Source organism: Pleurodeles waltl, chromosome 6 (assembly GCF_031143425.1).
Source record: "Pleurodeles waltl isolate 20211129_DDA chromosome 6, aPleWal1.hap1.20221129, whole genome shotgun sequence".
Taxonomy (NCBI): Eukaryota; Metazoa; Chordata; class Amphibia; order Caudata; family Salamandridae; genus Pleurodeles; species Pleurodeles waltl.
In genome coordinates this window covers 1,611,722,768-1,612,299,483 of record NC_090445.1, presented here as the reverse complement: position 1 = coordinate 1,612,299,483, position 576,716 = coordinate 1,611,722,768, and the positions used below count along the sequence as shown (strand labels likewise).

Sequence of the window (576,716 nt, the reverse complement as noted above, 5' to 3'; positions counted from 1 at the left end):
CGCACCGGAACCTGGCCTTCAGGAGGCCGAAAGTAGGCTCAATTATCCTCCTAGTTCGCCCATGTGCCTCATTGGAGGGTTCCTCTGTCCTTGTCCTGGGATTCCTCACAGGGGTCAGTCGCCATGACAGGTTGGGGTAACCAGAGTCACCTGCAAATATCGAAGGACAACTGTGAGACATACACCAACCCTTAGGGACTCTACCATACCCAGACACCTATGTAAACTGTGTTGGGACCTTGGGCTTATCTATTAGCCACACACCGTGCCTCTGGAGTTGCCCCATCACATAAGGGATGCTGCTATTCCTCAAAATGTAAGCGTCATGCACAGAGCCAGGATACTTGGCATTCACATGGGAGATGTACTGATCTGCCAAACACATCATCTGCACATTCATAGAATGGTAGCTTTTGTGGTTTCTGTACACCTGTTCATGCCGGGGGGGGGGGGGGTCAAATGCCACATGTGTACCATCAATTGCCCCAATAATGTTGGGGATATGTCCCAGGGCATAGAAGTCACCTTTCACTGTGGGCAAATCCCCCACATGGGGGAAAACGATGTAGCTGCTCATGCATTTCAGCAGGACAGACAACACTCTGGACAACACTTTAGAGAACATTGGCTGTGACATCCCTGGTACCATGGCCACTGTTGTTTGAACGGACCCACTGGTGAGGAAAAGGAGTACTGACAGGACCTGCACTAGAGGGGGGATTCCTGTGGGATGGCGGATAGCTGACATCAGGTCTGGCTCCAATTGGGCACACAGTTCATGGATTGTGGCACAATCAAGTCTGTAGGTGATAATGATGTGTCTGTCTTCCATTTTCAACAGGTCCACCAGGGGTCTGTATACCGGAGGATGACGCCATCTCAACATCTGCCCCAGCGGACATGCCCTATGGAGGAGAAGGGTGAGCAGAGGGTCATACACCACATAACTTGCACAAGGGTGTTTAGAACAAATGTGATGTAATCTGTGTTTTGCGCTGTATGTCTGTATTCCTGCTCAAAAGTGCTGTGATGCAGTTAGTTGCCCTGCCCTATGGCCCCCTGAAATTGCAGCTGCCTGACCTGTAGGGGGGGACAAGGGGAAATGAAGTAACTGTGCTGGCGTTGTGCAGCGTCGCGGTGGGCGTACGAAGACCGTGGCGCAATTCAGCATTGGTTACCGTTGGGCCCAATGGGTTCCAGGAGCCAATGACGATGTACACCGGCGGTGACGGTACGCACCGCTGCGGACGTGACCGCCATTTTCTATCTGTTCACTCACTTGATACCTGACCTTCAACAAGGGAGGACCTACACTGCAAGTGCTGCTGTGACCTGAGTCTGGAAGCGACAATGGCTACAGTGTCTGGGGAAAGGGCCCCTGCCTTCACTGCGGAGGAGTTAGAGAAACTGGTGGATGGGGTCCTCCCCCAGTACACGCAACTCTACAGTCCACTAGACAAACAGGTGAGTACACTGTGAGCATGATGGATGGGACATTAATGTATGGAGTGGCGTCGATGGAAGATAGAGGTGGGGGGTGGACAGAGGCCAGCATTTGAGGATGGTCAGTGTATGTGTTTGTGGGCCAGGGTGGGAGGTTGTGGCCAATGAGTAAGAATAACCGGACGGGGGAGTAAAATCCATTCTTACTTTACTTTTCCTCTAGGTCAGCACCCACCAGAAGAAGGGTATTTGGCGTGCCATCGCCAAGGAAGTGCGGACCCTGGGGGTCTACCATAGACGGAGCACCCCCTTCTGCAAAAGATGGGAGGACCTGCGCCGCTGGAGCACGAAGATGGTGGAGGCCCAGCTGGGGATGGCCTCCCAACGTGGAAGGGGTGCCCGTCGAACCATGCCCCCCCTGATGTACCGGATCCTGGCAGTGGCATATCCGGAGTTGGATGGGCGCTTGAGGGCATCACAGCAGCCACAAGGGGGTGAGTACAGTCTCATGCAGCTGACTGTGCACGCTTTAGGAGGTTTCTGGGTGTAGGAAGTGGGCTGTGGGTTCCCCTAGGCCAGGGCAAACATGCCAGGGTAGATCCATTGGTTGGCAGGCTCAGTGCCAGCCCAACCCCAAAAGTGGTAGTGGCCCCCTACACCTAGTCAGGCTACGGTGGGTTCCAGGTGTGCATCAAATGGGTCTAGGCTCAGTCCCCCATGGGCATGTGATTTTCCCCTGAACTGTTAGTGCATGGCTTAGTGCATAGGGCTGCTCCCTGTGTGTTGTGTCCGCCAAGAGTGGTGTTGTTGCAGGCATTGACCATGTGTCTCCTCTGTCTTTCCCCCCCCTTTTCGTTTTGTCACCCTGTCCTCGTGTACATTAGCATCATCTGGCGGAGGAGCAGTGGCACCGGAGCAGGAGGGAGCTGCAAACCACATGCCCCTGGAGGGTGAATGTACGGAGTCTGAAGACACCAGTGGGATGGATGGCGAGGGGAGCTCCACGACGGGGACAGAAGGAGACACCAGCGACTCCTCCTCTGATGGGAACTCCCTTGTGATCGGGGCACCTCTGTGTCCACCGCATCAACAGGTACAGCCGCCACCCCCCCCTCGCCGGCACTGCCCTCCCAGCAGCCCCCCATCGAGTTTCCTGTGCCCACTCACCCAGGAGGGTGGGCAACTCCTTCGCCCCAGGCACCTCAGACCCTGCCCCATTCAGCCCTGCTGCCCTCAGTGAGGAGGCTATTGACCTCCTGAGATTCTTCACTGTTGGGCAATCAACCATTTTGAATGCCATCAAGGGTGTCGAGAGGCATTTGCAGCAAACAAATGCATACCTGGAGGGCTTTCATTCTGGCGTGGCAGCCCAACAGAGAGCATTTCAGGCTCTGGCCTCAGCACTGATGGCAGCCATTGTCCCTGTGTCCAGCCTCTCCCCTCCAACTTCCACTACCCAGACCCAATCCCCTGTACCTCAGCCTATCCCAAGCACACCATCAGACCAGCATGCACGCTTATCAACACACAAGAGTGGACATGGCAAACATAAGCGCCACACATCCCACAGGCACTCATACAAGCACCATCTCCATGCAGACACACCAACATCCACTGCCTCCACTGTGTCCCCCTCCTCCACGTCCTCCTCCTCCCTACTAGTCTCATCTCCACTCACACCTGCATGCACTACATCCTCAGCCCTACCTCCCTCACCACCACGCCCATCACCACACACTGGTCACGTGCAATCACCACCCCCACTACCATGCACACGTTCCCTGTGTCCTCTCCCAGTGTGTCTGTGAGCCCTCCTCCCAAAGGACACAAACGCTAGCACACACCCACTCAGCAGCCATCTACCTCACAACAGCCTCCAGCCCATGCACCCTCACCCAAACTCAGCAGACGTACACCTCCTACAAACACTACCTCTTCCTCCACTCCCAAACCCCCTCCATCTTCCTGTCTCAGTGGGTCTAAAAAACTTTTCCTGGCTAACATTGACCTCTTCCCTACACGTCCCCCCCGTCCTTCCCCTAGGGCCAGGATGTCCAGATCCCAGCCCAGCACCTCAGCCACGAAATCCTCGAGCACTATGGTCCCTGCAAGTCCAGTAACATCGTGGGCCGCACCCATCAGGGCTGCCAGTGGGCCACCTAGTAAGGCCAAGGATCACCCTATTCCGCCACCTGCCAAGGTGAAGAAGGGGACAACATGCCGTAGGGAAAAGCCACACCAACCACCCAGCAAGGCCTCCTCCAAGACAAGGAGGACTGTGCCAAGGTCCCAGCAGCGACTCCCAAGGTGGGGAAGGGATCCACCACACAATCAACTATCACAACATCACCCTCCTACCAGACCTCAACCCGAAGGAGAAGGAGGAGAAGGTCAGCACGTCTGGCGAGAAAATCCAGAGCACTCTTGGAGAGCCTGCACCCAAGCACCCAAGAAAAATGAGTAGATAATGTTTTCTTTACTTGTGCAACTATAGTTGCTGGATGTTTTTCTTTGTTGATTATGCTGTTTAGGATGTCAATGTTTGTTGGTACCATTCATAGGGTATGTAACGCCACATAACTTTAGAAATCAAACCAAATCCTTATGTGGCATTGATGGCATTCCTTCACTTCTGACATAAACACATAAATCAAAGTATTGTCATACTATTTACTTGCCCTTTATAATAAAATAGCTTATTAAGCACCTGCATAATTTTCTGGTTTTTAACCAAGTATTACCCTTTTCTGTTTCACTCGATCATATTTTATCTGGTTTTCTCCGTTATATTATAATGCATCACTTCACAGTTATCGTGGTATCACTATGGTAAGGCATCACAGTACTGATTCAATGTGTGTCATATGTACATTTCTTTAGTGCAGCATTTTGATTGCAGCACATAGTTGTTCCCAGTTCCACGTGGCAGCGGCACTATGTGTGTTTCGAACCCTGGCCCTGTAGCAAATCTCCGAGTGGTGTGTGTACGACGTGACTTTAGTGGGAGGCACTGCGCTGGAGTTCTGCATGTTTTGATATGCTGATAGGCATGAGGTGTAACTTGTAAGAGGTCTGGTGGTACTGAAGAAACCTTCCAAGTCAAAGAGGTCATTCAAGAACATACGTCGGGGTGTAAATGTGGTGTGCGTAGAGGGAAAATAGAGCATTTTGCTGCAAGTCTGCAGTCATTGGCACATGCTTTACTCCTTTATTCATTTTCCAGCACTTACATAGGGGGTTATTTCCACATGTCAAAAATATTGCATACAGTTTTCAGATCGTAATCTGGCTATTCGGGTGAGAACATGCAGTTTTTACCAAAACATGCGATATTGACCTAACACATGATTTATAAACAGGGCCATACTATGCAAAACACACCGAACATAAACCAATCATTACATTTTAACAAAATACGTACACATTTGATGTCAGCAAAGGCTAACTATTCAGAAGCAGTAAACTGTAATCATCAATACATTGCATTTTAAATTATTAATTAAAATGTAACTACAGGCAACGTTATACTCAGGGACTTTCATGATTAAAGTAAAAATAATATTAGTCATTAGCACTTTTAACATATTAATTACCAAAATAAGTAGTTAGAAATTTTAGAATATTGGATTCAATTTTAGGCCAATGCCTACACTCAAATAACTGTGTCTCATAATACCCGCAGGTAGGATCCAATAAGAATTTCTATTGTGCGCCATTTACTGTGCAAGCTAGTCTCCTGTTGGTATCTTATGAGACTTTTGTACCCAATGTTTGCACCTGCTTCAAATTGTGCAATGAATAATTCAGTGAAATGTAACAACTCTTGGGCAATGTGAAATTCAGGAGTGTTACAAATTTTGCCAATTACATTTCGGCCAGACCTATGGCATAACAAGTAGTGAGGCTTTCCTCTAAGACCCTCACATCAAAGTATTTGTCCTCAGTAGGCAAGTCCCCTTTTCCGCTAATTAAATAAAAAGGATGAGACGGGTGCATTGCTGATTTATCCAACTCTGATCATGAAGTCATTTGTAGTAGAAATTAAACAAATTCCAAATGCTGGGGGGTTTCCCTATCTTACAACTCTCTTAGGAAATTACCTAACTACTTTATGTACTTATTTCTCAATGGGACTACTACAATGTCCTTTCCACCTGGCATCCTCAAAGGATATTGCCAACTGTCAAAAGATTGCAGAACCAACACTTCTGAGCATATATTTGGCCAGAAATGGACCGACCACATCATGCCTGCCTTCAAGGTCTACACTGAATTCCAGTTAAAGAGAAGTCTCAATTCACGAGCCATCATATAGTCCATAAGTTATGCAATAGCCGCACTCCTAGTACTTATTGAATGTTTTTCAGCCTTACCAGAAGGCTGAAGTCCACCACTCTCTATACATTGACTGAAATACAGCCAGTTACAGAAGATTCGGTGGGAGGTTGCCGAATGACCATAATGTATGTCCATGGAACATCCTTCTAACTTGTCTGGTACTTGAAGGAGATCTATTCAAATTTGGCAGGTATTTCTTGTCATCTTTTCTGCTCTGCTGGTGACTACAACCTACCAGCTTCCCCATGCTTATCTGTGGGGCTCATTAGGAGTTTGGCGATCAGACGAGCCAACCGTCAAACTCGTGAGGATGAGGCAGCCATCAACCCAGCTGCCTCATCCCCCATCGTATTACGATGTTCCTACCAGGCTGACCAGCGGGAACATCGTATTACGACGGTTCCACAGGTCAGCCTGGCGGGAACAGTGCTACGGTATTGGTCTCAACTCCCCTGAGGGAGCCGAGGCCAATACCGTAGTACAACAGCACCCTCGAAATGCGCACTGTCTGCATAGCCAAGGGGTTAGAAGTTTGGAAGGGATAGATTTAATATTCACAATCTAGTTTAGCAAGAGTAGGGAGGGCTTGGGACCTTGCAGGGATTAGATTTACTATTCCCATTCCTGTCTACACAGTAGGGAAAACTTTGGAATTCGGGGTGGTTAGTTTTTCTACTCCACTCCAATCTATGCAAAAATAGTTAAAGGGTTGGATTTCACAGCGGTTAGATTTACTATTCACATTCCAGTCTAAGCAATATTAGGAAAAATATTGAACTTTGGAGGAGTTAGATGTACTGTTCTCACTCCAATCTTAGCAACAACAGGGAAAGGGCTGAACTTCTGAGGGGTTAGATTTACTAATATCACTCCAGTCTAAGCAACAGTAGGGAAACCGTTGGGCTTTGAAAGAATTACATATAAAAATAAAAGTTGAAATCATGTATTAAAACTGTTTTCATACATAATAAAGAATAATAAGTTATAGTACACAGAAATTATTAATACTGTAAAAATTTATCTATTTTTTTAATAAAAAGAAAGCTAAAATATATAATGAAATTAAGAAAATAAAATGTCACAACTAAACAATTATTGTAAATAATATAATATTTAATTAACTTCCCCCATGCTCCTACAAACCCAACAACCCAATAATAAAATACAACACACTATTGTTAATAATAAATTAAAACACGCATTAAAATTAACATAAAATAAAAAATATAAGCTAACAATTAAACTATTTACATAATTAGTAATCTATTACATAATTATTTTGAAAACACAAATGCCATTACATTTTAATTAATTATAAGTTGTCTTCCCACCCTATTCCCCTACAAACTCAACAATTCACTAAAATGTAACATACTATTATAATAACATTAATAAATATATTAACATTAAGGCTGGGTGGTAAGTTCCACTCCCCTGGTGGAGTTAACAGAGTATTTGGCACTCCACGCTCCAGCAGCAGAACAGAGCTCACTGGCATATCTGCACACTAGTCTGCAGCCCAGTTATGGGCCACAAATCGCAAGCGCAGACAGTCTGCACTTGCACTGTGTGGCCCATAACTGGGCTGCAGTTTATTCTGCCGGTTGGCGTGGAGCTGCTGCATGCTACTGCTGAGGGGCTGCACTGGTGCCAGTTCTGCATCCAGGCCTCCCTCCATTCACTGTCCTCAGCAGCTAGGGAGAAGGGGGCAGAGGGAGACAGCGAGCCAGGCCGCTGGCAACGGGGACCCTCCTGGATGCTGGATCCAGGTAAGACCCTTGTTTCAATTTCTCTTCTATGTGCATGGGGGCCGGCACCGGGCATGGACAGTATTTGCATATGAGGATGGTCTTTGCTTGGAAAAAAGGAAACTTGCAGTCACAGCTTCACTTGAAAAGAACCTGCCTCCCCAGAGTTCCTGGGAAAGGAAGTGGTGTTATGGGGTGCGGTGCTGAGGCCAGCAGGGAGAGCTGGAGACCGGGTAAGCATGAGCTGCTGAGTGGTAGTCCAGCAGTCTCCACCAGATAAATGTATGTATGGCCTGAGAGAGTGCCTTAGAGGCGAGTGGCTAGCCAGGCTAGGCACTTTGTGAAAATATCAGGCTGCTGGTGGTGAACTAGTTTGCTGCTGCTAGTGCTGGGCCTTAAAGAAAGGGTGGTCTGAGGCTGTGTGTAAGTACAGAGGAAGTGATTGAAAGGCTGGTGCAAGACAAGGGGTGTGCTTGGCCTTCTGTAGCAAGTTTGTGAAGGAGGGCAGTTGGTGAAGGGAAGTGTGCAGGTGTGGATAGCAGCAGGCTCCAGGCCAGTAGGCTGTGTCAGCACAAGAGGTCTGAAACAGCAGCTTTTGCTGCCTACTGCATACCATCCTGGCCTAAATGCACCTGGGACCAGATGTAGGAAACGTTTTGCATGACGCAAACTGCGAAATTCGCAGTTTGTGCCATGCAAAACACGCATCGCAATGCACATTCCCATTTTGCGAGTCGGTACCGACTCGCAAAATGGGTATGCGACTCGCAAATAGGAAGGGGTGTTCCCCTTCCTATTTGCGATTCGCATCGCTATGCAGAATTGCTTTGTCGCAAAGCAATTCGCAGTTAGCACCCATGTGAAGTGGGTGCTAACCCATTCGCAAAAGGGAAGGGGTCCACATAAGGAAAACGGGCTGCAATACCAAAAAAAAAAAACTGCTTTATTGAAAAAGCAGTCACAGACATGGTGGTCTGCTGTCTCCAGCAGGCCACCATCCCTGTGAGTGCAGGGAATCGCAAGGGGGTTGCAAATTGTGACCCACCTCATTAATATTAATGAGGTGGGTCTTTGCGACCCCCTTGCAATTCGCAGATGGTGTCAGGGACACCATCCTGCATATGGGATTGCGACTCTCAATTTGCGAGTCGCAATCCCATTTCTACCTACATCTGGCCATTAATCTCAAAAGCACTGAGCAGGGTTGGGCTGCATTCAGGCTAGGGTGGTAGAGTAGGCAGCACTCCGTGGATTTCCACAGAGTTTTTAGCTAACTCAGCGGATTTCCGTGGAATAGAACTCTGTGAACTCCGCCCACCCCTAATTAACATTAACAAAATGAATTAGAAAATATAAACAAACAATTGAACAATTGACATACTAATCAAATAACTAATTAATGAAAAAAGTAATATTTAATTTAAATTATTTACATTTTAATTAATTTCAAACTGTATTTCCCTACACTCCCAACAAATACTACTAAATCACTACTAAACTTAAAATTACTAATTCAATTTAAAAATCACTAAAACACTGAAATTACAAGCTATATTTTCAAATATAAATAGTAATTATAATAACCATATTACCACCTAAAACTAATATAACTAAAACACATTAAATTAATTAACGAAAATATTTTTACAACTATATTAATGAAAATGATATTAAAACATCACTATTTTATTTAAATGATATTTCTTAATTCTTAACAGTGATATTCTGTACCACTATATTTTTGTAGTAACAATGTTTTGGATGACATTTCTGTATCACAATATTTTAAACTCGATATTTTGGCCAAATACCTTGCAAAACATCCTATTTGCCAACTATCTGATATGTTCTTGAGTTTATCCAAACTCATAAAATATATGATTAGCCTAGTTTCTATATAGTATTCTGAGAAATTCTGGGTGATGAAAATAATGTCAAAAAGAGGCAAGAACCCAAAGTGCCCATATGCCTGCAATGTATTCTCACATACAGAAGACATGGGTGAAGAATTTCATGAAACTTCAGTCAAGTACACTGTTTTATTAACCATAGGGACTTGATAGAAAATCAGGTGTATAGCAATTTCAGATGAACAAAAAGGAATTAAATTTTTGTTTTGGGCTTCTGGTCTCATGACCATGCAATAAAGAGCACAGTAACCACTACCGGCTCCACAACAACAGACTACTTAGCCTCTGCGAAATAAGGAAATATGTAGTTTGCCTGTGTACCAGTGGTCACAGGGTAGGTCTCCGAGTAAGTGAGTCTTAAGGCCTCTACAGAGGTCAAAAGTAATATTTTGTAAGGGCAACAATGATGTCAAGTGAAGGCCAGATCCCATATGTCAGAGATGCATGCTCAACATCTACACACTAAGCAAGGGGTACTGGGCTACACCTGCTGTGTTGTAACATAGTAGCTTTTTCAAATGGCCTTCGATGGCAGACCTCCTGTGGTGTTTATAGTGGCTGTAGTGTCCTCTAGGACTTGTGCATGTACAAGAATCCCACATTCATGTCAGGATAAAACAGCTATGAGATAATAACAGCAAAATTGGAAGCACTGTTGGAGATCAAGCCAAATTGTGCATGTTCTCTGTTCCCACACTAAGGGCCTCATTATGAGTTTGGCGGCCCAACAAGCTGTCTGAGAAACTCACGGGACGGACCCAACTGCCATGGCAGTGGTAACCCCCTCTGACCATATTACAATGTTTCGGACGGCTGACCACCAGGGACATTGTATTACGGGGTTCCCACCAGGTTCTCTGAATGCCCACTGTCTGCCCTGTGGCCCCCAGCAATGGCCTTCCGCCAGCTTTTCCATGGCGGGGTCCTCGCCATGGAAAGGCTGGCGGAAAGCTTTGTAATCAGCCAGGTGGTGCTGAGTTCATCGCCGCCATGGCTGAGTACAACTCTGGCCACCGTCTACCAAGGGGAACCATGTTCCTGGCGGAGGCGGCCAGTCACCTGGCGGTTCCGTCCCCCAAGGTTGTAATGTGGTGGTTGGACCACCACAGTTGCGGCAGTCCGACCGTCACCCGAGGCTGGAGGTCCTTGGACTGCCAGCCTCATAATGAGGCCCTAAGTCACAAGCAGCCTCTGCTTTAAAATGGGTGGCTTTGTTCTGTGCCATTGTCCTATTTATTAGGGGTGGGTAATATATTCCGCTCCGCCAGCAGAACTGGAAGAATTTTGTCCCCTCTGCATTAAACTTGTAATGCGGAGTTCCAGCCAAATTTAATGTATGGCTCAAAACAGTCAGTTGGGGAGCACAAGGGAGATTTGGTGTCTCCTAGCATGATTTTGGATGTTAGGACAGCACCCTGCAAGATTTCGCAAACATGGGTGGACGCAGGCAGTTGCAATGATTCACGGTCAGAAAGCTGCTCAAGCAGCAGTAAGATCAACTCGAGAAGCTGGACCCTCTGGTGTTCTGTGTGGTGTTGTTCTTGCTGAACTTAAGAACCAAACGAGCTCCCGGCACTAAATCACAGGACAAGCAGCATGACATGCCTACTTCCGCCTGTTCACGGAATTCTACAGAATGAGTTTGTTTGTAACTCCATGGATTTCTGAGTAGTAAAATTCGAGGAGTTCCGCCCAGGCCTAGTATTTAAATGTCAATTGTGGGCTCTCACCAACCTCTCTTGCCTCTTCGAGATTTGACATTTAGGATGCTTTGTTTTTGCATTTTCCTCCAGCAGATCAATACCTTCTACAGGCTTTTGGGTGGGGGCTTTATGGACATTGTGTTTTACTTTGTTGCATGTTTGTGTTTGGTACTTTTACCCTGGTCTTTCCAATCACAAGTCTCCCAAGAGGTCCTCTTTTCCATACTACCTACATTCCCCATGATTTCCTGTCCTGGAAGCAGGGTTTCTCCAGTGCCCGCCTTTTGCCAAGAAGGTAGTGGCGGTGGGATTAACAATGAAATCTTTGAACACAGTCTGGTGGTGATCGCCTGCCCGGCCTCCAGCCTTGACATGCATTCCTCAGCTCATCTCTTACATTCTGATCATGATTAAAAACTGCCAGGGGGTGCATTACATTACTACACAAATATATGTGCCACATAAGTTCACCCCAAACACAGTCAAAGTGATATTTATACTGGACCTCCTAACCTCAGATGCACAGACATAAGCCATACCTCCATTAATAAAGCAAACTAACTACCTCTTGGTACTCAGTACGTTTTTAAAATCAGTTTTTGTGGGTCTTCGAAAACCATTAGGTGGTCCAAGCGACACTGGAGGCGTTCCATTAACGTTGACCCTGCTCCAGAGGATAGCTGATACCCTTGTTTAATCTAATGTCAGTATTTTATCCAATCTATTTGGAACCATATTAGCTCAACTGTAATAACTATTTCTACAGTGTTATCACGCGCTTTAAGCAAGCACCAAACTTACCCAAGGCTCACAACTTTAACATAATGTTTTACAGTTGCGGCTCGCCAGGGTTACAAGGGACGTCGCGTGGTGGGGGGGGGGGGGATATTACTATTATAAAAATAGAAGAAAAAAACTTGCCACCGCTCTTCCGTCTCCTCAGCACAGGCTCCCAGCCTGCCCTATGGCCAATCCTGACGCTGCTCAGAGCAGCATTAGGATTGGCTGGATGCCCAGGCAGGGTGCTCCCAGGCAGACAGGGAGCCTCTGCCTGCTCTCTCCAGCCCAGCAACACAGTGGTGGGTTGGAAAGAGCACAGTGGCATGTGTGTTTGGCCGGTCCGAGATGGCAGGGCCAAGCACACATGCACACTGAGGGAGAGTACACAGTGCACTCCCCTCATCCCCGATTGCCCGCCCCTTTAACAACGTTGTTAAAGGTTTGCAGTGGCTGCTGCTGGCGGGGGGAGGGGCGAAGCTTCTCCGCCATAGTGGAGGAGCCACCACTAATGTCTTAAATCTTCCAATAAATTCTCTCTCTCACACACACACATAAGCACACAAACGCTCATAGACACACATGTGCGCGCACACCGCTGCCTCAAAACCACACAGTAGGTAAAGTAATGTTCCCTAATAATACAGCCAACTTTTGTTTTAGGTCAACCTCTAAAGACGATTTACTGTCTCTGAAACCTCCAACTTGCAGTCAACAGCTGCAACCGAGACTCCGAACCGAACAGTCTCAAGAGGCAAAATATTGATAAATACTGCACCATACAGAAAGTATTAGTTTTGTCTCCTAAGGGAATACCTGTGTTTGGAAGTTGTCAATCTATTCACTATTATACTGCTACGTCAAACGGTATTTCACTGCACGTAACCATCTCAGTCAACCACCAAACGTAAAGGAGAACCAAGGAGGTCAATGGGTTTCTTTTGACTATCACACTCCAGGATTAAATATAGGTCCCACCCATAGATGCCACTAGGGGAAGTCTAGAGAGACAGTCAGTAGTGCCCCCAGCCCTTAATTGGTTTCCCTTGGAATGTTCATTCTGACACTACAACCTCTATTCAACCCTGTCATCCCAGCCCTGTCAGCAAATTGTCCTGGGTTAGGGGTTGTAAACACCATGTGGAAATAGTGGTTCTCAATCTCTCTATTGTGACACCCCACAGCAGAGGGCTGTGATATATAATAGTCACACCAAGGTATACAATTCTCCGGATCGAAGCACGTAGTCCTGCTGAGCATAGTAACCCAGCCAGTCACGCATAAGAAGTGGAACGAATATTCAGTATCTGCAGGATGTTACTGTCCCCATGAGTCGATGGGCCTAAGTTCAGTACCCAAGCCTAGAAATCCCAGGCTACACTTACAGTTGGTGATCCAGGCAGCAGAGGAGGTGACCTGTCCACACTAGTATCAAGCACACACTTGAAATCTCATTGTACAATCTTTGGCTAAGTGCTGATGGAGCCATCTTCCCCTGCAGTCCAGCTCGGAACTTTGACTGATCTAAATAAGATTCACACACACTCAATAACACCTTAGCCCCATCAAAGTTCTCTTCCGCCAACACACATTTCCATTTGCTGTCTTGTAGTTCCTTGCTGTCACTAAATGGCACATGATCGTACTCAGATCGGTACACCCTTGGCGTATGATCAGCTGTCACCTCCGCCTCCTCAGTTCAGTACTTTACTCCCTTCTAAGATGACTTTCTTGTAGAAGTGCTATCTGAACCCTCCTCCTTTTCAAGTCAGTTTGAACCTTGGAAGGATTCATGGATTATGGTTGAGCCATGGGCACCAGCAGACCGCTGGCAGTCTCCTGTCCACCATATCACGGGTACTTCCAGATTTCCACCACACTTTGGGTGGAAATCCAGCAGTAGTCGTGCTGGTGGGTGGAGGCGCTCTGGTGGTCCCACCACTGGCACCGTCCCGCCAGTAGGACACCGCCATCCATATTATGGGCCATAATATGGCCTGGCGGTGTCCTGCTGGCAGGGCTTTACCAGCGGTGGAAGCGCCCCATCCCGTCCCATGCCGGACGACCTTCTCCCTGGATCAGGTAAGGTGATCGTCCGACGGAGGGTGGGGGGTGTTGTGTGTTGTTGTATGAATGTGTGGGGTCTGCATGTGTGCAGGAACGTGTGTGTGTGCGCGGTTGTGTGCGTGTCTGTATGTCAGTGTGTATGCGTGTGAGTATGCGTGTTTGGATGGGTGTGAGTATGCTTGCATGAATGCGTGTTTGAATGCTGTTTTGAATGCATGTATAAATGGAGTTGTGAATGGGTGTATGTTTGGAGTTGTGAATGCGTGTATGCATGTTGTTGTGAATGCGTGCATGGATGCGTGTGAGTGGATGCGTGTATGTAAGTGTAAGTAAATGGGTGTATGCGTGGTGCGTGTGGGTGTCTGCATGTATGCGGGGAAGGGCGGTGGGGGAGGGGGCACTATGTCAGAAGAGGAGGTGGGGAGGGGGGGTGCTATGTCAGAAGGGGGGATGGAGGGTGCTGTGGCTGCAGGGAGGGGAGGTCTAGTGCTTGCTGGGGGGTGTAGGGGAGCTTTCTACTGGTGACAGGGAAATAATTCCCTGTCACCGGTAGCCATTCTGCCATGGTATTCGTGGGGGTGCTACCGCCGTGGAAACCATGACGGAAGGCCAGCTCCTAATACCGCTGGCAGTCTTCTGTGGACCGCCGGGTCGGAGATGATCATCTCCAGCCTGCCGGTTCCAACCGCCATGGCGGTATGAGTGGAGGTGTGGCGGGTTGGCAGAGGCCAACCTGCCACACTCATAATGTGGCGGTCTGCACCGCCAGCCTGTTGGCAGTGGGACTGCCACATTTACCTGGTGGTCGGAAGACCGCCGTGGTTAAAATTACCCCCTATATTTCTTCCATAAGTCATTGAGGCATTCACACTGGTCAGCCAAATCGAGTGGTATGAGGTCGTTGTGATGCACTGTGGCTGAGCAAAGATGGCACCAGTTCTGATGCTGGATCTGAACTGTAGGCGGGATCGCTTTGCTGCAGGATTGCAGGAGCTGACAAATGCAGAGGTGGGTGCTTAAGATGTGGTGAGTCCTGTGAGATGGTCTATTTGGGACTGTGTGCCTCACCATATGTCCTTCGCATGTCACCACCCTCAGGAGCAACAGCAAATTGGGTGTCTAGTTTCCTCATTTTTTTCTGTTTTACCTGGATGAATTGCTTAATCACGTTAATCGAAGACTGTTTCCTGAGCTCGTCGACGCCAGTCGGCACATGTTTTCATCTTGCACTTTTGAGAAGTGTCTGTGGCACAAACCTTGCCAGCATTCAGAGGTCAGTCCACTGTCCTCGGTGGCAGTTTGGTTCTGATGGCTCTCCCAAATAACAGGGTGATAGGCCTCTCAAGAGTTGTGGCATGAGGAGCCGAACGATAAGCACGGAGGGCTTGACACAAGGCCTAGTTTAGCTTGATTCCCTCCATCAACATACTTTGAACTACCCTTTTGAGGCTACTTATGAATCGTTCGACAACACCTTTGGCTTGTGACCACAGAGGTGTACTCTTTTGATGCTTGGCATTTAGTTTGATGGAAAACTCCTTGATTTCTTTGCGATTGAAAGGCAGACCATTGTCAGACTAAACAATGGCAGGGTACCCCATGCTGCAAAGATGTCAAGCTACTCAATGACCTTGTCTTGGGTTGTTGATGATAACTCCTCTACTAAAGCGAAACATGAATACTCACCAATGACAATCATGAGATAATGCCCGTTCCCTAAGGGCTCAAAAAAGTCCACTGCAATGTTTTCCCAAACCTGTGCAGGAAGGTCAGACATTGTCACTGGATACTGCGTAGCTTTTGAGGAAAAGCAGTTGCAAAGATTGCACTCTTCTAGTTCCTTTTCAACTCATTTGTCTAAGCGCAGGAACCACACTCGGGCCTCATTACGAGTTTGGCGCATCGGGGAGCTGACTGCCAAACTCGCAGAGATGAGGTGGCCATTATCCCAGCTGCCTTATCAACGCCATATTTATGTTCCCACCCAGCTGACTGGAGGGAACATCGAATTAGGATGTTTCCACCGGTCACCCCAATGGGAACAGTGCTACGGTATTGGCCTCGGTGCCCTTAGGGGAGCCAAGGCCAATACCGTAGCACACAAGCACCCTCGGAATGCACACGGTCTGCAAAGCAGCCCATGTGCATTCTAAGGGTGCTGGAAGGTGGGCCCCTGAGGCCCCCTGCACAGCTTTTCCACCAGCCTTTCCATGGCGGATGAACCGCCATGGAAAGGCTGGTGGAAAGGGGACTTGTGTTCAGCACGGCGGTGCTGAACTCAGTGCCAGCAAGGCTGAGCACTACTCAGATCGCCGTCAACCCAATGGGAACCATGTTGCTGGTGGGGACAGTGGTCCAACCGCCAGGGCTGTAATGTGGCGATCGGACAGCCTGGAGTACGGTGGTCCGACCGCCACCATGAGGTTGGGGATCTCAAGACCGGCAGCCTCGTAATGAGGCCCTCGGTCTCTTGAAGCTCTTTTGGTGGCTACAATGGCACAATGTCCTTCATGGGCCAGATCAATGATTTGCTGTATGATGCTGTCAGGAATGACAATTCTTGAGCCTCTCATTACAAAACCTTTCTTGGTTACAGGCAGTACATTGTGTACATTTCTGAATTTTTGAAATTCAGCTACATCAGCACAAGGTTGAGGTTCCTTTCTACGACTGAGTTGAAATTAGGTCTTTGAAGATTAGCATGTTTTTGTGAGCATTAGTAGCAGCAATAATCTGTTCAATGGATAGGGTTACTGGCATACTGGACCTCACAATGAAGTTAATGTACTAGTCTGCTGTGTTGGCAATCACTCTGTGACAATGTAGTGGTACTATGGGCACAAACCATGGCGTAGGACCGGTGGAGCACTCAATGATGTCATGCTTCAACACCATTTCTAGTTCTTTCTCAGCAACTGCTTGCAAGTGGAAAGGGACTCAACAGTGCCACTGGGTAAACATGGCGAATGTCCTCATTAAGGTGAAGTCCCAGTTTTGTTGTTTTAAGCCTTCCTAGGCCATGAAACAGCAACGGGAACTGACTTACAGTTTCAGATTGATTGTAGAGGTTGTAATTGAGAGATATCAGTCCCATGTCAGCAGCAGTGGAAAAACTGAGCAGGCATGCACTAGAAAAAGTTCCTTGAAGAACTTGAATTGGAGCTTGATTTATGTCGCATTGTCGTTATGAATGACCCTCAACTCTGCAACAGTTTGGAGGCAGCCTATGTGTACACCTTCATGTTTGATGGTTTGGGGCATGGCACAGGAAATAGACTATTACAATTCTCGACTGGCATGATGCTAATCAACGCACCACTGTTTAAGACAAAGTTTATGGGGCAACTGTTGAATTTTATTATAATCTTGGGGCAGTGTCCAAATTAGTTCAGTTGTTTAGTTGGATGGTTTGCTTCTGTCTTCCTTGCAAGCAAACAAACTGACGTGTGCTTGTTGTTCTTTGGTCGAAATCATCATGGCATATCCATCTACTTCACTGATGCTTGATAATGACATTGAAGAGCCCATGTAAGATGGACTTGATGATGATCAACTTTGTCAGGTTTTTACTTGTCAGAGCTGGTGCTGCTCTTTAGCCTTGTGGGCATGGCTAGAAAGCTTCTTGAACCTTTTGGCATCCATTTTCTCTTCTCGCTGTGAAGTATTGGGTTTTTATTTTGCTTTGCAAACTGTAATAAAATGTTTTTCTTTCCTGCAACCTTTGCATGTCTATTCCATAGCCGGACATTTACCTTCATGGGTAAATAAAAAACCACATTGGAAATACAACTTTTTCTTCTTCAAAGACATAAACTTGCACCATCTACCTTGCTTTTCATGACCAACACTGATTCATTCTTTCATTGGCTCTTACAGCCATTAGTAATTTCTCTAGACTGAGCGTCTCTTTCAACATGTGTCTTCTGAAAGGATATGAAAGACACCCACCGATGACTCTGAGGCATATGGTTTCTTCATCATTAAATTCACTAAACCTGCAATATTTGATAAGCACATCAAGATTTCAACAAACTCATCCATTGTTTCACCAGCATGCTGTCTTGCTTGATTGAAAATGTACCTTTCATAGTCGAAATTCGGCATGGAATTGAAATTGGAACCCAAAGCTTTGTTTATCTTACGGTACAATATTGCATCAGTCTGTGACATTTTCCTCAGCACTTCTTTTACTCCATCACCAGCAAGGTTCTTTAAGTACTTAATGATTTTCTTGTCATCTACTTCTTCAAGGGCATTTATGAAGTTATTGAATGTCTCGATGCACACGAGACTTCTGATGCCAATAGTTAGCTTTTTGCTGATGTCGAATGGTGGTGGTGGTTTCAGAATCACAGCTGCAATGTACTTTGCACTCTTTTCTACTACTGTCAAGATTACATGCTGTTCAGATGGCTGCAGCTGTTCATGAAGACCTGTACCTTCTGCAAGCACCAGCTGTGTATTCTCACCTAAGTCATCATGCCCAGGCTGAAATCAGTATCATCATCTTCTTTCTTGATGGTGGGTGGTTGTTCCGTGTCTCGTACTTGATCACTGTTGCCTTCAACTTTTTGCATCGTACCTGGCTGTCACTGCCTTTAGTGCTCCATCTTGTATCGATATTAGACTTAGGTGGTCATTATGAACATGGTGGTAAACATCGCCCCACCGGCGGTGGCAGTAACTACCGCCAACAGTCTGGCAGTCCGGACCGCCAAATAATGAAGCATATGAAATGCAAATAGCGGTCCATCCACAAACCGCCATCTTTGTAGTCCCGACAAGGAAGGAGGAGGCTACCCACAGGCCGGCGGAAAGGTCCTACCCACCCACCAAATAATGAAACACCAGACCGCCATCAGTTCCAGGGTGGGAACCACCACCAGGCAAAGTGTGGTGGAAACAAACTATATAAAAGGAAACACTCACTGGAGGCACACAGAAAATGCCGACGCAGACATGGAGCGAGAGTTGGAAATAATGCCAGACCTGCTCCTTGCCATATTCCTCCAGTACCGTGACCGATGACCAAGACGATGATGGTAAGTACCGCAGCCTAGTACACATGGGAAAAAAGGGAACAGTTACACAGCTACCCCACCTACCCTGCAACACACTCCCAACCCCTCCCACATCCAAAGCCATACATACCATAACAAAATGTACTTACCAGACACAAGACAACAAATATCTGCACCAAAGTACACACATGTGCACACCACACCCCCACAGTGAAACGCTGAACAACATCACTATATTGTGCCAGCAGCACTCCTGGGCACTGAAATTTATTTACATGAAAAAAGTAATGTCCAAATAAGGCCATTGGCCAGTCCATTAGAAAATATATAGGCCAAACTTGACTCCCACATGTGCAAAGGGTATTCCACTCGAAAGGGGCATCAATGGGGCAGCCAGGCACCTCAGGGAACAAGGGCAGGGGGTGGCTGGGATGGGGACTTATGTCTGGAAGGGGGGGCTTGGGCTTAGTTTTGGGAGGTGGAGGGGGTTTGGGCTTGCCCTTGGAAGGAAGGGGAGTGGGCTTGGACGGGGGGGTGGTAGAGAGACCTTGGGCAACACGGGCCTCTTCCTCCCTGGGGAAGGGGCTTGGGAATGGGAAGGGCGGACTGGGGCGGACTAGGACAAGGAAGGAGTGAACTGGGTAAGGACATGGGCACGCTTAGGGACAAGACGGGGTGGGCCAGTGGATTCAAACAGGTCGACACAAGATAGGAAAAGCTTTTTAGGTGCAGTTGGAGGGGGGTTGGCGGCAGGTCTGGGAGCGCTCATATCAGGTGTAGGTGTGCCGGATGTGGATTCAGGTGCCTGTAAAGTATGCTTATGTGTGGTGGATGTGTGTGGTATAGATGTGTGCGAATGTATTGGGAGGTGGGGTGGACAAAGTGGGACAAGACAGGCTGCCAGTGTAGATGGATGTTGTCTGTGTGTCTGCAGGTCTGGTGAGTGTGCAGCAAGTGTCTGTCAATGTAGTCGTGGTGAGTGCAGGTGTGGTGCCTGGGGTGCATGTCTGGATCAATCAATCAATCAATCAAAAAATGTATGGAGCGCGCAACTCACCCGTAAGGGTCTCAAGGAGCTGGGGGGTGGGGGAGAGAAGAAAATAGGGGGGGTGTCAGATGTTGTGGTGACTGCATAAATGGGGGCAGCAGCAGTGACTGAGGGTGCAGTGCATGTGGGTTTGCGTGGTGAGGTGACAGACAGGGTGGCGGGGGAGGTCGACACAGTGGGGGAAGTGCATGTTGTTGTGTGCGCCTTTGTATGTTGGGTGTGTGCATGTCTGTGGTGGGAAGTGTGGTGCTTGTGTTTTTCTGTGTGCTTTTTGTGTGTTGGGGTAGAGGTGATGGGAGGGTGGACGGAAAGACCAGGGACACTGGCTGCCATCAAAGAGGAGGCCAGAGCCTGAAAAGATCTCTGTAGGCCAGAGATGGTACCATGAATGCCTTCCAGGTATGCATGCATTGCTGCATCTGGGATGCTAGCCTCTGAATGGCATTCAAGATGGTTGTCTGCCCTACAGAGATGGTTCTCAGGAGGTTAATAGCCTCCTCTGTGAGGGCAGCAGGGCTGACTGGGGCAGGGGGTGAGGTGCCTGGGGTGAAGGAGACGCCCACCCTCCTTGGTGAGTGGGCACGGGCAACTCAGTGGGGAACAACTGCGAGGGCGGTGATGGTATGGGGGTGGCGGAAGATGGCAAAGAATGGGTGGGCCCAGTAGGGTCAGCCACCACCAGGGAGCTGCCATCGGAGAAGGTATCAGAGTCACTACCTCCAGTGGTAGCTGTCTCCCCCATGGTACTCCCCTCAACCTCCAACCCACTGGTCCCCTTGGCGTCGCTCGACTCTGCCTCCTTGGAACCGTGGGCTGCTGCATCCCCACTCGCAGGTGCCTCAGCTCCCTCACCAAATGATGCTAATGTACACAAAGGACTCAAGAGCACAGGGGTAGGGAAACAAAACATGTGAGAACTATGTCAAATCCTTAATATATATGCACATTTTGGCTCACACACACTCCCATCCAGGTCACGCACGTACCCTCAGCACAGACAACATACGTAATGAATGTACCCCTGACTAGTGGGCATGACCCCAGAATACACCACATAACCCTCATGAAACATGAACCTGATACACTGTGTGGAGTACGCCCATGAGAGACAATGCCCAGCTAATGCACTTACAAGTCCATAACGCCAAAATGAATACCAGATGACAGAAAGAGGAACCCTCATACGCCTATAGAGCCTGCCAAAATTAGCCATTACACTATCCCAAGGACTTGGAGGGGGCAGGACTGCAGGAACACACCTGTCCAAGTGCCTGGCACTACAATGCATACATACCACAGCACCCAAATACATCCATAAAAGCAGTATAACAACAGTGATGCTATTCACCCCCTTGTGGCTACTGTGCTGCCTTCAATCGCCCATCCAGATCCGGATAGGCCACCACCAGAATGCGGGCCATTAGGGGGTCAGGGTCCAGCGGGCACCCCTTCCTAGTTGGGAGGCCTTCCCCAGGTGGACCTCTCCGGTCTTCCCGGCCCAGCGCCTCAGGTCCTCCCACTGCTTCTTGCAGTGGGTGCTCCGCCGGTTGTAGACCCCCAGGGTCTGCACCTCCTTGGCGATGGCTTGCTACAGGCCTTTCTTTTGATGGGTGCTGACCTGCATGGGACACACAGAGCAAATAAACAGACGTCACTGAATACAAATGCCATGTTGTTCCATTTGGAACGGCCGTTGTTGTCAGGCATGTTTTCAACTCACATGCAGAACGTGCCAGGACAATCTATGGCTGGGCAGTCACACATCGGACCCACATGCATACAAGCACCTGCCACAATCACACACATCTAAGGATGACAGATGCCAACTCACCTGCTCCTCTGGTTGCCCATTCAACTTCGCATACAGGGGTAGGACCCCGTCCACCAGCTTCTCCAGCTCCTCTGCGGTGAAGGCCGGGGCCCGTTCCCCTGTAACACACGCCATCTCAGGGACCAGAGTCGGGACACAGCAGCACACGCAATGGAGTACTACCCTTCAGGAGTCAAGTGTCAAGGGCGTTACAAAACGGCGTAGGTCTCGCGGCAGTGTGCTTCGTCACCACCGGCGACGATCTTGATTGGCCCAGGTTCCCCACTGACAACCATGTAATCCAATGATCAGGTGCACGGCGGTGAACAGCGCCTTCCGCCATGACGACTAACGCCAGCGGAATGAAGTCACTTCCACTCTATCATACCTGGATGGCAGGAGGCTGCCATTTTGCTACCACCATGTCTCCATAGCCTGGCCAGGGGCACATCCATGGCCCCAATCTCTCTCCCCTTCATCGCTTGCTGACATGATTCTATAATCCTCACATCTTTGGAAGTGTCTCCACACTGTGATGCCATTATGAGTTAACTCAGCACACATTTGCCTGACGGTGTACCTCATACTTTCCGTTTGTGTGTGTGTTACCTACGTGTCGCATTTTGAAAATTAAAGTGACATCATGGGATACAAGAGTAAGTTGACACTCAGAATGTGTTCTTTCCTCCCCCCCCATAGGTACAGACCCATGTGGCGAGGGAGGGCCCCATCTGTATACAGACCCCTGGTAGGTCTGGAAACTATGGATTATCACCTACAGACTCAATAGAGCTACAATCCATGACCTCTTTGCATTAATGGATCCTGTTCTGAAACCGGCAAATCGAAATCAGCATGCCATCCCTACAACTGTGCAAGTGCTATCTGTGCACCATTTTTTGGCTACTGGCTTATTTCAGGTGACAGTGGGCATGAGTGCAGGGGTCTCACAGCCAATGTTCAGCTAAATCCTGTCCAAATTCCTTGATGCCTACGTTCAACACTTGCAAACATATGTCCAGTTTCCCCAAAGGGCTGAACTTCCCACCATCAAATCTGGATTTTATGCCTTTGCTAATATCCCCCATGTGATAGGTGCCATTGATGGAACCCACATAGCTCTCATACCCCCAAGAGTGAATGAACAGGTGTATAGGAATCGTAAGAACTATCACTCCATGAATGTACAATTGGTGTGTACTGCTGATCAGTACATATCATATGTCAATGCCAGGTTCCCAGGCTCAGTCCATGATTCATTTGTCCTGAGAAACAGCAGTGTGCCAAACATGATGGAACAACTAAAAGGGGACAGAGGTTGGCTCATAGGTGGGTGTGTATGACACTGGATCAGTACATAGCTGACAGCCAGCTTGTATGTGAGGCAGTTTGTTCAAGTCCTCTTTTGCCCACTTTTGCAGGTGATTCTGGCTACTCCAACTTGCAATGGCTCCTGACGCCTGTGAGGAATCCCAGGACAGCTGCAGAGAAAAATTATAATGAGGCCCATGGATGTCCTAGGAGGGTGATTGAGCACACTATAGGTCTCCTGAAGGCCAGATTTCGTTGCCTCCATCTCTCTGGGGGATCCCTGTGCTATGTCCCTGACAAGGTGTGTAAGATAGTGGTGGCCTGCTGCATGCTGCACAACTTTGCTGTGAGGAAGGCTATCCCACTTCTGGAAGAAGAGGGTGCTGTCCAACCAGTCCTGCAACCTCAGAGAGGGGATGAGAGTGATGGTGAGGAAGAAGAGGAGGAAGATCTCAACTCCAGGACCCAGCTAATCCGCCTATACTTCCAGTGACTCTAAGATACTGTTCAATGATGCTGATGTATTCACTGCATAGTTTCAGTCTGACTCATGTATTAAGTACTGTGGTGTCTATTGTCAGTGACAATGCTAAATGATGACTGAAGTGGCATGTGCCAGGAAACCCAATATTATGTACAGTGTGACATACTTCAGACACTACAGTCCGTTGGATCGCCTCCTGCAATAAAAGTGTGATTATGATATTAACTGGCTAATGCATACACACTCACAATTCATATCTCATTTTGACGAGGGACATACAATTTGAGTGCATAGGTGCATTTATTGAATGGCAAAATATACATAAGTGTTGGGACAGTGAAAGGGAGTGGGCACATGGTGTAAATACAAACTCAGGTACTTACGCTCAGCTGTTTGTAGCACTGGGTTTTGGTCCATATGGCCATTGGAAGTTGGTGTGATGGCAGTGGCATGTCAACACGGTGGCTCAGTGGCACACAAGGGAGACAGTTCAGGGCAGAGTCACTTCCTGGTGCTGGCTTGGTCTTGGCTGGTGTTTCAGTGGCATATCTGGGTCTGAGGGCACGTTTGCGAAGGTTCAGCTGGGCTGCAGGGGTAGGGGTGCTAGTTTCCTGTGTGTCCTCTGGCAGTGCCACCAGTCCAGTAGCTGCTGCAGATATAGATGGCAGGACAGTGTCCTGGCTAGTGGTCGTGCTTGCAGGTGGGTGGAGGACTCAGACTGGCTGTGGTACTGGTGCTGCGGCACCCCTGCAATGGAGGTCATGGTGGCACTGAGCTGTTTCCAATACTCCATGGCCTCCTGGTGGTGTGCTATCTGCAGTCTTTGATTCTGCTCCAGGGTGGCCAGCATCTGGCCATCCTCTCCTGGGTATGGTGGTATGATTTCAGGCCCTCAGAAATCACCTTCTGGGCTGCTGCATCCATCCTTTGGCCACCCCTTGGGCCACTGATGCCCTCCTACTGGCCCTAGCCCCCTGTGCCTGTGTCCCCTGCACAGGCCTGGCAGTCCCGCTTGCAGTTGGCTCTTCATCATCCTGCCTGTTGGTGGGTGGAGACTTTGGCTTCTGTACATGTGGGCCGCCAGTCCGTGGCTGGGAGACACTGGTGTGGGGTCGTTTGGCCAGAGCTGATGATGGTGGCTGGGTGGTGGGGTGTCAGTGGTATCCTGGGTGGGGCTGTTGGAGGGTGAGAGTCCAGGACTGAGTGATGGGCCAGGGAGTTCCTTTATTTCCAGACATCCCTCTGCACTCTCCTGAGTGGGGCCTCTGTCTTCAGGTGGAGCACTGGCACTCCTTGACGTCTCCGTCCGGATGGCATGGTGGTGATGCCTGTGCGTGGGGAATAGACTGGTGGGTGTCAGGTACTTTATCGGCAATTGCTGCACTGCTCTGCACTACTTTATGGTTATATTCCCCCGTTGTGGCATACCAGGTCCCTTTGTGTACATTTAGTTGCATTTTATGTGGGGGGTGGAAGTGCATTGTGGGTGCTGTAGTGCCACTGGGAATCCATGCAGGGGTAGGTGACTGTGCACAGGGGGCTGGATGGAGGTATGTTTGTAGGATTGTGGACATGCAGGGAACTTGGATGTGGGTGTTGTGGACTGGGTAGGGGATGGGGTCCTGGTGGTGTGAGAGGGGTGGGGTGATACATGCATTATAGGTGGAGTGACTGTTGAGGTATTGTAGTTGACTTACCCGAGTCCAGACCTTCAGTGAGTCCGCTGAGGCCCTCCTGGTGCAGGATAGCCAGGACCTTCTCCTCCCAGTCAGTGTATTCGGGGGGAGCAGGTGGGGGACCACCACCAATCTTCTGTACGGCACTGTTGTGCCTGAATGCCATTGACCGAACCTACCCGCGCAGGTCATTCCATCTCTTCCGGATGTCGTCCCTTGTGCGTGGATGGTTTCCCACTGCGTTGACCTAGTTGACTATTGTCTGCCATAGATCCATCTTCCTTGCCATGGGTGTCTGCTGCACCTGTGCCCCGAATAGTTGTGCTCGACCCTGAGTATTTCATCCACCATGGTCTTTAGCTCCCTGTCTGTGAAGTGGGGGTGCTTAGGGTGTGCCATGGTGTGTGTCGTGGGTGGTGTGTTGTGGATGTATTGGTGAGGGTGCTGTTGTGTGGTTGTGTGTCTGGCTTGTGATGGTGTTTGAGGTATGTATGTGTTTTGGTGGTGTATTTGTGTGTGTGACTTGTGTGATGTTGGATTCAGTGTATGCGTGTTGTGTTGTCAATATCTGTCATGCTATTGGTGAGGCAAAGGACTGTGGGGTGAGTGTTTTATATTGTGGATGTGTTTCAGGTATGTGGGTTTCAGACTTGCCAATGTGTGCATTTGTTGTTGGTGTGTCTCATTCAGCATTCACTAACCGCCACGCTGATTTGTTCATCATTATTTGGTGGGCAGAGGATTTGTCTGCATGGTGGTGGCAGGGTGGGGTGTACTGCCTTTCTGCCGTCATAGGGTCTGGCGGCGGGTGGAGATTGCAGGATTTTTGGAGGTTTAACCTTTTGGCATCATTATTCGGCGGTGTGCAGTCTACTGCCACTGGCGGTCTTCTGTTCACCGTCGCCACGGCGGTCGGCGGTGATTACCACCAAGTTCATAATGAGGGCCTTAGACTCCCCACTCACCAAGTTTGAATTGCTTCTTATCAATTTAGGAGCACACAGCACACTCAAGCAGCTTTCTATTTGATTGCAGGCTCTGAGGAAGAGCAGTCTCCGTTCTTCAGGGTAAGTATCCCCTAGTTGTTGCCAGTTGTAGCCTCCTCCCCAGCCCGGAAGTATGCAAAAGACCACCCTCACACGGAGCTCTGTAACAGAAGCCTTTATTCCTCAGCATAAGATCACACTCTACTCTTGGATCATGACATAACCATTAATAACCATACCCTAACACCTCCCAACTGTTATGCAGTTCCTCTATTGAGTCTGAGGTCCTAGTGCACATATGCTAACAATACTACAACATGCATATACAGTGAATGAACTTTCTTGTGCTCCTAATGTTACTTTTCTCCAAGTTCCTTCTGCTATAGTTTCATTGCTAAGGCCTAGCAATATTCACTTTTGCATGGGTTATTGTTCCTTATGTTTCACATTATTGAGCCCATCACTGGATAGCGACAGCGTAAAAGCTGATTGACTTTTTTCTTAAAAATGGGATAGTGTTATGAGCATTATAATGACATTGTGACTTCTAATTTGCTCAATATGTGTTATCTTTAAACATGCCATGATGAGACTGTGTTTCTTCTAATTTGTTATGCAAGAGTTCTGTATAAGAACCCCTTTCATTTGGGGGTGAGACAGAGATTTTCCTAAACACCTTTCAGTGAGGGACTCTGTTTCTTTTATGATTTGGCTGTTTATTTGGGGCTTTGAATATTTCTGGTTTCTAATTATTTACTTTGCATTTGAGCCTTTATGGCATTTATTTGATTATTCCTGACTCCCTTAATATGACATTTTGTATGAAGACCTTCAACTTTTATTGAATGGTTCCCAGTTAATTGTTAACTACTCTGCTAAACTAATGTTGGGTTTGATGTTGAGGAGGATGCCTTTTAGCGCAAAATCAACCCAGAGTAGAACCACCAGTGGTAAATTTTAGGTGATTTGAATTTTGGGATGACCTGGATTTTGGGGTAAGGGCTCTGCTCCCACTAATCCACTGCATACATTTTCTGCTCCTTCCCTTTCCTTTAGATCAGTCTCCTGCAACTAGTACCTTGTGAGCTACTGGTAGCTCTCCATCTACCTGTAAGTAACTCTCCTATGTGAATTCCAGCCTACTAAATAAGAAGCTATTGCTTGATTGAATTAATATAGCTACATCCTATAATTGAATAGCATGCCATTTAGATGAAAATTTGCATATTTTCAGAACACATAAACTTAGCTGATGTTTGAAGACAAATGGCTGGATTTCCAAAATATATTCAAAGCTGATATTTGAGTGATAAATCATCAGGGTTGGGGAGACACATTAGTATTGTTATTACCTAGGGGCCAGGCACAGAAGCTATGGCTGTTAAGTATTAACCCTGTAAATGTATTCCAAAATGATCAAGCCATTTTCAAGATACCTTGAGCAATCATGTCTGATGCACTGATGTAATCACTGCTGGTACTTTTGCACGCATCTGGAGGTGTCGATTGGCGTAGAAAAAAGTCACGTTATAAGGCGTAAGTTTCTTTTTTTTAGTTTTATTTCTGAATTGTTAGGTATTATCAGTTGGCTTGATGGCGTTCCCTTTTTTATGAAGACTTTCAATCTTCTAATGGTCGCTCTCTATTCTTTTCCCACAGACTGACCTGGGCTTTCGACCATAGGCTCCCTCCAGAACAGAAAAAATATCTCAAGTAAGTATTGGTTCTTTAATCCTCTCTATTTATCTCTATTTCCTGGCTTACCTCTTTTCTTCTTGGTGTCTTCTATACTGTCTTGGCAAACTCTTGCTACAGCTTTTCCCCGGGTTCATTGAACTCTATATGTCATGTTAGAAAAAAAAGTAACATAAAACCTGAGAATTCCTCTCATTAACGTAAAGTAATTAACAATACAAACTTAAATTCCAGTTCTCCTTTTAATCGGAGCATTCTGTTCTAATACCAACCTTATGCTTATTAAGCACCTTACTCGGTCATGCACCTGCACTAGCCACACTCCTCCTGGAGCGTGGCGGGTTGTTGGGTCCTGCTGATGGTTTTCTGCTTCAGGGGTTCCTGCTGGTGGTTTCCTGCTTCAAGGGTCTCCTTCACCTCATCTGCTCCCTGTAAGTTGGCGGGTGTCCCGTGTTCGTCGTGACTCCGCTCTGGGTCCCGCGTTGTATGTCACCTTCTCTTTTCCACGTTCTCCATGTCGACATTGAACAGTGATGTCAGGAATGTCTCCTCCTTGTTTCTTCGCCCCATGTGGAGTTCTTCCTCTCTTTTTAATCTGTCCTCTTCATTTGCCTGAGGTTCTCCTCCGTGTATTGTTACTTCCAGTGGGTCCTCTGCATGTAAAAGTCAAACTTCTTTCCTTTTTGTTTCAGGTATGCAGTGTGCCGAAACGCAGTGCTGGAATCCAGGAAGGTCCATTATCTCATCCTCCTCACTCCCTGCAACTTGACAGGTGGCCAATAAAGTAATCTTGGCTGACTAGGTCACCATTGCCACGTTAGTAATATTAGTAGTTCCATATAATTTTCATTGAACATAAGTAGCTCTTATAACTTAAAAGGTTGGAGACTCCAGCTTTAGATGGATTAAGGTGAAGCTAGAATGATGTTTTAATCTTTGGGGCTGATTCGACTTAATAAGCCATGGCCTGTAAAGGGTTCACCCAGTGAAAGATGTTACAATGGATTTCTAAATCCCAGCAGACATCATCAAACAAATCAACATACTAGAATGCTCATTGTTGCTGATTGTTACTGATGTTAGACTGGGTACAAAGAACTGTGCTTTTCTCCTTTACTGAATGGCCTTTTAAAGTATTGCACAGCGGTGGGCATCATGAGTCCACTTTCAGGAACTTCTCTCAAATGTAGGTGATTCACAGGGCACAGAATGAAACTGATGTGCTTTAGACTTACATAATGAAATTCTCAGTCTTGCACTACAATGAGAAGTCTCCCTTAAATGGCATGAGAGGAGGTGTAGATGCTGTTAAACACCCAGCGCCAGGTTTTACCGCTTGTAGGATTTCTTCAATCTGTTTAACTCCAGGACAACTGTGGGAAAGTCTTTCCCTCATTTTCAATGTCTTTGTGTTCTACCTGATCATTTCTGGAAACGTGACATCCGCAGAAAAAAATCACAAAAGCGGTATTTCTTAGAGCTTCTGTGTGTGATCTGGATCCCCATGTTATCAATGTAATTATGTGCAGTACAGACTAGAACAGCATCTGTACTCTGATCTCTCAAAAGACACAATGTAGATTCTCTTTCCAGAAGGGGGTTTGATGCAAGAACTGTCCACGTAATTCATTCATGCTCCAGTCCGATATGGAAGGAATGACCTGGATGTTCTCTATCAGCCGCCCTGAAGCCCTGAAGGTTCCTGTATTTTAGCCCCTCTTAAGTAGTATAAATTCCAGTTGATCTACTGGAAATGGGTTCTACATCATCAAGTGCATTGGCCTCAGAAAGACCTGATTAGAATTCAGTTTCAGTTGCGTCCAGTTGCAAATTTTAACAGCTTTTATTATGTAGGGACGTTTATTGCTTTTCAATGGAAAGTTCCTTGCGTTTTTCTTTGGTTTATGCAGTCAGATTTAAAAGGGAATAACACAGAATCTGTAAACAAACCACCAGTGTGACTGAGGGAGTTGAACACATCACTTTATTTGGGATCAGAATGTAGTTCTCATTTATCTTACAGAGACCTTTGTACTTAGTGGCTATTCAATTGTCAGTGCTGTTTTATACTAATGGAAATACTGGAATTATAATGGTAAAATGAACGGAATGTGTGCCACGCTCACATGAGCTGAGCTGGTGTCACAGAGTGGATGTTAATTGAAAAACACACAGGAAATGTGTGCCATCATCTATGTAGCTGTGAACACCAATCATCTGAAATTTTATTTTTGCATTTCTTTGTATGTGAAGCAGAGCTTGGTACATTTTGACATCTCAGAGCGCTTTTGTTAACTTAGCCTAATAGTATCTAATTGGTTGTTATTAATTTGTACCATGGCCTTTTTGGAGCTGAGGCATGCGATAACATCTTTAAGGTGTCAAGCTTTATCTCAGGCCTTGAACTGGAACTAGTCCACTTGAATTCTGGGTTTCATATTGTGGTTGAAGGCAATTTTAACATAAAATTGCGCCATTTGACCAAGGCCAATGAGTCAGCCATATTGAATATTGCCTATCCGTGGGGTGCTCTTAAGCAAAGGGATTTGAAAGCCAGTCATCAGAATGTCATCAGTAGGTATGACCTTCTCAATGTCTGTGATGCTGTTGATCCAACCTATCACCTGAAAGCTACCTTTGTTAGGTGTGGCTATGGGTAAATTTTTGATTACATCTTTGTTTCTAGGTCCATATGGAGGCGGATCACATGTGGGGGGCATTATTGTTAGTATGTTGAGTGACCAAAATCCTGTATGGTTAGGTTTTGATATCCCTAAGGGGAATGTTAGGGTGGGTGGTTTCCCTTTTTCTTCCCTGTCTGTTAAGTCCCAGAAACTTCGCCTAGTTTGGAGGAATGTGGATCAAGGGGCATTACTAAAAGAAATCTGTGTTTGAATCACCTTGATACCATATATAATTGACTAGCTTATTTGACTGGCCTTTGTATATTGGCTAATAGCTTTGTCTGTCTGGGGGCTGCCATTGCTAGCTTACTTTTGAAACCAGTTAAGCCGGCACTGCCTTGGGTGAACTGGGTTGATTCCACCTGTAGAAAGGCTTCTTCAATCTTGGATAGGGGCTTAAAGGAGTCACCTAGAGATTGTTAAAAAATTAAGGAATACAGGCCCTGATTTATACTTTTTTGCGCATCATTACCATCATTTATTGACGCAAAAGTGGCGCAAACTTACAAAATACAATTGTTTTTTGTAAGTTTGCGCCGCTTTTGTGTCAATAAATGACGGTAATGCGGCACAAAAAAAGTATAAATCAGGGCCACTGAGCAGTGTATTAAAGGGCTCTGAGTAGGAGGCGTAAAGAAATCAAAACAGAACAGTAGGGAAGGTTGGTGTTGTCATGTAAGAATAAGGACTCTACAGCCTTCTGGAGGGCTGTTCAGGATATTAACTTTTTGGGATCCAGTTATAACTCAGTTATTATCACCATAAGTCCAGAAGTTTGGGAGGGCCATTTTTCTCCTCTCTCTCACTCAGATATGCCACAGGATTCTCATGAGGCTGAGTAGGCCTATCCAATGCCTATCAGATTTGCCCTGGAAGAGGTCGTTGGGGCCATTGCTAAGTCTCTATCTAATAAGGCCCCAGGATCGAATCGGGTCCCTATGGACTTTTATAATTCTGCCCTAAAACTGTGGCCCCACTACATTGTAATTGTTTTAATGCCTTTATGCAGTGTGGCCTTCAAGACTCATGGCTTACTGCCACTATTGTCCCTAGTTTAAAAAAAAGGTGACCCGCAGTCCCCCATCTGCTATCACCCAATATCTCTGTTGGACTCTGCTGTCAAAATTGCTGAGAGGGTTGTTTTGGACCGTTTGCTGTCCTGGGTCACTGAGTCAAGCACACTGTCAGAGGCCCAATAAGGCTTCCATGAGGGACTGGGTACGACAGAGCAATGACTCAATCTTCACCTGCTTATCAGCAAGGACATCCTTGCAAAGCAGGGCTCCATCTGCTTGGCCTTCATGGGCCTGTCTAGTGCCTCCGACAGTGTGGTTAGGTCTAAGTTGTGGTACATGCTGAGTGATCTGGGGGTAGACCCTGGGTTAGTTCAATTTCTGCATGCACTCCATTTCAACTTACCAGAGTCTGTTAGGTACAGCCATGCTGGCGAGCACACCCCAAGCTTCCTGTTGGGGAAGGGTGTTAAATAAGGATGTGTACTGGTGCCTATACTTTTCCTACTGTACATCAATGGCTTTGAGGAAACTACGTCTGCCTATTCAGCAGACATTCCAGTGGTGGGTGGGAAAAAAGTCCCCATGTTACTCTACACGGATGACGCTGTCCTAATGGGTAGACCTCACATGAGTCTAAACACTCTCTTCTATAAATCTGTGGGCTTCATGCGGTCCTTGGGCCTGTTTTCCAATCGTTACAAAACCTACACTATGTTTTGCAGGCCCAAATCCATGAACTAAAGAAATGTCTATCCCCAGGGTCATCAGGTTGCCTCCTCACAGAAAGTTTCATATCTGGGTGTGGTTGTTGATGCCAAGGGCAATTTGGGCCCCTGTAAGAACAAAACAGATCAGAGGTTTTACAGTGTCACTGGTTTTATTTATAGGTTAGCCTTGCACATTGGTAGAAAGCTCATGGCCCCCTTGCTGGAAGTATTTAGGAGCAAATGTCTCCCTATCCTCACTTATGGGACTGGCATTTCTGGCTATTCTCACAACTCTGCCCTTCGGTAGAAGAGAATAAGGCCCTGCGCTGCCTCTTGGGTGTACCTCTATCCTGTGCATCTTATATTGTCCATCAGGAATTTGGTGTTGGATTCATTGAAGATCTTACCAAACTGGTCCTTCTGGCACTCTGATGTGCCATCTGGGTGAACCAACACGCAGGCCTGAACAGGAAGGTGATCTTGGATTGCCTTGCTTGTGACAGAGGCTTAGCTATCCCTTTTTTCTGCCCCTACTCGTATATCCAAGGCTGATATATCTTGGGTTAAGAATGCATTTACAACCAGGAATAGACTGCGTAGAGAGGAACTTGAATCAGCCAAACGTTCTGTTAGGGAGTATGATAGTTTGCAATCTATCCTCCACATGGAACCCTATTTGTCCTGGATGGAAACCACTTAGGACAGAGTCCTATTAACAAGATTAAGGGTGAGCTTAGTAAGGTGGCATTTGAGTTTTTCAGTGGGTCAATTTAATTATACTAATGTGTTAGTTTGTCCCTGTGATGAGTCTTTCCCCCAGAGTTTGCTTCACTTTACTTTTTTTGTAAATATTATAGGACCCTTTCCAAAATGCTTTTTAGTCCCATTAATAAGAGCCTGTGGCATATAACGTGTGCAGAGACCTTGCACTCATTGAATTCCCCTGCTTCACCATCTGCTCCTTTTTAAAATGTGCGATTAGTAGGAGAAAACAAATGCGTTTTTGATGGCTTACCATTGTGTTTTGCTGGTATTTTGCACATGTTTTACTCTGAGTATTTTACTGTGTACTTATCTTCTTTCTTATTAATCTTTAACTGTGATGTTTATCCTTTTTATGGGTGAGCGCAAAGTGCTCCGTCCCAGGCTGTAATCTCTCTTTGGGCTTCTAACCACGCCCATGTCACGTCAGTAACTTTCATTGGTTCGTGGACTTGCCTTTTAAAATCCGCTTGCTTTCATTTGTGAAAGGCATGCATACGTCATACCTTTTCCGGTGTTTACCCCACCTACACAGCACAGGTAAACTACTGAAACCATTCCAGGCTCGATGTTTTCAGCATGGTTTCCGGACTAATTTATCTTTTTATTTTCTATGCAGCATGATCGTGCTGGGGTTTACATAGCGCAATCGTACTCGGTTTTTCCATTTTTTATTTCAACGCGATAGCGCTGCATTTTACATAGTGCGATCGCACTTTGTTTTTTTTCTTGTAATTTGTGTGGCAAGAAAAGTCCGCTTAGGAGTTTACAATGCTAATAGCTCTAACTCGAGCAAATGCGAGACCCGTTGCATTGCAAATGCTTGTTAAGGATGTTTTGTCTAACTGTATTGTGCTTTTATGACTGTGTCATAATGTCGAAATAAAGATTTTTGAAAGACTGAAAGACACTTCGGACCAATTTATTACATATGGTAACACTTCAGCCTTCGTTTGTGCCTGCACTGCATTGAGCAATGTCTGAAAGTTATGCTATACCTCTCAAGTGTATGGCTTTCTCATAATATATCCAAACAGAAAATAATAACAATATAGAATGGTCATCTTTTTCACATCTTTATAATTCTAGCCATCTGAAATCTGATGCCTACATTTTGTTCATCCTCTTCAAAGTAAAAAGACTAAGGCCCAGATTAAAGAGGGCCTAGCGCCTCCTTGTGCCACATTAGTATCATTTTATTAGGATAATGTGGCCAAACAAGGCCAAAATCGATTGCTCCATATTTACAAAGTGGAGCAATGCATGCATTGCGCTACTTTGTAGCCCCATTGCACCACAGCATGCCTGCACAGGCATAATGTATGCAAGGGGGGCGTTCCCTCATTAGGGGGACCGGAATAATGGCGCAGTGGAATCTAAAAGATTCCACTGCGTAATTTTTGCGACTACTTTTAATGCATGCACAGAGCAGGCATCGAAAGGAGGCACACCATTGCTTTCAATGGGCCTCTATGTACTGTGCAGGATTTGCACCAACATTTTGGTGCTAATCCTACACAGTACATCAATAGCATCAATTTGTTCGACACTATTGCCCCTACCATGCGCCTTGGTGCACCGTATATTAAATACGGCACACACATGGTGGCTGTAGGGGGTGCTAAGGGGCGTCCGAAAAGTGGTGCTGTATTGGATGCAGCACCACTTTTCTTAAATCAGGCCCGAAGGGCCTCAGCCATTTGATCAACCATTGTGATAAGGGCAGCCTTTCTAGAAGGATAAGTATTTAGAAGGATAAGTATTAATAATGGACTGCACCAACGATGTGTGCTGGCAGCCTCTCTTTTTGCTCTGTTCTTAGCAGATCTTCCCAAAATGCTTGCAGCTATACCCTCCTTCTCACCAAGGATAGGAAATGGTCATGTCCCTTTTCTTTTGTATGTGGAAGACCTTATTATTATGGATACAACTACTGTTGACCTAAAAGAAAACTCACAGAATTCAAGAAGTACTGTTGTATAAATAAATTAACAATTTACTTTGCTAAAACAAAAAATATGGCTTTTTGCTGGAAGCACCATAAATTGGTTTGGTCAATAGGGCAGACAAGAATTGAGGAAACTACAGAATATAAGTCATTAGAGATGAATAATTAATAATTCCCTTTCTTGGTTACCACAAGGCACTCAGGGCCTCATTACAAGGCTGGCGGTCAGGACGGCCGCTGCTGTGGAGGTCCGACCTCCACATTAAGACACTGGTGGTCAGACCGCTACAGTACCGACGTCTCCGCCAGGATCAGTGATCCCGACAGGTTGACGGTGGCCAGAATCAGCCAGGGCAACGCTGCATGCAGCGCCGACCTACTGGTTGCAACCAGTTTCTCCACCAGCCTTTTCATGGCAGTTTTACTGCCATGAAAAGGCTGGTGGAGAACAGGCACAGGGGCATGGCCAGTGCAGGAGTCCCTCTGCCCAGGAACCTTGCAATGTACACTGTTGTGAGGGTGCTGGTGCATCCTGCAGGCTACAGCATTGCCGCCGGCTCGATTACAAGTTGGAGACAATGCTGCCGCCACTTTTCCGCTATGCTGACTAGCGGAAACCTCGGTTTCCGCCAGTCAGCTTAGCAGGAAAATATTAAAGGTTCCAGTAAAGAGGTAGCCAGTGTAGTGGCAGTCTCCCCGTCTGAAGTTCCGCAGACGCCGAACTCCTAATTAGGCCCTAAATGTCAAAACCATATCAAGTATTGGCAGAATAATAAAATTCAAATGGGACTATGAATGGCCATCGAATCATCATGTATTAGCGGCCTACAATGCAATGGTCTATTCACAAGCTTTGTATGGAGTGGAGTTGCTGGGTCTCAGATCCTACCTAGAGTAGAAAAAGTTAGAAGGGGGCTACCTAACAAATCTGCTATCTTTACTGAAATGCGCAGTGGCTTCTGCCATCAGAATGGAAGTTGGATTCCAATCCCGGTTTTCCATCGCCTTAGTAGGCTCACTGAGATCTTGGACCAAATTAATACCGTCTGAGCACCTTAAAATTGCCACGCCATGTAAAGACAAGATAATTAAAAGTGAACCCTTTAAGTTAGGGGCACGCTTACTGCAGCCTCCTAGACAGTCAACGATTGTGACATGGCTCAATCACTAGCCTACTCAAAGAAGGAATTGATTGAGTCGGGTCCTATCACTTCCAGGTAAAGTGATCTTCAGTATTTGCACCTTAAACCTTCTACTTTACATTTTTGATAATCTTAGGAATCTAATGTTCCCTTTCCATTTCTACATGAGCTCACAAATCTCCATATGTGGAGCGTTATTTTTAAATTTAGAATAATACTTTGCCAACTTCAGGCACACCCAGTAGGGATTTTATTATTTAAGAATGCAGAAGGGTTGAGTGAATGTGGGTTGCAGATGTACTGTACAAAAATTAATGTCTTGTTAGTTGACTTTATTTAATTCCACGACGGAATATTTGAAAGCCCATTCTTTTTTAATATAAGGTCTAGATTGGTAGCGAAGAGCTTTAGATTTCAAATCCACTCTCTGGATGTAACTTGTGGCTTGGTAAGAATTTTAATGATTTTGATGATGACTTTGCACCAAGATTGTGTTTTATAATGTTTGTACTGAGGGATATTTATAATTTTACATTTTGCTTTTATCAGTGATATCATGTATTGCTATTTTATTGTTTAAGAGCTTGCAGCTCAAATAAACATATTTTTGGCTTACTGACTGACTTTGTTATAGAAGAAGAGTCTCTGCCCTGACAGAAGGCAGCTGTGCACCAAATTTAGGGTTGTATATGTTTATGAGTAATCATCCTACATCCTGAACCATGCATGCATGAGCAGCGAGATCCTGCATGCATGGCAGGAGCCATTTCAGGCAAAATATGCAATGCCAGAAATTGCCTCATTCTTTGGCACCAATGCAGACTCTGTCACTTACATGATTACAGCAGATACGCCTGTAATGTTGATGGCCATACAAGTGTTTCCCTAAGCACCCCTAAAAAAATAAAAAAAGTTTATGCAGTCTTGGTATAATAAACGGGCGGGCCACATAACTGCAGTTCTGCACCAACCCTCATTAAGGGCCTCATTTTGAGTTTGTCAAACGGGACAGCCCGTTCGCCAAACTCCCAACAGGGTGGCCACTGCCTTCGTGGCGACCTCCCCACCAGAGTTATTACGAGTTTCTCGCTAGATCGGCAGGCAGAAGCCTCAGTTTCCGCACACCGGCTTAGCGGAAAAAAGGCTACTGCATTGTCTCCAACTCGTAATCGAGCCCTCAGCAATGCTGTAGCCAGCAGGGTGCACCAGCACCCTTGCAATGTTCACTGTATGAAAAGCAGACAGTGAACATTGCTATGGTGCTGGGCCCAGGGGGGGCCCTTCACCTGTTCTCCACCAGGCTTTTCATGGCGGCATAACTGCCATGAAAAGGCTGGTGGAGAACAAGGTCGTAATCCACAGGGCAGCACTGCCCTGGCAGATTACTATCTTTGACTCCACCAGGCTGCTGGGATCATGGATCCTGGAGCCACTGGTGGTTCCCTGGCAGTCTGACCACCAGTCGTAATGTGGCGGTCGGACCGCTGCCACAGCGGCAGTCCAGACCGCCAACGTGAGTGTGGCAGTCTGTAGACCGCCGCACTCGTAATGAGGACCTAAATCTGGTGCGCCTGACTTATTGCATTGTAGCCCATCACAGCCTATTGGTAATGTGTGCCCTTCCCTGAGCCTGCATGGTTAAGCTCCCAATCCACGGGCACAGGCTGCAGGAAACATTACAACTGGAAATGGCAATGAAGACTGCTCGTCTGCACGCTGTCTCGCCCATCGCTGAGGGCCTGAATCCCACCACAAAGGGTATGGGCTCATCCTGGCTAGCATCGCACATCAGCTACAGTCCCAGGCTCTGAAGGGCTACCGCAGTGTTTGTCAGCTGCCACATAACTCTCAGTGTCATGCTCCTTGGAGGTGGGCATAATTTGAGCCACTGCAATCAGAGAGGCGCTGCCCCATTCAGCATTTATTCTTGCTCGCACCTAGCCGGCGTCTTGGGGACCAGAAGATCTGAAATGGGCCACTGGCCATTGGAACAGTGCAGCCCCATGTGCAGCAAGTGCATATGCATGGACTGACTGCTGGTATTGGTGTGTTTTCTTTGTCTTTCACTCACCTGCACTTCGGAAGATGGCAACTGATCATGCCCCACCAAGCGGTGATGTGTCCTGACACAGACTCTCATCCAGCCATTCGAGGTACTGATAGCCGCAGTTTGATCACGGCTGTTACCTTAACAAGCGCAGCATAGTAACAGTGGAACATTATCCTCCATCCAGGGCATTGAACCTGTCATCATATCTGACAACCCTTCCTCACAAGCAGCAAAGTGGGCCACATGGGTTGACCGCTTCGAAATGTATTTTGCCTCCATATGCCTAGAGGCCAACAGATGCCACCACATGCTTCTCCATTTAGGGGGCATTCACATCTATAACTTCCATAAGTTGGTGACTGAAGCTGGACCTCCTTTCATATTTGCCATGCTCAAGGCTGATTTGACGGCACACTTCACTCCTACCCATATTACAAACATTTTCTGCTCTGCGAGGCCCAACAGCTACTCAAGGACTCTGTGGATGAGTTTTATGCCAGACTCGAGAACTCGCAAGCACCTGCAATCTAGCCAACAAGCTTGATAACATCCTCACGCGGGGAGGTCAAAGGAACTCTCAAAGGCCCGAGCACACCATTTGGAGGCAGTCTTCCAAGGCACCATAAGACAGAGCCAGTCATTTAGATGACCAGCAAAACCAAGCTAAACACCAACTGGCGAGATCACTAGAAGTCGTCCCTCCCTAGCAGGTCATGTTGGTCGTGCGCGGTGCAACCCCACATGCAGGCAAGTGCCCTGCCAAAAGGACAAAATGCTACTTGTGCGGAAAGATGAATCACAATGCCAAAGTCTACCAGTCTGCTCCAATTCAGAAAATGCCCAAAAAGTAAGCAGCCAACTGCGTGGATGCAGAGTCCGTGATGGCAAATGATGACAATGACATGGATGACAACACCACAGAAGGCATAGTGCATGATATACACTATGTAGAAATAACCAAGGGACGAAGCAGCCTGGGCCGAATTGCCGAGTCAAGGTGGATGGTGAGCTCATCATGCACTAGTAGATATAGGGGCTCCACCAATGTTTTGACAATGATGCTATAAGCCATGCCCACACCACCAGCTCTCCATTCTGTGACCCCTAGGATGTACGCTTTTGGCACCAACACCTATCTCCCGCTTGCCAGAGTTTTCACATCGGTCATTGAACATCAGAGCAGATCCATCAAAGCCAAGATCTACATCCCCAAGAGTAGATCCAATATGCTCCTCAGCTGTCACGCTGCTGAATGACTCCAGTTGGTACATTTTGCTTTTTGAATCCATGCTAGTGCCATAGACTCCTTCCTGAGTGAGGTTGGGTCCCTGTTCAAAGGAATCGGCTGTCTCAAGGATCATGATTTGCGTTTGCATATTGCCCGGTCCATGCAGCCAGCTTTCCTTCACCACAGATGGATAGCATTCCGCCATTATCCTAAAGTAGAGGCCGAACTTCGCAAGCTGGAAGCAGAAGACATCACTGAAAAGGTGGAACGGCCAACACCCTGGGTCTCTTCCATTGTAGTTGCATGGAAGCTGAAACAACTGGAGGAAGTGAGGATATGTGTAGAGATGCGTCTCCCCAACACTGCCATAACACGAGAGAGAGACCTAACTCCAACAGTCAACAACATTGTGGGAGAGCTATTGTGATCTAGATGGTTCTCAAAGATGGACCTGAGGTCAGGCTAGCACCAAATCCTCCTGGAACCTGAGGCCTGTCACATTAAAACCTTCTCAACCCACATTGGATTAAGGTGTTACAAACACCTAAGCTTCGGCATGTTTAGCACAGCCGAAGTATTTCAGGGTATTATTAAAGGGGTGCTAGCTGAGCTCCATGGGGTAGTAAATGTCAGTAATGACATTCTGGTACGTGCCTCCACCTTTGAGGAACATCTCTGCAGGCTGAGGTCTGTGGTCAAGCGTTTTCCACCAAGAAAAATGTGAATTCCTTAAAGAAGATATCTGTTTCTTCGGCTATCATTTTTTGGTGAAAGGCATCACCCCTGATCCGGCCAAAGTCGGGGACAAACAGGCAGCTCCTGCACCCACCACCATCACTGGTGTTAGAAGTTTTCTGCGGATGGTGACTTACTGTGGCTGTTTCATGCAGATTACCTCACAATTCACAAATCAACTCTGTGAAGTCACTTAAGCCTCAGCATCTTGTTAATGGGGTGACAAGCAGGAACAAGCATTCCAGGCCACAAAACAGGCACTCTCCGAGAACACTACACTGGCATATTTTGATCCACCAAAGGATAATGAACTCTCTGTGGATGCCAACTCTACAGGCCTTAGAGCTGTTCTATGCCAGAAACAACAGTGTGGAGAGTGGGCTCCCTTTGCCTATGCCTGCAGGACACTAACCCGGGCGGAACAAAGGTATTCACAGTCAGAAAAAGAGAGAATCACACTACACTGAGGGTGTTGTCATATCCATGTGTACCTGTATGACTACCCTTCAGGGTGAACACCAAACACAAGCCATTTATCCACTTTCAAGGGGTCAAACCTTTCAAGGATTGAGAAATGGATCTTTCAGTTGCAAAAATACAACTTCTCACTCGAGTATAAGACAGGGTCACAAGATCCAGCATTTGTCATGACACATGCAGCCAGCCGCTCCCCAAAAAGCTCTGGAAGCAGTGAATATGGAGCAGTATGTCAAGTGGTTGTGGAGCGATCTTGCTCTCTTCCTATCTCCTTAGCAGACATTATAGAGCCGACCTGGACCAATGACTGCCTCCAGTCTGCCATTTCTGCCACCCGCTCCAGGAAATGGGCCAACATACTTATCAACCTGACACAAAACACAGCAAAGGCAAATAAACATTACAATCTTTGCAAAGTGTGAGGAGTAAACTCACAGTCACTGAGGATGGATGTCTCCTCAGGGGACCTCAGTTAGTAATACCTTCACATTTGGTACAGCAGATAGTAGGTCTTGCCCAGGGATCACACCAAGGAATGGTCAGAACCAAGAATAGGCTGCACAGTAAGATGTGGTTCCTAGGCCTAAATAATCTGTTTGAACGCACTGTCCGGCAGTGTGACACATGCCAAGCAACAGGCAGCCCAGACCCTCTACAGCCCATGGCCACCAAGCCAATCTCAGACACCCTGTGGCATCATGGCACTGCAGATTCTGTTAGCCTTCCACATGGCTGTCACCTGTTTGCATTCAGTAACAATTTTCTCTAACACCCAAAAGTGGAAGTCATGCCATCTAAAACCGCAGAGGAAACCATACCAAAGTTTCAAAAAGTCATGGCCGCTCATGGCATGATAAGCGGAAATACATTTGGACAAAGGTCCTCCTTTCAATAGCCAGGATGTGACCAGCTGTTTGCTGTCAAGGAACACAAAGCATTACAAAATCACTCCACGTTGACACCAGGCAAATGGGGAGGCCATGAGGTTCATGTGAACCATCAACAAGGTAGACTGGATTGCTCAAGAGAAACAGCATATTGTGGAAAAAGCTGTCTATACTCTTTTTAAAGACTACTCCCTCACACCTCACCCTACCACTGGGTAGCTCAGGGTATCTTCTGTTTTGGAAGAAGGGTGGAAGACAAATTACCACACCATCCTTGGTAGGAAAAGACCCCAGTCAGTAACAGTAGGGCTCCTTTGAAGAGCCGCGCATGAAACCAACAGATTAATGCAGGCAGGCTATGGTCCTCGACATCCAAGTCAGAGACCAGGTGCTGATACGCGGATGCCACCCTGGAAGCAAATTCCACCTACCTTTTGAGCGCTGTCCATGGCAAGCAGAGAACATCAAAGGGACAATGGTAATGCTATTAGTGGTGAGGAAACTGTAACAAGAAATGTGTCATATTTCAAGAGGTTCCATGAGGCACCTATCAGCCCATCGGGGTGCAAGGTCACTCTCACCAGGTGCACAGAGAGAATACCCAACACTACAGAAGAAGAATTTATCGTAGCAGAGTTACCTCGTCCAGTTTCAGAAGGGCCTCAGGACCTATACCCAAGCACCAGACCACTGATACCAGATTCCAGTTGAAGCTTCTGGAAGTGGTTTGCCACGATATAACCTCAGACGGAACCCTACTCCATCACAGCAATTCCAGGACTATGTGCTGGGTTTACTGATGAATGCAAGCACAACCCACAGGAGGTCATCCGGAGTGGTCACCCAATGAAACAAGAAACGTTCTAGAACTCAGTGTTTGCATGTTAATTTAATGTTTTTGTTTCCTTTTGTTTTATTTAATTTCAATTAAATAAATGGCCATAGGGGTGTTTCCAAGAGCACCCCTGATAGTTTATGCCTCCAGTGTTGAAGGTTATTCACAGGGGCGGCCCCTTCGCTATAGTGGAAGAGCACCGCCCCCCATGCCGAAAAGAGGAATCAGAGAAGCAGAAAAATAAAATGATAATAAAAGCATTTTTATTATCATTTTATTTTTCCGCTTAGATAGAGCGCAGCAGTGCCAGCATTCTATGCATCACGGGAAGGGGGGATTATTGCTAGGTGCACTGCAGGTGCGCATGCCGGTTTAGCTGGCCGTCCGAGGCCGGGCAAACTGAAATGTGCCCCTACAACCAGCCGGGTGGAGGCCAGGTGCAGGCTCCTACTTCCTTCCAGCCCGCTCAGGCCATCTCGGCATTTCTTTCGCGCTGTATAACAGCATGAAATTCTATGTCAGGACCGGAGGCTCCGATTATGCTTTCTCTTTGTTTACTGAATCAAAACAGCAGCCAATGAAATACAAGTAACTGAACAAAACTACACATCCCATGAAGCTTAACATCCCATCACATGATCCAATCATTATCCATGTCCTTGCTATAAGTCCTTTGACCCTTGATGTCACTTCCTCTTTCTTTGCTGCTTCGCAGCAGATAAGTACATGTTTTGTCTCTCTCGTGTATTTGAATGTTTAATTTCGATGTAAATATGCTATTTGAATGTTGTTAAGCGTCGCGATTTAGCGCGCTTTATCTGATGTGCTGCGAGCGCTTCTACGCTCGGTTTTATTGGCGTTTTTGCCAACTTTTGATTAGCCCCTTTCAACGTGGAGCGGGAGCGGAGCTGCCTCGGCAGTCTCCTTTCCATTTTTGCGCGCGCGCGCACGTCCCAACGAGCCGATTTCTTCTTGTTGAATCGATTGGCTCGTGGGAAGTGCAACGAGGGCGTTCAAGTGCCCTTTTTGAGGTTTTTCAATTGTGTTGCTCCCTGACGCTCAGCAGAGAGACTGTCTGGGTTGTATAAATAAATATTAGGCTTCTGCCTAGAGTGCTATTCAGGCAGCTCCCTCCACATTCTATTTAGGGCTTATATTTATATATTGCCTGAACTGGAGTTTTTGCACTCCCCCCTTCCTTGAGTCCTATCTTTTTCATTTAAGGTATTTACCAATATTGTTCAGAACATGGTTCAGTGGGATGATCAAGGAGCTGAATATTATACAGATGATTTGAGTAATCAACTAGAAGTTGATATAGTTGAAGCCCTTGACTCCAGGGTTCAACAGTCGGTAAACGACACGCTGGTAAGAGCTTTGGGCCCCTTTTCAGGCCAATTATTTGACTATGCCCGTACACAAGGTTGGACACAAGATCAGCAATCTCTCCCCGAGTCCAAAAAAGTCAAGGACAAAGCTAAAAACCTGGACACTGGGGCAGAAGTTAGTAGCCTGCACGCAGATGCATTTGAAAAACTACGTAAAAAACATAGTGGGGAACATAACTACAGTTCAAAAAAGGAGGTCTTCCACCCTTCCTCGTCTTCCGATAAAGATTCCTCCTCTGATGCTTCAGATGATTCCGAGGCACCTAGACCTAGTAAGAAGGCTAGAAAGACAACGCCGCCTTGTCAGGTTCTAGATTTTGATCCCACAGAAATCATTCACCCTAGAGCATCTAATTGGGTTCCCCCTCCCGAAGTGGCTCAATATGTACATTCTAATCTACGTAAAAGCTTCGACAAGGAAGCGCAATCACGCTTAAAAGCGGAATGCCCTAGACCTGATCTAGAGGGCAAGGTTTCTGAGACCCCGGAAATAGACCCCACAATGGACACATTTATGCGAAAATTTTCCAAAGACCCCAAAAAAGGCTTGGATCGTTCCTGGCGTAATTGCCAAGACAAGTTGTTAGATATTTCTGGTCCCTTGACCAAGATCCTTGAGATGGCATATGTGGCCAAGGAATCTGGATCTCCCATGGACACTGATGTTCTTATAGGATGGGCACAGAGATCCATTTGCCTACTTGGGAACTCGAATTGTGCCATTTCTGCAGAACGCAGAAAGTCCGTGTTAATGCTTATTGACCCTAAATTATCTGATCTTGCCTCTTCGGAAGCAGGACCTTCAGCTGAAGGACTGCTATTTGGATCCTCTTTTATTAAGGATTTGTCCAAGTTTTGCTCCACTTATTCTACACTAGACAAGGCTCAAATGTCCCTCAAGAATGTCTTTAAACGAGGCCTTTTTCTCAGGGCCGGTCGTTATGGAGGACGTATGCCCGGCCGAGGATCTTACAATAGTCCCCAGAATTACTATCCGAGAGGCAGAGGTGGTTGGTACGGAGATCAGGACTCCACCTTCTACCCCACACATTCTAGGGGAGGACGCCCCCGTTTCCGCAGAGGTCAACACAGAGGGCAACAAGGAGCCATACAAGACTCAAGTTTCACAGGTGAGCATTATTCATTTTTCTCAGGTCAAACTTGGGGGCAGGGTGGCTTTATGCCTAACAAATTGGAAACGGATATCAGGGGATCCCTGGATTCTCCAAACAGTAGAGGGTTTTCACTTGGAGTTTGTCAGTACCCCTCAGCAACTATTCCCTACTGTACAAATGTGTTTTTCCCTAGCAAATCAAAATTTTATAGACGAGGAGGTACAAGCCCTCTAGACAAAGGAGCCATACAGTTTACCTACCCTCATCCTTACGGTTTCCTCGGCCCTATTTTCGTAGTAGACAAGAAAGGAGGAGGACACCGTTTAGTCTTAAATCTGAAGGATTTCAATCAGTGGATCCTTTACAGACACTTCAAGATGGAAGGCATCCACTTGTTAAGAGATATCCTATTAGAAGGAGATTGGATGGTTCGTCTAGATCTAAAGGATGTATATCTGTCGATTCCAATTTGTCCCCCTCACAGGAGATTTCTACAGTTCAAATGGAAGGGACAATTCTTGGAGTTTCTAGCCCTTCCATTCGGCCTGTCCTCAGCCCCGTGGTGCTTCACGAAGCTCCTGAGACCGGTGATGGAATGGCTCAGAGCCAAAGGGGTCAGATTAATTATTTATCTGGACGACATCCTATTGATGGCTCAGTCCCCCCAAGTCCTCAGGACTCACTTAGATTGGACCATCAATCTTCTGCAGGAATTAGGTTTCCTTATCAATGCGCAGAAGTCATTATTGATACCCTCTCAGGAGATAGAGTTCCTGGGTTTCAAGATAAACTCCATATCTTGTCAACTCATTCTTCCCTCTCAGAAAATCCGCAACATCAAGAGGGAATTGAGAACGACCTTATCCAGTCAGACTGTTTCCCAGAGGAATATTGCCAGAATAGTGGGCTTGCTAGCTTCATCTATTCAAGCGATCTTTCCTGCTCCCTTACATTACCGAGCCCTTCAAAGACTCAAGATCAGACATCTACAACAGGGTCTGAGTTACTCGGAACAGATTCCATTGACTGCCGAAGTTCGATCAGAGATCCAGTGGTGGCTTCATCACATGGAAGCTTGGAATGGCAGGGCAACTTTCGGATCTCATCCAGAAGTGGTGATAGAATCCAATGCCAGCAGATGGGGTTTGGGAGCTCGATGCAACTCCTTAGTGACAGGGGGCAGATGGTCGGAATGGGAACAGACCCTACATACCAATTGCCTAGAACTTCTAGCGGGATCGTTTGCCATCAAGAGCCTCACTCCTCAGAAATCAGATTGTTGCATACTCTTACGGATGGACAATGTATCAGCAGTAAGATATGTCAACAAACTAGGGGGCACGAAATCCAGGATTCTGGCGGAGATTGCCAAAGATTTTTGGCATTATTGCCTAACTCAGCGTCTAGTGGTTATTGCGGAATACCTTCCTGGGGATCAGAATGTCATAGCAGACTGGAACCCCAGATACCTGTCGGACTCCAGCGATTGGAAATTGGACCCTCTGATTTTTTCACAGATAATCAGGGAGTGGGGCAGCTGCGAGATAGATCTCTTTGCCTCGCGGATCAATTGCCAACTTCCAAAATTCTTCAGTTGGCGGCCAGACCCGTATGCACTAAAGACAGATGCATTTCTTCAGGATTGGTCCCAGTTTCGGGGATATGCTTTTCCTCCATTCCTGATGATTGCCAGGGTTTTGGCTCAGGTGCGGAGACAGAAAACAGAAATTGTTCTGGTGACTCCTTTTTGGAGAGCACAGCCTTGGTTCCCTATAGCTCTTCATTTAGCTTGTGCCTATCCTCTTCTGATTCCGCCTCGTCCGAATCTTCTGTTGAGTCCGGAGGGCCTTCAACATCCACTTATCCAGTCAGGGAAGTTGGTCCTACTGGCCTGGTTAATTTCAGGTCGAGATGGAATACCCCAGATGTTTCGAAACAAGCTGCGGAATTCATTAAACAGGCCTGGGCAACTAGTACCCATAAAAGAAATGATTCAGCCTGGCGCAGATGGTCTAGTTGGTGTGATGGAAGGGGTGCCGATCCGGTGGAAGCACACCTTGGTATGATCGTTAATTCTTTAGCAGAACTGGCAAGTTCTGGTATGGCTTATCGTACAGTTAATAATTTTAGATCAGCCATATCAGCTGGACACGCTCATCTTGAGGGTAAACCCATTGGTGAACATCGATTAATTTGCAAACTTTTGCGAGGTATACGTCTTTCTAAACCTCCTCAAGCTAAATATTCTGTTTTATGGGATGTTAACATTATTTTTAAATTTTGGGACTCTTGGCCCTCTAATAAGTATTTATCTCGCAAACAACTCTCTGCTAAACTGACAATGCTTTTATGTCTTATCTCTTGCAAGAGGGTTTCAGACGTTAGAGCGCTGGATCTAGCGGGTAGAGTTTTTTTCCCCAGAAGGGGTTTCTTTTTTAGTGACAAGAAGAACTAAAACAAATTGCAGGTCAGTATCTTATCCTATATACACGGAAAATTCAAAATTGTGTGTTGTACAATGTTTAAAAGATTATGAAGTAGTCACTGAAGAATTTAGACAGGATTCTAATGGTCAGTTATTAATTTCCTTGCAAAAAACATTTAAACCAGTGACTTCAGCCACTCTGGCCAGATGGTTGAGATGGTTGATGAGTGAAGCAGGTATTGACACTTCTGTTTTCGGAGCTCATTCTGTGAGAGGAGTTATGGCTTCCAAATCTTTTGCACTGGGTTCATAGTTGGAAGACATTATGAAGGCAGCAGACTGGTCTTCAGAGAATACTTTTCGTAAGTTTTATCACAAACCAGTGTTGGATGTAGCTACTGTGGTAATGGAACAGCTTTAAACTAGCATAATCGGAGCCTCCGGTCCTGACATAGAATAAAAAAAATTCTAGCTATCGCGTCAACAATTTTCAATTCTATTAAGGACACGGAGGCGAGGATTATCCCTCCCTGTTTTTAAAAAATTATATAATGACTATTATGAATGTCAATTTATTGTGAATATTTTGATTATTGTCAATTTTTCCCTCCCATTTGATTGTCTTTTATTGAACCATTAGTTGATGAAGACATTTCACTTTGTAAGGATATTACCGACCTGTTTTATTTTACAGGTTCTGATCAGAAAAACTCCTGAAGTTATTCTCTGCAGGAAGAGTTTGGTTCTCATGTTCTATATCGGCTGTTGCCCGTTATCGAGTTGATCAGGAGAAAGTTTCCCTGGAAGTCTAGAAGTTACGGTCATCGGAGTTTGTGATGGCGTAAGAAGTTTTGTTTTCCAAGTTGATCTTATCTGTATTGACCAAAGAAAGAGGAAGTGACATCAAGGGTCAAAGGACTTATAGCAAGGACATGGATAATGATTGGACCATGTGATGGGATGTTAAGCATCATGGGATGTGTAGTTTTTTCAGTTACTTGTATTTCATTGGCTGCTGTTTTGATTCAGTAAAGAAAGAGAAAGCATAATCCTCGCCTCCGTGTCCTTAATAGAACTGAAAATTCTTGACGCGATAGCTAGAATTTTTTTTATTAGTGTCTAGATGGGGTGGGGAGGAAGGCAGAAGTACCGAGGCGGCGGGAGCAGCGGCGGTGCAGTGACACAGCAGGTTAGTGTTCTTTTTTTATAATTATTATTTGCCCCCGCTCCGCGTGCTGCCCCGCCAGCCTTTCCTGCCAGTACCGTCCCTGGATATTCGTGACATTACATTACAAAACATCGCGAATCGAGGTCTTAAATTCCTCCTGCTCAAAACTCCCCGTAGTCTCAAACAATCGTTGGAATGAGTGCCACAGTAAGTGGCTGACAAGGCAGAAAGATATTGTTGCCTGTAATACCACTCTTTACCTCTGGATGGCGACCGTACTATATGTTATACAGAAAATAAATAGCAAATGAGCAAAGACAATCTGAATCCTCGCGGACGATATACCAGCGGAGATTTACAATCTCTGCGCAGATATTCAGCTAAACCTTTTTTAATGGCCTATTTAAGGCCAAGATTATTTGTGTTGCCCTTTTTGTTTAAGCAGCAGACTACCAAAGTGTAGTTGAAGAACAACGCAGATTTATTACACAAAAACAGGCCATCAGACTAGTAAACTGAATTCAGCAGTTATCAAGCAAATTTGCAACAGGTCGGTGACCTACTGGAGCTTCCGTACTATTCTGAAACGTTCTTTTCAAAATGTGCGTCTGATAGTTTTAACTGCATTTTATGGATTTCACTTGATTTTTGTTTTTGTGTGAAGTAGTCTGACTCTTGTTTCCTAAATATTGTTTACAAAACATTATACATATTTTAAAAATTGATTTATTCAATTTGTTTTACACAAATTTATGAGTCAGGAAAAATGTTGACCCAAACGACAATTTTGAAATTTTATTTTATGATCGGACTAATGACCTTGCAAATCTCTTTGAGACTTTTAGAAGCAGCTAAAACAAAATATGCTAATTCAGTTGCCCGCATCAAAAAGTCATACCCAGCTAAAGAGACCATATGTTGGCGATTAAAGGCAGCCTACAAGTCACAGAAGCAGTTGAAAAGCAAAAAGAAAATTGACAAATCTGGCATGATTTGTGAAAAATGTATAGACCTACCGTTTATGAAACTTTAGGTGACCCAATCTACATTAAAATCAGGATGAATCAATATTTTTATTTTATTCTGTTATCTGGCATTTGTACAGCACACAGCTGCCAGTGGTGAGGCACTGTATTACTCCACCCTTTTGGTGTGATTACAGTGTGGACCAGCATGTTTGGTTTGCAAGGAGTGCGGCGGTAGTATGGCCTATGTGCGAAGCGTTAGGTGAGGTCTACGAAGTCCTAGCAACTTCCAACTGTTCTGTTTTCTAAAAATCAAGCGTTATGGAGAACTATTCGAAGTATTAATATGAATTAATTACATATATCAGAGACTAATTTGAATGTAAGAATTTTTACTGCAATTCTGGCTTTTTTTACTGGACTATTTTAGCAAATTTGCCCTGCAGATCGTGACCTATTTCTTCACAGATTTGAACGCATTTCCTCACAGTTTTGGAAATATTTTTGCAGGTTTGGTATTTTTTCCACGGATTTAGAAAAAAATTCCACAGATGTCTCTATACAACAGTCTGAAAAAGACAAATATCAAAAAGACAGGAATAGAGACAAATGTTAACATACGCTAAGCGGTCATTCTCATTTGGAACGTCAGAGCCAAAAAATATATTAAAGGTCTACTTGAGACTTCCTATCTCAGTCTACGAGAATGACGGCCATCTTGGGCCATCATGCCTCAGAGTGTGACGCACATTGCTAAAAGTTCTGGTACCTTTTTTATTTGACTAATTTTGGCACATCGTTTATACCTTCAGAAATTCCTTCAAAGATTTATGAGGAAGAACGGGTTGAACACCGTCGTCTGCACCTCAGGGATAAAGTATTCTCAATAGAGATCATTCGGAATTTAAGGATTTTGACAAGGCAGTGCACGCATTTTTCAAGTGGTGGCTGTGATCTTCAAAAGTGGTGGAACATAAATATAAGACCTGCATTGCACCATGCACACACAACTTCTTCCAGCATAGTTTGGGAGTGTTCTATCCCTAAGAAAAAAAAGAAAATCAGCAAAGTCGCGTACTTCACAACACATCATTAATGTATGTTTGCTAATGAGCCGTAAGTTCTGAGGGGCACATTGACATTTTCTAGTATTTTTCTAGTGTTGCATGCAAGCCGGATGAGGTGTTTCAGGAGTTTTTCCACTTCAAGAAAAGTTTTAGAAAATGATGCCAAGATAATGAATGATTCAGCACACGTTCTAAAAAAAATTACCCAAAAGCTGTAACTACACAGGAAGTTCAGGAAAAGCAATATAACAGGGGCGGCTCCTCCATTAGGGCAGAGGAGCGTCGCCCCCTGCCAGCAGCGGCAGCTGCAAAATGTTTACAAGGAAACAATAATAAACTGTGTTTATTATCATTTCCTTGTAAAGGGGCGGGCCACAAGGATGATGAGTGTGAGGGGGAGCGCTTAGCGCTCCCCCTCAGAGCGCATGTGTGTTTGCCTAGCCAAACACACAAGTGCAGTAGACTTTCTCCAGCCCAGCAACACAGTTGCCAGGCTAGAGAGAGCTTGCACAGGCTCCCAGTCTGCCTGGGAGCGCCCTGGCTGGGCGCTCTCATACAATCCTGGAGCTGCTCTGAGCAGCATCAGGATTGGACGCAGGGAAGGCTGAGATCCTGTGCCTGCAGCATGCTGGGGAGACGGAGGAGCGGTGGTGGAGCACAGCGTTCAGGTAAGTTTATTTATTTATTTAAAAAAAAAATGTTTTATTAATATTCCCCCAGCCACTCCCCCGCTCCTCCTATGCACCACCCCCCCCCCTTTAAAACCTGCAAGCTGCAACTACAACATAATATGACCTGTTATTTTTTTATAATAAATGTCTTTGCTTCTGTGTTTTACCTATTTACTTTTTTCTTTTGGGCTTTTTCAATGAGATACTTAGGTACTCATTACAAGTTTGGTAGTCCGAACGTGGGACCACCAAACCCGTGGAAAGGGCGCCACCTCCATGGCGTTGATGTCTCCCCCACCCTATTACAAGGTTTCCACCGGCCTGACCTGCGGAAATGTTGAAATATAGCATTCCTGCCGGTCACACCAGCTGGCACAGTGCTACGAGATAGCACTCGGCTCCCTTTAAGGAGCCTAGTGCTATCTCGTAACACAGAGGGGGCCGACCAGCGCCCTCGGAATGCACACTGTCTGCAAAGCCGACAGTGCCCATTCCAATGATGCTGGGCAGGGGGGCTCCAGCACTGCCCATGCCTTCAGCCTGCGGCACTTGTTCTCCGCCAGCCTTTTCATGGTGGGGAAACCGCCATGAAAAGGCTGGTGGAGAACAAGGTTGTAATCAGCAGGGTGACCCTGAGTTCAGCGCTGCCCTGGCTGATTACAACCAGGACTGCCATCAGCCTGCCGGGATCTTTGATCCTGGAGGGTACCACGGTCTTTAGGCGGGTCCGCCGCCAAACTCATAATGTGGCAGTCGGACCAACAAAGCTGCTGCGGTCAGACCGCCACCACAAGGCTGGCGGTCTTGTGACCTCCAGCCTCGTAATGAGGCCCTAAATTATATATTGTGACTAAAAATCTTGAAGGTGACAGGGTGGAAAAATAAAAAAATATAAAAATCTCACAATTTCGGTCAATGGCCAATAGTGCTACAGACTTTACAGGCGTAAACATCAGTGCCTTTGCTCAGGCATCAAAGACTTGCCAGTTAGGGCGGCATCCAGGCTACAGTGATCATATAGGATGATGTTTCAAACAGCAGAAGTGATTATCACTCAAATCTCAGCTTAAATGTATTTTTCTGCCTCTTTGGTTAATGTCAGTGTCTCACTCAACAGTAAATCTGTTTTTGTTTTGTATCCTCAATATCTTTGGCCCCTGAGCCCGATTTGCACTTATCTTGGAGAAATACATGTAGAAAATGAGTTCAATTATATTGTCAAATTTGACAGAGATGGAGAAATGGGTCACAAATTTAAACGTGGTCACAAAATTAATTTTTGTTCTCTAATGTACTTGCCTTTCCAATAGGAGATTTTTCTCTGCACATAACCCCCAAAATGCTAAGTATATGGTCCGCAATATTTTGTGGCACAGAAGTTTTTCTGACATTCAGTGCCTGTTCTTCGTTTGGTGAAAATCCTTTCTCCCATTTCGGAGATAAAAGTTCTAGTGCACACATCAAAGGATGTATACTTTCATGAAATTATGACATTTAAACTGGCATGTGCACAACCTTGCACCTGCGTGGTGAAAAGGATAAGTAACATAGAGCTCAAACATAAGTAAACATTGAAAACACATTAAAATTAAGTTAGTGTGCCCCAGGCCTGGTATGGAAGAAGCCCATACCAATCTGGAACTTAATCATGAGTCACATTAAAGACAAAAGGTATGAATGGGACATACGGAGCTGTATTTTACAACAAAGTACCTATCATTATTTAAAATGTTTGTGAATAGTAATAGAAGTGCATATATAGGTCAGAGAACACAGAAAGCAAATCCAGTATGGGCAAAAGGACATGCTATGCCAATCATGAATACAGACAGCAGTTTCAATTTCAAACAAGAATTGACAGAACAAAAAGGAATCAGCTCAAAGAGGCCGAGCTATTGTATTTCAAAATATTTTTTTCCAATTGCATGTTGTATCAAGATTAAACACATACAAGGCTCACAATATTGCAATGTGTTTTCTGTTAACGAAATCCCATTCCAAGATGGCCGCTGATGCAGGTATCACAACACATTGATGCACATGCATCCCAATGAATGCTCATTCGTCACGGTTGCCATTTTTAATTTACCGTTCTATCGTCGTGCGCAGCCATGTTAGAATGGTAAATTTAATATGTGCAAGTTTAGAAAAGGAAGTAACTGGCACAGTTGCAGTTTTCAGCTGACTAGTGTAAAGACGGAGACCGGCAGTAACAGGTAATATTTTATTCTAAAATATGCGGGGACTTTACAGGAGCAATGTCGGAACCGCTCCGTTCATTCTGATCCTTTCCTTCCTAACCGCCACCTTCCGAACCCCCGTCTCATAGATCGAATGCGAATGTCAACCCTTCACATTCGATCTACGCACCACACATCTTCCCCTCTTATCAACAACAACAAAACAAATAACATACTTAAAATTTGGAAAATACATATAAGAGAAAATACATAATACATGTACCATGAAATTAATTTTTTACATTGAATTGGAAGCATTCCCATTTAGTTAACTTCCCATCACAAATTCATTGAAATGCCTTGGTAATTTCCTTTCTCTCAAACTTTTACGAATAGGTATCACGTCATCCTCCCGATTCCTAGATTCAAGACCACGGAATTCACCGCCTCCTTCACCTCTGTCTGGCCGCGCATCCTCGTATCCCCACAAATATCCACTCTCTTCATCAAAATCTTCACACCCAAATTCCTGGGGAATGTTACTTGCTTTAAACAAACTCACATGCCGCAAATTACGTACTCTTCCATCCTCAAGCTGAACTGCACCATTCAATACCTTCACCACTTTCATAGGGCTTGACCATCTCGCATTCCCTTTATTTATTAGCCCAAAATTCTTCACACGTACGTACTGTCCAACTGCCAAGTTTGGCATATTTTTTCCACTATTGATTTTGCTTAAAACTTTGTTTTGATACTCTTGCACCCGATTTCTCACAGAGCTAAAGTCTACCCCACCAAAACTTCCTTGCCTTCTGTTCATCAACCACCAAGGGATTAGTTTAGAAGATGGTTTCCGACCCCTCAGTAACTCAAAAGGTGTTTTTCCAGTGACTGAATGTGGCGGAATTCTGTATGATAACAACATATTTTGGATGGCCTCCTTCCAAGACAAATTAGATTCTAAAGCTAATTGTATAGTGTCCTTAATAACCTTGTTGAACCTTTCAACCTGACCATTGCCTTCAGGATGGTATAATGACACCCTCACATGATTTACCCCACAGCTCTTCAAAAAGGAACTCATCTTAACAGAAGTAAGTTGTACACCATTGTCCGAAACAATAGTTTCAGGAATTCCTTCCCTCGCAAATACATCTTTTAAGAATTGGATCACAGTATCAGTAGTTATATTGCCAACCATACGAACCTCTGGCCATTTGGAAAAATAATCAACTAGGACAATCGCATACCCTTCCTTAGCAGGTAAGTTAACAAACGGACCCATAAAATCAATTGCAACTTTGCGCCACGGGCCATCAGGCAACTCAACCAACTGTAATGGTACCACTAATGGTTTCACAGACTTATCACTCAGTACACACTTACCACACTCTCTTACCCAACGATCTACCATACCATCTAACCCCGGCCACCAAAAAACTTCTTTGATCTTCCTCCTGGTACTTGCCATGCCACCATGACCTTCATGTCCCAACTTAACAATGGTATCACGCATACCATAGGGAGGCACAATTTTATCACCTCTTAATATAATATCATTCGACACAGACAATTCCTCTTTAATCTTCCAAAATGTACTGCTCTCACCTCGTAAACTACGTTCTGATGGCCATCCTCTCAAAATAAACTCCTTCACTTTCAACAAAACCTCATCCTTCTGCATTTCTCTCATCCACACGCATTCAGATAAATTGTCATGCACATTCCCATTTTGCAGAAACATAGCATCCCTATAAGTGAACGCAACATCACACTCTCCATCATCAATTTCCTCGGCACTACTATGCGATAGTGGTAACCGAGACAACCCATCTGCTACACAATTACTTTTCCCTGGAAGATGCAAAATCTCAAAGTGATACATTTGTAATTTGGAAGCCAACCTTGCCAACCTAGGAGTGAGGTTCCTTCCCCCTCCCGCGCTCAAAATATTAATCAAAGGTTTGTGATCCGTACAAATTTTAAATTTGCGCCCCCATATGTACATCCTAAATCGTTGCACAGCCCACGTAGCGGCCAATAACTCCTTCTCAATTACAGAATAGTTCCTCTCTGCTTGAGACAGAGTACGAGAAGCATATGCAACCACCCATGTGTCTCCTTTCTTCTTCTGAGACAAAACCGCACCAATACCATATGCGGAAGCATCTACTGCTATAATACATTCAGCAGTTTCATCAAACGATTTGAGACAAGAGGCATTGACAATTTCTTTCTTTATAGTCGAAAACTCCTTGGAATGTATCTCTGTCCAGCAGAACGTCGCATTTTTCCTCAGCAAGGCACGGAGGTTCTCCACCTTGGATGCAAAGTTTTCCACAAAGCGAGAATAAAACTCTGCTAGGCCTAAAAATGATAACAATTGTTCCTTGCACCTTGGTTCTGGAGCCTCACTAATAGCTTTGATGTGACTAACCTTAGGTCGAATACCATCCTTAGAAATAATATGACCTAAATATTCCACGTGGCTCTCTCCAAATTTGCACTTTTGATCCTTAGCAGTTAATCCATAGTCACTCAGTGCTTGCAATACTATTTTTAAGTTCCGGTCATGCTCACTTCTGTCGCGACCGTATACTAAAATGTCATCCTGGAATACCTTTGCCCCCTTAACATTCGAAAGTATTTTGGACAATTCCCTCTGAAAAACTGCAGACGCACTAGCCAATCCAAACGGCATCCTTTTGTACTGGAACATCCCCTCCGGTGTAATAAAAGCTGTACAATGTTTAGACTCAGGACTTAAATGTATCTGGTGATACGCACTTGCCAAGTCGATGGTTGAAAATACAGTAGCATCTCCAATAGACGACATCAATTCCTGCAAATTTGGTAAAGGAAATGTATCTATCCAAATTGCATCATTGAGTGCCCGCAGGTCAACACACAACCTGAGGTCCCCACTGGATTTTACCGAAATTACAATCGGAGAAACCCAATCGGAGCACTCAATGGGTTCAATAATATCATTATCACACAAATCCTTTAACATCTCCTTCAATTTTTCTCTATAATTCAAGGGAACATTCCTCAACTTCTGCCTTATGGGAACAGCATTCTCCTTTAATACAATTGTATGTCTAAAATTTTTCATACTTCCCAAACAACCACTAAACACGGTGGGAAATAGTCCCTTTATATCATGATACAAATCATCCTGTGACGTATCCATACTCACAATGTACACTGGCGGAGTAGCATTAGGGTCCACCCTCAACCCCAATTGACATATATGTGGCCAACCCAGAATAGTTGCCCCTCCTTCTGCCACAAGAACTTCACCTGAACACTTCTTTCCAGCATATTCGATTTCTGCCTGTATTTTTCCTACAATAGCAATTTTATGACCAGAATAACTGCAAGGACTGTTTTTTGTTTTTTGTAAACTCCTTCCAGGCCACAACTGATTAAATAGAGACTTGCCTATTATAGTGTACCACGCACACGAGTCCACCATAACTTCCAGTCGTGCACCGTCAATATTTATATAACACTTCGGAAATTGAAGCTCTTTTCCCTTAATGTTACGCTCTTGAATACTTAGTACCAAATTCTGAATTCCTCCCTCAACCTCATCATCATCCACATTCTCCACAACACAACTCACTTTTTTCTCGAAACTTCTGCAGACGCGTGCAAAATGTCCCTTTTTTTTACATGCACTGCAATTTTTCCCAATCGCCGGACAACCATTAAAATTTGCAAAATGCGAACTGGCGCCGCATCTAAAGCACACTCTAGTATTGTTATTCATGCCAGACTTGTTATCCCCACTACCAGACCAGGAAACCATTTTTTTCTTTTTATCCTTGCAATCCCTGTCTTTGCTTACGGTACAAACGTTGTCACAATCTTTAACTTCCCTCCTCATAGTTTGTATGCAATCTTCGGTAATCTCAATGCTCCTCGCCACTTCAACAGCCGTTTTTAAAGATATTTCCCCAGAAGACCAAAGTTTCTCCTGTATTTTTTTAGATTTAGTCTTCATTAATAATTGGTCCCTTAAAACTTGGTCATATGTCATATTGTCAAAAGCACACGTAACCGCTAAGCCTCTTAACACTGCCATATACTGGTCAATAGACTCATCAACCTTCTGTTCCCTGGAATAAAATGTATATCTTTCCATAACTACATTTATTTTCCGGCCATACCTATCCTGTAACTGTTGTAAAGCACATTTATACACATCTACCCCATGCACATTATCTACAGGTGGTAAATTTTTAAATTCCCTTAACCCTACAGCGCCCAAACGATGTTTAAGCAATGACAGGTGCCTATCAGGTGAACATTCGCCCTCTTCCAACACATCAACATATGCCTCAAATAAATCCAACCACAATTCCCACTGAATGGGCGGATCTCCTGGTTCATTCAAAAAAAATGGTGGAGGTTGAATACTAGACATTCTGTAATTAATAATGTCCTATATCAATAATTACTGAATGCAGTTGTATTTTTTTTTTTTTTTTAAACAGAGTCCAGTCACAATAAATTCCGGCACATCCAACAAGTCAAATGTATAGATAAAGGTTCTTTTTGTAATTATAAGCACAAGGTGTGCCTATCACCGTATTCCAAATTAAACGTACCAAATTCCTTGTAATTGTATTTATAGCACACTAAACGTGCCTAGTTCCTTGTAATTGTAGACAATATTTGCAGGTACGAAGTCTACTCCTTAAAGATGGCTGCCAATTTTCTATTTGTAGGCACACAGGTGTGCCTATCACCGTGTTCCTTAATAAAGATTGAAAAGATCTCCAAACCACTTCAAAATGGCTGCTTCAACTGTGTTGTTCACTCTCTAGAGTAATTTGGGCACACTCCAACCCATAATTCCTGGCATAGTTGCAGATATTTTTCCGAAACAGGAATCTTGCCAATACAGGACATCAAGAAGTACTTAATGCGCCGCCCCTCAAGTTATGGAAACACCAGCAGCCAGAAATTCGCCGAAAATAAAAGCACGATCCTCACCTCCGACATCGCTCCTGCCCGCCTCGTCCCCACTGTAAAGACGGAGACCGGCAGTAACAGGTAATATTTTATTCTAAAATATGCGGGGACTTTACAGGAGCAATGTCGGAACCGCTCCGTTCATTCTGATCCTTTCCTTCCTAACCGCCACCTTCCGAACCCCCGTCTCGTAGATCGAATGCGAATGTCAACCCTTCACATTCGATCTACGCACCACAACTAGTTCATGTAAAAAAAGGAATAAATAAATAAATAAATATAGTAAAATGTACATTTAAAGAGTGGAGTGAGGTGGAAGAAAGAAAGGCATATTGGGGAGCGAGCAAGGGGAGGGAAAACAGAGGGCATGATGGGAGGGTAGATTGCTCAATGCATAACAAACCAAGCATTGGCAAAGCCCCTATGTCTGGCTTGAATGTGCTGACATACAAAGAACCTTTGTGCATGTCCATGTTGTCTTTGTTCAATATTGGAGCTAGCCTTATTGTCTTTACCATTGTTTTTTCTTTATTTTACTGCCTGTCTGAATATACGTGTGGGAACGTTAGAGAACACTTTCCACCTGTTTGTGGCTCAAAGTGAGTGAGAACCCTCTACTTCACCAAGAAATTTAAAAAAAAAATGAATTTGTGGAGTAATGAGTGAATGATATTTCTGAAGGAAGAAAGTTGATCGTTCCGTGCACTGCACACGCATTTAGAAATATAATGCATTTCCCCCCTAAGCAAAACATCACTGACTCGCAAATGCAGTGCACGTTGATTCAATAAGATTCTCAAACACACGAAGGAGCCGTCACATGTGGGCTAGTAGGCTTACGTGTGGGCTGCAGGTGAAAATTCAGCTTCCCCAAACTGTCCAAGATATGTTATCCTATCCAAATACCCAACTCTGGACTGGCACCTAACACAGCTATCATTTTAGTGTGATTTAGTTGTAGTCAGTGATTAAATATTCCAATTTCACTTATCACCAAAATAAATGGATGCTTTCTTGACTTAATTTTGGAAACTGAACATCAAACGTGATGACTGGAGATTGGGAGAATGGGTAGCACTGTGGCAGGCACCTGGACACCTAGCCTGCCACTTGCTGTGACTTCCAGGTCCTGCCTTTTCAGACTGATCCAGTGACACCGCAGGTGCCTGGGTTTTCCTGCTGGGGTTTTCCCACCCGGATTTTCCCACTCACAGTTCTTCCCGCCAACAGTATCCCTGCCCACTTAAGGACCTACTTAACACAGGCTGCAGTGTTACCACCACAGCGGACGCGCACAACGGGCACGCTGCTGGCACACTAAGGGCACACCAAAGGCAAACCCGTCTGTGCCCATCCGCTCCTGGACAGTGCCCAGCGCCACAATCCCACGCCCTCCCTCACCCCGAAGATACACCATCTCGGAGCTCTACACCCTCCAACCTGGATGCCCCAACAAAAACTGCCACCATGCCAACCCACTCCACACACTAAGACCTTTCACCTGAACCCACTGTCACTTCACCTGCCACATCACACACACCAGCCCACGACCAGACCCATCACAGATACCATCTGAACAAAAACACCAACTGGCATGCACCCTTCTCAACACACGCTCACTATGCAAGTATTCCACAGAATTTTGGGACCTCATCACCATCCGCGTAGCCGACATCATCTTCCTCACCGAGACCAGGCTCAACCCCACATCCACCACAGATATTGCCACAGCGATCCCTGACAGATGTATCATCACTCACCAGGACCGCACCAAGCTGGGAGAAGCAACAGCCATCATCTACAAAGAGACTATACAGTGCACCACTGACAACACCACCACCCCCATGGAACATCTCTAATTCAAGCTCCACACATATGACAAAACAACCACCAGAGGCACCTTTGCATACTGACCCCTAGGCCCACGCTCCAGCTTCTGTAACACCATTGCAGACTTCATTTCACCCCTAGCCTTAGACTCCAAGGACTACCTATTCCTCAGCAACCTAAATTTTCACATAAACAACAACACTGCATACGTACGTCCTCGAAAGTATGAGCAGCCTCAGATTGTCCCAAATCATCCGTTACCCTGCACACACGGCATGACACTACGCTAGACCCCATTTTTGCCTCCAGCAACTGCATCAAATAGGGCCGTGTCACAGAACTCGCATGTACCGGTGACTCCATTGTCCATTTCAGCATCTCCAGCCCCCTCCCCTCCACCCCCAAGTTGACCAGCACCTCTGACCAGAGGTGGAACAAAATCTCAGAGACCAGCTGGGTGGACACCCTCAACACCTCCTACCTCACTACCACCATCACCGTCAAACAGGGAGTGAAAAACCTCAATGACTGCATCACCAATTGCGGCGAAAGCATTGCCCCCACCAGGAGCAACATCAAGAGACAATCCTCCAAAAAGGCCATCTGGTATACCCAAGAACTCGGAACAGCGAAACGAGACAGCTGGAGAGGAGATGGTGCACCAGAAAGGGCACCTCTGAAAGAGCAGCCTTCAAGACCTCCCTCAACCTCTACCACCACCTGCTGAGGGCAACCAAGAAGACAGCCCTGGCTGCATGCATCAAAACCAGCGCCAACAACACGAAGGAACTTTTCAACATCGTTAAGGAATTCTCCAACCAGGCTGCAAGCGAAAACAACATCACACCCTCACAGGAGCTGTGTTACAACCTCGCCCACTTCTTCTATGACAAGATTGCAACCATATAAAGAAACTTCGAACCCCCAACCCACACCTATGTACTTCCTCGACAGTTACGCTGCCACCATAACCAACACGAACATCACACTGACCACCTGGAACATCCTCTCCATCTAGGACATCACCTCCCCCATGAAATCCATCTACTCTGGAGACCCAAGCCCGCACCACATCTTTAAATTTGGAAAGGGTGGGCCTGGAACTCACCATTCTGCTTAACACCTCTATCACCACCGCAACATTTCCTGACACCTGGAAACACATCAGAGTTAGACCACTACTCAAAAAACCCTCCCTCGACCCCAGCGAGCCTAAAAACTACCAAACAATTTTCCTGCTTCCATTCCCAGCAAAAATACTGGAAAAGATCATCAACAAGCAACTCATGACATACCTGGAGCAGAACCAACTACTTGACACCTCCCAATCTGGCTGCTGCAGCAATCATATCACCAAACCAGCCCTGATTGCAGCCACCAATGACATCTGAACTTTCCTTGACTGAGGAGAAACAGCAGCTTTGATCCTCATCAACCTCTCAGCAGCCTTCGACACCATATCCCACCATATGCTGATCGAAAGACTCCACCACATCGGCATCCAAGGGGACGTGCTCTGTTGGATCACCTACTACCTCACCAGAAGAACCCAGAGGATCCACCTCCCACCTTTCACTTACAAACCCAAGGAATCACCTGTGGTGTCCCCCAGGACTCATCCCTCAGCCCCATGCTCTTCAAAGCATATATGACCCAGCTGGCCAACATCGTCAGATCCTAAGGTCTCAACATAATTTCCTACGCAGACGACACCCATCTCTACCTTCTCACTCACTGATGACCCCTCCACCACCTGAGCCAGCTTCCACAAATGCATGACAAGCGTCGCTGACTAGATGAAGAACAACTACCTGCAGCTGTACACAGAAAGTACTGATCTTTGGAAACAGCAGCAACACATGGAACCACTCCTGGTGGCTATCAGACCCAGGACCCGCACCCACTCCCTCGGACCACACCAGAAACCTCAGAATCACTAATGACAGCAAGCTCACCATGAAATCACAGATCAACGCCTTCTCCTTCACCTGCTTACTAACTTTGCACATGCTACATAAGATTTTTAAATGGCTACCCCTACACATAAGACACACCGTGACTCCTGCCCTCATGACCAGCTGACTGGACTATGGCACTATCCTCTGCATGGTAATCACCGCACACCTCCTACAGAGACTTCAGACCATACAGAACACCAGAGCCAGACTCATCCTAGGCCTTCCCCAACAAACCCACACCACTCTCCACCTCAGGCAACTCCACTGGCTCATCATACAGAAAGATGACAATTCAAGCTTCTGACCCATGCACAGAAGGCTCTACACAATCAAGGACCACCGTACATTAACTACTTCCTTATTTCCACCAACTGTCGAGAAGACTACAGTCTGCCTCCCATTCACTTACCATACTCCCTGCATCTACCAAAGCAGAAGTGGAGGACGCTCCTTCTCTCACATTGTATGAAAAACCTGGAACAGCCTCCCCAAGCACCTCTGGACCATGACCTCACTTCCCGAAGTCCGACTGGCACTTAAGACTTGGCAGATCGAATAACCCTTCGGGACCTGCAAGCACCTAGCAGGTGGTTAGCTGCGCTTTATACATCCTGATTGATTAATTGATTGATTGACATAACAGTCACCTATCTCCATAGGAGTTTTTCCAGCATCCCAGTGTGGATCTGCTCTTGGATTTTTCAAATGCATCTCTGTAAAAGAGCTTAGCTAGCATTGATGCAACAGGTGCAGTTTCACCAGGGCCCAGAACCGCAAGGGGCCCATTATTTCACTCCCCAAACAGCAGTCAAAAGGGTAAAATTCCTTGCTTGCACCAGTACCCATGGCATCCTTGCCACGCAACTGTGTCTAGAGTGGTGTTAGCTTCAAGACAATAAGATGGGCAATATTCTGAGTATTTAGTTCGGGTTGAAGTGAAATTTGCCTGTTTTTATCGCAATTAATTGAAGAGTGCCATGTGGCTGATTTCACATGGCGACAATGGCACAACGAAATCCTTGAAACTCCATAGCACACGGCTCAGTCTTAAAGGTCTCCAGTGCAGCTACAGCATGATCTTTGCCAAGGCTTGTTGTGCCAACATTTGCTGTCAGCTTAAACAAGGATCTGAACAAGTGAAGCACGTGTACACACAGTCAAGAGAAATTATCTTTTCAGCATTTGGATTATTTAGTACAAATGTCTGTTGCTTGAAGTTTTTGGTTTCACAGATGAAGGAAGATATGTCTCTTGCATGTTTATCATAAGGCTTGTGCGTGTCATATAAACATACTGAATGTTTATTCTTGTTTTTCAAAGCATCTTGAATAAGCTTTGACGCATTTGGAGAGCTGAAAGGCTGCTTTATGGAATACGGTTTTGTAAAAGAAATATACTTAATTTGTGCTTACTAAGTTTACCTTGGAACCCCTGCAGCAGGCTCAGAAACTGTGGCCTTCATTGGTGGAAACACTTCAATGAAAACCCGACACTAAAATTAGATAAACTATGCCCGAATTTGTCTCTAAATACTCTCCGAGCAACCCAATTTTAATAGCATCAGTAAGTCCTTATGTTCACTATCGATCTTCTTGATAGAACAAGTTCCTGGATCACAGTATCACTCATATATGTATCAGTCCAGTAAACACACTTTTGCTTCTTGGATGCCACAGTAGCAGTAGCGGCTCGCGGGCTCGGTAGGGGCAGGCGGCGTGGGGGGAGCATAGGAGGGGGGATAGGGAGGAAATAAATATTACATTAAAAAAAAAACACTTACCTTCTCCTACGCCGCGCTCTGCTGCTTCCTCGCTGGTGCTGCAGACACAGCGTCAGGATTGGCTGGGAGCGCCCAGGGTGGACGCTCCCAGGCAGACTGGGAGTCTGTTCAGGCTCTCTCCAGCCCAGCAACCGTGTTGTTGGGCTGGAGAGAGCCCGGTGCGCATGTGTGTTTGGCCGGCCTGAGACAGCCGGCCAAACATACATGCGCTCTGAGGGGGAGTACTGTGCACTCCCCTCAGTGCACGTAACCCCCGTGGCCTCACCCCCTTTACCAGAAAACTATCATAAACAGAGTTTATGATGGTTTTCTGGTAAGGTTTTGCAGCTGCCGCTGTTGGTGGGGCAGCGACGATCCTCCACCCAAACGGAGGAGCCGTCACTGCACTGTAGATGTGTGTTTATTGACATTGTATCTTAAGTCATCACTTTTCCATCCATGGGTGCAGCAATAAGACTTTGTTCATAACAGCATAGCCTTGTTCATAATGGCGTAGCCAACACATGTTTCATCGTATGAGGTATATATATCTACGACTTCATGAGGGCACCAAAAGAATCCAATAGTATTAGTCTGCTAGCATCACCAAGTCCTCTTTCATACTCTGATTTTAACTACACCCCATGTCACTTTCATAGTTGTGTTTTTATTTATATATATAGATATAGATATATATATCTCTATCTATATATATATAGATATATATATATATATATATATATATATATATATATATATATATATATATATATATACATATATATAATTCAGGATGAAAAGGTGTATCCCAACGCTCACGTGATACTGTGATCCAGGAAAGTGTTGCATCAAGAAGATAGTGAACATAAGGACTTACTGATGCTATTAACATTGGGCTGCTCGGAGGGTATTTAGAGTGTATTTAAGAAGGATTTTGCTTCTGATATGAGGGATTTTTGGTGGCCACCTCGTCCTCCTGGAAGCACCTAATGCTGTCTGGGACTAAACTCAAGAACGGTACTCAGGGGTTTGCACCGTTTTACCCCTGGCCTCCTCCCCTAATGGTTTGCACCATTTTACCCCTGGCCTCCTCCCTTAATGTATGCCCGAATTTGTGCCTGAGTCTCTGCTTTCCTTCTTTGATTTCCCCGGACTGATTTCCTCTCAGGAGCCTTGCTCCACACCCTGCTACCCCTTAATTTCTTTTCTGTAACATGATCTATGACCTAACAAACTACTATTTTTCCACAATGAAAATAGAGATGCTTGATGTTTGATACATTGATATCTAACTTGAGAAAACACCAGGTCAGGAGTGGTCGCTGGCACAACAAAAAAAAAAAACTAAGGCCCTGACTTATACTTTTTGGTGCAAAACTGCACTAACGCAGTTTTGCATCCAAAAAGTTTAGCAGCGGGTTGCACCTTTTTTGAGCACCAACTGGGCACCATATTTATGGAATTGTGGAAACCCGTGCAAAGGGTAGGCTAGTGTAAAAATAAATTATGTTAGCCGGGTGGGGCTGGCGGTATGGAAAAAAGGGGTTTTTCTCCAAAAAATAATGTTAGGCTGGTTAGAGTTTTAAAAAAATGACTCTAACCAGCCTAGTATCATTTTCTGATGCAAAACCATTCATACTACATGACTCCTGTCTTAGAAAAGTGTGTGATTTTAGCCTTGAAAGTATGTGACATTTTTTACATTATGGCGCTAAGGCCATAGAGTCATTTTTTGCATGGGTACGCCCACTTTGCATCTCATTGATGCAGAGTAGGTTTCCACATCCAAAAAAATGACTTTAACTTTGGCGGTAGACGGGTCTAGTGCCAAAGTATAAATATGGAGTTAGGAGTTAGTTTTGCACCAAATTTGCTTAAACAAAATTACGCAAATTCGTCGCAGAACAAGTATAAATATGTCCCTAAATTCTCAAAGTAAAAAAAAACGTTATTAGGAATTTCTCCATTCCTTTTGTAAACCGTGTCTAGACCCAAGAAAAGACCTTCAGACGGTCACAAAAAGGACCAAAAATATTAAAGTAAATTATTAGACATCTGACTGCCTGATCCCAGACAAAGTCATCAGAAAAAGATTCTCTAGTCGGTCTCCATGGTAACAAACAGACAGATAGGCCAAAACATTCACTGGATCATGAGAATGAGGCAGATACTGCTAATGCATGCGCAGATATGCAACCATGAATGTCTACTCTATCACTGCTTGTCAATATTGAAAAAAATAGTGGGAGAAGTTTGTATAAAGACATTTTTAAAGAAGTTTTAAGTGCAGATGTATTTTTATGCCAGACCTAAAACAATGAGTTCCCTAAAGTCAGTAGCGAGAGGACATACCTCATCAAAACACTGTCAGACAGTATCAGGAAGGGAAGTTATTGCATCAAGAACAGTAACTGATAAAGATTTTTAATTCTTTTTTAAGTTTGAAAGCGCACCATAGGTGGAAACAAGGCTCAGAAGGACAAATGGTTTTTGAAAATCATTTTTGAATTTACTAAGCCACGCAAAGCCACTATCTTTGTTTGGTTTTGTGAGGTTTAGTAAATAAGAAGTTACACAATGCTGTGCATAGTGATCTCTTGCTTTACTTTGCATCAAGTAGGAGTTACGTGGTTGGAACATGGACGTTCACGTGCATCTGCCAATGCATTTTGACACACCCAGATTTTCAAAGACTTGTAAACCTGGGTTTGTGCCAAAATGGTGCACCTACCCGACAGAGACGTAACAAGGATAAATATCTTCATTCATCTTTGTTACTTCCTCTTTCCATTTGTGATGCATTCTTCCACTTGTGATGCACTCTGAGGAATTTGTCAAGTAAGCAAAGTTTCAGTTAAAGTTTAAATAACTTGAGCATTTGATAATTTGATGAACACTGGTAAGGAGTTTTGCATCTTAGGCGCGTGTCCTGAGAAGTAACATGTAGAGGGTGAGCTTTTCTTGAACCATTTCATCTTGAGATGAAGGATTGCTTTGCTTCTGAGTATGTGGGAATATCCAGAGAAGGTTAGTTTCTGTGAGAGATACTTGGAGGTATTCAGGCCTAGCACCTTATAGATGAAACAGGCAGTTTTGTAAATACACCCTGCCTCAATTGGGAGCCATTTATTAATGAGGACTGTTTTTTAAGTGGGATAGAAAAAGTCTTGCTGTATCATGTAATGCTTTCTTTAGTGGTTTTAAAGCTTCTCTTCGGTCAACCAATAAGGAGAAGTTTTCCATAGTCAAGTTGGGAAATGACCAGGGATTACAGAGCAGATTTTCAGTCTTAAATTGGAAGAAATTATTTGCACTTATAGAGAAGTCTGAGATGACAAAAAACCCTTCTGTCAGATTCTTGCTGTGGGCTTCAAAGTTGAGTTTCCTGTGGATTATGACACCTAGGGATTTTGCAGATTCAGCAGCATGAGATTGAACCAGGCAGATCGAGTTGCATTTACTCAATGCTGGTCCAGCTGTGAGTCGGGTTTTGAATAGAATAAGATAAAGGTCTCGATCTTTTAGCCATCTGTTCACATTGGATAAGCAGGATGTTCAGCATCAATGATTCCAAAGCTTAGCTGGGTATCTTCTGCATAAATGGGATACCGAACCCCTAGCTAGTTTAGAAGTGCACCAAGGAGTTCAACATAAATACTGATAAGTAAAGATGCCAATATTATGTCCTGGGGTTCACCAAAGGTCACAGGGGTTGGTTTGGAGATCTTAACAAATTTGTGTCCGTTTTCAAGGTAGGATTGGAGACATTATACTACTGTGTCATTAATTCTGAGCTTTTCTTGAAGAGTAAGGCAACAACCATATCAAAGGACGAGGACAGGTGTAAAAGAATCAGAAGGCAACTGTTATTGTCATCAGAAAACATTTTTTAGTGTCTCGCATTCACCATTGATGCTTATGTGCTGTGCCCTCCAAGGAAACACAACTGGAAATTGACAATAAGGTTTTTTTTTCCCGATAGTTCTCGAGAAACAGTAAGCCTTGGTGGTATGAAAGTTCTCAACACAGTTTGATCTGCAGTAGTTTATTTAAACAAAGATTTAACATGCTTTATTTTGAGCGATTCTGGCACACAACTGTGTTCTAATATTAAATTAAGATTAGATTAAATGCATTTAGAAAGCACGTGGCTACCCTAAGGCGTCCCAGCGCTAAAGGTGAGCAGCTATACAGAAGACAGCTGGGAGCTAGTACAGGCGATATTAGGAAATCAATGATAATCCGAATTCCTGCACGGTATGTATACATTAAAGAATGTGGATCTGAGGGCAGACAGCTGTGGGACCCCACACTTCACAAGCAGGGTAACAGAAAGGGCAGGATAACAGAAAGTAATGCATTCTCACAGACTTGAAAGGTTCTCTCACTCAGAAAGAAGGTAATCCACTTGAGTGCAAAATTTTGCACTCCAGCCACTTGTAGGGCCTCATTACGATCCTGGTGGTCTTGAGACCGCTAGGGTCGTAGTTGCGGTCAGACTGCTTCCAATGTGGTGGTCCGGCAGCCACATTATGACTGTGGTGATTGTGCCATGGTCAGACCGCTAGCACCGCCAGATCACGACGTTTCGTTGGTCTAGCGGTTCTAATCCGCCAGGGCAGCGCTGCATGCAGAGCTGCCCTGCGGATTACGAGTCCCTTCTCTGCCAGCTGTTATATGGCTGTAGCACCACCATGTAACTGCTAGAGGAGTCAGGGTTAAGGGTGCCGGGGCGGGGGAGGGGGGGTAGGGCTGCACTGTCCATGCACTTGGGATACCCTATGCACTACAGCATTGCAGCCGGCTCTATTATGAGCCAGCGTCAATGTTGTAGGGCATTTCCCTCTGGGCCAGCCGGTGGAAACATCGTTTCTGCCTGCTGATCCAGCGGGAAACTCTTAATGGGGCCTGCAGGAGGACGCCTTCACTGGCGGCAACCTGACCGTCTGGACTTCGGCAGACGGCCTTTGTCATCGTCCGAAGTCATAATGACCCCCTTAGTCTATCAATAAGGGTCATGTGATCCACTGTATTGAAAGCTGTGCTTAGATCTAGCAAAATAATCGCAGCGCCTCGTCCCTGAACTAGCATAGCTTTTAGCTCTTGAGTAACTGCTTCAACCCATATGTGCGGTGGGACGGAGTCTAATGGAGGCCCTGATTTAACCTTGCTGTCCAGTGCAAGCAGTCCATTCACAGAGATGGGGGAAGGAAAGCAATCCCATGGGAGGGGAAGTAGATGTGATAATGTCACCCTGTGTTAATAATAGCAAGGGCATAAGTTGTAGTGAGTGATAAATATGTTTGAGGACTGAATAATTATATCTTCATAGTATGTCGCCTGAGCCTATTTAATTTCTGTGTGGTAGTGTCCTATAGGAAAGCTTCAGATGATTTTCGTAGGTTCTCCTTCATTTCCTCTCTAGCTTCCAACACCCTTTTTTCAGTGAGATGAGGTGGGAATTGAACCAAGGTGCACGTTTAGCTTTAGATCTATATTTTATCCTGGTGACAGGGAGACTGATATCTAGCACCTGTGAGACCCACTCCTCCAACTGTCTGTAAGTGACATCTGGGTTTGCCCCTAGCGTAGGTGTGGAGGTAGCCATGGCTTCCATCCATTAATTGTCAGAAGTTTGGACCATCTACAGTCCATTCTTGACAGAAACGTATTCCCAGCACTGGCTCCCTGATTATTCAGTGTGAAAGAAATGAGGAAATTATCTGTCCAGGGCATAGGACGTGGCTTATTCACCTGAATCCAGTGGCGTAGCGTGGGGGGAGAAGGGGGGGGCCGGCCGCACCGGGCGCAACATCTGGGGGGGGGCGCGCTCGCACTCGCGAGTGCTAAAATTCACAGGTTAGGGGGCGCAAATTACTTGCCTTGCCCCGGGTGTTGACAACCCAAGCTACGCCACTGCCTGAATCATCGGGTCATTACTAAAGGGAGGGTCCAGAAGGTGTCCTTTGTATTGGGTCGGACCATCTACTTTTTGTGGTAACTGGATTGCCTCTAGCACATGCAGAAGTCTAGGGGTAATTGGGTTATTGATGTCTTCTATACTTATGTTGAAGTCGCCCAGGTCAGTGATGTTAGTTTTTTCAGAGGCCAGACTGGTTAGTAGGTCCAGGAGGGCCTTGACAAATTTAGCAGAAATTCCTGGTGAGGGTACACCCCCAGTGAAGGTACATGACGGGAATAGCGATATAGTGACCTGGAAATTCCCACAGTCAGGGATCGGCAGAGGATTGGTCATAAATTTGTAACTGTCTTTCAAAATAATTGCAATTCCCTGCGTATACAGTTTACTCAATCGAATCTGCAAATGAGGTATCCGGCAGGTAAAGCTGCCACAATATCCGACGCAGAATTTTCATGTAGCCAGGTCTCCGTAAGAAACAAGACTTCTGGCTGGTCATCCTCTAACATCGAACAGATCTCAAAGTTGTGGCGCGGGAGCGTCCTGCAGTTAACTAAAAACATCTTCCAGGTTCTCACTATGGGGGAAGAATGAAATGATACCCCACTAAGGTTGAAGAAGAAGGTTAAAGACAAGCTGATAATTTCAAGCCATTCTGGAATTAGCATTTCACTGATTCTTTTTGCCAGGTTAGAAGGTATGGAGTCAGCTTTGTAACTGGAGGATTTTGTTTGCCTAACTGTGTCTTTATAAGACTCAGCTAGATCAAAGTGAGACAGTGAGGTATATTTTGTCTTGGCTATCATGTCAGTGTTATCTAAGATCGATGAGTAAAAGAATTCTTGCCTGATCATGTTAATTTTTCAACAAAAGAAATTGGCAAACTCATCATAGTTCTCATGCCCGATTTCAAACTTTGATGTTGGAGTGCAAGAATCTTCACATTTGAAAGCTATGGCTGGAATATTTAGTTTTTGGGCACGGTTAATTGTTTCCTGTAGGTAGCTTGTTTGGACTTTGGGGATGTCTGTTTAAGGGAGATGGGGCTTTTCTCCATTTTCTTTCGCACCCACATAAGCCATGCACTTAAGAGCAAGAGGATTCCACAAAGCACACTCTGAGTGTATGTTATGGATAGGAAACAATAGTTCTGCCAACAGACAGTTAAGGCTGTCTAAACATTAATTTGCCATTATGTTTCTTGTTTGCAAAAACGTCTCAGACAGTCTGAGACAGACATAGACTTACACAAAACACATCATAACATTAATACAAGTCTCCTCAAACACACAGCACCATGTTGGAATGTATGACAGGACAAGCTTTATTTGTTCAAATAGCCATCAGAGCATCACAGTACAATTTAAAATCCAAATTAAAAATTCTAAAACCCTATACAATTGTAAAGATAAAACTAATAAATACATAGAATCTTGAACTTCTCAGGTCTAAACACTTCCACCTAATGCTCCATCATAAAAGATTATTTAACATACGATTGCGTATATGCCATGCTGCCACTAAAAACTTGCTAACTGCAAGAATTCAATCATTAGAACTGTCACTTTTTAAAACCCTTATCGCTGTACAACATTGATTCAAGCCCATTTCTCGACAGTTTCTACGAATCCATTGTGACCGAGGAGAGAAGTAGGCAGGGCAAAAAAACATAAAATGTTCAACAGTTTCTGAGCTACCACAACATGCTGGACATAAATCAGAGGTAGCAGTTGATCCCCAACTACTTGTTAAGGACATCAGCGGTAAGCTCCCAAAACCAAAATGGGCATATAAACCTTTACCAAATAAATCTGGTATTATGTCTAAATATGGTTCATACTGTGGGTACCACTTAAAATCGATAAATAAATTATTTTGTCAACCGTGTGATTTACAACAAATGTAATTGTTCCTTACATGGGACCAATATGCAGATTTCAAAATAGTTTTATGGGATTTCTCCAACTTATGTGGGTTCTCCCAAAAGCTTTCCAGGCCCAAGGTACGAAACCAGTTAGACACATGTCTAACCCAAGGAACGGTAGCCACATTCGGTCTCTTTAATAAGTCAAGAAGTGATACCCTATATATATCAAGTTCGGGAACAGTCCAAATTCTTATCCAATAAAGCAAGGGTCTTAAAACTATCAAATCAGCTACACGATTAAACCCAAAGTCCAAAAACATTGGGATCAAAGGTGTACTGCGAGGACACATAATTAGGGCCCTGGCAAAATTGTTTTCACCCACAGTTAATCTTTTACTGTTAGAGAATCCCCATATCTCAGCACCATAGGCGGCCGCTCCCTGCGCCTTTGCCAAATAAATCTTAATAGCTGGAAATACAGCTTTTGACACCTGGCTTTTGTAAAAATGCAGGATAGCGGCCGCTCTATGCTGAAGAAGCCCCACGCTTTTACTGATCTGATCCTCCCAATGTAATTTGCTTGTTAACCTCACACCCAGGTAATCTATTGAATTAACCTTACTTAGAGAGACCCCATCCAATTTAATGGTGCATCTCCTGCAAGGTCAGGAGTTAAACACTATCAATTTGGTTTTACTAATATTCAACTCCAACCCATAGTTTGTACAAAATGATTTAAATCTATCAACAAGGGTTTGAAGGCCTATAGGTGTCTTAGAGATGAGAAGCGAATCGTCGGCAAAAAGGAGAATAGGGATTTTCCTCGCATTCAATGAAGGAGCATAATTCTGGCAAGAAGTCAGAACCTGTACCACCTCATTAATAGATAAAGTAAATAAAATCGGAGCCAACACATAGCCCTGCCGAACTCCCCTCCGAATAGGATTTTTTTCAGTCAGCTCACCTCAATTGCCCCATTGCACTTGCACAAATATATTTTCATGCAACCGCTGTAACAGATTAATTATATTAGTTGGGGTCCCCAATCTATGTAGTACTTTCCATAGTTTTTCTCCTGGGACCAAGTCAAAAGCGGATCGTAGATCGACAAAAACAACAAATAAATGTTGCTTATTGAGGATTACATATTTCCAGTGTAAGAGGGCCAACCTATAAACTTGATCTACCATGCTAGTTTTTGGGGGAAAGCGCGCCTGTAATGGGGAAAGGACCTGATTATCTTGAACCCAACTTATTAGCCTCCCTACAAGTTGTTTAGCAAAATGTTTTTGTAAATTATCAATGAGGCTAATGGGTGTATAATTAGTTGGAAAGTTTGCGTTGCCCTTTTAATAAATAGGAATGATTTCAGCCCCTTTCCACGTGTGCGGGATTGCGCCACCTGCAGCAATTTTATTCAAGATCAGATTTATATACCAGGACCATATAATTGGCCCTGATTTATAAAGATCTCCCGGAAGTTTATCCGGATCAGGAGTTTTACCTGATTTTAATGAGTTGATTGCATCAATAGTTTCCTCTATGGAAAAGAAAATACAGTCCTCAGGAATATAAATACCTGCCCCTAATAGATCAAGGCTAGTATTCAAACTAGTCTTCAATGGGGATACAAAATCACAGATTTAGGAATTACAAGGTAAAGAGTTGTAGGGTGTAGCATAGAGTTGGGTGAAATGATCCACCCAACACTCTGGTTGTATGTGGTTCCTAATGTTGCTCCTACCCCCTCTTTGCCTTTTAGATAATAGTTCCCAAAACAACATATTATTATTAGATTTTGAGGCATCCGATAATTCCCGCCAGATAGAATCTTCCCATGACCTTTTTGCTTACAATATGGATTCCTTGTAAGTACGTCTGGCTAGTTGGATCTCCCCTAAGGAACCAATCATGATGGCAGATTTTAATGCAGACTTAGCCCTAGAGCAGACTTCATTAAACCATCTATTGCTATTCATATTATCATAACAGGGCCTAAAACCTGCCTTTTTTATAAAAGAAACTCTGTAATTTCTTTAATATATCATGTATGCTGAAAATAGGGATATTGTTACATCCTGCTCCTCATAAACTGCCAGTTCATCTACAAACAATTGGTAGATCCCACCTATCAAATATGGGTTGGACATCACCCTTGGCCAGACAACCCGTGTATGATTGTTATTCAGACATGGAGATGGGAACACTGTATGTTGGTTGTTAAGTGTTCTCCTAAATACATCCCCAGAAAGAGTAAGAGGCAAGGGATAATGGTCGCTGTCGCATCGGGGTTCCACCCTCATATCCCTCAACAAGGGCCACAGCCTAACATCCACCAAAAAATAATCGATAACGCTTGTGGACATACCTCGTTTATTGGCCGCGGTGTTTGAATTAGAAGGCATAAGACCATTACAAGCCCTAAGGCCATACTTTAAACATAGAGAAGCCAACTAAGAGGCCACACAAGAACGAGTACAATACAGAGGATTGGTTAACTGTGGGATTCCCCAGAATTCATCCTCTTCAACCGTTAATCCACTAATCAAAATGGAAGGTTCAAAAGTACAATTCAGGTCACCTGCTATTATTAAAAGGGTCGAAGGATGCAAGGTGTCCAAAAATTCAGACAATAAAACTAAGGTCTGGGACTCAGAACCCCGTAGAACAAACCGAGTATAAACATTGATGTAGGAAGTTGGCTCTGTATGTGCTATTTCAAAGTAAGGAATAGCATGCACAGAGTCCACTTCCTACATTGGTGAATCAGCGGTGGGGTACAAGACTTTGCATTTGCTGGACTACTCAGCCAATACCTGATCACACGACAAATTCCAAAATTGTCATTAGAAATTGATTTTTTGCAATTTGAAAAGTTTTCTAAATTCTTTAAAGTCCTGCTAGGGCCTTGTGTTAGTCCCTGTTAGCATTTCTTTTAGAGTTTAAAAGTTTGTAAAAGTTTGAATTAGAACCTAGAACTAGTTTTAGATTCTTAAAAAGTATTCCAACTTTTAGAAGCATAATGTCTAGCACAGATGTGAATGTGGTGGAACTCGACACCACACCTTACCTCCATCTACAGATGAGAGAGCTAAGGTCACTCTGTAAACTGAAGAAAATAGCAATGGGCTCCAAACCTACCAAAATACAGCTCCAGGAGCTTTTGGCAGAGTTTGAAAAAGCCAACCCCTCTGAGGATGGCAACACAGAGGATGAAGATAGTGACTTGGAGGGAAATTCCCCCCATCCAGTCCTACTTAGGGAGAACAGGGCTTCTCAAGCCCTGACTCCACAAATAATAGTCAGAGATGCTGGTTCCCTCACAGGAGGGACCAACAACTCTGAAATCACTGAGGATAACTCCAGTGAAGAGGACATCCAGTTAGCCAGGATGGCCAAAAGATTGGCTTTGGAAAGACAGATCCTAGCCATAGAAAGGGAAAGACAAGAGATGGGCCTAGGACCCATCAATGGTGGCAGCAACATAAATAGGGTCAGAGATTCTCCTGACATGTTGAAAATCCCTAAAGGGATTGTAACTAAATATGAAGATGGTGATGACATCACCAAATGGTTCACAGCTTTTGAGAGGGCTTGTGTAACCAGAAAAGTGAACAGATCTCACTGGGGTGCTCTCCTTTGGGAAATGTTCAGAGTTCTTTGGAAGGCAGGAGACAGGCCGGTGAGTTTCTGGAGCCAAGGCAGTTGTTGTCTTCTGGTCTTCCTCTGCAGGGGTTTTCAGCTAGGCATTCCTTCTTCTTGTTGTTGCAGGAATCTAAATTCTTAGGTTCAGGGAAGCCTTAAATACTAAATTTAAGGGCGTGTTTAGGTCTGGGGGGTTAGTAGCCAATGGCTACTAGCCCTGAGGGTGGGTACACCCTCTTTTGCCTCCTCCCAAGGGGAGGGGGTCACAATCCTAACCCTATTGGGGGAATCCTCCATCTCCAAGATGGAGGATTTCTAAAAGTTAGAGTCACCTCAGCTCAGGACACCTTAGGGGCTGTCCTGACTGGCCAGTGACTCCTCCTTGTTATTCTCATTATTTTCTCCGGCCTTGCCGCCAAAAGTGGGGGCCAGGGCCGGAGGGGGCGGGCAACTCCACTAGCTGGAGTGTCCTGCAGTGCTGTGACAAAGGGGTGAGCCTTTGAGGCTCACCGCCAGGTGTCACAGCTCCTGCCTGGGGGAGGTGTTAGCATCTCCACCCAGTGCAGGCTTTGTTACTGGCCTCAGAGTGACAAAGGCACTCTCCCCATGGGGCCAGCAACATGTCTCTAGTGTGGCAGGCTGCTGGAACCAGTCAGCCTACACAGATAGTCGGTTAAGTTTCAGGGGGCACCTCTAAGGTGCCCTCTGGGGTGTATTTTGAAATAAAATCTACACTGGCATCAGTGTGCATTTATTGTGCTGAGAAGTTTGATACCAAACTTCCCAGTTTTCAGTGTAGCCATTATGGTGCTGTGGAGTTCGTGTTTGACAAACTCCCAGACCATATACTCTTATGGCTACCCTGCACTTACAATGTCTAAGGTTTTGTTTAGACACTGTAGGGGTACCATGCTCATGCACTGGTACCCTCACCTATGGTATAGTGCACCCTGCCTTAGGGCTGTAAGGCCTGCTAGAGGGGTGACTGACCTATACTTGCATAGGCAATGAGAGGCTGGCATGGCACCCTGAGGGGAGTGCCATGTCGACTTACTCGTTTTGTTCTCACTAGCACACACAAGCTGGCAAGCAGTGTGTCTGTGCTGAGTGAGAGGTCTCCAGGGTGGCATAAGACATGCTGCAGCCCTTAGAGACCTTCCTTGGCATCAGGGCCCTTGGTACTAGCAGTACCAGTTACAAGGGACTTATCTGGATGCCAGGGTCTGCCAATTGTGGATACAAAAGTACAGGTTAGGGAAAGAACACTGGTGCTGGGGCCTGGTTAGCAGGCCTCAGCACACTTTCAATTGTAAACATAGCATCAGCAAAGGCAAAAAGTCAGGGGGCAACCATGCCAAGGAGGCATTTCCTTACAATTGATAAGAGTAATCTTAAGATTCTGTTGGAAGGTAACTTGTATGCCCATTAGATCAACAGAGTCAATATTTAGTATCATATGGTCGCATTGCAAATTCTTATTCAAGAGTACCAATAGGCCTTCTTTGGCACGGCCTAGACCCTTCTCTGATGGTTGAGCTGAGATACTAAATTAAAGGGACCCATCTATATTAATTTTATCCCTGGCCAAGTTTCCTGAAAGAGGCTGATATCCTGATTGTTGATATAAGTGATCCACTCTGAGTCAGCCAACTTCTTGTCAAGGCCAGCTAAATTCCAAGTCATTATAATTAACTCATGGTTGTCTAACTCAATTTCATGAGTGGGGCATCCAACCTCCTTCATATGCATAGCCTCATTATGTATCCCAAGTGGCACCTCCCGAATGACCTCGTTCACATGCAAATCCTAAAGGTGTATACCAATGGGCACTTCCTGTACAGTATTTAGTCATTCGGGAACTGGCAATGAGTAAGGGGTTTTAGCTGCCATAGGTAATTCACATTCTTGGGAATAAGCTGGTCTTTCGTGGGTTGCGGTTAAGCAAGCAATTGGTGATTTTGATGTAAGACTTATACCCACCCTACTCGACTCCCTAAAAAGACAATTGCGTAGTTCAAAGTCCATGAGTTGGTCCGCCAGTAACTTATCAACAAGGCGGACAGAAATTAAATCAGAGTTCAACCCAGGGAGGCTACATCTGTCCGCAGCAAGAATGTCAGTACGAATGACTGAAAGACAATTGCGTCAAACATATAGCCAATGAATGACCTTATTAATCAGGGATTCATGATTCTCAAAAGAGCCTGGCGGCAGCTTTGGCACATTAACCATGTAGATTATATTATCTCTACTTTTTAAGCCTAGACCCTAGTCCGTAATTGCAAATCTACTAACATCATAATGAAAAATAGTATCAGTGGGAGGTTTAAAAAATATAATCTTAAGGGCAAGGGAACTAACCGCCCTACCAACAACTTTGGGGATGATATTCCCCTTAACCTGTTTTTAGGAACATCGGGGTAGTCAGTAGTACATATCTGATTCCCCAAGGAATCCCTGAAGTTAGGAGCTCTATTGTACTTCCGCCTGTCACTTATAAACTCTGGCTGATGGCCCTCTACCCCGGATGTGGATACATTTTCACTTGTCCCCTTAGGGGGGATAGGAATGTATGGACTTTAATTCTGTACTCGGCAACGTTCTGCTACTGGAATGTTCAACAACAAATAACAGAAGAAAGGTTCAAATGGAACACATACAAACAAAAATTAAAAAAACAAGATAAATAACAGACCCCGCCAGTACTGTAAATACCATCAAACATGCAGCACTAGGCTTGGCAAAATGTTGATTGCACTAGTTTAATCTCTCATAATTTCTGGTTTATCGTGTCACACTTGTGACATGAAATGCCCAAAGTTACGCCATTTTGCCACGTTGCCTAAATGAGCTTCCATATGGGTAAAAATCCTATCGCATGAGCATGGGAACAATACAAAAGTACAGAACGGAAGAGGCTGTTATTTGTATTACATGTGATTTTGCTTTTTCAGCGTAAAATGTATCCCTCCATCCAAAATGAATGTGAGGATGCATTTTGTGCTACAAATAGTGACAAGTTTGGGATCCATGTTTCACACAGTTTGGTGTAGTTTTTAGACACACTTCACCATCAATACAAATTCTCTCGCACACACAGCACAACGGGGTAGATCAACTAATTTGTCACACGGTGCAAAGCAGCAGCCAAATTTGATCCCCTGTGCTGCATTGCACATGGGGGGGACACATCACAGAGCCATATCTATCAAGGCTGGGCAACTGCTGCTGTCATTGCTTGTGCTAGTGATCTAAATAGACTGCCTTGTGCGACACGCAGCATCGCACTTTTATGAACAGATAAGTGCACTCTCTCTGCCATAGGGTCTTCACCAGAAATATACCTTATTAATACAAATTCCTATAGGTAGCCTTATTTCAGAAGGATCCCACGGACTGGTTGTGTGCTGCCCACCATAGCACACATACAAAGGATCTGCTTATTGATTAAAACATTTCCCCTTGTTAAGGCCTATCTCAAGGAGACATTTGTTTCTGAAGCAAAGACTGGTCTGGCCGTCTTAGTAAATCGGGCTTTGTGCCAAAACCTATGAATGATTTCACTGATGTGGTCAAGTAACTGCCCAGTAATGTCCCCTTTACACAAAGCATTTAAAGCGGAGCAACATAATTTGTGCACTAACGAAAGGGTAGCTTTTTTATTTTACAGCTTTGTAGTGTAAAATATCTTTTGTACTGGAACGTAAATTCCAATGTGTCACTTTGCATCAATTTGTGATGGTGCAAACCCTTAGTAAATCCAAACCCACATCTTTTTACTTGCTCCCAAAAATTAGAGAACAGTGCATATAAGAGACTCGTAAGACACATAGTACAAGAGTTGAGTCAATGAGGCCTGAGCTTGATTGAATTACTGTGTTAAAAATGTAAGTCACTGTGGTAGGGGTGACAGCACTTGATCTTCGGATCTCTCAAATGGCACCTAACGTGGTTGAGTCAGAGTCTCTTTCCTCGTAGGCAATGATGGATCAGATGAGCACCACCCACTTGGTTTCAGCTGGCATTTCTTTATCTCTTTATTTCTTCATCTCTCTTGCTCCTTTGGGTTCTTGCAAGGCACATTTACCTTGATTTAGGAAAAGACAATGGTAGCGAATTTGCCCCAAAATGACAGATTCTCCTTCTGCACCTCCCTCGCTTTGCTGCCTGATTTCCTGTTGTCCAAGTGGTGGACATGCCGCAAGCAGCGACTCCTCTGACTTTGGTATCACTCCTTCAAAGTCCAGAGCTCAGACCACCAGTTGGATTTACCACTCGGTAGACGTCAGCCGCCATGTCTGGCTGATCTAACGCTGAGAAAAGCCATCATAAAATGGTGCTCTGAACATGCTGGGGGAAAATTCAGTATAGTAATTAAATGCGTGTCTGCATGTGCAGAAAATCACAGCGACTTACTGACCAAAATATAAATAACTGTAGAGTGTAGGCATGTCACCCATTTCTGCCAATAATATGAAAAAACTGAGTTTGTAGCTGAATCTGCATCATGACATAAGCAAAGCTATTTTATCTTTCAGCTTATTATTGTGGAGCTGGATTTTGCAGGAGCAAATTGCACACTCACAAATTTGCAAAGGTCCAGAGTTCACAAATCAGCAGGTTAGTGCCCAATTACACAAGATTAGGGAATAAGTCATAACTGATGAAACTAACAGAGAACGCAGAGAACGCACCACAGAAAACATGTCAGCCCTCAAGATCGCCACCCGTGAACACCACCAGCTGATCCGCTCCACCAAAAAGACATCATTCAAAGAGCGACTAGACAACAACACCCACAACAGCAAAGAACTCTTCAACATCGTCAGAGAGCTCTCCAACCCCAGCGCCAGCTCCAACGTCATCACGCCCTCACAAGAACTCTGCTACTCCCTTGCTACGTTCTTCCACCAGAAGATCGCAGACCTACACGACAGCTTCGGACCACAGACCCTGCCGCCCACCACCGAACCAACAGCCCCCACCACTACACTCAACACCTGGACCCGCATCAGCTCTGAGGAGACCAGAATCACCATGAACACCATCCACTCCGGCTCCACCTCGGACCCGTGCCCCCATCACATCTTCAACAAAGCTGACTCACCATCGCCCCCTATCTCCGGAGCATCATCAACAGCTCGTTCTCATCTGCCACCTTCCCCGAGAGCTGGAAACACGCGGAAGTCAACGCCCTCCTGAAAAAACCCACGGCTGACCCCAACGACCTGAAGAACCTCCGCCCCATCTCTCTTCTCCCCTTCCCGGCCACGGTCATCGAGAAGACCGTCAACAAGCAGCTGACCAACTTTCTTGAAGCTAACAACTCGCTCGACCCCTCCCTATCAGGATTTCGGGCCAACCACACCACGGAATCCGCCCTCATCGCAGTCACCGACGACATCAGAACTCTGATGGACAACGGAGAAACAACCGCCCTCATCCTCCTGGACCTCTTGGCTGCCTTCGACACCGTGTGCCATCGCACCCTAATAACCCGCCTCCACTCCACTGGAATCCTGGGACAGGCCCTTGACTGGATCATCTCGTTCCTCTCCGACAGAACCCAGAGAGTCCACCTCCCGCCCTTCTGCTCAGAACCCACCGAGATCATCTGCGGCGTACCCCAAGGCTCCTCGCTCAGCCCAACCCTCTTCAATATCTACATGAGCCCCCTCGCCGACATCGCTCGCAAACACAACATCAACATCATCTCCTACGCCGACGACACCCAGCTGATACTCTCCCTCACCAAAGGCCCAACCACCGCCAAAATCAACCTACAGGAAAGAATGAAAGACGTCGCGGAATGGATGAAGCTCAGCCGCCTAAAGCTGAACTCAGACAGAGGTCCTCATCCTCGGACAATCCCCCTCCGCCTGGGACGACTCCTGGTGGCCCTCGGCGCTAGGCACCGCACCAACCCCCTCAGACCACGCACGCAAACTCGGATTCATCCTGGACCCCCTCCTCACTATGACCAAGCAAGTCAACGCCGTCTCGTCATCATGCTTCAACACCCTTCGCATGCTCAGAAAAATCTTCCGATGGATCCCCGTCGAAATCAGAAAGACAGTGACCCATGCCCTCGTCACAAGCCGTCTGGACTACGGAAACACCCTATACGCAGGGACCACCGCAAAACTACAGAAACGTCTCCAACGTATACAGAACGCCTCTGCACGCCTCATCCTCGACATCCCGCGCCACAGCCACATATCCGCCCACCTAAAACACCTGCACTGGCTTCCCATCAACAAGAGGATCACCTTCAGGCTCCTCACCCATGCACACAAAGCTCTCCACAACAGGGGCCCCAAATACCTCAACAGCCGCCTCTCCTTCTACACACCCACCCGTCAGCTTCACTCAGCCAGCCTCGCCCTCGCCACCGTCCCACGCATCCGCAGAACCACCGCAGGAGGAAAATCCTTCACCTACCTGGCAGCCAAAACATGGAACTCCCTCCCCACTCACCTAAGAACTACCCAGGACCATCTTGCCTTCAGGAAACGCCTCAAAACATGGCTTTTCGAGCAGCAGTAACCCACCCCCCCCTCCCCAGCGCCTTGAGACCCTCTCGGGTGAGTAGCGCGCTCTATAAATGCAGTGATTGATTGATTGATTGATTGATATGTAACTCCCCATTATGGCATTGGTAAACAAGTCATCTGTGCAATTTGAACTCACCAATTGAATGAGATTTCTCCTGCCACTAACTGAGGACGTAACACCCACAAACCGCCATCAGACAATAATGCAATTTTGGGTGCAAATGAAAGTTGCAAAATGATATCAATGAAGCCATTGAGCTTGGGGTCTCACTTCTCAATGGTGGTTTCATTCCAGCTGCAAGGAAGGCGACTGATTTTGGAATGTCTTCAGATCAGCGTCCTATTACATTCTGGATATAGCCTTATTTAATCTTTGCCCACTTAGCACCTCCACTCTCTCAAAGTGTTACATCAACTGACTCACAGTGGGCTTCACCTCAACATTCTGAAGGACTCTGGCTACCTAAGCAGCTTATGTCCATATACAAGAATGGAATAGCAGTCCACCACACAAATGCATATACATAAACCTGCAGATTTAAAATGCAATTTACCCCTATTCTGAAAATGATCAAAAGTGTATCAGTCAAAGACAAAAACATAACCATATAGACACACATTTAAACTTTAAACATAAAAGGGCATATTTATGAGAACTGAAGCAGAGAAAACTGAGCCGTGTTGCACCATTTCCTTGCCCCAAGGAAGCGCCGTATTTATGGTACGGCACTCCATGCCACAAGGACCGAAGGTGCTTCAAAAAATCTGATGCATCAGTGTGAAGAATGAAGCAAAGTGTCATAATGCAACTTCTACCTACATAATGCAAAGCTGATTTACATGTTGTAAAGCACCCTTAAATGCGGCAAATCAGCTTTGTGCCACACAGGAGTGCATTGCGTGGTGGGAAGCTTAAAAAAAAACCAATGCATTTAAAGGCTCAGAACTGCTGAACACTAATAACATCAAAAAATGGAGGGATCAGCATTTACCAGCCAGGAGGGCAACAACACCAATCCCAGCCAAGTCGACCAGACAACAGACCAGAGGACGAGAAAGTGCAATTTCAGTGAGGAGGAGAGCCACATACTAATCAGTGAGATGACAAGAATGAACACCTTTGATTTGTCACCTCCAAATTGCCATTAAGGAAGAAGGATGCCATTTAGCAACATATACAGGATAAGATAAACAGTGTAAGTGAAACAAATAGAACAGTACTGGAGTGCAAGAAGAGGTGGAATGTCTACAAGAACAGAACCAAAGAAAAACTGTCCAGGAACCTTAAGGCAGCTATGAGGACCGGAGGAGGACCTGATGTACAGGAGGAGTTGGACTCATTGGAGGGACAGGTGGCATCACTCAACCCAACAGAGTTGGTGGCAAGAGTAGAAGGACAGGAGAGTTGTATGGATGAGAACCAAGAAGAACTACAGCGTAAGTGACAACAGGGATGATGAGGCACATTAATGAGATTTGTAACACAACTGAATTGTATTACCCCAGATTTATTAAGCAGTCCAGGTTGATCTTTGAATCCTAAGACTTGTAGTGTAATCAGTAACATTATTGACCAGGACTATAAGTCTGAAAACACAAAGAAAAAAAAAACAGAACTGGAGCAGCACACCATGCATGGACCTTGGAAACTTAGCAGATATGTCTGTTCCAGTCTTGGGGCTAGGAAGCCAAAAGTGTCAAGTGATGTAATGTAAAGTAACGTGGCTTGGCAGAGTGTCAACTTGTCACCTGAGAGGGTATCCAGGTGCTGAGTATGTGCACGCCCTCTAAGTAGGATCACTCAAAGAGCCAGGTGTAAAGTCACTAGCACAAATCCATATTACACACAGCAGTCCTGATGTGCTGGTTGAGGATTTTTTTCTGGTGTTGCCTACCATGTTAGGTACTATCCTAACTCCTGTCTTGCTCATATGGATATTGGGGGTGAGGGTGAGTGCAAGTTTACACCTAGTGGAGGACCCTGACTGTTTGGTGGAAGCTCAGATGGTGTGTGAGCTAGATGAGTCTCTGGTAGTGTAGGTGCCTTGTAGGTGTGGCTGAGCATCTTAAACTGCCAGTGTGTCTGAATGGGGAGGCATCGTATTTTGATGAGGTGAAGTATGATGTGTGTGGCACAAGGTAGGCTGAGTAATAGTCTGGCTGTGGTGTGTTGGTTAATTTGCCTTTTGTGTAACAGCAGTTTAGACATGCTGTGGTAGAGGGTATTAGTGTACTACAGTCTTAATGTGATGAGGGCCTAGGTGATGGTCTCACAAGTGTTAGGAGGGAGCCACAACAAATGTCTTACCATGCTAATAATCTGGAAGGAGGTGGAGTTGATGCTGGGACTTTGAAGTCACTTGGTGAGGTAAGTGTCCAGGATGAAGAACCGGTTTCTGGGATGTTTGGAGTTTGAGGGATTTGGGCCTAGCCATGTGGACAACCAGTTTGAGTTTGTGTTGCAGAATATCCACACCACCATCTTGAGAGGTTGAGTATGAGCCGACCCATTACTGTCACATAAAGTCAGCTATGTTGGTCAATGGCACAACGTAACAACTGTTAGTGCTTTGGAGTCTTGTAAGAGCTATTGTATGACTTGAGTGTAATCAGTGTAAGAGATGATGTAGAGTCCCTGGGTCTGAATTATGAGTGCCTGAGGAGTCATATACAAGTTCAAGAGAGTGGAGATAAGTGAATATATTTTGCATGCTCTACAGATGAGCACCTTGGATTCTGGGGCAATGGAGTGAACTTCAGCTGTTGCATACTTCCAAGTGTGATGGCAGCTATCCCCATTTCCTGCAGTGGAGCCAGGTTGCTGTGTAGAGTTGTGTGGATGAGTGTCAACTACAACCCAGAGGGCACAATGTTGCACAACTTGCATGCAAGAAAGTACAACAAGACACAATGGTGTGCTGTGCTGTGGATAAAGGCCAAGTGCAAAATTGTAAGAGTGATAACAAAGTATGACATATCCTGGCTAGTGCTGGAGTCACATTGATGCAAATTGATGCAAATGGGTGTAAAGTGATGGCTAGAGCAAATTCAATGGTCCAATGGCCTCAGCAGTGGTGTTAAGAAGCAAATGTGTATTCAGTGTAGGCAGAAAGCAGAAGTGCATCACAATATGTTAAATGTGGCTTGTTCCAGCACCTACTCATTCTGGCAGGGTAGCTCAGCAAGCTGCATTGTGTTGTGTGGAATGATACAAATAGGCCCTACGTCAATATTGACGTTGTGTGCACAATGTAAACGTTTAGCCATGTGAAAGGCAACAATACTGTAACATGTCCTTATTTACTTGTTGAAACATATGTTCCACAGATCCTTTGTAACAGAAAGTGATTGTAAAAACTATCTGAATGTTACAATAAACACTTAAGTCAAATTCTATCATGGCTTGTTTGTAATATGTTCCTATGCCTTACCGAAGGGACCAACAATAGATCCTGTATAAACCTGTACATGATGTCCATCCTGTTAGCGATACCATCCTGTCCCCATAGATGAAAACACCTTCCAACAACTCCTGGACTCTTTCGAAAATTCTCCTCTGTCCTTGGGAAGGGAAGACAACCTTGTAGGGTCTCCAAATGAACCATCACCCACCGGACCTGGCCTTTCCAGCTGAGGACTCTGAGGACCCACAAGTTGTCTTTCAGTGGCAAGTGGTAGAGGTCCAGTGGCGAATGGCTGATGAGGTGTAGTCGGGGATGGAGACCATAGCAGGCACTCTTGAAGGAGTCTGTAGGTGTCTTAGCCCTAATAATGGTTGGACGAAGGCCATCACAGACACCTACTCTTGCCCCCATGTGACTTGAGGAGTCCCTGGCTGACATCACTTGTGTCATGAGGCAGAAGGAACAACAACAGCCCTCTACATCTGTCACAAGAGAAGTTGTCAGGCAGCTGGGGACCATACATAATACCATGCAGTCCCTGCATCACAACATTGACTCCTTCATTGCATCAATGGCTGCCCTCAATAGCAATGTTGTTGCTTTATTGGCAAACCAACCAGCAGAGCCCTTCCGGTGATTACCATGCTGCCTTACTGACAATCACAAATGCTGTTGGGAACAGAGGAGACAAATCTTCTCCCTCTGATGCGTGTGTGCCTCATCTGCCTCCCATTCAAAAACATTCAAAAACATAAATTGCAGGGCAGGCAGAACATGCATCAGAGGAGGAAGATGTGGACTTCACCAATTTCCATCAAAGAACTGGCCAATGAACATTTGTGAGGTCAGATTTTTTTACTGTCCTGAGTCGAACATCATGCCACCATCACCCAGTCCCAGTACTTCTTGTTTGCACAGTTGTATATCTTATCCACTTGTGTACTTTGAAAGAAGCCAAATTTTCCTAATGGAAATTTGTTCCTCCTAACTAAAATATTCCTCACCTCTAAATGTAATATGACATGTCTTTAATGGATTTTTTTTTATTCATCAAATTGTACCCAATGTCTATCTGTTGCTCAAATTTGGAATCTAATGTTCACATGAATGAACGTGAGGATCCATTATTCTGGAATTAAAAATATTTCTTTCATTTGTGAAAAACATGGTGAGTTTTATTTGTTACTTTCTGGAAAGTCTACATATGAAATGTTGGTGTGATATCCTAAAGCACTTGTTTGTAGCAGAAGAAGATTGAGCTAAAGTCAATTGCACATGCTGTCTTCGTACCAACACCAAGTACACCAATTGCAATGGGATAATAAGCAATATGTACCTTATCCATGTCATGTCAGGGTGTATCAACCAGATATATTTTCTTGATAGACACTCACTGAGAATGTTCTGAAAATGTAAACACAACTTTACTATAAATGGGATATTTGAGGCATGTGAAGTCAAAAGACTTGTAACAAATGTCAACATCAGTGTTTCAATGTATAGATTACAGCATCGTTTCCAAATGTAACCAAGACACTACTCACACAACATACATACTCAAACACAAAATACCTCTACCTCACCCCCTTAATACACATACAGTACACTACAAACAGCAACTACATCCTAAACATATAATACCCATACATGTAATCCTAAACAAAATATATATTTTGGTATTTTTTGTGTTTTATTTTTTTGTTTTTTTATTTTTTTTATACACACAAAACATCAACACCCCACCCACCTAAACACCTAACATAATAAAAGCAGACTTAACAACTACTACCTACTAAAATATTGATCAACTAACATGTAACTACACTACATCTATACTAAACCCTAATTAAGATTACTATCTATAACAAATTGTACAAGAATTAAAACGGGGGGGGAAGTCTATGGCAAGATGGAGAGTGTCAAATTTGGCCTGCTATCTGTTCCATGGCCTAATTTATTGTCAACAAAATTTCTCTAATGCTAACCTGCTCTATCTCAAAGCTAGACATCCTCTGATTCAACCTCCACATTTTTTCGACCATCCTATAATTGTATCCTAATGATCCAGCATGGCTGGGCCACCTTGGCTGGGGGTGTACAGTTGAGGGCCCCGCTGTGGCCTGCGTGGTGGTCTGTGGCACGTGTGACACACTTGAGGGTCCTGCTGTGGTCTGTCTGCTGGTATGCACCTGCTGTCTGGCACCGTCAGGTCCTGGTTTTGCTGCTGGTGTCTTCATGTGGGACCTGCTGCCACTATTCCAGGTTCCACTGACCTTTGTCTGTTTGTAGATGGCAGTCATCCTCCTATAGGCCTTTGCTATTCTCCAGATGTGCCTATATCTGTCGGGTCTGCCCTCAAAGGATCTAGTCATGTCCACTGTCATGTTATCTAGGGAGCAAAAGTATCCACATATTATATCAATTTGCAAAAGTACATGATCTTTCCACATGTTGGCTGACATTGTCATGCTATCATTAATGTAAGTCTAGACCTACACCAAACATTGAGATAGAGATGTGGACAATGCACTCTTTGTACAAAGACATCTCATAATACAACATGTGAAACTGACTCAAATAAGGTCAGTAAAGATGTACAATATGTAACGTTAGTCACAATATGGTAACAAGCATATCACTAATAACAGTGATTCTCAATTATGATGATGTGTCAATAGGTCATTTTAGACATGATCCATCCAGATGTGTATCCTTTTGGTGTTGATCTAGCATCATGCAAGGGGGTAGAGTTGGTCACAGACATATGTAAGCAGTGATAAAGTAAGCAAGAACAGCTAGTGTGATTCTGCTTTGCATGACTCTGGAGTTACACAAGGCAGCACTCATTGCTGACTTCACTTACTCTGTGTCAGGTAGCCACCCCATAGATGGAGGGTGGGTGATTCACTCCCACAAGACTTTGATGTTGAACACTTCATTAATTTTGCCTCAGGCAAATACATTGACATTTGGTATTAAGTGTATGGAATTCAGTTGTACCAATACAATGATACCCTTCATATAATCACTTTTATGTACACTCATTCTCCCTTGGCTGCATCTATCAGTGCACATATAAATTATGTAAATGCATTTCAGGAGTGTATGTATGCATACAGGAGTACGCATCTGTGCAAGAACTTTGTGGGTATAATTCAGGGCTCTTTGCACCATGATGCAGGGTGCTTGCCTTGGTGCTTGCCAGTCTAACCACAACCCACCACTAGGTAAGCAGTGTAATGTGCTGTATTCTGCTAGCATTTTGCATTACTTTTAGACAGTGCCGCAACATGACTTTATACCTTGCATTGTATGAATGCCTCACAGACATGGAAGATAGGGGATATATGGAGCATGAGTCTGGCATTTCAGTGCCAATACATTTACAGACTATGCATTTGCCCAGCTGGCCACACAATGCCAATGACACTATATTCATACATTGAGGCCTGTTGACACTCCATAGGTTTAACAACAATAACAATTGCCCAGTGTGCTCCACAAATACATATTGCACTGAGATATGAAGCCTGACATCCAATTTACACCAGTCAAACCATATGACCAGAACTCTGCCATGTGGACATCTACACCCACAAGGTGCAACAGGCAGTCTGGTAATGACTTGTACAATACCATAGATCAATAGAATAGCAGGCCTACATCCCTGAAGTCTCCAGGTATCAGTGTAATAGTTGCTCTGTCACTCTATTTAGCATAGGTATGACATGGACTACTCTGAGGGAGGCTCAGGCACCCCTGAGGATGGATTACAACAGCCATACTTCATGTTAATTTAGCAAAATGATGATTAATTCATACTTATGAACATGTACAAATATCCTTACAGAAACACATGTTGAAATGTCATGTGTTCTCATTCATGGGTCAAAATCATGATGTGGATAAACTCGGGCATGTCACAACCACATTCCTAGCATCTATAATTGGAAAAATGGTTTGAATATGATGCTACCCTGCTGACACTGTCCTCCTTGTTTAAACAATTTGGCTTTTGAAATGACGCACAGGTATATGTGACCAAACATTTTAAGTGTTGATCAGCAGGAATCTTTACCCACACCTATAGTCAGTCACACTGGAATTATGTAGCAGGAGACGTTAAACCTGTGCAGCACGTATACGCATAGTATGCTGCAAGGTGAAGCTAAATAGGTGGTATAATAACACACAATTTGTAATAATCTAATTTCACAACACCTTCATGTTAACACTTGGTAACATTGTCTGAGTAATTTTAGGAATCTCATCAACACCTGTTTCATACTCAAATATGGACATAGGCATCTGAAATATGCCCAGACAAGCTCAGCGAAGGTCATTCCACTTTGCTGCTACATCTGTTGAAACATTGTTTGTTACGTTTATGCCATTTGTGGTATGACCACATTTAATTGTGTTCAACATCTGCAGATTAAGCACCGGATGATGGTTTATGTGCCAAATGCATCAAGACTATAGATATGCAAACATCACCACAGATGGAAAATGCATGAATCATATGGGCATGCTGACATTGCCCCTACATTCACAATAACATGCCTTCTTGTCAATTTTAAATGAACCTGTGAATAAGGTCTATTGTGTTGGCACATTGACTGAAATTTGGTTATAGGTGATTGATAGCTCCTCAAACATATCACAATGTTACATCTATCATGGATCACACACAGAGCTATAACCAAGTACTCATTACACTTACTGGTTGCATTAGGATCACGGGAGGTGTCAACTTCTCCACAGGTGAATGGGACATGCCCACCTACACAACAACGATTTGAGCATTGCATTGTAAATAGTGCAGCTACTTATGGTCCAACATCTATAATGAATACTATGACATCCCAGTGTATTTAAAAAAAATCTGAACTCTTGATACACATATGTAGACAGTGTATGAATATGGGATGCAGCTAGTCACCTTGCAGGGCTAAGCTGGCTGGATGTTAAAGGTCAGAGGTAGCTAACATTACATGCCTGAAGCACGCCTAAGGCATGTGATGCTTTCTGTACTGCTGGCCAGTATCATCTCAGGCCCCCTTACCTCATGACACAAGGGTGAAATCATTAGCCTTAGGCAGACCAAAGTAGTCCCACGATGGGAAAGGACAGGTATACACTGTATGTACCATTGTAAGGACAAATTCAGACTTTTCATGCAGCTGGTGCATAAAGAGCTGACTAGCAGCAATCCATGAAACCTTGCAACATGGTGCATGTCTTGTAAGCAGGTTTGTGTTGTTTTGCACTGGAAGGGACACCTTCCTGCACCAAACAATTGCCTGAGCACACATAAAATGTTTAACATAAATGGAGATTTAGTTTGAAAGCCTGACTCGGTTCAACAGACCTGTACAGTACATTTTCTGTCAGAAATTTCAATGTAGTTGAATCCATACTTATAGGCCTTGATTCTTACACCATTTCTTGATCATAAGTATGTAGATTTGTTGGTGGTAATTGTACTGTGATACCTTTCCTTCAACAAAATGTGACCAAAGTTTGTTCCTAGTGTATGCCTTATGTATTGACCTATGTAAGCAATGTGTGACAAGTAATTTGACTAAGTGAGATGCAGCAAAAGTAGGCAACTTGCAGCAAGTATATAATCATCTATTAGTTTGATGAAGGATGTCAATGTGCCTTATTATTAATGTGTATTATATGAGTTTGAATATTGTAATGGCGGTTGTCTACCTGCCATTTGCTCTTTTAGTGTGACTTATGTACCTAGAGTACATATTTGTTACATTATTTGATCAAAAAATATCAGTCCATGACAGTCATTGCTATTTGATGGACCCTTCACATTTGTGATTCATCACACAACAGATAAACTGCCACGTGTAAAACAGAAACTTTGGATGTGAAGGCTTTGCCTACCTCATTTTGAAATCAAGATATGTAACATATATTACCATCTTGATACAACATTGCACACACACACATTGCACGCATTTTAGAGGTTATTTCTTTAATGTTAGCTTCAATACAATTGTGTGGCACATGGTTTGTCAAGTGCTGTCAATGCAGTTACACTGCTTGTCATTCTGGCAGTTCAGACAGTATCACAGGTCACAACACCTTGCACTATGTATTTTTCAACCTTCAAGTTCTGAATCTGTTAGATACTCACTCATTGGGACATCATTGGCTACATGTTTACTCCCAAGAGGTGCACATCACACATGAACTAAACACAAACACAGAGATGGGTATTCAGCCACTCATTTCAAAATAGGCAAAGAATTGGTAATTTACCAATGAGCAGGCCATTCCCATAACGGCCATTCTCAAACTGCCCATTGATGAAACTGTAGCGGAAATGTAGGTGTTATGGACAGTCCCATGGTATTTAGCCAGAATGTTTATGAAGAGTCCCCGATGGTCCACTACTGCTTGGATATTTATTTAACAATTATGTTTCTGGTTCCTGTATTGGTATGCAGTCTATGTCACCAAGCACATGGGGGAATCCTGCAATATTGTAGAACCCTTGCTTGGTCTCCAGTTGCTGTTGATTAGTTTTGGAGAAGAGAAGATACTGTGGGTTCAGTTTGGCATCCTACAGCGATGGGTGAAAGGTGGATAATGCTTCCTGTTACATGCCTGCCAATCCTGAGGCTGCAGTTTGGAATGATTCAGAAGCCAACAGGTGTATCATACATATCAATTTGACATGTGCTGGAATGGAATGGGTCCTTGTAGTTGCTGCCTGCAGACTTGCGTCATTTATTAAATATGACTTACTGCTTGTGCCGCACTTGCGTCACACTACTCTCATAAATATGCCACAAGTTTTCTTCAAGGGTACATCTGGGATATTTCCCATGTGCATGTTTCCCTATAACCAGTAGAATCTGCTGTATTATTTCTTTTTTTGGTAGAGGCATGGTCCAGAGTCTTACTGAGTTTCCATGAGGAAATTCATATTTATGGTCACAGGATCAGCAGGAGTGCACTTCTATCAACACCAATGCAATTTTTGCCAGTACAAATACTCTGGCAGTATGGTGGAAATTCTATATTGTCAAATTCAGTGCTACAAGAGGGTTTGTGGAAGGTCCAGAGTGGGTTCACTTGGAAAATCAGATAAGCGTAAAAAACAATTCAGGTGTTTATGAGTATTCTCCACCCTGAAAAGGCTTGTAAATTAATTGTTACAAAATGGGAAAAGACAGTAAAGAGAGCCAAGTTCATAGGGGTGTGTAGTCTCTAATAAGAAAGTAAAACAATGTTCAATGAACAGATGCACAATTGCATTACATTTCTGCATGCTATGCAGAACTATCAATCTAGGATGTTTGCGCATGTTGAAATACTTGGGCATTTGGGAACTCCTATAAAGTCTATGGTTGTTGCAGTTATCAAAGTTTATGATTCTTTGTAAACTCCAAGAATTTAACCAATTTGCATCTAGCATAGGGGCAGCTATACGACTAGAACACATATTAGATTTTTGTCAAGCACATTTGTTACCAGAACCTTATTGGATACAAAAAACCTAAACGAGAAACCATTTATATCTGGTCCACCAGACGCATGGGCAACAATGCACTGATATACCAGGGTAGTAGAAGTGACATCATGCATGCTTTCCTCTCCAAAGCCAAGGTAGGGTTGTCCCTTTATCTCAAAGGAGCAGGATACAAGCTCTCAGTGCTTAATTTGAGTCTGTGATTTCCATTGGGGGGCAACAGTCCTTATTTTTTAGGGCTGGCACTTATTTTCCTGCATCAGGCATTTACTGTGAGCAATAGACACATATGGGAAAGACAGAGGAAGGAAAAGAAGGGAATGCGTCACAAAGGGAGAGAGCAGAAATCTGCAAGAGTGAACTGAAGGGACAGGGAGTAGCCGTAAATGCATTAAGGAGGCCTGAGATGGCTTTAGGATTACGCAGTATTCTGTGCTTCCAAATTTAATTGCAGCAGCTGCATGTTTCAGATGAGAGCTTTGAGCACGGGCACATTTTTATTTACAAATTAAGCATTGCCTGCTCTTTAGAGTGCAAGCCTCCTGTGTTTCGCCATTCCCTTTCTAGCTGCTGCCTGACCAATGGCAGCTCCTCAGCCCCCCCCCCCCCGCCCCACCAGCAGCAACAGTTTCAAATCCTTTAACAACGAAAGGATAATAAACTAAGGGGTATATTTAGGAGCCCCTAACATCATCTACCAACACATTAGCATCATTTATTTATGCTTATGTTTCGTTAGATGGACAAAATCCCCACACCAGATTTACAAAGAGGTGCAATACATGCATTCTGCCACTTTGTGACCCTTTACGCTACATTACCCCTGCGCCAGGCCTGATGTATGCATAGGGGGCAATCCCCCATTAGGGGGGCCGAAAAAATGACACAAGGAAATCTCATTTTTTGGGCACTTTTCACACCTGCTCAGAGCAGGCGTTAAAAGGGGGCACACCATTTAATACAGTGGGCCCCTATGTACTCTACAAGCGTAGCACCAATGTTTTTGGCACTACTCTTGCAGGGTACATCAATAGTGTCAATAACAATGTCTCTATTGCCCCCTACCCTGCGCCATGGTGCGCCGTATCTTAGATATGGCGCACACATGTTGGCGGTAGGGGGCGCTAAGGGACACAAGGAAAGTGGCGCTGCACTGGGTCCCCCTACGTTTATTATCCTTTTGTTGTTAAAAGGGCATTGGGGATGACGGGGACGAGAGGAGTGCACTTCGCACTCCCATCAGTGTGCATGTGTGTTTGGCCAGCCATCTCCCCAAACACACATGCGCACTGTGCTCTGTCCAGCCTGGGACTGTGTTGCCGGGCTGGAGAGAGCAGGCAAAGGCCCCTAGTCTGCCTGGGAGCACCCTGGCTGGTCGCTCCCAGCCAATCCTAATGCTGCACTGAGCTGCATCAGGATTGGCCGATGGGCAGGCTGGGAGACTGTGCCTGTTGGGGAGAGGGAGGATATGCGGCGCGGTGCGCAGGTAAGTTTTTATTTATTTATTATTATTAAAATTCTCTTTACCCCCCTTCTCTGCCCCTTGTAACCCTCGCGAGTCGTGACTGTGCCTGACACATGCAGAGAGCAGCCAAAATCAGAATTAAGGGATCGATTATGTACGGTGGTATACCGCTTCTTTCCACTAGATGGCGGCAGTGTCTTATGTTGAACGGTTACAATCCATGAAAATAATTCGGCAGATGTTTTAAAGAAGATTGAAAAAACATCAAAAAGACAGAAATAGAAAACACGTGTACATGTTGCTATGTATTTAACCACATCCTCGGTGGGCACCATGGATTATGACGTCAAAACTCAAAACATATTAAGGGTCTATTTCAGACTTACTATCTCTTCCATCGTCCTTGCATTCTGTGGACCACACAGCACTATCGTTTCTGGTACCTCGAGTGCTGAAGTAGTGCGCGGATGTATCTGGTAAACCTTCTAAGATTTAATCAGAAGCAATGGTGGGGGCGCCATCTTCTGTCTGGGAGTGCACTATAGCTTGGCCCTGAGATATCACAATTTACAAAACGTTCAGATCTTGTTGGGGGGCAAAGTATTTTATTTATGCATTCTTATATAGTGCGCTCTACCCAAGAATATCCGGGTGCTGTCTCTACAACAGGCTGACGTAGATATACTTCCACCATACACCAGGCAAGCTATAGAAGGGTTGAGAATGTGCTAGCGGTGATAAAAAAGATGGATATATCTTAGAGAAGCTAGAGAAAGGGAGACGATAGCTCTCTAGATGAAGAAACATTGATGTTTACAAGAAAACAGTCTCCGTGTTTTCTAAAAGACTTTCGCACAGTGGTTGCTGCTCCAGGGAATGGTTGTGAAGCTGCTTTCTGGGCTTTATATATCTTGATTTCAAGGGTGAGATTCTGGGAGCTCCTTAGAACCTTAGTGCTGCCCAGTTCTTTGATGCTTGACCCTAGGTAAGCAGGCTTGTTGAAGTTTAGTGCCTTGTATGTGATGCATGCCAGTTTGTATTTTATTCTTGCAATCAGGAGCTAGTGAAGGTGTTTGAGGACAGGGGTGGTGTGGTTGTTTGTTTTTTTGATCTGGAGATAACTCTGGCCAGAGACTAGAATACTGCTTTGATAGGGGTCGATGGAAAGAAAGACACACCCATTTAATCAGAGTTTCCAGGCTGCTAACCGGTGCTTGCCCCTTGCTATTCATGGCACTGTCACTGCGACCCCTGGTCTCAGAGGTGGTATAAGTAGTGCCATACAAAGAGGGCAAGCGCAGTCCTTCTAAGCCCTCTAATCCGAGATGCTGGGGAGCATTAGCACCTTCACTGCCACACAGTATCGGCTGTTAGCAGGAAGGGGTGGGGGGCGTGGGCAGTGCGCGGAGCTGGGGGCGGTGTTCTGCTGCTCCCACCACCTATATTCTTCCTCCCTTCTTCGTCCCCTCAACACCCAATCGCAACATGTCTCTCATGCTGTGACCAGCATGGGAGAAGCACCAGAATTGGCAAGAGTGGGCAATAATGCCGCTCAGGGAGGGAGTGGGAACCTGCGCTTGGTCTCCACTAGGCTGTACCGCACAGCCGGGTGGAGAGTTCTAAGTGCACATGTCAGTTTGGCCGGCCTCGGACAGCGGGCCAAACTCACATACGCACTTTGAAGTGCACGTACCACTCATCCCTGGTGAAGTGGGGGTGGCGGGCCCAGCCCCACCCCCAGTACTTTTATTATCACTTGATTTTTCTGCTTTCAGCAGTGGGGTGACACTCCTCCGCCATATCGGAGGGGCTTCCCCTGCTGCCAGGATGTCTGCATATCTTTCTGCTGGAGCTTTTTTTTCTAAAACAACATTTGGTTGTTCAAGCTCATGTAACTCTACGGTCTGTGGTGCACCCATAGCACTACATATTTTTTCCAATACATTCAACGCTATGTCTAGGTGCATACTCTGCTTCAATATAGAATTGCCACTTGATGACAATGAAAAATGTGGAGATATTTTTCTTCTTAACAAATCTTCTCAATAATATATTGCATTTCACAAATGGACAAGCAGAAATCCCATAACACTAATCAGGGAAATGTTGTCCTGAATATCTGGACCCCGGCAATGCCAAATATTTGTGTTTTTCCCTTGGAAATGTAGTCTTCACAATTAGTTCTGCAATATCAGTGCAAATTGCATAATTGTGGCTGTTTGTGATGCACTATTCATTTGATGAAAACATAAAACTCACAACTGTATGGAAAGTATAAAAACTATATATATTCTAATTTGTATTATCTAGGAAATTTATCTGCAGATGCGAGAGCTCATTTGCCCTGCAGGCCAGCAGAATACTGTGAACATGAAGTTTGTCAAATTTTTAGAAATTGTTTTCCACAATATTGTAATTCCTTCCAGTCCTCCTCACGCAGGAACACATGAATGCCAAAACATGGCCCCCAGCATTTTTTCTCTTGGTTTTCTGAGTGTGAAAGCCATAGACATATAGGGTATTTTATGGGCCCAGAGTGCCCATAGCTTATGAGTTAGGTGCAGTGCATTTTTGGAAATTGGAAAGCAGCTGCAAGTGAAATGCTGGTACCTGTGTTTTGGTCACAAATATCGCCTGTGGGCTGTATGGAAAAAAAACAATCACATAGTTTTAACAACTACACTTCCTAAGGTTTATATCACTGGGAGTCATGACTACCATATGCTTTGATTGGCTGGTTGGGACAACATACTAAACAAACCATTTGTCAGATTCTCAACATTTTTTCCCTAAAACATGGTAGTCTTCCTAACTTGGGTGTAGGATCGCCAGCACCCAGGGTGACTTACCTGCCCCAGGCATTTCTTAAAACAAGAGACACTGGTGAGATTCTATAGTGATCTGCTTGGATGAATCCCAATTTTGTATTAGCCAAAATCCCCTGCAAATGCCAAAGCATGGGTTTCTTCAATTTTCCGTAACAAGAACATTGGGTATATCATAAAAGTCCTGCCAGGCAAATTTCATGCACTTCTTCTGATTAAAATGGCCTTCATTGCACAGCATAAAAATAGCCCCAAATTGTGACCACGTGAAGACCTCAATAACACTATATTGACTTCAAACAGTAACATATTTTGCCCATTACTCTGAGTTACGATAGATCCATATCCATACATGTGAGGTACTGTTTTTATTGGTAGATGTGGGAACATTATATGATAGGAGTTTGGCTGTTCCTCACACATTCTGGGGCTTTCTGTTGGAGAAATATGAGGAAATCCTTTTTTGACCAATGTATGATCCACACGATTCTTTCTTACTAAGAAATAGTTGCGGCATTCTAGCAAGCCACACCAGTTAGGAATCTTTCAGATGTCTAGTGTTCAGACACCAACCTCTGCGGCACGCCATGGTCGATCTACAGACTGGCAGTCTTTTTTATTACGTTTGCATCAAATCCCACAAAGATATAAATTTGCCTGTTACCCAGCGGTGTTGTCTTACTGAACACTTGGAAATATAGTGACAAGGCTGCTCGGTTCCCAATTACTTGTATTTGTTCTATCACGTTAAGAGAAGTAACAGCACTACCTACCCTTCATCAATTTACTCCTGAGATATACTGATATATCTCTATGGATAGCCTGGAAAAAATCTTAACTTTGGACGAAATACGCCTTGGCTGAATCTTCTGCAGAATATCATTACTGTAACATCTATAGTGACTGTTTGGTTATATCGAGACGAAGAAAAACATCATCTATTGTGTCATATGGAGTCTGGATTGATATTTGCTGTGTGTAATGGTAGACAATGTTTCATAGGACACTGGCTATACTAGTACAAAAATAGGGGGCTTAATGAACGAAGTGATCAGTACGTATAGATAAGGAGTGCTCCACTATTAAGTTGGTGATAATGTCTGGGCTCCTAAATGATGTGCAGTCATGTGGGTGTCTGAGGCCTAGCAAGAAACCATCTGCTCTTTGCATTTTTTCTTCTGATAAAAAAAATGCAAAAACACTGCAAACGATTGCTTCTTGCTGATGTGCAAAACAGTGTGACAGTGCCCCAGAAAACAGCCAGATACCGTTTGAATTTTTAATTAGGATGAAAAAAATCAAATTAGCATCTGCCTCCTTGCTGGAGCACAAATACACAGCTCATTTAACTTCCAGTGCTTCTCTTGGACGCAGAAGTATTCGGAGACAAAGACAAAATCTAAAAGTGAATCAGGAAGTTGGATTGAAAGGGGCGGGACTAGGTCCAAACCTAAACCCTCCTCTTTCAGTCCCTACCTCCTGGTCCATTTCTTCTTTTAGTGGGGTGCTAGCGGCGGTGGGAGGGCGGGTGGTATCAGCATGGCTGCTCCTCTCACCCTTTCTCTCACCCACTTCCCTCCCTTCAACAGAAAAAAAGTAGTTAGAGGTTGTAGGCATTGCTAGGGAGGAGCTGAGAACAGTAATAGCTGCCCTTAGCCCCTCAGTCAACATGCCCAGGAGCATGATCCATGAATGGACCTGGAGGGACTAAGGAATCCCTCTCAGGCCCGTCTTATATTTGTGTGACATCACTAGTGACATTAGATGTGTATTAATGGGGTGACTCGGATATGAACAATGGGCAACTTCAATAGGAAGTTGGATGGTCCCACAATGGATCGGACACCAGAAAACTTCTCCCCTCCCGCAGGGCCAGAAAATGTTTGGGAAGTCATTTTTTTAAAGTGCTTACTAGGTCCTGAGAGGCCTTGGCTGCCCTAATGCTTGCATCCATCATTAGGGTGTCCTAGGGATGGCCTTTCATGATGTATAAATATGTCAGTACAGCAGCTAAGGAGTCATTTGCTTCACACATTTGACATTAAACATTTGCTAATAACGCTTAAACCAGGTTTCAATAGCTGACAGGTGGGCTTCCAATAATTTCTCTTTCCCTGCTCTCTTACCTCTCAGTAAGGTACTGATTCACAAGGCAATGTCCACCTGTAAATCAGACTTACAGGTGAAAATGACTAGATGATTAGTAACCCTTCCACTCATTCTCATTATCATCCCGTCCCCCTCATTATATAATATTGTGCATTCATAAATCCTACTCCGGGGTGGAGAGGTGGTGTCCAGGGACATGATTTAATTGGTAAGTTTAGGAATGATCACAAACATGAAGGGTTGTGGGCATTATAAAACTTCACTCTGCCCATGAAATGGTGAGAGGTGTATTCCCACCTATGGTAAATCTCTTTGTAGGGTGAGAAAGGAAGGGTATATCACCAAAATCGACATGGGTGTAGAGGAAGGGGTTTCTCCAGGAGGAAAATATTTCCAAGTGGAGAAAAAATGGTCATTGCAAAAAATTCATATTTTGGCAAGCATAATTGTACAACACACACACTTATTCAGGTGCAAATGCCTACGGAAAGCCAAAAGCAGCAAATCAGAAAAGGCTTTCCTCAAGTGCAGCCAAAGATCTGTGACAGGTACAGCTTTTCAGTTGTACCTCTGGAGAGATCTGTGAATTCACAAACGTTGTAAATCTACACTCATCCAATGGTGCATATTTGTAATGTATTTGTGATTGCTCCTTAAGAGCCTACAAACCAATAGAATACGAAATTTCCTAGCTATCGTGAAGGAAAGTTTCAATTCTATTAAGGACACGGAGGCGAGGATTATGCAGATCTTTCTTCACTTTTTATTAATTAGCAAGTTCAAAGTTAAACACAATATGAACAGAAAAACTACAAGTTCCATGAAGCCGCCGCCATGGTAACCAGCATCCAATGAGGACCCTCCAATCACGTCCATATAAATATTCCCAGGTGCGTCAACCGTCCTCGACTTCACTGCGGAAAGAATCCTGGTAGAATCAATTGGTTGTAGCCTCGGAACCTACAAAAGATGATGATATTAGGGGCTATACTGATAAATAATGTCACAATGCGTAGTTATGAAAGAATGGAAACATACACGTTCTGAAACTGTAATGCCAAAGTACAAGCATAATAGTTATCAATTCCCTTTAATGAAAGTAAACATAAGAGCAAATATAAGAGAAATTGTTTGCAAAGATATATACCACCTCAGTACGAAGACCAGATCGGGTGGGAACAGACTCATGAGTAGTATGTGGGTGGGATAATCCTCGCCTCCGTGTCCTTAATAGAATTGAAACTTTCCTTCACGATAGCTAGGAAATTTCGTATTCTATATCAGGACCGGAGGCGAGGATTATGCAGGTTCAAAGCTTACTCACCACCAGAGAGGCTGCATCATGAATTGGTTTAAAGTAAAAACGTTTAAAAGTAGATTCAGAAGACCAATCAGCCGCATGCATAATGTCTTCTAATCTACCACCCACCTGTACAGCCTTTGAAGCCATGGCTCCTCGAGTCGAATGGGCGCCAAACACCTGAATATTAATACCTGCCTCAGACAGGATCCATCTGACCCATCTGGCAATGGAAGGAGAAGAAACCGCCTTAAATGGTTTCTTTAAAGAAATCAATAATTGATTTTCTCCTGCAGGCCTAAGATTCACGGTCACTTCTTCATACACTTTAAGACATCTAACGACGCATAATTTTGGTGAATCAGGGAAAGCTGGGTAGGATACTGACCTGGTAAGATTCTTCGTTCTCCGTGAGATAGTAAAAGTGACTCCCTCTGGGGTAAAGATTCGAGATGAAACATTCAGAGCTCTGATATCTGATACCCGCTTACATGAGATGAGGCACAAAAGTATGGCTAATTTGGCGGACAATTCCTTTCTCGACAGAAGGTGATTATCCTGCCAAGAGGTTAACAGATTAAGAACTGTGTTGACATCCCATAGTTCTGCGTATCTGGGTTGAGGAGGCCTAGAGAGTCTAATACCCTTGAGAAGTTTACAAATCCAGGGGTGTTCCCCAATAGGGTGATTGTTCAGAGGGGGGTGGCCCGCAGAGATGGCTGAACGAAAAGAGTTGATCGTACAATAAGCTAGACCAGACTCCGCTAATTCTGCTAGGAAATTCATGATGTCTGTAATACTGGCCCCCACGGGATCACAGTGTTTGCCCACGCACCAACTGGCCCATCTGTTCCATGCAGATCTATAGCGCTTGCATGTCCCAGGGGCCCATGCCTGCGCAATGAAGTTTTTAGCTGCTTGCGAAAGTCGGTAGTCTTGCCAACGATGCCTGAAATCTTCCAGGCCATGAGGAAAAGATGACCCTGAAGGACCAGGGGGTGATAAAGCCCCGACGGATCCCCGAGGATCGATGGAAAAACCGGGAGACGAAGAGGGCACTCGCAAGAGAGTTCCAGTAGAGTTGGGAACCACGCCTGAGATCTCCACCAGGGGGTTATTAGAATCACTGTCGCCTCCTGACGCCGCACCTGAGCTGCGACCCGCGGGGTAAGAAGAAAAGGTGGGAAAGCATAACCCTGAAGTGTCCCCCAGTGCTGGAGAAACGCATCTACTGCCGCTGCTCCCGGATCCGGGCGCCAGCTGAAGTATAGGGGAAGATGAGCATTCCATCTGGAAGCAAAGAGGTCTACTGAGCAAGGACCCCAACGGGCCATGATCGCCTGAAAAATCGAAAGATGTAGTTGCCAATCGCTGGAGTCCGTGAGAAACCGGGAATTCCAGTCCGCCCGAACATTCTGGGCTCCTGGGAGATATTCCGCTGTCACCGAGACTTGATGTTGAAGGCAAAAATGCCAAAAATCCTTTGCCAATTCCGCTAAGGCTCTCGATCGTGTGCCCCCTAAGCGATTTATGTATTGTACCGCCGATATATTGTCCATCCGTAGTAGCACTACACATGAGACCCTGTCGCTCGTCAGAGACCTGATCGCAAACGATCCCGCAAGGAGCTCCAGACAATTGATATGCATGGTCAGTTCTTGCGGGGTCCAGCGTCCCCCAAACGAGATGTCCCCGCATCGAGCTCCCCATCCCTGGCGACTGGCGTCCGACTCTATTACCAGGTCTGGGGCGGCCCCGAAAATGGCTCTGCCATTCCATGCCTCCATGTGATCCAGCCACCAACGTAGTTCCGTGCTTGCCTCCTGAGACAGGGAGATGAGCTCGGAATACGTTACCCCTCGACGAAGGTGAAAGGCCTTCAGGCGCTGTAGGGCCCGGTAATGCAGGGGACCTGGAAGAAAGCAGACTGACCACTCTGGCTAATTGCCGTAGCGAGATGCTGTCGCGACGAAGGACTTTCCTGATTTCCTTTTTTATTTTGGATATCTTGGTCGTCGGAAGACTGAGGGACGCTGACCGAGAATCTATGCGGAAACCGAGGAAGATTAATGACTGGGTCGGAGAGAGCTCCGATTTTTGCTGATTGATGACGAAACCCAGATCCTGGAACAGAGCAATAGTTGTGTTCAGATTGAATAACAGTTGAGACCTGGATTGGTCCATTAAAAGGATGTCGTCCAGGTAAATGATGAGACGTATGCCTTGTGATCTCAGGGTTTCCACGACCGGTTTGAGGAGTTTGGTAAAGCACCACGGTGCTGAGGATAGCCCGAAAGGGAGAGTGGTGAATTCGAAGACCTGATCGTTCCAGAAAAATTGCAGGAACCTGCGATGAGGGGGAAATATAGGGACTGTGAGGTATGCGTCCTTGAGGTCTAGACGCACCATCCAGTCCCCTTGCAGGAGGAGGTCTCGGAGCATATGAATACCCTCCATTTTGAAATGTCTGTAAATGACCCAATCGTTGAAGGCCCGAAGATTGATAACAGGCCGAAACCCCTTGTCTTTCTTTTCTACCAAGAAGATGTTGCTTACGAAACCTGTGGGGTGAAGGGACGCTAAGGATATGGCGCCCTTGTGCAGAAGATCTTGAACTTCCAAGTCTATAAGCCTGGAGTTTTCTGCTGAGAACACTATCGGTGTTGGCAGAGAATCCTGACACGGGGAACCCCAGAATTCTATCTGGAACCCTGATACTGTCTGTAGAATCCACGCATCTGATGTAATGCGTCTCCAATTGTTCTTGAAAAAACGCAATCTCCCTCCGAAATCGCGAGGGGAAAAAGGGATAATCCTTACCAGAGGGACCTCCTGGGGCATTGGCTGCTCCACGTGCGATCCTAGAGGATCTGCCTCTCCCTCTTCCCCTGTTGGGGAAGAAAGTTCCCTGTCTGCCGTCACGCCAGCCGTTGTTTCGGGAGGCACCGGGGTCTTGTTGGTAAGGACGGCCGGAAGAGCGACCCCTGCCTCGCCCGGCCCCGCCAAAAACCTTCTTCGGAAAAATCTTTTTTATGGATGATTGGGCCTTATCGAGAGCCGAAAACGTAGCCACGAATTTGCCCAACTCCTTAACAAAAGGGTCACCAAATAAATTGCCCTGGGCAACAGCCCCTGCCTCCGAGTGAGAAAGTTCCCCTAATTTGGGGTCTATCTTGATTAATAAAGACCTGCGTCTTTCTGCCGAAATGGCACAGTTCGCATTGCCCAGAAGACAGACTGCTCTCTGGGCCCACCCTGCGATAATGTCTGTTTGAAGGGGAGTGTTTGATTGCTTGGCACGTTCCGCCAATTGCATAATCTGAGTGAGGGGGCCCAGTATATCAAGAAGTTTATCCTGGCATGCCCTCCAGGAGCGGTCGATTCCCTTCTTGGGATCTTTAGTGTACTTGGCAAAAAATGTACACATTTTTGGGTCTATTTCCGGAGTAAAAGCAACCTTATCGGAAAGAAAAGGGCGTGGGCATTCCGCCCGTAAACGGGCACGCACTTCCTTGTCCAAAGGTTGCCTAATCTTGCTGGCCACATAGTCGGCCACCCTGTGGTCAGGATGGCACTCTGATGAACGCGGATGATAGATACCCTCCGGTTCAAACATATCAGAGTCCGAATCCCCCAGCTCCGAAGGATCTGGTAGCGAAGCGCCAGGACGCCAAGGACGGCCTGAGTCATCATCCTCAGAGGACCCGTCGTCTGAACCTTCTAAGATGCCTCTAGGTGACCCGCTATCAGGGTTCCATAGGTGGTGACTGAAATCACCCATTGCTCCGGGCAAACGGCCCTCCCGGGAGGGTAAACGCTTATGCGCGCGCGCACTCTTGGAGTGAGATAGAAATTCACTATCCTCCAGGTGCCCCGCGTCGCGCTTGCGCTGTTTCTTGGGAGCCGGAAGGGTAGAGGTAGTACCTTCCACTCCCGTCATACCAAACATGCCCGTCCCCTTGGAGACTTGTTCCGTCAGTTTAGCGACGGTGTCCCTAAGGGGGGCCAACGCATGTGAAATTTTCTGTGAAAACAAAGCGTCCATCCCAGGGGGAAGGGCACTGTGCGAGGGACCCTCCCCTGGGGACATGTTGGTGAAAGGTTCATGTTCCTGAGAGGAGTGCATACTGAGGTTCAGACGAAAACAAAATAATGACAGAGAAAACACCCTATAGATTTTATAAAGGGCAATTCCCTACCCCCTCTGTCGTATTATAAATTATTTTCACAAGAAAAAAACAAAATTACTTCCCTTCGGGGTGATATCCTACCAATGAGGTGTCACAGGGCTGGGAAAACCAAGCAATTACAACTTTGTTACAAACAACTGTGAATAAAATTGGAAAAACCTTTGTAATTTCGAGCGTCGAGTTTAAAACACTCGAATGCCGAAAAAACGCTGCAAAAATACACCTCTGGCGCCCTCTAGTGGGCCCGACGTGTATTTATAAATAATAATAGAAACGAAGGAAAACAACGTGCGAAGCCCTGAAAGCAAATAGGCTAACGCGCTAGCAAACAAACATTAACTTCAAACCAAACTCTACTCGGAGGCAGAAAAAACGGCACTTATCTGACTTCGTAGCAGTGAAGAAAGAGGAAGGTTGACGCACCTGGGAATATTTATATGGACGTGATTGGAGGGTCCTCATTGGATGCTGGTTACCATGGCGGCGGCTTCATGGAACTTGTAGGTTTTCTGTTCATATTGTGTTTAACTTTGAACTTGCTAATTAATAAAAAGTGAAGAAAGATCTGCATAATCCTCGCCTCCGGTCCTGATATAGAATTTATGATAACTCTCAGTGTAATGTGCAGATTCCAGGCCAGGGGAGAACTGTGCCAGCCTCCTCATTTTCCGAGAAGGAAGCCATTCGACAATACTGGCAAGGCTTTGCACCTGCACATGCCGGTGTGGTTGCCCTGAGGAACAGAAGGTATCTCCATCCAGGGCCGAGGCTCGTAGTGTGGCCTGAATCTGAATCCCAAGATGTGAGTCACTGTCCCATTACAGGTACTGCAGCTCCACTACTGCACATCACTAGTATCACAGCCCTGTGAGAAGTGCTGGCACTGTGCATTATTATATATCAGGTCTGTTTGCTAAGTGGACAAAGGTATTTACTGCAGGAATTGTTGATCTTATGGAAAACAGGTTTAAATCCAGACAGGGCCAATCAGCCTTTCATCTTTCTAAAGTCATCAAAGTGAAAGCCATTGACTAGAGTGATATTCCATAGCTGGTATTCGCCTGAAGGCCCTTTGGGGTGAACATACAATTCAAAAACCACTTACTTTACCAGAATAATAAAGCGGACTAGCTGAGAAGTATTCAGAAAGTATGCGCCCTAATACTGTCAGGGTGGCATGACTGGTTCCTCAACTACATTTTACTATGATAGTATGTTTTTTACTTTCTCAGTTCCCAACCAGCATGCATGAATGACACTGAACTGTCATCATTAGTTCAACACCCTCCATCCTGTAAAGAAACATTTCGATACTTGACGGAACATTAACAGCAAATAAAAAAGTGATGGCTTACAGAAGAAGTTGAAGGTAGTAACAATGGTAGATAGGTAAGCCATGCAGCTTTCGAGTGTGAGGTAAAGCAAGAGATCTGATGCCCCACACAGAAAACATCAAACTAGACAGTTTCACTGAAGACCAAACACTTTAACTATAGCTGCACATGTGGAGGCTGCACTAGGCATTGGAGGCTGTGCACGTGCCTGGGAACATTGCACTGAACATCTGAGAGTGATGCAAGACTTGGGAGGCTGGGCACTGGAGGCCGGGGCTGCGGCTGGGGATGTTGGGCCAGACATTGGAGGCTGGGGCAGGGCCCTTGAGGCAGAGGCTGTGCCTGGAGAGGTTGTACCAGTCATTGGAGGCTGAGGCAGGTCACTGGAAGCAGAGGCCTGCTTGGGGACGCCGTACGGCACACTGGAGGCTGAAGCAGAGCATTGGAAGCTAGAGCTGTGCCCGGGGAGGTACGCTGGGCATGGGAGCTGGTGATGGGCAATGTGAATGAGGCAATGGATGTGCCTGGGGACATTGTGCTCAAAATCTGGAAATGAAGAAGTGCTTTGGATGCTGGAACTGGGTACAGGAGGAGGACGCTGTGCCTGGGGAGGTTGAACCAGACATTGGAGGCTATGGCGAGGTACTGGGTGCCAGGGCAGTGTCTGGTGAGGTTGGACCAGACACTGGAGGTTGGAGCTGGACATTGGAGGCAGAGGCTGTGCCTGAGGAAGTGGGAGCAGGGCACTGGAAGTTAGGACTCTGTCTAGGTAGGTTCCAGTCATTGGTGGCTGAGGCTGGACACTAGTGGCAAAGGCTGTGCCTGCAGAGTTGTACCGCAGTCTGGAGGCTGAGACAGGACACTAGAAGTTAGGTCCGTGCCTCGGGAGGTTGGGCCAGCATTGGAGACTGAGGCAGGGCACTGAGGCCAGGGCTGTGCTTGGTGAGGTTGAACTAGGCACTGGAGGGCTTGAGCAGGGCACTGGAGATTGGGGAGGTTGGAACAGCATTGGAGGCTGAGGCAGGGCACTGTAGGCTAGGGGTGTTCTTGGGGATGTTGGACCAGATGCTGGTGGCTCCATCAGGGGTCTGGAGGTTAGGGCTGTGCCTGTGGAGGTTGGACCAGCAATGGAGGCTGAGGCAGGGCACTGTAGGCCAGAGTTGTGCTTGCGAAGGTTGAACCAGACACTGGAGGTTGAGCAGGGCACTGAAGGTTAAGGCTGTGTCTGGGGAGGTTGAACCAGCATTGGAGGCTGAAGCACGACACTGTAGGCCAGGGGTGTACTTGGGGAGGTTGGGCCAGGCACTGGAGACTTGAGCAGGGCACTAGAAGCTAGGGCTCAGTCTGGGGATGTTGGACAAGACACTGGAGGCTGGACCTTGGCACTAGAGGCTCGGCCGGGCCTGAGGAGGCTCAAGCAGGGGGGCACTGGAAGTTAGGACTCTGCCTAGGTAGGTTATACAAGTCATTGGTGGCTGAGGCTAGGCATTAGTGGCAAAGGCTATGCCTGGGGTGTTGTACCACAGTCTGGAGACTGAGGCAGGGCACTGTTGGCCAGGGCTGTGCCTGGGGAGGTTGGACCAGCATCGGAGGCTGAAGCAGGGCACTGTAGGCGAGGGCTGTGCTTGAGGAGGCTGGACCAGACACTGGAGACTTGATCAGGGCACTAGAGGCTGGGGTAATGCACTAAAGATAGGGGATTATGCCTGAGGAGGTTGTACCGGACATATGAGATTAAGGGTGCGCCCAGAGTAGTTGCATTAGACATTTGATGCTGGGATACCTCATGCTGAAGCTGCACCTGGGAACTAAAGTTGAGTGTCTGCATCCCAGTATTCGGCTCTATATACCATTGGCTGTTATCATTCTCACAGGCCCAAGACCAGCCTTACTGGTGAACACACTTAATATAGCCTTAGGACCCGCCGTAGCGGGCTCTACCGGCTATTAAAGGCCCGCTCCCCGCGTTAAATGCCCGAGCCGAAGGCGAGGGCATTTAACAAGAGAGGGGGACTTTAATAGCCGGTAGAGCCCGCTACGGCGGGTTCTAAGGCTATTAGAACATTCTGCCACTCAGGGCAGAATGTTCTATTAAAAAAAAAATGTTCACGGAGCCCGAGGGGATTAAAATCCCCTCGGGCTCCGTGAGGCTTTGTTCACAGCTGCTGCTGTGAACAAAGCGAACATTGGAATGTTGGCGCTGCGGGCTTTTACCGGCCAGTAAAAGCCCACAGCACTCCATTGTTTTCAATGGAGCCCCCAGCATTCCAATGTTCTAATATAATTTGACAGTCGGCATACAAGAGGTTGTCATACTCCACAGCCTCTACCCACACCATTGAGAACCTGACTGTATTTGTAAATATACGTCATATAATCTAACAACTGGCATTCAGAGAATGACCCTGCCTTGTAAACTGCTAATCTTTAGGTTTTTGCCCCAGCAATAATTTTAAAGAGATTTTATTTGCTTGTATAAAACAACTGGAGTCCTGGCCAGCAGCACCGCATTGCCTGCAGTCAGCATTAGAACACTGGAGATGAGAAGGTGTCGCACACCTGAGTGACATCTTGTGCTGACTGGAGTCTGAGGAGCAGGGTCGTCACTCACCCGCCAGCAGCAGCAGGAGCTGCAAACCTTTAAACATAAAAGGATAATAAACAATGTTTATTATCCTTTTATTTCTAAAGGGGAGGGCCATGGGGTGACGAGCAGTGTGCACAGAGCACTCCCCTCAGTGCGCATGTATGTTTGGCTGACCGTCTCGGGCCAGCTAAACACACATGCGCACAAGGGCTCTCTCCAACCTGGCACTACGTTGCTGAGTTGGAGAGAGAGCCTGCACATGCTTCCAGTCTGCGCTGAAGCACCCGGCCAGGGTGCTCCAGCCAATCATAACACTGCTCTGAGCTTTTTCAAGTCACCAGCTGCGACTGCTGAGGAGGCAGGGGCTACAACCTCACGCATCAGAGCAGTAGAAAAGGCGGGCTCCAGCCATAGCTGTAGCTGAGGCATGAATTCAAAATTGGTGCGTCCCTCTGGTGCTGATGTCAGATGGGAGGACAGTTGGATGCCTACACTCTCTTTCTGCTTTTTTACCGGGGGTCCGAAGTCCCAGGCAGTGGGGTGACACCAGCTGCTAGGTGCCGTAAACAAAGGCTCAACTATTGTGCAGCTTTCTGGTATCAGACCAGTGACCCCTCGTTTCCAGTTTTGGAGGGGGCCGGGTTTTTTGTGGCAGAAACATACCACAAAACAGTAATAGCATAACTCATCAAGAAATTAAACATTCAGCTTTTTTTCTGTTGCCTCTTTTGTCGGCAGAAGAGCTGTTTCCTCACTCCCTCGCAAGGAGTAAGCACCTCGAAAACTTCAACCATGTCAGTGGCAAAGAGCGAATAATATGCTTTTCAGTATAAAAAGTGTGAAGTTTACTCCAGGCATTCCTATTACTTGAGTAGTCACTGTTTACTTGGGAAGGAAGGAAGAGGTTAGCTTCAGAACAGGGTGACACCAATAACAGGTCAGGAAATTCACAATCTGTACCCCTGCCTTTCAAAGTGTCACTATAAGCCATCAAATACCTCAATTTGGAAATGTAAGACTTTATCTGTATGCTAAAAAAACATTCTCCACAGAGAAAGCTAGGCATTTAAAGCTCTCTGTATAGAAGAGTCCTTTTATCTAGAGCAGTGGTTTTTAATCTTTTGACTTCTGTGTACACCCACTTAATCATTACTGGAATTGGAGGGCCCCCCACTGAGTCCTTATTGGAATTTGGAGGCCCTCCACTGAGTCATTTATGGAAGCGGATGACCCTGGCCTAAGCTTTTTTGATTATTTGAACCATAAAGCAGTACACCAGGACTAGTCATCATCCATACTGTATTCTGTTTGATACACTTCCACTCCTCCCGCAAATCAATGAAGGATACTAACTTAATTGTTTTGCCTCCAATTTCAAATTCCTTCGCATTTACAGAACTTTTTAACATTTTCCGTTGCACATTTCTTCTTTATTTATATCTACTTTGTTAATCTGTTAAGATTATTATGAAGGCTTAGCTTGGACCATCTTTAGGCTCTAGAACACACACAGGGAAGAGCTGAAATGAATAGTATACTTACAAGGATCGACTTTCAGTTGCAATGGAGATTTCGGAAGATGTAACTTTTAACTAGACACAGATATATTACGCCTTTTGCCATAACAATTTTGCAACTAGGCAATCAAAAGAGTATTCCAGTTTTTTTAATATTCCAGCCTAGAATAATAGTTGCCCATCACAAATACTATCAAAAATAATTTATCGTGGGTTTGAATGAGGAACGTGAGGCCCTTAGAGGTTGTTTTTATTTATTGGCAGATGAGGAGCAACAGTCTTCATTGTCTTCCGGTGATCCACAAGCAGGAATAACCCAAAGACCACAAAATAAATTATTTTTCTTCTAATGTGCAGCTGAGCAACCAGCATATGCCTACACTTGCTAAGAGATGACCACACCAAAGTAGCCCTGAAAGCATCCCATTGGCTCTCCCCATTACCCGTAAAGGCATTTTGGAAGAAAGGCCTGGCATGTCTACAACAAGCATTGGCAAAGTATTTCCATCTAGGTTTAATGTGCTAACATATGTGGCAATATTACATTAGACTGATGCACAGAGGAGGGAGTTAGCAGTAGTAGATAAAGAACACTATAGTTGTTAATTAGTCCCTCATCAGTTCAAGTACACAAGTGGTGGTGGAAGAATACACCCAAACAGCTAATGGCATTAGGTGAGAGATGAATACTCAACTAGGCTCAACCAAGACATGATTAACAATATCTCACGCCACTGCCTCAAAGGGGATGGTTGAAGAAACCAAGGGGCATATTTATACTCTGTTTGCGCCGAATGTGTGTAAAAAAAATTGACGCACAATCGGCGCAAACCGTGCACCATATTTAAACTTTGACGCCCGCGAATACCAACATTCGGCCGTGTGCGTCATTTTCTGGACGTGGGAAACTGCCTTGCATTAATGACATACAAGGTAGGGATTCCTGTCCAAAAAATTACTTCAACACCTGTGTGCCTTATTTATGCTACCGCGCAAAAATCCCGTACGGCCGGGAGGCGGAGGCAGAAAATGACGCACAGCCCGATTTGCGTAAAAATTTAACCCTGGGTCAGAGCAGCCATTAAAATGGAACAAACACACCTGTACTTAATGAAAACACACAGATGCAACAGCAGAGCTCCAAAACGAAGACATGGAGGTGCTTTTCATCCAGCATGTACGCAGATGCAGAGCACAGGACCAACAACAGCAGCTTTCACAACACCAGCAGGGACCCCAAAGGCAACGCAGAAGGCAGGAGAGGATATTCCGCACCAGGACAACCCTTCTGGGACTCCGCCAACATGACATCATTCAGAGGTACAGGCTCAACTGGCAGGCCATTCAGCAGCTGCAGTGGGCACCCACCTTGCAGACACCCCTCACCATTCCACCAGAAACCAAGCTGCTAGCTGTACTCCACATGTTGGCAAGTGGCTCCTTTCAAACCACTGGTGCCCTTGTTGCCGGGATCTCACAGCCATCATTCTCCGCCTTCCTATCCAAGGTACTGGATGCTATCATCTCCCTCACACCCCGCCACATCAGCTTCCCCAACACATAGCAGAAGCAGCAGGAAACAAAAACTGGGGTTTTTCCAAATTAATGGCTTCCCACACGTGCTTGGTGCCATTGACTGCACACATGTGCGCCTTGTGCCACCTTCCGCAACCGAACATCTATACCCCAACAGGAAGCACACACTCCATCAATGTGCAGGCCATTGTCGATCACCGGGGATTGATCACCAACATTGTGGCAAAGTATCCTGGGAGAATACATGATTCATTCATCTTCCGTCACTGCACCATCAATCAACACTTCCAGGATGGACGATATGGAAATGGCCTACTTGTTGGTAAGTACAGGAACCCAGTTATATACACACAGCACAGCAACCCTCTAGGACACACAACACATACACCACGACATCGACACGTGGCCATGAAGACAATGAGGTGTGACACCTCTAGGCATGTTTGTTATCCTCACCCAATGGGATTCACACCTATGGACAAATGACAGTACGAAATAACAACAGATGCCACTCCACAGACACATGGGGACAATTTAAAACAACACAATGACAATGACATGGCCCCAACTGGCAGTACAATTTGGAAGATTAATATTTCAATATCACATCAATAACGCTCCATCAAACACCCTTCCAACCAATACGTACTGTGTAAGGGGTGTGTAATGTGTTTCGCTGCAGGTCAACCACCATGACACACATAGCATGATGATGACTACAATGAAGGTCACATGCAATCATTGAGGCTGTACCAATATCTCACATCACTCCTGCTCTCACATTGCCCACTACCAATAAGCAAGTGGACTGTGCAATGAACACATATTGATGGGCCAATATTGAAAGTGCACATTCCTACACATACGCATTGCGACAAATTCACACACACAACAGATGAACAGGCATACGGACCTTCTGACACTCAAAATGACAACCTCACAACCAAGTTAGCCATCTGAACTAGAACATGTTCAGTAGTATAGGTACACGTTACAACCTGAGTCAACTTGGCAAGGGCAGAGAAATAGGTCTGCAGTGAACTTGTCACACATGTGAAATTAGTGCATAGTCAATTGTCAACACGTCAGTGCTGACAACGTACGGAGATGTGTTGTACATTGTCACCTAGCCAAATCTAAGGGTCTCACTGATGTTTAAATAATCCTATTGCATATGTGAAATTGGATGGGGTGTCCAGGGTATATAGATGCAACAGTGTTACCACCACTGTGGAATTGAATCTGTGTATGGAAGTATCATCTCACCCTAGTTAAGACACAGGGACACCTCTTTCACATGACACAATGCAAGGGAGTACACACTGTACTGCAGCTCTACAAAAAATACTGCTGACATCCGGTCAATCAGCCAAACACCCGTTCAGATAAGGAAATAACCCAATGCTGATGGTACATCCTAGAAGCCTAGGATTCCACACAATAACGCAAACACAGATGAGTCACAGACAACACAAGAGAACAACTGCCATGCAAAGTGATAATTATGGTGCAAGCTACATCAACATGTTCTCACTCATTTTCTCTTTCAGCTGATCAGGGGTATGGGATCCAGCCATGTATCATGACCCCATTTGCAAACCCAAGCACTGCAGCAGAGCGTGCCTATAATGAGGCACATAGGAGGACACACACCATAGTCGAGAGGACCTTTGGCATCCTGAAGTCAAGATTCAGGTGCCTCAACATCACCGGAGGCAGCCTCCTATACTCACCAGAAATGGTGTGCAAAATAATTTTGACCTGTGCCATCCTGCACAACATATGTGTAAGAAGGAACATTCCCCTATATGAACCCGACCCACAAATGCCTGAAGAGGAGGAAGAGGAGGATACTGTCCATCAACATGAGGGGGACCATCCAAACACAGCTGCAGGATTACGTCGGAGACAACATATTGTCCAAAATTTCTTTTAACTCTACTCATCCATCACCACTGTCTTACCATATGTCAATAAACACCTATACTAATCACTATATCATGGTCTGGATAATCATTTTTGCATTACATTATCTCTAACTATCAGAATCAGAGTGTAGCCTCATGTAGCATTGCAGAAATACAGATTAGGGCACAGAAAAATCCACATCAAATTTGATGCGTATAAATGTACAGCCAAATTCACACACACTGTAAATGACATATATCCTGTACGTTTCACATTTGAAGGGCAATAGCAGAGGACCACAACTATTTCACACATACATGTTGGCAACGTGGTTCATCGCAGCATATGGCACACAACTAAGACACCATCAGTCAATAAGGGAAAAAAATGCCTTATACATGAGGCAGTGGATGTGCTATTGCATTGGTGACAAGAAGGTATGACCAGGCCCTTGACATCAGTAAGTGAAAGGACTATGTGTGATAAGATTTTCTATATAAGCAGCAAATGGATAGCACAAGTGCCCCAGGTATGACTAGCATTGCTCACAAGATATCCCCTGCACATGGCAGCCCATGTCCTAAGTCCAGCCACACCCATGTTCCCTGTCTCACCCCACCCTTCTTCAGAGGTCTCTGCAATGGGAATATGTGTACCCAGATAATCCCTCCTCTACACACACCCAGACTCACAATGTGAATCCAGTGTGCTTCCCTCTTTAGTATTGTATGCCATAGTCATTGTACTTCTGTCTGCATGGACGTCTGGTTAAATAATGCACTGCCTTGACATCTGTAGGACCTGTAATCACCTGTACATTGCTTCCCATGTGAAAGGTACTGTTGGCCCTTTGAACTTGAATCTCACCTACAGGACTTGTGAGAGACTGAAGCTGCACACACCTGTGAGCACCTCCATGGAGACCAGCCATTTGAACATGCACTGCCCTTGTAGCTGCCTGTAACAACATAGAAGCTGCCATTTTATGTATAACACTGTTATGCATTGCCGTACAAATCAGCTGTGTAACACAGCCCTTGGGTTATTGTGTTACGTTCCAACACACAGGAGAAACACAGTTTTCATTTTCCACAGTGTTGTTCCACCTTTGACCACTCTCAGTCTGACCACTGTGTATTTGCCTTGTTAAATTTTTGGATCCTGATTGACCTGCATCCTGTTAGCCTGACTGGTTCCTGTCTTTGCGTTACCATAAAGGTTCCCTGTGGCTACATTTGTATCATAGTTGCTTTCCCAGCCCTCACTTTCCTCCTGGGGTATTGTGTCAGGTGGGTCTACAATTCATACTCAAATACATTGTACAGCATAATCAGTTTACTTATCGTACCATGGGGTGGAACTTGTCTCCAAATAGCCGAATCATGGCCTATCCCTTGTCTGGGTTTCATGTATGCATGAGTGACAAATAGTGACAGTGTACCATGGCTGTATGCATGGATTAGGTATGGTGCCTCCAGCACAACAAACAACATCAGATAATGTGCATGAAATGTCAACACGTTAGGACCCTGACAGTCCACACGCTGATTCACATTGCCCCCAACATATTGATGGGGCTTGCGTGATGAATGGCTGTGAGATTAATCAGCACAGAGGCACTGATGCTCCCGGATGCAGTGGGAATTTTAGAGGCCAACCTGTGTACAAATGTTGTGAGGACACCTGCCGGTATAAGAATCCTGAGACATTAACTTTGTCAGCACACCAAGGTTGCCTTGTTGTCAGTTTCATAACACTTCTGCAGTGCCAGAGCTGGACTATCCCCATGTGTGTTCTCAATTCCTCATTGGCTTTCCTTCAATTGATCTGACGTAACTGTGAAAACATGGACCCCAATAATGATAGAGGTCAAACATTGGCCCACACAGTTGAACTGGACACCTCTGTGTATTTTACCACTGGAAATATGTAAACACGTGCTGCTTGGTCTGCTGGTCCTCCACTGCAACAGGAGAGACATGGCTCATTTATATGACTCCAACTGTGGCGTGACATGACATTTGTGTATTATATTTGGGACTCGGTGTCACAAACATGGTACCCACATAGCATTATCCCATGCCTGACTCATGGTGAGTAAACAAACAAGTGCCTAGGAAGTAGTATCCACCATTCCAGGACATGTGATGGCTAAGTTTTGGAACATTGCCATGAACAACCGTCTGCTATCTATCCTGTGCATGCTTTGTCATTGGTGGTGCTTATGTTCCAAAAAACCTAGGATGTGCACACAGCAGTTGTTGCTAGGTGTATGACTACCACATGTCCTCTCTCATTTCCATACTGAATAGCATCTGAGGGTTGGACACATTGACTCCACATGCATACAAGCAGATTTGCAAAAATGCGTCTTGTGATGGTCACACAGTGGGACAACAACAATAATAGTAGCCAAATCACACACATTGGCCCATAGGCATTGAGTTACTGTATAGAGTTGCATCGCCTTGCTATACTCTCTTGACGCAAAACATGCCCAAACTGGGTAATACCTACTTGTATTCCACATGTTTGGCCATCTATTGCGTCAGTGAAGAGTACAAATCCGGTACAACAAGTAGAGGATCATGGTCTGCAGTAGTATGATCAGTCACATGTGCCTATACACCAGAATGCCCAATGTTGGTGCAATCAGCCTATCTCTGTATTGTCACAACTGTCATGTACTATTACAAATGAGAAATGACTCAAACCCAGTTAAAGACAGAATTTTTGACGCATATGCATCAAAAAGACGCACATTTGTAAAAAAATGACACATATGCGTGGAAATATGGCGCACATTGCTATGAAACATCCATTGGCCCTGAGCGGTAATTCCCACACTGTACCCCCTGAAATTGGTTAAGTATGAAACATATTTCAAAATATGGATGCGTAGTTATTTCTAAGCATGTGCGTAAAAAAAAAAAATGATGCACAGACTGTAAGCGTCATAATAGTCTGATGCATAACAATCAAAACGTACCGCATTTGAGGCAGGAAGTGATGTAATAGGATACAGAATTGGTACAGTGGGTGTACTTTCACTTTCACTTTGCAGTCTGTGATATTTCCTGATTGTGTGGCTGTGTTTTGACTTGTCTCTTTGGGTATTTTGTGAATTTGTTTCCAGTGTGGCCTTTAAATTGTCTTTTTGTGTTTCATAACTGTCTGCGGTATCCTGTGTAAGTGTTTTTTTGGTCATTTCTGGTGTCAACATTTGTCTTTGTCGTGTTGGGAGTCTGTTGAAGGTAGTGTTAGTTTGGGGATAGTTGGGCTGTGTTCTGTTAGTTATTTTGCATTTCCCTGTTCTACTTTCCCTCTATTCTCCTCTGTACCCCTTTATTCCCTTTTTTTGGTGCAAGCATGTTGGGTAGGCCTCGTCTTGGCAGGATGCGAGAGGAGGAGCTGGGAGGCTTTATTTGTCTGGTGTGCCACTTCCTGCCGTTAATGATTGAAGCAGGTGGTCGTGTGATACAGAGCTATCACACAGAGGCAAGGAGGCTCCGGTGGGCAAAGGTGTTGTACCATCTACAGCGAATCTACAACACACCGCGCAGTGACCACCAGCTGAAACACCATTGGGCTGACCTGGTTGCCCGGGAGCAAGACCTGCTGGACCACCTGGGGGTTGTGATTGGTGGCCCTGTTGGTGAGTACAAATCAGAGTAATGTGCACATTTCAATGCTCTGTAGTGACAGTAGCTGATTTGTTCATATGCTGCAGGCAATGTTTTTGAACATGTGGAATGCTAGTTAAACATACAGGCCCATATTTCTACTTTATTAGCACCGCATTTGCGTAATTTTTTGAAGCAAGAGCGGCATAAACGTACAAAATACAATTGTAAGTTTGCACCGCTTTTGTGTCAAAAAGCAGCACAAATGCGGCGCAAAAAATGTATAAATATGGGCCACAGTTGCCTGTGAGATATACAATAATTCCTACACATTACCGTCATTTGTTGACGCAACAGCTAGACTAACTTTCAAAACACAACAGGAGCGTGTAAATGAGTGCTGCCTTCATGTCAATTGATGATGCTAATGTGGCTCTAACATATGTTTCATGCATGGTCTGTGAGTGTATCAGGAAACACATGTTTTAAATCCAGTTTTTACAGGAAATATAGTGTTCCTCAATGTTTTGTGATACATGTCTGAACCGGATTCTGACACATACGTGACAAATTATAGTTGACCTCAGGTAACATCTTAGGCTGATTTGGAGTTTGTAGTGCCACATTTATATTAGGGATGGGTGCCAAAAGGTATGCACACGGGTTCATATCTCTATGGTTGGTGCAACTTACATTAGCTGTGGCACATCAAATGACGAAAATGATACAAATTGAGGGCTAACAACTGTCCCTGGCCCTCTGTACATTGTACCTGTGTGTCTTAAATTGGTCTCAGTCACAATGGCTGGGTGACTGGTATTGCAGTCCTCCCGGAAAGTGGCTTGGCATGTCTCTCATGGATACACATGATGATAGGAATACACTCCATGAATTAGTCTGCTAACTAATGAAGGAGCATGTTTGCCACCACATCATAGTTAGGGCCACTGCATGTGTGCAGATATGTGTGTCTCACTCACTGGAGTCCCCGGGTCTGTACATGTTTGCAGTGGTATGTAGGATGCAGTATCATCATGTCTGAGAGGCTTGACTTTCTGAGTTAATATCACACATCGTATTTGTATTTGGAAGTGTTCTTCAGTGCACAGACATTGAGCACATTTCTCCCTTCCATGCCTTACAGGTGGACCTGCACCCTACACTATCAGAGAGGTGGCTCGCGGACCCAGACATCTCCAGTAAGTGTTGATATTTCTGTTCTCTGTTGTGTTTGCTGATGATGTGTGATAGACTCCTGTGTGTTGGACACATAGCAAGGTGTGATGCGCTGGTCAATGATCGGATATGTTCCTTGAGTGGAGTATCATTTTTCCCCATCTTTGAGTTGGCCAATCATTAGCGTATTGTCATAATTTGGGATTGGAGGTCAGTCCTGTAGGCACGGCAATGTGAATAGGGATGAGTTATGTGGATAAAACTTATATTCAGAAAATGTAGCAGAGGACCATATTAGTGATTTAGTCAGCAAGTCAGACCCTGATTCTCCCAGAATAGGGATGCCAAAGTCTTACCCACAGACTTCAGCTTCCCTATTCACTAATGAACATGTTTGACTGTATGTTTAACTTCCTAGCAGCATGTAGCTCCACATGTTGTGCTACGAGTATGAGGCACTTGAGTACAATGGCCTAGGTGTGCATGCAGCTCATGGCCAGATGTGTGCTTGCATCTACCTACTTGTTGTAAGTCATGGGTTACTGGTAGGACATGATGTTGACAATGGTCTGCATTTCCAAAGATAAATGTGGGTGGGATTGTCCAAGGTTTGGGTGTATCCTAGTTGGACTTCATCCTTACCTGTGGTGTGCTGGCCAAACCCATGTACAGCTGTCCAAAGCTTCCTGGGTGTCCTTGTTGTTTCAAAGTACTTGTTGCTTGTCCACCCCTAGCCCCCAGGCACAGGCGTAGGGTTGTGTGAATAGTGTACCTAGGACTGATGATCCAAGTTTAGTACACAGACATGTAAATCTGTAAGTCACTTGTCCAAACCTAGGATACCCACTCATGATTAGCAACTGCATTCTATCCTGGCAATTCCATTTACAACTCGCAGATCTTGTGGCCCTAGATTGTCATCAAGAACATAGTAATTTGTTGGCCTGTCAGTGGTGGAGGACTTGCAGCATTATTTTTACCTGACAAATGGCTGAACAATGATGCCAAAGTCATTCAAGTTGTTACCCATCTTTTAGAGTTTTGCTGTGCTGTTTGATGATAGGACATGTGTAGGCTGGCTTGGCATGTACTGCCTCAGGGACAATCAGTGATCTGTATGATGATATGGGCTGTTTCTGGTACATTAGATGTATTGTCTGATACTCCTGGAGCCATTTCACACAATGAAGTACCTAATGTTTGGTTTTCTATTTGTCTTAACAGCTGCCAATATGAATCCCATCCAGATTCGGGTGTTTCAGTGCAGGGTGATGCGTTACCGCCACATTCTGGATGTGGAGTCGGGGTTCCGCAAAATGGCAAGGCGTTATCGCCATGAAAGAGCCTCCGGAGTGTGGAGGGCATTTGCCCAAGGGGGCCCTTCCGTGTCCACCAAAGCCACCACCACCAGCACCACCACTACCACCCAGGTGGCACTAACATTAGCAGGCACCTTTGCTGGACCCTCAACATCCACAGCTCCAGGACCTGTCACTGCACCACCTGCACCTCCTCCTACAGACATGGCACCGACAAGGGCCCATACTTCCTCCACTGGCACCCAGACCATCCCTGCTGCAGTCATAGACCCTGCAGCTTTTCTACAGGTGCAACGGAACTTGGACCGTGTGTTGCGGAAAATGACCAGGCTGCAGCAGGAGGTGGCACAAGTGAATCGGAGGGTGCGTGCTATCAAAAAAACCCTGCGGAGGGCCAACTTGTAGACATTATACTCAGCCATGATACCCTCCCCTCCCTCCTCTTTCCTGGTTCTTTAAATTAGTGGGTTTAGGGGGCTTAGTGTTAGGTTAGTATAGGCTGTCAATTTAGTTAGTAGTAGTGGGTGGAGGGGTGGGGGTATGATAATTTTTATAACTGATTTTTATTATGTGTGTTTGGGGGACGATGTTGGGGTTTTAGTGTTTAAAAAAAAAAAAAAAGATATGTATAATATAAAAAATATATATATATATTTGTTTAGTATAAGATAGTATTTGTTTAGGTTAGCATATGTTGTCCTCCATGTGTCCCGTCTTATAAGGGGGGTGGAGGGTTGATGTTTAGATCATTTCGTTAAATGTGATAAGTAAGTTTAGCTTAGGTTAGATAGGGCCAGTTGTGGGTAATGTGTAGGTAGAATAGTTTAGGTTAGGTAAGGTGTTTCCCCTGGTTTTAGCTTCTGTTTTTACTGTTTAATAAATATCTAGGTAACCCTTTACAGTATGTGTCAAATGCTTGTAGATCAGGGCCTTGGCATGAGTGAACAGTGTCTCTTTTGTATTAGCTTTTGTGTCACATGCTGCAACCAAATCCCAACTGAGCTGTTACATTGGCTGCTACACCAAAGCTACTTAGCTAAGATTTGGCCATCTATTGCACCCACCACTCACGGTTACTATGGATCCCAAAGTGTGGTTAATTTGTGATGCATGTTTTCAATGTCACATACTTTGCTACCAGATTTGGTATTGAGGACACTGTGTTAAGTCTGCCTGCAGCCTGATATCCAAGCAAATCCTTATGAGGTGAGTGGTAGTATGCAATCATATAGTATGGTATACATAACTCACACCTATCATTTGTTACAATGTTCAGCCCGGTGACTTATCTGTATGGAAACTCATACACATCCATTCATGCTGTAGGGTGTGTGTTAGGTAACAATTGGGTCAAATGTCACATACGTAAGTTTTGGCTTGAAGAAAAAGTTGAAGGCACTATTTTCTGGCTTAGACATCCCTTGAGGAAGGGTTATTCTGTCCAACACAGCATTATGGTGTATAGTTTCTATTTTCCTCAGAACTAACCCTCAGGAAGGGCAGATGATGGTACAATCCAGACCACTGTGCATAGTTATCAGCCAACATTCATTCAGGTCAGGAGTATTGACAATCAATAATCATTGACCTGAGGTAAACATCACTGATGGCCATCATGGTTGATGTGTCACATTACACAGAGACAAAGTTGTTGTGTAAGTGCTATTCATTTGAAAGTGCTGTAGTGCTATATGTACGTTGTCCATGATTGTGAGTCCATTGATGTGACATCTTCCATTGTGATCCTACACAAGTGCAAAAGGAAATGTCATTGGACATGCTAGGGTGAAGTGTCAGACAGTGCAGAGGGACAGGATTTGCCAATGAGGTAGTAAGAGACAATCACAGGGCAGGGTGACAAGATAAACAGTGGGCTGAAGAACAGTGCTTGAGTACAGTTGTTGCAAGACTGGCATGTTACAAAGCACAGGACCTTGGTGATAGGTGGCCATGTGGCAGGGACTAGTGCTACTGGGTACTCTTACGGGTGAAGGTGATCTGTTCCACGTCTTCATCTTCTGATGTGTGTGTTGTCTCCTCTGCCCTTGGTGGTGGTGGTCGTGATGGGGCAACACACACCTCAGTGTTTGAACACATGGAGTCAGACATCCTGGTAGCTGCCAACTGTGGGGCTATTAAGGGCAGTACCGCAGCAAGGAAGAGCTGCTGGTTCTTAGGAATAGCAGCCGCATCACTGTGGTAGGCAGCCAGGTCGGACCTGAGGGGTTCAATATTGCATTTGTGCACGCGTTAACAGGATTGTTGTTGTAGGTGTTGGGTCAACTCTATTACAGCTGTGCTGATTTCCTTTAATCTTTTTTCAAGCATAGCTGCTGCCTGTTCTTCAGTTGACATCATGCACGAACGCACCCCCTCCAGGCTGGCTGCCATATTTTGCATCCCCACCCGCACCTCCTTGGCCAGCTCCCGCAGTACTCCAACTACAGTTCTCTCATAGCTGGTGCCCGGGTCATCAGAGTCCTCAGCTGTGTTGGAGCTGGCAGGTCGTACAATTGGGGCGGTGGGTGGGTCCTCTGTGATGGCTGCTAGTTCTGTGCTCCTCCTTGGGACTGAAGGTGGGGTCTGGAGGGTTCCAAGGACATCTTTGAGGGTCTGCTGGCTGATGTTTGTCAGCTCGTCATCCATGTCATCAGGGTAGACCTGGACAGGCATATCCCCAGGAGAGCCATTGTCCTCTGCAATGAGATATGGTACAATTAGTGTGTCTGTGTTGTGGCATTTGTAATGTGACATGCCTGCCTTCCGATTATTTTCACATTGTGATCTTGGTTCCTGTTCATTGTTCCTGTCTTCAATATTAGCATTCTCCCAGGCCTATGCCCCACCTGCATGTCACATGTATTGTGGTCAGTTTGTGGACTTGGCAGCATCACATCCTCTAGGTGTTGGTTCAGGCCAAATTGTGAATTGCCGCCTTCTTGTCCTACTCAACTCTCTGTCAACTTCCATTCTCATGGTGAGGCCTTTCACTGGCTGTGGGTGTTCTGATGGCACTAGCACCACACTTAACAATCTGGAACCGCCCCAGTCTCTGATCTTTCACATCCACCTATATGTTGTTGGGACTTAGCATATACTATGTATAGCATTGTTATGGCACGATACGGATGTCAGCATTGGTAATGTGTACTGCTGATGTTGGGGAATGTGTGCTACATTGGATTGCACAGATTGTCCTAGCAGTGTTCCATTTCCTCCTCTGACTGTGCGGGTGTATCTCTGTAACCAGTTACAGGTGTCCTCCCTCTCAATGCTGTTGTCTGAGCTGTATGACATTTGGATGTTGCATTGTGACCCAGGCACAGGGTGGACCCTGACATATGCAGCATGGGTATGACATTAGTGCTGTGTACCTCCTAATGTTTATGACAATGGCTGATGTTTGTAGCAGCTATGGACAATCACATTTGACAGGATTGGGACATTTGTATTGATTTCAGGGGATTGATAAAGTTGTCATCCTGAACCCTCTAATTTGGGTGTGTTTGATCCATGGGGACATTACTGCCATTAGCTACTTGACCTGCACACACAGCCGAGGTGGTAGTGGCAACTGTTGTCAATGTTATATTCCACTTGCAGATATGGCCAGAGGTTGTTATTTGGGCCCTAGTTAATGTAGGGAGAATACTGGCTGAAGTGTGACGGGCTGCCAGTTTACCGTTGTACCCTACCCTCCTGGCCTGGCTTTACCTTTCCAACATCCTTGGCATGGCAGCATACCCCCATGCAAAGGTTGTTGGTGTAGTGTAGTATTGTGCCCCAGGTTTCCTCTGTACCGCCTGTTCCGTGCCCCTTTACCCATGCCACTCCCTGAATATCATGACTTACATGCAATGTGTAGTAGGTATGTCCACTCCCCCAGCTTACAGTTAACATTTGTGCATTTTAATTCCCCATGCGACTTACCCTGCATGTGTGTTGTCTCCTGGTAGTCTGCACTGTCCTTTTCCCTGAATCCCTGTGACGATCTCCTCAGGTATGACAGCTGCCACCATCTCCTCCATGTGGTCCAGGGGCTCCTGCGGTGCTGGACTCCCACCTCCAGTCTGAAGTGCTGCTTTCCTGTTCCTGGCCATCTTTTCCTTGGTCCTGCGCTTGCAGTCATGCCAGCGTTTCTTGCACTCGATGACTGTTCTCCGTACTTCTGCCACACTATTGATCTTGTCAACAATTTGTTGCCATATTGCCTCTCTCCTACTAATTGGTAACTTTGAGGTGACATACAGTTGGTGCTGGTGTTCCGTCACCTCTTTCACCAGAATTTCCTGCTCCTCTGCACTGAAGCAACACTTTATTTTCTTCTTCTCCCTTTCCTGTGCCTTGTGTGAGTCCTTCTGGCTGGTTCCTGGTCTTTTGTCATCTTCCTGGGGTCTGTGCAAGCATCCGGGATCCATTTTGGCTCTCCTTAGCACATTTGGCTGTGTTTGCGCTGCTTTTTGACGCAATTGCTTCAAAAAATGGCGCGTATCCGGTTTGCGACGTCGTAAACCGGCTCACAGTCATTTTTGCCACCTGTGGTTTGCGCCGCTGTGCGTCAAAGTATAAATTTGACGCCCGCATGGTGCAAAGAAATGGCGTTAGCCGTCTGTAACATTTTTGACGCTAAACTGCATCGCGCAGTTTTGCGTCAAAAAGTATCAATATGGCCCCAAATAACTCAATGAAGCCGACCTATGGACCCCTCTATGTATATTGTTAGCAATAGGTATGATTTTTTTAGCCCAGACCTAAAAACAGGCCCACATTACACTTTCACCGGAAACCTTTGTTCCACTTTGTAACACGTAGTCTCACAAACAAGTGGCAAAAACACAGTGAATGATCCCTTGGAGTACCAGGCCAAAACAAGTGGACACAGCCGACATATGTCTCACTTCCTACTCACAAATCAGTGTGAAACCATCTACCTCTGATTCAGGAAACTTCATGAAAATTAATTCATGAAACAATTTTCCTAAATCCATTCTTCCAGACAGCGCAATCAAAGAATGCAGATTGAAGGGTTTCATCTCCTTCAGCTGGACTCCGACAACCAACTATCACACAGTTATCTATTGGAATCGAAGAGTTATTTTCAAGTGCTTTTCTTTCTTTACAGTCCCTCAAAAAAATTAATCAATTTGGAGGCATCAATCAAGGTTGTTGTGCAATTTACTTGATAAGGCCCTAAATTATGTATGCCTTAAGAAACCAAAGTGTATCTGTGTACAGTTAACAAGGAACCATTGGCCAGATGGATGAATATCTGGTTGCAAAATACTGGTCGCAAATTACATCCAGTATTTGTGCAACAGTACCGACTTTTAAGAATCAATTTACGTACCAATAGGTCAGTTCTTAAAAACCCAAATTATAGTGGGTTACAATCCAACCTACTTCATGAATATGAATGAATGTTATTTGTGGCTCATTACCATTGAAGCCATCACAACAATGATGGCCTGCTGGGGTCAGCAGACCACCATGTCTGTCATCACAGTTAAAGCGAGCAAACTTTTTTTAAATTTCCGCCCATCTTCCTTAAAGGAAACTGGGCTGCTTTTGAAAACAAACATTTGTTTTAATTTGTTTGAGAGTTTGCAGTAGTCCCGTCTGCCTTCTCCCTAGTATTTTTTTTACATTCAAATAGGGGAAGGGATCCCAAGTAACCCCTTCCCTTTTGTGAATGGGTTGCCACCCCAACGTGTGTGTCTGTACCTTTTCAATGTTCATCTTAAACCATTGATACATATGGGTAGAAATCACTATATGGAAGGAACACCTACAATGTGCCCCTTCCAAATAGCAATTCCTTTTGCATTTATAATCCCTTTTTCAGGAGTTGGTGGAAAGTCACTGATTTCTAAAACAGGTTTAGTGCATTGCAAGAATATTTTTGTGATTACAAACTCCAGACCAGAGAGTTTGTGACAGAAAACATGCCCCTAGGTCTGTAAAGATTCCTTTCAGTGCCTCGAGAAATGGTGACAGGTTGGGACCATGAGCTTTATTCAAGCCTTGGCTGGAAGCGGAAGATCATTGGTCTTTATTGACGGAAGTGCTACAGCTTTCCAAGTCACGAGGACAATGGCTGCCGTTCAGGAGGCTGCATTCTGGGAAAAGCAAACAAAAGCGGTTTAGCTGGCATGGTCCACATTGGAAGATCCGAAGGCCTTATTTACTGTTATTCAGCGATGCCAGCTGAGGCCTGGGCACAATGTGTTCTGGTAAGCTCTGTATTTATCGAGGCCTGCTTTTCTAAGATGGGGTTCTTCCAATGCAACCCTGAAGCATGTTACTGACTCCATGACGCAAACTTGGATGTTGTCTGAGGTTGTGTGGGCAGCATCACATTCTGTGCTTTACCTCGGGCTGTTTGAAGGAACTCCTCCCTCGCTAGTACAAACAACATCCCTCTCTCCTCACCGTCTCATTTGTCTAGTATTTATGCAAAGTTTGTAAGCATGCACCATGGTTATTTTTGCTTTATTCTAATGCAGAGCCACCGCTGCTGCTGGGAAAGGATTGTCTGCAGAGGGTAGGTAGCACGAGCTGGCACACTTAGAGGAGAGTGCATTCGGTGGGTGTATTCCAGGGCTTAATTTGTGCTGGTGTCACCAGCACACATTTTTGGAGCAGCAGGAAAAAAGGCAGAAAAGGAAACAAGAATTATGCAGAGAAAGATATGAACAGTTGCCAGGGGATAAATCTGGGATGAACACAGAGCAGCAAGAGTGAGGCAAAGCGACAGGAGGTGTAAAGTGCTGAAAGAAAGAGCCTTTTGGTGGAATCAGGACTAGGAGTCCTTGGCATTTGGCAACCTCGGCATTTGCCAGCATAGGTGGAGTACGAAGAAAGCCTGTCCCTCTGCGCTTATTGTTTTTATACAGGGAGTGCAGAATTATTAGGCAAATGAGTATTTTGACCACATCATCCTCTTTATGCATGTTGTCTTACTCCAAGCTGTATAGGCTCGAAAGCCTACTACCAATTAAGCATATTAGGTGATGTGCATCTCTGTAATGAGAAGGGGTGTGGTCTAATGACATCAACACCCTATATCAGGTGTGCATAATTATTAGGCAACTTAACAAAAAACAAATATATACCCATTTCAATTATTTATTATTACCAGTGAAACCAATATAACATCTCAACATTCACAAATATACATTTCTGACATTCAAAAACAAAACAAAAACAAATCAGTGACCAATATAGCCACCTTTCTTTGCAAGGACACTCAAAAGCCTGCCATCCATGGATTCTGTCAGTGTTTTGATCTGTTCACCATCAACATTGCGTGTAGCAGCAACCACAGCCTCCCAGACACTGTTCAGAGAGGTGTACTGTTTTCCCTCCTTGTAAATCTCACATTTGATGATGGACCACAGGTTCTCAATGGGGTTCAGATCAGGTGAACAAGGAGGCCATGTCATTAGATTTCCTTCTTTTATACCCTTTCTTGCCAGCCACGCTGTGGAGTACTTGGACGCGTGTGATGGAGCATTGTCCTGCATGAAAATCATGTTTTTCTTGAAGGATGCAGACTTCTTCCTGTACCACTGCTTGAAGAAGGTGTCTTCCAGGAACTGGCAGTAGGACTGGGAGTTGAGCTTGACTCCATCCTCAACCCGAAAAGGCCCCACAAGCTCATCTTTGATGATACCAGCCCAAACCAGTACTCCACCTCCACCTTGCTGGCGTCTGAGTCGGACTGGAGCTCTCTGCCCTTTACCAATCCAGCCACGGGCCCATCCATCTGGCCCATCAAGACTCACTCTCATTTCATCAGTCCATAAAACCTTAGAAAAATCAGTCTTGAGATATTTCTTGGCCCAGTCTTGACGTTTCAGCTTGTGTGTCTTGTTCAGTGGTGGTCGTCTTTCAGCCTTTCTTACCTTGGCCATGTCTCTGAGTATTGCACACCTTGTGCTTTTGGGCACTCCAGTGATGTTGCAGCTCTGAAATATGGCCAAACTGGTGGCAAGTGGCATCGTGGCAGCTGCACGCTTGACTTTTCTCAGTTCATGGGCAGTTATTTTGCGCCTTGGTTTTTCCACACGCTTCTTGCGACCCTGTTGACTATTTTGAATGAAACGCTTGATTGTTCGATGATCACGCTTCAGAAGCTTTGCAATTTTAAGAGTGCTGCATCCCTCTGCAAGATATCTCACTATTTTTGACTTTTCTGAGCCTGTCAAGTCCTTCTTTTGACCCATTTTGCCAAAGGAAAGGAAGTTGCCTAATAATTATGCACACCTGATATAGGGTGTTGATGTCATTAGACCACACCCCTTCTCATTACAGAGATGCACATCACCTAATATGCTTAATTGGTAGTAGGCTTTCGAGCCTATACAGCTTGGAGTAAGACAACATACATAAAGAGGATGATGTGGTCAAAATACTCATTTGCCTAATAATTCTGCACTCCCTGTAAATCAAAGGCCGCTGGTGCCCCAACCTGAAAAAGAAAAAGTAATTAAGTAGGTGGGTCCTAGGAAGGGCTTGAACTTTTCATACCTGATGGTAGATAAGCAGGAAGGGGCTCCTTATGAGGAATGACAACTCACCTGCCTAATGGTTCTACAAATGGACATTTAACTTGTGGATGGGCCTGCCCCAACCCTAAAGGGGACTGGGTAACAGGGGCACCGCAGGTAGGGCTGAAGCACCATTGCAACAGCTGGAGGGAGTTCAGAAGGGGACAGAACAGTCATTTTGATTTTTGAAAACCCTGTTTCTTGTTGTGTTTTCTGTGTTTTAAAGACAGTCAATTGCAAGTAAGCAGACTGACAGAATGCGCTCTACTACACTGCTACTTATTTTCCTTTCAGTAGATTTATGTTGGCACTTGTCTGGCAAATGTACACGTTTCATTTCAGTGACACTCGTGCCTGAAAACAGAAAGCAGAATTCATGTAAGAGGTACCCAGAGCCCAAAAAACAACCCTCTTGCAGCCTCTTAACTGTACAGATAAGTGCATTTTTAAGAGGAGTCAATAACCGAAGCAAACTATTCTGGTTTAATATTATTCTTTAGGACTTTCTCTCTCCTAGTAGGGCTTGATGCAATTTTAAACTCATCAATCAGTGTATTTTGGTAAATGAAAAAGGGCCTAATAGCAAACCTGTGGGATAGCCCACTGTATAGAAATCAAGTTATTTGTCACTCCTAGATTACAGTTTCAGTGCCATCCTCCGGTAGATAGTGTTGCTCTTAACATTGTGATCCTGGACCTTCCACATTCTATTAAGTCCCCCACAACAGGACATGCATTAATCCCGGGAGGTAATACCACCCAAGCAAAATATCAATACCACAGGGTTCCGTTTTTTTTTGTTGAGGTATTGTCTTCTCATTATGCATTATGCCTGGCAAAACGGGGGGAAACCTGGTGATAAAGCATGATTTTCCTATTCTAAACTGCAAAACACAGATTGTTGCAGTGTTCCCCATCCACATTTCAGAAGAGTTTACCTGGCAAAATGCACGCAGGGAAACAATACCATGTCAGGGCAAGCTGGTGCACCACTTGCAGTCCATGTTTGGGATTCCTGCAGGAGTTAGCATTTTTTTTACACTTTGCCCTTATTAAGTCAATTTCCATATGTGTTGTTGTTCTTCCCTCAATTTGAAGAAGCATTTAGGGATCTCCACAGTAAGTACATTAACCCACTGAACTGCTGCAGAATAGCCTTTTACTTATCCTGCTGGTTCGGACATCCTCTATAGGTCCTCCCAATCTGGATGACTAACTCATTTTATTCATGAAGTATGCACTGCCTTTAAAGGTTCTCTTTATCCTATGAAAGCAGCCTGTTGTGATATACTTGTGATGCAAAATGCACTGTTCATCAAACTCATCACACGTTTAGAAAATAAGACAAACTAAATAGTAAATTCTTTTTAAAAAACACCCAGTTGGAGCAAGAGGCATTCTTACAACATGCACACAAGCTACCAATTTTATTATAAATAAATAATAGGTAGCTTGAGCTCAGGTCTGTCTCAAACACAATTATATAGGAAATCAATATGTTTTGCACAACTCACTTAAATCTGACTTTGTAGTGAGAATGGAGATGGATTGACTGCCTTGTTTTGCAATGGATATGCTGTGTTCAGCTCTTCTTCCCGGGTCAGTTGGCATTGCACTGGTCTTTAGGCTCGCCCGGCATTGGCAAGTAGCATCGCAGGACAGAGAAAAGGAGGGCAGGGGCAGAGAGTGAGATTGTGTATTGTCAGGTGCAGAACTCTGAGCAGGCATAATCGCAGTATCAAAAGTAAAGTCTTAAGTAATTCTGTATCACCAGAAGCTGAAATATATGCCAATCTGTCTTTTATCAAAAGCAGAGCTCTGAGTGAGTACAGATGTATTGTTAGGGACAGTGCTTGATTGAGTCTGGATACTGCCAAAAGCAGAGATAAGTCTGTGTGTTATCAAGTGCAGAGCTCAAATGGAGCCCGGGTACCTGTCAAACGCAGAGCTCTGAGTATGAAGGTGATTTATTAGAAGTAAAAGTGGCTGCATAAGATCCAGCAGAGATCAATTCAGTGTATTACAAAAGCAAGGATCTGAGTAGGTCTGTGTATTCCCAGATAATCGCTCCGAGGTGGAGTAGAGCTTTGAGTTGGTCAGGGTACTATGCGAAGCAGAGCTCTGTCTGATTCTGTCATCAAGGCAGAACTCTGAAAGAGTGTCCTGAAGAGTGGAGTCACGACTGAGTCTGGATATCACCAGGAGTAGGCCTATGAGTGAGTTTGTACAATATTAAGCATAGATTTCTGAGGGAGCCTGGATTTTCATGAGTAGAACTCAGAGTTGATGGTGTTATACGAAGCAAAGCTGTGGGCGTCTATGTGTCATAAAGTGCAGGGCTCTGAAAGAGTCTAAGTATGAACGAGGGGAGTGGGTTTCAAAGCTGTTCAGAGCTCCGAACCCCTCTGGGTGTAAAGAGAGTGTATCTGGGTTTTTTTAATTATTATTAAGTACTATGTTAAAGGACCTACATTGTAGTTACCATTCCAAATTTAGCTTTTAGGAACCTTGTGTATTATCAATGCCATTGCTTTAGGTGGCTTGAGCCTGTGTTATACCATCAACACAGTTATCGGTGACTGTAAGTATTGGTAAAGAAAGATATCTGGGGAGTTTTACAAACAAAACTCTGAGTGAGCCAAGAGTGAAGCTATGCGTGACTCTGGGTAATATCAGAATAAATCATTTTATAAAGAATTATAGCAAAATAGAACAATGATTGCATTTAACCCTACTGAATTTGAACTTGCATGCTTAAAACAGACTGGAAGAATCTTTTAGACAATATTTCCTGTAAGCTGCTATAGACAATGTCAGTCTGCAATATTACCATAAGTACACTTGTGTCCAAAGTATGTCACACTGAGTTTGATATTGCAGCTATCGGCACAAAGCTGTATTTCACCAAAAACCTATGACAAGGCCTTTCTTCACTTTGTAAGATTGTGGCGCCATAATCGTGGATCTGTAATATTCTTGTATTCAGAGGACCATTGTTCTCTGGAACAAACTCCTGCGGTGCTTGATCCCACTCACCAGTGATAATACAGGTAATATTCCTACTACTGAGCATACAGTACTTTGGCCACTGTATTAGTAGTATTGTATTCCTCAAGGTATTTGTAAATCATTTTGTAAAAAAAACAATATTACCAATGCTTTGTTTTGTCTCCTAGCATTCGAGGCCTATTGCTTCCTCAAGTAAGACTTTGAGGCAGGTGCACTCCCATTGTATCTCTTTTCTATTTTCAGCAACAAGATGTCATGTAGATGGGAACTGTGCTTTCCTTAATGATTGTGCACAACCATACTTTATTGCATTCACATGTTTATCAGTATTCAAAATACTTTTATAAACCCCCAAATTTGGACAGAAAGCTTTGGCTGGAAGTGCCACTCTTTCCCTTTTTCAGCTACCCACAAGCCCACCTTCTAGCTTATTACTTTTTGCACATTTGCTAGCCTTGCACATTTGGTAACCCAAGCATGTTCCACCTTTCTGCAATTTTAGAAACCTGACAGTATTGTCCAGCAACTCCCTGTGAAAATCGTTCCAGCACCATTGAGGAATCGTGTCACATGCAAATAGAAGGTCCAAAATGTGGTATATTTCCTGAAAGGTTTATTTTAGCATGATGTAACGCTTTTAATTCCCAAAGGTAATGATAACGAAAAGAGCCAGGGAAACGTAATCTAGAGCTCAGGTCTCAAATTTCCAATGAGAACCATATTTTGCTTTAGAAAATGAGGAACTATTTAAAGAAATTGGAAACAAATTGTAGAATGTTCTGGGAAGCAAAGTAAATTTTTAATATGAGTTACATCGGTGCGCAACTCTATAAACTTGTAACAAATCTATAATGTCAATAATTCATATTCATGCCTATATTACAAAGGATAAATAGTGCTGCAAACGCCTCTAGCAATGGAGTGGGATTTCCTTTTTTACCCTTTTGCAATATGAGTGCCAGGGCTCAGTATCCAACCAGTGGCAAGCTTCTTGGAACATTCTGGAAGTTCTTGCGGATTTACTAAGCCTGTACTACCCACTATCCAATCTGGGCCAGCCATCTGTAATGCCCTGAGAAGAAACAATGAACTGTGGTAATGGGAAAAGCCAGAACTCGCATTAGGAAATGCAGTCTTTATAGCCCGCAGAGCATAATTCTGAAGGAATACAGCAAGAGGCCCTTTCATATTGTATGGTCATTGACGGTTCCTTTAGAACAGTGGTTCCCAACCTGTGTTCCGGGGACCCATGGGGTCCGCAAAGCCTCCTCAGGGGGTCCGCGACAGCTTAGAAAATTAAATAATATTAACAGATTAGGTCCCCAGCTTTCAGTATTGACTCAGTGGGGGGTCCTGGATTCCAATAATGATTCAGTGGGGGTCCTCGGGTTCCTTCTAATGATAAAGTGGGGGTCCACAGAAGTCAAAAGGTTGGGAATGACTGCTTTAGAACATAAGAATAACATAATCGGCCCCTCCTTGCATGTTAGGAAAGCAGAGACTGATCCTTCCCTGGGTATCCCGGCCTCATTCCTATAACATAGGGTCATAATGATGCAGGCTGCAAGGAGGGGCTTTGTACCTAACCAGCCCCTCCTTGCATATTAGGAAAGCAGTGACTGATCCTTCCACAGGTATCCTGGCCTCATTCCTATCATATAGGGTCATGACGATACAGGCTGAAAGAGCCTGCGAAGGGAAAAAGAATTGTGTACTCTTCAGTACATGGTCTCAACTTGCGTACCACTTTGTATCTAAAAATAACCTAGCGGCCTGCCTACACATATGTATGCATGCACACAAACCCACTCGTGCATACAAAGTCTTAGTCCAAGCCAGCACCATATTTACTAATGACAGATGTGAAAAAAATCAAAACGTTCTCGACTCTGTGGGGCGGATCTACCATCATGTTGTGCTGGGTTTGCATCATGAAAGAGAAGCAAACCAGTACAAAATGTTTTTTCTATAATTTACTTTCCAGCACGAAACTCGTTTTGCACTGGAAAATAATGAAAAGTAACACAAAGTTGTGTGAGTAGCATTACTTTGCACCAAGGGGGCGATACATGGGCATTCCCATGCAACCACCCACCCTTTTTGACCAAATATGTGAGACAGGGCTTTGCATCAAAAATGTACACCTTTTAAAACCAGGCGTTTAAAGGAGAAATGATTACATTTTTCCTTTCTTTTCCTACTTTACATGCGTGCTGCACTGTGCAGCACCCATACAAATAGGAAACGTTTTAGAAGTTGTCTAGGCCTAGTGTTTTGTACTGGGAGGGTGTGCTTCCAGTACAAATCCTATGCCCGACCCTCGCACACACCCTTGCATTAAGGCGCAAAGGTGTGTGCGTGGCGCTCGGCAGCTGAAATCAGCGCCAGCTAGGGAAAGGGGAGGAGAGAGCCATATCTCTGCAGATATGGAGCACTCCTGCTCCCTCCTTCTTGCACAACACGCCGCATTTGTGGCTGTTGCACTGCGTTGCCGGAAGGATGGTTAATCTGCCCCTCTGTTTTCTAACCCAAATAGAACAAAAACAATAAAGCAGAATATTCAACACAATCATCCTCCATCCCTGAATATTCAACACAATCATCCTCCATCCCTGAAGAAAGGCACAAACACAAGCTGCTCGTGTCGAAGTGGCAAACCCACAGTCCTGCCATGTGCCCTGCTTCTGAAGTTCAGTTTCTCCATAAAAGACTTTATTAAAGGGAGCTGGCGTGCTGCTTGCTTTATTGATTACATTGGTAAATGTGTCTTCTGCAAATTATGGTGGATATTTTCCCATTCGTAGAGTCACCACTTCAGAAGGCTTGCTTGTTTAGCCATCCCATCGGTATGCAAAGGCAGGCTCCTCACCCACCAGCGACTGCACCTCTGCTGTAATTTGCATACAAGGTGCTTTCCATACAGAGTGCAAAGAAAACATGATTAAATAGCTTCAGGGGGTGTTCTTATTCTGCTGTGCACTGCTCTTCACTGAGCAGGGAAGACACTGAGAGACACTGGAACAAAGAAGAGAGGCACTGTGGGACCGGGGGACAAAATGGCAAAGGACGTCACCGGGTGGAAGGGTTTTTCTCCCACCTCTGCAGTCCCACAGATAAGGTAGTAATGTTAAAGGTGGTTCTGCCGGTGTTCCCCACTCACCAAGACACTGGGTACTTAGTTGGCCTCCCAAGCTTCCTTGACACTCAGGGTAGGTTGATCGATCAGTCAAGGCCTAGCTCAAAGCAAGTGGTGTGAAGACTGAGTCCAAGTCAATACAGCACATTTATCACAGCTGCAATAAAGATGAGATTGCTCAGCAAAGTTATTTGATATAAATGGAGTACATGTAAACAGTACCTCTAGCTATATGAAAAACACACCTCATACACAAGTAGCAACATTGCACAAGGAAATGCGGTTGCAACACTGATCACATAAGATGAACACAAAGGACCATGCCCTGTTTTTTAGAGTCCTAGCCCAATTAATACACTAATGAAACCCCATGGGAGCTGTATATCTCTTGCTACAATATGAGCACTTGATTGATTGACCTCTGTTCTGGTCTGGATATAGCAAACTCGCTTCATATTTTTATGTCAATGTTTAATTCTCACTCCAGCGGGAAGATTTACTCCTTTTTTTCAAATTCTAAATGTTAGGAAAATCGTGGAGTGATGAAACATTCCATCAGCAGTATAACTTTGGTGGTAAATGCATGGATGAGGGAAATAGAAGTATAGACACCAAAGTTGGCATTAAGTTTCATGAGGATACCTATCATCACCCCCATCTCTCTCACAGCTTACAAGTCAGTCTGAATATCTTCAACAAGACAGTTTGGAAACAACAGTCACTCCCAAGTAAGACTCCTCAACATGATTTTTTTAGGTCATTGCCTCTCTCATTAGATCCAAGTCTTGTGTCTGCTACACAACCTCTTATAATGTGTTGTATTTAAAAGCTCATCTGACCCGCCCATCTAGGGGGGTTAGCAGGAGGACCCTGAGTGCCAGTGTGGACTGCCAAAGGGATTTGTTAATTATTAATCTTAGCCAGACCATGTTTTCTGAATCAAAGGAAGGTGCAGTCTAATGATCTCACATGCATAAAGTCCCACTTAGTGTGACTTCCAGACCCTTTTGCTGGCATTCTATGTGTGGTTGAGTACAGGTATGTGCAGTGGGTGTACAACACTTGCGTAGTAGTAAGACTCTGTGTGTGGTGAGAGCCTGAGTGTTGGGACATGTAAGATGCATTTTAGATGGCCATAGTTTAGTCTGTGACAAGATGGAGGGTGGCTACAGCTTGCTCAAACAGTGGATATGTATGTGTATTGACTGCATTCCTATGAACAGAGAGTGCAGACCCAGACGCTGACATGAGGAACAGTGGAGTCAGGGCTACCCTTGGAAAGCTAATGAGAACCTTGTCAGCACAGGGCTGCTGATTAGTTCTTCCTGGGCACTGCCATTAGGAAGGCAGTAGAGGTGAGGGGTGGGTCAATAGCCTCTGTTATTAAAAGTGAAGATTTTTTTGTTAGGCCCTGATTGCTGCTTCAGGAAGGCTGATGAGTGCCAGTTGCAGAGCTTTCATACTTTATCATGTCCTTGTTTTGGATATATCTGCTTGGAACCAGCACTACTACTAATACCTGCTGTGAGAGCCATCACCTTGCACAAAAGCTGTGTCAGAGCTACAGCCAAAAAATTACACTTGAAAGAGAATCACCCAAAATAGTTCTGGAACAGAGGAATTCATTTTCTTGTATTTTCAGTTCGGGCTGCTCTGGATTAGAGTCTCAAGCAGGCTGAAGCAGTTTTTTGGTAATAATGGCTAGACGTCATAACACTGAAAGTAACAATAAAATGAACTAATGGGCTCATTCCACTGTAACTTACATCAGTGCTCTGGAGCATATCTCAACCCCCAAGCACCTACTTACATATGGGAGGATCTCATTGTAAAGGGGAGAATGTCCATTTACAATGGTATTACTGCCTAGTGCATCCCAGCTTGTGGTGAGGGTCCCACAATGTGCAAAGCCATGCCTCCTACCCCAAAAAAGGCAGAACAGTCTTTCTGCCCAGGGATTTACCCTAGTATGCCTAAGTAGGTGGTAGAAATCCCACCAGACACCAGGGATACTACAAAATATGGAACAAAGGGGTGACAGCAGCCCACATTGCACAGGGCCATGTCCCACCTCAAAAAGGGCACTGCAGTCTTGCTGCCCCTTGGAGTGGCAAACTGAGGTGGTTGCCACGATCTTCCTCTCCGGGGGGTGGGGAGGTGGCATCAGAAAGCTCACTAGACCCCTGGGATTACCAGAAAAAAGAAGGGATGGGGTGGATTAACATGGACAGGGCAATGTCTCAGCCAAAAAAAAGGAACAACAGTCATTCTGCCCCATTGGGGCAGATTGGAAGGTTAGCGCCAAACTGCCCACTAAACACCAGAGAGACACTCTATATGTGCCCCCTCGCCCCTCCAGGGGTGGCAGATTGGGGTATTTGCCTTAATCTGTTCCACGGAGCAGAAAACCCACTAGACACTAGGGAAAATGAAAACAGGGGGTGGGGGCAGCCCACCAGGTGCAGACCTATACCTCCACCCCAGAAGGGGCATACCAATCTTTCTGCTCCCAAGTGGCAGATTGATGTTTTTGTCCCCACTTTGCACCTCAGGAACAGAAAGCCCACTAGATGCCAGGGATTTTAAAAAGGCGTAAAAACAAACAAAAGGATGTGGGTGGGTTACCCTGGCATTGCGACACATCCCCACTCCAGAATGCACAATACTGTGTTCAGCCCCCTTGGAAGCAGACAACAAGCTTTTCTCGATTGGGAGTTTGCATCAAATCTGTCCCTGGGAGGTAAAAAGCCCACTAGACACCAGGGATGCTTCATTTGGGGCAAAAGAAAAGGGTGTTAGCATCCTACACTGGCATTGGAACGTAACCCCACCACTAAAAGGATGAACCGGCCTTTCTGCACTCCCAGAGGGACAGAGAGGAGCTTTGCCCTCTAATTCGTCACCTGAGGGGGGCAGAAAGGCCAATAGACACCAGAAATATCAACATGGCAAGAAAAAAAACAAAAGGATGGAGGTGGCCTATCCAAGCTTTGAGCCGCACCCACAATTAAGTAAGAGAAATTCAGGCCTTCTGCTACCCTGAGGGACAGATAGAAGGGTTTCCCAATTGGTGAGGTGGCACCTAATCTGCCCCTCAGGGGTTAAAAGAATGCTTGACACCAGGAAATTACATTTGAGGAAAAGAAAGAGGTTGTTCATGCTACCCTGGCATTGGGTCATATCTCAACCCCGAACGGGGCAAACCAGTCTTTCTGCCTCCCTTGGGTGCAGAGAGTGGGGTTAGCCCTAGTTTGTCACACAGGAAGCCCACTGGGTGCCAGGAATATATTTTTATAAGTAATGTGGTGAAGTTGGGCTGGTCCATCCTTACATCCTGACCCACTCTCATCCCTAATGCCTCAAGAGTCTTTCTACTGCCCTGGAAACTAAATAATCCCCATCCCAATGGCAAGCGAGAGGAAATGTTGATTCTTTTGGGTATTGTTTTTAAATATGGACTAGTAGAGTGGAGCTAAAACTCAGTATTATCCCATCTGCCATGTTGAATGGCATACTTGTTGGACTTGGGTCAGCCGCCACCTGGAGAATCCTACCAAACCCAGATATTTCTGAAAACGACTCCAGGGTGGAGTCTAGGGTGGTGTGCCTCATGTGGGTCCCATTAGTTTTTTTTACCTGCAATGCCATGAAAATCTTAAAACTCTGCCCAAAAATCACATATTTTCCCTGGATTTCTGTCATAAACCTATGGAATCCACAGTGATCAAGAAAATTAGTTCCATCCAGCATTTGTCGTGATGAAAATGTTACCCCACTTGTGGGGCTTTGCCTAGCACATGCAAAACAAAAGTTCCAAAATGCAATGTGGAGATATCGGCAGTAAGGGTTAGGTGTAGTAATTGGTCCCTTATTTGCCCCAAAGGAAACCTACCAAACCAAAACATTTTTGGAAACTAGACACCCGGGGAAGTCTAGGGTGGTGTGCCTCGCATGGATCCCAAAACAACGTTTTTTACCCGCAACGCCCTGCAAACCTCAAACTTATATGTTAATATCATGTTTTTTATTGCAATTGCGCGACGTAAACTTTTGAAACCTGCAAGAGTCCACAAAATCCCTAAGACTTAGCATTCCCCCACACATTCCAATAAAAACACTACTCCTTCAGTGGGTGGGCGTAGCACCCAGGAAAAGAAATGCCTTGAAATTCAATGTGTAGACAACAACATTTTCCTGTCAAAAAAATGACATAATTTGGCAAAGGAGGCAGCTGAGGTAAGTGCCCCTGAGCTCAGCCGCAACCTAGAGAAATGTATCAAACCTAGAAGTTTCTGAAAATTAGACACCTGGGGAAGTCCAGGGTGGTGTACTTCACATGGCTCTTACTTAACATGGTTTGACCCATTCCTGTCAAAGGCACTAGACAGAGTCATACTATTGGGGTAGTGGTTTATTGGAACAAGTGAGGGAATGCTGGGCGGTAGGAATTTTGTGCATTCCCGCATAATTCCAGAAGTTCCCTCACACAAATATGAGCAAAATGTGTGTCTTTATCCAAAGTTTGAGGTTTGCAAGGGCTTCTTGATAGGAAAACGCAAAATATCCACACATGTGACATCACCCTGCACTCCCCAAGGTCTCTAATTTTCAGAAATGTCTAGGTTTGGTAAGCTTCCCTGGGTACCAGATAAGCTAGGGACCACAATCTACAGCTACCCATATTACAAAAAAGGGTCAGTTTTGAGTGTAAAAAGGTGATGTGTCCATGTTTTGTTTTGGGCCCTTTCCCATGCTAGACCCAACCACACACGTGGGGTATTCTTTTTATAGGTAGACATTGGAATGCTGGTTGGAAGAAAATTTGTGGATTGCCACAGATTCTGGTACATTTCTTCACAGAAAATTATAGGAAAATGTTTGTTTTTAGAAAAGGTTTGAGCATTGCAAGGGCATCTGAGGAAGATAACCTTATGACAACTACACAAATTGTACCACCCTGGACTCCTCTGAGTGTCTAGTTTTTGTGAAATGTGTGTGTGTGTGTGTGATATGTTTCTCTGGGTGCTGGCTGAAGAAGGACCCAAAATCTACAGCCACACAAATTGCAAAAAAGGGTTGGTTTTGAGTAGAAAAATGTGATTTGTTCATTTTGCATTTTGTAACCCAAACATCGGATACCCTGTAAGGGTGGTACCTACAGTCATAAATAACTGTTCTGCCAGGAACTCCTCTGAAGAAAGGTGGATGGGAGAGAACTCTTAAATATATGGTTCTGGGTTTCAAACAAAATATAACAATGCAAAACCTGTGTCTTTTAAACAACAAAGTGAACAGCATTTTAAAGCATTTCAAAGTTTATATTTTTCTTATGTAAATTATGAAGGTGCTCCAAGTGACAGTGCAGTGAAAGTCAGAAATGGTGTGCCAACACAAATCAAAAGAAAACAAAACTGTAAACATAAAGATATATGCTTTATACACAATATGTGGAGGCACCCCATGGGTCAAAGTTTCCAAACATATATGAAGAAATCCTTAGTGTTTTTAGTGTCCAACATTAAATGAACGTGGGTTGTCTCAATTTATGTTGATGTTCCGACTCCTAGTGGAATGAATAGTCCGGGGTCTTCATCTGGACAATATAAATGGTAGTCACCAGAACCCAAAATAATAACGCTGAAATTTCCACTTCAGGAGGCACACAACAGAGTGGGTAGCTACCAACGAAGACTGAAGCTTGCGGACGCAGCCAGCTTTTTCGCACCCAAGCATATCCCTTATTTATTTCAATAGTTAAACCTGGAGGGACCTCCCGAATGACCGCTTGCTGCAATCAGAATTTCACCTACATTTCAGAATTATATATTTTTCCAGGATTACCTCTGAGTTTCTCACCTGTTTTCAACACAAACTGCAAACTGGCTGAAACCACAAAAAAAGGAAAATTGGCTACCTCTTAGAAAACTGCAAAAATAATGGGAAAAATATTTTTAACGCTGGGAAGATGATGGTTCTAACCCAGCAAACCTTTCTTTGATGTCATTTTTAGAAACAAAAACATATGCTTCTTCCACAGCCATTCTTTCCCACGTTTGCCTCAAAAACATATAGTTTAGCTATATTGTAGTTATTTTCTCCGCACCCTCCAAGGGAATCTACAAACCCTGGGTACGCTTAGTATCCCTAGGGTGTAAGGAAAAGGGTCACAAATTAGGCATGGATATCTTTTGTGGAATGAAATGGAAGGTTTAAACAAGAGGTACCCTTAACATCCAAAAAAGGGCTTAGCACCTGAGAGGGGTGGGGCTAGAGTTATTTTTTATTAGAATCATATGTGCATATTAATATAAATCTATTACAATTGAAACAAAAATACTGAGATGTTTTCAAATACATTATTGGCCTATGCTTAACTAAACCTCCACTAGCCATTGTCATCATTTTCAATGATATGGCTGCTGTCTCACAATAATCCTTGTGTGATTATATGTTTCTCATTTGACACTGTACGCAGAAAAAAAGTGCACTATTTATTTTGAAATGATAAGCTGTTCTTGAAGAACTGCGGAGAAAGCCTTTGATTCATTCAAGGCTCTACCTGCTCACACTCTGTAGACAGAATTTCTATAAGCCTTTCTATTGTTTATTGTAATACATTTGCTTTGTCGCCTCTGATGACATTAGGTCAAAATGAGTTTAATATATTCATATTAGGGGATACAGCTAACATGGGGAGGTTATACGACGTTTAATAATGCTGAACTGTGATTTGCTATTAAAGAGATACTTTTGTATACCCAATGCTGACTGTGTAATTCTTCATTGATTTCTATGCCAGGAAATGCGGGAAAAGCCCTCAAATTGGGGACAAGTCAGTTGTCTCTTGATCGTTTTGGATTTCTGCTAGGGATGCTGCTTGCTGTCTTGTTCGTTTGCTGCACACTTTAGGCTATTTTCCTTATTTCGCTTATTATTGCATCTATTTTTTCTACTGTTTGTTTTTATGTCAATTGAATTACTATGTTCTATGATTGTTTTATTGAACTGAGCTATATTTTTGCCTTTTGTATGTTTTTCTCTAAATTACTGCTCTAGAACTCCCTTCTAGAGTCAATCTTACTGACTGTATTTTTGCAATGTCGTTTTTAAACTTGTCTTTAGGTACTTATTGCCCCATCTATTCTTAAGGTGAACGTCATCCCTGACCTCTCATTCAGGCAGCAGCGGCTCCTTCGCTATGGTGGAGGAGCGTCGCCCCCGCGAACAGCAGAAGCTGCAAACCTTTTACAACAAAAGGATAATAAACTATGTTTATTATTCTTTTGTTGTGAAAGGGGCGGGGCGGGGCGTATAGGGGTGGTGAGGATGAGGGGAGTGCACTGTTCACTCCCTCAGTGTGCATGTGTGTTTGGCCGGCCGTCTCGCGCTGGCCAAACACATATGCACACTGTGCTCCCTCCGCCCGGCACTATAAATCTGGGCTGGAGAGAGCGGGCACAGACTCCCAGTCTGTCTGGGAGCGCCTTGCCTGGACGCTCCCAGCCAATCCTAATGCTGCTCTGAGCATCCTCAGGGTTGGCCACGGGGCAGGCTGGGAGCATGTGCCTGTCTGCTGAGGAGACAGAGGAGCAGCAGCATGGCGGTAAGTTTTTATTTTTTTATCTTTTTTTCCCAAATTTAATGTTTTTGTTACCTCCCTCCACCACCGCAGGCGCCGCCATCCCCTTCAAAGCTTTGAGAGCCGCTACTCTATTCAGGTGTCACTATCTTGCATTATCTAAGGGATAGCATGCACACGCAGTCAAGAGGTTAAGGCTGTGTTGTAAGCCGGCATCTGCTTGCTTTCAAAAGTGCATGTCTTTTTTATTAGCACAAGTGTTAATTGGTGAATGTGCAGAGGTGAGTTCAGTGTCTGCCCCTGTTGTAGCTTTTATTATTGGCCTCAGCATTGTTGCACACTGATTTTGTCTTGCTTCAATGCATTCCTGAGTCGGCTGGTCTTGCCTGGAATCTCTTGTTAGGGTAGTCTGATGTTTGGTTGGTCCACACTTATCTGATAATTCTTCTTTCATTATGAAAGTCAGTCCTTTTAGAAATAGCATTTATTATTTTCTCTTTTGTTTCTCAAAATGTTAAAACCCTAGTGAGCAAGGTATTATACGGGGGTATCTCTAGTTCAACAAGTGAGTGAGGTACTGCTTTGGGTTATAACTGAAGGAATTTGTTCTTGAAATTCCAGAATCATTAGATGTGTCGTAGGGTTAGGGCATTTGTTTTGTGATTACAATAAGGTTGCTGGTACTTCTCAGAAAATACCCAGAATATCAGAATATACTTCTTCTCTTTTCAGATATGTCACTAGGTAAGAATAGTTTGGAGAGAACTCAGCCTATCTAAATACGCGTGCCATCTTGCCATTCTTACGTAAAAGCTCAAATAAGCCTTTTACTGTATTTAAGGGGAGAGCAACAGGAGGATGCAATGTAAGAAAACCAAAAACTTCTCTTTCCCACACCTGTATAATTCGGAGTCACTGTAATCTTGGTTCTGAGGAAGCATTGCGGACTTGCGTAAAGTGGATAACTCATTCCTTTGCAAACCACTGCGCTCAAGATCACAGGTTAGTCTCAGTCATGGTTCGCAAAGTGCGGAAGGGGCGGGCAGTGCACAGAGGGAGGGAAGGAGGTCAATAAACATTAACTTAATTAAAAAAAGAAAAAACACTTACCTTAAATTGCCATGCGCCGCTCCGCTCCTCCGTCGCAGGTTGCAGGCACAGGCTCCCAGCCTGCCCTGCGGCCAATCCTGACACTGCACAGAGCAACTGTGCTGATGGGCTGGAGGGAGCCTACTGCGCATGTGTGTTTGGCCAGCCAGAGAGGGCCGACCAAACACACATGGGCTCTGAGAGGGAGTGCTCTGCACTCCCCCTCACTGCTCATCACCCCCGTGGTCCCGCCCCTTTAGAAAAAAATTATAATAAACTAGGTTTATTAAAGTTTTCTTTTTAAGGTTTTCCAGCTGCTGCTGTTGGCGGGGGGTGACGCTCCTCTGCCCTAACGGAGGAGCCGCATCTGGTTACTCTTAATTGTGTATTGAACGTAATAGAGGCATTACATGAACATGGCAAGTCTGCCTTTGATTGTTATCTATCTCTTGTTTGGTCACCATATGTGTTGGCCTTTTGGGGTTTTGAGATAGATATCTGTGCCCCATGGTGAAAATAGATTCCAGTGCCCAGGAACTCTGGGTAATATAGTCCACTCTCATAGTGTCTCACCACCAGTGACTCCCACTGCTTCAGTCTGCTCTTCCAGAAACATTGCAAATAGTATTTCTAACTTGTATTTATATAGTGCTCATTACTCCTGACAAAGTGGTGAAGCACTTTGCGACAAGCAACTAGATACTCCAGAACTCAAGGTTAGAGGTAAGAAACTAGTCAGTTAGTAAAAATTGTATGTTTCTGTTTCCTTGTGGAAACGTCATGGCTAGTGTGTCCAATAGTAACAAAACAATTGCCCCACTCATTGCCTTTTTACGAGGCCTCCTGACCATTAGCCTGGATCCACCTTCAAGAATACAAGGTTAAGTTAGGTATTTCCTTACAGGCTGCCAGGATGTTGCTGCCTCAAGGGGACTTGAATGGGAAATCACATGACTTTGGTTTCCCTTTAACAGCACTGGCTGCTACCTATTACACAGCCAGTTTTAAACCAGTTTACTGACTTGGCTTCCGTCCCTAAACTGTTCGAATGGTTCACAAGAACATTGCCAAAGAATTTACTGCAGAGCTTTCTAGCTCTCCCACGTCAGGAGTGTTTAGCTGATCCAATTCTGTGTTTTTTTAATTTGCATTATTGTGCTTTTACCTCAGCATTGATAATGAGAAATATACAAATATCATTGTCAAACTGGAAAGAAATCCGAGGCTGGGTGTGCTACTCTGACTGACTTGGGACAACCATACTGTAGAGCGCTTTCACTGACATCTACATAGATGGCACCCCTCAATTTACTGAACATGGGACAGGGTTTGTCATCAGAAAAAATGGAGGGCAAAAACATAACAAGTGGTCATCCCAATATAATATGGGTTTCAATACTGAAAAACGTACTAAGGAGACAAACACGTAAAAATGCAAATAAATAACATTTAAGATAACCTTGTGCTAATTTTCTGTATACCCATATTAAGGTTTTGGTCTCAGGGTCACAAAAAACTTCACTCTGCCAGAGGAGATGTTTAATCTTAATTTTCTTCCCACAACTTCCTGGTGTGTACTGTTATACCACTCACCCACAGTTAATATTGCATCCGTACCAGTCATACCTCTGGCAAATGTTTTGACTAAGCGCCAGATGTATGAACATTAAGAATAGGCATTACCAAATAGCGATTTTTTTGTGTGTGTCCAAGTTGGTCGCAAATCGACCTACCTCACGAATATTAATGAGGTAGGTTGCAGTTTGCGACCCATTAGTAATGATAACCATCACAGGGATGGTGGACTGCTGGGATCAGCAGACCACCATCTCTGTGATTACTTTTAAAAAAAGCTATGTTTTTTTCTTTCAATGCAACCAGTTTTACTTGAAGAAAAACTGAATGTATTTAACAAAAAAATAATGGCAAGTGTAATTGACGTTTTTTATGAGTGGTCCGTTGTAACACTGTCTGCCCTTAACAAATATTTTTGTTAACATTCTCAAAGGAGAAGAAGACCCATGGGGACCACTTCCCATTTGCGAATGGCTTACCCTCTCCATTGAGGATGTGGTAAAGTATTAATGTTTTATGACCGGATTTCAGTTGCAAAACATTAGTGAGTACCCTGAGATTTGGTAATTGGAAGGGACACCCTAAACAACCTCCTTTCAAATACTGAATCAGTGTTTGGTCCCAAACCCAAATTACATTTCGGTAACATGTTACCAATTCGCAAATTGGGTTTGGTGCATCAGAAAAAGCCACTTTGTGGTGGAAAGCAGCCCGATTCTGGGAATTGGGCCATTTGTGACACCAAAATGTCTTCATGTATCTGGCCCTAAGTTATAAATGGGTCTGATGAGGTTAGGGTCAGATAGGCCCAAAGAATACATTAAGGTAGCTTACGCCCAGTGCATGTAAGGCTTCAGGGGCCTCAGGGTCTGCTAAGATAAAGTGTTGGGTTGTATTGCAAGATATTTTCTATTTTGTATATTCCTTATTACAGATCAAAACCAATATGCAGAACAATAAGTGAAAAAGCAAAATCGAACTTTACACAAGCATCCATGTTAATAAAGGACAAGAGAACAGCAGTATTAAAGTACAAAGAAATACATAAAACACATTTAATACGTACTAGTAATAATTTTCATAGTCATAGTCAAACCAAATAATTAAGTAACATGTTTATACATTTTCGAAAAGTAAGTAATAATAGTATATAAAAAATATAGCACATATTAAAACTTCGAAAGACGAGGAGAATGACAGTAGAATAAAAGTAGAAAAATGGAAAGAGATAAGAAGGAAGAGATAAAAGATTCTACTCTCGAGCTAATAACACACGTCTTTGGTAACAAATTGACAATCAGATCAAAAAGCTTCAGATGTATCTGCTGATTCCTGGACAAAGATGGCAAACCTTTTTTCCCAGTGTTCAAGTGAAGGCATCACATCTGAATTCCATTCCCTCAAATTGTGTTTCTCAGCAGCAATAAAAACTGGTTGTTTTCAGGTCAGTGGACGAATTTCAGGGCAGTAAGGGGTGAAAATGTGTCTGCTGCTACATTCCAAATGAACGAGCAGCACTCAGTGCTCTCATAACTATGTACAGGGAGAAATAGCGCTCGTAGGTACAAGTCCAAACCATTAACTTTTCGAATACTTTGTGAGTTATCATATGAACATCATGTACAGCTATATGTTCTTGTCACTGTATTGGCAAAAGCGTGTTATAAAATTAAATTTGGTGCTAATTAAAAAAATATAATCTTAGCAGAATGATCCCCTATCATGGGAAGGGTCGAGCTGACTCGATGCAGTATCGAGTCAGCTCGACCATGGAGCAATGTAGGGCTGGATTTAAAAGCAGTTTCCAGGATTGTGTGTAGCTCCCAGAGCTGCTCAACATTTTCAAAAGCGCTACTATTGCGCTTCTATCTGCTCCACGACTGTGTCCTCGTCCTGGATCATCAAAGCACTTTCTTCCTGCTAAATCCCATCTGGCCGACCGAGCCATCATCTCAGGAATTTCCTGCTGTCCCGGTTTGGCACTCTAAAGAGCTTTTTGTTCTTTATTTTCAGGAGGGCGTTCCTGGGAGTTAACTCTGTGTGGTGTATGTCTCAATATTTCACTGCAGGCTTGACAATGATCAATGAACTGTGCACAAAGACTGAGGTAAGAGAGCAGGGCAATGTGCACAAGTGTATTATCAGCGAGGTGTGTCACCGATCTCCATCATCAGGGACACTTGGATACAGGCTATGCCCTGATCAGAGCCTCTGCTCTTTTAAGAGTCAGGCCAGACACTCAGAATCACATGCACAACTCTCAACAGACAGGCACACACACCACCACACTAAAGCTAAAGCACTCCCCTGATTGGACAGACAGTGCAAACAGGCACATGGTAAGGTTTTTGTCTTTTGCCCTTTGTGGTTATTCTGCCATATGAGCTCTTAGGGAACTATGGACCACTCGCTGGAGTTTGGATCCTTGCGAAATGAGTGCCCTTATTTACCGGAATGTTGGGCCTACTCAAGCAAACACTGAAACATTGTATTGAGATGGCTAAACAAAATCTTTGGATGCCTTCCGGTCTCAGCCCAAAGAACAGTGATTCAGGCCTTTATTATTGCCAGGCTGCACTATGGCAACATTCTTTACCGAGGCGTTCCTAAGGTCTCACTCAGGCGGCTTCAGATGATGCAAAATGCAGCCACAAGACTTTTACTGCATTCCCATAAATTAATGTCTACAGCCTGACTTCTTCATGACCTTCACTGGCTATCAAACTGAACGGCGAGCTCAATTTAAAGTTTTATGTTGCATGCATAAATGTATGTCAAACACTGGTCCCCAATATCTGAGTTTTTTGGTCTTGCCCTACAAGCCAAATTGTTCTCTCCATTACAGCAACTCCGATCTTGCCACAATGCCCAGAGTGAGGAGATCCCATCAAGGGGGTCGGGGTTTCTCCTACTTGTGCTCTAAGCTGTGGAACTCCTTACCATCTTCTAGACAATCTTGTCACTCTCTCTCAATCTTCTGCAAATTGTTAAAAACGTGGTTGCTCTGATGCTGTGGGTAGTGCAATAACCCTTGGAATTGCACTGGTTGATAATAAAGCATTACTTGAGGTTGATGGCAAAGGTTGTGGTGGGAAAGGGGGGACTAGCAGACATTATTGAAACATAAAAGGCCCTGCACCAGGAGCCCTAGCAAACAATTCAAGCAGCCTTGTGAAGTCTGATCATGAGTGGACATAAGATTAGCCCACAGTTCTTTCAAGATATGCTTCTAGCAGACAACGCCATGGTGAATCTGAAAGGGGGTAGTAACTTTCCAGATGTAGGAGGTCCAATTGGTGATTGGTTAACAAATTCTCATTTAGATTTAGAGAAGATAACTGGTGCACTGTCCAAGTCAATCAGTTCTAGGTGAGATGGGCTTCCTCTGGACTGGGCATTTCATTAGCTATCAATTCCTCTTTTCCATCTAAGGGGGGAGGGTGGATGCTGCTGCCAGTTACCACTTTCTATCTCACCCATGCAGGCTCTTTTCCATCTCTGATTTCTCCCTTTGTCAATGTTTTCTTAGCATTTCCTTTCTCCATTCCCCCCCATTTTTTGCCTCTCTCTCGCTCTTCCTCTAGGTCAAAGCCCAGCAATAAAAAAATAAGGTCTGTTCCCAAAAAATAAGTGCCAGTGCCAAGCACCAGCACAAATTAAACGTTTGGTTCTCTGTGACTTAATGCACGGTAATAAAAAGATAAATCCAAGTTAATGATGAAATATTGAAATAAAAAAGCAAAGAATTTGGCACTGGTATATTCTTTAGGTGCCATGCTCTCAGTGCTGAAGATGTGTTTCCTACCTGGGACACGTATTTGACAGAACATGGTCATACAAATCCTCATTTCAGCTCTTTATCACCTGCAGGTAACACCAGTGAAATACTTCCATTTATCTAAAAAAAAAAAAAAAAAGCATTGGCAAAACCAATCCGTCTGGCCTTTCGTGGTGTACAATAACAGGTAACAAAGATTAGGGAATAAAAAGTAAAAATACTGCATTCAAAATGTGGCATGTACATGTTTGCAAAAATATGGAAAAAAATGATCCATCACAATAATACATTTTAAAAAATGAAATGAAAGCAGCAAGGAACTCAGAGATTAGTTCACCAGTCTTCACACTGTAGTGCACTACTTTTAGTAGGATGTGTACATGTGCACAAGCAAAATACCATGACTTACAATGAAGACGGCAAATGGCTGAAGCAAGCTGACTCGTCAACCCATGCTGTGTATTGGAGTGGATGAGAGCAAAACGTGAATGGCACTTGCATAGAACATTGGAAGAAGAGGGCCGAACAAAAATATATGTGCGTGTGTGTTCATGTTTTTACCATGAATTTGAAATGGATGGGTATATAGCTAAAGCTGTCTTTAGGCCAGACTTAATCATTCACTTTTTACAACTCAATGATTCCTATGTAAAATTATGAGGTTTGACCTGCTATGCCTGTGCACGTAAGTGACATGTGTGAAGCAGCTACATGGACAGCAACCCATGCCTTTTGAAGGTATGACTCTTATTAGATCTCATCATGGCATGATGGATACCACAATGTCCTATTTTTCCTTCTCCCAATTTAATTCTATAAGAAACGCCCAATGATACCTTATTTGTGACTTCAGCATTCTTAGCACGTTTGCAGAACTTTCTTATTACAAACATATCTTGTGATCATAGAATCGAACAAGAGTTGCTGTGTTTGTGTGCTTGGCAGGGAGCAGAACGCGCCTCTTCAACTGATAAGTGGATATATTGTGTTGCTCGTGAAGTGATTGCTTTGGTGTTGTGACTTTGCACAGGCTTTTTCAGTTTGGTCCTGTAGTGCATAATTAGAAGCTGCACAACGGTAGTTGTATTGTATTGTTTGTGATATTTCTGCCATTTTACACTACATTTAGGTATTTAGTAGATGTCACAGTGGTGGTGGCAAGTGCTTAATTTAGGCCTATGGTTGCGTTTGGAACCCACAGGCACTCTTTTTTGGGAATTGGTACTTATTGTCCCTCATCAGGCTTTGACCCAGAGCAAGAGAGAGAAAAACACAAAAGCAGGATAGAAGGAGGAAGTAAAAGAGGGAAAAACAGGGACAAAGAAAGAAAGCAAGGATGAAAAGGAACCTGAAAGAGTCCAATAAAGGCAGCAGGAATGCTTAGTGCTGGATTAACGAGCTAGGATGAGGTGGAATAAAGAAGAAACAAGCTTGATAAATGTTATAATTAAATATTTAAAAGGGAGGTTTTGACCTGTCAAAAAGGTTCATTGTGACAGGTTGAATTGCAGTTTTTACACTGCTATAGTCAGACTACAATGGTAGGCGTGAAGCCATGTCTACACTACCAATGAATGGATGGCACAATAGGTGCTGCAGTCTAATAGTGCCATTTAACTGACAGGCCCTGGGCACACTTTGTACCTTATAATAGGGATTATAGATAAATTAGATATACCAATTAGTAACATGCCAATTAGGCCATGTTTAAAATGGGTGAATTGGCTTTTTACTACTGGTTAGCAAGGGTAAACTGCATCAAATTCTAGTACCCTGCTAAGGCAAAACATCCAGGGTGCCAATGCAGAAAAGGCAGATTTCCTGCACTGAGCAAGAGTTATATTCATCTGAAAAGTGTATATTTCCTTGATGTTGATACAGGAGAGTGCTTATACTATTCCTGACCCTAAGGAGGGAATGAGGGCACAATAATATAGTCTTTCAGTCATTCAAACTGTGCTCATCGACATTAATGGTGACAGGGGTGTGCCTACATACAATCCCCAAACAAAAAGGGTGGTTTGAAATGTCAAAAGCCCCTTTCACTGACAAGAAGATGATGGTGAGCTCCAATGAAACATCCACATAGGGGACATACTATTCACCATAGGCAGCCCTCAAAGCAAGGGGAAGGAGTACAGAAAACAAAAGGATAGACTCCGTATATTGTGGCACTAAGGTGTTCTAATACTGGGAAGAACAATCATTGTGCCTGCATAATTAACTCTAAAATACAAGACACCAGGTCAAAAAAGTAACTGACATGATAAGTCGCCATTAGCTGAGTGGAAAGGGAAAATAAAGAATGGATCTCTGGAGGGGAAGGTGGCAGCAAAGGGCAAGTATGATACTTGGCACAAAAAAAATTGCAAGATTACAATGATCACAATCCAAGTGCCGGTGAACATTGATGGGCTCATCACTGCTGTCAGTGGCATCAGGACTACTGTGAACATAATGTCCCAAGAACAATTCACACAGCTGCACCCTAACGTGCATCTCAATGTCACTATAACAAGAATATACTCATACACTGTGCCACACCATTCCTTCAATTGTGTCTTTGAATGCACCGTAAAGTATGGACAGCAAAGGCAAAAGTCACCAGGGAATGGTTAATTTAAAAGCCTACTTATGCAGAAAGAGAGTGGGTTTGAGGAATCACCCAGTTTTCGGAAGGTGAAGTAATACACTATCTCTTGTGTGAGGGAAGAGCAGTAGGCTGCTGAATCTTATTAGAAGAACTACGTGACCAACACAGAGTTAAAGCAGTGCTTAATTTGAGCCGGTGGTTTCCGGTGCTCAGCACTGGCACTTAATTGTCAAAATCAGCACTTAGGACAGCTGCCATATGTTGGCACTGTTTGTGTAATTTAAAGCAGAACAACTATTTTTATTTCAATATCCATTTAAAAGAACTAATATCTGCCAAGCTATTCTTATAGTTTTAAGAGACTCTACAATCTGAATTGTCATACTTTTAGCAGTGTGATAGCTAGTAGTTGTGTATGTATTGTTGTTGGCAGTGCTGGCAGTGGGTGGTGTGAGCTGTGATGGCCTCCTGAGGAGTTCCCTGGCACTTATTTTTTTAAATAATTAAGCACTGAGTTAAAGTCATCACTGACGTCTTCAATGCCCCGGATAGGAGGCAGCTCTTGTTAGTCAATGGACACTCACAATACGCTGAAGCTGACCAAACCCATAGCACCTCTGAAGATTCTGTGATCCCTGAATTTAAAAAAAATTCATAGCAGCCCACAGAATTTTGAGGGAGATCAAAACAGCCAATAGTCCACCCTTTTGGGGTGAGAATTTTAGAACACCATGCAAAGTTGGGCATCAATGAGTGACAACCTGGTAGCTCAAGCAAAGGTTGGCTGAGCAATTTATGAGAATCTGAAGTATTGCATTGCCACAACACAGGCAACCACCATACAACTCAACGCCCGCCTCCCCACTGTTTCTCCAGTCAGTGTCCTAAAGGGGCAAGACCTTTGTTTATTTACTTCTCTTGATATATTTTATATAGCAACAAAGCCACTACATTTTGATCAAAGATATTGTATATAGAATCTGAGACAGTGCGTTGCTCAAGTACGTTTAGTTTTCTTATGTACATAGCAAATTTACAGAACTATATCATAAACTATGGCACTGTCTGGATGTGATTGGCATGGGGAACATGTTATATAACAACAATACAACAATGTCTGGCTAGGGACCGCTCTGAGGACGTTCTAGGTTCTATATGGTCTGCTATGTACAAATGCACAGAGGAGTGAGTGGGGATCCACTTTATATGTCTTCTTGTAACAGGTGTTCTTTAATTACAATCTTGAAACCCTGGGGTGAGTTTGAGACTCGAACGACAGATGATAAGGCGTTCCATTGGAGTGAGCCTAGCGGGTAAAAGGCATGAAAATTAGAGGAGGCACAAGATGGCTTAGGTGTAAGGTTTTTGATTAGCATATTGAAGGTTATGGGACGGGGAGTATTATGATAGAGTGTGCACAAGATAGCTGAAGTCCAGCTTGTTAACCAATTTGTATACTAGAATTAGTGATGTATATACAGGGAGTGCAGAATTATTAGGCAAATGAGTATTTTGACCACATCATCCTCTTTATGCATGTTGTCTTACTCCAAGCTGTATAGGCTCGAAAGCCTACTACCAATTAAGCATATTAGGTGATGTGCATCTCTGTAATGAGAAGGGGTGTGGTCTAATGACATCAACACCCTATATCAGGTGTGCATAATTATTAGGCAACTTCCTTTCCTTTGGCAAAATGGGTCAAAAGAAGGACTTGACAGGCTCCGAAAAGTCAAAAATAGTGAGATATCTTGCAGAGGGATGCAGCACTCTTAAAATTGCAAAGCTTCTGAAGCGTGATCATCGAACAATCAAGTGTTTCATTCAAAATAGTCAACAGGGTCGCAAGAAGCGTGTGGAAAAACCAAGGCGCAAAATAACTGCCCATGAACTGAGAAAAGTCAAGCGTGCAGCTGCCACGATGCCACTTGCCACCAGTTTGGCCATATTTCAGAGCTGCAACATCACTGGAGTGCCCAAAAGCACAAGGTGTGCAATACTCAGAGACATGGCCAAGGTAAGAAAGGCTGAAAGACGACCACCACTGAACAAGACACACAAGCTGAAACGTCAAGACTGGGCCAAGAAATATCTCAAGACTGATTTTTCTAAGGTTTTATAGACTGATGAAATGAGAGTGAGTCTTGATGGGCCAGATGGATGGGCCCGTGGCTGGATTGGTAAAGGGCAGAGAGCTCCAGTCCGACTCAGACGCCAGCAAGGTGGAGGTGGAGTACTGGTTTGGGCTGGTATCATCAAACATGAGCTTGTGGGGCCTTTTCGGGTTGAGGATGGAGTCAAGCTCAACTCCCAGTCCTACTGCCAGTTCCTGGAAGACACCTTCTTCAAGCAGTGGTACATGAAGAAGTCTGCATCCTTCAAGAAAAACATGATTCTCATGCAGGACAATGCTCCATCACACGCGCCCAAGTACTCCACAGCGTGGCTGGCAAGAAAGGGTATAAAAGAAGGAAATCTAATGACATGGCCTCCTTGTTCACCTGATCTGAACCCCATTGAGAACCTGTGGTCCATCATCAAATGTGAGATTTACAAGGAGGGAAAACAGTACACCTCTCTGAACAGTGTCTGGGAGGCTGTGGTTGCTGCTGCACGCAATGTTGATGGTGAACAGATCAAAACACTGACAGAATCCATGGATGGCAGGCTTTTGAGTGTCCTTGCAAAGAAAGGTGGCTATATTGGTCACTGATTTTTTTTTGTTTTGTTTTTGAATGTCAGAAATGTATATTTGTGAATGTTGAGATGTTATATTGGTTTCACTGGTAATAATAAATAATTGAAATGGGTATATATTTTTTGTTGTTAAGTTGCCTAATAATTATGCACAGTAATAGTCACCTGCACACACAGATATCCCCCTAACATAGCTAAAACTAAAAACAAACTAAAAACTACTTCCAAAAATATTCAGCTTTGATATTAATGAGTTTTTTGGGTTCATTGAGAACATGGTTGTTGTTCAGTAATAAAATTAATCCTCAAAAATACAACTTGCCTAATAATTCTGCACTCCCTGTAATACTTGTTTTTTCGTCTTTAGTCATCCTACTTTAGGAGGTAGGAGGAGGTCGTACGATGCCTGGGGAGATTAAATAAAGTTTGGGTTGCAAGGTCCAGACTTTTAACTAGGGGGGCATAGGAGTAGTTACGGAGGACAACCAAAAGTCAACTGTATTCTATCTAGCCTGCTGAAAACCAGGGGGATAAGTGATTTGGCAATGTAGAAAAGAATCAGGGAGCAGACGCATAATACTGTAGTGCGGTCAAGGAACCAGCCTTCCTAGGTGCCCCGTGAATCGACTTCCGAAGTTGTTTAGTTTAACTTGATCAAAAATGAGCATCTAAAAAGGGTTGGTGTCATCATGCATTGAAGTCAGTGACTGTTACTAGAGGACAGCCAACCTAGTGGAAAAGTCCAGACTCCCTTCAAGATTCTCCTTCACTGATCGCTAGGTAAAAAGGATTGGATACATCACACTGTCACTTACAATGCTTCGTGTTTAATAAAGTACCTTGAGGTTGTGTCAAGTGAGGCAACAGGAGTTAGACCATCACAGGAATCGTTTGACCTATCTAGAAAGAAGCTCCCATAATAAAGGAATGGGTGCAGAGCCGCATAAACATATCAGAGACCTTTTAAGAAGAGTGAGTGGTAACCAGAGCCCAATTAGAGCAAAGGCAAGTAGGGCTATATTTTCAGTACAACAGGTAGTGGGAAAGGAGAGGCCATTACCTATATAGCAAAAACTAAATGTTGGCAATGACAAAAAATACAACATGTCTCCATGTCACAAACACATGTTAAGCTCAGTCCTAGGTGCTCCCTTACTAGTTTAGCACATTTTAGAGCCTGTAGTCTTAGTTTAGCTCATTTGAACCATTTAACTATCACAACTAAAAGCAATGATTTCTCAAAGAAATGTCCAGGACTGAAAACAAGTTGTTCTGGAGAAATCTGGTAACCCTGGCAATGCAGGACTTGGATTTAACCGGTTCAGAGCCGAGGACGTAATGGTTACGTCCCGCGGCACAGTGCTCTTGTGCCGAGGATGTAACCATGAGGCCCCGGCACCGCAGCTCGAAGGGAGCACTAGCGCTTCCTCCGTGGGCTTTCCCCCCCATGGCAGGGCTGGAATGGGAACCGCTTCCCCTTCCACCCTCGACCCTCCCAGTGACATCGGATCCGATCCCGTGCTGGCCTCATCAGAGGTCACCTCCAGATGCTCAGCATTTCTCTTCCACTCGGTAGGAGGCGGCAGGCAGAGGCATGAAAGGAAAGGGAAGGCCTTTCCTTTCCTTTCATGTCTCTGCAAGCATTTCTGCTGCCCGATCGCAATGCGATCGGGCAGCGGAAATGCCCACTAGACACCTGGGAATTTATTTGGGTGATACTGACACATAAGGGGAGCGGCCCCTTGGGCAAGGGCCGCTCCCCAGGGGCCAAATTATTTTTAGGCCATTTCTGCCCCCCTGGAGGCAGAAAACCCTTAGACACCAGGGATAATTTTTTTTTTTATTATTATTTTTTTATATGTGGGGAGCAACCACTTAGGCAAGGGTTGCTGTGCGGGGGGGGGCAAATTATTTTTAGGCTGTTTCTGCCCCGAGGGGGAGCAGAAACCACTAGAAACCAGGGATTTTTTTTAATATATACTTACGCATAAGGGGAGCGGTTCCTTGGGCAAGGGCTGCTCCCCAGGGAGGGCAAAAAATTTGTATGGGGCAGATCAGCCTATTATAATTAGGCCTGGAGGGAGTAGAAACCTCTAGACAACCGGGATATATTTTTTAAATGTTACTTTATGTTTTTATGTATGGGGAGCGACCACTTAAGCAAGGGTCGCTCCCCTGGGGGGCAAATTGTATTTAGGCCATTTCTGCCCCCTTGGGGGCAGATCGCCCTATTTTTGTTAGGCCAGAAAGCACTAGATACCAGGGATTTTTATTTTTTTGGGTCAATTTCACGCAAAGGGAGTGACCCCTTAGGCAAGGGTCTTTCCCGTGGGGGGGCAAATTTATTTTAGCGCATTTCCGCCCCCCTTGGGGGCAGACCGGCCTATATTTATTAGGCCAATCTGCCCCCAAGGGGGGCAGAAACCACTAGACACCGGGTTTTTTTTTGCGACAATTTCACGCAAGAATTCATTTGCTGAAATATAAAGAGTGAAAAATAGGTATCAAGAAAACCTTTATATTTCCAAAATGGGCACAAGATAAGGTGTTGAGAAGCAGTCGTTATTTCCACATCTCTGAATCCAGGGGCTTCCATACTAGCATGTGAATTACAGGGCATTTCTCACATAGACGTCTTTTTTACACACTGTCTTACATTTGGAAGGAAAAAATGTAGAGAAACACAAGGGGCAATAACACATGTTTTGCTATTCTGTGTTCCCCCAAGTCTCCCGATAAAAATGGTACCTCACTTTAGGCCTAGTGCCTGCAAAAGGAAAGGCCCCAAAGCACTATCTAGACACATCAAAATTATCAAATACAAAACTACCTGTTTTTGCGGGGGCACCTGCGTTTTTGGTCCTGGGCTCAGCAGCCATCTATGGAAACATACCAAACCCAGACATTTCTGAAAACTAGACACCCGAGGGAGTCCAGGGAGGTGTGACTTGTGTGGATCCACCAATGTTTTCTTACCCAGAATCCTCAGCAAACCTCAAATTTACCTAAAAAAATCAAATTGTTCCCACATTTGTGTGTGGGATCACCACACCGGGACAAATTTCCTACCACCCAATGTTCCCCTCAGTCTCCCGGTAAAAACGATACCTCACTTGTGTAGGTGGACCAAGTGCCTGTGACAGAGAAGAGCCAAAAACATATTGAAATTGAGGGGAAACCAAATCAGGTCCAAAAGGGCAGTTTGAAAAAAAACATTTTTAGGCTGACAAATGCAGCACAATTATTATCGATATAGATGAGACAATGTTGGGTTGTAGGAATCTTGTGGATTCCTGCAGATTCTGGAAGGTTCCATAACAAAAATGTGGGAAAAATGTTTGATTTCCATCAAAGTTGGAGTGGGTAAGAAAATGGTGCGGGTGCATGTGAAGCATACCACCCTGGACTCACCCAGATGTTTAGTTTTCAGATGTGCCTAGGTCTTGTGGATTTTTCTACATGGCAGCGTCCCAAAGTCCAAAAAGTGCAGCCCTCATCATTCCAAGTGGAACAATTTTGAGAGTCTGCAAGCTCTCATGGCCCAAATGTAAAACCAAAACACAAAATAATCAAATATCCTGGGACAAGATGTTTTAGTGTGTGGGGGGAGAGCTGAAAGACTGTTACCTCCTTCAGTTGGGGTAGGGGCATAACCAGGCCCATACTGGTTGGTAGCCACCACCCCACTATGTCTTTTAATTCCCTGGCATATAGTAGACTTTCTGCCCCCCCCCCCCTGGGTGTGGCTTGGGGGCAATACGATCGGGCAGCGGAAATGCCCACTAGACACCTGGGAATTTATTTGGGTGATACTGACACATAAGGGGAGCGGCCCCTTTTACTGCTTTTCCACTTCTTCCCTCACAATTCTTATGTGTAATGAATACAAGCCATTGACTTTCCCTAATACTGTCCAGCTCGTCTCCTTAGTCTGGTTGTTGCCTTTTTACTTCTGTGTCATCTCTTTATCTGCTTTTGTTTTGTTCCCTCCTTACTAAGTGAAGCTACCACCTGCTAATACTGACATGTCTTTTGGCACCTCGTTAAGGTGACAGCACCAATAAACAGGGACCATAAAACACAATTTGCTTTCTAATGTTGTCCCTAGTTTCTATTCCCTTAGCCCGTGCAGGCAGCGGGGATGGGGGCACGTGTGTCAGCTATCAACCAATGTGAAGAAGATTAGGTGGAGGAGCATGCAGCAAATTGAAGACTCTCACAGAAACTCACACTGTAGAAAGGTTAAGAAGAGGAACCTAAGGGTGAGCCATGATGATTTAGGTGATGGATCAGGACAGTCCCAGACGCAGCTAGTAATAATGGCAACGAGGTAGGAATGGAAGACTTTATTAAAGAGGAAGAGCTGTGAGTGAACAGGCAAAGAGGGGCTGGTAAAGTGGAACTGATGGAGTAGAGAAGTAAGGAGCAGAGGGGGATAGCTGAATGAGACAAAGAAATCAAAGGGAGGCAATAGTTGAAAGTAAAGAAATTGGTCTACATGAACTTAAAAAAACCTTCAGTTCATTTATCCAATGTAGAACTAATGTAAGCGGTGTTTGTAGAGAGGTTTCAGGTATTCTTTAGGGAAATTAGTTCTGAGGAGGGGATTTAAGAGGTTGTGGAGTGGTTGTTGGCCAGAAGAGGTAGGCTGATTCATGGCTCTTCAGAACTGGACATTGTTATTTTCGAGTGTGCCAACAGATATCACCAGCACTACCAAGAAGGGTGTGTTGGACAATTCACAGATATGAATGTCATTAGAAAGGACCAAATCAGCCTTAGGTGTTATCATGAGTATTGTATGTTGAAGGATTTAGGGCGCCTGTGGACAATGATCTGAAAGTACAGCTGGAGAATTAGACATGAATTTGTGGCTACAGTGAATGGTGCCAACATGACCATGGAGTCTGTATTAATAGGGGCAAGAGTTTTCCACCTTCCAACGCAGAGGTACAGTAATAGGTGAGGGCTATTGATTGATTACAATGAAGTGGTGGGTCTTGTGGGAGTGGAAGGACTAGAATGTTGAAGTTATGGAAGGTTGGACATGTTGGTTCATTGAGCAAAATGGGACCTGCAGGGCCAGGTTACAGGTGTCCAGATAAGTAGTTTTCTGGGTTTATAAAGTGCAGAAAGACAAAGTTCCAGGTTATGAAAGAGGACCTGTAGGTCCAGGTTTTGGAGGAATGGATTGGCAGGTTCATCAAGTAAAGAGGTACAGGTCGGTCCAGCATATGAAACACTGAACTGCAGGAGAGACAGAGATTGGAGGAATTATAAAAAAGCTTGTAGGTAACGTTGAGAGGATCAGGAAAGCTTTAAGCTCAGGAGAGTGGAGCACATGAAGGATGTCAGTATTGCACTCTGCTATTTGGACTGGTTTAGTTTTGGCAATAAAATCTGGTTTATCTTTGTAAGAGCAGACTTCACACATTACAGAAACCTTCTACACACTAAGCATGTGCATGTCTTCTATTGAACTGGTTCAGCCAAAGTCCATTCTTTCTACCTTATTCTTTCTGGTGGCAGGGAAGTGAGATGATGTGCAGACAGTCAGAGGATGTAATGTAGTGATGCAAACACACATAGACACACAGCTATGGTGAAATGTGATTCACTGAAGTCATTTCCCGTCCAACCACTAGATATCAGAGCACAGAGCTAGTAACATGAGAAAGGACCAGGAGACCTGAAGTCGGCATTAAGGTAACTTTGACTTTATTAACAATATTTGACAATGAATGTATAATAGTGTAAAAGGGAAGTGTGGGGTACAAATGAAGGAAACATAAGGGAAAACAAATCAGGTTACACAATAAAAGCATCAGTGGGTTAAATATTTTTTACCCCCTAGAGATGTTTCTCTGAGTCACATTCCTTGGTTGTGCTTGGTCTGTGGCTCCTTACATTTCAAAATGTCGGATTTCATTATGAAAGCTCTAATCAACACACAGTCCATTTTAGCAGATCTTGGTGCTGAATTACAAGCACATTGTCCATGGGGAATCTGAGCTAGAACCCAAAAATTCCATACCGCAAAGGCAATGTCCTTACCACGAGACCAGACAGCCGGACCACCAAAGCCCCAGTTTGTGATGTGTGGGAGTATCTATGCATGCGACAGGGCAACAGTTACCTCTAAAACATGTCTACGGCACATTGCGTCTTTTTTCCAACTCTTCTCAGTGTGTCTCCTTCTACTCATCACTCCTTGAACGTGTCCAAGGAGCATTCATACCCAGTGTAGGTTCATGATAAGGTAACAAACAATCCCATCATAAAGTGTCCTTTATATCTTGAGTGATAAGCAGTGACTGGCCAAACGTACTATAAAATTTCCCACCTGCACCTCTAATTCTTTGATTGAGAGCCATGATGGGAAGTTGCATGTAGTTTCATACTAGGGCCCTAAAAAAATTCTGACAGGCCAGAGAAAGAGAAAGTAAGAGGGGAAGAGAGAAAGGGAGAGAAGCATGAATCAGATCCTGGAAAAGATAGGGAGGGGCCTGAAAGACAGTGAGACAGGGTCCGCTGCTTGCAAGTGAATGACTGCTTAGAAGCTGACTACGTCTATAGGAAAATATGACAACAATGGAGAACAGTAAAGAGATGTGGCAATAGATCCAGACAGAGCTGCATTTGCTTTCTATCTTGCATTGGAGGAGAATATGTCATAGAGAAAGTTTAAAAAAATTGACGTATCAAATTTTTAACTTCCTCCCTCATCTACTCAACTATCCACCCCCACCACCACTCTCACAGCATCAGGATGCTGCAGCTGATGTTCTGTTCCTTCATCTCTCTCTCTCTATCACAGGTGAACAGAGCACTAAACTAGTGATCTTTAAACTGTGGATTTGGCTCCTTGACACAAGTGGGGCTGTACAAACTGGGGGTACTAGGCACTAGCAAGATGTAGAAACTTTCTCTGGGACTTTTGCGTGCCTTGGCCGAGGATCAGGTAGGGGCCGGAGAGTAGTTTCCTTTTCTTTATGCGAATTTCATCATCATCATTTAACTTTATTTCGGTAAGTAAAAACAAACCATTAAAGTACAATACACAACAAAAAGAAAGAGGGCTTCTAAAAGCAGGGGGGTACTAAAAGAATAAGAAAAAAGCACGATTAAAAGGGACAAGACAAGTTTTAAAAAACAAACAAGAAATAAGCAGTCAGATAAACATCACTTAATATAATGAAAAGCTGTACTCAATAATGAGAATAGTTCCATGAATCAGCACTGGTTAAAAAATATAATACACCAATATCTGTATACTGTGGAGCAATCACACATCCAATTTGATAAATATAAATAGATAAGTCTAAAAGTTAATTCCCCACTCTTGCTCCTTAAAATTGCTAATCTCAGATGTCAGAATAATACAAAAATGTTCCCCTTTTTTCCCCATTAAGAAAACTGTCTGGGTGAATGATTTCCGTTTTAAAATTCTAACGACATAAAATAAGGGATCAGTTCCATAGGTCTATAAATAATCCATAATGAACCAGACCAAGGTCTATGTCCTGTACAACAAAAGCTGCAATCATACATCCAAGTTGAGTAAATATACATAAATAAAACTAAACAATGACTACACAATTTTGTCCCTTAAACTTGCTAATCTCAACCGCCAGATAGACTCGAGAAATCTTGCCACTGGTAGAGCTATCTGGACGGACGGGTCGCTTTTTAAAATTCTCTCAGCGTGGAGACAGGATCTAACCCCTAATTGTTTGCAAAGCGGGATGAGCCAAAGTGCCCTTTGTTTGTGATATACTTGCTGTATTTTCTGGCTGGTAAAATGAGGTCTAGTGTTCCCACACTGAAAGAATCCAGGTGCAGGAACACACTGGACCCCCTAGAAATATGCAGAGTCGTATTCCACACAGGAATTGCACTCCGCATAGGTTATCATTGGAGTCTAAGCAGCCTTTGTATTCAGCAAACTCGGCATTCGAAAGTGCCTGTGGCAGTTCTACTGAAAAACTTTGGGTATATGTACTCATTCATTCATTTATTTTGCAAATTAAGCATTGTAGGGATAAAGGGCCTGATTTAGAACTCAGCGGACGGGTTACTCTGTCACAACGGTGACGCATATCCAGTCCACTGAAATCTAAATACCATTATATTCTATGGGATTTAGATTTTGGCAGACGGGATATCCATCACTGTTGTCATGGAGTAACCCACCGCTGAGTTCTAAATCAGGCCCAAAGTCTGAACATCACAACATTGAGCTGAGAATTGATGTTAAAAGGAATATAGGAGGGGGCAACTGGCACACCCTGGGTTTTCCTAATGACTGAGGTGATTTGTAAACAGAACAATGTTAGACCTGTAACAAGAGAACAGCCAGGGCAGGCGCTACTAGTTTGAATGCCTAGAAATCAAGAACCAGGACTCCAGCACACTGCAGCATCACCCTGGCTGTTATCCTCAGACCGCATTGGTCTCTTGGCCGTAGAGGGCTTTATCTGGCAGATAAGACACTTACAGCAGAAAGAAAGAAGTATAAGTATGGACAGCTAAAACCGGCAGTGAAACGTTTTCTGTCAATTATGCAGATTTCTTAATTCCCTGTACAATTTGCAAATCTTCCACAAATGTTTGAAAGTTTGGAAATTTCAAGCATATTTTCTGTCTTTGCCAGAATTTCTAGCCAAAGAGAAATAAGGTGTTCAACTGTTCCACAGGTTGCAAACGTGTCCTAAAATTGTGGCTCCTATCCTCCTATGGGATGCCACTGTCCTCTATTTTGGTTTGTCGCCATTTTAACCTTCCCAAATGACAAGCAACTCTCACTCTTTCAGCCCTCTATAAACAGTAAAAGAGCTACCTATAGATTTGCTGCCAGGAGCACGCTCAGTTGGTGACGTGCAAATCCAGCCACATGCTGACTGATAAAAAAATCCCTCAGTGTGTTAATAAATATCATGCTGGGGACATGTTCTGGGAGTAGGCTCTTTATGTGTAGTTCTTCCATTGAGCGTGCTTCAAAATGCTGACATATTGTCAGATCTATAGATGGAGGCATCATATCATTTGCCCAGGATCAAACAGCTTATTAAAGTAATAGACCTAAGACTAAAGCACAATGCTACTGCCTGCAAATGCGATTCATTTATCACCAGTCGTGGCTTGCGGCAACCAGAAGAGGCGGGGAGGTGCGCGGGGGGGAATTAAAATTAAATTTAAAATAATATTTAAAAACTACTTACCAAAACGCTGCGTGCCGCTCCGCTCCCCTGTTTCCTCGCTGCAGGCACAGGCTCACAGCCTGCCCTGCAGCCAATCCTGAACCTGCTCAAAGCAGCGTCAGGATTGGCTGGCAGCACCCAGCCAGGGCGCTCCCAGGCAGACTGGGAGCTTGTGCAGGCTCTCTCCAGCCTGGCAACTCGTGGCTCCTCGATAAGGGAGGAGGAGAGTCGCTGTGCTGCTGGCGGGAGGGCGACACTCCTCCTCCCTAATGGAGGAGCCACCCGTTTTTCACCATACTGCATTTTGGTTAGTGTACCACAAACTACACACTTCTCCCATTGCCAAGATAATAGTCAGACCATTTTTTAACCACGTACTTACTAGTAACTTTCACGTTGGTTCTAAATACCAATACTGTGTTATAGTCCTGTCCAGTTTTAGAATACACTGTTTATTTCCAGCATTTTAGGTGATGGAGCACAGCTGAGATTGAATGTCAAGCATATGAGTTCCACAACTAAAATGTACCCACGGAACCTGTGGGAGAAAGTGGTTAAACTCAATAAGCCCAATTTCAGGTCTAGTTATATCTTTCAAAATGGTCTCAGTAGAGGAGGTGGGTTTAGGGTGAAACCCCAAGATGCGGTATGTGACTCATAGTCCTCCACCTCCGCAACAAACGTCTTCTGATGTCTCTGAGTGTGTACAGTGCCTCCAAACGTGCAAAGTGTCCTGCGAAGTGAGAATGAAAACCTGGTCACCCTGGAGAGAAAGTGTGGTGAAAGCGACAGAGGAGCGATGAACGGCTGGGGTAAGGGGACAGTGACCACCAACAAAGGTGTTCTTAGCCTCCGGGGCTTTCCACTAGGAGTAATTTGAACAGGAATAAGGTGGGAGGAGAACGTGATACCAGCAGAGCCTCTCGGTGCATGTCTCCAATCAAACGCCGCCCCAGGGTTGCACGGGCAGAGGTTAAAAACCTGGTTGGTGCAAGGACTTGTAAGCCCGGCCCCCTGGGTGTGAGTGATAAGCCCCAGGTTTATTCATCAGAGACTGTAGCAGTTACAAATCCTGGATATAAGACTCACGGCGAAGTCTCTTTAAAGGGGACTGATCAAATTTTGTCATCTGTGGGCCCTCCTATCCCTCTCTTGGGGGAAGGCCAACCTGAACTTCTGGGGAGGAGTGAATCACTGATCACAAGATATTTTCGGACTACTACCTTTCCATCGCAGGATATGGCAAATAGTCAACTAACCTCAGATGATTTAGAAATGTCAAATTTAGCTATGCGTTTGGCTAGGCGGTCGCCCCTAAATCCATTAGACAAGGATCTAGATGGACAGGGAGAGGATTCCTCTAAATTATCGGCTTTGTTAGAAGTGGAGAGCAACCCTCTCAGAGGTACAATGTCTTATGGTATGGACGTACAGGCCCTGCTAATCTCTCTTACTAAAGAGATTAGGGAAAAATGTGAGACATCAGAAAATAACCAAACAAGGATTCGGGAAGTATGTGAGGCTTTGGAAAATAAAATCACTTTGTTAACAGATCGGATGGGTAAACTCGAGACTGTGGTGGCGGCCCATGAGGAGCGGGTGGCAGCTCAATCTGAGGATATTTCACAATTAAAACGTGGAGAAAAGTTGTTACAGGACAAACTAGAGATTTTGGAAAATAACATGCAGAGAAATAATATCAGGCTTTTGGGTGTTCCTGGGGGATTGGAAGGGGAAGATATTAAGGGCTATGTGATTGCTTTGATAAAAGAGGTTATCCCAAATACAGCAGGGTTTAACCTGGAAGAGGATATTCAAAGAGTCCATCGTGACCCGTTCAAGAAAAATCCCGGGAGGAAGAATCCCAGGAGGATTCTGATAAATTTCAATACGTACTCTATCAAGGAAAAAATTCTGTCTGAAGCCCTTAAAGTTGGTGTTTTTTCCAAGGGGGATTGGGCCTTCAGGATAAGATCGGACTTGTCTAAAGCAACGTTAGATAGACAGTGGGAATTGGGAAATTTTATGCGTGAGCTTCGTTCTCTTGGGGCTACCGTACAGCTAAGGTTTCCGGCAGCACTCCGGATCATGTGGAAGAACAAAATGTATAACATGAGAGATCCGGGGGAGGTTAGCGCATTTATAGACCAGATTAAGGCGTCACAATAAGATCTAGTGGAAGTATCTCGTCCGATGGGGAGTTCGAATTTAGGATAACAGGATGGTTATCCTAGTAGAATCAGGGAGGGTTCCCCAGGGTAGGGGGGTTGGGTTTGGGTGGGAGTTGGGGTTGGTGTTGGTGGAGGGGGTGGAAGGCACTGGGTGTGGGGGTTTGGGTTGGGTTAGGTGGGTTAGGTGGGTTGAAAGGATAAAAATAAGAAAGTCCTCATATGTTGTTTACCTAGGAGGGGGGTGCGCTGTGCTTATGACGTTTTCCTTTTCTCCTGACAGATATGTCTAAGTATGGGAATTTAAGATTGAAATTTCTTTCTTGGAATGTGAATGGTTTAAGAGTGGTAAGCAGGAGGAGGAAGATTTTTGAATATTTAAGATTGGCGGAAGAGGAGATTATCATATTGCAAGAAACTCATCTCCAACAAACAGAGTGGGAGACCTGGGTTAAACGGTTGAATTGGGTTTCTCTTAGCGTATGCTCCTCCCAAACTAGTGTGATAAAAGGCGTGGCAGTTCTCATCAAAAAATCCATAAAGCTTAGGATAGGATCGGTGCAAGTTGACCCTAGAGGGAGATGGGTAGTGGTAGAACTGTGCGTATGTGGTTATTGGGTCACGGTGGCAGGCTATTATGGACCTAACCTAGATGATCCCACACCATTTCAAGAGTTATTCAATATTTTACTTCTAGCTAGATATCCAGTGGTACTAGGCGGAGACTTCAACATTTTGTTAGACCCTGTACACGATAAGTCAACCCCTCGAGGTACGGATAACTCTCCTAAAATGAGGGCACAGGTGAAACAAGCCATGCAAGATTTAGGATTGGTAGACATATGGCACTGCAGAGGAGGCGAAGGAGACAGATATACATTTTACAATAAAAAATATGGGCATAGATCTAGAATAGATTTTTTTTTAATACATAAAAGTTTATGCCCAGAGGTCAGAAAGGTAGCCCACAATCCAGCTCACCTCTCAGATCATTCAGCTGTAAAATTACACTTGGATATCAGGGTCGTAAATAAAGGTATTAGATGTATAATTAATCGCGCTATACTATTAGACGACTCTATAGTAGAAGCATTAAAAAAAGACACAAGAGATTTCTTTCTTTTGAACCAAGGTACGGCAAGTTTATGGTGTGTTTGGGACGCCTTTAAGGCTTATATTAGAGGGAGGCTTATGAGCCTGGCAATATACAAACATCGTGAAGAAAAAGAGAAATTGGGAGATATGGAATTATCTCTAAAAACCTTGCAAGCTGCAATCCATAAAGCACGAGCAGAAGAGAAGGTCAATTTATTAGAGGACTTGATATGTCAAGAGGTTAATGTTCGGACTAAGCTAGAGGCTTTTTTGGAAAATCGCAGTAAGTTAAAATGGGAAGCTAGCCGATATGCTCACCATGAATATGGAGAAGGTTGCAGTAAGCTACTAGCATGGAAGGTTAAGTCAGACCTCTCTAAAAGATATATTTCAGCAGTCAAATCGGACAATACGATTTGTGTGGAGCAAGAAGAGATTGAGGGGGCATTTGTATCTTTTTTCCAAGACGTATACTCAGAAAGCCTGGTTAATTCAGACGAGTCGATTAGTGATTTTCTAGAAAAACTACACCTTCCAGCTCTAGAAGATTCTGAAAAGACCCTATTAAATTGTAAAATAAATGAGGCTGAGCTTATTGAAGGCATAAAAGCGTTAAAAAAAGGAAAGGCCGCTGGTCCAGACAATCTACCTAATGAATTGTACAAGGTCTTGGGGGAAGTTATTAGTCCTTTTTTATTAGAATTATTTAATTCTATGCTGGTTGAGGGGGCTCAGACGCCTAAATCCTGGAGAGAGGCTATAATTTGTCTAGTTTTAAAGCCAGGTAAGGATCCAATGTCTTGTGCATCTTACAGACCCATCTCCCTGTTGAATGCCGACTACAAACTTTATACAGGGATTTTAGCCAGGAGATTAGGGAGTGCCATAGGCAATCTGATTCATACGGATCAAAAGGGTTTTATGAAAGGGAGGTATCTCCAGGATGTAACACATGAGTTATTTGCTGCAATAGATCTGGCGGAACAAGAAAAGACCCCTCTGGCGATCCTGACTTTTGACGCAGCAAAGGCCTTCGATCGGGTCAATTGGTCTTTTTTGAGGTTAGTGCTGGAAAAAGGAGGCTTGGGATTTCCTTTTGTTAGGACAGTCAGGGAATTGTATAGATGCCCCTCAGCGAGAATTCTGGTCAACGGCCAGTTATCACAAGAATTTAGGATTTGGCGGGGTACGCGACAGGGATGTCCATTGTCTCCCTTGCTTTTTAACTTATATATTGAGCCTCTGGCAATTTCTCTTAGGTTAAGTAAGGAAATTACTCCATTTCAAAGTGGGGACTGGGAAAAAAAAGTAGCATTATATGCGGATGATCTTATGCTATATACCAAGGATGTTAGTTCTACCCTACTAGCGTTCAATACTTTGATGGAGCAATTTGGTAAACTTTCTGGTTACAGCGTAAACACAGAAAAGACAGAAATAATGTGTTGGAATTTGACTTATGCTTCTCCTTTAGTCAAACAAGAGATCAGATATTTGGGTATACGATTAACAAATGATCTAAATGAGGTACCTAAACTAAATTTTAACATAACATACAGAGAAACCAAAAAATTGCTAAAGACGTGGGCCGCTCTCCCTCTTTCCATAATTGGAAGATCCAACATTTTGAAGATGTGTATTCTCCCAAAATTCACCTTTTTATTCAACACTATTCCACTAGAGTTTAAGAACTGCTGGTTTAAAAAACTACAGGGGGATTTATCCTCGTTTGTATGGGCCTCTAAAGGAGTAAGGATATCGTGGAAAAAGATGAGTAAAAAAAAAGAGTGGGGGGGCATTGCGTCTCCAGATTTCTTCAAGTATTATCTGGCATTTCAATTAAAAAACATTAGAAACCTATTGAATAAGAAGTCAGAATATGATCCGGCGTGGAAAGCCTTAACGGCACACCTCGAGGAAAAAGCAGATCATTTTCTATATAAATTCGGCCATCCTAAGTACTTCAAGAAGGTACGCTTGAAGACACTCAGACATGCATGCAACATTTGGATGCACTTTCGGAAGGTGCTAGAGATACCCTATTTTTGCAGCTCTTCCCCCATTTGGGATTCACCTGGCACTCCTGAATGCCTCACTGATAAATTATCAATTCCTTTGAGAGTGAGTGGGATTGTAAGATGGGGCCAGATAATGGAAGGACCAGAACTGTTAAGCTGGTCGACACTTTATGAAGGGACTGGAGGGACAGTCTCCAAATTCAAGTATCTTCAGATAGCTAGTTGGGTTAAATCGCAACAAATAGGAGAAATAGGAAGGAATATATGGGAAGGGAAATTAAACCAGAAAATCATTAATAAGGAAGTTGCTCTGTGGTACCATGCTCTGTTGGAAGCAACAAGGGATGGGACATCCCTTCCCTTGTTGAAGTGGGGGGGGATCTTTCCAACTCTAGATGTGAAATCTTTATGGAATAGGTCCTGCTCAGAATTGTGGTTCACGACCAGCCCGGCAGAGTTGAAGAAAAACCATTTGTTCACACTTCATAGGGTTTACTGGACGCCGGCCAGATTAACAGCTATCGGGAAAACTCAGAAAAACTGTCCGAGGTGTGGTGACGATAAGGCAAACGATATACACATGTTTTGGCAATGTTCAAAGTTGTGGGAATATTGGGAGGAGATAGGAAACACTTTAAAGATAATATTTAATGTGAACGTAAAATTGGATCTTTCTATGGTGGTGTTTGGGGTCAGTGAACAGGGTATGAATTATCAAAAATTGTCAGCACATCAGGAGCACCTGTTGTTTGTATTAATACTTTTGGCTAGACGAGAAATTTGTCGTAAATGGGTTGACCCCTTTCCCCCCCGTTCTAAGGATTGGCAAATATCTGTAAATCGAATGTGCATAATGGAACAACGAGGTCCCCTTTCTAGAAGGGATAACTTCTGGATGAACTGGGAAAATGTCTACCAATAGTATATTACTGTTTTGCTGTCTGGTCTCCTCCTCGTGCAACTTAAGTCCAATGATTAGTACTCCCCTTACCCAATACTGGGCGATGCTTTGGTTATGACTAGGTTTCATAGAAAATAGTATATCCTGGTTGATGGCATACGATTGGGAGAATAATAAAACGTAGACCAAACGGGACGACCCAAGGGTTACGTTTCCCCCATCCGGTACCATTTTTACTCTACCAAAGCATGGGTGATAATTATGAGGACGAAAAAAAAAAAAAAAAAAAAAAAAGGTGTTCTTAGCACTGCAGCTCTTATTTCGGCACACACCTGCATATCGGTGTTATTCAAAGAGGCCAAAAGCATCGCCCGCTATAGAGGGACCTACAGTCCGGGGAGAGATACTAAAGCATTGCTTGGGCCTGCCTTTGATAACAAGCGGCTTTAAACCCCGCGGTTTGGCCCCGCTGTAAGGAGGCACCTGGTGTGCCAGCCGTTTCGTCACACGTGTTGTCCGCAGGATGGGGCAGGCTTGGCTCACAGAGCGGCATGGCATCACCTCCCGGGCGCGGCGCTTTAAGATAAATATTTTCGTAGTCAGCGTGCCAAGGAAAGCTGGTGCCTTCTCACACAGCCCTCCCCGTGCAATAAACATCCGCCGTAAAATGAACGTAGAGGGCGCTCGCTCGCTGCCAGGGCCTCCCTCCTCTCGGCCCTCACATCGCAAGCCGCCATTATCTCTCCCCCACACTCGCGGCCCATTCATCATATCCAGTGCTAGCGCGCGCTCTATCTCGTTCACTCCCACGCACACACGAGCTCTCTCACACACACACCTACAGCTGGAGAGGCAGTTTCTCAATGTGAAGCTCCTAACCTCTCCCCCTGTCCCCCAGTCTGTCTCATCCCACGGCCTCTCGCACACACTCCTGCTGTCACACATTACGCCTCTCTGGCACAGTTTCACACCTCCTCCTTCACATGCGAGGCCTCGTTCCGCACACCCTCTTATGTAAACGTTTTCACGGCCTTGCACCAAATCAGTTTTACACACAGCCTCGCCCATGTGCCCTGTTTCATTGTGTACTCGCTCTGACACATTCCCTAATACGGCCTGCTCGTGCCCGACACAGTCTGACCGCCACCTCCCTCCTACGGCCTCACATATATACTCGCACACTGCTCTCATGCATTAGGTTTTATTTATTTTATGTTGCGTTTTTACAGGCGTAATACGGCTCCTTCCGGACATGAGAGCAATTAAGCAACCATAGGGGGGAGCGAAGAAACATACGTCTGCTGACACGAGGTATCTTGACAAGATAATGCACTCAGATTAGAGCACTATTGTCTAGCAAGGGGAATACAAGGCTGAGGCAGTGTAAACATTAAACATAAAAGATGGGAGTCCTTGGGCGAGACAAACAGGTCATAGTGGGAGGGTATAGTGAACAAGTCCGGACTGGCCGTGCCGGGCATAAGACGTTTCCCCGAGAGGTTGGTTGGGGGGTAGCGATTGTTACTGGCAGCTGGTTTTGTAGCCGTGCATCCATTTTAAAAAGCCCTGCAGAGTTCCTTGTGCATCCAGCCGTTTTCAGGCTACAATAAAAGTGCTAAGTTAACTCTGGTGATTAATGTACCTGCTGGAGAGAGATCAGGTTTTGTCTAATGGCAGTTTTGACTCATCTAAGGTAGAGCAGAGAGTTGATATGCCTACTCTTAAGAACGTGTACTATGCAGACCACAGAACAGTATTTTATGTGCACACGTCAGTGGGATACTGAGCTCGAATATACGTCGGAAGAACGCATGTTGGAACCACGCATGCCTAAACAACGCGGTCGAAACAACGACCGCGTTGTTACCACTAATGCCTTTACCACCAATGCCTTAACAACGATTTTTCATTGTAAAGGCATGAATGGCATGCATGGTTCCAGCATGGGACCCCCCTGACTCTCCACCCCCCCTAAAACTACTGGGACTCCCCAGCCCCACACCTAAAACTACCCGACCCCCCCAAAACTACCCTGACCCCCAACCCCTGCCCTAAAAACCAAAAATGCCATATCCCCTTGGTACTTACCTTTTGTGGGTCCACTCTTCCCCAGTACTTAGCTAACTACTGCATACACTCCAGTGGGGGGCACACTTTTGCATTCCATTTTTTTTAGTATATGGTTTGGCCCCCCTTTAGGGCCCTTGCTAATTTATGCTTTTCCTGAATACTTATTAGCGTATATTTTGGTGTGTTCATACCTCCAGAGGGAGGTGTACCAATGTAAGTCTACTTTGGTGTGTGTATAATAAAGTACCTTTATTTTTCCAACACTGTGTGGTTCCTTTCATGTGTGATTAGTTACTATGTGAATACTATGGTATTTCAAGCGCTTCACAACCCTTCTAGATAAGTCTTGGCTGCTCACCACGGCTACCCTAGAGAGCCCTGGCTGCCTAGCCACTGTAAAACAATCTAATCAGGGTTGCCGGACCCAGTATAAGGTGTAACACCATAGGTGACCGCCACACACTGGGCCAGCTTCCTACAAAATTCAATTGTATTGGTTTTTAAAGCATATTAAATTATGACCTTACAGTGCACAAGGATACAGTAATCTTTATTGGGGTTCTTCAATGATCCCCTCAACATCACCTTTAAACAGTGCCTCTCATTTCTCCCTAGCCTCTTTCTCACATGTATTTAATTTGTGTCATAGCACCTCTCTTACCAGTGTAACATTTTGGAGCACTTTACGTCACACACACACCTATGGAGACAATGAATCATACGTGTGTAAATGGATGTAGAGAAAATGGTGTAGCATTCACCATACTGGTAGGCATTTTTTAAGAGTGCTTGGTCTGGGAAAGCATAAACTCAGGATTCAGAACTTAACACAGTGGTTAGAGTTGACTTTACTAATAACTTATTTCTACCCAAACAAACCTTCTTTAGCAAAATTACGATAATCGAAGACTGGGAAAAAACATAACTTTCTAGCCTGTATAATGCAGTTTGCATACAGCTCTTTGATTGCACTTCATAGCTCACTGTGCTAGATTATGAGTGTAGCTTATGAACTGCAGAGTAACAGAAGGAGCTCAGTGGCGAACAGCCTGAACAACGATGGCGGAACAACAAGGAGCGTTGTTCATGAAAGTGGAACAACGCTTTCGTGAACAACGACCCTGTTTTCTTCTGCCTTAACCATGCATGTCCGGAACAACGAACATGAGTTGTTAAGGCAGAGGAAAACAGACTCAGGATCGGAGAGGATGCGGTCAGGTAAGTGCGGCTGGGGTAGGGTTGGGGGTAGTTTTAGGGGTGGGTGGGGGCAGTTTTAGTTTTTAAGGGCAGGGGTGGGGGCCGGAGTCGTGTTAGTTTTTTAGGGGCAGGGTGGCAGGTCAGGCTAATTTTAGGTCTTAGGGGCGGGGTTGGGGGTTGCAGTAGTTTTAGGGGTGGGGTGGGGGGGTCTGGGTAGTTTTAGGGGCAGGGGTGGGGGGTAGGGGTAGTGTTAGTTTTCAGGGGTGGGGTGGGGGTTGGGGTAGTTTTAGGTTTTAGGGACAGGGTGGGGGGGGTCGGCTAGTTTTAGGGGTGGGTATGGGGGGTCAGGGTAGTGTTAGTTTTTTAGGGGTGGCGGTCAGGGTGATTTTAGGTTTTAAGGGTGGGAGTGAGGGGTCACAGTAGTTCTAGGGGCAGAGTGCAGGGGTCAGGGTAGTTTTAGGTTTTAGGGGGGTGGGGTAGTTTTAGGGGCAGGGTTAGGGGTTGGGATAGTGTTAGTTTTTTTAGGGGCGGGTGGGGGGTCAGGGTAGTTTTAGGTTTTAGGGGTGGGGTGGCGGGGCTGGGGTAGTTTTAGGTTTTAGGGGCGGGGTGGGGGGTCGGGGTAGTTTTAGGCGCAGGGTGGGGGTTGGGGTAATTTTAGTTTTTAGGAGTGGGGTGGGGGGTCGAGGTAGTTTTAGGTTTTAGGAGCAGTGTAGGCGGTCGGGGTAGTTTTAGGCACGGGGTGGGGGGTTGGGGTTGTTTAGGTTTTAGGGGCAGGGTTGGGGGTTGAGGTAGTTTTAGGTTTTAGGGGGTGGAGGGGTTGCGGTAGTTTTAGGGGCAGGGGTCGGGGTAATTTTTGTTTTTGGGGTAAAGGTAAGTACCTAGAAGATCCCCAGCGGCCGGGTGCAGAGAGGTAAGTTACCTGCTTGACCCATAGGCTAATATGGGGATGTCATGTTTGGAGAAATGCAGAACTAGGACCAGACAGGTGGAACCCAGGGTGGATTCCGGATAAAGAGGATCTGCAAAAGAAGGGAACGGAGTCCAGTCCACGCAGGGTGTCCAGGGTTGGGCAGGAGGCAATACCCACCCTTCTGTAGCTGAAGATCTGGGTTGTCAGTCATAGATGAACTCCAGCTGTCGGGTCCAGGAGCTGCAGAGGAGTTTCTGAAGTAACCTATGAGCTGGCCCTCGATGGTGGCTGGTTTGCAAATGGGTCAGTGGTCAGGAGGACCACCAACAAGCACAGGCAAATGCAAAAGGATCCTTAAAGGTTTGCAGTTCTGTGGAGGAACAGCAAAGTTCTGAGGTCTCGGCCCTTGGAAGGGAGTCCGGGCTAACCCTCAGGATGCAGGAGAGCCAGAAGAAGCAGTCGGAGCACCCACGGGCAACCCAATGGCAGCAGGCATAGTAAGTCGCAATGAGGCCCAGTCAGCACACCTGAAGAGGAGTCCCACATCGCTGGAGCTGCAGAGAGGAGACTGTCCTTGCAGAGGTAGAGTGCTTGGGGCTGTGGTTACTTGGAGCTTGAAGATCCCTCAGGGTAGGAGTCAGCAAGTCTTGATTGGTGCAACAGTTATGGTGCACAGGGGTTCTGTCCCAGTGGCAAAGACAAGGGCTCACCATCTACCACATTGGATAGAAGGCAGAGAGGACCCAGCGGATCCCTCGGAACCACCACCTGTGATGGAGAATCTTAGCAGATCCGACAGACAGATGATCCCACCAGCCAGACGTTGTTGCCTTAGATGCTTGCAGATGCAGGGGAGTGACTCCTTCACTCCAAGGGAGATTCCTTCTTGCTACTTGGTGCAGTCAAAGTCATTCCAATCCCAGAGGATGCACAGCCTTCAAGATGTTTCAGAATGCTGACAGGAGCCACAGAAACAATGTTGCAAAAAGAAGTCTTCTCAGGTGCTTCAGTCTTGTCCGGATCCTGTGTAGCCCAGCAGTGGTTCGAGAGGCCAGGAGCAGAAGATGTCCTGCAGAGAGTTCCTTGCCGTATTTTGCATGATGAATCTGGGGACCCACCCTCAAGGGAGTCCCAAAATAGCCCAAAAAGGAGGTTTGGTCACTCTCTGGGATGACCACCTATCAGGAGGGGTCACTGACATCAGCTACCTGGCCTAACCAGTCAGATGCTCCCAGAGGCCCCTGCACATCTTGCTTCCAAGTTGGCAGAACCAAGTGGCCACCTGAAGGAGCTCTTGGCACCACCCTATGGGTGGAAATGGACAGGAGAGGAGTCACTCCCCTTTCCTTTTGTGTTTCGCACCAGAATGGGTACCAGTGGTCTCTGGACTGGTGCAAACTAGATTATGTAAGAAGGGCCGTTCAAAACAGTCCAGTGGTTCGGGGAGGCTACCCCTCCCCAGCCTAGTAACACCTATTTCAAAGGAGAGGAGATAGCACCCCTCTCTTACAGGAAATCCTTTATTCTGCTATCCCCTGCTTGAGCTGGTCAGGCAGTAGGAGGGCAGAATTGTGCCTGGGGGGCTGCAGCAGCGTGGTCTGCCCACAGACCCTGGAAGACTGGTAGGAGCAGAACTGGGGAATCTTTTAAGGAACCCCCAGAGTGCATGGAATCATGCCACCAATACTGGAATCAGTATTGATGTATGATTCCGACAGGTTTGATAACAAACATGCCCAGGTTCGGAGTTACCATTATGTAGCTGGACTACAGGTAGTGGCCAGTACATAGATAAAATGGCTTCCAGCACTTACGAAGTCCAGGGAATTGGAACTGGAGTTCGCAGGGCCACCTCTGCTCATGCAGGAGTGCCCACACAAAAAGAGACCTGCGCCCTGCCCTTTAGGTTGAAAGGGCCTACCATAGGCGTGACTTACAGTTCCCCAGTGTAGTGACCAGCAGTGAAAGTGTGCATGCACCCTTTCACGCAGGCTGCAAATGGCAGACCTGCAAACACAGTATGCATGGGCTTCCCTGGGTGGCATAATATATTCTGCATCCCATGTGAGACCCCTGGTGTACTAATGCCCTGGGTACCTAAGTACTATCTTCCTGGGACTTACAGGGGTACACCAGTATGCCAATTGTTGGGTGTATGAAGTACCAAAACAACCAAATTTGGAGGAGAGAGCACAATCACTAGGGTCCTGATTAGCAGGATCCCAGTGAAAACAGTCACACACTGACATCAGGCAAAAAGTGGGGGTAACCATGCCAGAAAGAGTGTACTTTACTACAAATATATAATGAAAATGTGTTGTAGAATGCACCATTTTTGCCATTTTTCCCAGATTGTCTTGGGGGTGGGAAGAACCCTACAAGCACCGTTGTAGTGGTCAGCTCGCTCGCAATGCATCCTATGGGGGCTGCTCTGACAAAATTTGCCAGAGCTGCTTTGGGTCCCCAGTCTGGCACTGGTAGTGAAGAGAATGATATACAGGCATGTTGTAGACACAACTAGCCGCGGCCCACAAAGTATCAAGCCAATACACGTGCTTTTAATGATCTGTTTTTTAGAGTAGATTGTAGTGAATCCTAGTTCGTTTTAATTCGATAGCAGGAGTTAGCTTAGCCGCTGGCCTGTAGACTCGTGCCCCTGTCACCTAGTGACTTTTAACCTACTTAGCTTGCTCTGTCTTAGCCCATTTAATTATTTATTTCTTCTAAGATGGCTGCCTTGTTTATAGTTAGGCCACTAGTTATGAGTTACATTATCAGTGTCACCGTGCCAAGGCGTCAAGATCAAGCACCAAAAACAAACAAACAGTAGGTGTTCACACTTAGGGATTTTCCCTCTCTATACTTTCGAGGGATTGTTGATATTAATTGCCGTCCCAAGCATGCCTGTTATCTATTGTTTTGGAATACACCTACGTCAGGGGACCTTGTAGATCTGTATAAATACATCACACTTTAGACAGATAATCAGAGGGATTCCGAACAGAGGGCATCCCCACCATCGCTGATACCGATGCTGCAGTCGTCTTGACGCTGACCCAGTCTTCGTGTCCCTACGGAGTCTGAGATAGAGACCTCATTCCAAGGTAACGAGGGTTGGGGGCTCCTCTCATGGACACGGCTTTGGCAGATTAGGTTTAGCAAACCCAGGTCTCCTTTAGGTAGGAGGTTAGGCCTATTCACATGAGGGTAATAGGGCATATTCCATCTTATATATCTTTTTCATGTATTGCAAAATGGTAGGGGTCTTCATAACAATGACTCTCTTCTTCACAATACCGTTACTTGCTATATTCATTATCCTAATCATTGCAGTCCATGCAACTTATCGCAAATTGCAGTTATGTTAAATAAAAAGCTATTATAACTTTACTGCATCGGTGTCATTGCCTGTGTTTGTATGAGACATAATATATCTGTGAGAAAAGGGTAATCTCTGTTTAACCACAACATACCCTGAGATATCTTACTTTGAGTCCATGCGTAAGCGACTGCCATAAATCACCTTTTACTACTGTGTTTCTGGTGAGGTACTGCTAGTGAGCCGGTAAGGTTGGGACAACAGTCGCGACTTGTTGTAGGAAAGACTCAGTCGCCTACAAACAAAAGTACCGTTATCCTTAAACCAGCAGTCTTGCTCAGAGCAAGAGTCCAAACTACGACAAGATGAAATTGGTTAAAAATACAAGAAAAAAAACAGAAAGGAGTGTTACATAGTACAATTAATCAACTCAAGAATTTGCATAACTATTTCTCAGCGAGATTACAGTAGAAATATATTTCTGTTCTCTAGGTTAAAAAGCTTGTGTTTCTGTCGGGCTCCGGGGGTGGTTTTGATTGCCTATTGCATAGTTAATGTTTCCATTAGTCTTCAATAATCCAGCTTCCAAGTTGTCCCCAACTTAAAAACTTTCTTGTCTTTTTATTTCTCCCCTTGCACTGATAGAGTGCAGGTTGCTAGGTATCAGTTTAACCATCCTTGCAAACGGGGATTCTGGTTTTGTCGATTTCGCTTTTAATTATCATAAACAATAAACTGTACGTGATACATTGCAGCTGAGTAGACACTTTTGGAATTAGTAATTCTGGGGGAGGGCCTTACTTCTTATTATAAAATCATGGATGATCTTGTAGCCTCCGGGTAAGGCGGTTACAATATGCAGGGCTGAGGTTGGGGTCATCCAGGTTTTTGTGAAGAAGGCGACGTCTGGGGAGATGGTATCGAGCAGGTCCCATACCTCTACGGTATGTCTGACAAGGGAGTAGGTGATGAGTAGTGTGCAACTGAGATGTCCGAGGGAGTGCATGCTGGGTGGGCCTGGTGTGCGGAGGCAGGTGAAGGTGCAATTTCGGCAGGAGAAGGGGCCTGTGTGTTCAGGGGTGAGGCATGGCAGCAGGCGGTGGATCCTCCGGTGTTGAGGTCGTGGAGGGAGCTGGAGTTGTGCCGCTGAATGGTGCCGGAATCAGGGTCCGTGGTGCTGGGCATGGTCCAAGCATGGATGGGCGCAGATGGGCTTGTCTATGGCGCACCGCCATTAAGATGGGCAGGGAGGATGGGAAGGGCTAGTCAGCTGGGAGGTGGGAAACGCCATGCTGAGAGGGGGGTGGGGCCGCAGTGGCAAAGCAGGGGCAGGCAGGGAGAGGAGTGGTAGAAAGGGGGATGAGAGAAGTGAAGGCAAAAAGCAGAATAAACAGCAAAAAGCAGAAATAAGAGGCAAAAGCAGAATAAGCAGAAAGAAGGCAGAGACAGACAGAGGCTCACTACTGGGTTACCATTGATCAAGATTCCTCTGTGGGTCGTTAAAATGTGATCATATTTCCCCTAACACCTTACAATATTTATTGAGTACTACTGTATGCCAGGATTATCTCCACAATATGCCTCATTCCCTATAAGGGTCTGTAAGCCCATCAACCCAGCTGTGTAGCAGATGCAGCTGGCTGGATGCCTTATGCCACACTGCCTTCAACAGTTGATCCCCCCACTAAAGGCTCAACTCTTTATGTCCTGCCAAGTGTTATACTGCCCCACTCCCAATACCCCCAGTACCCCAACTGACCAGCCAATCTAACAACAAACTCTTTCCACACAGGACCAGCCACCCACAAGAGTACAGAAGACCAGAAGTTCTTCGAATCAGCCATATCGTCTTTTTGTGTATCCACATGTTTAGCCCCTCACTAGTCATTAATGTGATGTGGAGAAGGTGTCGATGGTTTTACAGCACAAACACAACAAAGAATGAAAAATTAAGAACATCTCATCATCACACTTGTACCAAGGAACTCCTTGGGCTCGATGCCCCAGGACTTAAATATTTAAATCAAAACTTTTCAAACTAAAGCACCTCAAGAATAGATTACTCAATCCCCTATATCCTCTTTATGTGCATCTTCAGATGGTGTAAATTAAAGGCCTATATTTTCTCTCTCTTTCTCTCTCTGAATTCAATCACTTTATCACTGGATATCATTTTTTTAGATTTTTATGCACATCACTCACCCCCACGCGGCTCAAAATTTCATTTTTTAATATTTTAATTTAGGTTAAACATTCACTCTAAGCACTTTATTTTACTCACTGTGTCCCTCATCAGATGCTGGGCTTCAAACCTTCTGCTTTATTCAGTCGGGCCGGCCCGGGTATCTTTTCTGCCTCAGACCTCTAAGATTCTGCTATTCTGTCATTTTTACAATATGTTTCTTATGGGTCCTGTTTCTCACTGGTACTTACAGTCTCGCAAAGTTTCTCTCTATTTTTGTCTTTAGTTTGATTGATTCTTGTTTCTTGATTTTACGTTGTCGGTCTGTACATATGTGGCCCATAAGTGTTTTGTGTGTACAGTCAGTGTAAATATATCCTTATAACACGTAGGGGGTCATTCTGACCCGGGGGTTGGCGGTAGCACCGCCAACAGGCTGGCGGTGCTCCGCCGGGCATTCTGACTGCGGCGGTACAGCCGCGGCCAGAAGCGGAAAGGCAGAGGTGTACCGCCGACTTTCCGCTGCCCATGGGAATCCGCCATGGCGGCGCAGCTTGCTGCGCCGCCATGGGGATTCTGACACCCCATACCGCCATCCTGTTCCTGGCGGGTCGCCCGCCAGGAACAGGATGGCGGTATGGGGTGTCGTGGGGCCCCTGGGGGCCCCTGCAGTGCCGGTGCCAATGGCATGGGCACTGCAGGGGCCCCCGTAAGAGGGCCCCACAAAGAATTTCAGTGTCTGCTTTGCAGACACTGAAATTCGCGACGGGTGCAACTGCACCCGTCGCACCTTCCCACTCCGCCGGCTCCATTCGGAGCCGGCTTCCTCGTGGGAAGGGTGTTTCCCACTGGGCTGGCGGGCGGACTTTTGGTGGTCGCCCGCCAGCCCAGTGGGAAACCCAGAATGACCGCTGCGGTCTTTTGACCGCGGAACGGTCTTCTGGCGGTTCCCGCTTGGCGGGCGGCTCCCGCCAAGCTTAGAATCAGGCCCGTAGTGTTCTGTTAACCATTTCCTGCCCACCAACCCATATAACACCCCGGCACGAAGAATTAATAACAACAGTACCGCCGACTTTCCGCTGCCCATGGGAATCCGCCATGGCGGCGCAGCTTGCTGCGCCGCCATGGGGATTCTGACACCCCATACCGCCATGCTGTTCCTGGCGGGTCGCCCGCCAGGAACAGGATGGAGGTATGGGGTGTCGTGGGGCCCCTGGGGGCCCCTGCCGTGCCCATGCCAATGGCATGGGCACTGCAGGGGCCCCCATAAGAGGGCCCCACAAAGAATTTCAGTGTCTGCTTTGCAGACACTGAAATTCTCGACGGGTGCAACTGCACCTGTCGCACCTTCCCACTCCGCCGGCTCCATTCGGAGCCGGCTTCCTCGTGGGAAGGGTGTTTCCCACTGGGCTGGCGGGCGGACTTTTGGTGGTCGCCCGCCAGCCCAGTGGGAAACCCAGAATGACCGCCGCGGTCTTTTGACCGCGGAACGGTCTTCTGGCGGTTCCCGCTTGGCGGGCGGCGTTAACCATTTCCTGCCCACCAACCCATATAACACCCCTGCACGAAGAATTAATAACAAGGTGACCTTAAACTTAGCACAATGCATTGTTGTAGACTGTGATTGTAATAAAACGAATCTACACAGTTATTCAGGTATTGCAACACGATATGTTTATACTGAGAGGATGTTAGTTAAAGTAGGTTGGAGGTCAGACGTGCTGAAAAAAGGAATGTCTGAAAATTCAAATATTAAGGCGCAGTGCCTAAAATGTCAACTCTGCACCATGGCCTTACTAATTACGTCACACGATCAGGAACTGGCCTTGCTAATGACGTCACACGATCAGGAACCGCGATTTAACTGTTCTGAGCAGTGTACTGTACACTGACTAAGCACATTCATGGCGTGTGTGCATTTTCAATCATACACTTGGAATGGTATATTTATACTTCGTCATTCCTTCCAAGCATCGTCCTATTTCCCAACTCCATTTCTCCTCTGAAATGCGTCAATGCCTCGTGTTCAGCTGACTCACGCACCAGCTGGCATCCCAAAAATGTTTCTCCTTGCAATCTGGATTCTGCCACCTTCACTTCAGCGAGGCTGCACTCACAAATGTTCACAACAGAACCTCTTTGTTAATAACAAGCTCCTCGCATTTAATGAACTGAAACAGAGTATGCGGATTCCAGTAGGACTATTCCTGACATCTTGGTCATTAATTAGGTACATAAAATCTGCTCTGAAATAGGTAGATGCTGAACCCATCCTGCAAAGTGTGAGCGTGGGGGACCCCACAATTTTGAAAAACAAAATTTACCACAAGAGGACGCCCACAATTCGTTAAATCTCAGTTTCATGATGCAATGTGTACCTGAGGTAAGGCATCTCCCAACACATCAAGAATAGCAGAAAACAACTGATTAAGTAAAAAGGACCACTCAATAACTGAGTTTTAGATAAGCTGAACAGTTAAATGATTTTCTTACAAAAATAAAAAATAAAGTGATACAGATTCAGGGCCTCATTACAAGTCTGGGGATCCTTGGACCGCCAGACTCGCGGTGGCAGTTGAACCACTGCCAAAGTGGTGGTCTGACCTTCACATTATGACCGTGGCGAAAGCGCCATGGTCGGACCACTGGCACTGCCACTTTTTCGCCAGCTAACAGCCTGGTGGTGCCGGTGGTCTTAATCCACTAGAGCAGGGCTACAAGCAGCACTGCCCTGGGGATTACAAGCCCCGTGTCCTCCAGTTTTTGCATAGCGGTTCCACCGCTGTGCAAAGGCTGGCAGAGATGGGGTGGCATGGGCAGTGAAGGGGTCCCCATGGACTAAATTACAGGCAGTGAAAAGTGCAACAGGTGCTGTCGCACCCGACGCGCCACAACATTGACACCAACGTGGGTAGTTTCCTGCTGGACTAGTGGGCGGAAACGCTGTTTCCTCCCGCTGGCCCAGCGGGAAACTCGTAATATGGCCAGCAAGTGGAAGACCAGAGTGGCGGTCTTCCGACCGAAAGGGTTTGGCAGGCGGTGAAACTCATAATGAGGTTCTCAATGCCATGAAAGCTGTCAGCAAATAGGGTATTACAGAGAATTGCAAATTTAAAATCATTTTAAGTGCTAAGTGGGTAGCAAAATCAGGAGAGAAATAGTCAGCATTCCTGGCAGCATCAGTAAAGTGTCAGTGAAGGTCTAGCTCACCCCTAAATTGAGGGCTTTTATACCTCATTTTCACATATTAAATTGCCAAAACTCTGCAATCTCTGTGGTGTGAGCCAATGTATCATTTCATTAGCTAAACAGAACACAGAACTATTACACATCATGTTGCCTTAACACCTAAGCACTAGCCCTCTACATGAATAGTTATTCTGCCCACTCTATTCTAATGCCATCCAGAGATAGTAGAACAAATTAGATACATGAACAACAGCACCTTATTATAAATGAAAGGGAAGAGTGAGCTAACAGAAGGACCCTGAGATATAGACAGTTTGTGACCGAGCAGGAGAAAGTTAATTGAAAACAGCATTAACAATGACAATGGAAACAAACTGATGGGGACTTTGTTTGAACTAGTGCTGCAGAAATAATAAACAGTGCAATGTGCAGGGGGGGGACAAAGGTGACATCCATTTTGAACAAGATGGCTACTAGGCCCAAACTGAGGTATTGTTGACAACGGTCAGGAAAACACAGTTCTTTGCAACATAGGAACATTGTTTCACAAGCAACAGTACTATATATAAAACTGGATATATATAATCGAGTGTGAAACGTCATGGTATACATTGTTAATGATGCCCAAATATATAAATGCACAAAACGTTTCCACAATAATATCCTGGCACATGGAGCAGCAAGGAGAGCGATCACAGCACTATATCATAGTCTGTCATTGCAATCAGTGGAGGGATATTTCCTTATTAAAGTATGTATGAGAATGTGATGACAATAGGTGTTTTGAAGATATCTCAAAATGCTTGATTAAAGTTGATTTAATTTAAAATACTTAGCAGAGCATACTTAACACATAATATATGAACTAGGATGTCCCTCACCATACTGGATCAATTCCCTAACTGACGTAGTCCTTATTTAGACCCAATGTATATGTTTTGGTATTGTAAGCACACCCCTGAGGTTGTGATATTGGGCTTATACAAAAAAACAAAACCTTTAAATTAGAAAATAGATTTGCAGATTTAGCATGGCTGCTGGCGAGTGCTACATAGCTATGACTTGGAAGGTAGTTCAGCCTCCATTGGTGAGAAGTGTGTAGGAAAATGGCTGAATTGGGCAGAGGCAGAGTACAAAACCTTAACCACACTTCAAAGACCAGCCAGGGGCAGATCTATTTGTCTAAGTTGGATGCAATGATCATAACCCAAATACCAAAGCAGATAACATACCTCCTAGACAGATCTGGTGTTATGAACAGGGGCTATCTCGGATGTAGACTCTGGAGTTGAGGGTGATAGGTTGCATTCCCTTACTCATATGATTCAGTAGAATGGATACTTTTCTCTGGCACAGGCCTTAATACCATTGTCCTTGCATTTTGCTAGCTGTTGGATCTTGGTGTTTTATGCATGCTTACAGTGGTGTCGCCTGACACATGGCCTGGAACATTCCCAGTGCCCTTAACAGTCCCTTTTTGGATAATCACCTTGCTTTGATTTAAAAGTCACTATCAACACAATACATGCAATAATTGTAAATGTGCCCAGCCTATCGCGTTGTTCTGTTTCATGTTTGACTCTTGTCTATGGTGACATTATTCACGTGGAGGAAATGAAATCTAAGATGTATACAGTATTAAAGTTGGAAAATAACAAAATGCTAATAATTAAAAACTTAATCACAACAGCCTATCATAACAAGTACCTCTCATGTTAAACATCCTGACATTTACCTGCTTTTGTCACAATTCATTATCCCACCATGCCCATCACTCTTGCCCCCTTGCAACAGTTCTTGATAGCTTCGCCGCCTCCCTTTCCTGTCACTCCTTTTCTGCCTCTCAATGCTCTTTACACTTCTACCACACCGCTATAGGTTGGAGTCCCTTAAGGTTCCGTGCTGGCTCCCTACTTTTCCATGTTGCTTGGTGATATCATTTCCTCTGTCCCCTTCTCTTAGCACCTCATTCCTGATAACATGCAGGTCTTGTTTCCTTCACATCCCCCAACATCCACCTTCAGTCTAGAATCACGCACTGAAGATGCCCCTCCATAACCTTGCACTAAACTCCTTCATGACCACATCTTTGTACCTATTTCCCTACATCTGTGGCCTACACCGTTCTGTCTAACCCCAGCTCACGTCCTTCCAATAAAGTATGTACCACTTCTGGTAATCTCACAACCAGTTTGATGCCACTATGTGACTTGCATACTCTATCACCTTTCCTGCAACCTCAACAAAATTACAAATGCTGATCACAGATGATGTACCCATACCATTTGTTCCACACCGAAACATCTCTCATAAGTATTCTGGTCTTGAGCAGACTGCAACAGGCTCTTGTTTGCCCAGCCACTGGACTCACTTGTCCTTGTGACAAAAGCATTGTCTCTGCAATCCACAGTTCTTTAACCTCTAAGAAACACACCTGCTTCTTCCTACCGTCACCAGGTTGAATTGGTCTTCCATCAAACAATGGTCAATCTTTAATCTCCTTATTCTCATCTTCAAGGCATACACTGCCCGTCTCTCTCTCTCTTCACCCATCACATTGCTAAGCGCTGTGTCCCATAACAATATAACTGCACCCTGGCAGTCGTAACACATGACATGGAAACACTGCCAAGATACGCTCAAAACAAAGACAATACACTTCCAACAACACATCTTCCACGGTGTAGCACGCTACCCATGTAGGCAAGTGCATCAGCACCACGCTTGGGGTAGTGAGCGCTGTAGTCATTTTGCAAAACTATACAATGTTTAGTAGGTGACAGGCAGCAGTGTAAATAAGCATGAGCTTTTCCTGTCTGACTCTCTCCCTATTTCCAGGGCTAGGAAGAGCAGGAGTTACCTTAATGTGTGCAAGATTATGGGCTGTGACTGTGTGGGATTATGGAAGTGCTAACCAAAGCATGGTCAACACCAGCCTCACACAGTGCTCTGTGCTATGATGCTTCAATTTCTGCTATATTCTAGCTCATACATCCTTCCTCTGTGGGTGATTTGGGGTACAATTGCTATTCTGTTTTTAGGTTCCTGGCGCAATATCTGCCAGGTGTTCTATATCACACTTGAAGTATTTTACTAGGTATTCTCCTGTGCATCCCCCACTGTATTGAAAAAAACAAAAACACAAACACTCACCTAATGCAGGCTGTGCGGCCAAAGGCTAAGAATAAACAACACAGAACAAATCACAAAACACCGAGAGGCGGGAATTTGCCAACAGCTTCGCTTGGGAGGAGAGGAGACTAAGGAAAACTATTTTCTATACTGCCAAAACTACAGTCATTGGGTACACCTACTTCCTGCATTTTACATGGACAAATACATCTTCTACAGTGAAAATGGTCTTTATTCAAAAATGCACTTGCACATGGAAGTCTAACCCAAATATACAAATGGCTCAGTATACGAGTGCAAGATAATCATAAGCAGTAATCTCCACTCACAGACTATTTTACTCGTGCATGACATTCCACCACAATGATGTGCTGTTGTGCAAACATAAACCCTTACAGAAATCAGGAACATCAAAGAACGTGAAAGCTTGTGGGTATTCCCAAAAACCTGGCCTGTATATTTGCACTCTAGAAGTGGGTGGACATATAGGCCCTCATTATGACATTGGCGGTAAATCCCGCTTACCGCCGGGGTGAAGGCCGCCAACATACTGCCGCGGTGGCGAATATCCGTTCGCCATATTATTACACACACCAATACGACAGAATACTGCCACAGACACAAATCCAACAGCCCAAAGGTCAGTGCTAAAGTGGCGGTACCAACACCCATACCGTTACGCCAACAAATCAATGCCCACCACATTATGAGCCATGAATCATCACGGCGGACATTCAATGGCGGTTAACCGTTGGCGGTACCTACTACTGCGCTCAGAATGGACACCCACATACAAAACAACACTACATTGGCAAATACTAAAAACCCACACCTGACATTCCTACACACACCCACACCCACCCACCCACAGCACTATAAAACCCACACCCACATTACCCACAACCCTTTTCGAACAACAACCACTGCCAGGAGATTGACACAAACAGCACAGAGACAACTAGACACACACACCACATACACCCCTACATACCTCACACACACCACATCACACACTCCACCACATTACTCAAAACATTCTCACCAACACACACCACACAACACCCATGTCCCCACAAAGGCACCCAGTTTCACTTATGAGGCGTTAAGGGTCATGGTGGAGGAAATTGTCAGGGTAGAGCCACAGCTGTTTGGAGCACAGGTACAGCAGATATCCATTGCAAGGAAGATGGAGCTATGGCGGAGAATCGTGGACAGGGTGAAAGCCGTGGGACAGCACCCAAGAACAAGGGACGACATCAGGAAGAGGTGGAACGACCTACGGGGGAAGGTACCTTCCGTGGCAGCAAGGCAACAGCTCGCCATACAAAGGACTGGCGGTGGAGCCCCACCTCCTCCCCCATAGGTCACAGCATGGGAGGAGCAAGTCTTGGCACTACTGCATCCTGAGGGACTCGCTGGAGTAGACAGAGGACTGGACACTGGTAAGTCAACATGTACTACTTATCACCCCCCCATACCTGCATGCCATCACACCCCCTCACCCTCATTCCCATCACTCCACTCCACCCCACACACTGCACCAACGAAGATGACTAACCAAAATGCCAATTCCAGCATGCCATACCAAAGCATGGACACCCCTCCCAGTACTGCATGGACACCCATCACAGATGCATGTACAGCATAGGGAAACTAATATTGACACAGTGCACCACCATACACAAGCAATAGGTGGCAGGGCAACACCAACAACAGAGGGGAAGCCAGGGATGTACAATATGTCACAGACATGAAGCATAATACATCACTTACATCCCCACAGGTGCCCCAACCAATGTCAGCGGAGAGGAGGTGCCACGACAAACCAGTCCCCCAACAGAAGATGCCCCCAGGGATGACAGTAACTCTGGACTTCTGGATCTGGACCAGCAACCTGGCCCATCAGGGACCACTGGATATTCGGTCACCCAAGCCCACTCACAGAACCTCCCCATCAGTATCCAACACCACAGCACCCACCCAGCATACCCACACCTCTGTCCCCAGGACACGTCAATCAGCAGTGTGCCCACCTGTACATGGACCCCAGGTCACACCTCATACCCACAACAATCAGGGACCTGGGGTCAGTGGCAGTGGGCACACCATTCAGGGGACAAAGGCACAGGCCAACAGGGACACTGGGAGGACCGAGGTGCAGAAGGGAGAGGCCAGGCCCAGGGAATCGAGTTTCCAGGAGGCACTCACTGAGATCCTAGGAGCCTACCAACATTCCCAGGACACGATAGGCCAGATCCTTGACAACGTGCAGGTGAACAGGCGGCTGCAGGCGGGACAGTATCAGGGGATCATGGAGATCTTGCAGGCCATTAACACCACCTTGATCTCCATAGCAGGGGTGCTGGCAGACATGGCCAACATCATGAGGGAGCCAACAGCACAGCAGCGGGCCCCTCCCAACAGCCAGTCCATTGACCAGCCCTCCATCTCTGATGCATCTAGTGGGAAGGAGGCCCCGCCACAAGGCCCACAGGCCACCAGCACCCCTCCCCCTGCAGAAGGTGAACCACCCCGCAAACGTTCCCTGCGACCCCGGCAGAAGCCAGAGACACCTGCCAAGACCACCGTCAGGTAAAGAAACTCCCCTGATTGTCCCACTTGTGTCCCACCCTGTCACCTGTCCACTTTGAACTGCCTTTGCTCCCCTTCCTATGGCCACTTGGACACTGGGCCTGTGCTACAAACAGACTGGAACTATACCCTTGACCTTCCTCCATCATCACCCCATTCCATTGAACTTTTCCCTCAATTTCATAACACTACAATAAACACCCTTGAACACAACTTGACTACTAGTAGTTTATGTATTGAAAAGGTGCATTTATGGAAACAGTCACATCTAGTGCAAATGATCTGAACACTGTGAGAGCATAGAAATAATGACCTGTAGCTGTCTGTAGTCAGCACATCAGTACACAGTTATATCACCAACATCTGTAAAATGGCATGCCATAGGTGACAATAAATTGAGATGCAAAGGAAGTTAATGCCATCATGCTACAGCCACACAGAATACATCAATAGTCAGAGGAACGGTCAGTTGTGCTGTCTCACCTGTGTGTCATTGGAAGTATTGATGGATAACTGATGTTCTGTTGTCCTCATCCTCATCCTCACTGTCCTCAGGGTCTACTGCTGCCACAGGGGCATCTCCAGTCTCTTCCTCCTGCAGAAAGGGTACATGCTGACTGAGGGCCAGGTTGTGCAACATGCAGCATGCCAATACTATCTGGCAGACCTTTCCGTGTGAGTAGCACAGGGATCCTCCTGTCAGATGGAGGCACCTGAACCTGGCCTTCAGGAGGCTGAAGGTCCTCTTGATGATCCTTCTGGTTCGTCCATATGCCTTATTATAACGTTCCTCAGCCACTGTCCTGGCATTCCTCACAGGGGTCAGCAGCCCCCATATTTTGGGGTAGCCAGAGTCACCTGCAAGTACTGAGGGACAACATTTAGCCTCACACAATGACACCTGAAGGCATACACTAACATTCAGTGGGTGGGGACCATGGCTCAACTATTAGCCACACCCTGTGCCTCTGTAGTTGGGCCATCACATTTGGGATGCTGCTGTTCCCCAGAACAAAGGCGCCATGCACCGACCCAGGATACTTAGTATTAACGTGGGAGATGTACTGGTCCGCCAGGCACACCATTTGCACATTCAGTGGGTGGAAATTCTTCTGATTCCTGAACACCTGTTCATTCTGGCGGGGGGGCAAAAGCAATATGTGTTCCGTCAATCGCCCCATTAATATCGGGGATATGTCCCATTGCATAGAATACGGCCTTCACTGTGGCCAAATCTTCCACCTGGGGGAAAGCTATGTAGCTGCACATGTGTTTCACCAGGGCAGACAAAACTCTTGCCAGCACGATTGAGATCATTGGCTGTGACATTCCTGCTGCCAAGCCCACTGTCACTTGGAAAGAACCAGTTGCCAGGAAATCGAGCACTGATAGCACTTGCACCAGAGGGGGGATCCCAGTGGGATGACGGATGGCAGATATCAGGTCTGGCTCCAATTGGGCACACAGCCTATTGTGGCCCTGTCCAGTCTATTGGTGAGTATAATGTGCCTGTCTTCCAGTGTAGCCATGTCCACAAGGGGTCTGTACAAAGGGGTATGTCTCCTCCTCCTATTCATCCGTATCTAAGGGACACAAGAGTGAGTAGGCTGTCACAGTTTGAACAATGGAACCACAACTTCAGTGTACATAGTGCATTTATGTGATGTGACAGTGGTAATGGCGAGGTATGTGCTAATCTAGGATGTGACGCAGTTAAGGTTAATATGACCGTTGTCCACCACCATGAAATGGCAACCACCTGTCCTGTATGTAGGGGCAGGTGGAAGTGAGGTAACTCCGCCGACATTGGGCGTCGTGGCCGAAGGCGGTCTTGCACCGCCGTGCAATTCCTCATTGGATAATATGGGGCTCTGGAGTACAGTGCCCAATGGGGATCTGCGCCGGCGGTGACAGTGTACACCGCCGCGGACGTGACCGCCATTTTCTATCTGATTCCTCACTTGTTTCCTGACCTTCAACAGGAGAACACCTACACTGCACGTGCTGCTGTGACCTGTGTCTGGAACCTACCATGGCCCATCTGACCATGAAAAGGGCCCCTGCCTTTACTACGGAGGAGTTGGAGCGATTGGTGGATTGGGTCCTTCCCCAGTACGGACTGCTGTATGGGCATACAGACCAACAGGTGAGAACACTTTGGGCACGATGCATGAGGGAAGGATGCATGGAGATGTGTGTGCAAGCATTGTGTCATCAGGGGGGAATGTCTTGTGGTGGTGTACATGGTGTGTGCCGGCCGATGTGTGTGCCAGTGGTGACAGAAATGGGATTGGTGGGCCATATGTGTGACAAGCTGGATTGTATGGTTAATGGTGTTCTCCTGTCTGTATTACCTCTGCAGGTCAGCGCCAATCCACAGAAGGGTTTATGGCGTGCCATCGCCAAGGAAGTGCAGACCCTGGAGGTCTATGACAGACGGGGCATCCACTGTCGGAAACGGTGGGAGGACCTGAGATGCTGAGCACAGAAACCATGGAGGCCCAGCTGGGGATGGCCTCCCAACGAGGAAGGGGTGCCTGTCGGAACCTGACGCCCCTGATGGCCCGCATACTGGCGGTGGCCTACCCAGAGCTGGATGGCCGCTTGAGGGAATCACAGCAGCCACAGGGGGATGAGTACAGTGGGCATTATTTAAATAATTGGCAGGTGGCATGGGATCCGGGTGATGGATGTGAGTTAGTGGGTGCCCCTACGGCCAGGCCAGACACTGCAGCGTGAGTCAACTCCAGGGTAATGTGTGTATGGCAAATGCAGGTTACCTACCTTGTTAGCATTCCATGTCAGACAGTGCTTTGTGGGTCCCAGGAGGGATGCAGTTGGCGGTGTGTGGCCCTCATCTTGCCGTGGCATCTAGCCAAATCACTGACAGTGCAATGCATAGTACTCAAGCCTGCTCCCCGTGTGTGACGGTGCTGTGTATGCCAACTGTGGTGTTGGTGCAGTAATTGACCAAGTGTTCCCTTTTTCTCTCTCCCTCCCTTTTTCCTTCTGTCATTCTGTCCATGTGTGCATTAGCATCATCTGGTGGAGGAGCAGGGGCACCGGCGACAGAGGGAGCTGCATCCCACAGGACCCAGGAGGCAGAGTCCACCAAGGCCGAGGGAACCAGTGGGACGGAGGGCGAGGGGAGCACCACAGCGGAGACAGGAGGTGACAACACAGACTCAGATTCCTCCTCCAATGGAAGCTCCCTGGTGGTGGTGGACACCTCTGTGACCACCCCAGATGCAGGTACAGCCGCCACCCCCGTACCACCACCGCCCTCCCAGTAGCCCCTCAGCGAGTTGCCCAGGAGGGTGGGCATCTCCTTTGCCCCAGGCACCTCAGGTCCTGCCCCAGTGAGCCCTGCTGCCCTGAGTGAGGAGGCTATTGACCTCCTGATATCCATCTCTGTGGGGCATTCAACCATTGTGAATGTCATCCAGGGGTTGGCATCCCAGATGCAGCAATGCAATGCATTCCTGGAGGGCATCCACTGTGGATTGGCGGCCCATCAGAGATCGATTCAGGCTCTGGCCTCCTCTCTGATGGCAGCCATTGTCCCTGTTCCTACTGTCCCCCCTCCAACTACCACTTCCCAGTCCTAGTCTCCTCAACCCCAACCCATCCCATGCACACATACAGACAAGCATGCACACAAGACAATACCCAAGAGTGGCATAGTCAAACACAGGCACCACACGTCATCCCACAAGCACTCACGCAAACACCAGACAGTTGCAGACACAACCACATACACTGCCTCCATTGTCTCCCCTTTCTCCTCCACCTCCCTCACAATCTCATCCACACTCACACCTTCATGCACTGCATCAACATCTACCACCTGCATCACCACACCAAGCAGCACACACACCTCACTAGCATACACCTCCACAACATCCATGCACGCATCCCCCGGGTGTCCTCTCCCACCCTGTCTGCCCCCCGCCCCTCAAGGACACAAACGCAAGCACTCAAACACCCAACAGCCATCCACCTCACATCACCACACTGCCCATGCATGTGCACCCATATCCAGCAGACTAGCAGACACCTTCACAACATTCATGCACGCATCCCCCGGGTGTCCTCTCCCACCCTGTCTGCCCCCTGGCCCTCAAGGACACAAACGCAAGCACTCACACACCCAACAGTCATCCACCTCACATCACCACACTGCCCATGCACCTCCACCCAAATCCAGCAGACATACACCTCCTACAACAACTCCCTCAACCTCCACTCCCATCTCTCCTCCCTCTTCCCACCCCACCATCCCTAAGAAGCTTTTCCTTGCCCAACTTGACCTCTTCCTTCCCCCTCCCCCCATCCTGCCCATAAGAGCAGGGTCCCAACAACACAGCCCAGCACCTCAGCCAAACAGTCTACACGGACAGTGGTGGCACCACCTAGTCGTGGTAGCAAGTCAGTGAAGGATCCCACTCCACCAGCCAGGAAAGTTAAGGATCCCACACCTTCTGCCATGAAGGGGAAGGAGCCTGCACCTCCTGCCATGAAGGGCAAGAAGCCCTCGACTCCTGCCCGGAAGGCTAAGGAACACGCACAACCTGCCATGAAGGAGAAGCCCTCAACCTCTGCCAGGAAGGGTAAGGATCCCACGCCTCCTGCGATGAAGGGGAAGAAGCCCTTGACTCCAGCAGAAGCTGTCAGGGTGACACCTCCACCACCACCAGTGGTCACGGGGCCCCCACTGCCAGCTGAGGAGGTGCATCCCTCACCACCAGCAAAGGCTGCCCAGGAGGCACCTCTACCTGCCACCACAGTTTAGCCCTCACCACCAGATGACACTGTGCAGCCATCACCACCAGTAGAAGCCATGTAGGCCACCCTCCAGGGACTGCTGTACAAGGGGCCCCCTCCAAGAGCAGTAAGCATGTTCCCCACCTGAGAGACTGTGGGCTTTCACTCCCCAGCACAGAGTAATGGGCATGGATCACCCTCCAGAACCAGTGGGAAAGACACCCACTCCAGAGACTGTGGCCTTGCACTCCCCAGCACAGACTAATGGGCATGACACACCCTCCAGAACCAGTGGGAAAGTCACCCACACCAGAGACTGTGGCCTTGCACTCCCCAGCACAGAGTAATAGGCATGGAGAGCCCCCTCCAGACCAGTGGGAAAGACACCCACTCCAGAGACTGTGACCTTGCACTCCCCAGAACAGAGTAATGGGCACGGAGCCCCCTTCAGAACCAGTGAGAAAGTTACCCACTCCAGAGACTGTGGCCTGGCACTCCCCAGCACAGAGTAATTGGCATGGAGCCCCCTCCAGAACCAGTGGGAAAGTTACCCACTCCAGAGACTGTGGTCTTGCTCTCCCCAGCACAGAGTCATGGGCATGGAGCCCCCTCCAGAACCAGTGGGCTTCTTCCCGACTTCAGCTGGTGTGCCTGCCCACTTGCAATCTGATGCCCCTGCAGAGTTCTATCCGGATGAAGTCAGGATTCGAGTTGGGCCTTGGACTGTGCCCTGTGGCCATGTGGGCCCTTAGTACATTGGACTGGGCATTGGCCCTTTGTGTACATTTGTAAATATCTGTTTCACGTACAATTGGTTTATTTAGTAGCTGTTTATATCAACACATTCTCATTACTGCATTTTTGTTGTCCTTGCATTATTCTGCCGTGTATCGTGTGCCATCGTTTTTTGTCTGCAGCCGGTTGTGTGTATGGTGTGTGTCGTGCGTGTGTGTGTCACTCTTGTTTTCCTCCCTCCCTCCCTTGTGTGCTAGGCAGCTGTACTCGCCGTCATCGTCTTCGTCAGCGTTGGTGTACCAAACGGAGCATGACGTAGATGAGCATCGGGAAGACTTGCAGTTCTGGTTCCATGGCGGCGTTGTTCTTCCCTGTGTCTCCGATGGTGAGTCTTTGCTTTTCTGAGATACGTTTCCGCCAAGCTTTTGATAGCATTGGTACCACCCTGGAAAACATGGTGGATTGAAGGGTCAAAATATGGTGTGCGGTAGTTTGTTTTCCGCATGGCTGTTGACGACTACTGCCATGGTGAGTGGGGTTTCCGCCTGGCGGTTGGTGTGGTATATTGGCTGTCTATGGGAGTTATCACCGCCATGGTCATAATTTGGTGGTAATTACCGCCAGCCTGTTGGTGGTATTACCGCAACTTCATCACTCACCACCAGGGTCATAATGAGGGCCATAGTATTCCCAATGGTGCAAGTGATTCCCTGTCCTGGTTTGGAAGGGGAAGGGAATCACTAAAACGGTTGTGAGTGTAATGGAAGGGTTTCTGTGGATCAAGGAGGAAAAAAAGTAAAATAAAATACCATTTTAAAAATGTGATGGTATTTCCCAAAGACCACTTGTGCACTATGCACGACTACGCATCTGAAAATGCCTCTGCATAGCAGCATTTCATACTTAGAATTATTTTCAGGAGCACTGGCAGAATATCAGAACCAAAAATGTAATGTGGACAGAATATCTTGTCAAAAATATTGAGGACCAAAATATTGAGAAGGTAAGTGCAAATAGGTAAAATAGCTTTATATTGAACTCCACATCTACATCTACATACCTTGACGATACACATATCTTCATGGTAGATATATGTGCAGTTATATACAGTAAAAGTTTGCTTACCTATAGACATTTACCTTCACAATATTTTTGTCCTCGATCTTCTTGGCACAATAATTTGACCCACGATATTTTTGATTCTGATATCTGTCGAAATACCTTATTTTCAAGTAATGCACCTGGAAACTTCTAACTGTCACACGTTTTCTGGTGTAACCTGCTAAGTGGCGAGGCTCTAACTTCTAGAGTGTAGAAAATATTTTGCAATATGTCCATGAATGTCACCATAAGAGACAGTGCTTAAAACATTACCTTCCAAACAGCCTGGGAACTGAAAGGACTGCTTCAGGATAGACTGTGATATGTAATTTATTTTGGGGCAGAGTTAAGAGCCCCTAGTGCCTCCTTGCACCACATTATCCTCATTTTTGTTGACGCCCAACAAGGCCAAAATCGGCGTGCCAAATTTACAAATGGCGTAATGCATGCATGGCAGCACTTTGTAAGCTTTTGTGCTGCAATATCCCTGTGCCAGGCATAATGTGTGCAAAGGGTGCATTCCTCCATTAGGGGGGTCATTTGTATCACACTTTTAAGGTCTGCTGAGAGCAGGCGTTAAAAGGAGGCACACCATTGTTTACAATGGGCCTCAATGGGACTTGCAGGATTAGCATAAAAAATGTTGAAGCTAATCCTGCAAAGCTCCAAACTAGCATCAAACATTTTGACGCTAGTTCCCTAACTACCACCATGGTGTGCCATATCTTAGATACGGCACACACATGGTGGTGTTAGGAGAGCGCTAAGGGGCGCAATAAAAGTGGCGCTGCACTAGGTGCAGTGCCACATTTCTTACATCAGGCCCTTTATGTGTTTACCATTTGGCAACACTTGTCTGACTTGCTGTGCTAGTAAAGGCCCTTTGCATTTGTATTCTGCTGCACCAGATGATGCTAGCAGAGAGGACCCTGCAGGTGGAATACATTGGATTCCTTTGGCAGTAGTCAGCCTTCTATTAAGGTGTCCTGACTGATGCGCTGGGTCAACGCATGTGGAGTGTAAAGAAAAAGGTACCTTATATTGGTGTCCTGGTCTCTTGATATGGAAGGCAGGCCTGGTATACAAATAGAATAAAGGGCCAGATGTAGCAAAAGACAATTTTGAGAGTTGTATATTGCGAGTCATACCGACTCGCAATTTGCAACTCGCAAAATTGTATGCAGAAAGGTGTCTCAGACACCTTCTGCGACTCGCTATGGGGTCGCAAAGACCCACCTCATGAATATTAATGAGGTGGGTCGCATTTTGCGACCCCATAGCGAGTCCATGCACTCACAGGGATGGTGGCCTGCTGGAGACAGCAGACCACCATGTCTGTGACTGTTTTTTTAATAAAGCAGTTTTTTTTTTCTTTTTGCAGCCCGTTTTCCTTAAAGGAAAACGAGTTGCAAAAAGAAAAAACTTCCGAAACCATTTGGTTTCGTTTTTTTCAGAGTAGGCAGTGGTCCATAGGACCACTGCCTGCTCTGAAAAAATATTATTTTCGGCATTCACAAAGGAGAAGGGGTCCCCTGGGGACCCCTTCCCTTTTGCGAATGTGTTACCACCAGTGTGACACTGGTGGTAACTGCGAGTTGGTTTGCGACCGCATTCGCGGTCACAAAGCAACTCAACATGGTGATGCGGTCGCAAATAGGAAGGGACCACCCCTTCCTATTTGCGAGTCGCATCCTCAAATTGCGAATATACAAACAATGGTATCAACAATTGTGGCCGTGTATAAATGGTGCGCACTTCCAGAGATTCTATTGTCTTGGATGTCGAGAGTTCCTAATAAAAAGTCTTATTTGAAGAAGGGAGTGCGCAAGTGGTTATACACCCAGCCACAGGGTGTGTACGCTGTTCCCTAGGCAAGGTCACAGTCCATATGTGAAAAGAAGAAAACCACGGCACATCGTAGGCTAAGGTGAAATCCATTTATTCTTTGGTGATGTCTCAGGACAAGAGTCCTCTGATTTCATGAAACACACTGAGTAAGTGGTTTGAAAGCACGATACAACTTTCATATTTGTGAAAAAACAGCCGACACGTGTTTCGTCATCATTGACTTTTTCAAGGCTGTAAATATATACAAATAGGATGTATCAATTACAAGAATTAAAAAGCATCGAAATCAGAAAAAAGTTTTAGTGTTGAGCTGTGTAACCGACCAAAGTTAGTGAGTTAAAAAGAGAAGCCCAGTACTACAGTATAGGGTAGTGTGCTTTGGATCCATCATAGGAGAAGAAGGGGAAACCCTCCTTCTGCCCCCATATGTCGCAAAGCCATAATAATCTGGTGAACAAAGTGTATGGCAAGAAGAAAGGGAGAGTAACAATGCAAATAAGAACCAAGAAATTAGCACGAAAGAGACCAAAGGTACCATTAACCCAAAAAAAGAAAAGAAAAGTGTTGGGTTTAGTGTTCCAAGAATAGTAACCATATATATGTGTTTTGTATGGAGAACAAATCATGCACGCCTGAGGAGAGAGAGGCGGAGAAAAGAGACGGACAAACCTTTTTAGATATAGGTGGTCATTCCAAGTTTGGCGGGCGGCGGTTGCCGCCCGCCAAACTTACGCCGCCACTTGGCCGCTCCGCGGTCAAAAGACCGCGGGGGCCATTCAGACTTTCCCGCTGGGCCGGCGGGCGCCCGCCAAGGGAGCGCCCGCCGGCCCAGCGGGAAAGGCCCTGCAACACAGAAGCCGGCTCCGAATGGAGGGGTGCGGTTGTGTTTTTTATTCCTTGCCTCGACTTTTTGTTCAGTTTCCCTTTTTTACCCCCACACACATAAGTTTTAGCTGTTTCACCTCAATATACCTGAGATGGACGGCGCCCAAACGCACACCAAAAACAACACATTCCCACCCCTGAATATGGCAGCAAAGTTGACTCTCCTCAGGATATTGAGAGATAAGTATTCCACAGAAAACAGAAATGTTTATGCATGAAAGAAAATGATCTGGTAAATTCCTTACTTCAGCAAAAGAGTTTAAGGTTTTACAGTATATTACACTTAAATGTGTTGCTATAACACTTTTGACATATAAACAAGACATAACTTCTATGTGTTTGTTGGAGTAATAGTTGATGGAAAGGGTACATTTTGAGGAATGGGCAATATAAATAGCGTTTTTTCATTTACCTCCATTAGCACTCATTGTCCATAAGTAACTAGAAATGAGCTGAATCAACCACCACCAACTCTCTCAAACATATGGTCCTGGTAGAGGGGATGTGCAGTTTGAATATCTTATTTTGAAAGTTCTGCAATTTGAATATTATCCAAACTTCAAAGTGATGTCTTCATATATTCACAAAGATGAAATGAATACTATTAAAAATCTTGATATTGGGCTTTGACAAGGTTCCAATGGGCCAGGCCAAGACTGACAAATACACTGCACCATTGGAAGGATCTAAAAGGACCCCATAGGGTGACCTTGGGCCTGAAGCACCAGCGAGTGGAGACCATTAGATTATCATCCTATAAGCCATTCATGAATCCAAAACAATACTGGAGAGGAAAAGAGGGGAAGTGGAAGCAGATATGGCCTTGCTTTGCTAGGACCTCCATCAAGCAGATGAAAGGGTTTCAGAAGCAGAGGAAAGAATCTCAACGCTGGAAGACACTGTCAAACATCTCTTTTCAGAAGTAACTCAACTATTCTGAAATGCAAAGACCCTTCAAGACCACACGGAGGACGCAGATAATAAGGCCCGCCATTGGCTCCACTTCATTGGCTTCCCAAAGGGGTCTGAGGGCCAATCACCAGAACGTTTCCTTGAACAATGGATCCGGTCCTGGCTTGACTCAGTGAGCTTTTCCTCCTGTCTTGTCATTGAACAGCACACCCCTACCTCACCAGAAACCCCCTTCAGGGGCTCCAACTAGGCCCTTGAGAGCATGCTTTCTAAATCAAAGAGATCGTGATGCAATCCTGAAGGGCGCCCGCCTTACAAAAGACTTGTCGTTCCTATCAAGGTGCATATTGATTTTCCCATATTACACTTGCATGATGTAAGTCCTTTGATCAAGTTAAAGGTAAACCATTGGCCATGAACATTCCCTACATGCTACTCCACCCCGCTAAACTGCGAGTGATCTATTGTTCCAGGACAATCTTCTTTGAGTCTCCAAAGAAGGCAAGGACATGTTCCAAACCCACCACTCCCATGGGGCTCTTTCAGCTCAGCTCATGTGCCTGACCAGGTCCCTGAGAAACCAAAAGGCAAGCACCAGAGGAAGAGGTCACGAAAACGGCACACAGGACATCAGGAGGTGAAAGTCACACCGATTCCGAGGGAGAAAAAGGACATCAGCTGGAAGACCAAGCCTCTGCACCTCAACTAAATCCCAGCCTACCTGCAGACTTGAATTTGGGATGACTTCGCACATTGCACGTTAGATAATCTTAGCATGCCAGCACCACTGTTTCATGACACGGTATTACGGAATGCGGTTCTGGGAGTTGGCAGGCAGGAGACTTCTTGGTCTACCACTCATAATTGAATAGTTAATTCTATGCTTCATTTGGGGATGGCCAACAAATGCTTCTTTGGGGTGGAAAGTATAGGGAGAGAGGAATAGGTGGGTAGGATTTTTTTATGTATGTTTGTTTTTAGTTAGTAGTGCTCTGCTTTGCTTTGTATCCGCTACGGAGGAATATGCTGTTCTTTGTCCCCCAACAGGATCCCAGATGGCCGCTCCCACACCCCAGGGTGACGGGTGGACAAAATATGACAACCACTTGATGACTCTATAACCTCTGCTATGCCTCAGTCCTTAATAATTTTGATATGGAATGTCAACGGTCTACTGGACTATATTAAGAGGGGGCAGTGTTCAGTTATTACAGTGACATGCCCCAGGCATACTGTTGCTACAAGAAACTCACTTACAAGGTCATAATTGGCAGTTCCGCACCTGCAGGGGATATGATAGAATTTCCATGGGGGACATGCCAGGTGGGTAGCCATCCTTTTACACAGTCACTGCCAAGAGCTGTAACTAAGATCACATGTGACACCCGAGGCCGAAAAATAATATTAGAGGGCACAATAAAGGGCACTACATATAATATTCTGAGCATTTATGTTCCATCAGCGATGCATCAGATAACACTGAGAGTTCTAAGAGGTTTGGCGGTTGTGTACCCTCTGGTGACAACCATAGTGGGGGAAGACTTTGACAACATCATGGGACAAAGGGACTGGCATGTTTCGAGGGAAGGTGTTCCAGGATGCAGTCGGAGGTCTAGAGGACTGGGCTCAGGGGCAATGAAATTGACTAGAGAACGTAAGGACCCAGAGAAGCACGGTGATTAGGTGAAGCGCCAACTAGAAATTGATAGAACAGCCCTACGCCAACCTTGCATAGACGAGGCCCGTAAATACTGGATGGCCTCCATGCATCGGGTGTATGAGTGGGGGGACAAATCAAGCAAACTGTTGCACTGGCTCACCACAGACGCCTTTTGGAGTCCATCGTAATACCCTGCTTCATGGACGAATCTGGGGAGTGGATTGAGGATACTTGAGTGATCACAGCAGTATTTTCCCGCTATTATGAGAATCCATATGCATCACAGGTGTGTCCGGAATGTGAGTCAGTGTCCCATATAGTGGTGGAGCTCCCTTTGCCTATCTCTCTGCCCTAGACAGAACCACACTGGATCGAGACATTACAGTAGATGAGACAGGGGAGGGTCTGGTGGACACAAACACTGGTAAGACACGGGGACCCAACAGATGCTGGGTGGTGTTCTACGGGCGCCTCCCAGATATTATTCCACCTTTGCTCAAATTATACACCAAGGTCATTAACAAGGGCCATTTTCCTACTGACATTGATCAGGCCACAATTGTGGTCTTGTACAAACCCGGCCACCCATGGTCTGCAGGTGCCTCCTTTTGACCCATCTCCCTTATCAACCGCAAAGTAAAATTATACGTGAAGCTCCTTGCCAACAGGCTGCTGACTGTCATCCCATACCTTGTTCATCTGAATCAATGTGGGCTAATTCCCCACCATGCCACAAGACACTGAATTCACAGGGTGCATGTGGCCATGCCCCATATAAAAGCCTTGGGGGACCCAGCAGCTCTTCTTTTAATTGATTTTGAAAAAGCATTCAATACAGTTGACTGGCCCTACCTTGAGGACACCCTTACCAGGATGGAATTTGGACCCCAGTTTCAAGCCTATGTCAAGGTTCCCTATTCTAGCCCACGTACGCGTTAATGGCATGCTGTCTGATAAGTTCACCTATCAGGCGAGGAACCATACAGGGATGCTCCCGCTTCTATTTGCACTGACTATAGAGCCCTTAGTGGTGTGGATCAGGTGTGATGCTCAGGTGTGGGTTTTGACTGAGGCCTAGCACTGGCAGACCAAATAGCCCTCTATGCAGACAAAGTCCTACTGTTTATGCCCCACCCGGCTGAGATGGGGCCCAGGCTTCTTCATATCTTGGGGCCTTCAGGGAGGCTTCGGGGATATGGGTCAGCTGCAGCAAGTCTCCGCTAGTCCCCTTAAAGGGTGATCGACGGGACGAGGCCTGGCAGTTACAAATCGAAACACGTCAGGTTAGTTTTCTATACCTTGGGGTGTACAGCTCCTGGGAGCCGGAATTAATGTGGAGTCTAAACCTTTGCCCTGTTACACGGAAAGCCCGGGAGGACATGTCACATTTGAACCGTCTCCCCCTTAACATTATGGGTAAAACTTCACTTTTCAAGCTAATGGTCCTCCCTAGACTACTGTATGTTCTACAAAGCTACCCCTTATACATCCCACCGGCATGGTTTGACTCAATGTTAGCCATGGGACACTGATTTATATGGGCCAGCAGATGTCCCAGGGTCAACTTTGGGAAATGCACTTGAGCAACGTACGATGGCAGGCTAGCAATGGCAGACATATGTTTGTACTACTGGGCCACACAACTCCTTCCCTTTAATTATTGGCTGCACCGGGGGGATGATCCCGCCTATTGGGATATATAAGCCATGCTGGTTCTGGATAACGTGACAAGCGTTCTATATGGTGCCTTTCTCCACTCCTATCTTCCAGAAGTGACTCAAGTGTTGTTTAGACGTTTAGAGCATGGAGGGCCACACTTCGATGGATGGGGTGGAACCCTTAACTCACGATGGAGCTCCACTGTAGGAGGGCAGATGGTTGGCCCAGGTGTCAACTCTGGAGGGTTTCAGGGACCGGGATTCTTTGGGAATATCAATGATAGGAGATGTTTGGGGAAGAGGTCATATGAAGTCCTTCCAAGATCTTAAAACAGAATTCTACATGTCAACCTTCCAATTCTTCAACTACCCACAACTTCACCATGCCCTCTACACTTATCAAGAGGAGTTGGAAGATATTTCTGAATATAGCCCCTTAGAAAACAGCCTACTCTTGGGCCACCTGGGCAAAGGAGCGGTATCCCAGATCTATAGGTCACTAATGGTGCATTACGTACATCGTGGGACTCTCTGAAAGAAAAATGGGAGGGCTGGGGTGGAGCTTTGGATGAAGTGGGCTGGAGAGACGCATGCATGGCCCACCCGAGTCCTGGCGATATCTGCTCAATTCTGCCTGGTACTGTTCCAGTACCTACACCAAGCATACTTGACACCCCTTCACAAGTGGAAAGTTGGCATTCATTAATCCCTAGTGTGTTACAGGTGCCAGGATCCTATGGGGACTTATTTAATGTGATATGAAAATGCCTGGTGATACATGCTTATTGGGCTGACATTTTAAATGTTCTCCCCACTGAAGTGGGGTCCCTCAAATAAGCTCATCCTCGAATTACAGTACTGGGTATCTTGGATGATGTGGGTAGGCTCAGGGGGGACAGAACACTAGTGGGCCTTGGAACAATAATGACCAAGAGAGAGATAGCCCAGCAATGGACCTCCCTCACAGCCTCATTGGTGGAGGTATTGACAATGGGTGTGGAGTGGTGTGGCAAGCTAGAAAAAACAATTTATGAAGCAAAAGGCTGACTCCACAAATATAATAGTGTTTGGAAGAAATCGTGGAACTACCACGGACTAGAGGGTTAGAAAGTAGCCTGGGTGTTACCCGGTTTGTTTGGGGGAACAATGTGATGAACTGGATTTGCGAGTATATCATCGTGGTGGATTAGTTTATAAATAAATTAATGAGTAGAGCAACTGTTTTGTTTGCAAGTTGTAAAATTGCAATATAGGGCCTGATTACAACTTTGGAGGAGGTGTTAATCCGTCCCAAATGTGACGGATATACCACCAGCCGTATTATGAGTTCCATAGGATATAATGGACTCGTAATACGGCTGGTGGTATATCCGTCACTTTACCGTCACTTTTGGGACAGATTAACACCTCCTCCAAAGTTGTAATCAAGCCCATAGTGTTTCAATATAAAAAAGGTGATATTTTTGAAAATAATATTTTGAAACTTTAATTTTTTTTAATGTCCTATTTAGATGAGACATTTGTTTTTTAAGTGTTATTCTGGGAATATATAGATAGTGCCAAAGATAGTTTTATTTTTTAGCACATTGACGTCAGGATGAAGGTTGCTTGGTGGCCCATCTCCCTCAGTACATTAAAGAAATCTAATTGCAGCATGGGTTCTGTTCAAGTATCCGATTTAAGATACCTTTAGCTTCCCTCCTTTCACGTGTTCTGTTCTGTCTCCCTCTCATGCCCCTTCCCTCTATCATGTGTCCACCTCCGTGCTTTGAAGTTACTTAAGTGCAACATAAAATGTATACAGTTGTACTGTTGAAAAGTTTTCTTATCATAATCTATGAGTAGTTCTGACATTTGCAAGAAGTTGAGAAATTACATGCAATTTAGGATAATGCATGAAAATCTGAAATTATGTGAGTATTTTATCTGAGTGTAATTTGTGCCGAGTTTTTTGCAAGATAACACTGAGCAAGGTATGTGCTTGTGTACATAATGGTGAAGACGAGTTATAGACGCCACAACGTTTCAGACTACCTGATGGAAAAACATCAACAAACTAAACACTTGTATTCAAAATGCTTCCAAGTTACTGGCATGGCACGGATTCAGACTACTCGCTAGAATAGGCTAAGTACTTGAATTGGAAATGATTGTAAGTGGCTGGTGCAACATAGTTTCTGATTACTTTCAAGAAAAAGCTAAGCAGGGTATACACTACCATACAAAACGTTTTCGATCCATTTAACACTCGTGAGAAAAACTACATGAGAGTGTAGGGGTGGAAAAAGCAGAAAACGTAGCGAACTGCAGGTGGCCAATATTCAGAAGCTTCGTGAGAATCCTATCTTGTTACAAAGGTTTGCACACACCTTTTGAGGGCACACCATTGTGTTCCCTCTGTGCTATGCCTCCTACCTATTTATGACCCATTCTTTCCTCTCGTGTCACTTCCCTACGCTTTCCTGATCCACTAACTCAGCGCTTTGAAGTATCCTAAAGGGGGGATAAACACTATACAAGCGATCATCGCGATATGCCATTCATTGAGAGAACTTTGTAAAGTAACATGTATCTAATAAAATCAAAATGCAAGGTCGGATGACGTCATAGCTCCACCACGGTGCCGCTAGTCTAAGGAACACACACATCCCATAATCAATGCCATTGTAGGGGTTTACAGACAGCATTTGCATTTATTTAGCTAAGATAACATCTCGAACAGAAATGCTGCACATAGGTCATGCAGATAGGTACATAGCAACAAATCCCTGACCATGAAGAACACAAACGGTGGTGACCAGGGAAGGCGGGGTGGTGCTGGATGGTGCACTACAGTAGAAAACACAGAATGAAAGTCTATGGGAGTTGGGTCCAGCACCTCGAGGTCTGGGGTAAGAGAACAAAGCTCTTGAGGGCAACTTAAAAGGAAGGTTAGCGACTGATTAAGCATATGGTGACCCAAGGGCGATCTTTTGCACTCAGGAGGTGAAGAAAATGAGAGGAGGGGTTGTGAGTGGGAGTGTATACTGACATGGGTGTTGTTCGGTCGGGAATGAGCAGTCAATGGATAGATTTGTGGAGTGTGTGGAATGTGTGCACGGTTCGGTTTTATGCCCTGAGGCAGCCAGCCTAGAGCTGAGCAACAACCTCTGGGGTGGTGATACTTAGCACCAATGTGCTGTCTAGCATAATGAAGCAGCAAAAGTCAATGATCGGATTTTGGTTATATTTGTTCTGCATTCTTGTATCTGTTTTCTTCATAATTGAGGAGCACACAGAACTCACTGCAATGTCTGTGCAATTCCCATTTATACAACCCACTGTTCTCTGAAGTGACTAAGTTCATCATTGTGGCTGATGCTCAGAGAGGATATATGCTCTTTAGCTGCTGAGGAAAACCTGCTGTCTTAGGGAGTATTCACACATAGAAAGAGAAGGGGGTAATAGACACGAGTGGTTCTGAAAAAGAAAATTTAAACTAATGCATATGACATCACTCACTTTAAGCAGCCCAGTCATTGCACCAGGTGTGTATGTTGTAAACGCAAGAAAATATATTCAGCAATTTATGTTTACCTCCATGCAGATATGTATGTAGATATACGTCCCGTTGATAGCTATGAGCTACTGACAATACCTATTGATAAACATCCTCACCATCGTTTCGAGCAACAACCCCTATTTCAATCTATACATTACATAGAGGAAGACTCTTACCTGCAGAAATACCCTTATTTCACCATGCACTTCTCTTAGAGATGTGCATTTATTTCACCTGGTCCTTACTTAGAGAAATAGAATAAAAAACAAGCATTTGAAATGCAATGGGTCTCGCATTTGCTCGACTTAGAGCTATTAACATTGTAAAGTCCTAACCGGACTTTTATTGCCATATAATATGAAAAGTAATACATTTTTACATAAGCTAGACGATTTAAAGCGCCGCGCCATGAGCGTGAAGAAGCACACAATATGAAACAGAAGTTCGCTAGCAGTCAAAAGTATCCACAAATGTGCAGCGCGATAGCGCTGCGTAAGAAATAAAAAGAAAAAGTAGTCCAGAAACCATGTTGAAAACATGGAGCCTCGTATGTTTTCAGTAGTTGGTCGGTGCGCTCGAGGAGGGCTAAACACCAGAAAAGGCATAAAGTATGCATGCCTTTCACAAATAAAATCAAGCAATTTTTAAAAGGCAATCCCACAAACCAACGAAACTGATGAGCGTGCTGTGGGTGTGGTTAAAAACCAACAGAGAGATTACAGCAGGCTAGAGCCCTTGCGCGCTCAACCCTAAAAACATAGAAATTCACAAAAAACAAAGGTTACAGGGGCGTTATAGTTACGGTCACAATTTTAACATACAAAACCATAGAGATTCACCTGTTATAGTTAGAGTTATTTTGAATGACTATAACTTGTGCCCTAAGGTAACTATAACTTGCACAGTTTTTTTATGAATAATTTTACAACAAATGTTACAGTGATATTATCAATGATATTATAAAAGATCTCATGAGTGTTGTAATATCTGGTGTAATTAGCAATGCATGGCGAGGGTGCAAGAGGCCAGGCCCTGCGGCCAAACCCCTATAACCACCCAAACGCGCACCACCCAACCCCCTTACAACCACCCAACCGTGTGCCATGCACACCCTTTGGATTTGCTAAATAGGGGTTGGCCGCAGGGCCTGGCCTGGAACCAGGTCCTGAGACCAACCCCCGTATAACTACCCAAACCTGAGTCATGCAGGGCTGTGTGCAGTGGGGGTTAGCCACAGGGCCTGGCCTGTGCCCTAGCCTTGCAGTCAGCTCCCTTTAAGCTCCAAACCCTGTGCAACGCACATCCAAAGGAGTCTGGAGTTTAAAGGGGGCAACATTAATTATATATTCATTTAGGGGGCTACATGACCCGCCCCCCGGCCCTGAGGACCACCACCTCCCTGGGCCAACATAATAAAACAAATTAGGGGGGCCTCAGAGACCCCCACCACGGGTCTCAAGGATCACCACCTCCCTGTGACAACATAAAAAATATATGGCGGGGATGCACAGACACCCCTTTGCCCCAGGGACAACCACCTCCCTGGGGCTACTTTTTAAAACCTTTGTGGGGGGGCACGTAGACCTCCCCCAAACCCCAGGGACCACCACCTCCCCAGGGCTACATGTAAAAAAAATATGGGGGGCATGCAGATCCCCTCCCCGTGCACCCCAGAGACCACTAGCTCCCCAGGGTTATTCTAATAATATTTAAAGGGAGCAACAAAGACCCCCTCCCTGGCCCCGCTGACCACCACCTACTTGGGGCCAAATACTTATTTTACTAAAGGAAGGGGGCATGTGCCCCCGCCCTGGGCCAATTTCATGCACTGGGACCCCCTCCCCTGAGTCCCGGCTACATGTTACTGGGTACCCTGCGTAAACCTCTTGGAACAGCATTTCCACCGACTCCTGTCTCCTGTGGGAGCCGGCATTGCGACTGCATGCAGGAAGCTGCTACGAATAGCAATTCCTTGTTTGTGGGAGCAACATTTTCATCTCATTCCCTGCCAGCATGTTAGTGGGCAGGGAAGGAGATGAAACCCCCCCCCCCCACACCTCACATCTTTTTGCCCTGGGGAGGGACAGTCCCCTGGATGCGGAGGGGCCATGCAGGCCCCCACATACATAAAACAGTGATTGCCCCAGGGAGGTGGCAGTACCTGGGGCACTTGGGGGGGGGAGCACAGACCACCCCTGCATACATTAAACATTAATTGACCCAGGGAGGTAGCGGTCGTCGTGGATTCTGAAAGCCCTAGGAGGGGGACCCCATGCGCCCCCTCCTTTTATGAGCCCACAATGTCCCCAGGACCTGGCCCCTCCCGGGGATGGCCGAAGCATTAAGTAACACAGGAGACTGCATTTTTATTTTTAAATCACAGAGAAGTCTGCAGATCCAGCTGCGGAATTCTCTGTTATTTAAAAAGAATGCTTTTTAGCCTTGGGGGGTTCCCAGGAGAACTCCTGGACCAAGGCTAGGGTGAACCCTGCCCCCTTTTCTTTTTTTTTTTTACATTTTGTGGGACTCAGCTGAAGCTGAGTCCCAAAATGGCTGCCAACACTTCTTGTTTGAAATGTTGGCAGACAATCAGATGTCAGCAGGAGATCTTGCTGGATCTGATTATTATCCCAAAAAGTACTGAATGGATTTACACCAAATAAATAAAGTATAATCTGCTGATCAAAAGTTATCTTTCTGCCAAATGTGGTGTAATTCAATCCAGCAGTTTGGGCTGTAGTCATGTTTAAAACTCCTATGGGAATTAACATAGGAGATGCACTTTTTTTGCCCTCTCACCTTTTCTCAGCCCTCCTTGACAGATCACCATGAAACTTTCCATGCAAAACAAGGTTCTTGGGCACACTTTTTTGGGAAACTTTTGTGAGGATTCATCAAACACTGCTAAAGATATAGGCAAGCCAAAAAACACTTTTTCAATGGAAACTAGGTCCTAAATATAACTACCTACTGGCGACTACCAGTAGGTAATATATAGTTAAGCACTGATTTACTATTCTACGTAAATATAGTTAATCATTAATTTACTATTCTTTTTTTAAATTTATTTAGTACATTTTTGACACACAAACAAAATACGTCATATTAGAGAACAATCTGTAAACTTGAGTCTAGAGTGGCATTTTTACATATGCTTGAATGCATGAATGCATCTTTGACAGGTACTCTGTTGATTTACTACTCTGAACTTGCCATCGAGGTGTCTTGGTGATATAACTTAAATGTTCCTACATGTGGAATTAAGAATAGCAAACATATACTTATCTGAATATACTTACTATGACGAAATTTTTATAATCAATCTGCCATCAATATTTTTGTAGGTCAAAATGTATGCCTTCAATATCCTTACATACAACCCTCTAAAGAAAGAGCATGTGAAAGGAAAGCTATGTCGATAGGTGTAGTGAATGCCTTAGCATGGTGTGTCTACAAGCATAGCACATGTCGAAGTTATAGTGTGTTTCTAAGAAAAACTGTGAATGAAAAAGTACGATGCTGATTAAAGTGAATGGTGAACCAAAAGTATGTCTAGAAAAGTGTAGATCAAGTTGAAGCTATACGCAGTGCTTGGTTTGAGACAGTTGTTGTCAATGGAGTGACCGGCATTCATTATTGGGGCCCAGCACTTATTTTCAAAGCAACAGACATTTATCAGATCAAGAGAGAGTAAAACAGACAAAAAAGATAGAGGAAAGAGAAAGACGGAAAAACTGTCACAAAAGTAGAAAGCGGGAACCTGCAAGAATTAGATAAACGGGCAGGCAGTGTCTAGCAGTGGGTTAAAGAGGCATGAGGTGGATTTAGGACTAAGCATCCTTAGTATTTAGACTACAAATATTTCATTGGATTGGCTGCAGGCTTCTGAGCAGAGCTGGCTCATTCTTTTACAAGTTAAGCACTGTCTATATCTGAGTAAAGTGCATGCCGGAGTGAAGGCTAGGGTTGCTTAAGTTTAGAACTTTGTTGCCAACTCTGGCTAAGTCAAGAATCTTTGTTCTTGATAAAGTAGAGTGAAAAATCTTCACTTTTCCAAACATCAAGGTGGACAGGACTTCAGGTTGCAGAGAACTGCTGGGTGTTGGGGTCCTCTTCCTGCTGCCACTCAACGCGGCCTTCTTGCAGAATGGCAGCGGGGAAAACAATAAAGGGTCTCATTCCAAAGGTCTCAATATCCACTGATGCAAGTCCCACCTTGGGAAATCCAGCAGTAGAAAAATTACTTCATGAAGCTTTGTTCTGTGGGATCAGCAGAATGTAAGCATCTGCTGCTCAGTGATGTCCAGTGGCATAGGGAAACACCCACAAAAGCAGCTATAGCTGGGTTAGCAATGGGCCTAATGGCCCGGTAGGCTTAAACACAGTCAAAATATAATTACTGCTTTATGGGTCCCCTCTGTGTATAATTCGTGAGGGATCTCACGCATATAATTTGACATAATTGCCATGATAGCGGTAAGCAGTGGGTGTCGAAAGCTAGCACTGGAGCTACAGTTATGGAGACATAGAAAGAACAGTGATGAAAAACTGGGATTTGAGAAGTGATAGAGAGAGAAAGAAAGAGAAAGGTAGAGAGAGGGGAAGCAAAAACTATGGCATAAGAAAAAAGAAAAAAAAGCATTGAGAAAGCCAATCGGTCTCGTCTATACAAGAGCTATTGGCTTTTGTGATGTGTTTTTGCCATGTTGTATACAAGTGTCATAGACTGGATTTGTTGTAGTAGAGTGTTCTAGAGTGGAGTAGGGTGAGTAGAGTATTGTAGAGTTGAGCAGAAGGGAAAAGAGTTCAGTGGTTCAGTGGCAGAGAGTGTCACAGAGTGCAGTGTCGTAGACTGCAGTGTGGTAGAGTGAAGAGTCGTAGAGTGGAGTGTCATAAAATGAAGTGTCATAGATTGGAGTGTCGTGGGGTAGAATAGGGTAGAGTGGAGTGAGGTAGTGGGTTGGATTGGAGTAGATTGGGGTGGGGTGGGGTGGATTAGGGTAGAGTGGATTGGATTGACTGGTGTGGAGTGAATTGGAGTGGGCGTACTCGGTGGGGTGGATTGGACTGGAGTGAGGTGAACTGAAATGGGATGAGTTGGATTGGATTTGGGGTGGATTAGAGTGGGGTGGATTAGATTGATTAGGGGTGGGTAGATTGTATCAATCCAATTGTATTGGATTGATAGGACCAGGGTGGGTGAATTGGATTGGGGTGGGTGGGGTGGATTGGATTACAGTAGGGTGGACTGGAGTGAGGTGAATTAGAGGGGTGGATTAGACTGGACCAGAAGGGGGTAATGGACTGGACAGGAGGTGGTTAATTGAATTTGACTGGGGTGGGCTGGAATAGATTGGTCTATGGTGGATTTAGAGTGGGTGGATTGGACTGAAGTGGGGTGGACTGGAGTGGGGTGGATTGGGCTGGATTTGATAGGAGTGAGTTGGGCTGGAGTGGGGTGGAGTAGAGTGGACTGGAATGGGGATGGACCGGATTAGATTGGAGTGAGGTAGCCTGAAATGGGGTTGGATGGATTTGGGTGGGGTGGAATGGAGTGTGGTGGGATGGATTGGATTGGGGTGGGTTGGGGTGGGGTGGATTGTGGTGGAGTGGATTAGATTGGAATGGAGTAGAGAGGAGTGGGTTAGAATGGAGTGTATTGCACTGACATTGGGTGGACTGGGGTGGTGTGAAATGGACTGAGTGGGGTGGATTGGAGTGGGGTGGATTGCATTGAATTGGGTTCGGTGGAATGGAGTGGGGTGAACTGAAGTGGAGTAGAGTGGATTGGAGTAGGGTGGTTTAGATAGGTGTGGGGTGGATTGGAGTGGAGTGCAGTAGATTGGATTACAGTGGGGTGGATTGGACAAGAGTGAGGTGGAATGGATTGAGTGGGGAGGATTGAATTATGATGGGGTGGACTGGACTGGGGTAAGGTTAACTGGATTGGGGTGAGATGGAATGATTGAGGTGGACTGGATTGGTGTGGCGTGGATTGAAGCGGAGTGGGATGTACTGGAGTGGGGTAGAATGCATTTGGCTGGATTTGGAAGAATTGGATTGGAGTGGGGTGGATTGGATTGGAATGGAATGAAATGGGTTGAGGTGGACTGGACTGGGCTGAAGTGGATTGAAAAAGGGCAGACTGGAGTTGGGTGTATTGTTTTGGAATTAGAGTTGTACAGATTGTTTTGGGTTGGAGTGGAGCAGATTGGAGTGGGGTACAATGCTTTGGATTGGAGTGGGGCACATTGTTTTAGATTGGATGGGGCAGATTGGAGTGGGCAGAATGTTTTGGATTGGAGTGGGGCAGATCTTTTCTGGATTGGAGTGGGGCAGATTAGTGTGGGGTAGTTTAGAATTGGTAAAATAGTTTTGGTTTGGAGTGTGGAGATTGTGGTTAATGGGATTGGAGTGGGTGGATTGGGGAGGCAGTGGGGTGGATTGGATTGGTGTGAGGTGCCTTGCACTGAAGTGAGGTAGATTGTATTGGGGTGGATTGGATTGTGTTGGGTGGATTGGATTGGTGGTGGGTAGATTGTAGTGGATTGGAGTGGGGTGAATTTGGACGGGTGGGATGGATGGATTTGGGTGAGGTGGAATGGAGTGTGGTGAGATGGATTGGATTGGGGTGGGTTGGGGTGGGGTGGATTGTGGTGGAGTGGATTGTATTGGGATGGAGTAGAGAGGAGCGGGTTCAAATGGGGTGGATTGCATTGACATTGGGTGGACTGGGGTGGTGTGAAATTGACTGAGTGGGTCGGATTGGAGTAGAGTAGATTGCATTGAATTGGGTTTGGTGGAGTGGGGTGGAATAGAATGGGGTGAACTGAAGTGGAGTAGAGTGGATTGGAGTAGGGTGGTTTAGATAGATGTGGGGTGGATTGGAGTGGAGTGCAGTAGATTGGATTACAGTGGGGTGGATTGGACTAGAGTGAGGTGGAATGGATTGAGTGGGGTGGATTGGATTAGGATGGGGTGGGGTGGACTGGACTGGGGTAAGGTGAACTGGATTGGGGTGAGATGGAATGATTGAGATGGACAGGATTGGTGTGGCGTGGATTGAAGCGGAGTAGGGTGTACTGGAGTGGGGTAGAATGCATTTGGCTGGATTTGGAAGGATTGGATTGGAGTGGGGTGGATTGGATTGGAATGGAATGGACTGGGGTGAGGTGAACTGGACTGAAGTGGATTGAAGAAGGGCAGATTGGAGTGGGGTGTATTGTTTTGGAATTAGAGTTGTACAGACTGTTTTGGGTTGGAGTGGGGCAGATTGGAGTGGGGTACAATGCTTTCGATTGGAGTGGGGCACATTGTTTTGGATTGGATGGGGCAGACTGGAGTGGTGCAGATCTTTTTTGGATTGGAGTGGTGCATATCTTTTTTGGATTGGAGTGGGGTAGTTTAGGATGGGTAAAATAGTTTTGGATTGGAGTGTGGAGATTGTGGTTTATAGGATTGGAGTGGGTGGATTGGGGAGGCAGTGGGGTGGACTGGATTGGGGTGGGGTGCATTGCATTGAAGTGAGGTAGATTGTATTGGGGTGGATTGGATTGTGTTGGGTAGATTGGATTGGTGGTGTGTAGATTGTGGTGGATTGGAGTGGGGTGAATTGGGACGGGTGTGATGGATTGGAATGGAGCGGGTGGACTGCAGTAGTGGATTTGGGGGAGGTGGTTTGGAATGGGACAGATTGTTTTGGATTGGATTGGATTGGGGCAGATTGGAGTAGGGCAGGTTGTTTTGGATTGGAGTGGAGCAGATTGGAGTGGTTGGATTGGAATCAACAGATTGTTTTGGATTGGAATGTGGCAGATGGAAGTGGTGCAGATTAGAGTGGCTCATATTGTTTTGGACTAGAGTGGGGAGGATTAGAATGTGGAATTTTGTTTTGAACTGGAGTGGGGCAGACTGGAGTGTGGTGGATTAGAGTGAGGCAGATTGTTTTTGAGTGGAGTAGGGCAGATTGGAATAGGGCAGATTGTTTTGGAGTGTGACAAATTGTTTTGGATTGGAGTGGAGCAGATTGTTTTCGATTGGAGTGGGGTGTGTAGGGTTGGGAGGATTAGAGTGTGGTGGATTGGAGTGGATTAGATTGGGGTGGGTGGTTTGGATTGATATGGGGTGGTGCTGGATTGTGTGGGGTGGATTGGATTGAGTAGGGTGGATTGTGTGCAGTGGGGTGGATTTGCATGGATTGGAGTGGGGTGGCCTGGGGTATACTGCATGATTAATGTTAAAGCATAATTTCAGAAATTATACAACGTTGTTTTGCAATATTTAACACAAGATAATCCTCGTGTTTTCAGAACAGCGCCCACAAGCAAAAACAAAAGGAAACATGAGTGCAAAGTGAGAAAAGAAGACTTGGCAAAATAAAAGAAAATTAACTATAGGAAATAAATCTTTGCAATTTTGTTTGCCCTGCTGGGCATGTTTTTACAAGTTGCATGCTTTCTGTTTGTATGGCACTAAAAGTTAAAAAGGACTAAATAGTACCTCAATCACATAGGGAGCAGCGGATGGACACTGATTAAGCTGAATCAATCAGTGCCTGGTCCCTGTTCCACACAGAGGAATGGAAATGATGCTTGGCCTGCAGTGATAAATTATTAGGCTGTAAAGAAGAGTGGCAGGAAAGCCAATAAATGCTAAACAATGGGTGGGCTCCGAGCCATCATTGTTAACAACAGTGTCTCGCAAGCGAGACGCGTGGCATGCTCTCACAGGCTCGACCCTACAAAAGTGAAGAAAGAAAATAAGAAAGGGAAAAATAGGAGAAAGGGTGAGTTCTTAACAGCAAAACACACCATCAGGAATAACAACCCCCCTCAAGAAATCTTGGCAGAGTAGCTGGACTCGTTCGCTTTGCTCACTCTGTGCCTTAAAATTATAGTCAAAGTGGGAGGTAGTTAAATTTTCTGGCTTATCCCTTGGTGGCGGCAGCTGGTTTGTGGCCACAAGTGGCAATGAGAATGTTTTCCTATTGCCACTCAAGTCCCATTTTCATTCTGTTTTTTTACACTTGGCCAGCTTTGCTTTTTGAGAAGCTGTCCAAGTTTAAGAAAAATAAGAGTGGGAGGAATCTGTGGGGAGTTAAAGACTCACAAGAACAAATTAAATCATACAGATTCTGACATAGAATGCATCTCAGTGTCTTGCCTTCTGTTACAAGATATGAGAGCCTCAAGGCACAAGACTTAGAAAAAATATGCAATAAAACAGACAGAAGGATACATTAGAAACCTTGGAACACTCTCAAATTTGATTGTTAATGGACACACAGACTAGTGCATTACACTGTTGCAGGTAAGACTGAATTTGTAATCACCGAGATAACAATGTGTCAATTGGAGGAAAGTGGTTTATATGATACCAACCACAGTAGAAAATACCTGTATAGCTACAATCCCAGAAGTATCAGTTTCAATAGATCATTCTGCCTTTTGCATGCACAGTTTTGTCATCAATAATTGCATTACAAATGCTGCCGTAATATTATCAAGTATGTCAAAGAAGATGTCATGAGTGATGTAATATGTGCTGTAGATGTAATTAGCAGTGCATGGGGCGAGTGTGAGTTATAGTTACCTTAGGGCATGAGTTATAGTTAATTGAGTAGAGTGAGTCAAGTTGAGTGGGTAGGGGAGTGGTTGTGTGGGTGTGTAAGTGGGTGTGTAAGTGGGTGTGGGAGTGGCGGTATTGGTTTTTGAGTGGATGCCTGAGAGGTTTAGTGAGTGACTATGTGGGCCTGTGACTGAGTGTATAAGTTGTTTTGTTTGTCTGTGATTGGGTGTCTGGGTGTGTAATTGGGTGTGTGAGCATGTGAGTGGGTATGTGAGTGGTTTTGTGGATGTGTGAGTGGGTGTATCGGTGTTTGAGTGGGTGAGTGATTGTGTTGGTGTGTGTGTGAGTAGGTGTGTGGGTCTGGGAGTGGGTGTGTGCTTTTTTTGGAACTGTCACAGAACACACAGGTAGTCGCACTGAGCACTGTCGTAGAACAGTGAATTCTCTGCACTCACAAAAAACATGTTTGGACAATTTCTTCCCCACAAGGTGGTTCTCACAGCCCACTCCATCAGTCCCATGTAGTTAGGGTACCCCTAACCTGTCCCTTTCTATTATTTTCACATTTTATTTTCTCCCTCTGGAAATTGAGACCTAATGCACAAAATGGGAGCTGCAACTTGCTTCTCATGTTGCGGCAAGCCAATCGCTGAACTACTGTTGGCTTGTGGCTCCGTGGATCCACCACGTGGATCCGCATCTTTAGACAGACATAAATCTTTATAATTTAATAACTTCAAAACTACTGAGAAGACTTACACCAAATTACAAAAAGCAGTCTTTCTGAACCAAGATCTAGCTTTTTGGCAAATTTGGTGTAATTCGGTTCAGCATGTAGCCATGTCTAAAATACCTATTGGAAATTGCCTGGGAAAACATATTGTTCCCTCTTTTTTCTCAGCCCCTGCTCCACGGATCATCCCAAAACTTTCCAGACAGCAGCTGAAGTGATTGGCAAATTAGTTTTGAACATTTTGTGAAGATTCTTCAAACAGCACCAAAGTTATTAGCAAAACAAAAAATGCTCCTCCTATGGAAACTATGTCCTAACTATAACTACCTTTTGGAGAACCCCAGTATGTAATATATATATATATATATATATACACACACACACACACATACCAAATTCTCTCAATCTTTCTCTTGGTCTCACTCTATTGCTCTCCCTCTCTCTATCTTTGATTTGCTTACCCTAGTCCACCTCCAGTGAGGACCCCCATTTACTATTATACTGAATGTAAAGCACCTTTAATACCTTAATTTACTGAATGCCCCATATGTAGGAGGCTGGACTGGCTTGTAGTGAGTACCAAGGGGTACTTACACCTTGCACCAGGCCCAGGTATCCCTTATTAGTGTATAGGGTGTCTAGCAGCTTAGGCTGATAGATAATGGTAGCTTAGCAGACCAGCTTGAGCTGAACTAGGAGACGAGTGAAGCTCCTACAGTACCACTAGTGTCATATGCACAATATCATAAGAAAACACAATACACAGATATACTAAAAATAAAGGTACTTTATTTTTATGACAATATGCCAAAAGTATCTCAGTGAGTACCCTAAGTATGAGGATAGCAAATATACACAAGATATATGTACAGTATACCAAAAATATGCAGTATAGTATTAGAAAACAGTGCAAACCATGTATAGTTACAATAGGATGCAATGGGGACACATAGGGATAGGGGCAACACAAACCATATACTCCAAAAGTGGAATGCGAATCACAAATGGACCCCAAACCTATGTGACCTTGTAGAGGGTCGCTGGGACTGTAAGAAAACAGTGAGGGTTAGAAAAATAGCCCCCCCCCAAGACCCTGAAAAGTGAGTGCAAAGTGCACTAAAGTTCCCCAAAGAGCACAGAAGTCGTGATAGGGGAATTCTGCAGGAAAGACCAACACCAGCAATGCAACAACGATGGATTTCCAGATGAGAGTACCTGTGGAACAAGGGGACCAAGTCCAAAAGTCACGATCAAGTCGAGAGTGGGCAGATGCCCAGGAAATGCCAGCTGTGGGTGCAAAGAAGCTGCTACTAGGGAGTAGAAGCTGAGGATTCTGCAGGAACGACAAGGGCTAGAAACTTCCCCTTTGGAGGATGGATGTCGCACGTCGTGGAGAGTTGTGCAGAAGTGTTTGCCTGAAGAAAGACCGCAAACAAGCCTTGCTAGCTGCAAGTCGTGCGGTTAGGGTTTTTGGATGCTGCTGTGGCCCAGGAGGGACCAGGATGTCGCCAATTGCATCAGGGGACAGAGGGGGGCGCCCAGCAAGATAAGGAGTCCTCTCAGAAGCAGGCAGCACCTGCAGAAGTGCCGGAACAGGCACTCCGAAGTGGAGTGAAACAGTGCTCACCTGAAGTTGCACAAAGGAGTCCCACGCCGCCGGAGGACAACTTAGGAGGTCGTGCAATGCAGGTTAGAGTGCCGTGGACCCAGGCTTGGCTGTGCACAAAGGATTCCCTCGGAAAGTGCACAGGAGCCGGAGTAGCTGCAAAAGACGCGGTTCCCAGCAATGCAGTCTGGCGTGGGGAGGCAAGGACTTACCTCCACCAAACTTGGACTGAAGAGTCACTGGACTGTGGGAGTCACTTGGACAGAGTTGCTGGATTCAAGGGACCTCGCTCGTCGTGCTGAGAGGAGACCCAGGGGACCGGTGATGCAGTTCTTTGGTGCCTGCGGTTGCAGGGGGACGATTCCGTCGACCCACAGGAGATTTCTTCGGAGCTTCTAGTGCAGAGAGGAGGCAGACTACCCCCACAGCATGCACCACCAGGAAAACAGTTGAGAAGGCGGCAGGATCAGCGTTACAGAGTTGCAGTAGTCGTCTTCGCTACTTTGTTGCAGTTTTGCAGTTTTGCAGGCTTCCAGCGCGGTCAGCAGTCGATTCCTTGGCAGAAGGTGAAGAGAGAGATGCAGAGGAACTCTGATTAGCTCTTGCATTCGTTATCTGCGGAATTCCCCAAAGCAGAGACCCTAAATAGCCAGAAAAGAGGGTTTGGCTACTTAGGAGAGAGGATAGGCTAGCAACACCTGAAGGAGCCTATCAGAAGGAGTCTCTGACGTCACCTGCTGGCCCTGGCTACTCAGAGCAGTCCAGTGTGCCAGCAGCACCTCTGTTTCCAAGATGGCAGAGGTCTGGAGCAGACTGGAGGAGCTCTGGGCACCTCCCAGGGGAGGTGCAGGTCAGGGGAGAGGTCACTCCCCTTTCCTTTGTCAAGTTTCGCGCCAGAGCAGGGCTGAGGGGTCCCTGAACCGGTGTAGACTGGCTTATGCAGAAATGGGCACCATCTGTGCCCATGAAAGCATTTCCAGAGGCTGGGGGAGGCTACTCCTCCCCTGCCTTAACACCTTTTTCCAAAGGGAGAGGGTGTAACACCCTCTCTCTGAGGAAGTCCTTTGTTCTGCCTTCCTGGGCCAAGCCTGGCTGGACCCCAGGAGGGCAGAAACCTGTCTGAGGGTTTGGCAGCAGCAGCAGCTGCAGTGAAACCCCGGGAAAGGCAGTTTGGCATAACCCGGGTCTGTGCTAGAGACCCGGGGAATCATGGGATTGTCTCCCAATACCAGGATGGCATTGGGGGGGCAATTCCATGATATTAGACATGTTACATGGCCATATTCGGAGTTACCATTGTGAAGCTACACATAGGTAGTGACCTATGTGTAGTGCACGCGTGTAATGGTGTCCCCGCACTCACAAAGTCCGGGGAATTTGCCCTGAACAATGTGGGGGTACCTTGGCTAGTGCCAGGGTGCCCACACACTAAGTAATTTAGCACCCAACCTTTACCAGGGAAAGGTTAGATATATAGGTGAATTATAAGTTACTTAAGTGCAGTGGTAAATGGCTGTGAAATAACATGGACGTTATTTCACTCAGGCTGCAGTGGCAGGCCTGTGTAAGAATTGTCAGAGCTCCCTATGGGTGGCAAAAGAAATCCTGCAGCCCATAGGGATCTCCTGGAACCCCAATACCCTGGGGACCTCAGTACCATATACTAGGGAATTATAAGGGTGTTCCAGTATGCCAATGTGAATTGGTGAAATTGGTCACTAGCCTGTTAGTGACAATTTGGAAAGAAATGAGAGAGCATAACCACTGAGGTTCTGGATAGCAGAGCCTCAGTGAGACAGTTAGTCATAACACAGGTAACACATTCAGGCACACTTATGAGCACTGGGGCCCTGGCTGGCAGGGTCCCAGTGACACATACAACTAAAACAACATATAAACAGTGAAAAATGGGGGTAACATGCCAGGCAAGATGGTACTTTCCTACACAACCCCCCCCCCCCCCCCCCCCCACCAAACGAAGGACAATAAGACTAGTCATTACCTGATGGGTCTTCATTGTCTAAGTGGAAATATCTGGAGAGTCCATCTGCATTGGAGTGGGTACTCCCAGGTCTATGTTCCACTGTATAGTCCATTCCCTGTAGGGATATGGACCACCTCAACAATTTAGGATTTTCACCTTTCATTTGTTTTAGCCAAAGTAGAGGTTTGTGGTCTGTTTGAACAATGAAGTGAGTGCCAAACAGGTATGGCCTCAACTTCTTCAGTGCCCAGACCACAGCAAAGGCCTCCCTCTCTATGGCAGACCAACGCTTTTCTCTAGGGGTCAACCTCCTGCTGATAAAAGCAACAGGTTGATCCTGGCCCTCAGAATTAAGTTGTGATAAGACTGCCCCTACCCCTAATTCAGATGCATCAGTTTGGACAATTAATTTCTTGGAGTAACAGGGGCTTTTCAGGACAGGTGCAGAGCACATGGCCTGCTTTAGCTCCTCAAAAGCTTTCTGACAGTTTGCTGTCCATAATACCTTTTTAGGCATCTTTTTGGATGTGAGGTCATTAAGAGGGGCTGCAATGGAGCCATAGTTCTTTATGAACCTCCTATAGTACCCAGTGAGGCCTAAAAAGGCTCTCACCTGAGTCTGAGTAGTAGGGGGAACCCAATCTATAATAGTTTGGATTTTCCCCTGAAGTGGTGCAATCTGTTCTCCACCTACCAGGTGTCCCAGATAAACCACCTTCCCCTGCCTTGATAGTGAGGCCTGCCTTTTGCAGGGCCTCCAAAACTTTCCATAGGTGGACCAGGTGATCATCCCAGCTGGGGCTAAATACAGCTATATCATCTAGATATGCTGCACTAAAAGCTTCCAGCCCTTGCAGGACTGTATTCACCAACCTTTGAAAAGTGGCAGGTGCATTTTTCAATCCAAAAGGCATTACTGTGAATTGGTAATGGCCTCCAATGGTTGAAAATGCAGTTTTTGCTTTTGCATCTTCTGATAATTTGATCTGCCAATACCCTGCAGTCAAATCAAAAGTGCTTAGATACTTGGCAGATGCCAGTGTATCTATGAGCTCATCTGCCCTGGGTATAGGGTGAGCATCAGTTTTGGTTACCTGGTTGATACCTCTGTAGTCTACTCAAAACCGCATTTCCTTCTTTCCATCTTTGGAATGAGGTTTTGGTACAAGTATCACAGGAGAAGCCCATGGACTTTCAGAGTGCTCAACCACTCCCAGTTCAAGCATTTTCTGTACTTCTTGCTGTATGCAGTCTCTGACATGGTCAGGCTGCCTATAGATCTTACTTTTGACAGGCAAGCTGTCTCCAGTATCTATAGTGTGCTCACACCAAGAAGTGGTACCTGGCACAGTAGAGAAGAGTTCAGAAAACTGACCCAGGAGATTTATGCAGTAGTCTTTTTGCTCAGCAGTAAGACAATCTGCCAAAACTACACCTTCCACCAGAGCATCTTGTTCTGTGGAAGAGAAGAGATCAGGGAGAGGGTCACTCTCTTCTTCCTGTCCCTCATCAGTTGCCATGAGCAGGGTGAGATCAGCCCTGTCATAGTAGGGTTTCAGGCGATTGACATGGAGCACCCTAAGGGGACTCCTGGCAGTGCCTAAGTCAACTAAGTATGTGACTTCACCCTTTTTCTCAACAATTATGTGGGGTCCACTCCATTTCTCTTGGAGTGCTTTTGGTGCCACAGGCTCCAAGACCCACACTTTCTGCCCTGGTTGGTACTGAACCAAAACAGCCTTCTGGTCATGCCATTGCTTTTGGAGCTCTTGGCTGGCCTGAAGGTTTTTACTGGCCTTTTTCATGTACTCAGCCATCCTTGATCTGAGGCCAAGTACATAGTCCACTATGTATTGCTTTGGAGCTTTTAAAGGTTGTTCCCAACCCTCCTTAACAAGTGTTAGAGGACCTCTCACAGGGTGTCCAAAGAGGAGTTCAAAGGGGCTGAAGCCCACTCCTTTTTGGGGTACCTCCCTGTAAGCAAAAAGGAGGCAAGGTAACAGGATATCCCATCTCCTGCGGGGTTTTTCAGGAAGTCCCATAATCATGCCTTTGAGAGTTTTGTTAAATCTCTCCACCAGTCCATTTGTTTGTGGTTGATAGGGTGTACTGAACTTGTATGTAACACCACACTCCTTCCACATGGCCTTTAAGTAAGCAGACATGAAATTGCTTCCCCTGTCTGATACCACCTCTTTTGGGAAGTCCACCCTGGAAAATATTCCCAGGAGGGCCTTTGCCACTGCAGGAGCTGTAGTGGTCCTTAGAGGAATTGCTTCAGGATATCTGGTGGCATGGTCCACTACCACCAAGATAAACCTATTGCCTGAAGCAGTAGGAGGGTCAAGGGGGCCAACTATGTCAACCCCTACCCTTTCAAAGGGAACCCCAACCACAGGCAGTGGAATAAGGGGTGCCTTTGGAGTGCCACCTGTCTTGCCACTGGCTTGACAGGTTTCACAGGACTTACAAAATTCCTTTGTGTCCTCTGACATTCTAGGCCAATGAAACAAGGGAACAAGCCTGTCCCAAGTTTTCATTTGCCCCAAATGTCCAGCTAAGGGAATGTCGTGGGCTAGTGTTAGGAGGAACTTTCTGTACTCCTGAGGAATCACCAATCTCCTGGCAGCTCCAGGTTTTGGATCCCTTGCTTCAGTGTACAAGAGGTTGTCCTCCCAGTAAACTCTGTGAGAGTCACTGACATCCCCATTTGCTTGTTTGACAGCTTGCTGCCTTAGACCCTCTAGTGTGGGACAGGTCTGCTGTGCCACACTCAGCTCCTCCCTGGCAGGCCCCCCTTCACCCAAAAGATCAGCAGTGTCTGCTTCCAGATCCTCTGGTGTAGGTTCTGCACAGGGTGGAAATTCTTCTTCCTCAGAAGTAGAATCCACTGTAGAGGGAGGGATAGTAGGTAGTGCTTTACTTCTACTAGCCCTAGCTTTAGGGAGCACTTGGTCCATTCTTCCAGGATCCAAGTCACCCTGTCCTTTTTGCTTTTTGGCCTGAGCCCTGGTTAAAGCAAAAATATGCCCTGGAATGCCCAGCATTGCTGCATGGGCCTCCAACTCCACATCTGACCAAGCTGATGTCTCTAAATCATTTCCAAGTAGACAGTCTACAGGTAAATCTGAGGCAACCACAACTTTCTTTGGACCAGTAACCCCCCCCCCCCCAGTTGAGATTTGCAACAGCCATGGGGTGGCTAAGTGTGTTGTTGTGAGCATCGGTTACTTGGTACTGGTGACCAAGTAGGTGTTGTTCAGGGTGGACCAGTTTCTCTATTACCATTGTAACACTGGCACCTGTGTCCCTGTAGGCCTGAACCTCAACACCATTTATTAGGGGTAGTTGCTTGTACTTATCCATGTTAAGGGGACAAGCAACCAAGGTGGCTAAATCAATAGCCCCCTCAGAGACTAACACAGCTTCTGTGGTCTCCCTAATCAGACCAACCCCAACTAAGTTACCAAAAGTGAGCCCAGCTACTCCCTTGGATTGGCTATTAGTAGGTTTGCTCCCACCACCACTGCTATTAGTAGGGACACTAGGTGTAGCAGTAGGGGTTGTAGTGGTAGGAGGCTTGGTGCTTTTCTTTGGACAACTGGGATCTGTTGTCAAATGGCCTTTTTTTTTACATAAATAGCACCATGGTTTCTTTTCTTTGTTTTGATTTGAAGAGGATTTGGGCCCACCACCCCCACCAGAGTGTTTTTGGGGGCCTGATGAAGACTCATTTTTAGATTTGTCCCCACCCTTGTCAGAAGACTTACCATTCTTCTTCTTGCCATCTTTGTCACCCCCTGTATGAACTTTTCTGTTCACCCTTGTTCTGACCCATTTGTCTGCCTTCTTTCCCAATTCTTGGGGAGAGGTCAGATCAGAGTCCACCAGGTACTGGTGCAACAAATCAGACACACAATTATTAAGAATATGCTCTCTCAGGATTACGTTATACAGGCTTTCATAATCAGTAACTTTACTGCCATGTAACCACCCCTCCAAGGCCTTCACTGAATGGTCAACAAAGTCTACCCAGTCTTGTGAAGACTCCTTTTTGGTCTCTCTGAACTTCATCCTGTACTGTTCAGTGGTTAAGCCATAACCATCTAGGAGTGCATTCTTAAGAACTGCAAAATTATTGGCATCACTTTCTTTTACAGTAAGGAGCCTATCCCTACCCTTTCCACTAAATGATAGCCATAGGATAGCAGCCCACTGCCTTTGAGGGACATCCTGTACAACACAGGCCCTCTCAAGTGCAGCAAGCCACTTGTTAATGTCATCCCCCTCCTTATAAGGGGGAACTATCTCGTGCAGATTCCTAGAATCATGCTCTTTTGCAGGATGACTATGGGGAATACTGCTGCTGCCACCATGGGTTTCTAAACCCAATTTCTGTCTTTCTCTTTCCACTTCTAAGGACTGCCTATCCAAATCCAGCTGTTCCTTCTTGAGCTTCAGTCTGGTTTGTTCCACTCTCAATCTATTGAGCTCCCTTTCTAACACTCTGTCATCAGGGTGGGTGGGTGGGACATGCCTTGAAACAGAAGTATGATGAGAATGAACAGAAGGAGACCTGTCCCTAACAGAAGGCACCCTAACAGGTTGGCTAACAGAAACATCACTTCTACTATGGTGAGAAGGAATACTCTTACTGTGATGTGAGACAACACTATCAGTATGGTGTGACTCTACCTCAGTACCAACTATGCTATGTTGTCTGATAATGGGCAGGCTGGGAAGTTTCCTTTCTAAATCTTTTGCTAGGAGTGCCCCAGGATCAGATTGGGAACCATCAGCTAACTTTTCAACAGAAGTGCCACCTCTGGCCTTATCCTGTTCAACAAGCATATTTACCAATCATTTTCTAGAGGGATTCTTCCCCACACTTAAACCTCTTTCTATGCAGAGACTCCTTGCTCCTTTCCAGCTAAGGTGATCATAAGCAAGTTTGGACAGATCAACAGTTTGGCCTTTGCCAGACATTTTTAGAAAGTGTTTAAGTGATAGAAAAAAGTGAGAAAAAAGTTTTTAGAACTTTTAAAAGAACAGGAAAAAAAACTTTTAAAACTTTTAAAGAACTTTTTGAAAGTTTAGAGGTACTTTTCAGCACTTTAGAAAAGAAGTGAAAAAAAGAAAAGCAAAACTTTTTGGTTAGGTGTACATACACTGAACTTGTTTTGTATATTTTTCTCTTATGAAAAGTACAATGACAAAAGTGGTAAGTAGTTGCAAGTACTTATCCCACCGCTGCACAACCAATGTAGGAGGCTGGACTGGCTTGTAGTGAGTACCAAGGGGTACTTACACCTTGCACCAGGCCCAAGTATCCCTTATTAGTGTATAGGGTGTCTAGCAGCTTAGGCTGATAGATAATGGTAGCTTAGCAGAGCAGCTTAGGCTGAACTAGGAGACGTGTGAAGCTCCTACAGTACCACTAGTGTCATATGCACAATATCATAAGAAAACACAATACACAGATATACTAAAAATAAAGGTACTTTATTTTTATGACAATATGCCAAAAGTATCTCAGTGAGTACCCTCAGTATGAGGATAGCAAATATACACATGATATATGTACACAATACCAAAAATATGCAGTATAGTATTAGAAAACAGTGCAAACCATGTATAGTTACAATAGGATGCAATGGGGACACATAGGGATAGGGGCAACACAAACCATATACTCCAAAAGTGGAATGCGAATCACGAATGGACCCCAAACCTATGTGACCTTGTAGAGGGTCGCTGGGACTGTAAGAAAACAGTGAGGGTTAGAAAAATAGCCCCCCCCCAAGACCCTGAAAAGTGAGTGCAAAGTGCACTAAAGTTCCCCAAAGAGCACAGAAGTCGTGATAGGGGAATTCTGCAGGAAAGACCAACACCAGCAATGCAACAACGATGGATTTCCAGACGAGAGTACCTGAGGAACAAGGGGACCAAGTCCAAAAGTCACGATCAAGTCGAGAGTGGGCAGATGCCCAGGAAAGGCCAGCTGTGGGTGCAAAGAAGCTGCTACTAGGGAGTAGAAGCTGAGGATTCTGCAGGAACGACAAGGGCTAAAAACTTCCCCTTTGGAGGATGGATGTCCCACGTTGTGAAGAGTTGCGCAGAAGTGTTTTCCTGAAGAAAGACCACAAGCAAGCCTTGCTAGCTGCAAGTCGTACGGTTAGGGTTTTTGGATGCTGCTGTGGCCCAGGAGGGACCAGGATGTCGCCAATTGCATCAGGGGACAGAGGGGGGCGCCCAGCAAGATAAGGAGCCCTCTCAGAAGCAGGCAGCACCCGCAGAAGTGCCGGAACAGGCACTACGAAGTGGAGTGAAACGGTGCTCACCCGAAGTTGCACAAAGGAGTCCCACGCCGCCGGAGGACAACTTAGGAGGTCGTGCAATGCAGGTTAGAGTGCCGTGGACCCAGGCTTGGCTGTGCACAAAGGATTCCCTCGGAAAGTGCACAGGAGCCGGAGTAGCTGCCAAAGACGCGGTTCCCAGCAATGCAGTCTGGCGTGGGGAGGCAAGGACTTACCTCCACCAAACTTGGACTGAAGAGTCACTAGACGGTGGGAGTCACTTGGACAGAGTTTCTGGATTCAAGGGACCTCGCTCGTCATGCTGAGAGGAGACCCAGGGGACCGGTGATGCAGTTCTTTGGTGCCTGCGGTTGCAGGGGGACGATTCCGTCGACCCACGGGAGATTTCTTCAGAGCTTCTAGTGCAGAGAGTAGGCAGACTACCCCCACAGCATGCACCACCACGAAAACAGTCGTGAAGGCGGCAGGATCAGCGTTACAGAGTTTCAGTAGTCGTCTTTGCTACTTTGTTGCAGTTTTGCAGGCTTCCAGCGCGGTCAGCAGTCGATTCCTTGGCAGAAGGTGAAGAGAGAGATGCAGAGGAACTCTGATGAGCTCCTGCATTCGTTATTTGCGGAATTTCCCAAAGCAGAGACCCTAAATAGCCAGAAAAGAGGGTTTGGCTACTTAGGAGAGAGGATAGGCTAGCAACACCTGAAGGAGCCTATCAGAAGGAGTCTCTGGCGTCACCTGCTGGCCCTGGCCACTCAGAGCAGTCCAGTGTGCCAGCAGCACCTCTGTTTCCAAGATGGCAGAGGTCTGGAGCAGACTGGAAGAGCTCTGGGCACCTCCCAGGGGAGGTGCAGGTCAGGGGAGTGGTCACTCCCCTTTCCTTTGTCCAGTTTCGCGCCAGAGCAGGGCTGAGGGGTCCCTGAACCGGTGTAGACTGGCTTATGCAGAAATGGGCACCATCTGTGCCCATGAAAGCATTTCCAGAGGCTAAGGGAGGCTACTCCTCCCCGGCCTTAACACCTTTTTCCAAAGGGAGAGGGTGTAACACCCTCTCTCTGAGGAAGTCCTTTGTTCTGCCTTCCTGGGTCAAGCCTGGCTGGACCCCAGGAGGGCAGAAACCTGTCTGAGGGGTTGGCAGCAGCTGCAGTGAAACCCCTGAAAAGGCAGTTTGGCAGTACCCGGGTCTGTGCTAGAGACCCGTGGGATCATGGGATTGTGCCAACAATGCCAGGATGGCATAGAGGGGGCAATTCCATGATCATAGACATGTTACATGGCCATATTCGGAGTTACCATTGTGAAGCTACACATAGGTAGTGACCTATGTGTAGTGCACGCGTGTAATGGTGTCCCCGCACTCACAAAGTCCGGGGAATTTGCCCTGAACAATGTGGGGGCACCTTGGCTAGTGCCAGGATGCCCACACACTAAGTAACTTAGCACCCAACCTTTACCAGGTAAAGGTTAGACATATAGGTGACTTATAAGTTACTTAAGTGCAGTGGTAAATGGCTGTGAAATAACGTGGACGTTATTTCACTCAGGCTGCAGTGGCAGGCCTGTGTAAGAATTGTCAGAGCTCCCTATGGGTGGCAAAAGAAATGCTGCAGCCCATAGGGATGTCCTGGAACCCCAATACCCTGGGTACCTCAGTACCATATACTAGGGAATTATAAGGGTGTTCCAGTATGCCAATGTGAATTGGTGAGATTGGTCACTAGCCTGTTAGTGACAATTTGGAAAGAAATGAGAGAGCATAACCACTGAGGTTCTGGATAGCAGAGCCTCAGTGAGACAGCTAGTCATAACACAGGTAACACATTCAGGCACACTTATGAGCACTGGGGCCCTGGCTGGCAGGGTCCCAGTGACACATACAACTAAAACAACATATATACAGTGAAAAATGGGGGTAACATGCCAGGCAAGATGGTACTTTCCTACACCATACCTATAATATTACCTTACAAAATGCCTTCTTAATGCCATAGAATCTATATAGACACAGCACCTCCCCTGGAATAGGGCTCATACATAGCTGCACATTTGTTTCCAGAGATAGCTGTACCTATGCAAAAATACTCATAGATTCCTCTAGTCAGAGTGAACCCAAATCTCTGAGAAGATGGTTTCCATTATCCAAAGAGCTTATGTATTCCACCTATCTAAGTTGCTTTAAACACAGCACAACCCCATTTCTCCTGGAGAGGTCTTGCTTCCACTGAGATCTGCTTTTAGGCAAAGAGAAATCTATGCCCACTTAGTAACCTCTTTCCTCACACAGAAATGTACACCATAATAACGCCCAACACAGTGTTCATAAGTTATCTTTAGCAAGAACAACCGGCTTGACTTCTGGTTATTCACTGCAATGACGTATCAGCAGGGGTTAACCAAAATGGTTACCCTCTACTGTGATATCACCAGGGGAAACTCTTGCTTCCCCTTTGTTCCACTGCTTCACCCAAGACACCAGAAATCCTAACACTAGAACAGGATGGTGGTTGGCAAGCTCACCAACCACCGCCTTTCCTGAGTCCCCACACACTAGAGGAACGTATGAGAACATGGGTGACACTGCGCCTGCACCAAACGCCTTTTCCCCTGTCCGCTTGGGTCTCTGCAGACCTTCGCTGAGAGGACATATTAACCCAAGTTGACAATAGCTTCTCAGAGAGCTGCTGTAAGTGCTGTGACAGGCTTTCTGCTCTCAGCTTGAGAGCATGGCTTTGGTTAGGAAGGGGGTGAGTGGTCGTGGCCGGTGGCAGGAGGCCAGGTATTTTTGTTGTATTTGGATTGGGCTGGGAAGGGCAATTTTAAGAGGACAGCAGAGATAGGCGGAAGGAGTTCAGGTGTTTACTTATCAGTCTGACAGTATATGTTGAGGATGGTGGGGGTAGGTGCAAAAGACCACATTTCTTTAATATGTAGTTGGCAGGTCATGCTCTCCCCTATGACACTTCTGCCCTTGAATTTATATTATAAGCAGGGGCAAATGATGTGGGTCCATATATAACATAAATTTATAGATGACTAAATTGTAGTTTTATGGGATATTTTTCATCCCAGGTTTCTATGCGACCTCATAGACAACTCGAGCTTTACTCTCCTCTATTTGGCATTACTTAGAACTCCTTGGTGAAAAGCATCCCTCTTATTCACAGTTATCTCGAATTCTGGATATATTTGTTTTGCATTAATTGGAAATCATCAAAATATAAAATAACGCGATCCTCCTAAGGATGTTTGCCAGTTTATCTTTATTTCATTTGTCTGAGAGGTGGAACCAGTAACTTCATATATGTGTTTTTTTCTTTTCTCTCTTGTCCCTTTAGGTCAGAACCTGCATCCCCACGCTTTCCAAGATCACTTCCGCCTTTGTATGGCAACTCTCTCTTTGGGTCAGAATCACGACCGGTCCCCCTGGGAGCAAAGAAACATGGACTGGCTTCAGGTTAGTGGTTCTAAGATATAAGGTGGGGAAAGGGGTCACAGGGGAGGTGTACTTGGAGCTAAGTGGGGTATACAAAACTAATAATGGTGCTTCACTGTTCAGAATTGCTTCTCATGCAACCAGGTGTTCTCTATTAAACTTCTTCCACCACTGGTCAGAACAATTCTCTGAATAACTTGACCTTTAAAGGAGCTCTTATTCCCTTTCTCTCTCCCTCCCCCCTCTTTCCTTAAATAATGGCCTTCCCTTCTTGAAGTACAGCCGTGCCTTATCTAGCCACGTCCATCCAGAAACTTGGCGTGGGTGTCCCGCGGGATGACTCTCTTCGGGCCGCTCAGCTCTCTGGGTCGGTCTCGTTTCCCTTCCTTGCCTCACTGTCACCCGTGTACACGATTTCGGCTTCTCCCTGTCGGGTCCTGCATCTTCTCCCCCAGCGTCTGCTTCTTCCGCGTCTACTTCGCTTCCTCGCTCTGTTCCTCTAGCATCGGCTTCTCCCGTGTCGGCTTCTCTTCCGCACTCTGCTCCTCTCATGCTGGCTTCTCCCACTTCTGCTTCTCTTCCTCACCCTACTCCTCTCATGCCGGCTTCTCCCACTTCTGCTTCTCTTCCTCGCTCTGCTCCTCTCTTGCTGGCTTCTCCCACTTCTGCTTCTCTTCCTCACCCTGCTCCTCTCATGCCGGCTTCTCCCACTTCTGCTTCTCTTCCTCACCCTGCTCCTCTCATGCTGGCTTCTCCCACTTCTGCTTCTCTTCCTCACCCTACTCCTCTCATGCCGGCTTCTCCCACTTCTGCTTCTCTTCCTCGCTCTGCTCCACCGCATCCGTCCTCCTCACCTGACTCTTGCGGTTCTTGTGGGGCGAAACCCCAGAGCCACTCCTGTCTGCTGGAGAAGTTTCTCTCCATCGTGCCCCCAGGGGACTTGGCAGGGGATTCCTCCTTTGTTGTTTCTCGGCACTTGGTTTCCATCATAACAGGACTTCCGTTACATGTCCCTAACCAAACTAGGACATAATCACCTGCCACCCTGTGAACCTAAGAGGACAAAAAATGCCCATCACTAGGGTAGAGAAACAAACCATGGTGGTACCAGGGATCTTTGGAGAATAAACAACATTCTTAAAGGGAGATACAAAAGGGGTAAGTTAATTTACAATAAATGGTAAGTGTGATGAGAGATGCCCCTGGATGTAGTATCACTGTTGCTGATAACCTTCTTTCCTCAGTGGCAACTTCATGGGATTCGCACAAGGATCAGTGAGGTCCAGGAGCACGCAGACTGTGAGGCCTTCTTCTGGGTGGTCTGGGACGGTTGTCCTGTTGACAACCAGCTGAATACCCCCTGCTGTGCAGGCGAGCCTGTTGCACAAAAGAACTCTGGTGTGGAACTCAGTGTCTCGTCCTCTGGGGCCACAGCATCCACAGTCCAATGAGGACAACACTCAACTGGTTCCCCACAACATGATGCAACCCCCTTCTCCTCATAACCAGATGGGTAACGTAGGTGACGGCAGCTGTAAGCATGCACAGCCCTGCCTAAACCACTGCTGGGCCTTGAGAGGGGGTGCACACAACCTCCATTGCTCTTCTGTCTATATATCGCTGACTTGCCATCTACACTCAGCTAAACAAACATTTTTGTTACTCCCTTGTAGGCGTAAGGAGCACAGATTAAGGGGGTCATTCTGAGTCTGGCGGGCGGCGGAGGCCGCCCGCCAGACTTCCCCCCTCCAAAATACCGCTCCGCGGTCGCAAGACCGCTGAGGGTATTTTGGCTTTTGCACTGGGCTGGCGGGCGACCGCCAAAAGGCCGCCCGCCAGCCCAGTGCAAAAACCCTTCCACGAGGACGCCGGCTCAGAATTGAGCCGGCGGAGTGGGAAGGTGCGACGGGTGCAGTTGCACCCGTCGCGAATTTCACTGTCTGCAATGCAGACAGTGAAATTCAAAGTGGGGCCCGCTTACGGGGGCCCCTGCAGTGCCCATGCCATTGGCATGGGCACTGCAGGGGCCCCACGACACCCCATACCGCCATCCTGTTCCTGGCGGGCGAACCGCCAGGAACAAGATGGCGGTATGGGGTGTCTGAATCCCCATGGCGGCGCAGCGAGCTGCGCCGCCATGGAGGATTCAGAAGGGCAGCGCAAAACCGGCGGGAGACCGCCGGTTTTCCTCTTCTGACCGCGGCTGAACCGCAGCGGTCAGAATGCCCTGCGGGGCACCGGGGTCAGAATCACCCCCTAAGTGCCTGGCGTATTCTACTGATTTGATTTTGCAGGATAATTAAACTACAGACAACTTTTTGGAGAGGAATTTGACCCCAAAAAATGATGGTATTCTGAACAAAAAGGGATACGTAGGCAACCAGGTACTTCAAGGAGTGAGGCCACACAACTACTTAGGGGTCCTAGTTAAGTACATGTTGTGTTAGAAGCAGCACCTCTGTGCAATAAAACGATGTATTATGTCAGTTGTTTATGGTCGAAAAAGGTTCAATATAGTTTATAGTGAGACTGCAGTGTATTCACCGGGAAACTGAACCAATAGTTCTGGATGCTAGAACTGTAATTTTAGCAACCAAGGATTAGCCAGTTGGACGCCATTGGGCACAATCTGACTAGGAAACTTCCACAGCTCAGGTCCTCCTCTCATCAGCACCTCGTATGTCTAGAGCATGGCTAACAGCAAAGTTGACTGCCAGTGAAAAACATTTTTTTTATACATGGGTCATGTAGTCCGGCAAATAAAGGTTCATGGGTTAACCTAACTTGGACAGAAATGCTTGCCCGTGGGAAATCTAATCAGAAAAGGGAATTCCAATATATGGGGTCTACAGAATAAATATAAAATAGTTCAAGAAACTAGCCATAACTAATTGGAAATGAGTTCTCAGGACAACAATTAAAACCGCCTTTTTTTACCAGGACCTGGTCCAGAATAGTAAACAAACCTACTGAGTCTCCTCTTTGAAATACGAATAAACTTTTTAGGCAGCACAATCCAGGCTTTTTTATTTCACTCTGAGGGAGAAGGTGGGGATCTTGATGTTTCAGTTGTGTGAAAATTTACCGTACCTTGGTATGGGATTACCAAAGATGGCAAAGACAGCATTAGATGCGGTTGAGCATCTTTCAGATTGTTGTCCTGTGATGGGAAATGCAAGAAAATAATTATCAAAAACCACTGGCGAAAGAATGTTGTCCGGATGATACAAGCTGTAGTTAAATCCTGTTCTCTGCGCTGGGGAGGCTCACCTGGTTCCAGATTAGTGACATTTATCGAACTGACATTCATATCTTAATTTAGTTAAGTCTCTGGGGCCCGAACCACAGCAATAAGGGGTCAAAATAGAACAGCTGGTGTTCAAAGTGAAAAACAGCATGTAGGCACTGAGCTGGGGACATTGCTGTGTGATAGTGAATTTGATGTGGGGCAGATGTGTAAAACGCAAAATGTGGTGGAATTTAAAATGTGTGTTGTTTGAAGCGGGTGGAAGTTTAGTTGAATAGCATCTTATTTTTTTCAGTTACCACATTTTCTTTATTAGACTCAAGTATTGCTAACACACCAACACTGCAAGACGAACTTTCTATAGTGGTGCTTACACAGGTACAGCATGAACCCATTAATTAAAAGCAAACGTTGCCCTTGCGATTGTAGTCATGGAGTAACATTTATAAATGAAGCCGCGGTTTCTGCAAAGCTTGGTAAAGCGGGAGTGAGTTTATGATCCAGAAAGTTTCTTACAGTGAATTTCCACACTTCAGATAAGCTGAACTTGCTCCAAAACCTCATTTTTTTAATGTGTTTTTATTTGGAGAAATCATAGTCATTCTATTCATGAATCCAGTAAATCATGCATGAGTTCGATGGCCATATTATAAACAGTGCTTAATTTGTAAATAAAAACGTGCCGGTGCCAAAACTCTCCTTCGAAACACTCGGCTGGTGCATTTAAATGTGGTAGCACGGAATAGTGAGGCAGTGTAATCCTCTTTAATCCATTTACAGCCACTCCCTTCATCTCACTCTTGCAGCTTTCTGCTTTCTTCCTTTGTGAGGCTTTTTCGTTTTTCTCTTCCTCCCTCCTTCCCATAGGTGTATTTTGCTCGCAGTAAATGTCTGATGCAGAAAACTAAGGGGGTCATTACAACCCTGGCGGACGGTGTTAAAGCTGCGGTAATACCACAAACAGGCCAGCAGATCAAAAATGGGAATTATGACCGTGGCGGAAACCGCCAACATAGACAGCCACTTTAACACTCCGACCGCCACAGCGGTACAGACAAGCAGCGCGCTGGTCACCGGCAACAGACAGGCGGAAGACAAAGTACTGCCCACAGTATCACAACCCACCAATCCGCCACCTTTTCCGGGCGGATTCACCGTGGATAAAAACACGGCGGAAACAGCTTTTGCAATGAGAAAACGCTCACCTTAACACACTCCAGGAGGAAGGAGGCCACCATGGAGCCCGAACTAAAAATACTCCCTGCTCTTGTCTACCTGTTCCTCTACGATCCCCATCTACGTAGGCGCCGAAGACAACGGTGAGTACAGCACCTACGACATAGGGGAGGGGGGAGGCAAAAGTCAGGAGGACACACACGCAACACCCCCACCCCCAACCCGACCCTCACCCACTACAACACACACACCAATGCAGTTCCAAACAGCACAGTAACAATCCCCCCCGCCCCCCGGGAAGAATGCAAAGACAAAAGGAAATCAGGTCAAACATTGTAATGTATCAAAATACAGTAAGCTAATATATACAGATATATTTACACATTCCAGAATTGATACATGACGATTAGTAGTGCAGGTATGCACATATCAATGTCCGTGCACCATTGGGCCCAAAATGCATGGGCGAGGCCCACACTAGATACCTGTCCACAAACGGAGAGAACACTGCAGGGGCATCAGATAGAAATACAAAAGGCACCTCAGGGGGAAGGGAAGGGGGGGCACCTCAGGCGGATTACAGCACCACGCCAGATCCACGACGGGGCTCCATGCCCATTGATGTATCCTGGGGAGTGCAAATCCATAGACTCTCAAGTCTCTACAGTGGGTGGGTTGCCCACTGGACCATCCTGGGGAGTGCAAAGCCACAGTCTCTCAAGTCTCTATAGTGGGTGGGTTGCCCACTGCCATATCCTGGGGAGTGCAAAGCCACAGTCTCTCAAGTCTCTACAGTGGGTGGGTTGCCCACTGGACCATCCTGGGGAGTGCAAAGCCACAGTCTCTCAAGTCTCTCCAGTGGGTGGGTTGCCCACTGGACCATCTTGGGGAGTGCAAAGCCACAGTCTCTCAAGTCTCTACAGTGGGTGGGTTGCCCACTGCCATATCCTGGGGAGTGCAAAGCCACAGTCTCTCAAGTCTCTACAGTTGGTGGGTTGCCCACTGGACCATCCTGGGGAGTGCAAAGCCACAGTCTCTCAAGTCTCTACAGTGGGTGGGTTGCCCACTGGACCATCCTGGGGAGTGCAAAGCCACAGTCTCTCAAGTCTCTACAGTGGGTGGGTTGCCCACTGCCATATCCTGGGGAGTGCAAAGCCACAGTCTCTCAAGTCTCTACAGTGGGTGTGTTGCCCATTGTACCATCCTGGGGAGTGCAAAGCCACAGTCTCTCAAGTCTTTACAGTGGGTGGGTTGCCCACTGGACCATCCTGGGGAGTGCAAAGCCACGGTCTCTCAAGTGGATATCAGTCTCCACTGGTTCTGGAGGGGGACTGGTGCCCAGACTGCATCAGGCTCCCCGTGATGGTTCCTGTTCCGTCACTGTCCCAGCTGCACATGGGCTAACAATGCTTGATTTGGCGGTCTTTTCCCTGTTCAGCGGTGCTTTGCCATGGCAGTCTGTGCCCTGTTCAGCGGTGCTTGACTTTGCAGTTTCTGACCTGTTCAGCGGTGCTTTGCCCTGTTCAGCGGTCTTCACCATGGCGGTCTTTTCCCTGTTCAGCGGTGCTTTGCCATGGCGGTCTGTGCCCTGTTCAGCGGTGCTTGACTTTGCAGTTTCTGACCTGTTAAGCGGTGCTTTGCCCTGTTCAGCGGTCTTCACCATGGCGGTCTTTTCCCTGTTCAGCGGTGCTTTGCCATGGCGGTCTGTGCCCTGTTCAGCGGTGCTTGACTTTGCAGTTTCTGATCTGTTCAGCAGTGCTTGACTTTGCTGTCTGACCTGTGCATTGGTGTGTGGCATGACAGTCCCTCATTGCCCAGCATGGCTGTGGCTGCAGGGGCCCTCCAGGGCACTGATGCTGGCGGTGCTCTCCGGACCAGTGACTACAGTGCTGCCCTCTAGGGCACTGACGCTGGCGGTGCTCTCCTGACCAATGACGATTGTGCTGCCCTCCTGGGCAATGACTCCGGCAGTGGTCTCCTGACCAGTGACAATTGTGCTGCCCTCATGGGCAATGACTCTGGCGGTGGTCTCCGGTCCAGTGACGATTGTGCTGCCCTCCTGGGCAATGACTCCGGCGGTGGTCTCCTAACCAGTGATGACTGTGCTGCCCTCCTGGGCAATGACTCTGGCGGTGGTCTCCGGACCAGTGACGATTGTGCTGCCCTCCTGGGCAATGACTCCGGCGGTGGTCTCCTGACCAGTGACGACTGTGCTGCCCTCCTGGGCAATGACTCTGGCGGTGGTCTCCTGACCAGTGACGACTGTGCTGCCCTCCTGGGCAATGACTCTGACGGTGGTCTCCTGACCAGTGACGATAGTGCTAGCGGTGGCATCCCGGCTGTCGGGGAGGATGGCGCCCTTCTCCGCCGTGCTGCTCTTCCCAGACTGTGCAGACTTCTTCTGGCCCTTGACCACCTTTGGAGGAGTCACAGCTGACTCAGCACTCCCCCTGGGACCCTTGTGAGCAGTTTTACCGCCAGGAGTCTTCACCTTGTCCCGGCAGCCACTTTCCAACTTAAGGTGCTTTACAGGGGGTGGACTGGCAGTGCTTTGGCTCTGTGTCACACTGGCTGCCCTGGTGGCCGGTGCACTCCACACACCTTTAACACGCACCACTGGTACCGGACTTTTTTTTGGCTGAGGTGCTACTACGGGACCTATGAATTGGAGGGGTGGAGGTGGTGGCAAAGAGGTCACCGTTGCTGAGGAAGAGTTGCTGAAGAAGACTGGGATGGGTAGCTGGAGGGGGTCTGGGAGTGGAGGAAGAGGAGGTGGTTGTAGGAGGTGTAACTTTAGGTGATTTGGGTGCAGGTGCAGGTACTGGAGGCTGTCGTGAGGTGGATGGATGTTGGGTGTGTGGGTGCCCGCGTTTGTGTACTTTGGGAGGGGGCATCACAGACACACTGGGAGTGGACACAGGGGACTTGTAAATGGTAGTGGGGGTGGTGAGTGCAGGTGAGCGGGGTGTGGTGCTGGGTGTTCTGGTGCGAGTCCTAGTGCCTGTAGATGTAGTGCATGCAGGTGAGTGTGTAGATGACACTGGGAGGGAGGAGGGAGACGACGAGGAGGGGGACACAGTGGAGGCAGTGGATGTTGTTCTGTCTGTATGTGGGTGATGCTTGTTTGAGTGCCTGTGGGTTGTGTGGTGCTTATGTTTGCCTGAGCTACTTTTGTGTGTTGAGGTGTATGCATGCTTGTCTGATGGTGTGCTTGGGATAGGCTGGGGTACAGGGGACTGGGTCTGTGTGGAGAAAGTTGGAGGGGGAGGCTAGACACAGGGACAATGGCTGCCCCAGTGCTGAGGCCAGAGATTGCAGGATTCGATGAAGGGCAGCCTGACCAGAATGAATGCCCTCCAGGAATGCATTACCGTGTTGCAACTCCCTTTCTACACCCTGGATGGCATTCACAATGGTAGACTGCCCAACAGTGAGTGACCTGAGGAGGTCAATGGACTCCTCACTGAGGCAGCAGGGGTGACTGGGGCAGGGGCAGAGGTGCCTGGGGCGAAGGTGATGCCCACCCTCCTGGGTGAGCGGGCATGGGGCGAAGGCTGAGGGGCTGCTGGGAGGGTGGTGCTGGCAGGGGAGGTGGCGGCTGTACCTGTAGAAGTGGGGGGCACAGATGGTGCTGCCACCACAAAGGAGCTCCCATCGGCGGACGAGTCTGTGTCGCTGTTTGGTGATCCGGTGACCGACGTGAAGCTCCCCTCGCCCTCCGTCCCACTGGTGTATTCAGAGTCTGTGGTGTGGCCCTCCATGGCCATGTGGGATGCAGCTCCCTCGTGCTCCGGTGCCACTGTACCTCCGCCTGATGATGCTGATGCACACAAGAACAGGGAGAGCACAAAAAGGGGGGGGGTGCGACAGAAGAAAGACAGGTTGAGTGCTTGGCTTACCGCTACCGTTGGCGGACAATACAGACACAGCAGCCCCCTGCACTACGCCGTGCTCTTGGCCTCTACAGATGCAATTCCTGGGATGTGGCCTACATGGCTATGGTGGTCATCTGCACACATAGATGACACAGGGGAATGTATACCTGTACTTGGCACACTACAGAGGTGGGGTGGAGTGGCACATGGCCTGCATTACGGAGGGGCCTAGCCTACGGAAGTCGCCCTAGCCTAGGGAAACCCACAGCCCTCCTCCCCCACCCAGACCCCTCCACTGCGCGCAAAGTCCGCAGAATGAGAGTGTACTCACCCCCTCAAGCACCCATCCAACTCAGGGTAGGCCACCACTAGGATCCTGAACATCAGGGGGGTCATGGTGCGACGGGCACCCCTCCCACGTTGGGAGGCCATCCCCAGCTGAGCCTCCGCCGTCTTCTTGCTCCAGCGGCGAATGTCCCCCATCTTTTCTGGCAGTGGGTGCCCCGTCTCTGGTGGACCCCCAGAGTCCGGACGTCCTTGGCGATGGCACGCCAAATGTCCTTCTTCTGGTGGGCGCTGACCTACATGACATGTACAGGGGAAGAAGAGAAGTCATTAACAACAGCACCGTCAAAGTGGGTGGCCCCCATCCCTACCCTTGCCATGTGGCACATGCATTCACAGTCCTTCATGTTCCCTGAACTCTGCCCCCTTCCTACTGACATCCAGCCCTCTCCAGCCCTCTCCACCCAGGCATAGCTCATACAACGTGCTCCCTGTGTACTTACCTGTTGGTCTGGAGGACCGCAGAGTAGCATGTACTGGTGGAGGACCCCGTCGACTAGCTTCTCCAACTCCTGAGCAGTGAAGGCAGGGACCCTTTCCCCAGACGCACGTGCCATTGTCTCTTCCAGACCGAGGTCACAGCAGCACTTGCAGTGTAGGTCCTCTCCTCTCGAAGATCAGGTATCGAGTGATTCAACAGATAGAAAATGGCAGTCACGTCCGCGGCGGTGACGTCCGCGGCGGTGCGTATCATCACCGCCGGCACACTTCATCATTGGCTCCTGGGACCCATAGGGTCCAATGTTAACAAATGCAGCATTGCGCCGCGGTCTACGACCGCCTACTGCGACGGTGTACGCCAGCGCAGATACCTCACATCCCATTGTCCCACTATAGAGGTCAGGCAGCCGTCATTTCAGGGGCCCACATGGCTTCATTTACTACTGTGTCACACATACCTAGGCCTACACTCAACACACATACAGGAAGAGTTTTGTATTTGGTGTCGTGTTCTGTGTAGCTGTGGGTACATACCTGGGAATTTGTTGACTCTGTGGTCGCTGTTGTCCTTCCTAGGCACCGTCAGCTGGGACATGTGAGGGGATGGCGGAATCCTCCGGTGTACCGACCGCTGGTGGACCTGTTGAAAATGGAGGAGCGACATTTAATCATCACCTACAGGTTTGACCGTGCCACAATCCAGGAACTGTGTACCCAGTTGGAGCCACACCTGATGTCACCAATCCGCCATCCCACAGGAATCCCCCCTGAAGTGCAGGTGCTATCAGTGCTCCATTTCCTTGCAAGTGGGTCATTTCAAACAATAGTGGCCATGGCATCAGGGATGTCCCAGCCTATGTTTTCCAACGTGTTGTCCAGAGTGTTGTCTGCCCTGCTGAAACACGTAAGGAGCTACATCGTTTTCCCTCATGTGGAGGATTTGGCTACAGTGAAAGGTGACTTCTATGCCCTTGGACATATCCCAACATCATAGGTGCTATTGATGGGACCCATGTAGCTCTGGTCCCCCCCGCAGGAGTGAACAGGTGTACAGGAACCGGAAGAGTTATCATTCCATGAATGTACAGATGGTATGTTTGGCAGACCAGTACATCTCCCAGGTTAATGCTATGTTCCCTGGCTCAGTGCATGACGCCTACATCCTGCGGAATAGCAGCATCCCGTATGTGATGGGTCAACTCCAGAGGCACCATGTGTGGCTATTAGGGGACTCTGGTTACCCCAACCTGTGCTGGCTATTGACCCCAGTGAGGAATCCCAGGACCAGGGCAGAGGAACGGTACAATGAGACCCATGGGCGGACTAGGAGGATGATCGAACGCACATGAAGGCCAGGTTCAGGTGCCTCCATATGACAGGTGGTTCCCTATTCTACTCACCAAAGAAGGTGTGCCAGATCATCATCGCCTGCTCGATGCTTCACAATCTTGCTTTGCGACGCCAGGTGCCTTTTCTGCAGGAGGATGGTCCAGATGGCGGTGTTGTGGCAGCAGTGGAGCCTGTGGAGCCTGTGGACAGTGATGAGGAGGAAGCTGAGGAAGAAGACATAGACAACAGGGAGTCAGTCATACAGCAATATTTCCAGTGACACACAGGTGAGAATATTTTGTTTTACTATTACATTCACTTTCACACTTCTACCTCTACCCTGTCTGTCATTTAGTAGCAGTATATGGTAACTGAGTTGTACCGTTCCATTACGGTTTCACAGGTGTGGTTACCAACGTGTGTCATCTGCTTGCATCCTTCATGGACTTGTGATGTGTGACATAGGTATGTTGACATTACAATTGAAAATGCATTTTGACACTGTCATTGATTATACAAATTAACAAATCACAGACTGACTCCAGATTGTTTTGTGCTTCAAGGGTGTTTATTTAAGTGCTCAAAAATGGAGGGGGGTTGTAAAATGGTGATGGGTGATGGTGGAGGAATGTCCATTCGCAGAGTCCAGTCTATTCGTCTCACAGGTGCTTTGCCCATATGGGCATAGGTAGTGGAGCTGGTGCAGTTCCATTATGGACAGGGTTACAAAGTGGGACAGTGGGAGGACAATCAGGGTGGTCTCATTTCCTGGCTGGGGTCTTGCCATTTTGCTCTGTCCTGTTCCTGGATCTCAGGTACCGCTTGCGGGGTGGTTGTCCGTCTGCAGGGGGTGGGGTGCTGGTGTGGTGGTCCTGTGGCGGGGCGTCCTGTCCACTAGCGCCGGCAGAGGTGGTGGGCAGTTCATCGTCCATGCTAGTGTCAGGGGCCCCTTGGAGTGCCACGGTGTTCCTCATGGTCTTTTGTATGTCCTTCAGCACCCCTACGATAGTGCCCAGGGCAGAGCTGGTGGTTCTGAGCTCCTCCCTAAACCCCAAATACTGCTCCTCCTGCAGGTGCTGGGTCTTCTGAAACTTGGCCAGGACCGTCGCCATCGTCTCCTGGGAGTGGTGGTAAGCTCCCATGATGGAGAAGAGGGCCTCGTGGAGAGCGGATTCCCTTGCCCAGTCCACCCCCCGTCACACAGCAGCCCTCCCAGTTCCCCTGTGTTCCTGTGCCTCCGTCCCCTGGACCGTGTGCCCACTACCACTGCCCCCAGGTCCCTGTTGTTGTTGGGGTGGTGGGTTATTCTGGGTGCCCTGTAGTGGTGGACACACCGCTGATTGATGTGTCCTGGGTACCGAGGTATGGGCCCGCTGGGTGGGTCCTGTGCTGGTGTTCCCAGAGGGTGGAAGGTCAGTGTTGGGCTGTGCCTGTGCAAGGGGAACCGACTGTCCCGAGGCCCACGATGGTCCGGGCTGGTCATCTGGATCCAGTTGGCCAGAGCTGCTGTCGTCACTGTGGGCCTCTTCTGTGGGTGGAGTGGAGATGTCTGGACCCTCCTGTGTGGTGACGTTGGGTAGTGGTCCTGCAGGGGTATAACAGCATGAATATTGCATGTGTGTGTGTCATGGTGTGCAATGGGTGGGTGTGCGTGTACCCCAGTGCAAGCATTCCTGTGTGGGGGTTTTTGTGATGATGGTTTAGGGGGTTGTTATGGGTATGTGCAGTGAGCATGCTTTAGTGAGGGGTGACCATGCTTACTTGTGTCATGCAGGGCTTGGTGTTGGGATGTGTGGTTTGTGTTATTAGTACATTAGTGAGGAGTTGGAGTGATAGGGGAGGGGGTGAGGGTGGGGGTGTGTGATAGCATGCAGGTAGGGTGGGGGATATGATAGTTAAGATTTGACTTACCAGTGTCCATTCCTCCACCGACTCGTCCGAGGCCCTCTGGATGCATGAAGGTCAAGACTTGCTCCTCCCATGTTGTTAGTTGTGGGGGAAGAGGTGGGGGTCCGCCGCCAGTCCGCTGTACTGCAATGTTGTGCCTGGAGACCACTGAACGCACCTTCCCCCGTAGGTTGTTCCACCTCTTCCTGATGTCCTCCCGATCTCTTGGATGCTGTCCCACAGCGTTGACCCTGTCCATGATTCTGCGCCACAGCTCCATCTTCCTGGCTATGGAGGTGTGCTGCACCTGTGAGCCAAATAGCTGTGGCTCTACCTGTAGGATTTCCTCCACCATGACCCTGAGCTCCTCCTCGGAAAACCTAGGGTGTCTTTGGCGTGACATGGGGTGGTGTGGGTGATGTGTTGGGTGGTGTATGTGTTGATGTGTGTGGTGATGTGTAGTGGTGTGTGGTGTTTTGTGCGTGGGATGTTGTATGGGTGATGATGTTGTGTGCCTCTGTGTGGTGAGGTTGTCCATGCTGTGCTCTCTCTCTATCGCCTTTGTCTCTAATTTTTGGTCGTAGGGGTTTGTGGGTGATGTGGGTGTGTGTTTTATATTGTGTTGGGTGTGTGGGAGTGTTGTTTGTATGTGTATCAGGTGTGTGTATTTGGAATTGTTCAATGTGGCGGTGTTTTGGAGATGTGTGTGTATTTTGAGCGCGGCGGTGTGTACCGCCAATGGAATACCGCGGTTGAAAGACCGCCGCGTGGATTCGTGTGTCATGATAGCATGGGCGTGTTTCTGTTGGCGTGACAGTGGAGGAATTGTTTTCGCCAGTTTAACACTGACCTTTGGTGTGGCGGACTTGTGTGGGTGTCTGAATTTCGGCGGATTCCGAGATGTGTGTCATAATTGCTGTGGCAGAATTCTGCGGCTGCGGCGGTGTATTGGCGGCCTTCTGCACGGCGGTAATCGCCTTTTACCGCCAATGTTGTAATGACCCCCTAAGTGTGGGCCCTCAAAAATAAGTGCCGGTGCCTCCCACCAGCAACCACTGGCTCAAATTAAGCACTGATTATAAATGAATAAAAATCAGATTTCATATAATGAGCCATAATACACCATCAATGTAAATCTAATCCTACTTCTACAAACTGCAATACTCCTTCTATATTTTCAATTCATATGTCTATACAAATTCATCCCAGACATCAACACACTTCTTAGGTGACCCAGACCTTAAAGCATACAACCTCTCACATTATTTTACCTTCTGCATCTTGGCTTTCCAATTCCGAAGGGCACATTAGATTTCTGGCAGTGCTGCATAATGAATGACTGTGTTAAGTGTGTTATTATGTACATCCTTGTACACTGTTTTAGGTTCACTCCTGCGCTAGGCAAGTATCCCTTAGTGTTAATTGAGAGTCTGCGGGAAGGGTAAAACCCAATGTTACCTTTCGATATTGAATATTCCAACCCCAAGCCCCTCCAATTTCATTAATAGCAACATGATGCAAGTCCAACTGGCCTATGGCATCTGAAGCGGCTGGGTGGAATTTGTAGCATAATTTTGTGTATGAATGTTCGTGTTCTATATAACAGTCATGTCGTAAAATAATGCCTTCTCTAGAAATTTGCTTCTTTGAAAATGAAGAAATTAAACCCATTTGTTTTATTCCAAATTCCTTGTGAGCTAGTCAACGTCTCAATTGCATGCTACTTCTGAGCCTTTTTAAAAAATGCATCAAACTCATTTTCTGCATCTAATCTAAAGTCAGCTAATTGTATTGATCTCAATAACATCTTCAGCCCCATCCGAGCTATCCCTTTTGGATCAAGTTTCTTTAAAAACTGACATACTCGAATTCTAGGACCAAATTATAGAGGCTTTAAAACCCTCAATCTAAGGATCAATATTAGTCCGGGTTTTCCAAGTATCCTGTTTTATAAAGTCTATCAGGAAAGCCATTTATTCTCCATCTTTGCATCATATGTCTTTCCAAGAGTGGATGATCTAGTAGCCTAATATCCTCTACCCTGGTAAACATATTTAAAGATGAAATGGAATATGTTCTAAACAAATGATCCCTCCTTTTCAAAGCTCATAACAGAGTTTTATACCTAACTTTCTTCTGTGATTTAGTCAGATGCATAACATCCAAAATAGTACATTCTGACAATATCTGGCTTATAAATATGTTATCTAGTCTATTACGTGAAGAATAAAGATCATAAAAACAAGATGAAAAAGTGCAACATTAGCAAAATAATATTGCATTATCTGACAAAGCCAATCTCCTCTTCCTTTGTTGGTTTATATAATATGCAATTCCAGCCATGGTTATTTATTAGGCCATATAAAAGCACAGATCAGACACTTGCTTTTCCTAAAACAAAATTATGTGCTAAAAGTAAGGAGGTGAGGAGAAGAGAATATTGAATAATGGTAAAACTGACATTCGAATTAATGCTATTTGACCTCTAAAAAAGTGAAAGTAGGTTCCATTTATAAATAGGGATTTGCTCCGCTCTGTTAAAGGTCTGTAGCTCAATTCATATAGATCATAGACAGTGGCCATTGGATATATGTCCCTAAATACTTCTTTGGGTTAAAATTACCCAATAATTGTCAGTCTGGGTTTAAAGTGGCTAAAGTTCAAATGCATAATAAAACCTCAGTTTTCCACCTATTAATCTTTCAACCACATATCTCTTGAAATCCCAAGAAAACCCCAAAAACAAAAACTCTGTTCTAAGCGCCTGCCCCTTGTCATAAGGGACCTGTGATGTCATCCGCATAAAGCTTGGCTTGGGCATTTCATTAATTGGATCCTTAATTTGGTTATCCTTTCTAATGACGATCGCTAGAGCCTTGATAAGAAAAACACATAATAGGAGACAATTGATATCCTTGCCTAGTACCACTATTGACTTTGGAGAATTCACACTCAGTCGAGTTCTAGATCATTCTTAACCCGTTCTGTGCCTTGGACGAGGTCACCTCGTCCAAGGCTACAGTTCCTGTGCGTCTTGGACGAGGTCACCTCGTCCAAGGCACGGGAACTTGGGGGAGCGCTAGCGCGCCACGCCTGTGCACCCCCCCCCCAAGGCGGGCATGGATGGGGAAGACCTTCCCCTTCCACCCCTGACCACCCCCCCCCCGGCAATCCGATGACGTCAGCGCGCCGACGTCATCAAGTGTTGCCGGACGCGCTGGAAGCCATTTGCTTCCAGCCCGTCGAGGGGAAAGGACCCTCAAAGGTGAGTCCTTTCCTTTTTTGGGGTTTTGGGGGGGGGGGAAACAGACACGGGGGAAAGAAAAGGGTTTTTCCTTTCCCCCTGTGCCTGTTTTCACTAGATTCCTGCTCCACGATCGTGGGTAGGGCCCGCCATCGTGCAGCAGGAATCTCCACTAGCCACCAGGGATTTTTTGAGGTCTGTTTATATTTTGGGTGCGACCCCTTGGGCATGGGTCGCCCCCCTGGGGGGCAATTTTTTTTTGTATTTCGCCACCCCGGGGGCAGATCCGCCGATTCTTCGGCGGATCTGCCCCCGGGGGGGGGCGAAATCCACTAGACACCAGGGATTTTGTTTTGTGTGTGTATTTTGGGGGCGACCCCTTGGGCAAGGATCGCCCATCTCGTGGGTAATTTTTTTTTTGTGTTTCGCCCCCCCCCTAGGGGCAGATCGCCTTTTTTTCGGCCTATCTGCCCCCAAGGGGGGGACGAAATCCACTAGACACCAGGGATTTTGTTTTTATTGTTTCTTTTGGGGGCAACCCCTTGGGCAAGGGTCACTCCCCTGGGGGGCTATTTTTTTTTCTGTTTCGGCCCCCCCGATGGCAGACCAGCCATTTTTTGGGACGATCTGGCCCCCGGGGGGGGTGGAAGCACACTAGGCACCAGGGATTGTGTGGAGTGTGTTTGGGGGCACCCCTTGGGCAACGGTCGTCCCCCCTAAAGTGGGGAAAGTTCGTATTGGCCATCTCTGCTCCCTTTAGGGGCAGATGGGCCTATTTTTGTAGGCCCATCTGCCCCCAAGGAGGGCAGAAACCACCAATACGCCAGGGATTTTTTTGTTTTGTTTTGTGCTGGGGGTGCCCCCTTTGGGAAGGGTCACACCCTAAAGGGGGCACAGAGTTGTTGCCCATTTCTGCCCCCCTTGGGGGCAGATTGGCCAATTTGTTTATGCCCATCTGCCCCCGAGGGGGGCAGGATCCACTTAGGTACCAGGGACAACTTCTAAGTTCTTGGTGGTGGGGTGTTTGTCAACTGGCAAAGTACTTGTATTTGTGATTATAACAATTTATTTCTTCTTTGTCTTCTAGTTCAACGCTTTTGCTTCCTTTGCTGTGGATCCTTGCGGTTTTGGCAGTAGTTGTCCGGCGGTTTGCATAGTTGCATGTTTTAGGTAAGTGAAAGCAATTTACTCCAAAGGAGTATTGTTGACATGCATGAATGACATGTTTGTAGGTGGTGTACTGAATGCAGTATTGTGTGTTTGACATTGTCCTTAGATTTGAGCACAATGATATTTGTGTTGTCATATGTCTAATTTGCTTTTTTCTTTTTTCTTTCTAGTGGGATATCATTGGTGATTGCTGAGTCTGTGAAGAGTAGTTGCTTGGTTAGTAGCTTTTTCAGGCAAGTGAGTGGTATAGTGTTTTTTTATTACATAACTCTTTGTGATAAAGCTACACTTTGTTTATTACTTATTTTAGTGCTAGTTGTTGGCAATCCATTTGTTGTTAGTGAGGATCATGGCTAGCCGCAGAGTGACCGCTCAGCAGGTTGTTCGCATGCTCTTTGAGTCGTCTTCAGACCATGATTACGACACTGACTCTGCATCTGAGGCAGAGGAGGAAGCAGGAGATTCTGGAAGTGAGTTTTCTGTCCGAGAGTATTCTTCTGATGAGGAAGCTACTCTCATTACAGATGAAGGGCCTGTGTTCGAGGAGGACATTGATGTGCCAAGAGTGCAGCAGCCTGGGGCTGAAGGGTTTCCCATTAGAAGACCTGACACCTGGATTGCCCCAAACATGGAGCAGCCACAGTTACCTGCATTTACTGGTCCCCCAGGGTGTAGAGTTAATACGGAAAACTTTTTGCCTGTCCATTTCTTTCACTTGTTTATGGACGATGTATTTTTGGAAGAGATTGTGGAGCAGACAAATGTGTATGCAGAGCAATATTTGCGGGACAACACTGCCAGACTTAAGCCTCAGTCTAGAGCTACTCAGTGGGTTCCCACATATCTGGAAGAGATGAAAAGGTTTTTAGGTTTGACTTTTTTGATGGGGTTGATCAGGAAGCCGTCACTGGCTTCTTATTGGTCTACTAGTCCCTTGATGGCAACGGCTATATTTCCTGCAACTATGACACGTAATCGGTATTTGCTTCTTCTTCGTATGCTGCATTTTGTAGACAATGCTTTAGCCTTGCCACAAGATCACCCTGATTGTGACCGTCTTTTTAAGATTAGGCCTGTCCTTGATCATTTTGTGGATCGGTTTTCAGAGGTCTATGTTCCAGGCAAAGAGATAAGTATGGACGAGTCTTTGGTCCTTTTCAAGGGGCGTTTAGTTTTTAAGCAGTACATTCCTAGTAAGAGGGCACGGTATGGGATTAAATTGTATCTGCTGTCAGAAAGCAGTACAGGATATGTGTATAATTTCCAGGTCTACACTGGTAGGGATTCCAGTATTGACCCTCCTGGTTGTCCGGCCACTTTTGGAGTTAGCGAAAAAATTGTGTGGGAACTTGCTAGACGGCTGTTTAACAAAGGTCAACATTTGTACGTAGATAATTTCTACACTGGAGTGCAGTTCTTCAAGGAGTTGTTTAGAGTGGACACTGTTGCTTGTGGCACAATCCGTTCTAACCGGAAAGGCTATCCAAGGGAGCTTGTCTGTAAAAAACTTGAGAGGGAACAGTGCAGTGCCTTGCGGAATAATGAGCTGCTAGCTATGAAATTTTCAGACAGGAGGGATGTGTACATGCTATCTACCATCCATGATAAGAGTACTTCCCCTGTGGCTGTTTGGGGTCAGGTTGCGGAAGTGCGCAAACCTGCGTGCTTTTTGGACTACAATAGGCAAATGGGTGGTGTTGATAGAGTAGATCAGAGGTTGGAACCTTACACTGCTCTCCGTAAGTCTTATGTGTGGTATAAAAAGTTGGCCCTACATTTATTTCATTTGGCAACTTTGAATGCCTTTATTGTATACAAGGATTGTTCACCTGAGTCAAGGATTACATTTGTTAAATTTCAGGAGTCGGTGATAGAAAGCCTTAATGTGGTGGAACCGGCAAGAGTTCCTAGAGTAGAAGTAGTGGAGGATGTGGCTAGATTGAAAGATCGGCACTTTCCAGATCACATTCCTCCCACTCCCAAAAAAGACTTGCCCACAAAGAAATGTAGAGTATGTGCCCGGAGATTAATCCGGAGGGAGAGCCGGATGTACTGCCCCGAATGCCCTTCAAAGCCTGGGCTGTGTGTGCCCAGCTGTTATAGAAGTTACCACACAAAAAAAACTTCTGGGAAATACCATGAGCGTAAGCTGTCTGTTTTATATTTTCATATGTTTCACGGTTGGCATCTCTGTCATGTATTTAGTTAGAGCTTTTGTGTTTGTAGTTTTGTGCTTATTTTATAATTAGTGGTTTCTTTGTTGTTTATAAACAAAAAAAAGTGATGGCGGTGTGCGTGGGGTGGCGCTTGGCTGGCAGTGTGCGTGGGGTTGCGCTTGGCTGGCGGTGTGCGTGGGGTGGCGCTTGGAAGGCGGTGTGCTTGGGGTGGCGCTTGGCTGGCGGTGTGCGTGGGGTGGGGCTTGGCTGGCGGTGTGCGTGGGGTGGCGCTTGGCTGGCGGTGTGCGTGGGGTGGCACTTGGCTGGCGGTGTGCGTGGGGTGGCGCTTGGCTGGCGGTGTGCTTGGGGTGGCGCTTGGCTGGCGGTGTGCTTGGGGTGGGGCTTGGCTGGCGGTGTGCGTGGGGTGGGGCTTGGCTGGCGGTGTGCGTGGGGTGGCGCTTGGCTGGCGGTGTGCGTGGGGTGGTGCTTGGAAGACGGTGTGCGTGGGGTGGCGCTTGGCTGGCGGTGTGTGTGGGGTGGGGCTTGGCTGGCGGTGTGCGTGGGGCGGCACTTGGCTGGCGGTGTGCGTGGGGTGGCACTTGGCTGGCGGTGTGCGTGGGGTGGGGCTTGGCCGGCGGTGTGCGTGGGGTGGCGCTTGGCTGGCGGTGTGCGAGGGGTGGGGCTTGGAAGGTGGTGTGCTTGGGGTGGGGCTTGGCTGGCGGTGTGCTTGTGGTGGCGCTTGGCTGGCGGTGCCAGCCAAACGCCAGTCCACACTCCCATCAGCTGGTGTGATTCTTGTATCAGGCATGTGGGCGTATGTAAGTGATGGGCCTTTGAGTGGCGCGGTCTGTCGATGTGAGTGTTGTAATGTGCTGGGCCCGTGGCTGGCGGTGTGAATGGTCTTGTGCGTGTCATGTATGAAAGGTGTGTGAATGGACTGTAAAGCGGTTGGTGCCTTGTCGCGGCTTTTCAGCTCACGAGCTGTGAGTCATTGGTTCAGTTTTTTGCCTTTCAGTTATTAGCAGTGCATTTCATTTTTGTGAAATCTCTTGTTAATAAAATTTGATCCACTGAACCATCACTCACCCTCGTGCCAAATCCAACCAGTATGTGTGGTAAAAATGACAAAACCTGCTCCGCTGTAATCAGGCGTCGCAGCACACCTGTGACACGCTAGGTGCCTCGGGTGGGACCCCGATGATGAAGCATGCCACCAACTTGTTTGGTGGGTGAGGGGTCTTTTTCACATAACCTAAGTGTGTTTCTTTTCACAATTTTAGTGTTTGGCACATCACGGACGTATGTGCACACATCAAAATGATATATTACAAAAAAAAACTGTGTTTGGGGGGAGGGTCCACCTATGTTTTTGGTCCTGGGTGCGGCCTTCATCTAGGGAAACCTACAAAACCCAGACATTTTTTTAAACTAGACACCCCAAGGAGTCCAGGGAGGTGTGACTTGCGTGGCTCCCCCAATATTTTCTTACCCTGACTCCTCTGTAAACCTCAAAATTTGCTTAAAAAAGCATGTGTTCCTGAATTTTCTTAGTAGGATCACCGCTCCAGCACAAAATTCCTACTCCCCGGTTTTCCCCTCAGTCTCCCAAGTAAAATGACACCTCACTTATGTGGGTCCCCAAAGCAGAGTCCGTCTAAAGATGTATAAAAGAATATGTCCTTATAAACTCGCTGTGCTATCCCCTCTATCTCTACAAATTTTGGGCCTTATTCTGTTGCAGGCACCTGGCCCACCCACACAAGTGAGGTATCATTTTTATCGGGAGACTTGCCGGCTGAGTTAGAGGCCAAAATCTACAAGTAGGCACTTTGCAAAAAACACCTCTGTTTTCTTTAAAAAAATTGGATGTGTCCACGTTGCGCTTTGGGGCATTTCCTGTTGCGGGCGCTAGGCCTACCCACACAAATGAGGTATCATTTTTATTGGGAGACTTGGGGGAATGCTGGGTGGAAGGAAATTTGTGGCTCCTCTAAGATTCCAGAACTTTCTGCCACAGAAATGTGAGGAACGTGTGTTTTTGTAGCCAAATTTTGAGGTTTGCAAAGGATTCTGGGTAAAAGAACCTGGTCAAAGCCCCACAAGTCACCCCATCTTGGATTCCCCTAGGTCTCTAGTTTTAAAAAATGCACAGGTTTGGTAGGTTTCCCTAGGTGCCGGCTGAGCTAGAGGCCACAATCTACAGGTAGGCACTTTGCAAAAAACACCTCTGTTTTCTTTCAAAAAATGGGATGTATCCACGTTGCGCTTTGGGGCATATCCTGTCGCGGGCGCTAGGCCTACCCACACAAGTGAGGTATCATTTTTATCGGGAGACTTGGGGGAACGCTGGGTAGAAGAAAATTTGGGGGAACATAGATTAGCAAAACAAGTGTTATTGCCCCTTGTCTTTCTCTACATTTTTTCCTTCCAAATATAGGAGAGTGTGTAAAAAAGACATCTATTTGAGAAATGCCCTGTAATTCACATGCTAGTATGGTCACCCCGGAATTCAGAGATGTGCAAATAACCACTGCTCCTCAACACCTTATCTTGTGCCCTTTTCGGAAATACAAAGGTTTTCTTGATAGCTCTTTTTTACTCTTTATATTTCAGCAAATGAATTGCTGTATACCCGGTATAGAATGAAAACGCACTGCAGGGTGCAGCTCATTTATTGGCTCTGGGTACCTAGGGTTCTTGATGAACCTACAAGCCCTATATATCCCCGCAACCAGAGGAGTCCAACAGACGTAACGGTATATTGCTTTCGAAAATCTGACATTGCAGGAAAAAGTTACAGAGTAAAACGTAGAGAAAAATTTATGTTCTTTTCACTTCAATTTCAATATTTTTCTTTTTCAGTTGTTATTTTCTGTAGGAAACCCTTGTAGGATCTACACAAATGTCCCCTTGCTGAATTCACAATTTAGTCTACTTTTCAGAAATGGTTAGGTTTCTGGAATCCAGCATTGGTTTCATGCCCATTTCTGTCACTGACTGGAAGGAGGCTGAAAGCACAAATTTTTTTTAAAATGGGGTATGTCCCAGTAAAATGCCAAAATTGTGTTCAAAAATTGGGTTTTCTGATTCAAGTCTTCCTGTTCCTGAAAGCTGGGAAGCTGGTGAGTTTAGCACCGCAAACCCTTTGTTGATGCCATTTTCAGTGGAAAAACCACAAGCCTTCTTCTGCAGCCACTTTTTCCCATTTTTTAAAAAAAAACGAAATTTTCACTGTATTTCGGCTAATTTCTTGGCCTCCTTCAGGGGAACCCACAAAGTCTGGGTACCTCTAGAATCCCTAGGATGTTGGAAAAAAAGGACGCAAATTTGGCTTGGTTAGCTTGTGCGGACAAAAAGTTATGAGGGCCTAAGCGCGAACTGACCCAAATAGGCAAAAAAAGGCCTGGCACAGGAGGGGGAAAATGCCTGAGATGGAAAACAAAAAGCTTTTGTAATAAAAAAGACTTTCGCAACTAACTAAATCCAATGGCTTCTCTGTAACTAAAAAAAGGAATTGGGCTTGAATTAGTTTACTATTGAAAGAAATCAAGAACTTTAACTACATAATGTGTATTTTTGACAATTGCCTTCCTGCTATAAAGCCATTTGATCGTTAGTTATCAACAAACTTGCTGCTTGATTTAATCAATTAGCCAACAATTTAGTTATCATCTTATAATCTGAATTCAATAGACAAATTGGTGTGTAGGAGTTTAACTTTTCAGAGTCCTTATTCTTTTTATGAAAACGTACGTCAACCACAGTATTAAAAGATGGAGGGATGCTTCCTCGCTGCAAAATATGGTTTGCCAGCTGCATAATATAGAGATTTAATATTTTTGCAGATGTTTAAAGAACTCAGCAGAAGGCGCTCTTCTCCACATGCCTTTCAGTTTGAAAGAGATTTAATCACCTTATCAACTTCCTCCAACGTTACTGTTTTCAGCAAGGCATCCGCTGCTTATCGACCTAAGACTGCAACCAGAAGGCTTTTTAAAAATCTGGTGGTTTAAAATGATCTCGTTTTTGTTGACGATCACAAATCATTTTATAATGTTGGAATACTCTGCCCTAAATACCTTAAGTATCAGTAATCCGCGTATTGGTCTCCCAATCAAAAAGTGAATTTATTACATTTTTGGATGCTCTTTCACATGCTTCCCATGCTAGACCCCCACCCGAGTGTTCACTTTTGTCTTACACCTTCTGCATGCAGACTCTATTTTCTGGTTAACTTTCTTGTAATAATGATCACACATTTCTCTCTGTGCCCGCTTGAGTTGCTGGCAGTTATCACTGCTTTTACAGCACACATACTTCTCCAGGGCCTGTGTTAATTGATCTACCAAATTCCTCCTTTCCTGTTTAGAGCTTCTTCTCTTCACAAATATCTTTAGATATTATGATAGTCCTGATCGTTGCCTTAAATGTGTCCCATACTATCTCTAGGCTTGCTTAATACATATTCTGGAGAAAGAACTCGATGATTTTGTATTTCTGTTTCTGTAACCCCTCAAGGTATGGTCTATTAAGTGCTCGCAAATAGAGGACTAGAGTTTGTTAAATGGCGACAATATGCATTTCCAGCAAGGAGTGATCAGAGAAGCTATTCGGATGCTGAGTGTATTACGTGAAAACCAAATCGTCAGATACCAAAAAAGAAATTTATCTTTGCTGCAGGTTTCAATCTGTCCAACAGGCATGCATACTCATGTTAATTAGGTAATTTAGCACTCCAGGGGTCGGCTGTTCCAATATCTTCGCAGTTCTCTGTTTATTTTGTCTGTGATTCATGATACATGGTGCTAGGCTAGGGCTCTTGAGGAAATTAAAATCCCCTCCTAAGATCATTGTCCTGGGAAAGACCATAAATGGCTGAAACACCTCAGCAAGTGGTTCTGGACGGTCTTCTATAGGAGCCTAAATCATAGCCAATGACAGGTGAGAACAATGTATTGAGCCAGTTATCCAAGCCCATCTTCCTTCTTATCCAAGCCCACCTGCCTTCTTTATCCACCTGGGAAGCTAAAATCTCAGACTGCAAAAACTTATTGATTGCATTTCCCATGCCTCTATTGGCTGCAGCTGAGGAAGAGATACTTTTAAAACCTTATCATTTCTGATCCATGTGGAAATCAGCTGATTTAGGATGCTTTCTATGGGTCTCTTGTATTAAGATTATGTCAGGAACATGACTAATCTACAATTTTCCTACAGCTTTTTGTTTATTATTCAAGCCATTAGCACTGAGCGAAAGGACCTTTAGTTCAACCATCCTTGTTTTCACCTAAGTTTAGGAGTTTCTATCTTGCTCAACGGGCCTGCATATTCTAAAGTCTCATACAATTGGATGTCTAAACAACTCATCAGGGCATATGATAAAAAAAGCATACATTGCTGCCACATCCACCTCGAGTTGAAGAGGCCACAGCCTCGTAAACCTCATGCCTGAAGTGCAAACATGCATTATACGTAATGTGCAAAGGTGCATGAAAATGCTAAAATACTTAAAGTACATATTACACCCTTTTCAGGCATTAGAGAGAGCTGGCCATCTCTAAGTGGTTAATTAACAAAGAGACAATTTCACTTAAGAGTATGTTTTCTCTGATTTTTCTATCTGCAGTGACCTCACTAGGCTGCCCTACTTTCTACGCCCACTTCTGTCCCTCCCTTCCTCCCTCCCTGCCCGAGTCCCCCTAGGGGCATTGTCTGCTCTCCTCTCTTAGGGTATGGGGCCTTGCCTCCTAAATCAGGTGCCATGGAACTTCACCCAAGCATTCACCCGGAGAGAGGGCGAGCAGTATTGCCTCATAAGGGAATTGTAAATTAGGATAAAATGTAGAGACAAAAAGTGAAGAGAGAGACCTCTCAGTTAATTAATACCATACCTACGATCTCTCATTAAAATGATGCAAATGATGCCTATATCTTTGCCATGCTTTCTCTTTTTATGCTGTTGGCATAATTTGGCAACATAGAGGTATTTTCTGAGAACTCTCTTATTTTCTCTGAGCAAAATAAGGACAACATAAAGACTGTTATTGTTATTTCGACTACCACAGCAAGCAGTAAAAACCCACAGTTTACATATTTCACAATGAAATAACAAGCACCCCACTCCTAATACCTTCATTAAAAGAGTATCTGGCCTCAATGACAGTGTAGAAGCATGTTCTAAAACTGCTCCTAAAACTTTGGCTGCTAAGAAGTTACATAAAACCTTTTTTGATGCATTATACAAAATCTCCTGCTCCAAAAAACTCTCTAAAAGCCAGTACTCCTATGGATCTCAGTGGTAGCGAGACACCCCCAAACTGAAGCAATCCACAATCACGTACAAGGAACCCTAGGGAAAGAGCTAGAAAACTAGATTGGAGGTCTCAAGATAGCCGGGTAGTTATAGAGAAGAATTGAGCATATCCTGTCTTTGAAAAGATCAGGCACACCGACCCTCAGGATAAAGATATGGGCTTGGGAACAAAGCAGGATTCTCCGGCCACTACTTTGCTCACAGGTGCCATGGAGGTGAGTAATGTAGTGCTGTTCCAGAATCCAGTCCACCAACCCCCTCAGACCTCCCCTCTTCTGAGCTCCTCAAGAATTCCAGCTTCACTACACCACTCCCACTTCAGCTATTTAAGACTATTTTGCAGGAGATCAGAGTATCTAAGTCCTCCCTGAATCAGTATATGTCACTTCTGCAAAACCAACTATCTAGTACTGATCATAAACTCTAGTTCATTACTGAATGACTCAATAAGCAGAGTGAAGAATTTGAGATCTTGAGGATCAGCAGAGGGTGTTTTAGAAAAGATCCCAGCATCGTGAAAACGAAACCAGCACGCTAAAGGAAAAAAGAGAGGAAATGGAAAACCAATCACGCCGCTCCAATCTACCGTTCATTGGGATGCCAGAGAACACAGAAAGTCCAGCTGGGATGACTCCACTGATTGAAAGACTAATACATAATTATGAGAGCCCACCAGGTTCCTGGGCAAATTCTGAATCTACCCTCAAAAATTCCTCAGAAAGTCCTGGAGAACTTCTCAGACTATTGGATAAAAGGAAAGATAATGGCCAAGGCAATACAACAGAAGTTGTTTGGTTCTTCAGAATAATATTCTTTTTAGGTCTTCTTAGAAATGACTGTGGCAGTAACCAAAAAAAGGAAAGACTTTAGAAACTTGTTGGACCATTTTAGAACTGCTGCTGTTCAGGCCTCACTCATTCAGCAGTCTCAGCTACAAGTGTTCTATAAGAGGCGCTTCCAGCTCTTTACTTGAGTTGAGTAGGCACAAACCTTTTCTATAATCACTATATAATTATTCAACTGGTTAAATAGTAGTAGCTACACCATGTTTGGCCCGTGTCATTTCAATGAGAGGGTCACACTTTCTCCTGTGTTACCTTTATCTTATCTGTCATTAAATTTAGTTTCTACTTTCCACCAACTCAGTCTTTTAGAATGAGATCCTTGCAAACTCCTGGGCCAATGATCACTTTAGGATTCCTCTCTGAGAGACCAAATTTATGATTAGCACAAATCACAAACTATTTGTGGCCATGCTTTCCCTATGTGGGGTAGAGTCCTTACTGCCATGTTAGTCAGGTTAGTAGAGATAATTCAGGGATTCCATTTCAAGATACTGCATACAGCCGGGAAAAGTAACAGGAAGGTAGACTATATGTCTCACCTATCCTTAGCTGCTCGGAATACTTGCCAAGATGAAGAAGAACATAAGGTTGTTTTTAGCATCCAGGATATTGATGCAAAATAGGGGTCTGCATTAGGGGTGAGCAGAACTTGTGGTGTTTCACTCCATGGAATTCCACAGAGTTGCAGAAAACCTCTGCAAGATTCTGTGGAATTCTGCCAATGGGCAGAAAATTTGCAGCTTGCGCTGCAATTTAGTGCTGGTAGTGCGAGCAGCTCTGAAAATCAGCCTGCACAGAACCATGCATTGCACAAGAGTGTGCAATCATTTGAGTTGATTTTCCTGCTGCTCGAGTGGAAAAATGTCCTTAACTGGCAGCAAATCTACTCAAATGACAGCCCCCCGACCGCAAATGCTCACGAACGCCAGCAACTGCCTGCGTCAGAAAATCGTGCTAGGAGATGTGAAATCTTGCTCGCACTCACCAGCTCGATAATTCTGGAGCTTTGTGGTGGAAACATTCTACCACATGACAATTGAGGAAATTTGGCCAGAATTCTGCGTTAAAGAGTAACATGCAGTGGACGAAAATCTGCCAATTCCACGGGTGGAACTGAATATTTTGCCCACCCCTATTCTGTATCTGGCTAAGTCTATTCTGTGAGTGTTTGGTTGCAAGCAATGATCAATGACCCAATCCTTGACAAAGTGAAAAAAGTATGTCATGTCTGGAGGAATGGAAATTACGTTGGGAATTAAAATTGTTTAGCGGTCAAGGAGAATTAACCTTGGTATATGTAATAATCAAGAAAGGTGATAAACCTTTGAGGTAAGAATGGGCATCATCAGATGGGGATATGACGGACATTTTAAAATGTCCTGTAGGAAAGGAAGAGATTGCAAATAATTTTGTGGCCGGGAATTGATAAAATGGTGGAAAAGTGTGTAAAGCATTGCAAATTTTGCAACAAGAGTGTAAAGTTGGTTAAACCTCTCATTTCTACTCCTTTGCTTATGGATCTTCCTGAGGAACTGTGGCTGAAACTTGAATCAATATTATTGGTCCTTTTTATGACCCAATAGCAAAAGGTATTTGCTGTTGTGCTTTTAGATCATTTATCTGAGTGGCCAATATTGAAGGTCAATGAAAACATTACATCTGATGTGTCTAATGTGGTCATCAATTTGTTAGAGAATGTCTTTAGCAGAGAGGGTTTGCTGTAAAAGTAAAATTTCTGATAATGGTGCCTTGTTTACAAGTGTAATTTGTTAAGTATCTTGGGAAGTGTGATATTTCTCGCAGGCAAATTACAATTTATCATCCTAAAGCCAATGGGTAAGTAGAACATTTCAACCAGCCAATTAAGGAAGTATATGGTTAGTGATTCACGGTGGAATAAGGTGGAGAAACACTCTCCCAGCTATTGTCCTTTCCTATAGAGCCACTGCTAATTCTGTTACATGGTATTCTGAATTGCTGAGCAGCTGTAAAGTAATTTCTTACTTTGGTGGCCGAAAATGAAGGCTGGTGCTTTGAGGAGACCACTATGTCGAAAGAGACTATGGGGGTGATTCTGAGACTGGCGGGCGGCGGAGGCCGCCCGCCAGTCTTCCCCCGACAAAATACCGCTCCGCGGTTGCAAGACCGCTGAGGGTATTTTGAGATTTGCCCTGGGCTGGCGGGCGGCCGCCAAAAGGCCACCCGCCAGCCCAGGGCAAATCTACCTTCCCACGAGGACGCCGGCTCCGAATGGAGCCGGCGTAGTGGGAAGGTGCGACGGGTGCAGTTGCACCCATCGCGTATTTCAGTGTCTGCTTTGCAGACACTGAAATACTTTGTGGGGCCCTCTTACGGGGGCCACTGCAGTGCCCATGCCATTGGCATGGGCACTGCAGGGGCCCCCAGGGGCCCCGCGGCACCCCCTACCGCCATCCTGTTCCTGGCGGGAGACCCGCCAGGAACAGGATGGCGGTAGGGGGTGTCAGAATCCCCATGGCGGTGGAGCGCGCTCCGCCGCCATGGAGGATTCTCCCGAGCAGCGGAAAGTCGGCGGGAGACCGCCGACTTTCCGTTTCTGACCGCGGCTGAACCGCCGCGGTCAGAATGCTCGACGGAGCACCGCCAGCCTGTTGGCGGTGCTCCCGTGGTCGGTGACCCTGGCGGTCACCGACCGCCAGGGTCAGAATGACCCCCTATGTATGAAGAAGTGAAGAAGAGAGGGGACGAGTACAAGAGAAAATCAGGCAGCACTTGACTCTAGAAACGATGAAGCTTCTGGCAGAATTGTACATGGTGGGTGTTTGGTTCCTGACAAGTTACCAGGTTATCGCAGGAAGCTGAATGTGGTGTGGTCTGAGACAGTCAAGTTTTAAATGGAGATAAGGCTAAAATAGGAGCAGCATGGAATTTGTAAAGAGCACTAGTTTCTGACGGATTGTGTGAACTGTAATGTGATAGAGGAAGTAGGGGTGATGATTTCCATGTAGTGGATGCTCCCTTGTTTGAACATCATTTGAAAAAACAAAATTTACAGGAGTCTGAAGTGTGACAGAGGTTCTGTCTCCATTTATGAGAATGCTGTTTGGGGGAAACAGATAAGGTAATGCTCCTGCTACAAAGGATAACATTAGGCATGTTTCTTGGCCTAGGACTATGCCTGTGAAGCATAGAGATTTTGTGCTACCGTGACATGAGTCTTGTGTGTCACTGTCATTAGAGTCTGTGTGTGTGTTATATTCTTTCATATGTACACTTATTGTGCGTAATGGGGGAATGTGTGCGTGTGTGTGTGCTTGTGTGTAGTATTGCTTTTGATGTGGGATAGCTGTGTCATGGGTGGAATGTTCAGGGAGTAGAATGCTTGCAGTGATATATGCTGTTTGAAGGGGGAAGCAATTGAATAGATGGTGTCAGAATGGCCACATTTTCTCCTCTGTTGCTCCATGTTACCTCTATCTTACCTATCAATAAACCTAGTTTCTACTTGTCACCGGCACCGCATCCTGGTTTCCCAACAACTGGGGTGCGTAAAGATTGCATTATTGATGCCATTCTTTTCTTTAATGATTAGGTTCCACTGGCTTGCTGAGATGGCTCTGTGCCACGACTATCAATCATTTTTAGCTTCTATTGTTAAGGGCCGGATACATGAACACATGCACTGGCATGCACGGGAGAATTATTGGGTTTTCTGACTGCTATTTGACTGGCACTATACTTAGCAAGTGAGGTACTTTTGTTATGATAAAGTTTGTTTTCAATGACTCACTCTGATGAATATTCTTATGAATTTTGAGTAGGGGCAGTATGTTTACTCCCTTGTGATGGTGTAGCAATGATTAACACACTTATATATTTGTACAAGTATGGCCGAGTATTGTTATAATGAGTTGAATTTAGAAATGATTTATGCTGTTTTGTTCGTAAATTGACCTTTTTAACTGTCATTTTTGCTAAGATTTATGGCTAATCCAAATAATAAATATTTACTCACTATTTACAGTTACACACATGAATACGTGTCAATCCCAAGCAATTTCATTGAAAACATAATTACATAAGTGCATTCGACCTTTGAGATACACCAACGCCTTTTTGCATGTCACGTCTTGTATTTCTGTCTATTTTTTATACAAAACCCCTGGTATTCAGGCTCAGCCTATGTAAGTTAAACAAGGGTAACTCTATATGGCCACGGGGACTAGAGGAGTTACACTAAACAAAACAGTTATTCCATGGGACTCATTGAATTATTACCTTATGTGGCACTCAAAAGTAATACGACAAATCCTGTATATGTATTGTCATACAAATTTCATGACATATATACGATTATTTTGAAATAAATTAATCTCAAGGTTCTTTTCTCTGAATCTATAACATATCATATACAAATAAGGTGCAATATGTACAGTGAAAAAGTGTAGCCAACACAGTGCTCAATGAAAGTGAACATATATTTACAAGAGTTTATGAAGACACTGCATAGATCCCAAGGCTGGCATTATATTACATACAAATAATTTGGATACTGTATACAATTATATAGGTTCTCTCCAATGTAAATCGGTCATAAAACAACCATGGCAGAGAATGTCGACTTTTTGACTTGAAGCTATGTATCGAGTCTCATCAGGACATGGGCCCTCATTCCGACCCTGGCGGTCAAAGACCGCCAGGGCCGCGGACGACGGAAGCACCGCCAACAGGCTGGCGGTGCTTCCCTGCCCAATCTGACCGCGGCGGTAAAGCCGCGGTCAGAAAACCGGGTCCGGCGGTTTCCCGCCGGATTTCCCCCGGCTGGGCGAATCCGCCATGGCGGCGCTGCTTCTGACCCCCTTCCCGCCACCCTGTTTCTGGCGGTTCTTACCGCCAGGAACAGGATGGCGGGAACGGGTGTCCGGGGGCCCCTGGGGGCCCCTGCACTGCCCATGCCAATGGCATGGGCAGTGCAGGGGCCCCCTAACAGGGCCCCAGCCTGCTTTTCACTGTCTGCCTAGCAGACAGTGAAAAGCGCGACGGGTGCAACTGCACCCGTCGCACACCTGCAACACCGCCGCATCCATTCGGAGCCGGCTTCAATGTTGCAGGCCGCCTTCCCGCTGGGCCGGCGGGCGCTAACAATGTTAGCGCCCACCGGCCCAGCGGGAAGGTCGGAATGGCCCCAGCGGTCTTTCGACCGCGGAGCGGCCATATGGCGGTTCCCGCCAGGCGGGCGGCGACCGCCGCCCGCCGGGGTCGGAATGACCCCCATAGTCTATGCTCCACACAAACAAATCCCCCTTTCACTCACTGAAACAACCTGACAGCAGCATCTTATGGCCCTGATAAAGTTTTAGTGACTATAACTGATGTCTTACGTGCTGTAGCACAATCACAGGAGTCAATTTATTTAAAATGTTGGAGGAAGAAAACAAAAGAAGACTGTGTCTGCTTAATTACCGTGTACCCAGACTTGCCCGTCGAAATCTAATTAGGCCTGGTGTAGCTTCTGGTCCTGACTTTCACTCTAGCGAGGCACTGATTTTCACAGGCCTGAAAAGCAACCACATTCAACACAAACATATGGCAACTCTTTTTGCAAAGTAAGTAAATACAGAATTATTTGTGTAATAATGCAGATGTTGTCTCTTAAGCTATCTTCTTGAGGGTTAGGTGGCACAAAGTAAATAATGCCCAGCATGATAACTAATTGACTCGAATACAAGGGACTCCTAAATCTTAATTAAATTAATATGTGATTTAACTTGTTTCACAGAGTAAACCCCACAGCAATCTAGGAAACCATGGAGCCATCTTAAAGAAAATAGGTCACACATGTGTGCACCATTTCAAATCTAGTGTGGAGAATCACACACGTCAAATCAAAACATGGACTAACAAAAGTACAGATGCAATGATGTTTTGAATATAGAAAACAACAGTGCTTAGAACATATAGAGTAATATAAATGTTTTTGTGTGCTTTGTTAAACGAAAGGAATAAATGTACTCCTTTAAAAGTATAAGGGTAATGTTGTGAATATAATAATGAAACACAAACTATTACTTAATTTTAGATCAACTAGCAGTCAGGTTGAGTAAGAAACGCAACAGTTATCAACGTGTTGCCTATTAAACAGCAAATCTTGATTATTTTGATCCCCAAATGACTTCCAATTGCAAATGAAAAGGAAGTAGGAGTAGGGTACCTGTAATAAAACCCAGATGTCATAAATAAACTCAGAACATTGAAAACAGTGGGCATAGAGAGACGAATCTGATGAGTTAATACTATGAGTCTTGCTTCAATGCACCTTACCCGCAATTGCTGCAAGCAGTAATCTTTCCTAGGGTGAAGGTCCCAGTCTCACGTTGGACGCACAGAAACAATTGCAGGAATTTCACTCTGTTCTCACTGTGATGGACCACCCTAGGAAATAACAATCATAAATCCAGGGATTTCGGGTCTCCAAAAACTGACTCTTCAATGAAAAATCTCAGAATGGAAAGACTGATGCAGAAAATGTTAAGAATGTAGTTTTCAGCAATAACTAAAGACCAGCTACAAATTAGCCCCACTCTGGTTTGCTCTCAGAATGCAATTATAGATCTGTAGGTAGCCACCTCGTATTGTTATTCTTTAGAGAGAGTTCTGCTGTTTCTGCCTTCAGCCTGTGTTGATATCCAATGCAGATTAATTATTTTGTGTGCCAGAGTTCTCTCTGCTCCATTATTTATGCGGGTTTCCACCTCTTTTGCATAAAAAATATCCCCATGATTTAATTGAACTATCAGCAACTTTGGACCCAACCCTGGAATGTGTATAGATCTCATATTGGATATCGAGGCCATTTAAAAATTATTAATAACGTATTTCATTTCCAAACACCATCTCATTTGTTGAGTAGAGAGGGACACATATTCACATAGCAAGAACTCCTTGGAAGAAAATTCCAGCTACTCCACACTGATCCGATCTGCTCTCTGTTAGCTCACCAATAGTTCTGTCACATAGTATGTTCTCGAAATGGAATATATTCAGGACTGGGCTTACTGTGAGGCCTACACATGAAAAATACAAAACGTAGGGCTCCATGTGGATTTGAAGGAGGAAATGTCACTACAAACCTAATTTCATAATAACTGCATTCACTCACCACCTACCTAGACGTTTATGCTGAACCTCACAGCATTGTAAGCTGTGTTATCATGCAGCAAACTCACACCCAGGGAATGCACCTGCGGGGAGCACGACCAGTATAGAGCTTCAAGGCCCTAGAATTGCTTTTGGCCGTTCCACTTACACGTGTCTCTCTCCGCTACCTGAAACACATTTTCCTAAGCAACAATGTATGTCTTTGTCATTTCATTTGTAAATGACATGTTTTAGTGTGGTGTGCATGAATAAACCAGTCCCCTCGGTTTACCTTGAAAGGTTTGACAACATGCTAATATTTTAAACTAACATTGATGAGCCTAAAAGAAAAAGGGGAATAGAATGAAACTCATAGGAGTGAAAAGACTATTCCTTTGTCTTGTAAGCAGGAGACCATTTGACTACTGAGTCACATGAAAATGTCCCTAACGTCAAGTCCAACTCACTGGAAATACTCAGGCCCTCATTATAACATTGGAGGTATATACCAAAAGCCGCCAAAAGCCCATCGCCGCAGCTACCAGCCGTCAGTGGATTATGACCACAGCTGGATTTCTGCCAGCAGATGGCGGTAAGTTGGCACTGCTGCCAGCAGCAGCGCCACGCCAGTAGACCGCTGCAGACTGCATCATGACCTATGATACGGCCTGGCAGTGTTTTGCTGCAGACACTGCTGCTGGCAGCAGCGCCCCATCCCGTCACCTGCCAGAGGGCCTCCTCACATAAGGTAAGTCGGGTGCTCCGACAGGGGAGGAGGGTGGGGGGTGTTGTGTGTGTGTGTGGGGGGGGAGTATGTCTGTGCGTGCGTCAATGCGGGTGGGTATTGCGTGTAGTATGTGTGTGCATGTATGGATGTGTGAATGCATGTATATTGTGTTGTGTGAGTGCGTATGTGCTTGTATGTATGTAAGTGTGTGTGGATGTGTGTGTGAATGGATGTCTGCATGCGTGGTTGTATGTGGGAATGAGTGTGTGAATGCGTGTGTGCGTGTGTGAATGTGCAGGAAGGTAGCCTCTTTCTAGCCTTGTTACCCCCACTTGTGGCCTGTTTGTGAGTATATGTCAGGGTGTTTTTACTGTCTCACTGGAATCCTGCTAGCCAGGGCCCAGTGCTCATAGTGAAGACACTATGGGGGTCATTCTGACCCCCGCGGGCGGCGGAAGCCGCCCGCCTGGCGGGAACCGCTAGAAGACCGTACCGCGGTCAAAAGACCGCGGCGGTCATTCTGACTTTCCCGCTGGGCTGGCGGGCGACCGCCAAAAGGCCGCCCGCCCACCCAGCGGGAAAGCTCCAGCAACGAGGATGCCGGCTCCGAATGGAGCCGGCGGAGTTGCTGGTGTGCGACGGGTGCAGTTGCACCCGTCGCGATTTTCATTGTCTGCCAAGCAGACACTGAAAATCTCAATGGGGCCCTGTTAGGGGGCCCCTGCAGTGCCCATGCCAGTGGCATGGGCACTGCAGGGGCCCCCAGGGGCCCCACGACACCCGTTCCCGCCATCCTGTTTCTGGCGGTGAAAACCGCCAGAAACAGGATGGCGGGAAGGGGGTCGGAATCCCCATGGCGGCGCTGCTTGCAGCGCCGCCGTGGAGGATTCCCTGGGGCCGCGGGAAACCGGAGGGAAACCGCCGGTTTCCCTTTTCTGACCGCGGCTGTACCGCCGCGGTCAGAATGGCCCCAGAAGCACCGCCAGCCTGTTGGCGGTGCTTCCGCGGTCGTTGGCCCTGGCGGTCCATGACCGCCAGGGTAAGAATGACCCCCTATGTTGTCAGTATGTCTCATATGTGTCACTGGGATCCTGCTAGCCAGGACCCCAGTGCTCATAAGTTTGTGGCCTATGTGTGTTCCCTGCGTGGTGCCTAACTGTATCACTGAGGCTCTGCTAATCAGAACCTCAGTGTTTATGCTCTCTCTGCTTTTAAAATTCTCACTGCAGGCCAGTGACTAATTTTACCAATTCTCATTGGCACAATGGAACACCCTTATAATTCCCTAGTATGTGGTACCTAGGTACCCAGGGTATTGGGGTTCCAGGAGATCCCTATGGGTTGCAGCATTTTTGTTGGTTTTATATTTCAAATATGCGATACAAGCTGTTCAATTATCAGCAACAGGATCACCTAGAGCATTATCCAGCGTTAAAACCATTTAACAACCCCAAACTCCACACATTAAACACGTCTCGGATCACTACCAATCCTACAGTATCATTTCTTGCTGCAATTGCTGGAGGCTTAGCGTGTGTTAACTATCTTTGGGGGTGCTCGCGCGTGACCAGTGTGGACCCTTTGCTGCTGAGCCTATATCACTTGTCACCTGGTGGTGGCCCCGTTTACGTTGGTGATCGCGGATGGCTACCGGGGTGGAATTTTGCCCTGTGTGTTATCGGTATTCTTGCGCTGGTGATCTAGTGGATTATAAATTCAGGAGGGAGAGGGGGAAAGTGATCGTGCTATTATGACGAGGCGCCCTAAGATATGCGGGGGGATTTATATCGCGCTTGTTACAACTATGCGTTTCCTGGCTCATGGGGCATATCCTCGTTTTTGGCCTCAAGTTTGGTTACCAACGTTTCCCAGGTGGTGCACCCTGTGTGATGTCGCCCCTCTCGCGCCAGCTTTTTTAATACCTGGTATTCCGTGCGAGCCCAGCGTAGTGTTAAAGTGTACCAAGATTTCCGATCAGGAGCATTGGGGGCTCTCCAATGCATCGCTATCATTCTTTTATACATTAAACAGGCTAGATCTACAAATTGTGCAGGTATCTTTGCTTTTTAGGTCTTATCCTCAAACCCAGTAAGCAGGACTTGGGGTCTGCTGTCAACGCAAGCCCCGTTAACTCGGAGATCTCCTGTACCACCTCCGTCCAGGCTGTTTGTATGTTAGGGCAATCCCAGACCATGTGGTAGAAGGGTGCTGACGGCGCTTTACATCTGGGGCATGTTGGCTCAGAGTCGGGGAACATTCGCTTTATCCTGGCAGGGGATAAATATGTTTGATACGTGAAGTTAAATTGAGTGTACCTGAATCTGGGATTCCTTGACACGCCACGGGCATGATACAGGGCTTTTGGCCAGTCCGCTTGTGGGATCGGGACAGGAAGAACAGCGTTCCATCTCTCTCGGGCTTTCTCCGCTTGTGGTTCGGGAGGTTTATTAAGGATTTTGTACAGGCTAGATATTATTTTTATTTGGGCATTATATTGTAGGAGATGATGAATTACAGGGGAGATCTCTGGTTTTGAGGTGCCTGCCCCCCACGTTTTTTTAATTGCGTGGCATATAGCGTGGTATGTCAAGAACTGGCCGGGGCTCATCTCAGTGAGAGCCTGTAGGGCCTCGAATGACATTAGCTTGCCATCTTCGAAGCAGTCGCCCACTGGCTGTACGCCCGCCTCTATCCATGCCAACAATGCCGGCGTACCGGCTGCGTTCCACCCCGGGAGGTTGTCCAGTGGTATGTGTGGGGAGTAGGGGAGCTTGTCCCCTCCACTTTGCACGAATTTAGCCCAGAACGCGTGCGCCACTGCAAGCAATGGGTTAACAGGTTCCGCCTTGGGGTGTTTGGATGTCAACCACTTTAGCAGGGGGGTCCCCTTCAACCAGGACTCCAGGCACTTGGACTCTGCCAGCGCTGGTCTGTGGATCCAGTTCTGAACCCACTGCAGTTGTGCGGCTGCATAGTATCGTTCGAAGTTAGGGGCTCCCAGACCGCCCATATCCACTGGGCGTTGTAGCGTGGCTAAGGCCACACGCGCTCTGCCACTGCCCCAAATGAGTTGCAGCAGGGCTGTATTTAGGTTGCCAAAGAAGCTTTTGGGAATGATTATCGGTAAGGCCGCGCAGTAATATAACAGCCTAGGTAGGATCAGCATGTTCGCGATCGCCACCTTGCCAGGTGGCGAGAGCGGAAGCTTGTTCCAGAACTGCAATGAGCCTTTTATGGAGGTCAACACCCTCCCCAGGTTCCCATCTCTGAGATATTCTGTGTCGTGATATATGTTTATCCCGAGGTATTTGAACGTTTCCGGACACCATTTTAGGTGCCCTAACTGAGGAGCACCCTGTCTTTCGGGTGGCCGCTTTGCCAGAGGGAACGCACAAGACTTTTCCCAGTTTACCACTAGGCCTGACAGGTCTCCGAACTCGGCCAGTAAGGATATTACTGAGGGAACAGCTGCGCGGCCTTTCCGGATATATATTAAGGCATCGTCTGCGTATAGCGAGATCGTGTGATGGAGCCCGTTCCTAACTATTCCCCAATCGCGTTCCATGAGATGCACTCTTGCCGCTAATGGTTCCATTGCTATAGCAAACAGTAGCAGGGATAGAGGGCAGCCCTGCCTTGTGCCCCGGGAGATCAAGAAGCTGTCGGAGATCACCCCACCCGTCTTCACCCTTGCATGTGGGTTGGAATACAGTGTCCGGACCCAACAGGTATAGTTGGGGCCTATTCCCATGCGGGCCATTGTGGCCAAAAGGAACTCCCACTCGAGCGTATCGAATGCCTTTTCGATATCCAGTGAGAGCACCATTTCTTCTTGTGTGTCTTGGGGAGTATCACCCATTATGCCCAGTAATCTGCGAATATTTAGAAAGGTGTTACGCCTTGGTATGAAGCCATTTTGGTCGGCGTGTACCAAAGAATGCATGAGGGGGGTTAATCTGTTTGCTAGTATTTTGCCTAGTATTTTGCAGTCTAAATTTAGAAGCGATATTGATCTGTAGGATTTGACATCTGTGGGATCGAGGCCCTGTTTGGGGAGTACCACTATCATGGCTTCTCTTTGGGATGTGGGCAGGCATTCGTTAGTCCACGCTTCTTCGAACACCTTTAGAAGGTGAGGCTTCAGGCATGATGAATGGGCTGTGTAGTATTCCGACGGGAGGCCATCTGCACCAGGCGCGTTATTTCTAGGCAGCTGTGCAAGGGCTAATTCTATTTCTTCCATTGTCATGGGAGCTTCGATTATTTCTCTGTCGGTTTGTGATAATTGCAGCAGGAGAGAGTCAGCGAGAAAAGCCTCAAGTTGTGGAGCAGTGCATGAGGTGCGTTTAGTGTATAAGTTTGAGTAATAGTCTCTAAACGTCTCGTTTATCTCAGCTTGTGTGGTAGCCATAGCATGTGCACCCACGCGTATGGCCCCTATTGGGAATTGCTGTCTGTCCTCTCGGAGCAGCCACGCCATCATTCTGCTTGATCTATCCCCTTCTGTTTGCAGCCTTATTAGATGATAGTTGTAATCATGACAACGGAGTTGGCTGTCTGCGTCGTTGTATTTTAAGCGCCTTTCTTTTAGGACGGTGTGAGGGATTTCCCCTAGCTCTGCCGCTATTTCTGCTGCTCTGAGCTCCTTCTCTAGCTTGTCAATTTTCGCCTGTAAAGAGCGTCTCACTCCCCACGTGGAGGATATGCATACTCCACGTACCACTACTTTGTGGGCGTTCCACTCTATCGCTCGTGTTGTTGCGGACATGGCGTTTGTATCCCAATACTGGCTTATAGTGGCTTTCAATGTTTCGGCGAATGCCTGATCTTGTAGTGCTTCCACTTGGAACCGCCAGGTGGGAACCGCCTGACGTGACCTACCCCAATTCAGTGTTACTCTCAGTGGCGCATGATCCGACAGTGTCTTCGCTAAGTATTCTGACTCGCTGACCAGTGCCCCTATATCCCGAGTGCCCCATATGATATCTATTCTGGTGTGGGTGTTGTGTGGTGCTGAGTAGAATGAGTATTCCCTCTGCTGTGGATGTCCTAAGCGCCATATGTCGTATAGTCTCATATCGCTTGCCCAATCCTGCAGGGGGCCTGTGGATTTCCTGTTTGCCAACGAGCTCGCTTGGGCATGAGATCTATCCAATGTTGCAGATGGTGTGCTATTGAAGTCTCCAGGGCCATGGGGTAGGACAGTAATGTTGGAGTGAGGGTGCCAAGAAAACCCGCAATCCCACTGTTTGGAGCATATATACCGGCTATTGCTATTTGTCTGCCGTCCAAGCTGCCCTCCACTACCACATATCTACCTCCTTGGTCTATTTTATGTGCCGATAGGAGGAATGGAACTCCCGCCGCTATCCAGACCAGCACCCCCCTCGCGAAGGCCGAGTACGTCGTGCCTATCAGCAGTCCTCCCCATTTCGTGCGCAGATCACGTAAGTCCCCTTCCAGCATGTGCGTCTCTTGTAAGATGGCAATATGCGCTCCTAGTCGCCTAAGACGTGCGTGTACTCTGGTCCGCTTGCTCAGCGCCTCCAAGCCCCTTACATTCCATGTTACTATAACATACTGGTTTTTGTTATTTCTACCGTAAGGTGCTATGCGGGATTTTGGGGATAAATCTCTGTGCTTGAGATCTGAGCTTTGATATTGGCCCACCTGGTCACTGCCCTTCTGTCGCTGCTATTTGTTAAGAGTAGCAAGTGCAGCTGTTTACTTTCTGTTTTGAGTGATTCCGTTGCGTGCATTTCTGCTAAACTACTAACCCCACCCCCCCTCAATGGATCCCCAACACTACTTACAACTTGTGTGAGACTACTAAACTCGTAAACATGTGAAATAACCTGTATCCGGTTGGATTTCCATATTGGAGTTATCATATCTTCCAGATGTGGCTCTTATAAGGGGCTCACATCTTTCTGCAGACTTAGGGGGTCATTCTGACCTTGGCGGTCATCGACCGCCAGGGTCGACGACCACGGAAGCACCGCCAACAGGCTGGCGGTGCTTCCCAGCCCATTCTGACGCCGCAGTCAGAAAAGGGAATCCGGCGGTTTCCCGCCGGATTTCCCCTGCATGGGCTGAATCTCCATGGCGGCGCTGCAAGCAGCGCCGCCATGGAGATTCCGACCCCCTTCCCGCCATCCTGTTCCTGGCGGTTTTTACCGCCAGGAACAGGATGGCAGGAACAGGTGTCGTGGGGCCCCTGGGGGCCCCTGCACTGTCCATGCCACTGGCATGGGCAGTGCAGGAGCCCCCTAACAGGGCCCCATAAAGATTTTCACTGTCTGCATTGCAGACAGTGAAAATCGCGACGGGTGCAACTGCACCCGTCGCACCCCTGCAACTCCGCCGGCTCCATTCGGAGCCGGCTTCATTGTTGCAGGGCCTTTCCCGCTGGGCTGGCGGGCGCTCCTTTGGCGGGCGCCCGCCGGCCCAGCGGGAAAGCCAGAATGGCCTCTGCGGTCTTTTGACCTAGCAGTTGCAAAGTTGCTTTGCATGTGTAAGGGCGTCTCTTTCAGCACTCTTGCTCTTTCTTCTGCCGCCTGCAGGTCGTTAGGTTGGTCCCTAGCGCACCTCTTGGATCGCTTCCTTGAGGCAGAGGTTTGCCATTCCTCATCTCCTTCCGCGTCTTCCCGCGGGCGAGCTAGGCCATTGGCATGCAGCCATGTCCAAGCATCCTCGGGATTGGTGAATATGTGGGTGCGGTCCTCCGCCACCACCCTTAGTTTCGCGGGAAAAAGCAAGGCATATTTTATGTTATGTTCACGCAGGCGCTGTTTAATTTTAACATAGGGGTTGCGTTGATTCTGCACCTCCTGTGTAAAGTCTGGGTATGCATTAATAGTCGAATCCTCGTACTTAAATGGGCCTTTGTTGTAATATTGCGTCCCGGTCTCTATGGTTCAGGAATCTGGCGATCAGTGGTCTAGGTGGCTGACCAGGGGCCGGGGGTCTGCCCGGTATTCTGTATGCCCGTTCCACTTAGAAAAACTTGGATGGGGCTCCATTTAACACCTCCTTGATAAGCCATTTCTCCAGGAGAATGTCTGATTCTGATTGCCTCATACTTTCTGGAAAACCCAGGAATCGTACGTTATTGCGGCGCGCCCTGCTCTCAATTTCTTCCGATCTCCTCCAGAGCACCTTCAGCTCCGCGTCCATGCGCTGGATCTGTTTTTGGTTGCCTTGAGCCATTGGGGCTAAGTCGGAAAGTTCTTCTTCGGCCGTTTTCACTCTTTCGGCTAGATTTCGGTGGTCCACGCGCAGGAGATTCAGGTCTTGTGAAACTGCGTCTATTCTGTTTTCTAGAGAGGATTTAGGCCCTCATTCCAACCCTGGCGGTCATGGACCGCCAGGGTGGAGGGACACGGAAACACCGTCAACAGGCTGGCGGTGCTTCCAGGGGCATTCTGACCGCAGTGGTAAAGCCGCGGTCAGAAAAGGGGATCCGGCGGTTTCCCGCCGGATTTCCCCTGGCCCAGGGAATCCTCCATGGCGGCGCTGCTTTCAGCGCCACCATGGGGATTCCGACCCCCTTCCCGCCAGCCTGTTTCTGGCGGTTTACACCGCCAGCAACAGGATGGCGGGAACGGGTGTCATGGGGCCCCTGGGGGCCCCTGCACTGCCCATACCACTGGCATGGGCAGTGCAGGGGCCCCCTAACAGGGCCCCATTAAGATTTTCACTGTCTGCAAAGCAGACAGTGAAAATCGCGACGGGTGCTACTGCACCCGTCGCACCCCTGCAACTCCGCCGGCTCCATTCGGAGCCGGCTTCCTTGTTGCAGGGTCTTTCCCACTGGGCCGGCGGGCACCCTTTTGGCGGTCGCCCACCGGCCCAGCGGGAAATCCAGAATGGCATCCGCGGTCTTCTGACCGCGGAGCGGCCATTTGGCGGTTCCCACCAGGCGGGCGGCTCCCGCCGCCCGCCAGGGTCAAAATGAGGCCCTTAGTGTCCATAATCGCCTGTAATACTTTCTCAAACTGGGCAGAGTGCGACATGAGAGTGTTTTCCAATGACTGTAGGGACGGGTTGGGCTGCTGGTCGATGGGTGTTGTTCCAAGGGTGCTGCGGTCCAGGTTCCTAGATGACTTGGCTCTGCCGGCCATTATGGCTGTCCAGGGATTACCTTGTGTGTAGTTATTTCTCACTATCTGGCGCTATCGATTCAACAGACTAGCCTTTTGCTTTATGTCCTCAATATGGCGTGCATGTTTGGCTCTTGGGGTGTGAAATTGGTTAGCAGTGCCAAGAAAGAGCTTATTTTTAGCTTTGGGTGGCCGGTGCTTGTGGCAGTATGTTCTCTGGTCGATGCGGCGGTCGGCGAACCCCTCGTCGGTCCGACGTTGAAACACCCTGGGGCTATTCGTGGTGCCCCCAGAGGGGATGCGGCTCGTGTGAGCTAGAGTAGAGTGCTCGTACCCTCAGGGGTAGCGGAGGGGTCCGGTGATAGCAACGCCCCCGGTGGAGAGAGGGGGGGCGCAGCTGGGGGCGGAGGCGGGAAGTGCAACTGGGCGAGTTCAAGAAGAGGAGTGGGTGTCTGGGCCCACGGGCGGGCTCCGCGTCGGCGCAGGACAGCTAGTTTCTTGCTTCACATATGCAGTCCGTGGGGTCCAGGTGCGGCTCAATCGTTCACGGCCTGGGCCAGCTGTCGGCGCTGAGCGGCCTGTCAAGGCGAAACTTATGGGGACCTGTGACGCATTCTGGACCTGAACCCCTCTCTAAGTTTGAGCGCTTCGCGCCGCCATTTTGAGGGGCACAGGTCTACCGTGAAAATAGTGAGGCGATGGGGGGCGGCCGGGGGTTTAGCAGCGTCCCATCCACGTAGTTCAAGCTTCCCCCATCAGGCCCCCCCTTACCTCTATGTGCTGGCTTGTGATTATTTTCCTCGGCCCCTTTTCAGGCCGCTGGCTGCGGTGTATGTTTATCTTGGGCAAGAGTGTCCTTGCTGCCCAGCAGGGGGGTTCTTTTCAACACCCCCGCGGCTCCGCTCAGTATGGCACGCGGCATCGTAGCCCAGTCCTGGGCCCCCGCTCCAGCCTCGCGCCGGCATCCTGCCGCGCCGCGAGGGCGCTGAATGCCGCTCCCGGGTCTCGCCCACCACCGGCCCAGCCCCGGCCAGCGGCCCGAAGTTGGTGGATACGCACACGGTCCTCTAGCCCCCTCAGCCGCGAGGAAGGCAGGCGCGCGCTTGCGATACCGGGCGGAGGCACGGTCAGATCTGCCGATGCAGCTCCCCGTGCCGGTCGCCTCGCCCGGGATGAGGTCCCCGCGGCTAGGTTTCAGCGCCGCTTCTGCGATCCAAGCTGCGACCGCCCCCCGCTGGGTGCTCCGTCCAGACCCAGGCAGACCACCACCCCCAGTGTGGCTGCGAAGTTCCGGGGGGCGCCCTACAGGATGTTTTAGGCGAGCCCTGGACGGAGCGCTCGCTTCAAGCGACCATCCCAGCCGCCATTTTGGCTCCTCCCCCAGAGCTCAGACAATTCTTACACAGAACTGCCACTGCAGCCTGAGTGAAATAACGTTCACGTTATTTCACAGCCATTTTACACTGCACTTAAGTAACTTATAAGTCACCTACATGTCTAACCCTCACTTGGTGAAGGTTAAGTGCAAAGTTACTTAGTGTGTGGACACCCTGGCACCAGCAAAGGTGCCCCAACATTGTTCAGGGCAAATTCCCCGGACTTTGTGAGTGTGGGGACACCATTACATGCCTGCACTACATATAGGTCAATACCTATATGTAGCGTTACAATGGAAACTCCGAACATGGCCATGTAACATGTCTAGGATCATGGAATTGTCACCCCAATACCATTCTGGTATTGGGGTGACAATTCCATGCATCCACGGGTCTCCAGCCTTGAGCCCGGGTACTGACAAACTAACTTCCTGGGGTTTTCTCTGCAGCTACCGCTGCTGCCAACCCTCAGACAGGTTTCTGCCCCCCTGGGGCCTGGGTAGCCTAGTCCCAAGAAGGCAGAACAAAAAAAAATTCTCTGAGAGAGGGTATTACACCCTCTCCCTTTGGAAATAGGTGTGAAGGGCCCGGGAGGAATAGCCTCTCCTGGCCTCCGGAAATGCTCTGAAGGGCACAGATGGTGGCTTCCTTGCATAAGCCAGTCTACACCAGTTCAGGGATCCCCCCCAGCCCTGCTCTGGCGTGAAACTGGACAAAGGAAAGGGGAGTGACCACTCCCCTGACCAGCACCTCCCAGGGGAGGTGCCCAGAGCTCCTCCAGTGTGTCCCAGACCTCTGCCATCTTGGATGCAGAGATGTGAGGTCACAATGGACAGCTCTGAGTGGCCAGTGCCAGCAGGTGACGTCAGAGACCCCTCCTGATAGGTGCTCACCTTTCTCTGTAGCCAATCCTCCTATGAGGGCTATCTAGGGTCTCTCCTGTGGGTATCTCACCAGATAACGAATGCAAGAGCCCACCAGAGTTCCTCAGCACTTCCCCCTTTGACTTCTGCCAAAGATCGACCGCTGACTGCTCTAGGACACCTGCAAAACCGCAACAAAGTAGCAAGAAGATTACCAACAACATTGTAGCGCCTCATTCTGACAGCTTTCTCGACTGTTTCCTGGTGGTGCATGCTCTGAGGGCTGTCTGCCTTCACCCTGCACTGGAAGCCAAGAAGAAATCTCCAGTGGGTCGACGGAATCTTCCCCCTGCCAACGCAGGCACCAAACTTCTGCACCACCGGTCCTCTGGGTCCCCTCTCATCCTGACGAGCATGGTCCCTGAACACAGGAGCTGGGTCTAAGTGTCTTCCATAGTCCAGTGGCCCTTCTGTCCAAATTTGGTGGAGGTAAGTCCTTGCCTCCCCACGCCGGACAGTAATCCTGTGTACTGCGTGGACTGCAGCTGCTCGTGCTTCTGTGCACTCTTGCAAGACTTCCTTCGTGCACAGCCTAGCCCAGGTCCCCAGCACTCCGTCCTGCATTGCCCAACTCGCTGAGTTGGACTCCGACTTCGTGGAACTCCCTTTTGCTGTGCTAAGTCAACCGCCATCCTCAGATCTTCTATGCGCTTGTTCAGGTGCTTGGGTGCTGCCTGCTTCTGCGTGGGCTCTCTGTGTTGCTGAGCGCCCCCTCTGTCTCCTCCTCCAAGGGGCGATGTCCTGGTCCCTCCGGGGCCCTAGCAGCACCCAAAATCCTCAACTGCAAATCTTGCAGCTAGCAAGGCTTGTTTGTGGTCTTTCTGCGTGAAAATAACTCTGCATCCTCCAGCACACCGTGGGACATCTTCTGACCAAAGGAGAAGATCCTGACACCTTCCGTTGTTGCAGAATCTTTGTCTTCTTCCACCCAGAGGCAGCCCTTTTGCACCTTTATCCGGGGTTTAGTGGGCTCCTGCCCCCCCGGACACTTGCGTGACTTTTGGACTTGGTCCCCTACCTTTACAGGTCCTCAGGTGCAGGAATCCGTCTTCGGTGCTTTGCAGTCAGTTGTTGTCCTTGCAGAATCCCCTATCTCGACTTTACTGTCTTTCTGGGGTCGTAGGGTAACTTTACTCCTACTTTTCAGGGTCTTGGGGTGGGGTATCTTGGACACCCTTGTGTTTTCTTACACTCCCAGCAACCCTCTACACACTACACTAGGCCTGGGGTCCATTTGTGGTTCACATTCCACTTTTGGAGTATATGGTTTGTGTTGCCCCTAAGCCTATATCTCCCTATTGCATTCTATTGTGTTCTACAGTGTTTGCACTACTTTTCTAACTGTTTACTTACGTGCTTTGGATGGTGTGTGTATATTTTGTGTATATTACTTACCTCCTAAGGGAGTATATCCTCTGATATACTTTTGGCATATCGTTACCAAAATAAAGTACCTTTATTTTTAGTAACTCTAAGTATTGTGTTTTCTTTAAGATATAGGGGGTCATTCTGACCCTGGCGGTAAATACCGCCAGGGCCGGGGTCGGCGGTAGCACCGCCAACAGGCTGGCGGTGCTCCGCCGGGCATTCTGACCGCGGCGGTACAGCCGCGGCCAGAAGCGGAAAGCCGCCGGTGTACCGCCGACTTTCCGCTGCCCATGGGAATCCGCCATGGCGGCGCAGCTTGCTGCGCCGCCATGGGGATTCTGACAGCCCATACCGCCATCCTGTTCCTGGTGGTTCTCCCGGCAGGAACAGGATGGCGGTATGGGGTGTCGTGGGGCCCCTGGGGGCCCCTGCAGTGCCCATGCCAATGGCATGGGCACTGCAGGGGCCCCCGTAAGAGGGCCCCACAAAGAATTTCAGTGTCTGCTTTGCAGACACTGAAATTCGCGACGGGTGCAACTGCACCCATCGCACCTTCCCACTCCGCCGGCTCCATTCGGAGCCGGCTTCCTCGTGGGAAGGGTGTTTCCCACTGGGCTGGCGGGCGGACTTTTGGCGGTCGCCCGCCAGCCCAGTGGGAAACCCAGAATGACCTCAGACCGCGGTACGGTCTTCTGGCGGTTCTCAGGCCCATAGTGCTAAGTGATATAAGTGGTATAGTAGGAGCTTTGCATGTCTCCTAGTTCAGCCTAAGCTGCTCTGCTATAGCTACCTCTATCAGCCTAAGCTGCTAGAACACTACTACTCTACTAATAAGGCATAACTGGACCTGGCACAAGGTGTAAGTACCACAAGGTACCCACTATAAGCCAGGCCAGCCTCCTACAGTATGTAGATTCATGAATGAAGGGGGGATCTGGAGAAAGAGGGGTGGGGGGAAACCAGGGGAGGGGGGTGTGGAAGACCCCTATCAGTGACAGGGAAGGGATTCCCTGTCACTGATCGTGCCTACCACCACGGTTTTCGTGACGGTAAGGAAGCCACGAAAACCATAGCGGTAGGCGGGGTCATAATCCCGCAGGCGGGCTAGTGACGGCCGCCGGGCTGGAGAATGAAGTCTCCAGCCCGGCGGTCATTTCCCACGGTGGCGGACGGTGTGGTACATTGGAGGTTTACATTGGCGGTTTGGCTTGAGCCAAACCGCCAATGTCTTAATATGGAGAAAAGTACCGCCAGCCTGTTGGCAGTACTTTCCTCCATATTAACGCCATCCGCTGGGGTCATAATGACCCCCTCAATCTGTTCAGCATCCTCTAGACATGGCACAAGACAATACACCAGGAAGATTAAAACAGAATGTGTTTCATCAAATCATTTTGGAACAGTTGGAAAGGAACTTTATAATAGGCAGAGGTGGGCTTTTGCAGATGTGGTGTTAGTTTTCACCAAACACTGCGACCTGCGACTTTTGGCTTCCGGTTTCATGCAGGCAATGGCAGCTGCATTGACAATACAGCAAGGACCAGAGGGGCACAAAATGGTGCACTGCATGTCCACATCGTGTGGCACTGGACGGGCTACTGGGTCACTCAAGCCTTTCACTTTTAATAAGAGATTTAACATGCTTATGCCCGTACCTGAAGCACTGGATGCATGCTCCAGCTGGGCGCTCTGTGGAGGTACATGCTGCTGGGCTCTGTACCATACATGCACCATCCCATAGGAGAGGGCTTGAACCCCAGAAAAGGGGGAAAAGGGGATCTTCACATATTAGCCCAGAGAAGGTCACTCTTTATGTCGGGGAGCCCAGCTCCAGGCTTGGGGATCGGGCTCGCTCTTCTCTGAGTCGATATTTAGTAATTTTCATTTAACTTCAGTTGCCTTCATTTTGTATTCTAACACCTCAAGTGCCCTATCCAGTGTATTTTTGCTCTCTACCTTGGTAAACTGAGGATAATCCCGATGTAAAGTGATGTCCTCTTGTAAGGCAGTACTCAGTGTTGTTTTGAGGAATCTCACACACTCTATTGGTGTTGTGCTTCATCATCGGGTCTCATCCTGATCCCTAAAAACCAGGATGGGTTCAACCTTATCCTAGAGCACTTTAAGTTATTATCTTCTACCAGCATCTTACACTAAATATACCTAGAGCAGTGATACTCAAAGTACGGCCCAGGGGCCGCATGCGGCCCTTTTGACATTTACATGCGGCCCCCAGGGCAGCAGTAGCACTAGGCTGCTGTTTACTCGACTCAACCGGCAATACTTTATTTAAACATTATTAAAGATAACGAAAGGAAGTAAGAAATGTGTCCTGAATGCCTTAACTGCAGGAACACTTTCACTTTTTAAGAAATCGTGCAGCAAATGTCTGCAACTATGATAAGGGGTTTTTAAAAATTCAAAAAGTGTATTTCATATACACGCAGGACCATTTCATTTTACTGCATCAAATTATATCAGTGCATGGAGAAGGTTTTTTTTTTTTTTTTTTAAGAACTATAGATTTCAAACATAAAATCAGAAACATTAATTCTTACCCACCCTTGATAACAATGCCAATAGTGAATTAAGAGCCAAGTCAGTTATTATCTGAACTCTTTGATTGGCCTGATTTGCTATTATACATGAACAACTTCATAGTTTATTAAATCAAACACAGGAGAAGGGTTTGCATAGCGCACATAATGAAGTCATGCATTTGGAGGTCCTCCTACATACAATAATGAACGTGAAATAAAACAATTGCCTAGGATCACACAATTTGGTTAAGTGGGGATGCTGGGGTTAATGCCAGGTTTTCTGGTTTCACTTTGAGCGATTCAGCCACTAGATCTATATGCTTTGCTGCCCCCTACACCCACCATAACGCCACAACCCCTCCCCAGCCAGAGCCCCCTTTTACCTTTGATCGCTATGCTGCTAGCATCAGTGCGGCCCTCGGTCACACCCCAGACCATAATTTGTGGCCCCAGGGAAAATGTTTGTGAGTACCCATGACCTAGAGAAACACCTAAGGTAACAGTTTTATTCATGGTGTTCTCTGGCATGATTAAAATAAAAAACAATGAAGAGTATATGGAGCCCCTACTCTAAAAGTGACATGTCTCAGCCCCAATTTTTCTAGGCAAAAGGGTTCAGGGATTTCTTCAGTACTTAGAACAACATTTTTTATGCCTGGGACAATCCTATTTCTACATTTGCTTGGAAGAGGAAGACTCTGGGGGTTATTACAACTTTGGAGGAGGTGTTAATCCGTCCCAAAAGTGACGGTAAAGTGACGGATATACCACCAGCCGTATTACGAGTCCATTATATCCTATGGAACTCATAATACGGTTGGTGGTATATCCGTAACTTTACTGTCACTTTTGGGACAGATTAACACTTCCTCCAAAGTTGTAATAACCCCCTCTGTCTCAGAAACAAGACAAACAACATGTACACATTTAACACATATTTTTAAGGACACACTTTGACTTTTAATATTGTAGGGTATTCCACTTTGGTCACCCGATAAAAGAAAATTACAAAACAACACATATATTTTTAAGCATCTTCGCTTATAGAACCTCACACAGCTCTTTTTTGCCTTTTGACCCATCCATGCACATTGTGACAAAGAAAAAGACAGGACACAACATAGTGCACACTAGTACCTACAAGTGCAGTCTTTGAAATTCCCTAACGCATGATGATTATAATTTGTTTCTCTATTCATCATAACCAGTGTACATTCTCAAACAATGATGCACTGAATAGTACATACACAAATGTTGGACATAAGGACCATTAATTTAGCTTTTATATTCAGCCCATTGCCTACATATGAGAAGTGAGGGGTATGCACCTGTATTCACATGTTATTGACCAGGCGTTACTGGAGGGAGAAGAAAGAGAAGAAAACAAAATAATAAGCAAAAAGCTTCCAAGTATCATTGTTAATTTAAAGGACCCCCCCCCCCAACACTGGATGCTGTATGTGAGCTGGTGAACCCACTTAATTCTTCAAGGGAAATATGCCTCCTCTGGGCCTACTTTGGTCGCTTGTATCCCCTATCTAACAATACTCTAAGGAGCCGTTGAACTCCATTTAACCCCCTCGCTGCCAGGCCTTTTCCCCCTCCTGTGCCGAGCCTTTTTTGGCTATTTGGGGCAGTTCACGCTTAGGTCCTCATAACTTTTTGTTCACATAAGCTACCCACGCCAAATTTGCGTCCTTTTTTTCCAACATCCTAGGGATTCTAGAGGTACCCAGACTTTGTGGGTTCCTCAGAAGGAGGCCAAGAAATTACCCAAAATACAGTGAAAATTTCGTTTTTTTCAAAAAAATGGGAAAAAGGGGCTGCAGAAGAAGGCTTGTGGTTTTTTCCCTGAAAATGGCATCAACAACTAAAAATTACCTGCTTCCCAGCTTTCAGGAACAGGCAGACTTGAATCAGAAAACCCAATTTTTCAACCCAATTTTGGCATTTTACTGGGACATACCCCATTTTTACGATTTTTGTGCTTTCAGCCTCCTTCCAGTCAGTGACAGAAATGGGCATAAAACCAATGCTGGATCCCAGAAACCGAAACATTTCTGAAAAGTAGACAAGGTTCTGAATTCAGCAAGGGGTGATTTGTGTAGATCCTATAAGGGTTTCCTACAGAAAATAACAACTGAAAAAAAAAAATATTGAAATTGAGCAGAAAAAACCTGCAATTTTTCTCTACGTTTTACTCTGTAACTTTTTCCTGCAATGTCAGATTTTTTAAAACAATATACCGTTACGTCTGCTGGACTCTTCTGGTTGCGGGTATATATAGGACCTGTAGGTTCTTCAAGAACTCTAGGTACCCAAAGCCAATAAATGAGCTGCACCCTGCAGTGCGTTTTCATTCTATACCGGGTATAAAGCAATTCATTTGCTGAAATATAAAGAGTAAAAAATTGCTATCAATAAAACCTTTGTATTTCCAAAATGGGTACAAGATAAGGTGTTGAGGAGCAGTGGTTATTTGCACATCTCTGAATTCCGGTGTCCCCATACTAGAATGTGAATTACAAGGCATTTCTCAAATAGACGTCTTTACACACTCTCTTATATTTGGATTGAAAAAATGTAGAGAAAGACCAGGGGCAATAACACTTGTTTTGCTATCCTATGTTCTCCCAAGCCTCCCAATAAAAATGGTACCTCACTTGTGTGGGTAGGCCTAGCGCCAGCAACAGGAAATGCCCCTAAACACAACGTGGACACATCCCATTATTTCACAGAAAACAGAGGTGTTTTTTGCAAAGTGCCTACCTGTAGATTTTGGCCTCTAGCTCAGCCGGCACCTAGGGAAACCTACCAAACCTGTGCATTTTTGAAAACTAGAGACCTAGAGGAATCTAAGATGGGGTGACTTGGGGGGCTCTGACAAGGTTTTGTTACCCAGAATCCTTTGCAAACCTCAGAATTTGGCTAAAAACACATTTTCCTCACATTTCGGTGACAGTAAGTTCTGGAATCTGAGAGGAGCCACAAATTTCCTTCCACCCAGCGTTCCCCCAAGTCTCCCAATAAAAATGATACCTCACTTGTGGGGGTAGGCCTAGCACCCGCGACAGGAAATGCCCCAAAGCACAACGTGGACACATCCCATTTTTCAACAGAAAACAGAGCTTACCTGTGGATTTTGGCCTCTAGCTCAGCCGGCACCTGTGGAAACCTAGCAAACCAGCACATTTGTGAAAACTAGACACCTTGGGGAATCCAAGAAGGGGTGACTTGTGGGGCTCTGACCAGGTTCTGTTACCCAGAATCCTTTGCAAACCTCAAAAGTTGGCCAAAAAAACACTTTTTCCTCTCATTTTGGTGACAGAAAGTTCTGGAATCTGAGAGGAGCCACAACTGTCCTTCCACCACCCAGCGTTCCCCCAAGTCTCCCGATAAAAATGGTACCTCACTTGTGTGGGTGGGCCTAGCGCCCATGAAAGGAAATGGCCCAAAACACAACGCGGACACATCACATTTTTCACAGAAAACAGAGGTGTTTTTTGCAAAGTGCCTACCTGTGGATTTTGGCCTCTAGCTCAGCCGGCCCCAGGGGGGCAGAAATGGGCTAAAATAAATTTACCCCCAATCCGCCTGGGGAGCGACCCTTGCCTACGGGGTCGCTCCCCTTGCGTGACGGTGCAAAAAAAAAAGATCCCCGGTGCCTACAGATTGACCTAAAATCGGCCGATTTGACCCCAAGGGGGGCAGAAATGGTCTAAATACAATTTGCCCCTCCAGGGGAGCGACCCTTGCCTAAGGGGTCGCTCCCCATCTCTAAAAAAACAAACAAACAAAAACACACACAAAAAATTATCCCTGGCGCCTAGAGGTTTCTGCCCCCCGGGGGCAGATCGCCTAATAACAATAGGCCTATCTGCCCCCAGGGGGGCAGAAATGGCCTATAATAAATTTGCCCACCCACCCCGGGGAGCGACCCTTGCCTACGGGGTCGCTTCCCTTGCGTGACGGCGCAAAAAAAAAAGATCCCTGGTGCCTAGTGGTTTCTGTCCCGCTTGGGGGCAGATTTACCTAAAATCAGCCGATCTGCCCCGAAAGCGGGCAGAAATGGCCTAAATACAATTTGCCCCTCCAGGGGAACAACCCTTGCCTAAGGGGTCACTCCCCATCTCTAAAAAAACAAACAAACAAAAAAATAAAACACAAAAAAACATTAGCCCTGGAGCCTAGAGGTTTGTGCCCCCGCAGGGGGCAGATCGGCCTAATAACAATAGGCCGATCTGCCCCCGGGGGGCAGAAATGGCCTAAAATAAATTTGCCCCCCGGGGAGCGACCCTTGCCTACGGGGTCGCTCCCCTTGCGTGACAGCGCCAAAAAAAAGATCCCTGGTGCCTAGTGGTTTCTGCCCCCCCTTGGGGGCAGATTGACCTAAAATCGTCCGATCTGCCCTGAAAGCGGGCAGAAATGGCCTAAATACAATTTGCTCCTCCAGGGGAGCGACCCTTGCCTAAGGGGTCGCTCCCCATCTCTAAAAAAACTAAACAAAAAAAAACACAAAAAAAAATTAGCCCTGGTGTCTAGAGGTTTTTGCCCCCCCTGGGGGCAGATCGGCCTAATAACAACAGGCCGATCTGCCCCCGGGGGGCAGAAATGGCCTTAAATAAATTTGCCCCCACCACCCCCCTGGGGAGCGACCCTTGCCTAAGGGGTCGCTCCCCTTTACGTGAAATTCACGAACAAAAAAAAAACTCCCTGGTATCTAGTGGTTTCTGTCCCCCCCGGGGGCAGATCGCCTAATAACAATAGGCCTATCTGCCCCCAGGGGGGGCAGAAATGGCCTATAATAAATTTGCCCACCCACCCCGGGGAGCGACCCTTGCCTATGGGCTCGCTTCCCTTGCGTGACGGCGCAAAAAAAAAAGATCCCTGGTGCCTAGTGGTTTCTGTCCCGCTTGGGGGCAGATTTACCTAAAATCAGCCGATCTGCCCCGAAAGCGGGCAGAAATGGCCTAAATACAATTTGCCCCTCCAGGGGAACAACCCTTGCCTAAGGGGTCACTCCCCATCTCTAAAAAAACAAACAAACAAAAAAATAAAACACAAAAAAAAATTAGCCCTGGAGCCTAGAGGTTTGTGCACCCGCAGGGGGCAGATCGGCCTAATAACAATAGGCCGATCTGCCCCCGGGGGGCAGAAATGGCCTAAAATAAATTTGCCCCCCGGGGAGCGACCCTTGCCTACGGGGTCGCTCCCCTTGCGTGACAGCGCCAAAAAAAAGATCCCTGGTGCCTAGTGGTTTCTGCCCCCCCTTGGGGGCAGATTGACCTAAAATCGTCCGATCTGCCCTGAAAGCGGGCAGAAATGGCCTAAATACAATTTGCTCCTCCAGGGGAGCGACCCTTGCCTAAGGGGTCGCTCCCCATCTCTAAAAAAACAAAACAAAAAAATACACAAAAAAAAATTAGCCCTGGTGTCTAGAGGTTTTTGCCCCCCCTGGGGGCAGATCGGCCTAATAACAACAGGCCGATCTGCCCCCGGGGGGCAGAAATGGCCTTAAATAAATTTGCCCCCACCAGCCCCCTGGGGAGCGACCCTTGCCTAAGGGGTCGCTCCCCTTTACGTGAAATTCACGAACAAAAAAAAAACTCCCTGGTATCTAGTGGTTTCTGTCCCCCTTGGGGGCAGATTGGCCTCATAAAAATAGGCCAATCTGCCCCCAAGGGGGGCAGAAATGGCCTAAATATAATTTGCCCCCTATGGGAGAGACCCTTGCCTAAGGGGTAGCTCCCCACCTCTAAAACAAAGAAACTAAACAAAAAAACAAAAATTATCGCTGGTGCCTAGAGGTTTCTGCCCCCCCTGGGGGCAGATCGGCCAAGGGGTCGCTCCCTCATGCCAGTTTCCTTTTTTAAATAAAATCCCTGGTGACTAGTGGGCGATTTGACAGCTGGATTGCTTTCAATCCGGCTGCCAAAACGCAGAGAGAGACTTCAAAGGGAAGGAAATAACTTTCCTTCCCTTTGAAGCCTCTCTCGGCCTCCCCCAAGTGATCGGAAGAGAAATGCAAATCATTTCTCTTCCGATCGCGCTGGAAGCTCCAGCGCAATGGGAGGAGGCCCTATGACAAACAGCGTGCGATCGTTCGCTGACGTCACGGGTGGGGGCGATCGGGGGTGGAAGGGGAAGGGCTTCCCCTTCCATCCCTGCCTTGGGAGGGTGGAGGGGGAACCCCACAGAGGGAGCGCTAGTGCTGCCTCTGGGCTGTGTGCCCAGGACGTAATGGTTACGTCCTGGGCACAGCAGCACTGTGCCTCAGGACGTAACCATTACATCCTGGGCGCAGAAGGGGTTAAGCTCCTCTACTTCTCGTCAACCATCTGGACTAACAGCGTAGCCATCTGTTGTGTCAATGCATCAGCATGTACGGGTCAGTGCCGCCTTCGGCTTCGGGCTCATGGGAAATGTAGTACTTCTGTGGGACGCGGTCCATTCACATTTCCTTAGGCTGTGAGTTCATCTTGTTGTAACTCTTTTCTTCTTTTCTCATACATAAAAGTGACAAATGGAAATATTCTTTCACTAATGAATGGCCTCTTTAAAAAACAAAAAAAAGAATGTAACAACTTAGTATCAGACCACACTTCTGAAATAGGAATTTCCATATTAGAAAGACAATCACTAATTGTGTAGAAAACAATTAGGTGCTCCATAATTATTTTTGAGACTGCAAAATTCTTCAATACACGTAACGTAAAAAAGGAAGCATGTTATTTCCATTTATATCCCCAGGTCACACTGTAACCTACCTGTCAAAGGCGTCAATTTCAGTCTGTCTTCATATATACCATCTATAGGTACATCAAACCTCAGAGCACCAGGTTATATTGAGTTGAACTGATACCACAGAATATCATAATTTAGCCCTTTAATGTGCACGCGCAGTTTGTATACCCATATTTGTTCTCAATGTAGTAACGTCTTGTGCATGTTGTAACTTTTTTCAATCCTTTCCATAACTGACCAGTACAGATCATTTTCTGAATGTTTCTTTCCTATGAAATGTGCTGTGAGGCGAGTACTGTTATGTTTGCACCTAATATTGCTGTGGTATTCCCCGGTGCAGATCTTAACTCTTCTAGGGGTCATCTCTATATATATGTTGCAGGGAAATCTCACGATATAGACAACATTGTTCAAAATACAATTAGTGTGTCCCCGTTGTTCCCATGGTGTATCCAATCCAAGGTCTATAGTCTTTGTGGCTATTGTCAGCCTGCATAAGAAGCAGCTCCCACATAGGTAATAGCCTGTAACTTTAGTAAGATCCCAAAGTGTGCATTCTACGTTATGCTCTAACCTGGGTCTGGTATGGAGCACTTTGTTTCTCAGGCTAGAATTTCTCTTGAAAGAGAACAGATGTTTTTCTAGATGAATTTTCTGCTGTTTAGGATTTACCTATGTTAATGATCTTTTTTAATATGTTAGACTTGTTATTGTATGTGTTAACACATGCCAGCTGATCTTAGGAGTTTCTTCCAACAGGGCTTCTCTATGATTGTTTCATGCTCTAAGATTTGACGTGTTGATAATTCTCTTTGGGTAATGTCTCTCCCTTAACTTGTTAGAAAGGATAGAGGCTTCTTTCTTATAATATGCAACATTGGAGCAATTTATATGGATCCAGAGATACTGACCTACCAGGAGATTCTCTCTTAATGATTGTGGATGGCAACTCTCAAACTCAAGCAGACTATTTCCATCTGTAGATTTTCTGTACATTCTTGTCATTAAACTTCTGCCTGCTCCAAAGGTTACTACATCGGAGGCGGTGACCAGCCGACTGTGAATTGGGCTGGGGGCTCCATTGGAGGGTCGCCGGTTCATGAAGGCAAGGCAGCCGTGTTGGAGGGGAGGCAAGGAGCGCGAGGATTGACGCAGGTTGTGCTGTTGCTGCAAGCCACCCTGGAGGTGTTGCGAGTGAGGGAGGCGGCAGCACACGTTTCCTACCAGGGAAACAGTGGCAGAGCCAGTACAGGAGTAAAACAACCTATAAAAGGAGGAAGGTTTCCAGGATACAGTGAGGACTTGGTTCTGACATCTACAGTAAGAGAGTCACAGTGAATTAAAGAAGCTGAAGGTACTTCCTTGCTGCCGGGGGAGGAGAGAGACTCCATCCCCCAGGATCCCTGCTGCACTTTCTAAACGCGGACGCTATTAAGCGTGCCGCGCAATGCGGGCGAGTCTTCCTTGCTGCCGGGGGAGGAGAGGGACTCCATCCCCCAGGATCCCTGCTGCACTTTCTAAACGCAGATGCTATTAAGCGTGCCGCGCCCGGGCAAAGCCAGGGCCAAGGGTGGGCCCGTCCGTGCCCGTCAGAGATCGTCCGAGGCCGGGCTGGGCTCCCCCTCTGGGCCCCAAGGTACGGTTTGGGGTTCTTTGACACATCTGTGTTTACTTCTCTTTTTCTCAAACTGTTTTCATATTGGCACAGAGATCCTTGTATAGAATTCGGACACGCAAGGCAAGAGCTAGCCCTGAACTGGGCTCTGCCAAATCAAAAATTCCAAAATCTAATAGAGTCACGCAACCCCACACTAATTGTGTGTCTAGAGAGATCGATAATCTAATAGAAGAAGTGGAGCTGATTCTTAATAAAAAAGAGAGGAATGTCCAGAAGAGGCTGAAATACCATTTCTGACAACTGGAATCCATTCTTCCACTAACGCCCAGCCTATGAGTGTCCTGCCTCAAGGACTTGTTCTTAAAAGCCCCTCTCGAAATGCTAATTCCCCCTTACACTCTGTACCTAATTCTAACTCGGAAACCTTAGACACTGATGCAATCATCCATGGGATCCCTTGTTCAAACCGTTTTTCCATACTGGAACCACAAGACTTGGATAGTGTTCAACATATCCCCCCGGTTCCGATGCTTTCCAATTGCGATTCTCCTAGAGAAGGACCTTTAGCAGTGGTCTCTAGTTTAAAGAGTGAAGTAGGAGAGTTGAAGCATTTATTGTTTGAAGTTCTTAAGCTTCTTAAGAAGTCTGATCCACCTCTTCCTCGTGTACTGAAGTCATTGCCTTTGCCAGGCAACCATTCCTCGGCTCATGTGTCCTTGTCAGCAGATTTGCTGTCGAATTCTGAGGTTGTTCAGGGTCCCATACAAAGGACTTATCATAGTAGAGCTGCTGTGTCACCTCCGGCAAAACCCATACCCTCTCCTTTTTACTTTGATTTGAACCGGGACACTATATCAGCATTTGGCCAGTCCTCTTATATGCCTAATGAAAATTGCATTTATATGTGCAATGTCCCTCCGCTTGCAGTACAATCGCGGGAAGACAAACTTTCTTTAATTAACAAGGTTTCGCACTGGATCCGTCATGTCAGAGGCTGTGGCTTTATTATCCATGCCGACATTGTATCGGCCAAACGGTTAAGAGGCCGATCCGGTGGGCGGGATATTATAAAACTTAACCTTACAAGTCCACATCTGGCCATGGGCCTATTGCAGATGGAAGCACGTAATTCCACGAGGAAGTAATTTGAAATATTCTTCAGCGAGAGCAGTTCTGCTTTGGGAAGCATGAGATTGCCTACTCCATCAAACATGACTATGTCGGTATCAAATAATGCCACAGGCCATCATGCTCTTACTGGTCTGACATCCAGCCTAGCTGTTGAGACTGACATGGGTCCTGCTCCCAAACGTATTATTGCATGTGATCCTGAGGCCCAGGGGGCTTCTTCAGAAGTTGACTGACTATGTTTTTCTAGTTTTTGTATCTCTAGTATTAGATCTAATTTACAGACATCATCATATTTAAGAAACTTTTCAAGTTTAGGAGTTCATACTCTACGGGATCCTCAAACTGCTTCTACCGCAAATCCTAATTTTGTACCACACGACGAGCACATCAACACCCATCCCCCAGTTGCTTTAACTAGTGAACCAATATGCGGCACTGCACATTTAACAGGGACGTTTTTGTCCAGGAATGTGGCTGTAAATTAGTTATATTCTGAATGGGGGCTTATGTTGAAACTTTTTGTATCTGTATGTTTCAGGAAATGTGGGCTACGGAATGTGTGTATAGGCAGGGGTTCTGTTCTTATACTAAAAATGCTATGCAGTATTCTATAGGTAGGGCAATAGGGGGATTATGTACTTGTATCAAGACGACTGAGGTGGGTGAAGTAAAGGAAATCTTTGTAGATTCCCCTGATATTTTGGCAATAGCAATACTGCCAAACTCAGGCAGTCCAGTTTTATGTATTAACATTTACAACAGACCAGGCCCTCCTAATTATCGGTCTGCCACTATAGATCTCCTGAATACACTCATTTTAGACTTTCGCCCTAAATATCGTATTATTACTGCGGGCGATTTTAATGCGCCAATTGAATTCAATTCTGCCTTTATTGAGGCCACGCAGATTGAAGATGAAGTGTGGAACATTCCCCCTCTTTTAACTCAGCCAGTGTCATCTACTGTTTGTAGTAGGGTGCTACAGATAACAGATCTTATAACAATTCATGGTCTTCGCCTTGGCAATGGCCGTTTTCCAGCTGATACGCCTGCTAGATCAACTTTTTTTTAGGGGATCATATAGTAGCACCCTGGATTATGTTATCTTTGATCTAGGGGTATGGCACTCTATAATAGATGTGAAGGTGGGCCCACGGCACACCAGTGATCATGCGCCTCTCCAAATTGTATATAATAGAACCCTTTTATCAGGAGCTGTGTCTTTTCCTGTTTCCAAAGCTCATGGCATCTTGAAGCTATCTGGCAACAGGTGTGCTGTGAGATCGGATTAGTTTCAGAAGTATAATAAGTTATGGGATAAACTTTGTGCCTTAGTTTCCAGACATAAGCTTTTTGACGATCATTTTTTACTAACTTCATTGGAAGTTATGTCCTCTCAAGTGGAGCTCTTTACCGCCCTCAAGGAGCTGTTTACTAAAACTGTGATCTCCTCTCCATCTAGCAGTAAGTGGTTTGACAAGAGGTGCCGAAAGGCTAAGAGTTTTTTGACTAAAGCATTAAGATCCAAGGATCGGGACGCTATTGCGAGGGCAAGAAGAATTTATGTCTCCACATGCAAGATGTGCAAACTTGAGCATAAGGAGAGATTATGGGGTGAATTGGCTGAAGCTGCTAAGGCCCACAATGCCAAACTTTTTTGGCTTCTGGTTGCGCGTAAAGACCCAAATCTCTCATCCAATCCAGAATGCCATATTGCCCCTGACATCTGGTTATCTTACTTTAGGGAGCTGTATGGCTCCACACCTGATTCCTTTGCCACCAGCTCTGGAGAGATATCATCACTCCATTCATCGGCGATCCCTTTGCCTCCCTTAACTTTAAAAGAAACTGAGTTGGCAATTCTTGCCCAAAAATCAGGAAAGGCTTCTGGTCCGGATGGAATTCCCTCAGATTTATATAAATCAGATTTGCCTAAATGGACTCGGTATATAAATAGGATATCGAATATTGCCTTGTCCAATAGGTCTTATCCTGACTCTTGGAACGAGGCAATAATTGTGCCCATACACAAGAAAGGTGAGAAAAACCTTCCAGGGAACTACAGACCCATCAGCCTACTAGACAATTTGCAAAAGATATTCTGCTATCAGCTGTTAAGTAGGCTGAAGCAATGGATAGTGAAAAATCAGGCATTAAGTCACCTTCAGGCAGGGTTCAGAGACAAGGTTAGTACTATCGACCAGGTTTTCCGCTTTACTACCATAAAGTGGAATACCGTAGATGTGGACTCAGGCCATCTTTTTGTGGCATTTCTTGACTTGAAATCCGCTTTTGACCTTGTCCCGCGTCCTAAACTGTGGGAAGTTATGAGCAAAGCTGGAGTCCCCGGCTCCATGCTCAATATAATTAAAGATCTTTATTCAGGCAACTGTGCCAGAGTACGATGGGGACTGGCTGGTGAACTGACTTCAGCATTTCCCACAGTTCGCGGTGTGAGACAGGGTTGTGTACTTGCGCCCACCTTGTTTCTTTTATTTATCAACGCATCTATTCCCTACCTCTTGGATTGTTCTAGTAATGCCCCTATCATGGGAGGGCAGAAGATTCCATGTCTTTTATTTGCTGATGATACTCTGTTACTTTCCCGAACAGCCATGGGCCTTTCAAGCTTGCTTGCGAGATTCGTGGAGTTCTGCAAAGATCATGGTCTGGAAATCAACTCATTAAAAACAAAATATATGGTGTTTAGAGACAAAAAGTACAAAATGAAAAGACCTGTTTGTTTAGAGGGCACTTTACTGGAAAGAGTGGGCACTTTTGATTACCTAGACATAAAATTAGAAGACTCACATCCTTGGCATGCCCGCCTCCAGAAATCATTAATGTGCCTGAAGCAAAGGGCGAGTGGCATTGTGAGATTTGCAACCAGATCCCCCAGCTTTGCCTTGACTCCTGTTCTTGAAATATATAAATCACAAGCCGGGGGGGGGGGGCTTTGTATGGTGCTGAGTTATGGGGCCACTGCAATTTGGAGGACCTGGCTAGGGCGGAAAATCAGTTTCTAAAGATGCTGTTAAGAGTTCCTTCAAGTACCACTTCTTTGCCTATCCGAATGGACTCAAATCTTCTTCCAATTAACCAGATTGCTGCTTTAAGGCCATTACTGTTCTGGATCCGGTTATGGTCATCAGATGCTCTTATTCCATTTAGATGTGGGCTGTCCAAACTGGTGGGCACTAATCTCAACACCAAAATTAAGTGGTGTGCCTAGTTGAACAGTCCTTATCTCATCTTGGCTTGGGGTCCTACTGGAAGGATCCCTCTTCTATTCCCAAAAATGCCGCTCAGACCTTGAAGGACACTTTTTGGCTCAAAGTTCAAACTGCACAATTAGCTGAAGTTGTGCCCTCTTCCATGACTGATAGTTTTTTGCAATTTAAATGCCATTATGAGTTTGAGCCCTTTATGGATGCAGTACTCTCTCCATCTGTGCGTGGCCTCTTCATTAGATTTAGAATAGGGTCTCTTCCTCTGTGTTCTTTAACTTATAAATGGCCCAATTCTACGAATAAGTCTAAGTTATGTCCGGTGGGCTGTAAGAATGAAGAGACTGATCTCCAAGTTCTTTTTCAATGTCGTGCATATTGCAAACATAGGGCTTTTTGGATCATTCCCTTATGCAAACAAATGGGTTTTAGGAACTGTTTATCTGCTGTGAGAGTACTTAAATCAGATCCATCTGTACAAATAGTCTGCTCTGTGGCAAACATTTTTTAATCAATTTGGCGTTTTAGATTAGGGATTTTAAAGAATAAGACTTGGTAGTAGATTTTAGAAGCAGGCATTATAGAGTACAGTTGCTGTATTTAAGTGTAAGACCATTAGCTTGATGTTTTAGTTGGGGTTGGATGTTTTTTAGCATTATATTTATGGAGAAAGAAAAACCTTTAATGTCATTGTCTTATTTTGTTTTTAATATTTCTCTTTTCAGAGCTTGTTATTTATCTTATTTTTACTTTCATTATAATCTTTTCACTGGCTTGTTATGTACTGTACTTTTATGGTATGTTTTTACCAAAATAAATTGATGATGAAGATTGATGATGACATCTGTGAAAGATATTTCTTTGTGATTCGTTGGCATACTGAAGTTCAGGAAATGGTTATGGGTGTTGAGCCATTCCAAGAACTCTTTAGACATTTTAATATTTCCATTAAAGAATAAGTATATCATCAATGTACCGTTGCCAGATCCTAACTTGTTCCTTAAATGGATTATCAGACCCTATGTATTCTTTTTCAAATTTATGTAGATAAAGGCATGCTAGACTAGGAGCAAATTTGCTGCCCATTGAAGTGCCATGTGTTTGTTGGTAGATTGTACCCTCATATTCAAAAGCATTTCTTGTTAAGGCTAATGCATGAGGTCAATAACCCATTCTTAAGGTGCTCTGAAGTTCCATTCTATTTCTGAAAGAAAGTCACCAGTAACACAAATACCCTTTCTGCAGGTTATACTCGTGTAAAGTGACTCTAAATCTAGGGTCGTCAGAAGGTGTTGTTCAGGGTTGAACTCTATAACACCTGCGATTTTTAGTAGGTGTTTTGTTTATATAAGATGGCATTTGTTGGACTAGGGGGCAAAGAAACCAGTCTGCAAACTCAGATAGAGGCTCCAAAACAGAGTCAATATATAGATCTCCCAAGTACTGGAAGATGTTGTTTATGTATTTTTAGTAAGGTATAAAAATAAGGTATTTTGGGATTCTTTGGTAAGAAGAAAAACTCTCTCTTTAGGTGTAATCAATTCACTAGACCAGCAATCTGAATCTTAATTCGACTCCCACGTCTCTCTTTTTTTGTGTTAGTTTTTTTGTGGATGAATCATTATTGTGATAATCATCCCAAATGTAGGGGTAGATGGCCTCATGAGAAACTTTTTTTACATCTTTCTGTAATTTGGTGATCTTAATTTGGGTAAGGAATTCCTTATATTCATTATTCTCTTTATTAGACCCTTCAAGCTTTTTCTTAAAGGTACTTACCTTCACCTGTGTATTTAAATTTTCCGCACTTATTTTTATCTGGATGATCATCTCACCAGGAATCAATTTAGCTGTGTTTATGACTACTAACACCCAATTGTGTGTACAGCGCCACACGATTAAAGTCCAGTCTCTCCGGAATCTCTTGTCTTCAAGGAAGATCCATGGATCATTAGGTACTATGAGTCCCGAGGGTGCCAGATTTGCCCACAGGTACACTGTCATTATCGCACCATGTAATATTGTCTTCACCGATTTCTTTAAATTCAATATGGGTGCCCCAACCTTCTGCTTGTGCAAGGGCTTGGATAAGGTTAGCTTCATTTTTCATAGAGGGCACTGATAAAATCTCTAAAGCCATTTCATCATAGAAGGCTAATCCAGCCTCTTCTGACATTTTTTCTGTTATCCCTTCTGAAATTTCAACAGGACTTCAAACAGATGCCCAGGTAATTACCTATAGTTCTTGCTCTTATATAATTGTCTATCAATGATACCCACAGCTATGCACTGCTCTCCTATGCCCTACCACAAGAATTCCCTATTAGAGGACATTGCTCTACATCGGGATTATCTTCAGTTTACCAAGGTAGTGAGCCAAAATACAGATGGGTAGGACACTTGAGGTGTTTGAGTGTAGATGACAGGTGGTTGTGTCCCATGACCTTGCTTTCCTCTTGTCCCCTCCATGGATTTTTTGTTCCTCTAAAAAAACTAATTACGAGTTTGGCGGTCTTCAGGCAGGACCGCCATGCAAATCCCGCCACCATCCTGCCAGTGTTGGCGCTACAGTGTCCGCCGTATTACGAGACACAAACACCAAGCCGACGAAACACAGCCAGAAATCCAACACCACCAGTGCCACTGACGGCGAAAGAGCAACCACCCAGCTCTGCTCTGGAATCAGCTGCATCCTTGTCATCATCCTCCTCATCACTCCTCATGTCCCCTTCATCAGCCACAGGCACAGCTGCACCATCCTCAGTATCACGTAATGGGATGTGACGTCTGGTAGCCAAATTGTGCAACATGAAGCATGCTACAATGATCTGGCACACTTTTGGTGGTATGTACAGTAGGACCACTCCAGTAAGGTGCATGCACCTGAATCTGGCTTTCAGCACTTTAAAGGTGCGTTTGATTACCCGTCTGGTGCTACCATAGGGCGCATGGGATGTTCTTCAAGACGTTACTGCACATGGGCTGGGACATTCCGGCAGCCCAGCCCACTGTAATTTGGAAGGACCCTTAGACAAGAAAGTGGAGGACTGTCAACACCTGTACTTTGGCATTTGGATGACGCATTCCAGGCTGCAGATCTGGCTCCAACAGCCTCACAAGATCCATGATGGTCTGACGGTTGAGCCAATAGCACTGGATGACGTGCCTCTCTTCAAGGGTGGCAACATCGACCAGGGGCCTGTAGACAGGAGCTTTCGTCACTATCATTCTTCCACCATACCTGGGAATAGGAGGGAGTGGCAATCATTATGTGCATGAAGGACTGTATGGAAGCAGCGGAGCTGTGCACAAGTCACTATTAGACATCCATGACCCACCTCGTAACCCCCTCTTATACATCATAGTAGTAAAATGGCAGTAATCTGTCCTGCATGCACAGGACAGATGGAAGTGAGCAAATTACGCTGGCGTAAGATGTCATGGCAGTAGGCGGTCGCTACCGCTGTACAACTCATCATTGGTTAACATGGTTGCCTATGGGAGACAGGAGCCAATCACGATCAGCGCCGGCTGTGAGGGTGATGTCCGCGGCAGCCGTGACCGTCATTTCATGTGCTCATGTTCACTTGACTCCTGGCACTCGTGCTGAGAAAACCTCCACTGCATGTGCTGCTGTGTTCTGCCACTGGTAGCCAAGATGCCACATGCTGCAGGGGATAGGGCCCCAGCCTTCACACGGGAGGAACTTGAGAAGCTTGTAGAGGGTGTCCTACCCCTGTATGCACAGTTGTATGGGGCACCAGGACAGCAAGTGAGTGCACTATGATTGTACTGTCTGTGAGTGGTACGAATGTGGATGGACGCCTTGGGACAAGGATGATTGACTTGTGGAAGGACCTGGCTGTGGGCTGTGAGGACAACTGGAAGGTTGAAATGTCTGTCCGTTCAGGGGATGTGTTGTGTCCAATGCAGTCCCTAAGATGCCGCGCTACATGACTGTCTCCTTTTCTCCGTGTTATACATGCAGGTGAGCGCCCATCAAAAGAAGGGGATATAGCGTGCCATCGCTAATCAAGTGCGGAGCCTGGGGGTCCATGCCCAGCAGAGCACCCACTGTAGGAAGCGGTGGGAGGACCTGCAACACTGGGCAAGGAAGACCGATGAGGCCCAGCTGGGGACGTCCTCCCAACGAGGAAGGGGTGCCCGTCGGACCCTGACCCCCCTTATGTCCTGCATTTTGGTGGTGGCGTATCATGAGGTGGATGGGCGGTTGAGGGCAGCACAGCAGCCACAAGGGGGTGAGTTCACATTCATACTTAGGTTATGTGGTAAGTGATAGGTGCAGCCTGTGCAGTGTGTGAAGGCTGTGGAATGTGTGCTAGGTAGCTACTGTATGACTAGGCTTGGGACACATTGATGCCGGATGTGCTACATACATGTGTTAAAATGCAGTGCAGATTGTGAGTTGGGGTTACCTCCACTGCTAAGTGGCATCGATGGAAGTCCACACTGTACTCCCAACTATCCTATCAATGTTGCTGTGGCCATATACCTATCTGCTGTCTACTGGCATGTGGTGTATGTGTAGTCTGCGAAGTCTGAGGTTTTACTTCATACAGCTATATGTGCTTTACTTATGTGGCTGTGTCAGTATGCCTCCAAATGCCCATAGAGTACAAATTTAGGGTCTAGTAATCATATGGAGCCATGAGCCAATGGGGTGGGTCAGACATGTGTTGAGGGTATGTCTTTCATCCTGTAGAGGATTGAATGCGTGTTAGCATGTGTGTAACTCATGAGCATGACTGAGGTGGCACACATGAGCTGTCATTGCAGTGGAATGTGCGTGTGAAGGCATGACATGTAATGACATGGCACTGGAGTATGTTGTAGTGTCTAGTATTTGGCTGTTGTGCTGGCATTGACCACTTGCTCCCTGTTTCTCTTCCTCCCACCCTGTCTCTCACTGTCCCACCTCCCTCCCTCTGTTTCTCTGTCTTTGTGTGCAACAGCATCATCTGGTGAAGGAGAAGGGGCACCAGCAAGTGGGGAAGCTGCATCTCACTGGACCCAGGAAGCTGATAACAGCGGAGCCAAGGGGACCAGTGGGGCGGAGGGCAAGTGGAGCACCAATGAGGAGACATGAACATCTAAAGCTTCATCAGGTTCTTCCTCCGATGGTGACTCCCTGGTGGTGGCGGATCCTTCAGGCCCTATGCCTGCACCATCCTTGTGTGCCACCCCCCCTTACCAGCACCGCCCTCCCTGTAGCTCCCCACCCAGTTGCCCTTGCCCACTCACCCAGGAGGGTTGGCATCTCCTTCGCCATGGGCACCTCTGCCCTTGTCCCAGTCAGCCCTGCTGCCCTCAATGAGGAGGCTATTGACCTCCTGAGGTCCATCTCTGTTGGGAAGACAACCATCGTGAATGCCATCCAGGGACTGGCATCCCAGATACAACAGTCCAATGCTTTCCTGGAAGGCATTCACGGTGCCCTGTCTGCCCTTCAGAGATCGTTTCAGGCTCTGGCCTCCTCATTGACGACAGCCAGTGTTCCTTCTTTCATCCCCCTCCAACTACCTGTTCCCACTCCCACATCCCTCTCCCATTTATCCATCCAAAGCACACTTTCAAACCAGCATGCATCCCCACCAACAAACCCAGAGCACAAGGACATTCACGTGTAACACAGACGCCGCCACCGGCATGCACACACCCACTATTCAAACGCACACAAGCCAACATCCACTACTGAACCTGATTCCCCCACCTACTCCCCCTTCACAGTCACCTCGCCACTCACACATGCAGACACCACATCATCAGTCCCAGGTCCAGACACATGTCCTTTCACTGCCACCATCACCACAACAGCTGACCCTCATCCATGCACCCCATACACCATATCTGCAAGCACCACAACAGTCAACACAACCACATGCAGCACATCCACCCTACCTGCACACACCACCCCAACATTCACTCACACATCCCCCCTGCCATCTCCCTGTGTCTTCTCCGCTCCTCCTCCCAGTACACATTTACGCCCACACTCATCCACCCAAAACACACCCAGCACACACATTTCATACAACCACGCATCAGCACCCACACCATATCCATGTACACACCTATCAACCATCCCCTCTCCCTCCACTCCCAAATTCCTAACCCATGACCTACCCGCTGCCCCTAAAAAGAGATTCCTGCATGAGTTTTCCCTGTTCCCATCTCCTGGTCCAGTCCCTGTTCCCCCTAAATGCCCAGCTACCCTTCCCAGAGCCCTGCCTTCCACCTCCCTGTCCTCCTCTAGGCTGAGCCATGCCCCACAGTCAGCAGTCTGCAGTGCTGCCACAACAGGCACACCTGCCCCTCACACCTCCAGCCCTGGTGGTACTCCATCTGGGTCCCCTGCTGTGGTGGCCTCCACCGCCGTCACACTTAAGAAGGCAGGAAAGAGGGGCAAGACCGAGGCATCCCCCAAACAGCAGGGGGGGGAAGCATGATAAGAAGAGGAAGGACCCCGCATCCAAACCCTGATCACACACACCCCTATATCCCCATCCCTGAGGTGCCTGCATGCCCCATTGATGCTCCTGCCCTATGGAGGTCTGCACATTGCAGTCAGGAGTCAAGTTGGGCAGTCCTCACATGCCCAGGGTTCCCGGGACATTTGGACTATGAGACACTGGCCCTTGTGGCATCTTGAATATAGTTATTTTATTGAAATTTTGATATTTCAAATAATATTTATCTACAACCGCACTGTTGGTGTCAGTGCTACATAACTTGTCCTGGCTTTCCTTGCGCATGTGTGTATGGTGACTGTGCGTCTGTGCATGTGTGTGTGCACTAATGTCCTTCCCTCCAGTCTGTGCTAGGATGGGGTACTTACAACTGGTGTCTATGTAGGCGTTGGTGGTCCTGAATGTCGATGGCCAGCAGGAGCATTGGAAAGACTTGCAATTCACATGCCCTGGCGCTTACGGACGTACCTGTGTTCCAGAAGGTGGGTGCTTCCTTTTATGTTGTTCACATCTGCCATGTTTTTCGCAGCAGTTAGACCACCCCGGAAGTCCTGGCAGTGTGCAACCTCGTAATACGGTGGCTGGAAACTGTCTGACGGCCGGACTGAAGGGGCCTTTCACCAGCAACAACGGTCCGTCCACAAAGGTGGTCCGGACAGAAACGTGGCTGTGTTCTGCAGGTGCCTTCCCAGTACTCGTAATATGGCGGTCTCCATCATGGTGGTCCCCTGACGGGCAAACTCCTAATGAGGGCCTTAGGATTTTATTTTCTTACATGCTCTGTGCTAAGACACGCAGTGTGTACATCAGTGCAAATCTGTGCGCAAATATCAAACCTAACACTGTGGTCAACATCACCTTAAACCTTTTAGGAAACAGTGAAATAAAGAGTTAAAAGCGCATATACAAAGTTGTGGTGTGCGCTACCCATATGAGTAACGGACAAAAGCACTTGTGTTTAAAACAACCGCCTCCTATAGGTCGATTTCAGTTTATTCATGATTATACTCAAGGAAGGGTTCATCCTGTATGATGATTAGTTACCTGGATCCATAATCATCTCAAACAGGTTCAGTTAATGCTTGCTACTGTCTGATAAAATGTATTTGAAAAAAGTCATATTAAAGTGAGCAATAGTGAGATTATAACAAGAGACAGACTTATATTGGTAAACTTAGTGTCATACAACTCAGAGGATGAGGACAAGTAATACCTTTTGTGGTCTAAACAAAGACTAAGGCCCTCATTATGAATCTGGCGGACCGCCAGACTCATGGTGGCGGTGGACTGTCACGGTAGAGGCGGTCCGCGCGCCCTATTATGGCCATGGTGAAAATACCATAGTGGAAAAGCCGCCACTGCCAGGCTGCTGCCACCACGCAGCCTGGCGGTGGCAGCATTTCGGATCCGACATGGCAGCGCTGCACACAGCGCTGCCCTGCAGATTATGAGTCCCATTCCGCCAGCCTTTTCCGGGCAGTTTACAAAGACAATAAATTCCACTTGTTTATTACGTACAGAATGTTAGTTTGATACTCACATCATTAAGAACTGTCTTTCTAACCTAGTATGGTGAGTGTTCTGTATAGATATTGTCATCAAGCCAGGCTCTTTTTATATATTCCATAAACAAGATGCGTATAGTGAGACATATTTTGTACTCATAGCTCTCCCTTCGCTTTTATCGTTAACTTTCCGATTAAGTTAAAGTTTGTTTGGCTATATTTCAACACCATATTATTTAAGCCCATTTATCGTACCAACCCAGATTATTGTAACCAAAGTGTTGTCTGACAGACAAAAACAATAAATACACTCCCTTGGAGTTAATAGTATAAAATGTACGCCCTATGGGATGATAATTTTGTAAACAATATTTAAGACACAGTATTTCTGTCAGACAATATTTTCCTAACAATATTCCGGCACACACCCATGCTCAGACATTGGTTGGTGGCTCTTAGTCCATCCTCATATGTTAGGTCGCATACAGACGGTTGAAGATGTATGGGGGAAAGGGTCTCACTACCCACTTTTTGGGTTGCAGATTTCAGTGTACAGAGCAATTTTTTTGCATCTGAAGTCACTGTGCAGGAACCATGCTATATAATTGACTAGGCACATGGTTGAACAAGTTCCAGGAATTCACGTCCAAAGGTCAATGTGGTGGCCTGGTTGCCCTGCCTTATAACTATGCAGTAGATGGTCCTGTTCCTTTTCCTTCGTTTCACACGGTTAAACCTTGCTATAATCCAGGACATTTAGGAACCTACCTGGCAATTATAGAATAAAACACCAGGAGGCTGACATTGATTTCTAGTGGAAAGAAAAAAAACGTTTGCCAAAAAAACAAACTCACTTACTTAATCTTAATGTCATTTTATGATGCTGCATTTCTGAATATGAGTTCTGTTTGTCTGCTCTTCTGCTGGTAATGTCTGTGCATTTGATAATTTACAGCATAATTTGAGCCCCAATTCACTTTTCTCGTCTGAATTTGATGCTCTAACATGTTCTAACACTTTACTCCACTTTGTTTAAGCGATATTTAGGTCGAGCTTACTAGACAGTGCGTGCACTGACTGTTGGAAGGCATATTGTGGATTACCAAGAACATAGAGTGGCTTGGACCCGCCCATTGCTTACCACTGGTACGATTTTCCTGTCACTCTTATTTGCCTTTTTTTAATTCATGTCCCAGCTTGCTGATCATGTGTTTATCCCTTCCCTGTAGCACTGCTTCTTTACAATCTCTGATTGGCTCACTGCTTCTGCTGCTTGCTTTTGAAGCACTACTTTTTTCTTTTGTGGAAGGAGTGTTCATGATGATGCTTTCCGAATACGTCTGAGGTTTGTTTGCCTGCTTCTGTACATCTCTCCCGCTGCCCTGTTTTGCTCTCTGTTGCCTGCTTCCGTCCTCTTATGCTCACCCTTGTGCCTCTCCCTTATGATCTGTCCCACCCAAGTCCTCTGTCTTGCTTTCTCCCCCGCCCACATTACTTTTGTATCCTCTCCTGCCCTCTCCCCTGTTGACTTTGTATCACCTTCAGTGTTGCTTTGGCATTCCCCCCTTTCTACCCTGTTTTTCTTTGTTACTCGCCCCACCATCCCCTTTGTTTGCTTCTGTAAAAAAAGATTTTGCAGATTTTGTTTTATTTTTAGTTACCGATTCAGCTGGGATCGATATCTTTCAAAATGACACAGGCGGCTGCTTTAAAGGCTTTTTTTTAACGTTAGGCACACTCCAGAGAATTTGGAATGCTGTACAACGTTGCTAAAAACCATTGAAAATGCTAGTAGGCCACAAAGGTGAGACCTATTGGCTTTGCCAACGCTTGTACTTGTAAGCAGACGAACTGTACTCACTTATGTCAATTTCTACTACACCCTTCCTTTGTCTCCTAGAGAGGTATCGATTTTACTATCAATAGGAACAAAGCATTGGAACAGTTGACTAACCTGCTAATCGTCCTGGCAACCTTATATATACACAACAAACTAACATACTTATAATTTGAACAAGAAAGCTATGCAAGATCAGGTGTGTAGCTAAGAAAAACAACCTGGCATTCACCAGATTTTCTCCATAATTTCGGCACAACTAGTACTCATTTTTGTTTGCATTATCACATGTTAAACAGAAAGTAGCAAACTTCTACAGAGAGTGGGAGTTTTGTGGTAGCCCAAACTGATGTTATAAATAACTGGGAATAACTACACTGATTTTTTTTTTTCTTTAATGCACTTGTTACCCTCCCCTCACTAAGGTGTTGTAACCTTTCCTAACATTTTGCTCTTGTATCACTTTCTTGTACAGATGTTGGCTTGTCAAATATAAATAAAAAACTTGAATCTTGAAAATCTTGAACTTGCCAATATCGATTGCTTGAAAAACGGAAGGAGTTGTATCACAACTCTCATTTTGATGAAATAGTTCAACATCTACATCCAGTTGATTACTGTACCTTGTAAGGTCTCACAAATGGATACAGGCAGATTTGTCTAGCCCCAGAAACCAAGGAAATCTTGTGTTCCCCAAACATACTGTTTTTGCCCATGTCAAAGTGCTTCCTTTTGCATTTCACGAAGTTCTGACTACCTATTAGTGGGTGATGGACCAAATATTGCAAACTAGGTTCGTTTATTCAGCTTCCCATCTTAACAATTTAGCCTCCAGCTGGAAATGGTTGCAATCTCTGTACCAAGCAAGAGCAATGGCAGAAGTGCACAATACATTTAAAAAGTATCATAATATAACAATAATAATTATTCTTAGCTAGACAAACTGGACTGCATTTATCAATGCTAGGTAAGGATCACCAGCAAACCAACACATTTATTTCATGTACCAGTTAAACTCAAGCATTACAAACAGCAGAATTATTGCCCCATAGAACAAAGCACAACGACCCTGGGAACATTTTAAATATTTATGCAGCCTATAATGACCAAGTCACGTGTCCAATATGAGCAGCTGCTGGAGGAGGAGCAGCAGGGTGGACACAAATACCAAGCACCAGGACTGGCCATCAGAAACTCTTATTGGTTAATGAGACTGAAAAAGGACTAAAGTTTGAGAATTGATGTTCTGCGTGGCTACTGCTCTAAATGGCCAGTCAATCTACATAGAAAAATCAATCCACCTTGCTTTAAGTGATTGAATAGTAATAGGCCCGCTCTTATTCAGAAAGGCAATGTCAACTTAGTGACAAGACTGTAAGTCTGGCTTGGCACTGATTGGCTGCAGCCAGAATGTTTAAACCCAGGCCAAAACCTGACTGGAGCTGGGCCTCTTCCCAGACCCCCTCTACACCCAATCAGGGAACCCGTAACCTCAAATTCCATTTGGAACTTGTGCTTGTGATCTGATCGGAGGACCATTGGTCTGCCTGTTGAAGAGTTGTGTGAAGTGAAACAAATTCCCATGCATAGAGAGCCAGGGAAGAATCCAGAACTGCTTGAATGCCCCCCAGAGACCACAGGCACTACTTGGGTGGAGGACGAGCACTGGTGAAACAAGTGGATCCATGTGTCCAACAAAGAATTACCATAACATACTTCTAGTGTAAGTGAGTACCCCTAGATCAATAACCCACATAGCCTGCTTACTTCCTTGTACAGGCAAAAGAACATTTCCACCCACAAGGATTGATTCATGTACCCAAGTTAACCAGTGCTTAATTTGAGCCTATGGTTTCCAGTGTGGGCACCGGCACTTATTTTTGAGGGCCAGCACTTATTTTTCTGCCTCAAGCATTTACTGCGACCAAACAACACAAACGGGAAAGGTGGAGGAAGAGAAAAACCAAAAAGCATCACAAAAGGAGAAAGCGGAAAGGTGCAAGAGTGAGCTGATGGAGCAAGGTGTGGCTGTAAATGGATTAAAGAGGCCAGAGATCACTTCAGGATTACGCTGCCTCAGTATTCCGTGCTCGCACATTTAATTGCAGCAGCCGCGTGTTTCAGAGGAGAGCTTCGGGCACCAGCACTTTTTTAATTATATTGTGTATATATAAGGTTTACAAATTAATCAATGAAGTTAGGATCCCAATCTTTATCCATGCTGGATTTTGGTCTGGGTATTAAATCATTCTTTGATGAACTGTGGAGGTGTTCAGACATTGTTATTTAATGTGATCCCTGCCCAATGAGTAAATTATGGAATGAACACCCAAATCATTTTGCAAGCAATGAGTGATTTCCATGATAATGAAGAGTATCTGGTAGACTTTTTCACCAGCAAGTGGCCTAGCGAGACCGGTAGCACATCAAACTATTTTGATATATGTTGAGATACAAGCATGTAACTATAAAATCTCTATGCTACTTTGTAACTCAACAATCTTAGAGCCCAGGCAGAGGAATGCCAGATCATTCCAAGAACTCAATGCAGCTTTAGAGATAAATGTGGTACCACCTCAAATCTGATGGCACTGGCCCTCATGTGCGGCAAAGCATTCAGGAATAAATGAGTGCTTCGTTCTTGCTTTGTGTATTTTATAGCTGTTTTTGACAGCATACCAAGAGGCCCCCTATGGCCCAAACTGCGGGACTGGGGTCTGCCAGCAATTGAAAAGCTGTATATTAATACCTGGGTGCGGGTCAAACTAGGAGATGCCTCTTGTATCTCAAGAACGATCCCTACAAAATCTGGATTGAAGCAAGGCTGCGTGCTCGCTTCCTTGCTTTTTAATTTATACATAGCTGACATGTCGAAGCTCCTCAACGAAACAAACTGCCACCCTCCCAAACTGGGAAGTAAATGCATGACTCACTTGCTATTTGCTGACAACCATGTGCTCCTCGGCCAGGCAAAGATTGGCCTGCATCGGCAACTCTCGACGCTACACACCTATACTGCCAGGAATGGGCTGGCAATCAACCAAACAAAAACCATGACGGTTACATTCAGAGTAAAATCAACCAATGATAGCAGGTGGCAGCTTAACGGTGTGTGGCTTCGCCACAGCAATGAATACAAATATCTGGGCATTCTCCTAGACAGTAAAGGTTCATTCACATCTCACTTAGACTCAACGAACAACAAAAACTCTAGCTTAATGTTTGCTCTTTCAGCTGTCCCCCTGAAACTACAAGGACTAAGCCTTGACCCCCTTCTCCAGGTGATGAAAGCAAAGGTCATTCCTATATTCACTTACAGGAATGAAATTACATTGGGCATGGAGGCTGGGACAGCAGACAAACTGATTACTAGAATTTACAGAGCTGTTCTTCATCTTCCAAAGAGAGCATCGCCAGCACTACAGACGCGGCTCCTCTGCTATGGTGGAGTAGCGTCACCCCCCCCCCCAACTTAAAGTGAAAAATAAAAACGATAATAAACACAGTTTATTATCGTTTTTATTTTTCAGGCGGGTGGGGCCATGCACGATGACAGGGACAGAGGGGGAGTGCACAGCACTTCTCTCAGTGCGCATGTATGTTTGGCCTGCCGTCTTGGGCTGGCCAAACACACATGCGCACTGGACTCCTTTCAACCCAGCACTGTGTTTCAGGGTTGGAGAGAGCACGCAGAGGCTCCCACTCTGCCTTGTAGCACCAAGGCAGGGCGCACCGGCCAATTCGAACGCTGCTCTCATGTGAGAGCAGCGTTAGAATTGGTTGCAGGCTGGGAGCCTATGCCTGCAGTGAGTGGAGCAGAAGCCAGAAGAGCGGCAATGCGGCAGTACGTTTTTTTTTTTATTTCTTTATGTAATTGTACCCTGCCCCGATGCTTTGCCCCTCGAAGAGCCGCCCCTGCAGCACAAATGAGGCTTGAGTTCAGCACTATAAAACAATAACTGAGTTAGAGGCAGCTGTTCCCTTAACTTCTGCCATAGGCTCAGATCTTCACTGCAAGATTCCATGCACAGCCTAATCTGGTGCGAATTAGAGGGTGCTGGTCTAATGATAGGAGTCATCTAGATGACAAGTTGTCTGAATTTTCAGTGACTCTTTTTGAATTTTCACTTTCTCTTTCTGAGGGTTTTTCCAAAAACTAACAACAACCAATCAATCAATCATAGCATTTGTGAAGCGCACTACTCACCCGTAAGGGTCTCAAGGCGCTGGGGGGGTGCTGCTACTGCTCAAACAGCCATGTCTTGGGTTGTCTCCTGAAGGTTAGCAGGTCCTGTTTCTGTCGCAGGTGGATAGGACGAGTGTTCCCATCTTGGCGGAGAGGTGGGAGAACGATCTACCACTGGCGGTCGTTCTGTGGATGCATTGAACGGTGGCGAGGGCAAGGATAGCAGAGCGAAGCTGTCAGGTCGGGGTGTAGAAGAAAAGCCATCTGTTGAGGTATTCTGGTCCGGTGTTGTGCAGTGCTTTGTGAGTGTGGATGAGGAGCTTGAATGTAATTCTCTTGTTGACAGGGAGCTAGTGCAGGTCTTTCAGGTGGGCTGTGATGTGGCTGTGGTGGGGGATGTCCAGGATGAGGCATGCAAGGCGTTCTGTATGCGTTGAACTCTTTTCTGGAGCTTGGCCGTGGTTCCTGCGTAGAGGGAATTGCCATAGTCCAATCTGCTGCTTACGAGGGCTTGGGTGACCGTCCTTCTAGTTACGGTGCGGATCCATTTGTAGATCTTCCAAAGCATGCGGAGGGTGTTGAAGCAGGAGGAAGATCCGTCGTTGACTTGCTGGGTCATTGATAGCAATGAGGCCAGGATGAACCCCAGGTTGCGTGCGTGGTTGGTGGGTGTAAGTGTGGTTCCCAGTGTGGCAGGCCACCAGGAGTCGTACTAGGCGGAGGGGGTGGAGCCGAGGGTAAGGACCTCAGTTTTGTCAGAATTCAGTTTCAGACAGCTGTTCTTCATCCATTCGGCGATGGCCTTCATTCCTTCATGGATGTTGGTTTTGGTGGTGGCAGGGGCCTTGGTGAAGGAGATCAGCTGGGTGTCATCAGTGTATGAGACGATTTGAGGTTGTGTGATCGAACGATGTTTGCGAGCGGAGCCATGTAAAAATGAAAGAGGGTCGGGCTGAGGGACGACCCCTGGGGTTTGCCCCAGATGATCTTGGTGGCTTCAGAGCAGAATGGAGGGAGGCGGACTCTCTGGGTTCTGCCAGTGAGGAAGGAAGTGATCCGGTCCAGGGCTCTGTCGCGGATCCCTGCGTCATTGAGGCGTGCACATAGGGTGTGGTGGCAGACGGTGTTGAAGGCGCTGAGAGGTACAAGAAGATGAGGGCTGCGGTTTTGCCGTTGTCAAGTACAGTCCTGATGTCGTTGGTAACAGCGATGAGGGTGGTTTTGGTGCTGTGGTTGCTATGGAATCCGGATTGGGACGAGCCCAGAGTGTTGTTCACCTCAAGGAAGCGGGTCAGTTGTTTGTTGACAATTTTCTTGATTACTTTTGCCAGGAAGAGGTGCAGGGAGATGGGCTGGAAGTTCTTGAGGTCCTTTAGGTCTGCCTTGGGTTTCTTGAGGAGGGTGTTGATCTCTGCATGTTTCCAGCTCACCGGGAAGGTGAGCACAGCCGAGGGGTCTGGCAAAATGGCTATCAGTTCCATATCTGTTTTTATGACATAAATATATGGATGCATGTATGTTTCTTCTGTTATTTTCCCTGACTGTGATACTGCCACATGGATAGAGGTGTTTGGTGATGACTTCTCTGTGCGTTATATTGTCCTGCAGATATACCTTCTTGAGTGTTGTTATTCTCCTTGTGGGTAATATTGTCTGATGGATAAAGGTGCTTGTCTTGTGCTACTTTCAAATGTGCGGGATTAACTTCTATGCCTGTATGTGCTGTGTATGGTTTTATTCTCCCTGTGTGAGAGAGGGTCCCATGCATATACTTGTTTACATATTTTTATTCTTGTGTTTAGTACTGTCCCATGGATCACAGCAATATGACCACAGCACACAGAATAGTATGATCACAATTCGTATTGAGGACAAGTGTCCCTGGTGTTCAGGTTCAGGATGTGGAGAACAAATTAGAAAAGTCCACAGTCGATGATGCACAGTGTCTTTATTTGTACGCACAGTTTGCCACAGACTTGCGTTGTCTTCGAGAAACAGCCAACACGTGTTTCGTCACACAGGTGACTTCATCAAGTCATCAATATACCCGCTTCTATTGCGTCTACTGCCCTATGAAAATACTACTTGTAAGTTGTTTTTGTGTATGATACTGGGCTAAGATTATATCGTCTTGAATGGTGTGTCTCGTGTGTGATACTGCTCTAATAATATATCAACTTTTACTTTTTTACTTTTACAGGATACTGTCCTGTAAATATAACCGTGTGTATTGTGTTGTTTTTGAGTGTGTTATTTTCCTTTGGTGTTTTTATGCTCTATGCCTGTACATACATGTACACAGTTTTTTTTTACTAATGGGCTATTATCCTGAGAATATACCAGTTTGTGTGGTGATATTCTTGTGTCTAATACTGTCCTATGAATATACCGGCTTGTATGGTGTTGCTCTTGTGTGTTATACTGCCCAGTGAATATACCCACCTGTATAGTGTTGCTCGTGTGAGATACTATTCTCTGAATAGACCGGCATGTATGGTGCTGCTCTTGTATGTGATCCTGCCCTATGAATATACATGTGTGTATGTTGTTCCCTTGTGTACTATACTGTCCTATGAATACACTCACTTTTATGGGATTGATTGTGTGTTACTGCCCTACCTCTATAACCGCTTGTATAGTGTTGCTCGTGTGTGATACTGTCCTTTGAATATACCCAGCTGCATGGTGTTTTTGTGTGCGATACTGTCTTATGAATATACCCGCTTGTATTGATGGTGTTGTTTTTCTGTGTGATAATGTCCTATGAATGTCCCTGATTGTAAGGTGGTGCTCATGTTTGATACTGTCCTACGAATATACCCGCTTGTATTGTGGTATTTTTCTGTGTGATACTGTCCTATGCAAGTACCTGCTTGTGTGGTGGTGCTTGTGTTTGATACTGTCCTATGAATATACCCGATTGTATTGTGGTATTTGTGTGATATTGTCTGCACGACTTTGGCCTGGTGTGTGGTGGACACCTATGGTGTTATTGCATTATACCAGGTCTCCCCTACTAGTGAAGTGTAGGCAGTGTCTAGGAAGCCAGGGTCTCTTAGAGGTAGCTGTGGTGGAGCAGGCGAGACTTATCTAGGTGACATACAAAGCTTATGAAATACCACAGTAGTCACACAGCAATTTATCACACATGAAAGAACCACACACAGTGTTACAAAAATAACGGTACTTTGTTATAGTAACACAACACTAGAATACTTATAGGCAGCTCCCCCCCCCCCGAAACGGGAGGAAAGTAAACACTAATTATATACACAGTAGTAATCAGCAAATAGCATAAAAAAATAGCATTGGCAATACTTAATAAAAAATAGACAGGGCCCTAGGGGAGTGCCAAACCCTACACTAAGAAAGGAGAATGCGAGATACAGTCCACCACCCAAGGAAGTGAAATCGTTAGAGGGGAGCTGGAGGAACTAGGAACCCCAAGAGAGGAGTACCAGAGTGACCGTTAGCGACCAGGAGAGCAGAGGTATCTGGTTGTTCCAAGAGCTAACAAGAGGACTTAGAAAAGGGATTGTACAAGAACAGGACCAGACAGGAAGAACCCAGAGATGGATTCTGGTATAAGAGACCTGCAAAGAAAGGGGACAGAGTCCAGTTCGTGATGGAGTGCATGGTCATGGCAGGAGCCACAACCCACCCTTCTGTGGATGCAGGTCCAGTCGACGGGGAAGAAGAAGACCAGCTGTGCACCGCAGGAGCCGAAGTGGAGTCCCTTGAGAAGTGTAGATGGTGTCTATGTCGGTCGTCAGGTCGCAGATGGTCAGTGGTGCAGGAGGACTACCAACAAGCATTGACAAATGCAAAGGGTGAAAAAGAAGAGTTGCAAAGCTGAAGAGGACCAGCAAGGTCCAGGGGACTCGACCTAGGGAGGGGAGTCGGAGGTGACCCTCAGCATTCGAGAGCCAACAGAAGCAGTAGCAGCCCCCACAGGCAAAACACTGGCAGCAGGCACAGTAAGTCACAGTGAAGCCCAGTCAGCATACCCACGTTGCTGGAGTTCTGTGCTTGGCAGGAAGAAGTGCTGGGGGCCGGGACTACACCGAGCCTAAAGATCCATTGGAGCAGGAGTAAACTAGGCTTGATAGCTGCAAGAGTCACAGTGCACAGGGGTACTGTCTTGCAAGTAGAGGCAAGGGCTTACCATTGCCCAAGTTGGGCAGTGGGCAGAAAGGACCAAGGGGACCACTCCAGACCACAACCTGCAATGCAGGATTCGAACAGTTCCAGAGCAGAGCAGAGCAGAGCAGATCCACACACCGGACAACGTGCAGTTGGTGCCTGCAGATGCAGCAGAGTAACTCCTTCACTACAAGGGAGATTCCTCTTGCTTCTTGATGCAGGCTGAAGTCTCGCTGACCTCAGAGGATGCACAGCCACGGAAATGTTGCAGTTGCTGGGTGGAGCCAGAGAAGCAATGCTGCAAAGCGGAGTCATCATTGAAGTTGCAGATTGTCGGTTCCTGAAGAGTCCAGTTGCAGTTCCAGTGGCCAGAAGATGAAGTAAACGATGCAGAGGAATCCTGGTGGAGTCTTGCATGCCAAATCTGAAGAACCACCCAAGAGGGAGACCCGAAATAGCCCAGGAAGGGGGATTAGTCACCTAGCAGGGTGAGCACCTATCAGGATGGGGCTGTGATGTCACCTACCTGACCTGGCCACTCGGATGCTCCCAGGGCCCTCTGCACATCTTGGTTTCAAGATGGCAGAATCAAGTGGCCACCTGGAGGAGCTCTGGGCACCACCCCCAGGGTGGTGATGGACAGGGAAAAGGTCACTCCCCTTTCCTTTGTCCAGTTTCACACCAGAGCAGGGACCAGGAGTCCCTGGGCTGCTGTAAACTGGTTTATCCAAGGAGGGCACCAAATGTGTCCTTCATACAAACTAGTGGCTTGGGGAGGCTACCCCTCCCAAGGCTTGTAACACCTATGTCCAAGGAGAGGGTGTTGCCTCCCTTTCCCACAGGAAGTCCTTTGTCCTGCCTTTCTCTGCCTGAGCTGGTCAACCAGCAGGAGGGCAGAAACCTGTCTGAGCGGTGGCAGGAGCGCAGGCTACCCGATAAACCCAAGACTACTGGTAGGAACAATGCTGGGGGGGTCCTCTAAGGAGCCCCCAGAGTGCATGGAATCACACAACCAATACTGGCAACAGTATTGGAACATGATTCCGACATGTCTGACACCAAACAAGTCCAGGTTTGGAGTTACCATTATGTAGCTTGACACAGGTAGTGAGTGACCTGTGCCCAGTACATGGGTAAAATGGCTTCCCCACACTTACGAAGTCCAGTGCAAAGGAGCTGGAGCTCGTAGGGGCACCTCTGCTAAGGCAGGGGTGCCCTCACACACAGAGACCTGCACCCTGCACTCTGGGCTAGGAGGGCCTACAATAGGGGTTACTTACAGTGACCTGTTGTGAAAGGGTGCATGCACCTTTTCACGCAGGCTGCATTGGCAGGCCTGCAGACACATTTTGCATGGGCTCCCATGGGTGGCCTAATACATGCTGCAGCCCATGGGGATCCCCTGGTGCCCCTAAGCACCATATTCTAGGGACTTGCCAATATGCCAACTGTGGGGTGTGCAAAGTCCTAGGCAACCAAACTGAGAGGGAGAGCGCACCATCTCTGGGTCCTGGTTAGCAGGATCCCAGTGAAAACAGTCAAAGCATACTGATCGCAGAGAAAAAGTGGGGGTAACCATGCCAAAAAGAGGGTACTTTTCTACACTGTCCTATGAATATACTGGCTTGTAAGGGGTTTTTCTTGTGTGCCATACTGTCCTATGAATACACCCCCTTGAATAGAGTTATTCTCTCTTGTTATGTATCCGAGTGACACTATCTCTTGGACACGGTCTGCTTGTGGAGTTATGATGACGCAGAAATGGAGGTTTTACATTTATTAGTGCATAAACGTAGTGCTGTAATAATCAAGTGTGACTTTAACCGAACTAATAAAGATTGTACGGGGACAAAATGTGCCCTCAGAGTAGTTTGCCAACATTTATAAGCGTGCTTTATATAACGTGATGTATTAGAATTGCACTAATCCGACATAATCGTAAACGTGTGCTATGATTTGCTTGTTTGAAATGTTTTAGCTTAGCATAACTTTAGTGGAGGCTTTGGCCTAGTTGCCTTGTCTAACGGTTTAGATGCTCGTGTTTTTCCAATGTGCTAATAAACGTGTATTCTTGCTTGAAGCTGTACTTTTCCAGTGAGATCGGTTCACATGCTTATCTTAAGGTTTCGTGCCAGCCTGGCATCTTCTTCTTTGCTCCAAGGTCAATCTGCAGGCGCGGACAATGGAAGCTCTGAAAGTGAGTTAATTGGTAAAATATGTTGCAACTTACGTTCCCGACTCCAAGGATAATGTATGCTTAAGTAGAAGCTTGTGAATAGTTGTTTTTGATTGGACAATTTGAAGCCAACCTATGAACCCTCCAATAGAAGACCCTACTGGATTTGAACTGTTGTCTATTTAAACCAGGTGCACAAGGAGAAAGCAGCCATTTTATAGCCATTTTTGCTATTACAGCCATTACCCGGACATCATTGCCATTACTCGCCATTACCCGCCATTTTGCAGGACATTGGCCAGTATGGCCCATCTTGCTGACATCGTTATTTTGCCGTCTTCTAGAGACTTTTAAGTAATTCTCGCCCTAGAGACTTTAACTTTGATTTACCCTTTGCATGAAGTAGTAGTTTTATCTTGCCGCCGTGAGGCAATTGCCCCGTCCACCCTGCCCCTTTGCCCCGTCCCATGCTGATTGAATCCGGTACCTGTGAGACGAAGACTTCCTTGAATGCTGATTGAATTTGGTAAATATGAAAGACAAATGTACAATTGCATTGTGTTTTCCTTTTAGGTAACCAACTGCTGATTTTTTTTTGATAAGAGCCCTAGTTAGGAGTTTTTCCAAATTAATGTTACAAAATTGTTTTTGCATGAAGACCCACATGCTGATGCTAATTTGAGGTTAGATGAGGATTCATTTGATGCACGATGCAATTTGCGACCTTGTTATGCTGACTAATGTATGCAATTAGCCCATTACAGATTGTAGTTTTAGTGGTTTGCGTTGCTATTATCAAATGCATTGTTATTCAAATGCTGCATAGATTGCATCTGTTTCGCCGTTATGGACAGCTATTAATGTTCATTTACATATATCATTTGGTGTTGAGACACATTTATATTGTGCTAGCTTTGTTAATATAGGGAAATAAATGCATTAACTTTGAATAAACTGGTGTGGTTATTCATGACCGAAAGGTCATGGTTTCGCCGAAATGTTTTCTGGATTGATTGTTAAGTGTTATGTTGATCAGGGTATTGCTTATGTTCGTTATTGATTATTGATTGTTGATTTGATTGATTACTCTCGGGTGAAGAGTGCCCCACTTGGTCAAAAGATTCATCGACCTAAGAGCGTCCAGGTACAGGTAAATTATTAGGTGGAACGCTCTATCAGTAGATGGTAGCAGAGGACGGTTTCGACTTTTGGGACCCCACTCGAGACATACATGGTGTTGAATTAACGGTTTCGACTTTTGAGATCCCACTCGAGAAGTTGAATTAGATTTTTCTTGGGTAAAACAGATTGAGAGAATGATGATGGGCTAAGTCCCCCGCGACTTTCCCGGGATCTCGGAGCTTGCGAATGGAAAGAATGGAGGTGTGAGATCAGCGTTGGTGGTACTAGTGACGGTATGAGTGAAGTTAGGATTTTGCGCTTGCACAGCTTATTGCCGCAGATTGTGTGAAAAAGGTTGCGAGGATTTTAGAGAATAGCGGAGGTGCGACTCCGAGTGTAGGAGTAGGGAAGTCGTCGAACTTCATAGAAAATAGCGGAGGTGCGACTCCGAGTGCGAGAGTAGGGAAGTCGTCGAACTTCATGTGTATGTGGCGCTTTGTGCAGAAAAAGGTCCACGTGGTTGTTGTTGTTGAGACGGGCCCTGCGAGGTCAAGAGACTCCGGAGTATGTTGAAAAGTGTATGAGACACTTGTTTTATGTTGTGGTCTGGTCGGTTTAATAGGTTGATCGGGCGTGGTCAACGAGTCGGTACGTGTGTTAAGGGAGTGAAAGAAACTTCGACTTCGGGCTTTGACAAATTCTAAGTGCACTAGAATAGATCATTGACAAGTTGAGAGCAGAGTCTGCGGGTCAGATTTGCTTGCGAAAGTGGGGACCGAGAAAGATGGAATAACTGCCGAGGCTAGCGAAAAATCCCTAAGGTCCTAAAGCGATTGTGTTACCCCTCCTGTAGTAAATCGACAGATCTGTTTTATATTTTTGGTTGCTCGCGATACATGCTAGAAGTCGTTACGAGAGGTGAGTGAAGGAGGACAAGCCGCGAGGCTTTGTCAGCTGCAGTGTGTGTGAGTGTGACGTCACTAGGAGCCGCGCTGGGATAGGTTGGTTGCAGAGAAGGGTCGCGCACGGATTGGACGCAGTCCGTGGGGCTCGATTGGAAGGGGAAAGGCAAGCGAAGAGTATTCCGGGAATTAAAGTCACCTATTGATTACAAATTTTGTGAAATAAAAGACGAGAAAATGAAATTTTTTAAAGCATTAAAGAGTGCGATGAAGGGGGAGTCTTACATTAAAGCGAGCGTAGGAGAGGAGACGCCACCCGAAGGTACACCAGCTTACATTGTAATGGAAGAAAAGGGGGTAGCTCCGTGCCTTTGGCTAAAGCAATGGCACAAGCTGACAGAGAAACATGGGAGCGTAGCGTTCCCGATCCATGGGACATTCAATATAAGGATCCTAGAGAATTTGAGATTCGCGATGTACGACATGAAGGTACCTCCAAGGCCACCACAGTTTGAGGCTCTAGCGATTTGGGAACTAATGGCTAGACAGCAACAGCAAAAGAAGTTCGAGACCAGGATGAGAAAGGTAGAAAAGACACTAGCGGACGCTAGGTGGGATAATGCACAGAAGGTGTGGAGGTCAGATATATTGCAGGGGATAAAATTGTTCCCCGCAATTGCTAAGGAAGAAGAGGAGTCAGGCAAGAAAGCTACCTGTAAGACAAACAGGAGGTGTTCCAAAGATAGAGAAGAAGAGTCAGAGGATGAGGAGTTCTTCATCCAATTGCTGAACGACCGTCCACCACCCTATGCAGAGAGTGGACAAGGTCCAAGTACCAGTTCTGCCCCTCCGGCACCGGTACAGAATAATGAAACTCCGAATTCAGAAACGCCATCGGGATCTAAGGACCCGAGTTTACTGTTCACCCTGCAGATACCGCAGGTTAGGAGAATATATCCAGATGTGCCTATATTGAAACCAGCAGAAAATTATCAGCCGCAGGTCCCAAGGTACTACAGCAGTGATAACAGTACGGGAATGGTTCTAGATCCAACCGTAATGGGAGTACAGAATGGTTGCAACCCAACATTGGCACAAGCTGAATCAACCCAGCTTTTGATGCCTCAAAAGCAGATGCAAGGGGGAACCGCACATGCTCAGATGACGGGGAGTCAGATGGGCATGCCGGCAATGATGACCCATAGTATGGGAATGAACATGCCTCAGAACATGGGGAATGGACAGAACCCAGATGCGATATCCCTACCCATTACTGTAGGTCCACCGGTACCTTTGTACACCCAGCCTAACTTAGGTATGAGCGGTCAGGGATCAATGGTGCAGAGTGGGACGGAGAGGAGGTGCATAGAAAACACTCCAGAGATAACTCCGATAGCAGCTCTGCCAACTGGATCTGGGTCCTTGATGGAGTTTAGTCCCATATGTGCTCAGTCAACAGTGGTGAGGTCGAGTCCCCCACTGATGATACCGCTGTCATCGAACACTGAAAAGTTGCCGCAACCATCAATGGCAGTCGATGTGAATGCTACACTGATGGGGTTGAATGCGCAACAGTTGACACAGTGGTTCAACAGTCTGAATTCCACACAAAGCTCAACCAGTGGGAAGGGAGAAGACTATCTGAATAGGGTCAGGTTGAACATGGAAGCACAAGAATTGGTGGAAGGGACTATGGGTTTGAATAGGTTAGAGTCCTACTCGGAAGAAGAGCTGAGGTATCTATGTCCCAGGATTACGAGAGAAGTGAACAAGGTACACAGAAGGTTGCAAGAAATAGCTGACAAAAACAGGATTGAGATAGACAAGACAAAACACTTGAGCAGGAGCTATAGATTGGATTTTGGGACCACAGACTTTGAGCACATGAGGTCAGCAGGCATGAAAACGCACCTTAGAGAATTGCTGCACAGTGCACAAGTGTGGGGGTGCCTAGACAAATGGGAGAGCAGATGGGCAAAGAAAAAGGAAAAGAAGAAAGACAGTGTCCCAGAGCATAAGGAGAAAAGACCACAGAGTAGTGATGCAATAGCCATGTTACCAATGAGGGAGACAGCTGGGGGAAAATTAGTACATGTACCGTGGCACAGGAGCGATATTCAGTCTTTTACAGATGATTTTCCCAAACTGAGAGAGAAACCAATTGAATGGTATCAACAGACTGATAGGTTTGTGAAGCTGGCAAAATGTCTTTGGGAAGACCTGAACACCCTCTTTGAGATTGTGGTTCCGGCAGATTTGTGGGAAGAATGCAAAAGGGCTGTAGGTTGGCCGACAAGTGAACCAGAGAGAGACAGGGATACGGGTGCACCATCACCTATGGTGATGAGTTTGTACTATAAGGTGATTGAGCATTTGAAGACGAAGGTTGCCGCGAAAAATGTGGATTGGCAGAAGATTGATCGAACTGCCCAAGAGGCTAAAGAGTCGATTCATGGTTATTATGAGAGGTTGTTGAAGGCGTTCAAGAACTACAGTGGCACGGAAACAATAGAGGCGAAGGACATGCTCCATTTTGTGTTTAGGTTTGTGGAAGGGCTGAGACCAGAGATAAGTCAGATGATAAAGACACATTTGATTTGTTGGCAGTCGAAACCGATTGATGAGGTGTTGAATTATGCGAAATACTGTAGCGACGAAATTGAAGTGAAACAGAAAAGGTTGAAAGAGAAGGTGATGATGATGCAGCTTAAAGCAGCTCAGACAGGTTTGCAAGGGTTGCAAGGGTTCCAACAGCAGGTACCGCAGCCGCAGCCACAGGGAAATATGGTGTTTCAGCCACAGGCGAGAGGCAGAGGCAGAGGAGGTTTTGTAAATAATGGTCCGGATTTGAACACTGTTGTAACTCCGAATGGTGTGCAGGCAATGAAAAGGGTGACGCCGTGTCACGTGTGCGGAATCGTCGGACATTGGAAAGGCGAGTGCCCAATGATGGTGCAGGAAGGTGCAGGTGTTGGTCAGCAAAACAATGATGTCAATGCATTCCAGACAATGAGGGGACCGAAAATGAGAGGTCCAAACCCAAATTTTCAGACTATAAATCAGCTGCAGGGATTACAACCTATGCAGCCGCAGCAGATGCAGATGCCCCGTATGCAGATGACGCAAATGCAGCCAATGCAACAGCAGTTTCCCATGGTACCTAATCAGCAAATGCAAATACCTTTGGCACCAATGAATCAGCAGCAAGCGATGGTTCCTCCACAGGTCTTGGGTCAGGTGATGAATACAAATGGCACAGTACAACAGTTCCCATTACACAGTGAGAATGGAATAAACAATGTATGGGAGAGTGAAAGTTCAGATGAGGAGGGAAAGTGTGTGCTTGCAGCATCCTTGGAAGTTGATCAAAAGGGTCCATATGTGGAGGGAAGAGTGATGGGTCATCGTGTTTCATTCTTAGTTGACACAGGAGCCACACGTTCAACTGTTAGGAGCATTGAAGTACCAAATTTGCCACTCTCAGGGAGGACAGTTCAAGTAGTGGGAGTAGCAAACAGGTACCTGACGAACCCAATCACAGATCCAGTACCAGTCAGCATTGGTAACTATCAAGGGTCACATAAATTTGTGGTATGTGACTCAAGCCCGATAGCACTATTAGGGAGAGACCTATTGTGCAAATTGGGATGCTCGATTAGGTGTTCGGACGATGGAATTAGAATTCAGACGAGCAGTGATGGGGAAGAAGAGGAAAGTGTAGAAGGGGACGAGATGGAAACTGTCGATGAGGAATATCCTCTGATTACACTTTTTCCGATGATAACTGAAGAAGATATTCCAGTTGAATTGCGAGAAACAGTCGGAAAAAAAGTGTGGGATATGACAGGAAAGGAAGTGGGATTGGTGAAAGGAGTGGAACCAGTGAAAGTGACAGTAAAACCCAATGTAACTTTTCCCCAGACCCCACAATACCACATGGCACAAGACACCCTCATAAAAGTCGCCCAACTCATTGACGAGTTTGTAAAACAGGGAGTACTGAAAGAAGTGTTAAGCAGTCCATGTAATTCCCCAATCATGGGACTAATAAAGCCGAGTGGAAAGGTCCGAATTGTGCAGGACTTGAGGAAAATAAATGACATCATAATTAAATGCTGCCCTGTAGTACCAAATCCAGCTGTGATAATGTTTCAAATCCCTTGCGATGCCGAGTGGTTCTCAGTCATCGACTTGTCACAAGCATTCTTTTCGGTGCCTCTTCATGAGGACAGCCAATTTCTCTTTTGTTTCAAATTCTTAGACAGAGTCTACAGTTGGTGTCGAATTCCTCAAGGGTTTTCTGAGTCACCGTCAATTTTCAATCAGATTCTAAAGAAAGACTTGGAAGCGTTAGAATTGCCATTCGAGTCAACCCTAGTGCAGTACATTGATGACTTACTGATTGCAGCTAAGACAGAAAGTGGCTGCACAGCCGATACCATTGCCCTACTGAACCATTTGGGAAGGAATGGACACAAGGTGTCTCCTTCAAAGTTGCAGTTCTGTCAGAAGAAAGTGAAATACTTGGGTCACCAAATAGAGAAAGGGTCACGGAGAATAATGAAGGAAAGAATAACAAGTGTACTTCAAATGAGTCCACCAAAGACAAGGAGAGAGGTGAGGAAGTTTTTGGGGATGGTGAGCTACTGTCGCCAGTGGATTCCCAACTTCTCGACTCTAGCAAAGCCTTTACTGAAACTGACCCAGAAGGATGCATTGGATGAAATTGAGCTGAAAGGAGATGAGATGGATGCTTTTATTGAATTGAAAGAATGCATGTGCAGGGCTCCAGCTTTAGGTATGCCTGATTACACAAAGCCTTTCACATTGTTTTGTCATGAACGTGATGCATGTTCTTTGTCTGTCTTGACCCAAGCCCATGGTGGCGTAAACAGACCAGTAGCGTATTTTTCAGCTACTTTGGATCCGGTCGCAGCAGCACTTCCAGGGTGTTTGCGCGCCGTAGCAGCAGTTGGTATCAGCCTCACTCAGAGTGAAGGAATAGTGATGGGACACCCATTAACAGTCATGGTCCCTCACTCAGTTGAGATACTTTTGACCCGCTCCCGAACTCAACACATGACTGGAGCAAAACTCACAAGGTATGAAACAATAATTCTGGGCTCACCAAATGTGCAGCTGAAAAGGTGCACTACGTTGAATCCAGCAACCTTGCTTCCCGGTGAAAATGCTGAAATTGAGAACTCTGAAGACGTCGAGCATGACTGCCTTCAGGTGACTGAATTTTGCACAAAACCCCGACCTGACATCAAGGATACTAAACTTGATGAAAATTACCAAATTATTTTTGTTGACGGGTCATGTTTAAGAGATGCAATGGGAATTTTGAAAGCAGGATATGCTGTATGTACTGTAACAGGTGTCTTGGAAGCGTCCTGGCTTCAAGGAGTCTATTCTGCACAAGTAGCAGAGCTTGTAGCCCTTACCAGAGCATGTCAACTGTCTACATTGATGAAGGTTACCATTTACACTGATAGTCAGTATGGGTTTGGAATTGTGCACGACTTTGGGCAACTATGGTCACAAAGAGGTTTCCTGACCTCTTCAGGGTCCCCAGTGAAAAACGGGGAGAGAATAAGGGAATTGTTACACGCCATTCAAATGCCAGCCGAAATTGCAGTGGTAAAGTGTAGTGCTCATACAAAAGGACAGGACTATGTTTCCTTGGGAAATGCATATGCGGATCAAGTCGCAAGATTTTGTGCCTTGAACTGTATATTGCTCAGGGATGAATGGAATTCGATAAGTGAGCCAGAGCTTGAACCAGCTGAAGCGTTTGCCTTAAAGGTCGTGGATACAATGGATGAACTAAAAGCATTACAGAATAGCGTCAAGGAGGAGGAAAGAGTTTCCTGGATTAAATCACAATGCACCAAGAGACCAGATGAGTTATGGGTTTCAAATGAGGGAAAATATGTTTTACCAAATTGTCTCTTATCGCAGCTAGCGCGGTTCTATCATGGGCAGGCTCACCTAGGGAGAGATGCCATGATAAGATTGTTCAAAACTGATTGGTTTAACCCCAGATTTCGTCAAGCTGCAGAAGCAGTTTGCCATCGTTGTGTCATTTGCCAGCAGATGAACCCAGGAAAGGGAACAGTTGTGAACGCGAGCCACATTGGCAGGGCGAGTGGCCCGTTCAGCAGAATGCAGATGGACTTCATTGAGATGCCTGTGCATGGAGGTCTGAAGTATGTGTTGGTGATTGTGTGCATTTTTAGTCACTGGATTGAAGCATACCCTACACGTAGAAATGACAGCCTTACAGTTGCAAAACTATTGTTGAGGGAGTTGATACCACGTTTCGGATTCCCGATCTCTTTAGAATCAGATAGGGGAAGTCACTTCAATAACGAGGTGATAAAGTTACTTTGCGCAGCGCTGAACATTGAGCAAAAACTGCATTGTAGCTATCGCCCAGAAGCCTCAGGACTGGTGGAGCAAATGAATGGTACACTGAAATCAAGAATGGCGAAAATATGTGCATCGACAAATTTGAAATGGCCTGACGCGTTGCCTTTGGTGTTAATGTCAATGAGAAACACCCCTGACAGAAAGACTGGATTGTCTCCGCACGAAATTCTCATGGGCAGGGCCATGAGACTTCCTGCAGTTCCCGCAAACGCGCTTTTGAATATTACAGATGATATGGTGTTAGACTACTGCAAAGGTCTGGCTGACGTGGTTCGCTCTTTCTCTCACCAGGTGGAAGCAACCACCTTGCCACCGATCCAAGGTCCAGGACACACACTGAAAGCAGGTGACTGGGTCGTGATAAAGAAGCACGTGAGGAAGTCGTGTCTAGAACCCCGTTGGAAAGGCCCTTTCCAAGTGATCCTGACGACAACTACCGCTGTGAAGTGTGCGGGGGTTCCCAACTGGATTCACGCCAGTCATACAAAGAAAGTGTTGTGTCCCACAGATGAGGAAGTTGAAGCGCTGAAACTGCCAGTCCCTGATAACAAAGTGCCTAGCGCTGAGACAGAGCAAAACAGAACAGGAAGCGAACAGGCAGACATAGAGGGGAGAGAAATATTCTCTGAGGACGAAACAGACTCACTTGGGGAAGACCAAGGAGAAACATCAGACAGCGACGAAGCAGCTGAAGGTAACAAAGAGCCTGAAGCAGCTGAAAGTGACAAAGAGCCTGAAGAAAGTAGCGGTGACAAAGGGCTCGAAAGAGGTGAAAAAGCAGGAGAGCCTGATCAGAGGAGGGCTTTCCCAGAAGCAGACGGTACCGAAAACGAAAAAGAAAACGTGATAGTCTCCCCAGAACAAGGGGACAAGGCAGAACAGAACGAAACTGCTCAAACTTCTTCAGAAGAGATCGCAGGTCCATCAAATGGACACAGTGCAAAGAAAAGACAAAGTATATCGCCAGTAAAACTAAGAACTAGAGAAAAGTTGAATGACAGTGAAGGGCCAAAAGTGAAAGAGAAAAGAAAGGAAGTGTCTGTCGTGGTACCAACCTCAAGTGAAGAAAAAGACTTGACCAAAGAGGAAAGTACCAGTGAGGCAGAATCAAAGAGAGAGGCAAAATTGAAAAGGAAAAGGATACCAAACAGGAGATATTCCGGTCCAGAATGGGCATATGTAGTCAATGACGATTGGACTGACGAATTTGTATCTCTTAGCCTCGAGAACGAAGAAGAAGAGATACCAATAGAAAAGAAAAGTTTTATGGACACTGTTGATTGAAAAGCTGATAAATGACAGTGCTTGCTATACCAGCTGAGACATTGCTAAACCGGATGAGACATTTGCTAACCTGATAAGACTTTGATAATCTGATTGACTCTTAAACCCGATTCGAGAACTGAGGTATTGCCGAATTGAGACAAATGCTGCTAACCGATAAGTGACTGGGCTTCTGAAGAAAACTGTGTGAACATTGCGCTCGTTCAGCTTTGTAATTGATTGCTAAATAGTTTCTTTTTACAGGTGCTTCTAGCTCTCTGATTCTATATAGATCATGACTAGGTACGCTACACAAAACAGTAGAATGAAATATTGTAAATATGTGTGTATAGGCTTGATAACTGCATGTGTACTAATAATAATGATAATAGTGCTTGCAATGCATGGTAAGAGTGAGAATGAAAGAATTGATGCTTCTACCTATGCTCCTGTTACTGTCACTGAACTAACTGCACTGAAAAGACTAGAATTAGATGAGAGACACTTGCATGATAAGAAAGAACTTTCGTATAATGTTTTCTATCGCTTGCTAACAGAATATGTTGAGACTATGGATGCGAAAGATTGTTATGTGTGTACACAGATACCGACATCGGTAACCGAAGGGGTGACTTATCATCACATGCCTCTTACATATGGGATTACATGTAGTATAGTAACTTCTAGATTCTATGGTCAAACAAACATACAGTATTTTTACTCAAATTATGATGTTACCTTTGCATATGTTCCTATAATAACGCAGCTAAGCCAGATTGCTAAAGATTGGGATGCTAAAATAATGAGGGAATTTTTCGAGCCAATGCAACCTTTTGAAACAGCTCACGCACATAGGGAAAATCTTACCTGCTCCCTCTCTACAGTAGAAATAAGCTTTTTAGATCGCACAGATGATAGAAGGGCACAAATGAATGCGAAATTAGAAAAAGAGCTACATAAGAGGACTTCAGTAGAAAATTATGCTTTTGCTGCAATAAAAACACAAGGGAGAATAGCTTTAGATGCTTGGCATGTAGGGAAATTTTGTATACACCGAGGTGAATCTTATTATGATAACATTTTTGTAGGAGCGAGTGAATGTAAACATACGTTTATCTTTAAGGCCAAATGGACATTCATGCTGAACGGACTTGATCCTGTCATACCAGGTGTATATTACATTTGTGGGCATAATGCCTATTATCGTCTTCCAAAGGGATGGTGGGGGAGATGTTATTTGGGTATAGTGTTCCCAAAGGTTTATCCACTGGATGACCTATCGATGATTCCAAAGACATCTGGATCCCATCGTATCCAGAAAAGAGAGACCGCAGCTGCTGTGGTGGGTGATATATTTGGAGCCATGATTCCTTCATTGGGAGTTGTGTTGAATTCCATCAAAATAAGAAAGTTGTCTACTATAGTGGATAACATGTTGACAAAGTTTTCAGGTGCTATAATCCTGATAGATGCTGAACTTGCAGCGGAAAGAGCTATGACTCTTCAAAACAGGCTTGCCTTAGACATTCTTTTAGCAAAGGATGGCGGCGTTTGCAAAATGCTTGGTGCGCACCACTGTTGTACGTATATTCCAGACAACAGTGCAAAGATTAAAACAATGCTTGCTAATTTAACAAAAGAGAGTGCAGATTTGAAGGAATTGAAAGAACCAGGAGTGTGGGAGAAGGTTGGAAAGGGACTTGCTTCAGTGGGAAATTGGCTTGGTGGCATTTGGAATGGAATCTTGCTAAAAATAATACAGGGAATTCTAATAGTTCTAATTTGCATCTTTGGAATTTGGGGAATAAAAAGGGGAATATTAATGATCATGGCAAGAATTAAAAGAAGGAAGGAAGAGAAAATGATGAAAAGAATGGCAGAAGAATACAAAGCAAGGACAAGGGGAACTAAAAGGCAAAGAGAACTGACAGAATTTTTATGAAATAAAATTTGTGCGAATAGTTTTGTGTGATGACAAGTAGTCATCAGAGGAGGGATTGATGACGCAGAAATGGAGGTTTTACATTTATTAGTGCATAAACGTAGTGCTGTAATAATCAAGTGTGACTTTAACCGAACTAATAAAGATTGTACGGGGACAAAATGTGCCCTCAGAGTAGTTTCCCAACATTTATAAGCGTGCTTTATATAACGTGATGTATTAGAATTGCACTAATCCGACATAATCGTAAACGTGTGCTATGATTTGCTTGTTTGAAATGTTTTAGCTTAGCATAACTTTAGTGGAGGCTTTGGCCTAGTTGCCTTGTCTCACGGTTTAGATGCTCGTGTTTTTCCAATGTGCTAATAAACGTGTATTCTTGCTTGAAGCTGTACTTTTCCAGTGAGGTCGGTTCACATGCTTATCTTAAGGTTTCGTGCCAGCCTGGCATCTTCTTCTTTGCTCCAAGGTCAATCTGCAGGTGCGGACAATGGAAGCTCTGAAAGTGAGTTAATTGGTAAAATATGTTGCAACTTACGTTCCCGACTCCAAGGATAATGTATGCTTAAGTAGAAGCTTGTGAATAGTTGTTTTTGATTGGACAATTTGAAGCCAACCTATGAACCCTCCAATAGGAGACCCTACTGGATTTGAACTGTTGTCTATTTAAACCAGGTGCACAAGGAGAAAGCAGCCATTTTATAGCCATTTTTGCTATTACAGCCATTACCCGGACATCATTGCCATTACTCGCCATTACCCGCCATTTTGCAGGACATTGGCCAGTATGGCCCATCTTGCTGACATCGTTATTTTGCCGTCTTCTAGAGACTTTTAAGTAATTCTCGCCCTAGAGACTTTAACTTTGATTTACCCTTTGCATGAAGTAGTAGTTTTATCTTGCCGCCGTGAGGCAATTGCCCCGTCCACCCTGCCCCTTTGCCACGTCCCATGCTGATTGAATCCGGTACCTGTGAGACGAAGACTTCCTTGAATGCTGATTGAATTTGGTAAATATGAAAGACAAATGTACAATTGCATTGTGTTTTCCTTTTAGGTAACCAACTGCTGATTTTTTTTTTATAAGAGCCCTAGTTAGGAGTTTTTCCAAATTAATGTTACAAAATTGTTTTTGCATGAAGACCCACATGCTGATGCTAATTTGAGGTTAGATGAGGATTCATTTGATGCACGATGCAATTTGCGACCTTGTTATGCTGACTAATGTATGCAATTAGCCCATTACAGATTGTAGTTTTAGTGGTTTGCGTTGCTATTATCGAATGCATTGTTATTCAAATGCTGCATAGATTGCATCTGTTTCGCCGTTATGGACAGCTATTAATGTTCATTTACATATATCATTTGGTGTTGAGACACATTTATATTGTGCTAGCTTTGTTAATATAGGGAAATAAATGCATTAACTTTGAATAAACTGGTGTGGTTATTCATGACCGAAAGGTCATGGTTTCGCCGAAATGTTTTCTGGATTGATTGTTAAGTGTTATGTTGATCAGGGTATTGCTTATGTTCGTTATTGATTATTGATTGTTGATTTGATTGATTACTCTCGGGTGAAGAGTGCCCCACTTGGTCAAAAGATTCATCGACCTAAGAGCGTCCAGGTACAGGTAAATTATTAGGTGGAACGCTCTATCAGTTATTCTCTCTATATCAGTGAAAGTCTGTGTCTTTTTTCATTATGGCTATAATACGGTACATGTTCTCCTCGCTGGAGGGGTCTATTCCTCCTGCAATCCCTGCCTTGCCCAAGAGCAAGCGGTGAGCTCAGTGCTACGTCTTCAAGGCGCTCCTCGCGTTCGCGGCCGCCGCGGACTCCCTGTTCCATCCAGGGGCGTGCCCGCCCACCCTTGTGAACAATCAATGCTCGGTGCCATGCCTCGGCTAAAAATAACCAGAACCAGTGGTATCCGCTAAGAACGCGAACGCGAGAAGAAACCACACCTTTCAGCCCCAGACAGAAAGCCAAACACATGGCAGGGCCGGCTGGGAGGGTGTGTCAGCCAGAGGGGAGGCGGAGGGAGCGGTGACTCTGCCCCAAACACACAGGATCGGGCTTGTTCTACGCAGCCAGTCTAGCTCGGAGCCCCACTCTCTGCAGGCTACGTCCGTCTGCCGGGAGCGCATGGAGTGAGCCTGACGCAAGCTGCCAGGAGAGCGAGAGAGGCTTCGAGGGTCTGCCCTCCCGAGGCCCCCGCCTACAGCTCAGCCTACCGGAGGGTCCGCTCCCCGGAGCAGCCCCCTCTGCCCGCAGGAGGGCGTGCCTCTTCATCTGCCCGCGAGAGGGTCCTCGGCGCTTCTGCCAGAAGGTGAATCTGCGTCTCCCACCCGCCGGAGGACTTGAACCCTCGCCTCGGACCCAGGCCCTCCCTCTCTCTGGTCGCCGCCGCTGGCTCGGGGGCCCACGGAGCACCATGGGGGACGTGATTTCCACTCACCTGGACGAGGGCAGGCGGCAGTACATCTCCGGTAAGAACCAGTGCCACGTGCCACTGTCCCACACTGGAAGGGAGGGTAGGTGGGGTCCAGACAGACAGGGCACCTTCAGTTCCCCGGCTCTGCAGTGAGCTGGGTGACTGAGACAGTCAGTCATTGAGAATGACTAAGTCTAAGCACAACATTACTTGATTAAGATATTCATTGAAATGCACACAGACCGGTCACTGAGGTTTCCTCAGTCTGATCATGGTTATAGGTACTCGGTTCGCATTGAAGGTTACTCGCGCTGTACAGTGGGAGTGACACGGTGTAACACCGCGGGTGGTCACCTTGAGAGGTGACAGGGTGCGCCTAAAGTTAGCGGCCATCGAGGGGTAATCGCAGTGAGAATGTTCATAGACATTGAGGGTGACTCTGACAGCGTCACTGAGGGCTACTCTGGGCTATCATTTGCATAGGGAATGCGAACTAAAACTGAGAACTGCCCGTGCCGGTCACTTTCAGTTATTTAGACTAGTGAATGAGGGTTATTGCGAATAGCCGCTGACATTTCCCTAGAATGGTCTTTGAGAGAAATTCAAACTGCTCACTGAAAGTTGACCAGAACGGGCACGTGGAGCTGTTCAGACTGCTCACTGAACGTTGCGGAGTGGTCACTGATATCTGTAGTGTGTACGTTTTACAGAGTTAGGCTGGTGACTTTCAGGTGTACTGAGGCTACATTTCGGCCTATAATTAGTTAAAAAGTGACCTAGGCGAGGGTGGGGCCCGGCCTCCCAGGGGCAGGGTGGGGCATCGCTGCCCGCCCTTCTAGCGCCGCCACCTGGTCACAGACGTCGCACTGGTCTCTGCCAGCTCCGCTGTGCCCAGTAGCTAGCTGGCAGCTCCGCTGTGCCAGTCCCAAACCCCGAAATGCAGACAGCGGAGGGTAGCTTGCCATGATGCCCTCCTCCTGCCCCGGCCCCCACGCCTACCAATTCAGCCTGCTTTGCCTCTCCAGCCCGTCCTGTTCTTACAAGACTTCCCTTCTGACCCTATCATTCTGCCCCGTTCTCACCAACTCTGCCCAGCTCCCAAGACTTGTTCTGCCTTCATTTCCTCACGCATCTGCGAGCCACTGTCCTACCTCGGTTCCACGATCTCTGTCTTGATTGCAATCACCCTCCTTCTCCGCTGCCTTGCTTCCACCCACACTTTCATGGCTTCCCCCACACGTCTTTGGTGCCATCTAACCTACCTGGGTTGCACCCACCTTTCCCTGACTCCACTCTACATTGGTTCCTCATCAGGAGGCCTAGTATGCCCCCCCCCCCCCCCCCCCCCCCCTTAGCCTGCCGTGCCCCACAAGCCTGCCAACTTGAGAGAGCAGCTCCGCTGTGGACACCAACCCCTTCCTTAAAAGACAGAAACGCCCAGCCGAGGCCCAGGCAGGGGGCGGAGCCTCCAGGGGGTGGGGAGGGGCCTGCCTCGGACTCACAGTGTACAGTTTCCCTCTCCTTCCTCTGATAGCTCTCTAGAGGTCTTGGGGAGATTCCTCCGGTGCAGCGCGCTGCACACATCCGTGATTTCCTCCTGTGGTCCGGGAGTGCGCATGCGCATGCATGGAGATGGAAGTGGAGGTCTCGTGCGAGGAGCATCATCCTGTCAACCGATAGTAAAGTAGATACACTGACAGCAAATCTATGCACTCGTTGTACTCGTACGTTTACAACTTGATCAGATTCACTGATTTTAGGGAAGTCTTAAGATCGTAAACTACGTTGTGTACTCTATGATCTTCGTAGATTTCCAGGGGAAAAAAACCTTTACAGTTACAAACCTGTGCTTTGTTCCCAGGCGAACGTTCTGGGGACTGAAGAGAAATGTGCGTTGCTCTTCTGAAAATGCTTCTCGCCTAACCCCGCCCCTGAAAATATGGAGCTGTCTGAGCGACGTGCCGCCCTGATTGCATAATTACTCAGATGTTGTTTGCTATTAACGACAGGTATGCGGTTAGGGCGGCGAAAGTCATTGTGAGCCTGTTTGACTGTCCCCAGAGTTCCTAAGAACCAGAATGTGCGCCCGCACCCTCCCTGGCCAACTCACCTACCCCCGCCCCCTATTTAGTCACATGACTGAAAACTCCATCCACCGCGCTGATGTTCTCCAGTTGTGCGCCCCACCTGCTTCCATCAATATCCAGAGATCCTGGTTAGTTCATTTGCATTAAGCTGCTCAATGGGGCAGCTGCCAACAAACTTTTGCTTGAATAATGACGCTATCCGTGGATCCCTGCTTCCGCCTATTTCACAGTCAGAGCCACTGGAATCAAAGGGCCACCAATGGAGAACCAAAGTATGCTCCACGGTTTACTAAATTATGCCACAAGAAAGGGACAATTATACAGCATAATACAGCTCATTCTGTGACATTATTATTGTACTAACATGTCAATTCAACGCACCTTCACACGGTCTGGGAAAAAAAGGTTAAAAAAAAACACTGCAGCCAGACAAGTCCTTGGCCTAAACGGGTTCTGCAAAATCGGTCCTGGAGAGCCGGATCCATGCCAGATTTTTAGCATATCCACATCTAGAAAAATGTAGATGTCTAAAAACCTGGCATGGATCCGGCTCCTCAGGACCAACTTTGCAGAACCCTAGGACCAATCACTCCTGCCCTCAGAGCACTGCACTGGCTGTCAGGGACCAGAAAGATATCTGTCAAAGCCTTCTGCATTGGCTCTTTACATCCCAAACTCAGACTATAAATTCATAGAATTTTCAGATCACGATTAGCCTCACTGATGCTAATACCTTAATCCCTAAAATGTGGATTGGAAGTGGCTGCTTCTCAGAACAGACATGGAAACTATAGTTTAAACCACCAAGGAAAACCATATCCAGCAACGATCATTTGTAATTCAGAACTGTCATACAATCCTGGCTTCCCTAATCTAAAACTCGGGTACCTCTAAAACTCCAGCTGGTGAGTGCCTGCTGCTTGCAAACCTACCCTCACACTTCTTAATCTATTCCACGAGCATAACATGCGAGCACTGCCATGGCGTTAAGCTGGACTACGTTGTCTGGGCATCACCCTTTATATCAGCAATCCGCTCTAATATATGACTGCTGCACGCACCCTTCTATCATCCATGCACATCAGAATCAGTGACCCCCGGGCCTGCAGCGCACGGCGGGATTTTAATAACAGGCACAACAACACCGTGGAATTGGTACAGCACCTCATTAATGCCAGTTAAACACCTCAAGACAGCAATTACTAATTACAGATAAGCGTTGCAAGAGGATGCACTCTGCTCTGCACCACATGGGGCACCTTTTTGTAAGTTTTAATACATTCGGGCTCAAAGCAAGTTTTATTTCGTTGGTTCAGATAGTGGATTAGGTAGGAAGAACAGCAAATCCATAAATATGCAGAGAAAAATGGCTGCAGAATTGTACAATTCCAGTAGCCATATATAAGCATTGTATTAAAATCGCAAACGCACTTAACTACGGCTACCACTACTGTTATTAAATGCATACAAGGCTCTCTGAAGCTGCTACAGGCAGCATGTTGACTCGTTCTACTACAAACTAAGGCATATGTGATGCCACATGCACATAGCTTGCAAGTGACCCTCATTTAGAGTCCGGCCAACATATTACACTAATTTAATAATCAGAAAAATCAACTTTTTGTTTCAGTCTAATAAGTTTGTATGGCACCCTCATAATGGACGAAACGTTTACTATCAGGAGCCCCCTGTTAAGAACGGATACAGACATTTCCCCAAAAAAACACACAGTCCTGTACACTCACGCAGACATGATGTGTGATGTTGGTTATATTTAACAATACAAGCTGAATTGTCTGTAGGAGAGGTTGTCACGAGTTGACCAGGAGAGCAGAGTGTTGAGAATAGAAATCAAAGGCTGATAGTGGAAAAGGAATCATAAACTGCTAGTGAGAGGGGGACAAGAGATAGAGAAAAACACATAACAGACATTCTCATGTATGCAGTCACACCCATTTGCAGACACCTGCAGTCACAAATCACTCGGGCAAACATGCAAACACATAGTTACAGATTCACGCAATGCAGCCAGTTATTTACAAAAAAAAAGGCAAGCTAAGCACATACCTGTATTTTGCATTATTAACATTGTACTGAAATGATGAATGATAATGTTGAATCATTCCTAACCTGAGGTTTCCACTCCGAAACAATCGATTCGTCCAGTTTAGCCTGCATGTATGTGATTAAGGAAATAAACCAACCACCCACAAACTGGTCTTGACCTAGTTCTAAAAGGCGCATCAGCCTGTTACACACCCCACATCTGCATGAGAACACAAGCCACCCCAATGGTGTTTCAGCTTTGTTGGACCTTTTCAGTAGTTTTTATTGGTTTGGTGCATCCTGAGTCCTGTACTCAACGTACTTGGAGCTCACGCCTATATTTAGCCCTCCAACCTAGGGAGAGTCACTAAGTACAAAAGTAAGAATGAAATAGTTTAATACAGCCTAATCACTTTAAATCTCTCTAAATAATATTTAATTATATGCTTTTATCTCTTCGGTGTCATTATAAGGGGTACTGCACATTTGCAAATCATTCCAGGCAACGCCACAGTAGGGGGAGCCAGTCTGAGTTCATCTGCCATGTAATTCCTGAATGGGAACTGTACCAACCCCTATTTCCTTTAGGCTGTGTTGGCACACTTTCATATGGTGTTGTCTAAGCATTTTCTTGTCATTGCCTCTTAAGTTCAGTGTTACTAGCTGAAGTCACATCTACCAAATGCATGTGGAAATCATAAATGTGGAAGTTAATATGTAAGTGCTCCTCACACTTTTGATACAGGCTGCACTGAAAGCTACACTGGTATCCACTGACATCTGGAGATTTCTGATAGGTTGGAGTCTCTGAAAACTTTGAACTAGAGAGGCAACTTTCCTCGTCCGTAGACACCGGCCTTTAAACTTTTCCACCTGTTACTGTATTGACTCGTAAATTCCTCTAAGCCCTTTGTGAGCCTTTTCACCACCTGAGATGGGCCACTCTGGCAGATGTGTTACTGCAGAAGAATAATGCTTCAACTACCACCTGTATATGAAGCACTAACAGTGCACAGAAGAGTGAGTAAGATACTCAGCAGGGCTAGAGCACGACCCTCTGAACTTCGATTCAGTCAGCAAATCCCTATTACAGGCGAGTGGAGGGAACTGGCAAGCAGGTAGGTGAAGCGACCTCATTAAGGTCACACTCATGATAGTGGCACACCCAGGGCTGTACTAAACCAGAATGAGGTGTAACTAAGTCTGCCCAAGTCATTCATATAGATTGTGCTCATGCTGGAGTTAGATCTTTTTAATATCAAGGAATGAGTTCAAGTCCCTGTACATTCCCCAGGCTCCCATACTCTACACTGGTGACCATTAAGAGCATCCTACATGCAGATACGTGCCTTGTCAAGGCCTGACGAAATGTGACCACATCCCGTCCACCCTGATAGAACTCCACTGCCCAGAAAGCAGCGGCATCCTCTACATATTCATCAGGGACTGCACCTCTGTCTGTCTGACTGACAAGCTCACCATCTCCAGAGGCGCTCAGCACAGCCTCAGCCAGGCACCATCAGACTGGAGGCGAAGTGGTGCTAAAACGGAAAAACAAGGCAACACGCTTCTCCATCTGTGCATCCAGGATCTGCAACAACATCTCCGTATCTGCAGGATTGAATAAACCCTGCTCCAATTTAGGAAAGAGCTAAAGTCATACCTCTTTGAAGAACACTACATCATGGTGCAGAATCAGTCAACCTTTGCTCCTAGACACCAGTTACGCCTCCTTCCAGACGTTGCCACATTGTCTTTGCCTTGGACCCTGTGTAGTGCTTTGCTACCCTTTGACTAGATTTGCACTATAGAAATACCACAGATAAACTTACAGTGAGGTTTGGCTAAGCTGAAAGAGCCCATAGTTGGTCGTATAGGGACTCAATATTTAAAGTCTTAAGATAATTCTGACGTGGGGCCTGAAGGGTAACTTTACTGTTCAAAGCTGGCATCTTTAAAATCGTTGTAATCTGGGTGAAAAGTATATTGTGAATGGCCTCTGTTTCGTTTAACCTGGCTAGTGTATATGGCTGTCGCCTATTCAGCTAAATCATAAGTGATGTGACACCATATTCCTGATGGCCTTCACTATGACATCACAAGAATTAGCATTGCATGAAATCTGAGCCCCATCACAATCCTGGAACTGGTCCCTTGTAGTCTTTGATTCTATTTAAAACACATAACTGCTCTGCAGCAATGTTCCAACGTCACGTCATGCGCCCAAAGGCACTGCATGCAATGCAGCTGGACGGTTTCCTGCCTCCTGCAGTGCTACGTCATCGCCTGTGGACTTAGCACTGCAGACCTGAATGAGAGGAGGGCTGGTCTAGGAGGAATCTGCGAGAATTCCTGAAAGGCTGGTTTGGTTGGGACGGGGTCGGTCGTATGTCATGGCAACTGACTGTAACCGAGCCTCGTGTACTTGCTTCAGTCATTGTGGCATTCCATCACCACCATCCCTGTAGCTCAGTGCACTGCTTATCTCGGCTGAGAATCCCTGTTTCCAGGCCGACAGGAAGAACTTTCCGCCATTGTTTTTGACCTCTGAACTGAATCTCTGAAACTGTGGCTCTGGCAAAACTTTAAGTGGCATGAGGGTGTGACCTGAGACGAATAATAACTATTTATTAGAGGCGTGGCCTACTTAACTCTAGACTTTGCTTGATACATGTGAAATGGATTCTGATGCTTGACAAATTCATAAATTGTGCTCCATTACTAGTGTGTCTGTACATTTCTACATCTGTACATAGCTCTGTTTACACCAGTGTCAGAAGTATATGTCTATCAGTATAATACAGTTTTTTTTTACCTGACAAGTTTTGGCAGGAAAAACCTGCTGAAATTGAAATGGTGAAAAAGGGCCTATAAATAGTGGGACATGCAGATTTTGGTGCTGGTAAGCCAAAAATGTGCATATTATGCCCCGTTTTTACAGGGCAACGTGTAATGTATATTTTCAATGTCAATATTTAGGTCTCGCCTATTAGACAGCCCATGCACTGTCTGTTGTGAGACATATTCTAGGCTTGTTGCCCACCCATTGCTTACCACTGGGTGGCTTTCCTGTCACTTTCATCTGCTTGCTTGTTATTCGTGTTCCACCTTGTCAATCGTGTGTTCTTCCCTTCCAAGAAGCATTGCCTCTTTATCATCACTTTTGATTCGATGGCTTCTATACTTCCACTGCTTGCATTTCAAGCACTACATTTTTCTTTTTGGTTAAGCACTCCATGAGAGCACATGTTTTTCCAACTATCTCCATTGTGTACTTTTCTCCCAAGGTACTCCGTGTTGGCTTTTTATAATCATGTCCTTCTCCGCACCCTCTTCATGAGGCACTTGTCCTTGAGTACTTCCCACCCTTGTGTTCATGCTTCCATTTTCTTACGATAATGGCATTACTCCTAGTCCTACTCCCTCGCCTTCCTTTTAACCAATGAGGCCTCCCGCCTCCCCTCTAGACCCTCCCTTCCCCTTTCAAAAACCCCCCCCACCCTTATCCCCTCCTGTACAAAAACCAAGCCCAAGCTGCAACTCGGACAGTCCGTACCGGGAGGGTGGGAGGGAACGGAAAAGGAAGGCGAGGGAGTAGGACTAGGAGTAATGCCATTATCGTAAGAAAATGGAAGCATTACCTCCCGTCCCTCCCTCGCCTTCCTTTTAACCAATGAGACATAGCAAGAAAACACACAGGAGACGGACATCGAGTTGCAAGACCTTTATTTACTATCCTGCACCAAGAACATCCCAAACATTATCTCATAGAGGATAAGACCCGGTGACCTAACACCGACTCCAAACTACCCAAGTCTGACAGCCTATAATGACGCACAAACGTCGAAGGAGAAGCCCAAGTGGCGGCCCTGCAAATTTCCACCACGGAAGTCCCCTGAAGCTCCGCCACCGTAGCCGCCATGCCTCTGGTAGATCTCCCCTGAATCCCTTGAGGAGGAACCACCTCTTTCAAGGAATAGGCCAACAGAATTAAAGATCGAACCCACCGACTCAAGGAAGCCGTGGAAGGTTTCTCACCTTTGCGAGCCGGACCAAAATTAACAAACAGTGAATCCCCTTTACGAAAAGGAGCCACCACCCGCAGATACTCCAACAAAACCCTGCGCACATCCAACGAATGCAAACGGACCTCCTCCCTTGAGGAGGGATTCGGACAAAATGAAGGAAGGATGACCTCCTGCCGGGAATGGAACGAAGAATTGACTTTAGGAATAAAGGAAGGTACCGGAACCAGAACCACCTGATCGTGAAAAATCTTACAAAAAGGAAAGGAACAAGCCAATGCCCCCAATTCCCCCAACCGACGAGCCGAAGTAATGGCTACCAAAAAGAATGTCTTCAAAGATAGATGGCGCAAATCACAGTCCCCCAAAGGTTCAAAAGGGGGCTCCGTCAACACATCCAAAACCAAGGACAGATCCCATGAAGGAAAAGAACGTACCGGGCGAGGAAATAAATTAACAAGCCCTTGAAAAAATCTCGGCATCAAGCGCCCTTCATCCTGAAGATTACGCCATGGTCCTCTGAATGCCTGAATAGCCGCCCACTGCACCCGAAGAGATGCCACTGACAACCCTAAATGAGCACCGTCCTGCAGGAACTGCATCACCTCAAAGATAGAAGCGCAGGTAGGATCTAACTCACGACTTAAGCACCATGACGAAAACACCTTCCACTGTCTACCATAAGAAAGTAAAGTGGAACGTCTCCTGGAAGCCAGCAATGTAGAACTCAAAGCTACCGGCACCCCCAGACCTGTCAATCCCCGTCGTTCAACTTCCAGGCCGTCAAGTGTAACCTTCTCAATGACCCCAATGGGAGGCAGGGAAACTCCAGGGGAGACGGACAAAGAGGCAGAGGCCACATCCTCCCGTCCGCCATCAGCCTCAACAAGGGGAACCAATTCGCCCTCGGCCAAAGTGGCGCAATTAGGACAACCCTGGACCCCAGATCCCTCACACGTAACAGAAACGCCCTGAGTAGTTGAAAAGGAGGGAACGCATACAAAAGGCCCTGCGGCCAAGGACATGACATCCCGTCCACCTCCCATGCTTGGGGACATCGAAACCGGGAGCAGAAGCGATCCACTTTCGCATTCCCTACTGACGCAAACACATCCAGCACTGGAAGACCCCAAAGCCGAACCAGATGCTGAAACAGAGACTTCCGGAGAGAGAAAAGTTGAGAGGAAGGAATCACTCTGCTCAGCCGATCCGCCCGAACATTCACCACCCCCCGAATGTACGTAGCCCTGAGAGAAGGAACCCACTCCTGAGCCCATACAAAAATCTCCCTGACTAGATTGAACAGAGCCCTTGACCTGGTCCCTCCTTGCCGATTGACATAAGCCTTGGCCACTAAGTTGTCTGTGCGAACCAGAACCGCCGAACCCCTCAGGGAATCCTGAAAATGGACCAGAGCCAGGAATACTGCCCGCAATTCGCGCCAATTCGACGACCGACTCGCCTCCCGAGGGGACCAAAACCCCTGAATCTGAGCCGACCCCATCCATGCCCCCCAACCGGAGAGGCTGGCATCCGTCGTCACCACCACGGGTCTTCAGAGGCGATAAAGAAACCCCTATCCTCAGGTGGTCTGCATCCCACCACCATTGCAACTCTCTGTGAATCAATCCGGACCCTGGAACCCTGTCCTTCAGAGAACCGGACCCTGGTGTCCACCTTCTCAAGAACCATGTCATCAAGCACAGGAGATGGAAACGTGCCCAAGGAACCAGAAATATCACCGACGCCCAACCGTTTTTCTGACACAGTCACCAACCCAAGAAGAGTCTGAAACCGAGCTCCCAGAAAAACCAGATCCTGGGACGGCACTAAGTCTGACTTCTCCCAATTGATTAAAAACCCGTGGTTTCGCAGGACCCCCAGAACATGGACCACCTGCTTCTGCAAAAGGTCTCGTGATTGGGCATGAATCAAAATGTCGTCTAGATAAGGATGCAGAAATACCCCTTCTGAATGAAGCAAAGCCACTAGAGGAGCCAGCACCTTTGTGAAAATTCGAGGAGAAGATTTTAGACCGAAAGGCAGAACGCAAAACTGATAATGGTCCTGACCCACAGCAAACCTCAGGAACTTTTGAGAGGATCTTGCCACCGGTACGTGTAGGTAAGCATCCTGCAGATCCAGTGACACCAGAAAGTCCCCGTGTCTGACAAATGGAAAAATAGTCTGAATGGACAGCATGCGGAAATGCACTGTCCTGATCCAGGTATTCACCTCCTTTAGATTGAGCACCGGCCGAAATCCCCCTGAAACTTTCTGCACAAGAAACAAGACCGAATAAGTGCCCTGACCCCGCTCGTCTAGCGGAACGTGGGAAATGGCCCCCTTGACCAGTAAGTCCCGCACTCCGTCCAATAATGCTCTTCTCCGTGACCCCTCCGAAGGCAGAGGTGTGGGACGTACCCCTGAATCTGGAGGAACCACCACAAAATCTATGACATAACCATTGGCCACAATGTCTAGTGCCCAATGATCGTTTACACTGTCCTTCCAAGCCGAAAGAAAGTGACTCAGTCTTCCCCCAACCGGCCCTCTGCCAGGCCCACAGTGATTGTCAGGACCCCTTCTTGAAACCACCCCGGGTCGCAGGAGCAGACTTCTTAGGTGAAAAACGCGGCTGAAAACGCCGTTTCCTAACTGAAAAGGATTTAGCATCCCTAGTAGGAGAAGATCTGGAATGTTTCTTCCACCCTTTACTCGAAGAAGAACCCCCTGTATAAGGTAAGGCATGCTTCCGTTCCTTAAAAGCCTTGGAAAGCATGGATGGCAATTGTTCTCCAAACAAGGTACGACCTTCAAACGGCAGTCTCAACAAGGCCGCCTTTTCCCCCGGATCAGCCTTCCAGGAACGCAACCAGAGGGACCTACGAGCCCCAATCAAAGACCCAGATGCCAGAGCCGAAGTACGGACCACATCCGAAGACACATCAGCCAACAATCTGGCCTGCTGCTCCATACCAGCCAGGAGCTCCGAACATTCCGCCCCTTCCTGTACAGCCACCGCCAGTTTATCAAAGTCTTGAACCAATGACTGTGACGCATATGCAGAATAAATCCCTGCCCTCAGCGCCAGATTTTCCGCAGCAAAAGCCCTCTTAAGACCCGAATCCACTTTACGGTCAGTGGCATCCGTAGGCACACAATCCTCCGGATTGACTGCCGTTTTGCCAATCAGAGTAGCCAAAATAGAGTCCAGGCGTACTGAAGGAGGCAAAACCTCCTCACCCTCAAGTAAGTAAAGTTTCTGAAGGAATCGTGGAACCTGAGCCTTATCCACATCCTTCCACTCACGAAACACCATATCCCTCACAGGTCCCTGAAAAGGCATGGCAAACTTTGAAGGTGTCTTATATTGAGGAAATAAATGAGAATCCGAGTCTGCAGGTTGAAACACTGGGAAACCCAAATCGTCCCGAACATGTGCCATCACTTCCCACATATCTTCTCTGGAAACATATTTCCCCCCAGATGACGTCGATGGGGCCTCATCCTCACTCTCCGATGAGGATTTCCTAGTTGCTACCGATGAATGCTCACATTTAGACTGACCAGTCCTGGCCACGCCTGCTTGTAGTGCCCTGGTCACCGCCACCTCAATCATATCCTGAACCTCCTCTCTGGACATGAGGGGAGTACCCCTGCCAGGTACCTGTGAGTTCTCCGGAGTAGTAATGCTAGCCTCACCCCCCTCCTCCTCCGAGGAAGAAGAGACAATCCTACGTCTCTTTGCTGGAACTTTAGGCATGGTAAACAAATAATCACTGACTTGAACCCCAAAAAACTACCCTCTATATAGGCACCTGGTCCTCCCCCCAATCAGGGCTCCACCAATCCCTAAAGAGGTCACCTATTTCATCAAAATACATAAAAACCACGGGCCGAACGCCCGTCCTACCTGAGAGCATCTCAGAGTTGAAGTCCCTCGGTTCCCCGCGGCTCCGCGGCGCTGAAACCCGGAAATCAACGTCCCAGCCACAGAGGGCCGGCTGACCCCGTCAGCCGGCCTCCAGGACACGCCTCTCGAGCAACCATGCTGCTCGTTCAAGACGCGACCCAGCCGTAGCACTCCTCGCGGAGCTCCGCGTCCCGAGGAGTGCCTCCATCGACGACCTCCAGGCCCCGCCGTGCAGGTAAGAAAGGGAAAGAAAACCGTCTAGCGTGGGCTAGACAAAAGAACAGGAGGGGATAAGGGTGGGGGGGGTTTTTGAAAGGGGAAGGGAGGGTCTAGAGGGGAGGCGGGAGGCCTCATTGGTTAAAAGGAAGGCGAGGGAGGGACGGGAGGTAATACCCATGTGCTTCACTTTGCCCACCGCACGATAATTTCTTACCTATTGTTTCTCCTCCCAATCTGCGCCCTTCTCTCTTGCCGATTTCTTCTCCTGCTTACCCGTGTGCCATTTGGATGCAGGTGGCTGTGTCAAAGGCATTTTTTAAATATAATTCTTTAGCTTTAATGCACGGCTTTGAGGATGCTGTGCAGCATGGCTGAAAAGCATTGCAAAGCCAATAGGTCCCAAAGGCCAGACCTCCTGACTTTGTCAAAGCTTTGCTTGGTTTGACAAGGCTGAGTGAGCCCTTGCAGACTGTAGCCTTCTTAGAACACTTGGTGCTGCCCCTCAGTGATGCCTCCTGTAGATTAATAGCACACCCTACCTTGCCCATGGATGACTGCTTACAGGATGGCTGGAAGTACTGTTGAGCTCACTCCATTTTCATTCTTACTTAGTTGATAAAAACAAGGTGTTTGAGGGTAGCAACGACGCGTTACTGAACGGATCACAATGGGGTAGCACCGATGCCATGGGCTCTAGTGCAAACAAGGAAACGTTCCTAAACTAGCTCTCGGTTTGAGACCAAAAATAGTCACAACTCTAGCATAGTGAGCCCCTCACAGCCCTGTGGCCCATGCTTCTTCACCTGCTGCACTAATAATAACCGCCCTCTGAAGGGGCCAGGCTGTGCAACAAACCCTGGAAGAATGAAACAAGAAATTATGTTTAGTTTGTGTTGGAAACCTCCTGACCCAGACAGTCTAAAGCCTTTAGCACAGCCCTTATCACTGTTGTATCTTACACACAGTTAAGCTGAGTGTCATCAATGACACAATTGGGGCATCTCAACTAGGGTGGGCAGAGACCCAGGTGATGTGGCCATTGTAAAGTCATCCTCATAGAGGTGCTGGGCGGTGCATTCTCTGGTTAACCACGAATACCCATGATGATTGGGTAAGTAAAGCACACCAGATATCTTTTTGCTCCATGTTCTAAAGCATCACTAGTGGGACCAGACTCAGGTCTGTTTCTTGTTTTTCTGTGTGCAAAATAACCGATTAACGCGACACATATGATTTTTCTCAATTGAATTTCTCCACTTAGAGTTGCTGACCACACCCAGGAGAGAGCTAGTCAAAATAGAAATGTTGTTTGTCACATGAGCGAAGAATTTTGAATATTTTTGATCAATCAAATATTATTGAGTTTTTATAAACATATCAGCACACCCATAATAATTATAATCACCAATGTGTTGATTACGGTAAAAATGGTTTTGAATTAAACTTTAAAAGTTAGTTTTATTGACAGCTGTAGTGAGGCGAAGTACAATAACACGCAAAATAAGAAAAAAAGGAAAATAAAGCAATTAAGCTATTACATTTGGTCCATGTGTTCTCATAAACGCTATTCTGAGTTTAAAATGAAAACATAACTATTTCATATTTAGACTTGAGAGGCATTTCTGAAATCCACTCATCAGTTCTATGGGTGACTGCATATCGCCTGTTTCTCAAACTGCTGGTACTGGGCAGCTTAACGCTCTACAAAGACATGTGTTATTTAAAAAAAAAAAAAAGGTGTAAATTCAGTGGACAAACATGCAACAAGGCTGATAAGGCGGAATGTGTAGTCTATTTTTGTAGTACAAGCTATTCTATCAAACCGCCCCAGCCAAATCACAGACATCCTGGTACCTTTCCTACACCACTCCAAATGTCCCTCCGAGATCATTGGGGAAAAATAATTGAAATGTAATCTGTCATATGGTTCAGTACAATTTAAAAATTGTAAATATTTTTTGTTGAATGGCGCTCACCAAATCCAGTTTCACTGTAAACGCTTGCATGCAAAACGCAAGCTTTTTTAAAATTTTATTTTTAAGTGCTATCTATTTGGCTCCAGCTTCCTGTGGCAATGCTGAAGAAGTCTTTGACACATGGTTGTGGATCGAAGGCTGTTGTAACAAAGCTTTGTTTTCACTTTACGTGATCTTTTTTGCTCTGTTGCAGCGCTTGATTCTGTGCTTGGATACAAGACATGATAGGAATTCTTACCCCTAGGTGTTTCTGTTGACTTTGGGGACCTTGCTGAGCATTATTGCTTGTGGCTAACAGCAGGTTGCTTGAGCAGTGCAAGTTCTTAGGCTTTCGAGGTTTTTTCCAAATTCCCTTTATTGCATAGAAGTCAACGTTTTAGAAGGTTTAAACTCCACTATGGCTGCTGCCTCTGGTGTCCTGAAGTCCAGGTGTGAGTGTGAACCTGTCCTTGCTCTGACAGCAGTTCCTGCTTCCGAGGTTTGAACAACTTGGAGACTGTTGAGGGGTTTCAGAAGAGCTGAAATACTGAGTGTCCAGTTACCTTTTGTTTCCACGAGAAGGGCAGCTACCGAGGATGCGTGATCATGGGCAGAACCTAATAAAATCGTTTCGTACAGCTCCAGGTGGACCTGTTAGATCAGATTTACGAACCCTACATTTTGCTGCAGGAAGGGGCACCAGTGAATTCTCAGTTCCTACATAAGGTGGTTTGTATATCCCATAAAACCTGTCGCCATCGAAGCTCCGTCTCCTGATAGGCCAACCTTCTAATCAGCGGCCGATCCTGTCCTGCGACCGTCACATTTCCCTTGCACATTGTAGGCAAACATAGGACCACTTGGCCTGGGTAGACAGTGCCCCCTGTTCCCAATCATGCACGCATAAAATGGGTATGGATACTTAAACTACAGCGAGTCGCGATTCGGGGCATCCCAATTTTTTTTTTGCCCACAGCGCACAAAAGAAGTGGGTCATTTATGCCTGGGTCAGAGGGTGTCCAGTTTGAGGCCATCTTGCTCGTTATGCCAACATTGTCTGCAGTGCACACGCGTAGTAGCCACAAATGCTTGGGCTCCAGAGTCTTCTGATTGGGGATATGTGAATCTTTCAGCTCCCAGTTTGCTCTCAGTGCACACACTGGGTGGCACCGATCAACGCTAAGGCATGGAAGTGTGTTAAATAGTGGTGTCTGGTGCTTTATGTCCCAGGTGCCCACTGCCCTCACACAGAGTGAGTTTGGATTCTTGTACCTAACAATGTTGAGATTCAGGGAAACTACATCATTCTGTCACACTTGTCCACAGTGCACACATGAAGTGAGCATGAATGCCTTCGCATTAAGCTGTCCCGAATGGAGGCATGTTGAGCTATCTTCTTCAGCTTAGCAAAGTGCACACAAAAAGTGCCTAATGATCAGTGTTTGGATCTGCCATGTCCTGAATGGAGGAATGGAGTGCTTTCTGCCCCAACTTGCCCACCATGAGCATAAAAAGTGGGTATAGGTGGCTGGGCCTGAGAGTGCCCCAATTAGGGGCATCTGTATCTTTCTGCTCGAGCTTGTCCACAAATGCACACCGAGAGGTGGCAGGGATCTTGGGCTTTACGGCCTTAAAAGAGACATCTGGAGTAGGGAGAGAAAATGTTTTCTTTACCCAGTCATCCCCCTTTAACAGTCACCAGCAATGGGCATTCTAGGATGTTGCTTTGTCTGATGATTTCAGCTGGGGCTTTGAGATATATCGTGACATAATTCACTGGATGGCCCCTTTAAGGTAATTTGGGACATTTCCAGATAAGATAGTGTCTTTGAAGTCGATAACATTGGGTAGAACCATATAAAGCCCCCCTTCTTACTGAATGTACTTTTTCTAAACAGATGCCTGATGGTCACTGGATTGGTGCCTTAAATTGTTCTGTTTACGCACATGGTCTTCTGTGCACTGATACCCTGTTCAATTGGGCTTTGTGTGAAAAAGAAGAAAAGATAATGAACTTCTTATAGGGGTCAGTTTCATCTAGTCCTAACTCCTTAGAATAGGAAATCTGGTCAATTTGGCCCTTATTTTAAATTGCACTGGGTCTACATTTTTGTGGGCGACCATGGGCTAGAGAGGGTCTTTAAAAAAACATCTGAAAATGTCCATGTTAAATGAAGGAGATTTACGAAAAATCAGCATCTGTTCTAACCATAAACGAGAGAGCGAGAACAAACTAAGGTAGAGAACATTGCACCTGACAGCAGACATAGACAAAAGACCCGGCAGAACACAGAACTAGACCTAGAAAAGGGACATGGGCGAGGTTGACGGGAAGCAGAGGAGAGACTGCGATTGAGAGAGATGTCTGGTGTGGGCGTGAGGGGTTGAACACACACCAAAGCTTTGCAGAGGTAGAGGTTATGTTTTTAGAAAAGGGCCCGCTGGCCCCGAGCGGGATTAAGTCCAGAAAATATGTCGGGAGGAAGGTTTTTGTAAACAAAGCTGGCATTCCTCCTGGCACTCCTAAGGTCAAGGGTCACTACTTTCCTGTAGGCCAGATGGAAAAACAACAGAAGCGCTGACGTTTGCGGTACTGACTTCACCGCTAATGAGGGCCCCATCACCGCCCTGCTGCCCGCATGTCTTGGGCAGAAATCAAGGCTGCAGGTTTGGACTTTACACTTAAATATGGCGACCAGTATGTCATCACACATGAACAAAGCTGGTGCCTTACGGCATAATCATCCATTTACTGGCGGAAGTTATACCCCGAAGATCTCGAAAGCAGTATGGAGTTGGAGGCATGCCGCACAACTGCACAGTAAACTCTGGAATGTGTACTCTGCAGATGTTTACAAGAGTTATGGAGTTGACTCTATGTATACTGCGCAACGATGCAGTAAACTGGTGGAAGGAATATTCCGCCACGCAAGGAGCTGATACCATCCTGCCCAGTCATATAGTGCACAGAGGGAAGGTTTAGTCTACTTCTGTCTGCAAGTAGCACAGAGCTGGCACCATACAGCGCAGATCTCCAATTTAACTGAAATGACTATGTACACCACCGCCCTAAAGGGTGAAGCCAAGCTGCTATGTGCTTTAAAGACATTTAGTCAGTGGCACTGGAATTATGCTGCAGGGGAGGACCTAATTATGTGGCAGTGTTGACTAAACTATGTGGCAAGAAAGGGCAAATTACGCAGCTTAATGTGGCACATTTTGGTTAGTGTTGCTTATTTTTTTGTCATGTTTACATATGGTAACGCTGTCTAGACGAATATTTTACCTTATTGGTAACAGATTCCGAAAGAGCAATAAACAACTGAAAGATAAACGCTCACTCTTAGTGAAGGGCCTTCCATTGTGTGGGAACTCCCCTGGGTAGAAACCTTTTTTTTAAACTAGAAATCTGCAAATTCTGCAGCCGGTGATGGATTAAGTGGCAAATTCAGCAAATCCAAGATCCTGAGGAAAACACTGCAGTCGCATAATCTTATAATTCTAGTGGCCCTGCATATAGTATATTGGAGAAGTTGTGCTCCACAACTGCTTCATGTGTCAGACCTAAGGGCACACTTCCTAGACTCAACAGCCATCCCTGCCTTCTGCGGAGCTGACCCATGCTCATCTCTACAGCAAGGCACAGTCGGGTCAGAGCTGGTGCTTGTATTCCGGACCCACCTTTGCCCTAAGTGAAGCCGACCTCTGCCGCTCTGTGCGTCATATCCACCAGAGCTTCCTGTCCTATTCACTAGGTGCATGACTGTGATTTGCATTTCTCCCTTCCATTTCTGGGTGGTGGGCATGTTACACACCATCTGTCTGTTAATTATGCAGATCAGTGCAGACGACAATCCCCCGCCATTGAACCGATGACGCAGAGCATACCCATGTGATAATGCTCACCACAAGCTACCGCGGGTGACGTAGATTTGGCGCACGTTGTGCACACCAACCACCCGTATGCTTGAGAAAGCTCGTGCATGACATACATCCCGAGCTGGTGCGTTCTACACACCCGACGTCCCAATCCGGGTTTGCTGAGTCACGTGACCCTGGCCCATGTAATACTTTGCAGCTATTCTCGTCTATTTGCGGCCGACGGCTGTCACGTGATGCTTTTCCCAGGCTCACTGTTTGCCTTTAATTTCAGAACCTCCTACACTTCCGCCTGTACCTGTCCAAACAAGCCATGTTCCTGCCAACGCGTTGTCACCTGATGTGTGTGTGATGTGGTGGAGGAGAAATCAATGTGTGTGTGTGTGGGGCGGTGTGACTTGAAGACCTGCCTTTCTCGATTGTTCTAGTCAGAGGAAAAAACATGTAGTCTTTTTGTGCATGCACTGTCTAGCACTCTTACAAGCATGGTGTACGCGTGCACCTGTGCGTGTTGTGTGCTGCCTTTGCCCTCTTTGAGGTTAAAAGCCTGCTTGTAATAGAAACACTTGGTTTAGTTTTAGGCAAATTCTTGGACCCGTCCACGTGATTCTTTTTAAGCCTGAGCCCCCAGGTGTAACTAATGCAAAATTGGAATTGTTTAATGGTGCGTGCCGCCACCACCACCTGGGTGCAAAAAACACATATGAAGTTCACCACAAAGTATATGAGAGAATTCCTAATCGGTGTGCAACTGGGAGGAGAGGATCTACTCCACTTTTCAGTATATGAGCAAAAAAGTGGGGGATCTTGTACCGGAATTTATTAAGCCAAACATTTTTGTAAACCATAACAATGTTGGGTGTGGACTCGGAGGGAATGTGTGTTTGAATGTACACTTACGTCAATTTAGGAGCCGATGTCTTAACACCATCATCATTCGACACAGACATGACATGTTCTATTTTTGCAAGGTGCAGCATTAATATACTCGGTGTATGTAGGAGGCTGGACTGGCTTGTAGTGAGTACCAAGGGGTACTTGCACCTTGCACCAGGCCCAGTTATCCCTTATTAGTGTAGAGGGTGTCTAGCAGCTTAGGCTGATAGATAATGGTAGCTTAGCAGAGCAGCTTAGGCTGAACTAGGAGACGTGTGAAGCTACTACAGTACCACAAGTGTCACTTGCACAATATCATAAGAAAACACAATACACAGTTATACTAAAAATAAAGGTACTTTATTTTTATGACAATATGCCAAAGTATCTTAGAGTGTACCCTCAGTGAGAGGATAGGAAATATACACAAGATATATATACACAATAGCAAAAATATGCAGTATAGTCTTAGAAAACAGTGCAAACAATGTATAGTTACAATAGGATGCAATGGGGACACATAGGGATAGGGGCAACACAAACCATATACTCCAAAAGTGGAATGCGAACCACGAATGGACCCCAAACCTATGTGACCTTGTAGAGGGTCGCTGGGACTATTAGAAAATAGTGAGAGTTAGAAAATGAGCCCTCCCCAAGACCCTGAAAAGTGAGTGCAAAGTGCACTAAAGTTCCCCAAAAGACAAAGAAGTTGTGATAGAGGAATAATGCAGGAAAGACACAAACCAACAATGCAACAACTGTGGATTTCCAATCTAGGGTACCTGTGGAACAAGGGGACCAAGTCCAAAAGTCACAAGCAAGTCGGAGATGGGCATATGCCCAGGAAATGCCAGCTGTGGGTGCAAAGAAGCTTCTACTGGACAGAAGAAGCTGAGGTTTCTGCAGGAACGAAAAGGGCTAGAGACTTCCCCTTTGGTGGACGGATCCCTCTCGACGTGGAGAGTCGTGCAGAAGTGTTTTCCCACCGAAAGAACGCCAACAAGCCTTGCTAGCTGCAAATCGTGCGGTTAGCGTGTTTGGACGCTGCTGTGGCCCTGGAGGGACCAGGAGGTCGCAAATTGGACCAGGAGAGAGAGGGGACGTCGAGCAAGACAAGGAGCCCTCTCAGCAGCAGGTAGCACCCGGAGAAGTGCCAGAAACAGGCACTACGAGGATGCGTGAAACGGTGCTCACCCGAAGTTACACAAAGGAGTCCCACGTCGCCGGAGACCAACTTAGAAAGTCGTACAATGCAGGTTAGAATGCCGTGGACCCAGGCTTGGCTGTGCACAAAGGATTTCAGCCGGAAGTGCACAGGGGCCGGAGTAGCTGCAAAAGTCGCGGTTCCCAGCAATGCAGCCCAGCGAGGTGAGGCAAGGACTTACCTCCACCAAACTTGGACTGAAGAGTCACTGGACTGTGGGAGTCACTTGGACAGAGTTGCTGGATTCGAGGGACCTCGCTCGTCGTGCTGAGAGGAGACCCAAGGGACCGGTAATGCAGCTTTTTGGTGCCTGCGGTTGCAGGGGGAAGATTCCGTCGACCCACGGGAGATTTCTTCGGAGCTTCTAGTGCAGAGAGGAGGCAGACTACCCCCACAGCATGCACCACCAGGAAAACAGTCGAGAAGGCGGCAGGATCAGCGTTACAGAGTTGCAGTAGTCGTCTTTGCTACTTTGTTGCAGTGTTGCAGGCTTCCAGCGCGGTCAGCAGTCGATTCCTTGGCAGAAGGTGAAGAGAGAGATGCAGAGGAACTCGGATGAGCTCTTGCATTCGTTATCTAAAGTTTCCCCAGAGACAGAGACCCTAAATAGCCAGAAAAGAGGGTTTGGCTACTTAGGAGAGAGGATAGGCTAGCAACACCTGAAGGAGCCTATCACAAGGAGTCTCTGACGTCACCTGGTGGCACTGGCCACTCAGAGCAGTCCAGTGTGCCAGCAGCACCTCTGTTTTCAAGATGGCAGAGGTCTGGAGCACACTGGAGGAGCTCTGGACACCTCCCAGGGGAGCTGCAGGTCAGGGGAGTGGTCACTCCCCTTTCCTTTGTCCAGTTTCGCGCCAGAGCAGGGGCTAAGGGGTCCCTGAACCGGTGTAGACTGGCTTATGCAGAATTGGGCACATCTGTGCCCAAGAAAGCATTTCCAGAGGCTGGGGGAGGCTACTCCTCCCCTGCCTTCACACCATTTTCCAAAGGGAGAGGGTGTAACACCCTCTCTCAGAGGAAGTCCTTAGTTCTGCCATCCTGGGACAAGCCTGGCTTGACCCCAGGAGGGCAGAAACCTGTCTGAGGGGTTGGCAGCAGTAGCAGCTGCAGTGAAACCCCAGGAAAGGCAGTTTGGCAGTACCCGGGTCTGTGCTACAGACCACTGGGATCATCGAATTGTGCCAACAATGCCAGGATGGCATAGAGGGGGCAATTCCATGATCTTAGACATGTTACATGGCCATATTCAGAGTTACCATTGTGAAGCTACATATAGGTATTGACCTATATGTAGTGCACGCGTGTAATGGTGTCCCCGCACTCACAAAGTTCAGGGAATTGGCTCTGAACAATGTGGGGGCACCTTGGCTAGTGCCAGGGTGCCCTCACACTAAGTAACTTTGCACCTAACCTTTACCAGGTAAAGGTTAGACATATAGGTGACTTATAAGTTACTTAAGTGCAGTGTAAAATGGCTGTGAAATAACGTGGACGTTATTTCACTCAGGCTGCAGTGGCAGGCCTGTGTAAGAATTGTCAGAGCTCCCTATGGGTGGCAAAATAAATGCTGCAGCCCATAGGGATCTCCTGGAACCCCAATACCCTGGGTACCTCAGTACCATATACTAGGGAATTATAAGGGTGTTCCAGTAAGCCAATGTAAATTGGTAAAATTGGTCACTAGCCTGTTAGTGACAATTTGGAAAGTAATGAGAGAGCATAACCACTGAGGTTCTGATTAGCAGAGCCTCAGTGAGACAGTTAGTCACTACACAGGTAACACATTCAGGCACACTTATGAGCACTGGGGCCCTGGTGAACAGGGTCCCAGTGACACATACAACTAAAACAACATATATACAGTGAAAAATGGGGGTAACATGCCAGGCAAGATGGTACTTTCCTACACAACCCACCCCCCCCCCAAACGAAGGACAATAAGACTAGCCATGACCTGATGAGTCTTCATTGTCTAAGTGGAAATATCTGGAGAGTCCATCTGCATTGGAGTGGCTACTCCCAGGTCTATGTTCCACTGTATAGTCCATTCCCTGTAGGGATATGGACCACCTCAACAATTTAGGATTTTCACCTTTCATTTGTTTTAGCCAAAGTAGAGGTTTGTGGTCTGTCTGAACAATGAAGTGAGTGCCAAACAGGTATGGCCTCAACTTCTTCAGAGCCCAGACCACAGCAAAGGCCTCCCTCTCTATGGCAGACCAACGCTTTTCTCTAGGGGTCAACCTCCTACTAATAAAAGCAACAGGTTGATCCTGGCCCTCAGAATTAAGTTGTGATAGGACTGCCCCTACTCCTAATTCAGATGCATCAGTTTGGACATAGAATTTTTTAGAGTAACAAGGGCTTTTCAGGACAGGTGCAGAGCATATGGCCTGCTTCAGCTCCTCAAAAGCTTTCTGACAGTTTGCTGTCCATAATACCTTTTTAGGCATTTTCTTGGATGTGAGGTCATTAAGAGGGGCTGCAATGGAGCCATAGTTCTTAATGAACCTCCTGTAATACCCAGTGAGGCCTAGGAAGGCTCTCACCTGAGTCTGAGTGGTAGGGGGAACCCAATCAATAATTGTTTGGATTTTCCCCTGAAGTGGTGCAATCTGTTCCCCACCAACAAGGTGTCCCAGGTAAACCACTTTACCCTGCCCTATCTGGCACTTTGAAGCCTTGATAGTGAGGCCTGCCTTTTGCAGAGCCTCCAAAACTTTCCATAGGTGGACCAGGTGATCATCCCAGCTGGAGCTAAATACAGCTATATCGTCCAAATATGCTGCACTGAAAGCTTCCAGCCCTTGCAGGACTGTGTTCACCAACCTTTGAAAAGTGGCAGGTGCATTTTTCAAACCAAAAGGCATTACAGTAAACTGGTAATGGCCTCCAATGGTTGAAAATGCAGTTTTAGGTTTAGCATCTTCTGACAATTTGATCTGCCAATACCCTGCAGTCAAATCAAAAGTGCTTAGATACTTGGCAGATGCCAGTGTATCTATGAGCTCATCTGCCCTGGGTATAGGGTGAGCATCAGTTTTGGTTACCAAGTTGAGATCTCTATAGTCTACACAAAACCACATTTCCTTCTTTCCATCTTTGGAATGGGGTTTTGGTACAAGTACCACAGGAGAAGCCCATGGACTTTCAGAGTGCTCAACCACTTCTAGTTCTAACATTTTCTGCACCTCTTGCTTTATGCAGTCCCTGACATGGTCAGGCTGCCTATAGATCTTACTTTTGACAGGTAAACTGTCTCCAGAATCTATAGTGTGCACACACCAAGAAGTGGTACCTGGCACAGTAGAGAAGAGTTCAGAGAATTGATCTAGGAGATTTATGCAATGGTCTTTCTGCTCAGCAGTAAGACAATCAGCCAAAACTACACCTTCCACAAGAGCATCTTGTTCTGTGGAAGAGAAGAGATCAGGTAGAGGATCACTGTCTTCTTCCTGTCCCTCATCAGTTGCCATGAGCAGGGTGAGATCACCCCTGTCATAGTAGGGTTTCGGGCGGTTTACATGGAGTACCCTAAGGGGACTCCTTGCAGTGCCTAAGTCAACTAAATAGGTGACTTCACCCTTTTTCTCAACAATTGTGTGGGGTCCACTCCATTTATCTTGGAGTGCTCTTGGGGCCACAGGCTCCAAGACCCACACTTTCTGCCCTGGTTGGTACTGAACCAAAACAGCCTTCTGATCATGCCATTGCTTCTGGAGCTCTTGGCTGGCCTGAAGGTTTTTGCTGGCCTTTTTCATGTACTCAGCCATCCTTGATCTGAGGCCAAGTACATAATCCACAATATCCTGCTTAGGAGCTTTTAAAGGTTGTTCCCAACCCTCCTTTACAAGTGTGAGTGGACCCCTAACAGGGTGTCCAAAAAGAAGTTCAAAGGGGCTGAAGCCCACTCCTTTCTGGGGTACCTCCCTGTAGGCAAAAAGGAGGCATGGTAACAGGATATCCCATCTCCTGCGGAGTTTTTCAGGGAGACCCATAATCATGCCTTTGAGAGTTTTGTTAAATCTCTCCACCAGTCCATTTGTTTGTGGATGATAGGGTGTAGTGAACTTGTAAGTTACACCACACTCCTTCCACATGGCCTTTAAGTATGCAGACATGAAATTGCTTCCCCTGTCTGATACTACTTCCTTTGGGAAGCCCACCCTGGAAAATATTCCCAGGAGGGCCTTTGCCACTGCAGGAGCTGTAGTGGTCCTTAAAGGAATAGCTTCAGGATATCTTGTGGCATGGTCCACTACTACCAAGATGAATCTATTGCCTGAAGCAGTAGGAGGGTCAAGGGGGCCAACTATGTCAACCCCTACCCTTTCAAAGGGAACCCCAACCACAGGCAGTGGAATAAGGGGTGCCTTTGGGGTGCCACCTGTCTTGCCACTGGCTTGACCGGTTTCACAGGACTTACAAAAATCTTTTGTGTCCTCAGACATCCTAGGCCAATGAAACAAGGGAACAAGTCTGTCCCAAGTTTTCATTTGTCCCAGATGCCCAGGTAGGGGAATGTCGTGGGCAAGAGTTAGGAGGAACTTTCTGTACTCCTGAGGAATCACTAATCTCCTGGCAGCTCCAGGTTTAGGATCCCTATGCTCAGTGTACAAGAGGTTGTCCTCCCAGTAAACTCTGTGAGAGTCACTGACATCCCCATTAGCCTGTTTGACAGCTTGCTGTCTTAGACCCTCTAATGTGGGACAGGTTTGCTGTGCCACACTCAGCTCCTCCCTGGCAGGCCCCCCTTCACCCAAAAGTTCAGCAGTGTCTGCTTGAAGCTCCTCTGGTGAAGGTTCTGCACAGGGAGGGAATTCTTCTTCCTCTGAAGTTGAATCCACTGTAGAGGGAGGGATAGTAGGAAGTGGTTTGCTTCTACTAGCCCTAGCTTTAGGGAGCACTTGGTCCATTGTTCCAGGATCCAAGCTTCCCTGTCCTTTTTGCTTTTTGGCCTGAGCCCTTGTCAAAGCAAAAATATGCCCTGGGATGCCCAGCATTGCTGCATGGGCTTCCAACTCCACATCTGACCAAGCTGATGTCTCCAAATCATTCCCTAATAGACAGTCTACAGGTAAATCTGAAGCTACCACAACTTTCTTTGGACCAGTAACCCCCCCCAGTTGAGATTTACAACAGCCATGGGGTGGCTAAGTGTGTTGTTGTGAGCATCGGTTACTTGGTACTGGTGACCAAGTAGGTGTTGTTCAGGGTGGACCAGTTTCTCTATGACCATAGTCACACTGGCACCAGTGTCCCTGTAGGCCTGAACCTCAACACCATTTATTAGGGGTAGCTGCTTGTATTTATCCATATTAAGGGGACAAGCAACTAAGGTGGCTAAATCAATAGCCCCCTCAGAGACTAACACAGCCTCTGTGGCCTCCCTAACAAGGCCAACCCCAACTAAGTTACCAATAGTGAGCCCAGCTACTCCCTTGGATTGGCTATTAGTAGGTTTGCTCCCACCACCACTGCTATTAGTAGGGACACTAGGTGTAGCAGTAGGGGTTGTAGTGGTAGGAGGCTTGGTGCCTTTCTTTGGACAACTGAGATCTGTTGTCCAATGGCCTTTTACTTTGCATAAATAGCACCATGGTTTCTTTTCTTTGTTTTGATTAAAGGAGGATTTGGACCCACCACCCCCACCAGAGTGTTTTTGTGGGCCTGATGAAGACTCATTTTTAGATTTGTCCCCACCCTTGTCAGAAGACTTACCATCCTTCTTTTTGTTGCCATCTTTGTCACCCCCTGTATGAACTTTTCTGTTCACTCTTGTTCTGACCCATTTGTCTGCCTTCTTTCCCAATTCTTGGGGAGAGGTCAGATCAGAGTCCACCAAGTACTGGTGCAACAAATCAGACACACAATTATTAAGAATATGCTCTCTCAGGATCAAGTTATACAGGCTGTCATAATCAGTAACTTTACTGCCATGTAACCACCCCTCCAAGGCCTTCACTGAATGGTCAATGAAATCAACCCAGTCTTGTGAAGACTCCTTTTTGGTCTCTCTGAACTTTATCCTGTATTGTTCAGTGGTTAAGCCATAACCATCCAGGAGTGCATTCTTAAGTACTGTAAAATTATTGGCATCACTTTCTTTCACAGTAAGGAGCCTATCCCTACCTTTTCCACTAAATGATAGCCATAGGATAGCAGCCCACTGCCTTTGAGGGACATCCTGTACAACACAGGCCCTCTCAAGTGCAGCAAACCACTTGTTAATGTCATCCCCCTCCTTATAAGGGGGAACTATCTTATGCAGATTCCTGGAATCATGCTCTTTTGCACGATGACTATGGGGAATACTGCTGCTGCCACCATGGGTTTCTAAACCCAACTTCTGTCTTTCCTTCTCTAATTCTAAAGACTGTCTATCCAAATCCAGCTGTTGCTTTTTAAGCTTCAGTCTGGTTTGTTCCACCCTCAACTTATTGAGTTCCCTTTCTAACAATCTGTCATCAGGGTTGGTGGGAGGGACATTTCTAGATACAGAGGTATGATGGGAATGAACAGAAGGAGACCTGTCCCTTACAGAGGGCACCCTAACAGCTTGGCTGACAGAAACATCACTACCAGTATGGTGAGAATAAATGCTTTTGCTATGATGTGAGACAACACTATTTGTATGGTGTGGCTCATCATCATTACCAACTATGCTAGACTGTCTTGAAATGGGCAGGCTAGGAACTTTCTTTCCTGAATCTTTTTCTGGGGGAGTCCCTGAATCAGATTGGGAACCATTTGCTACTTTTTCAACAGATGTGGCCCCTATGGCCTTATCTTGTTCTCTAACCATATTAAGCAACAATTCCAAGGAAGGATTCTTCCCTACACTCAAACCTCTCTCTATGCAGAGACTCCTTGCTCCTTTCCAGCTAAGGTGATCATATGCAAGTTTGGACAGATCAACATTTTGGCCTGTGCCAGACATTTTTAGAGAGAGTTAAAGTGATAGAAAAAGAGAAAAAAGTTTTCAGAACTTTGTAGAAAGACAGAAAAAAACTTTTTAAACTTTTAAGAACTTTTTGAAAGTTTAGAAGTACTTTTCAGCACTTTAGAAAAGAGTGAAAAGGGGAAATGCAAAACTTTTTTTTGGGCTATGTGTCTATACACTGACCTTGTTTTGTATATTTTTCTCTTATGAAAAGTACAATGACAAGAGTGGTAAGTAGTCTCAAAGCACTTATCCCACCGCTGCACAACCAATGTAGGAGGCTGGACTGGCTTGTAGTGAGTACCAAGGGGTACTTGCACCTTGCACCAGGCCCAGTTATCCCTTATTAGTGTAGAGGGTGTCTAGCAGCTTAGGCTGATAGATAATGGTAGCTTAGCAGAGCAGCTTAGGCTGAACTAGGAGACGTGTGAAGCTACTACAGTACCACAAGTGTCACTTGCACAATATCATAAGAAAACACAATACACAGTTATACTAAAAATAAAGGTACTTTATTTTTATGACAATATGCCAAAGTATCTTAGAGTGTACCCTCAGTGAGAGGATAGGAAATATACACAATAGCAAAAATATGCAGTATAGTCTTAGAAAACAGTGCAAACAATGTATAGTTACAATAGGATGCAATGGGGACACATAGGGATAGGGGCAACACAAACCATATACTACAAAAGTGGAATGCGAACCACGAATGGACCCCAAACCTATGTGACCTTGTAGAGGGTCGCTGGGACTATTAGAAAATAGTGAGAGTTAGAAAATTAGCCCTCCCCAAGACCCTGAAAAGTGAGTGCAAAGTGCACTAAAGTTCCCCAAAAGACAAAGAAGTCGTGATAGAGGAATAATGCAGGAAAGACACAAACCAACAATGCAACAACTGTGGATTTCCAATCTAGGGTACCTGTGGAACAAGGGGACCAAGTCCAAAAGTCACAAGAAAGTCGGAGATGGGCATATGCCCAGGAAATGCCAGCTGTGGGTGCAAAGAAGCTTCTACTGGACAGAAGAAGCTGAGGTTTCTGCAGGAACGAAAAGGGCTAGAGACTTCCCCTTTGGTGGACGGATCCCTCTCGCCGTGGAGAGTCGTGCAGAAGTGTTTTCCCGCCGGAAGAACGCCAACAAGCCTTGCTAGCTGCAAATCGTGCGGTTAGCGTGTTTGGACGCTGCTGTGGCCCTGGAGGGACCAGGAGGTCGCAAATTGGACCAGGAGAGAGAGGGGACGTCGAGCAAGACAAGGAGCCCTCTCAGCAGCAGGTAGCACCCGGAGAAGTGCCAGAAACAGGCACTACGAGGATGCGTGAAACGGTGCTCACCCGAAGTTACACAAAGGAGTCCCACGTCGCCGGAGACCAACTTAGAAAGTCGTACAATGCAGGTTAGAGTGCCGTGGACCCAGGCTTGGCTGTGCACAAAGGATTTCAGCCGGAAGTGCACAGGGGCCGGAGTAGCTGCAAAAGTCGCGGTTCCCAGCAATGCAGCCCAGCGAGGTGAGGCAAGGACTTACCTCCACCAAACTTGGACTGAAGAGTCACTGGACTGTGGGAGTCACTTGGACAGAGTTGCTGGATTCGAGGGACCTCGCTCGTCGTGCTGAGAGGAGACCCAAGGGACCGGTAATGCAGCTTTTTGGTGCCTGCGGTTGCAGGGGGAAGATTCCGTCGACCCACGGGAGATTTCTTCGGAGCTTCTAGTGCAGAGAGGAGGCAGACTACCCCCACAGCATGCACCACCAGGAAAACAGTCGAGAAGGCGGCAGGATCAGCGTTACAGAGTTGCAGTAGTCGTCTTTGCTACTTTGTTGCAGTGTTGCAGGCTTCCAGCGCGGTCAGCAGTCGATTCCTTGGCAGAAGGTGAAGAGAGAGATGCAGAGGAACTCGGATGAGCTCTTGCATTCGTTATCTAAAGTTTCCCCAGAGACAGAGACCCTAAATAGCCAGAAAAGAGGGTTTGGCTACTTAGGAGAGAGGATAGGCTAGCAACACCTGAAGGAGCCTATCACAAGGAGTCTCTGACGTCACCTGGTGGCACTGGCCACTCAGAGCAGTCCAGTGTGCCAGCAGCACCTCTGTTTCCAAGATGGCAGAGGTCTGGAGCACACTGGAGGAGCTCTGGACACCTCCCAGGGGAGGTGGAGGTCAGGGGAGTGGTCACTCCCCTTTCCTTTGTCCAGTTTCGCGCAAGAGCAGGGGCTAAGGGGTCCCTGAACTGGTGTAGACTGGCTTATGCAGAATTGGGCACATCTGTGCCCAAGAAAGCATTTCCAGAGGCTGGGGGAGGCTACTCCTCCCCTGCCTTCACACCATTTTCCAAAGGGAGAGGGTGTAACACCCTCTCTCAGAGGAAGTCCTTTGTTCTGCCATCCTGGGACAAGCCTGGCTTGACCCCAGGAGGGCAGAAACCTGTCTGAGGGGTTGGCAGCAGCAGCAGCTGCAGTGAAACCCCAGGAAAGGCAGTTTGGCAGTACCAGGGTCTGTGCTACAGACCACTGGGATCATCGAATTGTGCCAACAATGCCAGGATGGCATAGAGGGGGCAATTCCATGATCTTAGACATGTTACATGGCCATATTCGGAGTTACCATTGTGAAGCTACATATAGGTATTGACCTATATGTAGTGCACGCGTGTAATGGTGTCCCCGCACTCACAAAGTTCAGGGAATTGGCTCTGAACAATGTGGGGGCACCTTGGCTAGTGCCAGGGTGCCCTCACACTAAGTAACTTTGCACCTAACCTTTACCAGGTAAAGGTTAGACATATAGGTGACTTATAAGTTACTTAAGTGCAGTGTAAAATGGCTGTGAAATAACGTGGACGTTATTTCACTCAGGCTGCAGTGGCAGGCATGTGTAAGAATTGTCAGAGCTCCCTATGGGTGGCAAAATAAATGCTGCAGCCCATAGGGATCTCCTGGAACCCCAATACCCTGGGTACCTCAGTACCATATACTAGGGAATTATAAGGGTGTTCCAGTAAGCCAATGTAAATTGGTAAAATTGGTCACTAGCCTGTTAGTGACAATTTGGAAAGAAATGAGAGAGCATAACCACTGAGGTTCTGATTAGCAGAGCCTCAGTGAGACAGTTAGTCACTACACAGGTAACACATTCAGGCACACTTATGAGCACTGGGGCCCTGGTGAACAGGGTCCCAGTGACACATACAACTAAAACAACATATATACAGTGAAAAATGGGGGTAACATGCCAGGCAAGATGGTACTTTCCTACAGTGTAAAAATGCAGATTTTGGGTTTTTAGAAGGTGATTTGCACTGGGGTGAGTTCTTCCACACAGATTTCGAATAACTGGTTGACAAGACTAATTATTTAAATAATACAGTGATATTTCACATTTACGCTTTGTGGATTACAGTAGCCGCCCCATCTCGTATACAAGTTTGGGATGAAGTACTACTTGTTCATAAATGTTGGAACGCAGCATTACCTGGTGCTTCAGAGCAATGACCCAACCTGTGCTCTCTGCTACAGAAAAAAAACATTATCTAGTGTCTCTTTGGTTAAAAAAAAACAATCCGGTTTAGAAACCTCACCTCTGCAACTCCCTGAAGCATGAAAGGGTAAAAATACATCATTTTTTGCTTCTGTCACTCCACAGCTGCCTGAAAGTGGTAGGGAGATGACGTTATACTTGCTGCACAACTACAAAGTTTACTGGTGGAAGGTATACTCCACCGCTGCCTGCAAGGTGCAGGGAGCGACGCTATGGATACTGCACAACCGTGCAGCATACTGGTATACTCCACAGCTGTCTGCAGGCGACATGGAGCTGTTGCTGTGTATACTTACGACTACAAACGTGCTGGTAGAAAGTGTACTGTGTGGCTGCCTGCAGCATCATGGAGCTGGTGCCAATCTACCTAGCTATATAGTACACCGGTGGACGTATGTGTGCAACCTATAGATAACAGGTCTTATTCATGTGAGGCCAAACTCGGCCTTCCACAGATCCATGACGATTGCTAGGAGTAAAATTGAACTTCCTCTTAATAACTGATATTTACAGCACTGGAAACGACAGGTCAGTAAGAAGGAGTGAGTACCCTATAAAGCAAGACCTGCCTGTTGTAGTTGCATTACTGAAATCCACCTGAGTACATGCATCTTAACTAACCAGGGTGCTCTGCCTAGTGTGCATTAAGGCACTGTGTCAGGGCACTTTCTGCAGGTAGTTCTGCCTGTAACTGCATCTAATGAGTTGGGGGTGACACAGTCAACCATGCTTTCAGAACTGCAAGATCCTTAGCTCACAGGTGGGTTTTCAGTGGTGCTGCTGTTTTGTGTGTGTTTTTTGTGTTCTCCTGGTTTCAAAGCCCAAACATCAGCGTATATGTCCCAAGGGTTTCTGGACAAGCAGGAGGGACATTTTGGACTGGTTACAGATATCTAGAGAAAGACTTACAGCGTATTTTTAAGTCAAGTGTACCAGACAGCACCACCTGCCTGTTTGCAAAAGACCTATCTGGCTAACCAAGAAAGTACAAGACCTTTCATCCCACCGGTTGCTTACCATTGGCTGGCTCTAGTGTTGCTGTCATTTGCTTCCGTCTTATTCAATGACTTTCACTGTCCATGAAACATAGCCAGTTTACCGCCCCTTGACTGTTCTTCCACTGTTCACTTTTACCGAGCTATTCTTTTCTTTTTGGTTAAGCACTCTGTTAGAGTCCACATGTTTTTTTCACCACCCCCAGGCGCGTGCCCCCCCATTATCTGCCAAATACCTGAACACCTCTGCCCTCTACCTGTTCTCCAATATGGCTGCTTGCTCACTTTGCCGCGTGCTTCCCTCATGCTCCATATTGATGTCTCCATCACATGCTTCACCAACCAACACCAAATTGTTGTCTCCCTCGTGTGCTTCTCCCTTGCACCTTTTACTCTTTCCCTCATGGCCCCACCCACTTGCCATTGTGGTTGTTAGATGGATAAAGGGTGAGTAAAGTGGATGGAGAAGGTCGTTGTCTTCTGAGGATAACACAACAAAATTAAAGTTCATGCAGATGCCCTTTCAAATTTAGGTTACAAGGGCTCAAGTCAAGTTGATGCAGGAGTCTGAGGTTTCTAAGGTTGAAGACGTCAGCCTAGTTTTTTTCTGAAAAGGCTTGCTTCGGTTTTTTAAAGGTGTTGTGTCCAAGTTCTGGAAAACACTTTACTATGTGGGCAGGTTCTGGTTAAACTAACAAAGCACTCTGATCTGTTTGAGGGTGGAAACCTGTGCTGCCATTAAGTTTTGATGGAGCCCTCACATCTTGCTGATTACGAAGTTTCTCACCTCATTGCAGGCAAAGCATTCAGTTCTGTTCACAGTGGAACCCTAGGCTGAAGTACTTCGTTCTTTATGAGAGACAATGCTCTGAACAAGAGGATGCAGAAATGCCTCTTTCTCTTTGAATGATCTGATCAAGTTGGTGAATCATTTCACTGTCCCATTTTAGAGGGAAGGCCCTGGTATAAGTTACAGAAAATGTGCTTGTTCTCTTTGCATTTGATGCTGAATAAGAAGCCCTTATTAGGTCGAGCATGCAGCAGGTTATGCGTTACATGCGCTCTCGCTTGCAAGATTGTTCACAGTGAAGGTCTTGGAGCCCGCCATTGCTTACCATTTGTTGGCTTCAGTGTAGTGTTCTTTGCTGCCTCCTAATTAGCCAGCGCAGGCCAAGCATCACCTCCGTTCTTTTCTGTGGAGCACAGATAAAGCACGGATTGATCTAATTTAATTAGCGCCTATCCACTGCTCACGCTGTAATTGAGGTACTATTTCTTCTCCCCCTTTACTTCCCCTGGTTGATGCTCCCTCCATCCTCCACCCACACCTCCCTTGTTTTACTTTCCCGATACCTCCATCCTCCCACTATCTGTTATTGTTGTTCTCTCCCCTCTGCTCTTGTTGCTTCCCCCTCCCACGTTTTTTTTACCATATTGCACAGCAGCCCGAGCTGCTGTGCAACATGGTATAAAAAAAATAGCTAGCTATGACGCACTCAATGCGTGTAAACCAACCTGACCAGCTTTGTTTTGTGTTGCAGAATGCTTGTTGCCTTCAAGGTGAAGGTCTTCAGTAGAACTGGCCTGATGCCCTTGGTGCTGCATGAGTAATGACTTGGGTGGAGTGGATGCCAAAGCATTCAGTGCTGCCTGCGAGTGAAGGCTCTGGCTGAATTTACAAACAGGTGCACGACACTGTATATGGGTGAAGGCTATGTTAACCCAGAAGTGCTCGATACTGTCGGAGGGTGAAGTGAATATCTGGTTGTTAACTGAATGCAGGCATGCTCTGCACTATATAAAGATAAAGGCTTTGATATGTATACATAGGGATTAGTATTGTATGTATATAGGTGAAAAGCCTGAATATGCAGAAGCATTCAATACTGAGGGTGAAAGCTCTGAGTATATACGTTGGCGCTTGGTACCGTATGGGCAAAGGGTCTAGAAATATGTATGCAGAAGTGATGTGTACTCTATGAAGATGAGAGTTGTAGTTCAGTTAATTCAGGAGTGTTTTGTCCTGTATCGGGATAAAGCTCTCGCCGAGGCGATAAAGGAGCTCCATTACTGTCTGAGAGTGAAGGCTCTCGGTGCTTACACACAGGCACTTGGTGCCGCATGTGGGTGAAACCTCGGGGTGATTACTACAGAAGCGAAGAGGGTGGATCTCTGATCCAGTAGATTTAGAAACGCTCCAAACTCTCTGAGGGTGAAGACTGTGGTTATCCAGTGGATGCAGAAGTGCAACGTAGTATGTGAGGATGAAGACTCTGGATACATACATTAGCACTTGGGAATGTGTACGGACGAAGGCTCTGGGTGGTTAAAGCAGAAGCCTTGGTTTGGGACGAAGGTGAAGCTGTAGTCCAATGGATGTAGAAGCGCCTCATACTGCCTGAGGGTAAAGGATGTTGTTGTCAAGGGGATGCAGAAGTGCTCGGTAGTATATAAGGAAATTGACTATATACACATAGGCACTTGGAACTTTATATGGCAAAGCCTCTGGTTAAATGGCTGAAGAAGCGCTCAATACTGTAAGAGAGTGAAGGATCCAGACGTCAAGGGGATGAACCAACGACTTCAGAAGTGTTTTGATCTGTATGAGGGTGAAAGCCATGGTCAAGCAGAAGCGCCTGGGCTCTCTCGGGGTGAAACCTTCGGTCGAAAGGGTGCAGAGGTACCTTGTACTTCATGAGGGTGAAAGATGTGAGGATGCAGAATCTCTAGGTGCTGTGGGAGGGTGAAGGCTCCTGTTGTCAAGCAGATGCTGAAGTGCTCAGTACTGTATGAAAGTGAAGAATAAGCCGATGGCGAGGCACACTGGCCTGTGTGAGGGGAAGACTGAGGAGACACAGCAGCACTTGGTATTGTGAGGGTGAAGAATGAGCGGATGCAGAGGAGCTCAGTCCTGTGTGAGGGTGAAAACTGGTTCATTGGATGACAAGGTGCTTGCCACGATTTGAAGGAGGAAGCAGAGGCTCTTCATTCTCTTTAAGTGTTAGTTGACACAATAACACTTTTTGGATGCTAGCTTCTCACGCACAATTGGGACAGAAGGCCCCGGATCCGTCATGAAAGATGAGACCAGTCTGTGCAAACTGTGTGATCTAAGCTAGAAAAGGCTTTCCCATCTTACTGCTTCACGTGATATCTCTGGCATGAGGCCAAGGTGTATTCAAAGCTGATCTGCTGTCTCAAAAGACGGGAAAGTGGCCTTTCTGGCTGCTTCCAACCATGTTAGTGATACTCCTGGGCCAGGCCTCTAACCCGTGACTCCTGTGGTTGCTGGCATGCCAGGGCTAGTGAAATCTCTCTTCTAGGCTTTGCCACAACTGGTAGAATGTGGGCTCTGTGTGGTAGCATGTGCAACTGTTAGATCAGAATGAGTGTCTATGCGCTAGCCTTTGTCCAAGCTAGAACAGAATGCAGTACCTTTGCATTAGTTTTAAGCTACAGCCAGCAGGGTGTGGGGTCTGTGTGGTAGCCTGTGACATAGTGGAATGTGGGGTCTTGTGCCAGCCTGTGATATAGTTACTGGTCTAAGGTGTTTTGTGTGCTAGCCTGTGCCATATCTAGAATAAAGTGTGGGGTCTGTGTGCTGTCCTGTGCCATAACTAAAATAGTATGTAGGGTCTGTGTACAGGTTATCCCACTCAATCTCCGCACCTGAGACCACCATCTCCTGGAGGAGGCCCCTTGCGTACTTTCTTCAACCCTCGGTCTTCCCTGCCCTTGCACCGTCCCTGGCCTCTTCGTTTCCACCTTTCCTTCTACCTTTCTCTTCTCCACTAGTTCTGTGGCCAGTGTACACCTTCCCCTTTTTAGGTCGAGCATAGCAGTGCACAAACACTGCTTTTCCGACGTGTTTATATCTATGTGGGCTTTTAACCACACCCACCTCACGCCCGTCACTTTCACTCATTCGTGGGCTTGTACTTTCAATAATCCTTTGTTATCATTGGTAAACGCTTTACGTTTGTCCCTCCTTGGGGCAGTTTTGTTACCCGCTTGGCCATCGACCCTGTTACATGGATAATTGCATGTTTGCCGATATGTATGACTGCAAGCAAACTTATTTTTCCTTTTGTGTCTCTCCTTTGCACTCACTGCATTTTCATTTTATATGGCAAGAAATGTCCAGTTATGAATTTCTCTAACTCGAGGAAATGCAAGACCCATTGCATTGCAAATGCTTGTTGCTCTTCTCTTCACACTACTTATCCTTTTGTCTATCTCTCTTCCCTCTCCCGTCTTTCATCCTCCTTTATAGCATTTCAGGGGTTTCACGGGCATTAGTGCAAGCAAGGGAAATGGGCCCCCACTCTAGATTTGGTAGTAAAAAAGGGCCATAAGTAGGCCATATTGGTTCCTAAAACCTCTGGCTCCCAGTGCCACTGTACTAGCTGCACTTTTGGTAGTTATACATGGCCTGCATATGCAGAATAACCACATCGCTCCATTGCTTACAGCCCTGGGTTGCATGATATCCTGGTGCATCCAGGTAGATGTAGTCTGAAACGTTCAGCACTGGAGACGGAATCCATAATAAACGTGAGTGAGGTGGTCACCAGTCGCGGCTTGCTGCATGTTAAAGGGGCGGGGGGGCAAAAACATTACATTCAAAAATAAAAATGTACCCGCTCCGCTGCTCCTCTTGTGTGGTCACTGAAGACCAGCACAGGCTCCCAGCCTGCCCTGCAGCCAATCCTGACTCTGCTTAAAGCGTCAGGATTGTCTGGAGCACCCATTAGGGCGCTCCCACAAAGACTGGGAGCCTGCGCTTGCGCTCTTTAGACCGGCAACACAGTGCCAGGCTGGAGAGAGCACAGTGCGCATGTGTGTTAGGTAGGCCCAAGACAGCCGGCCCAAAACACATGCGCACTGAGGGTAGTGCCCAGTGCACTCCTCTAGTCCCCGTCATCCCCATTTGCCCCGCCCCTTTAACAACGTTCGTTGTTAAGTTGAGTTTTGCAGCTGCTGCTGCTCGTGGGGCGCAATGCTCCTCGACCGTAGCGGAGGAGCTGCTGCTGGTGGTCACGCTCTTCATGTGCACCAGATCCTCTTTGCAGCACTTCGCTTTCATTTTTTATCTACATTTCTCCCCAGCTGCAATTGCACCCAACAGCCTTCCTGTCTCCTTCTCCTCCAGTCCTCAATCACCTCTTTTTCAGTACACCCCATCTATCCCACCCTTTCCCACCCACATCCCTCTCTCCCACCACTCTCTTCCGTCCTTTTTTCCTTCCTCCCCCAAGGCCCCGGGGCAGGTGGGGGTGATTATCGGCCACCAGCTAGTGTCTTGGCGTGCCATGCAGTCACCTTTATGGAAGACCACCCACTGCTCCCCACGCCGACTCTTTCAAGCTTGTCACTGTCCCTCTTCAGCTCCCTCTGCAGGACAACTTCGCTTCCCTCACTTTTTATTTTTCACAGTGCCACTTCACCTTCCCCTCCATCCTCTCCTCGCCCCTCAGCTCTTACCACTCCCTCTCCATGAGAAGTTTTCTCCCTCCTCCTCCTCCTCACAGGTCCATAAGTGACTAATAAGTCCAGACCCTTTTAGTTTCTGAGAATGCTGGGACTTGTAGTCCTTGTTTTCCAGTGGGTTTATATAAGACTACAAGTCCCAGAATTCTAAGGAAAAAAAGGGCCTGGACGAACTAGTCATGCAGGGACGTGGGAAACCTGGCAGCAGGTCACTTGTTTTTATCCTCCCTTTCCTTGGTTTACTCCATCCCCTCTAGTAACCTTTTCGTTCATCTCCATAAAGTTCTTTCTTCCCTCGTTCTATCTGTCAAATCTCATTTTATTCCATCCTATCTTTCTTGAATTATTTTCACTCACACTCCTCTTCTGTCTCATTTCACCTGGCCTTTCAGCTCCAGCCCTCTTATCCTTGGCCTCTCCCAGAGTGAACACCGCCCCTGTCTTTTGCCTGTCCCTCTCCTGACTCTTCTCTACATCCTCTTTCTCTCTCTCTACCTCCGGTCCCTTCCTTCGCTGCCACTATTCCTTTCACCTCCCTCTCTGCAGCTCCCCCCTTCACCTCACACCACTCCCACTCATCTCCCTGCAGCTCCTCCCCGTGTCAAGGCACCCGCAGTGCATTCCACATCTTGCTTTAATGTCTATCCATTACGTCATTTCCCCTTACTTCCTCCACTCGGACCTGAATAACCTGCCGAGCCACACTGACTGCAGCCTTTCTTCCCTTGCACTGGGTGGGATCATTCACTCACCTGGGACCTCACAGGTTCTGGCCATAGGTTCGGTTTATTTTTCAGATTCTATTTTCCCTCAGCGATACCCAGCTTATTCACCATTTGTCCGAATATCTTTGTATTTCAGAAATTGTATTATTATTTATTTAAATGGCATATTCGTGTTTCCTATTCCCAGTATGGGACTAGAAGTCGCAGAATGCCGAGACAATTAAATTAGAAACTGGAACTTGTTTAAAGTCACCCTCATGGTTTGAGGCTGTTTCAGAGGTCTGTGTGATATTGAGGTGACTTTATATCACTTGGGAAGAATGTTAAAATTAATGGATTTTCATTTGACAGTCGGTGCACTCTGGGACTTGCAGTCTTGGTTTGCATTAAGTACATCAATTGGGCTACTCTTCACGAAAAACATAAATCACAGTTAGAAACGTGGTATTTCAGAGGAATTGGGTTAATCTGGTCATCAAACGTAATTACCGCTGTTGAGCACAGCTCTCATGTTTCTTAGGTCTGTGCATGAGTAAAATATCGAATCGGTGATTTTTTTGGTTGCATTTTAATATTTGCACTCGTGCATGCTCAATAAGAAATTCAAGATTGCAGGTAGCAAAATGCAAAGAAAAGACTGAACTGGATGTGAGCGTTCTTTCTACCTGAGAGATGTTTGCTTGGATGACAAAATGGGCTAGCGTGCAAGAAGACCCCCGTAGAAAGTCTAAAGTGCTGTTAGTTACAATGATTTACATTGCTTTAGTTGAATCATTTGGATCATAGCACCTGATCATGGATCATAATTATTTGTAAAGAAAAAGAAATAATAATCCCTGGCCTGTAACCTTTGTTTCCTGTCGATATTGAACAATCTGGCAGTCCTCCATGCCACTGAGTCGAAAGGAAAGGATGAACCCTCATCAAAGCTATCAAGCTGCCCAGGTCCATGCATGAGTAGGTCATCTCACCATGTTTTATGTTTGCATTCTGGAACTTATAGTGCAGATCCTATAACTGGAACAATGGAATTTCAAGTCCCAGAATGCAAATGAAGAAACTTTGACTGGAAGAACTACTTAATCCATGGATGTGAGGAACTAGAGATCTCTGCTTCATAGGTAAATTTGAAGGCATGAGGTTAAAGACAAATCTAGACTGTCAGCCAAAACAGTATGCTTCGGTAACAAAGATAACCTGTTAGGGGCTGTCCGCAAAATGGCCACTTTTTTGTGCTCATGGTTGCAGAGCTCACAGGTCCCCCAGGTACCCCAGGTCCATGTTTGAGTAGAAAGGCCAGCAAAGTCAAAACAAGGAGAGGATGAGCTACTTACTCATGGAAGTGGAAATTTAAAGTGCTCGGCTTCTACCAGTTGTCTTTCTTATACTCGCTGCAGCACTACAAAGTATGTCTACTGTGTACATAGCTGCCAAGTGGACCCAAATCATGTTTGGCACATTTGGCCATTCCTGCTGATTTTGCTAATAGCAAGTTATATTCTAGGCCTTGACCCTGATGGCAGATGCGATTACATTGGAGGTGGGGTACCCGAGTCAGCAAAGCATGCACGGTTCTACTTGGTGGTCAAAGTGGGTGGGATCCAAGGGTTACGGCATGCCCAGACTTTTATGACTTATGAAACACTGTTCCCTTACTTTTTGTAAAAAGACAACCACCCCGGGCCTGTTAATACCAGTGGTTTAAACGCTGTGGCTGAAGTGTCATTCAGTGAGTCTCCTGTGCTGTGAAATTGAAGCCAGCACATTTCTAAACAAGCCTTCCTGCCAGAGTGCCTGCTTGCCTGAAATAAATGCGAATGTGCGCTATAAGTTAACCTGCTAATTTTAGGACGCTTTGGAGCTGGTACTGGCTTTAATTTACCTAATCACTTTAAGCTTTAAGATGACAAAGCTTTATTCTTTTTTAATGTTAGTGCAAAGAGTTAACAACTGGTCCGTGTAGTGCGTGCTTTTAAGTGTAATTGTATTTATATTGTGCTTACTACACCTGGAGGTGTTGAAGGGACAGTAATGTAAAAACAATGCATTACTTACTCTCTGGGTATTACTAAAATCTGTATTTTGGAAGCACCGTTTTATCTTAAACATTTTGCACATTTTGTAGCAGTCTATCTTATACTGGCTGTAATGCAAGCTTAACATAATGATTTACCTTTTCACAGTGGTTTCTGTCACTGGCTGTGACCTCCTAGCACTAAAAATACACAAATCACTCCACTACACTAACCAAAGTGTAATTCTTTGGCTTTCTTTCTACACACAGACGTCTGCAGTGCAGTGACGAAGAGCGGTTTCATAATGTACTGTAGTGCATTTCCTAATGAGTAGCAACTTGTTTTATTCATTTTTCATTTAAACTGCATGTTATTTTATTTGTAGCTACCTGACAGTGAAAGATAAAAAAAAACATACAAAATATTTTCATTTGTTAGCCACAACTTTAACCCTGCCCACATGCTTATTGACGCCCCCCACTGCATGCAACATCACAGTTCGCATAATATTTTTTAATGCACTTTGACCGCTTGTTCTACCCTCTAACACAAAAGGATTGATATTTTATTGGAAAAAATGAGCAAAGTGAGGATTGGTTCCTCTTTACAGTGGTGGGTTTGTGGATGTTTCAAGTGCGACCCCTTGCAAAGGTGTTGAATGCCCACAAACCTGCATGTTTGTTGATATTCACAAAGCTTTGGAATGCACTTTCCTCCGAGGATTAGCAGAAACCATAAAGATGCATAGGTAAAACTGAGTGAAGCAGTCAGGCAGAAACCATAAAGATGCATAGGTAAAACTGAGTGAAGCAGTCAGGCAGAAACCATAAAGATGCATAGGTAAAACTGAGTGAAGCAGTCGTGCAGAAAGAATAAAGGTGTATTGGTAAATCTGAGTGAGGGGCAGAACAGAACCCGTAAAGGTGGATTGGTAAAACTGAGTGAGGGGCGGTACAGAAACCGTAAAGGTGGATTGGTAAAACTGAGTGAGGGGCAGTACAGAACCCGTAAAGGTGGATTGGTAAAACTGAGTGAGGGGCGGTACAGAACCCGTAAAGGTGGATTGGTAAAACTGAGTGAGGGGCAGTACAGAACCCGTAAAGGTGGATTGGTAAAACTGAGTGAGGGGCAGAACAGAACCCGTAAAGGTGCATTTGTAAAACTGAGTGAGGGGCGGTACAGAAACCGTAAAAGTGCATAGGTAAAGCTGAGTGATGGGAACAGCACTAAAACTGCAAAGGTACGTTGTTAGAGTCGAAATAGGGATAGTACAGATCAGTAAAGGTTTATTGGTAAAAGTGAGCGAAGGAGCCGTGCAGAAACACTACGGATGAAATGAGAAAGCTGAGTGAGAGGCAGAAGAGAAACCGTAAAGGTGTGCTGCTGAAGCTGTCTGAGAGGCGGTGCTAAACAGCAAAGGTTCTTTAGTTGATCTGTGTGAATACCTTTTTATTGTTTAGTGTCGGAGCCCAATTCTGTATTTCACGGAAGCTCTGTGTTTCATAATAAAAACTGTTCATGGTCACTTTCTAGTTACCTGGAGAAGGGTGAACCCGTGAGGTGAGCTGTGATCCTTACAGCCTCTCTGTACTTGGGGCTCATTGGAAAGTGCAGTGGACTCTGAGGTCACACACTGGACGCCTAGAGCTGGACAGTGAGCTCCTGAACTTGTACTGTGGCCTTCTGGACCTACAGAGTGCACTTCTATGCAAAGTGGGCTCATGGGTCTGAACATTGGTTTGTGGAGCTGGACTACTGGGCCCCTGACCCTACAGCAGAACTTCCTGGAACCATGCAGTGAGCTTTGGGGTCTGCACAGGGACTCTAGTACAATGATGTGGAGTGGGCTCTATGTCTTTTCAGAGGGCCCCAGGACTACAGGAACTGGTCTCCTATGGCTGCATTGCATCTCAGTCTCTGCACTGTGGGCCTCTGGAACTGCACAGTGAGCTCTGTGACATGCACATTATGTTCACAGGCTTGCACCATAGTTCCCTTGACCTGCACACAGGTTTGCTAGTCCTGCATTTGGGGTTCTTGAGCCTCTAGAAGAGTATCCTACTTATGCACTTTGCCCTCCTTGAACTGCATAGGTCGTTCCTAGTGTTGAACAGGGGGCTTCCTAGTCTTGCGCTTTGGGCCTCAGGGCTGGCATAAGTGTCTTCAAGCCTCAAACAGGGTCTTCCTGGTCTATTGTTTCGGGCCCCTGGGCCTGCTCTGGGGCTCCCGAGTCTTAAATATGGGTTTCCTAGTCTTCCTATTTGGGCCCCGGGGCCTTCACAGGGGCTTCTTGGGCTTGCAATTTGGGCCCCTGAGCCTTCACAGGGACTTCCTAGACTTGAATATTGGTTTCCTAATCCTCTACTTTGGGCGCTGCGGCTTGCACTGATGGTCTCTAATCTTGCCCTTTGGCCTGCACAGGTGGTTGCTAGTTTTGTTGACTTGGGCTCCTGAGCCGACATCAGTTCCGGCACAGGACCATGAGGAGGATGTGGTGGTTTGAACTAATCCTGTCTGAGCTCTGAAGTCATGTCGGACAAGACCCCTGGAGCTGCAGGTGCATTAAACCCCAGTCGGTTACTTATGAGGCCTCTGCCAAATCACGTCTGTTACAACATGTTGAACACTTATCCCTCTAGGCCGAAGACTGAGATCACTTGTGATGGGCACTGCCTGCCTGAGGGAAGTTGTAAGCCAAAGACATGCCTTGCCTAAGCACCTGGAGTCTGACTGGAATATGGTAAGAGAGAGCGCGACCCTTCAGACTGAGGTCTTCCCAACTGCACCCTGAGATCCTGTGTGGCTGGAGATTGCTCAGGGCCTCTCATCTCCTCTCCCTTTAGACCATTCAGATTTATGCAGCTACTTTTCACTTTAGGATTTTGTTTAATCGGTGCTACTCTTGCGATCCTTATATCCCATTATATTTGTAATGGTGTGCCCCACATTACATGTGCAGCACATTCAATTCTATGGTAACATTTTTCAGTGAAATACAAGTGTGCAGAGTAACATGTAAGAGGATCTCTCATTGTCTTTGGCATATGCACAAATCTACCCCCTATTCAGCCCCCATTTCCCATCTCTCTTCCTGTTTCTGCTCACATTAGTCCACAAAAGTGTTCTGTACCGGTGGGCATGACCATCATTTTTGGGGACCAAGAATTATTTTTCTTCATCAGAGCCAGAGTAACATAGAAAGTAAGAAACATTGACATAGCCAATTGGTCTCGATTTTGGGACCTGGTGACTAGGCCAATTTTTTTCAGCGCATCCCCGATGTTGTGAAGCATGGCTAAAGAAGAATTTTTAACAAAAGACTGTATGATGCAACCGCCCACGTCATACAAAATGAGGCGGCCACTGTTATTTTATTTTGTTTACTGATATGTTGTGGATCTGTAAATAAAAATAAAAAGTGTGAAACTTTGTTTTTTAAAGCAGGTGGGGAGTGCAACAGTGGAGGATGGGTGGGAAGGTAGACAAAAGCAAGTTTTATTAGAGAGAAACCAACGTGGAGCACAGTGGGAGAAAAGCAGGTGAGACAGAAACAGTGTGGTGTTGGCAAGGAGGAAGCACATGTTGGCATGGAGAAGTGCACGAGTGAGAAAGCAACGCAGGGGGGAGAAGCACATGAGGGTGAACTTATCACTGAGGGCGTGGAGGAGAAAAACACCCGTGATGAGAGGAACACAGAGCACAGAAGGGGGGAGAGAAGCACCCTAGGGGGACAGAAAAAACATGTTATCTTGCGGAATGCTTAGAACAAAAGAAAAAAGTAGTTCCCTAAATGTGAGCAGTTGGAGGACAAAAGTAAATAAGAAGTGCACAGAGGGATGGACAAAGCACGTCATTTACAATGAAGCATGTCATTGACAGTGACTGTAGAGCCAACCAAAGACAAGCAACTGGCGGGGTGCACGCCTGTGTTTTTGGTAAACCTGCAATATGTGTCTTACTTCCAGACAACTATTGTGCCGTCTGCTGGGCGTAACCTAAACAAGGAAAAGAAGGAGGCAGATTGGGATAGGAAAAGAGTTACAAATTAGGTAAACAGGTGAAAAAAAGAAAGCCTGCTAAAGTAAGATAAGAAGACAGGAAGTGTAGGGTGGTGGAAGAAGGAGGCTTGTGGCGGGAGCACGATTTGGCAGCCGTGGTATTCAGCAATCTTGGCTTTCGCAGTACTGGCGATGACCTCCTAAGAAAATATTTCAGTGTCCACAATTAATGTTATTACTTATTACCTCTATTGGTACGAATTAAGCACTGTCCGCTTCCAAAATATGTTTGGAGTTGCTACGAAAGTGCTGACCGCCGCTTCACCCGGCGCAGCTTGACGTTCCCCTGCTACGTTGACCTCCTCGCGACTCCTCGCGACCTCCTCGCGCACTGGGACATTCCGTGCATATTTCCATTTAACCTGTGGAGCGCGCTTGTGACTCGTGTGGGGAAGAGGCGTGCGCGCTGACGCGGGGAGCCAGATATCAAAGGCGGGTGGTTGTGGCCACACGGATTGGGGGGGGGGGGGGGGAGTAACTGCCCCGTGCCGAGGGAACGGTGATACCTGCCCCTGGCGGAGCAATGACGGAGCCGTCTATGCGCAGCCCCTCTGCAAAGGAATGAGAACACTTCCTGCGCTCCCTTCCCCTATGCAGAAAGAGTGAATGCCGCCCGAGCAGCCCCTGTTGGATGAATGATGGTAGCATCGGTGCTACTGCTAGCCCCGAACAAACGGGGGCGTTAGCGTGCTGCCTGTCCGTGTGTTGAGGCATGAGGGCAGTATCTTTGCTTACTGTCCTGCCAATGGACGAGGATACCTGTGCTAACAGCCCCTGGTTGGGGAGCGAAGGCAGTACCGTGCTACCCGACTCAAGCTTTATCTGGGCCACCTGTCCGTGTGTCGAGAGTTAGGGCAGTGTCTGTGCTTCCTGGCTCCGTGCAGAGTTAGGGCAGTGTCTGTGCTTCCTGGCTCCGTGCAGAGTTAGGGCAGTGTCTGTGGTCCTTAGAGGATGCTTCTGTGCTGCCTCTCCCAAGAGCCAGGATCACCGCTTTTGTGCGGGGGGCTCGACGATTCTCCTGCCCGTGGTTTGTGATCTTGTAACTACCTTCTTTTTTTGGCCTTACCTGGTGTGCATATGTCTCTTATCTTATCTCTCTCTGTTTTCCCCTCTCGCCCTTTCTCTGCTCCTTATGTATAACTCTGTCAGACACTCTCTAATGCTGCATCTCTTACGCTCGCTTCACCACCTCTCCACCCCTTCTCACTCGCCTCTCTGTGCACTCCCTTTTCCCCTTCTACTCTTTTCTATGTTGCTGCTCATGTCACGACATTATATCTCGTTTTCACTCTACATTTTCCTCCTCGCTCCTTCTGCATTGGTTATCGCCCGCTCTCGTTTGGAGATGAGGTAGTCTCAGTTTTGGGGTTGCCCGATTTCTCGCCGTTGTCAACACCGATCGCTCTTGACCTTTCTCCCGGGGATGCAGGCCTCCGTCCCTTCTAAATCCCCAATGTCTGCTCGGGATACACCCTTTCTCCCTCTGTTGGGGTCGGTGGTGCGCCCTCCTCTTCCTGCTCGACAGTCCCACGTCCCGTTGCGTTCGGGATGTGTTCCTGTCTCTCTTCTGACGATCCACCCCTCTCTGTCTTGAATGACCCCCCTCTCTGTCTTCTGGGGTGCCTGTCCCCCCCCCCCCCCCACCTTCTCCTCTAGAGATGCCCCTCCCCCTCTGTTTGTGATGTCCCATCCATCCTTCCCTCGTGGCACAGGGCTTCCTGCCAGGCAATGAACCCATCCCTTGTTCATAGGGGAGTGAGTCAGATGGGAGAAGCTGCCTGCCTTTCAGACTTTCCTACCAGATTTAGACTGGCACGTGACTCATCCTCACACCCTGACAGCCATAAGGCACCTCCCCCGCCCTGCCACCCACTCTACAAGCCGAGGAAGGGGCAGGGAGAGAAAATATCAGAAGGAATAAATCAGGTCCCTAGCCCTTTCCCCGAATACACTAAAGCCTGGAGGCTGTCAAGGCCTGCCCATGAAACCCTTGCAGTTTTATATCTCTGAAGTTAGAATAGGGAGTAATGCAGTCAAAATATATCAAAAGAATCATATCACTAATAGATTAAAAAATGTATTATCATAGATGATGGTATAGAAAAGCGGAGCGTGACAAGTACTTTACCTCAGAATATTTAAGGACCTGAGTTAATTAATAATTTTTAACATATCGTGTTCAAAAATCTTGAGGAGGAAAATGTAGCTTTCTATTGAATTCAATGTCAATCAAAACATGTAGTAGGCAAACAATAGATTTTCTATTAAAAAAAAATCATCTAAAAGGTTAACATCAAAATACATTTCGATCATACCCTTTTGCCAGACATCTGTGTGTGTTTCTATGTCTTTATATATTATTATATAGATATATAGATATGTGAAAACTGACCAGAAAAAAAGTTTTTTGAAGGGCCACTTGACAGAGCAGCTGTCCGCAGACCTATTGTTTCAAATCTACCCAGAACAGAAGCACTCTGTCAACTCTAGCTATTAGCTGCTTTTTTGTTTCATTTTGCTAGTATTCCATTGCATGAGGGGCTATTTTAGACGTCGAAAGTACTCAGAATAATCACACATTGTTATTTATCTTATATGTTGCAAACCGAAAACAATTGTATTTTTGTCTCTTTTTGATAGCAGCAAAGGTTTAGTCAGCACTCAAAACGCAAGCCACACTTATTGACGCAGCCAAAGCGTGTCTTAATGAGAATGTGTCTCATGATTAATCAGAGTTGAATAGTAAGGTTGATATCTAGATGCGATCAGTGCTCATGCTGTGGCATACTTGATGGCCATGATTTCACCTGTGACTCAAAAGATATTTATTGGCTCACCCAGATTGAGCACTGTTCAGCTATTTCAGTGCTGACCTACACAGATGGACTTAATGCAGCGTAGAATTAATGTTATACTGATGTTAGGTCTCGAAGCACTTAATAATTTGAATAATTTTTATCCATATTGCCCCTTACATCAACTGATCTAGCTCTAGAATACACCCCACTCTCTGCACCTCAGAATATAGATCACAACAGAGGGTATGGGTTTCATTCATGCGTTATTAAACAAAGGTAACTGAATTAAGCTTTGTTCTTTTTTATCTAGTATTAATGAGAAGGTGTTGGAGGATTAAACTAAGGTAACCGACTCACGCTTTGTTTTTTTAATCTAGTATTAATGAAAAAATGTGTTGGAGGATGAATGGATATAGAAGCATGAATGGCCGAATGGGTGGTTGAGTGGACAGAAGTGGCTGTAGTAAAAATAGAGGGGTAGCCCTATGCAAAACTGTGTACTAGGTAGTTTGAAACCTGCAATGTTTAAGCCCCTAATCGTGGGAAACGTGTTTTAAAGTGAAAAATGTTCATTTTTATTCAAGCGTTCCGCGGCAGGGCCATTGTAGAGTAGGTTTCTACTGGATTGAAATCCTTGGGTGCGGTTATGAGGCGAGAGTTGTGCACAGGGCATGGCCTGTGTTTCTTTCAAGCCTCTGCAGGCCAAGAGTAGTCTATGATGGATGGGGTGTGTGCAGTGCATGGCGTGTTTGTGCGTCTTTGAAACCTCTGCAGGCCCAGGAGTAGTGTATGAGTGATGGGTTGTGTTCAGGGCATGGGTTGTCTGTGTGCTTTACCCTCTGCAGGCCCATGAGTAGTCTATGATTGATGGGGTGTATGCAGTGAATGGGTTGCTTGTGTGTCCTTGAAGCCTCTGCAGGCCCATGAGGATTCTATGAGAGATGGGTTGTGTGCAGTGCATGGGTTGTTTGTGCTTCAGCCTCTGCAGGCCCATGATGAGTAGTTTGAGTGATGGGTTGTTTGTGCTGTTTCTGGCTTATTTGTGTGTTCTCGAAGCCTCTGCAGGCCCATGACTAGTCTGAGTGATGGGTTGTGTGCAGTGCATGGTTTGTTTGTGAGTCTTTGAAGCCTCTGCAGGCCCATGGGTAGTCTATGAGTTATGGGTTGTGTGCAGTGTATGGGTTGTCTGTGTGCTTCAGCCTCTGCAGGCCCATGAGTAGTCTGAGTGGTGGGTTGTGTGCAGTGCATGCGGTGGTGTAGCCTTGAAGCCTCTGCATGTCCATGATGAGTTTATGAGAAATGGGTTGTGTGCAGTGCATGGGTTGTCTGTGTGCTTTATCCTCTGCAGGCCCATGAGTAGTGCATGAGTGATGGGTTGTGTGCAGTGCATGGTTTCTTTGTGTGTCCTTGACGCTTCTGCAGGCCCATGAGGAGTAGTCTATGAGTGATGGGTTATGTACAGTTTATGGCTTGTTTGTGTGTCCTCGAAGCCTCTGCAGGCCTAGGCCTAGTCCATGAGGTGAGGGGCGTGGGTCAGGTCCGGGAGGGGGGGAAGAGGGGCAGGGTTCTGGATTCCGAATACAGCTCTGCATGGAAAGGACGTGTTGCGCCGCCAAGGCTAGTGCCAACGGTAACACAGGCAGCATCTGTGTCCTGCCAGCCGTGGCAGGGCTGTTTGTACTTGCACAAAGCTGACAGCGAGGATGGAGGAGGGAACCTGGCCTGCAGTTTCACTCCAGAGTACGCTCTGCAGGCCCAGCCAGCCCTAGGATCACAATCAGCCCACATGCACACAGCAAACCAGAGTCCTCGTTCGTGAACTCTCAGCAGCAGGGCACGTTTAGTTCGTCAGGAATGCAAATTTCCATCATATACAGACCTTCACTTGTAGGGCATGTTTTCCTAAAAAAAAAAAGGCATTAAGCATGGTACAGGGGTCTCCCACATTCAGAAAGTCAGCGAAAAAATATAAGAATATACATGATATCACCAGCAGTGTAAGAGCCACACAGCAGAGCATGCTTCATTCAGAGGCATGGGCGCTTCGGTCATATCCAGAAAGTTATCACCAGGGCGAGACCTTCAAATACAAACACCCACAGCAGTGTAAGTTTCCCTCACATACAGTCCCCTGCGCAGACCCATGCACACACTCAGCAGATGAGCTAGTTCGCACACAAACACACCAGCAGAGCTCTCAAATACCTATAGTAATACAGGTTTCCATCACAATGACAATAATCATTTGCGATGTAATGGGTCTCATGTTTGCTCGAGTTAGCGCTATTAGCGTTGTAAATTCCTAACTGGGCTTTCCTTGCCATAAAGTGAAAAGTCAATGCAAAGCACCACTCCGCCAAGCACATGAGCACGAAGGAGAGACACAAAAGGAAAAAGAAGTTTGTTTGAAGACAAACATATCAGCAAACGTGCAATTAGCCATCTAAAAGGGTCGATGGCCAAGGCGGTAAGAAAACTGCCCCAAGGCGGGACAAACGTAAAGCATTTACCAATGTCATGAAAGGATTTGTGAAAGGCAAGCCCACAAATGAGTGAAAGTGATGGGCGTGAGGTGGGCGTGGTTAAAAGCCAACATAGATACCAGCACGTCAGAAAAACAGCACTTGGGCATTGCTATGCTCAACCTAAAAAGGAGCAAGGTGGGAAAATGTAGCTTTTTTTACTAAACAACTCCACGTCTGCTTCCCGCTCACATTGACAACATAGTGCAAGTTCATATTGTGTATAGTTTGATATTAAAAACTCAATATTATGCTTCCCCGCCCTCAGCAGGCCAAGCTGTAATCATCTACAGACATTCAGCAGTAGGTTGTTGACCCTACACCCAAACAATCAGCAACAGATGAAACTCTCCCCCATAGACAGCCGTAGAAAAAGACTTCCTCACATTCCAGCAATCACTAACAGGGATTTCTACCATTACAAACACACAGCAACAGGGTGGGTTTTATCACACCCAGCCTTCAGTAAAATGACAACCTTCCGCCACAGAGAAGACTTCCACCACATGCAGGCATTCACCAATAAGGACAACTTAAATCACAAACAGAGAGCAGCAGGCAAGGCTTCATCATACCTTAACATTCAGCAGAAAAGCAACCTGCCTTCACATACTGGCATTCAGCAGCAGAGCACACTAGCCTTACATTTAGACATTAACTAATAGGGCAAACTTCTGTCACAAGCAGTTTGCAGTGGGCAAGGCTTCATCACACACCAACCATTGGCATACGGGACTACAACTAGATGAAACAAGGCAAGTTTCCATCACAATAACAAAAAACCCTTCAGCAGAACGGCAACCTTCCTTCACATGCAGGACTTCAGCAGCGTGGCATCATTCCCACAGACACAGCTTCTTTTCTGCAGGGCAAGCTGCAATCGCATTCACCCATTAGGCAGGAGGGTGTACACCTGATACCTAAATGATCAGCAGTAGTGCACATATCAGCAGGAAATACCTAAATGTAATACCGACATTCAACAACAGGGCGCATTTCCATCCTTCAGCAGAAGGGCACATGGTGACATTCAGCAGCAGTAGACAGGCCGTCCACTCCATACAGACATTTACAAATGCGGTAAACTTCAATTACAAGCAGATACCAGAAATGCAAGTATATGTCCCATAGGGGCCTTCAGCAAAAGGGCAGTGTTCAGTCACCTACAGACTCCGCATAGCAAGCTTCAGTGACTTACAAGCAATATTATAGGGCTTACCCTAAACGCTAAGCATCAGCAGCCGAGCAAACTGTCCCAACTAGATAACAGCATGGATAGCTTCTCTCCGCTCCCTGCTTTTAGCAGGAAGGTAATCTTCATTCACATAATGACATTAAGCAACAGAACAAGGTTTGGCCACATGCAGGCATTTACTAGCAAACAAGCTTCCATTGCAAATAGCACCATGGCAAACTTCCATCACACACCAACCTTCAGAAAAGGGCAGCCTTCCTTCATATTCGGTCATTCAACAGCAGAGCAAGCTTTCATTACAGAGAGACAGAAGCAAGGCAAACTCTTGACAAATAGACATTCAACAGGAGTACAAGCTTCCTTCACATACAGGCGTACCTTACTACGAAATACTTCTCTTGCACAAAAAGGTAGACTGCATTTATTTGTTTATATATTTCTGCTTAATACTGCAAGTGTCTAACCAGCAGCTTAATTGTGTTAATTGTGTGACCTTTGGCATGTTGCCTTAGTGAAGTTGTGGTGACATGGGTGAATTAAATGGTAATTCCACAAACCATAGCACATCCAATCACAACTGAATCGCGAAGGTTGCGTCTCCAGGTTGCTGGTGCTATATGGCCTGGTAGCTCAGAGAGACGTGTCAATGTTGTGTTTCTTTCAGCTCACAGAAGCATCTCAGAATAGGAAAGTTTTCAGATTTGCTTTAAGTTGTTGTGGTTCTGTTGAAACCACGGTGTCCGGAACAGGCTGTTCCACAGGGTTGTATCGGTGTACCTAATGTTCTGTCCCTGTGTTCACAGAAGCTAGTAGCAGCTAGCTGTGTGCTTGTCTGTGTTGGTACGTGCATGTCATCCTTTGCACGTATGTTCGCCTGTTTATCCAAAATCCTTTGTGGTAAGTGTAGAGCACCTTCAATTCTACTATTTTCTTCATCTAGGCCTGGTGTAGTACATTCACAGCAGTGGTCATTTGCTTGCACGTGTTTAGGTTTAAGCACACCCTTGAAAAGCTTACTTTGTAGGTTGTGTACATTTTTCTGAGACTTGGGTAAGCGTATGCACACAATGTTAGATGATTTAGCCTCTAGAAATTCTTGGACGTTCAAGATGGTGATCTGATCCAGCAGTGAGAACAACATTGTTAGCGTGTTCATATGGTAAGTCACACCCTTGGTCCCCACATGGAACAGTGGGTAAGTTATCGATCTTTGTCCATCACAATAAATGGCATGATCAATGTTAAGCATTTGTCATTGCACACTGATGCAACTTAAAGTGATTCTGAGTGGTCATTAAATAGTAATTTGAGCAGAACGGGTAAATCGATTAATAAGATGAAATTTCACTACAGAAAAGTGTGTGTGATAGAATCTCTGAAGCCTGAGTTCCCGAGAGGAGTGCTAGATATGAGACACCGCCCAACATCTCTTGCTAGTGCAAAAAAGGGCACTGTTGTTGACCATGATTACTACCAGATCCTCAGTTTTGTTGAATCTGCTGCAGCCATTTTGAGATGGTCTCTTGATCCCAAAGTTTGCGCTCAGCCAGTGATTGATTTGGGTATCCTTGGCACACACAAATGAATTTCAAAATGTATTATCAAATGAGCTGTGGCAGCAGGCACATGTGCACAGTTAACAACAACCGTAACACTGTGGACCCAACGGTACTCCACGTGGCACTGTTTCTGACACCCCTGCCCATTTGCAAAACCGTTTCCTTAAATTTGGTGATCCATTGTATAATATGCATTGTGCATCATATCCAGCATAATATTGGCTGCCAGGGCTCAGATGAGGTCTTCCCTGATGTCAGTCTCTACATACTAATCACCACACATAGGCTTTGAAGCTGCACTGAAAGTCATGGAAAATGCAGTGAAATCTCCCCATTGTTTGCTAACTTCACTTCCCAATAGCTTTATTGTGAAGGGTCTTCAGAATCAACAAGCTACCTACTCCAACTGCTGCACCACGTTTTAAGGACTTTGGCATCATGCCTCGAGATAGGGAGGTGTGAGCAGTGCAGCCTAGCATCAATCATGGGAACTTGACACATAGGCCTCCACCCTTCTCCATCTCAGATTGCAAAGATGCTGACTTCATAAATCAACATTCCAGAGCGCCTGAGCCCTTCTCACGAGTTTGACTGTGGACTTCTGCTTCTTGCCTTTCTGTCATAATCATGAGCCTTTGACAATGGACTTCAAGCAGCTCAATGATGAAACTTACTTCTGGAATGTAGGTTTACTTAGATATAGCTCTAGTCAAGGAGAGTAACGCTGAGTTAACCCATTTCACATAGACCGGGTAAGACTTCTGTTCACTATGGTTGTGGACCAGATTGGAAGCAAAGAGCTAAGGTTAAGAAGGTTTCAGATCTGCATGAAACCAGGCGGTACTCCTGAACTCACTGGTGCCCACTTCCTGGGCTATAACGCTCTGGATCCTTTCTAACCTAGTAATCTTCTCAACTGTGAATGATCTCCCCAATTATTGGTTGAAATCCACAAGGCAAGAAGGGCCATTTCTTTCCATTTTTACTTCCCAGCTGTGATGAAAGGACACAGAAAGAGGATATGGCCCAATCTGTGGGTTCTCAATAACCATAGGGGACTACTGAGTGTGGTGCAAAGATACAGTCCAATGGTGATGGCACGATTCATGATCTCAGAAGGTGCCATGCTGTTTCATACAGCAAAGGGGAGACTATTACTGCACCCCAGACAGTCTTCTATATGGGGTAAGGATACACTGTGAGGTCAAGGGGTTCTAAGGACTGCTGCCCTTCCTGCGGGCTCATTGAACATAAAACATGAGCGGGAGTGTTTGATTCTCGAGACCTCCACTGCTCCCATATAAAGATAAACATAGAAGATGACTGGGCTCCTAGAACTGCTGAAGCTCCTGGCTCCGCTCTAAAGATGCAGTCAGAGGGACTCCTTGTGTTCACGAGCCAGCTGTCCACTGTAGTGGAAGGATACACTCAGAAGAGCAGTGGGCTCCTAGAACTGCTCCATCTACTGCCTCTGCAATGAAGATGCAGTGTCAGAGGGACTACTTGCGTCCATGAGACATGTTCACTGTGGTGGAAGGATACACTCAGAATGATGCACTATCGACTCGATGGACTAATCTCCTCTTGTCATCTCACTATCTTAGAAGATCAGAGGTTATTTGTTTTGTTGCCTCGCGCCGTTGTGTGTATGTACACCGTCAGAGTGTGATGTCACTTTCTAAGGATCTGTAACTGCTGAATCTCCTGATCAGAAGCAAGACTAGTTCCGTTTAGCCTCCCTACCTGTGTGACGAGTGACGAAAGCTCTACCTTAATAGCTCGAAGGAGAGCTCTCCTCTCGGGGTCACAATTTGAGGGTCATTTTGAAATTATGGATGATGCACCACAGTGAATAAAATGAATCTATGGTTGCAGACATCTGCTTAGTGAATGTCAACTCAGCCATTACAGCAATAGTTAATGGACAGCTTCTTCTTCGTGTCTGATACAGAGCACTGGAAGTTCTGTGTGTTTCCAGGAGCTTTTTTTTCACTCTGGTGGGTGGACATTGAATGAGAACGATAACTCTGTTTAAACCCATGAGGACATCGATCATCCCTGACCTCATCTGACAAAATGTGCTTCGATCAGGAGGTCCTTCACGTGGCGTCGATCCCTTTGTATGTGACATGCACATGGGAAACGACTCCCACCTCCGCCTTAGGTCATCACATTGTTCCACGCACAGGAGAGGGACTATTTTCACATCGAAACCCGATAGCTTGCAAGGGACTATTTGATTCCCTTGACTGTCGTGCTTGGTGTAAGGACACAGAGGATAGTGTCACTGTCTGTTGTGCCCTCAAGCTCCCCCAGAGATGCTGCACATGAGATGATTATGTCATGAAGCAAATGAATTACTAATGAAATGCACATGTGCGTGCACTTTCCCACGTACACTCTAGATTAGCTTCTCCTACTGTTTTCACACCTGGATACAATATGGGACGACTGTGAGGATCTTCTTTACTCTCTATAGCCCTATATTTCAGGGCAAGAATTATACCATAACAGATCAAGAAGAATCTCTAACAAGCATTGGCTAAGCCAGGGGGTCTGGCTTTAATGTGGTATAGGTCGTGGTGATCACACACCCTTTTCCCAACATTGCATCTCCTGCCTCACATCTTTCCAAATATCCCATGAAGGGACCTTCATATGTCGCAAGTTATTCGATTGTTGGCACTTTTTCTTCCTCACAGAATCGACACCAGTAGTAATCAGTAACAAAATGATCCTTGCAGCGGAGACGATGCACAGGGGGCTGTGTGTGCACTGATGTGTATTGCACTTTCTGAGTGTGTACGGACAAAGATCGTGTGTGGAGACGTGAACACCGTTAGAAATCCGTAAAGTGCTCCATAAAAAAAAGCCCCGCCCGCCTGCACAGGTGCCATAAACCAGGGTAATCGTCGTGTAAACAACCCGATACAATGCCACTGGGCACACAATATAAAATGAGACGTCGAGTCAGGGCGAGAGGGGCACACAGGGACTCACTGGATGAGGGAGGAGCTGTATCCTGCGAGCATCGGCGTGAGCCCCTGCGGCGAGCATCTCCGGCGTGCGCAGGCCGGACTCCGATTGTGGGCAGCAGGAGCCGCGTCTGTAGCTCAACTTGTGGCTTCCACTGTGGTAGAGCGTAGTGTACGTCTTCCAGCCCCTAATCTGAGCTCAGGGGGCTAACAAAGGCCTCCGAGGTTGGGGGGCCCAGAGGGGCCCCCAGCATAGAACTTGGCCTGAGTTCGGAAGGGGGGACTCACTGTTCTGTGCAGGGGTGGGGCCTTCAAGTTTTGTTACCCCACTGTCTGAGCTGCAAGGAGGTGTCTGTCTCGCGCGCCCAGTGGTGCCCAGTAAGGATGCGAGTGTCTCCTGCCGCTGCAGCCCCTCACATCCACTGGCCACCCCGGACAGTGGGCAGAGAGCGTCTGGATCTCCTGCTTGCTCAAGTTGTGGTATCTGCGCCCTACTGCGGGCAGCGGAGAGTAAGTGGGGGACATGTGTCAACCCTCCACTTCATTCACTCCCCGAGCCTTACCTTTGGCAGCCAAGGGGTGAGAAATTCTTAGTGCAGGAGGTGCGGTGCTACCGGGGCTCCGGGGTGTGAGGGGCCCGCCCACTGCACCACAATTATGCCTCTCTTCATCCAGGGCCCACGGTGTACTTTACCGAGTGTGCCTCGGGCCCATGGCGCTCTCTGCCCCCGCCCCCGGGTTCCCGTTGCCCACACACAGTCACTGTGGCGAGGTGAGACTGCCTGAGCTTCCTTGCAGCGAGCGGCTGCATGTTTACAGGCGGAAGCGGAAAGCCTGTGGAGGCCTCGGCCCTTTGTTCTGCCTGGCTGTGCAGATTGGGATCGGCCACGGCTTCCGTCGTTTACTTAGGACTCTCTCCTAAAACAGGCGTAGCGGTAGGTTTTGAAAGGCACATATACATACATGCCTAGTAATGCACACACGGATGAACACATGCACGCACCAACATGCATCTATCTATACACTTCGCGTAGTAGTAATGCAGACGTATTCAAATATTAACTCGCACTTATGAACGCATGTATTTCCATATTATGTATATATAGTTATAATTGCATATGAACAGTTTTGAGTCACAAATACGCGCGTGTGTATGGTGTGTATGTATGTGTGTGTATATCCACAAAGCGAGCGCACGAGCACTCGCTCACACCATTTATGCATTCTCTTGCTCGCTCGCTCGCTCGCTCTCACACACACATTTCTGTTGCCTATCTTCTCCCTCCATCATGGCTTCCAGGCCCCTCCTTGCCTCTAGTGACCCCGCCTCTTCTTTTACCCCCACCCCTTCCAGCCACCTCGACCCTATGGGTTACACCCAGGATGCACTACACCCCTCTTACCACTGCTGAGCATTTTAGGGTGTTCTTCCTGCTCATAATGTTTCACTATTGTCTTTTCTCACCGTAGCGCTTTGAGGCAGCCTCTGGGATTAAGTGAGTGCTTTACAAGCAATTAGCATAACACATTCAGACACAGCATAACATAATCTGCACATAGTTTGTTTTTACAAAGGATGTTCCTTAGGAGCTTGTTGCTGAGGTTATCAGATACTAAGGCTGCCCAGTCCTGAATTCCACCCCATGTCTCTTTCTTCCACAACTACCCCAAGCTTCCCCTCTGTGCATCTCACTCTTGTAGGTGCTTTTTCATCCGTGTATTCTCTGGTTTCTTCCTTTTCTAACCCTCTCCTGGTTTCTACAAATGAGTGCCGTGCCAATCACCTGCAACCAGCAGAAACGCTTTAGCATTGAAAATAGCCAAGCACAGCGTTATTTTGCAGAACACCATAACATATAGACAAGATCTTATAAATGCCCATATGGCAACATCCATTTAAAAACAAAAAAAAAAAACTTAATTTATCTTTTTCATAAACTAGTATTTGTGGAAGCAGCCGCTGTGATGCTTGTTCTGAGGTTGTAGCAGGAATGCTAATGTGTAAATGCCCTGGTATTTCAGCTCTGCTTTAGTCTTATTGTTAAGTCTGCTGTTGGTGAGTGAGGTAGCAGCCGCTCCCTTAATGAACCCTGAACCCTATGAAACCGATAAATGGACCGTGGGAGGGTCAATACTGAAAAGTACTTGACTGACTGAGGAGTACAGCCAACGAGAGGAGGTGTGCTGCATCCCCTGTCACAGAAAGTGAGTAATGAGACGTTGGGCCCTTAGCAACCGTGCCTCAAGCAGCTTACGCATAAACAAGGCAAGCTGCACTGGTGAGGAACTTGGATAAACCACAGAAGCCGACAGCGCCCAGAAGAACAGACATAGTTTATTGACCAATGCTAACAATGTGTTCTGCAATTGCCACACTTTCCCCAGTATGGTTCATTATGAGTCAGGCCCCCTCGTTGCATCTCTGAAACCATGACAATGAATCACTGTTTGTTACTGTGTATTACGGTTCACTTGAAGACCTTTGTAATTCAGTGTGTCATCCACACCACAGTCAGACAGCAGCTCTCCTTATAACTTACTCCTGTTGGACTACACTCACCTCATGAAGCATATCTGAGGGGAGTCCTTCATCAGTCACTGCATCCTCCCAAGCTTCCAGCTTAGAGAGGGTTAGCCTTTTCTGGCCTCTCTAGTGAAGCATATATTTAATTACATGATGAAAGTAAAACATTTTCTGCACAACATTTTCCGAGTGAAAGTTGTGCACTTTGAAAAGACCCACTGCGTGTCTGCGTTAGTATGTGGCTGAAAGCTGCACAGTAGGGCTGACAGGTCCGCCTGCATTACAAGCAGTCTGTGGCAGAGAAATTGAATAAATATAATAAATAACCCCATCCAGGGCTCTCTGGGAGACATTAGTGTGATCTGAAGACCTCAAGTCATAAATATGCCAAAGACAACCCTGCACACAAGTAAGTTGGAGCTCTATCTTTTTTACAGACAATAAGAAAAAAATCTGTTCTCTCAGCTCTCCTCTCCTTTCACTGCCTCTGTAGGTGATTTCGTCTCTCAAAGGCAGTAATGGTTCCAGTAATTTATCATGGCTAGTTATTGTTTTATTTCTTCTGCAGGCTAATGACGTAACCGCAGCTCAAATAAAGGTGTACCTTTTATCACTGAAACTTCTTCATCTCAGCCGTCTAACATTTACTGACAGAGCCCACTCTCGCAGTATAAGTGAATGCAAGCATGAGTAACTTGGTGTCTTGTCTTGGGTAATTGTAAGTGTTGTAATGCTAATCTTATGTTATCTTTATGGTACTGAGACCCCTTGCCACACTAACCTCCCCCACTGTGACGCCCCAGGTCCTGGCTGCAAATCGCTGACTCCTTTAGAAGTGGAGGTGCTGCATTTGTTCCCTCATGAAATTGATCCAAAAGACTAGCATGGTTCTTGTTCCCTTGCAAAATTGATCCAAATATTGGATTCAAGCACAAAGGGAGAAATATGTGCTTACAGTAAAGGCATTTATCTGCTGTATGGCCTTAAAACTGTCCCTATCATCATGCCCTTAGCATTAATGCAAAAAACATGAATTGATATACAAACAATGAATATTAAAAAATGATTTAGTTACTCTTATTTCACATGTTTTAATTAATGTTGCTTTCACCGAGAGAGTTAGCTGTTTCATCATGATCTGTTTCTGTCTTGCCTAGTGCACACTTTGATTCGTGCCAGATGTTTATGAGGGGCTTTCATTGAGAGTGCTGGTGCTGAGGCTGAAGGTAAAGCAAAGTGCCTGTCAGTGTGTTGGCGTCTTCACAAAGCACACAGAACAATGGTCACGTTTTCCAGTTACATTTGACATTTAGGTCCAGATGTATCATGAAGGCCTTTTGCAATTCGGAAATAGCGATTTTTAAGAAATCGCTATTTCCGACTCGCAAAATGGCATGTATCACATTTTCGAATCGGTAATAGCGATTTCTTAAAAATCGCAAATGCTATTACTGCGTCGCAAATTGCGATACCGGCCCCATTCGGACCTATGGGCCTGTTGGCCCATATCTGCAAATTTTTTGCATTTCCAAAATTGCGATTTCTTAATCAGAAATCGCAATTTTGGAAATGCAAAACCCCAGGTTGCTGGGGGCCTTAGGCTCCCTCTGCTGCCCCCAAAATTATTTTTTGGGACATGTAAGGTGTACACATGCCAAAAGGGCATGTGTGCTTTACATGTACATTTTAAAAATGCATTTAAAATGCATTTTTTAATTTTGCACATGGTTACCACCAGGTTCAACCTGGTGGTAAATAGCGATTCCTAAATGCCCAAATCGCATTTAGGAATGGCTTCATACATGTGCTAAGAAATCGCAAATAAGGAATCCTTATTTGCGATTTCTTATTTAGAGAGTCGCAATTTGCAACTCTCTAAACAGGGTCGCAATTTTAAGGAATCGCTATTTTAGCGATTCCTTAAAATTGCATTCAGAATGTCTTTCTTACATTCTGAACTGGCTTTTTGCATTCGCAAACGGGCATTCGCACCGTTTGCGAATGCAAAAAACCTTGATACATCTGGTCCTTAGTGTAAATGTGTGTGAAGAGAATGCACAGAGGTCATAATATTTAGAAGGCAAAAGGAAATAAAGTGCTTATATGTGAATGAGTGCAATGTATGTTTGGGGTGGTAAAATGAGGGAGATGCATTCAGGGGAGAGTGAAAAGAGGGTGCTGAAGAGGAGAGAGGAGGTTGAAAATGTGCAGATGGATGAGATGTGAAGAGAAATAGGGCAAACATATCTAACATTAAAGAACAAATAACTGAAGGCCCTACTCCTTCCAAAGGCCTCAACAATATTTAATTCATAGTCTCACAATTTCAGAATCGAAACATTTTTTAATGTTAATTATTTATAACTAATCATTGTTTTTACTCATTTATCTTCCACAGCTAACAACCATTGACAAAGCCAACTGTACTGACAGGCTTTACGTGATGTCAATTGTTGTGTTATATTTCTGGATGCAATAACATCTCATTTTGCATTTTCCCTTTTAGAGAGCCCCCACTGTTTTCATCCCACTTAAAGACCTGTCTGCACATATTTCTGTATGACTGGTTGCAACCAGCAGTTGTGTGTGCTTTCTGATGCCTGGTTAGAACATATTCTTCCAAAGTTGATGGCGCATGGAGGGCAAGACAGTGGGTAAACACACACTTTAAAGGGCCTGAAGTTGTTGCAGTGTACAATTCGCACATTAAAGTAAAGGGTGAACGTATTAATGCAGTAAGATATGTGTTTAATATTTCAAGACTATACATTGCCACTGCTTTATAAACTTTGCTTTCTCACTAAATTTATTTCCTTTCAAATGGACCACTTGTCAATCTTTTTTCTATTTTTTCTTGGGTGGAGGACCCACCCTGGACCCCACGTTTGTCCACTGAGCTTGCTCGCTACATAAAAGTCGTACCCAGACTATTACGCCCCACCACTTTCAAACGTCACCAGCCGCCACTGGTTAGTTGTACTTGACTTTGTCCTATTTACAGTTGGCAAGAGATCTAGTGTCAAAATGTCGGTGGACTGTGTACACACGTGGCAGATACACACCACTGTGACCTCTCTGTACTGAAGCACAGTCTGTAGCCCTCTTGTGATCCTTCGTTCACCCTCAGGTGATAGTCACATACTGCAGTCACAAATTGTCGCCTCTGGTGTGTTCTGCTGCCGCAGTGTACAAGACACTCCGCGTAGGCTTCATTGCTACACGCAGGGAACAAGGACACCATTTAAACAAGAATTACCTTTGATCTGCTGAGCAGCGGAGCCAACTATTTGAAGAAACAAGTATTTGCAATGCAACGGGTCTTGCATTTCTCCGAGTTAGAGCTATTAGAAGCAATGGGGCACAGGGGAAAGTTTGGGCAGGGAGAGAAGCAGACAAGAGGAAGCTTGCAGTACAAGGGAGACAGCAACACAGAGTGCTGGGCAGGTATTTTGTGGGGGTAGAAACAAAGGAGAGAGCTGGAAAACACATGCAGCCATGGGGAGCTTAAGCAAAAAAAACAGTAGCTACATAAAAGTGAGCACTGGAAGGTTACTAGTCACTCAAGATAAATAAAGAGGCGCTGATCAAGGGGAGGGACAAGTGCAAGATTAGTTAAGATGGACTAAAAAGTCATCAAATAAGAAGCAAACAAATAAGAGTGACAATAAAGCAAACCAATGGTAAGCAGTGGGCAGGCTGTAAGCCCAATGTAAGTTGCTGGTAAAGCCCACATTAGGCTTTTTCAAACTACACAGCTTGCACTATCTGAGACTGAAAAATATAGCCATCCTTCTCCTTAAAACTGACTTCACCTTGGAGACTTGCAAGCAGACGCTGCCCAATATAACAAATTATGCCTTGAAGCTGTCACACACAACATGTATTGTATCATAGGTGCATTCATGAGATGTCATTTGTGGGCAGGAAGAAAGGTATTTTGTAAATGCAGAGAAATGTTGGTAATATCATCTTATGAGTTCTTTTGAGTCAAGAGAAGATGAAAGAAGGTTGTCAAACAATCTGTAGTGCAAAATAGAAATTGGAACTGGAATAGTATTTTCTTCCAAGGCGCCCCTGGATTTCCATTGATCTTTAAGAAGACGAATCATGCACCAGTTAGACCACTCCTCAGTGATGCCAGGTCAACCCTGTAGCATCTACTTCTCTAGCTCCTCATCTTTGGAGCACCAGCTTGTCTGCACGTGCATGCACAGGTGACACAACCATACATTCACTGTTCCTCCGAGTCTCACTTCTAAAATAGTTGCCCAAACATATGGGAGACTGTAATCTATATTAATTGGTAATAATGGTATAACTGACTAAAGGGAAGCCAGGGGTGTAACAATGGCCCCCGCAGTGCTGGGTGGGAGGGTATCCGAGCTCCAGGGGACCCCCTCAGCACCTGGTCTGAGTGAGTTCGGCAGGGGACACCTCCATGTTCTGTGCAGGGGGTCGTCCAGTGTGCTTAGCAACTGAGGGGAGCATTTCCCCAAACTGCTCAAACAAGACCATTAAAAATAGATTCTGGAAGAGTAAAGTTCTAGAAGAAGAAAGTTGCTACTATTTGATTTCAGAGGTAAAATGAAAAGCAAACAAACCCTAAAACCCCAAAACACATTCATGACGGGCTCTTATTCACAAGGGACCTAGCATATAATGCAGCGAATGGATCCAACAACCTTAGAGAAAAGGTATTTAGCAAGAGGGGCCTGATTGTTAGGAAAGTGGGATAGAGGTAGTAAGCGCTACGTAAATGCAATTGCAATTACAATATTGAGAAAAAAACACTGATTTCCTCTTAACAGTAGATAGATGGAACATATTTTATCTTAACTTTAAATAAAGTAGACCATCACACCATGAAAGGTGAGAAGCCCCATATTTCAACCTCTTGGAAGCTACGGCTTTGGTAAATATCCTGAGACCAACAAACACCTACTCCATTTGTACGCACAGGCCATGTTACCTCATTTTGCATACGTAGGCTGTACAGCGTTTTCTGTCGTATGTAGTTGTCCTACCACTTCCTAAATGTATGTGTAGTAAATGCCATGTTCTACTGTATGTACCACTTCTTGTATCTGTTTGTCATACAGCATCTCTCTATGTGCAGTTTGGAGCACGCTTTCATGTATGTGCAACCATACCACCAACTCCTGTATGAGCAGATCAAGCTTATACGCAAACTCATACAATATCCTTTGATACATTTTTGTCATGCCATAGCATCCTGTCTCTGCAGGTCAGACAGCATATGTTGAAGAACATGCATCTAGCACCACTTTATATTATACAGTATATATCCAACGTTACGTGCATGACATAGACCATCTTCCTGTATGTTCAGTTCTTGCCCTATCCTTCTGTTGGTGCATAATGTATCCTTTCTTATGGTATACTAGAGCCTCTTGTTTGTGCGGGTCATACTTCATATCTTCATGTATGCCCAAATCATACCATAGTCTCCTTTAGGAGTATGTCCCAACATTTCCTACATTATGTGTAGGCAGACCATACCATACCCTCCTGCATGTGCAGGCTATACCAATATCCCCGACTGGCCAGGTCTTACCACATCCTCTGATATATGCATGCCCGGCGTACCCCTTTGTATGTGCAAGCAATACCATATGCTCTTGTGTGTAGGCATCATCATAGCCTTATGTGTGAGTACTGTGTGCTCCTGTACGTGCAGGACATACTATGTTGTTCTTTATGTGTAGGTTATACCCTTTTCCTGTACATGCAGTCCATACCATATCCTACTGTTGGTACACTCCATATCGTATAGTCTTTTATGCGCTGGTCATACCATATCCCTTGCGTGTGCAGGTTATACTGTAGCTATTTGTGTGCACAGCTGATACCATATCCTCCTGTATTCGTCATCCCATATCTTCCTCTGTATGCAAGTCTCACCATATCCTTCTAAATGAGCCGGTCATGCCATCTTCCGTATGAGCATGTTATGCATTTTTCTTGTTGTACAGAAAATACCATATCACCTTGTATCTACAGCTTTTGCACTTTTTCCTACACGTGGGGGCTATGCCACATTCTCCTGCATGTGGTCGTTATACAAAATTCTCCTGTAGGTGACAGTCAGCTTCTGCCAAAATAGAGAGGATTGTACCTGTTGTGTGAGAAATATGCGGGGGAGTACAGAGCGGCTCTTTGTTTTAGCTAAACTCTGTACCTCCCTCCCCCAGCATCCCACAAGACACACACACACCTCATTCTGTGCCTGACCTGCCCAAGATTACAGGCGGTAAACACTGTTTGGATTCCCTTTGCTAATCTCCCCAAAACAAAGCCGGCAAGCGGCTAGAAGGAGGGCTCGAGGGCAGAGGATCACTGTAAGCCGCCCTCCCCCGCCCTGTGCCCTCCTGCAGATCCTTGTGTGCCAGGTAAAGGGGTAAAATACTTCACATGTTTAGAGGGCGCGATCTGCCAGTGCCTGTCCGCCTAGTCTTACGGGTCTGGATCTGAGGCAAAGTCTGTGGCCTCCTGGCAAACTCATTACTCGAGGGAACTCTCGCCTAGGAGGTGCCCACACCGTCCACCCAACATTGTGTGCTACTGGCCTGCTAGTGTGTGCTGCTTGTGGCACTGCAGCGGAACAACTGTGTTCATCCTCTAGTCATGTCTAGCAGGTGATGGGCACTGGACGGCAAAGGATGTGCCCCTTCTCTGGGTCTGTCTCCTATATGGTTAGTGTGGTGTAAAGCCAATGCTTTGTCTTTGGTCATATATGTTGACGTGTGTACGTGCCAGGGGGGTGGGTATGCCCTTCCTTTGCTCATATCTAGTGACCGATCGACACACCAGGGGGTTGCACGCGCCCTTCCTTTGGTCACATACCTAGTGACGGCTTTAGACTCTCTCAAGGTGGGAGGGTGACTGCGTTATGCATTGGTCGCATTTAGTGGCGGGTGGACAAGAGCTTTATATGGTGACACGGGGGCTCTATCATTCTCTTGCTCAAGCCTAGTAAGAGGTAAATATTGTGAGAGAATGACCACGTCTATCTTAAGGTCGCTTAGAGGAGATGGGTGTCTATCATGTGGCCAGGGGCAGTAAGACATTTACACTATGGTGCAAGGAGTGTGGCCCTTTTGTCCACATTAATAACAGGTGATCAGTTTGAACCAATTAGAAAAACACCTATCTTTCTAAACTTGTCTACTCAAATCTGCTCTGTTTTTCAGAGTGCACCATTTCAGTAGCGGGGCACGTCCCTCTGACCATGAATCCAGCCTTACCCCATTGACTGTTAATAGAGACTCTTCTCCCCCTACTGTATCCGATTCGAGGCCTCGCCTGGTCCTGTATGGGGAAGATATTGCTCCCGGCTACACCTCCGCTCCAGTAATGCCTCATTCTGAGCTTCTCGTTTCCCGCTGATTCTGCGCAGTTCTCTGGCTGCTTCCAGGGCATCTTCTGCTGCCAGTGAGGGGAGAGCATTGGAGGTGCGAGGGTTTGTGAATCGTAACAGGGCTAGGGACTTCCGGAATCTGACAGGTCTCGGGTCTTCCGGTGCCCACGTGCTGCCTTCATTTGGCACATGGAATGTTTCAACCAGCAAGAACTGCAAGACGCACGTCCTTCCATCTCCCACTGAAGTTACCTCTTCCCCTGGAACAGTGTTGCATTGAAGGTACTGCTCTCCATCACCACCCTGCACCCCCCCCCCCATCCTCACCCTCGGGCTTCTGAAGCTAATGTTCCTAGGCTGAGGGATGGAGATTGAGCCTTCTCCTTTTCAGCTGCTAAGGCCTGGAATTCGCTTCCTCCTCTGCAGCTGACCATCTAGCTTTGAGGAAATCACGGAAAACGTTTGTTTTAACTCAATAATCATCTCTTCTTGACCATACTTGTATTGATCTTGGTTTCACTCGGAGCCAGGTTTCCTGTAACACATGGATGTCGCCATCAATAGCGCAGCAGATGCAGTTGTAGCAGACCCAGGAGTTTGAGGGTCCATCTCCACCTCAGATAATAGCTGTTCTTTGCTACCAAACCTGGAGACAAGGGCCCAATGTCTTTGCTTGCATTAGGGCCCAATGTACTCTTCCCACATCACTACAGTACTAACAGTAGTAAGGCGCTCTATACAAAACATTGTAAAATAGCCAGTTCTGTGTAAATTCTCCTTTTCCATCACCACTTGAAGTTCTGTCTCCCCTGAGAGGCTCTTCAACCTACAAGTGGATGACCCCCAAGACATCTTCCAATGTTAGTGTCATATGGTGTGTACACTGCAGCACCACAGCTCCATGATGAACAGTAGCAGGTGGGCTCAGACTCCTCTTGCCCTCGTGAGAAGTGTCCAGTGGGTGGCACAGACCGTGCTCCACAGTGGACAACACTGCACCCACATGGTTAGTAACTGGAGTGAGTGCACATGCACCCTCTTTATTGGTCTGGTCACATGACTTGGGTGGTGGATGGGTGTGGACATGAAAGGACACCCACCTGGGGAGGGAGGGGCCTGTGCAGTTACGTGTCTTCTTGTACAGCCTAAAACTGACGCCCCGGCTGCCTTCGAACAGTAAGAGCAGTGTAGTACTGTGGGCTTCCACTTCAGTGTCAGAGTGAGGGAATGGTAATCTATCTTGGTCTGTCACTCTTTGGAATAAGTTATAGTTGGAAAATCATAAATCTTCATGAACAGCTACTGCAACTCAAACTTTGTTTTTAATTGAGAACACATACATTCTAACTCCATGTTCTGTTCATAAAAAAAATTAATTGGCTAATTCAAGATGGCCTTGTAAACATGGATTTGCAGATATAAAACCTGTTTTTCACATTTGCAATTCTTTTAAGGTTTTGGAGATAAATGTGGAATCAAATGCATTCTAAATATAATACAAACGATCCTTTCCATATTACAAATGTAGTTTTAGGTAGTGTTGCAGAACGCTTGACCTCTTAAGCTTTTGATATCCATTCGGTAGATCTTTATTTACCAATTGCTGTTCAACAGATTAACGAAACATTGAAAAAACGCCACTGAAGTGTCTTTTAAAGCTTGCTGATACGGCATATGTTATAATCATAGGGTTGATCGAGCTTATGTGTCAACAGTTTCACTTGCTATCAAAGAACATTTATTATGGTCCTGTGCACTGTCCATCTTCTCAAAAGATCAATAAATTGTAATTCATATTTTATTGAAACAGAAAACGGTTCTAGATACATATAAAGGTAGATCAATATGATCACATTTGACAGGTAGACAATTGCTGTATAATAATATAAAATGGTATGTTAACCTATTTATTCGAATCTAATAAGATTGTTTTTTTTATTTTTTTATGTAATTTTCTGTCTGTTATTCAATGCAATATTTTCAAACTTTGAAAGGTTTGGGGGAAGGCAGCATTTGCACACAGCTCCCCTAAGAGTGGCTGCCGGCGACTCTGAAAGTGAGAGTTTCTGCTGGTCTCACTTTCTTTTTAGAGGCGAGCGCAAAGCGATCAGTCCCTCTTCTAATCTCTCTTTAGGGGGATTTTAACCACACCCATGTTACGTCAGTTATTTTCATTGGCTCGTGGGCTTGCCTTTTAAAATCCGCTTGTTTTCATTTGTGAAAGACATGCATACATCATGCCTTTTCCGATGTTAAGCCCTCCTCGAGAGCACAGGTAAACTAATGGAAACATATGAGGCTCTATGTTTTCCGTATGGTTTCTGGACAATTTTTTCTCTTTATTTCACAGCGCAATCCCGCTGTGTTTTACACAGCGCGATTGCGCAATTTTTTTTTTTCTCCATTTAATGTGGCAAAAAAAAGTCCAGTTAGGAGTTTACAACACTCATAACTCTAACTCAACATAATGCGAGACCCGTTGAATTGCAAATGCTTGTTTGGTAAAAGAGGCGGTTTCCATGGGATCAGGGCCGGTCTGTCACTCTGGAGATTGAGAAAACCTCCTGTGGACTAGTCCTAGGAAGCTGCTTTCAGAGCTGGCTCGACAAGAGGATCTTAACTCACCCAAATCATCCCTGAAGCAGAAGCATTTCATTTAAAGGGTAATTACCTGAGTCTGTCCTTGAGAAAAAATACCCTTCAGGTCTGTGCCGCCCCGCGAGCCACTGGAATATTGAGTAGCTTCACTGCAGAACTGCAAGTAAAACCTCTGACGTTTATCCAGATAGTTGCAGGTACCAAAGCTATTATTTTATAGGGAGCTTCACACCTCTGCCTTGTTTTAAAGCACTTTGTCTTGTGTTTAGTAGTGTTATATAATGCCCATTCTCTCCTGGCTAACGCAATGCATTATATTGCAGTGCAGCATTTATATGGATCTTATTACCCATATTTGGGCCTCTGAAGCTCTTGTCTACATGGGCAGTAACCCACGGCACGTAGGGTGTGTAGTTAGAAGGTTGTTTTCTTTATTTTGTGATCTTATGTGGGAAGTGTGTCCATGTCATGCGCAATGACCACAGATGTGCGGTGATTGTGTTCTGGGATGGTGCTCTCAGCAGTGTAATGGTTCATGAGGTGTGAGGGACAGACGCAGTTTATGGTTTTCAGTATGCTGGCATATTTGAGCAGCTGTACAGGTCCCTATATCTGATTTCCTATGGTCACAGTCTACTTGGCAGGTTGCTGCAGTGGATTGTGCAACTTGAAATTGAGTTTACAGTTTTGGCCCTGAACTGGCATGGTTGGAGAGGGAAGACAAGCACTGGCAAAGCCATTAGGACTCGCCTACAAGAAAACTATTGGCTTTGCCAGTCTTTTTTTCCCGTATTGTACAACAGAGTGGCTGCTATGTAACATGGCTGATTTTTTTTTTTTAAAGTGCATATTATATTGCTGGCCGGGCTTGTGGGAGGAACACAGTGGGAGGGAGGAAAGGTAGGCGAGGTCCAGGGGCAACAAAAGTGAGGGTGTGGTGAAAAAGCACGGCAACATAGCACCTATTTGTTTATTGCGGGTGGGAGGCATCACACAGGGCAAAAGACAACACCGAGGCAGGTAGGAGCAAGCACATGAGAAAGACACCTCAAAAAGACACACTCTTGTAGACTACGTCAAGACAAAGAAACAAATAGCGTCTAAAAAAATGAGAGGTGGAAAAACACAAATAATGCATCCATGCTCCAAGGGAGGGACAAATACACAAAGAAGAAGAGGGAAGTCTATGACAGCTGACCAATAAGAAAATAAGGTCTCCAAGAAACAGCGCATGCTTTTTCTAGGTGAGACCTAAAACATGAACAACCTCTTGTAAGAGTTCTGACTTCTGAGGCGCTGTATTCTAAGGATTCAGGGCTCAGGTCAGCTTCAGCCCACAAGAGCCCATCATGGCCCTCCCCCCGGGTATCCGGCTTATCTGCTACTCCAGAGGCCGACGAATCGTGCGCGCGCTGCCAATTGTCCCTGCCAGTTCTTCTCCAAAAGACAGTTTAATAGGTGGACTTGAAAGAACCCATTCCCCTGCTATGAATATGGTTATTTGTACATAAAACAGAAACCAATGTTGCATAAACATCAGATACAAAGGTTTACTGTTGGTTCCTGCTCCGGCTATGACTGGCACTGGTGCCTTTTCATTGTGCAGCCCTCTGTGCCCTGGGAACCATAGGGTAATTTCCCGAAATGCAATATATTTAGACGCCCTTTCAAATTCATCGTTAGAGTTTCTAGGACCACTAGAAACAATTATTTTCTTATGTGCAGAACAATTAAAGCATGAGCTCTCCAGCCCAGGTTCCCCCACCCCTTTTTCACAGACAGTATGCTAAAAGGCTACATCAGCAAAAACACGGTTCTGTGCACGCACACACAGCCCCAAGATGGAAAGCACGGGGTGCTGTGCAAGCTTCCCTTTCACACACAACCAAGAGGCAGTGTCATTGCAAGCTTCCAATAAAAACTGAACAACTATAACATATGAGTCGTGCTGAATGGATATGAAACAGCAACTCTGCAAGCGCTCCTCTCTCACAGAACAGATATAGCATGTGCAGCAGCAGTGCAGGCTTCCCTCGCAGACAGGAGCTCCGCGAGCTCTACTCTCTCACAGCACAGATTCAGCATGTGCAGCAGCAGTGCAGGCTTCCCTCACAGACAGCAGCTCCGCAAGCTCACCTCTCTCACAGAACAGATTCAGCATGTGCAGCAGCAGTGCAGGCTTCCCTCACAGACAGCAGCTCCGCAAGCTCACCTCTCTCACAGAACAGATTTAGCACTTGCACCAGCAGTGCAGGCTTCCCTCGCAGACAGGAGCTCCGCGAGCTCTACTCTCTCACAGCACAGATTCAGCATGTGCAGCAACAGTGCAGGCTTCCCTCGCGGGCAGCAGCTCCGCGAGCTCACCTCTCTCACAGAACAGATTCAGCATGTGCAGAAGCAGTGCAGGCTTCCCTCGCAGGCATCAGCTCCGCGAACTCTCCTCTCTCACAGAACAGATATTACGTGCTGCAGCAGTGCAGGCTTCCCTCGCAGACAGCAGCACCGCGAGCTCTCCTCTCTCACAGAACAGATTCAGCATGTGCAGCAGCAGTGCAGGCTTCCCTCGCAGACAGCAGCTCCCCGAGCTCACCTCTCTCACTGAACAGATTTAGCAGGTGCAGCAGCAGTGCAGGCTTTCCTCGCAGGCAGCAGCTCCGCGAGCTCACCTCTCTCACAGAACAGATTTAGCATGTACAGCTGGAGTGAAGGCTTCCCTCGCAGACAGTAGATCCACAAGCTCCCCTCATTCAGAACAGATTTAGCATGTACAGCAGGAGTGCAGGATTCCCTCGCAGACGGCAGCTCTGTGAATTCTCCTCACTCACAGAATAGATTTAGCATGTGCAGCAGCTATGCAGGCTTCCCTTGCAGACAGCAGCTCCGCAAGCTTACCTGTCTCACAGAACACATTTAGCATGTGCAACAGCAGTGCAGGCATCCTTCGCAGGCAGCAGCCCGGCGAACTCCCATTTCTCACAGAACAGATTTAGCAGGTGCAACAGCAGTGCTGGCTTCTCTCGTAGACAGCAGCTCTGCGAGCTCTCCTCTCTCACAGAACAGGTTTAGCACATGCAGCAGCCGTGCAGGCTTCCCTCGCAGACAGCAGTTCCACAAGCTTTCGCCGCTCAGAGAACAGATGTAGCATGTGCAGCAGCAGTGCAGGCTTCCCTCGCAGATGGCAGCTCTGTGAGCTCTCCTCTCTCGCAGAACAGATGTTGCATGTGCAGCAGCAGTGTAGGCTTCCCTCGCAGTCAGCAGCTCGGAAAACTCGCATTTCTCACAGAACAAATGTAGCAGGTGCAGCAGCAGTGGAGGCTTCCCTTGCAGACAGGAGCTCCGCGAGCTCTCCTCTCTCACAGAAAAGATTCAGCATGTGCAGCAGCAGTGCAGGCTTCTCTCGCGGACAGCACCTCCACGAGCTCACCTCTCTCACAGAACAGATTTAGCAGGTGCAGCAGCAGTGCAGGCTTCCCTCACAGACAGCAGCTCCACGAGCTCACCTCTCGCACGGAACAGATTTAGCACTTGCAGCTGCAGTGCAGGCTTCCCTCGCAGATGGCAGCTCTATGAGCTCACCTCTCTCACAGAACAGATGTAGCATGTACAGCAGGAGTGCAGGCTTCCCTCACAGACAGCAGCACCGCAAACTTTCACCTCTCAGAGAACAGATGTATCATGTGCAGCAGCAGTGCAGGCTTCCCTCGCAGATGGCAGCTCTGTGAGCTCTCTTCTCTCGCAGAACAGATGTTGCGTGTGCAGCAGCAGTGCAGGCTTCCCTCGCAGACAGCAGCTCGGCGAACTCACACTTCTCAGAACAGATGTGGCAGGTGCAGCAGCAGTGCCGGCTTCCCTCGGAGATAGCACTTCCACAAGCTCACCTCTCTCACAGAACAAATTTAGCATGTGCTGCAGCAGTGCCGGCTTCCCTCGCGTGTAATAAATGTAAGACACAAGCAGTTCTTGCTTTCTGTATAGACAGATTATACTGTAAACTGTGTCATTACACATCTCTCCAGACATACACAGACCCCACAGAGCAGGCATGGGAAGGGATGTCAGTGCAAGCATCCTTTCGTACAGATCAGACCTGTTGTGAGCACTGTAAACTGCAATCACACATGGAGAGCAGTTTTAGTCGAGGAAGCAGCAGTGCAAGCTTCTCTCACACACAGAAAAGGCAGAGTGCGAGCAGCTTAGGGCACCGTCCTTTCATACACAAAGAACCGGGACAGTGTTAGTAGCAGTAGTGCACGCTTCCCTATCATTCAGAACACGGAGAGCACATACAGCAGCCATACAAGGTTGGGTCATAAAGGCCCATCGTTGCTGCTAAATAAATCTTCTCTTGCACACTGTAGACAGCAATAGCGATGATTATTTCCCCCATACACAAAACTGGTACATCAAGGGAACTGTTGATGACATTTTCCATCAGCCATACAGAGCAGGCACAGCACAGATAGCAGTGCAAGTGTACCCAACACAAAGAACATGCACAGCAGGACAAGAGCAGGGCTAGACTCAATCACACACACCAAACATGCACAGCAGAGTCAGCAGCAGGGTAAGTCTCTGGAACACTCAGTGCATCAAACATACAACCCACGTGCAGCTTGGGTACAGCTGAGCTGGCCAGACACAGAAAAGAACTACACATGCAGCAGTGCACGTTCCGCAAACACAGTGAAAGCTCCCTTGTGTGCAGAGCACTGGCCATGTCATGCATTATTTCCTTAACCACACAGACACAACTCCCTTATCCATTTCCCCCAACAGGCGCACGTGTCTATCACTCCCAGCGGCACCTCACATCTTCCCTTTCCTAATCCACCTCAATCAACCCATCCCTTTGCAAAACAGTACAGTAATAGCATGAGATCTCAAGAGCACAAACTTAACACACCTAATACAGCTAATCCACAAGGAAGAAAATACCTTTAATCATCAGCTGCCTTTTCACCTCTAGCCTTAGACTCGGATACAGATGGATGAACCACTAAAAGCCCAAGCCAGATCCGAGCCAGGTGGCTGGCTCTTACTCAGCTGGAGGTCTTCTTGGACCATCAAGTCCAAAACTAGCCTTGCTTGCATGTGGCTTCTGCCTGCCACCTAAGCCAATGCACTGACCTGTAATATAAAGCAGGACACAGAAAAGATACCCATCTAATGACTGAACTACACAATGTGAAACAAGAAAACCTGTGATCATTCCGGGCTGCCTTGCCTGCAAATTGTGTGATAATAGGCAACTATTTAATTTCACTGCACTTACTGTTTTATCTTCACATATAAGAGCACCTGCAAATGTGAGTTCAGGATGTGTAATGTATAAAAACCTATTGTGTTTCATTTAATAGACTATTAGGTTGCTTCATTAATAACAGGAATCTAGGCCACATACGAGATGCACTTGACTACTGACTTGTCTCTTAGTGGCTTTGTCGTCAAGGCAGGATAGGGAAATGCTTCTAAGCTCATTTTCAAAAATATCACTTTTCACAATTGCCTTTCAATGCTGTGATATATTAAAATGCACGTAAGTGACATGCTTACATATGTTAAATAAGTACAGTTTTTTTAAAATTTTGAAGAGACGTTATCCTATGTCTACATGATGTTTGTTCCATGAACTTACATGCTAAATATTTTCAAGGCTAAGTTCATTGAAGGGGTCCTAGAACCAAGTCATAGCCTTGGCTCGGCTGTGGCTTAATTTGTAGCTCACCCATCTCTAGTTCCTTAGTAGTGTGCTCATCGCTACAAAGCATTTCAGCTCCTCAACAGGGGGTAGTAAGCACTATATAAATGCAATTTACAATTACAATCAAGGTAGGGACAGAAAACGTGCAAGCTTCCCTCCTGTACAAGTGGGGATAGCAAAAGTCCTACCATTGCAAGCTTTTGCTTTGTGTATTACTGCACCGTTTTCAAGCTATGGGACCATCAGTACCGTGCACTCGTGGGTGGCTCCTCCATAGAGGAGTCTAGGGTTGCGACCAACACACCATTGTGCCTCACTTTCATCTCATTGCTTTAATGTTACAACTTTTACATGAACACAAATGATCTCACCAACTATTTGTTTACGTGTAAATAGCTGTAATAACACCTTGGCAGAAAAGGAGGACTCCACTGGCTGTATTTTGCATGTGTCAGGCGGGGGCTGGCACAGTTTGGCTGTACAGAGACACGCACATATGACATGCTGCATTAGTTTCTGGCAGTGCAGCATGTTAGATATTGGTGATTTGGGGCCTGTCATTCATGCGCCATTATGCCCCATCATAAATCACAATAAAGGAAAAAGGACACCCTCCCGTCCTATCTGAAAGTATGATTTGGCATAAGGTTTTGAGTCTCGACCTGCCACCCTGTTTGTTTGATCTGGAATTTGCGAATCGAGATGCAGAGGAAAGTGCTGGTTAAGGACTACCCCAGGTAAGTTTCCACATCGTGTGTATGAGTGAAAAAATGCTCATTAGGTCAAAGCCTACCAGACAGCGCAGCTGTCAGGTTGCAAAAAGGTTTCTTGTGGGCATTCTGAAAACTTCAATGGGAATGCAGCCTGCTGATTGCTTACCATTAGCTTTGCAGTTTGTAACTCACGTTTCTGGCTATTTGCTGGCTTTATTTTTACAGGCTTTCCAGCATGTCTTTGTCACTTCTGTGGAGAAACCTTGCTCACCATCACTACTTGCATTCTTCCACAAGTCCCCGCTTTCTGTAAACAGGCCTGTACATTTTGTTCTTATCTTGTCACAATTGCTGTGTGTTCAAAGACAGGGCTCAAATCTCAGCCTCTGTCTTTCAGAGAGCTTGGTGTTTACTTTTCTTTTTCTGACTTCAAAGTGAGAGGATTTATGTGATAATCTTGCAGTCTATGGGGTAAGAAAAGTTTTTTTTCTAGCATGTAACAAAATGTAAATGTCTGTAAATGAACTGTACAAATATTTCAGAATATATCTGAATTAGGAAAGCACAAAGGAAGCACATTTTTTGTAATTCTGAAGTGAGGTGGGAACAATTATTTTAAAATGATCAAAACAAATCAGTACTCTGGGTGATGCCGTTTCCACACATGATCATTTGTACGCTGTATAGTTTTATCAATTAAACTGTGTGCAAAAGTAATTATCATTTCAATTGAAAATGTGTTGGCCATAATGGCAGTGTGCTAGCACACCATGCACACTCCACACTATGCCACTCCACTCTGTACCACGCCACTGTACTCTACTTTATGCCCATCCACTCTGACACTCTACTTCATGATACTACACTCACTCCACCACACTCCACTCAACTCTACGGCAATCTGTTTCACTTCACACTAGGCCACTCTACTCCAGTCCAAGACATTCCACTCTTCACTTCACTTTATACCACTCCATTTTACAACACTTTATGCCACTTTACTCCACTCTACGCCACTCCACTTTACCCCACTCCACTCTGCAACACTTTACTCCAATCTACGCCCTTCAACTCTACTCCCCCCACACTGTCACTCTACTTCACTCCACTCTACTCCACCTTACGCCACTCCACTCTACAGCACTCTGTGCCACTCCACTCAACTCTATAACACTCCACTCCATTCTGTGACATTCTATGCCACTATACGCCACTCCACTCTACGACACTTTACTCTATGCCATGACACTCCACTCTTTGTCACTCCACTCCACAACTGTACTTCACTCTACAACTCTACTCCACTCTGCTCTGATTCTACTCCACTCCAAGACTCTCTACTCTGACACTCTACTCTACACCACTCTATGACACTCCACTCTACTCTGACACTTTATTCCACTCTATGTCTTTCCACTCTAAGCCTCTTTGCTCTACGCCTATCCACTATACGTCCCCCCACGCTATTCCACAACACTGTACTCGATGACATGACTCTCCACCCTACTCCACTCTTCTCCACTTCACTCTGTCACTCCACTCTATGCACTCTACTCTAAGCCACTAACATTTAGCCATGCTAAACAGAAGCCACGCAATAGTTCTTGCATAGGCGGGTCCTCATGGCTTTGCCTATGCTTGTGTTGTTTATGTAATTGTCTGATAGCATGCGCCACTGTGTATCATTGAGTGTTTATATGAACGGCATTGTTCAGAATTCAACAAAAGAGTAGCAAACAATAGGCATGCGAGAGTCAACAAACAGGGAGCGCTAATGCAAGTCTTAAATGCACTTATGCGAGCCTCGGCTATCTTTGCATAAAGAAATATTGTTGAGCTGTATAATGTGTGAACCAGCAAAATGATCTTTTGTCTGAGAGCTTAAAGTGGCCACTTCTTTGTCCCTGACATTTCTTTTCAAATATGTGTTACAGCAGGTAAAAAATTGTGCAGATTGAATGGTCAATATGATGCCTCATACTACAGGGGAATGGACCAGGATTGTTTTGCTATGGATTTGGCATGACCACCCACACATACAATATGCATGTTACCGCACAGCCTCATAGACTATCATTTCTTTTATGCGTAATAAAGTCTGAAAGGATTGTTGAATGAGACATAACCCACACACAACCAAAACTAGTGTAATTGAGCATAAGACAAGTGACACGTGTGATAATACTCATTCATACCTATAGTGTGTGCTCACTGGCTTGTCATCAGTGCTTGGAAACGTAGTCATGCTGAATAAAATTATGATTGCACTTCAAAGTACAACAATCCTTAGTGCCGCAGACTGACTCCCGTGATGCCTCTGTCAGTGGCAGCTGGAGGTCAATTCTTGGTTTGGCGAACTGGACGAAATGAAACTGAACCGGAAGTAAAACGAAGCATTAGCTACACCACAAATTGCATCTTTTTATTAATGACAGTGATTGGTAATTAAGGGGCAAGTTTGTGTGTGTGTTTCTGTGAGGTTATGTGGATGGGTGAGTCAGTGAATGCATGAACTAAGTGAGTTTCATGAGATCGGCCTGGCTGAAAAGACGTAAAATTAGCCTTTCAGGGCACATGTCCCAGGACAGACCGGGTCCGGACATCTTCATCTTCGATTGAAATTCTTTCTCACATCAAATGATAATACTTTCTCCATAATTCTTGGAGATTGAGATTAGAGCAAAGGTCAAAGGCAGAATTTGCAGTTTATTTTTGACAGTTTTACAGATGAACCTTGCACGAGAGCACAAGGATGCTTTACAAAAAAGACAGACTGTGTTACATTTTTTGGCATAAGGAGAATTGGCAGATTTGAAACTGCTTCCCCAAGTTGCCTGGTTGGCAGCTGCAGCCACTAAGTCACATTGCTTCCTGAACTTAGAAACATACAGATCATATCCTGACAACAATGGTTTTATTCAACTAACAGGATAGAGTGTTATAAGGCACACGCTATATGTCGGCTAGACTCTTTTTATACATGAAGCAACATTATAGAAAGGGATAAAGTACCCCCTGCCGTACATTGTAAGAATATTGCAAGTCACAGAGCAATTCCATAACCATATAGAGGAATGAGGCTGAAGGCTGAATTCCATTATAAGGTTATGGAACTCCAATGTGACTTGCAGTATCTGTATCATGAACATCTAGGGGGGTACTTTATCCCATATAATACATGGTCACACCATCACCTGTCCCACAAACCACTTAAAACCTTGGTGTGTTGCTCTTTCATATGAAAGAACAAGCATGTTTACAGACACGAAGAATACATTTGTAACCTTTTATGCAAAATTGAAAACATCAAAAACCTGTTAGTTATTTGTTTCTAAGAGATATCAGAAACAGTTCAATAAAAGTCAGTTAAAAAAAAAGCTGCACTAGCTCAAATGTGTAGAAACATACAGAAATATTCTGGCTTTTCTCTAACTAAGGAGTGCAAAAAAATAAACATGTTATCTCTTCTAGCCATTGTAAGCTAAAACACACTGAGCAGAAGAAAGAAAAGTTATTGTTGCTTTAAACAGCTGTTTAAATTCTGCTCTGTATCCTGACCTGCCTTTCATCTAGGCTGCTGTCAGCAGACTTTGTGATGTCAGAACTAGACTGTAATAATTAATAATGGTACATTTATGAATTTAGCGCCTGGGTGTGTCACAAGTCACAGATTATAAAGAAATTAGAGAACTGGTGTTTATACAGGGATTACAGAAACCCATGCAGCAAAATGTATTAGATTTTTGCACAGGGCACACCCTGAACTCACATATTTGAAAGTGCTCTCAAATGTGATAATGGAAGAAAAGGAGGCTCACTGAAACAAAATATTTGCTTAGGATCGCACGATTTTGGAAGCCAGGATTGATCCCAAAGTGTCTAGTTTCACTTTTGCAATTCAGCCTTTAGATGGTTATGGATGATAGTTAAGCTTTATTGTATTGGTTTTCTTTGTTGAAACATTTCACAGCATTAGATGGGTGGCTCTTACGACCCTTTCTCATCCTTGGCTGATGCTTTGTCATTCCTGCTGCAGGTTAGACTGTGAGTGACAGGCTGAAGTTATAAAAGATCAGATTGTTTGGGGCTCAAGGTTTTAAGAAGACCTCGAGCTGAGCAAGGCATCTGGCTCAAGCCTGTAGTGGAAAGTTTGCTTATTTTTTTTTTGCTTCGATTTGTTTTGAGCAGAGAACCACTTGATGCCCCAACCCACCTGAATAAAATTCGTTTTTTCATTTCCTTGTCTTGCTTGGCGTAGCTTTGGGGGAGGGACGGGGTGCGATGTTTGGGGTGTTATACTCCCACGCCTAATAAATGCACTTTATGATAAATAGTTGGGTGCAGGTACTTTCAGTCGGTTATAATGAGGAGTCCGTCAGATTTCACCAGGACGTTTTACTACAGACAAAAACGCGCACACAATCTCTCCCTCTCTCTGTTGGAAAGACTTCAAAATGGTGGTCATTTCACAATATAATGTGCATTCTCTCACTTATTACCCTACCAATCCCCACTCCTCTCCCTTTCATCTCCCCCTTAAGCCCCTGTCTTGCACCCTTCTTGTCGTATAATGTATTTTAATGTTATATGACAGCGTGCTGGTTCGGAAACCTGAAGATCACGCCCCCCTGAACCTTACTGGCCAAGCCACGCCCCTGCCTATGGGTCCCTGGTGCACATTTAAGTGGCGGAGAGACCAGAGGTTGGTGCAGGAGAGGACCCTTTCCGGGCAGCTCTATTTGCAAATATGCACTCTAAGCTTCTGCTGACGTCAGGCAGTCCCCGAGACAGGCACAGGGGTTGACTGACAGCCAGGGAGTCCCACGCAGTGGGAGGCACCCAAAACAGACCGCTGTGGTGAGGCCGGTGTTGTAGCAACACAGCTGAGGGGGGCACGCCCTGCCCTCTTATCGCCACAAGCGCCGGGGAGAGCTCACCACTGCAGAAGCGGGAGGCGCTTCGAGGCAGGGCTTAAGCGCATTTTTGGAGCCTTGCGTGGGATGGGCAGACAGTAGTCGAATAGCCAATGTGGTTGCGGGGCAGGGTTGTGCTGCATACTTAAGCGGTGCATGGGTTACAAACTGTAAGGCGAAGCAACTGCGGGACAGGATTCGGGGACATTTTTAGCATTTCAGGTGGTTACCTGTAACAGAATCGCACAAGGCACTGCAGGGCAGGGCTGGGGCACAAATATAACGCAAACAAAATAATTCACTCTTCTATCCTCACTGTTAAAAATTTAGGTGCTTCGAGGCAACACCCCTAGCTGCTGTAGGAAAGCGTTTTTCACGATAGCAGCGCTTTATGAATGTTACTCTAAATTAGCAATCTACTTAGAGGGCAAAACCGGGTTCCATCTTCTGGGCAGTGTGGCCATCCCACGTTTAAAATAGGAAGGCGATTGCTGGTTATGCTTGAGGTGCGTCAATCCCGAGCAGCATCAGCTGCTGGCAGTCCAGCAGAGGGACACCGACAGTTCACAGCATGCTTCTCAATCCTAACCTGTGTGTACACCCAACGTCGAGAAAAGTAGGGTATTAGCTGGTCATAGTTGAGGTACATATTCTGGGTGGGTGGATGTTCCAATGCTGATCGGAAATGGAATTATTTCCTTTGTTCTGTGTGTAAAACGGAGGGCAAAGGGCAATTGTGGTTGAGGTGCATCTGCTGCGCTGTGTGGGTTCCCCCTGCTTTGGTAGGAAGACAAATGTGGATCAGGGTTTAGGTTGATCTTGTGAGTTATGTGGGCATTCCACTGCTAGTATAGAAAGGCACATGCTGGCCAGGATTGGGGTGCATCTTCTGTACTGTGTGGGTGGCAGGGCAAACTCTGGTCGGGATGAGGTGCATATTCCAAACTGTGCGGATAGCAGGTCGAATGCTGGCTAGGATTGAGGTGCATCTTCTAAACTGTGTGGGTGGCAAGGCAATTGTTGGCCAGGATTGAGGTGCATCTTCACTGGACATCCCACTGCTGGATCAAAACTATCCGGCCTTTCCATTTCCTAAATAGCAAGAAAACTACAGATCAGAATTGATGTGCTTTGCTAAAGCTGTGGACCTCGCTGTGCTCAATAATTAGGGAAACAGAGCTAAGATCTAATCCACATAAATTGAGTTGACTGCCTTCTCAACATTGAAAGACCACGGACAATGCAAGTGAAAATTGAGGTGCTTTGACAAAGTAGTCATACCCTACACTTGTTGCAGCAGGGATATAAAGTTTAGGATTTTGGTGCATCATCATAGCTGCTAGACCTGCTATTGTTGTAAAATTGAGGTGGAGCTGCGAAGATGGGTAGCAGAAAATTTAGGAGCACACCTTATGATGTGAACGCTGCTTCTGACGTTTTTGGTCAGGGGATGTGTTTTTTGACCACTGAAAGTTCTGCTGGACATGTGCCTTCGTTCTTCAGGCAGCCTATTTGGTAGAGATGTTCTCCTCTTGCAGCTTCTGCTCATCAGGACAGGTTGCCATGCGCTGTTCTGGGGTCATGTCAGGAGGGCAAGTGCTGCCTGTACATCCCCAAACCACCAGCCTCCAACATTTCCAAGGTGACAAGTTGTTTTTTAGACTCTCATTGTGTCTCATAGCAACATGTGTCATTAACCCGCCCGTCTGGTTCGTGGGACAGCCACACCCAGTGGGAGGCAGAGAGCACGGCCAGGTAGGTGGCATGTTGAGGAATGCCCTAGAGGTGTTCTGCTCACTAGAGCAATTTTCAATGTGGAAAATGATCAATCTATCCTGTCAGGAAATTGGGAGATTTCCTGAATGACTTATACCTCTGAAAAGCAGGTGGGGTTGTGTCAGGTATGTATCTAGCTGTACCACAGCCCTAACAGCCTTTTACAATAGCAGCCGTCCAGAAAGTGTCCTCCTGTGCTTGTACACCATTGCATTGCTGCCTCAAAACAATGCCAGAAATCCCAGCTATTCAAGAGGCAAGGCCCAGTTCCTCATGCATAGAATGCCGTAAACACTACCACACGTACACGGCCCAGGCAGCTGAGTAGGCCTCCTCCTCGGTTCAGTGCAGTGCCAAGCTCCAGTTTTTGTTTAGTCTGCTTTGGTGAGTGCTGTTAACACAACCTCCTTTTAGACATTGCTACCCAGAGTACATCAGGTCTGGACTTAGTTTGAATCTTATACTTTCTGAACGTGTACGTTCTCCTACAAATCAGGTCTACCAGTGCAAGCAGGTATCCAAAAAAAAGTTTTAGGCGATTATGGTGTGAATGAGAAAGCTCTGCCTGTATTGATCATGTGTTTGTTTTTATATGCATATTCATTTTTTGAAAGCACTATTATGACGTACTGGTGTCAGAGACTTTTACTTCAGGGCAGGGTACAGGTACATTAAGCATTCATTTCATAAAGTAGCTACTTCATAAAGACCGTTGCAAGACTGGAATTTGAACTTGTACTACCTGAAAGAGAACATTCGAAGCTATCTGCCACACAGTGCTTGGAAACCTATTTGTATAGGCACTGTACAAATGGTAAAAACAACAAGTTTTGGACCCAGCCATATGCAAATCAGACTTGACCCTGCTCCTCATAGGTAGCAGTTCGGGCTGGACTGTTCCCATGGGGAACAGGGTCAAGACTGATTTGCATATGGCTGGGTCCAAACTGGAATGGCATGGGCAGCAAAAAAACGATGGATTAAACCCAGATCTGTGACTGGGGGTGAATGTTTGACAATGTTCAGCATTCCGTCCATCACTTGTTGTTTTTGCATTTGTCGCCCTAAGTGGGAAGGGTATGCCCAGACGTGGGTCCTGTGCTTCCCATGCCACTGGATTCAAGCTAGCCTGGCTGATGAGGGGTGAAACCCCGAAACCGGTCCCAGGATGCTTGTTTCCAGTCCAGGGAAGACCTGGCCTAGCAGTTCGGGCTGGACTGTTCCCATGGGGAACAGGGTCAAGACTGATTTGCATATGGCTGGGTCCAAACTGGAATGGCATGGGCAGCAAAAAAACGATGGATTAAACCCAGATCTGTGACTGGGGGTGAATGTTTGACAATGTTCAGCATTCCGTCCATCACTTGTTGTTTTTGCATTTGTCGCCTTAAGTGGGAAGGGTATGCCCAGACGTGGGTCCCGTGCTTCCCATGCCACTGGATTCAAGCTAGCCTGGCTGATGAGGGGTCACCCCAAAACCGGTCCCAGGATGCTTGTTTCCAGTCCAGGGAAGACCTGGCCTAGCAGTTTGGGCTGGACTGTTCCCATGGGGAACAGGGTCAAGACTGATTTGCATATGGCTGGGTCCAAACTGGAATGGCATGGGCAGCAAAAAAACGATGGATTAAACCCAGATCTGTGACTGGGGGTGAATGTTTGACAATGTTCAGCATTCCGTCCATCACTTGTTGTTTTTGCACTGTACAAATGGTACCAGCTTGGTCTTCACTCCTTTTCCCTCTGCTATCTCATTATCTCACCTAAGGGAGGGTACTGGAAGTATTTCCCCCTCTCTTCTCCCAAGCAAGAGTACCGCTAGCTATTCCACTCTCCCCTCTCCCGGAGAGTGTTAGAAGCTGTCCTACTGTCCCCTACCTCTGAGAGTGTTCCATTCTGTCCTGGCTAGGAGAGTGTCCTATGCTCCCCTGCCCAAGAGAGTGCCCTGCTCCCCCTGCCTAGGAGAGTGTCCTACTCTCCCCTGTGTAGGAGAGTGCCCTGCCTAGGAGAGTGTCCTACCCTCCCCTGCCCAAGAGAGTGTCCTACCTTCCTCTGCCCAGGAGAGTGCCCTACTCCCCCCCCCGCCTAGGAGAGTGCCCTACTCCCCCCCCGCCTAGGAGAGTGCCCTACTCCCCCCCGCCTAGGAGAGTGCCCTACTCCCCCCGCCTAGGAGAGTGCCCTACTCCCCCCCCCCCCCGCCTAGGAGAGTGTCCTACTCCTCCCCTGCCTAGGAGAGTATCCTACTCTCCCCTTCCTAGGAGAGTGTCCTACTCTCCCTTGCCTAGAAGTGTCCCCCTGTCCCCTGCCTAGGAGAGTGCCCCCCCCTAGGAGAGTGTCCTACTCTCCCTTGCCTAGAAGTGTCCCACTGTCCCCTGCCTAGGAGAGTTTCCTACTCTCCCATGCCTAAGAAAGTGCCCTACTCCCCCCTGCCTAGGAGAGTGTCCAACTCTCCCCTGCCTAGGAGAGTGCCTCGCCTAAGGGAGTGTCCCACTCTCTCCTCTCTCGGAGATTGTCCTGCTTTCCCCTGCCTAGGAGAGTGTCCTACTCTCCCCTGCATAGGAGACTGCCCTGCCTAGGAGTGTGTCCAACTCTCCCCTGCCTAGGAGAGTGTCCTACTCTCCCCTGTGTAGGAGAGTGCCCTGCCTAGGAGAGTGTTCTACCCTCCCCTGCCCAAGAGAGTGTCCTACATTCCTCTGCCCAAGAGAGTGCCCTACTCCCCCCCCCCACCTAGGAGAGTGTCCTACTCCTCCCCTGCCTAGGAGACTGCCCTGCCTAGGAGTGTGTCCAACTCTCCCCTGCCTAGGAGAGTGTCCTACTCCTCCCCTGCCTAGGAAAGTGCCCTGCCTAGGACAGTGTCCATCTCTCGCCTACCTAGGGGAGGGTGTTGTTGAAAGCCATTCTTTGTATTTGAAGTTGTTTCCTTCTCCTCACCTAGGAGGCATTATTGGAAGCCATCCTATTCTCCCCTGTCCCATCAAGAGTATTAGAAGCCATCCCACTCTCCCCAGGTGACCATGCTGCACCATCCCAGCCAGGAATGTGACCTGGAAGCGTTCCAGTTCTCTATTTGCAGGAACAGCAGCATATCACGTTTCTCCCCTAGCCTCCTAGACACCGTATCGGAAGCCACCTTATTGCATTGCAGCACTTGCCACCCCGCTGCCTTTCCAGGGGAGAGTAGTGGAGGAATCCCCAAGTAGTCTGATTCTTCACCACATAGGCAAAGGTAATGAAAATACACCTTCCATTCTGCCCTCTAAACCTCCCACAAACTACCAGGGATGGCACAGGTCCTAATGCAAACGCTAATTATTTTTGACAATGCATGAAGTGATGTCACCAGAAAAGCAATCACTTGTAACGGGGGAGCCCCACCTCCCCTCCCTTCTGCAGCCCCGGGGTCCGCCACCTCCCCAGGGCTTTAAATTATTATGATGGGGGGATGCTGCACAGCCCCGGAGAGGTGGTGGTCCCTGGGGCTTTAATGTAATTTTATGCTGGGGGGCCACGTGCCCCCCTTTTCCCCCTTCTCCCCCTTCTCCCGCAGCCCCAGGGACTGCAACCTCTCTGGGGCATTTAGAACATTGTGTGCAGGGGAGCTGCATGGCCCTCCCCGGGGACCACCACCTCCCTGGGGCTATTTTCATTGGAGGGGACATGACCCCACACGAGGAGGGTGCCCAGCCCGGGACATAGCTGTTTGCTGTGGCTTGGCAGGAGCTTTGACAGCTTCCACCAAGCCACAGCAAACACTCTGCTCCAATGAAGGGAGAGCTGTCAAACATGTCTCTCTTCATCGGAGCGGAGGTTTCCTCTGTCTGCCGGCCCACTGAGATGCAGGCAGGCTCACAGAGGACCCTGCTCTCAGAGACAGGGAGCTGCCCCTGTGACAGCAATGGGGCTCCCACAGAGGTGGGGAGATAACTGTGACAGTGGGGACCTTCAGGCTCCCCCCACAGTCCCCAACATTGAGACTGGGTGCCCTGGGTGCACCGAGGTCACATGGCTGAGCCCCGGGGGATGGGATCCTCTGGGCCGGGATCGGCCCTGGGAGGGTGGCCATGCGGCCAAAGGCCACGCACAGCAGTGGTTGGATTAACGTATAGTAACGTATAGTAATGAAAAGTACCATACATTTTTAAAAAAACATCGAAATTCACCAGAAAAAAACAAAGGTTACAGCAACATTATAGTTTTTTTATTTTTTTACTGCAAATATTACATTGATATTATCCGATGTTATCAAAGATGTTATGAGTGCCGTAATTTGTGAGGTAATTAGCAGTGCATGGTGAGGCTGTGAGTTATAGTTACCTGAGGGCACGAGTTATAGGTAATTGAGATAACTCTAACTATAACAGGTGAATTTCTATGGTTTCTATGGTTTTGTCCATTTAAAATCGGGGCCTAACTATAAGGTTCCTTAAGGTCCCTGTAACCTTTGTTTTTTAAAGTGTGTGTATATATATATATATATATCGTTTTTTTATTTTTTATCATCACTGAACCCATTCTGTAACTTTCAAATGAAGGAAGGCAGGCATTCAGGAACCTAGTGTACTATAGTGTTTATTCACAAAAACACATTGGCCATGTCTGTCGAGGTGTTTCGGCGTAGAATGCTTTGCTCACAACACACAGGCCGACATGCTGTTCTGAACAGATACATGAGCTCCCAACAGCATCAAATACTGTCGTGAGCTTGTGTTCCTGAATATATCTGCCTTCTTTTATTTTTAAAGTTACACTGTGATATATGTGTGGTGGTGTGTGTGAATGTGTATATTTGTGTGTGTATATGTATACAATGCTGCACATCCACTTGTTTGTGAATACAAAGCAGTGCATGTTTTAGGAAATATACAATTGAACAATTCAAGTATAAATCATCCATTTATAGACCTTTAGATACACGCATGCAAGAAACAGTGGATATTTTTACACACAAGTTAGGCAATTATACATAAATGAAGGCATGAGGGTAGTGCTAAAGAAGCTCTTCCCTTTGTCGTTTATTTTGAGAATGTGTCAAGTTGCTATCAAAGGTGACACAGGAAGCCAAATGCGATCCTGTGAGACACATTGAACAATGTAACATGGTGTGTGGGGTTTGGGATAATGTTATGTTGTATTAGTGCGCTGGAGTGGACTCCTAATTAATTGTAAAAAGAAGATTTTGGATTTCTGTGTTGCTTTTTGTAGATCTTACGAATGTTTTAATGTTTTCCACGTCCTAAAGGATACTTGAGTTTCCAAGTGACTCAGATTGACGTGATGGTCAGTTACACTGAGTAAATAAAATGTGCTGGTTGTTTACTTTGAAAGAGACGATGACTTCATTTTAATGCGTGTTTTTTGCAGTTGGTGTTTTTTAAACCTCAGTCGGGCCAATAACGCCGCCCTCAAACTATTTGAGACACTCTTACCTCACCTGGGGCTCCAATCTTATTTATGTGGTAATCCTGCATCGGTAATTTTGCACCGAAATTACCTGTGCTATGAAAATCAACACTTTCGTGATGCAGTACAACCTAGCAGTTCCAATTGCTATCCTGACGGCTTCCCGAGAAATGGGAAAGTACCGTGGGAATAGGTATTGCCGCACCTGATCCCAATGGTTACTGCACATTTGCAGTTTGCCACCCCTCCCCCGCCCCACCCCAAGATATCACCTGGGTAAGTATAGAGGTGCGGGGGTGACCAGAGATGCACCATCATAGGTCGAATCAGGATGTACTCCAAACTAGGAATGGACGTCTTAGCACTGCAATGGTAACCAGTGGTCAGTTATTTATTTAAGTTATTTAGTTTAAATGTTTTATTTGTTAGTTTATCTTAAGTTGTGGTAGGGATGGTTGGACATTGTTAGAATATTTGCTGTTGCTTGTTAAAAAATATATATATTTTATTTTTGTGTATATGTAATTACTTAATTGCTAATTTAAACATTGGTTGAATTTGTTGTTCTGGTTTAATGATTAAATAAAGGTTTAATGTGTATTTTCATAGTGCAATTTCCGCAACCCAATCCGAAGCGTCTTCAGCCCAGTGTCCAAATCCCCTTCTTAGAGCTCTCGAGGCTAGACCGGGTGTCTCCTGGCGGATGGCAACCAGCGTCCAATCGGAAAGCTCCGCTCATATTATGTTTGGAACATGTGCACTTTTAGCGAGAGTGAAGTTGAAGGATTAGCAGCCTTTGAACACAAGCAGAGCGATGAATGGCAGAGCGGAGGCCTGGGGCGTGAGGGTGGGTGGGGGTAGGGTGAAATACAGCACGAGAAAGGTCTTCCCCCTTTAAACCCTGAGTTCTATGCAGACGGCACAGCAGGCGTGTGCCCAGGGCTGAATTAAGTGCCCTTAGAATGGGCACGCACTCTGCCTTCCTAAAATTCAGAAACAAACACTGCATGTGAGATCGTCTTCATTAATGCTGCATTTCGACCCTCCACAGGACATTAAAAAAGGCCTGGTCTTAAAAGAAATATGGAGACTTCCTGGTAGGCCAGCGCCTATGGCTGACTAGGTTGGGGCAGGATCAGTCACAGCGTAAACACGACAGACATGCTGCCTGCTAACAACTCTCCAGACTGAAACTTCCACCTCTCTAGAACTGGACGGGAGAATACCTGATTCGCCCTTTCACCCTATTCCCTCGCTACTCTTTGAAGCAGTTAGGTCTGCCTAACAAAAGCTTACAATGGGCATAGAACCTCCCTATTGCTCCCATTGGTTGGCTGCATTGTCACTCATATGTTCTTGTTTCTAATTCAATAGTTTTCCTTACTTTTGTTGTGTCTGTCCCACCCCAGTGCATACCCTCTTTACTATGCTTTTGGTTGACCAGTCTGTATCCTAGGACTGCTCACTTTGTTGTTAAGCACTCCATGAGAGTGCGTGTATTTTCCAGCTCTCTCCCTCATGTGCTGCTATCTGCCTTGTGCTTCTCCCTTGTCAAATCCCCCTGCGCTCCTTGTTGCTCCTTTTCTTGTGTGTTGTTGTCATGCCCTTCTTCTCCCACCTGGCTTTATTTCTGTTTCACCCCCACTCCACCAGCTACTCGTTGCTTGTCCTACCTCCTTCCATTGCTCGGCTTCACCCTCGACTCCTCACTCTCCATGTCAAAGCAGGTCAGCGCCATCTCCTCCTCCTGCTTCGCAGAGTTTACAAATGGATCCCAACAGAAACAAGAAAAACAGTAACCCAGGCCCTCGTCAGCAGCAGACTCGACTACGGCAACCAGTATCTCATCCAAACTCCTCAAACTCATCCTCAACATCCCTCGCCACTGCCACATCACCCCCCACCTAAGCGACCTTCACTGGCTCCCCGTCAACAAGAGGATCACCTTCAAGCTCCTCACCCACGCACACAAGGTACTCCACAGCACCGAACCATCATACCTGAACAACAGACTCAGCTTCTACACCCCCACCCGGCATCTCCGCTCCGCTAACCTCGCCCTTGCATCCGTCCCCCGCATCCGACGCAAATCTTCCGGCGGCAGATCATTCTAAGTCACCTAAGATCACCTCGTCGCCAAGACCTGGAACACCCTCCCGCTGGATCTACGACAGACCCAGGACCTTCTTTCCTTCAGAAAACTACTCAAGACTTGGCTTATCGGGCAGTAGCAGCCCCCCCCCAAGCGCCTTGAAAGCCTCACGGGTATGTAGCGCGCTTTACAAATTGATTGATTGATTGATTCACCCCATATATATATATTTATATATATATATATTTTTTTTATTCTTGGAAGACCTGGCATTTCACATCCGCATTAACAAATGCTTTTTGGCGCAGTTGACTTTCATGTTTTATTCACTGAGCTCTGTTGCAAATGTCGACCACCAACTTGGTTCAGTAAATAAAAAGAAAATAGCGCCTGTGTTATTTAGTAGGTGTGCGTGTGTGTGCTGGACTTCAGGCATAGAGTCTAAGAATGGAAGGTCATATTTATGTTTTCTTGATTAATATTTGCTTCAGTATCGTACACGTAGTTAAAACTTCTAAATATTCTCCCGATGTCCTCGCTTGTCTCCATCTTTGGTGATGCTTTCCCCATCTCACCTCTTATTAGTGGCGCTGTATGTCCCTTTGCCACCTGTCAGGTGGGATGCTGCAGCCATCCCTCCTGTCTCTCCTTTGAGGTGGTACTCATTCTTCAGACCTGCTGGGTCTCTCTAGCTATTCCTGCTGGTGTGCAGCACATACTCTTGTCCCTGACCTGGTGTAGTGGTGTGTAGCCCCCCCTTCTTACCATGTCCTGTTGAAGTGTTTTACCTGTCATCCATCCATTTTCTGAAGTGCTGCTCTCACCCATCTCACCTCTCATGTTGAGGTGCTGCATCTCCCTTCTTCTTTTCTCATCCTCCCAGTACTTATAAGCATCCACCGTCTCCATTTTACCTCTTAATTGGGTTAATTTTTTGTTATCTCACTTAAACGTGAGTACTATCATCACCTCTCATGCTTCTTCTGCTGAGATGCACATCACTGTCACCTTGACTTCTTTAAGGCACTGCACGTCTTGTCTTTCGTGCTCAGATGCTGCGTGTAGATGTCAGTTACGGGAAGTCAGGGGTAGCAGCTGGTACTCATGACATTGCCTGTGAGGGAGAGTGGCATGTCAGAATATCGCTAGCAAAATTGTCCACTGCCAGAAATATTATATCCTAAATATCATTTACAAAACTATTGTCACATTGTGTGTAGACTTTTCATCATTTATTATAATCTGGCTATATTTTTGCAAACAATATGTAGCTTGCAATATTTCTGTCGGAGGACATTTTACGTACAATGTTCTAGTAATGCCCCGTCTAGGTGCAAGCAGCTGCCTTCTGAAGTGCTCTTTCCATCAGAGAAACAGAAGATCAACAGCTAAAAACAAAACCTGACTGAAAAGAACAATAAGAACTTAGGGGATATGTCTAGATAAAATAATGTTAGATGGTTAAGACTGCCGCAAAGGTTGTGTCATTTTTTAAAGAGAAGCCGCGTATTTTGAGCAATTGAAAAGGTGTTCATAACATTCTACACAAGAGAAATGTCACTTAGAATCTAGAATTAAACGTTCCTTATTACGGAGAGCTTGTACTGTTCGCACACCCACTCGTTCTAGTAGACGGCATTACGTTTGTGCATGAAGGTCGGTGCTGAAACATCACAGAGATGTTCGAAATTTACGAATACGTATGCACAACCATTGGCTAAATAATGTATTTTTTCACTAGTGTGCCACTAAATTAAGGATTAGGGACCAGGAAAGGAGTAGGAAGTGAAGACTCACAGTCTGCTGCTCGGTTCACCACAGCCAGGTGCACAAGCAGAGATCATGGACCACATAAAAGAAAGTCTAGGCACTTTCATGAGGGTAACAGTCAGAGTCTGTGTGCTTGCACAATTGTGCACAGCGGATGGACACAGAGGACTAACGTACCCTCTGTTCTGTCTTTGTGTGCTTGTGCACGGTCCCCATCTCTTAAGGAGGAGTTGTCCTGTCAGGAACTGCTCAACATCAGTGATGGCACTCTGCAAAATTGATACCCAGTGGAACTTCAGGTCTGCATTTGATTCAAGACCAGAACCCACCGCCCGACCACACAGACACACACACACACACGGGGCTTGCAGTCAGTCTGTGACTGTGCTGTTTGATGCAAGGCTAGAACCTTCCCAACCCACCTTCAAAACACACACACACACCACATGGGGTGTGCAGTCAGACTGTAACTGTGCATCCGGGACCCATAGCCCTGCATGCGCTCTTACCAACGGGTGCACTATGGGGTATGTTAAATGTGCAACAGTTCCTTAGGGGTGCATATTTAGCATCACTCCTCCAGAACTTATATTCCTCTGCACTTTCTCTGGTAGAATGCATCATGGACACAAGCAAAGCAGTCCCTCTTTGTTTGAAGCCATGCTTACATGCAAACAAGGACCCTCCCACACCACACAGTTGAATCAACACCTGGTACGAAAGGGCACACGCTCGTTGTTCCCGAAGGAGATTTGCAGTCACTTCTGTAACAAAGAAATGCAGTCCCTGCAGGGGGCACATTTGCACAGGAACCACATTTCCGGCTATGTGGTCCCCAATGTATGAATGTTTCCTTTGATCGGGCAAGACAGCTGCAGTGCTAAAGTATGTTCTTTGTCCCATCGTAGGCCTAAGTGACATGCACAAAGCATGTTGCTATGCCCTACACACCGCTTTGGATCCTGAAGATGGCGTTGCGAGTTCCTGCACTTCATCACAAAACGGCGGTGTTTTCTTATCAGTAGCTTGTCCTACATGTTTGTGGCTTCCCGTGCACTTGCAAGCATGCTAGTCGTGGCCAGCTGCCTACAAAATGCAAGTGGCCCATGGCAGACCTCTTCAGCTGGGTGCATTGGCCTTCACAAAGCAGGAAAGCAGGCAGCAGGCCACAAAGAGCAACTGACTCACCTTAGAATCATTGATAAAAAAACAGTGATTCATATCTGTCAAGGACATGTTTCAACAGAGGCAACTGTTCATATCAGTGAACAAAGCAGAAACCACTAACCCCTTTGATAATATTGGAACTTGAAGCCGAAAAGAATATCACATTTACACAAGGCCCTTTTGTATAGGTAGAATTCAGTTGGAGTTAATCAATGTATAATCTTTGCTTGGGTTAGTGAGCTATTTTAGCAATGTATGATCAGCTATTAGTGATTATTATTTTATTCTTACCTTTGTTATTTTGTGTTAGGGCAGGTCTCACTGTTATTGTGTACTTCGGACATGGGTTATTCATTTTGAGCACAGGAACTTGGCGTTTTCTACTGCTTGAACCCTGTGCACTTTGGAAGCACCCTTACTTTGTAAATGATGATGGTGCAATGATGGGCACATCGGTTTCCATCTCTATCGTGGCATTGTTGTTTGCTCTTGTCTTCCTGTGTAGGTTGATGTACAGTTAGACGTAGTTCCATCCTGCAAAAAAATGTGTAATCAGGGCAAACCGCCTGATTTGCTGTCGCCTAAATGTAACCACTCCTGCCCTCTTGGTGATCATTTTTAAATGAAATCCATGTGCAGACCACATCCTAATATTGAGTGCACCTTTCACCACTGTATTCAGTAGTTTATTTGTTGGCCTAGCCTAGAGGAAGCTTTCGTTGTCTCACCAGTCTCATCTTACTCAAAACAATCATATTTTAAATACATACATGTATGTATAATCATGGAGGGGTTTTCGATCAGCCCTCTTCATCCATTGGTCTCTTCAAGCGCCATTCACATTGTACTTCTGTCTCCGCACTCGTGGTCACCAGCAGTGTTCTAGGACCAGCCTTCAGTGCCAGACATTAAGGGAAGGGGCAGGACTGCAGAATTGAGTGTTGGGAGAAGGTTGTCAAACTTCAGCGTTTTCATTTGCCAGATGAACTCCATAAAGTCCAGGAAAGAGGTGTGGACAAGTCTTGTGAACTGCCCTTTTCAAGGCGGTGGTCTGTTCATAGGATGTTATCCAAGGTTCTCACTTAGTTGCTGTTTAAACCATTGATATAGGGATGCATTTTAATTAGTGAATACATTACAACACATTTGTTCCCTGATTTTTCATCTTGTTCTTAGTCCATTTGTCACTATTTTTGTCCCTGTTTTTTATTTCTAGAAGTTGCAACTTCTACTGGATTCTACATCGAGATAACATGCCTGGCTCCTTTCTCTACTATTTTATCAGAGAGAATTTTATGTCTTTATAATTACTTCAATATTAATCTCCCTGTACAAATAAGAGCTAGAAGATTGTCTAACCCTTTGTGTTCTTCCTCCTAACTGGAAGCATTTTAAAGAGCCACTTGACATCTTTCATGTAAACTAGTCTGTGCAGGGTGGCACCCTGGCTACTGGGAGGCATCACTCCTTCCTCTGGTACTCAGGGCAGGGACTCAGCAGATGTTCCCATCATCCAGGTCTTGACAAGTGCACAATAACCAGTTATTCATCCTTCTGGAGGGTGTATGTCGACTAGCCTTGGCATGAGTGAGTATGTGTGGAGTGGTTTAGAGGGTGAGGATTTCCCCCCACAATAAAAACAATTTCTAAGGGGGAAGAGGAAGGCAATAGCTATATGAGGAAGGTCCTAAAGAGGAACCTGTTTATCAGCCCCAGAAATGGCATGACCGTGGAAGAGCACTCTTTGAATTCTGGTAAATATTAGCCGAGTCTTGGGACTTAGCTCTGAGTGCTCAATCAAAGTTTTAATTTGCTTTACCATAGGGAAAGAAAGCAAGTTTAGATTTTCTCCTCGTTTTGTGAGATCTTCCTTAAATGGTCATTTTTTTGTGAGACTGGAGTGTTGACATAGGAGAACAGCTTTGTAAGTGTCTCTGAGCGGGTTATCAATGAGATCCTTACTACCCTCTTGTCATTAGAGATGATTAGGCATGGGGCTTGGTGGTTATTTTCGCCCACTTTCAGCAAGTGAGTTGCTCCATGTAAAATGTATGTAAGTAGGATTTAGTGTTTTTAGGAAGAATAACATGAGCTACACTAGTCATTTGATTTTGCCATCAACTGGGCAAGATGTGTGAATTTTTTCATTGAGACAAAGCGTTGAATCTCCTCAAAAAGCATTGAGAGTAAAGTGCCAAACTGGAGATTGTTGTATTCTGCTTTTGGAAGCTGCAGCCCGCTTTTTAGCGGATGATACCAGGGTACAAGAGATTCCGAAGGGTTGTATTGTAAATCTGTTACCACGAGTGGGCAGCTGTAATTTTTGTAGTGTTATTGAAAACAAGGGTAAATATATAGGGGCGATTTCACTGTTAGTAGAAGTATGTGCACGGATTGGTTTTGGGGTCAGGGCGGGTGGACGTCTGTGAGTTTAACCACAGTGTTGGTAAACCATAACAAAATAGGACAAACATAACCTCTGTGAGGACCGGTGCCCGTTGTGTGTTTCGGTACTTACGAGCGAGTGTATTAAAAAAAAAACTAAGAGTGCAGTTATATTTGCTTTGGTCCGCTTTACAATCTACCCCAGTATCCAAGCACGCGTGGAGTTAGAATAGTAAATACACACTCTAGTGCAGTCAGTGGAGAGTACTCATAAATATTGGTGTGGGGGGAGAGAGAGCGCTTTTCTCTGCTGCAGCTAGTAAGACTGAGGCACATTGATACAGCTGTGTAGGAGCTGTGTCTATTTTGGATTTGTGGAGGTTGTTGAAGGCCAACACAGAGGTCTGCAAGCCCAGGTCTGCTAGCAGTAGTGTCAGGGACATACTAAGGATTTTGAGGGCCCTGGGACAAACGTATTTTGGGGGCCCCTGTTCGCAACAGCTTTGAATGTATGATTCAGTTTCAGCTCTTTCATGCCCTCTTTGCACAGGCACAATGGTACAAATTCTAAATGTGTTTACAGCAAATGTTCAGGGGTAGTGACCTATGTTTTCAATATTGAAACAGAGCAGCAGCTCACTAATGTTACTTCAAACACTCTCCTTGACCCCCCCTCCCATTTCTCATATGTGAGGTCCTGCTTTGATCTAAAAAAATGGATGGTGCATGCAACATAAACACAGTTCTCTGCAAAATGTCTGTAAAAGACTCTCACATATCTCCCGCATTATAACTAAATTACAGGAAAAGGGGATTTAAAACAGTTTGTTTAAGAATTACTCAAGGTCATCAGGACAAGACGCTTGAGAACAGAGCTGGTTGTGTCCGGGGCCCCCTGAAAGACTGGGGGCCCTGGGCCAGAGCCCCCTTCGCCCATTCCTTGAAAAGTCTCTGAGTAGTTTATCGGGTCACCGTCCCAGTACCAGGGGAGCAGTTCAAACCGTAGAGCTCTGTCTGCGTGCCTGCAGCAATGTACTCGAACTGTGCACCCCCCTAACCCTCGCACCCCAGCCCCCTGGACGGGGGAGCCTGGGAAGGCTGCTGGTGCTGAGTCACTCTCCGTGCATGCCGCAGGGGTCCTGTGAGCACGGATGGGATGGTTGACACGAGGTTATCTACAGCGCGCTGAACTGGAGCAGTAGGAATCCGTGGCATGTTTCTGCCTCTCCCAGTGACGTCATTGTTGGTCACCGAGCCCACAGTGAGGGACTCCTGCCATTGTCGCAAGCGCTTCCGGTGCCGCGGTCCTGCAGGCCCCCTCGTGTCAACGGATCCCGGGTCTTTGAGGAAGGAACCCCCCCCCACGGAGGAAAGCCCCTCCACCCAGAACAGAGTGCCACGCCTGCCCGTGCAGGAGGATCCACTTCTGAGTGTCTTCAGCACTGACGTCTCTTCTTGGGCCTGCATCCTTTAATGCTTGGGTACTCCCAAACATTTTCCCAGGGGCCACAAAGTTTGGTCTGTGATGTGACCAAGGGCCATACTGATGCTAGCAGGGCAACTGTCTTTTGAGGGGTGCATAAGGTAAGCAAAAAAATAATACATTGAGTGGCTGAAATGCACAACCCCATCCTCCCCACTTTACCATTTTCTGTGACCCTGGCCAATTAATTGTTTTATTTCACTTTCTCTCCCTTTTCCTCATCATTTATGTCAGAGGACCTCAAAAGTACCTGACTTCGGGATGTGCGCTATACAAAACCTTCTCCTGTGTTTGATTTAATAAACTATTATGTTGTTTATAATATGAAGCCAAGCCACCCTAAGAGTGCGCATAGCACGTGACCTGCCTATTAGTTCACTATGGGCAATGTTGTCAGGGTGTGGGGGAAGAGTGCATTTTCTAAATTCAGATATGAAAACTATCACTGCAAAAAAACTACTTCTCAGTGCACTCATAAGCTGATGTACTAAGGTGAAGTGGTTCTGCGTGTTAATGAAATGCACGTTTTGAGATTTGAAGACCTTACCATATTTTTACACTTTTCCTGCAAGGTGGCTTTGAAAATGAAGGTTCTTCCAAAGTTAAGTGGTGCATGACCTCCTTGTTGCATCCATTATTTAACTTCAGTTAACCTTTAAATAAAGGCTTGCCTGTTTATTTAATATTTTTTTTAATGTTTGTGCTGAGTCGAGTGAACAGCTGCCCAGTGCTGCTGTTGATCAGGGGCCCGCTTGCAGCCCCCAAGCTGTACTTTGAGTATCCCTGCTGTAAGGGCTGTGGCCTGCATGTGCTAGTCTTCTGTACTGTTTCTGCCTTAGTCCAACATGGGCTGTGCTTCTTGTTTTTGTAAACCTGGCCTGAATCTCAGTCCAGCATCTTCTGGGGTTCGGTATGTCCATAGTCTGCTTCCGTCTCCTACCTCCCATCCATTGAGAACACTCTGACCTGGCTCATGGAACATGTGGCCCATGCTTGTACAGGTCTCATGACATCTCATATATAGAACTTGCATATTATGGTTACATATATTTCCAGCCCTCCCTTATGAGATAAGTTCCAGTAGTTGTATAAGGTATCTATCCGCGATTGGTCATTGGGAGCCCGACCACCAAGCACCATGAGAGCCTCAAATGTCCATTTCTCTGAGGCGCCATCTCATAATGGTTCTCTTTTAGGAGGTCTTGTGCTGAGTAGAGTTTTCTTGTGGGATATATTACACTATGTTGATCTTTAGACTTGGCTTCCTACAGTCCTGCCTTTTTACCTTGACTCAATATTAATTATATGGCATTTGTTGTTCAGATTCTAAAACCAAGTAAACCGATATGTAATACAAATAATTATTTATAAAACAATGCATCTGTTTAAATATCAAGGGTACATCAACAATTTGATCATGTAATCAAAAGTGTTTATATAAGTATGACTGTACTGAGTGCAGTGCAACGCTAGCTCCAGGGAGCAGCAGGGTTGAGCACTTTAACAGAGACAGTGGATCACACAAGGGGCTTCTTGATCACGAGGTGCAGAACAGAGTCCTCAGGTGGGAGGTGACCATCTGAGACTAGATTCTAGAAATCAGGGGTGTCATGGGAAGATATAATGGGACAGCGGAGGCAGCTTATTGTATTATTGTTCTCCTTCATATTAACAGTTTGAAGCAGAAAGATAACGTCATTTTCTGAGAATCACATGATTATTAGTTAAGCACCTCAATATGGCTGTAGAATCCAGCTCCTCGAATTCGGATGTCGTCAAGTTTAGGTGCTAGACCACATGTCCCTGTTAGGTTTTGCCTATAGCATACATGCACTGTCAGTGAAAGCAACACTCTTATTTCCTTGCTTCCTATTAGTCGGTGGCTCCTCCTCACCTCCAGCTTGAGACATAGTCCATGCTCCATGCAGGGACAAAAGGACGAAGTACTGCTTCCTTTGGCCATTGTCCTTCCACTGGCCACAGGCCCCTTAAGGTACTCTTTTTTGTTTTAATTTACTTTTCGTCACCCCACGTTGTCCTTGTTTCACACTCTCCTCCCTCTTGGTGCTTTTTTTATTTTTATATGTGGAAAGGTTTTCTCAGTGCAAACTTAACCTGAAGGCACTGGAGTGCTTTACACAAGCACCATTTGCTTTACACAAGGACACAGTAAATATTATTTTTGAGGCACATGGATTTAAGTTATTTGACCAGAATCTCAGGATGTTGTGCCAAAACTCAAACCTAGTTCCACAGGTGGCAGTTATGGCTGAAATGACACATCCCTTTTTAAAAACCACTAGCAAATCCAAATAGCTCACAAAAAGATGTGGCTTTGCTAATGTATTTTAAAGATGTTGCACACAAGCACATGGTGCTGTGCAATATGACTTAAAGAAAAAAAAATGCTATGACATGGTCAACGCTAATTTGCTTGAGCGTGCACTGAGGTTGCTTCTGGTCACGTGATCTGCTGTGCATTCTTTTGATTGGCATCAGACAGAGCTGTAGCTTTCATCTATAATGAAAATCCTTTTATCCTTTTCCAAGTTAGGGGGGGTGTTGCCTTGTCCAGAATACCCTTTCATTGGCCTGCCCTGCTTATTGTTGTGACTTCCTTACTCCTAACGATCGCCAGAACCGGAAGCTTCCACATTTGGTGCGCTAGAAGAGATTTCCTCTTCGTGCCGAGGGTCATGCTGCTGTGGATCGACATGTGCCAAAGGCCTCAATCCAGGGCTGGACTGGGAACCCAAAGCAGCCCTGCCAATATTTTTCAGCCCAACCCCCATATGGTGCATAGCGAGTGAGCCTGACCACTACCGTGGGGATTGGAGGAATGGGGGGGGGGGATCTCCCAATCACCCCCCTCCATAAAAAAAAAACTGGGGGGAAAATGGCAAAAAAGGTGCATTCTACAGCACATTTTTCATTATATATTCAATTGTATTTGTTTTTAAAGTGTAGTAAATTATGACCTTACAGAGCACCAGGATGCCACAATCTTTATTGGGGCGCTTCAATTATCCCCTCACCATCACCCTCTAACAGTGCCTCTCATATCCCTATAGCCCCTCTCTCACATGTATTTCATTTTTTTTTTAAGCACCAGTTTAGGGTGTTGGAGCACTTTACATCACACACGCATACAGCGGCAATGAATCATACTTGGATGAATCAATCTGCAGGAAATGTTAAATAAGGCAAAGGGGACTACAAGATGTGGGATTAACATGCCATCCATACTGGTAGGCATTTTCTAAGAGTGCTTGGTCTGGGGAGGCATCAACTCAGGATTCAGAACGTAACACGGTGGTTAGGGTTGAGTTTATTTATAACTTTCTACCAAAACAAACCTTTTTTAGAAAATTAGGATAGTCTAAGACTGAGAAAAAACACAACTTTCTAACCTGTACCATACAGTTTGCATGTAACTCTTTGATGGCAACTCATAGCTCACTGTGCTAGATTATGATTGTAGCTTATGAAATGGACAGTAACAAAAAGATCTCTATGACAAGAGCAGCATTCCACTGAGCACTGCACGTAACATACTGTTCTGTGATCTGCATAGTACACATTCTTTGCAGAAGGCATGTTAACCCTCCGGGCTACCTTAGGTGAGTCAAACTTTCTCCTAGACAGAACTCTGATCTCTCTCCAGCAGGTACATTAATCACTTGAGTTATCTTAGCACTTTCATGTTGCTTGAAATGTGTCACACATACATGGAACTCTGCAGTGCTTTTAAAACTGCTGCACTGCTAACATGCATTTGCAATGCAATAGGTTCCGCATATTTAGAACAAGTTAATTGTCATCTTTTGACGACAGCACCCATGAGAAAAAAAACAAAAGAAAACATGCATTAAAAATTAAAAAAGACAACTTGGCAAAATAAAAAAGTTCACTTAAAAAAAAAAAAAAAAACTTTGCAAAGTTGTTTGTTGGGCATGTTTTTGCCAGTCACAAGCCTTCTGTTTGCAGTGGACTAGAAGTTAAAAAGAACATCTAGTACCTCGATTACGTCGGGAGCAACGGATGGGCATTCATTAAGTTGAATCAATTAGTGCTTGATCCCTGCTCCACACAGACAAACGGAAATTATGCCAGGCGTGCCTTGATGAATTACGAGGCTGTAAAGAAGAGTGCCACGCAAACCAACAAATGGTGAGTGACAGGCGGGCTCCAAGCCCTTTATTGAACACAACAGAGTCTTGCAAGCGAGATGCATGTGCTAACGCATGCTTTTGCAAGGTCGACCCTAAAAACCAGCCTCCCAGTAACAAAAGCACCCCCTTTGCAGCCTCCCAGGAAAACACCCAAAGCCTGGTACGGCCAGTCCTGTGTGCCTTCGCCACGCTCATCACTCCGGGTGAGAAGCGGGCCCTCGTCTCGAAACCCCACTGCCACGTTCACTGCCCAACCCCCCATCCCTCCCTGCTTCAGGCCTGCGCCCAAGCTGTGTTTAAATTGCCTCCCTACTACTGGTTGATGCCTAAAGCCAGTTACTCCTGACGTAAAGTCAGCTACTCCTTACCAGGCATATATGCTGTGTATTCGTGCGGTTTTTACATCTTCATGTCAGACCATTGGGTAAAATTGATGTTCTTACCTACATCTTACAGCTTTTGTGTCCCTGTCTGGGCGTAGCTTCTGGTGGTGCAGCAGGTGCAGTTCCACTGGGGCCTGGGATCTGAAGGGCCCTCTGATCTCCAGTTATAGCTGTTTTGGCCAAGGAAGTCATCTTCCTTCCTTGTATTGGGTGGCGCTCTGCTACGTCAATGTTCCATGCATCAACCGTATGTGAGTGCCCAGAGGCCACCTCAGTGGATTATAGTGCTAAACAGAAACTCTAAATATATAAATCACTTGGATATTCCTTGGTGGCATGATCTGGGGACCAGAGTCTGGTGGGTGTGTTTGGGGGTGGGGGCAGCGCATGGAGTTACCAGGACTGGAATTACTGATGCAGAAATACCCCCTGTTCCTTCCAATTACAAGTTTTTCTGCATGGAATGGGAAATAGTTTGGCGACCCAGTTTTAATGGCTAAAGATCTGCATGCTGATCCCAATTCCATATATAATACAGGCCCTTTCCCACGCTCATTCATCACTTGCTTTGAGCATGTGGTAATTAGGTACGAGTGGATCGCCGCAGGTGGGTCTTGGGTAGCAAGAAGAGTGGAGATTTTCTTGAAGCAGTTGGAGCTGCTGTCATACAAGGGCAAGGCTTGAAAGCTCTCCTCGCCTAGTAGGTTGGGGTACGGGCATAGAATGGAGTGTATTTTTGCCTGCAGCCACTGTTCCATCTGCTTTCCAGTTTACCAATTATTTTTTAATGGGCATTAATATGGGGCCGAATGTTCCTGTACCCAGTTTATCTGGATGCAGGAACACTGGACCTCTTGTGATCAGGACAGCGCAGTATCCCACCCAAGCACACTGCCGTTGGTGTCTTTTTTACCAAGTTTAATTTCCGTCACAGGTAAAGTGGGTATAAGGTCTACCAAGTGGACTGGCCCTTGGGAAATAGGGGAAATATCCTAGCAGGCCAAAGATGTCAATTAAGGGTAACCTTGGGCCAGCTGCTACCCCTCGCACCGCCCTGGCTACCCCTGGTCTTGAGATCATGAAGGCAGCATGAGTGACTGTGACCGAACCTAAAAATGCCTTGTCTGTTTTCTGTCATTTGCACTAAGCACCATGGCTCTTTCTCCTCAGCAGCAACTAGGGAACAGCGAAGAGCGGTACAATGAGCCATTCACTTGATGTGACTGGACCAACCCTGTGGTTTCATTGGGGGTGGAGGAGTGAAAAGAGGCATGATATCACCTCTGCTACCTCCGTCATTTGTGTGATTTGACGTTAATGCAGCAGGTTTGTGCATGTGGATAGACTGTTGTGGGCAGCTAGGGCATCTTCAGACCTGACAACTAAAACAGAAATTTCACCAGGTGAAGAGGCACTTTGGAGGGGGCGGGCCTCGTGCAGAGAAGTACCTAAGTGGCACTTTTGGCCCCATCCATCCCCCAAACCCTCTCCTCAAAAAAATACATACAAATAATAATAAATAAAAGCTTGTTGATGCTGGTGCCGATGTCCTGGGCTGTTGTCACACCCCTTAATGGATCTGGCAGTTCAAATCCTCCAAAATCAAGCTTTAAATCTTCTGTTTACAGTGGTTTTCAGCTCGTTTTCTCTGCCCGCCATGTGATATCGCCTCCTCACCGGGTGACCGTGCAAAGGGAGACGATATTGTGTGCCAAACAGTGGCACAGTGTGAGCTGGCAGGTCTGCCTCTGTTGTGTTGGGCTGTGACCAAGGCTGGCTTTTGTCATGGGTGAGCTGGGTTTGGGTGTGGGATGCCTAGTTAGAAGGGCGCGCACATAGCTGACCTCCAGAGCTGCCTTGACTATGCTTGTATTCCATGCCACGGGTTAAACTTTTGTTAGCCTCCTCTGATTACCTTTCTTTTGCTTCACACTCTTCTCCCTCGGCCCCTTACGTGGACTCCCTCCAGTTTAGCTACTGAACAGGTGAGGGGACAGTGCTCAAATGTGTCTACGCAGGCTTGCCATTGCTCTGAGGTATGCAGCCAGGGCCTGACCTGTGGGCGCAGAAGGACCCCCCAGTAGGATCACGAGTGGGAGGAGCGAATGGGCAAGGGGCGGAGGAAGACAATTAGGAGGGTTGGCAAATATAGCTTCCCTGGGAGCTGTCAGAGGAATGGCCGACCCTGGTTGTGCCACTGTGTGAATGATATGTAATATAATGTTCTCCAGATGTAGTAAAAAATGGATAATGTGAGTCAGCAAGGTGGTCTGGGCCACAGAATAAAGAGAAAGCAGAACAATATTTTTTAAACAATATTTAGGACATGTTATTTTATTTAAGTTAGATGATAATGCTGGTCGTTTATTCTGAAAAACATCTGTGTTCTTTTATTGTACCTTTTAAAATGTCATACTTTGGTGTACATTATTCTGTATAATACAAACACTTCAACAGTATGTTGCTTCCTGAGTAGCCAATACATGCCTTGGTCTTTGGAAACAATGTTGCATTGTTTAGAAAGGCTGTCTGTTGCTTTTGGAAGCTGTCTGCCAGTTAGTGAGCACCCTGGTTATTTTCATGAGAGTGGAGGATGGTTTACATATCCTTGTTTGTTGTTTTTGTTGGCCCATTATGAGGATAAAGCAGCAGTGCACGTTATTGCAGGGAGATGGACGCTATGAGGGACAGTGTGATGCAAGGGGAGGGCTGCTAAGAGATTGTGAACTGCTTGGGGAGATGGTAGACCAGTGCAAAGCTAGCTGATGTGAAGGTCCACCTTATACTTGTGGCACACATTTAACAAGATATGCTGGTGTAAACAGGGCGGCGCACTCTATTACGCTGCCCTCACAGTGGCTGCCTTGAGGATAGTGCATTAGTGAAAGTTTGAAGAACTTTCTCTGTCTTTCACAGCATAGGCAGTTCCTGACAAGGGGCTGTATTATTCTTAGGGTTCATTCTCCCTCTTTCTTTTGGGGCGCACCTTTAACTAGGTGTGCTGGGCACAAACAGGGAGAGGGCACCCTGTTACATACAATCAGGGCCACTGGAATTATGCAGCAGGGGAACACAAAATTATGAGGCAGGGTTGACTATAAGATGTAGCAAAAAAATGCAATTATGTGGCATATTGCAGACCATTTTTGATAGCATTACTTAATTATTTTATCATTTTTATGCATATTAATGCAGTCTGGGCGAAAATGTCACATCATTAGAACCAGTTTAACAACCAAATACAAAAATAAGCAACTGAAGGATGACCAGATAACGTTTGCCAAGGGCCTTTCACTGCGCACGAACAAGTCATTAGGTTCAGCTGGAAACAATTTATTTTGTTAAAGTCTGCAGATTATGCAGCAGATGATGTAATATGTGAGAAATGCAGTAAATCCATATTTATGCCAAAAAAGCCATGTCTGCTGAATCGCATAATTCCAGTTGTCCTGCATACAATGCACTGTCGTCAGGTCACCTGCAAGCTCACACCTGCTCTGGTGGTAGCACATTTGTGAAAGGCGGTACTGCTGTTTGAAGGAGCCACTAAACTCTCTCGTGTAGTGCTGGCGCCTGCACTTCAGAGGGGGAACTGAGATCCCCCTGCAAGATGGTGCAGTGAGTGGTTGTGCATGTCTGGAGGGTGATGTCCAGTGGAGTCGATCGTACCCCTTTTTACCCAACTATGTGGTGCACAGTCAGCGGCGTGCCACCTGGTGGCCTTTCGGACTCTGCGGATGAGTACAAAATGTTCCTCTTATTTTCATGGAGTTGCATCCCCCTGCAAATGAGGAAGCACCCCCATAAGATATTGCAGTCTGTTTTCATGAAGGAGCTGCAAAAACCTCTGCCACCCCTTCTGTTTCCTCTGCTTGAGCTCTGAGTGGTATTTGACACATCCCAGCTGCACAGTTCCATGACAATGGTTCAGTCATGTTGGAAAAGGGATACTACAAAAACTTTTGTGTTCAGTGGTTTATAAAGTTACAAGTAAGCATTAAGTAAAATGAAACAATCGATTTTGGGAGAGTATTGGATGACAAAGAATGGCAGCAGGCCCTCAAGTTCCCCCAGCAAGCCTTGCAAAATTACCATTTTAAAAATATACAATTCTTCCTTCTACACAAAGCCTACCTACCCTGTTCCAAATCAAGCGTTATTTGCCAGACGCGCAAGTGATATGGCGTCGCTGCCAATCCCCATATGAAGACCTGAAACATATGCTGTGGTCTTGCCGACCCTCCAACATTACTGGTGTATGGTCCACGTTGTTCTCAAAACGAAGACAGAATTGTCAGAAGTCAGCACCCACTTTGCCTCCTTGGCCCTCCTCCTTGCTAAACGCATGCGCACCCTCCACCGGCGTTCTCCAACTGCCGCTCCACTCGAGGCCTGGTATGGGGCGGTGTATAAATGGCTGGCGGCAGAGGAAGAGGCTCTCCGTTACGAAGAAGTCCGCCACTCGTGCAAACAGCCCATATCTCCAAACTGAAGTGGCGGCTCCTCTGTGTGGGCCAGGACAAAAACTTGAGTTGGCCCAGCTAGGATTCAAACTTGTGACCTGCAGATCACCGCAGGCCAATGCGCCATCTTGCTTCCATTGTGATCGCAGCTTCCACAGACTGGCGGTCTCATAAGGCAAGGTGTGGCAGCAGCCTTACGATGCCACCTAGTCTCTACTGCAAAAGGCCTAAAAAGTGGCGTTTTGCAGAGTATGGGGACCACTCCAGAAATGTTGCCTACAGCGTTGAAAATCCTCGCACTGTTGAACCACCTTGTCATTATTTACAGACTGTTGGAAATGTCGCTCCTTTAGAATAAACGCCCAGAGCACTGGGCGTGTAAGGAGGAGGATGGCCCCTTTAAGGCTTACCATTTAGTTCACAGTGTCCTGTCCCTGATCCTCCACCCCCAAAACAAATCTCCCTCTTCTCTCTCTCTCTCAAGAGAGAGATAGGGAGAGGGCAATTATCACGTTCACAGCGAGCACCTTCTCTCTGTTGTGTGCTCAGTACATGGTCACTTACAAGCCTGGTAGCCCCCCTCCATGCTAGCCAGACATTTTAGCTCAAGAGGGCCCCTCAAGGTGCACTCACTGGGAGTAAGTCTTCCTGCCTGAGTCACGGTGTCTCTCACTTTAATGGAACTTCACGTCTGTAGAGGATTGTGAACTGGTTCAAACGTCGAGATTTCGTCAAAAATCTCGAACTCTTCCTTGAACTCTTAGACGTACCTACTTTAGTCACAGTACATACTTGTATAATTGTTTGAATCTACGTGACTTTTGTGTGTAGGCCGCCTCTGCCAAAGGCGGCATATCCTAGGGCTGCCAAATAATTCTGTGTCTGCAGACAATATGTTTTAGTTCTAATTCTTTTTTTTCTTACAAACCAGTGATTTCTGTGATTTGTAGTAACTTTGAATCAATTGGATCTTTGGTGCAAAAAATCATTTCTCAAAAGAAAGCCGAGGACGATCAACATGGCGCCCTGATGCGTGAAGGATCTGAACAACCCCTTGCTCTCCTGTTTCCCAGGGTGTGCCGAGAGCTCAGACTTCAGCCCCGCTTCCTGTACGAGTGGGTACACACTGCCCCCCCCCTCCCTTCATTGTCCTGAGTCACTTTGCATGACCTTCAACCCACGACCCATCATTGTGCTTTCTCTTTAAATACCTGCCAGGCACCCAGGTGAACTCATCCACAGAGGAATCCTGATTACAACATCAGAGCTAATTGATTAAACATACCGTTTATTGGTCAATAAACCCTTCCGATGCCTGCCCTCTGGGACACTTGATAATCTGTCTGCCTGAGTCCTGTCTGGGATGGTTCTTTTCTGAGCCAGAGGTTGCTGCTCTTTCCTGGAAATGTGACAGAAGAGAGAGTAGCTGGCTAAAGACAGATTTTTGCAAATCATCAACTCTTGGATCACCTGTACCCTGGGGGGAAGCAGATCCCACATTAATGATAGCATGATTATAATTCATTTGCTGGTCTTATGTAATTGTGCATTCGCAATATATACCATGTGGGAGGAATGGGTGTGATAATGACCTGTCAGTCATTGGAATTATATTAGTGTTTCCAAAGCAAGTAATTAAAGACAGATTAATAACAGACACGTGATGAATTAAGAGAGGAACCACTAATTAAAATGACAACAGACCATTAGATCATCCCATGTAGGCAAGCGCTTCAGAGCCCCACATAGCAGTAGTAAGCACTATATAGATGTTACGCTACAATCCAATGCAGTTAGCTCTTGGAAACAGATGGAGAAGAAGAAATAAGAGAATGTGGGGTAGAATCAAGAACTAAAGAAAGAACTAAAATATGACCCAACAGATGGGGCAGAGTAACGATAGAGAGGAGTCAAGATATTGGAAAAGGTCTTACAAATTAAGGGATGAAGAGATAAGATACAGAAGAAAGAACCCAATAAAAAGTAAAGGCTGGCCCGCGGGAAGACACGGAAATAGGAGCAAGCTTTGCGGTCAATATAGGGGTGTCGGAGACAAGATGTCGTAAAATACACATCCAGGGAGAATGAGAAGGATAGCCACAAGGTACCGACAAAGGTACCAGTCCTTATATCAACAGTGGGAGAAACAGGGCTAAGGCATAGAAACAAGAATCCTGACTACAAATAACAGGGAAAGATCAAGCCTAGATGTAGAAAGAATAACCTCAGCTATGGGAGTTAGAGAAAGAGACAATACTCAGACAGAGCAAGGGCAACAGAGACACTTCTAAGATGTGGGAAGGAGACCCAGACTACGACCAACAGAGTTAGAGAGGGCAAGATGCACAAAGAAGAACATGCCCTAGGAAGCACAGAAGCCACAGAGCCAAGGTACAGAAATCTGAATCACACCTAGAGCCCACAAACAAAGGGACAGAGTAGAAAAAAAAGAAGAACCAAGCATGTGACAAACACAGTGAGCCACAAATATGAGAAACTGAAGAAGGAATTGAGTGGGACAATAAAAAAGATGGAGAAATAGGACACAAAGAGTAGAATGACAGTGAGAAATAATAATTAAACCACGTGTCGGCTAAAACATTACTGAATTTTGCTCAGCCCTTCTTGCCATTCAGGGGCGCTGGCTGGTCAAGAAATCTTCAATGTTTGTCGCTCAACTGGTCATCCAATGTCCAACATTCTGTGTTGCCTTGCAAAGAGGGTGTCCAGGCTAGAGGGAAGGCAGGTCTTCCATGACACCCACCACGCTCAGGTCGACTTGCCTACGGGCATACCTCCTTGATATTCTCTTATGGATGTGCTAGTGATGCTGAAGCAGAACCCATTGGTGATGCCATCTTCCCATTCATATCTCTTGATTGGTAGTTGTAAATTGATAGATTTGGAGTGGGGGGAGGATGCATGATTGCAGGCTGTATATGAACTTAGTGATCATCAAACACTGCTCCTGATCATACCAGCTGGCAACATTATTGCTGTCTGGATCACTGAAATCACCCTGGTTTCAATAAGGGTGATGATGAGTTAAGTTAAGGCAGGCTGTGTTTGTGATCAGGGAACCATATGGTTCATGTGAGAAAAGTCAATTGTCCATTGAGAACCAGGCTCCAGGACTCCAAGTGAAACTCCAGGAAAACTCCAGACACTAGACTGCCAGCCGTGTGTGATGGCTCATCAGTATTACTTTATGGTTCAAGAACAGCTAAGGAAAGAGTTGTTTCTTATTAAGGGGACAATCCTGTGCAATCTGAGAGTTCCAAATAGTTCTAAATATAGAATACTGTACAGGTAGGTTCTGGGGTATTTGAAACAATGCTGGGGTATGCAGCGTCTAGTGGGTGTATTTGGCAAGTATGGTTTGGGTAGGTCCTGGGATGTCTGAATGTTTGGGGACTGAGAGTTAGAAATGTAATTTCCTGGGGTCAGCATGCTATGGTTCGGAGCAAAAAGCACGATCATTTTAGATCCAGAAAGCTGCTTGAAACACATCTTTTCTAATTGCCCTACGTTCCGCAGTTTTGACCGGTCACTTTCAGCCCAGCTCCAGGACACTCTTAGTAAACACCATTAACAGAACAGGACATGGTATAACTAGCAGAGTGGCTCTGAATGCAGGGCACTGGAAAGGTAGGTACCGAGGTCTCCGGAGGGTCGTGGCCCGGAGCAGCGGACGCTGCAAAGCTTGGCTCTGGAGTAGTGCTGGGGTCGTGCAAGGAGCGTGAGACTTTTCATGCTTTTTGAGAGGCCTGTCCTCCCCCCCGCACCTCCCTCCTCTTCGCTGCCTCGGAGGTACTGGATCGTTGCCATGTGCCACTTCTGCCAGAATACGAATACTCGTTTCCCAAGCGCTGGGGCAGGCTGGGAAATGTGCAGCCTCCTTTCTGTTTGGCACCTCCTCCCCCATCCCCCACCTAAGACTGTACATTTCCTTCCTTAAAGTCCCTATAAATGCAATAGCTCCCACAGTTGGTCTGCTGAGCTCCCCCCCGAAGGCTGTGTCGGCCTCCTCTTATGTCCGATGGCTTCTGTGACAGCACCGTCTTGTGTATGATTGCCCCCTCCTTAGTAGAATAGCTGCCCCTGCTTGTCTTGTAAATAATACAGTTCATATGCTCAGTTTTTAATACTGTGGCATGCACTCCTTTTTTTTAATACTGTGGCACCATCTTTTGTGTTAGAACACCCCTTTTTAATACTGTGGCTCCCTCTCTTGTGTTCGACTGCCCCTTTGTTATTACTGTGGCACCCTCTCCTGTGCTAGAACACCCCCTTTTTAAAACTGTGGCACCCTCTCTTGTGTAAGAACGCCCCTTTGTTTATACAGTGGCACCACTCTTGTGTTCGACTGCCCCTTTGTTTACACAGGGCCACCCACACGTGTGTTTGAATGCCCTTTTAGTGGCCATGTGGCAGCCCACACCTGTGTTTGAACGTCCCTTTGTTCATACTGTGGGATCCACTTCTGTGTTCAAACGGCTCTCTTTTAATACTGTGGCACCCTCTCTTCTGTTAGAACACCCCCCATTAATACTGCGGCTCCCACTCTGTTTAAATGCCCCTTTGTTCATACTGTGGCATCCACACCTGTTTTAAATGCCCCTTTGCTAATACCGTGGCAGCCCAAACTCGTGTTCGAATGTTCCTTCCTTAACAATGTGGCTCATCCGCCATCTTTTAGAATGCTGCTCCTTCCTTGATAAAGTGGAAGCCCCCACTTATTTTTGAACGTCACTCACTTGATGCAGTGGGAACCCATACTCCCGGTTGATCCAATTTCCCTAATACTGTGGCAGTCCCCTTTTGTCTTTATATGTCCCTTCCTCATTATTGGGGCAATTCCATCTTCTGTTAGAGTGGCCCTTCTTAAACCACTAGCAGTCCCACTTCTTTTTTAAAGACCATTTCTTAACGCTTTGGCAGCCACATTTGTGTTGAATACCTATTTGGTTACTGAAGCTGCACCTCTCGTTTTAGGACAACCCACCCTTAATACTGTTTCAGCCATACAGAGGCAGTCCCATTTTGTCATAAAGTGTTCCTTAATGGCATAGCAATCCCCTCTTGTTTAAGAATGATCCTTCCCTGATAAGATGACCGTCCCCTTTTTGTCCTAGAATGCCCACCCCTTAATTCTGTCGCACTCCACTACCCTCTTGTGTTAAAATGGTCCTGTCCCTTTTTAGGTCGAGCATAGCAGCTCTCATGCGCTACTTTTCTGATGTGTTGGTATGGATCTGGGCTTTTAACAATGCCCACCTCACGCCCATCACTATCACTCGTTCGTGGGCTTCCCTTCAAAAATCCTTTGATGACATTGGTAAATGGTTTACGTTTGTCCCTCCTTGGGGAGGTTTTGTTAACGCCTTGGCTATCGCCCCTGTTGCATGGCTAATTGCACTTTTGCCGATAAGTTTGACTGCAAGCAAACTTTTTCTTTTGTGTCTCTCCTTATTGTTGATGCTCATGGCGGCCGTGGCGCTGTGAATCGGCTTGCTTATGTGAAACTGTTTTACTTTTGATTTTCAAGTTATGTGGCAAGAAAAGACCAGTGAGGAGTTTACAATGCTAATAGCTCTAACTCAAGCAAATGTGAGACCCATTGCATTGCAAATGCTTGTTGAGTACTGTGACAGCCTCGTCTTTGTATTTGATTGTCTCTTCTTTAATGCTATGACCAGCACCTTTGCCCTAGAATATCTACTACTTAATACTAAGTGTGTCACCCCACTTGTGCTCGAATGATTCAGTCTCTTCGTTAATACTGTGGAATTGCACTTTTTTCTTCGATTGACCCATCTTTAATACTGTGGCAGCTCTCATTTTGAGTTAGTACGACCTTTGTTTAATACTTTGGTATTGCACTTTCTATCTCAGAATGACCCTTCTTTCATACTGTAGCAGTCCCCTTTGTCTTAGAGTGACAGTTCTTTAATACTGTGCCAATCCATTTTATCTTAAAATGCTCCTTCTATAATACTAAATCAGACCCCTTTGTTTTATAGTGCCTCTTCTTAAATACTGTGGCACCACACTTTTTGCCTTGAAATGTCACTTCTTTGATACTGTGGCAGCCCCTTTGTCTTACATTGACCCTTCTTTATTACTGTGAAAATCCTCCCTTTGGCTTGGAATGGCCCTTCTTTATAACTCTGGCAGCCATCTTTTGTGTTAGATTGACCCTTCCGTAATACTGTGGCAGCACCCTTTGTCTTAGAATGTCCCTATTTTAAAATGGGCAGCAACCTTTGTCTTAGAAAGAACCCTTCTTTATTACTATGGCAGCCACCTTTGTCCTAGAGTGACCCTTCTTTAATACTGTGGCAGCGACTTTAGTCTTAGAATGACCCTTCTTTAATACTGTGGCAGCCACCTTTTTCTTATAGTGTTCCCTTTTTAATACTGTGGCAGCTAACTTTGTTTTAGACTTTTTCTTCTTTAATACTGTGCAGCCCCATTTGTCTTAGAGTGGCCCTTCTTTGGCATCCTCTTTTGTCTTTGAGTAACCCTTCTTTAATTCGGTGGCAACCACCTTTGTCTTAGAATGACCCTTCTTTGGTACTGTAGCAGCCACCTTTGTCTTAGAAAGACCCTTCTTTAGTACTGTGGCAGCCACCGTTGTCTTAGAATGACCCTTCTTTAATGCTGTGGCGGCCACCTTTGTCTTAGAATGACCCTTCTTTAGTACTGTGGCAGCCACCTTTGTCTTAGAAAGACCCTTCTTTAGTACTGTGACAGCCACCGTTGTCTTAGACTGACCCTTCTTTAAGGTGGTGGCAGCCACCTTTGTCTTAGAAAGACCCTTCTTTAATACTGTGGCAGCCCCCTTTGTCTTAGAATGACTCTTCTTTAATACTGTGGCAGCACCCTTTGTCTTAGAATGTCCCTATTTTAAAATGGGCAGCAACCTTTGTCTTAGAAAGAACCCTTCTTTATTACTATGGCAGACTCCTTTGTCTTAGAGTGACCCTTCTTTAATACTGAGGTAGCACCCTTGGTCTTAAAATTACCTATCTTTATTACTATGAAAATGCCCTCATTGTCTTAAAATGACCCTTCCCTAATAGTGTGGCAGCCACCTTTGTCCTAGAGTGACCCTTCTTTAATACTGTGGCAGCGACTTTAGTCTTAGAATGACCCTTTTTTAATACTGTGGCAGCCACTCTTTTCTTATAGTGTTCCCTTTTTAATACTGTGGCAGCTAACTTTGTTTTAGACTTTTTCTTCTTTAATACTGTGCAGCCCCATTTGTCTTAGAGTGGCCCTTCTTTGGCATCCTCTTTTGTCTTAGAGTGACCCTTCTTTAATTCGGTGGCAACCACCTTTGTCTTAGAATGACCCTTCTTTGGTACTGTAGCAGCCACCTTTGTCTTAGAAAGACCCTACGTTAGTATTGTGGCAGCCACCGTTGTTTTAGAATGACCCTTCTTTAATGCTGTGGCGGCCACCTTTGTCTTAGAATGACCCTTCTTTAGTACTGTGGCAGCCACCTTTGTCTTAGAAAGACCCTTCTTTTGTACTGTGACAGCCACCGTTGTCTTAGAATGACCCTTCTTTAAGGTGGTGGCAGCCACCTTTGTCTTAGAAAGACCCTTCTTTAATACTGTGGCAGCCCCCTTTGTCTTAGAATGACCCTTCATTAATACTGTGGCAGCCACCTTTGTCTTAGAATAACCCTTTAGTACTGTGGCAGCCACCTTTGTATTAGAAAGACCCTTCTTTAATACTGTGGCAACCCCCTTTGTCTTAGAATGACCCTTCTTTAATACTGTGGCAGACCCCTTTGTCTTAGCATGACCCTTTAGTACTGTGGCAGCCACCTTTGTCTTAGAATGACCCTTCTTTAAGGTGGTGGCAGCTACCTTTGTCTTTGAATGACCCTTCTTTAGGTGGCAGCAGCTACCTTTGTCTTAGAATGACCCTTCTTTAGTACTGTGGCAGCCACCTTTGTCTTAGAAAGACCCTTTTCTTAATACTGTGGCAGCCACCTTTGTCTTAGAATGACCCTTCTTTAATACTGTGGCAGCCACCTTTGTCTTAGAAAGACCCTTCTTTAGTACTGTGCCAGCCCCCTTTATCTTAGAAGGACCCTTCTTTAGTATTGTGGCAGTCCCTTGTGCCCTATAATGACCCTTCTTTAAGGTGGTGCCAGCCCCCTTTGTCTTAGAATGTCCCTTCTTTGGTACTGTGCCAGCCCCCTTTGTCTTAGAATGACCCTTCTTTAGTACTGTGGCAGCCACCTTTGTCTTAGAAAGACCCTTCTTTAGTACTGTGCCAGCCCTCTTTATCTTAGAAGGACCCTTCTTTAGTATTGTGGCAGTCCCTTGTGCCCTATAATGACCCTTCTTTAAGGTGGTGCCAGCCCCCTTTGTCTTAGAAAGACCCTTCTTTAGTACTGTGCCAGCCCCCTTTATCTTAAAAGGACCCTTCTTTAGTATTGTGGCAGTCCCTTGTGCCCTATAATGACCCTTCTTTAAGGTGGTGCCAGCCCCCTTTGTCTTAGAATGTCCCTTCTTTGGTACTGTGCCAGCCCCCTTTGTCTTAGAATGACCCTTCTTTAAGGTGGTGGCAGCCACCTTTGTCATAGAAAGACCCTTTCCTTAATACTGTGGCAGCCACCTTTGTCTTAGAAAGACCCTTCTTTAATACTGTGGCAGCCCCCTTTGTCTTAGAATGTCCCTTCTTTGGTGCTGTGGCAGTCCCTTGTGCCTTATAATGACCCTTCTTTAAGGTGGTGCCAGCCCCCTTTGTTTTTCCTGTGCCTTGGAGTGTCCCTTGTGTAGTATAATGGTTGCCCTTCACTGTGTCTCTATGGCCGGGGCTCTCTGCTGCCTCGACCCTACTAAAATTGCCCTGTCTAAAGAGCAAGATGGCAGACAACTCATCAGTGAGATAGCGCCGATTCCATCCTGCGAAAGCTGGGCCCCTTTTGTTAGACAGCCACCACTTCTCTCCCATGTAGCCGAGGGTCTCTCCAGCTCCCTTGGCTGTGATCCTCCCTGGCAGGCGAGAAGCAGCAGAGGCTGGCTTGATTCCACCCAAGGCTTGTGAGAACAAGGCGTCTCAGACATTAACTCTCTCAGAGCAGCAGCTGTTTCCTGTCTGTGGAGAAACCCCCCAGAGGATCTCCCCGAGCCTTTGTCTGCTCCAGCATTCCATCTACAAAGAGGAAATGCTCTCTAAAAGTGTCCCCCTCCACTCTAAATAGCTCTTAATGCCGATGCTTAGTCCATCGCTAAGCACTTCCATTAGTACACAAAGTGACTGAGCAAGGCACGGAGAGAGAATGTGATCCGCCCAGGATCACACAGTAAGGCTAAGCGGGGAAGGTGAAATCAAACGTATGCGTTGTAGGAAAAACACCCAGCAGTTTCGCCACTAGCATGTCTCTGCTTATGAGGCAAGGACCTTTTGGGGTCTGTAGATGGGGCTGGATAACAGTGATTAATATGTGCCCATGGTTGCAGATGGTCAGTGCCACCACTCACGTTTGGGGATCAGGCAGTGCTTAATTTGTGCTTGTTGTTTCCGGTGCTGAGCACTGGTAGTTATTTTTGAGGGCCGGGGATTAGTCTTCTGCCTCAAACATTTGCTGGGAGCAAAAGACACACATGGGAAAGACGGAGGAAGAGAAAAACGAAAAAGCGTCACAATGGTAGAAAACAGAAAGCTGCAACAGTGAGCTGAAGGGGCAGAGAGTGGCTGTAAATGGATTGAAGAGGCCCGAGATGGCTTCAGGATTTTAACTGCAGCAATGTTTCAGAGGAGAGCTCTGAGCACCGGCACTTTTCTATTTACAAATTAAACACTGGGACCAAGACATATTTTCCATCCTGCAACTTTGCCAAAGACCAAACCTTATTTTTCATCATCGCACTTTGAACCAAAGCAAAGCGAGAAAAACTGAAAAAGGGAGAAATGAGGAGGAAGAGAAAGGTAGGAAAACTCTCACTAAGGAGAAAGTATGGATAAAGAAATCCCTAAGTGTGATTCCAAGAAAAAAAACGAGTCTTAAAAATAATGTTGGTATTCTGCATTTTTTGTGTAGAAATTAAGCACCATGACTTACCTCCCGGTATAAGAATTCCCATGATCAGCATAAAATGGTTCTCTGTGAGGCAACGTTATTCCTGACACTTATCTCATACTGTCTATCTGGGTCTCCAAGAGAGTTCGTTCATAGTTTTGTGTTTCTCCCCGGGGCTCTCCCTTATTCTTCCATCATTGCATAGATTTCGAGTGATCCGGGGGAGTTGGCAATGCTCATCTCCATGAGATGTATGTCCAGTGAGTCAGCTGAGTATGTGGCTGACAGTACTGATGGCCTCATCCCTCTAAGGGTAGTCCTTGTGCTGGGAAAGTGCTGGACTTGCTGTGAACTGAGCTTTGTACGGTTGCTGGGTCTCCTACGATGTTACTTGTCTTCGACAAACAAGGCTCTTTGGTCCTGTGGATGAAAATCAACCTTGTCCTAAAAGAGGATGGTGGCTAGAAAGTGACCACCAGGCCCTACCTCCAGTGAGTCCAGTTCTACTCCTACCCCAACGCAGATGAGGACAGTCATAAGGGTGTGTCACACACTAGCCCGTAAAACAAGGGCCAATATAGGTAACTCCCAAACCCTAACTCCTGATGAAAGGAAGCAGTAATGGGTTGGCCACTAGGGACTCGCTCATGTGTAAATGGGGAAGGAAAACAGAAGCCAACAGGCCTTGTGCTTGAGTAGAGGTAGCAGGCAAACTGGTTGGGTGGTCACAGTTCGGTTTCAGTTTCAGTTTCAAGAAAATAGGGGGAGGTTTTGAACTAGTTGCCTTTGAACCAACCTTACAAGGTCTTCAGCTCTGTCACTTCTCTAGAACTCTCCAAGTTATCCCTTGTCTGTCCCAGGCCCCAAAACGCTTCTCTTACTGAGAAGAAAGGATGGAGGCACGCGCACTAAAAGAAATGCAGACATGTGACATAGGCGTGGATGTGATGCAAGAGAAAGCACAGAACTGTTGGCAGATTAGAGTGCGGAATACAACTGGATCTCTGCCATTAGAGAGAGCTTCACAGGTAGCACTACTGCAGGGAATCCCACACAGCAAACCCTACTTAGGATCACTTTTCAGCCACAGCAAACCAGCTACAAGGCCTTCCACTTGTCCTAAACCTGTGTCTCACCCCTAGCCTACTCTTATCTTTAGGTTTACCTTAACCATCACTCTCATTTAGTACACTTTCATTGTAATCCTTACCATAGCTCTAATCTTAACTCCATTTGTCTTAGAGTAGCCCTTCTTTGGCATCCTCTTTTGTCTTAGAGTGAGGCTTTTTTTTAAAGATATTTTTTATTTTTGTTTTGGTGCCCTCGCCCGTCACCAGCAGCGACTGTTGAACACATCAATCTACTGATTCATTTAGACCAACTGATAATTAGTCTTGGCCATGCTTAGGGGAATCTTTTTGTTTAGGTCTGGCCTAGAGTCCGCTTTAATTGTCTCTCTAGCCTATTGTTTTCCAAAAAATTATAAAAAGTACTTTCATACCTGTTTACATGGGCTGGTATTCAGCCCTCTTCATCCACTGGTCAGTTCAAGTGGCAATAACATTTTGTTTTCGCCCATCGCAGCATGTAGCAAGGAGCAATGAACCCGCTTCATTCATCCCCCCCCCCTGAAATTCGTCCCCAAAAGAATCTGAGCAGTTTTCCGAAAGCTACATATACCCTGGCGTTTCCGATGCCTCCTACAAATGTCTTCCTTTCTCCTTATGCCTTTGTATAAATCTATTTCATGTGATGGCATTTTACCAGCCCACATGTGCACAGCTACCTGAGATGGAGTGCAGTTCAGTGCCAAAATGGCACGGAAGGGCTGCTGGGTTCCTTCTTCTTCATTCTTTTTAAAATTTTTGCTATTTGGCATATTGTTACTAAAGGTTGGAGGCTGTTTTATTTGTCACGCAACCTGCTCCAAAAAAGTGGGTCAACTTGTCCCACGGAACAGACTGTACAGCCTGCACAGTGAGCTGCCTGGCTGCTCTAAAAGAGGGGTAGTTTTTCTTTTTTTAGTTTAGAGTGGTGCTATGTTTATGCTTATGTTCTCTCTTCTTTAATGAGTTTTTTTTATTGCTCATTCCATTGTTTCTTTTAGTTTCTGTGTTTGTTGCTCATCGATTTTTGTATTTCATTGTAAATTGACGGTGCAGGCTTCCTTAAGCCTTCTGTGGGAGACATGGTAACATTGGCGGCTGACATCAGGCCGTGCTTGAAAAACATAGCTCTCTTTGTCTCCCTCTCCCTCTCCCTTGCTCCCTCTCTCTCTCCCCAAGTCTATTTTCAAAACAGGACATGCTATAAATAAATACAAAACTCTACCATTTAGAGAGCATAAAAATAAAAAAATGCGGACACATGACAATAAATAGCAATACCATATAAAAACAGGCTGAAGTAAGCGTTCTGTTCTAAAAAGGGACAGTTACTATACACAGCGCTCCTGGGTGTTGAACTGAATCCAGCTTTTCTTTTGATGACTTATAAGGGCCCTCGGTGCATGCAAGACTGTCCAGAGGCAGGTTTAAAGGGTGTGCTCTACCCGAGCGGTCATCTTTAGCCTCAGGGGGAAAGATGCCCCGACACTACTTTCTGTGCCGCACTGGCCGTGATGCCTCAGAGAGCCCCCATTATGACTGATGAATGGAGGGCACCTTTCGGACTGGGTGGACGGGGCATGCATCCCTTAACCTGTACAGTCCCGGAGGAGGCTCTCAGCAAGTGACCTAACATTTGTCCTAAATGCGCTTTTCCTACAGGCACGTGCATGATGTGCGGCAGCAAAGGGATAATGTTCTTCTCATAGATCATAAAGTTTTGGAACAGTTCCCGAGTTTATGTTGAGAATGGCCTCAAAACATGTGGCATCATATCCAATATAATTGGGAAACTGAGCTGTCAAATTAATCATCTGACCCACTTGAAAAACATCTTGGCACTAGGCTCACGCTTACTATGCCTTCTTGTTGGGTGATCTAGGGGCTGTTATTAAGGTGCCTTTAGTTTCAGTCCAGCTTTGCTCGCATTGTAGTTAAAACATTCTATTAATTTCAGTATTAGGGTTTTTCGACCAATAAAATAATTTCTTCGTGAAAAAGCCTACTCCCTCCCTTGAGGGACTCCTGATCTCCCCTATTTCATGCCATGAGCAAGGGGGCCAGCCATTCCTAGGCTTAGTAGTATATTTTAGAGTCGCAGGTTGCGCCAAGGCTGAGTCTCTGTGCGGCTTAAGATCTACCCAAGGTTTGAAGAAGTGGTAACTCCTTTTAAACACTTACCAGTGCAGAACAGTGGAAGTAGCAAGAGGGCTGGCTTCAAAAGTAAACATTAGCAGCGCCACTCCTTCATCACCCCCCACCTTCAGTGGCTACAACGTCACCTAAGTTGAGAAATGTGTTTTTGTGAACAGTAGCCATATGTCTTGCATTGTCCCTTGCCGGACATAAAAAGTTCATTCAGTTCTGTTTTCTGTTCTTTCTTGTGGGTGTAGTTTTGCTTTTGAATAGTCTGGATGAGGTACTCTCGCTTGATATCTCTTAGAATTATTGTGGTGGGCTCTCCAGTGAGGTGTTTGTCCCCAGGTGGAATCTTCTGATCTTTGTTGCTCAGTCGGCAAGATGTAGTTCCATGGTCTTGACTTTGGAGTTTTATGTTTCTGGGGGAACCAGTCTCATGCCTCCCCAAGTGACTACTTGGCCCATTGGGCCACGACTGGGCAGAAGTTGTACAAGACCCCCTGCAGAAGACTTGATTACAGTATGAGGTGTGCTAAATCAGATTAAAGCAATGCTGTGGTTATAAAATTAAAACATATTGCATATGGTACAGCTAGAGAAACAGTGATAAAGTGGGAAAGGGAGACGTTTCAAGGTTGTGATACAGAAGGCAGTTTGGCAGTCTCCTACCTTTGCCTGCCCCTCTTCTGTAGATGTCTCTCTAGTTATTGCCACAGATACTGTGATAATGTCTCCTAATATGGGATACTAATGCTACAGTGTTTGTTTCCTGGAGTTTCTCCTCCCCTAAACTTCACTGATGCTTTGTGTTATTCTTCTACTAGGAGGTATTATTTTCAGATTGAAAGCTCAGTGACCATGATCACTGACCACCACAGTCCTCAAGGTGGGCCTTCATGCTTGATGGGTATGAGGAGGAAAATTCTAAAAGCGCCCATTCCGGTCCCTAGCAGCATGCTCTCGTCCCTGGGTCAGACATTCTGGGAAGGGCTTCTGCTGAGCTGCAGCTGCCTCTTTCTAGGCATTTATGTGTAGAGTCTTGATGTAGACTATCCCAAATTTACCAATATTGGTTCTAGTGTTGCTGGTCCCAGGTTTTCTCAGATGGCATCACCTCCCAACCCTCATATTGAAAGGCCACAAGAATTCCAGGGTAGGATGTCGCTCCAGGCAAACCTTCTCTTGGTTGGAGACACTTTTAGGTACCATACTGTCTGGGTATGGTCTCAGACTGTATAAAACGTATAATGTGAATGCAGTCATTTAATTAGAGCTGTGAATGATGCCTTATGTCATATTTGTTTGGATTGCATAATGTTCAGTAGTGCCTTTGTTTCAGGCGCTGCCTTGTTGTGCAGCTTAATGTCTGAGTTTGCGAGTTGTGGGTCTCCTCAATTACAGGGGCTCCTAGGGGATATTGGGAGATGTCAGTGCACGTGTTTGAGAAATTAATAGTTTCCTTGTTAGAATATTACTGGCTTGTTTGGTATTCTTAGATAGAGTGACAAGAATAATCCAGAGTAATCCGTTTAAGGAGTGGGTAGAGATTGTGTTTATTATCTCCCTAATATAGGGAAGATATATATGTGTGCACACACACACACACACACAGATTGCTATAGGAGAATTCAAGAATCAAAGCATTCTAAACACAAACAAGTAAGAACTGGTTGGTAGCTACAGCAGCAAGTATACAAAATGGCATAAAGGAAATTTAGGGAGTTTAAAGGATATCTCGTTGTATGAGAAAAATGTAAAGCATGCCTAAGTGAAGAGAGTGCAGGAGGCCAGATGCTGGAATAAGTGGTACTCAAAAATTTATGAAATTCTCTTCCAACTCATTGAATGTGTGCTTTTGTGATAAGAGTGTTGATATGTTTCTATTTGAATTGCTGGCCGGGCCTTTTTTCAAGTTAAGTGTTTATTTTGCTCTGATATAAAGTAGTGACTTTTATGAAAGGATCAGTTCCTTTAGAAATGGTCTCTAATCATCTGGCAGCTCATGAAGCCTTTAAATGAAGTGACCTGTTTTGAATCGACTCGAGGTCCAATTTCACTGTTTGGACACGCTTTTGGAACATCATCAAAGCTCACAGTCTAAAAGTATATCTTAATTCTCTGCCACTGAAATGTGATTTGTACATTGCCTGCTCATTCAACCTCTTGATATTTTTCAAGTATATAATCTTCATCTGCATTCCAAGATCACATTTTTGTGTCAGCTATTAACCTTTTTTCAATCTTTTTAATTTTGACGTAGCAGAGAATAAAGGCCATTAGGTGTGAGACCATTGCACTGGTGTTTAAAGACTAACACCTCCGGTGAAAAGTGTTTATAAATCATCACATTTTTAAGCTTGAACGTAGCAGGGCGCAAGTGCTGCTTTTCTGACGTGTTGGTATCTATGTGGGCTTTTAACCACGCCCATCACACGCCCATTCCTATCATTCATTCGTGGGCTTGCCTTTCTAAAATCCGTCGTTATCATTGGTAAATACTTTACATTTGTCCCTCCTTGGGACAATTTTGTTACCACCTTGGCCATCAACCCTTTTACATGGATAATTGCACGTTTGCCGATATGTCTGACTGCAAGCGAACTTCTTTTTCCTTTTGTGACTCTCCTTCACGCTTAGGCTGATGGCGGCCGTGGGGCTTTACATTGTCTCACTTATGTCAACTGTCTTACTTTTCATTTTCAATTTATGTGGCAAGAAAAGTCCAGTTAGGAATTTACAATGCTAATAGCTCTATCTCAAGCAAATGCGAGAGCTATTGCATTGCAAATGCTTGTTTCCTCCTTGTAACGAGTGTTGTGCATCATGTCATGATGAGCATCTGTGTAAGCATGGAACACTGGTCCTGTTTTATGCAAGATCATGCACTGCCACTTTCCTCAAGGAAGCAACCAGTCCTAAGGCTCTTCACCATTCTAGTTTAAAGCGGCAGAAGTTCCAAGCAGCACTAATTTGTGATTGGTAGCTCTAAAACTGAGCAGGGCTTGAGCATCCTATAGACAACAGAGCAGCATAATTAGGCAGTTCCAACCAAAGGAAGCCCTCTCACTTCAGCCTCTAGGCAGATAGTGCAGGAACAGGATGCACCATACCCTGTGTGTGTTGTTGTGTTCTTGGACCAACTAATGCCCCTTCAATCACGTTTGGCAGCTTTAGAGTCTCTTCTATATATTTGTTGTCTGTGCAGTGTCAGTATGTGAGGGTGGCTTGCTTTGCTGCAGTCATGATGTATGAGGAAGCTTGCAATGAGGATACTTTGTGTGTGTGTGGCGCTGGGGGGTGTTTGACTTAATTTGCTGGTAACCACATTACCCATGTTCTCCAAATATAAGGTGTGATTGTCCTACCGATGATCCCTTCCCTGGGTATTTGTACTGCTACTGCCCCTACTCTGCTGGTTCAGATTGCACATCTGCTGTACCTGTTCTAAGGGATGGAAGCTTGCAATGATGTTGCTTGTGCTGCATGGGAGGGAAGTGTATATGTGTGTTTAACTTACCTTGCTGCTGGCCATGTTATATTCGATTCATCTTGAACACCTGCTGTCCCTTTTTTGTGTCTGTGAGTAAAACCTAAACTGTTAGCAGGGATTACTATGTAAATGCTGCACGTTTCCATTCTTCAAAGGTATCCTTGGACACTGGACTTCTCATACTGCTTGTTGTCCCATGATGGTAATAGGAATGCACTTTCTTAGTGATGGGGGACAAGAATAGCAAGGTTCTAGCTAAAGATGGCTGCTACAGAATGAGGGTTGCCTCAATCTGTGAGTGTTTATACCCTTATAGCCGAGGGCCATATTGGTTGTCAAAGACTCTGAACCTAAGCAGCGAGGGCCTATAATAAGGAAGAGGGCTTTTAACAACTGATATATCCCGAGGCATTAGGGCTAAAATGCTATTAGAACATTCCACCCACTAAGGGTAGAATGTTCTAAAACAAAAAAAAGGGGGGGGAAGAAACATGAAGACAACATTGGAATGTTGGAACTCCAGGCTTACACCATTATAAGCCCAGAGCTACTCCATTGTCTTGAATGCAGCTCTGAACATTCCAGTGCTCTAAAAAAGTGTTAAAGCCCTGAGCCTGGTTTTATCTGGTTGCTTTATAATCTTATTTTAGAGTTTATGAAGGTAATAGCACTAGTCTGGAAACCTCCTTTGTCCAGCCCAAACCCATACAAAGATTATTACCCTAAGCCAGTCCTAGTCACGTTCTTTTCAATATGTTGCACTTTATAACTTCTGATATACGAGCTAGACTGAGTTCACATTGGCACTAGGAACCACTGCATGTTTTAGAATGGCAGCTCTGGGCATGGTGCTAGCTAGGCGTCAGATTGCCATCCACTGGGTGTCTGCCAGAGCTTCAAGACACAAAGTTTGGAGGAAAGATTTTTTGAATGGGCAGTGGCGGATGAACGCCATCTGAAAAATACAAGGAGGGACGGAAGATTGACCAAGGACCTTGGTGAATGGGCTGAGATTGTAGATGGGTTAGATCCTCCAAATAATAGACCGCCCCAAATTTGATTATGTGTATTGATGATCCCACTGAGGGCAAGCAATCAAGTTGTAACCATACCTAAAACGGTGAGTCTTGGGCAACGGGTTACATGTGGCGTGACGAAGGAAGCAATTGTGTGGGGTGAGATTGGGATTGTGCCACATTAATGTGCAGTACAGGCACATGCTTACTAATGTGCTTTGAGTTTCCTTTTTTTATTTTCTGTTTTTTGTTTTATAAAATCCAATAAAGTTTGTTAAAAAAAAAAAACCAATAAAGTTTGTTAAAAATGTTTTACAAATACATTGGTGAGAACTATAATTAAGTATGCCATTATATGAATTTATTTTTAATTTATATGTGTGTGCCAATACCATACTTAACTCTATAGGATCACCTCTGGTGTGAAATATGTAAAGGTAGCACATTATAATCCAGAGTATCCAAGACATATCTGGAGAGCCCTGCATAGGTGCTAGGAATAACACATCATACTTGGTCATAAATTCATAGGTGGTCATGAGAAGCCTCTCATGATAGGAGATGCCACCTCAACCTTGGGATAGGTAAAGGTTTCTGTCCTTCTGGTGTAAACATACTTTGTGCTGTTTATGGAGGTGATATCTGCCATGGTGTAAGGGATTCACTTTCTCTCACTGCCAGTGGTTTGCAGTTTGTGTGAATGGTATATTTCATTGTATCTGTCTTATGGCATATTCTACGTGTGCCATTATTTCAAGTAATGGAATACTTTGCACTAATATTGGTTTTCTTGGTCTGATCTCTTTCAGAGTGCACTGAGAAGGTACTGGGTGAATTCTCAAAGTTCTACGAGGAACAGTACGGAGTTGCACTCTTTAACAAGGTCCGATATGAGATTGAAGGAAATGGGGGCCCACAGTCCCAGATGCTGCACCGTAAGGTAAGAAAATGGGTTTGGAAGGTTTTATATGGGCAGGTAGAGCTGTTTCTCTCTGGGGCTGGGTGAACATCTCTGGAGTGGCAGGCACAGGTGGGTATTTCATGGGATCTCAACATGCTCGTGTGTAAGTCATGTTTTCATTAGTCACACATGCCGTTACTTATGCCATTCACAGCTTAGCATATCCCGCCCATGCTGTTCTTCAACCATACTTGTCATGGCTTCTCCCAGCCATGCAAGAAAGGCTAATACGGTCTATTGCAAGCATTCCTCTCACCACCTTTTGTGTGTTTGATGTTGTTTGAGGGAGAACAGAAGTCATGGTTGAGTGTGATTGGGTAAGGAAGAGGAGGACGTTGTTGAAATGAATTATGTGAGTAAGAAAATGACTGTGTCGGTGATCTTGAAGAGTGGGTGCTAACGAGGGAAGGAAGAATGAGGGTCCTTCTCAGTGAGGGAGAAGGAGGATGTGTTGAGTGAGTGAGCAGAATGTGCCCAGTGAGGGAAATAAAACAGAATGTGTTGAGTGGTAGAGGAGAGGATGCGTACTTAGAGAAGGAGGAAGGCTTTGAGTGAGGTGGGTACTGGCAGTGCTAAGCAAAGGCAGTATCAAAATATGGACATTGGAAGGGGTCTACATATTGGGCTGTATATTGCAAGCAAAGACACCAACCTCTTTCTCAATGATGACGATAAGCGCCCTTGAAGTAACCCTCGTCAACGATGCAGTCCCTGTTTGATAGTCACAGGTTTTTAGCTCAAGTTGTACGGTATGTAGCCCTACTTTGTAGCAGTAATTCCTCTTTCCTGGTGTATTTTTGTAGAGTTGTCGTTCATGTAATATAGGAGTCTTGTATAGCTCATATTGCAAGCTGACTCTCCTCTGGGTGAGATCAGGGTGTGGATGGGTGTTACTGACTGGGTGTACTCGAGAGGTCTGGGGTTCAGGCTGCAGGCAGTGTGCGTTTCTAACAGTGTCTGTCACTGGGCCATTAACATGTTCAGACATATCCTCATCCAGTGCTTGGCCTCACTGCGTTGTACGCATGGAGATAGATATAAATGTGCAAGTTGTAGTTATATTTCGTGGGAAAGTGCGTGAAGGAGGTACACACCTGAAATAGTGACTGTACCAAAGGAAAAGCAAGCGTAATGTTTACTTACAAGGGGAGGCCTGGTGAAGTGGTGGAGACGCAAGGAGCTACAATGCAAAGGAGAGGGTGAAAAGAGAGCAATGAAGCGTGAAACATGCCAATGGAGAGACTTCAGAAAGAGAGATCTAGAGAGGTGACTGTCGCAGAGAGATAGTGTGCAGAGGAAGATGACGTGGAGGAGAAAACAGAAGTGACTGGGCCACGCAGAAGGACATTCCATATTCCACAGACCTTTAAAATGTAATTCACAATCTTAGATTTTCAGAATCTCATATTTTCAGAATTCAGTTTCATTTCAAATTATTCACAACAATATTCTTGTTGTAACTCATTTATCCAATACATAATTAAATAATTTAATAAGCATTGGCAAAGCCAATAGGTCTGACTTGCTTTAGGTGTTGTGTGATATGTTTGGATGCACAGACAGAAAACGCACATAGAGGAGCCCAAACACCGATCAGGTGGCACGCGGTGTCTATCACAGGGTGCTAGTTTACATGTTTTAGGCCACGCTTTCCATCACATAGGCTTCACCTCTTGTAAAAGATTCCTAGTTACACTTCTTTGGGCACTGCCCTGTTTACAGATGCCCCACCCTTTTATCCCATTCAAAGCACTGAAGGGAGGAGCGGATGATATGAGTGGAGAGGCATGAGAGGAGAATATGTTGAGTAACAGTGGAAGGAGTGGGATGGGAGGGTAATGTGTCACTGAGGCCAAAGAAGAGAACCCGCTGAGATTAGTGGAGAGGATGAAACTTCTGTAAATCAGCAGCGGAGGATGGGTTTGGAGACAGGGGAGAGAAGGATGTGTTGAAATTCCTTTGCAATGAGTAGTATGGATAAGCCATGAGTGCGGCCGACAGTTGTCATTGGCACAAGAGGAAGCCACGGAGGCCGGCCATTGCTGTCCCTCACTCTTTTGTGTTGACTCTTTACTCTCTTTTATCTTTCGCGGTGTTTGTGTCTCTCTCTTTCTGTCAAATATGCCCATATGTCTCTCCCATATACTGCTCTCACTCATGTGGTCTCCATTCTCTTCCAGCACCTTGTGCTTCTTCTCAGTTGAGTGGTTTTATTGGAACGAGACATCCCTGGATGTTGCCAAAAAGGTTGTATGACATAACCATTCATGACGAAACAATGCATGCCTTAACAACGTGGTCGGAACCACAACCGCGTATTTTCTATGCATGCCTTTACCACACATGCCTATACAATGGATTTTGTTGTAAAAGAATGCTTAGTAAAGGCACATGTGGAAATGGCATGCCTGGTTCTGTCCTACAACCCCCCTCTTAACCAGAAAAAGTTCCCAACCCCACTCCCCACCTGCTCTGAGGCCCAAAACTCCCCCTACTCCTATTAAGTAAACTACCCAGACACTCCAACCCACCCTGAACACTAAAACCTTCCCCCGCCACTTATAACTAAACTACCCTGACCCCCCACCCTAATCCCTAAAAAAAACGACCTCGACCTCCCCACCCTCGCCCCTAAAAACGAAACTGCCCTGACACTTCCCACCCACTCTAAGCCCTAAAAAAATTACCTCAAGCCCCCACCCCTGCCCCAAAAAAATAAACTATCTCGGCACCTCTCACCCACCCTAAGCCCTAAAACCTTCCCTCACCCCTAGTAACTAAACCACCCCTAAAGCCACCTGCCACTAAAAACTAAACTTCCCTGTCACCCCCACCCACCCTGAGCCCTAAAACCTTCCACAACCCCTAATAAGTAAACTACCCAACCCCCCCCCCAAACACCATAGGCCCTAAAAAATTAACTACCTCAATCCCTCCACTCCTGCCCCTAACAAACAAACTACCCGACCCCCCCACCCACCCTAAGCCCTAAATCCACTTCTACTGCTAAAAACTACCCTCAACCCCTGCTCCAACCCCACTTATCTTACCGTGTCCTCTCCCAGTCCTTCCTCCTCTCTCCTCCTCCCTCCTCCCACCGTACCTTAAACCTTTCCCAACCCCTAAAAAATAAACTTCCCCACCTCCACCCCAAAAAATAACCTACCCTGACCCCCCACCCACCCTGAGCCATAAAAAAACTACACCAACCCCCACCCCTAAAAAATAAACTACCCGACCCCCCCACCCACCCTAAGCACTAAATCCAACCCCACTTACTTCACCGTGTACTTTCCCGATCCTTCCTCCTCTCCTCCTGCCCTTCCTTAAACCTTCCCCGTTTCTAAAAAATAAACTACCACGCCCTCCACCCTAAGCCCTAAAAAAAAAAATATACCCCAACTCCCCCACCCTTAAAAAAATAATCTACTCTGGCCCCCCACCACCCTAAGCCCTAAAAACGAAACGTCCCCAAACCCACACCCCACCCCTAAAAAAAAAAGTGTGACCACGCCCACCCTCCCCAAGCCCTTAATCCACCCATGCCCCTAAAAATCTACCCCCAACCCTGCCCCACGTACCTCACCGCGTCCTCTCCCGGTCCACTAGACTGCTTTCTGCCTTTTTCTCTGCCTTAACTGCGCATATGCGTAGTTTAGCACATAGGTGGTTAAGGCACAGACAAAGGCAGGCATTGTTCCGTCAAGCGTTGTTACGCAAGGTAAACATCCGCGTTGTTTACAACACAATTTTCCTGCCAAAAATGGTGTCATAATATGTATGAGCCCCTGTTCCCAGATTAGGGTTTCCTTAACCCATTGATGACCATGCCAGTGCCCTATAAGTCCCAGAAATTATGCCTTTATGCCTGAAGCAGGCCAGAATCCCTTGAGACTGGGCATTGTCCTGGATCATCATCTGAAGCTTGCATTATACTTGATTGTGCTGCAGGGTATATAAAATGCATGCCAGGGCTGCACATGGGGCATGCATTATGCTGTTTATGAAAGGAGTGTAATATGGCACCCAGCCTGAATGAATGACAGGTGTCAAAACAATCAGAGTCCTTCAAATGCACATATTTCCTGATCCCTGGTCTTCACTGGATGTAGGTTTTAGATGAAAGTAGTTCGCACTGGCACGAACAAAGAGTGCCCTCGGCAAAGAGAGAGGCCTAGCATGGAATGTACGAAGCACGGCCACACCCAGGGCACAGAGATTCGAACAGAGAGCTTTTATTCCAACCCTACCTCATCCAGCAGGTTTGGTCTGTCCTGGCATTAAAGTGATACCAAAGAGAGATGACGGATCTGGCACAGAGCTCGAGAAGTCCTTAATGTGGTGTGAGGAAAGAAACAGGAGGGAGTGCCGGATACTGGTTTAATCTCAACAAACTTCAGTCGCAAGACCAAAACGGGTGAATAACTGATCCCAGCAAAACACCTTCCTTTTGGCAACACCCTTAAATATCTCTAAACTTCCCTCACATGTATCTTTCCGATCTATGCGGTTTTCTCCTGTCTGCTAAGAACATTTAAAAGATATCAGCACATATCCCTTTTTCTCTTTAGGACCCCCTGATAGCATAGCATATCACTTTCCTCCTTAGGGCATCCTCTGAAACCAGCACTGTTCACTTTCCTCTGGAAAACATTGTGTGATATCAGCACATATCACCACCTTCTGTTGAATATCACATCACCTTCCCTCTTGGACCTTCTGTAGAAGCAAATTCCATCTTCCTCTTAAAGGCACCATCTGATATCAGACAAGTTCACTTCCCTCTCTAGATCATCTATGATACCAGCAGAGCTCACCTCTGTCTGGATGATTCCCTCAGTTATCAGTATGTCACCTCCCATCCTCCCTAAGTCATCCTTGATATCTGCAGAGTTCACCTCTCTAAGACATGTTCTGATATCACCACAGTTAACCTCCATCTCTAAAACCATCTTCTGTTATCAGCACTTTTCACCTCTCTCTCTCCAAGGCATCATTGATACTAGTAATGTTCCACTCCCTCTATAAGATATTCCTCTAATATCAATACAGATCAGGTCACCTCCCTCTTTAGGACTTTCTTTAAATATCAACTCCTTATGTAAGATATCCATCTGGTATTGGTCCAGTTCACCTCCCTCATTAGGACATTGTTCTGTTTTCATCATTCGCCAGGATAGCCAAAATGTCAACACAGCTCACCTCCCTGTTTATCACGCCCTCTGTTATCAGCACATTTCACCTCTCTGTGTAAGATATTCTGCTGATCTCAGCACAGTTTGCCTCCCTCACATTATTTTAATGTCAGCAGAGTTCACCTCCTTATGTAAGATATTTGTCTGCTATCAGCACACTTCACCTCACTCGCTAGGATATTCTATAGGAAATCTGTATGAAAACAGCCCAATTCACCTCCCTATGTAAGATATTCTGACAGCAGCACACTTCACCTTCCTCTGTAGAACATTCTTCTCTTTTCACCATAGTTGCCTTCCTTCTCCAGGGATCCGTGATGTCAGCTCATCTCACCTCCCTGTTTATCAAACCCTCAGTTATTAGCACATTTCATCTCCCTATTTAAGATATTCTATTGATATCAGCACAGTTCACCTCCCTCACTACACCATTCACTAGAAATATCTGCAGAGTTCACCTCCTTTGTAAGACGTGTGTCTGCTATCAGCACACTTCACCACCCTCAGTATGACTTTACTCTAACAGCACATTTCACCTCCATGTGTAAGATATCCCCCTGATACCAGCACAGTTCACCTCGCTCGCTAGGATATTCTTTTAATGTCATCAAAGCTCACCTCCTTTTGCAAGATATTGGTCTGCTGTCAGCACACTTCACCTCCGTCAATAGGACTTTAACCTCCCTATGTAGGATATTCCTCTCAGATCAGCACACTTCACCTCCCTCAATAAGACTTTAACCTCCCTATGTAGGATATTCTTCTCATATCGGCACAGTTCACTTCGCTCACTAGGATATTCTTCTGTTATCATCACAGTTCCCTTCCCTTTACAGGACATCTACGATATCAGCACAGCTCACCTTCCTGTTTATCACACCCTCTGTTGTCAGCACACTTCATCTCCCTCAATAAGACTTTAACCTCCCTATGTAGGATATTCCTCTCAGATCAGCACACTTCACCTCCCTCAATAGGACTTTAACCTCCCTATGTAGGATATTCTTCTCATATCGGCACAGTTCACTTCGCTCGCTAGGATATTCTTCTGTTATCATCACAGTTCCCTTCCCTTTACAGGACATCTACGATATCAGCACAGCTCACCTTCCCGTTTATCACACCCTCTGTTGTCAGTACACTTCATCTCCCTGTGTATGTTATTCCTCTTACATTAGCACACGTCCCCTCACTTGCTAGGATATTCTTTTAATGTCCTCAGAGCTCACTTCTTTTGCAAGATATTGGTCTGCTATCAGCACACTTCACCTCCATCAATAAGACTTTATTCTGATAACAGACCTGTTAACCTCCCTATGTAAGATATTCCTCTGATATCAGCACAGTTCACCTCGCTTGCTAGGATATTCTTCTGCTATCCTCATAGTTCCCATCCTTCTCCGGGATATCCGAGATATCCGCACAGCTCGCCTCCCTGTTTATCACACCCTTTGTTATCAGCACATTTTACCTCCCTTTGTAAGATATGCCTCAGACATCAGTAGTACCCATCACCAGGACATGGTTCTTTTATCACCACAGTTCCACTCTATTTTTACGTTTGGGACTTTAGCACACCTCAGCCCCTCGTTATTACGCGCTGTTATCAGCACATCCTCTCCCCTATCTTAGACGTCCATGACGTCAGCAGAGTTCACCGCCCCCTCTAGGACATATTAGCACACGCCAGTCTACTTTCATTTACCCCCTAACCCTGCACAGAGACAGACAGCTGGCAGTGGAGAGCCCTAGACGCTTCCCGGAGCAGACCCCATGACTGAAGCTGGCCTGCGCCCGGCCCCGCTGGCTGCTGACGAAGTGCCTTCCTGACGGCAGCTGAACATACAAAGAGCTGGAAGCTTCTAGCGCAGGCACAGGCAGAGACCGCAAGCTTGAAATGGAAACAATAGTCCCAAATTATAGCTCTGGAGTGACAGGGAAAGCCAGGCTCCTACGCGGGCGGGAGCCTAGTGGGGCATGGCGGGAGATCCACTGAGAGGGACTCGCCTCTGGGTGAACCGTGCGAATTCCAGACAGGCCTGGCGCCCTGGTAGGACCGAACAGTGGCCACCAATTAATTCCCATCCGTGGCGCCTGTTGGGCTGGGGTAGAGTCAGTAATGTGTCAGGTGGGCCCCTGATATGTGTTCGATTCTGCCCCAATCCTACAGCCTTTCACAGACACAAGCATGTCTAGATCTCTACAGGTTTCCGAATAAGCACGAATGTTTCAGATACAATTAGGATGGATAAAACCTTAAGCGGGAAAAAGGGAAGAAGAGGAGGCGACAGGTAAGATGCGCGAATGGGGAGTGACCAACACACATAAGGGGTGAAGGAAGTGAGGGTGGGACTGATAAACCGATGGGGAAACAGAGTGAAGAGAGCGTCGAAGGCCATTCTTGGTGTAAATTGCAAACGTTTCGAGGGTGTCAGGGACTGGCCCTGAGGTTTGGTGCTTTCTGCAGTGGCATGAAGCTTGAAGTGCAATCAGGAGGTCGAAGTGCATTTAAAAACAAGCATTTGCAATGCAATGGGTCTCGTTTTTTGCTCGGGTTAGAGCTATTAGCACTGTAAATTCCTAACTGGACTTTTCTTACCACTTAAATTGAAAATGAAAAGTAAAACAGTTGACATGAGCGAGTTGATTAAAAAAACCATGGCCGCCATGAGCACGAAGGAGAGACACAAAAGAAAAAGAAGTTCGCTCGCAGTCAAACGTATCAGCAATCGTGCATTAATCAATGTAACAGGGTTGGTCCCCAAGTCGGTAACAAAACCGCCTCAAGGAGGGACAAACGTAAAGCATTTACCAATTGTAACAAAAGATTTTTGCAAGGCAAACCCATGAATGAGTGAAAGTGATGGGCGTGGTTAAAGGCCCACAGTACAACTGGTCAAAGCGCATGTGCACCCGACCTAAAAAGTATGGGAACTGTGATGTTGTGCGCAAAGGGGGTGGGGGTGAGTGAGTATAGGGGCGGGATCAAAGGCGTGGCTAAAAAAAAAAAATTATGTCATATTTTTCACTCTTTAACCTTCAGATAACTACATATAAAACAACACACACCCTAAATGAAAATAAATCAATGCAAATTAAGGTTATCAGTGGGAAATTTACTAACGTATATTACACACAGTGTAAGCTAGGCTGCTACATAATGCACAAAAAGGATTAAGACCGAAAAGTGTTACAAAAACATTGATTTTTAGTAATACCAATACTGTACATAGTGTTTTTTTTTTTTTAAATAACCGTTATTTAAACGCAACTCAGCTGGCAACTCCCTTTTAATAGGACTCAAAAAGAATAAATCTGTGTCTTCAGGTATCTTCAAGTGATTTTATCGATTAAAGCCAATACCGGCTTCCAAGCACCCTTTACATTTGCAGTTTAACGAGTGGGGCACATTTACATTTCTTTCAGGGAAGCAGTCACACTGGCAAGAAGGCTTGTTTAGCTGTCTCTACCTACCCTCAGATTCACGGCACAGGAGACTCCCTGCCTCACACTGCGCCATTTTGAAAAAAGAGAAAAGATGAGGATGCAAGAGAAGGCAGAACAAGTGTGTGATCAGGTTAAAAAGAGCGTGAGATCCAAAGGTCTTGAAAGTTGTTAACAGAGGGATCAATGATGAGACATAGAAGTAAGGGAAGGGAAGGGAATGGAAAGCCAGCAAGAAGGAAAGAGAAGTCTACACATGTTGGGCTTTGGTGGGAGAGTGGAGGTGATGGACAGAAACATGGAGATGCCAGCAGAGGGGGTGAGTTAGCGAGGCAGAAATGGGAAGTTGGTGAGAGGGAGACAGATATAGAGAGATGTTGACAAGGGAGAGAAAGTCACTTATTAACTGGCTCAGAAAGAGAGAGAGAGGGCTACTGAGCAGAGGAGATGGCGTGATGGTGTAAGGCGGGCACATGTAGAGAGATAGTGAGAGAGGAGAGATATGTAAACAGGTATACAAAGAGAGATTTATGAATAGATCAATGATGAGATGCTGAGATGTGTTCGAGTATAAAGACAGGGTTATGGTAACAGAGCAGAGCTAAGGAGACAGGGGCAGGAGGAAGCATTGAGTGGGAAAGTAACAGAAAGATAACAACAGGTAGAGCTGGGGACAGTGAAACGAGTGATATGAGGAGATGGTGACAGTAGGGCACAGAGACAGGGCGATGACAACAGGCAACGATAACTGGATGATAAAAGATGCACAAATGGGTGAATCATGACAGGGAGGAAGGGACGAGAGAGTATGGTGAGAGATTATAACATTTAGAGATTTGGAGAAGGTAGGAGATGGACAATGGTAACAGGTAAACATGAGTAGTCAGGCAGCGATGGTGGCAGATAGATGTAGATGGGAACGGATAGATATGAGGAGGCAGTGAGTGATGACAGGGTATAGAGAGACGCAAGAGGAAGGTATGATGAGACAGTGGGAGATGTTAGTCCACAGAGATAGAGAGATTGTAACAGGTAGAGAATAGGAGATAGTGAATGGTGGAATCAGATAGCCATTGAGACAGTATCATACATGGATAGTGGGAGACTGTGAGAGATGAGATGTTTGTAAATAGAGAAAGGGAGATTGTCCCATGTCTGAGGAGGTAGTGAGAGATGGTAGCATATAGAGATTGTGTGATCGCAAGTGTGTGAGTGGTGGTGGCAGTCAGAGACAGGGAGATGGTGACTGGCACAGAGTGGGAGACAGTAAGAAATTCGTAGATGGAGACAGGGTGATTGAAACAGGTAGGTATGTGGAGATAGTGAGAAATGACAGCACAGAGAGACAGGGAAATGGTATCAAGTAGGAATGATAAGCAGAGGAGTGTCATACAGATGGTCAGAGGTCTAGGAAGAAGAGAGGAAGATTGTTACAGAGCACAGATGAAAAGATGGTGATACAGATTGAGCATGGGAGTATTGTCTCTAATTATGAAGGAGAAAGTTTTCAGGGGGACAGACCATAATGCATAGCACAGTGAGGGATTTCTCAGGTCTTGTGACACACTGTATTTCTCATTAGAAATCCACTTTAAACCCCCTGAGCCCCAAGAAATGTTGACTTCACTGATGTAGACAGTGCCCCAGGGGACCACTGGAAGGATCTGACAATAGCCATGTTCGGTGCTTTGCAAATCACACCTCTGGAGCTGGAAGAAAGAATGCTCCCTCTCATTTTACTACTGTCTGGAGACCAGTGCCACGGCCTCACCTTCTTCTTTGGACATAAGCCAAAGATGATTCAATGAGAATTCAGCCTGAAAGGGTGTGTTATTTTGTATTGTGCCATCCTGGGAAGGTTAATGAATGCCAGGAAGAAAGACAATCGACCAGAGGCAGCTATCCCTTAAGACCTGACATTCCTCCCCACCGCTCTAAAAAGGTGTCACTGGAACTTCTGTGGTGTTATTTAAATGTATTTAAATCCAGGTCTCAGATACCAACTATGTCAGAACTAGTTGCTGACATAAATAGCTTGGTGTGTGAGGTCTGTGCAGGTGGGCTTCTCACTACTGAACAAACACAGTCTCTATAGAGAGGTTTCCGTTCCATTGCTCCCGCTCCATAACTTCAGTGGCTCTTCATAACTCCAGCTCTAAACCAAAGGCCAACAGTAAATATCTCTAAGTCTGTATCCAAGAAGACCCATTGATATGTTGAAGACCAAACCAAAGGCTGCCAGTCTGCATCTCCAGACCCATATTTGGGATGCTTACTGCTTATCTCCTGTACCATTCCAAAGGTTACCAGAAGACATCTCCTCCTCCATCAATGAGATGCCTAATCATATTTGCAGTTTATACGAAAGGATACCTACTCATATCTCCAGCAGCATACCAAGGTCTACCAGCCCATATCTCCACATCTGTACCTGAGCTGATTAGTTTACATTAGTTTATATCTTCATCTTCATCCCTAAGTTGACTAGTTTACTTTTCCATCTTCATATAGAAGCTAACTAGTGCTACGTTATGTGGTTCTTGTGTAGGGCAAGATCTGCCAATTGCACCATCTCCTGACACTGTTGCCTGTCCCAGACGACCAAAGTGACATGTGCGGGTTATGTGTTTCTCTGTAGGGGAGCTGCATAGCGGTGGGTCTTATGATCATCCCCACACTTGTGGAAGTGAAGTCAATGAGATGTGTGTTTCAAGGGTATGTACACACAAGCAGAGGTGCCCGGTGCCTGGGTATGTGCATTCTTGTGCTCTTGGTGGTTTCAAGCAGCAGTGGATGCCTGGATGTGGCTTACAGCATGGAAGGAGTACCAGAGGCTGGATTAAAACATCATCATTTACATTTTTGAATAAAGGACAAATCCTTCCAGAAGCCATGCTGTTAAATGCAATAATGACACGGATTACATACAGATAATAGCGTAGTTTTGCCAAAAAGCACCGTAAGAATGAGTCACTGGGACACACAACACCTTCTGGGCATGCAGTGCACTCTTTGTTCGTATTATCTAGCCCAACTTGACTATACTGGATTAGTATGCTTGAGTCATGATCATCAGGCTTATAGTAGCTGAGCAGTAGAAGATGATTTTTGTACCCTTTATTCTTCACTACCGCACAGAATAGAAAAAGCTAACAAGGCACAAGTAGCCAGGGTTCTGTCGAAGCAGCAGTGTCGCCATGAAAAAAAGGTTGCGAATTAGAAGCTTAGATTCTGTTGACTCAGAGGAAAAACCTGGAAGAACTAAAATGCAGTGCAACACAACTCTACACAGTCTCCTATACCCTCTTAAAAGATCATGTGTTGCAACTTCCTCACCAGTTATATGAGGGGAGTTGGCAGAGTAGGTACTCCAAAGTTGTTGGCTATTTACAGACCTTTCTCTTGTTTGTGTCATTGTCTTTGACCCTTTCAGGTGAGGTTATTGCGATATGTGCTCTGAGAATGTGTTTTTCCCTGTGGAGGAACCTAGTGTTGGGAATCCATTTTTCTTGGTACTGTCACTGTCTCCTGTAACTAAGGGGTATCCGCTCTGATTGTGGGTTTCACCTATGATGGAAGCCCCATTAATGGGTTAGGCTATTCAACCTCTCCCATGCCCTTCTAAATGTTTCCTGTGTGAGAGCGCAATCTTTTGAGAATCCTCCTTATTAGATCGATTAGGTTGTTGGGTCTTTCCCAGCACCTCTAAGCGTTCATGACGTCAATCTTTGTGCTATCCTTTCTGGAAGATCCACTAAAATGATTGGATCTTACCACCTTCCTTTACACACTGTGTGTTCAATGTGCATCAAGGATGTCTGGATCCTTTTTGACATTTGAGTATGTACATATAATTAATCTAAACAGATCTCATTGACAGAGTCATTGGTTATCTTGAAAATCCGCCTGGATCTGTCATTCCTGGTCCTGTGTTGGACACATCTGTCATACCCCTGAGTAAGTGTTTCAGTCGATCATCAACTCTTTTGTGGATGTCAGTGTAGTAGTGCCCTTTGTGGCTTTAGGCCCGGGTCTCGCAAACTGTGGTGGGTCACAAGTCGATTTTTGATGGTTCGGGAAGGTGTGAGCAATAAATAAAGTGCCTTTAAATTCTATGTTTCCAGTTCTTCACAGACCTAGGTCAAATGTCCTGCTATGTTTTCTGATAAATTGCTCTAGGATTGGTGTTTACTTTTCTTTCTCTGTCTACAAAGTGAGAGAAGTTTCTAAAGAGAATTATATGACTATCTTGCTGGAGTACAGGGAATGCAAGGGAAGGAAAAGCCCTGCGATATTGTGTTTTTGCAACACGACAAAATGGAAATACTGTAAATGAACTGGATGCCTTTAGCACTTAAGAAAGTAAAACTGAAGCACATTGTTTTCTGTTATTCTGAGGTGGTGATGCACAAATGATAAATATTCACAGAAACCCGATCTGCACACATTATTAATTGTGTGCTGCATAGTTCTATCAGTAAAACTGTATGTCTGTGCAAAGTTAGTGGCCATTTCAATGCAAAATGTGATGTCTGTGATTGGCAATGCACTACCACAAGAAGCTTTAGTTAAATTCAAACATCGCCCCTCCTTATATCCATTCAAGGTAGGGGAGTCACAAATGTTTGTCATTCTAAAAAGTGGGTCATGGTTGTAAAACTTTTGGCACCCACTGCTTTAGGCGGAAGGCGCTTGTTTTGTCTGTGCCATTATAATGTGTTTTTATTCATTTCGTACATGCCAATCTCATTTTAACTTAGAAACCAAGGTTTCCACGTTCACTCTACTGTATTTGTTAAAACTGTTAAGATTCATAGTGTATAGCCTGCTTTTATATAGCTAGAGGGCACCAAACCCAGGCAGGCTATGCTATGGAGACATACAGTTGTCTGCCTCAGACAGCTTAGTTGTCCCAGCCATGCTGTCCACATGTGCAGGCAGTCCAAGTCCCCAAGCAGCCTTTTCTTTGCAAACTATGTACCACCGCCCGCATTCTCCGATGCCTTCTATTTCACAGGAGCAGGGAGCTGAGAGCCACAGTCTAGCTGTGTCTCCCAAACATATGAGATACATCACCCGCGACAGTTGGCACTTCCAAGTATGCCACTGTAAACATACTGGATATGTTTCCACGCATGCTTGCACTGTGTAACAGACAGAGCCTAGTTCCTTGAGTCTTGCAATTTTGCAAGAACATCACTTTCTCCTCTTATGGTATCCTAATATTTTAATGAAACACTCTCAAGAACATGAATATTCAAATATTATTGTTCTTTATATATGTCCGGTGCTTTAGCATATTGGCGTTTGCTATTATTTTGCAACAGCATTAGAAATTCTCTTAAAAGTATGATTTTCTAATGATAATGTGATTTCTGTCCTATAACCCTACAGATTGGCGTTATATTTTTACATCTAAATAAAGCCTCCTCGACTTTAACAATGATGTGGTCAGCACTATATAAAACCTCAAATAATTGCATAAACATACATGAAGCGCAGGGCATTGGATCGCCATTTGTTCTTGGCATACTTGCACTGGCATACAGATACAAAGAATCCACAAGAGCATGAGTGTCCCCTCTGGTGTATTGCTGTGGTCCCGGGGAACCCCTAAAATTTACACTCCAAAATATTACCTCAACTGCATCCCCATGGGTGGATGAATCGGAGACTATTTTCAACCTCAATTTCATGAGTCAATGTGTCCCTGAGAAAAGATGCCTACAGGACATCAATCGTATAATCATGTTAAGTAAGGACAGATTCAATAATTGAGTTCTACTGCAGGAATAACTTTAAGGATTTATTTTAAAAAATCAAAAGTTGCGGTACAGAGATTGGCAATACAAAACGTCAAGGCCATAAAGGCTCTCAGTAACTAGGAATGATAGAATAACGTGCAAAATCAGAATAATGCCAAGTCCCATATGATCAGAAAAATCAACAGCGTAACAGACAGCATCTCTAGAAGCATAGGAAAGTTCTCTGGCTCACCCCCAAAAGCAGGGATTTATATACAGTTCTCTTGCATAGAATAGCAGCAAGTTTAGCTAAATCATCATGGTGTGAGCAAAATAATTACATTCTCAGCAAATCAGAGCAGAGTTGTATTAAACATCATATTGCCTTATCATTTAAGCACTATCCCACTACATGAATATTCTGCCCACTCCAGGCTAATGTCATATAGAGATGGTAGGACAAACTAGGAACATGGACATCAGCAAACTGTTGTGAATGAATAGGATCCAGCGAGCTAGCAAAAGGGTCTTGTGAAAAATAAACATTATTGTGGCAAAGCTGGAAAATGTTATTCAAGAACAGCAAGAACAACGTCAATGGACATAAACAAACATAACTCTGCTGACTTTGTGCTGCAGAAATAATGAACAGTGTACATGCAGGAGGAGACTTCCAATTTGAACAAGATGGCATTAGGTCCTAAACTGAGGCCTAGTTAACATAAGCTATAGTTTCTAGAACACTTCTATTAGTCATAGCATATTTATTTCAAACACAGCACCAAGACAGTGTGCACGTGTAAACCTGAGAGTAAATCCACATTGTTAATAATGCACAAAAATATAAATGCACAAAAACTACAACAGTACCAGAAGGATACAGGAGGCCCTGGACGCAACCATCTTGTTTCTTTTGAGCATTCATTCATACTGTGACAGCTAAAGCAATGATCCTGAGGCCTTCCCTCACAGGAAGGCCGTGTTCTCCATTCTGACTTCTGCACTCCCTCGGCCCACATCTGCCCCTGGTGCCATGGTATTCATGCCATCATCTAGGATATGTCAGAGTCTGAGACCTAGCTATGCTGCTGCGTCTCTGCAGTGTGTTCTGCACGTTTTTCACCTGTGACAGCAAAACGATCGTGCTTGGGCCGTGGATGCCACACAGACCCCTTTGGTGCAAAGCTGGCATTACGCACAGTCTGTCGCCCCATTACATTCTACATCGCTGGGGTTATTCTTTGGCTTGAACTGCAGAATCTGCTCTGGCCAAAATGTGTGGCTGGTCAGGGATGAAACCAGAAGAGTACTTAAGAGTAAAGGTGGATCCAGTAGTTAACAAGAGGGATAGATCCAGTCCAGGTTTTGAGGATACCGCTTGACATTGTAAGTCTTTCCATTTAGCCTCTTTGTAGGTAAATGTGCTTTAGGAACGTATTCTAAGATTGTGGAATGGATTCAACACACGGAGACCTAGGTTGGACACTCTTGGTTTAGAGAAATTAGATCGCTGCACTCCTCATAGTGTTGTCTTGACAATAAAAGGTACAGACTAAATCTGGCGACATCTAGCCGGGTCAGTGTCTCTTACAACACACAAGGGCAGGCATGTGGCAGGCCTTTCACAAGTATGGCATGCATTGTTACAGCCCTGGAGTTCCCTAATGGACCGCCCGCCGCTATTCAGTCTAAACTTTCCAGTAGTGAGGCACTGAGACCGGCACCATCAATATGTATCATGTAGTAAGAATGCCAGTAATGCAAGCAGTTGCTCAAATTGAGCACTGACATTTCCTAGTCGCAGACAATGCACGTCACTCCCTTTCAGGAAATGTTCATCAACTAATCCCACTTTTCTGTATGGAAATTGAGTCAGAGGCTAGAACAGCAACAGAAGCCCCTTCCCGCCCTGAGATGGCGCTGTGCCCTGTGTTACAGCCCGTGCAAGGAATGCGGGGTCCGCCTTGATGATCCCGCACATCCCAGCCCAGTGTTACGCAATGCGTGACCACACCGGGCATGAGCCCTTCCTGCCTCAGCCTGAGACACCGGAAGTAGGTCTTATGAAGGCTTTGCTTGTGATTCTCCTTCCCGGATTAGTTCAGCAGAGCACAAAGGGGCAGTTCTTGGCTGAGCATTAGTGGTGTGTTTGTCAGAACATATCAGTCATATTAGTGGCGCCTTCAGCTTCAGCTGCCTCAGGCAGGGGCAAATCACGGATTACAGCTCATTTGATGAAGACACTCTGGCTAGTGGAGCACCTTACCTCAACCCGCACGTTGTTCCAGCTGAGAGTTAGCAGCACTCCAGGCATGGGCTCGTCACGTGGCCCCTACACCTTTTATGTCTTCCATTTGATCACTCCCACATAAAACATAGGTGATGAATTGCCGAGTAATTAATATGCATTTAAACATTACTGATGTGCCTGGATGTGCTTCTGCAAAGCAGCCTTTTAGGCGTATTAAATTGTGCTTCGTACTTACCCTTTCTGCCCTGGGCGTCAAACGTTTCACATCTTGGTTTTTTGATCAGCTGCTTGGAGGTTCATCCACATGCAGTGCCAGATATCTTTGGATCGATGGGGAGGAAGCTAGCAGGAGAAATGGCAATAGACCTCTAGTTTCCACACACGCTTTTTTAAAATTGTTTTGGGGGCGGTGGGAATGCAGAAAATAAAATAAATGACATCCATGCTTGCATTTTTACCCTGTTTAGGGAGCAGTAGGAAATGTGCTGTGGGCCAATAATTCCAGCGCACCTGGCAATATCCCCCAGCCCCTCCAGAATTACAGGGCCCACGGTATTGGTAACTCCAGGAGGTGTGCGAAAAGCGGGTGTAATGTGGTTTATAACTTATTGTAGGATGGGTTTTGGAGAAGAAACAAAGTAAAATACTTACACAGACATTTGAATATATGTGAGAAAACATATGACTAATGATGCATCCATTTCACCAAAACTGTAACTATGTGCCATATAAAAAAATCTAAGTGCAGTGTGCCGCCTAGTACGGTTTTACTTGCACCTTTAATCCCCCACATCACTACGGCCTGGTTATTGTCAGTTGGGTTTAATAACTTCAAACACATACAACGAGGTGCAATGTACAGCACCTTTGGTTGAGATGGTCCTGCTGACACCTGTTTCGCTTTTCTATAAAAAACACAACTTAATTTGTTTTCACCATCTTTAAACATCTGCGTTACTTGAAGTGGTAAAATAAGGCCGAAGAGTTTGTAAAATGTGCTCTGGCCAGTAAGGTAAGTCAGAACAACTTTACTTTGGCCTTTGCTAAGGTCACATAGGGTCGAGTTCATAAAAAATGCTGCTGAAGTACTGAGCGACCAGCTTTAGCTGTCTCTAGGCCACTTCTAAAAAGGAGCCTTCTTTGTCCATCTTGGGCCAGCTCTAAAGGCAATGGATGAATTGTGCTGTACGGGCAGTTTTCATCAGAGCCATTTTCCTCGAGTGAGAGCGTCGACTCTGATTAGTACTGAGAATTCATCTTAGGTGTTGCCTAAAGACAGCCATAGCTTTTTCCACTAGCCCCATGTAATACAAAAATCAAAAATAAAAATAAATATAATCTACATAAATAGAGGTGATTTAGGTTAGCCTTCCTCACCCATTGGGCTGTTCAGCTGTCATTTACATTTTGCTTCCACCCCCACAGCATGAAGTATGGAGCAATTGCAGCCCAATTTAGCAATTGTCTCTTGCACTGCGAATGACAGCTGTACTCATCCACTAAAACGAGGTGCACTGCAGTGCCAGGGCTGGTCAGGCACTACTTTACTTTGCCAGTGAAGTTTTCTTTTAAATTTCTATCCTGTTCATGTCCAGCATTATCCAAGTAAACGTCCACACACACACAGAGTAGTTCCCTTCGGTGCCAGGCACTTTATAGCAATGTATACTTTTTGAGGCCAGAACAGTTTTTCACTTGAGCCAATGGTTTTTAATATATATATATATTTTTTTTTTTTTTTTTTTTATTTTGTCCTCATACACCTCTGGCCTTCAAACAACTCCATATCGCCCTAGTAATGCTTACCCTGCATGGAGATAACTGATGCCAGGGAAAACAGAGCTCTCTCATTAAGACTTCGACCGTATTCATTGTCAATAGCACAAGAGTAACTAAGTTTGTAATCATAGGACAAGGATTTTTAACACACATAAATAGTAAATTATACTAAAGTGCCCATCCATTCCCATAAGCGTGACCATATTTTAATTTTCTTTTCCTTATTCAATTTACTTGCTCCCACATCCAATTTTGAAGTTGCCATCATGGCATTAAGCCAGTCTATTTAAGAAGGGGAAGAGGCAGCCATCCATTTCCTACAAATTTCCCTCCTAGCCAAAAGTATTGCGTAGAGAAGTATTGTTCTAATTTCTCTGTTAAATATTTCGTCCTCTTCCGGTACCATAAAGATAACTGAAGATAGAGTTGGATGAATATGTTGCCGAATAATACCAGAAAGAGATGTACATACTTTTCGCCAGAAGCAGAGCACCCCTGGACAATCTAAAAACATATGGATATCGGAGGCACCTGAAAGGCCACATTTTGCACAAATTGCTTCCTCTCCTCCTCTTATCTTAGAAAGCCTCTCAGGGGAGAAGAAAGCCCTATGCAACGTAGAAAGATGATTCCTCCTCAATGAAACAGGTTTTACCATCTTGAACACCCTTCGCATTGATCATTCCCACCATTTCTGCACCTGCCCTAAAGGGAACTCTTCCCCCCCAAAGGGCAACTGGCAATCCAAAATCACCATCTAGGACATCCAACATCCCCCAATACCATTTTAAAACTTTCTGTAATTGTGCGTGATTCCTTATCAAATTGTCCTCTAACTGCACCCAAAAGTAATTATAGGCTCACATGTCCTATGTTTTTTTTTAATATTGATTAAGATCCGGCAGCTCCCTCAACAAGCTTGCAAAACAAGCATTGGAAAGCCAACATGATTGCACCCACTACCAAATCTATTTGCTTTACCAGTGTTTGCTATTTTTGTAGTCATCCTTGTGTGTTTAAACTGTGTCTTCAAGATACAGTAATTGAAAATCAGTAGTATCTTTTCTCTGTGGCAATAATCATAACATTTTCCTTTCACATGTCTTAAAATTGTTCTAAGTACAGCTATGTGCTACAAACTACTTGCACTGTTCTTTTAAAATTATGTGCAACAGTAACTTTAAAAATATATTAATTGCAATTGTATGTCAGCCACATGAAAGTGACAGCATATTTTTCTTTCTTTTTTTTGTTTGTGGCATATGCTTACAATAAAAATATTAAAAATCAATTAACCATCATAACTGCTTGACAAGGCTAGAACTACAGGCTTTACCATTGCTTGTTCTGACATGACAGATCTCCTGCGGGACCCATGGAATAGGTGATGTAACAAAGTTATTTCACACCACTGCACAAACATGGTAAATATGGCTGATTTATGATGTAACAAAGAGTACTCAACGCCTACTCATCATTAAGCCATGTATAGACAATCTAGGTGTTTCCAAATACCTGCTCCTATTATTGGGCTCATAATAATGGGGTCTGAGGGCAGCTGGAACACACTTACGTCACTGGGAGTTTCAGTTATCAGGTGTGTGACTGCCAGTTCACAAATAATCTTCTTCAGATTCTATGTCAACCCCACACACAGCTCTGCCAATGCACCCTATCCCAGATCTTCATAGCTAGACAGCTTGGTGCCATCTATTAGGGCACAGTTCCGTTCTGCAGGAATAAGGTCACACACCTCTTTCAAATCACCTTAACGCCTGCAGTACTGGGTGCCCCCGAGGAAGGCTCGGTTCAGCTAATTTCGTACCAGCTAGTAGTTGGACCATGTAAAATTCTATTATTGTGCCTCCAACCCAGCCTGATGCAGACTTGGGAACACAGTTCTGGCATAGAGACTCAGTCCTAACCTGCCATTGAGGAATTCACATAGAGGCTCTGATCTTCGAAAATGCATTTGGTTGAGGTGTGCTGTAGGTCACTATTGAGATGTTAGTGGAGGTGTGCATGAAAGAGGCAATAAATGGAAAAGCCATAGAGTGCATCATGTCAGCAGTGAGATACATGGGATGAGTTAGGCTGGTTGTCGAGATATATTTCTGGGTCATGGTATGTATTAGGACTGATCTTAGTCTGTGCATCAGTTATTGCAGCTTAGCAGGGCTGTGATGGAGTGGCAGTTCTCAGAGTCATCTTAGTATCCTCAAACACTGCCTGCACATCATCCAAACCTGGTTGTCCAGCTTCCGTCTGAAGATTATCCCAACCAAAGCAAAATTCCTGTTATTTTCTAGGAACAACAAACAAGATACAGTACAAACCTGGCTCAGTGACATGAGCCTTGACCGTTTGGAACCCCAAATTTCACTGAATAGCAAGCCACTTAGATTCACCATGGACACCAACTTAACTCTCAAGGAACACACTGCCAAAAAACAAAAGCAGCCAAATATCATCTCTCTTTTCTAAGGAAAGTGAAACTGATATTTTCAGAAGAGACTTCAAACCTGCTGTTCATGCCCTTGGACTTTTGCATTTGGACGGTGGTAATGCTGTGCTCTATGGCCACCCAGTCCCCAAAATGGTCTCCCCAAGATGTCTCATCAAGGGCCTGAATAAATATTATGACACAACCCACATACTGATGGAACTCCATTGGCTCCCCATGCTGGTCCACACCATTTCCAAAACAAGATTTATCATTTACAAAGCCATCATGACCAGAGTCCCTCTGACCACCCCTCAGCTTATCATGCAAAGAAGCTCACTGTCTCTGGTGGTTCTTGGCCCACCTCAGCAAGGACACTGTCAGACTGCTATCTAAGAAGTGTATAAAAGAAAAACAACAAGGCAGCAGGGTCGTGCATTTAAAATACCACATTCAAATATACTATACAGTAGTAGCAGGTCATGATTAAGTGCAATTCTAATGTTGTGTATGGCCCTATCGGTAGCAGTTTGGGATTGAGGTGTAAAGCTAGATTTGTATCAGTGTACTTTAGTTATGACTTGCTGTACCCCTTCCATTCCAAATACAAAGGACTCATAAATCTACAGTTGAAACTCTGTCTCTATATTACTGCCTTCAAACCTTATTTGCAAGCTGCCGTACGTATTGCCAGCCTCAATCTTGGGAACTCACATATCTTTTAATGCACTCTAAGTCTATCCACACCCTTTGTTATTCTGCTACTGAACAGGGATGATTCAATTGTTAAGTTTTTCATTAATTAGGATAGAAGATTGAATGGCCTATGGAGGTGTTAATCCTTCTCCTGACAGACTCCTGTAGTTGTTTTCTTGGCAGAATCCCCTTGATATACTTGTCCACAAGCTACCATTGATCAACATCTCTTCACAGGCCCATGTGCCTTTATTGATCCGCTACTCACTATAGACCGCAAGATATACTCATACACACGTTTCCTTTCTTCATTGTCTTTCCATTTTCGATTGACTTCTTCACATGCTCTCAGAGGCCTATGCTTCATTTCCAAAATTTACTCCTTCAGGTCTCCATAGATCAGCTTCTCCCAGACCTGATGTTGTTCTCTGTACATAACCCTATTGATAAACATCTCTTCTCCATAATGTACACCCCGTCTCTTCCCAAAGTCTTCCAATGTACTCTTACACAATTTCTATATTGATCATCTTCTCTACAGAGACCAATACCCAGAATTAACTTATCCACATCTCTCTGTTGACATATCCCCAGTCCCATGAGGTTCTCCTCCACGTGCCCCACTGATCAACATCGTTCTTGACTCTTCATTGACCCCGTAATATTATTGTCCTTCACAAGTCCCCATTTGCCCAAACTGTTCCCAGGACCCAATAAGGATCTCTTTTGCATGTCCCTATTGAACAACTTCTCCCTGACCATGAGTCTCTCCTTGAGCTGGCCACATTTATTATTATCTTCCAGACACCATGACATGCTCCTGCAGTATCTCTATTTATCTAAATTTGTTCCAAACCCTGTGATGATGCCTTTCTTCACATGCCGTCATTGGTCAGCTTCTTCCACACCCCAGGAAGTTCTCTGTCAGATACCCCCATTGATCAATTTCTCCACAAACCCTATGAGGTTCTCCTTCATATATCTCCATGCATCCAATTTTTTTCATGGCCCCATGACTCTCCTCTTCTCTTGTCCCATTTAAGCAACATTCCCTAGATCGTAGGAGGCATTTCTTCACATGCCTTCATCATCTGGCATTTTTCAGACCCCCGGAGTCTCACCTTCACGTGCCCCCATTGAGTAATTTCTTCCAAGTCTCCATGTGGCTCTTCTTCCGTTACCCCATTAATCAGCTTGTTGCAGAACCCAAGAGGCTGTTCTTAGGAAACACACTCCACTGATCAACTTCTCCACAAATGCAAGTGAGGCTCTTTTTTACATGGTCAATTATTCAATGTCTCAACAGATCCCCCCCATATCACCCTAAAATTCACTGACATCTACAACCTTCACCACTAATGTAGTTTTCTTCCAGACCCCATCACTCCGTCCTATTTACAACCCACAACCTGATGCAGTTTTCTTCCGTGGTATTTACAAAACCCAACCCTGATGCAGTTTTCTTCTAAGGTATTTACAAAACCCAATTTCAAGATTTCCTGTCTGCACTAACACCGCCTAGAAGCATCCCTGGGCTTCCAGATTTCCTGATGGGCCTTGATTAGCTCCCCCGGGTTCCTTTTTGGGCTCCTCCTACGACACAACAAGGTGTTGGTTTCATGGCGATATCTCAAACGTCCCAATGAGACACCAGGTGGAGTGAATACATCTTCACGCTGCAGCAGGCAGTGGAGACGGCACAGGGTGTATCCCGTTAATTGGTACCACTAAGAGGAAATGCTCCAGTCCGTCTGGCCAGCGGTGCAGACTGTGCCTGGGGCTGCACCACCAGTTACCAGGGGTCGTCACAGTCCGGCCCGCAGTGCTGCACGGTGTATGGGACGCTGGCAGCAGATACCAGGAGTGACCGCAGCCCGGCCTGCAGTGCAGACCGTAGGGGCTCTGCCATCAGTTGCCGGGGGTGACCGCAGACCTCGGCGCGGCTTGTGGCTCCGCTGGCGCTGTCAGGGCCCGCTCCTGCTGTTGTGCAGAGGAGGAAGTGTGTGTCTTTGGGCGCTAGAGGCATGCATGGGCATCGCAGCGTAATCGGTAGTTAATTAACCCTCCTCCGCCCCCCCTTATGAAATAGTTGGTCTGTTCCTGCTGCTGAAGCTCGCTTTCTACCCACTTGAAGCGCCCTGGCGGCAGCAAAAGACAGGTCTATGTGATTCACTCAGGGTGTCGCAGAGGGTCTTGCCTCAAGCGCTTCTCCAAATGGAAGAGGGGTGTCTGAGCAGCCTGGCCTTGTTATGGCGCACAAAGATAGCAGGGTGTCTACCCCCAGCTTCCCACCCCCGTCCCCCGTCACAAAGGGAGAAAGCAGAAAGCTGAAAGAGTGAGCTGAATGGGGCAGGGAGTGGCGGTAAATGGCTTAATGAGGCCCGAGATGGCGTCAGGTTTACGCTGCCTCGGTATTTTGTTTTACACATTTAATTGCAGCAGCCGCGCGTTACAGATTAGAAATTTGGGCGCCGGCACGTTTTTATTTACAACTTAAGCACTGTGCCGGTCTGATTGTCGGACAATCTGAAGCTCACCTTCCCCCCCCCCCCCACCCGCCCCCAATTTACTGATCAAGCTGCGCCCTTGACCCACCGCTCTCCCGATCCCCTCAACTCAGATCAGATGGCCTTAAATCTATACCTTTAGAAGTATCTGCGTCAGGGTAATTCACTCCTTTCAAACGAAAGGAGCACCAGCTCCCCGGAGGACCGTCGTTGTATGAGGGGGGCTTGGAGGCTGAACCTTTTTACAGCCCGGCCTGTAGCCTTCAGAATATGTATTGTCCCCACCCCAGGGAATCCGATTATCGCAATATACTCGCCACGCAAAATAAAACATGACCCAGCTCAGTGCATTCGTTTTAGAAACGTCGGAACACGGAATCCCTGAAATGATTCCTACCTTTTGCCACACGGTTCATGCAAATATTTACAACCGACCCATCATTAACTGTTTCTGGGACGTGCAGGTAAATCAATGCCCTCTCCAACAAATATACCAGCCCCATTACATTACTAATTAATGAGATTGTGACCGGCAGGTCACTCAGAGTGTTGCACAGATGACACATTAGCACAGTTACAAGATTGTGGTTAGCAGTGCAGTATTTGTATATTGATGTGTGTGCGCGATTGTGCGCGCGATTGTGCGCGCTCCCTTTCCTCTGAGGCCTAAAGCCCAGCCCTGATGCCAACAGAGTTCACTGTTCGTCAAGAAGTCATTTAGAAAGTTACGTGACTTGGGGAAAGGAGGGCTTCGGGGAGATGTGGCCTGGGTGTAAGAGCCGCAACGGGGGTACTAGGCTCGAATCCCAGTCTTGGCTGCATTCTGGGTTCCCGGGCAAATCACTTAACCTCAGCTTGCATACAAATGTGTAACTTCTGGTTCTAACATAAAGTGCTCTACTTTCCTAGAGCTAAATTCGCGCTTCCCAAAACTGCAAAAAAAAGACCACTTTTTGCCCAAAGAGGCATAAACACATTCGAAGACCTGTGTGTGTTTTTTTTTAACCTCCGATTGGTTGAGCTCCTCGCACTATCGTCATTCACCCGCCTTCCTTAAATCACTTACTCTCACGCTGTGTGAACTGTGCCGAGTCTCCCATCTTGTTCCAAGCTCATCTTAGCCTTAAAAGGCAGATAAGCCTCGTGTGGAAATTACTTCAAAACAAAATGGAAACAAGTCGAAACAACTCCGAACAATACAGTCCGAAACAACTCCTTTTCCAGATACACATACAGTCCAAGAATTACTCATCAGAGTGCATTTAATTAACCTGAGAAGATAACATCACGGGAAACATTAGACAATTCTGTGAACATGCTTTGAGGCGGGCACGTGTTGAACCGGTTCCGATCCCTGAGCAGGTTGGATGTGCTGGGAAGGCCTGCTGGCCCCCTCCTTTCCTCGGGCTTCATATCTCCATCGTGTTTTTTCCGTGGCAAGTGTGAGTAGCGCATTCACTCTACATTATGTTTTCTGTGTACACTGTCACTGCAAACTACACTTACAATACAAAGAAATTGGGCACCGTAATTTTCTGCCTTGTTGCTGCTGGCATCACGGAGGTTGCTGCACGGTCAAACCTCTTTGGTCAAACATCCCCCCCCCCCCCCAAGAGCCTTGAAACCCTCAGGGGTACGTAGAGCGCTTTATAAATTCACTGATTGATTGATTGATTGATTGTAGTTTTAAGCTGCACAGCCAATTCACATTCTGGGGCTCCCAAGAACCACAGTACGTATCCCCCGTACCAATGTCAGATGAGCCTTTTTATATCGAAAAATCAACCCCGACTTCCAGCTGGCACCAAGAGAGGGCATCGTGCCGTACATTGCAGTCTGGCCCCATTTGCCGCTGTAAAGGTTCTTACACTGCTTTGAGCAACGTCCCACCTCTCGTCTTATGTTTTCCTGTTGGAAGTCGAAGGCCACAAACGTCTCAACACACGCGAACGAGGTGCCCAGAGCAAATTAATGTCACCAGCCGTTATTCCACCGCCTTTCCAGTCCAAAGATACTACTTGCATCCACTGGTGCCATAAACAACAGTCCCCAGCCAATGGCAACCCTCGGAACTGATTTACGGCCTTCACGACCAGAAGATCCATGCCCATTAGTGACCAGAACTGTTCCGCACTCATCAGTACAAGTTCCCTTCGACAACTAGTGTCACGCACAACTACCCCTTCATTAATGGTGCTCCAAAGAACTGCCCCATACAATGATACCCCTTTTCTTTAGCACCCCTCCAAATTACTCCTCCATTACCACATTACCACCCCAAACAACTGTTCGCTGCCAACTTTGGTGCCGAAAAGCTGTTCCGACCGTTTTGTTCACCAAAGTGCTCCACATACACTACCACAACAAATATTTAACTTAGCCGACTGCAGCCCACTCATTACTGGCCTTGGCAAATGCTTTTTAGTTATTAGTGGCCCTAAAATGGTTTTTAATCAGCTAGTATCCCCTAAACAAGTGTTTTTATCCATTAGTGCCTACAAGCAAGTTCTTTTCATTCGTTAGTGTCTCCAAATAAGTGCATTTTACTCATAGCCCCCAAGCAAGTGCTTTTCACTCAATAGTGCCCCAAGCAAGTGCTTTTCACTCATTAGTGCCCCAGGCAAGTTTTTTTTCCCTTTAGTGCACCCAAAAGTAGTTTTCTCAAAATTGTGCGCCCAAACAAGTGCTTTTCACTCATTTTAGCCCCCAGACGTGCTTTTCATTAATTAGTGCACTCAGTCAGACAAGGGCCTTTCGTTTATTGGTGCCCCCAGCCAAGTGTTGTTTACACTTTAGTGCTCCCAAACAAGTACTTTTATCAAATTAGTGTCTCAAGCAAATGATTCTCACTAATTAGGGCCCCCAAACTAGTGCCTTTCACACATTTGTGTCCTCAAACAAGTGCTGTTTGCCCACTGGTGACCTGAACAACTCTTTCGTTTGATCAACTGCCCTGCGCACTTTTGTGCACCTAGATAGCTCCTTGCAACTCAGCGGTGCAGCAAAACAACTACCCCTCGCTCATTAGTGCCCAGCGAAACCACTCTACATTCATTAGCGCTCTTACACAGCTTCTCACAACTTATTAACACCAGCACCAACTGCTCCCAATGAGTAGGTTCCTAACCTCTTCTAACTGGTGAACATCTGCACCATCTGTGCCCCCTTTTCCCCCTAGATCACTTCCATTCTACATGGCATCTCTAAATCTTCGCTCTCATACGACAAGCAGCATCCCTGTTTCTTAATCACTCTGCATTGTTTTTCATACTCGTTTATGCCAGTTTGTTACAACCATATCAACTTAAAAAAACATTTGCTGCACGTTAACCTTTGCAGTCATGTATCCTTATGCACCAAGTGATCTTTTTAAACCTCTAAAAGTTCAAACTTCCTCAACACTGCTATTTTTATCCGCTTTGTTGCGTCTCCCTAGGTAGTGTTTGTGTTGTGTGCTGTAATATACAGGGAGTGCAGAATTATTAGGCAAGTTGTATTTTTGAGGATTAATTTTATTATTGAACAACAACCATGTTCTCAATGAACCCAAAAAACTCATTAATATCAAAGCTGAATATTTTTGGAAGTAGTTTTTAGTTTGTTTTTAGTTTTAGCTATGTTAGGGGGATATCTGTGTGTGCAGGTGACTATTACTGTGCATAATTATTAGGCAACTTAACAAAAAAAATATATATACCCATTTCAATTATTTATTATTACCAGTGAAACCAATATAACATCTCATCATTCACAAATATACATTTCTGACATTCAAAAACAAAACAAAAACAAATCAGTGACCAATATAGCCACCTTTCTTTGCAAGGACACTCAAAAGCCTGCCATCCATGGATTCTGTCAGTGTTTTGATCTGTTCACCATCAACATTGCGTGCAGCAGCAACCACAGCCTCCCAGACACTGTTCAGAGAGGTGTACTGTTTTCCCTCCTTGTAAATCTCACATTTGATGATGGACCACAGGTACTCAATGGGGTTCAGATCAGGTGAACAAGGAGGCCATGTCATTAGATTTCCTTCTTTTATACCCTTTCTTGCCAGCCACGCTGTGGAGTACTTGGACGTGTGTGATGGAGCATTGTCCTGCATGAAAATCATGTTTTTCTTGAAGGATGCAGACTTCTTCCTGTACCACTGCTTGAAGAAGGTGTCTTCCAGGAACTGGCAGTAGGACTGGGAGTTGAGCTTGACTCCATCCTCAACCCGAAAAGGCCCCACAAGCTCATCTTTGATGATACCAGCCCAAACCAGTACTCCACCTCCACCTTGCTGGCGTCTGATTCGGACTGGAGCTCTCTGCCCTTTACCAATCCAGCCACGGGCCCATCCATCTGGCCCATCAAGACTCACTCTCATTTCATCAGTCCATAAAACCTTAGAAAAATCAGTCTTGAGATATTTATTGGCCCAGTCTTGACGTTTCAGCTTGTGTGTCTTGTTCAGTGGTGGTCGTCTTTCAGCCTTTCTTACCTTGGCCATGTCTCTGAGTATTGCACACCTTGTGCTTTTGGGCACTCCAGTGATGTTGCAGCTCTGAAATATGGCCAAACTGGTGGCAAGTGTCATCGTGGCAGCTGCACGCTTGACTTTTCTCAGTTCATGGGCAGTTATTTTGCGCCTTGGTTTTTCCACACGCTTCTTGCGACCCTGTTGACTATTTTGAATGAAACGCTTGATTGTTCGATGATCACGCTTCAGAAGCTTTTCAATTTTAAGAGTGCTGCATCCCTCTGCAAGATATCTCACTATTTTTGACTTTTCAGAGCCTGTCAAGTCCTTCTTTTGACCCATTTTGCCAAAGGAAAGGAAGTTGCCTAATAATTATGCACACCTGATATAGGGTGTTGATGTCATTAGACCACACCCCTTCTCATTACAGAGATGCACATCACCTAATATGCTTAATTGGTAGTAGGCTTTCGAGCCTATACAGCTTGGAGTAAGACAACATGCATAAAGAGGATGATGTGGTCAAAATACTCATTTGCCTAATAATTCTGCACTCCCTGTACTTTTTGTGGTGCATCAGTCCTATCTCATTTGTTCTTGGTAGGTCTCAGCTGTCTGGTTTGCTAAAAACAACTTGGGTCTTTCAGAAAGTTGACCTAGGAACCTGCTCGTTGATTACAACTGGCTTTGTGGTTTGTAACTCACACTTTCTGGCTTTCCACTTGCTGGCTTTATTTGCATTAGGCTGTCCAGGTTCAGTTTCTCCCTCCTGTTCCATAAACCGTGTTCTGTAACCTTCCATAAACTCGCTTTCTGTTAATAGGACTTTAAATCTTGTTCTTCTCTTGTCACATTTGCTGTGCATTCAAAGACAGAGGTCAAATGTCAGACATTCTTTGCCATTGCATTCTACATCACTCCAGCCTAAGCCACACCAATCTACTCTGCACAACTCCACTCTACGCCACTGTACTGTACGCCTCTCTGCAACACTGCACTCTATGCCAATACCCTCTACACCAATGCACTTTACTCTGTGACACTCAACTCTAGGCCCCTGCACGCTACACCGACTCACTGTACTCCACTCTAATCTATTCTTCACCACTGCACTTTATGCCACTGCACTCTACACCACTTTACTGTGCGTCATTACACCCTATACCACTCTGTACAACTGCACTCTACCCTGTACCGCTCCGCTCTGTGCCACTTCAATCTATTTTGAAACAATCTACTTTACATCACTACACTGAACACCACTCTACTCCACTCTGCGCCACTACACTCTATGCCACTCTAGTCTTAACCGCTGCATTCTATGCCAATGCACTCTACACAACTGAACTTGGTCTCTACACTTGGTCCCTGCACTCTACCCTGAATCACTGTAGTCTGTGCCACTGCTCTCTATGCCACTCTGCTCTACTCTACACCACAGCACTTGACACTCTACTTTGCAACATTGCACTCTCCACTACTGGACTCTACGCCACTCTGCTCTGCACAACTCCATTCTATGTCACTGCACTCTATGCCAATGCACTCTATGGCACTATAGTCTACTCTGCACCACCCTATGCAACTCTGCTCTGCACCATACTATGCCACTGCGCTCTATGCCACTCAACTCTACTCTGCAATGTACACCACTGCACTCTATGCCACTTGACTCTACTCTTCGCTACTCCACTCTGCATCACTCAAATATACGTCACTCCACTCTGCACAACTCTACGTCACTGGACTCTACGCCGTGCCACTCTACTCTGTGCCACTGCACTCTTCACCACTCTACTGTACTCTATGCCTCTCTACTCTATGCCTCTCTACTTTGTGCCACTCTACTCTATGCCACTCTAGTCTGCTTCACTCTACGCTTCTTCACTCTACACTGCCACTGCACTCTGCACCACGGCACCTTCATTATTCACCACTCCAATCTCCACCACTGCATTCTATTACCTCGCATTGTATGCTGCTGAATTCAGTGCCTCTGCACTCAGTGCCACTGAACTCTACCCCACTATATTCTGTAACATCTACACCAATGCAGTCTACACCAGTCCGCTCTACTCTATGCGACTCCACTCTCTGCCACTCCACTCTACTCCACTGTTCCTGATTCCACTTCACAACTCTCCATACCATTCTCCTCTATGCCACTAACTTTTAGCCATGCTCAACAGCAGCCACGCTGGTGAATAACATGGTGAAAACACATTGGCAAAGCCAATATCTCTTACAAAGGAGAGACCTATTGGCTTTGCCAATGCTTATTTTGATTTCTTTGCTTCTGTCTGGGTGCTTGGTTTTTACAGCTCTCTGCTATCCATTCGCCGCCTAGTGTGTAGTGCAGGCTTTCCAAAACTCAGCCTGTTTGTTGTCTACTGCAAGTGGGATTGTCCCTGGTGCTTTTCAGTGATATATGTTGCTTAAATGTGTTTATTGCGTTTTTTTGCCTTTCACTGGAGATGCCCGCTCCACACCCACTAGTCCCCAGGAACTTAGATGTTTTTTATTGTGAGCAGGGGTCAATTTTCTGACCTTCCACAATTAGCTTGCACATATGCCCTCAGGCTAATGTGCCCTAAAAATGAGACTCAGGTGTTGGCATGCTGTTGTGACCAGAACTTTGGTGCATGTTTCCTTGAAAGGGTGTAGTGGTTTGTTACAGAAGTCGTCTGCACTTGCCGTGTCTGCAATAGTCTTTCATCACTGTTGTCTGTTTGCAAATGTAAGTCTGCCCACCATAAAGTAGTGAGGCTGAACCCGGGGGAAAATAATCGAAGGAGACTTTCGATTATTTGTTCATTCAACCGTTATTATCTTTTTATGGCCCATCAAGGCCAGTTCGTCTGGTACAACTTCTGTCTTCTTCAATGGGGACACGGCCTTGGCCCCAGTGGAGCAGGACCAAGGCTGAGTTCAATAAGGTTGATTCCTGTTTGTAGAGACGCAGTGATAAACAAATGGTGGATGGTAGTGTAGGCCAGAGTGATTGTCAGTGAGAGATTAATTCAGGAATTCCACCAATCACGCTTTATGTTTTTATTTTTAACACAGACTTCGTTCTGTGATCGCCTTACTAAGGTCACAAAATAATAAAAAGAATAGTAGTAGCTGTAGAGGACAAACACGGCGAGCTGGGGGAGGGTGTTGTGCCTGCACTACACAGTAGTAAATGTACAGGGTCTGATGTACCCTGGAGCCGCTTCAGAGCTGGTCTGATTTCCAGTTCTTCTCACTTCAGAACACGCTCTTGTTGGTAATTTCAGGATCTGGGGCCTGGTATTTATCTGTCAGACTGCACAGCATGCTTGTCTCCCAGGTGCACCAGAACAGCCTCACACACAGCTTTGTAGGTAAGGCAAGGGCGTGTGAAAGGGTAGCCCAGGAAAGTTGGCCAACAGTGATGTTGTACATCGTTTAACGTAAAGGCAAGAAGAACAAACATCTGAACCATTCAATAAGACTCAGAAATGGTCTCAAAAATAAAAATAATGTTTTGTATTTTAGTTAACAATGCACATTCACAATGTACAAGACGTATGTACAATGTACAAGTGCAAATCACCATCAGTGAAAAATATTCAGAGTGCAACATAGTCAAGGACAATTTGGGAAACCTGCTTTGAAATGCGTTGAGCAGAAGGACATTTTCAACTTGGAGACCTATTCCACAAAAGAGCAAGTGATTCTACTTCACATATATGGTCGGGTTCATACCACTGTTGTTAACAACCCAGCCATTTCATTGAAATCAACCACACAGTGGAGAAGTGTGGCACAATGGTTAGAGCGGCAGACCCTGAAGCAGAGATCTGGCTCAAGACCAGGATTCAAGTCCCGCTTCGGCAGGTCTTGGGCTCAATTCCCTTGGACCAGATAATTCTCGCCTCAGTGCCTAATCTAATTAATGAGTCCCACTCTGCAACTCTGGGCAATAGCTTGCTTAATCTCCACAAGGGCCCCAACAGCGCTCGGATGCCTGGCTTCACCTTGGGGGTGCCCAGGACTGGGCACCTCACAGGGAAAAGCCAGGAGGGGTTCCATAGCGGTATGAGTACAGCGCCTTGAGACCCTAACGGGTGAGTAGTGTGCTATACAAGTGCAAAGTTTACACTTTCTCAAAACCCAATACCCTTTATTTTAGGATCCAGTCTCTGTCCGTGAGGGTGTTACCACTGACCATCTGGTTTCAAACTCTGTTCCCCATGTTTAAAGATCTTTCAGACCCAATCACTACTGTTCCAGGCCTATTCACCATCCTTCGGGTATAACAGAGGTTTTCTGAACCCAGCAGCTAGCATTTCACTGTTGGAAAAATTGCCAAAGTGTACCTTTCTGGACTTAACCACCATCCTTCCAGATAGAGGCTCAACCCTCAGTGTGCAGCACCAAATCATCGTCATTCCTGGTACCATATACGCCTTCCCAGTCCCTATTCTTGCAGAACCTAACCACTATCCTTTGGGAATAAACCACCCTTCCTTCAAGACCCATGCTTTATCTCTCATGAACCAACCAATGCCCTTCCTTTGACAGCTGAAAAATGGTCATCACAATGCAACCTTCTAAAATCAAACATGGCCTATGGCACTTAATCGCCATCATTCAAGACACAACTACCCATGTTACAGACAGCCACTATTCTACACAACTCAACCACTATACCTTAACAAACTAATCACAGTCTTTTGGGACCCATTCATCATCTGTCAGAACTCAAACGCCAGCCTTTAAAATAAGACCACTAAATTCCACATTGAACCTCTAACCTTCAGACCTCACCCGCCATCCTCCAAGATTCATCCAATATCTTTCAGGAGCCATCCAGTGCCCTTCAGTAGCCATCCTCTCTCCTTACAGAACCAACAACTACCCTTGCAAACTCAAGCACCATATGTCTGACCAGTACACACAGTCTTGAGGTCCATCCACTATCCATATCATTCAGCATCAAAAGGGTACCAAAACACTACTCGTCAGGACCCAGCAACTGTCCATCATAGAACGCACCCACAATACTTTAATTCAAAATCACCGTTCTCTGGATCCAGCTATGTTTATTTTACACAATGTTGACCTATAGCGAATTTATTAAGCAGAATTCACACCAAGGGTGTTTTGGTGCTAAAACAAAAGCCTTGAAAAAGAGGACAGAGAGCAGACAATTACCAGGAAACGACAAAAGTCCTAAGTCTTTTCCTAAAAATTTTTAGCGCAAATGAAAACTGATTCCAGTTTTCAGAATCAAGAACAGTAAAATACTTTCCCCAGTACGAGCTTTATTGACACGAGGAGTAACAAGAAGATGACTTACAGGTATGTATTGTAATAATTGAGTATTGAACAAATTAGGAGCAAACTCAAATAGACACTTGTGTATCAAACAAAGGGATTTGAAAAGTATTATTTTTTTCAATTGGAAGCCAATAAAAATCATACAAAATTGCTTTGACTGAAGGCTGATTTTGCACTACCTAAAACCTATGAAGTTGACATTTAGATAAGCCAGATATAGAAAGTTACAATATTCGAGTCTGGACCCAATGGTGATGGCAGAATGTGTTTTTCTGGTACTTAATGAGAGCAGATGGAGAATAGATTTAAACACCCAAAGTATTAGGGGACAGGAGGAAACAGTTGAGGACACATGAACGTAATTTCCAGGTCACAATCAAATTGAAAGCCATGAATTTTTTCAGAACATTTAGGATTAGGTAGAAGAGATCAATGGAATAGAAAAGCAGGCCGCAAGGTCTTTGCCAACCATCATGAGCCTTGTTTTCTCCCTATTGACTTTGTCAGTTTGAATCCATCCCTCTTTTGATACTATTGAGGCAGTCTGGTAGGGTTTCTATGATGCATGTCTGACCCATAAGTTTAAAAATAAGTTGTGTATTGACCATGTAAGAGTAAGAAGTGCAGTCATAAATCCTGATAATACAAAAACAGAGGACCAATATAAATATTAATTCGAGAGAGGAAGTTGAACCTTGAGGAACTCCTATTTGTGTTGCAGTAGATGGGTAGTGAAAATGTTTTATCATTACTCTTCGAGTACGCTTGTTAAAAAAAAAAATCTAGTCTCGTTAAAGCAATTTCTTTCATACCACACTCCAGAAATGTGAGGAGCAGGATTGTGCCATCCACATTATTTAAGGCTGCAGACAGATCTAGTAACATCAGAATACTGGTAGAGCTCTGCTCGGCAGTCATTGTTGGATCATACAAGACTGTGATTAAACCTGACTCAGTACTCGTGTAAGGACAAAAACTAGCCAGGAAGATTTCTAGAAGATGTTTATTTTCAATATAAGTGCATAGTTCCGTAGCCATAATGTTTTCAAGTATTTTGGCGACAGCAGGAAGCATTGTGATTAGATGATGAATAGCTGAATTGGTGGCATCTAAATGTCAGTAACGGCTTAAATGTGCCTTGTTTCTTCTCATCGGGTACAATTCCAGAACGAAGGGAGAAACTAATAATATTGTGTAATATCCTAGTAAGAGCTGGGATATTCTTGTAAAGTATGTCCATAGGGCATGTATCCAGAGGAGAACCGTATTTACAGACATCACATGTGGAGGAAAACCATCCAAAGAAAGGCATATGAAATGGTCAGGGCAAGGTAAACAGATATTAGTAGATGTTAAAGAGGATATTTCTTCAATAAAGCAATGAAGGAATGTCGAGTCTTAATGGGAATGGGTGTAGTTTGTGAAATTGAGGAGCGGATTTTATCAATCATTTGCTATCAAGATAAATGATTACAGAAGGTTTAGGAGATAAAGTCTTGAGGAATATTAGTGGTAGTTTCAGATAACTCAGCATGTTGAATATCTCCATTACAAAAGTATTCAACATATTTTTTAAGACTGACTTACCATCCTTCAAAACGTAACTGCCTTCCACCAGGACCCAGTCCCTATTTTTTTTTAGTTTTAATAGTCTTGTATTGCATTTCTTCACAAAAGACCCTCCTTTCAGAACTTCAGTGGGCGCTGCCACCTGTAAACATTCGCCACAAACTTCGGTAATTCCCCCCGACCTCCACCACACTGCATCACTCTGAGAAGCAAAGAAATAATCGTATTTCATCAGTCTTCCAAGGACACAGAGGAGCCAAATCGTGGCACCAAGAAAAGAGTGAGTTAACCCCTGAGCGAGCAGTGTTTGAAGCAAGTCTGGCCTCTATAGTCTTTGTTGAGGTAAGAAGTAACTGGGTTCCGCAGTAAAGAGATAAAAATTCGTCAGCCATCTCGTGTCCCAGAAGATGCCATAGTTTGTGTAACCAGTGTTCATATGTTGGGGTTACGCTCTTCCCCCCAGAGGGAGAAGATGATGTGTTTGGCGGTCAACAGGAGATGAACGATCGTCTTGCCAGCAATGAATAAAGTGGGTAAAAGCCACTGGTCTACCTATTGGGGCCAGCTCAGGTAGTTTGTCAATGTCACAACGCTGTATGTGGGAGACGGCAAGGAAAATTTTGTCCCAGAAGTCCCCAGGAGAGGGCATCAGTCACTATCTTTATGCTCGATCAGAATCCTCAGGGCCGCATCCTGGGCATCTCTTGCGCAGGCCATTGCCCTTGGGCCTCAACCATGAGACTCCAAGGGCTCTATCTGTCGACCTTGTCATGACTAATATTATTCCCAACGCTGCTGCAAGAATGGACAACAAGAGCCTGACCATCAGAACCATTTCTATAGTAAGCCCGCACAAACTGTTGCCAGTGATACCCCCTGCTTGGACGGGACCCCCTATAAGCACCACTATAATGTAACTTTTCAGCATTTTGGAACAAATAACAACAAAGTGATGGACGGGATACTTGAATTAAACTTAGCAACTAGTCCTCAATTGCACATGCAAAAGATGTACCACGCCTAGGGTGACATAGTTTGAGGGGCCCTGGAATCCAACCCACAGGCTTTTCAAATAGGTGTGTGTAACTATTTTACTTTGGTATTTGGAAGTGTCTTCTGAGTTCACCAAACCATGATTTCCTGTTTCCGGGCGTCCCGCCAGAGTATTGACTGGTATGCAGCCATCCTGCCCCTTAAGGTTTGAGGTTGAGGCGGAAATGGCAAGTGCTGGTATGGTCGGTGGGAAATGGTTAGGGAGGTATGGTCGGTGCACCTGAAAGGTGAATGCAGAGAGGGCAGCACGGGGCCTGGGGAGTCAGGATCCCCCATTAGGGGTGAGGGCCAAGACCACCGAACTGCAGCCATGCAGTTGGCTAATTCGCAACGGCCTACACTGAAACAGAAGCAGGGGTTGGTGAAGCCAGTCACTGCCAGGAAGTGAAGGGAATGCTGGGAATCACGTTCATTATAGAACAATGTGGGCAGGGAATAGGAGTACGATAAGGGGCGAGAAGAGAACAATGGGAGGGGAGAGCGGGGAACTGTACGCTCTTGTGCTGAATGAAAGTGAAGGAGAGGGGAAGGGAAGAGCTGAAAGTGCAGGAGGAAACGAGTGGAGAAATACCATAAAGGCGGAGTAGAGGAGAAAGGTGGAGTAGGTCGGGTGTTGAAGGAGGAGACGAAACTGAGTGGAGTTTTAGGGGTACGAACTGACCTTGAGGACGCAAAGACATAAAAGTCGAAACATACAAAGAAAAAGAAGTCACGAAATATCTTAGGTGAATGGTGGAAAATTAAAAAAAGCTGGGAAGAAGTGTATTGGTAAAAGATAGAGTGGCGAAAGGGAGACAAAAAGGGAGTTAGAAAGACAGCAGGGAGAATGGTGGACAGCTGTAAACCAAGCAAGTGTCAGGAAAAAGATGGAGGCACACACATGATGAGGGGCTGATTGAAGGAGAGACAAGGAGTTCAGCACGAGGACACAAAATGAAGAGAGATAGGCGAGAAGAGCATAAGAAGGAGTAAAGGCAAGACTAAGATGCAGGATGAGAGAAGATAAAGGAAATCATTAGACGAAGAAGAACAAGGAGGGGGAGGTGGAGAAAAGTGAATCCAGAGCAGACTGGGAGCAAGAGATAAACCGGAGGGTGGAAGAGTTTCTGACTGTTGCATCCCTCGGCACCCTCTGGTCCCAGATCAGGACCTGTTAGAGGATACAGATGTGTCACCTCCAATGGCTGTGCATGGTCACCAAGGCCCTCAGGGTTTAAAGGTCAGGGAGGAGCTTGAAGAATGAAAACCCCTAGCCTCAGCTTAAGCATACGGATGCTCATCTCCTGGCAAGACTGATGAGTAAAACAGAATTGATCACATTTCCCAGCCCTGCCTCTTGTGAGGGCTGCTATATCTGCCCTTCGCTGGTGTGCAGTAGACCTCTGTGGTCTCGCTCCATGAATGCGAGCTTCAGACGTATGGAGGCCACCTCACTCCAGAACAGGCTCAAGAACCACATAGGCCTCAGTTTTGTTTTCTTTGTTGCTTTTCATTGGAGCCCGAGCTGTCCCTCAGCTGTCTCCTAGTGCTCACATACAATGGCAGCTAGACTAAGGAAGTCTAGTTGGCTAGCACTGAGCAGGACTGAAGTCTGGCTGGGGTTTTGGTAGTTACAGCACTCTCTTAAGTCCCTCTCAAGGTACAAGGTCAGATGGGATGAATTTTATGGGCATCCACTTGAAAATGCAGATATCATTCTGCAGTTTTAATGACTTGCTGTCTGGAGCAATAGCTTTTTAGAGAGATAGACTGTTGGCTTCTGGGCAGGTGGGATGGACCCATCAGCTCAGCTGGGTGAGAGGGAGTGCCACCAGGCAGCACTTTACTCACAGAGCTGAGAGTTAATAATGCAGTGTTTTGCTTCATCAGCAGCCAGAATAGAGACTTTGTGTAAGGGTGAAGCAATTTATAACTCACACAGGCACTCCAGAGAGTGTCCCAGTGCGTTGCTTAGGTCGGCAGAGATGAAGCAGTTTTTAATTAATCCTGCACAAAAAGCCAGGTTTTAAGCTTTTTTCTTAAACACTGAAACATTACTCACTTTGTTCAGGTCCAAAGGTAGCTGGTTCCGTACTACTGAACCAAGTTAGGTAAGAGACCTTCCTCCCGCCCTGGCACGTTAAATTCTGGAAGTCACTGCTAGTAATCTGTCAGATGACCTCAGGTTTCTAGGAGGAGCATAGAATCTAAATCTGGATCTAAGATAAGTGACCCCACTTTGGTAAGGAGCTCAGTGTACCAGAACGACAGCCTAAACGTAACTCTTTTCCTAATGGGCAGCCAATGTAAGGCCCACAGATAAGGTGAAATCCGCGTTCTGACTGGCACATTCAGCAAAAGGTGGATTGTCGCATTTTGGACCACTTGAAGCCTGTCCATCAGATGATCCAGTAGTCAAAAGTACAGGGCATTACCGTAGTCCACCCTAGAGGTTATCAGAGCCCGAGTAACCAACTTTTTTTGCCAGAAAGGACAGAAAGTGTAAAACCTTTTTAAGGACCGCATGATGCCAAAACAGGCACCTACCAATGCTCTAACTTAAGGCTTAAAGGACAGGTTGTCATAAAATTTAATGCCAAGATTTCTCACTATGCTTACCTGGGTCTTGGAGGTGGCTCCCCGAGGCCAGAAATTTTGCCTAAATCCTGATGGAATTTTGTGAAAAAAGAGGATTTCTGTTTTCTCCTCATTCCACTTGAGCTGATGGGCTGACAACCACAGGAAGACTGAAGTTAAGCAAGTTTTGATCTGTATTCCAGAAAACTCTTCTCCCTTGCCCCAAAAGAACAGCAACTGCATATCATCTGCATAGGAGATAATGTTGGCTCCAAGGGCTTCTGCTATCTGGTCCGGGGGACGAGAGTTGGACTTAGGGCAGATCCCTAAGAGACTCCCACAGACAGTTCACTTGCATTTGCAGAATAAATGGAAACCCATACTTGTTAGCTGCAGTCTGCCAGAAAAGAAGCAAGCCAGCCCAGAGCTTGCCGTGTTAACCCAATAGCTTGGAGACACTTCAGCAGTTTAGTATGGGGGACAATATGAAATGGTGCTGATAGGTTTAGCATAATCAGCACAGAATTTACCCCGGTATTGAGAATATCTTTGATGTATACAGAGTCCTCCACCAGTGCTGTCTCAGTACTAAAATGGGGTCTGGAACCCGATTGACCAGGATGTAGGTTGTAGGATCCCAGGTAACGGGAGAGCTGTTTGTACACGTTTTTCAAGTATTTTTAATATTTTGATAGGACTGGCGGCAAAGAGATCAGCCTATAATTAGATGGAATACTAGGGTCGCAGAAGGTTTCTTCAATAAAGGCAAACTCTTCACTTGTTTCCAGGAACAAAGAACCGTGGCTGTTGCTTGTTATGCATTAAGTATCATGTTCGCCAGAGGACGGATGATAGAGGACCCTGAAGCAAACAGATTAGGTGGACAAGGATTTATTGGAGAGCCTGATTTAAGGGTGTTCAGAGCAGTCAGGGAGCGTTCCATGGAGATAGGCTCAAAACTAGCCAGAGTTGCCTTAGGGAAGGTAACCATGATGGCTTGAAAGTTGCTCATAGAGTCGTCATCCGGCCTTACACTGGAGGACCTGCTGGCTTGAATGTTCAGAATAATAGTAAGAAAGTAGCTAGCCAACTGTTCACACCACTCTACGAGGCCTGATAATAGTTATTGCAAGTTATTGGTGACCTGAAATTCTTAAAAATCAAAAGATTTGATTTGATATGGCTTTTTTTAAGCAGAATATGCAGTGAACTACATGCTTTGCTGCTTGGTTAACCAATATTTTGGAAGGGAGATCACAACTGTTTGCAGGATTCAATCCAGGTTCGAGGTCCGCAGAACAGGCCTGTTTCGGGGAGGGATACATGGCACCATGAACTTTAACTTTCCATGAATCCCTTTTCTACTGTCCGGCACTCTATCTATATTTCTATTTTGTCGGTATGTGGACTTCACAGTAATTTGTGGGATGACTTGTTGAATCTGAAGTGCATGAGAGGATTATTTATCACCCATAATCATCTACAATCACACAAGAAGTCAGTGTTGAATGTGTGACAGTCAAAACTAGGCCTGCCAGAACTTCTCTAGAAATTACAAGGTGTGAGAGTATGTAACCTGTTTCACTAGCCAGGATAATTAATGAGTATAGCCAAGTTTACGCTTTGCCTGTTAACAAACACTACGTACTGCAGGTGTCTTCTTTGCATAGTGGATTATATCTTCGTAGAAAATCTGAGGGCTGCGTTCTTTAAATCGTTAGCTCGGTGTATGTGGTATCCCAGTTTCAGTGAGCATGAGCTGGTGTGACCAGTGCGAGTACACATGTCTCCATGACTAACAGCTGATGTGTGCTACAAGGCAGAGCACTATTCCCTTCCTTAGCACTCTGGAAGGACAGCCGGAAGGCCCCACCCTCTCATGGCGAAGCCAACCTGTCCTGTTTCTGGAGATTTCTCTGGGTCATTCACAGCGCTTAGACGGACTCCTCCCCGGACAGTACATCCATCCTCTGTAGACATAGCCTCCAAGTAGATACTGACACCATGTACGTTGTCCATGGTCCTTAGGGTTAAATGAGATTTTCCAGGGAGTGACATGGATCATTGAATCAATTAGGGGGCAGACAATCCAACCCCTTATCCCTGAGGCTTGTTAGACCATGGGCAGTACTCCACGAGAGGTGGTGTCGCCCTCGGATTTCTTTTACTGGGCTCCCAGCTACAGTTCCCTATTGTGATGCTCACTGTTCACCGCAAGCTGCCACCGTTTTGGATTTTCGCAGCATCCTTTCTAAGGCTAATACATTTTACAGCCGAGACATCAAAAAACCTTCAGCTTCGCTCCGGTGTTTGGGGCAGCGTCTTTGTCATCTAATTATTGTTTTATTTCCTCTCTGCTTCCCTGTAATTACACATTTTAAACGTTGTGTATAGGATTCCGCAGAGTGTATTTACGTAATAACACAAGGACTGTTCTGTGATTGTGCTAAAAACAGAGGAGATGTTGGAGCCACGTGGAGGCCCCCGGATCTTGATTACATGTCCTGAGAGGGCCGTGTCCGCTCCCATTTTGAGGTTAGAAGTTCAGTCATTGGGGAAAGAGTGCCAGAGAAATTCCTCTTGATTTAGTTTAGTGTTGAAACTCGCAATGCTTATTAAATTAGCTCCCTTCGAAAGCAGTAAGTTTGTGTGTGTGTATATATCTCACATATGTAAAACCTCATTTAATGATGTAATGTTTAAGATCTCAACGCATCTTCTAGTCCAGTCCCTCTCCACGATGCAAAGGGGCCCGCTGCTTCTCAGTCCCAACAAAGTCTGCGCTATACAATTACCACTACATTAGTGTGTGCATCTAATGAGCAGCAGTAGCATTTCTACAAAAAATACAGGGTATAGTAAGCCAACAGTACTTAAAAACGTGAAGAGCTTGGGTGAATGTGTTTAGTGGTAAGATGAAGTTATGGTGGCTGGCAAGTAACATACATAAGATATTACACATTGAGCAATTTTCAAGGTGCAGTGAGGAGAAAGTAAGTGCGTATCTGGGCAATAGGCCTGAGTAGTTGGGAAGATGGTAGAAAGTCACCAACCATTTTGTAGTGAATCCTAGTTTGTTTTAATGGGATATAGGAGTTAGCTTAGCCTTTGCCTTGCAGACTCGTGCCCCCGTTACCTAGTGACTTTTACACTACTTAGCTTGCTCTGTTTTAGCGCATTTATTTAATTCAATCTTTTAAGATGGCTGCCTTGTTTTTAGTTAGGCCCATGTTTTAGTTTGCGTTGTCAGTGCCACCGCGCTAAGGCGTCAATATCAAGCGACAAAAACAAAACTGTAGGTGTTCACATTAGGTACTTTCCCTCTTCACGCTTTCGAGCGAATTGTTAATATAAATTACTGTCCCGAGCATGTCTTGTTATCTATTGTTTGGGAACAGACCTACATCCGGGGTCCAAGCAGATCTGTTTAAATACTCCTCACTTAAACAGATAGTCAGAGGGATTCCGACCAGATGCCATCGCTGCTATCGATGCTGCACATCGCCTTGACGCTGACCCGGTCTTCGTGTCCCTACAGAGTCTGAGCTAGAGACCTCATTCCAAGATAACGAGGGTTGGGGGCTCTTCTCATGGACATGGCATTGGCAGATTAGGTTTAACACACCTAGCTCTCCTTTAGATTAGAGGTTAGGTTCATTATGCTAGGGTATTAGGACATATTTCACATTTTCATGTCATCTCATGTTATTGCAAGATGGTAGGGGTCTTTTTATTAATGACTCTTTTCTTTACCATTCTGTTTCTTGCAATGTTCATTATCCTAATCATTGCAGCCCATGCAACTTATTGCAGATTTCAGTTTTGCTAAATAAAACCTACTGAAACTTTACTGCATCTTCTTCATTGCCTGTGTTTGATTGAGACATTATGTGAGAAAGGGGTAATCTCTGTTTAACAACGGAGGTGGTGCATTGTGAAGGCCTCATCAGTTAGAACTAGGAGGTCACGCTCAGATCAGCTGGGAGGACGCTCCAGTGAGGAGGCCCTAGCAGGTTGAAGGAACAGAATTTAGGCCTGGTGCAGGTTGGCTTGTGAGTACAGGAGTCCCATGGTTGGAGGTACGAGCATGGTTGTGAATGGTAATGGCATGGGGCATGTATATTGAAGCTGTGCATTGGACAGCGTTGGAGACTAGTGCCAGAAGTTTTAAAAGGGCACTTTTATTGGCAGACACCATCCCAGTATGGTGATGGCTGGCAGAGGTAGGCGTTTGTCTTGGGAGATTGCACTGTTTCTGGATGGCAAAATATAGAATTTGGCCCATTGGGTGAAGATAAAGTGGAATGGTGTATTGGGTAAGAAGTTGTTCCTGTACTCAAAAGCACTCTTTAGTTGTACATCGTTTAAGGCCATGTCAATATGAAACCGGACGTGGGGGTAGAAACTGAAATCTGTCTCCATTGTCTTTGCCCCCTTCCCTGGTTACTTGTGATGAAAGCATGTCTGGACACCTAAGGCCAGGTATTTGGGGATATTCATCGAGATTTTGGAGTCCAGATACCCATGTCACAGGGTCGTGACTTAAGATATAATCATCCTGTCAAATCCTCACACTTCACTTCTTTTCTGGGAGCTGATTTCTCCGACCGCAGATCTCCCTACAGTTGCCAGTGGCAGTAACAGGTGTGTACTGTCTATGCTAGCTCTCATTGCCACTGAGATGGTGACACTGGTGATCTTAAAGCATCCCGGGCTGCTGGGTTCTTATTGGAACATGCACTCGGGTGATACCCAAGGATAGCCGGGCTAATGTGGTTTGCTCAGTTCTTTGCCCACACTGGATGTGCTGAATATAGCTCACATCCAGGAGGTGCATAGTACTCATTGCTGCTTCTCCCTATCTCTGTCAGTGCAGCTTCAGCTAGGTACACACTCTGAGTCAATCAAAGCATCTTAATACTCCCCTTATCTGCAGTGTTTATTAGAGCAATTCCGAGTACGTGAGCAAATGGGGTCAGCTCTACAAAGCTGATACCTCTTATGACCCCTTCAGTCATGAGTCCTTTTGATTGTGCGTCCAAAACACCCAGAAGGGAAGGAAGGGTGTCCTCAGTTCTAGGTCCTAATTTTCGGATTGCTCTTTCCTCCTCAACCAGGGAGGAGCCTGATTTAGTTTAAATTTTAAAAAACTGAACTTTCAAGAGGCTGCTGAGGACTGATCATTACCATTTTCCACAGTCTGCCAATCCTTAAGATGAAAACCCCTGTTACAATGCTTTGAAAATTCACTGGCACCATTTAAGCACTATGTCTTAGAGCATCCGTCTGTGAAACTGATCGTGTTTTTAGTACGATTTTCCGCCATTCCCTCACCTTCATACCCTGGGCATTGCCTCCCCAACACCCTTTTTCTGCCCTTAACACTGCCCCTTTCCTTTTGAATCACACATGCTCAGACACCCTCTTTTTCAGACCCCTCTCTTCCCACCTTAAGTAACTTTTCAAAAGTTAGCACTTGATAAATTCTCCAAACTTTTGACAATACCCCCCCACAGTACCTGCTACCATTTCTATGTGCCCCCCACTCCATGTAGTATATCTAAAACCCTGCTCCCCCTATACACTGCAGTTCTATGTTCAGCATCCTACCACTTCCTGCTCCAGCCTCTAAACCTCCACTCACTCTCTCGTCCCTACATTGCCTTCTCAGTTTCTACGACTTCCCTGCATGCACAGCACGCCCAGCGCACCTATCTCTGACACTTCCTCTATGACATTATCACCACCACCGTCCTTAGGCTTCGGTCCTGTCACTGTTCCCCACTTCTGTCTCTCAAGAGTGAGAGAAGAAGATTCCTGGTCCCTCTCGAACTTCTGTGCCTCAGGTCTTTATTTCCTCAAACTCCAGAAAGCTTGGTTGTTTACAACAGTGTAGTCTTATTTTTAGTCTAGGGCCATGAAACCTACAAGGTGTAAATGCACTTTAATATTTTTTACTAATATCCTGTAACATAACATATGCAACTTGTGGATACGAACTTCTGAGAGCCCCATATTCAGAGCATCCCTATAAACATGGTGGAATCCCCCTGTCGCTCTCATTGCTGACCTGTGGCCACCAGGGGTAAGATCCTGTGCTGCCAGAAGCCCTCACGATGGTCAAACAAGTATAGGTCGAAGACCCTAACCCAGGTTGCAAGGTCAGTCCCACCTTTGAAAGTAAAAAAAGCTTAACCCCTTAGCCACTTTTACATCCTTAATAATGGTTATCAGTAGGTGTAGCAGAATATGTATTTATTTGACGCCAGGTTTAGTTACGCAATCTATTGTGACATTACTCATTAGAAGGCCCCTTTAGTCGCCAAGTTCATCACTGCTTAGGTAGGTAAAGACAGGGCAAGCAGGAGTGGTGGGCTTCAGAATTGCCCCCACCCACTCCTTCCATGGCTTATTTCCATCTAATCAAAAGGCCACTGTGAATCTGCTGTTGTCCATCTAGTCCCCCAACCCACCCTAGAGACAGATAAAACGTATCTGCTCTGATACCAGAAGTTTCAGGAGGATGCTGGAGAATTGTTGTGCCCCTGGTGGGTAGCCTGTTATTGCCAGGTGCCAACAGACCGTCTCCACCTGCGGCTTGCCGGCGTTGAACCTTTGAAGCCAGGGCCCTGCTCCAAACCGTGGGCTGGTGCCTGTTATGTTCCTTGGTGCAGCTGCCAGCTGATGTCTCATGTACAGGGCTTTGTAAATAATAATATTAAGTACAGACTTGCCCGCAGCCTGGCTTCTGCCGTCACGTGCTTGTTTACACTCCCCTGCTTTTTTGCCTATGCAACAACAGCCTTCCTAACATGGCCTGTGGCTCAGAGCCAGGCCTTTACCTGGCAAAAGGCCACTTATTGCACGTTTATCAATCAATGCTAGGCCTTGGGCCTGGTGTGCCCTGGACACTGCAGCCGGGCGCTTGGCACTGTTGCAGGTGTATCTGGCCGAGCAAAGTGCAGACATTTCAGCTAATCATTACTCTGGCCTGTGGCTCGCAGCAGCAGGGTGTCCCCTTGGAGTGAGTCCATTTAGGCAGAGTGCATATCCATGCAATGAAGTCAGCGGTGCAGGCCCCAGGCTTCTAGCCGCACTTCGAAAATACTTGTAACACACCAACGCTTGGACAAGGAATAATCTGCTATCCGGGCAGAAAATGTTGCTAAGAGACAAACAACACAGTCCTTACAACGCCAACACCAATGATAACACAGTCAGACAAGCAATGCAGGGAATGATGTAAAAGTTCCATCAACAGACTGCAGTATTGGTGCGTGTTGATGTTTGTATGTTCATCTGGGTGTGGGCACCGTCTTGGTACCCACACCCATGTTTGCTGCTAGGTCAGAGCAGCTAGAACCCTTGCTAATATAGGCTTGTTGATGGGAGGCAGAAGCCGGGGGAGCCTTAAGAAGCTTGTGTGCCATGCCAGCATTTACACACCTGCATCTGTGCCAGTGTGGGAGCATCTTCACCAGGCCAGTCTTTTGGAACCATGGGTGTCTCCTTTTATGCCAGCTCATAAAAGGGTACATTCCCACCCAGCCACAATACAATACAACATCTGTGAGGGTGCCACCAAGAATATGAAGGCATTGACATGCACACCATTACCACTTGCGTCCCCCGTCTGTGCATGCTCACACAGGCTGGTTGTAAATTGCAAGACCAGCCCTTCGATCTCTGACTCATCCCCATGGAGATGTGGATTATTACAGCCTCAAATTACACGACTACAGTCAGGACAACGTGGATTCACTGGATGCCAGATTCAGCCTCTGCAAGGGTGTTCAGACCAGCTCCAGGCTGCACGAGGCCATGACTAGAAAGGAGCTTTCATGGTGGGGTTATGGCATTGGACCCAGCTCTGGAAGCAACCTCTAACACCGCAACCACTCAGAAAATGCCTGCACGGGCACCTAAGTGCAAGGAGCACAGATCCTCCTGCAAAGCCTCTCACAATAGAAACAAAGGGTGCATGCTAGTCTAATATGGACAGCACTCTTGGGATCAAGCAGTGTATTTGAACTGAATGCAGAAACTTACAGACATGGAGTGACGCATAGGGTCGTGAGACTTAATCTCTCAAATATGGGTGCCATCATTTTGGGCCAATCAATTATTGGGCTTTTAGTCTTCAAATAGCGGCTACATGCCATTGGAAGCAATAGACTTTGCTCTACATAAAGCTACTGTTACATGTCATCATAGACCAGATGCCATTGACCTGGTCTCCTGATGAGATGCAAGAAAAGTGGGTTCATGTCTGGTTTAGCTGCTCAGTTTATGGTCCACGGTTTATGCAAATAAACCTATGAAGCGTGACATACGCCAAAACATCTTGGGCATTAAAGTATCGCAACAGACATGGGATTAGGCAATTATCAACATATTAAAAGATTAGTCTTCAATAATTTCCTAAACTGTAATATACCTTGATGGGCACAAAGATATTAAGGTTGGGCATTCCATAACTTGCCTGCCGCCATGAGTCAGCTCTGTCACCCATAGTTACTGTTCTGGATCTCGAAATGGACACTAGAAACGGAGTCGGAGCAGAATGAACGGGAATGCGATACCAACAAAACTTTCATACCAGGAACTCTACACTTCAGAAGTGAATTGCTCTACGCACAAGGAACAGAGCCTCCAGGATAATCCGCTGTTTGATTGACAGCCAGTGTAATTTTGTTTGGACTGCTGTGTATGTGCTTTCCGTGGTGTCGTAGTGAGTGAATGTGCTGCAGTTTCTGCACAGCCAAGACTTGATCGAGGAAGTGCGTGCACCACGGGAATGTAAAGTCTGAAATTTCAATCAGTGATGCAAGAAGAACCACAGACCTCTAGCAGGGTCTCCCAGCCTTTGAAAAAGCCAAATGTATTATAAAAAGCAAAGAGACCATATAAATACAGTGATGACAGGTTCCTAGAGAATTCAATGAAAATTATGAAATGATCCATCAAAATGGGCCAGATTCACAAAAGTTTCTGAAAATAATCTGAAAGTGAAATGTACACCTGTGAGCACATATCTTCATTTGAAGTAATTTGACGAGTTTCTAGTGAAGTTTTGATGAATTGCTTCAGTAACTGTCACAGACTCCCACAGGTACTCCCATAATTAGCTATTTATGCATTTTGAAATGTCACAGCTCTGCCTGTGGAAATGCCATGTTAAAGTGCATATGAAAATGTTTAGTTCTTATTTTTCCAGAGGCAAAATATGTTTCTCAGTTGAGAGACCCCTTCAACTCCACAACACCACCATTCATTTATTTATGGAGCGTTTCCCCACTACTCCTATCTTCTGTGCTGCTTTTTGTAAGTTCCACCACAATCTGTGCTGAATCTTTCAGAGATATGGCTGCCGTCGCCTGTGGGCTTTACCCAAAGGGTGGCCCCTGCCAAAAGAGGTACTTGGATGTTCAAATGTTCTACTTCATTCAGTCAGCACCACCTAAGAAGTTCTAGCTCCCCTGCAGAGCTTTAATGAAATTAAACCTCATGTTCTAGATGACCTCAATGAATATGGATCTGTAATAACTGTTTAGATTAAAGGAAACTATTGCAATGAAAATTGACCGGTGTTTGCTGCTAAATGGAAGACTAAAAAAATGAAAAATGAAAGGGCTGCATTTCACACAATGTTACAGGCCTTGCTGCAGGTACACAACTGTGCTGCTTTGTACGAGTGCTTCTACGTCTGCTAATGAATTAATGGGTCAATCCTTTATCCCTAATCCAGACGTTTTGACCAGGTCCACCATTTCCCTTGCTTGGGTCATCACCTCCCCTTTCTTTCCACTCCACATTTCTTCAGTGTGTGCAAAGGAGGCAGAGTTCTTATCAGCCTGTGCCCCCTCATCCGGGAACTTCTTGCCCTCACCTATCTACCTGTAAGCATCTGAACAGTCCTAAAACATGTTTTTTCTCCCAAGGATCTTAAGGCTTTTGAATCACTCATCTAGGGATCCTGTTGATTCCCTAGCACCAGCATCTCTATTGCGCTCTAATAAAATGTAGTATGACATTGATCACACGTGTACATTATTTAGTATCACCCTGCAACAAGGACTTGGTGAGTTTACTTACAACACATGTGGTTGGAAACAACTTCATGTGTCCAGAGACCTATGGGGGCTAGATGGGGTTTTAGCTCAGTTCTCTTACCAAACTGCATTATAGACAACTTCTGCAGGAGGAACCGAAGAGACTTAAATGAGGTGCCCTTCACTGCTGCTAAGTTTGCACCATTAGTTGAAACTTAGTTGAACCTTACCCTGATTACCCTTAGAGATCTGGAGTCCTACTGGTGTTTCACACAAATGACTGCATTGATTTTAAAAGTAATTCCCTGGTAGGTCAGACCCAATATACATAGCCCCGACATCCTCCTCTTCAGGTCTGTTGTTAGCCATGACCTTTTGATTGTACTAAAATATATAGAAAATATACCACCTTACAGGGCTTTCAGACGGCCCTCTTCATCCATTGGCCTGTTTCTGTGCCATTCACATTTCCCTCCCGTCCAGGACAGCATGGGGCAGTAGGCTAGCCCACTTCAGCCCTTGGCTAACTTCACTGTGGCATGATGACATTCTACTCCTTCACAAGGAGCACATCCACACTTAAATTAGTTCACTTCAAGTGCCAGGGACTGCTATGGCAATTTGTGCTTTCTGAGACCAAGAAAATATTTGTGCTTTAGCCATGTGTTTTTTAAATTGGCAAAGGCCTGGTAGGTCCCTCAGCAATCACACTTTACAAAGAAAACATAAATAGAAAACAAGCACTGGCAACTGCAAAAGGGTGGCAGCCTATTGGCTTTGCCAATGCTTGTTTCACTGTTGGCATCCTGTTCCGCTGTTTGATTCTCTGTTTCAAGGTGGTCATATAGTCAAACCAGTGTAGAAAGGTAAGCTTTATAGAGATTTCTGTCCTTTGCAGAATGCCTGAACACATTCTATATACCTTAGCGTTCTCTTTAGTAGATGTCTTGCAAATTGCAAAGAGTAGCCATATTGAAATTATGATTGAGTTTGTTGTGATGAAAGGGCTTCCTAGCTGAACATAGGTCACCATCTCTAAAATTTCTCCTCGCTCTTTGTGCATTTGTGTTTCAAATAGGCTATTTTCCTTATTAGCACCAAATCATATAATTATAACATATTACCTGTCTTGAAAGTATAGAATGTAATGTACAAGGCCTTGAGTATATTTTGGCATCAATATAGAAATATAAGTATGTATATATATATATATATATATATATATATATATACATACACACACACAGGATACCATGTAGTGCAGTGTTGATTTAAAATCATATTTATCCTAAAAGAACATCCGATATACGTTACAGGTAGAAAAGATGGGAATAAAATGTGTATAAAATGATGGAGAATGGCGGGGAAAGAGTCATCAATTATTAGGGTTAGTTTCTAGAGTTGCTTTAACTCTTTAGAAGTTTCTTGCTTAAAGTAGAAACTGTACCGGTTAAACGCCACTGTAAGTATAAGCCAACCAGGGAGAAACCTGTAAATTCACAGTGGTGCTAAAACTAGTGCACCTCTTTAAGCACCATCTCCAAGGTCTAAGTGACCCAAAAGAACTCCAGGAGTGTACGCAACCTTTAGCAAACGTTGTTTACATTTGTTCTATCGGAGCATGGAACTAAAGTTCCAGTTCCCGTATTTTGACAACAAACATCTGATTACAAAATTCAACAAAGCTATCAGCCGGACTTCAGTGTAAAATGCTGAATTAGATGCTATTTTACGTGTAAGCCGTGTAAAATGTAAGGGATAACAGTGCACCATGAGGAGGTCGATAAACAGATAAAAAGTTAAACAGTCAGTATTTGTGTATCGTCCTCTACCACTAGTATTGCAGAGTAGTGTTTTCTTAATCGGGCATCCTTTTCATATATTCAGGGGATTTCCATTCATTGGCTTTGTTGGGATGTACATGTTTATTAGAGATGTTTTAAAGGTCCGCGTTAGTAATGATTTGTGTTAGTTATTATGAATGTAAAATGAGTTAGACCCACTTAATGGTCTTTGTAGTAGGTTATGTGCTTGGGCTGGTGGGCCAAAGAACAGTTGTCCATATCCCTGCTCATGGAGTTTGCATTCTAGGATGTATTATTTACCATGATGTGATGCTCAAATTAAGTATCTAGATCAAGAAGAATGCCTTTTATATGTTCCATTTAAGTGGAAGATACTTCCTAGCATCCACCCTTGACGTGCACTCAAGGTACCACACCAGAGAGTCCATGAGCTTCCAAAAGCCTTGCAAACCAGCACCCCTCCGCTTGCATGGTTTATACACTGGACTGCTGCAACATCCTCAAGCTGAGTCTTAATTGGTCTCATTGCAGAAGCTCCAGAGGGCGTATAATGTTGCAGTCACCTTCTTTCCCTTTTTAGGCGTTTAAGAGCTTATTTCACCTCCATTCACAGAGCTTCACTAGTTCACACTGCAGGAACAGAGCCAGTTTGAATAAGTGTGCCTCATCCATGACTTATTCCACCAACTAGAAAGTTCCTTCTTGTCACAGCGGCAAGAGCTCTTTGACCTGAAAGTAGGCATCTCCCGAAAACTCCATCTTTAAATCAATCCCACAGTGGCGGTTGCTCCTTCAGATTCCTTGGATCAAAGTTATGGAATCAGTTGCCCCTTGTTATGCAATTTGTTTTCCTATTAAGATATTATGACTCCGATTTGAATCTTCTGTCCCTCTAGGTAGAGATTAGAGATTACGTGGCAACAAAAACCCTTGGGTGTTCGACCGCTCTATGAACACCAAAATCAATCAATCAACTTTCTCTGAAGTTTATCTGCTGTGGTCTATTTGGGCAGAAGCTATTGCAAAGCGTCCCATGCTCCCATTCCTGTGTTATACTATGTATTGTTTCTGAATATGAAACTGAGGCATGAAGCCAGATTAACTATTAGTTGGCCACTAGATAAACAAGCATTTGCAATGCAACGGGTCTCGCATTACGTCGAGTTAGAGCTATTAGCGTTATAAACTCCTAACCAGACTTTTCTTGCCATATTACATGAAAAAAAAATAACAAGAGCAATCGCACTGTGTAAAACACAGAGCAATCGGGCTGCGAAATAAAGAGAAAAAGTAGTCCAGAAAATATTCGGAAAACATGGAGTCTCGTATGTTTCAGTAGTTTACCGGTGCTCTCGAAGAGGTCTAAACACCGGAAAAGGCATGATGTGTATGCATGCCTTACATGAAGGAAAACAAGCGGATTTTAAAAGGCAAGCCCACAAACCAATGAAAGTGACTGACGTAACATGGGTGTGGTTAAGAGCCCCCTAAAGAGAGATTAGATCAACACTATAACAACACTTATATCAACACTATAATAATATAATCAGTGGGTGCAATCCATTTCGTTGTATCCTTATGATTCAATACACATATGAATCTGTAACCCAACATAATACCTCAATTCATACTTTCTGAGGAAGTATTTATACGACTATGCAACTGTATATTCTGGAACGGAAAATGCCATTGTTGGTATGTTGTTAATTTTCTTTTACGAAAATGTTGAAGATTAAAATATATATATATACATGTGCAGTAGAATAATAAGTACTGTATTTATGTAAATTGAGAAGAGTTGTGTAAATAATTCATCCAGCAATAAAAATTTAGTATAAAAGAATAGAAGGGTGTTACTTAAAATGTGGGCAGTGCAAGCACAGCACTCATGTGAAACAGAAACAGGAGTTAAATATAAAAGCGAAGTCACGTGTGCAAATCAGACAGTTTTGGCTGTGTTGTTCCTTCAAGACCAAACCCGTAAATGATCAATGCTGGTGTTTCTTCATAAGGATCCATCTAGTTTCAGTCCAGAACTAAATAATTGAGGTTTCGACCTTTCTTTGGTAGGTTGGTGAGGTCTTCATTAGGACAAGGTTAAGGACAGTCAGAGGAGGGACCCTCTAATGTGTGAGAATGAGAGTACCCAGAGTAAATGCGTCAGGATAACTGGGACCATCAAATCCACTTGTGAAACAAGTGTTCACAGCAGTGCTTAATTTGAGCAGGTGGTTTTCGGTGCGGGGCACTGGCACTTACTTTTGAGGGCCGGCACTTAGTTTTGTGGATCAGGCTTTTATTGCGAGCAAGAGACACTAATGGGAAAGCCGGAAGAAAAGGAAAACAAAAAAGTTTCACAAAGGTAGAAACTAGAAAGCTGTAGAAGTTAGCTGAAGGGTCAGGGAGTGGCTGTAAATGCATTAAATAGGCCGGAGATGGCTCTAGCATTACACTGCCTCAGTATGCTGTGCTGGCACTTGTAACTGCAGCAGCCTCATGTTTCAGATGGAGCTTTGGGCACCGACACGTTTTTATTTACAAATTAAGCACTGGTTCACAGGTTCTGAAAGCAATGAAGCTGGATAAATAAGAGCAGGGCACCATGCCTACCAAAATGTGCACTGCATTCTAGCTAGTTGCCCTGTTATTTGGAAGTGTGTAAGCCCTCTTTAGAATACCTGCTTTCTCCAAACGAGTTGTTCCCACATCCATGAGCTCACACTCTTCCCCCAGTGATCAGTCTCCGTGTAGATAATTGGCCACTTACTCGATTTCAGTGTGTTTTTCCTTGTGGGTGCCGTGGGTGCCTTGCTTGTGTCCCTACATACAAGGCGTTACACCTTAACTATCCATTCTCTACTGTAGGTTGGTGGCTTTTTATCGCTCTTTATTTCCTCTGGGATGTGGGCCTCTCATCGGTACCTGGCCTCTTTGCGTTTACTGTAATTGGCATTGCTGCTGTAATTGGCTTTTAGATATTCCACAACCAATGTTTAGTGTAGCATCTAGAACTTTCTGTAAAGCAAGGATAATATTCCGAATAGCTTGAAGTGCCTGTGTGTTGTCATAACAGTGAAGGAACATTCCTCTTTGCCATCTTTAAGGTTCCTTTAGCGCAGTGGTTCCCAACCTTTTGGTTTATGTGGACCCCCATTTTAACATTAATGGAACCCAGGGAGCCCCACTGACTCATCATTGGAATCTGGGGACCCCCGCCTGGGTCATTACTGGAAGCTGGGGACGTATTTGTCAATATTTGTTAATATATTTTAATTTTCTAAGCAGTCGCGGACCCCCTGAGAAGGCTTCGCGGACCCCCAGGGGTCCCCGGACCACAGGTTGGGAACCACTGCTTTAGCAAGTTTGTTCGTGCATTCGTAGGTTTCTTGGCTCCCAGCAAAGAGCTTATTCCTCCTTGGTGTCTTGCTTTGATTCCCCTGTGTTTATTTCCCCCTTCATGGTCCTTGCCCTTTCTCTCTGGGCATATTCAGTGTGCAGGTGTTGGGATTCTCATCCCCAATATTCAATCTGTAGGGCAGTGCTTTGCCTCTCTCACTCAACGTTTTAACTGCTTCTGGTATTGGCTCCCTACTTGGCCTCTCACCGCAGTGTTGCTTTGCCATAGAAACACTGCATAGATCTGGCCTCTCATCCCATGTCTATATCCCCTTGTGAGTGCTACTACACTTAGGCCCTCATTTTAAGAACGGCGGTAAAAACCACTGTGGCGATGGCCACCAAAAGACCATCACTGCTGCTACCAGCCGTCCGCCATAATATGACCACATCCGGATTTCCGTCACAAGAATGGCGGAAATCCAGCTGTGGCCATACCGGCAGATGGCGGTAAGGAGGCGCTGCTACCACCAGCAGCGCCACACCAGTAGACTGCCGCCAGACGTATTATGACAATACGGACTGGTGGAGTTCTGCTGGCGGTAGCAGCGCCTGTCCCGTCTCCTGCCGGAGGACCCCCTGGATCCAGGTAAGTCGGGTCTCCGAAGGGGAGGGGGGTGTTGTGTGTGTGTGTGTGGCAGGGTGTGAATGTATGTGTGTGCGTGAATGCAGGTGTGTGTTGAGTGTTCAATGTGTGTGTGCATGTACGGACATGTGAGTGCATGTATGTTGTGAAATGTGAATGCGTGTCTGCGTATGTTTTGAAGTGTGTGCGGATGTGTCTGTGATTGGATGTATGCATGCGTGTATGTATGTGTGAATGAGTGTGTGTATGCGTGTGTGTGAAGGGGGCGTGGATGTTGGGGGTGTTTAGAGAGGTAATGGAGGGTGGGGGGTAACTAGAGAGGTGGAGGAGAGACCCCTATCAGTGACAGGGACGGAATTCCCTGTCACTGGTATGGCCTACCGCCATGGTTTATGTGGCGTTATGAACGCCACGAAAACCATGGCGGCAGACGGGGTCAAATTCCCGCCAGCAGCACAATGGTGGCCGCCGGGCTGAAGATGCATATCTCCAGCCTGGCGGCTGTTACCGCCGTGGCGGTCGGACTGGTACATTGACCGGTTGGCTTCAGCCAACCTGCCAATGTCATAATGTAGCAGTAAGTACCGCCAGCCTGTTGGAGGTACTTACCGCCACATTATCGCCGACTGCCGGGGTCGTAACGACCCCCTTAGTCTTGTTTCAATCCCTGCTTTGTTAACTCATCACTCACTCTGCTTCCTCTTCTGACACTACAGATACTTGGGATCTCATCCTAGTGTTTCTTTCCCTTCTAACACTGAGGATACCTGGCCTCTTACCCCGCCAGATCTATTCCTGCTTCAGCTATAGCACTCGGAGTCCATTTTCGATTGCTCCTTAGGGTAACTTGCTTCTCATCCCTGTGTTTATGCGTTGATAGTATCCGACCTGATCGCCCACCTTCTTCTGACTATTCCTTTCAAGACCTCAAATTTAACCCTTGTCTTTATTCCTTTTGCAGACACCCCACGAAGAACGAATCATATTTTCAGGGAACTTGTTCCAGTACCTGGAAGATAACAAGAAATGGAGAAACCGCTTCTGCCTGGTGCCACACTATTACGGAGTGGTGTTATACGAGAACAAGATAGTAAGAGACCTCTAAGGACCACATCCTTTGTTTTACAATTTACTTTCCTTCTGCCTGCATGCGCTCTGTAGCAATAGTCCACCCATTTTATTAATCTCAATCCTTCTGATCCCCCCATCTTTACCTCCCTCCACACTTTCAACTCTTTTCGATCCCACTTCCAACTGCACCAGCCCACCCACCTCAACCCCACTAACCCACCATGCATGCCTCTTATTTCCCCTCCGTTTATTCTTGACCCACCTCATCCTCCTGACCCATTGACATCAACCACCACAATTCTGACCCATCAATGCCCTCCAGTATCAAAACGGTCATCTCCCAAGCAAAGCGTCACACCTCTCTTGCTCATCCTACCGCATCTCTACCACTACTAAAATATATTGCTAAATCTACACGTATGCAGTCTCTCTCCATCTCATACTGCCCTTCTCAGCTTGTGCCATACATGTGGTCCATCAACAGTCTCTTTAACCCATCAGAAGCCATCTCAAATCATAGGCTCCTCCCCCAACACCTCTTTGATTAATTTCCTCTCTCTTGCCCTCTCTGAGTAATGACCACCACTCTTCCCACCTGCAGCTACAAAACCTCTGTACTCCTCTCCAACCATTCCCATCCATCTGTCCTATCTCCAGGCAAGTACACCTGCCGGCCCCCTGCTCCACTACATTCATTGCCTCTTCACCCATCACGTTTCTGTTTATAATAATTACAGATGTTTAAAATTCCCCTCTTTTAGTCATCGTGATAGTTTCTCATCATGCCCAAGCCATCTAGCGACACCTGGACCCCAATATTAGGTGTTTTTGCACTTCTCCATACCCCCTGCCAGTGCAGATTCGATATATATAAGTTTAATTACCTTTCTCCATCTCAACCACCTACCTGTTAGCCATTTCCAGTATAGGTGCTTTGGTCTGTGATTCTGTGTTCTTGGGCACTAATGTTTGTGCTGTCACCAGCCTAACCAGCCACAGTAATTTTAGCCTGCCAGAAGCAGAGCCACACTGTACTCAGAAATGTCAGAAATGTTAATTAATAAAGGATCTCACTCCTACCTCAGCATTTCCTTTCCTCTGATGGGCTTCCTTCTTCACCCCGCTATGCTTTGACATATATATATAGTCGAATGGATGTTGTAAATCACTCTGCTGTTCTGTGTTCCCTCCTTAGGCCTATGAGAGAGGCCTGCAGCCTCGATCTGGTGTCAACTGTGCAGGATACAAGGTCCTTAAGTCCTTGGATGTCTACATGGAACTCGTGAACAGTAACACTCTTCCTGGTGAGTAGCCACCTTCACAGCAGCTTCTATGAAGTATACAATCCCACGCCATCTCTTCTGCTTCCTACTCTTCACCCTATTGGCATACCTTACCGCCATACCCGCTTCTGTCCCTCCTCATCCTCCTCTGTATCCGTTGTGCAGGTCTCCTTTGCATCCTTTCTCAGCATCTTCTCTGATACTCTACACTCTAGCACCGTTGTATCATTGTCTCCCTCTTCTCGGTAGCTCTTCTCAGTCTCCACTCTGAATCCTTTCAAGCAGTCTCTTCTACAGCCTCGCTCACCCTTCTAGATGTCCCTTTTATTTTTTCGCAAAAGAAATAGACGAGCATCCACCTACTGTATACACTCTGTCACCTGCAGAGTTAGGCCATATTTATACTTTTTGACGCACAACTGCACCAACGCAGTTGTGCGTCAAAAATTTTACCGCCGGCTAACGCGATTCCAACGCGCCATGCGGGCTCCTTATTAATGGAATGACGTTAGCCGGCGCGGCGGACTGGTGTGCGTGGAAAAAAATTACTCACACCAGGCAGCGCCGGCGTATGGGAAAATGGGGGTTGCACGTCAAAAAATGGTGCACGTCAGGTCTGAGGCAAAATTCAGGCCTCAAACCGGATTTGCACCATTTTCTTTTACGCCCAACCTCCATTGACATGACTCCTGTCTTAGCAAAGACAGGAGTCATGCCCCCTTGCCCAATGGCCATGCCCAGGGGACTTATGTTCCCTGGGCATGGTCATTGGGCATAGTGGCATGTAGGGGGGCCCAAATCAGGCCCCCTTATGCCACAAAAAATATCGGAAAAAAATACTTACCAGAACTTACCTTTACTTCCCTGGGATGGGTCCCTCCATCCTTGGGTGTCCTCCTGGGGTGGGCAAGGGTGGCAGGGGGTGTCCCTGGGGGCAGGGGAGGGCACCTCTGGGCTCCTTCCGAGCCCACCGGTCCCTTAACGCCTGCCCTGACCAGGCGTTAAAAAACGGCGCACATCAGGCTGTGCGCCGTTTTTTAAGGCCCACCCCTCCTGTGCGTCAAAATGACGCCAGAGTATAAATAAGGAGCACAGGCCTTAAAGTCATTTTTAGGAAGGGAACGCCTACCTTGCATATAATTAACGCAAGGCTGGTTCCCCCTTCCAAAAAATTACGCACATGGTGGAATTTTGACGCCCGCGGGCTCGGACGTCAAGGTATAAATATGGGGCAGGGTTTGCGCCGATTGTGCGTCAAAAATTTTGACGCACATTCGGCGCAAACAGAGTATAAATATGCCCCTTAGTCTCCAAACTTTGACTTGTCATCTTTTTTTCTTTCCTGCATAATGTGACTTTGTGTCCTTTGGTCTTCATGTGCATCAGTGTCTGTTGGTCATGGAGCAGCTCATGCTGACTGCTGGTGCCCGAGTGCTTGATATTATCCACTGATCTTCTGGTATCTGCTAGGGTCAGTTGCCTTTGCCCAGCGGTGTCCGTATGGGTGCCAAGTGTCTTAACGCGACTGGTCAGCTTTGAGGGTATTATTGTTTTTTCCATGTTGACCATACCCATTGGAATTTGGATTTTGAGTATCTAGTAGTGTCCATCGGCAGGGTGTCTATTGGTCTCAGTTTGCCGTGGGTGTCTTATAGTGTCAGCTGGAGCTTTTGTGTTCCAAAGTCCTCATGGTGGTTGGTGCTGACAGATCTGGTCTTGCCTCGTTACTTCTGGTCTCACTGGTGATGGCTTTGCTTTGTAAGGGTTGTTGGGTTCATGTTTCTCTGTTATGCTATAATCCCTTCTTTCTCTGCACAACATTCTTTTCTTTGAGCAGATATCACGTCGGGGTGCGGCAGTCTATAGCATTTCAGTTTCTTTGGAAGTGGTTTCCCTGGTTGCCATTGTACTTTTGTGCAGCTATTTTTGAACAGCTATTTTGGAGTGATTAAACTCGTTGCTGCTATTGCCTTGAGGCTTGAGGTTCTTAATCATTGATAGGGTCGTTCAGTTACTCACACACTCCTGACAGACTTTCTCCTCTCCTGCCTTCCTTTCACACGTTTGTTTCTCTCTCGCCCTCTTTAATTGTCTTCATTTTTTGTCTTTCTCCTTTTCTGTGCCTTTTTGTTTCCTTGTTTTCTTGCTCTTATGTATCTTCCTGACTCTTCTTCTATCTTTCATCTCTTCCTTTCCAATCGGTCTATGATGCTCAATTTCCCTCTTTCTTTTAACACCCATCTGTTCCGCTATCATCATTTCCTTCACTTTCAGTCCCTAAGCAACCTCACCTCGCTCCCTTTTGTTTAACCTTCTCTCCCTGCTTGCTCCCTCCTTTTTACACTCCCATCTGTCTCCTTAGTCAGAATTACATATCCATGGATGTGTTACGCCAAAATGTGATAGGTTGTGTAAGTGCCACCATGCACTCATTGAGCCCGGAAGACACTGCAGCCGGAACTCTTCTCCTGCTCTACACCTCCTGTTTGCAGCTGACGGGCCCTGGTAGGGTAAAGAGTCCAAATAAAGACAGTAACCAGAGCTCTTAAAGTCGTGTTCACTTTAAAGGGTCGAGACCGCAAGTGCTCTGGCCTGTTGTAATCTGTCTGTGGGCTTTTAACCACGCCCACTCTTGCTATTCATTCTTTGATGTGCTTGTCTTAAATGCTTCATTTTTATTGGTCCATTTTGTGAAATGTCCCTCCTTTGTTTTCTGAGTTCCCAGGCGATTTCACGAAGTGAACATTTTTGTTGGCCATCACACTACACCACGCTTCCTCCTGTTACAAAATGTCGTGGCCCCTCCTCTGGTTTCGTTTTGCCTTTTATCCCAGCCACGATCCATTTTAGACATTCATGCAGGGAGCCAATAACTCTCGTGCTCACGGCGGCCATGGCGCGTTGAATTGACTTGCTTCTGTCAACTGTTTTACTTTTCATTTTCAATTTATGTGGCAAGAAAAGTCCAGTTAGGAATTTACAACGCTATTAGCTCTAACTCGAGCAAACGCGAAACCCATTGCATTGCAAATGCTTGTTGCTTTTGTTGATGCCATTGCGATGCTTAAAGTCAGGGGGGCTTTGAGATTCTGCTTCTTTCCTACCTCTAGTGCACGGTACACACATTATTTATGTCCTAAGTCTGTAGTAGGTTTACGAAAATGTAATTTGATATTGCAGTAGCCGACGATGAACGATCACATTTCCCAGTTATAGGTCTGACCCCATTAAAAGCATTTGTATAAAATGAGCATTTACATTGTTTTCTAAATGTTAGCCAATGCGGGTCCATGAAGGAAGAATTAAGGGAAAAGTTGTGATATATGGTCAGTTTTTGTGTTCAGTGAAAACATGTTGCTGAATGAATGTGCTTTAGGTCTGAATTTCCACAGCACGGAGAGGACTTTGAGTTCATCCCTTTCAATCACTGACTTACCTCTTTCAGCCACTGCATGGAGACTTTGTCAATCACGTCTTGGCTCAGCCAAGTGCAGCATCACTCTTTCATCTAATGCTATAGAGGGACTACTTTAAAACAACAGACCTTTCTGGCCACTCCTGCTGCCCCTCTCCCATGTGTCTTGCTCTAATATGTTAACACTGAATGTAGATGCATATTAACCTCAGAACCATTGGCTTTATTTATGTTGTGTTTCCAATGCCTATCACAATGTATATGTATGTATGTGGGTGTTTGTGTGTGTGTGTGTGTGTGTGTGTGTGTGTGTGTATATATATATATATGTACATATATATATATATATATGTGTGTGTGTGTGTGTGTATGTCTACACGCTAATATGATCTAAGTCATCAATTCCATATGGACAAATCATCTTTATTATTCAATTTCATGATTGAACTCATGGGTCGCCTTTTGTGATTGTACCTGAATTTAACAAAAGTGCTTTAAAAACAAACAGTGGCAAAGTCTGGATTTAATATAAACATAGGCATTCACAAGTGCTGGTTATCACATCAAAACCTGCCTGATTGGCTTTGCCATTGCTGGAAAAAATAGCAAAAAATGAATACTTCCTATATAGAATGCATACACTGTGTAAAGAGGTAAATGTAACAAACGGTGTGACAACTGAGTGTACTTTTCAGATGTAAAATAGTCCCCTGTGCATTCCAAAGGAAACACTTCCTGGAAAGTGGAATGATACAGCAAAAAGCATAAGGTGAGCTGTAATACTCCTACCCCTATGGGTGAAGCCAAAGGTCACTGTATATTTTAAGGTACTGAAAACAATTCATCTTGCAGACAGCTGCTCTGTTAAGCCAGACCTCAAACCAGCAAAGCAGAAGCAAGGGATGTGGCAACAGATAGTAAAAAGCAGGCCTAGGAGTTGCAGCTGCTTCTCTTAATATGTGCCCATGCACAGGCTCCTTCTCGCCTGTCCTCTCTCTCTCCTCTGGTTGTACCACCTGCATTGATGCTCTGTTTTTCTTCATGAAGGAGGAAAGCCCAAGTCCGGAGGTGTACAGATGAAATGTGCCACTCAGTTCCCCATCATCCTTTGGCACCCATATGGACGCCACTACTTTTTTTGCGTGATGACCGAGAAGGAGCAGGAGAAGTGGGCAGCAGTGTTCCAGGACTGCGTGAGACACTGCAACGATGGTGAGTGTTGTGTGATGGGGTCAGTGGGAGGTATGAGGGACTTTTAGTATTGGTTTCAGGACAGCATGAGGTACCATAACAACGGGGTGTCTTTGGGAATGTGGGTATAAGGGATGCTGTTAATATGGGAACTTGCTCCAAGGCTGTGTGGGGCGCTGCAGTGATGATAGGTACTTTAGGACCGGGTAAAAAGAGATAGGGACCTCTACAGGGCTGCATGAGGTACTGCAGTGATCATGACGATGTATTAAGGAAAGAACCCTGTGGGAAATGGCATTGCAGGTACATCTCATGTACTGTTTTGGTCTGTCCAGAACTGTATTTATGCTGTTATTTACTCAGGACCTATACTATGATAAAAATCATATTTGGCTCAAGTCTTGAAGACCTCCTCCAGAATCTCTTGCAAGTCCAACACCCCACCAAGCGCCCATTCTGCAGCGTGTACATGATTACACGCTTTTCACTACTCACTTGATTCCTGGTTTATTCTTCATTTTGTTGCAGGTCTCTGGACAGCCTTTACATCTAGTGTTATGATTCAGTAAAAGTGGCCCCAGGAATAAGAGTGAACAGAGGTGTAATGGTGTCTCTAACTCTTCTATGGAGGGACACATTTGATCCTGGTGGTAGCTAGTCTCTACCACATGGGTTAGGGGCCAAGGGGTGGCAATACTACCATGCTGTGCATGTAACCGGTAAGACACAGTGTCACTGAGTGGCAGAGCCTCCACCCGCTGGATCCCGACTAAATACTTGCCATTTTTGGTACCTGATCCTTGATAATATATGGGATAAAATACCTGCTACGGTGCATTGTAAGGATATTACACGCCACCGAGGAGTGTCCATATAGACAGATGGGTATAAAATGGATCATCAAGTATAAAGAAAAAACACAGTTCTTGCCCTGTCCTGCATCTCTAACACTCATTCTAAAATGCTCCATTTTTTTTATCACATCAGCTTGGTTTTAAGAGATATTGTGGCCTCACTAGCTGGATGACTTATTTAATAGCACTTGTGCCAGAAATAACTGTAAGTATCCCCTGTCTAGCACCCAAAACACCATCACGGGATGAGTCATCTGTACCAGCACCCGGTCTGCTGTAAAATCCTCTGAATTGTTTAGCAAAGTAAGCCCTGGCAGCTAAAAGCTCTGCGTGGGCCTACTAAAGTCTACCTGTGCAGTTTATAAATGTTAAAGATACACTCAAAACAAAGCACAATTTAGCACTAAGGGCCATATGTACGAACACATTTTCCCATAGACACAGAATGGGTAAAACCCTTTGCTACATCTGGCCCTAAGTCACTGCAGTGGAACGCTGAAAGTGCTTAATTTGAGCAGGTGGGATCCACTAGCATTCAGTTATGGGGACTGGAACGTATTCTAACACATCAGGCTTTCATACACAAAAAAGGAGAAAAACACAAAAGGGGAAAAAAGAGGAAGAGAAAGGCATGCAGGCGTCTGAGCAAAACTTTTGGACATGGCACTTATGTTTTCACAAATTAAGCACTGGGTGTTGCCACCATTAACAGGTTTGGTGATCTGCAGATAACATTGGGCTGCCTTCTGTTAACAAGATTAGAAGTGATGTTTATTTCAACAGAATAAAGAAGCGGCCTTAAAGAGGGGAGCAGATGCTGGCATCAGTCCCTTTAGCTGTGGTACCCCGTAGTGGAGGCTGCTTGTACGCTTCAGTGCTGGAGTCTGCCAAGCAGAGGTCAGCCACCCTACGCCTCACGCTGCCCAATGTACCCGGAAGTCAGGAGATGCGGTTCCAGTATTTACAGGAACCGGTCGGTGCCAGACTGGCTCATTCATGCTCGGGTCGCTGGGCAGTAATGAAGCGGGGAGAATACTTTGCACGTGGTCTGGGGGCGGAGCTACGTTCCAGACGAACTGTGCAACTTTAGACGTCCTAAGTGCACTGTGATGGGGGTCAGGCACGGCCACTGGCCAGCTGTTCCATGCAATTAACAACCAACGACTGTCTAGAATATGTGCATTCAACCGAACTCCATCTCGCGTGCACAAAGCTCGCCTGTGCACACAGAAGCACTACAGATTTTCAATGTGCATACAACCAAACACTGGTCTAAATATGCGCACACAGCCAAACACAAACTCACCTCTGCTCACACAGCCAGACAGATTCACATATTTGTCTACAGGAAACCAATGACCCTCGAACGCCCAGTAGCCAAAAACTAACTCACCTGCGTGCTACATTCAAAGCAATGCCTCAAATATGTGCAACCCACTACACAAATACACAAACCCAAACACCATAACTATGCAGATACCAGCGTGCAGGGAATAAAAAGGAAACTCACACATTGCAGCATTACACCTGAACTTAACCAAAGACATACGCTCACCCACCTATACATCTTTTAGTGCACACATAACCAAACACAGATCCACGTTCACACAAGAAGCCCCCGCTGTTTACAAAACCACACACAGAGAACCGTTCAAACCCACAAACATTTGAACGGAAACTGAAAACAAGGAAGTATCCCACCTTAGTCAGCCACACATACAAGCACACACACATCCACCTTACCACCTCTAGACACTTAGAACTGTTCACAAATGTATGCGTGCTCCATACAAGTGAGGTGTACACTCAGGCTCACACATACACAAAAGTTCTCTTATTGATAGATTGATTGAAAAAGTATCAACACACACCCACCCACATTATATAACCACATATTGACAATCAATCATATCGCTGCAGACATATATGCATGCACACATAGACATACCGTGCTTATAGAAATTACACTCACTTTCACCTACTTTAAAAAATATTCCCTTTTTGTTGCCTTATAGACCGAAATTAGGATAAATAAAAAACATGGTTTTCATTTATCTACACATTCTAATGTGCAACTTTCACATGAAAACAAAATAATTAAAACTAAAACATAAAATAGCTTGGTTGGATAGGTGTTAATCACTTGCAATAGGAATGGTAAATTAATAAAATAGTGTTTTGCATAATTTCACGATTTAGGTTACCTTTATTGGTTGGTCTCATTCATAGCTAAGACTCAGTCATGAGCAGAAAGGAGCTTTCAAACCGCCCCCATAACAAATCTATAGAAAGACATATACCAGGAGATGTATATAAATAAACATTAATGGCCTTAAATTTACCGTAAATCAAGACGAATACCAAGAAGTGGAATGTGGTTGGCAGCACATTGGGCCAGATGCACTAAAATGCAATTTTGCATTTCCTAAATAGTGACTTCGTAGAAATCACTATTTAAGAAAATGCAAAATGCTATGTACATAGATACCGATTTCCTAATAGCGATTCCTACATAGTATGACTCGCTATTAGGACATTGGAAACAAGGAATCCCATTACATTTGTGTCAATGGGCTGGTTTTGCATTTCCCAAAGTGCAAAACCAAGGATGGCAATGGGCAAAAGGCTCCCTGTGGTGCACCCCACAAATAGTAGTGCACATGTACAGCACACAAATACACAAGGGGCATGTGTGTGCTCTATTGCAATTAAAAAAAAATGTTTTTGGAGTGCTTAAAAAATAATGGACGTTTTTATTTTTTTGTTAATGGGTGGTGGGGGAATAACTTGGAGGGAAGAAGCAACACGGGGTGGAAGTAACAAGGGGTATGAAGGGCAGAAGCAAAATGAGGCATGGGTGCTGTGGACACAAAATGAGGGCATGGGTTGGGAAAGCAAAAGGGAATGTGCTGGTGGGGGAGATCAAATGTCCAAAAGACAGCAACATGCTTTAAGGGAGGAAAAGGCACACAATAGAAGACAACACAAACGAGTGATGGAGAAGTATACAAGCGGAGTATGCAGTTCCCTAAAAGAATCAGAAAATGAAACAGAAAAGGCAGTAGGTTGGGATGGATCTAAGCAAGCAGATCAGGAGGATCTGACTGCTTGGAAGCAAGAGCCTCACACACCCAGGGGAGTGTCATGCTTCATCATTGGGCCGGTGCTGCGACGCCCAATGGACCCCTTGAGGGGGCTCTTTGCCAGAGGTCTTATAAAATAAGATGCCTTGATGAAGTGTAAGTGGAGGTGCTGTGTGTGTAGATTGTTGTAAGTGTGGTATAAACATAACTAAGAGAAGTTTTAATAAGTTGGACCTCTTGTTATAAATAAAAACAAAGGGTGGCTGTGTCACTCAAAAATAGTTAAAATGTGTCTTTCTCGAGACCGCAAAAATCTCCCCGTTTCTTGCTCTCTCTTCGTGGCACTCTGCCCATTTCTTGCCCTCTGTTGTGCCTTTCTGCTCATTTCTTGCCCTGGTGGGGAGACTTCCCCTGGAAACTCCTACCTGCCCTCCTTCATGTCTGGATTTTACAACTCTTTCCGTGACCCCTCAATGACCCGGGTGTCCTGAGAGCACCCCAGCAGCACAACTGTCTTTTGGCCCAAATACAGGAGGGGTCTTGTTGCTGCGCTGCCCCATCCATGCCCCGCCCTCAGGACTGCAGCAGGGAAGGATGTGGGCAGCTGGTTTCCCTCACCTCCAACAGCCCTCCCATTCACCACCCCCGTCCCGTTCACCGCCCTCACCCCATTGCCAAATGCAGTAGGTCGGCCAATGCCAAGGCCTACTGGCTTTGCCAGTTCTTATCTTTTTAGTTACCGATCCAACTCTGGTAACTAAAAAAAAAAAGTGTCTGCCTCAGTTTGTAGGTGCACGCATATGTAGTGCACGCGCCTACAAAATTACGTGCTGCACAGCATCAAGGGTTTGCCGTGACGCATTTCTACAACCATTAGCAAATCCAGTCGGTCCCATAGGAGAGACCTATTGGCTTTGCCAATGCTAGTAAATAGTGCTGACTTGACGCAGTCTTACTGTGTGTTATCAGCCTCGACTGCTTGGCCTAGGTATCTTTGCAGAGTCAGTTATTCATTGGGTGACACTGGTTTATCCAACTGGAGCTCCGAAGTACCTGAGCTATAATAGCACCAATGGTAAACAAACCAGAGATACTGCCTAGTATCACTTCATGCTCACGCACACGCCCTCACACATGCACAAACACTTTCGCACACAATGACACGGAGATTTCCACACATGTATACACCCGTACACATAAACAGATTTCACACACGCACACGTCCACTCAGAGAGTGCCACACATGGACATGCACGCGCATACAGGTACGTGCATTCACACACAAAGATTTCACACACGTGCTCGCGCACAGATTTGCTCTGATGGATGTGCGCACATAAATAAATACACCCTCACACAAATGTAATGATTGTGAGCCCAGGCACCCTCCAACCGCCCCGTGATTGTCAGCAGCGTGACTGCCATAATGTGTGCTAAAGTGGGGAGGACAGAGGAGGCCGGAAGTTGAGTCCCGAGAAGGGCGGGATGAGTCACCAAGGAAGCTCACGAGTCACGACCACAAACCACTGAGATCACCAGCGCTGGCGGGGAGGCTCCCCCTGGCAACTCCGGCTGCACAGCGTAGCCGTCTTCATTATAACAGCGCCCCCTCGTGTTCATCGGGAGGAGAGGGTCTGTACCAGTCCGCCAGTATACACTTTGAAGGGGTGTCGTCAACAGTAGTTCCAGTCACTGTGGTGAAACAGTCTGCAACAGCACCCTAATATTCACTGTGGAAAGGGGTCTGTAATTACACCCCGACATTCACGCGACGGAAGGATCAAAAACAAGTATTCAGTGTGCCAGGGGCGTCTAATACAGTGCCCTAACATTTACTTTAAGTGTGACTATTACAGCACCCCAATTTTCAATGTGAGGAGGCCCCACGACGGCACCCAAGTATTTACGGTAAAGATGGGTCTAATATTCATTGTGAGGGGATCCTTTAACAACTGCCCCATATAAACTTTGTGGGGAGTCTCTATCAGCAAAGGCCATAGCCACTATGATGACACATCGTCAACGGCGCCCCATGTTCACATTGAGAGCATGCCTATTCAGCACCCAGACATTAACCGGTGAGGCCCATGACAGCGCCCCTATGTTCAAGGCCAGGGGTAGGGTCTATTGCAGCACCTCTGTATTCACTGTGAGCAGAAGGGCTGCGATAAACCGCTCTAGCAGAGCGTAATAAAAGCACCCCAATATTCACTGAGAGACATCATCCCAGTATCACTGCGAGTAGCAGCTAACTACATCCCCCTGATGTCTGCTGCGATGACAGGGACCAGTAAAGTACCCTCATTGTCACTGAAGATGGATCTGTACCAGCACCCCGACAATTTCATAGGCGGGAGACTGTGACATGGCCAGGCAGCTGTTTGCCACCGCTCGTACATATGTACTGTGAAGTAAAGGGCTTCTTGTAGCACCTTCTATATGACGCTCTCATAAATACCGCACAGAATACAAACATATCGACGCTCTGTAACACACCCTACGTAACACAACCTACGTGGATAGTAAAGGGGCGGGTTGGTTGCCGGTTCCCTCCCATACACTGATTGCATAAAGCAGACCCTGACAGCTCTCCACATACCGTGCTTTCAAAGGAAAACTAGAAGTGCAGGTTCCCTCTCTTTATATTACCCGTTTGCTCCTTAGAACAGCAGGTACTCTCCCATTGAATTTATTGCAGCAGTGCCGAGAAGCGCAGGCACTCTCCCATTGAATTTATTGCAGCAGTGCCGAGAAGCGCAGGCACTCTCCCATTGAATTTATTGCAGCAGTGCCGAGAAGTGCGGGTACTCACCCTTTCAAATTTAAGACGTGAAGGTACTCACTACCGGACAGTAGCTGCCATTTAAAGCACTGCACATGTGGAGTGTGAAGAGGGGGTTCATTAGGCACTTCAGGCCCCTCTTCAGACAACAGGAGCTTTCCTCGCATACATCTTGGCTTCTTCCTTAGAAGCCCATCAGCTTCCATCTTCAAACACGTGAGATTCCGTCCGTCACCGGAGGGGGCAGCATTGGCTAAGTTGTGCAATCGTCCTGTCCATTTTTGGGTTTGGGGGTTTCAAAGTCAAGTAGTTGTAACGTGTAATACACAACAATCAGGCAAACAAGATAATTATTTCAAGTAAATAAACTGAGTCATCCCCCACACACCACGGTGACCAATATAAAAAACAGGATATTGATTTGCTAAACATATAAATAGCGTCCCTTTTTATTGCCCTTTTCGTGAATTGTAGAATTAGTGATGGCGATGCATTGGGCTCCCCACCCTTCCCGTCCGCTCCAAATACACTGGAACAAGAACCTAGATGAGAGAAGCGAATATCCAGGATATTTCATGGCTTCCATAGACTCTCTGCCCGGTTCTACACTTCCGGAACATCTACACACGTCTCGTCAATCGAGTGCTAGGTTTTCCTTCATCCACGCCACTAGAGGGCAGTATAGACCGACATTGTCCTTTCTGAAAGGCTGACCGGACTACTGCTTTCAAATGCTGAAAAACCTAGCTTACGCTCTAGTGAAATGCTCAATTTACGCTGTTCTTCCATGTTGTAAAAATACATGCCATTTGCAGCAAACATCTAGTGCACGGTAACAACGTGAACAATGAGTGGCTGCTTTTTTGCGGGGCTTGTATTTTTGGCTGCAACGACACAATTCATGCTAAAACATGGCGCCAGATGCCGTTTTTTTCATTATGAATAATTCTGCATGATTTCATAAATACCCAACAGCAAATTCTTTGAATTTTGCACACCGCTAGTTTTGGTGTCAAGCGTGAATGACCAGGATACTCTCTGGGTGATGCACTTTGCGGTTTGATGATGAGGAAGAGTGAGAGATAAAAGCCAGATTTATCGTTGAAGTAGGCTGGTGTCTGTGATCTAGCTCTACAGGACCCTGATAGTTTCTGATTTCTTTCTTTCAATACTTTCTATGCTTGCTTATGGCTTCGCAAGTGATTGGTGTGTTTGCTGTGGGGTTCTTGTGAAATAAGGGTGCTTACTGGGATCCACTTCAAAGAAAGCATTTTCTTCCCTATGCCCACTTGAATTCTGTGACATTGGCATAAAGAGAGATATGATACTCATTTTGCAGCCTCGTGAGGCATAGAGGATGTCCTGGCATGGGGTCAGTCTGCTTTGCATTCCTTAATGCTTATCTCTGATGTGTTCACAATATAATCACGTTCATTCTTTCTCTCAGAAACTCAACTGGTATCATGTAATTTTATCTTAGATGGGCCCTAACAACAGTGAAGAGAGACGCCTAGAACACCATTAATATATACAGTGAAAAGGGTGGGAGGAGGGGTTGGTCACTGAAACAGCCTCCATGTTTACTTCCAACATGAGTCACCCAAGACCGTCTCAGACAGCATCACGTTTATACCATGAGGATGTGGTGGCAGGTTTATGATTATGTAAACATAATACACTCCCAAGGCTTTGAGTAGCTTTGAGACACTTTGTACCAAGGTAAATATTTCATAAATCTGGGCCTCGGTCTCTTAACTGCTGACCCTAAAATCTACTAAGGGGGATGTCTCTAATAACTTCCTTATATGTACTATAACAAAGGGAAGTCATATGTACCTTACATTCGCCATAACAAGGGCATCTTGACTAAACACAACTCCGCTATTAAGGCCTAGGTAGATCAGGAGCAGCTCCTCCATAAGGGTGGAAGAGCATCGCCCCCTCGCCAGCAGCAGCTGCTACAAACCTTTTCGTTTTCAGAAAAAAGGGCAAGCCACAGGCTCTTACGAGCACTGAGCATGTATGTTTGGCCAGCCATCTCGGGCCAGCCAAACACACATGCGCAGTAGGGTCTCAGTTGCTGGGCTGGAGAGAGCCTGCACAGCTCCCAAGTTGCCTGGGGGGACCCAGCCAGGGAGCTCCCAGTCAATCCTGATGCTGCTAGCCCCACCCCTAATACCTAAACTATCTGACCCCACCACCTGCCCTGAACCCTAAAAAAAAACAACTACCCCAACCCCACCTCATAAACTAAAGTACCCCAACCACCCATCCTCCGTGAACCCTGAAAAAAAAAAAAAACTACCCCACCCCGTCCCATAAAACTATATTACCCAAACTCCCCCCACCCACCCTGAGCCCCCCAAAAAATGTTTACCCGGCCCCTAGAAAGTAAACTACCCAAACCCCACCCGCCCTGAGCCCTAAAACCAATACTACCCGCCCCTCACCCCTAAAAACTAAACAACCCTGACACCCCCCCACCCAGCCCGAGCCCCAAAAACCTCCCCCCTAATAAGTAAACTACCCCAACACCCTTCTCTCCTCCTCTCCCTACTCCTGCCCTTCCTTAAACCTTCTGCAACCACTTTAAAAATAAACTACCCCGCCCCCACTCTAAGCCATAAATAAAAAAAATACCCAAGCCTGCCCACCCCCACCCCTAAAAAAGACAAATAATCCCTGACCCTCGCCCCTTAAAAAAAGAAAAACGCCACGCCCGATCCCCCACCCACCCCAATCCCTTAATCTACCCCTCACCCCTGCCCCACTTAACTCAACAAGGGCATCTTGACTAAACACAACTCCGCTATTAAGGCCTAGGTAGATCAGGGGCAGCTCCTCCATAAGGGTGGAAGAGCATCGCCCCCTCGCCAGCAGCAGCTGCTACAAACCTTTTCGTTTTCAGAAAAAAGGGCAAGCCACAGGCTCTTACGAGCACTGAGCATGTATGTTTGGCCAGCCATCTCGGGCCAGCCAAACACACATGCGCAGTAGGGTCTCAGTTGCTGGGCTGGAGAGAGCCTGCACAGCTCCCAAGTTGCCTGGGGGGACCCAGCCAGGGAGCTCCCAGTCAATCCTGATGCTGCTAGCCCCACCCCTAATACCTAAACTATCTGACCCCACCACCTGCCCTGAACCCTAAAAAAAAACAACTACCCCAACCCCACCTCATAAACTAAAGTACCCCAACCACCCATCCTCCGTGAACCCTGAAAAAAAAAAAACTACCCCACCCCGTCCCATAAAACTATATTACCCAAACTCCCCCCACCCACCCTGAGCCCCCCAAAAAATGTTTACCCGGCCCCTAGAAAGTAAACTACCCAAACCCCACCCGCCCTGAGCCCTAAAACCAATACTACCCGCCCCTCACCCCTAAAAACTAAACAACCCTGACACCCCCCCACCCAGCCCGAGCCCCAAAAACCTCCCCCCTAATAAGTAAACTACCCCAACACCCTTCTCTCCTCCTCTCCCTACTCCTGCCCTTCCTTAAACCTTCTCCCACCACTTTAAAAATAAACTACCCCGCCCCCACTCTAAGCCATAAATAAAAAAAATACCCAAGCCTGCCCACCCCCACCCCTAAAAAAGACAAATAATCCCTGACCCTCGCCCCTTAACAAAAGAAAAACGCCACGCCCGATCCCCCACCCACCCCAATCCCTTAATCTACCCCTCACCCCTGCCCCACTTAACTCACCACATCCTCCATGTCCTCTCCTGAACAACGCATGGCTTTTTACTTGGCCTTAACCACGCATGTGCGTAATTCAGCACATGCGTGGTTAAGGCACAGGAACAGTGATGCATTGTTCGGGCAAGCATGGTTACGCTTGCATGAGAAATGTCCACGTTGTTAAGGACGTTTACCCCTTTGTGGTAGAAGAGTATGTTGCAACTGCTCCATCAAGAGTTAAAATGCTGGGTGTCACCCTATATCCTGGCCATTGAAGGCAACATCACGTAAACAGTTTTCCAAAAGAGCTTAGCTGAGGGGATTGTAAGCTTGTAGTTTACTCTTGGAATAATGCTGGAAGAAATTAGGGAACAAACTACTGAAATTGATGGGTTCGGTAACCAGTACAGTGACCAGCATTCCGTGTTAAAAGACCTGTGGGCAAAAGGTTCTCTTCCGAAGTAACAACTTCAATTCAATTGGTAGTACGTTCAGCCTCCCATCTGTATCTGAAAATAGATTTGTGCTGTTTACTCCAGGAAGGCAGTAAGATCTGCTACTCGTGGGTACTGGTTATTCCTGAATTCAAGAGAAGCGCTAGAGGTGGCCCCAGGCTCTCAGTGATAGATGTTAAACTTTAGAACAAGCTCCCAAAGACTTCTACGATGAAACGAAATATAGTGAATTAATGAAAGAAATAGAAAATGTTCCGGTTTGTCTGACGAGCTAGCACTGGACTTGAAAGTTGCATATCTAAGCATTTGGTACCTGTCTTAGATTAAGGCGCTATATAAGTTATACATACAAACATGTCAGTTGTGTCATATTTACCAATGAAGTCTAATTAGCATCCGAGTGTGTACTCTGAAGCACTAGCTTGTCACGGCTCCCATGCAAGTGATGTGAAAATGGGGTTTCAGACATTCCCTATGTATTATGAAATGGGGGTCTCAGGGGGCTCCAGTATATGTCCAGTGGAGAGGTCCCTGACAGCTCCCTTATGCAGTCTAAGGGGTCCATAATTTTAGCTCAGCTGCTTGTGCAGCAAATAGTGGGGCTCCCAAACACATCACAGGGGTCTCTATGGTTCCATCATAACTTCAACAAAGAGATGGCCACTAGTGGATGTGTAGGGATCTCTGACAGCACCATTCCATGCACTCGAAGAGCTCCCCATCTCTACTGTGAAAGGGGGTCTGTAACAGCTCCATCATGCGTGAAGCATCTGTGGGACAAGTGCTCATGGTGACTGTGAACAAGAGGTCGGGAACAGCTCCATCATGCGTAAGGTGAAGCGGCGGTGGGATAGTAGAAGCTCCTCATCTCTGCTGTGAACGGGGGTCTCTATCAGCTTCATCATGCGTGAAGCATCTGTGGGACAAGTGCTCATGGTGACTGTGAACAAGAGGTTGGGAACAGCTCCATCATGCGTAAGGTGAAGCGGCGGTGGGATAGTAGAAGCTCCCCATCTCTACTGTGAAAGGGGGTCTGTAACAGCTTCATGTGTGAAGCATCTGTGGGACAAGTGCTCATGGTGACTGTGAACAAGAAGTCGGGAACAGCTCCATCATGCGTAAGGTGAAGCGGCGGTGGGATAGTAGAAGCTCCCCATCTCTACTGTGAAAGGGGGTCTGTAACAGCTTCATGTGTGAAGCATCTGTGGGACAAGTGCTCATGGTGACTGTGAACAAGAAGTCGGGAACAGCTCCATCATGCGTAAGGTGAAGCGGCGGTGGGATAGTAGAAGCTCCCTATCTCTGCTATTAAAAAGGGCCTCTCCTCTTGATGCACCACCAGCCCAGGCCCAGCACACTGCTACCTGTGGCATAAACAACAAAACTACCTAAGATCCTGGCCCGAAATCAGCTATAGGCTGCTCCCACAGCAGCTTCAATCAGAAGGAGCTCACTGGCCAATGGCTTTCTGACTGAAAACCAACATGGCGACGCAGTCACAGCACTTGTGAAACTGACAGGCTCCAAATACCCCGTCACTCACCCAGGCGTGGCCTCTTACTCTGTTTGCACACCCTTAACAAAGGAAACAGTCGATAACACGGGCTCTTCACCACTCAATCACAGTGCCTCGCGCGGCCACGGGTGCCTCCCTAGGTCGCACGACTCACGAAGATCACTTTGTTTTACCAGACAGAGGTACAAGCGGGGTCAGCAACCCTACTGCCTGATGCACAGTATCACCAGCACCGCTCAAAGAATGTCCAGTCGAAGCGCTATTAACAAATCTGCATGTCCCCAAACAATGTCAGCAGCACTTGGTTATCACAAATCTATGTTCAGTATTGCCGGAATATTAGGCTGATGCCCAGTATGGTAGCTGTAAGTATGAAAATTTATAACTCACCGAGCAGCGGAAAATACAACAACGATTGAACTGTGGCAAAAGGAAAGTTTGGTATAAAAATAAGCAGAACCCTTTTCAAATATCTACCTGTATTGGATATATTTACCTTCCTTGCATGGAGTGAATGTTACTCTTTTCTTTCCCACCTTCCTCTTATTTTCCAAAAGTGCAGCACTCGCTTTCCCATTTAAGTGTGAATTGTATCAATAAAATGTTTCTTAACCAATTTAGCACCAATGGTCTTCCCCACAGTGATCAGTAGTATAATATCACTCATGCTTACGTCTGTCACCCGTCATGTGAAGCTCACAGTATGTCACTGTCTGTATGTCACCAGTGCTGGGTACCTGCACTTCTTTCATTTGTCATGGAGAGTACCAGCACCTCTCAGCAGGGGTGCAATACAATGAATGGTCGAGTACTGGTACTTCTCAGGAGCCAATATGTGCGCTGGGTTAGGAAGTACCTGCACTCTTATACTTCTGGTTGAAGCACCGCCCCTCACAAGTGTCCTGCAGATGATGGGACAGGGTCAGTCCCTATTACCCCATCAAGACACTTATCCTTTGTGGACCTCAGGCCGCCCCGGAGGACTTCCATGTTTTAATTACGCAGCTCCCATCCTCTCTGTGCAACGCGCATATTGGTACCTTCATCTTATGCCCACAGCCCCTTTGTCTGCTTTGGATATACTAGTGGTTTGTTGCCGGTGGCGGAATGTTTTTCTTCTCAGGAGGGGCATTTTTATTTCCTGATTGCCCATTCAGTGACTTCTTGCTTGTACCTTACGCCTCTTTGGTTCCCCATCGCATTGGAAAATTGAATGCCCTTGAACTGCTAGGTACAAGTTGCTACTCCTTACCAGGTGTTTGCAGGTGCAGGTAGCCGCAGAAGTGGCCTGTAGATACAAACCCTCAGCTCTAGGGGCGCTGGTGTTCCATGATCAGCCACATCTTATGGCTGCTTGGAGCTCTCTCCAGTGGAGCCCTCAGGCCCAGGCACTCCTCAGTGGTCATTCTGCTGATGAAAGCACCATCACATCAAGCTCACACCGTGCACTCTGATGCTACCTACGGCGCCTTTCTACACTGATTGACCTAGCGAGGTCAGCAGCTCCCCTCATGTACTCGGAGCTTTATAAGAATTTGTCACAGATTACCCATTTTCACTGGCACTTCCCTTTTCTGACCCTCTCTTTCTGCAGCCACTTTACGTCAACCTCTCCTCGACAGCACACCACTAATCCCTCTCACGCCCAGCCTCCTGCTTCCTCTTTCACTCACTACCCTTCTTGTTTTTTGGCTTAAAAAGTCAGCGGGTTCCCACTTGTAAAGGGTGTGTTGGCACGTATGCCTTTGTCCTTCCTTGACACTTTAATCCCCTGGCACAGATGCAGTCATTGCTCCCACAGCTCCCCACACCGGGAAGTAGCTTTATAGTCAGTATCCAGAATTTAGACTTGGGTCTTGATTACGAGTGCCCCGCAGGAGGGTGCAGTATTCAGGGGACCAGATCAAATTCAACACTGCTGCGATCAGAGCTTATTGGGTGTGATAAATAGCGCCAATAACTCCAAAAGTGAGGTAAACCCTGTGCATGCCCTGGTATTTACCTGGCACGTTTCACCAGTACATTTCGGCACTTTTGATCTGCTAAAATGTATTTGTAGAAAATGTGTGTGTGTATGTGGGCGGGGTGTGTTGTGGCGTGCGTGCTGCTTAACTCGAAATTCTGATACGTTTGGTACTTTTATATCAGAATTAACCTGAGCACTCGCAATCCGGCCTACATTTATTACTTGATTACTGCTTTTGAGGTAAATATATGATTCAAAGAATAAAGCTAACCAATTAATAGATTGGAGATTCATTGTATACTATTTCTTGGAATCTGAAATGACAGACTGGACTCAGTTGCGAATTAACCTTGTGTGGACTAACAAGTCCCAAAAAACTGTTTGTGCTTTAGCACTACTTTATTTAACTCTGAACTGAAAGTGAGTATAACTTGCATAATCCCGTGTAGCGGAATCACGCGGAATTACCCCACAGTTCCACAGGATTATGTAAAATTACACAAGAAGATTAATTTTGTACTTTGTACTATTTTCTTAGCGCAAAAATGCCCCCTCACATCCAAAATGGACACGAGGATGCATTTTTCATTAAGAGATAGTGCTAAATGCGACAAACCATGAGAAAGGATTTTCTCCCAGCTTACTCCCAGCACTTAACATTAGTTTCTTAGCACTAAATCCACCCTTGCTCCAAAATGAACGCAAAAATAATTTTGCGCTGAGGAAATAGCACTAAATGCAACAAAACATAAATAGCAGCACAAGCCGCGGGCTCGCACTCGCTGAATGTGGTCTTGTGGTAGGATTTTTTTCTTCCAAATTACTCTAAATTACCCAAACAGGTGTAATTGCATTATTAATGGTAAGTCTGTGGTAAAGAGTTATGCAGTATTGCCCAAATTACTCCAATTAGTCTCGAATAATTGAAATTCCATCCAGGCCGACTCTGAAACGAAGTTCCCTTTTGTTGTTAATTCAGACCAATCTTCGGCATTACACAATGAATGATATGAAAGAGCAGCACAAACGAGACCTTTCAACTTACATGGTGCCACCGCGTGTCACATGACATCTACTCCCTTCACATTGCTGGTAAAAAGCCAAAATCATACAGCGGAACACCAGGTGAAGTAGAAACCCCTACAAAAGAGTGGATTTCCAGCTTGTGTTTTGAGTGTCGGCATAGCTGATGTCCATTATGGGTTTTGAAACCCACCAGGACAACAGCGGCAGCCTCAGAAAATGTTGTGGTGTTTTTACTTGGTGGGGGTGAGTGAATAGAAGTGCGTCAGGCTGTGCTAGGCACAAAGTCGTGCCCTCTCCAAGACCCTGCCTCCCCTTTTATGGCAGAACGTTTTTAGGAGTAGGAATGTCTCCACACGTTCCACATAATTTTGACCAGGGAGTCCAAAGTACTGCTATAGACAAAGAATCTTTAGCAATAGTTTGGATACTGCAGAAATTGCTCCTGTGTCTCAACAAACTAGTTTCTCAGTACAAAGCTCACACCTTTGTGATGGCTGCAGTGATTCAAGAATTTCACATTATATTTCTTATGAAAGAAAGGCAGGGAGGATGTAAGGCCGGAGGTCTCTCTGAGCAAGAAGATGGGGGAGGTGATTGAATCTAACTGGTGACAGTAAGTATCTTCTGATAGCACCAAGAAGGAAGGTTCTGGGAAAGAGATGTGATAAAGCTGCCTTGGAATATGGATGGAATGAAAGTAGCAGAGATTCTTTTTGCTGTACAGGTCTCCCCAACTCTGCCCTCCTTTCTTCTGTGTGCACACCCTCCATGCCCTACATCCAACGTAAATCCCCATCAAACAGCCAACAGAGCAGAATGTGAAGGCAGCAACTGACCTCCCGCCAGTGTGGGATTGGTTTGTTAAGCAGGCTATGACTCCCCGTCACATGCAGGGCAGTGGGGCTCAGTTTGAACTTGACATTGGATATTTGTCCCTTCTAAAGCTATAGACACCCCAAATAAAGTGTTGGTGATTGTCCCTAAGACACATAGTTGTGATGAAGAAATAAGCATGAGATCAAGAAGGCTAAGTGTATGTACTCATCATGGAGTGATGAAGGTAAGAGTACACAGGACAGTCAGATCTGGCAGCAGGAAAGAAACACACAGCACCATACATGTACTCGCCTCTGGAATCCTACCCTTTCTCAACACAGTGGAAAGCGGCTGTGGCAGCAGCAGGGAAATACAAACCAGCATAATTATACTGACCTCAGACACATCACCCTCCCTAAACATTGAGGAGCAAACGGCAGGCTATAACAAAGGGAAGTCATATATATATATATATTTTGCAGGCGGACCACATTCGTGTTGCTATAGATACTCTGTTGCCATTGTAACAGAGTATCTGTACCGCCAACATATACATCAAGCCCTATGTCTTCTGACAAATCACCGCTTATTCTTTTTAAAAGAGAGAATTATGTTTATTTTTCTATCTCCAATTACAAATTTAGGGTATCTTGTAAAGTGAACGATGTCAAAATCTTGCAAGGTGCAGTGAGTGTGTTTCTTAATACAAAACAAAATGTAAATACCTGTAAATAACTGTACAAATATTTCAGACTATGTCAGCAATTAGAAGAGCACAAATGAAGGACATATTTTTGTAAATCTGAAATGTGATCGAAACAAAAAATTCAGTAGGATCAAAACAAATTAATACACTTGTTGTGCAAATGTAATATTTGCTGAAACTCGATTTCCACACATTGTTTGTGTGCTGTATACTTATCCCAATAAACCTGTATGTCCGTGGAAATTTAGTGGCCATTTCAGTGGGCAATGTGCTGTCTGTAAATGACTGTGTACCACCACTCCATGCTTTACTAATATGTGTGTTACAGTGTGCGCCAAAATGTACCAAAAGCTTACCATTCTCCTGGTGAATACATGTGCTACACTTGTTTTTGTGTGTTGCTTGGATTGTTCACAACTCCTTTGACTTTAGTGATGTAACATGACGGCAGTACCCCATCCACTCTGAGAATTGTTCCAGCACCACTGGTGAGAACTGCTTTTTTGTACAGTTAGGGGGTTATTACAACTTTGGAGGAGGTGTTAATCTGTCCCAAATGTGACGGATATACCACCAGCCGTATTACGAGTTCCATAGGATATAATGGACTCGTAATACGGCTGGTGGTATATCCATCACTTTACCGTCACTTTTGGGACAGATTAACACCTCCTCCAAAGTTGTAATACCCCCCTTAGTCTGCAGACTGGTGACACTTGGTATAATGTTAGTCCCCAGACAATGAGAGTTTGTATCTGCTGTTGTAGGTATTCCAGAAGACTCAAAGGTGGAGGCTCCAGCATTCACAGACGCAGTGCGATTGTTCCGCCAATCCAAGGACCAGTACGGGACATGGGAAATGCTTTGTGGGAATGAAGTGCAAGTGAGTATACGCTAAAGCCCACTTCTCCTGATAGCCTTTCCCACATTGCCTGAATCCAGGTGTGCTGCAGCCAGGATCAGGGTTCAGGATACTGATAAGGAGAAGAAGGGGCATTGACTAGGAGCGTGAAACCCTTGTAGTGTGATACACAGTGACACAGTGGGCAAGAAACGATGGACTGGAATGTGGCCCAAGCGATCGTCAGTGCTGAGATTAATTCAAGAATTCCTTTAATCATTTTGTTATTTGTTACATGCTGATAAGGTGATATATAAACAAGTGACATAGGAAATACTTTTAGTTAGTGAGATCGTGTTATAAGGCAATAGGTGACATGCTGACGCAGGGAGACATGTAAAGGGGACAGGAGGCTTACTGTTCAGAAGGGGGGATTGATTCACAGAGTGGGAAGGCTGGCTGGGAATGGGAGATGCAGTAACAGGGAGAAGACAAACTGACAGGAAATGCAAGGTGCCCAGGCAAGACACTGGAGACTGCTATCAGTGAGCAGGACACACTCACAGGCAACTCAAAAGATGCATTGCAGGTAGCAGGAGATGTTGTTGGGCACTGGACGTTGCATTGAAAAGGAACAAGGGACACTGATGGGCAGTGGGAGATGCATTGTCAGGGAGCAGAAGGCATGTCAGGCAGATGGAGAATCATGGACAGGAAGTGTCAGAGTCTAACAGACAGTAGGAGATGCTCCGGGAGGAAAAGCAAAAGTCACTGAGTAGGAACAGATCGACAGGGAGCAGAAGAAGCTTTAACTTGGTGCAAGAAACTTCACAGAAAACAAACATAATGAGAGTCAACAGGGTACTTGGACTGGTAAACGTAGACGCATTCGCAGGGGGCAGAAGGCAATGATGTGGTTGCAGAAACACTCTTGTAAGGGGAAGACACACTGACAAAAAGGGAGGCACTGACAGGGAGCAGGAGAGAAGCACTAACTGGGCGCCGCAGACACCCCGTCCAAGGGCTAGATTCAGACCGGAAGAAATGGATATGCTGACTTTAATGGGTGACATATCACGCTGACTGGAAGAGACAGTGGCAGGGAGAAACTGACTCCCCAACTAGAAATGAAAGAAGCCCTCAGCTAGAGTAAGGATGCCATATCTGCTGAAATACACCCCGAGATGTGATTCAACAGATTGTGGCGGTCATAGGAGGGACCGCCTGATGAGAAGTGAAGGTCCTTCAGCTATCCTGTTAATGTTATGTTACAGAGATTTAGGGCTTCCCAGCATGTCTGACATGAAGCAGAAAGAAGAACTGAGTCCACTGCTACCTTAAAACAGCCAGTTCTTAAGCTGTTTCCCGAAAGTCAGATCATTTGAGTAACTCAAAGGGTTACTGGAATCTTATTCTAGAGTTTAGGCCCAAGACAGCAGAAAAGCTGCCAACTTCTCTAATTATCTTAGATCGAGGATTAGTCACCAAATTGAGATCTGAGGATCTAATACGTCTAGTGGGGCAGTGTGCATATAGAAGATAATTGAGGATAGGAGGGCCATAGTTATTCTGGACATTATGTGTGACACACAGTGCCTTGAACTGAATCCGTTTCTGTACAGGGATCCAGAGAAAACCCTCTAGCTGGTTAGATACCAAGCAAAAGTTTGGTAAATGTCCCAGCAATCTTGCAGTAGCATTTTGGAATATGTACAAGATATTACAGTGATCTAGATGCAAGAAGATAAGAGCCTAAATAATTGTCCTCTGAATAGATAGAGAAAAATACAGAGAACTTTATACAAGCTTCAAAGCATACCAAAACAGCAAGACGTCACTGCCTAGATTTTCAGTTCAAATAACAGCATACTATCTGTGCAAATTCATAAACTCTTTCCTACTGGTGGCCACCAGTGAGAACCTCAAGCCAGAGATAGTTTGCGCACAGTTAGGACCTCAGTTTTATTAGCATTCAGTTTACAGCAGTTCGAGTTCGTCCAGTTTGCCACTGAGGTCACACAGTCCTTAAATTGGGAAGGATCTTTCTCCCCAGTTGAGTACAGAGACATGATCAGTTGCATGTCATCTGGATATGATACAAGTGATGCCTCGTTGATGTCGGCTAGAGGGCAGATGTGGATGTTAAAAAGAGTAGGACTCGAGGCAGATCCTTCAAGGACCCCAAACGTTAGCTCACAGTTTGTGGAGAAGAACAGGGGCAATACCAAAGAGCCTCCTTTAAAAAAAGACTTGAGCCAAGCTAATGCCGCGTCACAAATCCCATAATCACCTAATCTCTTTATCGATGCTTTATGGGAGAGCGTATCAAATTCTGCACTCGAGTCCAGCCAGATCAGTGCAGCTGAAACTCCTTTATCCACAGTCTGACAGAGCTCTTCTGTGACCTTAAGCAGTGCTGGATCTGTGCTATGTGCAGGCCGAAATACAATTTGAGATGGATGGACTTAGTGGTGTTCCTCCAAATATTCTGCAGTTGACTATTAATACATTTCTCTAGCACTTTGACCGGAAAAGGCAGAAGCGAAATAGGGCCCATGGTCAAGTGAGTTTTTTGATTAAAGGTAGAAGTATAGTGTTTTTCCAGCTGGGCGGAACCACTGCGGTGAAGATGGAGTGATTCAAAAGTTTAAGAAAGATGGGAAAAATACCTTGCCCTGCCTGTTTTAATATGCCCGACCTCGCGCGGATCAAGGGACCACCCTGATTTTATTATAGTTGACAGATTTTAAAGGCATTCAAAATGTCTCCAGTGAGAGGTGTACCGCTGGCTTTATGATCAATGTTCTTGGTGGTGCCTCCTCTCTCCCTGAAGAGGTTTGGAATGTTCCTGTCACTAATGTTACTTTCTACTTTCTCTCTTTAGGTGCTGAGCAATTTGGTCATGGAGGAACTGGTTCCAGAACTAAAGAACATGATTGGTCCACGGCTGAAAGGCAAACCCCAGGAGAGGCAGCGGGTCTGGCTGCTGGTGAGTGTGAAAGGAATTACAGAGCTAATAAATGTGGTGAACAATGTAGGGTCACACACTGCAGTGTGGAGGTAAAATCAGGGTACTAGTACATGGTTAGAGGTATGAAATCAGTGATGAGTGTTACAAGGAGGTCAAATGGCGTTTCCGGTGGTGATTGGATGAATGAACTAGTTACTACAGAGTGAGGGAGGAGATAGGTCAATCGGCGTTCATCAGCAGCTAGTCTGATGTGATAGGACACTCACACGTCACACTGAATGGCTGTACCATACCTACAGTGTACCCCTCTTATAACAATCTGTTATCGCCCAGGACTCTGATCCTTCGGAGTATGGAATTCCATGCTGTGACCTCAAAACTCCTTCTTTAGCCTTGGCTGATACTGATGTTAGAAATGGGGTCTCTAGTTGGCAGTCGATTTGCACCCTGTCCAAGTAGGGACCTTCACTCTAGTTAGGATAAGGGAGATACCCGCTCAGATAACCCCTGCTCACCCCCTTGGTAGCTTGGCACGAGCAGTCAGGCTTATCTCAGTAGCAATGTGTAAATCATTTGCACATGACACACAGTAATAAGTGAAAACACTACAAAAGGACACCACACCAGTTTTAGAAAAATAGCCAATATTTATCTATATAAAACAAGACCAAATACGATAAAAATCCAACATACAGTAATACAAATATGAATGCTGCAAGATGTACTTAACAATACAGTTCCTTGAAGTCGATAACTCCACCTGGGGCTATCACGGCGTCATGAACAACAAAACCAAGAGTTCAGGCTCGTCTCGGCGTTGCGGGCCAGCTGCGGTGTCGAGAAGACCCACGAACAGTACCTTGGATTTGCAGGGCGTCGTGATCCTCGCGGTGAGCTCCGGAGATCGGCGTCGCTGGTGTCGGTTCCGGAGTCGGTTCCGGAGTCGTCAGGCCCTTGAAGTCACGCACCTCGGGTATTGAACTCCGGGCTGATGAAATCAGGTGCGCTGGCGGGGATGGCGTCAGGGCTGCGGTGCGAAGCAGGACGATGCGACGTGCGGTGCCCACAGGTCCCAGTGCAGGCAACAGCTCGGTGATGGCGTCCAGCGGCGTCGGTGAGACCAGGGCTGTGGTGTGAAGCGGGGCGGTGCAATGTGCGGTGTCCACAGGTCACGGTGCATGCAGCAGTGTAGTCGTTGCGGAAGCGCTGTCATCTGTAGGCCAAAGGCAGCGGTGCGGGACGGGACAGTGCTTCGTGACTCTCACGAGCGGTGTCCACAAGCCACGGTGCAGGCAAGGATGCCTGGTGACGACACTGGAGCCGATGGTGCTGGCGTCAGTGGACCAGGGCTGTGGCGCGGGACGAGACGGTGCTTCGTGCTCCTCACGAGCGGTGTCCACAGGCCACGGTGCAGGCAGCGGCTCCGGTGTCAGCAGGAGTGACGTCGTCAGGGATGTCCAGGCTGCGGTGTGAGCAGGTGACGCCGGAGTGCGGGGCCCACAGGTTGCGGTGCAGGCAGCGGCTCGGTGAAGTCGTCAGATGACAGCTTTGGTTAGACCAGGGTCGTGGTGCGAAGCGGGGCAATGCAACTCCATGCGGCGTCGGCAGGTCATGGTGCAGGCCAGCGGCATTGTTGGCAGCGTCGCTGTGGTTTCTCCTCTTGGACAGCACAAAACACACAGTTCCCAGTGCTGCAGGTAGAGGAAACTGAAGTCTTTGGTGTCCCTGAGACTTCCAACAGGAGGCAAGCTCTACTCCAAGCCCTTGGAGAATTTTCTCAAGCAGGACACACAGCAAAGTTCACCCTTTGCACTCTTTTCAGACAGAAGCAGCAACTGCAGGCAAGTCCAGCAAAGCAACACAGCAAAGGGACAGTACTCCTCCTTCAGCTCTTCAGCTCTTCTCCTGGGCAGAGGTTCCTCTTAATTCCCGAAAGATTCTAAAAGTCTGGGGTTTTGGGTCTGCTTCTTATACCCAGTTCTGCCTTTGAAGTTTGCAAACTTCAAAGCAAAGTCTCAAGTGTTTGCAAGATCCTTCCTTGTCCAGGCCAGGCCCCAGACACTCACCAGGGGGTCCGAGACGGCATTGTGTGAGGGCAGGCACAGTCCTTTCAGGTGTGAGTGACCACTCCTCCCCTCCCCTCCAGCACAGATGGCTAATCAAGATATGCAGGCTACACCCCAGCCCCCTTTGTGTCACTGTCTAGAGGAGAGGTGTGAACAGCCCAACTGTCAAACTGACCCAGACAGGGAATCCACAAACAGGCAGAGTCACAGAATGGATTAAGCAAGAAACTGCCTACTTTCTAAAAGTGGCATTTTCAAACGCACAATCTTAAAATCAACTTTACTAAAAGATATATTTTTAAATTGTGAGCTCAGAGACCCCAAACTCCACATGTCCATACGCTCCCAAAGGGAATCTACACTTTAATCAGATTTAAAGGTAGCCCCCATGTTAACCTATGAGAGGGACAGGCCTTGCAACAGTGAAAAACGAATTTAGCAATATTTCAATGTCAGGACATATAAAACACATTACTATATGCCCTACCTTAACCATACACTGCACCCTGCCCTGGGGGCTACCTAGGGCCTACCTTAGGGGTGTTTTACATGTAAAAAAAGGGTAGGTTTAGGCCTGGCAAGTGGGTACACTTGCCAAGTCGAAGTTACAGTCAAAACTGCACACACAGACACTGCAGTGGCAGGTCTGAGACCTGATTATAGAGCTACGTACGTGGGTGGCACAACCAGTGCTGCAGGCCCACTAGTAGCATTTGATTTATAGGCCCTGGGCACCTCTAGTGCACTTTACTAGGGACCTACTAGTAAATCAAATATGCCAATTATGGATAAACCAGTACACAGTACAATTTATATGGGGAGCACTTGCACTTTAGCATTGATTAGCAATGGTGAAGTGCGCAGAGACAGTAAACCAGCAAAAACAGAGTCCAAAACCAGGAGGTCAGAAGGCAAAAAGACAGGGGAGACACGCCAAAAAGCTGCCAGGTCTAACACTGTTCAATCTGCTTGTCACAATGGTCACCTTTTTACATAATCAGCACACCACACTAGCTGCAAGAGTGTACAGAGTGCAGTACAGAACAAAACAACATAAGCAAAAACATCTATAAACAATTGGAAGAAGCCAGGGGCTGAAGGGAAGCTGACCAAGCATACCAGGACACAAAGGAGCAAATTGTCTTGCGAACAGAGACGCAGAGCCTGACCCAGACATAAGCATTCACGGTGGGGAGCATGAGTGCTAAGCCTGCATCACCCGTACAAAAACAACCAACAAGAGTGTCACAGTCTCGCAAGAAGCACAGATATAAAGCCAATACTAATTTACAGAGGGTTAGTGTCAAACTCCCACAAGCATTACCGCAAGTACACACCAGGAGTACATAAATCCATCACTCACTGAGTACTCAAACACATATGTGTTAAACAGAAGGCGCTGTACGCACTACATTGAAACACAGTACACAGTGTGTTGATGCGGTGTGTCTACTTAATGCACTGGGACAACACAAGTGACACACAACACACACTGTGACAATGGTGAGTGTAGACCCCGCACCAGGCGACAAGCTGAGACATAACCTGCACTGTGGTGAGAGTAGGAGCCCGACCAGCACCTACAGCAGAGACAGCACACACTGTGGTGACCGCTCAGCGCAGAGGAGGAAACCATTCTTATGAGGCTAGTGACAGCCAGAGGATACGTATTACAGACACTTCCACCAAGTGAAAATGCTGCTAAGTGGACGAGGAACAGCAGGAGAGAGGGGTGGTAGAGATCATTTTCTGGCCATACTGCTGTGCATACCAAATCTGTTCTCCTCGGGATGTCACCAACATCCTAAAGGGAAGTGGTACATGTAACCAGCATCACTACCTGCATTTGTGGGCCACCGACAACTCGGCACCAATTCTCCAGATGCATTACAAAGATCGGTAGAGTGCTAGTTCATCATTAGTATCGACTTAGTGTAGTCGCGAGGCTCCTGCTACAGAAAGATCTTTACAAATTTGGGAGTGTGGCATCTAGGATGATTGGAATATACACCAGCCACCCAAAAATATGTTGTGAATTAATTGAGCGTATGTCTAAGGAAGCATTGTCCAGCCTCCTCTCTGACCCTGTCCATTGGTCTTGTGTGGACTGGCCTGCAATCCCTGCATGCTACCTAGTGGTCGTGTCCTGGCAGCCCTGGGCCAGGCTCCATGTAATGAGGCTTGAAGGTGGATCGTATGGTTCTCCCTGTTGCAAAGCCTGAAACTCTGGAGAGATGCCATTCCAGTCCAGCTTGCCAAAGTCACGTCCACTGCCAGCAAGCTACACAGGAGGCAAGGGAATGAAGTCAGAATAAGGCTCTGATTAGTAAAAGTAGCTGTAACGACAAATGTCAGTGTATCATGTGCAAGAAAGGGTCAGTTTGTGATCTGGAAACCGTGTAAGCACACAGCCTCATCCCAAGTTGGAAAACATATAAAAAGCTAGTGTAATACGAGTCCGTTCCATGAACCAATTAAATGACACAACCAAATACAGACTGCTAAGAGCAAGAAGCAAGCAAAAATAATGACATAAAATTGATTCTCTTTTAGGTATCCGTGTGCAAAAAACCTCAAACAGCAAGTTATTAAAGCCTTTCGGAATTTCACTATGCCAGGGTGCAGGGGGTTATTCAACAAGCTCATTGCCTGCACCAAGCCCAAGAGCGCTTTTCTATAAACCGCGCCTCCCTAAGTGTAGGAACCTTCAGCTGCAGATCTAAACCAGATTGCAGGTTCTGGTTAGGTTTTCAGATTCTTTTTTTTTGTAAAACAGTGCAATTAATTTTGATGAAGGGCTTTGTGACTTACATATAACGCCTTGTGCTAAATTCATTCCTATACTCAAATCCAATGCAGTTGGCATAAGATGATTGCATTTCTTTAACCTTAATGAGGTCCAGGCTGCAGAGTTGTGAATTAACTGGTATCTGCGAATTATTGTATCAGCTTCTTGATTTAAGCAGTAAGATAACAGCATTGTAGTGATGTTTGCCTTTTTAATATAAATGTATTTTCTTGATCGCAGACAATGTCAAACTTGTATAGTGTCAGTGCCTTTAGATCAGTGGTCTCACATGCTGGCTTTTTTTGACCCGCTGCAGGCATAGACTTCTTGCTTTGCTGCCGAAACATGTTTTGAATATGAGTAGGAGAGAGGGAATAGAAACTACAGACAGAATCACGTTTTCCATACGTAGTCTGTACAGAACGAATTGCAAAACAGGAAGAAGAGATTCAACTGAAGAGTTGCACAAGAGAATGAGGGTGGCACTGGGTCAAGCTACTTCAAAACTCTTCAGATCTCAACACCTGATACAACCAGTTCTTCTGGCTCATGATGAAAATGGGTGACTACTTGCTCGGAAGCAGGGCTAATGGAAGGGGGATGGGCCCATGTGGTTGGAGGGTGTTTCGGAACCACAGCACTCCACAGCATACATTCCCAGATCTGTCGGAGGGGCACTTATTCACCTGTGTGTGTACCTCTGGGACGCACTTTAGAGAGTCGCGTGTTGAACCGTCACTGACGGTTTTTCAATGTGGCATTTCAGATGACTCCCACTTTCCCTCTTATAATCTCATATTAGACTTTCTAAATCGAGAGTTCTGTGGCGTGTGAGTTCCAAAGATGTGTGTGCGCCCCGTGCGGAGAAAGTTGTAATATGGGGGAAGCAGAATTGGAACTGTCAGAGGTGCAAATTTTAGCTGTGTTGTTTCTGGGCTGGATCTGCATCTATAAACAAGAATAAGCCAGTGAGTCTGGTCTTGGCAGGCTTGTGTAATGGTTATTAATTACTATATTCTTGCAAACAAATTCCACGAAAAAAAAACAAAAAAAAAACTGACAAATGTATCTAAACAAATGTAAGTAATAACAATGTAACCATTGTATATCAATTTATTAGAATGGAACAGGTGCTTCCTAGCAGACAGTTGTACTTAAATCATGCATAGAAACTCTTGTTACTTTTTATGTGAATTATAGCAAAAATGAATAGAAAGAAAAAGTATTGGCAAAGTATTGGCCCGTCAGTCGTGGCACTGAAGTGGGCTTCGATTAGGCCTGATGCGCACACGTGATCAGGAGAAATGCTGTTACTCGTTTTGCAAGGGAGCCAATAGGTGACGTGGGATGGCCTGCTGTCCCATTGGTGTATTCTATGTTGAGTTGAAATATAATGTCAGTGACAGTTGAACAGACCAACTAATGAAGAGGGCTGATCTCTCCATATGTCTCATGTATATGACATTTTCTTAATATTCTTTATTGCATTCATCATCTGAGACAGCATTTTTAGGCGAGGTTTAAAAATTATAACCTTGGAATTAAATAATATATCACCAAGAACCCATTGCCTCTTAGCATGAACTGACGTGACAGGGGCCACCCTCATTGGACGTACACATAATTCTGGCATGGACTGTGCTGACAAATATCTCTGTAAAAATGTTGGATGTCCTCCAGAGGACTCAGATTATCAATTTCACTGAAGAAAAAAACATACAAGAATGACAAAAAGCATTCCCACTGCTTGTTTAGGACCTCTGGAGTTTCCTGTACGTCTTCGATCCATATTACCATTGGTGAGTGCATGAGACCATTTTTCTCACACAGCAAGGTCCTCCTTTTCTTTGTGCATGTGTTTAACCGTGTTGTGGCTCAGTTCCGACAAGTGCTCCCAAATGGTTCATTAGTTTGACCCTCCTCACGTCACTGAACCTGCTCTCTTTCTTCTCTGTGCCATGTATCCTTCTATCACATGCTGCACAAGGGCAAGGGTTTTGTCTAGGCCAGAGCTGAGTCAATATCTAGATCTTCATAAAACTGTTCTTACTATGACAGCACGGAAAAAAGCCTGTCACTCAAGCTTCCTGCCCGATAGGATGCCGCCATAAGTTTCAGACAAATGACTAAATGAAGCGGACTCCCTACCCTGCTCACCCCATAACAATGTTTGTTACGTGTGGTTGTAGTTACACATGCTTAGCATACTCTTGCCATATAGTGCGACCTTGGACATTTGCAAGTTGTTTTTCATCAAAGAAGTCTTTCGACTTATGTGGTGCAATGTGCCTCTTCCGCTTGCTGTACATTGCACATGGGCTCTGACTCAAGACTTGTGCACTGTTTGTTGCTGATGCTCCTCAGGACCTGCAACAATTCTGGACCGCTTTCTTCAGTGGTAGAGACAGAACCTCAACTACAAAGACACATGCGTAGACAGGCCAACCCCTGAGACGGGAACCAGCCTATTGGATCTGCTCACCTCTGCACGAAAGAAAAACTCCTTTGCATTAAGGACACTCCCTAGACATGCTCCCCAGCCCTGTCTCTGTCTCTCTTCTGCCCTTTAGATATGGAGCCTAGGGGTGAGACTCTCCACAGACTGCAGACTTCCAACACCTGCAATGACCACTGGATCTTGAACCTAAACCTCTTAACCCTCTTTAGTGATTCCATATTCCATGGTCCTGGGAGCCCCCTTCCAAAGAGTCCACAGGATGTAGCCACGTTTAGTTGCACATGGCTCCTGCCTATGAGCTCTCTCTGAGACTCTACACCCCTAGTTCACATAATAAGAGACTCCTCCACTGCTTAGCTTGTGCTTCAAGTGAATGTGGTCTCAAGCTAGGTATTTTATTTTACGCTATACTACCGCCATTATCTCAAATGAGGGATTTCTTTCTCACAGATGCCATACCAGATTGAGCTAGTACTTCCACTCATCATGCACAGCTTAATTATTGATCTAGAATCTACACCATGCCATTCTCCAGTTCTCTGCATTATCTAAACTTAGCACAAAACTATGATATTCTGACACTGTTAGAATTATTAGCAGCCTTAGGGCTATAGAAACTGGGAGGTGAACACCTAGGAGTTGTGAAGATCATCCTTTTTAGGGTCGAGCCTGCGGTGCATGCGCTCGCGCATGCGTATCGCAGCGAGACGCTTTAGTATTTAGAAAAGGGCTCGGAGCCCTGTCAACTTCACGTCAGTGTTTTTTATTGGTTCGTGGGCTTGCGTAATAAAATCTGCTTGCTTTCATTAGTCAAAGGCACGCATACCTCATGCCTTTTCCGGTAGCTAGCCCTCCTCGAGCGCAGCGACCAAGTACAGAAAACATGCGAGGCTCGCTGTTTTCAATAGGGCTCGTGGACTTCTTTTTCTCTAATTTACGAGCGTGATCTCGCTTGGCAGAAGTCGAGCGCTTTACATAGTTAATTTCACTTTTTTGGGTTATGTACATAAATGCACTTTTGCCCGATAGGTGAAAAGTCGGGTTAGGCGTTTACAACGCGATCAGCTCTAACATGAGCAAACGCGAGACCTGTTGCATTGTAAATGCTTGTTCTCTTCTCTTGTCACCACCACATTACCCTTCTTTACCCACCGAAGCACTGTTAGTGCACACGGTGCTGAACAAATTACTGATACTTAATTAACTAAAATGCTACCCACGATAACGTTAGACTAGAGAGGTGTGACTGTAAAATGTAAGCCGCAAAAGCACAGCACTTGCTTCTGATTAAGTACTGAATTCATGATCGTGTGATTAAAGTTTTCCACAGCCACAGTTATTTCTACCTTACCAGCTCTTTCCACTCTTACAGCCATCTGCGCAGGCTTCCAGTTCCTGCAGGCTTCCCACCAGCAGATGCCCATAGGTTTGGGGTGCTCTCTCCCAAGCATCATTTTTTAGTTTCTCTACTTTGAGCCCTTACTGTTTTCATTTTAACTCGAGAAGCATGTCGAGTATCCTCTATAGTCTTTTCTACAATCCCATCAACTTGACTTCTTTACAGACGAATCCAGCAATATGTTGCATGTAGTCTTCTATTGATATATGTAAAGTGTACTAATGTGTAGTGGATTCACGTGTGCTACAGAAAAATACAAAATACAGGTGAACGCTCAAAGCCCTGAAGAGGCTTTCAGCTGACATTAGCAAGTAGGCCAGGGAAGGTACCAATGACCGAAAGAGGTTGCAGGTGGAGAGTAGAAGACGATACCCTAGTTGTAGGGTCTGGTCAAGTGCTAAGCGCCGCCGGGCAGTTGTTTGCCACCCTGTGCTGTGACCAGATATAGCAAGTGTGATTATGTCTCTCAGGGCCTGATGGGGCTACTCTCAGGATGGTACGTGGGTCCTGGAAGACTGAATTTTGTTCCATCAGGACCATTACCTCATGTATCTCCATATTCTCTCCTTCCTTGTCCATTTCCCAACTTTTCCTCCAGATCTCAGACACAGTGTATCGCATGGTGCAGGACCACGCCAAGGCTCATCATGAGGCAACTGTCCGGCGATGTGAAGCTGCACGGGCCGCTCAAGAGGCGTCTATCCGCACAGACATGGACCAGATCATCACCTCCAAGGAACATCTGGCCAGCAAGATCCGAGGTACCCAACAAGGCTTCTGGGGTGGGGGGTAAAGGAGTGTGTGAGATGGATCCATGTAATCATTAACTGCTAGTTAGGAATGGAACAGCGAATCATCATGCTAGTGTACTGGTGTTTCACAAAGGCTTTATGTGACTTAAAAATGACACAAGTGAACTGGAACGCAGTCAGTGTAGTGTAGCAATCCAGGCTGGAATAGTGAAAGTGCAACAAAGACTGCTTCATGTAATAATCACACTAATGGTCAAAGCAGAGGTGGATTCCTGAGGAGCGAGAGAACCCTGGCACTGGTGGGAGGTGTATGTGATGGAGGCTGGTACTGTAAATATTGACACTTTTGTTTTAGGGTCTTCCATCTAGACATTGTATGTGAATGATTACATTAGCGTATCTGAATGCCTTTATGACGGAGAGACGGAGACTCTGCTCAGCCGCTGTGTAGTACAAGCCACTCGTATGACTCTTCTTCAGGCCAGGGTACACTGGTGTTTATTGGGGCCGGCAGTGTGAGTTCTGGGTCTAGTGCATAGAATCATTATTGAGGCTAGGCTTGTGAATTACTGTAGCAATGCACAAACGCATTCAGAAACTCATTGCACGAGTTAACTGGCATGCTATTGATAATCCTTTTAGCAGAACATGGGTTTATTCTGGCGCTGGCACGTGGCAATATTAGTCCTACTAACAAAGGATGAGGAACACTACAGTGTAAGTCCTGTTACACGAGGCTGTTAGTAAATCCTACTTCTAAAGCACTGTGCTGTATTTACAGATAGAGGTTGTAGGGTAGCAACTCTACACTGTGTTGTAACACCTCCTGGAAGACAGAGGATGTAAGTTCTGGTGCTGCTACACTGCGGTGTCACTCTTTGTGGTGGAGGATGGGGCTAAGTCCGAGTAGTGCTTTGCTTGGGACTAGAGTCTTTGGAGTTTGGAACATAAAATAGGTTGGCTCGAGTTAGTTACTTTTTTATGAGTGAGAAGAAAGTGCTTCGTCCTTTCTGTAATCTCTCTTTGGGCTTGAAACCACGCCCATGCCACGTCAGTCACTTACATTGGTTTGTGGGCTTGCCTTTTAAAATCCGCTTGCTTTCATTTGTGAAAGGCATCCATACGTCATGCCTTTTCTGGTGTTTAGCCCACCTACACAGCACCAGTAAAGTACCAAAAACATACGAGGCTCGATGTTTTCAGCCTGGAGTCCGTACTACTTTATCTGTTTATTTTTCACGCAGCGCAATAGCGCTGCATTTTACATAGCGCGATCGCGCTGCGTTTTTTTTTTTGCTTTACAACGCTAATAGCTCTAACTCGAACAAATGCAAGACCCGTTGCATTGAAACTGCTTGTCTAGAATGTAACTGGATAGATCTGGGACTATGTCCTCACTCTGTGACTTCTGCTTGCAGTGGTTCAACGTAAATGCCCACACTTGTGTGCCCTGATGGAAGTGCTGCCTCTGGTGCTCCTTCTGTTGTGATCCTGCCTAAGTAGACATGTGGCATGCATTTGGTATTAGTGCTTTGGTTAGTGGATCTGGTACCATTTGATATGGTGGCACTAAACTTGATCAAATAAAACAGCAATTAAGTGACTCTGGTACATCAATTCTCAAGAGATCTGAGGTTGAAGTATGTTATTTTCATGGGGAGCTCACTGAATGGTCGCCCTCTCTATCCCCAGCCTCCGTCCTTCCCAAAGCTGAAATCTGTGTGCGGAACCACATCCAGCCTTACATCCCCTCCATCCTGGAGGCCCTGATGCTGCCCACCAGCCAAGGCTTTTCGGAGGTGCGCGACCTCTTCTTCAAGGAGGTCACAGAAATGAACATGAATGTGGTGAATGAAGGAGGAACCGACAAGCTGGGTGAGGTGAGTGAGTGCTGCCAAGTCGGATCCTTGAGACTCTTGGGATCTTCTCAAAACGATGTAAAAAAGCTTCATGTTTTAGAGTACCTTTCTTATGATCTGTTCCTACTTATTGCTTAGGCAGCAAATATACATTAACCTTAACCACTCAGAAATATACTTACTTTCGAAAATTGTCTTTCGTATAACCTTATAAGACTCTTCTACTCTAGAAAATTGTCTTCATCATAGTCACGATACCTCATGCCTGTACTTAAAATGTATCTTTGGAATAATTATTAAATACACATCAACTCTTGAGAAATGTCTTTACCATAATCACTATGACGCACACCTACACTCGAAATATATCTGCGATAACTACTATAACACTCATCAACTTTTGAAAAATGTCTTTAGTATAATTATTATAACATTAGAGACCACTGTTGAGGACTATACAGTCTATAAAGGCCCTAATCCTGAGTTATAGCCCTGTGTTGTAGGCGAGGGCCTATAATGAGGTAGAGAGGGCCTTTAAGAACTAGTGTAGCCCAAGGCATACCATTCCACCCATTGAGAGTAAAATGTTCTAAATTAAGAAGGGAGAAACAGAAAGACAAACGTTGGAATGTTGGAGCATAAGTCATATCCTTGACTTTATTGTCCCTGAAACTCTTCATTGTCTCCCAAGCATTCCAGGGTTCTACAATATCTCACATCTCCCCCAAAGCATGTCATAGCCAGAACCACTATACAAACCATCTACTCGTAAAATGTGTCTTTGCCACAATCACTGTTATACTCATCTGCTATAGAAACACAACCTTACCAAAACTTATGTAATACACATCTACTCTTGAAATGTCTTTAGCATAATTACTATTGTACACCTACTCTCTAAATGCTTCTTTACCATAACCATTAAAACAAACATTTACTCCCAAAACATGACTTTGAAAAAACTACCTTAACACACATATGGGGCCTCATTACGACCCTGGAGGTCCAATGACTGTCAGGGTCGTGGTTGTTGTTAAAATTCCGCCAATGCGGCAGTCTGACCGCCACATTACGTCTGCGGTGGTAGCGCTGCAGTCGGACCACCAGCACTGCCAGTTTTGGTCTCCACGACGGTCTAGCGGTCCTAATCCGCCAGGGCAGTGCTGCAAGCATGGGCAGTGCGGGAGCCCCTAAGCCAGCCCCGTCGCAATGCTCACTGTCTGCTTTGCCAGAGACAATGCTGTAAGCTGTTTCCCGCTGGTATCAACCTCCTCGTCGGAACTTCAGCAGACAGGCTTTTCCATCCGCCGAAGGCAGAATGAGGGCCATAATCTTGAATAATATCTTAAACATAACTACTATACCACACATCAGCTCTCAAAACTTCTTTATCCCAAACATTCTAACACCCCCCCAACTATTCATCTATAACCTAAAGACTCAAACCATTCAAATCTGCAAGCAGATTTATTTACTCTAACTATTCTAATATGCATCTGATGTCCAAATCATATCTTTACCCCGCCCACATTAAAACACATCTACTCACCAAAGATGCTTCTTTACACATCCACTCTTCAGACACCTTCTTCTCTAGTAATGTCATCCCTCATTCTTCTTCTTACTTTATGACTGAAAGCAGAGCGTGCTGCTTCATACCCATCACCCGCTGTCATGCAGTGTAGCACTTTTCAAGTTTCAAACCATAAAGCCTCTCCACACTCCCCTCTACTACAGCCCCTTGGGCCTTGGTGTTGTTTGTGTGTTTTGCACTAACTGTAGTATAGGTGCAGGACAGTTACTGGTTTGCACCTTTACTTAGCACGTGAGAACCCTCAGTCTTTTGGAATATTACTGGGAGATTCTCCACGTGATAGCCTCTGCTTATGGCATCCTGGCTGGAGATCACTATATCACCACTCATCGATTGATATGGATGAAAGCCTGACAACAAACCTACCTTCATACCCTTCACTCCATGACCACCAGTACGCACGCGACTCCCCACACAGCACCACTTTGTAGCCACAGCTCTGGATGTCTCCGTTCCACTTTTGCCTTTTTCTGTTTTCCCTTCATAATTTTTTCCCATTTCCAGCTACTCGATGCCTGTCTGAAAACGACAGAGGACGAGAGAGTGACTGATTCTCACGGCCATCAGTCTCCTTCCCTCATCAGTGTGAACGTTAGACCGTCTGTTGCTGTAATTTTGTAATTTCAGTACAATGCTTTATTGGCATGTCCGGGGTTTCAAAGTTTTGCCAAAGCTTTACAGATTCACAGCTGTTACAATACGCTGACCTGTGGTTTTGGTGTCATAGGCTGACAAGCTTCCACTGCCTTTTCTGGCAACTTTGGCACTTCCCTGAGCGAAGGTCCGAGTTCAGCTCATTCCTAGCGCAGAGTCCCAATGAAGCGCGTCCTTGCTTCCCCGTGTTTGGCACTATATGAAGATGTCATGTCGTTTAATGGGGTTTGGATTGTACTCCTGATCGAGCTGGTCGTGTTCTGCACTCTAGGACTGGCCCTACTGGCCTCTCTGTCTCTGACTTGTTATTGCTGATCCTGTACTTAGTAATTGGTTGTCTGTGCTTTTGATTCTTGGTGTCCGACAGTCTAGCTGTCGGTGTCCAGACCTCTTGCTTCGCGAAGTCTGTCTGGCTCCTATATGTCTGTCTGGCTATCAGTCACTCATAACCTCACCCTTTGAGAGTCCTCGCAGTCTCCCTGTCTCACATGCGTGTCTGTCTCTCGTTCTGTGGCCCTGTCTTTCTCTTCACAATATGTCTGTCTCTCCCTGAGTTTCTGTCTGTCTCTCAGTTGTTCCAGGCCTCTCTCTCCCTCTTTAAAGCGTCTGTCTCCCTCTGCCCCTCTCCCCCTGCTCTTCAGAGCCTGACCTCGTTCCCTCGTTCCCTCACTGTCTCCATATATTCCATGTGCCCTCCTCCAACTCCTCACAATTGCCTACCTCCCTGTGAGTGTTTGTCTGCGGGTCGCTGCACTTCCATCTACCACTTTTTAGAGAATACCTGGATCCCTCTATGTCTCCTTCTACTTGTATATTCCTTGTGCCCGACGTTTCTTCCTCCTCAAACTTTCCTTGCTTTCTCCGTATTTTTCTGTCTCTCTCATTTCATGCGTCTCTCATACCCTTTTAAGTCTCTGTGCCACCCTGTGTGTTTCTCTCACTCTCCGCGCCTCTCCTAGACTCTGCCTGGCTCCCTCTTGGCGTCTGTCAATGTCCCCTGTGCTCCCTATTTTCCTCCTGACATGTGCCCAACTCCCTCTGACTGTCTCTCTTCCTGTCACTCTACCTCCCTCACCTCTCAGTCTCCCCACCATCCTTGGATTGACATCTCTTGGCCCTTTCTCCGCAGCACATGGAGAGGTTGTCCCAGCTGGCCTACCACCCGGTGAAGATGCAGGTGTGCTACGAGAAGATGGAGCATCTGAAGCTGGAAGGGCTGCAGCAGAGGTTTGATGTGTCTAGCACGTCAGTCTTCAAGCAGCGCGCTCAGATCCATATGAGAGAGGTAAGGGGCCGGATCAGATCAAGAGACCAGGTCGCAGACATTGGCTGTTTAAGGATGCTGCTACAGTAAGGCCTCTGTGGACAAGACGTTGAAGGCACCTTCACAAAGGAGAGCCAGATTGCAACACATAGTTTAAAAAGTTGCCTTGTTGCTCTGGAAGTGAAAGCCCCCCCCCCACCCCTCCGAATAGCCTAGATGAGGGGGTTGTGCACAAGACCTGAAAACAAATGTCACACCAGGAAGACAGTGAGCGTGTGATTGATGACTTTTTTGGGTGGAATCCAACCTCTTGAGTGAAACTGTGATCATGCAATCAGATGGCAGTACAGAGGTGCCATGTTTGTGAGGGGACACCTGTTAAGCCCTCATTGCAAGCACAGAACAACCTCAGCCGCCTTCAGTGCGCTCTCCAGCAGAGAGAGGTGTGTGGATGGGAAAGGTTGCTGAAGAAACAGAAGTGTCGGAGCTTAGCAGAATGTTGGGGAAGGTCTGAGGATAGGAGGAGCGAAAGAGAGGAGGATAATGATAGACAGATGGGGCGGTCAGAGGTCATGGTTCAGTGGCCAGAAATGGGCAGTATTCTTCTAGCTTGTGATCAGTCAACCTCCTTCAGTCTGCGGTGGGGTTATTGGGTTGGAAGCCATAAACTGACCAATATACTTTAAACGTTGGTTAGTTTTGCTATTTTTTTAGTCTTCCGTCCTTTAGTCTATACTGTGAGAGCCATAGACGTATTTCCCCCTGGAAGGGGGATTTCTAAAGTCAGGTGCGCCCTGCACCTTGTGGTACTCAACAGCTTTTTGCCACCAGACGCCTCCAGAACCACTTCCAGCCATTTTGGTCACGTCCTGGGATTCCTGTGAGTCCAGATGTACCAGATGAAGACATCTAGTGCTGAGGCATCGTTAGAATGTAGCCATGATCTCCCGGTAATGTCCAGGAAGCATGAATTTGGTTCAATTGTATCCAGCGGTGTTTCCGGGCTCAGCTCTGCCTAAACTGAGTTTAGTTGCAGTTGGCTTGTGAGAATGGCCCTCCGTGATGAGGCTAACAATGGACTAGTGGTTGGTCTCTGCCATCTCTTCCCTCCTGCATTTGCTTGTTGGGCTTTAAGTATTGATGGGATGGGTATTTGCCGATAGTGAGGCTTTCATCCAGGAACTGCTGACTGTAGGGGAGTGTCAAGGAGCAGCGAAGCCGTGACCTGAAGCCTTCAAGGCTGACCTGGACTGACCTATATAAACCTGTTACTATACAGAAACTGACATGGCTTCAGTAACAGGGCTAGCAGGGTTCTACATATAAAAGTATGTATGATGTGGGCTTCGACATAACATTTATGTTCGATGGCATCTGTCGCTGTAGATACACATGGTATGCATGAGCTCGCCATCTGGTGTTGGGTCGGAGTGTTACAAGTTGTTTTTCTTCGAAGAAGTGTTTTCGAGTCACGGGACCGAGTGACTCCACCTTCTGTGCTCATTGCGCATGGGCGTCGACTCCATCTTCGATTGTTTTCTTTCCGCCATCGGGTTCGGACGTGTTCATGTCGCTCCGAGTTTCGGAACGGAAAGATAGCTGAAGACGGAAGATTTTCGACGGTATCGTTGCGATCCGGTTAGAGATAGACACATACGACGACGCGTTGAACATCGAAGCGCTTCGGTGCCCTTCGGGGTAGATTTCGGCACCCCGTCGGGGCCTAGTCGGCCCGACCGCGTGGAGGACAACGCCGATGGATCGGACCCCGTTTCGATTCTGCCCCGAATGCCACAACAAATATCCTTATACGGACCTGCACTCGGTCTGTAATCTGTGCCTGTCACCCGAGCACAGTGAAGAATCCTGCGAGGCCTGTCGGGCGTTCCGGTCCCGAAAAACTCTGCGCGACCGTCGAGCGAGAAGACTGCAGATGGCGTCCACGCCAAAAGAGCGTCGACAGTTCGAGACAGAAGAAGAACAGGAGGAATCCTTTTCCATCCAGGATTCAGACTCCGACGAGCTACACTCTACAAGAACTGTGAGTAAGACGTCGAGATCAAACCTTAAAAAAGGAAAGAAGGCCCAGGGGACGCCACTGCCAACCGGCCATGGCTCCACCCAAATTCTCGGTGACCAACAATCGGCACCGAAAAAGGCCCATTCAGTGTCGAGATCGTCCGACTTCGGTCGAGACACCGGCACGCAGCCTCCTCGGGACCGAGAGAGTGCTAAACAGAAGCATCGACACCGAGAGTTCGGTGTCGACACCGATCGACGCCGAGACAGTGGCGCCGAAGACCATAGAGGCCAAGAATTTTCGGCACAGAAAAAGAGGAAGGTTACCTCGGAGCCGAAAAAACAATCGACAGGGCTTTCGGAGCCGAAAAAAGCGACATCAGACCCTGTTTCTGGCTCCTATACCGAAGAGCATTCTATGTCTTCTCAACTGAAGAAACATAGATTTGAACAAGAACTGCAATCCACTGACGTGGATCACACGCAAAAGCGTATCTTTATTCAGCAGGGGACTGGGAAGATCAGTACCCTTCCACCTGTCAAACGAAAGAGAACGCTTCAGTTTACTCCTCAGCAAGAAACAACACAAAAGGTAACACCTCCTCCCTCGCCTCCACCTGTAACTCCGGCTTCGCCAACTTACACCCCGTCACATTCGCCAGCTCACACCGCCATGAGCCACGACGACCAAGATCAGGATGCGTGGGACTTGTACGACGCACCAGTGTCTGATAACAGCCCAGACACATACCCAACTAGGCCATCACCACCGGAAGACAGCACAGCCTACTCACAAGTGGTGGCTAGAGCAGCTCTATTCCATAATGTGGAACTACACTCAGAACAAGTAGAGGATGATTTTTTATTTAACACCCTCTCCTCAACCCACAGCTCCTACCAAAGCCTGCCGATGCTCCCAGGCATGCTACGCCATGCAAAGGACATTTTCAAGGAGCCAGTTAAAAGTAGGGCAGTGACGCCTAGGGTGGACAAAAAGTATAAGGCGCCTCCTACGGACCCTGTCTTCATCACCTCTCAGCTGCCACCAGACTCTGTGGTGGTAGGGGCTGCCAGAAAACGGGCAAACTCACACACTTCTGGGGATGCACCTCCCCCAGATAAAGAAAGTAGGAAGTTCGATGCAGCCGGGAAGAGGGTTGCTGTCCAAGCAGCAAACCAGTGGCGCATCGCAAATTCACAAGCGCTGCTAGCGCGATACGACAGAGCCCACTGGGATGAGATGCAGCATCTCATTGAACATCTCCCAAAAGATCTGCAAAAAAGAGCAAAACAGGTTGTTGAGGAGGGTCAAAACATTTCCAACAATCAAATACGCTCCTCCATGGATGCAGCAGACACGGCCGCAAGAACCATTAATACGTCGGTTACCATCCGTAGGCACGCATGGCTCAGAACGTCTGGATTCAAGCCAGAAATTCAGCAGGCAGTGCTTAACATGCCAGTAAACGAGAAACTTCTGTTCGGTCCGGAGGTCGACACAGCTATAGAAAAGCTCAAGAAGGACACTGACACTGCCAAGGCCATGGGCGCACTCTACTCCCCGCAGAGCAGAGGATCTTATAACACCTTCCGCAAAACACCTTTTAGAGGAGGGTTTCGGGGTCAGGCCACACAAGCTAGCACCTCACAGTCCGCACCGCCCACCTACCAGGGACAGTACAGGGGAGGTTTTCGGGGCCAGTATAGAGGGGGGCAATTTCCTAGGAATAGAGGAAGATTTCAAAGCCCCAAAAACACTACCAACAAGCAGTGACTCACACGTCACTCACCCCTCCCACACAACACCAGTGGGGGGGAGGATACATCAATATTACGAAGCATGGGACAAAATAACTACAGATACATGGGTCCTAGCAATTATCCAACATGGTTATTGCATAGAATTCATGCAATTCCCTCCAGACATACCACCAAAATCACAAAATTTATCAAAATACCATTCACAACTTCTAGAGATAGAAGTTCAAGCACTACTGCAAAAAAATGCAATAGAATTAGTACCAAGCACACAAATAAACACAGGAGTTTATTCACTGTACTTCTTGATACCAAAAAAGGACGAAACACTGAGACCAATTCTAGACCTCAGGGTAGTAAACACATTCATCAAATCAGACCACTTTCACATGGTCACACTACAAGAAGTGTTACCATTGCTCAGAAAACACGACTACATGACAACCCTAGACCTCAAGGACGCATATTTCCATATACCAATCCATCAATCACACAGGAAATATCTAAGGTTTGTATTCAAAGGAATACATTACCAATTCAAAGTATTGCCTTTTGGTTTAACAACCGCTCCAAGAGTATTCACAAAGTGCCTAGCAGTAGTCGCTGCACACATCAGAAGGCAGCAAATACATGTGTTCCCGTATCTAGACGACTGGCTAATCAAAACCAGTTCGCTCACACAATGCTCAAACCACACAAATCAAGTCATACAAACCCTCTACAATTTAGGGTTCACCGTCAACTTTGCAAAATCAAACATTCTGCCAAGCAAAGTACAGCAATATCTAGGAGCCATAATAGACACAACAAAAGGAGTAGCAACGCCAACTCCACAAAGGATCCACAATTTCAACAGGGTCATTCAACACATGTCTCCAAACCAAACAATACAAGCAAGAACAATACTACAGCTCCTAGGCATGATGTCCTCATGCATAGCCATTGTCCCAAACGCAAGACTGCACATGAGGCCCTTACAACAGTGCCTAGCCTCACAGTGGTCTCAAGCACAGGGTCACCTTCTAGATCTGGTGTTGCTAGACCGCCAAACTTACCTATCGCTTCTATGGTGGAACAGTATAAATTTAAACATAGGGCGGCCTTTCCAAGACCCAGTGCCACAGTACGTAATAACAACAGATGCTTCCATGACAGGGTGGGGAGCACATCTCAATCAACACAACATAAGAGGACAATGGAACATACATCAAACAAAACTGCATATAAATCATCTAGAATTATTAGCAGTTTTTCAAGCACTAAAAGCTTTCCAACCAATCATAACCCACAAATACATCCTTGTCAAAACAGACAACATGACAACGATGTATTATCTAAACAAACAAGGAGGAACACATTCAACGCAGTTAAGCTTGTTAGCTCAAAAAATATGGAAGTGGGCAATCCACCATCAAATTGGTCTAATAGCACAGTTTATTCCGGGGATCCAGAATCAGCTGGCAGACAATCTCTCTCGAGATCACCAGCAAGTCCACGAATGGGAAATCCACCCACAAATTCTGAACACCTACTTCACACTCTGGGGAACACCACAAATAGACTTATTTGCAACAAAAGAGAACGCAAAATGCCAAAACTTCGCGTCCAGATACCCACACAAGCAATCCCAAGGCAATGCCCTATGGATGAACTGGTCAGGAATATTTGCTTACGCTTTTCCTCCTCTCCCTCTCCTTCCTTACCTAGTAAACAAATTGAGTCAAAACAAACTCAAACTCATTTTAATAGCACCAACGTGGGCAAGACAACCCTGGTACACAACACTGCTAGATCTGTCTGTAGTACCACACATCAAACTGCCCAACAAACCAGATCTGTTAACGCAACACAAACAACAGATCAGACACCCGGACCCAGCATCGCTGAATCTAGCAATCTGGCTCCTGAAATCCTAGAATTCGGACACTTACAACTTAGCCAAGAGTGTATGGAAGTCATAAAGCAGGCCAGAAGGCCATCCACTAGACACTGCTACGCAAGTAAGTGGAAAAGATTTGTTTGGTACTGCCATCATAATCAGATACAACCACTAGAGGCAACTCCAAAACACATAGTAAATTACTTGCTCCATTTACAAAAAGCAAAGCTAGCCTTCTCTTCTATTAAAATACACCTTGCAGCAATATCTGCATACCTGCAAACTACATATTCAACTTCCTTGTATAGGATACCAGTTATCAAAGCATTCATAGAAGGGCTTAAAAGAATTATACCACCAAGAACACCACCTGTTCCTTCATGGAACCTAAACGTGGTTCTAACAAGACTCATGGGCCCACCCTTCGAACCCATGCACTCTTGCGGAATACAATTCCTCACCTGGAAAGTTGCCTTTCTCATCGCCATTACATCTCTAAGAAGAGTAAGTGAAATTCAAGCGTTCACAACACAAGAGCCTTTTATACAAATACATAAAAATAAGGTCGTCCTACGACCTAATCCAAAATTTTTACCAAAAGTTATTTCTCCATTCCATCTAAATCAAACGGTAGAATTACCAGTATTCTTCCCACAGCCAGATTCTGTGGCTGAAAGAGCACTACATACATTAGATGTCAAAAGAGCATTAATGTACTACATTGACAGAACGAAGAACATCAGAAAAACTAAACAGCTATTTATTGCATTCCAAAAACCTCATGCAGGTAACCCAATATCAAAACAAGGTATAGCCAGATGGATAGTTAAATGCATCCAAATCTGCTACCTTAAAGCAAAAAGACAACTGCCCATTACTCCCAGGGCACATTCAACAAGGAAAAAAGGTGCTTCAATGGCCTTTTTAGGAAACATCCCAATGCAAGAAATATGTAAGGCAGCCACTTGGTCTACGCCTCACACATTCACCAAACACTACTGTATAGATGTGCTATCCGCACAACAAGCTACAGTAGGTCAAGCTGTATTAAGAACTCTATTTCAGACAACTTCTACTCCTACAGGCTAAACCACCGCTTATGGGGAACTAACTGCTTACTAGTCTATGCATACCATGTGTATCTACAGCGACAGATGCCATCGAACTGAAAATGTCACTTACCCAGTGTACATCTGTTCGTGGCATCAGTCGCTGAGATTCACATGGACCCACCCACCTCCCCGGAAGCCTGTAGCAGTTCAGAAGTTACCTTCAATTTTGTACATTTGTATATATATTACTTAATCCTTTAATAGGTACATACTTACATTTTTCATTGCGCGGGCACTATTACTATAGTACAACTCCTACCTCACCCTCTGCGGGGAAAACAATCGAAGATGGAGTCGACGCCCATGCGCAATGAGCACAGAAGGTGGAGTCACTCGGTCCCGTGACTCGAAAACACTTCTTCGAAGAAAAACAACTTGTAACACTCCGACCCAACACCAGATGGCGAGCTCATGCATACCATGTGAATCTCAGCGACTGATGCCACGAACAGATGTACACTGGGTAAGTGACATTTTCATTTCTTATTAATACTGTGGTCTGGCTATGTTATGTAATCCACACTGTGCACATCTTTTGCAGTTTTGCTTTAAAGCGCAACGCTTGTCAGTATATTCCTTATGGGACCCAGTGAGAGAGATCTCTCTGAGCAAACACCCACAGGAGTGAGATTTTTCTTGTTAACATTAGGGTGACCAAGAGTATACATGCCATCAGGTCATCTCGTTTCCAGTCCTGGGCTTTCATTAAATAAATCAGTCCATTCTGGGATCTGTATTCTTGGTCCCTTTCAAGTGGCTCAATTTGGAAATGACTCCTCAAACAATGATCTGTAAAGAGCGGTTGTGTCCGCAGCGCATGCAGTATTCTGGTAACCCTAGTTTAAACCGACAGTTCTTGCTCCTGGGTGGTGGTGCATTAAATTCCATGGGGCCCCTAGGTGCATGCCAAGAGTGAGGCAGCAGTCCTCCACGGTGTGAGACCCATGTCATACGAGTGAGACTTGACATGTCTGGCAGTGAGCAGGGCAATGTTCCTTCCAGAGGTGTGCTTCTCCATCACGCGCCTAGTATCATGTATAACCCCTTCTTCAGCCATCAACACTCTAATATATGTTTTTTTGCTCCGTCCATTTTACATAGTGATGTGAAAAACGGATGTTTCTTTCATTTTATAATTATCTTTCATTTTGTCTGCTTCTCTACTTGAAGGCCGTGAACTGCCCTCTGGCTTGTTATTAACATTTAAATAGTTTCACCAACTCTTTGACACACAGAACAATCACCCCGGCACTGGAAGGGCGCGCTGATTGCGTCCTTAGAAAAAACAGTTTCAACACTGTGTGGTGAATGCCTGCAGGTAAAATGGCAACCGAGCTGGAGCCAGGCATAACAAACTCACTTAGCTACTTTCTGGCGCCAGTTCTCAGGTGGGTGTGGCAGCCTCTTCTAACTTTGGAATACACCCATTTTAAAATGACCCCTTGCACCTTCACAGCAAGTCTTTGTACTCTGGCGCCCTCTTGTGGCAGGAGAGGGAACGATGGCTTGATTTTTTTTTAATCTAGGTATAGTTTCTGGGAGGCATGACGTATGAGATGATAACGCTGAAAGAGGTGCGCTTGGTGCCCTCACAGTGTGACAAAGAACAGCGATGACTGGTAAATCTGTACACAAATAGAGCGTGAAATACCAGTTTGTACTTGTATCGTACAGAGTAAGCGAACAAATTAGTTACCCTGTGCCTCTCCGGAGAGTTTTGCTAGAAGGGAGCGGAAGTGGAAGGGACCCCCCACTCCCCTCAAAATAATATTTTGGAAAACTAGACACTAGAGGTGCATTTTCCTACTATATAGGCTAAAAGGCCTCACTAAATATGAACTCTTGAAGTATTTCACTACCATACTTCGGTGTCTGACACAGCAGGTCGTTATACAACCGAGAGAAATGCCCGTCTTTAATGATGCCCAGTAGAAATTACACTACTATTGAAAACTGCGCCAGGAGATGTACTGCACAGCATTGTCACCGTAGCAGCTTATAATGATTTAAATTCTTAAACTCAAATTGTATTTGAATGTTAATTAAATGGGCATCAGAACTGTGTTATGACAAATTCTGCCATCAAAGGACACATTTCACATTATTAGGCATGGGGTGCAGTAAGGGAATTGCTATTGAAAAAGGAAGGAAGCAGCAATAATTTGCATCAACAGAGGCAACATTTACTCACAAAGCATTTACGTGATCGATTTATTTATTTTAAGATATTTCTAAAGCGTACTGCACTCATGGATCGAGGCTCTTGGCACTATAAAGTATTCTCCAGACAGCACCAATAAAAACAGAAAACTGGAGAGAATTATTCAATGAAATGCCTGGCCGGGACAATGTGGAGCTGCCGTCAATGCCTCAGTGCGGCGGGTGCAGCTGCACCCGTCGCGCAGATCACTGCCCGTAAATCAAGCCAAGTGCATGGGCAGTGCAGGAGCCCCCAGGGGAGCCCCAGAGCACCCCTTCTGCCAGCCTTTCCCTGGTGGGGAAACCTGCCAGGGAAAGGCTGAGGGAAATGGGATCATTATCCGAGGGGCAGCAGTCATATGTCATGGTTCTTATAATATATTGACTACTTTTGGCAAATCAGACGATTATAACTTCCACTTCACTTTTCATCTAGCAAATGGACAATGCAGTATTCACATTCGAGCAACTCTTGCACCAGGAACTGGAGAAGACAACGGACAAGGAGGAGGTGTGTAAGGCCATCCAGCGGATCCTGGAGCGGGTGCTGAAGGTGAGGACTGACCAGTGCCGGCTTCTGCAGGAATGTGGAAACCTCAGATGTGGCCCTTCCAGCCAGAGAGGGTCAGATTGTTTCTCAGTATTGACCAGCTGGTAGACTTCACTCTGACTCTTTCATTTCCTTTCCCACATCCTTTGCAGAAATATGACTATGACAGCAGCACGGTGCGCAAGAAGTTCTTCAGGGAGGCCCTGCTTCAGATCATCATGCCCTTTCTTCTGAAGAAGCTGGCACCTACCTGTAAAGGGGTAAGCTGGTAGTGCTGAGGCAAAGAGGCTTGTTGGTCCAACAGAGTAAGGTACCATCATTGGTACAGGAGGGAAGCCACATGGGATGAGATGTTACTGAAAATGTACAGGGGTAAAGCACAGGCACAGTGTAGGAAGTTGGCTCTGTATGCACTATTTCAAAGTAAGGAATAGTATGCACAGAGTCCAAGGGTTCCCCTTAGAGGTAAGATAGTGGCAAAAAGAGATCATTCTAATGCTCTATTTTGTGGTAGTGTGGTCGAGCAGTAGGCTTATCAGAGGAGTAGTGTTAAGCATTTGTTGTACACACACAGGCAATAAATGAGGAACACACATTCAGAGACAATTCCAGGCCAATAGGTTTTTGTATAGAAAAATATCTTTTCTTAGTTTATTTTAAGAACCACAGGTTCAAGATTTACAAGTAATACTTCAAATGAAAGGTATTTCAGGTAGGTACTTTAGGAACTTTGAATTAGCAACATAGCATATACAGTTTTCACATATATGACATATAGCTATTTTAAATCTAGACAGTGCAATTTTCAACAGTTCCTGGGGGAGGTAAGTGTTTGTTAGTTTTTGCAGGTAAGTAAACCACCTACGGGGTTCAAGTTTGGGTCCAAGGTAGCCCACTGTTGGGGGTTCAGAGCAACCCCAAAGTTACCACACCAGCAGCTCAGGTCCGGTCAGGTGCAGAGGTCAAAGTGGTGCCCAAAACGCATAGGCTTCAATGGAGAAGGGGGTGCCCCGGTTCCAGTCTGCCAGCAGGTAAGTACCCGCGTCTTCGGAGGGCAGACCAGGGGGGTTTTGTAGGGCACCGGGGGGAACACAAGTCCACACAGAAAGTACACCCTCAGCAGCACGGGGGAGGCCGGGTGCAGTGTGCAAACAAGCATCGGGTTCGCAATAGGAATCAAATGGGAGACCAAGGGGTCTCTTCAGCGATGCAGGCAGGCAAGGGGGGGGGCTCCTCGGGGTAGCCACCACCTGGGCAAGGGAGAGGGCCACCTGGGGGTTGCTCCTGCACTGGAGGTCGGATCCTTCAGGTCCTGGGGGCTGCGGGTGCAGAGTCTTTACCAGGCGTCGGGTCTTTGAAGCAGGCAGTTGTGGTCAGGGGGGCCTCGGGATTCCCTCTGCAGGCGTCGCTGTGGGGGCTCATGGGGGTCAACTCTGGCTACTCACGGTCTCGTAGTCGCCGGGGAGTCCTTCCTGTGGTGTTTGTTCTCCACAAGTCGAGCCTGGGGCGTCGGGTGCAGAGTGCAAAGTCTCACGCTTCCGGCGGGAAACGTGTGTTGTTTCAAAGTTGCTTCTTTGTTGCAAAGTCGCAGTCTTTGGGGAACAGAGCTGCTGTCCTCGGGAGTTCTTGGTCCTTCTAGATGCAGGTTAGTCCTCTGAGGCTTCAGAGGTTGCTGGACCCTGGAAACGCGTCGCTGGAGCAGTGTCTTTAGAAGTGGGGAGACAGGCCGGTAGAGCTGGGGCCAAAGCAGTTGGTGTCTCCTTCTTCTCTGCAGGTTTTCAGTTCAGCAGTCCTCTTCTTCTTAGGTTGCAGGAATCTGAGTTCCTAGGTTCTGGGGAGCCCCTAAATACTGAATGTAGGGGTGTGTTTAGGTCTGGGGGGTTAGTAGCCAATGGCTACTAGCCCTGAGGGTGGCTACACCCACCTTTGTGCCTCCTCCCTGAAGGTAGGGGGGGCACATCCCTAATCCTATTGGGAGAATCCTCCATCTGCAAGATGGAGGATTTCTAAAAGTTAGAGTCACCTCAGCTCAGGACACCTTAGGGGCTGTCCTGACTGGCCAGTGACTCCTCCTTGTTTTTCTCATTATCTCCTCCGGCCTTGCCGCCAAAAGTGGGGCCGTGGCCTGAGGGGGCGGGCAACTCCACTAGCTGGAGTGCCCTGTGGTGCTGTAACAAAGGGGGTGAGCCTTTGAGGCTCACCGCCAGGTGTTACAGTTCCTGCAGGGGGAGGTGTGAAGCACCTCCACCCAGTACAGGCTTTGTTACTAGCCACAGAGTGACAAAGGCACTCTCCCCATGTGGCCAACAACATGTCTGGTGTGTGGCAGGCTGCTAAAACTAGTCAGCCTACACAGATAGTCGGTTAAGGTTTCAGGGGGCACTTCTAAGGTGCCCTCTGGGGTGTATGTTACAATAAAATGTACACTGGCATCAGTGTGCATTTATTGTCCTGAGAAGTTTGATACCAAACTTCACAGTTTTCAGTGTAGCCATTATGGTGCTGTGGAGTTCGTGCATGACAGACTCCCAGACCATATACTCTTATGGCTACCCTGCACTTACAATGTCTAAGGTTTTGCTTAGACACTGTAGGGGCGTAGTGCTCATGCACATGTGCCCTCACCTATTGTATAGTGCACCCTGCATTAGGGCTGTAAGGCCTGCTAGAGGGGTGACTTATCTATACTTCATAGGCAGTGTGAGGTTGGCATGGCACCCTGAGGGGAGTGCCATGTCGACTTAGTCGTTTTGTCCTCACTAGCACACACAAGCTGGCAAGCAGTGTGTCTGTGCTGAGTGAGGGGTCTCCAGGGTGGCATAAGACATGCTGCAGCCCTTAGAGACCTTCCCTGACATCAGGGCCCTTGGTACCAGGGGTACCAGTTACAAGGGACTTACCTGGATGCCAGGGTGTGCCAATTGTGGAAACAAAAGTACAGGTTAGGGAAAGAACACTGGTGCTGGGGCCTGGTTAGCAGGCCTCAGCACACTTTCAATTCAAAACTTAGCATCAGCAAAGGCAAAAAGTCAGGGGGTAACCATGCCAAGGAGGCATTTCTTTACACACAGGAAGCAAGGGAAGAACTGGCACTAGAATTATAAGGCTGGAGACTGTGAGACTCATGAGCACAGGTGCAGGGAAAGTAGAGCAGTGCAAGAAGGACAGAAGGGAGGCCCCTCCAGCAGAGGAATCCTACTACCGGAAATACAATGGAACAAGACTACCAATCATAGGGACACAGGGAAGGGCGAGTACTTAAAATGTGCTGGAGTGAGACCATGGGGACATCATTGGAAATATGCAGATTATAATCCAAGGGCAAAATAACTAAAGAAAGAGGCATCGCTTCTAATTGCGTGGTATTAGGCAAAGTCACCCAATCTGATGGGCATTTGGGGCTAGACGTATCAAAGGGTTTTAGCCATTCTGTGCCTAGTGGAAAATGTGTTCGTACGTATGGCCCTTGGTTCGTTACCACAGATGGAAGAGCCAGTGAGTAGTGTTTGAGTGGTAAGTTGTAGTAGAGGTACCTCACCAATGTCATTGCTTCAGGTAGAGGCTAGTAAACTACAAACCCCATTAGTTTAACTGAGGAAGATTATAGTAGATGACGCCTGAAACTTATGGATATTAGCACAGACCCTGGTAGGTGACTCTCCATAAATAGGATGGGCACTATAAGAGACCAAGCAATGATGGACAGAACTGCTAATGTTCCCTGGCAAAGCGGCAGCTAAGTACCCCAAAGCACTTCAACCTCTTCTGCCCCAAAGTAAAAATTCCCTGGTAGTGCTGCGTCTCTTGCATCGCGAGAAAGAGGTAGACTGATACCTAAACATTAAATGGCACCTTGCATCCTCAGACTTGGCAAGCGCCTATAGCAAACAGGGAGAACGCTGGTAGTCCACCAGCAAGGCTGGGGCATGGCCTTAAGCACACCCATTATTGTTTGTACCCCTAACCTAACTTGAGATCCCACTTGAGTTTAACAGAGAGTTGACTAGGGAGTAGGACTGTAATACATGCCATTGTGTCTATTGTCTTTTTTGTCTCGTGCCTTTAGGGCATTAAGTTTTGTCTGCATATTGTAGGTTGTTTAAAGTTGCAGTACTCTTATAGCAGTGCCTTGATTGATCTTGACTTTTGTCCACATGTTGGTGGTTGTTTAAACACAATTCCCTTTTTTCCTATCCACAGGATCTTCCACGATTCCAGGAGCTGATATTTGAGGATTTTGCCCGCTCTATCCTGGTGGAGAACACCTACGAGGAAGTGGTGCTGCAGTCCGTGATTAAAGAGATTATGCAGGGTAAGGGGGTTTCTGGGGTTCCATGAATCAGATGCACTTAAAAAACAGCAGTTAGGGTTGGGGAAACCCTAAAATCGCCCCTTCAAAATACCAATTTCTTCTGCTATAGAAAGTTTTGCTACTGAAATCCTTTTGCAAAACATTAACATTTTACCAACTACGGAAAGGCATTGGTATCCATTCCCATTTTCGAATGCTGAAAATACATTTTTTTTTAGAAGTATACAGTGGCCCATGGGACTACTGCTTACTGCTAAAGTTTGTGAGACCATTTTTTAAATTACATCCCATTTTTCTTTATGAAAAGTGAGCTGCAATAAAAAGCTTTGTGAGAGGGAGGTGATGGTCTGATTTGTAGGGACTCAGACTTTGCCACCTACCTCATTAATATGCATGAGGTAGTTCTGATTCCAGCCCACTAAGATTCAGATTTTTAAGAATTGACCTAGTAGTACACAGTACCGTTCTTGAAAATCTTTACTCTTCACAACATGGTGGTCATAATTTGAAACCAGTACTTATAGCCTTGTGTTTTCATGACTTAGGGCCTTATTATGAGTTCCGCAGACGGGATGACCCGTCTGCCGAACTTCCAACAGGGTGGTTGTCACCTTACTGGGTTCCGCCCCAACTAGGCCCATTATGACTTTCCCGCTGGGCTGATGGGCAGAAACCGAGGTTTCCATTCATTGGCTGAGTCGGAAAGTGGCGGCAGCATTGTCACCGGCTCGTAATCGAACAGTCACCAATGCTGCCGCACGCAGGGGGCACCAGCACCCTCGCAATGTTCACGGTCTGCTGTGCAGACAGTGAGCCTTGCAGTGGTGCTGGGCAGGGGGACCCTTGTACTGCCAATGGCAAGTGCAGGGCCCACCCTGTGGCCCCCTGCACTTGTTCTCTGCCAACGTTTTCATGGCGGTAAAACTGCCATGAAAAGGCTGGAGGTGAACCACATCATAATCAGAAGGGAAGCAATGCATGCAGTACCACACTGGCTGATTGCAACCTGCACCCGCAGTGGCGGTACCCTGGCGGTTGGACCACCACTGCAACGGCCGACCTGACTGCCACATGAGTCTGGCGCTCTACTGACTGCCAATCTCATCATCAGGCCCTTAGCCATTTTGATTTGCCAGTACCCTGCTATTAAGTCAAAGGTACTTAAGAATTTGGCAGCACCTAATTTATCAATCAGTTCATCAGCCCTTGGAATGGGATGGGCATCTGTCTTGGTGACAGAATTAAGTCCTCTGTAGTCCACACAAAACCTCATCTCTCTCTTTCCATCTTTGGTGTGAGGTTTGGGGACTAAGACCACTGGGCTAGCCCAGGGGCTGTCTGAGTGCTCAATGACTCCCAATTCCAGCATCTTGTGGACTTCCACCTTGATGCTTTCCTTAACTTGGTCAGACTGTCTGAATATTTTGTTTTTGACAGGCATGATGTCTCCTGTGTCCACATCATGGGTACACAGGTGTGTCTGACCAGGGGTTAGGGAAAAGAGCTCAGCAAACTGTTGCAGGACCTTCCTGCAGTCAGATTGCTGTTGGCCAGAGAGGGTGTCTGAATAGATCACGCCATCTACTGAACCATCTTTAGGGTTTGATGAGAGGAGATCAGGGAGAGGTTCACTCTCAGCTTCCTGGTCCTCATCTGTTACCATCAACAGATTCACATCAGCCCTATCATGGAAGAGCTTAAGGCGGTTCACATGGATCACCCTCTTGGGGCTCCTGCTAGTGCCTAGGTCCACCAGGTAGGTGACCTGACTCTTCTTTTCTAGCACTGGGTAAGGGCCACTCCATTTGTCCTGAAGTGCCCTGGGAGCCACAGGCTCCAGAACCCAGACTTTCTGCCCTGGTTGAAATTCAACCATTGCAGCCTTTTGGTCATACCAAAACTTCTGGAGCTGTTGGCTGGCCTCAAGGTTTTTACTTGCCTTTTCCATGTACTCTGCCATCCTTGAACGTAGGCCGAGTACATAGTCCACTATGTCTTGTTTAGGCTCATGAAGAGGTCTCTCCCAGCCTTCTTACACAAGAGCTAGTGGTCCCCTTACAGGGTGGCCAAACAGAAGTTCAAAGGGTGAGAACCCTACTCCCTTCTGAGGCACCTCTCTGTAAGCGAAAAGCAGACATGGCAAGAGGACATCCCATCTCCTTTTGAGTTTTACAGGGAGCCCCATGATCATGCCTTTTAATCTCTTGTTGAATCTCTCAACAAGACCATTAGTTTGTGGATGGTATGGTGTAGAGAATTTATAAGTCACTCCACACTCATTCCACATGTGTTTCAGGTATGCTGACATGAAGTTGGTACCTCTATCAGACACCACCTCCTTAGGAAAACCCACTCTGGTAAAAATACCAATGAGGGCCTTGGCTACTGCAGGGGCAGTAGTCGACCTAAGGGGAATAGCTTCAGGGTATCTAGTAGCATGATCCACTACTACTAGCATGTACATGTTCCCTGAGGTTGTGGGAGGTTCAAGTGGACCCACTATGTCCACACCCACTCTTTCAAAGGGGACCCCCACCACTGGAAGTGGAATGAGGGGGGCCTTTGGGTGTCCACCTGTCTTACCACTGGCTTGACAGGTGGTACAGGAGACACAAAACTCCTTGACTTTCTGGGACATGTTGGGCCAGTAGAAGTGGTTGACCAGTCTCTCCCACGTCTTGGTTTGTCCCAAATGCCCAGCAAGAGGAATATCATGGGCTAAGGTCAGTATGAACTCCCTAAACTCCTGAGGCACTACCACTCTCCTAGTGGCACCAGGTTTGGGATCTCTTGCCTCAGTGTAAAGGAGTCCATCTTCCCAATAGACCCTATGTGTTCCAGTTTTCTTGCCATTGGACTCTTCAGCAGCTTGCTGCCTAAGGCCTTCAAGAGAGGGACAGGTTTCTTGCCCCTTACACAACTGCTCCCTTGAGGGTCCCCCTGGGCCACCTAGGAGCTCAACCTGATAAGGTTCTAACTCCAGAGGCTCAGTTCCCTCAGCGGGCAGAACTTCTTCCTGAGAAGAGAGGTTCTATTTTTGTTGTTGTGTTGCAGCTGGTTTCCCAGTTGTCTTTCCTTTTCTCTTGGTAGGCTGGGCCCTTTTTCCAGGCTCCAGCTCTACTTTTTCATTCTGAGCCTTGCACTGTGCCCTTGTCCTGACACACACCAGTTCAGGGATACCCAGCATGGCTGCATGGGTTTTCAATTCTACCTCAGCCCATGCTGAGGACTCCAGGTCATTTCCAAGCAAACAGTCTACTGGGATATTTGAGGAGACCACCACCTGTTTCAGGCCATTGACCCCTCCCCACTCTAAAGTTACCATAGCCATGGGATGTACTTTAGTCTGATTGTCAGCGTTGGTGACTGGATAAGTTTGTCCAGCCAGGTATTGACCAGGGGAAACCAGTGTCTCTGTCACCATGGTGACACTGGCACCTGTATCCCTCAGGCCTTCTACACTTGTCCCATTAATTAAGAGCTGCTGCCTGTATTTTTGCATGTTAGGAGGCCAGGCAGCCAGTGTGGCTAAATCCACCCCACCCTCAGAGACTAATGTAGCTTCAGTGTGACACCTGATTTGCTCTGGGCACACTGTTGATCCCACTTGGAGACTAGCCATTCCAGTGTTAGCTGGAGTGGAGTTAGAAGTGGTACTTTTCTTGGGACAGGCCTTGTCTCCAGTTTGGTGTCCAGGCTGATTACAGCTACGACACCAGGCCTTTTTGGGATCAAAGTTTTTACCCTTGTACCCAAAATTGTTTTGTGAAGAGGCTCGGGGCCCACCCTCCTGTGCAGGTTTTGGGGGGCCTGTAGAAGACTCTTTACTATTTTTGTTCCTGGGGAGGTTTTGTGACCCCTTTATTTTGGTCACCCCCTGTGGAAGTCTTGGTCACCCTAGTCTTGACCCAATGATCCACCTTCTTTCCCAATTCTTGGGGAGAAATTGGTCCTAGGCCTACCAGATGCTGATGCAGTTTATCATTTGAACAATTACTCAATAGGTGTTCTTTCACAAATAAATTGTACAGCCCATCATAATCATTTACACCACTGCCTTGAATCCAACCATCCAGTGTTTTCACTGAGTAGTCCACAAAATCAACCCAGGTCTGGCTCGAGGTTTTTTGAGCCCCCCTGAATCTAATTCTATACTCCTCAGTGGAGAATCAAAAGCCCTCAATCAGGGTACCCTTCATGAGGTCATAAGATTCTGCATCTTTTCCAGAGAGTGTGAGGAGTCTATCCCTACACTTTCCAGTGAACATTTCCCAAAGGAGAGCACCCCAGTGAGATCTGTTTACTTTTCTGGTTGCACAAGCCCTCTCAAAAGCTGTGAACCATTTGGTGATGTCATCACCATCTTCATATTTAGTTACAATCCCTTTAGGGATTTTCAACATGTCAGGAGAATCTCTGACCCTATTTAAGTTGCTGCCACCATGGATGGGACCAAAACCCATCTCTTGTCTTTCCCTTTCTATGGCTAGGAGCTGTCTCTCCAAAACCAATCTTTTGGCCATCCTGGCTAACAGGAGGTCATCTTCACTGAGGTTATCCTCAGTGATTTCAGAGGAGCTGGCCCCTCTTGTGAGGGAAGCAGCATCTCTGACTAGTATATTTGGAGACAGGGCTTGAGAGGCCCTGTTCTCCCTATGTAGGACTGGAGGGGGGGGGGAGTCTCCTCCAAGTCACTATCATCATCCTCTGGGTTGTCATCCTCAGAGGGGTTGGCCTTTTCAAACTCTGCCAAAAGCTCCTGGAGCTGTTGTTTGGAGGGTCTTAAGCCAACTGGGATTTTCTTTATTTTGCAGAGAGACCTTAGCTCCCTCATCTTAAAATGGAGGTAAGGTGTGAGGTCGAGTTCCACCACATTCTCATCTGCACCAGGCATTATGTTTCTAAAAGTTGGAATACTTTTTAAGAATCTAAAACTATCTCTAGAACTTAATTCAAACTTTCACAAAACTTTTAAACTCTAAAAAAAAAAATGCTAATAGGGACTAACACAAGGCCCTAGCAGGACTTTTAAAAATTTAGAAAAATAGCACAAATTGCAAAAATCAGTTTCTAATGAATTTTTTTTGAATTTAGTCGTGTGATCAGGTATTGGCTGAGTAGTCCAGCAAATGCAAAGTCTTGTATCCCACCGCTGCCACCAATGTAGGAAGTTGGCTCTGTATGCACTATTTCAAAGTAAGGAATAGTATGCACAGAGTCCAAGGGTTCCCCTTAGAGGTAAGATAGTGGCAAAAAGAGATAATACTAATGCTCTAGTTTGTGGTAGTGTGGTCGAGCAGTAGGCTTATCAAAGGAGTAGTGTTAAGCATTTGTTGTACACACACAGGCAATAAATGAGGAACACACACTCAGAGACAATTACAGGCCAATAGGTTTTTGTATAGAAAAATATATTTTCTTAGTTTATTTTAAGAACCACAGGTTCAAATTTTACATGTAATACTTCAAATGAAAGGTATTGCAGGTAAGTACTTTAGGAACTTTGAATAATCACAATAGCATATATACTTTTCAAATAAATCACATATAGCTATTTTAAAACTAGACATTGCCATTTTCACAGTTCCTAGGGGGAGTAAGAGTTTGTTAGTTCTTGCAGGTAAGTAAACCACCTACGGGGTTCAAGTTTGGGTTCAAAGTAGCCCACCGTTGGGGGTTCAGAGCAACCCCAAAGTTAACACACCAGCAGCTCAGGACCGGTCAGGTGCAGAGTTCAAAGTGGTGCCCAAAACGCATAGGCTTCAATGGAGAAGGGGGTGCCCCGGTTCCAGTCTGCCAGCAGGTAAGTACCCGCGTCTTCGGAGGGCAGACCAGGGGTGTTTTGTAGGGCACCGGGGGGGACACAAGTCAGCACAGAAAGTACACCCTCAGCAGCACGGGGGCGGCCGGGTGCAGTGTGCAAACACGCGTCGGGTTTCCAATAGAAATCAATGGGAGACCAAGGGGTCTCTTCAGCGATGCAGGCAGGGGGGGCCTCCTCGGGGTAGCCACCACCTGGGCAAGGGAGAGGGCCTCCTGGGGGTCACTCCTGCACTGGAGTTCCGATCTTTCAGGTCCTGGGGGCTGCGGGTGCAGAGTCTTTACCAGGCGTCGGGATCTGGGAGTCAGGCAGTCGCGGTCAGGGGGAGCCTCGGGATTCCCTCTGCAGGCGTCGCTGTGGGAGCTCAGGGGGGGGCAACTCTGGTTACTCACAGTCTCGTAGTCGCCGGGGAGTCCTCCCTGAAGTGTTGTTTCTCCACAAGTCGAGCCGGGGGCGTCGGGTGCAGAGTAGCAAGTCTCACGCTTCCGGCGGGAAACCCAGTTGTTTTAAAGTTGCTCCTTTGAAACAAAGTTGCAGTCTTGGGTGAACAGAGCCGCTGTCCTTGGGAGTTTCTTGGTCCTTCTAGAGCAGGGCAGTCCTCTGAGGATTCAGAGGGCGCTGGTCCCTGGGGAGAGCGTCGCTGGAGCAGTGTCTTTAGAAGTGGGGAGACAGGCCAGTAGAGCTGGGGCCAAAGCAGTTGGTGTCTCCGTCTTCTCTGCAGGGTTTTTCAGCTTAGCGGTCCTCTTCTTCTTAGGTTGCAGGAATCTGAGTTCCTAGGTTCAGGGGAGCCCCTAAATACAGAACTTAGGGGTGTGTTTAGGTCTGGGAGGGCAGTAGCCAATGGCTACTAGACCTGAGGGTGGCTACACCCTCTTTGTGCCTCCTCCCAAGGGGAGGGGGTCACATTCCTATCCCTATTGGGGGAATCCTCCATCTGCAAGATGAAGGATTTCTAAAAGTCAGAGTCACCTCAGCTCAGGTTGCCTTAGGGGCTGTCCTGACTGGCCAGTGACTCCTCCTTGTTTTTCTCATTATCTCCTCCGGTCTTGCCGCCAAAAGTAGGGCCGTGGCTGGAGGGGGTGGGCAACTCCACTAGCTGGAATGCCCTGGGGTGCTGTAACAAAGGGGGTGAGCCTTTGAGGCTCACCGCCAGGTGTTACAGTTCCTGCAAGGAGGAGGTGATAAGCATCTCCACCCAGTACAGGCTTTGTTACTAGCCACAGAGTGACAAAGGCACTCTCCCCATGTGGCCAGCAACATGTCTCGAGTGTGGCAGGCTGCTAAAACCAGTCAGCCTACACGGATAGTTGGTTAAGGTTTCAGGGGGCACCTCTAAGTTGCCCTCTGGGGTGTATGTTACAATAAAATGTACACTGGCATCAGTGTGCATTTATTGTGCTGAGAAGTTTGATACCAAACTTCCCAGTTTTCAGTGTAGCCATTATGGTGCTGTGGAGTTAGTGCCTGACAGACTCCCAGACCATCTACTCTTATGGCTACCCTGCACTTACAATGTCTAAGGTTTTGCTTAGACACTGTAGGAGCACAGTGCTCATGCACTGGTGCCCTCACCTATGGTATAGTGCACCCTGCCTTAGGGCTGTAAGGCCTGCTAGAGGGGTGACTTATGTATACTGCATAGGCAGTGTGAGGTTGGCATGGCACCTTGAGGGGAGTGCCATATCGACTTACTTGTTTTGTCCTCACCAGCACACACAAGCTGGCAAGCAGTGTGTCTGTGCTGAGTGAGGGGTCCCCAGGGTGGCATAAGACATGCTGCAGCCCTTAGAGACCTTCCCTGGCATCATGGCCCTTGGTACCAGGGTTACCAGTTACAAGGGACTTACCTGGATGCCAGGGTGTGCCAATTGTGATAACAAAAGTACAGGTTTAGGGAAAGAACACTGGTGCTGGGGCCTGGTTAGCAGGCCTCAGCACACTTTCAAATAAAAACTTAGCATCAGTAAAGGCAAAAAGTCAGGGGGTAACCATGCCAAGGAGGCATTTCCTTACAACAGAGATCACTGGGAGGTTGGAATATAGGTTCAATTGTTAGACATCTTTCCCCTAACACAAACAGCTGACATACTGGTCCTTGCAGAACTTTTACGTGGATGAAATGTAGTACCAATTGGTTTAATGCACTGGTACTCAGTGAAGAGGCTGATGTGAGGAGGCAATAGTAGTTTAAGTGCAGCATCCACGGGGCACAGGGTGCGGAGTTGTAAATCCAGTACACCTGTGATTTGGCTTCATTAGAGGTAGTCCTGTTTAACGGTGCACTACAGTCGACCAGACCACAGTAGGTCATGAAGACGAGCAGGATTCTTTGAAAGCCAAAAATGGAAACAACTTTGTGTAGTCTTGACCCCAATGTACCTCCTCAGAATGTACTAGTTAAAAAGAGGAAACACAGACACTTTTATACAGAACACAACTGGGACAGAAAATGGTGAAATATGAGAGGACCATCAACAAGAGAGCAATGAGCTGGCATGCAACGCCAGGTCCATGTGTTACAGCCTCAGTTGTCTGTATTAATCCTCACCATGCTTTAATTTACTTTCATCTCACATAGCTCTCCCTTGTTATCATTCATACCGCAGACCTAGTGCACCAGTACTGCAGCTGCGTAGTCAAGCACCTCTCCTAATATAAATTGGGTATGCACTAATGACCCTTTACGTAATGGTTCTTTTGGTCTAGATGGTGTTTTGAGCCCCTGGGTCTTTGGCCAGTTGTGTACCCTCAGTTACTTACATTAGATGACATTGTGTTTTATCATTTCAGCCGTGAAAGAAGCTGCATTGCAGAGGAAGCACAACCTCTACCGGGACAGCATCGTCCTGCACAACAGCGATCCCAACCTGCACCTGCTGGGAGAGGGCACACCCATTGACTGGAGCGAGGAGTATGGTGGTGGGGAGTCTGACAAAGCTGCTCCCATTGAGAAACCACGGCGTCAGCGGCAGGTGGTATCAGTGATCCACGAAGATGAAAGCACACTCCCATACGAGTCATGCGTGGAGGTTCCAACCCATGAGGACATTCGTGAGGAGCCAGAGGTTGAGCAGGCTGAGTCCCAGCCCTCACAAGCAGAACCAGGGGAATGCCGGTCTCCTGACTATGTCAAAGGTATCCGGAGCATGCTGGTAAAAGAGTTTGATGTGGAGATCCCTGGTCATGCTGTTGACCAACCAGATGCCCCGGTGACAAACCATAGCAAAGTTGAAGGGTGCATGGATTCTGAGGAACCAAAACATGAAGCACCTGTACATGAGGAAAGCACCTGTGAAGTACCCATCAATGAGGCGCACACTAGTGCAGTGCCAAAACCTGAGGAACCCACTTGTCATGTGCCCACAAGTGAAGAGTCCACCAGTGAAGCACCAACCTCCAGTCAACGCACATGTGATGCACCCATCGCCAGGGATCTAGCAAGCCACAAGTCTGCTGATGAGGAACCCTGTCAGGAAATGTCCTCCATGGCGGAACCCATACATGAATCCACTGATGGTGAAACAATAGACCAGGCAGAAGAACCTCCTCGTCTTTACCTGGCACATTCCATCCAGCATGACAGTGGCTTCCAGTCCCCAAGCAATGAAGGAGAAGATGTGGAAGAGAAGCCAGTGGTACCAGCCTCTCCAGTGAAGCCTTCTGTAGAGGATGCTGTTGTGGTTTCGAATGATGAGATTGATCGAACGGATCACGAGACGCCAGGTGATAAAAAGATCAGAGAGGATGTCTCCACCACCATCCAAGCAATGCTCGACAAGGCAGACCACAATGAATTGTACAAGGAAACCCAGGGGAGGGATGAGGCCCTGACCCAGTTTTAAACTTGAACTCTTTCGGGGAGAGTGGAGTTGACTTGGGGGTGCGTGCCCACTCTGTGGGCCAAAAGTGGACTGGCCACCAGACCGCCTCTCATTCAGTTGCTTTGTTTGGCAAAATTTCGGCAGGACATGTGGCTGTTTACAAGCCATTGCCTTCAGACCCTCAGACTAATGCTTACTGTGGAGATTGGCATGCCAGAAACGAAGTGAAGAGTGGTTGAGTAGAAGAAACATACTCTGGACTTCCACTTTTGCTGCCACTGAAAGCAAAACAACCCAAAACATTATTTGCTGGAGTACAGAATGTAACTTCAACAGTCACACGGTGAACCTGGTTGGGTGCCGCATTGAGTGGCAGACATTCCAGTGTGGCACAATCGTCTGGCGTACATCTTGGGATTGTTCCCTTTTGTCTTCACATTCCGATACTAGTATTTTTTTGCTGTCTATTGTTGTTGCAAAGAAACCTTCTGATTAGGTTCTGCCTGGACTGGTGCACCCTCTACTCCATTCTTACCGAATGCTTGGTGATCTTCACCTATCTACAACCGCATAAAATGAGCAGCAGCTGATTACACCCTCTATTGATTTCGATTTTCCCTGCACTTTTGGTGCTTTATTAACTTGCCCATTAGAAGAGTGAGCGTGTGGCAATGCTGATCACTTCAGGTCAACCCTTAGGGAACCCTTGATCACTTCCAGTTCTGTATCCAAGGCAAGCTCTGCCCGCAGTATCCTGGTGTAAGTTTGGAAGCAGCTTTGCAAAGTATTTTTTTTTTATGCACCTCTTTCTGACTGACAACAGACACTAGCACTAGGGTTCTCCTACCTAACTCTGGCAGAGCCTTTGTACCGTGATGTGACACAACTTATCCCTGGGGTCTTTAACAGATGTGTGAAATGGTCGCAGTCACAGCCTGACCCACCTCATACAATTCCTTTACATGCACCTCACTTCTGACTCTCTCAGTGGATCTGTATCCTGAACAACACTACACCTACCTAGTGTTGGGGCTTGCTAGGTAGACCTGCTATTACCCGCATATCCCAATCAACTGTAGACTCCAGTGTTGGGGCTCCTCACACAGCTTAGCCAATGAACCTTGATGCTGACATCCATGCCCTGGATTTCCAACAAGTTCTTCCATTTCATTTCCACCTTTCACCTAGTGCATCAGACCATCGGAAGCTTAGAGAGACATTCACACGGATCTCAGCCCTTATTTGCAGACCCCCTTATGATTTGGTAGGTGCATCTCCTGCACGGTTGTGGCTGGTTTATGCACAAGATAAGCATGAGGGGGCTGGTGCGGTGCTGTAGGTATGAGAGCACTGTAGTGTACCTCCTGAGTCTTTAACCTCTTGCACTCAAACTCAAATGTCAGGTTTGGACCGATGACTATAGGACATATTGCCACCTCCACGCCCACCCTGCCACAGCCTTTGTTTAGGAGGTGTAGAAGTAATAAGAACGTGCGAGGTTGTTCGTACAGGTTGCAAGAAGCCACCATTTGCTAAGAGTTCTGGAATCACTGGATCCGGAGCAGCCTAAAATCCTTAATAGTAGTTCTCCTACCGCCCAGCTATTGCTTTGTGTCCTTTGTCTGGTCCCTAACTCTCTTAGCCTGCTCTACACCCACTGTCTACCATTAGTTGTATGTCCTGGGGGCATAGAGGGGTTCACAAACTGCACAGCACTATGACCTTTATCAACATATTTCCTCTTAGACTCTGAATGGGTAAACCCTTTGATACATCAGGCCCTATATGTGCCTTCCTGAGTGAATAGGCTATGAAATCAGCAAACGAGCATTTCAAGGAGGAACCGTCTTGTGTACACAGTTCAGAAAGGACTGGCAACTTTCTACCCAGTCATTACTGACTGCTTTGTGCAAAGGCTAGTAGGCTAATGTGTGGGCAGTGAGGACTATGGAACAACGAAACTGTCTTCCTAGCTCACTTACAAAAGTCTTGCACCTCCCACCCTTCCATCAAGTACAAAAAAGAGGGTGCATTTGATCGTATGGACAACCAAGGTCTCAGCCCCCTAAGAAAAACATATTCCTTTTGCACTAAACTTTAGACAAATGGTAGGGCTAGCTTTGGCACTGGCTTATCAGCATTTGCTATCTGCATAAAGCGAGATTAGCCCTGGTTGTGCAGCCAGGTGTGACACCCAACATGGTACTCAGCTGGTGATATGAAATGGTGGTGTTCATAAAGCTCGCCTTTCAGCCACACAGTGCACCATTAATGCTGGAAGAAAAAGACGTGGGAAGTGGACTTGAGGAATTTCTTAATGAGGATTTGGTCCTGTGGACTAGGAGGGCAGCTGGAAGATGAGAACTAGTGTGCTCGAGCAACCAGACGGAAGAGCTGGAGCACAGCCAGAGATGTGAAGGGGATCACACCCAGCAGCAAGTACTGAAGGAGCCAGACAGTCACAGTGGTGGAGGAACAACCCATAGAGAAAGAGGAGCAGCATAGGGAGTAGGGGTTAACAAGGGATGCCATGCAGGGTACGGGGGAGGGGGCGAAATGTGTTATAGCAAGGGCACCCGAGAGAGGAGAAAAATGGGCATGACTAGCCTAGGGATTGGAAGGGCACTGTAGAGAGTAGGACGGGTGGAGGCAGCACTTAATTTGTAGAGAAAAAAAAAAGGTGTCTGGGTCATCTTCAGGAGGCCCCTTGCCCCTGCCAGATCTGTCAATGCTATACCCACACAACTACTGACCATCACACTCCTACAAGTGTGACAGTTCAGACTGTCCATACCCTAAAGCAATGAGACTTGATTGTGCAGCAGGTATTAGTCATTTTTATTCTATTGTAATTAAAATACAACTGTTATGACCATTTCAAAATTAGACTGACAGCGCCACCATGTGGCAGTCTGTCATATGTGCGGGTGTATTGACAAGTAGATGTCGGTGCTGAGCACCGGAAACCACCGGCTCAAATTAAGCATTGGCGTGGGGGAATCACTCCAGAAACAATACGGTAAAGGGAAACATCTGGGGAACATGACTGTGGTGTATGGATTCCTCGAGGAAGAGGTGCAGCCGAAGTACTGCAGGAATCAAGCAGAGGCAGAGCAGGGTGTGGTGGGGGAGAACCTCGTCTGGCAGCAGAAGGATCTAGAGGAGCTGCATGGGAGTAGGTGCAGGAGGTGAAGGAGGAACTCAGAAACGGGGGGATCGGAGAGACCGAAAGGAGGGAAGCCCAAAGCAGAGAGTTTATGGTGGAGTACAGCAGGCAGTGGAATTTAAGGGAGAAACAGTGCAGAGTGGTTAACAGGGGACAACACAGAAACTTCTATTTCTTTCAGACACCAGCACAAGAAGTGAGTACTTCTTTCATCTAAAAACTAGTGCAGACTGCAAAGGAGACACTTTCTGTGTTGGAGACATGCTTGGTGAGAGGCGTCTGTGTAGGTATCAGTGCAGACTATGGAAGAGGTTTCTCTCTCAGCACTAACACAGACTAGGGGAGCGTTGTGGGCTTCAGGTCAGTGTTATGAGTCAGATCTGGACAATATTTTTAAATTCTGTAGTAAAAGTGGCTTGAAGACAAAACCGTAAATTTCACCGACATCCTTTCGCCTAACATGGATTGGAAAAGGCAGAAAGTTTGAACCAGAACAAAAGCACGAATTGGGTGAAATTGGTCTTTTTTAACAGCAGAGCGGACGTGGGTGTTTTTTTTATTTTTTAGCTCAATTTAACTCTGCAAAAGAAATGTACAAAATGGGCGAGTTTCGCAGTTCTCAAATTAATTTCATTCAAAACACGTCTAGTGTATGCGAATAAAAACAAAACTTTAACAAGACACCATTCCAAGCCAGAGCACTAAATAGCAGAACTATGCACTCTGTGCGATTCTAAACTGTGTCGAAACTCGCAATCACAGCGAACAAGCTTTTGTGCAGACAATGAACCCCCCCCCCCCCCCCCTCCTCCGAGTAGCCAGGCCAGGTTGAATCAAAGGTTTGGGTGCAGATATTAGCAGCGCAGAGAGGAAGCCTTTGTTCAGACACTAATAGAAATATTTTTCAGCAGCAGGTGCGATAGTGTCTCTTCTATAGATACTCGCACAAATCAGGCAAACCCTGACCCCTGCCTGATTTTCAGAGCAGACCTCCTTCTCCTGAAGGAGCTGCAGCCGCATCATTGTCGTTTAAGCTGTCAGAGCTTTCTACAGAGTATTTCAGAAGCGACCTTAGCCTCCCACACTCGAACAGACCCGCTCCACCACAATAACTGCAAACTGTTTTTGTGCAAGTCCCTTAGTTCTCTCGCCAAAATGACATCATTTCTCAGGCGAAAGGGCCATTTCTCAACTGTACTTCCGTTGGAGTTGAAGGGAATCTCTCTGCTGCATCTCAGGTCCTTTGATATTGGCAAGCAGTGGTAGGCAGGCCCTGATGTTCATTGACCAGGGGATGTCTTTAAACAGGATAACGAGGTGTGTTTTAGAGTCCAGCTGATAACTGGCTGGCATGCTGTACCCATGACAGGGCGGGAATCATGCACACAGACCACGCCTTCTCCACTTGGCACATCACACAAGACCCTTGGTCCCTTTGGCAAAGATCGACAGCGCTCAAACACCATGGTTAGTCCTAACACGAAAGACACTCGCGTTCAAACAAGATGGTAGTCTCGAGACGAAAGAAACACAAGCTCAAACACCATGGTTAATCTCAACACAGAAGACACACATTCCAGCCAAAATGGCGGGGGGAAGGAGGAGAGATCCTTTTACCAGAGATGCTCCCCCAAATTCCCAAAGTGCCTTATCATGGGGAAACAAACCGTCTCCCAAATATTTTATTGAAAATGTTACACAGATGTAAAAATATGCTATTAATATTAATAAAAAAGCTTTATTGTATCAAGCTGCCTCTGTGATTTTTGCATCCATCAGTTCTTTCGCTTGTGAGCTCGTGCAGGAATGCTTGTTGGATAAATTTAGGGGCCTAGGGTAGGTGTTCATCATTCGAATTTGGGTGTCTGGCTGCAGGCATAGAAAGAACCCTGATATCCAGAAAATAGTCTATATTTTGAAGTTGTGGTACTATCAGCATGTGTTTTGTTTTTTAAAATCAAGGTATAACACATAAATAACTTGCCTTTCTTTCTATTCAGTGTTGTTTAATAAAACATAATTGGCTCCCTGTGCATTTTATCATCGCTTGAATATTGCACAGATAATAAAAATAGTCAGCTGACTGTGTCACATCCTGTTGGCTGTACAGCTCCAAGTTCTTTTCTGAAAACATATAAAACTACTTTTGAAAAAAGGATCTTTTGTACATTCGCATAATTTGCATACTTCTGCCACCTTTTGCTTGGATCCAGAAGGTTTTGAAAGTATTTGGAGCTAACGGTAGTTGCATTCAGACACCAAATTTATTTATATTTTTTGATGCTATCATTACATTTCTGTTTGATTTTCATTAGATCTTAGAACAGTTTCTCATTATTTTTTTTCTTTGGCATTTGCAGGTGAATGTTATTTATCACACTGGGGCCCAGTTTTATTAACATTTTGCATCATGATTGTGCCCTTTTTTTTTGCACAGCCACAATGCAAAATGCTATTTGACATAAACAAAGCAACACACACACACCAATTTGCTTCACCTTGTGTGGTCTTGTTTAAAAAAAACTATTTTTAAAAATGCAGCGTCTTGCACTGTGTCGTGTTACACTGCATAAGATATTTGTTACATGGGTGGAGCCTGGGCGTTCTCATGTATTTTGATGCAAACCCAGATTTATTAAAGGCAGTAAATCTGAGTTTTCTCCAAAAGAACAAGTTACTTACCATTGGTAACACCTTATCTAGCAGATACTCTATCTAGGCGCAGATATCTTCCCTTAGAATATTGCTCAGACTTTTGAGCAGTACCTCTGCCTGCCGGTATGTGGCATTGATCGGCACGACAACAGCAGACGTGACATGCACAGTGCTATTATATGCACCATTTCCACGCTACAAGCGTGGAGCCCCAAAGGGAGCTGATGTACCAGCGTGCAGACACTAAGGACCTCATAAGGGGTATCTTCTATGGAGAAATCCATTTGCAGAGCAGAGAGGATGGGAGGGACAATTATGAATCTGTGGCTAGATAGTCTCTAGCAGACAAGGCGTTATCACAGGTAAGTAACAGCCATCTGATAGAGACTTATAGCTGCAAATTCAAAATCCTTAGAATAGATACCCAAGCAGTACCTCCCTGGAGGTGGGTCTGCGAACAGATTTAGACTAGGAAATTCTGGAGGACTGAATGGGCAAAGTGTCTGTCTGCCAGAGCAGGCCTGACTGTCTAGGTAGAGGTGTAGCCTGATAGGTATCCAGGGCAGGGACTCTGTAAGCTAATGCAGTGGTCACAGCTTTAGCTCTGGCAGAATGATCTTCCAAGCTTTAGGGGGCTGTGTCTTGGCCAATGCATACGAGATTTTATAGCAAAGCACTATGCATCGTGAGATGGTCAGGTTCTGCATGGCCTTTCAATTCTTTGCCCCGACGAACCCAATGAAGAGTTGATCTCTCTGGTGTGATCAATGTAGAACAGCAAATCTCTTTTTGGGTCCAGCTGATGGAATCTTTCCACTTGGAAGGGTAAGGCGGAGCAAAGAAGGTAAATGGCAATGTGTTGGTCAGGCTTACGTGAAAGGGTGTTGCCACTTTTGTCAGGAAAGAGGCACGTGTTCTCAAAACCAGTTTGTCTGGGAAAAGAGTTGTGTAAGGAACGTGCACAGAAAGTGCTTGCAGTTCACAAACCCTTCTGACAATTAAAAAGGCTGTTTTTAAGGTCAACAGGCATAGAGGACAATTGTGCAAGGGCTCACAGGGCAAGCCCATCGGAAAGAACAAAACTAGTTCTAGGTCCCATGATGAATGGTTTTGGGAGGAACATGTGTTGTAGTCCTTTTAGAAAATGAGTCACAATAGGTGGCTTGAAAGGGTGGGCTGATCTGGCAGCTGCAAGAATGCTGATATAGCCAAAAGGTACCCTTTACCAGTGCCCAGAGCAATGCCTTGCCAGGCTAACTTGAGAACAAGCAACACAACTTTAGAAAAGGGATCAGCATTTTTAGAAGCACACTAAGCCACATATTTCTCCCAACAGCAGGTGTATGCTGTCTTGATTGAGGGATGCCTGGCTGCCAGAAAGACAATACTGTTTTTGATAACCCACCAAAAGTCTGAACTGCAGCCACTGACTCTCCATGCATGAAGATGGAGTAGTCACAGGTTCAGGTGCAAGACTTTGTCCTGTTGCTGTGACAGTAGATCCTCCTGAAGAAGATGATGACCGATGCTCATGCTCAAAAGTTTGGGATACCATACTCTCCATGCCCAATCTGGAGCCACAAAATAACTTGGGCACAGTTGTTTCTGTTCTTCTTGAGAATTTTGGAAAGGAGTGGTATCAGTGGAAAGGCATACAGGATACCTGGACTCCGCTTGAAAAGGAATGTGTCTTCAAGCGAGTCAGCTTGGAAACTCCAGCACGCAGAATTGCTGACATTGTGTCTTCTCAGGGTTGGCAAATAGACCTAACCATGGTTCTCCCCAATTCTCTAAAGAGACCTTCCATTACCTGGATGAAGACGCTATTTGTGATCCACTAGGCATCGACGTCTAAGTTTGTCCACTCTGAAATTCAGCGAGGTCACCAGATGTTGAACCACCAGGGAGATACCACGACATCCCAGCCATGTCCAGAGACGCAGGACCTCTTGACACAGGGTCCATGATCCCACCCTGCCCTGCTTGTTGCAATACTACATGGTGGTAGTGTTGTCTGTGAACATCTGTACTAGCCTTCTCTAGATGGAAGGAAGAAAGGTTTTCAATGCCAGTTCGATCGCTCTCAGATCCAACAGGTTTATGTAGAGCGGAGACCAGAGTCATCTGTTTTCCATCTCCCCACGTGGCCGACCCAGCCCAGAAGAGACACATCTGTCACTATAGTTAGCTCTAGGTGGGAAAAGAAACAAGGGTCTGACGCTGACCCAATCGCAGTTCATCAGCCACCAATTCAGATCTTTTGCATTTACCTCCAACCAGGTTCCAGAGATTCCCTCAGTGGTATGCCTATAGGGATTACAGGGCCACCCCTAAAGAGCCTGCATGAGCCAATTGGCATGTGTTACCAGAAAGGCGCAAGAGGCAATGTCCCAGCAGCCTCTCAAAAATCCTTGATAGAGGCTGAAACATCAGAATCATAGCCCGAATATCCTGGACTCATCGATCTTGAGGATAGGCCCAAAACTGCGCTGTCTCTAGAATGCTCAGATGAAAGGGAGGATCTGAGAGGAAGTCAGGTGTGACTTCAGCAAATTTATTGTGAACTTCAGCGAATGCAGGAGGTCTGCTGTAGTCTGGAGTTCGGAGACAACTGGTGCAAGCTGACCTTCAACAGCCGATCGATGAGGTAGGGGAAGACTGGAAGCCCAACCTCCACAGCTGTGCAGCAACCACCACCATCACCTTGGTGAACACCCAAGAGGCCCCGGTAAGCCCAAAAGGGAGCACAGCAAACCGATAATGCTTGTGCCCCACCATGAACCGCAGGCAACATCATTGGGCAGGCAGGACTGGAATATGGTAGTAAGCATCCTACAAGTCCATAGCTACTATCCAATTTCTGGGGTCTAGGGCAAACAGAACCTGAGCATCTTGAATTTCTCCTTCTGGAATAAATTGAGAAGGCGCAGGTCTAAAGTAGGGTACAGATCTGAGTCCCTCTTGGGCACCAGAAAGTAGTAGGAATAACATCAGTACCTACTTCTGTTGTTGGCACCCTCTCAGTGGCTCCTTTGGCCGAAAGGCCCTAAGCTTCCTGACAGGGCAGGGAGAGGTGGTCCTCCATTAGCCAGTCAGAAGATGGTGGCTATGGTGGTGGGGTTTCTAAGAAAAGAATGAAGTAACCCTGCTGAACAATTTGAGATACCACTTATCCAATGTTTTGGACTGCCAACGGGGCAAGCGGTGTTGGATCCTGCCACCCACTCTGTGCTCGTGATGAAACAAGGACACACTAAAGGGGGTTTGAGGCTGTGGCTGCCAGGGGATGGTGGACTGGGTAAACCTCTGGCTGTGTGTCTCATGAGGTTTGTGGGATAGTAAGCCTGTAGGCCTTAGGGGCTGAGCAGGATTCGATGTGGCTGGTAGCCCCTACTGTATCATTGGAAGGTGGCGAAAGGCAGAATTGGGCTGGCGTGGGGCCATGGAGAGGCCCAAGGACTTGCAAGTGGCTCAGCTTTCCTTAAAGCACTCCAGCACTGAATCTGCTTTGTTGCCAAAGAGGCAGATGCCATTGATAGGCTTGCCATAAGGGATACCTGGAAA

General features: G+C 45.9%; 1 protein-coding gene across 1 annotated transcript; it reads left to right on the top strand.

Annotated features, from left to right (window-relative positions):
* Positions 1-323,309: 323,309 nt before the first annotated feature.
* NIBAN2 (niban apoptosis regulator 2) lies at positions 323,310-572,243 on the top strand. Its single transcript, XM_069241498.1, has 14 exons — positions 323,310-323,882; positions 446,366-446,496; positions 502,330-502,458; positions 503,635-503,743; positions 508,185-508,349; positions 525,982-526,097; positions 528,940-529,044; positions 538,336-538,498; positions 540,182-540,369; positions 543,726-543,881; positions 553,264-553,380; positions 553,530-553,637; positions 557,578-557,689; positions 566,301-572,243. The coding sequence occupies exons 1-14, from the start codon at positions 323,828-323,830 to the stop codon at positions 567,350-567,352; spliced, it is 2,706 nt and encodes a 901-aa protein (XP_069097599.1). The 5' UTR covers positions 323,310-323,827; the 3' UTR covers positions 567,353-572,243.
* The last annotated feature ends 4,473 nt before the right edge of the window (positions 572,244-576,716 follow it).

Coding starts and splice junctions, on each gene's coding strand:
- NIBAN2 (XM_069241498.1), top strand. CDS start 323,828: ATGGGGGACGTGATTTCCACTCACCTGGACGAGGGCAGGCGGCAGTAC. Junction 446,497..502,329: donor CCCAGATGCTGCACCGTAAG/GTAAGAAAATGG, acceptor TTCCTTTTGCAG/ACACCCCACGAAGAACGAAT. Junction 553,638..557,577: donor TGGCACCTACCTGTAAAGGG/GTAAGCTGGTAG, acceptor TCCTATCCACAG/GATCTTCCACGATTCCAGGA.